This window comes from Lepisosteus oculatus, chromosome 29 (assembly GCF_040954835.1).
Source record: "Lepisosteus oculatus isolate fLepOcu1 chromosome 29, fLepOcu1.hap2, whole genome shotgun sequence".
Taxonomy (NCBI): Eukaryota; Metazoa; Chordata; class Actinopteri; order Semionotiformes; family Lepisosteidae; genus Lepisosteus; species Lepisosteus oculatus.
This window is the reverse complement of record NC_090724.1, coordinates 4,503,543-5,075,726: the sequence shown is the minus strand read 5'-3', so window position 1 is coordinate 5,075,726 and position 572,184 is coordinate 4,503,543. Positions and strand designations below refer to the sequence as shown.

At 42.4% G+C, this 572,184-nt stretch overlaps 28 protein-coding genes and 2 long non-coding RNA genes across 50 annotated transcripts in view; 15 read left to right on the top strand and 15 right to left on the bottom strand.

Moving 5' to 3' along the window:
- Window positions 1–1,436, top strand: part of pole4 (polymerase (DNA-directed), epsilon 4, accessory subunit) — a 1,765-nt gene extending 329 nt beyond the window's left edge. Inside the window, exons 1-4 of the mRNA XM_006639981.3 lie at window positions 1–23; window positions 441–525; window positions 702–743; window positions 1,040–1,436. The exon at window positions 1–23 is cut by the window's left edge and continues 329 nt beyond it. Of these exons, the coding sequence (XP_006640044.2) occupies window positions 1–23; window positions 441–525; window positions 702–743; window positions 1,040–1,053 (164 nt within the window). The 3' untranslated portion in view covers window positions 1,054–1,436. The remainder of the gene's footprint in view (window positions 24–440; window positions 526–701; window positions 744–1,039) is intronic.
- Window positions 1,437–11,191: 9,755 nt separating this feature from the next.
- ccl44 (chemokine (C-C motif) ligand 44) lies at window positions 11,192–15,580 on the top strand. Its single transcript, XM_015365762.2, has 4 exons — window positions 11,192–11,722; window positions 13,620–13,749; window positions 14,118–14,265; window positions 15,141–15,580. The coding sequence occupies exons 1-4, from the start codon at window positions 11,662–11,664 to the stop codon at window positions 15,147–15,149; spliced, it is 348 nt and encodes a 115-aa protein (XP_015221248.2). The 5' UTR covers window positions 11,192–11,661; the 3' UTR covers window positions 15,150–15,580.
- A 4,304-nt stretch (window positions 15,581–19,884) lies between these two features.
- On the top strand, window positions 19,885–26,565 carry pnhd (pinhead). Its single transcript, XM_069185874.1, has 6 exons — window positions 19,885–20,089; window positions 20,855–21,012; window positions 21,526–21,808; window positions 22,428–22,609; window positions 23,473–23,531; window positions 25,062–26,565. The coding sequence occupies exons 1-6, from the start codon at window positions 19,885–19,887 to the stop codon at window positions 25,210–25,212; spliced, it is 1,038 nt and encodes a 345-aa protein (XP_069041975.1). The 3' UTR covers window positions 25,213–26,565.
- A 3,493-nt stretch (window positions 26,566–30,058) lies between these two features.
- Window positions 30,059–34,225, top strand: admp (anti-dorsalizing morphogenic protein). The gene is made up of 5 exons (XM_006639979.3): window positions 30,059–30,356; window positions 30,900–31,036; window positions 31,937–32,059; window positions 32,734–32,929; window positions 33,177–34,225. Exons 1-5 carry the CDS (start codon window positions 30,059–30,061, stop codon window positions 33,584–33,586), a joined length of 1,164 nt encoding a protein of 387 aa, XP_006640042.2. The 3' UTR covers window positions 33,587–34,225.
- Window positions 34,226–36,436: 2,211 nt separating this feature from the next.
- LOC107079638 (immunoglobulin lambda-1 light chain-like) lies at window positions 36,437–38,745 on the top strand. Its single transcript, XM_015365312.2, has 3 exons — window positions 36,437–36,568; window positions 36,891–37,227; window positions 38,260–38,745. The coding sequence occupies exons 1-3, from the start codon at window positions 36,514–36,516 to the stop codon at window positions 38,579–38,581; spliced, it is 714 nt and encodes a 237-aa protein (XP_015220798.2). The 5' UTR covers window positions 36,437–36,513; the 3' UTR covers window positions 38,582–38,745.
- Window positions 38,746–39,516: 771 nt separating this feature from the next.
- On the bottom strand, window positions 39,517–55,231 carry slc1a6 (solute carrier family 1 member 6). 2 transcript variants are annotated; one of them, XM_015365775.2, is made up of 10 exons: window positions 54,598–55,231; window positions 48,095–48,355; window positions 47,447–47,584; window positions 46,519–46,726; window positions 46,153–46,195; window positions 44,753–45,063; window positions 44,142–44,375; window positions 43,621–43,815; window positions 43,142–43,276; window positions 39,517–42,337 (listed from the first exon to the last, which is right to left on the bottom strand). In XM_015365775.2, the coding sequence occupies exons 2-10, from the start codon at window positions 48,309–48,311 to the stop codon at window positions 42,139–42,141; spliced, it is 1,680 nt and encodes a 559-aa protein (XP_015221261.1). In that variant the 5' UTR covers window positions 48,312–48,355; window positions 54,598–55,231; the 3' UTR covers window positions 39,517–42,138. The 2 variants fall into 2 exon arrangements, with proteins under 2 accessions (XP_015221261.1, XP_006640041.2); XM_006639978.3 differs by lacking the exon at window positions 54,598–55,231 and adding an exon at window positions 52,135–52,795.
- A 57,604-nt stretch (window positions 55,232–112,835) lies between these two features.
- On the top strand, window positions 112,836–132,513 carry LOC102690154 (ran-binding protein 3). 8 transcript variants are annotated; one of them, XM_015365562.2, is made up of 18 exons: window positions 112,842–112,920; window positions 116,597–116,678; window positions 119,533–119,588; window positions 119,812–119,848; window positions 119,963–120,049; window positions 120,902–120,973; window positions 121,662–121,727; window positions 122,142–122,234; window positions 123,062–123,171; window positions 123,691–123,807; window positions 124,382–124,488; window positions 124,580–124,655; window positions 125,119–125,218; window positions 125,477–125,601; window positions 125,882–126,002; window positions 126,444–126,586; window positions 127,595–127,766; window positions 128,033–132,513. In XM_015365562.2, the coding sequence occupies exons 2-18, from the start codon at window positions 116,663–116,665 to the stop codon at window positions 128,074–128,076; spliced, it is 1,542 nt and encodes a 513-aa protein (XP_015221048.1). In that variant the 5' UTR covers window positions 112,842–112,920; window positions 116,597–116,662; the 3' UTR covers window positions 128,077–132,513. The 8 variants fall into 8 exon arrangements, with proteins under 8 accessions (XP_006640040.1, XP_015221045.1, XP_015221048.1 ...); XM_015365560.2 differs by having other exon boundaries at window positions 122,130–122,234; XM_015365561.2 differs by having other exon boundaries at window positions 112,887–112,920; window positions 116,600–116,678; window positions 122,130–122,234.
- A 1,769-nt stretch (window positions 132,514–134,282) lies between these two features.
- On the bottom strand, window positions 134,283–140,529 carry capsla (calcyphosine-like a). 2 transcript variants are annotated; one of them, XM_015365564.2, is made up of 6 exons: window positions 140,129–140,528; window positions 139,049–139,133; window positions 138,033–138,210; window positions 136,952–137,161; window positions 135,562–135,687; window positions 134,283–134,472 (listed from the first exon to the last, which is right to left on the bottom strand). In XM_015365564.2, exons 2-5 carry the CDS (start codon window positions 139,129–139,131, stop codon window positions 135,586–135,588), a joined length of 573 nt encoding a protein of 190 aa, XP_015221050.2. In that variant the 5' UTR covers window positions 139,132–139,133; window positions 140,129–140,528; the 3' UTR covers window positions 134,283–134,472; window positions 135,562–135,585. The 2 variants fall into 2 exon arrangements, with proteins under 2 accessions (XP_015221050.2, XP_015221051.2); XM_015365565.2 differs by lacking the exon at window positions 135,562–135,687 and having other exon boundaries at window positions 140,129–140,529.
- Window positions 140,530–140,885: 356 nt separating this feature from the next.
- On the top strand, window positions 140,886–243,033 carry LOC107079676 (uncharacterized). Its single transcript, XR_001480610.2, has 5 exons — window positions 140,886–141,116; window positions 142,119–142,261; window positions 234,598–234,667; window positions 240,669–240,730; window positions 241,556–243,033. It is a non-coding gene; the product is annotated as an uncharacterized lncRNA (long non-coding RNA).
- LOC102689749 (neurturin) lies at window positions 174,414–202,380 on the bottom strand. Its single transcript, XM_006639975.3, has 3 exons — window positions 200,855–202,380; window positions 184,208–184,436; window positions 174,414–180,071 (listed from the first exon to the last, which is right to left on the bottom strand). Exons 2-3 carry the CDS (start codon window positions 184,407–184,409, stop codon window positions 179,638–179,640), a joined length of 636 nt encoding a protein of 211 aa, XP_006640038.1. The 5' UTR covers window positions 184,410–184,436; window positions 200,855–202,380; the 3' UTR covers window positions 174,414–179,637.
- Window positions 243,034–243,222: 189 nt separating the features above from the next.
- ndufa11 (NADH:ubiquinone oxidoreductase subunit A11) lies at window positions 243,223–245,569 on the bottom strand. Its single transcript, XM_006639824.2, has 4 exons — window positions 245,450–245,569; window positions 244,625–244,717; window positions 243,999–244,121; window positions 243,223–243,393 (listed from the first exon to the last, which is right to left on the bottom strand). Exons 1-4 carry the CDS (start codon window positions 245,526–245,528, stop codon window positions 243,281–243,283), a joined length of 408 nt encoding a protein of 135 aa, XP_006639887.1. The 5' UTR covers window positions 245,529–245,569; the 3' UTR covers window positions 243,223–243,280.
- Window positions 245,570–247,014: 1,445 nt separating this feature from the next.
- Window positions 247,015–253,307, top strand: vmac (vimentin type intermediate filament associated coiled-coil protein). The gene is made up of 2 exons (XM_006639823.3): window positions 247,015–248,521; window positions 250,013–253,307. The coding sequence occupies exons 1-2, from the start codon at window positions 248,322–248,324 to the stop codon at window positions 250,365–250,367; spliced, it is 555 nt and encodes a 184-aa protein (XP_006639886.2). The 5' UTR covers window positions 247,015–248,321; the 3' UTR covers window positions 250,368–253,307.
- A 2,446-nt stretch (window positions 253,308–255,753) lies between these two features.
- Window positions 255,754–258,800, bottom strand: larp6b (La ribonucleoprotein 6, translational regulator b). 3 transcript variants are annotated; one of them, XM_069185990.1, is made up of 4 exons: window positions 258,711–258,800; window positions 258,387–258,502; window positions 258,051–258,288; window positions 255,754–257,234 (listed from the first exon to the last, which is right to left on the bottom strand). In XM_069185990.1, exons 2-4 carry the CDS (start codon window positions 258,494–258,496, stop codon window positions 256,125–256,127), a joined length of 1,458 nt encoding a protein of 485 aa, XP_069042091.1. In that variant the 5' UTR covers window positions 258,497–258,502; window positions 258,711–258,800; the 3' UTR covers window positions 255,754–256,124. The 3 variants fall into 3 exon arrangements, with proteins under 3 accessions (XP_069042091.1, XP_069042092.1, XP_069042093.1); XM_069185991.1 differs by having other exon boundaries at window positions 258,051–258,264; XM_069185992.1 differs by having other exon boundaries at window positions 258,051–258,261.
- Window positions 258,801–259,587: 787 nt separating this feature from the next.
- Window positions 259,588–270,770, bottom strand: LOC107079637 (cation channel sperm-associated auxiliary subunit delta). 2 transcript variants are annotated; one of them, XM_069186133.1, is made up of 22 exons: window positions 270,603–270,770; window positions 270,087–270,144; window positions 269,910–269,986; window positions 269,454–269,523; window positions 268,837–268,951; window positions 268,224–268,291; window positions 267,978–268,097; window positions 267,475–267,549; window positions 267,010–267,166; window positions 266,597–266,686; window positions 265,956–266,038; window positions 265,603–265,779; window positions 265,078–265,191; window positions 264,363–264,452; window positions 264,219–264,277; window positions 263,127–263,205; window positions 262,929–262,981; window positions 262,479–262,553; window positions 262,209–262,343; window positions 261,527–261,713; window positions 260,781–260,935; window positions 259,588–260,125 (listed from the first exon to the last, which is right to left on the bottom strand). In XM_069186133.1, exons 1-22 carry the CDS (start codon window positions 270,677–270,679, stop codon window positions 259,960–259,962), a joined length of 2,280 nt encoding a protein of 759 aa, XP_069042234.1. In that variant the 5' UTR covers window positions 270,680–270,770; the 3' UTR covers window positions 259,588–259,959. The 2 variants fall into 2 exon arrangements, with proteins under 2 accessions (XP_069042234.1, XP_069042235.1); XM_069186134.1 differs by lacking the exon at window positions 270,087–270,144 and having other exon boundaries at window positions 270,603–270,691.
- A 1,155-nt stretch (window positions 270,771–271,925) lies between these two features.
- On the top strand, window positions 271,926–284,150 carry lonp1 (lon peptidase 1, mitochondrial). The gene is made up of 18 exons (XM_006639974.3): window positions 271,926–272,528; window positions 273,424–273,512; window positions 274,050–274,169; window positions 274,782–275,040; window positions 275,297–275,358; window positions 276,051–276,180; window positions 277,067–277,150; window positions 277,755–277,975; window positions 278,294–278,432; window positions 278,881–279,059; window positions 279,714–279,801; window positions 280,313–280,435; window positions 281,019–281,135; window positions 281,394–281,534; window positions 282,219–282,384; window positions 282,602–282,810; window positions 282,988–283,152; window positions 283,487–284,150. Exons 1-18 carry the CDS (start codon window positions 271,962–271,964, stop codon window positions 283,634–283,636), a joined length of 3,009 nt encoding a protein of 1,002 aa, XP_006640037.2. The 5' UTR covers window positions 271,926–271,961; the 3' UTR covers window positions 283,637–284,150.
- Window positions 284,151–284,568: 418 nt separating this feature from the next.
- rpl36 (ribosomal protein L36) lies at window positions 284,569–287,619 on the bottom strand. The gene is made up of 4 exons (XM_006639822.3): window positions 287,513–287,619; window positions 286,230–286,324; window positions 285,550–285,684; window positions 284,569–284,713 (listed from the first exon to the last, which is right to left on the bottom strand). The coding sequence occupies exons 2-4, from the start codon at window positions 286,320–286,322 to the stop codon at window positions 284,624–284,626; spliced, it is 318 nt and encodes a 105-aa protein (XP_006639885.1). The 5' UTR covers window positions 286,323–286,324; window positions 287,513–287,619; the 3' UTR covers window positions 284,569–284,623.
- Window positions 287,620–289,575: 1,956 nt separating this feature from the next.
- Window positions 289,576–306,457, top strand: lmnb2 (lamin B2). Its single transcript, XM_006639821.3, has 12 exons — window positions 289,576–290,068; window positions 292,672–292,808; window positions 294,586–294,742; window positions 294,994–295,119; window positions 295,568–295,738; window positions 298,094–298,219; window positions 298,710–298,930; window positions 300,530–300,776; window positions 301,307–301,414; window positions 301,758–301,877; window positions 302,460–302,552; window positions 302,932–306,457. Exons 1-12 carry the CDS (start codon window positions 289,847–289,849, stop codon window positions 302,971–302,973), a joined length of 1,770 nt encoding a protein of 589 aa, XP_006639884.1. The 5' UTR covers window positions 289,576–289,846; the 3' UTR covers window positions 302,974–306,457.
- Window positions 306,458–310,904: 4,447 nt separating this feature from the next.
- On the top strand, window positions 310,905–316,644 carry plvapb (plasmalemma vesicle associated protein b). Its single transcript, XM_015365664.2, has 6 exons — window positions 310,905–311,669; window positions 312,238–312,331; window positions 312,588–313,306; window positions 314,611–314,674; window positions 314,798–314,852; window positions 315,496–316,644. The coding sequence occupies exons 1-6, from the start codon at window positions 311,283–311,285 to the stop codon at window positions 315,506–315,508; spliced, it is 1,332 nt and encodes a 443-aa protein (XP_015221150.1). The 5' UTR covers window positions 310,905–311,282; the 3' UTR covers window positions 315,509–316,644.
- On the bottom strand, window positions 315,550–330,326 carry gtpbp3 (GTP binding protein 3, mitochondrial). The gene is made up of 9 exons (XM_069185878.1): window positions 329,971–330,326; window positions 328,960–329,204; window positions 328,498–328,584; window positions 327,464–327,666; window positions 324,959–325,031; window positions 323,705–323,848; window positions 321,165–321,330; window positions 320,083–320,397; window positions 315,550–319,741 (listed from the first exon to the last, which is right to left on the bottom strand). Exons 1-9 carry the CDS (start codon window positions 330,033–330,035, stop codon window positions 319,510–319,512), a joined length of 1,530 nt encoding a protein of 509 aa, XP_069041979.1. The 5' UTR covers window positions 330,036–330,326; the 3' UTR covers window positions 315,550–319,509.
- Window positions 330,327–333,080: 2,754 nt separating this feature from the next.
- On the top strand, window positions 333,081–368,994 carry ano8b (anoctamin 8b). Of its 4 annotated transcripts, XM_015365572.2 has the most exons (18): window positions 333,778–333,887; window positions 334,701–334,866; window positions 347,813–347,923; window positions 348,634–348,766; window positions 352,364–352,502; window positions 352,954–353,050; window positions 353,784–353,900; window positions 354,587–354,714; window positions 355,363–355,524; window positions 355,887–356,039; window positions 356,590–356,716; window positions 357,622–357,677; window positions 357,994–358,068; window positions 360,500–361,237; window positions 362,110–362,301; window positions 362,863–362,994; window positions 363,374–363,484; window positions 363,810–368,994. In XM_015365572.2, exons 2-18 carry the CDS (start codon window positions 334,728–334,730, stop codon window positions 364,470–364,472), a joined length of 3,273 nt encoding a protein of 1,090 aa, XP_015221058.2. In that variant the 5' UTR covers window positions 333,778–333,887; window positions 334,701–334,727; the 3' UTR covers window positions 364,473–368,994. The 4 variants fall into 4 exon arrangements, with proteins under 4 accessions (XP_069042317.1, XP_015221058.2, XP_015221059.2 ...); XM_069186216.1 differs by lacking the exon at window positions 334,701–334,866 and having other exon boundaries at window positions 333,081–333,887; XM_015365573.2 differs by lacking the exons at window positions 333,778–333,887; window positions 334,701–334,866 and adding an exon at window positions 343,235–343,670.
- Window positions 368,995–370,248: 1,254 nt separating this feature from the next.
- On the bottom strand, window positions 370,249–379,823 carry dda1 (DET1 and DDB1 associated 1). 2 transcript variants are annotated; one of them, XM_015365575.2, is made up of 5 exons: window positions 379,731–379,823; window positions 377,324–377,404; window positions 376,075–376,126; window positions 374,566–374,627; window positions 370,249–373,982 (listed from the first exon to the last, which is right to left on the bottom strand). In XM_015365575.2, the coding sequence occupies exons 1-5, from the start codon at window positions 379,731–379,733 to the stop codon at window positions 373,878–373,880; spliced, it is 303 nt and encodes a 100-aa protein (XP_015221061.1). In that variant the 5' UTR covers window positions 379,734–379,823; the 3' UTR covers window positions 370,249–373,877. The 2 variants fall into 2 exon arrangements, with proteins under 2 accessions (XP_015221061.1, XP_006639882.1); XM_006639819.3 differs by having other exon boundaries at window positions 379,459–379,785.
- Window positions 379,824–384,284: 4,461 nt separating this feature from the next.
- mrpl34 (mitochondrial ribosomal protein L34) lies at window positions 384,285–386,410 on the bottom strand. The gene is made up of 2 exons (XM_015365358.2): window positions 386,280–386,410; window positions 384,285–385,001 (listed from the first exon to the last, which is right to left on the bottom strand). Exons 1-2 carry the CDS (start codon window positions 386,336–386,338, stop codon window positions 384,689–384,691), a joined length of 372 nt encoding a protein of 123 aa, XP_015220844.2. The 5' UTR covers window positions 386,339–386,410; the 3' UTR covers window positions 384,285–384,688.
- A 2,263-nt stretch (window positions 386,411–388,673) lies between these two features.
- On the top strand, window positions 388,674–406,768 carry abhd8b (abhydrolase domain containing 8b). The gene is made up of 5 exons (XM_006639970.3): window positions 388,674–389,023; window positions 399,646–400,409; window positions 400,581–400,751; window positions 401,177–401,393; window positions 401,840–406,768. The coding sequence occupies exons 2-5, from the start codon at window positions 399,655–399,657 to the stop codon at window positions 402,068–402,070; spliced, it is 1,374 nt and encodes a 457-aa protein (XP_006640033.2). The 5' UTR covers window positions 388,674–389,023; window positions 399,646–399,654; the 3' UTR covers window positions 402,071–406,768.
- On the bottom strand, window positions 406,131–415,404 carry LOC107079681 (uncharacterized). The gene is made up of 9 exons (XM_015365600.2): window positions 415,098–415,404; window positions 414,130–414,282; window positions 413,205–413,310; window positions 412,821–412,947; window positions 410,086–412,725; window positions 409,644–409,806; window positions 408,742–408,904; window positions 408,043–408,175; window positions 406,131–407,533 (listed from the first exon to the last, which is right to left on the bottom strand). Exons 1-9 carry the CDS (start codon window positions 415,160–415,162, stop codon window positions 407,361–407,363), a joined length of 3,723 nt encoding a protein of 1,240 aa, XP_015221086.2. The 5' UTR covers window positions 415,163–415,404; the 3' UTR covers window positions 406,131–407,360.
- Window positions 415,405–418,270: 2,866 nt separating this feature from the next.
- babam1 (BRISC and BRCA1 A complex member 1) lies at window positions 418,271–423,112 on the bottom strand. Its single transcript, XM_006639817.3, has 9 exons — window positions 423,046–423,112; window positions 421,284–421,631; window positions 420,819–420,877; window positions 420,255–420,375; window positions 419,667–419,745; window positions 419,484–419,508; window positions 419,183–419,312; window positions 418,971–419,057; window positions 418,271–418,559 (listed from the first exon to the last, which is right to left on the bottom strand). The coding sequence occupies exons 1-9, from the start codon at window positions 423,070–423,072 to the stop codon at window positions 418,359–418,361; spliced, it is 1,077 nt and encodes a 358-aa protein (XP_006639880.2). The 5' UTR covers window positions 423,073–423,112; the 3' UTR covers window positions 418,271–418,358.
- Window positions 423,113–423,794: 682 nt separating this feature from the next.
- Window positions 423,795–433,591, top strand: ushbp1 (Usher syndrome 1C binding protein 1). 3 transcript variants are annotated; one of them, XM_015365618.2, is made up of 14 exons: window positions 423,798–424,144; window positions 425,063–425,250; window positions 425,515–425,639; window positions 425,798–425,961; window positions 426,051–426,260; window positions 426,684–426,967; window positions 427,514–427,654; window positions 428,078–428,166; window positions 428,290–428,413; window positions 429,526–429,751; window positions 430,509–430,667; window positions 430,934–431,031; window positions 431,852–431,974; window positions 432,995–433,591. In XM_015365618.2, the coding sequence occupies exons 1-14, from the start codon at window positions 424,076–424,078 to the stop codon at window positions 433,158–433,160; spliced, it is 2,166 nt and encodes a 721-aa protein (XP_015221104.1). In that variant the 5' UTR covers window positions 423,798–424,075; the 3' UTR covers window positions 433,161–433,591. The 3 variants fall into 3 exon arrangements, with proteins under 3 accessions (XP_015221105.1, XP_015221104.1, XP_015221103.1); XM_015365617.2 differs by having other exon boundaries at window positions 425,063–425,301; XM_015365619.2 differs by lacking the exons at window positions 430,934–431,031; window positions 431,852–431,974; window positions 432,995–433,591 and having other exon boundaries at window positions 423,795–424,144; window positions 425,063–425,301; window positions 430,498–430,661.
- Window positions 433,592–442,196: 8,605 nt separating this feature from the next.
- nr2f6b (nuclear receptor subfamily 2, group F, member 6b) lies at window positions 442,197–454,440 on the top strand. 2 transcript variants are annotated; one of them, XM_015365620.2, is made up of 4 exons: window positions 442,197–444,627; window positions 446,753–446,895; window positions 450,313–450,879; window positions 451,987–454,440. In XM_015365620.2, exons 1-4 carry the CDS (start codon window positions 444,359–444,361, stop codon window positions 452,259–452,261), a joined length of 1,254 nt encoding a protein of 417 aa, XP_015221106.2. In that variant the 5' UTR covers window positions 442,197–444,358; the 3' UTR covers window positions 452,262–454,440. The 2 variants fall into 2 exon arrangements, with proteins under 2 accessions (XP_015221106.2, XP_006639879.2); XM_006639816.3 differs by having other exon boundaries at window positions 442,199–444,627; window positions 446,753–446,847.
- LOC138225568 (uncharacterized) lies at window positions 445,843–448,628 on the bottom strand. Its single transcript, XR_011183998.1, has 2 exons — window positions 448,437–448,628; window positions 445,843–446,989 (listed from the first exon to the last, which is right to left on the bottom strand). It is a non-coding gene; the product is annotated as an uncharacterized lncRNA (long non-coding RNA).
- Window positions 454,441–455,533: 1,093 nt separating the features above from the next.
- LOC102688329 (uncharacterized) lies at window positions 455,534–485,439 on the bottom strand. Its single transcript, XM_069185873.1, has 13 exons — window positions 485,313–485,439; window positions 482,929–484,267; window positions 480,246–480,433; window positions 479,803–479,974; window positions 479,172–479,222; window positions 478,310–478,422; window positions 468,576–469,341; window positions 467,845–468,006; window positions 461,681–461,844; window positions 460,580–460,792; window positions 459,581–459,752; window positions 459,164–459,205; window positions 455,534–458,826 (listed from the first exon to the last, which is right to left on the bottom strand). The coding sequence occupies exons 2-13, from the start codon at window positions 484,102–484,104 to the stop codon at window positions 458,725–458,727; spliced, it is 3,321 nt and encodes a 1,106-aa protein (XP_069041974.1). The 5' UTR covers window positions 484,105–484,267; window positions 485,313–485,439; the 3' UTR covers window positions 455,534–458,724.
- A 12,252-nt stretch (window positions 485,440–497,691) lies between these two features.
- Window positions 497,692–568,537, bottom strand: kcnn1a (potassium intermediate/small conductance calcium-activated channel, subfamily N, member 1a). Of its 2 annotated transcripts, XM_006639815.3 has the most exons (9): window positions 567,259–568,537; window positions 541,026–541,475; window positions 534,376–534,471; window positions 531,270–531,688; window positions 516,904–517,045; window positions 515,970–516,080; window positions 515,112–515,239; window positions 504,716–504,785; window positions 497,692–503,503 (listed from the first exon to the last, which is right to left on the bottom strand). In XM_006639815.3, exons 1-9 carry the CDS (start codon window positions 568,471–568,473, stop codon window positions 503,219–503,221), a joined length of 2,916 nt encoding a protein of 971 aa, XP_006639878.2. In that variant the 5' UTR covers window positions 568,474–568,537; the 3' UTR covers window positions 497,692–503,218. The 2 variants fall into 2 exon arrangements, with proteins under 2 accessions (XP_006639878.2, XP_069042136.1); XM_069186035.1 differs by lacking the exons at window positions 497,692–503,503; window positions 504,716–504,785 and adding an exon at window positions 512,862–513,189.
- Between the last annotated feature and the right edge of the window lie 3,647 nt (window positions 568,538–572,184).

Genomic DNA, 572,184 nt, shown 5'->3' with positions numbered 1-572,184 from the left:
TGTTCATCATCGCCAAAGCGACGGTAAGCTGGCATCGCATGGCTCAAACGTTAAAAGCGCACCTCGCCGTATAGTTACAATGTAGTGGCGATAACCGTACACGTCCCTGTCTTCGCACTGGAGAATGATGTGGCTCCGCAATAGGCCGAGGAGTAAATTGACTCATGTCAGGTGGGTCTCATTTAGTTGGCATTTTCAGCCTTCAGCTCCTCAGCCTTGATACAAGCTGAGCGTGGGCAGAAAGCTGATGTCCCTGTGATTAGAGTCTAACGAGGACACTTCAGCGGCTGGCGTGTGGATCAAATCCTTTGCAAAGTTGGTACCGGCGCTTTTTAATGCCAGACGCTTGAAAAAAAAAAGAAACATTGAGATGTGCCCCGTAGTGCAGCTGGGGCCTTTTTTTTCCTCGGCTGACGAATCGGCGTTGTCTTTCGTGACAGGAGCTGTTCGTGGAAATGATAGCGAGAGACGCGCTCGTTTACGCCCAGCAGGGCAAGAGAAAAACCTTGCAGAGGAAAGACCTGGGTGAGAACGCATTCCGCCTCTTCTGAATGTCCACTCTGGTGTACAACTATCAGAGCGGTAACCCCAATAAAACTGCTGTATGCAGGAGCAGGATATCTTGCCATTCAAGGAATACTCGGGTCACACCCTGCTTGTAAGTTGTGAATCTTAACTCTTATTTTGTTTTAATCCCCCAGATAATGCCATTGAAGCAATAGATGAGTTTGCCTTCCTTGAAGGTATGTTGTTTTTTTCTTCCTTGAAATATGCATGCTATGACCTGCCATGGACAACCTGTACGAAAATTGTTTAGATCAAGGAACTAAAAATAAATAAATGTGATTTTTCCAATCCAAAAATGTATTTGGTAAATGTCTCTATGTTCTATTCCTGTTTAGGATTTAAGTTTTATTTTATTGGTAATGTCTAACATAAAAGACTTGTGATCAGTAATTTGTAGCGTTTGAATTCGCTGCCAGTGTAGTTCTTGTTCATCATCAACTCTCCTCTTGTGCCTCTCCTGTATATTTTTCAGGCACTTTAGACTGAAGTGTATCCTCAGCAGATGTCATCTACCAACATTTCAAGAACCAGAAAATATAAGTGAATTGGAAGGAGTATAAAGAATGTATAACATAAGCTTCTACAGTTCATTCCTGGTCACTGGACTTGTGTATGTCAGGAAAATACTGTCAGTGAGGTAATACATCACACGACTAAGCTCAAAAAGATGGTAAAAGACTTGTCTGGTATTCATTTTGAAAAGTCAGTGAACATTGATCAATAATATAATATATTAAACAACTGTTACTCCCTATGAAAGATACTCTTAAATAAGTCACTTGCATTTTGCTGTAGGATGTACTTTATACTGTAAATATTTTCAACATTTCTGTAAATGTAAGTTTCTAATAAATGTATTTTCCACATGACTGCATCCCCATTATTAAATTACATTTGTGCATCCTTGTTCATGAAGATGTAATTTTGGGTTTGAATTTTTATGACAAAATGAAATTCGGAAAGTATTTAAAAACGATTGGAATTCAAACACATTCTGACTGAATTCCAGGAAGATGTCTTTCTGAAATACAAGAAAGACCACGAAGGCTGATAACCACACCACCCTCTGACAGATTAATGTGATCAGAGAGAAAGAATCAGCCAGTTCTGTTCTAGCAGTTTTGGTTTCCCGGATCACTATTTATTTGTAGAAGCAAATGCATACTTGACAACGGGCTAAGTACTGCAAATTGAGTATTTGAGCCCATTTAAATTTCCAAGCCAACCTTAAAACTTTTGGGAGGCCTGCAGACTAACAATAAGTGGCATCAACAGGCTGTGCTAGCAGAAGACATGCCTTTTGGAACTCGCTGGTAGCATGCCTGCCTGCTTGTATTAGCAATGCCCTGTACAGTATGTTCCTGTAATGTGCCCTCATGAGTATTCTCCACTTAGAATGGGGTCTTTTACATGTGTGTAAACTCCTCCGTTCTTCACCATTATTGCACACAGAGAGGACCTTACAGAGACGGGCCTTCTGGAAATGAAGGGTGCCTAGCAAAGGTTTGGTCTTCCCGTCTTCATCCTTTCAGTTCTTCCTTTAATGTACAGGAAGTAGAAGATGTCAGGATGGGGTGTTTGCAAACTCTTCTGCTTGCCGTCTTTATCCAGACTGCTCTGTCTCGGGGCACAGACGGGGACTGGCTAGAATTCGGGAGGTGGCGGTCTTTCAGGTGGCCAAAATGAGTGCTTCCCGAAGGTACTTCGGTAAATTAGTGCAGCCGGAGGTACTGCTGTCCTTGGAGCTTCCTGCACTCCGGCCTCTGCTTGGAATCGGTGTCACCTTGGGGTCAGGGTCTGGGCATTCCTACGGCTCTCCTCTTTTCCCTCCGGAATTCTCTGACCTGCAAAGGAAGGAATGTTGTAAGACAGCCTTTCAACTTAGATGGATAAGACGGAGAGTACAACACGATCAGATGGATTTCTGCGCTTGAGAGCTTTGGCAAGCAACATACAAAAATACTGAACTAGCATGCTTTCCCTTGGGCAAAAAAAAACTTAATCCACTGCCCACTGTTTCAGCCAATCCTAAACCAGCAGGAAGTGTGGGGAGCTGTCAGTCACAAGCACACCCCAGAAATGGACAGTACCAGGGATTCATTAGATCAAGCAATATTATGTCATTAGACTATCGCCTTTTGTTAAAGTGATTACAGTTGATGTGTCAGATCATATAAGCGGTTTCAGTGTTAAAGGTCTAAACGTGCTATAAATATGTAATACCCAGTATGGTTAAGTGGCTTAGGCTGGAACATCATGTAGCCTGCGGGTTGATCAAGATAATATCTAGAAACTTGAATGGTTCATTAGATCTTAAATACAATCCAAAAGAAATGTACAAGAAAAATTGAGAAAGAAAGCAATCACAGATGTAAATGCATTACAAATACAGGGTTTTACATACAAAGCACTTAGGTGCTTAAACCCCAGGGGATTTTAATCCCTACACTCACATGCATACAATATGTGCCAAACATGTGTAAACACTGGCCTATGGTGTTTTGGAAATGCTGGAAACCACTGGGAGTAGAATAATGTTCAAATGCTTTCCTCGATGGCTTTTGTCAGCTGAGCTGACATTAACTGCTGAGCTATAGGATTTTACCATTTTAAAAAGCTTACCTTCAGGACCATAGAATGGAGATTTTAATGAACATCTAGAATGAAGCTTACTCAGTTCATTACAATTACTGGTATCAAGGTTCTGAGCCAACTACTTGTACAGCTGTCATTAGCTAGTGAAAGTTAGTTGAACTGGCAAGGGCAGCCTAGCTGAGTGTTAAAGACTGGTGTTCAATGTGCCCTTACTCACCAATTGTGTTACAACGCAAATAGAGCAGAAGTAGAGAATCAGCTGAAAGAAATACACTGATGTTGTGCATAAGGTACAACAACACCATAAACACATTAAACATTTAAACTGGCTTAAAAAAATTCATTTGCTTTAAAGTAAATCCTACTGTTTAAAGATATTAAATTGTGCATTTCTGTGTTTGTGTTTAATTTCAGATGTTTTTTTTATGTAAACCTGACAAGTGTTGAAAAGCAGTAACAGCCCTAATATAAGAGGTAACACTGGGTGGCGCAGTGGCACAGAGATTAACATTGCTTCCCTGCAGTGCTGGGGTACTGGGTTCAATTCCAGACCTGAGGTGCCATCTGCGGAGAGCTTGTATGCCCTCCCCATGTTCCTTTGGATGCTCTGGTTTCCTCCCACAGTCCAAACACATACTGGGAGGTCGATTGGTTACTGAGAAAACTGGCCCTGATGTACAGTATGAGCCCTGCAAAGTCCTGGCATCACTTTCCAGGGTATATCCTACCATGTGGCATTGCTTGCTGGGATAGGTTCCATCTCCACTGTGAGCCTGAACTGGAAGAAGTGGTTAGAAAATGGAAAGATGGACGTTTATGTGATGGCTGTAAGCGGTACACTGGGACTGAAGCTGGAAACAGTTGGACTGGAAGATGATCCATAAATCTTGCCCTACACTTACCAAACTCCATACAGATAGGTGTCTGGTATTGAACCTAGGGCCCCAGTGCTGCAGGGCAGCAATGCTATCCACTGCTCTACTGAGCCACCCCTTATATACTGCATTGTATTATATTATGTTATATTATTGTCTTGCACCAGGTTATCCTTTGGTTAAGCTGGCTATCCATTTGATCCATCTCTCTGCGCATCAGTGCATGTGTTTACTGCCAATATATTATTCTGCGAACTAAAATGTCAAGAAAAGACAAAGTATTAAAGCCAAATTCAACGCAAGGGCACGAATGCACAGCTCCCTATTTTAAGCCTCTTTGTGCTTTCCAACTGAAGCAAGAACAAAAGCTGTCAAATTCTCCTGTGGAGGGACAGAGGATGAGAGAGAATGTCAGCTTGATTACCCTTTTGAGAGCTCTTTGTGCGCAAAGTTGATAGGTCTGCATTATTAGATTAAACACGTTTCATGTATAAATTGTAGAGTTCTTCAAGGAATGGGCTGCAAGCCAACACTGATGTTCCTAATGCAGTTTTGGAGCGCTCCTGCTCCATTGCTAAGCAACGTGATGTTCAGCGCACTTAATTGCCATGCTAGTAATTGCTCTGTAAATTGCAGCTATTCGTTTCTTTAAGCCAAGCTACTGGTGTTTTAAATGCAGCCTCCCTTTGCTCTGCAGTATACTTTTAAAGTGGAGGAACAGACCTTTGCAGGAGGCATGTCTATGATTTCAGCACTTGAAAAGGCTGTACATATTAACGGATGTATTGCCTTTGCCAAAACAATTATTGTACAGCTTAACACTCAATATACAACGCTGAATATAGCTTGCAGTCTGAATATAGCCAGCAGCCATATCACCCTGCAACTCACAACTGGCAACCCACTGAAGCTAAGCAGGTGTGAGCCTGGTCAGTACCTGGATGGGAGACCTCTGGGGAAAAACGAAGGTTGCTGCTGGAAGAGGTGTTAGGGGGGCCAGCAGGGGGCGCTCACCCTGCGGCTCATGTGGGTCCTAATGCCCCAGTGTAGTGACGGGGACACTATACTGTAAACAGGCGCTGTCCTTCGGATGAGATGTAAAACCGAGGTCTTGACTCTCTGTGGTCATTAAAAATCCCAGGGTGTTTCTCGAAAAGAGTAGGGGTGTAACCCCGGCATCCTGGCCAAATTTCCCCATCGGCTGTTATCAATCATGGCCTCCTAACAATCCCCCTCTGTGAATTGGCTTCATTACTCTGCTCTCCTCCCCACTGATAGCTGATGTGTGGTGAGCGTTCTGGCGCACTATGGCTGCCGTCGCATCATCCAGGTGGATGCTGCACATTGGTGGTGGTGGAGGGGAGTCCCCATTACCTGTAAAAGCGCTTTGAGTGGAGTGTCCAGAAAAAGCGCTATATAAGTGTAAGCAATTATTATTATTATTATTATTATTATAATTATTATAGATGCATGTACAACCTGTATTACAGTGGATCACAGACCAAACCTCCAAGACTATCGTGGAGTCTCTCGGAATTACATAGTAATCTCCAGGATAGGAGCAGGAGCAATCTGGAAACATTTGGCAAAGTACCTGGAACACAGGTTATACAAGGAGTTTCCCCGCATCTTAAACAGCATTTCCCTTTCCTATGCGCCAAAATGTTTGCTTTCCAATTTTATATATGACCATTAATAACTTATAATCACGCACAACCTCTCTGTGTCATTCAGTCATTCTTTTAAGACAACTTACTTGTTAAAAGAGGAGGTATCTGGTTTTGTAGAAATGGTTTTCTGGGACATGGAAATGTCTGTGCATCTCTTAAATACACACCAAGAAAGCCTTCTGGTGCCATCCCGAATTACCTCCGATATCAATTTTTATCACAAAAGAATTTCTTACCAAAGAATTCCAGGCATTTTAATATTGTTTAAGGTTTACGTAACCATTGAAAAACTTTGCTGTCTGCTGCAGTCTAATGACATAGACTTTGGGTATTTCCTCTTATTTTTTTCCCCAATGTCTTTAATATTATCTTAAGCTACCAGTTCTTTTAAATATATTATTATACTCCATTCTCCTGTTCATTTTGATGCTTGTTCTGTCTTCTTCTGCTGCCAAACATAGCCAGGCTCATTGGCGCCAGTCTGTCAGAAGTTTAGATCTTAACAGTCTTAAAATGATAAAAGTTAAACTTTCATGACCACGCAATGGGATGCATGTCATTTTTCATAAACAGCTTTATATTCAAAAGATGAGTCATGCCTTGTTCGTAAGCATCATTTATGAATCACTACAACTACGAATTCTGTTGTTTCAAGGATGGCTTGATGTGTCCCTAAGCAATGACATCAGCTTGTCACAAAAATCTTGAACTGGCTTAAAAAGAAATCTAGTTCAGGTCTCCTGCTGCAGGTGATGGTTTAATACTGAAAGACCTTCTCTAAAGCATTTTTACTGATGTAGCCCTGTTGCATCTTCCCACAAAAACCATGCATAATGTTCCCTTTATTTGATTGACTGCCATTGTTTGAGCCCAGAAAAAGCATTTGAAGCCTCTCTCAAACACACTCTTTCAATTATTGATCTGCGTTGGGAACTGTGATTGAGAACCCTGGTGAATGACAAAAACAACTTCAAGAGGGGGATTTGCTCAACTTTTTCCAAACATTAAAAGTAATCATAAAAAAATGTAAATTATAAGCCCTTTATAAGGATGCCAAGAATGGTAAAACCTGTAAAATATTATCCCTCAGCATTTAGGAGATCATAGGCATGAAATGTTGTCTGTACATCGCAAGCCTCTGATCTACTTGCAGAAACCCAGTTCAAAGTTGCAAGAGGGTCAAATAGCAAATAGCAGGAACATCCCAAAGGTCAGTGGAAGTGCTTTTGCAAATTTCATATGAAAAAAACACAGGCTTGATTACAGAATTGTAGAAGATGAAAAGGGATTTTTGTGCCTTTGTGATTACAGTGTCGCGAGACCAATGCCTTCAAAAGAGGTGTAGCTTCATTAATCCATGTATCATCTGGGAATTGACAAGTGTTTTTAAATTCCTGCCAGAAATTCCGTTAGGATCGCAAAAGGATGGTAGGCAGAACAGACAGGATAGAGCAGAGAATAGCAGAGGAGACAGAGACCAAAGAGAAAGGTCTGTCTGCTCAAAGAAGGATTTCTAATGAAGTTAGTAGTTGGCTACAGACAACTGTAGCATGAGAACATCACCATGGAGCAAAGAAGTTTAGGATACACTGTATATAAATGAGCCCTAAACAACAATGCTTCCAAGAGCAATATCTGTATGCACCACAGGGCACTAATTTCACTAGTATGAACCAGAGGGCATTTAGAGCACTACTATGCTACAGTGTAACTTTACCAGTATATCTGGGGCTGTTTGCACCAACAGAATACAGTCTTAGATCAATCTCTATTCAGGCTCAGAGCTTGATCTGCTCTTACACTATACAATACACACATTGTAGTTTGCTCTGTTCTGAAAGTAATTACATCTTCCCTCTCCCTGTATGCCACAGCTGACATGTCTTACTCATGAGCTGATTGTCCAACATGTTCTTTTACAATCCTGAAATGCGAACACAACACAACTCTGGATTTCCTTAGTTACAGTACCTCTGTCCTTAGCAGAAAATCGGAAAATTGGATCCAAAAAAACTCACAGATTTGTGGAAGCCAAATCTGATCTGTTTTGTACAGAGCTTTTTTTTCCTGTGGTCTCTTATTTTTTGCCCCTTCTGTATGTCTGCCCTGTGATGGACAGGCATCCCATCCAGGGTGTATCCTGCCTTGCGCCTCTTGCATGCTGGGATTAGCTCTGGCCCCCCTGCGGCCATGTACTGGAAAGAGCTATTTACTAACTAAATGGATCAATGGAGAAATAACACCCGAATACAGTTTATATCAGTGGATTGTGACAGCTTATATCACCACGGTCCACAAGGGGCAGGCAGCACCAGAGTGATGAGCTCATCTGCCAATGTCCATGTGAAGAGCAAATCCAATGGGCTCTGCTGTGTAAGAAGGCCTGTGCATGAATGAGGTTCATCAGTCTGTTCTTGCACAGCTAAAGGCGTCCAGGTGCAGAAGGACATCCAGTGGCCCTGCAATAGACCGGTGTCCCACCCAGGGTGTATCCTGCCTCGTGCCTGTTGTTTGCCAGGATGGACTCCAGCTACCCATAAATTGGAAGAAGCAGTTAGAAAATGGATGGATGTATTATCCTGTTAATACGCTAAGCCTGTGCTGACATGTCACCCTCTGGCACGACCAGGTGTCACCCATGGGACAGTACTCCCTTACCATGGTCTGTGCATGTGTGCCAGACTTCAGTGCTCATGGTTTTCAAGGTGCAGCTGTTAGAATAAGGCAGCTAACTTCCCTAGCATAACCTACGTGCAAAACAAGCCTGTACAGAGGTTATTTTTTTGTGCAAGCTTAACACGGGTCTCTTAATAACCTCACAAGATATGTGGGAAATGTGTTTGGCAGTCTGAACTGCTTTCAGTCACGAGAAAAGTATGTTTTTGCAGCTGCCATATTGTGACCCACTTTCTTAAAGGATGGATTCTTGCACGCTTTCTCACTCATATGCTTGCTGTTTAAGCTGTTTTGATCTGTCTCAGGTGTATCTGGAGAGCCTGTAAGAGGGCAGATCATGTAACTGACAGGTACAGAAGAAAGTGCTACCCGCAACCAGCTGGGAAAAGCCAAATGTTTGTTTTTAATATAAAAACATCCACACGACTACGGCGCCTTTCCACAATGTCTCTGTTTGGCATCAGGAAGCATTTATTAAATATAGCCCTGTCTAAATCCCCAAGTCGCTTTTTCAAAACATGCCAATCAGTAAAACAAAGAACACTGGCCTTAGGTTTGTGCATCTGTATTGTTTTCTGCATGGCAAATGAACTTATAACTTTGCAACTTTATGCAAAACATTAATATTCTTGTAGAATATAAACATTCACAAAATATGTAAAAATGTTCAAAATGTAAAGCATATATTTACAAGAGAATAACTGACAGGATTTAATAGATTTCATAAGTATTTCATATATAATAAAGCACATCACCATGGATGGCATAAACTGCATGTTTGTAAATTAAAATATATCTCACTACTATTCCACATGGTCATGGAGTGTGATCTCAAGGGGAACATTCCATTGAAGAGGATATGGAGATCAGACACAGTTTAGTTTAGTTTGCTCAAAGTCGAGATTGCTTTTAAATTGGTAGATTTGAGGGTTGCTAAATAATGCATAAAGGTTACCAGGACACAAAGAAAATAACTGCAGAACATGAAATATCATCGGAGTGAGCAATTAGGGATTTGTGGTGTTATCTGAAAACATTTGAAGATTTTGGATTTCTTCCAAACTAGGGCTTTTTGATTAGGTACCGGCATGATTAGACAAGGAAAATCTAATCCTTTAATCGTAAAAGTGCTCAAAGGGTAGCCTCAAAACCATGGAGAGCTTCAAATGCATTTTAATGACCACCTCACTCCCCCCCTCAAACTCAGTTCTGTTCTCAGAGGGTACCCTTCACTGTCACACAAAGCCATTTACATGTCTCTGGACGCAGAACTGGGGTTTCATTCAGTGCCCTGTAACGATACCCTTGTCTGCTTTTTAATTTTATAAGAAAGAGCTAGATATTGAAATCACAATCCACTTAGAGCTGCTCAACACAAGGACTGACGAGCTGATTAGCAGCTACACTTGTCTGTCTCACACAAAAACACAGCAGAGACACTGTCGCTGTTCTCATTTCCATGGGTTGCAGTCAAGAGGCAGTCCAGACACCTGGATGACACAGTCAGGAATTAATATCCTCTCTAATATCCTGAAGACACAGGAGTTCTTTAGATCTTTATAAGTGTGTTGGTTTAGGTATGAATGTCACCCCTGTTACTATAAATTAATGGGATTATTTTTATTATTAAAGTTCTGCTAATTCGTAGTCTAATCATACTGCAAAACTGATTTAGTAAATTCCATGCAATCTGTATGCTTGCATTTTTTTTCCTCCTACTTTGCCATTTTACTGTTATTAATAATATTAATATCCAACATAGTAGAATGGTCCAATTCTACTATGTTCTGCCTAAAACACCCATGGCATACATATCATCACATGACCATCTGTGTGAGGCCAAACACAAAAACAACCCTGCAATTACCTTTATTTTGGGGCTTGGTATTGCATTAAGCATTATCTTAATGCCAACACTGTTGGTTCTGGTCCGTCACAATGCCGCACAATGCCAAGTCCGTCACAATGCCGCACACAGGCACAGAAATGCACACACTTACACCAGGGTCAGTTTTCCCAGAAGCCAATTCACCCGTGTGTCTTTGGACTGTGGGAGGAAACTGGATCACCCGGAGGAAACCCACACAGACACAGCGGGAACCCCAGAACGCAGATAGTACCCCAGGATCAGAATCAAACCCAGGATCCCAGAACCACAAGGCAGCAGTGTTTACCAATGCCCCACCGTGTCGCACATTACATTACATTTTACAGACCCGTTAAAATCTCTTTAAAAAAAACTTTTATCAGATGAAAATGAGACGATGACATCTAATGAGCCAAATTACTGGTCCAATTCAATTACCGCAGCTAACCGAGAGCTCAGCTGGATTGAAAACCAGCAGACTGGAGGTCATGAGCTCCAAGACTGAGAATTTTGGGTTAATGAGACATAATCGCAAACCACATTGGAAGAAAAACAAGGTCTAAGGTCACTCGCACTGCACACAACAGAACAGATCTGGAATAACAGGGAAAACAATTAGATTATACTGTATATATTAGCCCTTGGAGCTGGCAATTATACTGTTAATTGATAGCACTTACACTTCAAATTTAAGGGTCATTAATATCAGATGCTGGAAGCTCCTGATAACTTTAGGCCTTTTGCGAATGCTTAAATACAACTGACTGGCTCCTATTCTATTTCCTAACTTAAGACACAAACCGCCAACGACTGGCAGGACAACCAAAACGGCACTACTTTTCAGAAACGCCTCCTACAAAACCTGCTCTGCCTCAGCACACAATTTCACCAAGGGTGACAGCAACAAGCGAAGCAGGGACAACATCCCAGGACATGTGACGTGAGTGCATTGCAGTGCAGAGAGAAGGAGGCGTTTCAGACGTCTATCAGCAGTGTTTGCTAGTTTTTCTTGAATTTTTTTTTAAAATGCCTGGAGTTATAGACATTCCCTATTAGCTCTCCAATCTGGATCAAAGACTCCCAGGCACAGTAGCGTCTCTACAATTGATGCATACTTGACAAGAAAGTTACTGCAGGGATCCAAAAGCATTTTTTAGTAGGACACACCTCACTAGTGATTGAGCTCCCCTTTGTTTCCTGTGGGCTGCCGTAAAGGTGACTCACTTATTAGGTTCTATAAGAAGCACTTTAGAGCAAGGAGGAGGAACGACAGAGTCTGCAAGGGAAGCAGGGCACGAAACACAGCCAGACAGCAGAAGACCGTCAGCGAGGGACAGGGAGAGAGAGAGAGCGAGAGGCAGAGAAATCAAGGAAAATAAAAACCCACAGAGGACTCATCCTCCCTCCCACCATGTTTCTGCGGACCTCTGCGGCGTTGCTGGTGACCGCCTTCTTCCTCGTGGGTCTGGAAGGTAAGACGAATCTCATCGCTAGGGGCTTTGCTGCTAATGCCATTGTCTCCAGCCTTCCTGCATTCGAAGGGGGCACAGCGTGATTCCGCACAGGAGCCGGGCTGCTCAAGAAAGCAGACGGCTGCCAGGTTTAAAGACGCAGGTAGCAGAGCAGAGCGAAGCTTGGATGCAGTGTGCCCAGACCAAACAGCAACAGGCAGAGCTAGACGTGAAGAAGTAACTTGAAAGGGTGGGCTAATCTGAGAGAAAGAACTGAAAAAGTGAAAGGAGGCAGTATACACAATGAATCTGGATAAGGACATACAGAAAGCAAAATGAAATGGCAACAGAAAACACCTACTGGACCAAAAAAACATTTTCATATATTTCACAAATCATTAAGCTTTATTAAAATATGTCTAGCCGCTGGAAAGTCTGCCAGGGATTGCAGATGACAACCAGGAGTGAATTGCTATATTGCAAAATCAAAGTCACAAAATGAATATTCAATTCTCTGTGGGCACAAAAAAGAAAACATGCCACAGAGAGCCTTAAAGGAAAAGCTCTCGGTGAAAATTGGTGCACATTCACTCTGTGCAATTGATGCTTCGCAACCGAAATTGTTCACCTTCCTCTTCCGAACTGCCAGTCCGGCACTCATCAGCAGTGTCCAGTTTGTAACGAGCAAGTTGGGGAAGATCAGCAGCATGGGTTGTGCTTGATACCTGATAATTTCGACATTAGAGTCAGACACTGCCCATCATATTCCATATTCTGCATCCTAAATGTTTAAATAACATTAATCAAATATTAGATTCCAAGAATTATTCACAGATTTGTTTGCACTATTTAAATAATGAGTACAGTCTTTACAGGGGCCTTTTACTCAAGTGCAATAAAGGGTGTTAATGCTATAGACCTATTTATGCTAATTAGTCATTTAGTATCCATTTTTTCCTGCAGCTATACAGAGTATGTTAGAGACTATGTTTGTACTAGTCTAAGTAAGTCCGATCCTGTATGTTCATAAGCATAGTGTGACAATAATATTAGGAACAAATGTAACATACCGTACACTCTGACAAGTTGCTAGAACTTGGAAAATAAACTCTTGGAAGTAAAATTATCAATACAAGTAATGTGTATTGTAGGTACCTTTCCTTGTTATCGAAATAATATTTTTATGACGGGTTAGGGATAGTTTTGAAACGTTTACAGTTTGACAATAATCATCAGTCTGTTTAACAACCGAGTTTGCATTTATCACTTAAAAGGCTATGTAACTCATGTATTGCATTGATACACCATATGCCTTTGATAGGTTTGAAAATGGACATATTTAGTAAAAATATAATACAAAATTCTGAGGATGCTATGCTGATTGTTGCAATAATAGAATCAAGAGTAGATAATAGCACTACACAAGAGCTTGAGAAACAACAAAGGGTGACACAGGTCTTGACCTGGGGTGCTATCTGTGTGGAGTATGTATGCTCTCCGCATGTTCACATGAGTTTCCTCCGTGTGCTCCGGTTTCCTCCCACAATCTCAAGACATACAGGTGGGAGAATCTGGGAAAACTGGCCCTGGTGTGCGATTTGTGGCCCTGACATGGACTGGCGTCCGGTCCAGGGGTGGATCCTGCTTTGCGCCTGCTGCATGCTGGGATAGGCTCCGGCTGCTCTGCGATCCCATACTGGAAAAAGCTATTTACTAACTAAATTGTCCAACATCCCCATACAGTTTATATCAGTGGATTGTGACAGCTTATATCACCACGGTCCACAAGGGGCAGGCAGCACCAGAGTGATGAGCTCATCTGCCAATGGCCTTGTGAAGAGCAAATCCAATGGGCTCTGCTGTGTAAGAAGGCCTGTGCGTGAATGAGGTTCATCAGCCTGGTCTTTCGCTTGCACAGCTAAAGGCGTCCAGATGCAGAAGGACATCCAGTGCTGTATGCAGTACTCCGGTGGGAAAGTCCGAGCCAAGGACGTGGTGAGGTTCGAGGTCCAGACAGAAGGGCCAGACTGCAGCATACAAGCTATCATGCAAGTATTTGTCTAGTTATAAGAAAGGCTAGAAAGCATGCAGTATGCAGGAGCATCATCGTGCATCATTCATCAATCTCCTTTTTTACACTCTCGACTAACTTTGAGGTCTGCAATAGGGTTGAACGGAAGCCAGGATAGGAACTGAAACCACTGACAGCAAGTCAAACATTACAATTTGTGCAACAAATGACAGAAATGAAAAAAAAAAAACAGACATACCAACAACAAACAAGGAGTAGCCCTTGTGTGCTGGAACTTAGCATCTAACGTTATAAAGTATACTTTAAAAAACTAATTCAATCATGCTCTTCAAGTTTAAACTATGCACCTGCAGAGCTTACTTTGTGCTTTCTGTGTGGCTGCAGACTATACACCAAGCGGGCAGTGAAATGTGCTGACCCCAGAGACCGGAAGGTCAAGAGGTTACTGATGAAGCTGACCCAGAGACAGAGGACCAAGGCACAAAGATCAATGTGGCCGCAGCCACAGGGATATCTCCCACTCATCACCGAGGTACGCAGGCATTGGATGCTTTTTGCCCACTTTTTCATTCCCGAGTAAAACCAATCTACAGTACCTAAACTGTGCTTTCATGAAAATGACATTCAGTTTATTTTGGTTTGATGCATCTATGGTTTCTCCATCTTAATTGGCATCTTCCTACTATAGAGCATGCTTAAGATGCAAAGGAACTGGTAAAGGTTTATTCCATGCTGAAGGGAAAAGACAAGAAACACAATGTTCTGTCTCTTTTCTTTCCAGCTTGGAAAAAAAATGTTACCTGCTCCTTTGCATCTTCGTAATATTATGAATACTGACCACAAATCAGGACAAAATTCTGCTCTCGAGCTTAAGTCCCCACAGACTGTGTCTATAAGGTCATAGTGAAAAGATCCAGATAGACTTGAATCTGAAGAGAAAAGAATTTGATATGGATACTACATCCTGAACACGTTATACATGCTATGTCAATATATGCACTGCCACTTTGCTTAATTCTGCTTTTTCAGAACTATCTGTCTAGCGGTAATTAGCACTTTTCAATTCATAGCAACAGACAGAATTCTGTGAAAATAATATATGCGCAGAATATTTCTAGGACCGAACACAGAAAATGGAAATATGACTGTAATCTCATTACTAGTGAAGGTCATACTTTGATTCTTCTTTACTATACCATTATCTGTGCTCCATTTCTGTAATTGCTTTACTTTTAACACTCATATTTGATATTAAAATTTTAGATCTAACAATTAGAAACGCGTTTCATTATGTCCATCGCAAAACCACATAACTGATGTTGTTCATTATGGAAACAGAAATGTTAACATGCCTCTTTTAAATGGGGTTAATGTTATTTGTAGGTAACAAATATATATTTTTCCCAGGCAAAATAAGGAAAACTTCAGAGAAGAACCCCACCAGAGCACTGACAAGCTTGCATCTTCAGTTTTGGGCTGAACGTATGTGCATTTATTCTATGTACAGTATGTTGGCCTCGGTCTGTCTTGTTGTTTCTTCATTAATGTAGCAGAATCTTTATTACATATACATATTCAATTATCTCAACTGTTGCTGACTATACCAAAGTATTGCTGGTGAAGCTGTATTAAATCGTGACTGAACTATTTTCTATTGAGTATTTGTAAATGCTTGCCTTAGTAGATATAATACAGGGCTCCCAGTTTTACACTGACCAGTTAGGGCTTAAAGAATGCTGTCAAGTTAGAACTAAGGAGAATACTAGAAAAGAATGTATTAGCTATTCCTTTATATTTTTACACATTTTAAGTTGGATTCTTTTTAAATAAATGATTTTGTAACCCTTGCTGACTTTTTATGGTTTGTAAAGACCTCCACTTTAACATCTTTCTGCAATTACAGCCTTATTAAGCCAGGACATAAACATTTTGAAATAGTTTGAAGATCTGTATTTTTCAGAGTATTTCCTAATTCACATGAAATCTTTTGAGATTAAGGTGGAAAACAAGAAAATACTTTAATTGTATGGAAATCCCAAAGTAAAAATGAAGCAATTCAGAATGAACTACTGTCAGAGCAACAGGAATCTGTGCTAATTACAATAATATAAGTGATCTGTTTCTGATTTTAAGAACTGCAGGGACTGCCATATATTTCAAGTTTGATAAAATATTATTTTTTTGTGTTGCAAAACATCATTTCTTATATGGATGTGCATCCAGTAAAACTTAAAGCGTGCTTTCTGAGCATAAGGAGACTCACCTGTTTGTCTCCTTTGCTATGCCAAAATAAGGAACCATAGAAAAGATTTGCATTAAGGCTAAGACAAATCCTATTAAGGATAGAAAAAAGAATTCTCTTAATACAGTGGTTTAAAACAATGTGGCATGCTTTGCAGTTCTGGAATCAGTTACTAAAAAGACAAGAAGAGTGCACAATCCTTTGTGCAACGTTACTTTCGGCCAAACATTTCTGTAACAGCCCAGATTTCTGATACAGTATATGAAATGCCCCTATACCTCCACCCACACCCCTTTTGTTTTCAATCCTTTCAAGCTTTTTAAATGTTTTTCCAACTGTGCAGTTCACTTTGAAATGCTTTTACAATTATGCACTGCTGCCACTTCAAAAGGAATTAGATGCAAGGTTTTCCCACAATCCATTCTTATGGAGAAATCCTTGATTCCCAGCCAATCCAAATGGCATTATACAGTGCTGTGGGGTATGGCAATTGCATTCTTTCTTTCCTGGCGTGTTTAGTCATTAAGTGAATGGCTGTTTTCATAATGTCAGGCACGTTTATTAAGCACTGAAATTCCTGGACACAGGCAACATAGCTTAATGCATTAGGTAGTACTTTCTACAACCAAAAGATCTGCTGAACCTCTCTGCAGGCTTTTGAAATTTGTTCTAGTTGCTGTTTATACTACATGTCAGCCTTTCTCCTGCTTTATTGTAGCATTCCCTGGCTCTGAACTGAAGGAAAAACTATTTTTGTACTTTTAATTATCTCATGTTTTATTCACAGTCTCTGTGTAATTCTCTCTTCAAATGAAACAGAAAAATGAAGTCCATATTAGCTTCTTTGGCTACTGCCTTTGCCTGTGAAATGCCTGAAAAAAAGTTACAAATTGTTTGGAAAAAAACACTGCAGTTGTAAAATACTCTGAATTCTTGTACTTTTATCATTATCGATAACAACCCGCTAAGTATTGTTGAAGTAAGAGAAATAAAAAGGATATCGGGCATAGTAAGGTCTGCATATGAAAGGATAGAAAAAAAAACAAAACAACAGTATTCTGGTTTTGGGATTTTCCATGGGAAATTTGAAGGGAATCCTCTATACATTTCAGAAACTGAAGAAAAAGATGTGCACAGAACTTCTATTTAAAGCAGACACAAGACAGTACTGGGATTTTAAAAGGCTAGCAAAAAGAGACTCACTGAAAAACACAGCTGTAATCATCCCAGGAGCTAATATCTGAGTAATTTGATGCCATTGATCTGGACTATATGGGCAATCTACAAGTGGCAGAAGATCAGGAGAGACTTCAAAGACCAAAATCTTAATCCATGGAACTGTAATGCATTCTGAGCTCTTACATACAGATTATGAAACCAACACAAAATGCTGAGCAGCAGACATCTTGTTATAGAAGATTTCTTAAGGTATTCATAATTGATGCAATTACATTATACAATATCCTCATGTCACAATAATGACTTGTAGTGAGTTTTTGTGGAGTGAGCTTTCATTTGTCCTACTTTCTCTATGCGATCTTCCCTATCCCAGTTATGTTGTTGATCACTGAAAAGGTCACATTTTGTAAAAGATTTTTTTCACAGTGCTTAAGACACGCCTTAAAACGCAACTGCCTCAAATTAAACATTACTTACAATGTTTTAAACAAATAAATTGTTAAACAATTCTTTTTCATGTTTACATTGTTTTCTCAGAAAAGCTAACAAACATGAACACAGAATGAGTCTGGTTTCCTTTGCTCTGAGGTTCCACTTCCTTACACTGGAGTTAGCTGATTAAAATACTTCGCAATGCGTTCGAATATTACATATGAAGCACAGACAACAACATCATGGACAACTTTAAGTGACTAACACAGAATTTGTTTATTCCTACATGATCAAAGATATCTCCCAAACAGACCAAATGCTCATCCCAATTTGCAATTATCATCAGAGTTTGATAAATCCAAATCAATTATGCTGAAGCAGTTTTCTCTCTCCTTTTATCATGTTAAAGCCTGAAGATATTTACAGTGTATTACAAGGAAGACCTGTGAAGATCATCCAAAAGGTTATTTTATCTCCCCGTCTACATTTCATACCACCAGCAAATTCTTACTAAGCAGTCAGTCAGAAGATGTGTCATAGGATAGCAAACAGAAACAAACGGGAGTATGTGCTTATATCGTCAATGGAGCTCCATCAATTTTCTGCACTGTATTCATTTTAAAACCACAATTAATCAGCAAATGTTATTACTACAAAGCAACTCAATTACCCTGGAAGACATCACGCCTGGGGAGAGAAACTCATTTACTCTGGTGCAATCAACCAGAAAGTACTGGCACTCTTTATTTCGACTGTGACATTTCTTTTCACTTTCTTTCCAAAATACTGTCGTCTCTGTGCATCTTATTTTAAGCTGCCTTCACTAACTAGAACAAGTGATGGTTTTTGTACAAATCTGGAAGAAAACACTCCTCTTCTCCAAGCTAAAGAGGTAAATACCCTCTTTTCATTTTACCTACAGTGACAAAGTCAGGAACCCCTAATGCAGAAAAAAATACATAGTTTATTTTTAGATACACAAGCATTATAAATCAATTACAAATCAAAATGAGTTGCAAACTAATTTAGTAATAAAATACCTCTACTATCTTTCACAGTGAAACTTTTTTTTCAGTGCAGTGTTGCAAAAGCTTTATTCATGAACTGTTAAGCAGAATGCAGTCTGGAGTCTAGGGGGAGCAGCCATTTGGTGGCATGTTGATCAGGCTAGGGGGTGGGGTATTTAAGCTCCAGACCCATGCTGATTCTGCTTACTTGGGCCTGAACTGTTTTTGTTTCAAGTCGAGGTGCTAAACACCTTCTCCCCGAGACGAAAGATGATTGATGCCTTTGACCCCCTTCAGATCACCCCTGCTTAAGAGCCCAAAACTGCTTAAAGCAGTTAATTAAGATCAAGTGGGCCTGGTCAGCACACACATCCAGTGAGATCTCTAAACAACAAGAGCTGAGGTGAAAGCCTAATGCTCTGAAGACTCTCTTTGAAGTTCTTTCCACTTTAAATACTGTGCCACAGGCACTCTGCCGGGACTATTTGATTAGCTCTCTTGCCCCACAACACTTTGGTGTTTATCAGCCTTGCCCAGTGACAGGCAAGCATATATATATCTTTGGTTCCTTGGAGGACACCATTCTGGATCGTGGCAGAATCTAGCCAGCAGTCTGACTGCAGGAGCTTTGCAATGGATGTGCTGTCAACAAGCCTGTTGGTCACTCTCTGCTTCTTGTGTCCTGCCAGTAAGTACCATGTGCTTTTGTGCTTCTGCTATTTTGAGATATGCTGCCAAAAAAGTTAGTAACTGCAAACATACTACATCGTAGGTGTCAACACAGCAAGAAAAGGCTGTCATTATACCTAAGAAAATAGGAAAAGATTATTATCTAAAGCTGCAGTACATAGTGATACAGAAGTAAAATGCGCACTGTATTCTTCATACCTTGCTATAAAGAATCCAATTCCAAAATTATGGAATTAACTTCAGAATTTGGAGTTCTTTTTACAGCTTTTATTTGTTAATCTAATCTGTTCAACTATGAGCTGTGCTTTATGTCATCGGTAACGGAAACCACTTGAAACTTGTATGACACAAAGCCGAAAGGGAAAAGCAGATTAAATGTTTGTGACAATGTGTCACTTTTCATTTCCTTTAGCATTTAGTGTTACCGATCAGAGAAGTGTAGAGAATCAGGTAGGTAATTACAGACAGTGGTGGTGAAATTTGCAGGTGCTTTTGATTTGCATGCCCTGAAATTGGTGTAAGAAATCTAAACAACAGAAGAATCACAAGAATCCCAAGTCTAGTAACTCAGATTCCCATTAGCCTACAAACAGCTGCATCGATGCAAAACAACTGCAGCAATACAACCTTACAGCTGGCCAGAAAGTGCTGTGATGTTCTTAATCCATTTTTTGAGACCACTTACCAGTTTCTCTCTTCATGTGCTTCAGTCACTGGAGTCTTCGGCAGGCATGTGGGCCAGAGAAACCTGTTCACAGAGAGAGGCTGCTGTCGGAGGCAAAGTCACTTCATTTACGTTGGCCAGGGTGAGTAACTCAGCTTCACAGCAACAGTAAGAGCTGTGCAATTATCTGAGGCTTTCTTAATGGAGCACGTCTTTACCACTGATTCACTGTAGGGTCTTCAGTACATCTACTTTGTTCCCAAGCTATTGTGGGGAAAACATTTGAATGCATTTTGCAGAATGTGCTGCCAGCAATCTGCCCCTTTTGCTTTTGTATTCCTGCTTCCTGTGGTCCTGTATTGGATAAAGTGGTCAGGAACTGGACGGGGGTATGCCGATTTTCCACATTATCACAGCCACCTTGATGTACTCCTGCTCGAACAAGAATTTTGGTTGTTAAAATGATGAGAGGCTCTCAGGACTTGGAATTGTTTTAGCCAACTTTAAGGATATGTTTCTATTTTTAATAAATGTTACTTGAATAAATATTATTTTTTTCCAGTCGAGCACATTGCAGAATGTATACAAGATGTTTAATTTGGCTGGCCTTGTTTTGAGATTTTAATATTTCTGTTTAATAGGAACTAGTAATAGGTTTATTCCATGCTGAAAAGAGAAGACAGAAAACACCACGTTTCAGCTGTGGAGTCTTCTTCGGCACCCGAAACGTTTTCTTTCTTCTCTTTTCAGCATGGAATAAGCCTATTACTTGTTCCTTTGCAGCCTACGAACGCTGACCTGGACCACTTTCTGTTTAATGTGCTGTTGAGCTAAATTCCTGAGGTGAATGACGACGTCTTGTACAAAATATAATTTGCTTTCTGTTGGCCTACGCCGTTGTGCGCAGACGTCTCCGGCAGCCCGATCAGTGTGGACGTGGGGCTGTGCAGATCGCACTGCGGGGGGTACCAGGGCGCCTCGGGGTCGTATGGATCGGGAATTCCCGGATACTCCAAGCACACTTCACTGCTGGAATTCCTCAGGAGTAAAAAGGTAAAATGCTTGGCAAACCAAATCAATCGCCCCCTCCTTTTTTAGCCTCTAGGTGGAGCCATTCTGCAAGATTCGTATACAATTAAAATAATCGGTTCGCCGTTAGATGTTCAAATATGGAGATTTTGTTTTCTGGTTTATATTTTCAATCTTAACGTTTTTAAAGTCCATCTCTTGTCTCAAGCCCCACTGATTCGCATTCACCAACTGAGTTTAACTCTTCAACCAGAGGAGACTTTCTGCCTCGTTTGTTTTTATATTCGGCCCGTAGTCTAATGTAACACGGATAAAACTACGCGTCTGCCCTTCACGTAAGGAACCAACTGTGTTGTTTTCTTATGTCAATACGAGGGATAGCTTTTTTTCCTTAACGAGCAAGTCTTCAAGGTAGCTCGGGTGCTTTACCTTCCTGGGAGCCCAATGCAAAGCAAAGGAACTATCCCAGACAACAGCTGGTCCAGGTCGAAACATGAAAGATTGTGTCGGTCTCGGCTCCGGACCTGCGGTTGACGCCTTCGCCTTTTCCCTCGGTCGCAGCGCGAACGCCAGCCTTCCCCCGAGGCGCCGGAGCCAGCCGGGCTGGTGGCGTCCTGCTCCGCCGGCGCGGCGTGCGTCTCGGCCGGGGTGCGAGTGGAGCGGGTCCTGCTGTTCGACGGGGTGCGGGAGGTGGAGGTCACAGAGGAGTGTCACTGCGAGCCCAGCCCGCCGGAGTGCGTCCGCATGCCTGCGCTCAAGACCTACTTCTTCGAAACCCCGTACGAAACCGTCGTGGATGTGGGGAAGTGCTCCAAGCCTCCCGGGACTCCAGGTTTGTGCAGACCATCTCATAACGGACGTTTTTAGGATCAGGTGCGCAATGCGCGCAAGTTTCAAAAATGTACGAACGATCGTTTGTGCACCAATAAAGGGCATGAAAAGCTCTGCTAACCCACCCGTTTTGCGGAATAAATTGAGCCGTTTCACTGTTGAATACGAGAGTCTGTAGAAACTAGTTTGGTTTTGATGCAAGACTGCAGAGATTGGCAACAGCTTAAGGCACCATGTGTGAAGCCAATAACATTTCCATCAATAAAAGCAGCGCTACTGTGCCCTTTGGAATCTGGCTGAACGGCTCCGTACAAAATAAATAGGCAATAATGGCAACGTTAAGATTATGGGTCTCTTTTTGTAGAAAATAGTGTTTTTGTGCAGGCTTGGGAGGTGAGGTGGGATGCTATGTTATCATTCTGAATATGCTGGGGACAAAGTGTGGATCTCCTGTATCTGATGGAGCATATGTGACAGAGTGCTTCTCTGTGAATGCGAGATAGACCCCAGAGTCCAGCACATTCTAAACGTTTCAATGTGACAGTTGAGTAAAATCAAAGCCCAGACCTCGCACCCCACTCGTCTTGAACAGTGCATTCACCCAGCTGTTGCTTTGCCAGACGGAATCTCCTGTGTCCCGACCAAGTTCAGCTCAGCCTTGGTGGAGACGCCCAGTAAAATGGAGCTGATACAGACAGCGGCAGCCTGTGATCTCAGGGAGAACTGCTACAGGGTGTCCTACAAAGAGTATTACTATGAAGTCTTCTACAACTCCAATGGGGTCAAGGAAGAGAAACTTAAGGTGAGACGCAGCTCTTCGAGCAGAAACCAAGCATTTATACAAGTCCATGTTCATTTTCAGAATTGTACAATGCACCACTAAGCAGATATTTATGCACTGGCATAGTGGGGTTGTGCAGTTTTGAAGAAACCACTAGAATAAAGACACAGCAATTCTTACTTAACCTCAGTGAAGTATCTGCAGGAACCTCGCTGCCTTCTTTAGCTTATTCTGAACACATCACCCGAATGTAAAAAAATGGGAAGTGATAGATCTTTTGAGGGAGGGTTTTAAAATGAAAGTTTTCTTGATTCTTCGTGTTATTTTGGAAAAGCAGGCCCTGTGGCACCTCAGCAGTGCTCTCTGGCACAAAATAATAGCATGACACTTCCCAGAACACAAGACCCTGAAGAGAAGACATTGTTGCTGTGACTTGCATGTGGCATTCCTGTTACATTTAGTGCTTTATTTTAAATGCATCCTTAATCACTCTTGATTTTACACGCGGTCTTTGTTGTTACTCTGCGTTTGAGTTCCTTTTCATTAACTGGAAGACATTTCTTACAAGCAGCTATATGAAAACACAGTGATTGGAGTTTTTTTAAAAAAGGAAAAGGAATGTTTTTTATCAGATGTTTCATTAAGTGATTTAGGCACAAAATAAGTACGTTCTTGTAATTTGCAAAACTTTTGTCACACCTCACACCCTTGATAAAAGGTGTGAGGACTGAGTACACAAAAGGTCTCCTCAAGAGCTAAATCAACGCACTTAAAATGCTAACTAGTGGTCCCCCTGCCCAGGCTGTGGAGTCCAAGGGAGCCCCCTGCATATTCCCAGCCTGCTGTGAGCTGATTGTCCTCTTTATGTTGGTAATTTTCCGCAGGAAATTGATGTCGGCAGATGTTTAGGGAGCTGCACCTCAGGAAATCGTTGTCTGCTCAGGTAAGAACCACTGCCTCAGAGCCCCTTCAGCCTGGTTTTGTCTGGGGGGTGTGTGTGCGCGCGCGCGTGTGTGTGGGAAATTCTTCAGAGATTTTCTTTTTAGGAGGAGTCAGAGGTGAGCGAGGTCTTATTCAGTTAATGGTGAGCCAACTTGCCAGCTGCCACAGAGGGTGGCTTTAAAGTTTGGAACTGTATGGAAATGCGCACACAGACCGGCTGTTTTACAACACCTCTTTGAAAGACGCAGGCTTTCTTTCAGCATGCCATCCAGTGGGATCCCCACTTCCTGGAATAAAGAAAAGACCCGTTGTAAAACAGGAGCTTAGGAGGTGGAGTTTTTTTTCAATTGCATTTGTTTACACACCCAGCAGAAACCTTTGATGTATGAAACCAATTCTGCTGTTTTATTGAGGTTCATTTGCACGTCCCATCGTTTTTTTTCTGTGAATTGCTTGGTTGGTTCTGTCTTGTTTTTACTTGAAATGTTCACCTCCAAAATGAGCAACTAAAGGTTGGTTGCCTGGATCCCAGGTCACTACACATATTATTGATGAGCTGCTTAAAGATAGCGGAAATCCTGCTTGCTGGTCTTGACGTCCTCCTAATCTTCTCTTTGTGCGATGAGTAGAATTTCATTCTGCCGTAATACAATCTACACAATGCAAAGGACCGTGCGGGGGCTGAATTTAAGAGGCAGCAGAATAATGTTAAGAATCAGGCCCAACTTCTCCCTTTTCTCAGGGTTAGGCCACATAAACGAGGGTCTGGCTGAGATGAGTTTGTGTCAAATGTCACTTAGAATGATTTGTGTTAAAATGATTGATAAGTGTAGGTAAAGCTTGGTGATAAAGTGCAAACGGTTTAAAAATGGTGTGTAGTTGTACAGTGTTGTGTATTTGGGTAGGTACAGGTGAAACGTGTACCTAGTCCCTAATTCTCCTCATTTTTTCCCCCCTATTGATTCTTATACAAAAAGCCTCTTGGCATTAAGTTACATCTGCAGAGATTCCACTTTTCCGGTCCCTAATGTCTATATTTAGATTTTTCATATGGGGATCTATTCCCCTGTATACTTCATTGTTCTATAAGTCACAACTTACTGCTCCCATCACCTCTACATGTATTGGGGGCTCGCTGTACCTAAGTGAGCCAATTATTTGGGTGGCTCTGTGGCTCTGTGGCTAACGATCTGCACCTGTGGCTGGGAGGTTGCCGGTTTGTATCCCCGGCTGGCAGAGGAATCCTACTCCGTTGGGCCCCTGAGCAAGGCCCTTCACCCCAACTGCTCCAGGGGCGCTGTATAAAAGGCTGACCCTGCGCTCTGACCCCCAGCTTCTCTCCCTGTCTGTGTGTCTCATGGAGAGCAAGCTGGGGTCTGCAGAAAGAAATTGTATATGGCCGATAAAGTGATCTTAATCTTATTCATGGAAAGAGATCGAAATGCACTACTGCACAGCTGCACTGATGGATTCCCGTCTAGTGAATGCCGAGCATTCTAAAACACTGATTCCCTTTCCATTGGTCTTCCAGAGATTCGTCTCCCCAAGAGCAGTGCCGGGTGTGGGCGGAGCGCCCCGCTAGGTCCTGTGTACCCCGAGACTTCGACAGCCACGCTTTCCGCAGTCGGCATGGCCAAGTCCGCACCGTCCTGTCCATCACGTCCTGCGCGTGCCGGCCGTGAGTCCCGGCCCCCTCTGGAAGGCTGTGCCGGGCCGGTTCCCAGGCTCCGGAAAAGACGAAGAAGCTTCCCACCATGGGGTCTGGGGGCCGGTCTGGTTTGTCCGCCACAATCTTGCAGACCTTTTTTAATGTGGAGGTCCCGGGACATTATAAGGTGTTTGAAACGGGGCAGAGGCACATCAGCAGAACTGCGGAGAATCTCTTTCAGGAAGTCTGAGCACCACTGTCGCAACACCAGTCCCTCACAGTAAAGAGCATTGCAGTGACAGAGTTCCTTGTCTGGCCCGACCCTGTGATTCAGTCCACATCCAGTTTCCTCAACTACACATTTCCCAGACGTGCTTGTGATAGTGACATTGTGACCATTTGAAGGGGTTCTTTATGGACAGGAGTGAAAAAGACTCAGACATCTACATGCCGCCAGACTTGTTTATGAAAGAGCTCTGTAACCATTCAGGGGTGCAGTCGGAAATATTCAAGAGGGCAGTTCACGCGATTGGCCAATGCTTATCTATTTTTTCACAACTTTGGCAGTTATTTACAGCAAATAACTGTATTGGACTCCATCCTGTGCTAACAAATTAGCACAGGGCAGACTCCCAGGCGAACTGCAACAGCTAGGAAATGTGGTCTTGTGAAACACTCCCTTCGTTCTTCACACTAGTGCCTGGAATATCGCTTCCTCTGAATCAAGACGGGAGTACTTGCCAGGCGCCTGAAAACGATTCTTTTACGTCACCACAAGATGGCACTGTTATCTTCCCGATTCCTCGCGACGTTTAATTTACAAATCGCGTTATTTAATGCTGTCCGACTAGGGGGCAAATAAGAAGTCAGTACATATATTTTTTTATTTTTTAAACAACATTTTCGGATCACCGCCAGATTTTCAATAAAGCTCACTACAAAACACCGTGGAGTTAATGGATTATATCACCATTCTGATTACAACAAATGTATGTTGGGAGAAGTTAAATTGTGAGGGGAAGAGATGTGTGATCTTTTATTGGATATTAATTCAAGACATTGTGATTGAAAGCTGTAACTGTTGTCCAGGGAAATCTTAACTCTTATCCCAGTAGGATCTTAACATCTGTCTAGTGAGAGATAGCTATGTAAAAATACCACATTAGTTCTTGGTCCCGCTGTGTTCTAGAAATAAGAGTGTTGTTGTATAATATGTAAGATATGTATAAATAATTTTATTAATAAAATCTATCCGGAAGACAAACTTTTCAACGTGCACGTACAGTATGGTGGATCATGCTGGGGGATTCCTGTCCTCACAATATATTCTAACTGTTTCACTCAATAAAAAGGCCTTGAAGTGAATATGTTGAGTAGTTGTACTCTCCAGTGGGTGTTCAAGTAATTTGGCAACTGATAGATTAAGCCAATGATTGAAAATAGTAAATATCCTCACTTGGCCCATAGACAAACTCATCCCCAAGGGTGTCTTAGTTTCGCCACAAAGAGGCAGTGTACCAGCTACACTGCCAGTCTCACTTCCTATCAGACCGATAAGGGCAGCATTAACCTTAATAGGTACAGAATAAAAACACAGAGCAGGATAGCGAAGGCAGCCAACAAAATTCTCAGTGCACAATATCTGCATTAGATAAATAGTGCAGGACATCATAATCATAGATTATATAGGCCAGTATAATCGTTGGCAAAGAAGCTTCCCAACATGGGCTTTGGGAACAAGTCTGGTTCATCTGGCACGATCTCACAGATCTTTTTTTATCACGAGGTCCCAGGACTTTATAAGGTGTTTGAAATCAGAACTGTGGACAAAATCTCTTCCACCTGTTAAGTGAAGTTGAGCTCCTTCCTTCAGGACATTGATTTAATAATAATTGCTTACACTTATATAGCACTTTTCTGGACACTCCGCTCAAAGCTCTTTACAGGTAATGGGGACTCCCCTCCATCACCACCACTCTGCAGCCCCACCTGGATGATGCCCATTTAAACTGTGCATATTCAATAGAACTAATTTATCCTTTATCCCCACAGCAATTAACCTGCTTAATTTAGGCAATTTTAGATTTTACTTTATATATTTGTTTTTTCATCGTAGACTTGTGTCTTTTATTTGTATGGGGTTCTTGTTGTGTTAAATGTGTTGTGTACTGTGTCATGTCTTTTACCCTCCTGCTGAGCAAACTACCCATCTGGGACAATAAAGGAAGTAGGCCAGCATTAAAAATCGCATCAGTGAAATGTGCATCTTGGACTCTCGGAAGGGAACAAAGGATTTGATGAGATTGGGAAGAGTTTGGCAAAGACGGCAGCTGTTGTCACTGCTCAGTCCAGTAAGGGGGCAGGCCCTTTGTTAGGGTTCCTGCGTTGGAGTTTAACAATGTCACATCCAGTGGTCACCTCAGAATAAACAATGACCACAATGGGTGTGGAAATTTCCTAACATGCGTTAGATTGCGCTCCTGTTGACTTTGTGTAGATGGATTGCTTCTTCCTAGCAGCTGGGGATTCTGGACTATAAAGCCCTTACTTTTACATGACAGCAAAGGCAGGGACAGAACCAGAGATGAACACTAATCTGATGAGGAGGGATTCAAGAAGCAAATATAAGTATGTTGTAATCTAGACAACAGAAATGCAAATTAAAGGGGAGAGTGGGAGAACTGTCTGCTTAGCTCTGTAAGTAGATGTTTAGGAACTGTATCGGCATGCTGGAAGGTTTTAATTGTCCCTAAAATGCAGTGTAAAAAGCAGTGTCTACCACAGGCACAAGAGAATCACACAGTGTGTGTATTGTGTGTGTATGTTTGTTCAACACCAGTTTCTTATCAGTGCCAATGGTGCTGAATGTAAACAGTTTTAAGGCAGTTTTCTGCACGTTTCAAGAGCTGTATGTTCCTTTAGCATGTGATTGGGTGCTTAAATTAACGCTTCACAATACCCAAATTACAATGATCTAAATAGAGTGAAAAGTGGATTGATGACAAAGAATTATTGGGATTCTGAACTGCATCATTAACATACTGATTCTGATTTGATAATATTGTATGCCACCAATAAATAAAACCTATTTTTATTTGCTGCCATTCAATACATGCAATTCATATTCACCAAACTACCTCTTGATTCTGACTGATACCTCTCTTGGTGCTGTTTTACATCCTTATAATGACCACTTATTCCTGTTCTGTATATAATATTACTCTATATTACTTTAAATTGTACACACAAAATGTATTTCACATCTATTCATTAAAACTAAAACTGATTTGTTCTACAACAGTTGTGGTTTGACCTTTTTGGAGTTAAATATAGAAAAATAGTTTATAACCATATTCAACATTTTCTCAATAATAGCATGATTTCTTATAGTAATAGTAATAATTAAACATCTAAAACTGAAACCACATCTCTAAATTGTTACACTTGTCTTAAAACAGCGCTGCGGCTAAGGTGTTACTTTAAGCACAACTGTACTGCACTATATTTAAGGCAATCAGTCTAATCAGTAATAAATAATAACGCATTGTCTTTAACACATGTAACAAAGTTAATTAGAGAAGAACCTAAAATGACATTATTGTCGATAAAACAACATGCTGGTAGTAAACTTCCTCACGGGTGTGTTCAACACTTCAATATATAATGAGCGGCAATTATTGTCTGTTCACATGTGAGACCTCAGAATTTGAAATCGGAGACTACAAAGTGATTTGAAACTAGAAAATTTGAGTACAAAATACACTGTAGCACACATTTGTAATCTCAGGTATCGTTCTCCTTATATACGGATTAAAGAGTTTTACTGTAGATTGGCAGCTCTCGGTGTTGCGACTAGACATTTATTCGAGTAATTTGCGTTCCGAGTTTACAGGTTTTACAGATTATCGGGAGCGTTTCTGCTGGGAATTGAACAGAGCAGGTTTATAATAGGATTAGACAAGAGATTTATCGATCGGCTTTAAAAAAAAAACATGTAGGTGGCCGTACAATTATAAGGTGTATTATTCTTAATTTGTTCTTATCAAAACGGGTGGTAGACTATTTTTAATTGTAATACTTAAATTAACAAAGGGAAAACATAAAATGGACTCAGTACTAAATATCATTCTTAGGGACAACCCAATTTCCTCAACTTGTAGCCGTTAAATGCATTGAAATGCTTGGGTTTATAAAATAAGGTTACATTAACCACTGTCGCTTCGCTTAAGCCGTGTTTAACCAGGTGAGCAAAGTAGCTGGTGATTTTTATTAATACATTATGTACATCCTTAAAACGAAGGCCCATTATTTGTTTATCGAGGTAATTGGCGTTCCTGTAAGACATTGCCCTGCTGTTTGTCCAGTTAATGGATTCATTTAAAGGAAGTTAGCCACCCAGGGAGAGCAAACTCCCCACGCAGAGTTTCCAACAAAAGCGTTTTGCACATGAGGAAATGTATTTCGCCTTTTAACCCAAATTTCTGCGTATATCCGTAACGCTTGGTTATTTTTTCCTTATTTTTTAACGCATTATAAGAAAGTCAGGAGGTATTGAAGTAATTTACCCCGCCTTGATGTACAGGATACCCCCAATTGCTTATTGGCTGTCGGAGCGGGTTTCGCACCTTGTTAACACCGCAGTTAGCTTTTCTTTACATTTGCTGATAGTTGATTTACATTTGCGACTTAATGCCATCTTTTACAGCTGTTGTCCCAGGGCTTAGGGGCACCCAGGCAGAGCTCCACCACTTGATATAAAACAGTGTGGCACAGGAGGTCTTCAACCACTCCTAGCTCGGGACAGCTTCTGGAGAAACGTTTCTGAAAGCTTTTTGCGAATACCGCCGAGCAGGAGCGCCGTGCCCACGGAAAACACGAAGATGATCTCTGCGGTCCTCGTCCTGTGCGCTTTGGCGAGCGGGTGCTGGGGCAGGCCCACCCTCGGCTACTTGGACAACGGATTTGCTGAGGAGAACGACTCGGAGGAGGTGCGCTCGGAGGCGCTGAAGAGGCTCTTGGAGGTTTTTGGAATGGGAGACGCGCCGCACGCCCGAGGCCTTCACAAGCAGCCCCCCCAGTACATGCTGGACCTCTACAACACCATCGCGGACGCGGACGGCGTAACGAAATACCCCGACTTGCTCGAAGGAAACACGGTCCGCAGCTTCTTTGACAAACGTAAGAGCGCGCCATTCTTTGTTACATCCCTCTATGTAAGATGCAACGTACCTCAAAACCAAAGCAAAAATCTAATGGTGCTGTCTAATTAACTGCAACTGTCATTTTGCGACACGTACGCGCCAACCGGTTTCAGCCGTTGAGACCAATACAGTAATCGACAGCCAACTACAACCTAGTCCCCCGGGCAGCAAGAGAGAAGCAATTAAGGGGTTTTAAACTCGCAATTGAAAAGTTGTGGGTTAAAGTCCCAAGTGGAGTAGTGCTGTAATACACTTGTGTGAGGTATATTGCTTACATTGCTTCAGTACAAATTGCGCATCTGCAGAGGGGGGTACCTATTGTACTTTGCTTGGGACTAAATCGTCGGCCGAAGAAGTAACATTCATAGAGACACAACATACTATTCCGTAGTCATTCAGATAGGCGGCTAAAGGTGAAATGCGCAATAACACTTCATGTAAGAACGTTTCCAAGTGTTTTCTAACACATGCAATTGTATACTAACAATACACATTCTCTTTTCTCCTCCACCCAATGTAGTTCACAGCGAACAAATCCAGTTTATGTTCAGCTTGTCTACGGTCGCGAAGACAGAGAAGGTCCTGACGGCGGAACTTCACCTGTTCAAACTCCGACCACAGTCTTCCGTCGTATTCAGCAAACAGCACTTCTGTCAGGTACACTTTGTTTTTTATCCTCATATCAAAGCACGGACCGCGTACAGAGCCTAGCCCCGTGGGGTGGCTGGGCTGACGTTGGTTGCCGTTTTATAATATACCGGGTCTCTCATCTAATCCAGCTGTGTCATTTGTCTATTAGACGCTGTTTCTAGTATACGGCGCGCAGGTCTCAGGGCATGCAATTAATAATATTAATAAAGATGTCCCGTTTGGTCCACGGGAGGGTGTACATCGAAGAATTTCTTAAACCATTTTACACTACAGTACTAACTGTCGCCGTTTCTTTCCAGATGTTAAATTAGTGATGTTAATTATGTACTGGTAAAGTGCCGAAGGAAAATTGTTCGAAGAGTAAATGTATCTTTCATAAGATTGCAAAGTATCAATGTTGTCATCCAACAATGCATTATGCCTTAGTTTGTTAGATAATAGATTAAAAAAATAGATGACAGTATACTTTTATTTACCAACTTGTTTTTGCGGCTCTGGCAAGGGCATTATTGACACGTTGCGGAAAGCGATTTACAGTATCTAGAGGGAATCGCAGCACAGAAATGTTTTTTTTTTAATGACATCGCTTCCGGCGGGTCAGGACAGATAAGTTCAAAACGATTGCATTAATTTTAAAATATGTTAAATTTAACCGCGAACCGTTTTTAAAAATGATTGCAATTACAAAAGGACGTCGAGTCAGCTCAGAAATCATCACTTTCAACATAAACAAGTAAACCGTGGGATTATAGCAAATGTCCATTTATTTACGCCTGAATTTATGCAGGGAGAGAAAAACTGAAAGGAAAGAGCAAGTGATTTGCATCTTGGAGAAACACTGCGCTGAGGAGGAAGGTTGATTGTGTGTGCGGTGCTAATGAGGCCATGTGACCTTTTGTTTCCCAGGTGAGTGTCTACCAGCTCCTGGATAACAGCAAATTGAACATTTCCCAGAGCAGGAAGCTGCTGTCTTCAAGACTGCTTCCTGTCCACACCACTGGCTGGGAGGTCTTCTCCATCACACATGCAGTAAGTCCGCATTCCTCTGCCAGCAGGGCACACTCCGTCGTATTTAACAGAAACACTACAAATCTGTGATCCTGAAACATGCTTTGGAATGTGTGCATTGGTTCAGATCCCATCTGCAGAATGCAAGCATTGCTGGACAGCGGTCAGACAGAGCCTTTAATAAGTCAAAATCACCGTCAGGAATGATAGACACACACAAGGCCACTTTACCAGTGTTGTAAAACAAGTTTTAAAGGCCCAAAGAGATGTTTTATACAAATTCTGAACTGAATGCACATCGATAACAGCACAGAACTGTTGCATTGCCCTGACGCAGTAGAAACTCAGCTGACAGAAGTATGATATGACTACAAAGCATGTTTGCAGCTACAAATGTGTCAACTATCCCCACCCCCTATAATTAATTAGATTAATTGATTGTTAATTACTTCTCGGTTGATTTCACTGTGTGTGTATCTTGCTATGCCTTGGACCACTGCAAGCTTCAAAGATCTATGGTGGCTAAGCTGTTTGCAGCTATAGGAATGGCAACACATCCTATATATATACATATATCCTGTCGTGCCTGTAGGAAATAACCATGAAGGGTCTGATCCAGGGCTGTAGGGGTCTTGCCATATGGGGACACAATTCAGCTCCATGTCTAATTCTGTCTCTGCTCCTCGCCGCTGCAGGTTCGGTCCTGGATGGCCGAAGAAGGCAGTAACCTGGAGTTGATGGTGGTGGTCCGAACTCTGGGGGGCAGCCAGATGGACGCGAAGCTGGTGCGCTTCGCCTCGGGCCGGAGCCACCACCAGAGCAAGCAGCCCATGCTGGTCCTGTTCACCGACGACGGCAAGCGGGAGGCATCCCTGGAGCACACTCTGCAAGGTGCCTATTCTGCAGCATCTGCAGGAGCAAAACACTGGGGCTCCTCTCTCCCTACGTAGTTAGATTTCCTTGCATCAAGACTTTAAGAACCATATTTGACCAATTATTCATTTTTGGATTGATGCATGTTTTGTTTTTCCATTGGGAGCTCTCATAGTGTAATGCCCGGTTTAAAAGCTGATCTTTAAAATGAAATGGGAGCTACATCCTTCTGCTTCCTCCTCACCAACGCTTCCTTTCCTTCCAGATCTCGATAAGGACTCGGCTCTCCCCAGCGTGCCCCATGTGCAGAGTCCCGCCGGTGCCCGCAGTGCCCGCTCCCTGGGCGATGAAGACAGCCTGGCCTGCAAGCGCCAGCCCCTGTACGTGGACTTTGAGGAGATCGGCTGGTCCAACTGGATTGTCTCCCCCCGGGGCTACAACGCCTACCACTGCAAAGGGTCCTGCCCCTTCCCGCTGGGCCAGAACATGCGCCCCACCAACCACGCCACTGTGCAGTCCATCATCAACGCCCTCAAGCTCACCAAGGGGGTCAACACTCCCTGCTGCGTGCCCGACAAGCTCTTCTCCATCAACTTGCTGTACTTCGACGACGACGAGAATGTGGTGCTCAAGCAGTACGACAACATGGTTGCTGGGAGCTGTGGGTGTCATTAGATGAGGTGTTTGGTACCCACTGATACTGACAAACATCGGAAAGCCTGACCCCACGAGGAAGGCAATGATGAACTCCACCTTCAGCCTGAGGCACGATGACATTTCTTACTGGCATGTAGGGAGATAACCTGACTGACTGTGCTCTGGGTTGGCACAGTGGCCCTAGGGTGAGCGTTGCTGCTGTGCAGTGCAGTGTTCTCCTGTGTTCGTGTGGGCTTCCCCTGGGTGCTATGATTTCCAGTCCAGCGACATACTGGTCAGTTAATTAGGTTATGGGAAAATTGGCCCTGCTGTCTGTGTCTGCTGTGCAATGGACAGGCGTCCTGCCGAGGGTGCCCTGCACCTGTTGCTGGTGTAACGGATCTTTGGGTTTCCGCCCTTGCCCCTCCTGCCCTGCCAGTTCGTCCCTCGCTGCCTGGGCTCGAACCCGGGTCTCCGGCGTCACGCAACGGGGAACTTGCCGGCTGAGCTAAAGGAGACCTCCCTCAGCCTGGGCGGCTGAGATCCCTGTTATACGCAGGGGCGTATTTGTTACACTTGCTGGGATAATCTCCAGCTCTCCTGCAACCCTGAATTGTATTAAGTGCTTAGAAAATAGATGCTTGGACGGTATTGTCTCGTATAGAAATTCATCCATGCTACATATTAATTTCACTGCTACTGCACCAAAAACTAGCTTAGCAGTTCTTTATCAGTTACGCATTTCAGAAAGACTTTATTACACTTCTGTCAGCATTGGTACTTGTGCCATCAAGTGCCATAGATCTCTTCTCTATGTTTAAGAGCATTGCATGCTGTCATAGCATGCTGAACATAGCTGAACCTAGCTGATACAAAGTTTTACCCCAAGCATGGCTTTTATATATTGTATGTGTCACGTACTGTATATTGTCTGTTCCACAAACAGCAGGAATGTGGATTGTAGGTGTTAGAAATACTCACTTATAATGTGCAGGCAGGGGTATTAGATGACCATTATTCGATAAACAAATCTGGCCATCAATGGAAGGAATACACTAGATTGAAATGCATGAGACTATCCATCTGGACTTTATGAATCCTGCATTTTGGTTCCCTCTCACTTGCTGTGCTAAAATGGGGCTAAAATAGATTAAGGGACACAAGTGCTTGTTCCCTGGGGGGATGTAAGATGTGTAAATAGCTATAAATATTTAATATATGAGTAATTCTTAAAAATCCTGTAAATGTGTACATTTGTAAATATAACACCTGCATATGAAAGAGGAAAGGAATGTCCTATTAAAGTAAATCAAACTGATGTGCTTGGTCCTTCTTTCCTGCTGTTGCTGGAGGTCTGAGTGGGGAGCTGCATCAGTGTGCAACTGAAGGTTAACTCCAAGCTAAAAAGGCCTTTAAGCATGAAATTAACCTCCATATATCTTCACAAATTTATTACGTTAGCATTTTTAAATGCATAATTATTCTTCTGCATCGCAAAACTAATGGAGTCCTTGTAAAAACCAATGGGATTTGTATCAACGCCCCCATTCTCCTCCCTCTTAAAGGATTTGGGGTTGTTTTGGTCTTCAGACACCTTTTTGTTTTCTTCCGAGGCCTGGCAGCCCCAGGAACCACCGGTCCTCGACTCGCAGCCTCCTCTTGTCCTCTCGCTCACAGAGGGAGGCCGGGGTTCTCTCTTGAGAGCATCGAAAAGCTGAACCCAATCTCTCACTTCCCCTCTCACACCCCCCCCCCCCCACTCTCGCCATCTGCTCCACGTTATTTTTATCGTTCCAGCGTGACTGGCTGCCCATCTTCTATGAACGTTTCATGAGGTGGGTCTCAGGAACGATTAATAATGGCTCTCCGCCTGCTCTGCGCTTCACCGGGTGCAGTCCCCAGGGGCGAGAAGGGAGATCCCCCCCCCTCCCCAGGGGCTGCAGCTGCAGGGCCCTCTCCCGCACCTGTGGAGCACCCGTCTGCAGGGCGCTCGGCTATCCCAGGATCCCTCAGTGCACTGACGAAACATGCCCGGCTAGTTTTGGTCAGCCCCTGCCTGCTGTATCTCTCTCACTGCTCCCGGCAATGACTCTGATCGAATTGCATTGATCCCTACTCCATCCCTACCGTTGAATAGCTGTGGTTTAGGGAACCCTATAATCACCCAACCCTTCTGACAGTCAGACAGCTTGCTTCTGCTTGTCCTAGTAGAGCTCAAAATGTATTTCGGTACTAGGAAAATCATCTCTAGCGGACAGTATATGGCAATATGAAACACTGGCTCGGAGAGTTGAAGAAAAACAAGTTTGGGTGTAAAACCCAAGATTTCAGAGATGTGTTTCACTTTAAGGACTAATTTTAGCTTTTTTGAAGCTATTTTTCAGCTTTATTACAATATTGTTGGAATTTCTGGACTGTGGATGATTATGATATTTGCAAGAATACCCCACGTGTAAATATATTAAATAGTCATTTTACTAAGAGTTACTGTTGCAAAGAATAGATTCTAGACCCGGGATTATTTAAATACTTGTGGCACTTAATTGTACAAACATCTGTATTTAATATGTAAGTATGTATGTATTTAAGTTAAATTAAGCGATAAAAAGGAGGTTTTCGCTGTTCTCAATTTTAATTAGACGTATAACACACAGTACGAGTTCAAGTGTATTATGTTTTTAATATTTGCTACTTTGTATGTCTAAGTTATCTCTCCCACCAGAGTTGTTCGGTGCTCGGTCCAATTTTTTGTGTTAAGTATTACCTAGAGATATTTGAATAATTCAGTTAGAGCTCTGTGAAAGGACCCAAATACGGTTAACTGAAGCTCAAAATGCAAATTATTTCCGTTGGACCTCAATGAATAAATCGTTCTCAGTGTCCTCTGCCGCTTTGCTTTCTGACTCGAGTGCCTAACCTGTTAAAGCAGAAGACGTTTGAGTTTTTTTTGTTTCAGAAAACCTACAATGACCATGTTCTTGCTCTGCCTGTTCGTAAACTGCGTCTTGATTCAGATACCATGTGAGTTTGACGTTGTTTCGTATTTATTCTACCTGATAAAAAAAATGCAGATTTCATCGCCGTCGTTGTTTCTTTGTAGCGGAAACAGATCCTGTGATCGGGGGTGTCAGGTTGTCAATCGGGTGTCCATTGATAGACAAAATCAAAATTAGTGAGCGTTTTCAGTGCGTCTCCGTCTCTCGGGGACACCCAACAGACGTTTTAATTGCTAACTCCGAGGAGGACAGTAATTACACAGGAACCTCGTTCCCGAAATTATTTGTCTTTGCTTTGCAATTAAACAACTGAAATACCCTTTTTCCCCTTTTTTTTTGTCTTACAGATGTGTTGTGTCAAACAGTCCTGACCCAGACGAACTCGGTCACAGCGCAACCAGGAGAAACGGCAAGAATGAGCTGCGATATAGGACAAGGGAAGGACAGCAAGGTGTTAGGGTTCTACAAACAGGCAGTTGGGGGTGTCCCCCAACTTGTCCTGTACCACTATCACAGCTGGGGCTCTCCTAGATATGGTCCGAACTTCTCGTCCGACCGGTTTTCCGCCAACAAGAACAGCGCAGGAACCGTCTACGAGCTGATCATTTCCAGAACACAGCCGAGCGACGGGGCCGTGTACTACTGCGGGAAATGGGTTAACGCAGAGAGCAGATTTGTAACACAGTGATTCCGCCCGTGACAAAAACCCACGGCACAGCCGCGCAGCCCTCAGGCTCAATCGGGTAACAAGCGCCCGCGCAACAACCCTCTGGAAATAACGCTCCAGCCCTCAAACTCGACAGCTCTCTACAAGAGACACATTTTAATTAAAGAAAAAAAAATAATGGAAACAAAGCTGACTTTAAAAAAAAGGCGAAGCAAAAACTAGCGAACGAAACATTTGCATCAGCACATTCTGGGGATTACTTTATTCAATGTAAGACCATAATATATCTGATAAATGTCAATGTGACATCAGGCTTTTAGATTCGTTTTGATTGTTATTTTACTGTTTGTTTTCATGAATGCGTTGTTTGACAGTGGTATTAGTGATCTAGCGTTGAGGGGCTGATGTACCGGATCGCGGTGTTGCGTTTACGCCCAAACTGGTTTAAATTGGATAAGAAAATCGATACGAAAACTACAAATACATTTGTATACAATACAATACAAAAACAATAACGCTGCAAAATTGCATATAATTGATCTGTAGTGAGAAAATGGGTCTTTTTGAATTGGAACAACGACAGATTAAGTTTAAGCAAACTTAAAAAAAACTAGCATTGTCTTTTGTTAGTTTTAATGTTTCTTGGAAAAAAACAAAGTATAAAGCTTTTTTATACTCAGTCATGGTAATTGTCCTAAATTTGCATTTATTAGACTATGCGTTTATTGTATAAATGTCTGTCATCGTTTATTAAAGTTTTCAGTTCGTTATGTTCCGTCTGTCGGTGTGGAGCTAAGAGAATTTACTATTTAGTAACTGTGGAAGGGCCAGTGGAAGAAATGTAGCTGTATCAGTTGTAGTTTAAAGAGTTTTAAACATTTAATAGTTTTTAAAGCTGAATACTACAAAATTAAGTACAAATTCTGTACAACTAAGGCATCTTTAAAAATATATCTGATTTGAACTAATATGAATCTAATTATTACTAACAATAAATATATTATTTTATTTATCCAGATTACATACTGTAGTCTAAATCTTCAGTTTTGAAATCCTCCTCATCCCAAGAAGTCACCTGTCCCGGCGGAAGAGCTGGACAAAGGGAAGGCCACGTTGGTGTGTCTGGCCAATAAGCTGTCCGTGGGGCTCGCTGACGTCATCTGGACAGCCAATGGGAGCCCGGTGAGCGGCGGGATCCTGACCAGCCCCGCCTCCCCGCAGGCTGACGGCACCTTCAGCCTGAGCAGCCTGCTGGAGCAGCGATCGCCTGTTCTCCTGCACGGTCTCTCAGCAGATTCAAACCAGACAAACACTACAGCAGCAGCCGCTGTACGAGGACAACATTTTTCTTTGGCTCCTGATTTGATGTGAAAGTGTTGGGTTTTTCTTCCTGGTTAGTATGAATTTCTTATATGGACTATTTTTCTTTATAATTATGAGGTTGAAACTGCCTACTGATGACTGACCTGAAGTTGGTTGCTTTGCAATTGCTTCCTGTTGCTTGCTTTTGCTATTAAAATCGTTTTTAGAGATGAGCATTACTTAACTCCTTAGTAGACCAAAAACAACCTAACTCTAGAATTCCCCCCCAGACACAGAGTAAGGCTTAAGAACACGTTTGTGAGTACAACACCTCCCAGACCTACACTAGAACAATCTTTTGGAAGAAATATTGTCTTCACACCTGCAGTATATGTACTTAACTGAAATACACTTGGACGCAAGGCGGGATGCACCCTGGATAGGACACAGATGCAGAGCACATACAGACACAAACATGCACACACACACACCAGGGCCAATTTTCTCAGGAAGACAATTACCCTACCAGAGTGTCTTTGGACCGTGGGAGGAAACCGGAGCGCCCAGAGAAAACCCATGCGGACATGGAGAAAACATGCAGACTCCACGCATACAGCAGCCCGGGTCCAAAATTGAACCCAGGGCTCCAGCGCTGCACCACCGCCACCACTGCCATTGTGCGATCCTCAAATTTCTTCACTTAGCAAACATCTACACACTCCCATTGGCCCTTTACCAGTCATGACCTCCTAATAATCCCCCTCTCTGAACTGGCTTCATCACTTTGTTCTCCTCTCTACTGAGAGCTGGTGTGTGGGGAGAGTACTGGTGCACTATGGCTGCCGTCGCACCATCCAGGTGGGGCTGCACACTGGTGGTGGTGGAGGGGAGTCCCCATTACCTGTAAAGCGCTTTGAGTGGAGTGTCCAGAAAAGCACTTATATATGTGTAAGCAATTATTATTATTATTATAATTATAAAGAAAACAACACTATTACATATGGTGATTGACACGACTTCCAGTCCTTTTATTTATTTTTAAACATCTTTCATACTAACATCAAAAATATTGGCACTGAAAAGAAACCAAAACACTGATCACCCCCCAATCTCCAGAACAGCATAAAACTCAATTCCAATTCATTCAAAGACCCAAGACTATCATTATGCCAACCTACACAAAGTGAAAGCAGAGCTCTTCCTTTCAATATCTACTTTACTAATGTCTACAATTTGAAATAAACTCACAAATAACTATCATATCTACGTCAATCTATTGATCCAGCTTCTAGATAATCCTTTGCATTTTTAAAATGGGGGTCTAATAATCCCTCTTTCAGATATCAACTCATGTAAGATCCAAGATCCATTGTGTGTTGGTTTTGAGTGGAATGCAGAATTTCGCAAGAAGATAACTAACAAAAAAGCAGAAAATATCAGAAAGAAAATCCTGCATGAGCACTTGCAACTATACAACCGAATCACACCTGCAAAGAATACATCTTCTTAGATTCCATACACTGTACTCTTTTAACTTCAGTATAATGTTAGGGGCAATACTTTGAGCATCACCTTATGAAATGTCTCCACTGGTTTTAGTCAAACAGATATTTAAACAGTACAACAAGAGCTGGTTATCAGTGATGCCACAACTACAGGGAACGATGCCAAAGTCAGATTAGAGGTATCTCTAGTCAATTGGTAGAGATAAGGAGATAAATTAAATTTTTTACCACCTGGGCATCACAGATAGATGCTCATTGAAACTTGCCTATAGTATTAAAACGTGCAGGTAGTAATAAAAGTGAGACAATATTGTCTATGAGTTACATTTTTCTTCTCTATACACATTATACAATTAGTGTTCAAACATTCATATATAAATAAGTACCATCTATAAACACAAACCCCCCACGCAGTTGTCTGGAAAATATTAAGATATCAACCACATTCTAACAAAACTGAAAAATAATTCAGAAACAAATACCTTATTGAACAAGAGAACATGGACTGTCAATCCATGCGATTTAAATCAAAATCACAGGTTCAATCAGAACTGTTACCTGTGTACCTTCAACCATTAAAGAACATAGGAAAAATAACATGAACTGTGTTTTGAACTCTGACATATAAGGTCAACTCCTTGTAGCAAAACCGCAGTCACAGAAATCTTGTATAGTTGTGCTCAATAAGGCTAGGACGTGACTTATCACAACACGCACTCAAAGCTCAGAACTACTAAGGCAATGCACAAGGGGCAACATTAAGCTTCTTAATGTCAATCATAGATAAGACCATTCACGTCAAGTGTCTGGTAGTATGTGATGTAATACTTGTTTGAAAATATAATTTGTGCATTACACCTGTTTCCATCAAATGAGATCACCTATTTGTGTTCCAGAAACAGAACCAGGCTCTACATAGGAAAAAAAATATGCTAAATTAAAAATTGATTTGTAATTGAACTAATCAATTCATCTGGCTTACAGTGATAACACTGGCAAGTTATTTCAGGTTCAGGAAACAGTCTTTGCCTTCTTAATTGTTATAAACAGTTACAATTGGCTATAATGAAGCTACAATCCCCATTTTACACCAAATGCTTTTTGATATCTACAAGCTGACTGAAAGATGGTTAATATTTTTATCATCTTTGTGAGAAAGTAACGCAAGACTGAATAGATAACACTATTCCCAAATAATCTGTCATGACAAGTAGTGATTGTGGTGCGTTGCTTGAGTGTAAATGGTATGCGGAGGTGTAGTAATGTTCAGCTGCCATTGACGTCTATACCAAGTATTCTGGTTTCTGGGATGTAATTACTTCTGTCTTTCCCTAGGTGGCACTATTGCTTGTCACCATTACTCTTTTTCTGCTGTAAATGAAAGTAATCACACATACTGTAAGTTATGTCAGTCTCTTAAAATTAAGTACTTTCAAATAGTGGAATGAATGCTAACGATGATAATAAAAATTAGGGTTTAATTCTTAGCAACATAACTTTGGGATTAAAGTTTATCTAGATGTTTTCATTGCTTCCAAAATTAAAAAATCTGTAATGTTATGTATGGTGTATTAAAAAAAATCACCTAATATTTAAAATATGAGAGGTAGATCTACAATAAGGGCATAAGTCTCAGGTGAGAGATTGGAAATCCCTGGTACAGTAATTTATCTTAATTTATCAACAATTATCAGGAACATTCTGACAGAATTTTGTTTACAAAGTTAAAAACTGTACAAGAAACTCTAATAATGACATCCTGAAATTTTAGTCTGTTAGTACTGATAAAAGATAGTTTCCAACTACCTCAATCTTTCATACTATGTACCTGGGCTGTGACACTCAGAGATAACAGGGATATTCACTTGTACTGAATTCTACCTGGTGTGATTAGAGAAATAAGAAGGAAGAGAATTAATTTTTGCTGTAAATTTGGAACTGAGACAACAAGACCATGGTTTTCAAAGTAGAGGTTTTGTTTTAAAAGTGGGCTTGAGAATGCAGACAGGAGAGGATGTACCGTTTCTTTTTTAAGGTGTTTTGACATCCCGTTTCTCTGAACTGCCCGCGCCTCCTCTTTCGAGATTTGCGGTGGTGGTGGAGAGCGAGGAGGGCCGCCCCTCACATGATGGTCTCGCTGTTGCGGTGCTTCTGCGTGTCGTTCTCCTGGCAGATGAGCTGATAGGGCTTCTCATTCTCCTCGATGACGGAGTTGCCGATCTCGGCATCGTGGGTCTGCAGCTCCTGTCGGGACAGGTGCTCGATGATGCCGGTGCCCAGGGAGTCCCCCAGCACGTTGGTGGTGGTCCTGAGCCGATCCCTGCGCAAGCAAAGCCGAGAGTCACTGCCTGTACCATGCGTCAAGGGCGAGACTCACTTTTCAATTAGCAGCACGTACAACCCTTAAACATCCAGCTGTTTCTGTCTTAAATATTCAGCTCAGTTTGGCAACCAGTGCAAGAATGACAAAACAGAGTAACCCGTGACCACAAAAGGACAGAGCTATTCATTCCCACTCTGTGTTATGTAAAACATATCTGTACCCTACAAAATGCTCTCAACTTGTTCAGTATACACTATTAGTTCCTCATAATATCAAAATAAACAAAAATTGGATCCATCCATTTTCTAACCACTAAATCCGATTCAGGGTTGCAGGGGAGCTGGAGCCTATACTGGCAAGCAGCTGCTGCGAGGCAGGACACAACCTGGACAGGACGCCAGTCCATCGCAGGGCAGGCGCACTGACACAAACACACACTCACTCCAGGGCCAGTTCTCTCAGATGCCAAATACGCTACAAGTGTGTTTCTGGACAGCGTGAGGAAACCAGAGCAACTGGAGGAAACTCATGTGGAGAGCATGGGGTGAATAGACGACGTCCACGCGGATAACAGCCGAGATCTGGAATTGAACCCAGGACCCCTGCCCTGCGAGACAGCAATGCTAGCCACTGCACCAGCCTGCCGCCCACTTTCTCATCCACTTGTATGGTATGATGTGATGGGGAAAAATATCTGCTGCAATTAATAAAGCTGTCTTTTTCTCTTGGCTATAAGGAGGGCCAAATCTCCTCAAACCAACAGCCTCACACTTAAGTCAGGATGGCATTCAGGAAACGTACAGAAACCAGTCAACAGCAATGATCAGCGTAATGTCCTCAGTGGGCAGCCCCACGGATGTCAATACGATCACCATGGTTACCAAACCAGCTTGAGGGATCCCTGCTGCGCCGATGCTGGCTGCTGTTGCACTGATACTGTGTAGGAAAACAACAAACAAACAAACAAACAAAAATAGAAAGTAATGTAAAAACATGCTATATATCTAATTTCACACACAAAGTAATGTTCAACCTTATGATGTGCGCGTAGAGAAAATTGCTTCCATAAATGTTTTCACTGGACTGGCTAAGCAGAGGGGCCTAGATTTGTAAGCAGAAAAGTTGACAATAATAAGAGTTATTTTATCAGGTCAGTCTTGATAAACTATTAAACACACCAAGGTCCTGCTTTAAACCGGGAGCTCTTTGTGGAAAATCCTTTGGATAAAAGAGACAGCTACTGTGCGTTGTAGTATGTTCTCAGGTGATGTTGTCCTCACCTGATGGTGATGAGCTGCCCGAAATTGAGATCCATGTGATTGACCTGGGCGATAAAGATGGCCGCCACCGCCTCGTACAGAGCAGTGCCATCCATGTTGATGGTGGCGCCCACAGGAAGAACGAACCGGGTCACTCGCTTGTCCACTTTGTTGTTCTCCTCGAGGCAGCGGAACGTGATGGGCAGGGTGGCAGAGCTGAAAGGGACCGACACCTCCACTTCAAGACCTTACTTTTTCACAACGGAGGTAATCTGTTACCTGATCATCACCCACTGTGCAGCCATTTGGAAATTTGACAGGCTGTAGAGCAGCCTCTAGTGGACAGTCGCTGTAATTACAGCCCTGTCTTTAGCTGGCCTGCCACAGAAGTTGCTTATTATTAGAAGATTATTTAGCAATCTGATTAGCAATAAGAGAAAAGGGGGAACCAAAGGAAAAAGTTAAAATCTTCCCTATGATGTGACGTGTTCCTGCAACCGAGGAGATGCCCAATGTCTGCCCTGTATAAATGTTCTCCATACCTGGAGGAGGTCCCCAGGGCAGTGATGAGAGCCTGCAGCAGCCCGCCTATGAAGATATAAGGGTTTTTGCGCGTGACGACGAAGTAAAGCAGTGGAAGCACAAGCAGGCCGTGGATCAGCAGCCCCACGATGACAGAGATGGTGTACATCCCCAGCTGCCCCCCAACCTGCACCAGGTCCTTCATCTCCAAGATCTTCCCCGCGATGAGGAACATGATCCCCATGGGAGCATACCTGAGAGGACAGCAAAAGGAGAAGCTTCACTAAAGAAAACACTGCAGAAAGTGGAAGCAATCCATTGGATATGGATTATACAATTGACAGGGTCTGTGTTAACCCCCTGGGTTGACCCACTAGAGCCTAGAGGCCACTCTTGTGTTAAATGGCTAAACTTGTTCCATCAGCTAGGATGGGTGACACCTGAGCCCCCTTCCCTACTAGGTATGGCAAAGATGGAGGCAGAAAAGGTAAGGAATCAGATCTAGGAAACACCAGGGGGCTGTGGAGTCGCGAGCAGATTCTCCCTTCAGAGTTACACCACCGCAGTTTTGCAAGAAGGAAAGGAGGATTTGTCATGTCTTCCTGGCAGGGGAGCCCGCACGAGGGCCTACCAGATGATGATGGCCACCAGGCGCATGATGGCTTCATTGAGGCAGTCGAAGAACTCGCGCAGAGCTTGCCCTTTCTGCTTCATGTTCCCGATCACCAGGCCGAAGCACATGGAGAAGACCACCAGCCCCAGCGCGTTGACCCCGTTGGAGGAGCCTGGAACAGGAACAGTCTCCTCCACAGTGATGGTCTCCTGGAGGAAGCCGGTGAGGTTGGCCAGCGTAGGGGACTCGGTGACATTCGCCACCTCCGTCAGGTTCATGGCAGTAGTGATATTCTTCTTGTATACCCTCTTGGTATAAAGGGTTTTGTACTGGAGAAGACAAAAAGGAACAGATCTTAGTGACGGATCAAGCTATCGCACACTGCGTGACAGTATGACATATGTCAGGGAAAGGTTTTCAAAGTTTGTGTTGATTAATGCAAGAAATTGCATGAAGTACTTACTGTCAATGCAGTACACATTTAATGCCTCAATATAAATTAAATAAAATCTGGCAAAAAAAAATCACATTTGCACACTGGATTCCTGAACTAATTGCTATTGAATATCAGCAGCAAAACATTTGGTAGGTACCAAATGATTCTCTCCCAGCCCTCTCAGCTCTTGCAAGACGTTACCTATAGATATCTGTGAAACAGACATGCGACAGAAATGAGAAAGTACCGCAGCAGTTAGCCTACCAACTGTTGTGCTGGACCTCCCATCTCTGATTTCAGTGTTATGAAAGCAGATTTTGTGTAACAGCACTGTTCTCCGGTGTGGATATTAAAAAAGCAGAACTCCACAATATCTGACAATTTAAATGGGTACCACTCTGGAGTAATAGGTTATCTGACTGTTACTTAAAGGAATTACTTAAAGGAAGGGGCGACACAGTGGTGCAGTGGCCATCTTTGCTGTCCTGCAGTGCTGGGGCCCTGGGTTCAATTGCTGGGGGACTATCTGTGTAGAATGTGAATGTTCTCCCTGTGTTTGCGTTTCTTCCCTTTCCTCCCACAATCCAAAGACAAACTGGTGGATTCATTGGCTTCTAAGGAAAATTGGCCTTGGTGTGTGTGTGTGTGTGTCTGTGTGTGTGTGTGTGTGTGTGTGTGTGTGTGTGTGTGTGTGTGATTGAGTTTGTTTTTCCCCAGCAATGGACAGGCTCTGGCTCTACCATGGACTGGATAAAGTGTTTTGAAAATGGATGGATGTCTTGGACTATGTGCAGTGCTGCAAAATGTGCACAATCTTTGCTTTAAGGAAGCAAGGTCAGGTTCCTCATTTTCAACATTTATAAGTTTATTGGAAGTTCCCTTAAATTCCAGTTTTAAACACAAGCTCTAAAACCCATAACATATCTGTGCTAAAGGTGTACTGTGCTTTACCTGCCAAACCTTGATATGCCTGATTTCTCACCTGTTTAAAACATGCTTCTACGAGGTTGGGAGGAAACATGTTTCTGAAAGCACACAAAAGAGAACAGGGAATTACTTATCCATCTCTGGAATAGTTTAATATTTTTATAGTATTTTAATATAATAAAAAGGGGCAACTGTTATCAGAAAGAGATATTTCATCCTACATTCTAATGATGATATTTCAAGTCCTTTTGTATTAAATTGTTATTCTGCCCAGAACTATTCAATTACTAAAGAATATAACAAGGAGAGGTGCCAGCATGTCACCATGGAAAGCAGACAGGGGGTTGAACCCTAGACCTTGTCATGGCCAGCATGAGACTATTTCCTCATACTGACACCGGCTTAGAGCCCTGCTGCTAACCTGATGAGGTCAAGGAATGCGTCGGCTGCCTGGACCTGCTCAATGTTGTTGCCTGTGGGCAATGGACTGTCCCGGTTCCCTTTGCCTGGTCTGATGATCATCACCATGACGATGCCAATGAACACGGCAATGAACGTGGTGACCGTGTAGTAAACTATGGCTCGCATTCCCATCTTCCCTGAGGCTTTGTTGTCCAGAGACGAGATCCCTAGAGTGCCAACGGTTCTTAATTAGTGATTGACAACATCCCATTGAGGTGCCTCACAAACAGCGACATTATTTAATTGGAGGGCCATTTTATCGAAAGCAACACACAGAGAATACAGTAACCTCTTGAACATGTACTGGAATACGCTTTGTTTAAGGGCACAGTAGGGTCACCACCCAGGATCTGAACCCCCAACCCTCTGGTCAGGAGTCCAGATGGCTTCTCAGTACTCTCTACTCTGCACTGCAGTCCTAGAAGCCCACTTCATCAATGCATCTTAAAAATCGCATTGAAGGGAAGGTGGTAATTCTGGTTTATTAAGCCAATAATTGACTCAATTAAGACTGTTTGGCCTTCCAGGACTATGAAAATGTACCACTGTTGCATACATCTAGTAGATCTTCTTACCCATTCAGCGGAATAATCCATACAGGAGTAATACTTAAACACTTATTAAAGTTTGATATTGCACTTCAATCAGAGGTATAAAAAAAAGGAATAAGTGTTGTGCTGTATTTCCTGAAACTAGTAGGAACCCATCTGTGTGTTTTTTTTATTTTGCTAAATATTAAATGTTAAAAAATAATCCCCTAATTAATTGATTGAGCAATTAAGAACGAACATGGATTTTATTTTGTCCTTTGAGACAGATCTACAGGTGTGTATTTAAGAGGCTAACAATGAAATTCACACTTTAAATGCTGGGAAGCCTGCACATACCTGTCACAAGGCTGGACACAATCAGGGGCAGGACCAGCATTTGTAACATCCTCATGAGAAGCTCTCCGGGAAAAGAGAAATATTTAATCTCCCTGAGCGACATGTGACGAGACCGCAGGCTGAAGCCCAGCACGATTCCTGAACAAAGAACAACAGGAGGAAAAGTGAAATATTGCATTCTGCTCCAGTCTCTCAAAACTGATTTCACAAAAGATGGACATTTTTTGTCAATCTATGATTCAAAAGGATTCCTGTTGCGCATTCCATCACGAAGATTTTCCTGTAGTCACATGGAAGTAGTCACTTCCATGAGTCACTTTAGCAATAAAAGATTTCCCTAGATTACGTCACTTGTGTCCTGTCCGATATTAAGGAAACTAAGCATGGATTCTCATTTCTTTTCAGTATGTATTTTCCAAATAAAAGTCACATGCGAAGGTGCCTGCAGGGATTTGTTGAAAAACGTTAATTGATTCAATGACCAAAGTACGTGGATTTGGGCTTTCAGTTATCCCACAGAACTATTTGTAGTGCCTTTTTTTAAAGACAATACATATTGTCTTGTGTACTCTGGAACCCTAAGGAAGGACTGGGCCATTTAACTAATTCTGAACTAATAGTTTACCCGTTTTATGAATGTTTGCTTACCCAGCATGACAGCTGCCACTGTGAGCAGCACAAAGGCATTCCTCCACAGAAAGTTTTTGATGCTTTCTCTGGTGATGGAGGTCATGCTCTTCTGAGCTCGGGACGCCCGCTTCTGCATGGCCTTGCGGAGCCTCTGGAAACTGCGGTGGGAGTGTGGGTGCTTGTCGGAGTCTTCGTTCAGGAACAAGCTGTTAGTGTTGGGAGGCCTCTCATTCATAATCAGCTCCAGCACCTGGTCCAGCAGGCAGGACTCGTGGGAAACTGGAGGTTGAGGGATGGAGGAGGAGGGGGTGGGGGAGGCAGGAAGCAGGGATCGGGCACAGAAACGAACCCATTTAAAATCAGCAGCAAGTATGTGGAATGGAAGCAACTTATTTTTTGAATTCTTCTAATTAAACACCTGCTGTGCCACTCTGTTATAGGTTTTCGTATCGAAAGGAAAAGTTTATCCTCCTCAGATCCACTCCAGTGTGCAATTTTTGCTTGTACAAAACACACATGCACTGAAATGCACACTGGGACTGCAGCAGAGGTGAGTGGTAGTGCCGAGTCCTTTAAAATACAAAAGGAGGGCCATACTGTCAAGTAGTCATGAGGCAGATGGAGAAATGCACAGTGGAAACTGATTAAACTCAGGAAAAGCAGTTCTGGAGAGGGCGCCCACTTCAAAGTCTTTTGCAAACATTTTACATTTGTATATGTTGGTTTAAACGGTACAGGGATGCAAAATGATCTAGAATTTGCATTCAAGCCTTCTGTTCACCTGCAAAGGGCAAAGGCTTTCATGTGTGTGGATGCATTTTCCTAAGAGCTGCAGGTGCTAGTCTCAGTTGAAACCTTGTATTTTCAATCTTTCAGCATGCTTCTGAAGTGTTGAGTCTAACTCTCGGGTTTACCAATCTCGAAAGTAGATGTGGAAGGACACTTATTGAAACTGGAGTAGATCTCTAGCAGTTTAATGTGTTTAATGAATGTGTCAGGGGTGTATGGCACTGGGAATACAGTGTATACTGAATACCCCCAAGGTGCCACCTTCTCTGTTCCATTTCTGTTTGTCAGAGCCCTTTCAGACCAAGAAAAAACAACAGCAATAATGCCCTTTTTCAGGGCAACATAATACAAATGTTTTCTCTTGCTTTAGATGTCAGATTCATGTATATGCATCCAATAACACCACAACAGTTGATTTCTAAAATGTATACATACCCACACATACCTGCTACAGAAGACTGAATATCCCTTAAAGAAATGTAACATGAAATATATTTAATAAGCAGTGGTTTAACTGATACAGCCAGGTCCTGTTTGGGGTTAAAAGCTAGGGCAGTGAGCTCACCAATCGCACAACACATTAGCTCAGCCTTTTCTCTGCTACTTGTGGGGAGTCCAATTAAAGATTGGCTGAGGTGCGATTTGTTCCTATTCAGAGGAGGCAGCGCTGTGCCAGCCATTGGAAATTCTGTTTCATGCGTCCACAGAGGGTATTAAAAATGCATTACTATGAGCTGGTGGCGCTTCTGCAGAGGCAACAAACCAACATGAGCCATTTCAAATCACGCAGAGAGGATTCTCCGCGGATCTGGAGGGGTAACCTTCAGGTCCAGTCCTCAGGAATGGATGAACAATGGGAAATAAACTTACGGACACTTCACAGGATGCTGACCGAGCACTACAGGGCCACATAGGACATATAAGAGAAAGAAACAAATAATAACAGAGTTTTGGGTCAGGTTGCTTTGGGGAGGTTCAGATCTAATGAATACCAGAGGGCAGCCATTCTGTCTGCCTGCCTGGAGATTCTGAATACTACAATCTGCAGAATTATGAAACTCTTCTCACAGTGTTCTTCATCAGCCTCAACAACCAAAACATTTCTGCTACATTTACATATCATTGTTTGACAAATTAAAATGCAATTTACTAAATCCCCTGGCTGAACAAATAAACAGTACATTCAAAAGCAGCCAACCCTGAAGTAAATTTGACTAAACCAAACCTTCTCAAACTGCATTAATCTCTGCTGGTCAAGAACAGTTGCATTAAACAAATGCTGCACGATTTCAAAGGGCTTCAAAAAAAGAAGTGTTTCACTACAGTTACTTCCTCTGAATGTGATTCTTCTTTGAACAAAGCCCCTAATAAACGCCAAAATCCAGAAAGAAAGTTGAAAGAGACGTTTTCCAAGGTTGGATTTACAGAGTGCTTAAGGTAATCCTGCGTGTGTACAGCAGTTTCAAACATTTTGAGCTTCATGTGAGGCACAAAACCTATTAGGGTGGCAAGTGCACTGTACTTTCCTTCCTGCTCAAATCCTCCTCTTTAAAAAGAAAGAATAAAAATGATGAAATCCCGGGTCACCCAAGCTGAATTATTGTAAGATAACACTCTTTTTTCTAAGAAACCAGTCTGATAAGCCAATGGGGGGCACTTCCTGATTAAATGTGCTGCAGCTTGTGTGCAGATAATACACCTCTCTAATTAAACCACAGAAAACTGTTTGCAGGGCGAGTGTGAAGACTTACTGCTCAAGTGAGAAAAAATGGATCTGCTATTTTATCCAGTTCCTAACAAACACCAATTAAATTCCCTGCAAATGTCTTCTTTTCATACTTACATCACCTCTTCCTAGTGCTGCCCTTATAGAAGCCGCATGCAAGCAAGCTTTAGGACAAAAATACACCGGCAAATTTAAACATGTGACGGAGCAACTGGCAACTTTTCACAGAAGTAAATCCGTTTGCAGCTATTTTTTACTATCCATGCGAGGAATGGTATGTAACTTATGGAGTATACGCTAGACAACCTTTTCTTTGTTTTCTGACTGTATTTTTAAATAGGTCTGCAAAGCAGGCAATCTAGGCATTAATGATTATGTTGCTTTATCCAAAGTGAATTACATTTAGAGACAAACACGTGGTTTATTCCCTGCTCAAAAGAGAAGAAAGGAAACACAACGTTTCGTCTGTGGAGCCTTCTTCGGGTCTGGTACTTCTTCGGGTACTTCACACCCAAAAAAGGCTCCACAGGCGAAACATTGTGTTTCCTTTCTTCTCTTTTGAGCAGGGAATACACCTTTTACTTGTTCCTTTGCAGCCTACGCATGCTGACACTGCTCCCTACTTGGACTACATTTAGCGACGACAATCCTGCCTTTTTTTTTCCATATACATTCTGGTATCCAAAGCTGGGAAAGATCTGCCCTAATACACCTTGCCCAAAGGTACAGCAGCAGTAAGCCCATGTAGGAAGTGAACTCACATCCCAATGGGAGAGAAAGCCAGCCCTCTTACCACTTTGCCACTGTACCATAACAACAGGTCCATTAAACCACTTGGAAGCCTCATAACTGCTGGCTATGTGAGAAGGGGCACTTCAGCTTTCCAGTATCCCCTTGCAGATGTGACCTTAATGTGTTCAGAGGGGAGGTGTTTTGCATCACACTGCATATGGGGGCTTGAGCTACATCAATCACCTGTTGAAAAGACTCCTGCTGAGCAAAGCGCACAGGCCGATTTTGCTGTTGGAAAATGAACAATTACCTGTCACAGGTATATACTACCGCTCACAGAAACAAAGCTTGCTTTAAAGAGCACAAATATACTTGTCGTATTTAGCCATCTGGGACCTAAACAGAAAGCTCACACTGGAAAAACTAGAGCTGTGTGTATAATCACTTATGTGCATGATCTGAGAAGCTTGTAAAGGCATGCAAGCCTCATGCTAAATCCACACTTCATCCAAGAGCAGAGCTTGACCGAATGCAAGCTCAAGAAAAGGAAATAACATATACTGTACCTATTTAGAATTTACCATCTGCTTGCTCATTTTACCGAAGGAAAAGGAAAGAGGAAAACAAACTAGAAGAAGAGAGTGATCTGAGGCAGGCGTCCTCGCTGGCTTCAAAACTCATGTAATGAATGTTGTGTAAAAAAAAGGACAAAGATCCTTTCGTTCCACACACAGCCACATGCAGCAGTTCAAGGGAATGGTGGTAACTTTCCCTGACTTCGACGACAGCAGCCTGAGTCCAGGTTACTCACCACTCATAGCTGCAGAGTCCTCGAACCTCCACCTTCTCCCACTGTTTCTAATCCCACAGGAGTTTCAGTCACAGGGATCTGAGCCAAAGTGCGCTGTGGACACTCTGCACTGAAGCTCATATCCCACGAGACATAAAAGGTTTGCCGTCCCGCCTGGCCTGACCTTCAACACCTTGCAATCTCACCCAGTGAGCTCCCACCTCTCATGACAACAAAGGCACCAGGGCTCCACACGTGCACGCACGCACACACACACACACTCTCACTCTGCTCCCTGTCCAGATGCCCACCAGCCAACGAGCCTGCCCCATTCTTCAAAGGCCCTGCGTCTTTCAGCTGCGCTTCAGAACAAAGCCAAAACCAACGAAGAGGTCCGTAGTGTTCCTGCAACATCACCCCTGGTTTCTACACTAAGTGCTACACTTAAGAATCCTGGGAGCTTCAGAAAGTTATTCAACACTGTTTCACAACACAAGACAACACAAGAACACGGGACCTGGACGGTTTCACAACCATTTACTGTGATCACTCCCCAGGGGAGGCAGCAAGGGGACAAGGTGAAGTGTGGCGAGCATCGCTGCCTTGCAGTGCTGGGGTCCCGGGTTCAACTCCTGGGGTGCTGTCTGCATGGAGATTGTGTATTTCCTTCCACCCTTCAAAGACATAGGGAGGTTAATGGGCTAATGGTAAAATTGGCCAGTGTGTGAATGTTGGTGGGTGTCCTGCAATGGACTGGCACCCTGCCCCTGCCCATTGCTTGTTGGGATAGGATCTAGCTTCCCTGAAACCCTGAATAGGATGGACAGATTAGAAAATGGATGGATCAAGACCTTTTTGAATTTTGAATTTTGGCAGGGCAGGGAGTGGGAAAGAGCATCTCTGTCCCTTCAGGGTCACAGAGTCCTCCCTTTTTTATACCCTTGTACTGATTACCTAGCTAAACTGAATATTTAAACACAGCTGATTTTTTCAATGGCATGCTGTGTGTGCCCGGTGATGAGCTGGCATCCCTCCCAAAGTATATCCTTCCTTGTGCTCATTGCTTGTTCCAGTTCCCCTGCGACTTGATTGGATAAAGCGGATTTTACAAAGTTCTTTTACTGCGAATTTCTGCTTTCTGAGGATTTCTTCTGACCTGATAAGTTACCAGTAATTTATGATGGTCTCAGGCACTGTGCCTGAGTGAATAATAAGCATGTCTCTCTGTTTCCAGAACGCACAACCACACTCATACCCACACCTTTCCAAACTTTCCAAAGACTGGGAGACACAGCCCACATTGTCCACAGGTTTAGAGACGTATTATCCTTGAAATACATAATGACCTTAATACAGAAACAAAAAGCCCAGCTGTCTAGAGACTGAACGGCCGAAGAACTGCAAAGTTTTTTTTTTTTCAGTGAGAACGACTGCCAGTATAAAGTTGTTACAGCAGAGTGAAAAAGCAGAAAAGGAACTTGCTTAATTTGAGTGCAAACTGAAATTCAATAAAACCCTTGTGTCTTTCGCAATAACCAGTTTCATTTATTAACATTCACAGTGTACAGAAAATAACACATTAAGGGCTTTGACATACTGTGTAGTAAGATCACAGATCGCCAGCTCTTCAAATGAAATGCAAGAGTAAATACAAGACACACTGGTGCCTGCTGAAAGGAATCAGCAGTGCTTCAGCAGGGACCACAATAATCTTGCCATCTCCCCCTCAGTGAAGAAAGAGGAATGAAAAAGTTGGGTATGGTTTTTTAAGAAGTTCTCTAATCGACCAATCAATGCCTTGTGTTTTACAGGGTAGGCTTCTGTGTGGAAGCCCACCCTAGCATATTACATAAAAGGACAGTGTGAGGGCTATAAATGGCAAAGAAAAATGAACAACTGATCAGCTGGTGCAAAAAAAAAAACTTGCTGTGTATAACCAGTGAAGTGTCATTAAAGTCCGTCCACATTGGTAAATTTAATCCAGCAATAAAAATGACAACATGCTCTAGCATGCACGCCAATACTGTACACATCTGTGCTTCTCCAGAGGACTGTCTTTGCTCCACAGTGGGAGCCGGTGGCAGGAGAGGAGCAGGCAGACACACACGCTGATGTGTGGTGACCCCGTGACCTGTGCGCAGAGGGCTCTGGAGGGGGGAATTTCAAAAGCCTAACAGTGCCTTTTCTCCGAACCGCAGCCCCACAGACAGCTGTCCACACCGAAGACATCAGGACATAAAACCCATTCATTCCTCTCATTCTTATTCTAGCTTCAGAATATTTTTATTTATGAACGTACACATGTAATTGATTCATTTCTCACTGTGTCAATGTTATGTCTTCCAACTAACTGCTACTACTATTACAAACACATTTCGTTTCCAGGGCGCCTACTAGGAGGGCTGTTAATGGTCCAGCTGCTGCTCATGGTGGGAACATCAGTCAGTAAAAAGGCTGAGTATAACAGGCTTATTCGTTCCTTACCTTTACTCCCCACGGAGTCTGTCACAACCTGCTAGCAGCCTTTCTGACTTCCCCAGGGAAATAATCTTCTCCAAATCTCCGGGTCCCGTAGAGCGCACACAGTCGGGCACGTTGGTAGGACACACAAACGTATTAAAAACACACAAACAAACAACAAACAAATAAGCCGGAGGGTCCCAGTGCCGATCAGGGGAAAACCAAGTTCTCTACTTGCGCGCTGACACCTCGTCTTGCAAGAACAGCGGCTCCAGCCTCCCCGTCTGTGCGCGCGCGCGCGTGCGGGTGAGCGAGCGAGCGCGCGCCCTCGCAGCCTCCTGCGGGAAGGAGCGCGGGGACCCGGCTGGAGCTGGCTGTCGCGCGGGGGGGGCACAGCGCGTGTGCGCGGAGGAGGGGGGAGTCTTCACAGCCCGGGCGCGCGGAAGGGGCGAAGGCACCTGCTGCCTCGTCCCGCGTCGAGCTCAATACCGAGAAGCTCTCTCTCGGCCGCGGGGCGCTCCTTTAGTAGCCTTCTCCTCGGAGGAGGTGAAGTTGGGTGGGCGAGAACGCCTATCTGCGTGGTCGTGCGGGCGTCGCGCCAGCTGCGGTTATAACCCGGGCTCAGATTCTGCGTGCGTTTCTGAGCCATCAGCTGCGATCGAGGGGGACGGGCTGCGAATGATGTGGCTCTTATCTGCCGTGGTGACCAAGTTGACACGCCTGTGTGTGTGTGGGGGGGAAACTGGGGCTTTGCCATATCTGGAGCCCAGAGGACCATTATAAAGAATAATAAATAGTTTCATAAAATCTTCTGTCTCACTTCTGCTTTTCCACTACAAGAATTGCTACTACGATTACTAATAATAGGCTGCTGCTGCTACTACTGCTACTGTTACTCTTGCTAAAGTGTGGGGTGATGTGGCACTGCAGAGGGTCAGCATTGCACAATGCTGGGGCCCAGGGTTCAATTCCAGGCCTGGGGAGCTGTCTGGGTGGAGTTTGTATGTTCTCCCCATGTTCCTGTGGGTTTCCTCCGATAATCCAAAGACATGCCGGTGGGTTAGTTGGCTTCTGGTGCGAGTCTGTGCGTGTCAGGGATGTACTCTGCTTTGCACCCATTGCTTGCTGGGATAGTCTCCAGCTCCCCTGTGACCCTGTACTGGATTCGGCGGTTAAGAAAATGGACAGAAGGAATTATAGCTTTCAGTTACAGGGTTTTAGGAAACCAGAAGTAATATCATATTGCCAGAGGAAAATCACCTGAAATCACATTTGTGGTATTCCTTGCAGAAAGACATTTATTTTTCTCTACAAACTGCATTCAATAGTAATGTTAAATCTTGTTTTTTTTGTTAGTTCTTGTTAGCATTTACTATAAAGTTGCCATTAATTATTTTGATATAGTCACTCTATTTTGTTATATATCGCTATATAGTCAGATATTTGGTCTGTTTTTCAATTCTGGAAACTTACCGTCTCACTTTTGAGTGTCGAACGCAGCTGAGCTGTGTGCAGCAAGGTGAGCAGGATTAGCATCTGTTGCTATTGCCATGGCAACAGGCTCGGCAGCAGCACCGGGGGATCTTGGGAAGGGCAGTGCTGAAGCGGGTCTTGGCGTGAGGATGGAGCTCAGGGGGAAAATGTGATTCGCTCCAGCCCACAGAACCTGTGTCACTTCGGGTTTGCTCTGTTTACAGCCACAAAGCAAGCACGCGTCATGAACGTTCAAGGCGTTTTCAAGACCTCTTCCAAAAAGACGGTCGACCATTGAACCACCAGACCAGAGAGCTGGCCAGTCGGCCCGTCTGGGCCTGTCTGGTTAAGTAGCAAACTGAGCGAAGAATCTCACCCAGCTGAGTTGTGCAGTAAGTCAGGTTATCTGCTTCAACATCACTGTGCAGCTTAATTCCACACTCCACCACCCTTTGTGTAACAAAGTGCCTGTTCTTAATTTGAACTAGTTTCCACGTGTGTGGTTTGTGGTGTGTTCATTCAGGAAAATCTACGAAAACTCACACAAGAGCACAAAGGTGTGATGCCACCAGCAACACAAGCAGAATGCAAACAGACTATTTTATTTCCTGTCTAACTGAGTCCTCATGCACCCATATAACCAGGAACCAGCAGGGCAGCAGCGCGTTTTGTTTGCTTTAGCAAGGTTACAGCATCTTTTATCTTTAAATCTGCAGCAAGACAGAGGCGTGGGCCAGAAATGGCAGTGCTGTGGGGTTATCAGCCTGGCTCCAGTTTTTATCCAGTGTCACCTTGCAACTGCTTCTCCAGCTATAACTAGGCTGCAGACACTAATGCTGACCATAGATAGGCTTAGTTTCTGTTTGGACCAGAGTTTTTGTTTTTACTGTTTTACTGGACTACAGCAATGAATGCGTAATGTTTCTTGGTGCATTGTAAAACTTTCCCTGGGTAAGCCTTGCTAATAATGTTTCTAGAGTATTTTCTGCTTTAATGCACCTACAGTAAAGGAAGATTAAAAAAACAGTTCACACAAATTAGCAGTAGGATCATAAGAAAGTATTGTCTTTTAATGTACATGAACACACCCTCATATTTATGCATTATCATTTATACAGTCTTCTTACAAACCCCAAAACCTCCATGAAATGCTCTTACAAGTTTAAAACAGTTCCAGGCTTATTTGCAACAGTAGCTGTATGAAGAATGCATCAATGTTTCAGTGCAAAGACTCTCACATTGCCTTATATACATCATAGGTTTTGCACCTTAAAAAATGAGGAGGGGAAAATTAATGTATAGACAGGTGTTTGTGCAAAATGAAATTGAAATATGTGCTTTTGGCACAGCTCGAATAACTCAAGAAAGGAACCCATTTGCAGGTCATTTGAATGCCAATGACAGGACAAAGGGAACGATGTCACTGCAGAAGCCTTTCATGTCACTGTACAGCAAGTCTTCCAGACTTTCCAGTCACTGAGGTACACGGAGGATAAAAAGAGTTCTTATGCTACTGTAGGGGCACACTGACACACTACTGGGTTTCTGGAAAATGCTTTTCAGGGTTTGCTCGTCCAAAAGGAACCAAAAGACCAGATAAACCCAATGTAAAACTTTAAGATAAACCTTATCTTACTTAAAAGAGTAAAACTCATGTGCCTAATTCTCTAGCTAAAAGGCCTGTATTTAGCTTGCTGTTTTCTTTAATTGCCTATGCTGTATAAATCCTTTTCTGGTTGCTTAATTTCTGAGGAGTTTTACCTTCTCCTGCACAGACTCAAATCGACTCTCCTCAGAATGCCCAACTTTAATACAGCTTTGGAATGGCATTCCAAGAAGGGTACCAGTTTCATGCATGACCCTATTGACCCTATTTTTTCCCTTGAACCCTCTTTCTTGGAATTGCAGGGGGGTAAAGGAATTGATCCACTTGGAAGAACAAGTTAAGTTTCGATCCCGTGGTACATTTCCCACTCGCACTGCATACTGTACATAACAGTGAGTTAGGCCCTTCTGCAAGAAAGGCAACAGATTGCATCACTATGGAAACACAATTACCCTGCCACAGCGTAGGAGGCCTGTGTCATGTGTGTTCCATATTTAGACATTTAATTATGCAGCAGCCTGTGGAGAAGTGTGTGTTGCATGTCAGATGTATGTTTGAGACCAATTTCATTTGTATTGGATCTGAAGTGCATGATGAAAGGAGGGCACATAATGGGTCTTTCACCCCGGTATCCATGTTGGTTGTGTGATGTGTCCAACTTTGAGCAGGGTTTGTTAAGCCTCAACAAATGCTGCATGAAACTATTATCATAAAGAAGAGCTCTTGTATCTGCCCACGTTACACACGTGGATAGAGTCTTGATAAAATAATTAAATGAAAAGCACGCTAAATACAATTTACTAACCACTGGGAGAGGACTAAGGTTTTTAACATCATTACATTCACTATCTAACACAGGAGTTCTCTGTCAACATGTTCCCAACATAAGCTATGTCCACCAAAAGTATTGTCAATGGTACTGATCTCCATAGACAAAATGGCTTCTGTATCCTGACATGGACCAGTCGTAAGACGACCTACACGAGTCTGCCCCATTCAAATATTTTTGTCTCATCTGACTGTACTTTTCGAAACAAGATTTCCTTTAAATTTACTAATACGTCTCCTGTGCTAAGTGTGTTCAGACCTGCTCTAAAATGTCGATTCTGTGTGGTAACAGGAAAAAGTCCAGGTGTTACCTAGCAACTAGCGCTTTGTGACATTCAAGGCGTTGTGATACAGATCTTCAGAGTTTGTGCTGTGTGCTATTGTATGTCACAACACACCTGAAATACACTGTCTACCTGGTTAGAGTTTTTAAGCATGTGCTCCTTGTAGCTGCACCATGAAAGACTGACGTGCTCTCCCACTGCCCCTGCCTCTCAGATAACACCCAGAATTGAGATCTTTGAGTTTACATAGCATGAGAGGATGGTAGATTTGGTCAAGAGTCTCCACTTTGTTGGAACCTCTTCCAGCCTCTCACAACACAAATGGCTCATGCCGTGTTTTAATATTGAAAGGGGACACTCAAGGGCCTTGAGCTGATATTCTGTCTTCTTTTTTAATTTGCTTCAATTAATGAGCTGTGAAGAACTTAAAAGAGATTCAGTTCAAGCTGTGGCGTACTTCTCTCCCTCTGTGTGTGTAGAAGAGGGGTTCATTTAATCGCTCTTCCTGTCCTTACACATCACAGAGGAACCTGGAATGACTCTTTCAGACACACTGCCCACACAGTGTGCAGTTAACTGCTCGGAGGTACTTATTAAAGCATGCAGAAGACTCAAGAACACAGAAAGAATAGACATCAGTGTTGTCCACCAAAGAAAATGAACAGCTGGTTCAAGTACTGCTCTTCCCTGTTAGCATAGGAATTGCTACAGATGTTTCCACAATCATCCGAGAGGTCAGTCTTTACCCAGCGCTTCTCTTAAGTCTTGTAAAATTTCCGTTAAACCCAAATATACAACAAATGATGAATGTCTAAAAGCCCCAGCAATTGCATGTGGCTTGACAGTCACCCTGTTGTGTCTGTGGCTCCTCCCACTACCCAGCATGCACAGCCCACACCCACAGCAGAGCTGTCTGTTAAGCCACAAGCCTGGTGAAGCAGACTGGCTGACATGCCCACATTGAGTGGTTTACCTCCTGCAGTTTTCCGGTTGGCTACATTTCAGATGGCATACCAAGGGCAGATCTGAAACACAAGAACTGGTACATGTTTGACACCAATTACAATTCCCATTCAACCTTTTCAGAGCTCAAAGTAAATTTATAAACGTGCCCAAGGTAGAAAATGAATATCAATAAGTCAGTGGTTAAACGTGTATCTGAATGACAAACCAGGAGTGGGAATCCTAGCTTTACTACACCTCCAACCACAATACCCAGTAAGCATGTAGGTCACCTGGACACTTTGAGACAGGATGGTCTTTATTTGTTGCATCTAAACCAAGACAAATAAACGAGTACACTGAGCGAACTAAACAGAAAAAAAAGAACAAAGCAGAATTACATTGTTGATTTGTTCTCTGATCATTAATCAAAAATTCAACTGATAAAATGGTCCGAACAGCTGTTCCATGTTACCTACATCTTGCAAAGAGTCCTGGCAAATTAGAAGGAAATACGAATTAACAGAGACCTACCAACACATTTGCACTAGGGGATACTGCAGAATAAAAGAAAAAGCGCAGATACTAAATATTCAAAATGCCATTACAATTGGTCAACAATATATTTATTTTAATAGTGCCTAGTGACAAGTAAACAACATCTTACCTACAGGAAACAAATATTGGGTCTGCAATTAGAGGCCAGGTGAAATGCCTGACCAAGCTGAGCTTGTCCAGTTGATGCAGGGCTAGCTGGTCCCCCTCTCTGAGGGCAAATGACAACAAAATAAAAAATGGGTTAGTGCCGAATGCAAACTGCCTTGGTGGGGGGCTCTCGCTGCTGAAATCAAACCTGACACAGTGCTGACCTTTCCCTTTTTAAATTGCGGCCTTTAATCTCAGCTGAAATCCCATCACACCCCTGTCTACCTGCTCTCCATCCCTTCAAAAGGGAATCCACATCTGCAAGTGAGAAAATAACATCATCTGACTGGAATAAATCAGTTGACATATTCTTTTTTTTCTTTTTTTATTCCCAGACATTTGGGAAAGCACAAAATTATTGACTTATTAATTATTCCTCAAAAGCAAGGCTTTGCGTGGGCCGTTCTGTCATAACGATTACGCTGAATATAGCTCAGTGGTGTCTAGCTACATTTTCTTTGACATGTGAGAGAGTAGTCTTGAACTTTATAAAGGACGACATTCTGTCATCCAGAAATCTAGTATGGGGGTCCCCAGCTCCTGGAGAGCCCCAGTTAGTGCTTATCCCATGTGTTTTTAAAGATTGGCAACACTTGTAAGATACTAAGGAAGCAGAGCAAGCAATCTGTTCAATAAGAGAACACTGGTCCTTGATGGCTGAAGAGTACCTAGATTTTAGACCTCAGTGATGTCTAAATTACACAATTTAATAGATCACCTGCTTAATTCAACACAATGGAATTGTCTCATATCTTTCAAAACTGGTGATTTAATGGTGACCAACAAAACCTGTGTTCTAGCACATTGGCTAGAGCAGCACGAACATTTTGATGCCACTGGCAAAATGGTGGCATTTTTCCCGAGAGCATTCTGGGAATTCGAAGAGGCTGACATTACCCTGAAACGATTGCAGGGTCTTATAGCGGAACCAGGGATATTCCTTAAATCTCCTGCATCACGTCCGCTTGAGACAGGTTTTTGCCTCTGGGAGTGATGGTCTGGAACCCAATTGTACAGGAAAAAAATGGACTTCAAAAGGGAAGCTGCTGGTTTTGTAGAAACCTAAGTGTTAACAGAGTGCAAGGACTCCCGGGTTTTCCCTTTGAAATCTGTTGCGAGGCGCCGCTCAATATTTGCTTAAACTGGGCCAGCACTGGAGCAGGGCCTGTGTGCTGGGGCACCCTGGGGAGCTTCAGGAGTCTGCCCCTGCACGTTTGCACTCTCCAGTTGAAAGAGGGGCTGGTGGTTTGGAGGCCCCAGCAACACTACAAGATGAAAGCTAAGATTTCCCGATATCAAAATCGCTGAAAATACAACAAAAGGTCATTTAATGGATTCCCGGACCTTTGAAATCTGACCTGATTACTTTCAGGCCAAACACATGTAACAGAAATGTACTGTAAATAAGCAAAGCCAAGCAGCTGAGGGTCACGAAGGATTTTAAACCACGTTTATGTTGTTTTTATTTGAATTTGTTCCGGGCACTGCCATAACCGAGAACTGCCATGAGTATTATAGTAGAAACAAAACCCCCAAGGACATTTTCAATATGTTCAATGCCGATGCATTTATTCAGTAACTACTGTAGGGTTTGACAGCACCTAGACATATTCTGATGCATTTGTTGTGCATTAGGATTCATTTGAAATGCAGGAAAGGTGTTGGTTTTAAGTTTCCTTGAAAATTTAATTTTTCCCCATTTTGTCATTTTTTGTGAGCCCCACACCTGCCAGGCAAACACCATCAACACTGATTGTCTTGAATACAGCCTTTCTACATGCTGAATCCTCTTATTTTATGAGGTTTAAAACAAACTAAATGCAAATGATATCCAAACTTTAGTGGTTAATGTAATCCTAAGCTGTAAACGGCAAGAATCATGCTCATTTAATATACTATTTCAGCAGCAAGTTGCAAAAACCTAGATAATGCAGAATTAAAATAGACTGAAAGCAGATACCTTTAAAGTACTGAAATACTGCTAGTGTGAATGTTTCTGATCAATTTGCACTCATTAAGCTAACTTTTGTAGCACTTTTTCAGCAGGCCAGGATTTTGAAATTTTTCTATTAGTGCCCGAGCTAGGGTTAGGGTTAGGGTTTGACAGCACCTAGACATATTCTGATGCATTTGTTGTGCATTAAAATTCATTTGAAATGCAGGAAAGGTGTTGGTTTTAAGTTTCCTTGAAAATTTAATTTTTCCCCATTTTGTCATTTTTTTGAGCCCCACACCTACTAGGTAAACACCAACAACACTGAATCTTTTGAAAACAGCCTTTCTACATGCTGAATCCTCTTATTTTATGAGGTTTAAAACAAACTAAATGCAAATGATATCCAAACTTTAGTGGTAAATGTAATCCTAAGCTGTAAACGGCAAGAATCATGCTCATTATTATACTATTTCAGCAGCAAGTTGCAAAAACCTAGATAATGCAGAATTAAAATAGACTGAAAGCAGATACCTTTACAGTACTGAAATACTGCTAGTGTGAATGTTTCTGATCAATTTGCACTCATTAAGCTAACTTTTGTAGCACTTTTTCAGCAGGCCAGGATTTTGAAATTTTTCTATTAGTGCCCGAGCTAGGGTTAGGGTTAGGGTTTGACAGCACCTAGACATATTCTGATGCATTTGTTGTGCATTAGGATTCATTTGAAATGCAGGAAAGGTGTTGGTTTTAAGTTTCCTTGAAAATTTAATTTTTCCCCATTTTGTCATTTTTTGTGAGCCCCACACCTGCCAGGCAAACACCATCAACACTGATTGTCTTGAATACAGCCTTTCTACATGCTGAATCCTCTTATTTTATGAGGTTTAAAACAAACTAAATGCAAATGATATCCAAACTTTAGTGGTAAATGTAATCCTAAGCTGTAAACGGCAAGAATCATGCTCATTTAATATACTATTTCAGCAGCAAGTAGCAAAAACCTAGATAATGCAGAATAAAAATAGACTGAAAGCAGATACCTTTAAAGTACTGAAATACTGCTAGTGTGAATGTTTCTGATCAATTTGCACTCATTAAGCTAACTTTTGTAGCACTTTTTCAGCAGGCCAGGATTTTGAAATTTTTCTATTAGTGCCCGAGCTAGGGTTAGGGTTAGGGTTTGACAGCACCTAGACATATTCTGATGCATTTGTTGTGCATTAGGATTCATTTGAAATGCAGGAAAGGTGTTGGTTTTAAGTTTCCTTGAAAATTTAATTTTTCCCCATTTTGTCATTTTTTGTAAGCCCCACACCTACTAGGTAAACACCACCAACACTGAATCTTTTGAATACAGCCTTTCTACATGCTGAATCCTCTTATTTTATGAGGTTTAAAACAAACTAAATGGAAAGTATATCCAAACTGTAGTGGTAAATGTAATCCTAAGCTGTAAACGGCAAAAATCATGCTCATTTAATATACTATTTCAGCAGCAAGTTGCAAAAACCTAGATAATGCAGAATTAAAATAGACTGAAAGCAGATACCTTTAAAGTACTGAAATACTGCTAGTGTGAATGTTTCTGATCAATTTGCACTCATTAAGCTAACTTTTGTAGCACTTTTTCAGCAGGCCAGGATTTTGAAATTTTTCTATTAGTGCCCGAGCTAGGGTTAGGGTTAGGGTTTGACAGCACCTAGACATATTCTGATGCATTTGTTGTGCATTAGGATTCATTTGAAATGCAGGAAAGGTGTTGGTTTTAAGTTTTCTTGAAAATTTAATTTTTCCCCATTTTGTCATTTTTTGCGAGCCCCACACCTGCCAGGCAAACACCATCAACACTGAATGTCTTGAATACAGCCTTTCTACATGCTGAATCCTCTTATTTTATGAGGTTTAAAACAAACTAAATGGAAAGTATATCCAAACTGTAGTGGTAAATGTAATCCTAAGCTGTAAACGGCAAAAATCATGCTCATTTAATATACTATTTCAGCAGCAAGTTGCAAAAACCTAGATAATGCAGAATTAAAATAGACTGAAAGCAGATACCTTTAAAGTACTGAAATACTGCTAGTGTGAATGTTTCTGATCAATTTGCACTCATTAAGCTAACTTTTGTAGCACTTTTTCAGCAGGCCAGGATTTTGATATTTTTCTATTAGTGCCCGAGCTAGGGTTAGGGTTAGGGTTTGACAGCACCTAGACATATTCTGATGCATTTGTTGTGCATTAGGATTCATTTGAAATGCAGGAAAGGTGTTGGTTTTAAGTTTCCTTGAAAATTTAATTTTTCCCCATTTTGTCATTTTTTGTGAGCCCCACACCTGCCAGGCAAACACCATCAACACTGATTGTCTTGAATACAGCCTTTCTACATGCTGAATCCTCTTATTTTATGAGGTTTAAAACAAACTAAATGCAAATGATATCCAAACTTTAGTGGTAAATGTAATCCTAAGCTGTAAACGGCAAGAATCATGCTCATTTAATATACTATTTCAGCAGCAAGTTGCAAAAACCTAGATAATGCAGAATAAAAATAGACTGAAAGCAGATACCTTTAAAGTACTGAAATACTGCTAGTGTGAATGTTTCTGATCAATTTGCACTCATTAAGCTAACTTTTGTAGCACTTTTTCAGCAGGCCAGGATTTTGAAATTTTTCTATTAGTGCCCGAGCTAGGGTTAGGGTTAGGGTTTGACAGCACCTAGACATATTCTGATGCATTTGTTGTGCATTAGGATTCATTTGAAATGCAGGAAAGGTGTTGGTTTTAAGTTTCCTTGAAAATTTAATTTTTCCCCATTTTGTCATTTTTTGTGAGCCCCACACCTACTAGGTAAACACCAACAACACTGAATCTTTTGAAAACAGCCTTTCTACATGCTGAATCCTCTTATTTTATGAGGTTTAAAACAAACTAAATGGAAAGTATATCCAAACTGTAGTGGTAAATGTAATCCTAAGCTGTAAACGGCAAAAATCATGCTCATTTAATATACTATTTCAGCAGCAAGTTGCAAAAACCTAGATAATGCAGAATTAAAATAGACTGAAAGCAGATACCTTTAAAGTACTGAAATACTGCTAGTGTGAATGTTTCTGATCAATTTGCACTCATTAAGCTAACTTTTGTAGCACTTTTTCAGCAGGCCAGGATTTTGAAATTTTTCTATTAGTGCCCGAGCTAGGGTTAGGGTTAGGGTTTGACAGCACCTAGACATATTCTGATGCATTTGTTGTGCATTAGGATTCATTTGAAATGCAGGAAAGGTGTTGGTTTTAAGTTTCCTTGAAAATTTAATTTTTCCCCATTTTGTCATTTTTTGTGAGCCCCACACCTGCCAGGCAAACACCATCAACACTGAATGTCTTGAATACAGCCTTTCTACATGCTGAATCCTCTTATTTTATGAGGTTTAAAACAAACTAAATGCAAATGATATCCAAACTTTAGTGGTAAATGTAATCCTAAGTTGTAAACGGCAAGAATCATGCTCATTTAATATACTATTTCAGCAGCAAGTTGCAAAAACCTAGATAATGCAGAATAAAAATAGACTGAAAGCAGATACCTTTAAAGTACTGAAATACTGCTAGTGTGAATGTTTCTGATCAATTTGCACTCATTAAGCTAACTTTTGTAGCACTTTTTCAGCAGGCCAGGATTTTGAAATTTTTCTATTAGTGCCCGAGCTAGGGTTAGGGTTAGGGTTTGACAGCACCTAGACATATTCTGATGAATTTGTTGTGCATTAGGATTCATTTGAAATGCAGGAAAGGTGTTGGTTTTAAGTTTCCTTGAAAATTTAATTTTTCCCCATTTTGTCATTTTTTGTGAGCCCCACACCTGCCAGGCAAACACCATCAACACTGATTGTCTTGAATACAGCCTTTCTACATGCTGAATCCTCTTATTTTATGAGGTTTAAAACAAACTAAATGGAAAGTATATCAAAACTTTAGTGGTAAATGTAATCCTAAGCTGTAAACGGCAAGAATCATGCTCATTTAATATACTATTTCAGCAGCAAGTTGCAAAAACCTAGATAATGCAGAATTAAAATAGACTGAAAGCAGATACCTTTAAAGTACTGAAATACTGCTAGTGTGAATGTTTCTGATCAATTTGCACTCATTAAGCTAACTTTTGTAGCACTTTTTCAGCAGGCCAGGATTTTGAAATTTTTCTATTAGTGCCCGAGCTAGGGTTAGGGTTAGGGTTTGACAGCACCTAGACATATTCTGATGCATTTGTTGTGCATTAGGATTCATTTGAAATGCAGGAAAGGTGTTGGTTTTAAGTTTCCTTGAAAATTTAATTTTTCCCCATTTTGTCATTTTTTGCGAGCCCCACACCTGCCAGGCAAACACCATCAACACTGAATGTCTTGAATACAGCCTTTCTACATGCTGAATCCTCTTATTTTATGAGGTTTAAAATAAACTAAATGGAAAGTATATCCAAACTTTAGTGGTAAATGTAATCCTAAGCTATAAACGGCAAGAATCATGCTCATTTAATATACTATTTCAGCAGCAAGTTGCAAAAACCTAGATAATGCAGAATTAAAATAGACTGAAAGCAGATACCTTTAAAGTACTGAAATACTGCTAGTGTGAATGTTTCTGATCAATTTGCACTCATTAAGCTAACTTTTGTAGCACTTTTTCAGCAGGCCAGGATTTTGAAATTTTTCTATTAGTGCCCGAGCTAGGGTTAGGGTTAGGGTTTGACAGCACCTAGACATATTCTGATGCATTTGTTGTGCATTAGGATTCATTTGAAATGCAGGAAAGGTGTTGGTTTTAAGTTTCCTTGAAAATTTAATTTTTCCCCATTTTGTCATTTTTTGTGAGCCCCACACCTGCCAGGCAAACACCATCAACACTGATTGTCTTGAATACAGCCTTTCTACATGCTGAATCCTCTTATTTTATGAGGTTTAAAACAAACTAAATGGAAAGTATATCCAAACTGTAGTGGTAAATGTAATCCTAAACTGTAAATGGCAAAAATCATGCTCATTTAATATACTATTTCAGCAGCAAGTTGCAAAAACCTAGATAATGCAGAATTAAAATAGACTGAAAGCAGATACCTTTAAAGTACTGAAATACTGCTAGTGTGAATGTTTCTGATCAATTTGCACTCATTAAGCTAACTTTTGTAGCACTTTTTCAGCAGGCCAGGATTTTGATATTTTTCTATTAGTGCCCGAGCTAGGGTTAGGGTTAGGGTTTGACAGCACCTAGACATATTCTGATGCATTTGTTGTGCATTAGGATTCATTTGAAATGCAGGAAAGGTGTTGGTTTTAAGTTTCCTTGAAAATTTAATTTTTCCCCATTTTGTCATTTTTTGTGAGCCCCACACCTACCAGGCAAACACCATCAACACTGAATGTCTTGAATACAGCCTTTCTACATGCTGAATCCTCTTATTTTATGAGGTTTAAAACAAACTAAATGGAAAGTATATCCAAACTGTAGTGGTAAATGTAATCCTAAGCTGTAAACGGCAAAAATCATGCTCATTTAATATACTATTTCAGCAGCAAGTTGCAAAAACCTAGATAATGCAGAATTAAAATAGACTGAAAGCAGATACCTTTAAAGTACTGAAATACTGCTAGTGTGAATGTTTCTGATCAATTTGCACTCATTAAGCTAACTTTTGTAGCACTTTTTCAGCAGGCCAGGATTTTGAAATTTTTCTATTAGTGCCCGAGCTAGGGTTAGGGTTAGGGTTTGACAGCACCTAGACATATTCTGATGCATTTGTTGTGCATTAGGATTCATTTGAAATGCAGGAAAGGTGTTGGTTTTAAGTTTCCTTGAAAATTTAATTTTTCCCCATTTTGTCATTTTTTGTGAGCCCCACACCTACTAGGTAAACACCACCAACACTGAATCTTTTGAAAACAGCCTTTCTACATGCTGAATCCTCTTATTTTATGAGGTTTAAAACAAACTTAATGGAAATGATATCCAAACTTTAGTGGTAAATGTTATCCTAAGCTGTAAACGGCAAGAATCATGCTCATTTAATATACTATTTCAGCAGCAAGTTGCAAAAACCTAGATAATGCAGAATTAAAATAGACTGAAAGCAGATACCTTTAAAGTACTGAAATACTGCTAGTGTGAATGTTTCTGATCAATTTGCACTCATTAAGCTAACTTTTGTAGCACTTTTTCAGCAGGCCAGGATTTTGATATTTTTCTATTAGTGCCCGAGCTAGGGTTAGGGTTAGGGTTTGACAGCACCTAGACATAATCTGATGCATTTGTTGTGCATTAGGATTCATTTGAAATGCAGGAAAGGTGTTGGTTTTAAGTTTCCTTGAAAATTTAATTTTTCCCCATTTTGTCATTTTTTGTGAGCCCCACACCTGCCAGGCAAACACCATCAACACTGAATGTCTTGAATAAAGCCTTTCTACATGCTGAATCCTCTTATTTTATGAGATTTAAAACAAACTAAATGGAAAGTATATCCAAACTGTAGTGGTAAATGTAATCCTAAGCTGTAAAGGGCAAAATTCATGCTCATTTAATATACTATTTCAGCAGCAAGTTGCAAAAACCTAGATAATGCAGAATTAAAATAGACTGAAAGCAGATACCTTTAAAGTACTGAAATACTGCTAGTGTGAATGTTTCTGATCAATTTGCACTCATTAAGCTAACTTTTGTAGCACTTTTTCAGCAGGCCAGGATTTTGAAATTTTTCTATTAGTGCCCGAGCTAGGGTTAGGGTTAGGGTTTGACAGCACCTAGACATATTCTGATGCATTTGTTGTGCATTAGGATTCATTTGAAATGCAGGAAAGGTGTTGGTTTTAAGTTTCCTTGAAAATTTAATTTTTCCCCATTTTGTCATTTTTTTGAGCCCCACACCTACTAGGTAAACACCACCAACACTGAATCTTTTGAATACAGCCTTTCTACATGCTGAATCCTCTTATTTTATGAGGTTTAAAACAAACTAAATGGAAAGTATATCCAAACTGTAGTGGTAAATGTAATCCTAAGCTGTAAACGGCAAGAATCATGCTCATTTAATATACTATTTCAGCAGCAAGTTGCAAAAACCTAGATAATGCAGAATTAAAATAGACTGAAAGCAGATACCTTTAAAGTACTGAAATACTGCTAGTGTGAATGTTTCTGATCAATTTGCACTCATTAAGCTAACTTTTGTAGCACTTTTTCAGCAGGCCAGGATTTTGAAATTTTTCTATTAGTGCCCGAGCTAGGGTTAGGGTTAGGGTTTGACAGCACCTAGACATATTCTGATGCATTTGTTGTGCATTAGGATTCATTTGAAATGCAGGAAAGGTGTTGGTTTTAAGTTTCCTTGAAAATTTAATTTTTCCCCATTTTGTCATTTTTTGTGAGCCCCACACCTACTAGGTAAACACCACCAACACTGAATCTTTTGAAAACAGCCTTTCTACATGCTGAATCCTCTTATTTTATGAGGTTTAAAACAAACTTAATGGAAATGATATCCAAACTTTAGTGGTAAATGTTATCCTAAGCTGTAAACGGCAAGAATCATGCTCATTTAATATACTATTTCAGCAGCAAGTTGCAAAAACCTAGATAATGCAGAATTAAAATAGACTGAAAGCAGATACCTTTAAAGTACTGAAATACTGCTAGTGTGAATGTTTCTGATCAATTTGCACTCATTAAGCTAACTTTTGTAGCACTTTTTCAGCAGGCCAGGATTTTGATATTTTTCTATTAGTGCCCGAGCTAGGGTTAGGGTTAGGGTTTGACAGCACCTAGACATATTCTGATGCATTTGTTGTGCATTAGGATTCATTTGAAATGCAGGAAAGGTGTTGGTTTTAAGTTTCCTTGAAAATTTAATTTTTCCCCATTTTGTCATTTTTTGTGAGCCCCACACCTGCCAGGCAAACACCATCAACACTGAATGTCTTGAATAAAGCCTTTCTACATGCTGAATCCTCTTATTTTATGAGATTTAAAACAAACTAAATGGAAAGTATATCCAAACTGTAGTGGTAAATGTAATCCTAAGCTGTAAACGGCAAAAATCATGCTCATTTAATATACTATTTCAGCAGCAAGTTGCAAAAACCTAGATAATGCAGAATTAAAATAGACTGAAAGCAGATACCTTTAAAGTACTGAAATACTGCTAGTGTGAATGTTTCTGATCAATTTGCACTCATTAAGCTAACTTTTGTAGCACTTTTTCAGCAGGCCAGGATTTTGAAATTTTTCTATTAGTGCCCGAGCTAGGGTTAGGGTTAGGGTTTGACAGCACCTAGACATATTCTGATGCATTTGTTGTGCATTAGGATTCATTTGAAATGCAGGAAAGGTGTTGGTTTTAAGTTTCCTTGAAAATTTAATTTTTCCCCATTTTGTCATTTTTTTGAGCCCCACACCTACTAGGTAAACACCACCAACACTGAATCTTTTGAATACAGCCTTTCTACATGCTGAATCCTCTTATTTTATGAGGTTTAAAACAAACTAAATGGAAAGTATATCCAAACTGTAGTGGTAAATGTAATCCTAAGCTGTAAACGGCAAGAATCATGCTCATTTAATATACTATTTCAGCAGCAAGTTGCAAAAACCTAGATAATGCAGAATTAAAATAGACTGAAAGCAGATACCTTTAAAGTACTGAAATACTGCTAGTGTGAATGTTTCTGATCAATTTGCACTCATTAAGCTAACTTTTGTAGCACTTTTTCAGCAGGCCAGGATTTTGAAATTTTTCTATTAGTGCCCGAGCTAGGGTTAGGGTTAGGGTTTGACAGCACCTAGACATATTCTGATGCATTTGTTGTGCATTAGGATTCATTTGAAATGCAGGAAAGGTGTTGGTTTTAAGTTTCCTTGAAAATTTAATTTTTCCCCATTTTGTCATTTTTTGTGAGCCCCACACCTGCCAGGCAAACACCATCAACACTGATTGTCTTGACTACAGCCTTTCTACATGCTGAATTCTCTTATTTTATGAGGTTTAAAACAAACTAAATGGAAAGTATATCAAAACTTTAGTGGTAAATGTAATCCTAAGCTGTAAACGGCAAGAATCATGCTCATTTAATATACTATTTCAGCAGCAAGTTGCAAAAACCTAGATAATGCAGAATTAAAATAGACTGAAAGCAGATACCTTTAAAGTACTGAAATACTGCTAGTGTGAATGTTTCTGATCAATTTGCACTCATTAAGATAACGTTTGTAGCACTTTTTCAGCAGGCCAGGATTTTGATATTTTTCTATTAGTGCCCGAGCTAGGGTTAGGGTTAGGGTTTGACAGCACCTAGACATATTCTGATGCATTTGTTGTGCATTAGGATTCATTTGAAATGCAGGAAAGGTGTTGGTTTTAAGTTTCCTTGAAAATTTAATTTTTCCCCATTTTGTCATTTTTTGTGAGCCCCACACCTGCCAGGTAAACACCATCAACACTGATTGTCTTGAATACAGCCTTTCTTCATGCTGAATCCTCTTATTTTATGAGGTTTAAAACAAACTAAATGCAAATGATATCCAAACTTTAGTGGTAAATGTAATCCTAAGCTGTAAACGGCAAGAATCATGCTCATTATTATACTATTTCAGCAGCAAGTTGCAAAAACCTAGATAATGCAGAATTAAAATAGACTGAAAGCAGATACCTTTAAAGTACTGAAATACTGCTAGTGTGAATGTTTCTGATCAATTTGCACTCATTAAGCTAACTATTGTAGCACTTTTTCAGCAGGCCAGGATTTTGATATTTTTCTATTAGTGCCCGAGCTAGGGTTAGGGTTAGGGTTTGACAGCACCTAGACATATTCTGATGCATTTGTTGTGCATTAGGATTCATTTGAAATGCAGGAAAGGTGTTGGTTTTAAGTTTCCTTGAAAATTTAATTTTTCCCCATTTTGTCATTTTTTGTGAGCCCCACACCTGCCAGGCAAACACCATCAACACTGAATGTCTTGAATACAGCCTTTCTACATGCTGAATCCTCTTATTTTATGAGGTTTAAAACAAACTAAATGCAAATGATATCCAAACTTTAGTGGTAAATGTAATCCTAAGCTGTAAACGGCAAGAATAATGCTCATTTAATATACTATTTCAGCAGCAAGTTGCAAAAACCTAGATAATGCAGAATTAAAATAGACTGAAAGCAGATACCTCTAAAGTACTGAAATACTGCTAGTGTGAATGTTTCTGATCAATTTGCACTCATTAAGCTAACTTTTGTAGCACTTTTTCAGCAGGCCAGGATTTTGAAATTTTTCTATTAGTGCCCGAGCTAGGGTTAGGGTTAGGGTTTGACAGCACCTAGACATATTCTGATGCATTTGTTGTGCATTAGGATTCATTTGAAATGCAGGAAAGGTGTTGGTTTTAAGTTTCCTTGAAAATTTAATTTTTCCCCATTTTGTCATTTTTTGTGAGCCCCACTCCTGCCAGGCAAACACCATCAACACTGAATGTCTTGAATACAGCCTTTCTACATGCTGAATCCTCTTATTTTATGAGGTTTAAAACAAACTAAATGGAAAGTATATCCAAACTGTAGTGGTAAATGTAATCCTAAGCTGTAAACGGCAAAAATCATGCTCATTTAATATACTATTTCAGCAGCAAGTTGCAAAAACCTAGATAATGCAGAATTAAAATAGACTGAAAGCAGATACCTTTAAAGTACTGAAATACTGCTAGTGTGAATGTTTCTGATCAATTTGCACTCATTAAGCTAACTTTTGTAGCACTTTTTCAGCAGGCCAGGATTTTGATATTTTTCTATTAGTGCCCGAGCTAGGGTTAGGGTTAGGGTTTGACAGCACCTAGACATATTCTAATGCATTTGTTGTGCATTAGGATTCATTTGAAATGCAGGAAAGGTGTTGGTTTTAAGTTTCCTTGAAAATTTAATTTTTCCCCATTTTGTCATTTTTTGTAAGCCCCACACCTACTAGGTAAACACCACCAACACTGAATCTTTTGAATACAGCCTTTCTACATGCTGAATCCTCTTATTTTATGAGGTTTAAAACAAACTAAATGCAAATGATATCCAAACTTTAGTGGTAAATGTAATCCTAAGCTGTAAACGGCAAGAATCATGCTCATTTAATATACTATTTCAGCAGCAAGTTGCAAAAACCTAGATAATGCAGAATTAAAATAGACTGAAAGCAGATACCTTTAAAGTACTGAAATACTGCTAGTGTGAATGTTTCTGATCAATTTGCACTCATTAAGCTAACTTTTGTAGCACTTTTTCAGCAGGCCAGGATTTTGAAATTTTTCTATTAGTGCCCGAGCTAGGGTTAGGGTTAGGGTTTGACAGCACCTAGACATATTCTGATGCATTTGTTGTGCATTAGGGTTCATTTGAAATGCAGGAAAGGTGTTGGTTTTAAGTTTCCTTGAAAATTTAATTTTTCCCCATTTTGTCATTTTTTGTGAGCCCCACACCTGCCAGGCAAACACCATCAACACTGATTGTCTTGAAAACAGCCTTTCTACATGCTGAATCCTCTTATTTTATGAGGTTTAAAACAAACTAAATGGAAAGTATATCCAAACTGTAGTGGTAAATGTAATCCTAAGCTGTAAACGGCAAAAATCATGCTCATTTAATATACTATTTCAGCAGCAAGTTGCAAAAACCTAGATAATGCAGAATTAAAATAGACTGAAAGCAGATACCTTTAAAGTACTGAAATACTGCTAGTGTGAATGTTTCTGATCAATTTGCACTCATTAAGCTAACTTTTGTAGCACTTTTTCAGCAGGCCAGGATTTTGAAATTTTTCTATTAGTGCCCGAGCTAGGGTTAGGGTTAGGGTTTGACAGCACCTAGACATATTCTGATGCATTTGTTGTGCATTAGGATTCATTTGAAATGCAGGAAAGGTGTTGGTTTTAAGTTTCCTTGAAAATTTAATTTTTCCCCATTTTGTCATTTTTTGTGAGCCCCACACCTGCCAGGCAAACACCATCAACACTGATTGTCTTGAAAACAGCCTTTCTACATGCTGAATCCTCTTATTTTATGAGGTTTAAAACAAACTAAATGCAAATGATATCCAAACTTTAGTGGTAAATGTAATCCTAAACTGTAAACGGCAAGAATCATGCTCATTTAATATACTATTTCAGCAGCAAGTAGCAAAAACCTAGATAATGCAGAATAAAAATAGACTGAAAGCAGATACCTTTAAAGTACTGAAATACTGCTAGTGTGAATGTTTCTGATCAATTTGCACTCATTAAGCTAACTTTTGTAGCACTTTTTCAGCAGGCCAGGATTTTGAAATTTTTCTATTAGTGCCCGAGCTAGGGTTAGGGTTAGGGTTTGACAGCACCTAGACATATTCTGATGCATTTGTTGTGCATTAGGGTTCATTTGAAATGCAGGAAAGGTGTTGGTTTTAAGTTTCCTTGAAAATTTAATTTTTCCCCATTTTGTCATTTTTTGTGAGCCCCACACCTACTAGGTAAACACCACCAACACTGAATCTTTTGAAAACAGCCTTTCTACATGCTGAATCCTCTTATTTTATGAGGTTTAAAACAAACTAAATGGAAAGTATATCCAAACTGTAGTGGTAAATGTAATCCTAAGCTGTAAACGGCAAAAATCTTGCTCATTTAATATACTATTTCAGCAGCAAGTTGCAAAAACCTAGATAATGCAGAATTAAAATAGACTGAAAGCAGATACCTTTAAAGTACTGAAATACTGCTAGTGTGAATGTTTCTGATCAATTTGCACTCATTAAGCTAACTTTTGTAGCACTTTTTCAGCAGGCCAGGATTTTGATATTTTTCTATTAGTGCCCGAGCTAGGGTTAGGGTTAGGGTTTGACAGCACCTAGACATATTCTGATGCATTTGTTGTGCATTAGGATTCATTTGAAATGCAGGAAAGGTGTTGGTTTTAAGTTTCCTTGAAAATTTAATTTTTCCCCATTTTGTCATTTTTTGTGAGCCCCACACCTGCCAGGCAAACACCATCAACACTGATTGTCTTGAATACAGCCTTTCTACATGCTGAATCCTCTTATTTTATGAGGTTTAAAACAAACTAAATGCAAATGATATCCAAACTTTAGTGGTAAATGTAATCCTAAGCTGTAAACGGCAAAAATCATGCTCATTTAATATACTATTTCAGCAGCAAGTTGCAAAAACCTAGATAATGCAGAATTAAAATAGACTGAAAGCAGATGCCTTTAAAGTACTGAAATATTGCTAGTGTGAATGTTTCTGATCAATTTGCACTCATTAAGCTAACTTTTGTAGCACTTTTTCAGCAGGCCAGGATTTTGAAATTTTTCTATTAGTCCCCGAGCTAGGGTTAGGGTTAGGGTTTGACAGCACCTAGACATATTCTGATGCATTTGTTGTGCATTAGGATTCATTTGAAATGCAGGAAAGGTGTTGGTTTTAAGTTTCCTTGAAAATTTAATTTTTCCCCATTTTGTCATTTTTTGTGAGCCCAACACCTGCCAGACAAACACCATCAACACTGAATGTCTTGAATACAGCCTTTCAACATTCTGAATCCTCTTATTTTATGAGGTTTAAAACAAACTAAATGGAAAGTATATCCAAACTTTAGTGGTAAATGTAATCCTAAGCTGTAAACGGCAAAAATCATGCTCATTTAATATACTATTTCAGCAGCAAGTTGCAAAAACCTAGATAATGCAGAATTAAAATAGACTGAAAGCAGATACCTTTACAGTACTGAAATACTGCTAGTGTGAATGTTTCTGATCAATTTGCAGTCATTAAGATAACTTTTGTAGCACTTTTTCAGCAGGCCAGGATTTTGAAATTTTTCTATTAGTGCCCGAGCTAGGGTTAGGGTTAGGGTTTGACAGCACCTAGACATATTCTGATGCATTTGTTGTGCATTAGGATGCATTTGAAATGCAGGAAAGGTGTTGGTTTTAAGTTTCCTTGAAAATTTAATTTTTCCCCATTTTCTCATTTTTTGTGAGCCCAACACCTGCCAGGCAAACACCATCAACACTGAATGTTTTGAAAACAGCCTTTCTACATGCTGAATCCTCTTATTTTATGAGGTTTAAAACAAACTAAATGGGAAGTATATCCAAACTTTAGTGGTAAATGTTATCCTAAGCTGTAAACAGCAAAAATCATGCTCATTTAATATACTATTTCAGCAGCAAGTTGCAAAAACCTAGATAATGCAGAATTAAAATAGACTGAAAGCAGATACCTTTACAGTACTGAAATACTGCTAGTGTGAATGTTTCTGATCAATTTGCACTCATTAAGCTAACTTTTGTAGCACTTTTTCAGCAGGCCAGGATTTTGAAATTTTTCGATTAGTGCCCGAGCTAGGGTTAGGGTTAGGGTTTGACAGCACCTAGACATAATCTGATGCATTTGTTGTGCATTAGGATGCATTTGAAATGCAGGAAAGGTGTTGGTTTTAAGTTTCCTTGAAAATTTAATTTTTCCCCATTTTGTCATTTTTTGTGAGCCCCACACCTACCAGGTAAACACCATCAACACTGAATGTTTTGAAACCAGACTTTCTACATGCTGAATCCTCTTATTTTATGAGGTTTAAAACAAACTAAATGGAAAGTGTATCCAAACTTTAGTGGTAAATGTAATCCTAAGCTGTAAATGGCAAAAATCATGCTCATTTAATATACTATTTCAGCAGCAGGTTGCAAAAACCTAGATAATGCAGAATTAAAATAGACTGAAAGCAGATACCTTTACAATACTGAAATACTGCTAGTGTGAATGTTTCTGATCAATTTGCACTCATTAAGCTAACTTTTGTAGCACTTTTTCAGCAGGCCAGGATTTTGAAATTTTTCTATTAGTGCCCGAGCTAGGGTTAGGGTTAGGGTTTGACAGCACCTAGACATATTCTGATGCATTTGTTGTGCATTAGGATGCATTTGAAATGCAGGAAAGGTGTTGGTTTTAAGTTTCCTTGAAAATTTAATTTTTCCCCATTTTGTCATTTTTTGTGAGCCCAACACCTGCCAGACAAACACCATCAACACTGAATGTTTTGAAAACAGCCTTTCTACATGCTGAATCCTCTTATTTTATGAGGTTTAAAACAAACTAAATGGGAAGTATATCCAAACTTTAGTGGTAAATGTAATCCTAAGCTGTAAACAGCAAAAATCATGCTCATTTAATATACTATTTCAGCAGCAAGTTGCAAAAACCTAGATAATGCAGAATTAAAATAGACTGAAAGCAGATACCTTTAAAGTACTGAAATACTGCTAGTGTGAATGTTTCTGATCAATTTGCACTCATTAAGCTAACTTTTGTAGCACTTTTTCAGCAGGCCAGGATTTTGAAATTTTTCTATTAGTGCCCGAGCTAGGGTTAGGGTTAGGGTTTGACAGCACCTAGACATATTCTGATGCATTTGTTGTGCATTAGGATGCATTTGAAATGCAGGAAAGGTGTTGGTTTTAAGTTTCCTTGAAAATTTAATTTTTCCCCATTTTGTCATTTTTTGTGAGCCCCACACCTACCAGGTAAACACCATCAACACTGAATGTTTTGAAACCAGACTTTCTACATGCTGAATCCTCTTATTTTATGAGGTTTAAAACAAACTAAATGGAAAGTGTATCCAAACTTTAGTGGTAAATGTAATCCTAAGCTGTAAACGGCAAAAATCATGCTCATTTAATATACTATTTCAGCAGCAGGTTGCAAAAACCTAGATAATGCAGAATTAAAATAGACTGAAAGCAGATACCTTTACAATACTGAAATACTGCTAGTGTGAATGTTTCTGATCAATTTGCACTCATTAAGCTAACTTTTGTAGCACTTTTTCAGCAGGCCAGGATTTTGAAATTTTTCTATTAGTGCCCGAGCTAGGGTTAGGGTTAGGGTTTGACAGCACCTAGACATATTCTAATGCATTTGTTGTGCATTAGGATTCATTTGAAATGCAGGAAAGGTGTTGGTTTTAAGTTTCCTTGAAAATTTAATTTTTCCCCATTTTGTCATTTTTTGTGAGCCCCACACCTGCCAGGCAAACACCGTCAACACTGAATGTCTTGAATACAGCCTTTCTACATGCTGAATCCTCTTATTTTATGAGGTTTAAAACAAACTAAATGGAAAGTATATCCAAACTTTAGTGGTAAATGTAATCCTAAACTGTAAAGGGCAAAATTCATGCTCATTTAATATACTATTTCAGCAGCAAGTTGCAAAAACCTAGATAATGCAGAATTAAAATAGACTGAAAGCAGATACCTTTAAAGTACTGAAATACTGCTAGTGTGAATGTTTCTGATCAATTTGCACTCATTAAGCTAACTTTTGTAGCACTTTTTCAGCAGGCCAGGATTTTGAAATTTTTCTATTAGTGCCCGAGCTAGGGTTAGGGTTAGGGTTTGACAGCACCTAGACATATTCTGATGCATTTGTTGTGCATTAGGATTCATTTGAAATGCAGGAAAGGTGTTGGTTTTAAGTTTCCTTGAAAATTTAATTTTTCCCCATTTTGTCATTTTTTGTGAGCCCAACACCTGCCAGACAAACACCATCAACACTGAATGTTTTGAAAACAGCCTTTCTACATGCTGAATCCTCTTATTTTATGAGGTTTAAAACAAACTAAATGGGAAGTATATCCAAACTTTAGTGGTAAATGTAATCCTAAGCTCTAAACGGCAAAAATCATGCTCATTTAATATACTATTTCAGCAGCAGGTTGCAAAAACCTAGATAATGCAGAATTAAAATAGACTGAAAGCAGATACCTTTACAATACTGAAATACTGCTAGTGTGAATGTTTCTGATCAATTTGCACTCATTAAGCTAACTTTTGTAGCACTTTTTCAGCAGGCCAGGATTTTGAAATTTTTCTATTAGTGCCCGAGCTAGGGTTAGGGTTAGGGTTTGACAGCACCTAGACATATTCTAATGCATTTGTTGTGCATTAGGATTCATTTGAAATGCAGGAAAGGTGTTGGTTTTAAGTTTCCTTGAAAATTTAATTTTTCCCCATTTTGTCATTTTTTGTGAGCCCCACACCTGCCAGGCAAACACCATCAACACTGAATGTCTTGAAAACAGCCTTTCTACATGCTGAATCCTCTTATTTTATGAGGTTTAAAACAAACTAAATGGAAAGTATATCCAAACTTTAGTGGTAAATGTAATCCTAAGCTGTAAAGGGCAAAATTCATGCTCATTTAATATACTATTTCAGCAGCAAGTTGCAAAAACCTAGATAATGCAGAATTAAAATAGACTGAAAGCAGATACCTTTAAAGTACTGAAATACTGCTAGTGTGAATGTTTCTGATCAATTTGCACTCATTAAGATAACTTTTGTAGCACTTTTTCAGCAGGCCAGGATTTTGAAATTTTTCTATTAGTGCCCGAGCTAGGGTTAGGGTTAGGGTTTGACAGCACCTAGACATATTCTGATGCATTTGTTGTGCATTAGGATGCATTTGAAATGCAGGAAAGGTGTTGGTTTTAAGTTTCCTTGAACATTTAATTTTTCCCCATTTTGTCATTTTTTGTGAGCCCAACACCTGTCAGACAAACACCATCAACACTGAATGTTTTGAAAACAGCCTTTCTACATGCTGAATCCTCTTATTTTATGAGGTTTAAAACAAACTAAATGGAAAGTATATCCAAACTTTAGTGGTAAATGTAATCCTAAGCTGTAAAGGGCAAAATTCATGCTCATTTAATATACTATTTCAGCAGCAAGTTGCAAAAACCTAGATAATGCAGAATTAAAATAGAATGAAAGCAGATACCTTTAAAGTACTGAAATACTGCTAGTGTGAATGTTTCTGATCAATTTGCACTCATTAAGCTAACTTTTGTAGCACTTTTTCAGCAGGCCAGGATTTTGAAATTTTTCTATAAGTGCCCGAGCTAGGGTTAGGGTTAGGGTTTGACAGCACCTAGACATATTCTGATGCATTTGTTGTGCATTAGGATGCATTTGAAATGCAGGAAAGGTGTTGGTTTTAAGTTTCCTTGAAAATTTAATTTTTCCCCATTTTGTCATTTTTTGTGAGCCCAACACCTGCCAGACAAACACCATCAACACTGAATGTTTTGAAAACAGCCTTTCTACATGCTGAATCCTCTTATTTTATGAGGTTTAAAACAAACTAAATGGGAAGTATATCCAAACTTTAGTGGTAAATGTAATCCTAAGCTGTAAACAGCAAAAATCATGCTCATTTAATATACTATTTCAGCAGCAAGTTGCAAAAACCTAGATAATGCAGAATTAAAATAGACTGAAAGCAGATACCTTTAAAGTACTGAAATACTGCTAGTGTGAATGTTTCTGATCAATTTGCACTCATTAAGCTAACTTTTGTAGCACTTTTTCAGCAGGCCAGGATTTTGAAATTTTTCTATTAGTGCCCGAGCTAGGGTTAGGGTTAGGGTTTGACAGCACCTAGACATATTCTGATGCATTTTTTGTGCATTAGGATTCATTTGAAATGCAGGAAAGGTGTTGGTTTTAAGTTTCCTTGAAAATTTAATTTTTCCCCATTTTGTCATTTTTTGTGAGCCCCACACGTACCAGGCAAACACCATCAACACTGAATGTCTTGAAAACAGCCTTTCTACATGCTGAATCCTCTTATTTTATGAGGTTTAAAACAAACTAAATGGAAAGTATATCAAAACTTTAGTGGTAAATGTAATCCTAAGCTGTAACGGGCAAAATTCATGCTCATTTAATATAGTATTTCAGCAGCAAGTTGCAAAAACCTAGATAATGCAGAATTAAAATAGACTGAAAGCAGATACCTTTAAAGTACTGAAATACTGCTAGTGTGAATGTTTCTGATCAATTTGCACTCATTAAGATAACTTTTGTAGCACTTTTTCAGCAGGCCAGGATTTTGAAATTTTTCTATTAGTGCCCGAGCTAGGGTTAGGGTTAGGGTTTGACAGCACCTAGACATATTCTGATGCATTTGTTGTGCATTAGGATGCATTTGAAATGCAGGAAAGGTGTTGGTTTTAAGTTTCCTTGAACATTTAATTTTTCCCCATTTTGTCATTTTTTGTGAGCCCAACACCTGTCAGACAAACACCATCAACACTGAATGTTTTGAAAACAGCCTTTCTACATGCTGAATCCTCTTATTTTATGAGGTTTAAAACAAACTAAATGGAAAGTATATCCAAACTTTAGTGGTAAATGTAATCCTAAGCTGTAAAGGGCAAAATTCATGCTCATTTAATATACTATTTCAGCAGCAAGTTGCAAAAACCTAGATAATGCAGAATTAAAATAGAATGAAAGCAGATACCTTTAAAGTACTGAAATACTGCTAGTGTGAATGTTTCTGATCAATTTGCACTCATTAAGCTAACTTTTGTAGCACTTTTTCAGCAGGCCAGGATTTTGAAATTTTTCTATAAGTGCCCGAGCTAGGGTTAGGGTTAGGGTTTGACAGCACCTAGACATATTCTGATGCATTTGTTGTGCATTAGGATGCATTTGAAATGCAGGAAAGGTGTTGGTTTTAAGTTTCCTTGAAAATTTAATTTTTCCCCATTTTGTCATTTTTTGTGAGCCCCACACCTGCCAGGCAAACACCATCAACACTGAATGTCTTGAAAACAGACTTTTTACATGCTGAATCCTCTTATTTTATGAGGTTTAAAACAAACTAAATGGAAAGTATATCCAAACTTTAGTGGTAAATGTAATCCTAAGCTGTAAACGGCAAAAATCATGCTCATTTAATATACTATTTCAGCAGCAAGTTGCAAAAACCTAGATAATGCAGAATTAAAATAGACTGAAAGCAGATACCTTTAAAGTACTGAAATACTGCTAGTGTGAATGTTTCTGATCAATTTGCACTCATTAAGCTAACTTTTGTAGCACTTTTTCAGCAGGCCAGGATTTTGAAATTTTTCTATTAGTGCCCGAGCTAGGGTTAGGGTTAGGGTTTGACAGCACCTAGACATATTCTGATGCATTTGTTGTGCATTAGGATGCATTTGAAATGCAGGAAAGGTGTTGGTTTTAAGTTTCCTTGAAAATTTAATTTTTCCCCATTTTGTCATTTTTTGTGAGCCCAACACCTGTCAGACAAACACCATCAACACTGAATGTTTTGAAAACAGCCTTTCTACATGCTGAATCCTCTTATTTTATGAGGTTTAAAACAAACTAAATGGGAAGTATATCCAAACTTTAGTGGTAAATGTAATCCTAAGCTGTAAACAACAAAAATCATTCTCATTTAATATACTATTTCAGCAGCAAGTTGCAAAAACCTAGATAATGCAGAATTAAAATAGACTGAAAGCAGATACCTTTAAAGTACTGAAATACTGCTAGTGTGAATGTTTCTGATCAATTTGCACTCATTAAGCTAACTTTTGTAGCACTTTTTCAGCAGGCCAGGATTTTGAAATTTTTCTATTAGTGCCCGAGCTAGGGTTAGGGTTAGGGTTTGACAGCACCTAGACATATTCTGATGCATTTGTTGTGCATTAGGATTCATTTGAAATGCAGGAAAGGTGTTGGTTTTAAGTTTCCTTGAAAATTTAATTTTTCCCCATTTTGTCATTTTTTGTGAGCCCCACACCTACCAGGCAAACACCATCAACACTGAATGTCTTGAAAACAGCCTTTCTACATGCTGAATCCTCTTATTTTATGAGGTTTAAAACAAACTAAATGGAAAGTATATCCAAACTTTAGTGGTAAATGTAATCCTAAGATGTAAACGGCAAAAATCATGCTCATTTAATATACTATTTCAGCAGCAGGTTGCAAAAACCTAGATAATGCAGAATTAAAATAGACTGAAAGCAGATACCTTTACAGTACTGAAATACTGCTAGTGTGAATGTTTCTGATCAATTTGCACTCATTAAGATAACTTTTGTAGCACTTTTTCAGCAGGCCAGGATTTTGAAATTTTTCTATTAGTGCCCGAGCTAGGGTTAGGGTTAGGGTTTGACAGCACCTAGACATAATCTGATGCATTTGTAGTGCATTAGGATGCATTTGAAATGCAGGAAAGGTGTTGGTTTTACGTTTCCTTGAAAGTTTAATTTTTCCCCATTTTGTCATTTTTTGTGAGCCCCACACCTGCCAGGTAAACACCATCAACACTGAATGTTTTGAAACCAGACTTTCTACATGCTGAATCCTCTTATTTTATGAGGTTTAAAACAAAGTAAATGGAAAGTGTATCCAAACTTTAGTGGTAAATGTAATCCTAAGCTGTAAACGGCAAAAATCATGCTCATTTAATATACTATTTCAGCAGCAGGTTGCAAAAACCTAGATAATGCAGAATTAAAATAGACTGAAAGCAGATACCTTTAAAGTACTGAAATACTGCTAGTGTGAATGTTTCTGATCAATTTGCACTCATTAAGCTAACTTTTGTAGCACTTTTTCAGTAGGCCAGGATTTTGAAATTTTTCTATTAGTGCCCGAGCTAGGGTTAGGGTTAGGGTTTGACAGCACCTAGACATATTCTAATGCATTTGTTGTGCATTAGGATTCATTTGAAATGCAGGAAAGGTGTTGGTTTTAAGTTTCCTTGAAAATTTAATTTTTCCCCATTTTGTCATTTTTTGTGAGCCCCACACCTACCAGGCAAACACCATCAACACTGAATGTTTTGAAAACAGCCTTTCTACATGCTGAATCCTCTTATTTTATGAGGTTTAAAACAAACTAAATGGAAAGTATATCCAAACTTTAGTGGTAAATGTAATCCTAAGCTGTAAAGGGCAAAATTCATGCTCATTTAATATACTATTTCAGCAGCAAGTTGCAAAAACCTAGATAATGCAGAATTAAAATAGACTGAAAGCAGATACCTTTAAAGTACTGAAATACTGCTAGTGTGAATGTTTCTGATCAATTTGCACTCATTAAGCTAACTTTTGTAGCACTTTTTCAGTAGGCCAGGATTTTGAAATTTTTCTATTAGTGCCCGAGCTAGGGTTAGGGTTAGGGTTTGACAGCACCTAGACATATTCTAATGCATTTGTTGTGCATTAGGATTCATTTGAAATGCAGGAAAGGAGTTGGTTTTAAGTTTCCTTGAAAATTTAATTTTTCCCCATTTTGTCATTTTTTGTGAGCCCCACACCTACCAGGCAAACACCATCAACACTGAATGTTTTGAAAACAGCCTTTCTACATGCTGAATCCTCTTATTTTATGAGGTTTAAAACAAACTAAATGGAAAGTATATCCAAACTTTAGTGGTAAATGTAATCCTAAGCTGTAAAGGGCAAAATTCATGCTCATTTAATATACTATTTCAGCAGCAAGTTGCAAAAACCTAGATAATGCAGAATTAAAATAGACTGAAAGCAGATACCTTTAAAGTACTGAAATACTGCTAGTGTGAATGTTTCTGATCAATTTGCACTCATTAAGCTTACTTTTGTAGCACTTTTTCAGCAGGCCAGGATTTTGAAATTTTTCTATTAGTGCCCGAGCTAGGGTTAGGGTTAGGGTTTGACAGCACCTAGACATATTCTGATGCATTTGTTGTGCATTAGGATGCATTTGAAATGCAGGAAAGGTGTTGGTTTTAAGTTTCCTTGAAAATTTAATTTTTCCCCATTTTGTCATTTTTTGTGAGCCCCACACCTACCAGGCAAACACCATCAACACTGATTGTCTTGAAAACAGCCTTTCTACATGCTGAATCCTCTTATTTTATGAGGTTTAAAACAAACTAAATGGGAAGTATATCCAAACTTTAGTGGTAAATGTAATCCTAAGCTGTAAAAGGCAAAAATCATGCTCATTTAATATACTATTTCAGCAGCAAGTTGCAAAAACCTAGATAATGCAGAATTAAAATAGAATGAAAGCAGATACCTTTAAAGTACTGAAATACTGCTAGTGTGAATGTTTCTGATCAATTTGCACTCATTAAGCTTACTTTTGTAGCACTTTTTCAGCAGGCCAGGATTTTGAAATTTTTCTAATAGTGCCCGAGCTAGGGTTAGGGTTAGGGTTTGACAGCACCTAGACATATTCTGATGCATTTGTTGTGCATTAGGATGCATTTGAAATGCAGAAAAGGTGTTGGTTTTAAGTTTCCTTGAAAATTTAATTTTTCCCCATTTTGTCATTTTTTGTGAGCCCCACACCTGCCAGGCAAACACCATCAACACTGAATGTCTTGAAAACAGCCTTTCTACATGCTGAATCCTCTTATTTTATGAGGTTTAAAACAAACTAAATGGAAAGTATATCCAAACTTTAGTGGTAAATGTAAACCTAAGCTGTAAATGGCAAAAATCATGCTCATTTAATATACTATTTCAGCAGCAGGTTGCAAAAACCTAGATAATGCAGAATTAAAATAGACTGAAAGCAGATACCTTTACAGTACTGAAATACTGCTAGTGTGAATGTTTCTGATCAATTTGCACTCATTAAGCTAACTTTTGTAGCACTTTTTCAGCAGGCCAGGATTTTGAAATTTTTCTATTAGTGCCCGAGCTAGGGTTAGGGTTAGGGTTTGACAGCACCTAGACATATTCTGATGCATTTGTTGTGCATTAGGATTCATTTGAAATGCAGGAAAGGTGTTGGTTTTAAGTTTCCTTGAAAATTTAATTTTTCCCCATTTTGTCATTTTTTGTGAGCCCCACACCTACCAGGCAAACACTATCAACACTGAATGTCTTGAAAACAGCCTTTCTACATGCTGAATCCTCTTATTTTATGAGGTTTAAAACAAACTAAATGGAAAGTATATCCAAACTTTAGTGGTAAATGTAAACCTAAGCTGTAAATGGCAAAAATCATGCTCATTTAATATACTATTTCAGCAGCAGGTTGCAAAAACCTAGATAATGCAGAATTAAAATAGACTGAAAGCAGATACCTTTACAGTACTGAAATACTGCTAGTGTGAATGTTTCTGATCAATTTGCACTCATTAAGCTAACTTTTGTAGCACTTTTTCAGCAACCCAGGATTTTGAAATTTTTCTAATAGATCCCGAGCTAGGGTTAGGGTTAGGGTTTGACAGCACCTAGACATATTCTGATGCATTTGTTGTGCATTAGGATTCATTTGAAATGCAGGAAAGGTGTTGGTTTTAAGTTTCCTTGAAAATTTAATTTTTCCCCATTTTGTCATTTTTTGTGAGCCCCACACCTGCCAGGCAAACACCATCAACACTGAATGTCTTGAAAACAGCCTTTCTACATGCTGAATCCTCTTATTTTATGGGGTTTAAAACAAACTAAATGGAAAGTATATCCAAACTTTAGTGGTAAATGTAATCCTAAGCTGTAAACGGAAAAAAACATTCTCATTTAATATACTATTTCAGCAGCAGGTTGCAAAAACCTAGATAATGCAGAATTAAAATAGACTGAAAGCAGATACCTTTACAGTACTGAAATACTGCTAGTGTGAATGTTTCTGATCAATTTGCACTCATTAAGCTAACTTTTGTAGCACTTTTTCAACAGGCCAGGATTTTGAAATTTTTCTATTAGTGCCTGAGCTAGGGTTAGGGTTAGGGTTTGACAGCACCTAGACATATTCTGATGCATTTGTTGTGCATTAGGATTCATTTGAAATGCAGGAAAGGTGTTGGTTTTAAGTTTCCTTGAAAATTTAATTTTTCCCCATTTTGTCATTTTTTGTGAGCCCAACACGTGCCAGACAAACACCATCAACACTGAATGTTTTGAAAACAGCCTTTCTACATGCTGAATCCTCTTATTTTATGAGGTTTAAAACAAACTAAATGGGAAGTATATCCAAACTTTAGTGGTAAATGTAATCCTAAGCTGTAAACAGCAAAAATCATGCTCATTTAATATACTATTTCAGCAGCAAGTTGCAAAAACCTAGATAATGCAGAATTAAAATAGACTGAAAGCAGATACCTTTAAAGTACTGAAATACTGCTAGTGTGAATGTTTCTGATCAATTTGCACTCATTAAGATAACGTTTGTAGCACTTTTTCAGCAGGCCAGGATTTTGAAATTTTTCTATTAGTGCCCGAGCTAGGGTTAGGGTTAGGGTTTGACAGCACCTAGACATATTCTGATGCATTTGTTGTGCATTAGGATTCATTTGAAATGCAGGAAAGGTGTTGGTTTTAAGTTTCCTTGAAAATTTAATTTTTCCCCATTTTGTCATTTTTTGTGAGCCCCACACCTACCAGGCAAACACCATCAACACTGAATGTCTTGAAAACAGCCTTTCTACATGCTGAATCCTCTTATTTTATGAGGTTTAAAACAAACTAAATGGGAAGTATATCCAAACTTTAGTGGTAAATGTAATCCTAAGCTGTAAACAGCAAAAATCATGCTCATTTAATATACTATTTCAGCAGCAAGTTGCAAAAACCTAGATAATGCAGAATTAAAATAGACTGAAAGCAGATACCTTTAAAGTACTGAAATACTGCTAGTGTGAATGTTTCTGATCAATTTGCACTCATTAAGATAACGTTTGTAGCACTTTTTCAGCAGGCCAGGATTTTGAAATTTTTCTATTAGTGCCCGAGCTAGGGTTAGGGTTAGGGTTTGACAGCACCTAGACATATTCTGATGCATTTGTTGTGCATTAGGATTCATTTGAAATGCAGGAAAGGTGTTGGTTTTAAGTTTCCTTGAAAATTTAATTTTTCCCCATTTTGTCATTTTTTGTGAGCCCCACACCTACCAGGCAAACACCATCAACACTGAATGTCTTGAAAACAGCCTTTCTACATGCTGAATCCTCTTATTTTATGAGGTTTAAAACAAACTAAATGGAAAGTATATCCAAACTTTAGTGGTAAATGTAATCTTAAGCTGTAAACGGCAAAAATCATGCTCATTTAATATACTATTTCAGCAGCAGGTTGCAAAAACCTAGATAATGCAGAATTAAAATAGACTGAAAGCAGATACCTTTAAAGTACTGAAATACTGCTAGTGTGAATATTTCTGATCAATTTGCACTCATTAAGATAACGTTTGTAGCACTTTTTCAGCAGGCCAGGATTTTGAAATTTTTCTATTAGTGCCCGAGCTAGGGTTAGGGTTAGGGTTTGACAGCACCTAGACATATTCTGATGCATTTGTTGTGCATTAGGATGCATTTGAAATGCAGGAAAGGTGTTGGTTTTAAGTTTCCTTGAAAATTTAATTTTTCCCCATTTTGTCATTTTTTGTGAGCCCCACACCTGCCAGGCAAACACCATCAACACTGAATGTCTTGAAAACAGCCTTTCAACATGCTGAATCCTCTTATTTTATGAGGTTTAAAACAAACTAAATGGGAAGTATATCCAAACTTTAGTGGTAAATGTAATCCTAAACGGCAAAAATCATGCTCATCTAATATACTATTTCAGCAGCAGGTTGCAAAAACCTAGATAATGCAGAATTAAAATAGACTGAAAGCAAATACCTTTAAAGTACTGAAATACTGCTAGTGTGAATATTTCTGATCAATTTGCACTCATTAAGATAACTTTTGTAGCACTTTTTCAGCAGGCCAGGATTTTGAAATTTTTCTATTAGTGCCCGAGCTAGGGTTAGGGTTAGGGTTTGACAGCACCTAGACATATTCTGATGCATTTGTTGTGCATTAGGATGCATTTGAAATGCAGGAAAGGTGTTGGTTTTAAGTTTCCTTGAAAATTTAATTTTTCCCCATTTTGTCATTTTTTGTGAGCCCCACACCTGCCAGGCAAACACCATCAACACTGAATGTCTTGAAAACAGCCTTTCTACATGCTGAATCCTCTTATTTTATGAGGTTTAAAACAAACTAAATGGAAAGTATATCCAAACTTTAGTGGTAAATGTAATCTTAAGCTGTAAACGGCAAAAATCATGCTCATTTAATATACTATTTCAGCAGCAGGTTGCAAAAACCTAGATAATGCAGAATTAAAATAGACTGAAAGCAGATACCTTTAAAGTACTGAAATACTGCTAGTGTGAATATTTCTGATCAATTTGCACTCATTAAGATAACGTTTGTAGCACTTTTTCAGCAGGCCAGGATTTTGAAATTTTTCTATTAGTGCCCGAGCTAGGGTTAGGGTTAGGGTTTGACAGCACCTAGACATATTCTGATGCATTTGTTGTGCATTAGGATGCATTTGAAATGCAGGAAAGGTGTTGGTTTTAAGTTTCCTTGAAAATTTAATTTTTCCCCATTTTGTCATTTTTTGTGAGCCCCACACCTGCCAGGCAAACACCATCAACACTGAATGTCTTGAAAACAGCCTTTCAACATGCTGAATCCTCTTATTTTATGAGGTTTAAAACAAACTAAATGGGAAGTATATCCAAACTTTAGTGGTAAATGTAATCCTAAACGGCAAAAATCATGCTCATCTAATATACTATTTCAGCAGCAGGTTGCAAAAACCTAGATAATGCAGAATTAAAATAGACTGAAAGCAGATACCTTTACAGTACTGAAATACTGCTAGTGTGAATGTTTCTGATCAATTTGCACTCATTAAGCTAACTTTTGTAGCACTTTTTCAGCAGGCCAGGATTTTGAAATTTTTCTAATAGTGCCCGAGCTAGGGTTAGGGTTAGGGTTTGACAGCACCTAGACATATTCTGATGCATTTGTTGTGCATTAGGATTCATTTGAAATGCAGGAAAGGTGTTGGTTTTAAGTTTCCTTGAAAATTTAATTTTTCCCCATTTTGTCATTTTTTGTGAGCCCCACACCTACCAGGTAAACACCATCAACACTGAATGTTTTGAAAACAGACTTTCTACATGCTGAATCCTCTTATTTTATGAGGTTTAAAACAAACTAAATGGAAAGTGTATCCAAACTTTAGTGGTAAATGTAATCCTAAGCTGTAAACAGCAAAAATCATGCTCATTTAATATACTATTTCAGCAGCAAGTTGCAAAAACCTAGATAATGCAGAATTAAAATAGACTGAAAGCAGATACCTTTAAAGTACTGAAATACTGCTAGTGTGAATTTTTCTGATCAATTTGCACTCATTAAGCTAACTTTTGTAGCACTTTTTCAGCAGGCCAGGATTTTGAAATTTTTCTATTAGTGCCCGAGCTAGGGTTAGGGTTAGGGTTTGACAGCACCTAGACATATTCTGATGCATTTGTTGTGCATTAGGATGCATTTGAAATGCAGGAAAGGTGTTGGTTTTAAGTTTCCTTGAAAATTTAATTTTTCCCCATTTTATCATTTTTTGTGAGCCCCACACCTGCCAGGCAAACACCATCAACACTGAATGTCTTGAAAACAGCCTTTCTACATGCTGTATCCTCTTATTTTATGAGGTTTAAAACAAACTAAATGGAAAGTATATCCAAACTTTAGTGGTAAATGTAATCCTAAGCTGTAAAGGGCAAAATTCATGCTCATTTAATATACTATTTCAGCAGCAAGTTGCAAAAACCTAGATAATGCAGAATTAAAATAGACTGAAAGCAGATACCTTTAAAGTACTGAAATACTGCTAGTGTGAATGTTTCTGATCAATTTGCACTCATTAAGCTTACTTTTGTAGCACTTTTTCAGCAGGCCAGGATTTTGAAATTTTTCTATTAGTGCCCGAGCTAGGGTTAGGGTTAGGGTTTGACAGCACCTAGACATATTCTGATGCATTTGTTGTGCATTAGGATTCATTTGAAATGCAGGAAAGGTGTTGGTTTTAAGTTTCCTTGAAAATTTAATTTTTCCCCATTTTGTCATTTTTTGTGAGCCCCACACCTACCAGGCAAACACCATCAACACTGAATGTCTTGAAAACAGCCTTTCTACATGCTGAATCCTCTTATTTTATGAGGTTTAAAACAAACTAAATGGAAAGTATATCCAAACTTTAGTGGTAAATGTAAACCTAAGCTGTAAATGGCAAAAATCATGCTCATTTAATATACTATTTCAGCAGCAGGTTGCAAAAACATAGATAATGCAGAATTAAAATAGACTGAAAGCAGATACCTTTACAGTACTGAAATACTGCTAGTGTGAATGTTTCTGATCAATTTGCACTCATTAAGCTAACTTTTGTAGCACTTTTTCAGCAGGCCAGGATTTTGAAATTTTTCTATTAGTGCCCGAGCTAGGGTTAGGGTTAGGGTTTGACAGCACCTAGACATATTCTGATGCATTTGTTGTGCATTAGGATTCATTTGAAATGCAGGAAAGGTGTTGGTTTTAAGTTTCCTTGAAAATTTAATTTTTCCCCATTTTGTCATTTTTTGTGAGCCCCACACCTGCCAGACAAACACCATCAACACTGAATGTTTTGAAAACAGCCTTTCTACATGCTGAATCCTTTTATTTTATGAGGTTTAAAACAAACTAAATGGGAAGTATATCCAAACTTTAGTGGTAAATGTAATCCTAAGCTGTAAACAGCAAAAATCATGCTCATTTAATATACTATTTCAGCAGCAAGTTGCAAAAACCTAGATAATGCAGAATTAAAATAGACTGAAAGCAGATACCTTTACAGTACTGAAAAACTGCTAGTGTGAATGTTTCTGATCAATTTGCACTCATTAAGCTAACTTTTGTAGCACTTTTTCAGCAGGCCAGGATTTTGAAATTTTTCTATTAGTGCCCGAGCTAGGGTTAGGGTTAGGGTTTGACAGCACCTAGACATATTCTGATGCATTTGTTGTGCATTAGGATGCATTTGAAATGCAGAAAAGGTGTTGGTTTTAAGTTTCCTTGAAAATTTAATTTTTCCCCATTTTGTCATTTTTTGTGAGCCCCACACCTACCAGGCAAACACCATCAACACTGAATGTCTTGAAAACAGCCTTTCTACATGCTGAATCCTCTTATTTTATGAGGTTTAAAACAAACTAAATGGAAAGTATATCCAAACTTTAGTGGTAAATGTAAACCTAAGCTGTAAATGGCAAAAATCATGCTCATTTAATATACTATTTCAGCAGCAGGTTGCAAAAACATAGATAATGCAGAATTAAAATAGACTGAAAGCAGATACCTTTACAGTACTGAAATACTGCTAGTGTGAATGTTTCTGATCAATTTGCACTCATTAAGCTAACTTTTGTAGCACTTTTTCAGCAGGCCAGGATTTTGAAATTTTTCTATTAGTGCCCGAGCTAGGGTTAGGGTTAGGGTTTGACAGCACCTAGACATATTCTGATGCATTTGTTGTGCATTAGGATTCATTTGAAATGCAGGAAAGGTGTTGGTTTTAAGTTTCCTTGAAAATTTAATTTTTCCCCATTTTGTCATTTTTTGTGAGCCCCACACCTACCAGGCAAACACCATCAACACTGAATGTCTTGAAAACAGCCTTTCTACATGCTGAATCCTCTTATTTTATGAGGTTTAAAACAAACTAAATGGAAAGTATATCCAAACTTTAGTGGTAAATGTAAACCTAAGCTGTAAATGGCAAAAATCATGCTCATTTAATATACTATTTCAGCAGCAGGTTGCAAAAACCTAGATAATGCAGAATTAAAATAGACTGAAAGCAGATACCTTTAAAGTACTGAAATACTGCTAGTGTGAATGTTTCTGATCAATTTGCACTCATTAAGCTAACTTTTGTAGCACTTTTTCAGCAGGCCAGGATTTTGAAATTTTTCTAATAGATCCCGAGCTAGGGTTAGGGTTAGGGTTTGACAGCACCTAGACATATTCTGATGCATTTGTTGTGCATTAGGATTCATTTGAAATGCAGGAAAGGTGTTGGTTTTAAGTTTCCTTGAAAATTTAATTTTTCCCCATTTTGTCATTTTTTGTGAGCCCCACACCTACCAGGCAAACACCATCAACACTGAATGTCTTGAATACAGCCTTTCTACATGCTGAATCCTCTTATTTTATGAGGTTTAAAACAAACTAAATGGAAAGTATATCCAAACTTTAGTGGTAAATGTAATCCTAAGCTGTAAAGGGCAAAATTCATGCTCATTTAATATACTATTTCAGCAGCAAGTTGCAAAAACCTAGATAATGCAGAATTAAAATAGACTGAAAGCAGATACCTTTAAAGTACTGAAATACTGCTAGTGTGAATGTTTCTGATCAATTTGCACTCATTAAGCTAACTTTTGTAGCACTTTTTCAGCAACCCAGGATTTTGAAATTTTTCTATTAGTGCCCGAGCTAGGGTTAGGGTTAGGGTTTGACAGCACCTAGACATATTCTGATGCATTTGTTGTGCATTAGGATTCATTTGAAATGCAGGAAAGGTGTTGGTTTTAAGTTTCCTTGAAAATTTAATTTTTCCCCATTTTGTCATTTTTTGTGAGCCCCACACCTGCCAGACAAACACCATCAACACTGAATGTCTTGAAAACAGCCTTTCTACATGCTGAATCCTCTTATTTTATGGGGTTTAAAACAAACTAAATGGAAAGTATATCCAAACTTTAGTGGTAAATGTAATCCTAAGCTGTAAACGGCAAAAATCATGCTCATTTAATATACTATTTCAGCAGCAGGTTGCAAAAACCTAGATAATGCAGAATTAAAATAGACTGAAAGCAGATACCTTTACAGTACTGAAATACTGCTAGTGTGAATGTTTCTGATCAATTTGCACTCATTAAGATAACTTTTGTAGCACTTTTTCAGCAGGCCAGGATTTTGAAATTTTTCTATTAGTGCCCGAGCTAGGGTTAGGGTTAGGGTTTGACAGCACCTAGACATATTCTGATGCATTTGTTGTGCATTAGGATTCATTTGAAATGCAGGAAAGGTGTTGGTTTTAAGTTTCCTTGAAAATTTAATTTTTCCCCATTTTGTCATTTTTTGTGAGCCCAACACCTGCCAGACAAGCACCATCAACACTGAATGTTTTGAAAACAGCCTTTCTACATGCTGAATCCTCTTATTTTATGAGGTTTAAAACAAACTAAATGGGAAGTATATCCAAACTTTAGAGGTAAATGTAATCCTAAGCTGTAAACAGCAAAAATCATGCTCATTTAATATACTATTTCAGCAGCAAGTTGCAAAAACCTAGATAATGCAGAATTAAAATAGACTGAAAGCAGATACCTTTACAGTACTGAAAAACTGCTAGTGTGAATGTTTCTGATCAATTTGCACTCATTAAGCTAACTTTTGTAGCACTTTTTCAGCAGGCCAGGATTTTGAAATTTTTCTATTAGTGCCCGAGCTAGGGTTAGGGTTAGGGTTTGACAGCACCTAGACATATTCTGATGCATTTGTTGTGCATTAGGATTCATTTGAAATGCAGGAAAGGTGTTGGTTTTAAGTTTCCTTGAAAATTTAATTTTTCCCCATTTTGTCATTTTTTGTGAGCCCAACACGTGCCAGACAAACACCATCAACACTGAATGTTTTGAAAACAGCCTTTCTACATGCTGAATCCTCTTATTTTATGAGGTTTAAAACAAACTAAATGGGAAGTATATCCAAACTTTAGTGGTAAATGTAATCCTAAGCTGTAAACAGCAAAAATCATGCTCATTTAATATACTATTTCAGCAGCAAGTTGCAAAAACCTAGATAATGCAGAATTAAAATAGACTGAAAGCAGATACCTTTAAAGTACTGAAATACTGCTAGTGTGAATGTTTCTGATCAATTTGCACTCATTAAGATAACGTTTGTAGCACTTTTTCAGCAGGCCAGGATTTTGAAATTTTTCTATTAGTGCCCGAGCTAGGGTTAGGGTTAGGGTTTGACAGCACCTAGACATATTCTGATGCATTTGTTGTGCATTAGGATTCATTTGAAATGCAGGAAAGGTGTTGGTTTTAAGTTTCCTTGAAAATTTAATTTTTCCCCATTTTGTCATTTTTTGTGAGCCCCACACCTACCAGGCAAACACCATCAACACTGAATGTCTTGAAAACAGCCTTTCTACATGCTGAATCCTCTTATTTTATGAGGTTTAAAACAAACTAAATGGAAAGTATATCCAAACTTTAGTGGTAAATGTAATCTTAAGCTGTAAACGGCAAAAATCATGCTCATTTAATATACTATTTCAGCAGCAGGTTGCAAAAACCTAGATAATGCAGAATTAAAATAGACTGAAAGCAGATACCTTTAAAGTACTGAAATACTGCTAGTGTGAATATTTCTGATCAATTTGCACTCATTAAGATAACGTTTGTAGCACTTTTTCAGCAGGCCAGGATTTTGAAATTTTTCTATTAGTGCCCGAGCTAGGGTTAGGGTTAGGGTTTGACAGCACCTAGACATATTCTGATGCATTTGTTGTGCATTAGGATGCATTTGAAATGCAGGAAAGGTGTTGGTTTTAAGTTTCCTTGAAAATTTAATTTTTCCCCATTTTGTCATTTTTTGTGAGCCCCACACCTGCCAGGCAAACACCATCAACACTGAATGTCTTGAAAACAGCCTTTCAACATGCTGAATCCTCTTATTTTATGAGGTTTAAAACAAACTAAATGGGAAGTATATCCAAACTTTAGTGGTAAATGTAATCCTAAACGGCAAAAATCATGCTCATCTAATATACTATTTCAGCAGCAGGTTGCAAAAACCTAGATAATGCAGAATTAAAATAGACTGAAAGCAAATACCTTTAAAGTACTGAAATACTGCTAGTGTGAATATTTCTGATCAATTTGCACTCATTAAGATAACTTTTGTAGCACTTTTTCAGCAGGCCAGGATTTTGAAATTTTTCTATTAGTGCCCGAGCTAGGGTTAGGGTTAGGGTTTGACAGCACCTAGACATATTCTGATGCATTTGTTGTGCATTAGGATGCATTTGAAATGCAGGAAAGGTGTTGGTTTTAAGTTTCCTTGAAAATTTAATTTTTCCCCATTTTGTCATTTTTTGTGAGCCCCACACCTGCCAGGCAAACACCATCAACACTGAATGTCTTGAAAACAGCCTTTCTACATGCTGAATCCTCTTATTTTATGAGGTTTAAAACAAACTAAATGGAAAGTATATCCAAACTTTAGTGGTAAATGTAATCTTAAGCTGTAAACGGCAAAAATCATGCTCATTTAATATACTATTTCAGCAGCAGGTTGCAAAAACCTAGATAATGCAGAATTAAAATAGACTGAAAGCAGATACCTTTAAAGTACTGAAATACTGCTAGTGTGAATATTTCTGATCAATTTGCACTCATTAAGATAACGTTTGTAGCACTTTTTCAGCAGGCCAGGATTTTGAAATTTTTCTATTAGTGCCCGAGCTAGGGTTAGGGTTAGGGTTTGACAGCACCTAGACATATTCTGATGCATTTGTTGTGCATTAGGATGCATTTGAAATGCAGGAAAGGTGTTGGTTTTAAGTTTCCTTGAAAATTTAATTTTTCCCCATTTTGTCATTTTTTGTGAGCCCCACACCTGCCAGGCAAACACCATCAACACTGAATGTCTTGAAAACAGCCTTTCAACATGCTGAATCCTCTTATTTTATGAGGTTTAAAACAAACTAAATGGAAAGTATATCCAAACTTTAGTGGTAAATGTAATCCTAAACGGCAAAAATCATGCTCATCTAATATACTATTTCAGCAGCAGGTTGCAAAAACCTAGATAATGCAGAATTAAAATAGACTGAAAGCAGATACCTTTACAGTACTGAAATACTGCTAGTGTGAATGTTTCTGATCAATTTGCACTCATTAAGCTAACTTTTGTAGCACTTTTTCAGCAGGCCAGGATTTTGAAATTTTTCTAATAGTGCCCGAGCTAGGGTTAGGGTTAGGGTTTGACAGCACCTAGACATATTCTGATGCATTTGTTGTGCATTAGGATTCATTTGAAATGCAGGAAAGGTGTTGGTTTTAAGTTTCCTTGAAAATTTAATTTTTCCCCATTTTGTCATTTTTTTTGAGCCCCACACCTACCAGGTAAACACCATCAACACTGAATGTTTTGAAAACAGACTTTCTACATGCTGAATCCTCTTATTTTATGAGGTTTAAAACAAACTAAATGGAAAGTGTATCCAAACTTTAGTGGTAAATGTAATCCTAAGCTGTAAACGGCAAAAATCATGCTCATTTAATATACTATTTCAGCAGCAAGTTGCATAAACCTAGATAATGCAGAATTAAAATAGACTGAAAGCAGATACCTTTAAAGTACTGAAATACTGCTAGTGTGAATATTTCTGATCAATTTGCACTCATTAAGATAACTTTTGTAGCACTTTTTCAGCAGGCCAGGATTTTGAAATTTTTCTATTAGTGCCCGAGCTGGGGTTAGGGATAGGGTTTGACAGCACCTAGACATATTCTGATGCATTTTTTGTGCATTAGGATTCATTTGAAATGCAGGAAAGGTGTTGGTTTTAAGTTTCCTTGAAAATTTAATTTTTCCCCATTTTGTCATTTTTTGTGAGCCCCACACCTACCAGGCAAACACCATCAACACTGATTGTCTTGAATACAGCCTTTCTACATGCTGAATCCTCTTATTTTATGAGGTTTAAAACAAACTAAATGGGAAGTATATCCAAACTTTAGTGGTAAATGTAATCCTAAGCTGTAAACAGCAAAAATCATGCTCATTTAATATACTATTTCAGCAGCAAGTTGCAAAAACCTAGATAATGCAGAATTAAAATAGACTGAAAGCAGATACCTTTAAAGTACTGAAATACTGCTAGTGTGAATTTTTCTGATCAATTTGCACTCATTAAGCTAACTTTTGTAGCACTTTTTCAGCAGGCCAGGATTTTGAAATTTTTCTATTAGTGCCCGAGCTAGGGTTAGGGTTAGGGTTTGACAGCACCTAGACATATTCTGATGCATTTGTTGTGCATTAGGATGCATTTGAAATGCAGGAAAGGTGTTGGTTTTAAGTTTCCTTGAAAATTTAATTTTTCCCCATTTTGTCATTTTTTGTGAGCCCCACACCTGCCAGGCAAACACCATCAACACTGAATGTCTTGAAAACAGCCTTTCTACATGCTGAATCCTCTTATTTTATGAGGTTTAAAACAAACTAAATGGAAAGTATATCCAAACTTTAGTGGTAAATGTAATCCTAAGCTGTAAACGGCAAAAATCATGCTCATTTAATATACTATTTCAGCAGCAGGTTGCAAAAACCTAGATAATGCAGAATTAAAATAAACTGAAAGCAGATACCTTTACAGTACTGAAATACTACTAGTGTGAATGTTTCTGATCAATTTGCACTCATTAAGGTAACTTTTGTAGCACTTTTTCAGCAGGCCAGGATTTTGAAATTTTTCTATTAGTGCCCGAGCTAGGGTTAGGGTTAGGGTTTGACAGCACCTAGACATATTCTGATGCATTTGTTGTGCATTAGGATGCATTTGAAATGCAGGAAAGGTGTTGGTTTTAAGTTTCCTTGAAAATTTAATTTTTCCCCATTTTGTCATTTTTTGTGAGCCCAACACCTGCCAGGCAAACACCATCAACACTGAATGTCTTGAAAACAGCCTTTCTACATGCTGTATCCTCTTATTTTATGAGGTTTAAAACAAACTAAATGGAAAGTATATCCAAACTTTAGTGGTAAATGTAATCCTAAGCTGTAAAGGGCAAAATTCATGCTCATTTAATATACTATTTCAGCAGCAAGTTGCAAAAACCTAGATAATGCAGAATTAAAATAGACTGAAAGCAGATACCTTTAAAGTACTGAAATACTGCTAGTGTGAATGTTTCTGATCAATTTGCACTCATTAAGCTTACTTTTGTAGCACTTTTTCAGCAGGCCAGGATTTTGAAATTTTTCTATTAGTGCCCGAGCTAGGGTTAGGGTTAGGGTTTGACAGCACCTAGACATATTCTGATGCATTTGTTGTGCATTAGGATTCATTTGAAATGCAGGAAAGGTGTTGGTTTTAAGTTTCCTTGAAAATTTAATTTTTCCCCATTTTGTCATTTTTTGTGAGCCCCACACCTACCAGGCAAACACCATCAACACTGAATGTCTTGAAAACAGCCTTTCTACATGCTGAATCCTCTTATTTTATGAGGTTTAAAACAAACTAAATGGAAAGTATATCCAAACTTTAGTGGTAAATGTAAACCTAAGCTGTAAAGGGCAAAATTCATGCTCATTTAATATACTATTTCAGCAGCAAGTTGCAAAAACCTAGATAATGCAGAATTAAAATAGACTGAAAGCAGATACCTTTAAAGTACTGAAATACTGCTAGTGTGAATGTTTCTGATCAATTTGCACTCATTAAGCTAACTTTTGTAGCACTTTTTCAGCAACCCAGGATTTTGAAATTTTTCTATTAGTGCCCGAGCTAGGGTTAGGGTTAGGGTTTGACAGCACCTAGACATATTCTGATGCATTTGTTGTGCATTAGGATTCATTTGAAATGCAGGAAAGGTGTTGGTTTTAAGTTTCCTTGAAAATTTAATTTTTCCCCATTTTGTCATTTTTTGTGAGCCCCACACCTGCCAGACAAACACCATCAACACTGAATGTCTTGAAAACAGCCTTTCTACATGCTGAATCCTCTTATTTTATGGGGTTTAAAACAAACTAAATGGAAAGTATATCCAAACTTTAGTGGTAAATGTAATCCTAAGCTGTAAACGGCAAAAATCATGCTCATTTAATATACTATTTCAGCAGCAGGTTGCAAAAACCTAGATAATGCAGAATTAAAATAGACTGAAAGCAGATACCTTTACAGTACTGAAATACTGCTAGTGTGAATGTTTCTGATCAATTTGCACTCATTAAGATAACTTTTGTAGCACTTTTTCAGCAGGCCAGGATTTTGAAATTTTTCTATTAGTGCCCGAGCTAGGGTTAGGGTTAGGGTTTGACAGCACCTAGACATATTCTGATGCATTTGTTGTGCATTAGGATTCATTTGAAATGCAGGAAAGGTGTTGGTTTTAAGTTTCCTTGAAAATTTAATTTTTCCCCATTTTGTCATTTTTTGTGAGCCCAACACGTGCCAGACAAACACCATCAACACTGAATGTTTTGAAAACAGCCTTTCTACATGCTGAATCCTCTTATTTTATGAGGTTTAAAACAAACTAAATGGGAAGTATATCCAAACTTTAGTGGTAAATGTAATCCTAAGCTGTAAACAGCAAAAATCATGCTCATTTAATATACTATTTCAGCAGCAAGTTGCAAAAACCTAGATAATGCAGAATTAAAATAGACTGAAAGCAGATACCTTTAAAGTACTGAAATACTGCTAGTGTGAATGTTTCTGATCAATTTGCACTCATTAAGATAACGTTTGTAGCACTTTTTCAGCAGGCCAGGATTTTGAAATTTTTCTATTAGTGCCCGAGCTAGGGTTAGGGTTAGGGTTTGACAGCACCTAGACATATTCTGATGCATTTGTTGTGCATTAGGATTCATTTGAAATGCAGGAAAGGTGTTGGTTTTAAGTTTCCTTGAAAATTTAATTTTTCCCCATTTTGTCATTTTTTGTGAGCCCCACACCTACCAGGCAAACACCATCAACACTGAATGTCTTGAAAACAGCCTTTCTACATGCTGAATCCTCTTATTTTATGAGGTTTAAAACAAACTAAATGGGAAGTATATCCAAACTTTAGTGGTAAATGTAATCCTAAGCTGTAAACAGCAAAAATCATGCTCATTTAATATACTATTTCAGCAGCAAGTTGCAAAAACCTAGATAATGCAGAATTAAAATAGACTGAAAGCAGATACCTTTAAAGTACTGAAATACTGCTAGTGTGAATGTTTCTGATCAATTTGCACTCATTAAGATAACGTTTGTAGCACTTTTTCAGCAGGCCAGGATTTTGAAATTTTTCTATTAGTGCCCGAGCTAGGGTTAGGGTTAGGGTTTGACAGCACCTAGACATATTCTGATGCATTTGTTGTGCATTAGGATTCATTTGAAATGCAGGAAAGGTGTTGGTTTTAAGTTTCCTTGAAAATTTAATTTTTCCCCATTTTGTCATTTTTTGTGAGCCCCACACCTACCAGGCAAACACCATCAACACTGAATGTCTTGAAAACAGCCTTTCTACATGCTGAATCCTCTTATTTTATGAGGTTTAAAACAAACTAAATGGAAAGTATATCCAAACTTTAGTGGTAAATGTAATCTTAAGCTGTAAACGGCAAAAATCATGCTCATTTAATATACTATTTCAGCAGCAGGTTGCAAAAACCTAGATAATGCAGAATTAAAATAGACTGAAAGCAGATACCTTTAAAGTACTGAAATACTGCTAGTGTGAATATTTCTGATCAATTTGCACTCATTAAGATAACGTTTGTAGCACTTTTTCAGCAGGCCAGGATTTTGAAATTTTTCTATTAGTGCCCGAGCTAGGGTTAGGGTTAGGGTTTGACAGCACCTAGACATATTCTGATGCATTTGTTGTGCATTAGGATGCATTTGAAATGCAGGAAAGGTGTTGGTTTTAAGTTTCCTTGAAAATTTAATTTTTCCCCATTTTGTCATTTTTTGTGAGCCCCACACCTGCCAGGCAAACACCATCAACACTGAATGTCTTGAAAACAGCCTTTCAACATGCTGAATCCTCTTATTTTATGAGGTTTAAAACAAACTAAATGGGAAGTATATCCAAACTTTAGTGGTAAATGTAATCCTAAACGGCAAAAATCATGCTCATCTAATATACTATTTCAGCAGCAGGTTGCAAAAACCTAGATAATGCAGAATTAAAATAGACTGAAAGCAAATACCTTTAAAGTACTGAAATACTGCTAGTGTGAATATTTCTGATCAATTTGCACTCATTAAGATAACTTTTGTAGCACTTTTTCAGCAGGCCAGGATTTTGAAATTTTTCTATTAGTGCCCGAGCTAGGGTTAGGGTTAGGGTTTGACAGCACCTAGACATATTCTGATGCATTTGTTGTGCATTAGGATGCATTTGAAATGCAGGAAAGGTGTTGGTTTTAAGTTTCCTTGAAAATTTAATTTTTCCCCATTTTGTCATTTTTTGTGAGCCCCACACCTGCCAGGCAAACACCATCAACACTGAATGTCTTGAAAACAGCCTTTCTACATGCTGAATCCTCTTATTTTATGAGGTTTAAAACAAACTAAATGGAAAGTATATCCAAACTTTAGTGGTAAATGTAATCTTAAGCTGTAAACGGCAAAAATCATGCTCATTTAATATACTATTTCAGCAGCAGGTTGCAAAAACCTAGATAATGCAGAATTAAAATAGACTGAAAGCAGATACCTTTAAAGTACTGAAATACTGCTAGTGTGAATATTTCTGATCAATTTGCACTCATTAAGATAACGTTTGTAGCACTTTTTCAGCAGGCCAGGATTTTGAAATTTTTCTATTAGTGCCCGAGCTAGGGTTAGGGTTAGGGTTTGACAGCACCTAGACATATTCTGATGCATTTGTTGTGCATTAGGATGCATTTGAAATGCAGGAAAGGTGTTGGTTTTAAGTTTCCTTGAAAATTTAATTTTTCCCCATTTTGTCATTTTTTGTGAGCCCCACACCTGCCAGGCAAACACCATCAACACTGAATGTCTTGAAAACAGCCTTTCAACATGCTGAATCCTCTTATTTTATGAGGTTTAAAACAAACTAAATGGGAAGTATATCCAAACTTTAGTGGTAAATGTAATCCTAAACGGCAAAAATCATGCTCATCTAATATACTATTTCAGCAGCAGGTTGCAAAAACCTAGATAATGCAGAATTAAAATAGACTGAAAGCAGATACCTTTACAGTACTGAAATACTGCTAGTGTGAATGTTTCTGATCAATTTGCACTCATTAAGCTAACTTTTGTAGCACTTTTTCAGCAGGCCAGGATTTTGAAATTTTTCTAATAGTGCCCGAGCTAGGGTTAGGGTTAGGGTTTGACAGCACCTAGACATATTCTGATGCATTTGTTGTGCATTAGGATTCATTTGAAATGCAGGAAAGGTGTTGGTTTTAAGTTTCCTTGAAAATTTAATTTTTCCCCATTTTGTCATTTTTTGTGAGCCCCACACCTACCAGGTAAACACCATCAACACTGAATGTTTTGAAAACAGACTTTCTACATGCTGAATCCTCTTATTTTATGAGGTTTAAAACAAACTAAATGGAAAGTGTATCCAAACTTTAGTGGTAAATGTAATCCTAAGCTGTAAACGGCAAAAATCATGCTCATTTAATATACTATTTCAGCAGCAAGTTGCATAAACCTAGATAATGCAGAATTAAAATAGACTGAAAGCAGATACCTTTAAAGTACTGAAATACTGCTAGTGTGAATATTTCTGATCAATTTGCACTCATTAAGATAACTTTTGTAGCACTTTTTCAGCAGGCCAGGATTTTGAAATTTTTCTATTAGTGCCCGAGCTGGGGTTAGGGATAGGGTTTGACAGCACCTAGACATATTCTGATGCATTTTTTGTGCATTAGGATTCATTTGAAATGCAGGAAAGGTGTTGGTTTTAAGTTTCCTTGAAAATTTAATTTTTCCCCATTTTGTCATTTTTTGTGAGCCCCACACCTGCCAGGCAAACACCATCAACACTGAATGTCTTGAAAACAGCCTTTCTACATGCTGAATCCTCTTATTTTATGAGGTTTAAAACAAACTAAATGGAAAGTATATCCAAACTTTAGTGGTAAATGTAATCCTAAGCTGTAAACGGCAAAAATCATGCTCATTTAATATACTATTTCAGCAGCAGGTTGCAAAAACCTAGATAATGCAGAATTAAAATAAACTGAAAGCAGATACCTTTACAGTACTGAAATACTACTAGTGTGAATGTTTCTGATCAATTTGCACTCATTAAGGTAACTTTTGTAGCACTTTTTCAGCAGGCCAGGATTTTGAAATTTTTCTATTAGTGCCCGAGCTAGGGTTAGGGTTAGGGTTTGACAGCACCTAGACATATTCTGATGCATTTGTTGTGCATTAGGATGCATTTGAAATGCAGGAAAGGTGTTGGTTTTAAGTTTCCTTGAAAATTTAATTTTTCCCCATTTTGTCATTTTTTGTGAGCCCAACACCTGCCAGGCAAACACCATCAACACTGAATGTCTTGAAAACAGCCTTTCTACATGCTGTATCCTCTTATTTTATGAGGTTTAAAACAAACTAAATGGAAAGTATATCCAAACTTTAGTGGTAAATGTAATCCTAAGCTGTAAAGGGCAAAATTCATGCTCATTTAATATACTATTTCAGCAGCAAGTTGCAAAAACCTAGATAATGCAGAATTAAAATAGACTGAAAGCAGATACCTTTAAAGTACTGAAATACTGCTAGTGTGAATGTTTCTGATCAATTTGCACTCATTAAGCTTACTTTTGTAGCACTTTTTCAGCAGGCCAGGATTTTGAAATTTTTCTATTAGTGCCCGAGCTAGGGTTAGGGTTAGGGTTTGACAGCACCTAGACATATTCTGATGCATTTGTTGTGCATTAGGATTCATTTGAAATGCAGGAAAGGTGTTGGTTTTAAGTTTCCTTGAAAATTTAATTTTTCCCCATTTTGTCATTTTTTGTGAGCCCCACACCTACCAGGCAAACACCATCAACACTGAATGTCTTGAAAACAGCCTTTCTACATGCTGAATCCTCTTATTTTATGAGGTTTAAAACAAACTAAATGGAAAGTATATCCAAACTTTAGTGGTAAATGTAAACCTAAGCTGTAAAGGGCAAAATTCATGCTCATTTAATATACTATTTCAGCAGCAAGTTGCAAAAACCTAGATAATGCAGAATTAAAATAGACTGAAAGCAGATACCTTTAAAGTACTGAAATACTGCTAGTGTGAATGTTTCTGATCAATTTGCACTCATTAAGCTAACTTTTGTAGCACTTTTTCAGCAACCCAGGATTTTGAAATTTTTCTATTAGTGCCCGAGCTAGGGTTAGGGTTAGGGTTTGACAGCACCTAGACATATTCTGATGCATTTGTTGTGCATTAGGATTCATTTGAAATGCAGGAAAGGTGTTGGTTTTAAGTTTCCTTGAAAATTTAATTTTTCCCCATTTTGTCATTTTTTGTGAGCCCCACACCTGCCAGACAAACACCATCAACACTGAATGTCTTGAAAACAGCCTTTCTACATGCTGAATCCTCTTATTTTATGGGGTTTAAAACAAACTAAATGGAAAGTATATCCAAACTTTAGTGGTAAATGTAATCCTAAGCTGTAAACGGCAAAAATCATGCTCATTTAATATACTATTTCAGCAGCAGGTTGCAAAAACCTAGATAATGCAGAATTAAAATAGACTGAAAGCAGATACCTTTACAGTACTGAAATACTGCTAGTGTGAATGTTTCTGATCAATTTGCACTCATTAAGATAACTTTTGTAGCACTTTTTCAGCAGGCCAGGATTTTGAAATTTTTCTATTAGTGCCCGAGCTAGGGTTAGGGTTAGGGTTTGACAGCACCTAGACATATTCTGATGCATTTGTTGTGCATTAGGATTCATTTGAAATGCAGGAAAGGTGTTGGTTTTAAGTTTCCTTGAAAATTTAATTTTTCCCCATTTTGTCATTTTTTGTGAGCCCAACACCTGCCAGACAAGCACCATCAACACTGAATGTTTTGAAAACAGCCTTTCTACATGCTGAATCCTCTTATTTTATGAGGTTTAAAACAAACTAAATGGGAAGTATATCCAAACTTTAGAGGTAAATGTAATCCTAAGCTGTAAACAGCAAAAATCATGCTCATTTAATATACTATTTCAGCAGCAAGTTGCAAAAACCTAGATAATGCAGAATTAAAATAGACTGAAAGCAGATACCTTTACAGTACTGAAAAACTGCTAGTGTGAATGTTTCTGATCAATTTGCACTCATTAAGATAACTTTTGTAGCACTTTTTCAGCAGGCCAGGATTTTGAAATTTTTCTATTAGTGCCCGAGCTAGGGTTAGGGTTAGGGTTTGACAGCACCTAGACATATTCTGATGCATTTGTTGTGCATTAGGATTCATTTGAAATGCAGGAAAGGTGTTGGTTTTAAGTTTCCTTGAAAATTTAATTTTTCCCCATTTTGTCATTTTTTGTGAGCCCAACACCTGCCAGACAAACACCATCAACACTGAATGTCTTGAAAACAGCCTTTCTACATGCTGAATCCTCTTATTTTATGAGGTTTAAAACAAACTAAATGGAAAGTATATCCAAACTTTAGTGGTAAATGTAATCCTAAGCTGTAAATGGCAAAAATCATGCTCATTTAATATACTATTTCAGCAGCAGGTTGCAAAAACCTAGATAATGCAGAATTAAAATAGACTGAAAGCAGATACCTTTAAAGTACTGAAATACTGCTAGTGTGAATGTTTCTGATCAATTTGCACTCATTAAGTTAACTTTTGTAGCACTTTTTCAGCAGGCCAGGATTTTGAAATTTTTCTATTAGTGCCCGAGCTAGGGTTAGGGTTAGGGTTTGACAGCACCTAGACATATTCTGATGCATTTGTTGTGCATTAGGATTCATTTGAAATGCAGGAAAGGTGTTGGTTTTAAGTTTCCTTGAAAATTTAATTTTTCCCCATTTTGTCATTTTTTGCGAGCCCCACACCTACCAGGCAAACACCATCAACACTGAATGTCTTGAAAACAGCCTTTCTACATGCTGAATCCTCTTATTTTATGAGGTTTAAAACAAACTAAATGGGAAGTATATCCAAACTTTAGTGGTAAATGTAATCCTAAACGGCAAAAATCATGCTCATCTAATATACTATTTCAGCAGCAGGTTGCAAAAACCTAGATAATGCAGAATTAAAATAGACTGAAAGCAAATACCTTTAAAGTACTGAAATACTGCTAGTGTGAATATTTCTGATCAATTTGCACTCATTAAGATAACTTTTGTAGCACTTTTTCAGCAGGCCAGGATTTTGAAATTTTTCTATTAGTGCCCGAGCTAGGGTTAGGGTTAGGGTTTGACAGCACCTAGACATATTCTGATGCATTTGTTGTGCATTAGGATGCATTTGAAATGCAGGAAAGGTGTTGGTTTTAAGTTTCCTTGAAAATTTAATTTTTCCCCATTTTGTCATTTTTTGTGAGCCCCACACCTGCCAGGCAAACACCATCAACACTGAATGTCTTGAAAACAGCCTTTCTACATGCTGAATCCTCTTATTTTATGAGGTTTAAAACAAACTAAATGGAAAGTGTATCCAAACTTTAGTGGTAAATGTAATCCTAAGCTGTAAACGGCAAAAATCATGCTCATCTAATATACTATTTCAGCAGCAGGTTGCAAAAACCTAGATAATGCAGAATTAAAATCGACTGAAAGCAGATACCTTTACAGTACTGAAATACTGCTAGTGTGAATGTTTCTGATCAATTTGCACTCATTAAGCTAACTTTTGTAGCACTTTTTCAGCAGGCCAGGATTTTGAAATTTTTCTAATAGTGCCCGAGCTAGGGTTAGGGTTAGGGTTTGACAGCACCTAGACATATTCTGATGCATTTGTTGTGCATTAGGATTCATTTGAAATGCAGGAAAGGTGTTGGTTTTAAGTTTCCTTGAAAATTTAATTTTTCCCCATTTTGTCATTTTTTGCGAGCCCCACACCTACCAGGCAAACACCATCAACACTGAATGTCTTGAAAACAGCCTTTCTACATGCTGAATCCTCTTATTTTATGAGGTTTAAAACAAACTAAATGGGAAGTATATCCAAACTTTAGTGGTAAATGTAATCCTAAACGGCAAAAATCATGCTCATCTAATATACTATTTCAGCAGCAGGTTGCAAAAACCTAGATAATGCAGAATTAAAATAGACTGAAAGCAAATACCTTTAAAGTACTGAAATACTGCTAGTGTGAATATTTCTGATCAATTTGCACTCATTAAGATAACTTTTGTAGCACTTTTTCAGCAGGCCAGGATTTTGAAATTTTTCTATTAGTGCCCGAGCTAGGGTTAGGGTTAGGGTTTGACAGCACCTAGACATATTCTGATGCATTTGTTGTGCATTAGGATGCATTTGAAATGCAGGAAAGGTGTTGGTTTTAAGTTTCCTTGAAAATTTAATTTTTCCCCATTTTGTCATTTTTTGTGAGCCCCACACCTGCCAGGCAAACACCATCAACACTGAATGTCTTGAAAACAGCCTTTCTACATGCTGAATCCTCTTATTTTATGAGGTTTAAAACAAACTAAATGGAAAGTGTATCCAAACTTTAGTGGTAAATGTAATCCTAAGCTGTAAACGGCAAAAATCATGCTCATCTAATATACTATTTCAGCAGCAGGTTGCAAAAACCTAGATAATGCAGAATTAAAATCGACTGAAAGCAGATACCTTTACAGTACTGAAATACTGCTAGTGTGAATGTTTCTGATCAATTTGCACTCATTAAGCTAACTTTTGTAGCACTTTTTCAGCAGGCCAGGATTTTGAAATTTTTCTAATAGTGCCCGAGCTAGGGTTAGGGTTAGGGTTTGACAGCACCTAGACATATTCTGATGCATTTGTTGTGCATTAGGATTCATTTGAAATGCAGGAAAGGTGTTGGTTTTAAGTTTCCTTGAAAATTTAATTTTTCCCCATTTTGTCATTTTTTGTGAGCCCCACACCTGCCAGACAAACACCATCAACACTGAATGTCTTGAATACAGCCTTTCTACATGCTGAATCCTCTTATTTTATGAGGTTTAAAACAAACTAAATGGGAAGTATATCCAAACTTTAGTGGTAAATGTAATCCTAAACGGCAAAAATCATGCTCATCTAATATACTATTTCAGCAGCAGGTTGCAAAAACATAGATAATGCAGAATTAAAATAGACTGAAAGCAGATACCTTTAAAGTACTGAAATACTGCTTGTGTGAATGTTTCTGATCAATTTGCACTCATTAAGATAACTTTTGTAGCACTTTTTCAGCAGGCCAGGATTTTGAAATTTTTCTATTAGTGCCCGAGCTAGGGTTAGGGTTAGGGTTTGACAGCACCTAGACATATTCTGATGCATTTGTTGTGCATTAGGATTCATTTGAAATGCAGGAAAGGTGTTGGTTTTAAGTTTCCTTGAAAATTTAATTTTTCCCCATTTTGTCATTTTTTGTGAGCCCCACACCTACCAGGTAAACACCATCAACACTGAATGTCTTGAAAACAGCCTTTCTACATGCTGAATCCTCTTATTTTATGAGGTTTAAAACAAACTAAATGGAAAGTATATCCAAACTTTAGTGGTAAATGTAATCCTAAGCTGTAAAGGGCAAAAATCATGCTCATTTAATATACTATTTCAGCAGCAGGTTGCAAAAACCTAGATAATGCAGAATTAAAATCGACTGAAAGCAGATACCTTTACAGTACTGAAATACTGCTAGTGTGAATGTTTCTGATCAATTTGCACTCATTAAGCTAACTTTTGTAGCACTTTTTCAGCAGGCCAGGATTTTGAACTTTTTCTATTAGTGCCCGAGCTAGGGTTAGGGTTAGGGTTTGACAGCACCTAGACATATTCTGATGCATTTGTTGTGCATTAGGATTCATTTGAAATGCAGGAAAGGTGTTGGTTTTAAGTTTCCTTGAAAATTTAATTTTTCCCCATTTTGTCATTTTTTGTGAGCCCCACACCTACCAGGTAAACACCATCAACACTGAATGTTTTGAAAACAGACTTTCTACTGTATAATGTTAATATTTTAGGGAAAAGAGAAGCTGGACCCAAGGAGTTTACAAAACAGTTTTGTGGGCATGGCTTGTCTTTGCAGCCAAGTCAAATATCTTTCCCAGATATGGCTGTTATTTAAATGAACAGTTGGATGAAATGTTCACACTTAGTCATCTTCCCCCTTCAAATTCAGTTAGCAGAAAAAGAACTGTGGCAACACCTGCTCCTTCAGGTTTCTAAAAATAGCTCTCTTTCTTCTTATGAAAGGAGTGAAAAGTGCCACTTCTATTTTTTAACTTGCTCTTATACATAGGGTATAGTGACAACAAAAAGACACAACCCCTGGTAATTCTCTTTCAAAACAGAGAGACAACCAAACTAAGCTTTTGACCTCCCATTAAATCCATCTAGCTGATGAGGCCTGACAATGGCTTAATTGGTGTAAAATGTGGTACCACATAATTTATAGCCCAACAGAGTCAGGAGGTACTATAAGTTAATCTATTCATCCATTGTCTAACCACTTTTTCCAATACAGGGTCGCAAGGGAGCCAGAGCCTTTCCCAACAAGCATGGCAGGGTACACCATGGAAGGGACACCAGTCTATCACAGGGCAGATACGTACATAAAAACACACACACTCACACCAGGGCCCATTGTCCCAAAAAACAACCTACCAGGTTGGATAATGCATCTGACTTTGGATCAGAAGACTGAAGGTTTGAATCGTTGAATTATTTGCTCATGTGAAAAAACAGTATGTTTTTTTGGACCCAGGGAGGAAACTGGAGCACCCCAGTGAAAGCGAACAAGGGGAGAGCGTACAAACTCCACACAGACAACACCCCAAGAATTGAACCCAGGGCCCCAGTGCTGCGAGACAGTAATGCTCACCACTGCGTCACCATGCCGCCTGTATAATAAGTCAAACGAGTTGAAATGAGACTGTCTTTTACTTTTACAAAGCTCTGTTGTCTTATGGCATGTGTTCTGAACACTGGACTGCTGGAATTACAGAGCTGACAATGGTCAGTTTTGTTTTTTGTGTTGGCTAAAAAAATGCTTTTTATTATTCTGGATCGTACATGAAAAGACAGGGAGAAGAGGTAGAAGGAATTGCAAAGCTGATGTGGATTGCATAGTTTTATTCATGTTTATTTGGGAGGAATGCCCAGAGGAGGTGCTGCTCATAACTAAGACCTCAACCTTTGCAGTTTGCACACCAACAGACCTTTCTTTGTGCATGTGGGTGGGAAGCTATCAAGTGATGCTATAAGTGGGTTTATATTATGTGTCGAGGGGGTTACTGAATCTGTATCTGTAGGCAATGCACACAGTAAAGACAGTTGTTAGTAGTTGTAGTATCATTTTTATTAAAAAGAAGAATGTTCAGGAAAAGAAATGTCAAAATTTAGCAGATATTGTTATCTGTGTCAACGTACAGAGGTTGAAATTATAGTACACCCATCTAGTCATTTTCTAATCAAGGTATCCAGTACTGTGACCCAGGGGTCAACCAAAGTACAATTATGTTCAAAAACTGGAGGAATTCAGGAATGTGCAGTTCAATTTCACCTTCATCACGGCCTGAATTGGAGTTCAGTTTTTTACAGAACTATTGCACGCTTTTCTAGGCGTCCACGCAGTTTACAGGAAACCACTACTGTATATTCAGCGCAGGTTTCTCGCAATTCTGCAAATGCAGAATGTTTGGTTGCTGTTTGTGGGAGATAGCGGCATCTTGTGACACAAAGAAGCACTGCATGACAGGATCGTTTTCTTTGCGAGAGAGCCAGACAGGCACCGTGTTTATAATAGCGGTGGAATAGAATATTTTAATTTTTAATTTGCAGAACTTAATACCATAAAGACGTTACATTAAGGCAGACTCGATAGCTTCTGGGTCCGTGATATTTTATGTCATAAGCAAGCAGCAAAGGCAGACAAAATGTTAGGACATACAGTTTAAAATTGCAGAATAGTGTGTACATTTCTGGTCGTATAAAAGCCGAGGTATCAGCTTCGACGGTATGGCTGGCTGGGGAGCTTGTTCCACGTGTCTGTTGTTCTCAGTTTCAAATGCTCTTTCACCATGTTATTATAAATATTATTTGAAATGTTAACTTAAATTTCTGTTTTCTAGTAAAGAGATTAAACTGGCTTAATGTTGCAAGAAAAAACATTCACCTAAAGCATGATTTTTTTAATTGTAATTATAAAGTTTGTGCCTGAGGACATTTCGGGAAATATGAATATGGATTTAAAAATAAATAAAAACATTTTACTAAACACATTTTACTTGTGTTTTAGAACATCTGAAGTTATAATACATCTTCAAAAAGCAGCTACGTTGCTTTACACTCATTCAGTACCGTTTATCAAGTAGAAAAACAGTAACTTCAACATTCACCATTATACTTTTTCATTTTAATGTCAACATCACTTATAAGATGTGTGTTTTGCTACGTTTAACATTTTATAATTACAGCAGTACTAGGCTTTAAAAATGACTTATTTAGCACTTGAATCAAATCTATAACATTAATGTTATCGTTCTCATATTTTTAAATTTTACTGTCAAGTAGGATAAATATTAAAATAACACTTAGCCTTTATGAGGCCAATATCTGTATAATATTTAACCGAAATCCGGTAAAATATTTTGTCCCTATAAGATATGCACCCATGACCCAATCAGGAGAGTTAATCAGTTTAAGTTTCCGGACCAAACAATGGCATACTAATATAAATAAATAAGCGTTGATTCAGACAATTTTTCCGTTGTTGAATTACTGTATATCACGACATAAGTGCGCTGATTCAAGCGGTTATTACGCACTTATAACGTAACGCGTCCACGCATGCGCTCCCTTCCCCTCCTCCTCGGCCTAGAAATAACGCGCATGTCTGGCGCGGGGGGTTGTGGGTGTGAGTGAGGAAGTAAAATGGCGGACCTGGCAAACGAAGGTAAGGAGCCGCGGAGTGGGAAAGGAAAACAAAGCGAATGAATGGGCAAGAAAATGTGATAAGAAAGCTGAGTTTAGCGGAGAGTAGCGTAGTATCGTGCCGAGGAGCAGGACTGGGAGGCCCGGGCTCTGTGGGAGCCGGGGGATGAAGTTAGAGCAGTAAAATAGGGTAACGTATTTAGGGTTCCCGGCCTTTCTAATATTCAGAGCAGGAGAGGGAGGAGGGGGGTGGCCGCGGCGGTGGTGGTGGTGGTGGAGGAGGAGGAGGAGAAGAGGGAGGAGAGGACAGGCCAAGTCGGAGTTGGAGTGATACAGTTGGGGAGGGGGCACTAATAAATGAGAATGCTGTTTCAGATCGTTGCTTTTTTTTTTGACTCCTTAAAGATCTTAGTCAGAGCTGTGCCTCGCCCCGGTCATTTAAACAGCGGCCTCTAAGGCGGGACATGCGCATCCAGCCGCCCAGTGCAGTGCATGCAGACCAAATCTGATTTATATTACGGCGCGGTATGTCAGAGTACAGAAATGCTGCCTGACAACTGCCGTCAAGCACGCCAGTCTGGATATCTCATGTGAATATTTATATGCTCTTCATATCCTGGGACAAGCGGGCGCTTCTGAGTGTATTCGGAAAGATGCCTTTGCAGTACAGCGCACAAGGTCCGACTGGACATCTCGTCCCCCGGCAAAATTGTCTGGGTCAGCCGTAAACCACTCAACGTCTGATCCTTCGGGAAAAGGATCCGTTTTAAAAAAAAAATGGTAGAAACAGTGGCCTGGCATTCATACTTGTCGATGCGCTGTTGTTCTACTTTCCGATTTGATTTTAAGTAACAGGTGTAGTCTCGTGCTGGAACAAGAGCCGGCTCGTGTGGATGACACTTGTAAAAGTATTCTGTAGTTCCTAACTGGATGAGCCCTCGTTGCAAACGTGTAAGTTTGTGTATTTCAGACAGGCACAGCATTTTGTCCTAGGCAGTGTTGCAAATGATTGCATGTACTCTCAATAATTATTGTACAAAAGGTGGAAAAACTTTGTTAATCCCCTTGTGTAGGTATTCACCATTTCAGTATTACAATGGCCTGAAATCCAATTCTTCTGTTGTGCAGCTTCAGGTTCAACCCTTTAGAAAACTACAGTGCTGAGCATTTTCTTCCTTTACACTGTTTCAATTGTCCATCATAGCGTTAAATGTCTTAAATACACAGTCTGAAGTAAAGTTGATTCTTGAAATAGGGAGAAGCACAATAAACAGCTGCTTAATAGGAAATTAAGTGCGAATCTTTGAGCCTCTGAACATCAGTCCATAGGTATTATATTGCATTTACTTTCGTTTATCTTGTCTTTATTAAGGCTACTTTTAGTTATTGAGAAACAGAAGTGTAGATTTCTTTAATAAGTCCATGGTCTCAACCATCATAATGTTAATTTGGAAGATAATTCCAGTAAAAAAGAGAACTGCATTGGTCATGTGACACCACAAGCTTTTATAATATGTCGGCAACAGTATGCTTTCTAATGCATGACTTTTATCTGATCCTGTTTGACCAAAACAAACTGCATGCAGGGAAAAAAAGTAAAAGCAGCTCTCCTGGGTTCTAACCTAGTTGCACAGTTATAACCCTTTTGAGGTTGTCTTCTTTAGCATGTTTGCTATTGTAGCCAGCAATCACTTTAAAATCAGATGCCAGACCCTACTGCCTCTGGAATGTCAGTGTGGTCCTGGAGTGGCGTGGCCCCTGTAAACTATAGTGCTTGAAAGCATTTGATTTAATTCTCAAATATTATTATAACATCTATACTCATATTTGCCTCCCTGATGAACCACCTTCTTTTTGATGTTTTCACTTGATCCGGTTCCAGAGTTGTAAAGAGCTGTTTAATAAACAAGTAATGATACTTTTTTTCAGGCATTCTAAAGTGTGTTCATATTCAGTACCACCTAATTTTGCTTTAACAGCAAGAATTGAAAGATGCTTACAGGTCTATTTGGTCTAAAGCTTGACTGTGTGCAGGTCAAATATAAATATGTACTCTCCGTCTTTAAATTACTGAAAGCAGGTCTGCATCTATAATATGTTATGTCTGGTGTTCTTTTCACTATGAAGAAAGATTATAGCAGTGTATCTCATTCCTGGTCTTAGGGGACCGGTGTCTCTTTTTTTTCAGCAGCTGAATTCTTAATCATAAGCTAATTGATTCTCGTTTTCTATTTGGAGCATATTTTGAAATCTGCTTTCAAATCTCAGAAGGTTGAATGGAAACTGGAATTGGTATGAACCCGGTAAATAATTGTGGTTTGTCTGAATCAGCTTGTGTAAGTATTTGCTGTATTTGCATTCCTTCATTTTTGTGTTCATCATAAGAACTATTTAGACAGAAATAAGGGGAATCAAGTTTGGCACAGACATTAAAATTCTGTGTGCTGAAGTTATTGGAAACTGTCCTTGGATTAGGATATTTCTGAATATCAAGAATGAGTTCAGAAAATAAGGAAAAAAAATCTAAACAAGCAAGCAGGTTAATTACATTAATCAATTAGCACTGGAGAATTGGAGCTTAGCTGGAACAATAACCAACAGATGCTGTGCTCCCCAAGGACTGGTGATTGGTAACCACAATGTTGATATTTTTTTGTGTAAATGCTGTAGTGCTAAGGTCTGAGGGCTAGAGGGCAGCAGTGCAACTTTTAAAGCTAGAATTCTTGGATGTAGAGGTTTTGCTCTGCATTCTTGAGTTTTTTAATGACTAAGGTCTTTGATACTTAGTATTTGACCAATTGCAGGTTTTGCAAATAAGCTGTTAAGTCACTAAAATGTGATTAAAATATACATTCTAGATCTGCTTCTTAGTAAAATTAATTTTTGCTTCAATTAAATGCATAGGTCTCACCTGCATAGTACTCGGAATTAGGGTTTTTAAAGCATGCAGACATTCACTGAAAGTAAAACTAAGATATTCCTTTCTCCTGTGATTAAATGGGGTTTTAATTTAAGTGAAAGTGTTGCTCTCTCTGCTGACCAGATAGTGAAGCTTTCCATGTACTTATACTATCTATAGGTGGTGTGTGTGGGTGGGATGAGTGTGAAGGAATAAAGTTTTGAGGGCAGACTGTTAATGCTGCTTTCTGCTTGCTTTACAAAGGGCTCCTGATCATTTGCTGTTTATAGGGTCCTTAATGTCTTGACAAGGAAGTTCTGATGGTACTTCATACCCTGGTATGACGCTCTGTGTACTGTTGGCTGAAGCTTGGCAGTGTGAGCTGTTCTGTGATTACAGGATGGATGTCATGTACTGTACTTGCCCTGTTGGAGGGGCTGTCTAGACTTGTCACAGTCTTAGTCCTTTGAATAGAGGCTAATGTAACTCAAGAAGTCAGTCAGAACTATTGTCCAAGACATTGGAATCTTCTCAGCACTGTGATCCCAATTCCCATTGCTTTGTATGAGGCTTCTGTAGTGTTTTGGATCCATGGATCTCAACTTGACCTTCAAAGTTCTTAAAACTAGTTGGTAGAAAGCAGAGAGATTGTATATTATACCTTTATAGCACTTAATGTTTAATCATCATGTGATGTTTGCAAGTTATTTTGATTGAGTTACAGTGCCTTAAATCTAATAGGGAAATCTTGATTTGTGGATTTTCTTAAATAATAGTAATGTTTCTTTTAATGTTTTAGCAGGTACGTGTGAACATCTCAGCTCATAAGTCTGTTAAAACCCAGAGCTAGAGATCACAAATCAGCATGGCTGAGGAGCAGGGTGAGTGTAGGGGGCCTAGGGACAGCAAAGATGATTCATGCATTAGATTTACATAAAACATCTGAGTCTTTAAATATAGTGTTAACATTAAATTAAGGTGTTAAACATTCAACACCTGTTTAAAAAAAGACAGAGCTTCTCTCTGTGCAGCACAGGTAGGACTTCACCTGTTGTGGAGCACCCCTGTTTCTGAGAACAGGATGTGCAGGAGAGCAGAACTGGTACTTGGAAACACAAAAAAAGTCCAGAAAGGGAATAGTTACCAAATCCTTATCAGAATCATGCTCTATAGAAGCTCTTGTGAAATAAAATTGTATTTTTCTTTTGTGGCGTAGTATTATTTCCTTCTCTACAGTGTACATGTCCATCTAAATACTATAAATCTTGCCAGGTTTGCATTAGGACAGTGAGAGGATTACCTGATGAACACAAGCATATTTATGAAGATCTCAAATCTTTTTACAGAAGCTTGATGGAATTTGTTTCTTTAAAGACGTTTCCTTAAAATTCTTAATGTTTTTCGAATTTCTTAGGCTGGCTCATCTTTTTTCCCCCATTATGACCATTTTTACTTTTTATCCTTTTATACTGTATAGCAAGAAATAATTTCAGTATCTGTATAGTGTAATCAGCTTGCTGTATTATATGCAAAGAATAGCCCCCAGGCTTAATTCACTGCTTAAAGTGGATGGGATAGTTCTGTAGCTAAGCATCTGATCTGTGCACATGACCAGCAAAAGCAGATAATGTCTGGTATCAATGTGCTTGGTACAAATTTAGCCTTATGTGTAATTGACTCCTGTTGCTGCTACATCTGACTTGGACCCAGATGTATAAGATTAGTTGTGTTATTTTTATATGCAAGTTTTGAATTTGTGAGATACTTATTTTCTTGAACCAGCTAACAGAAATAGACAATATTTTTAGTCTTATTCTCTAATGCTGCTAAAAATACACCGACGTTTGGCAGAGTTGTTTCTCCCAGGTCTGTGTTTATATCAGCTGACCTCAGTGTTGGGTCTAGTGCCCTCTTTCTGCAAGAATGTGTAAATACAAGTGAGTTCTCTCCCCTTTTTTACATTGCCTTTCTGTAAAAGTCCAAATCCTTATTCAGGCTATCTTAGCTGTCAGGCTTCCTTCAAGGTTGTCCAATCGTGGGTCCCGAAGGGCTGATGTCTCTGCAGGTTTTCAAACCAGTGCGGCACTTAATGTCCTGATTCAGTGACCTGTTGGCTTAATTGGACCAATTTCATAGCCGTTCAGGTGCTGGCAAACCTGCAGACACACCTCTGTCCTGGACTAGGATTGGGCTGCCATGGGCAGGACCTTCTCATTTATAAGGCTTTTATAGAGCAAATTACCTTGTACCTATTGTTGTTGTTGTTGTTGTTGTTGTTTTTTTAGGATTTATATAATTTAACATATCCTACAAAAATGGGTCACCTTTGAAACCAGACGTGGTGTAGGAAAATAAAGATTTAAATTGTATTCCAAGAAACTGAAGTGAAAAAAAAAGCTGTGCTGCTATTTATGAAATTCACATCAGTGTTTCTTTGGTTATTGTTGGCCAACAGTATGTTTTACCTCTGTGGGTGTCGGTTCTTTAGGCCAAGGGTTCCCAATCCTGGTCCTGGTGACCCACATGAAAAATCAGGAAAGTGTTCATCCGGGAACAGTGTTGCTAATTGATTTAACATCTGTGTATCAAAGCAAAAGCTGGCCTGGAGGGGACAGTGGGGAAGCATGCTGAAGTAAATCTGCTTTTAAAGGAGGGAAGGTGACCTGGTGGGTAAATAGTCCTCTTATTTGTCAGGTTATGATGAACTAAAGGTAGTCACTCCTTCAGAGTTACCCAGCAGAAAGTACAGGCCAAGTTTATGAAACCAGTTTTTTTGCTTCTCATTTACTACTCTTTTGTTTCCCATGGCCAGTGCTCAGCTCTAGATCACTAAGAGCCCCAGACTCATCTTAAAGAGGACTAGAAGCTGTACTTGAAAAACTTCATTTGCAGCCTTCTCGTGTTGCTGGTGTGGCATTGAAGGGAATTCTGGCCTGCGCAGAAAAGAAGCTAGACCTCTGCATATGGCTAGTGAAATCCAAGCAATAAGTCACGCGTTTTAGTATGTAGAAATGTCCAAGTTGTTGACTATAAATAGGTCCAAGTGGAAATTCTAGCAGCTGTGTTTCTGTTGGATGTCTCTCTCACATCTCTGCAGCCATCTGGTAGAGGGTCTTTCGTTCCTTATGTGTCCCCAAGCCACTTTGACAGGTAGTGTTTAAGTAAAGCAAGACTGTTATTTGCTGCATGTTATTTGGGGCACAAGAGGCCGAGTTAAGTTTCATGACCTTTTGCCAGTAACAGTCTGACGACTGATTTATTAGTGTTTTCGTTTTAAAGCATTATTTACTGGGATGGATTTCTTAACCATTGAAGCAAGCTGTTGGAGCTGTGTTTTCTGCCTGGTATAAACTGTGGATTTCAGAAGCACAAATAAGAGGCATTCATTTTACATGACAATTGGACAAGTTGATGGGCAGTTCTGATAGAGCCAGTGATGAGTTCATTTTCATTGGGGAGCTTCAGTTTCAAAGCTCTGAATGTCTGGATGTTGATAGCGTGATGGTGACATTTGAAAGGGACTCTTCAAGAATTAAGCTTAGAGGGTGCTGATGTTCGCAAAAGTCAAAATGCTAGTACTACTAATCAAAGAATATTAGTATTGTCTTTCAATTACGTAGACTGGATGCATCACAGAAGTGTTTTAATGTAGTTTTGCCAGTGCGCTGAAGTTCTTTGGAGCCTGCATCAGAGTCTGTCCATAAACCACAAGTTTTTTTTTTGTTTGTTTTATAGAGAAACCTGCCATAGCTCCACCTGTCTTTGTGTTCCAGAAAGATAAAGCACAGAAGGTAAGCCAGCCAGTTTCAGAGCTGATTTATTTCACTTCTGGGAGCTGGGGGGCGGTGTTGAGTGGATGAGAAACAAAGTAAAGGTTAAGGGATCTGAAATCCGTTTAATAACTGAACCATTTTGTAGTGCCATATTGATCATGGTAAGAGTTTGGAGTTGAATGCCATTTGACAGGAGGCGAGAACAATAAACATGTAATTTGTTGACTTATTTTTATTTCAGAGATCAGCTGATGGATCCAGTGCAGAAGATGGTGAAGGTGACTTAAAAACGGAAATTTTTGTTTTGGTGAAAAACTAGACATGCTGTATCACTTCATGAATTTATTGTGGTTTCCTGGACACTTAGAACAACTTGTACTTAAATGTTTCAGATTCAGACAAAGACGATGGAGCTTATTGTCCCCCTGTGAAGCGCGAGAGAACATCGTCTTTAACACAGTTTCCACCCTCACATTCTGGTAACTATCCCTGCTTCTTGTGAGCAAGGTAGATGTGTATGTAAACGTGATGTGAGTTCTGTTGAATTGGCTTGTATGAGACACTAAGAGCTTATTGGGGTTTTAGCATTTTGTGTATTCTGCTTGAGGTTCTATCCTTGTTAACCTTATGCCTTGAATGTGAAGGCAAACAGCTATTGTATAAATAGCAGATTTTCTAAGCACACATGGAATACATAAGCATACATAACATAAAGATGTTCAGTCTCCAAAATTATAGGAAAGGTGCATAATTGTGACCATGAAGAATCAAAAACCCAAATTATCATTTACATTTCTATATGTGGCTCATGTCTCATGTATATGTGGGCATCCCTGCCCTCCTAGGATGTGATCTAGAGATGGTTGCATCCAAACATGGCATTGACAGCTGCATAATTACTGTCTTCACTGAAGCACTTGACACTCATTCATCATCTCCAAAGGCACTGGTATATAGAACTATACAAATCTGTGGAATGGTGGTTTACACCCGGATGGGGCATTTTTTCCAAATGTTCAATTGCTTCCTAGAGAATGAGTATTTTAGTTATTTCAGACTCTGATTTGTTAAAATAAGGTATATAATTTGTAAATGCTTGCTAGGTACTGACCTGTGTGGACCCTGTAAGTAGTCTTAGAAATATTTCTTAAGCCAGAACTGTTGTTGTTTTGTTTGTGATTTGATACATTCCAAAGATCATTCGCATAATCATCGTTCACAAGGAAGTACTTTTTTCCATTGCCTTCATCCCATCATTTATTCCTGATATTTGTTTTTTTCTTGGCCTTGTTTGTTCTCTCGTGTAATATGTTGCTGATTTTTCTTTGTAGTATCCAAAAACAATGTGTTTATGCCCTCAAGTTTCTGTCAGTCCCCAACTGGAAATTCAGACTCTGAGCCTGGTGAGTTCACTGAACTGTTCTCTCTGTGGGTCTGATTTGTAAGATGGCATTGAACTCTGGAAAGGTTAAGCATAGGCTTTTAGCCAATATATTTGTTTTTTTTGTATTTTATGTTGAACCATTTCATTGTACAACCTGTTTTTTTTCTCCGTTTAGAGAATGGTGTCAGGTTTTAGAATCATTAGTCAAATTTTTCCAAAATATTTTTTTTTAACCTATAACATTTGGCAGTTTATTCATGCAGAACTAAGTTTAATCTTCATTGCTGTGCTGTGACAAGTCAGCCAGGTCAGTCAGGTCAAGTAACGAGTCTAAGCTCTATTTCTTTTTAGAGTTATAGCGTTAGTTATTTCTCTGGTGTGTTTCTTTACTTTTTTAGTCTTGGCTTTTTACCTGCTGTTTGGTCTTATTGTAATATTTGAATGATTTGTACTTCATTTCCCACTTAACTAAAATTAAAACCTTTCTTCTGGTCAGGCTGCTTTATCAGACTTGGGCCAGATTAGTTGCAAAACTTTTTGGCAAAACAAACTGGGTCTTCTACATTGTTTTGCAGTTACAATTTATATATGCAGAAAACAAGACTCTTGTAAATAAGGACTCAGCTCCCCAGGATAAAGATTAATTACTCTGGCTCATTTTTCCTGATTCCCTGATCATTAACTTGCAAGTGTTTATCTGTTTGCAGAGGAGAAGACTGTTGGATTTCGTCTGAAACCGCCCACCCTGATCCATGGACAGGCCCCTAGTGCAGGTGGGTATTCATTGCTGCTATGTCCACGAGTGGATTTAGCAGCTGCTAGCAGCCTTTTCCGCTGTGTGTGTGTTGTTTTTTGCCTGGGTTATTGTAAGTCCGTGGTTGCATGATGGATTTGCAGCAAATGCAGGAAAAAAGGAAATAATCTCATGCATATTCATGAGAAAAGTCTTAAAACTAGATTTTCCAGTCTTTAGACTAGATGTGAGAGCAAATTAATAAAATTCAAGCTAATGTTAGCGTATTTTCCTTGTATTACGACTTTAATTATTTGATTGGGCAGAATGCTTTTTATGGGAACTTTCCTCAAAAAGAGTTCTCAACTTGTGTTTGAGATCACCTAAATTAGGGCTAGACTATGTGGTGTTTTGATCGTTTTGAGATCCAAGCTATTGGCAGGTTATCTTTCAGGTGTTCCAAGCCAGAAGCCTAAGGAACAACAGCGAAGTGTACTTCGCCCTGCAGTACTCCAGGCCCCACTGCCCAAAGTTTTTCCACAGACCAGTAAGTAAACTATTACTCTGTTTACTGAGTTCATTTCCAGTCCACAGTCCTGTAGGTGGCATTCAGGCAAAAATAAACCCATCTGATATTTCATGTAAAACCGGGTCACCTACTTTCTTGTTTCCGTCTATGTATGCTGTCATCTGTGGCCCTGAGGATTACAGGTGTTGAAAAATCTACCTAGACGTGAACTCCCAAATTACCCCTCCCCCTTCCCATTTTCAGTCAAGAAGCCTGGGAAAGGTTAATGCTCTACTGTGGAGGCAATATTTGAATATCTTGCACGATGCTTTCACATCAGCAACCACGGATATCCTGAGTGTACTGTGTGACGTGCTTGGCATTTGCTTGAAAAACTTTTAAAACCCTTTTAAAGCAGTCATTTTTCCTGTTTTTATTTTAACATTTTCTGTCTCGGAATCTTCTAAAAATCTCATCCATCCAGCTTTCTAACGCAACGAAGAGTAAACAGTTTAAGTAGAACAGTGTTGTTTTGCAAGATTATTTTCACCCTGTGCTCGATGCAAAAAATATTGCAGTACTTAAGGATGAGATTTGGGTTATGTTGGGAAGTTGAAAATATTCTTTCACTTGACTTCTGCTTACTGAAATTTCCTGCCAGTTGTATTGCAGCATAGAGGTAGCTGGGATCCGAATCACCGGCTTAGAATGCTTTAATGTCGCCAGACTGTAAATTATGCATTCTGTGTCATTGTTTTGTGGTGCAAGCTAGAGTAATGTATCAATCAAGTAAATAAAGTGCACTGGGAGACTAGTGCTGCAGTGAGAGAGTATTCATTAGTTTCCTTGTATTTTTCTCCTTTCAGATTCCAGCAGTGGGACAAATGGTGTGAATAAGCCCTCGGATCCAGCACCAGATGGACAGCCTGTCTCCCAGAATAGCACGGAGAATTCGGAGGCTGCTGAGGGAGCCACGGTGAGCCCTGGGGTTAAACACTGTGGTCCCTCTAGCCCTCTGCAAGCACTAATTCAGGCCAGGATCACCTCTGCAGCAGGTTTCAAGATTTGCACTGTTCAAAGCTGCTGTTTAATAATATTTATTGCTTGGAGGATGGCTTTATTCATATGACAAGTGCCACAGATTTTATGCACTCTAATGTTTTGAGATATTCTATCTTACCTTCACTCTGCATCTAATGTAAGAAAGAGAACTGATTGCTTTACATACATTTTTCATCAGGGAAAGGTCAGAAATGGCAATTTCTCAAATGTTGTCTTATGAATGACCTGTCACTTTCTAAGTTTGGACCTGAAGCTTTTTTTGAGGGTAAGGATTTAAACCACACTGCTAAAAATAATGTTAATATTCTATCTTTGCTTTACATTGGGAAATGTTATAGCTGTATCTTGAACGGCAGAATGAGAGAACTGTAGTCTAACTGTGGTAACATGCATAATAGAAGTGTGGACCCTTATTCAGTCTTTTCTTTCCCAGGAGCATGAAAAACAAGAAGATGGGCTGAGCAGTGAAAAAGAAGAGAAAACCGAGAAAAAGGATTCAGTTCCAGAGTCATCTTTTGTGTTTGGCCAGAATCTCAAAGACAGAGTGAAGGTTTTTATATAGTTGAACTTTCTCTGACAGTTTGTCAAGAAAAAAATGTACATGCAGTTGTTGTTCTACTCTGACATTAAAGTTGTCCACTTTCGGAGCCTTGTTTTCATCAGCTTTAGTTTGCTTTTATAGTCTATTTCAGGAGATATTTAGATTTTTAAGCATTTTCTTCTGATTGAAAATTCCTGACCCAATTTGTTAGCCCCCAATCTGTCTGTATTCTTAGATTTTGGTAACTGTAGGGCATTTCTACAATTTTATTATTGTTATTTCGAAACATCCCTTCAGTTTTTTTTAAATTGTCTCTGGGCCCACACTACCCGCAGGATAAGCTGAAAAACATAAAGTGGCTATTGAATTACCTTTTAGATGTAAAGATAGGCTGTCTAGACCAGTCTGTGGGAATTATTACCATGATATAGGCTTGCAAAAATGTAGATTCCCATATACTCACTTCCCAGAATCATTGAATTGGAATCGTAAGGGGTATGCATTCTTTCTTGAGGAAAAGTTTAAAAAATTTGAGAAGCACCAAAACTGTGATTACCCCTAATGAAAATGTTTTTTCTTCCAGATAGAAGAAGGCAACGAATCCTCAGATGTTAAAGAAAGCAGTTGCCCACCATCAGAAGCATCGTTGGCGGGCACCAATTATTTCTTACAGTACATCAGCACCCCTAGGTATTGTAGGCCGAGCTTTTTTTCTGCTTTGCCTCATTTCACTTTTGGTGATTTTGGTTGAAAACTCGCCCCCTTTTCCTTGTTTTCACAGTTCACAGAGTGTTGCCAACAACACAGACACTGGGGCAAAGTTTGTTTTTGGGCAGAATATGTATGAACGAGTTCTGGTGAGTGTCGTGTTCGTGGACACAGAGTGATAGTTGTCTTTGATATCCCTTCCGCTTAAACCACATGGGCAGATTGGCTTAGAATTTCCTGCTTGTCAGAAGACAGTCATTGTCACAGCTTTGTACTCCAGTGAGACTATGATTGGAGAGAGGTGCCTTTCCTTTTCAGAAGGAGAGGTCAGTGCAACACAATTCTTTGCTAACTTTGCTTGGCTGTGTGAGAGGGGCCTTTGCCCCAAGTTCCTCGAAAGCATAGTTCTCTGTTTCACAGGTAGCCCACTTAACCAGTACTTAATCAATTCCTTTTTTTAAACATCTCAAATGTGGAATCCGTGGTGGATACATCAGATAAATCTGTTCACCAGCAAGATGAAATAAAAATGAAAAAAAGTCTGTTTTTTTGAGGAGTGGAATTGGAAAGGCTGGCTTTGTGGCTGTGACCCCAATTGTCTGGTCTCTACAGAGCCCGCCAAAATCCAGTGAGCCGGCACCAGAGGGAGGCAAGGAGAGCACAGCCCCCCCACCCACCGAGCCTCCCACACAGGAAGTCACTCCGGAGAAGGGTAGGCACTTCTTTTGCTGTCAAAAGAGTGTGGCTCTACACAGCGTTCTTTATCGCTAGGATACAGGGAAAAATGATCTGATTTTGATCCGTGCAATCTGTTTGCATGTGGATATCGCTGCAGAAATGAGGTATTTGCAAATGGTATTTAAGATGGAATTCATCAGCCCAGCAGCCCAGGACCTGTGAGTTTCATGTATTATTCCCAGCTTGAATGCTGACCCTGCATTGCTGACTGGTGTGGTGCATGTCTTTGCAGCTAACAACGTGACCGAGTCTTTGGAGGAGTCTGCAGCAGCCTACACTAAGGCTACAGCCAAGAAGTGTTTGCTAGAGAAAGTTGAGGTCATAACTGGGGAAGAGTCAGAGAGCAATGTGTTACAGGTGGGCAGGTTTTCTTTGTCTTTAACTCCCTACTTTTAGCATTTTTCAGCTTAATGTTTTCTCTAGTTTAAGTGAAACTCTGACTGGTTTTTAACATACCTGACTTTGTGCATTTGGTCATAAAATCAGTTTCTGACATGAAGACGTTTGTCATATCATGTATAGTTTAATTAAGTAAACACATCTTCATGCAAGAATGATGTTCATGTGCCTCCCGTTACAGAAATATTAAACAGAGCTATAGAAGCAAGTATGACCAGATGTCTGTTTTTTTTTTTAGATTCAATGCAAGCTGTTTGTTTTTGACAAGACCTCCCAGTCCTGGGTAGAAAGAGGAAGGGGGCTTCTGAGATTGAATGACATGGCATCGACTGATGATGGAACATTACAGTCCCGATTAGGTAAACGATACAGTGTAAATGAATCCTGCTGATGAGAAGTTTCTGTGATGACTTACCTCTTTTCTAATTGGGATATGGGAGTGTTCATCCATACAGCAGGGCATTTTACTGAAGCACTCTGAGTGAAGTACCATGCTCAAGAGTGTTACTGCAGTGCCCCACCACTGGGTATAGAAAGGCTAGACCTAAAGCTGATCTGGTATGGGGTGGGAGGCACACTATGGGTTAATAAATGCTTGATCATTCAGTCTTGTCTGTATTTGTAAGGCTTTCTCATGTAAAGGCAGTGCATAATGCTTTTGTAGTCAAAATTGTGATAAGCTGCTAAGGATTTTGCGATCCTTTCATTTTATCCCCAATCTCCTCATCTCTGGTTATGAAAATGCTCACTAGAGTACTTGTAAGTAAGTTGACCTCACACTCTCGATTACCGGCATGCAGTGATGCGGACCCAGGGAAGCCTGAGGCTGATCTTGAACACCAAACTGTGGGCTCAGATGCAGATTGACAAGGCCAGTGAGAAGAGCATCCGCATCACAGCCATGGACACTGAAGACCAGGGAGTCAAGGTCTTCCTCATATCGGTAGGTCCCTGTGGATCAAAAGGAGTTTCACCTAATTGCCATAGTGATGATGTAATTTCCACAGAGAGGAGAGAAAGGTGCGCGCACACACACCTTTCTCATCCCCCCCAGAAATATTCAGTTTAATTCTATGTAAAGACTTATTATAAGGATTGTGAAAATCAAGCTGCAACTGTACTGATCATTAAATTCTTAAACTTGGCAGTAAAGTGATTAAGACTAAATGTGAACTATTTTACAACAAATGGAGGTGAGCAGTATTATTATGTTTATTAAGATGACCAGAGCTTTCAGGGATTTTCCTTTCTTAATTTTAATAATTAAAACAATAATTTTCTGTTCCCTCTTTAAGCTAGATAGATCACTTTATTAGCCATATACAATTTCCTGCATTAGGAATTCATCTTTCGCATACCCTAGTTTGCTTTCCATGAGAGACAGGCACACAGACGGGGAGAGAGAAGCTTAGGTACACAGAGTGACAGGAAGTAGTCGATGATTTGAGATTTGGAGGGCAAAATCAAAAATGAATTTGAATAAAGCTGGTATTTTATCTTTCTGTGCAGCAAAAATGTGTAATGTTCATGAATGCTGTGACTTTAATGAAGCAGCATAATACACCAGAGTGCCTAAGGGTGATCTTGGCTTAATCATATGTAGTTTGTTGATTGTAAACTGTGTTTATTCCCCAGTTGGAACCAGCTGTTGTAGAATTGCATAATGACATTTTGCTGTGTATATGGGACTAAACGCAGAATATTTAAAAATACACTCGCTTAATTTTTTGGCATTGAAGAGGTTCATGGATGGATAGATGTACTAATTGGTTATAATTAATTTTATAGAGCATTGAATGTTTACACGGCAAACTTTAACTGTATATAATTTGCAAGAAGGTTATTAACTGCATTTGTTGTACTTGGAAGATGTCACTGTCTTGCGTCCTAATGCAATGTTTCGGCAAAGCTCTGGCATTTACCTATGCCTCGTGTGGTGTTCCCTCTCCAGGCCAGCTCGAAGGACACTGGCCAGCTGTATGCAGCCCTGCACCACCGGATCCTGGCTCTTCGGAGCCGTGCTGAGCAGGAGCAGGAGACCAAGGTCACCCCACCTGAGCCCGAGGTTGCCCAGTCTAATGAGGAGGACAGTGATGAGGATGATGTCATTACTCCTGCCAGCGGTAATTTACTTTCTTCCCCGCTGGCGCCAGTCTTCAGCCTGGCCCTGCCATCTTGTGGACAATGAAAAATGTTTGCATTTTTATTTTAATTGATTACAACAGAGAAATAGCTGTAACAGCCAACCTTGTCAAAGTGAAAAAGGAAGTGCTTCACAGCAATACTTCGGATAGGATTTTATGCTCTGCAGGTGACATTTTGGACAGTAGTAAATCCAAAGACATTTCTCACTCTGCTTGACCTCTTCACTGCTTATTTCTCCCCCCAGGTAACGCAGATGCTGGAGAGGCCCAGGCTACTGGGAGCACATAGCGTCTCTGGCACTGGTCTGCTTGCAAGGATGCTTCTTTTGGCATTTTGCAGGCGCCTCTGTGGACACCCCAGACCAGCCTTTTTATTTTGGGTAATTAGAAGTTCTGCTCCAGGAAGGATCCCGCACAGGTGTTTCTCACATAAGTCTGTGCAGTTCCATTCCCTGCATTAAAAATCAATCTGGAGTAACTTTTTTTTTTTGACTGCAAAACTGCGAAGACTTTTCAGCTTTGGTTTGGGACTTGGATGCTCATCATATTGATGAGTGCGAGGGCGCAAGAGAGACAAAAGAGGTTCTCTCATCTCCAATAGACGTGGCACATTTAAGACTCTACCGAATAACTATGGGACCTTTCTATTAAAGTCACATCCGTAAAATCCTCTGGGACCTAGAATTCCAGCAGAGTTTTAAGTTTGTCTAGAAATCTAGTCTTGTACACAAAACTGGTTTCCCTTTTTTTACTTGTTTACCTATTGTCACTCATTCTGATTTGTTTTCTTTTGTTTTCTCAAGCTCTTAAAGGCCATTTACACAGGCACACACAACTGTTACTAAAACGCTTAACAAAAGCTGTGCCCCTTGTCTTTTCTTTGTTCATAATAAACATGTCCTGCTCTGGTGGGTCTAAACACAGAGGGTTAAAATCAGTTTGCCTACAATATTGATGTTTTTGAAAATCTCAACAAAGCAGAAGCTCAGGTATAACATGTCCAGTAGCTGAGCTTTTTTTTTTTAATTTTTTAAGACACAAACTCTAGAAACTAATAGACATTCTACAGGCAATGGTTTGGTTTCCAGTATTTTTCTTTTTTTGGGGGTTTGTATTGTGCTGAGACTTATTTTTTTATTAATATTAACACTTTTCCTGTTTTGATTAATGGGCTCTGGCATGCTCAGAGCTGGAAAGAGATTTTTTTTTGTATATATATATACATTACTCTTTCATTGTAATCCAAGTGTTTTGTTCTTTGAAAAAAAGGGGGCAGCCAGACTTTATGAAATTATCAGCTGTTTTAGGAGCTAAATTGGTTAAGATCAGACATGGGTGTATCTGTTGCTCTTCCCATCACTTGACCTGAAATGTAGGGAGTATTTATTCAAATGCAGAATAAGCAAACACGTTCTGGAGAAACCTTTTAAAAGTAGTGAAATATTTAACTGGATTCGTTTTCTTATGGGTCCTTGTGGGTTTATCTTGGTGAAAGTACACTAGATAAACACCTGTATTCAGATGTCTTAATTTGAAATGGGAAATACAGCTGTGACACTATTTGGGGCCACTTAAACTGTGGTTCAGGTAACTTGGGAGAATATATCTGAATACAGTGCTTACTGCTTTGCTGGTTTCATGAAAAGACCCTCCTCCCTAACACAATGGATAGCTTCCTTTGGGTATGTTTCAGTTTTGTTCTCAATGGCCTGTTTTTTCATGATACAGTCCTTAGAATCCTCTGGATTAAGCTCTGAGAGACAAGTGGGAATCCATAGCAGATGTGTGTGAAACCCAGAAAGAAATGGCTTCTTGAAGTCCAAATGAAGGCTTTGAATTCTGACTGATTTCGCCTTGCGTTTGCTCAGAAATTCAACCTTTTGTCACAGCAACTCAGGTGGACTTGAGTGCTATAATCATCTCTTGTGTACTCCATAATTACTTGAATAATTAGATTATGATTGAGGCAAAATGCACCATTTTCACCTCTGTTAACTGACATTTGTTCTCCATATGTTATACCTTGAAATGGCATCTGCTATGTATTAGTGCACAGTCCTCCCCTACACCCACAGCCCTGGGTCAATCAATTAATAACCTTGAATTGTGCTACAAATCGGAATTACAAGACCTTGAATGGCCTCTCCCATGCTCTGAGGTTTATTTTACAGCTATAAAGAACATTGTTTGAGAATTTCAATTAGGAGAGTTTTCTGGAAAGATCAGGCATGGACTAATTGTAGCAGATCAAGTGTTGAAATTCATGGGGAGTCCTACAGTAGTCGAATCTTAGTTTAGCACAACTCTGAAGGCTAGTATAATGAGTTGTGGGGGTAGCGTTTTCAGAAATATTTGGAAGAACTCAAAGTACTGTTTTCTCAGGGTGAAAGTATTTCTCCCTCATGATCATTTCAATCTAATAAGGCGAGAAAATCATTGTTAATCTTGTGTTTAGTCCTTGCTCAGTGCTTTTAAGCACTGCAAATTTGACAGTTACTTTTTACTCAGTTCATTCCATTTGTCTCTAGGAATATAGATGGGAAGATCAGCTGTAGAAATTGGCTGACTCAAAACTGTTTGGTTCCACTCCTCTCCCTCTCTGCCCAGACAGCTGGGTTTGAAAACTTTAAAGTAGCTTGCTATATTTGTTTATCATCCATTAAGTGTAGCTGCCCTTTTATTTTTTATTTTGATCAAGTTGGATTGATAATCTATATACTGTTGTATAAATTGTGCTCTTCTTGTACTGCAGCAAGCCTTTGGATGTGGAAATATGTATTTTAACTAAAAAAAAGGAAAAAGCAGCAAGTAGGAGTATTGTTGTTTAAAAAAATGTAAAAAGCCCTCTTAATATGTATATTCTTGAACAAGCAGCCTTATAGTTTGAGGATCTTCTCTTCTGTTTATTTTGTACTTTCACTGCAGTCAGTAGAGATTTGTTGCCAGGAGTGTAAGTGATTAGTTTTCCATACTGCTAATTAGCAAGGTGCATAGGACAATTCAGCTGGTAGCAGGGCTCAGAAATGAATGTACAGCATTTGTCTCGATCTGGGCATAGTCCTTCAGAACTTTTCTTTCCCCCTAAATATGAACTTGAAATGCAGTGTAAAACGCCAAACCAACTTCAAGGCTGTTTTCGTTACCGTTGATAATGTTGGGAAATCGCATGAAAGGATTTCGAAAACAAAGTGAAAAGGTTTTTTTGTTATTGGAGATGTAACAAAACATTGTGAATTGGGCACTGTGCTTGCGTTGGCTGAGGCTGGTTCATTGTACTGTACTGTTCGCTGTATAGGAAGGTTATTAGCATTTTGCAGTGCAAAGAATCCAGTCATAGCGTTCCAAAACTGGTGCTATTTTCTTTTATTAGTGTTGCGGTTGTTGGAATATCTCAGATCTCAAAGGTGAAGCTACAATTGTGGAGAGTTAACATTTTCAAGGTTAAACAAATCCCTACGTTTCTCGGTGGATGTTGCACAAGAAATTGAAATGACTTAATTGATTAAACAATTACATTGGAAAGAGAGGCTAACAGCAGTCTGTGTGGGCGATTAATGAGTAACAGCTTTCTTTGGAAAATTAGCTGGGCTTGCCCTCTTCTATAATACAATACCATCTAGTTAAAATTCCTCCAGATTTTGTTTCTCCTAATAATACCCCAGCTTTGTTTAACTTTACAATACAGCTATAATGCTTTTTTAAAACTTTTTTTCAGTTTTGTGAGGTTAGCTGAGAGCTGAGCTCTGCCTTCTTTGAACACCAGTGCTAAAAAGTGGGGGGGGAAGAAATACTACTACATTTCCAGGTTTTTCACAAATGCTTATGTTTTGGGTACAGGATGTAATAAGACATTAAATGTCCTTGTTTTTCTTATCAGAATAGTTTCTTTGCATTTCCAACTAAGTCATAGTTCCATGTTTTTTTCATTCAGTGTTCATATATGATGCAGGAGGTTTCAGAAACTACCAGTGCTCTGGCAGCAGCTATGAGCACTGTTGTGATGCCCTGAGGAAGTCCATTCCCATAGTTTTTGCAGTATTTATGGCTGAGGGATTCAAGTTGTGCGATCTGGACTTCTCTTTATCTTCGCCTACAATGCAAAGGTGCTGAGAAGATGTCAACGCAGAGCAAACAGCTCAGCCAGTTTTTATTTTAATGTGACTGCTGATCACCGCCTGGACAGTAGATGTGCAGGCTGAAAGGAGAACGGAGCTTGAATGTTTGTGCTGTCTGTGGCAGAATCGGTGAGGAGGACGTTGATGGGACCAGTCTGTTGGTCACTCTGTGGATTGAGCAGGTCGTGAGTAGTTTTGGTTTGGTCGAAGTGACAGCCGTCCGAGCCTTTTTCAGTGTCTAAAGCAAGCCCCCATACAGCAGCTCTGCTTAAGTAGCTTACATGTAGTAGTTTACATTTTGTATCTCACAAAATTTTAAAGGTGGTGATCAGTATACAAATGGGGTAGTTTGTGCTTGTGTGGCTGTGGACAGGGGAGGTTACTCTTTATAATCTACCACTTCATTGAAATTCATTTTTGAGCCCTCTCTTGCCAGGTCAAAACCCAGAAATAAAAACCTAAACATGTTACTTTATGCTTCAAGCTTTAGTAAAAAAAACAAGTATAAAAAAACAAATAAAAAAGGAAATATCACTAGTGTTTTGAAAAGGTTTATGTAAAATTGTCATATCCGATGTATTTGAGAATTACATTAAAACTTTTAACAGAAAGCACTGTTGGCAGTTTTCATTTTTTTAATTTTTAAAGTTAAAACCATGTTCTTCATATTCAATGTTGTTTCCTCAACAGCGAATCTGTTAGTATCTTAATAGTTACAACACATCGCATCTGATGTTTTTTCTATGTATATTTTTGCAAAATCTAAGTTGATGACTGTTAACTTGGGGATCAAAATATTAACTTCTGTGTACCACCCCATGTGGTGGTGTGAATTGTAGTTAAGGATGAAGTGGTCCCACACTTTATATATATATATAAACATCTTTTCATCTGTAGGATCCCAAACATTATATAATTTCAAGTATACAGAAGTGCTAGCCAATGTGTAACACATTTCCTTTAATGAGGATTTTTTTATTGTGAGAGCACTTGCTCTGCTCAGCATTTTACTAAGAATTGGTTTAGCAAGTATTGACTGCATAGGAAGGTGGCACCCGTTGGGGTTTCATTAAAATTAATATTGTATATGTATCGGATTGCTTGTAGCCTTCTTACCAAGTCCTATTGACATTTAAGAAAGAAGGAGAGTGTGAAGTTGAAAAGACAACCATCAATGAGGCACATTGCGTGTAGGAGAGAGCCTTGTGAGTTTATTTCACAGCATGTTAAATGTACTGTTGGCGTTTTTACAGTTGGAATAAATAAACTGGACTTTCTTCTGTGTATAGAAATTTAAGTAACCAATGACCATTCTTAAATGTTGCACAATCCTAAAATGCTAATAAATGACCATTTGGCACCAGCTGTGTAAGATGACCGTGCGCGTTGTCTGTTTCCTACTTTTTTCCCCCGAAGAAAATGTTCTCACAACTTCCAAGACAAAACCGGCAAAGGAGATATTCTCAGTGCCCAGTAGGGGGCTCCACTGAGAAAACATTCGACACTACAAGCCGTCAGAAATCCGGTTGATGGGAATTTACAGAGTCGGTGGCAAACCATAACTCTTTTCCTACCTGCAAACCCCTATAAGCACTCTTAAATCTGATCATTTTTAATCGACAAGAATAAATTCTGTTTTCCTTACAATAAAACTGACCAAAGCCCAAAATGAATGAATTAAATAAGTTCACACTTCAGCCAATTCCAATTTTTAAGTAGCACTTAAAAGCAGGCTTGAGTTTTCAATGTGTTTATAGTTGCATAATGCTTTAATAAAACACCTGCGTTATTTCTGCTAAAGTACATGTTTATGGATGAATGTCTTCAGAATGAACAGTAAAACAGTGTGTGAGTGTTCATAATTGTTCAATCTGCTAAACGCTAATATCACAGCTGTAATGCTAATTCTCCAGCAAGTGTAGAAAATGGTTATTTTTTTAAACTCACTTTTGAAGTAACGGGGTACTGATTTAATGAACCGGAAGAGATAAGGGCCAGGCGTTTACCAGTCATGTTGAGAGATCTGCTCGGATCAGTAATTAGAAATTAGAAATGAGTTCCTTGAGCTGAATGGTCTACTCTCCGTTTTTAATATTTCTTTTGCGGGATTTTTTTCCGCCATACTGTTCTATATGGAAAAACAGAATCATTAATCACAGGTTGTCACGTGGAGCACATAAGCACCGAGCCACAGAGTACAGCTCACTCGATTCAAAAAACAATCCTTAAACGTTTCATGTTCTTGAGCTCTTAATATTTTCACTGCAAGTGGTTTGCTTCCACGAAGGAAGCACCGAGAGGTAAAAGAGGGTATAAAAACTCTATAAAACATGCAAGCGAGTAAACAACACCCAATTATGTCATTTTGAAAAGGACCGAGTTGAAGTTGACAGCTTTATTTAAACCGTTCATATAGCTGCAGGCACTTGTAACAATACAGCACGATCGTAAGAATGCAAGGTGAACAGAACAATGCAAGATGAAAGGGAGGCTGATTAAGCTCACAGTCCCCAGCTGTTCTCCGTAGGTAGGATCAGGTAATCGTGGTTGTCGACGGAGGGCTTAGACACCTGCAACAGAGAGAAAAATGTTAAGTACTCCACTCGTTCTGTCTGCAACGTCAGTAAATGAAAACAAATGGATCCACAGAGCAGCCCTTCAGATCCGTTTGCTGAGGAGATGTGCTAATTATCTTTGCTAGGACGGCTTCCCCGGCCTCTCTCCAAAAGCATTTCAGCAGGAAAACGATATATGATATTAAATGAAGGTGATTGTGAACTCAAATGCAGTGCAGGTTTCATGAAATCCTACATCCCAAGTCCGTCGTCCTTGATTTATACAGTGATGAAGGCTCCCTAACGCAGTTCCTGAAGCGAGGTAATTTTGATAAACTGTCTTCTTCCGACACACATTACAATCCGCCATGTAACTGGAGAGATCAGGGAAAACAAGAAAACTTTGCAAAGAACCGAACTCCGAGCTTTGAATCAAATCGATTCTAACGGCGTCGCCTACCGCGGAGAATTTAAGACGAAATGCACAGCTGGTGTGAATTATTCAATACAATTATTTACCATCTCTTTAACATGCAGCATTTTTTTCCTAACGAAGACTACAACATTCTAACGGGTGCCAACTGGAGCAAGATTCAAATACGTCCCTTAAAATAGAACGGTGTGCAAACATATTGTATCAATTTTAATTTAGATTTTAGTGCATTCATTATTTAAACCACGGGTGGATGCAATTATCTTTGCGCAGTAGTAGATCATTTACTTCTAGGTTTGGATGCATTGCTTCCAGCTTTGGGACTTTTGAATACAAGCCATAAATCTATTTTATGCCTGGGTGCTGTTGTCATTGTTGCTCTGCACATGTTTCTCAACTGACAGCCCAAAGTAGCAGATATGTAAGTATAACGGCACAGTCATGCTTCGGTTTTCCAAAGCGGGCAGACGGGTTTGGGTGCTATTTCACGGAATTGCTTGCACATACACGCAAAGCAGCACCGCACGGCCCTAGGGTGACTAGCGGTGAGCTCAGATACGAGTGGCAACTCGTCAGCATCCAGCGCTGTAAAACAAGACCACTGCAGCATCTGCGCTATATAATCTGAGCAGTAAGGAAAAGGGGAGACGGGGAGAGGAAACTGAAGTCACCATTCCAGCAAAAGGGGGGGCGTTCTACAGCTTCCAGGCGTTTCTCATCATCTCCAGAAAGTAGCTGTCACTGTCGATAGAAGCACTCACTCCGCTGTAGTAATTCGTGAACTCCTCCAGAGTGACCTGCAGGCGGAGACGAGCTCGATCAATTGAAAAACACACCAGTGAGGTATAAACCTCGCACAAAATGCAAAACAGCTCAAGTTGCAGAGAGGGCGTGCAGAAACACAGAACCGCAAAAAAAAAAGGTCAAAGGAGAGGAAGAGAAAGGAAACGGAGGCTGAAAGGACACTGTCACCAGATGCAGAAAGGGCGAGGTTTCAGAGGAATGGGCTGCGTACAATTGCGTTTCGTACAGACGTTCGCGAAGGTTTTGAAAAATGAACAGAACGGAAGAAATCGTTCTCATTCCCCAAACGCATCCATCCGTGAGCTTTAATGAAAACGTGTTTCAAGAAATAAGCGGAAAAGTGGCACGGTGTTGACGCGAACCGCTGTCTTTCAGAAAACCCCGGGTTGGGCTGAGCGTGAGGCGAGCCGGACAGGCCGTCATGCGCCCTTGAGCGTAACCCCGATGGCCACTTCACCCGGGATTAAACTGTTCTGTACCGGCGTGCCATGGACAGAATTTAACTATTGTTTTGGAAAAGACACAAACCGGTTTACAGTTTTCACACAAGCCAGAGGTGCACATAGAAAAAAAAATCTTGAGGTTATCAAGGCTCACAAGGGGACCGTTAGCAAAAAGTATAACAAAGCTGCTTGATAGACTTCCCAGTGTTGAAAGTGAGGACGTGCACCATTTGTGTGTGTTCTGCCCTAAGGCGTCTATTTGGCAACGCGTCATGTCCGTAGCAGTAACGCAACATTCAACAGCAATCAAAACAGAAGCCACAGCTTAGAATCGCACGAGTCGCCGCTTTTATTCAGGTTGCTATTTAATGTACTGTAAATAGCAGCCGTGAGACAATTTGTGTTTTTTTTTTAACCATGAGACTTAAATGCAAATTGAAAGAAATGGCTAATGCAGGGGACATGAACTCTATCCGCTAGAGTCAATGAATGGAGAGCACAGGTCTTTAGACACCTGGAGTTTGTTTCGGGGTTTTCCGTTGTCAGGACGACGCCTCGTCTTTACCTGAGATTCCAGCCCTTAGCCAGAAACCACTAACTCCGGACAGAAGTGAACCCGCCTCAAAACTGCCGGGACAAATGCGTCACAGCAGAAAGAACACACCCGAGGGTCCATCATCCCGCACAAAGCCTCTATCAACCGCCATTTCTATTGGCGTCTACTAAAAGAATAACCGTCTGCAACAAAGAAACCAAGATAAAAATAACTCTGTGAAGAGACGCGGCTCGTACGTCAGTGTCATCCCTGTCATACCTTGCCGTCTTTTTCGTACGGGGAATCAAAACTGTCGAGGAATGCTCTGAACACTTGCTCCTGCGTCCACTGCCCCGTCTTGTACTTGGGGTGGTGGGTCGCATTGTAAACGCTCTGCAGGTCTTCAATGGTCACCACGCCGTCCCCAGTCCTGTCCAGCTTACGAAACGCCTCTGCAATCACCTGTTTTCTGGCGCTGGACATGGGAGGCTGTGGGAGTTAAAAAGATCAATTGCATATGTAGTCGCATCAAATGACACCAGGTTGTTAGATGAGGACAGCTCAGGGGTTCAAACAGCGAAGTCACAGCTTGCCATTCTGGGCCAGCTCCTAGCTTAACCCAAGAAAAATAATTTATCTTCTGCTAAAGCCAAAAAGGATTTTACACATACAGCTGCATTCACAACGCTTTCGAAACAATAGCTTAGTATGTGCAAAGCTCTGGAAACAATTTGTGGAACCCAGTTGGTTATTCAAAGTTATTACATAATCACCCAAAGTTATTATGTACTTATGATCCATTGGGACCCCTCAAGGTTATAGAGGTGTAATTACTTTATCTAATTCCAGTTTATAACTGCACAATTATAGGCACCTTATGGCTTGAACCTTTAATATTTAATTACATTTAGTGCTTCAGATTTGGAAAGAATTTCATGTAACATAACTTATTTCTAGAGAGATGCTTGTTTAATTCTCAAAGCCAAATGCAGAATCTTTCTGTTCTAACATTAGTCAGTCAGTTATTAATTAAGGTATTTTACTTACCTTTTGAAGCAACCTTAAGTTACACATAATAAAACGTGTTAGTACCGCACATGCAGAACCTATCCTAATCTTTACAAACATTTTGCATCTGGCATACCTATGCCATAAAAGCAGGGATTGGCTCTTAAAAATATTTTTACTCCTGAATTTTACCTGGGTAAAAAATTGACTTATGACAGTAAATCAGATACCCATTTACTGTATATTAGAGTCACTGGAGAGAAGCACCAAGATCATTACAATGGGATTTGAACCCATGACCCACAGGTGAAAGGTCATCACATAAAAACCAGTGGCTTGTCTTGCCACCCACCCTGAGAGCTTGGAGAAACTCGTCAAAGTCAATGGTCCCGCCACCATCCTTGTCTATGAGGCTGAAGATCTTGAGGGCCTCCTCCTTGTCCATGTTCACCCCATACTCGTGCAGCCCTTTCAGGAACTCCTTGAAATCCAGCGTTCTGCTGCCATCGTCATCCATGATGCGGAAGGTCCTGAAATGAGGACGTAGATGCCTAACGACTGCCTGCTCTTGTTCCACCAAAACGGTCTGGTTGTCTACAACCAGTCTTCCCTTTAATCGATCCATCCATTTTCTGAACGCTTCTTCCACTTCAGGGGTTGCTAGGCAGCCAGAGTCTATCCCAGCAAACACTGAGTGCAAAGCAGGGTCCTGCCTGGGCAGGACACCAGTCCTTCGCAGACACACCCACTCACACCAGGGCCAGTTTTCCCAGAAGCCCATAAGCCTACCGGCGTGTCTTTGGACTGTGGGAGGCAACCCAGATGAATACAGAGAGAACATGCAAACTCCACACAGATAGTGGCCTGGGAACTGAACCCAAGTCCCCTGCACTGCAAAGCATCAACCACTGTGCTATCGTGCCACCTTCTTACAAGTCTGATTGCAATGTTTAGGCTTGGAAATATTTCAACTTCATACATCCTTTATACACTGTTCTTTATTTACAGTAAGATAAGTATAGCTTTTAAGTAGTGGTAACTAACTACATTAGGTTATTCCATAATATTAATTTATTTTCAACTTGCAGAACACAACTGAAGACATTTTCTGCCCTAGTCTTATTCAGAAGTCAGACTGTGAGCAGTATTGGGGTTTAAGCCCAGTATTAGAGGGGTTGTAGGGTGTTACAGTCAATCAAGTAGGCTGGAGTTTAACTTCTACTGTTTTTGCTGGGAATGAGCTGCAATAACCCCAGTACTTTAACCCGTGTTAGCAAAAAAAGCCTACAGATTCAATGTCTACAAACACAAATCACTGAACCTTTTTGTTTGTTTAATTTACTGTATTACAGATGTCGCTGAACTTGCCTTCCTAAGCCCTTTATCCCCGCAGAGCCCTTGGCCAGACACTGCAATCGGAGCTTCTCAATAGGGTCCGTGGACTGGGCCATTTCTGGGGCAGGTCGCGCGGTTCCGGCCATCGCGACGTCATGAGGTACCGGCACAGCAGAAACACGTGCCGGCGCGCAGAGAGAGAGAGAGAGCACAAAGGATTAGTCACAGACGCGCTTTCGACTGTTCAAGAAACTTTCCATCGTTTAGAAGCCCGCGTACTCTTTCAGAAGACATAGATTACCCGTTTGCCTGCATGGAAATAAACAAGTTTCAATCATTACAAGAAGAAATGCTGTTTGCCAGCAAAACACGTGAAGAAAATAACAACATGTATTATCTGTCTTTTTGAAAACTGTATTTCTTTATCATTACTGGTGGTCCACTGCCATCATAGTGTTTTTTTTTTAAATTTCCATTCTGTTGCTGCTCTTTAATTTTAATGTTTATAAATCCCGTAAATTCCGTTTGTGAACGCCTATCTTAGATCGTGTCGGCGTCAGGTCAGATTCGTTATGGACACCACACGCCGACTGTACATAGCAACTGCCGCAGTTAACTAAATAAAAACGATTCCCTCATGACCGTGTTCTTTCCAAACGACATCAAGCGCCTGTTCTAAAATCAGATTAAATGTACAGTTGTTATTAATAGCTATTTTTAAAGAAATGCTATTAGCACGAACTTAAACACCCTCATACGAATACGAACACAATTACAGTAGTTCGAATTCTGCAGCACAGCACCCGAGGAAGTTACACTTCATTGCACCACCAAAAACTAAAACCTTACAAATGAAATATTAAACATTTAAGTTCTTAAAATGTTTAGCACATATTTTATTGTCTGTGGATATTTAAGCTACACATAAAATATGTTATGTACACAAATGCGTACAAACACACAGTTTATGTAGAAGATTTGTAAATAAAACAACCTGATAACATCGTGTAAATTATTAAACAAACTAAATATGTTGCTTTTAGTTTAAATCACGCAAGATGTACCAAGTAAGTTCTGTTTAATAAAAGATCTGATTTTATATTTGCACCTTACCGTTTCTAATCTTTTCACTCCTTTGTCTTGTTAAAGGTGTGCTTCACCTGTCTTGTAGTTCAGCCCTCGAGTTAGTGCACCTGGTCGCCTTGGCAACAACTGTACTTTCCTACTTCCAGGTTAGACCCATTTTCTCTTTTCCACCGCAGACAGAAAAAAATGAGATGGTGTTCTTAGTAACGTAACAGTGCTGCGGTCCTGGGTTCAATTCCAGCGCTGTGGGTCTATCTGTGTGATGTGTATGTTCTCCCTGTGTTCTCTCACAGTCCAAACTTACTGGTAGGTTAATTGGCTTCTGGGGAAATTTGCACTGGGGTGAGTGTGTGACTGGCGTCCCAGCCAGAGTGTACCCCGCCTTGCGCCCGTTGCTTGCCGGGATAGACTCCGTCTCCCCCACGTCCCTGAATTGGAAGAAGCGGTAAGAAAATGAAATACTGTTGCTTGGTAAGGAAACATTACATAAATGTTGCAGAAAGGCGGGTGGTGTGACCAAACCAAACGATTTGAGGGCTCCTTTATTTACCACGTTACTGAACATGACTCGTAATGCTTGCGAGGCTTTTGTTTTGGGAAAACATACATTGTTATATCTTCTAATGTCGTTCTCCAACCAGTAAGTTCATTCAAACGTCCAATGCATGAGGATTTGGTGGTCAAAATGTTATTTTCACACCTGAGTGAATCTGAAAGTAGAAGCTGTGGACGTTTGAAACGGTTTAATATTTAACTGGTGTGCATAGATTTGTAGTGACGAGCGCAAAGGTTACTTTTCCAGCTCTCTTTGGTACCACTAGAAGTTGCTTTATTCCGTAGACGCCTATAAATGGATTAAGATCATGTAACATTGTATAACCCGTTCAGATGTTGCAGCAACAACAGGAAACAGGCGTAAAACGCAGAAAGAAAAATAATTTGTGACGCAGAAAAAAAGTTACAGAAGACGAAGAACTAAAACAGCAACACGTTTCACCAGGCCCTTACCACTAAGGTGAAATCAAATGTTAAAAAAATAAATAATAACCTTAAACGTGCAAGATTTTTGTTTTTCAAAAACTCCTGGATGTCACATGGTATTGTAGGAACTAAATAACTTTCTAATGATTAAACACTTCATTAATGTGTTTATCGTTCTGTGTAAAAAAAAAGTTTGGGTACACAACTTTAAACATCTGTTTTAAAAGCTTATATGTAGCAGCTTTATGGCAAAATCTGAAAACACCTGGTTCTAGTAATATTGGATATTTATTGCTTTTCTGTTTCTTGCGAGCATGAAGTGCTCTCTGGAGCTCTTTGTAACGCCATTTGTTACAGACGAGCTGAGGAAATCCGTTCTGTTGCCATAAAGTGCTTTTTCAGCCCAAAAAGCCTTATGAAATTAGCAAACCGGGGATGCGACTTAAGAGAATCGCAGAGAAAAAGCGAACGGCTCATATTATTGATCTGTTTTAAAAAAGAAGGGGGTGTCCTAACCTTAACGGTGCTGTAGCTCTATGGAAGTAAATATATATTAATTGACGTATTTGCTTTCACAGTCCATTTAGCTTTGAAGAAGAAGCAAAATTAAGCTGTTTTGCCTTTTGTGCAGTGTACTTTTGCGGCATTCCAAGCACCCGGTTTGATCAAATTCACCATGTTTTGCGAGTACTTAGAGAAAACACGGTACTTGTTTGGTTGTACTGTATTTGATCACATGTTATAGGTTTATTCCATGCTGAAAAGAGAAAAAGTGAGCACACCTGAAGAAGGCTCCACGGCCGAAACGTTGCGTTTTCTTTCTTCTCTTTTCAGCATGGAATAAACCTCTTGTTCCTTTGCAGCCTACGCATGCTGACGCAGCTCCCCACCTGAACTACTTTGATCACATGTGACGTTTTCAATGAACAAAGCAACGGATAATTTGGGATAATATTTGGTGCAAAGAGTTTTGTTTTATTGAGCCAAAAAACAGGCACCCTTCGTAGATTTAAGCCGTGTCTTTCGTCTGCTCTAGGCACTCGATACAATGGAACTCAAACGCCTGCGGGGTTCAGAGTTCAGTCTGATTTCTTCCCACGGAAGATGCGAGAAAGCTCATTTCTCCCTGGCTGCACTAGACCTCTGGGAGACGGGCCCTCCTCGGCATGGGAGGAGACAGTGAGTTTTGGTCTACTCTTAATCTCAGACACGCGTCTTTTTCCCCCGTCTCCTTAATCTCGTTATCTCGTTCATCCAATATCTTCCTGCTTTTTTATTTCAAAGTGGGGGATTGGGTAGCTGTGTGCACAGATAGTTGTTCAGTCCTTTCTGGATAGGCAGTGCCTTTCTGTGACATTGATCAGACAGTTTTGTTCTTTTAGGTTATTGGGCACAGATAAAATGATGCCCAATCTTCAAAACGTCCTAGGTGCATGATGTAGTTCAGGCCATTGCAAACTCTAGGCCATTACATAGTTTTAAACATGACCAATAACATATGACAACCTGCAATAACATGTGAAGCATAAGGTTTTGTAGCTTGAAAAGCAGGATCACCCAATGATTTACTATCCAAATTCTTTTTTTTCTGTAGTGAAGTGAGGTTCCCTCTCACTGTGCGGTTCCCATCCTTTTTCGGTTTATGGTAAAGAGAGAATCTTGGGGGTGAAAGAGAGCGAAAATGGGCTTTGGTCACAGTGCTATCAAGCAGTTCTGTATCCTGTTTTTACTAGACCCAGAAACTGGGCCCTCACTTGGTAGGTCCGACACTAAAGCCTTGTGAATGTTGATGTGGCAGAGACGGACAATCTGTTCTGTAGAAGATGGATGGGCTTGTTTTATTGAAGGAAATGGGTATGAGGATCTGGGTGTGATCTCATGCGTATTAAATCATAATGACTGCAGTGCTGGCTCTACACAGCCCAAAGACTAGCTTTGAACATTGCCCTGCTGAGTAAGGGTAAATAAAGGCGGTAATTGGGCTAGTCGTTTTGGAAATGCTAAGTGCCCTTTGTAATACTTTGATTTATTGGGTAAGCAATGCAAGAGCCTTCTATAAAATAAATGGTGTTAATTGGTCACACATGCAAAAGCATATTAATATGCAGCCAGAATGAGGGATGCACCGAAATGATTGATTGATTGTTTGCAGGTGCTATCTTCAACCTCATCACCGCTGAGGGGAGATGTTCATCTTCTGATGCGTCCTCAGTGCACCGGTTTAGAGCACATCCAAAATATGTGCTAGAAAAGTGAAGCAAAATTTGCTCATATACCACACAGGCCAGAAATGATATCTTGAATTAAAGGGTATCTTTAACATAGAGACTTGTTTTGCCTCATATCAAACAGATGTGTGTAGAGAAATATTTTTTTTGTACTTAGGGATTTTTGTAAAGAAGCAGTATGTAAATGAAACGTTTTTGCCATTCGTGCTTAAAAAATTGGTTTTTTTTTAAGATGACGTTGGAGAAATGGTGTGTTTTACAATCCAGCAGGAATTTTAAAAGAGGACGGCCTGTGCTTATTGCAGGTTTTATCTTCCTTGTTCTGAACGAGGTACTGGTACTTTAATTACCCGCTAATTCCAACCTTGTCCTCTCACCATTGCAGAAGACGGGTGGCGGGTCTGACTGGTGCTAAAAAATGTTGCACAATCACTGCATTGGAAACCTCTGATTCCCTCCCCTGGCATCCTGTCCTGTCTTGACTTTATGCACATGGAGCTCCCTGTCTCTCAGATCCATGGGGCTGGGGACAGGACACTAGAGACTTGGAGTGCTGCCGCTGGTGAGGTCAGATCCTTACTGCACGGTCCTCCAACCACAGCTGTCTGATCCTATTTTAACAGGCCTCCTTTTGGAGTTTGGGGGAGAATCTTGAAACATTAGTTTGTTTCTTTATTTGCTCTGTTTTTGAAAAATGTACAAATCAGTTGCATTGTTTGTAAATAAAAATAACAAGATATCTGAAGTAACCAATTGACTCAGACTAGACCATAAAACTTTCCCTGCTCCTGGTTTTGCACCACAGCCTGGGGTTCCAGAATTATCTCAAGAGGTCTTGAATTTCTCACCTTGCTCACAAAGGTCCCCCCCGAATGGAGCTCAAAGTTGCACGACTGCAGGCAATTAAACTGTGGGTTGATTTAGTTCAGAAGACCCAGGCATGGCCTTTGCTTATCAGGCATGCTCAGCAGACCTTTTACATTACAGCATAAATGTTTCCAGGACAGGAGCTATAACTGAATAGTTGAGAGCATATTTTCAGCAGTTTTGAACATTAAACACAGGAAATTAACTAATTTGGTCATACACTCCTGCATACCACATCTCCTGCTCAGATAACACAATATGTGGGACCAGTGCCACCCACCAGAGTAGGGGACCCCTGAAAGAGCGGTGCATGATATCAGGGTTATCCGACTTAATCATTAAAGATCTTCTCTTACTCCCATGTTAATTGCAGCCATCTGCACTATACATTCTCATTTTGTATTTGTATGGCTTACTGTATAGCAAAAGTCTGCACTCATTCGTATGATTCAGTAAATCTTCATTCACTGGTTCCATTTGAGTTCTTGCAACATGAGACAATGAACACCTCAGCTGCCAGAGCCATTGTCTTGCAGCATTGTGTCTTATACATATATATTTTACAATCAGACATGCATTTTTAACACGAAACTAGAAATCATGTAACTTGAACACTTTCATTTGTTTTCATTTTCTATATCTTCTTTGTGGGTGGTTTATTGTGCCTTATTATTGTATTTACTTTGAAGTTTGTTTCTTCTTTTGTACTTTTACAAGAAAAATGAAAGTAATTTTGCCCCATTAGGCCCGTCCGTTAAAATCGTGTAACATCAGACTTCTGAAGAGTTTTAGATAATCATACCTATAAAAGTTCACATGGTAATGCTGATGGGTTCTGGATCTTTTTAATTTTTTCATGCATCTAAAATATGTCTGAAACGTATTTCTTCCTTATCCTACTAATATAAAAACAACAGTAGAACTTTTGCTTGGACAAAGACATAGCATGGTATGAAAATGAGAAACGTTAATCATATTCTCTGATAGAATGTCATCGCTCAGCGATTGCATCAACACATGAGTACCATATTGCAGTTTTAAAGTGATCTGGTAACACTTAAAATCTGTTTTTCTGAGAAGACTAAGACTTAGATCTCTGAATTAGTGGAATACGTTTGAAAAACTAGGAGTGCATGAAAAATGTTTAGTTATTTCTAAAATGTCCCCATAACAAGCTTTCCCTAGTTCATCAAAGGGGATTAGTCGTCTTGTCTGGAGCGACATTAGAGAACCTTGCTGAATTAAATCACTCTCGTCTGTGTATTTACACTGCCAAAGCTAATGAGCCCAATTAGATGGGGATGCCAGAGAAAAAATCCTGATAGTGTATATCAAATAGAATAATAAATTAATATCAAGACCAGATTGTAAAAAGGATAGGGTACCTTTTTAAAAGACATCAGGAGACCAAAGCAATGCTTCTAAAATGAAACAAACCAAAAAAAAAGGAACTTAACTAGTCCTGCCTAAAACTCAGTTATTTTTGTCCTGGTTTTAAATGCATTGCATGTGTTTTGCAAAATCCCACGTTCGCTTTCGAATACATTTTAAAAAGGGATCCAGCGTATATGATCGCGTTCTGTAGCATGGTGCCCGTGGCTGGTGCAAGATCATCAGGGAGCGGGGGATGTGTTTATTTTCCAGTCTCGGCAGTGTCTCAATTTTGTCAGATATTAATTTTAACGGTCCCACCTTGGGACCAGCAAGAATCCGTTTCCACTGGGGTTTGCTTGACCCCCTCAGACATGAAAGAAGGGTGAAAGGGCAGCCCCTGTTGGGGTGGAGAGGTGAATGATGGAAAGAAAAGAAACAAATGGAAAATACAAGGCCATCTTGCATGTTGCATGGTGTGTGGACTGTGAAGAGATTACAGTCTGTCACTCTCAGAGGCAGCAACACAGTTAAGTCTCCATTGGAGCTAGTATGTAATCCTGCTGTCAAACTGTCCTTTATTTATAGCCTTCCAAACACATGCTGTCTGCATGGTACACTGACTATCTCGCCTTGTTTATTACGAGAAACTACTTTTTCTGTATTCAAACGTATGATCAGAAACATGCATATTCCTGGGAAGTATCCTAGAAATTTGGACCCTATCCTGGAAACACAGGTTGCAAAGTAGCACTGCATTATGGATGACATTCCAGTCATGCACTAATGCAAAGAAAAATCTTTAACACATGGTTTTGCACATTTTAAGGCTAAATGCAGTATGTGAGGATGTTCTATGCTTTAAAAGCTACTAGGCCTGAAAGGCAAATCTTTCTTTAATTTAGCTAGATCTGTGCATAGTATGTTCAGCACAATCCCCTAGGTCTGCAACTAGTTACTACCCATCAATTGTTCCTGAAAAAAGAGCATGAAGACAGTTTTAATGTAGTTTAACATGCTTGTCTTGTAAAAAACCCCAACAACAAGTCACTGTGTCTTTCTGATGTTTTCCAGTTCTGACTCATTAACTAAACTAGCCATTTATTTTACCTGACTTTTAAATTTAAATTGCTGAAAATGTCAGTGACAACAATAGGAAATAGTGTTTCTTAGGGAAGTAATTATCTGAGTGGGGAAAAAAAGGCCTTAGTGAAAGAAAAGTAAAATCTACTCTTAAGCCACTAGAAAAAAAACATTAAATTGTACTTTGAGAAACCCCAGACTCCCTGCAGGATAAAGTAGCTTGCCCCCTGTAACACCATCACTGCACTGTGCTAAGTGTTTATACTATGGGGTGAGAACTGCAGAAACCTCAGATCCACAGGTCTGCGAAAGATACAAATTACTGGGGCAGAGCCATTCCTGTTGGGGGAAAAAAGCACCTCCATGTCTGTCTTTATTTGCCATGAGATCATACACCTTTGTGGAAGTTCCAGTTTGCCAATTTTAAATGTAAAGAGCTCTTCATGGTTATACTGGGGGGAGACCCAATTGGTTTGCATTGGCTCACATTCACATCTGGCTTCTTCTCTCTGTGGCTTTACTGTTTTTTATAAGCCTGATCTATTTTAATTAGGCTGGACTTGGGTTTAGACTTCAGTTTTGTGTTACCTGAGGTCTGAGATCCTGGTCATTCTGTCAGCTCTATATGTTGGGCAAGAAGCGGGTTTTAATCTTCTCTTCTTCTGTAATTGGTTGTGATTTTTGGGTTCACCCCATTGCACCTCTCTCCCTCTCCAGACCCATCTCTCACACTTACAGCCCCTCAGACACCACAGTCACTGTCACTGTCTGGTGACCCCGAAGTACTGAGAGAAAGTGGGAACAGCTCTGTAAAAAGAAGGAGCTAGCAAGAAAATCTGACTCTGTAATGCTACAAAATCTATCTACAAGAGGGCTTCATGAAGATGCACCTGACACAACTTGTCCAGCCTGTTCCTCTCTCCCCTTGAAGCACGATTTGCATACTCACTTGCTATGGACCCTTGACCACTGACTCTAAAGAATCACTCCTCTAAGGGGCAGATTTGAGAATGCCAGCATCATACTTGCAGAATGGGAGACTGGAAGTATATGAGATCAATCTGATTTGTAATACTGCAGTCATATTTAGCTGATTTGGAGCTGTGATAAAAGAGCAGGGAGTTAAGTCATTATTTTTGATCTGTGTAAATGTGAACTATAGCCAGCAGTCCAGTTTGGCTCTGCACTAAAGCAGGCACATTTATTTCTTCTTTGATGGACTGCACTGGAATGTAATCTGTATTGGAATGTAAGCCGGGGATTTTAAAGTCTTATTGTCCCACGGTTTAATTCTTTAAATCTTACCTCTCAAATGTATTCACTTGAGGAAACAATCTCACAAGGAATAGTTTCACAGAGATGTACTGTTTGTCTAGGTGTCCTGAAAAAACACAAAACTCACTGTGTTTTAAGAGCTCCTTTCTTATCAATTTTAAGAAAACTTACAGTTAACTAGTCTATCTTTTAAATAAGAATACCATCTAAAAATATTGTATTTTTTATTTGACATTATTCATAAAGTTTTTTTCCAGGTATAAATGTGTCATGAAACCGTATTTATGCTATGTTCAAAACTTGCAGACTTTTTGTAGAATTTACCAAAGGTGTTTACATAGAAACAGTTATGTGACAGAAGTGAATTGTCAAACACTAGATGCATAATTCCATGTTAGTGGGGTTTTTTTTTGGTTCAGTGCAAAGAAAAAACTTGCTTAAAGTCAATCAAAATGTAAGCTATCTTAATTCAACAGAGAGACTGAAATAAGGTATAGAGAGCATACCTGTAGTTTTTAGTACTGTATGTAGTCTCTCTCTACTCTGTTGTACAAAGTATTACAATATTAAAATAAAAGAAAATAGGTTTTTGCTAAGGTGGCACGGTTAGCAAATATAAATATACGATCAGGTGGCAGTGGTGAGCACCGAGGCTCTGGGGTCAGTTCCAGACCTGGCTTCCAAGAGTGTGATTTTTGTGTGTTCTCCCCGTGTTCACATGAGTTTCCTCCAGGTGCTCTGGTTTCTCCCACAGTCCAGAGACATGCTGGTAGATTCATTGACGTCTCAGGAAATTGGCCCTGGTGTGAGTGTGTTTGTGCCTGAGTCGGCTCCAACTAACTCCTGACCCAGTATTGGAGAAAGTGGTGAGAAAACGGCTGGATGATATAAAATGAATGAAAAGATGCAGGTGCCCTTGTGGCCTGGCCACAACCTTTCGTTGTCCCCACATTCTGATGTACTGCTACTGCAAACAGATGTGTTGATGTTGGAGGATAGGCTTCAAAAAATAAAACTGGGAATGACCCACAGGAGCCCAGTTAAAGATTCTCATTGTTTCAAGTTTGGTTTGCCAGGAATAAATAGTTCATTCAGAAGTTTTCAAATTTTATGAGACCTGGCTGCAAGGCTCAAAACACTTCCCTTTGTTAAAAGTGGAGACGTTCCAGCATAGCAAAGATGTAGTGGCGTCATCTTGGAAAGCCTGTGAACACTCAAGTTCTCAGCCTCTTCAAAAGGTTAGAAGACACTCTTGGTGAATAGAGGTGGGTCCTGCAAGTCACACTGAAAAAAATCAAAGGCTCTCGGTTCTAAACCATTTCTGAGTAGGGTCTGTTCTGACCTTTTAACAAATTTACGTAAAATCCTTACAGGTTCTCTCTCTTCATTTAACGGTGTAGCATATCATTAAAATAACAATCGTCTTCAGAAGTTTCACCTTTCTGCTTCTGCCCAATGAGTGCAGCAACCACTGATATAAACTTTGAATATTGATCTTCACATATAATTAAAAATGTCTTGCTATTCTGCTATGACTCAAATGAAGAGTGACCAGCTGCTTTTCTGGGCTTAGAGAAATGTTCTACATTGACAGACTAAAAGACCTCAATCCTTTCTTCCTCCAGAACAGAGAAATATCTGAGAACAGGGGGGCGCTTTTTTACACAAAGGGTTGTGGGAGTCTGGAAGAAGCCCCCCCCCCTCCCAGCCATGTTGTCAAAGCCGAGAACCTCTCATCTTAAAGTGATCAGTTACCCACAAACAACCAAACAAATTACAGCAAATCTGCTCAATGTCTCCTTTCTATTGTGAATTTATGTTCCTAACGTCTATTCAGACTCCATGAGCAGAGCCTGATCGGATCTCTGCTGGTACAGCCAGTAACAGAAATGCCTAGGCTGAGCTGGTAGATCTCCTCTGTTGCACACAGGCTGTGATGTAGGGGAGCGCTGAATACCCCGAGCAGCCACTGAGCTCTGGCATCCATCCAGGATACAGCCACACCCCTTCGTCTCAGAATCATTAAGTGTGAAGTGAATCATTTGCCTTCTGCGCTGTTATTTCTAGAACCCATTGTTGTATTTAGAAGATGTGTCTGCCATTAGTGAGTTGATACAGAGCAGAATTGGGCTCAGTGTAAACATTCACTCTCTCATTTCTCCTCAGACATAAATATACCACATTTTTCTTCGGTCTGCTCAACTGTGAATTCCTGTTTAATGTTTTTTTTCTTTCTGGGGGAAACAATACAGCATGGCGGCTCTTCAAACATGGCTAAATCATTGGATTGAGACGGACATCAGACCAAAGCTGTCAAACACAAATTAGCAGAGGGCTTTAGGTTTAGTCATTTTCATAGTTCATAGCATTGATTGCTTTTAGATTTTATTTTGCCATCCTTAGTTAAAAAAATAAATGATTCTGTCCTTAAGCTGTTCAAACAACTGATCTCCAATGTGGGACAGACTACACTGATCTTTTTTTAATTTTCACATTTAGTGGACCTATGTTTACTTCACTACATTGGGAAAGTATTTTAATTGAGTACTTTCCAAACCACGGTAGGCTTTATAAGCGCCAAAAGAGGCAGCATATCTGACAAATTGTTTTTTTCAAAATGTGAAAAATGTTATTTTTTGAGCTACTCTGAGATGCCGTGCTTGGCTGCTGTAAAAGAAGACTGTACATCAGCAGGTTTTGATGGACAAAGCCCTTAGTAACTAGTGGACAAAGCACTGGAGTGTCCTGTTGCTCTCTTAAGAACTCTCAAGCCGCAGCATAGTCAGGTGTGCACTCATTGGTCAACTTTCATGAGGCATTTGGTTGCCTCTTACATCCCAAGGGCATGTGGGTTAGGTTTTATTGGCTGTTCTGGACTGTCCCCTTTCAGCAAAGTTTACTTATAATAATAATAATTAATAATAATTGCTTACACTTATATAGCACTTTTCTGGACACTCCACTCAAAGCGCTTTACAGGTAATGGGGTCTCCCCTCCACCATCACCAATGGTATACTTGACATTTACCATTTACCATTTACCATGGTATACTTGACATTTATTCATTCGGCAGATACTTATATTCAGAGTGTCTTGCAATCGCCTTGAGACAAGATGCAAAGGATGCAGATAAACTATAACAGCACTCAACTAACAACACGGCGTTTGTTCGATGCGATTAATACTGACCTTGTGAGTATGGAGACATACTGTAGGAACCACATTACAATGAGGGGCTGTGTGGCCTTTCTGAGCTCCTGCATTCTGAAAACTGGACCCACCATTTGGCTTGACTGCTTTTCATATTAATATGCAATTCTGCATCCATTCATCCATTATCAGAAAGTAACATATTCCTCCTGAGGGCTGGGGCAACTTGGAGCCATGCCTGGATGGCACACTGGGTGAGCCTGTACTGTGGACTGGACGCCAGTCCATCCACACACACAAACAGAAACACACAGGGACAATGTGGAGACCCCAGTTAACCCAGCCAGCATGTCTTTCAGATGTTGGAAGGCTCTGGAGCACCCATAGACACAGAGGAACGTGCTATCTACCCTTCTAATGCTAGAGACTTAATCTGATAGCCTTTACAGTCCATAAACGTGTTCCTATGCAGGGAGACCATCTGTATCAAACTCTATTATTAACATCTCTCAAATGCAGCTGTTTTTGTGGTCGGTGGTTATATTGTAATTGTAATTTTGATGAGTTTAAATGGGAACTAATTGCTTTGTTTTGTAATTTAATGTGGTGATTTGTCATTTCATTTAGTAATTTTTTGTTTCCATGTCAACATAAGAATTGTTATCTGTTGTGAATGACCATTTACAGGTAGCATAAGAACATTTTTGCTTCGTTCAAGACTAACAGAAATTAAACAGTAACAATTAAGTATCTTTTAGATATATTTAAAAGATGGTCAAAAACAATTCTTTCCGAACATTTTTTGAATTTATTCATTAGTTCTGTGTGTTTAAACTCATTTTTCATCGCCTAAAATCTCCAGGGTTTGTCAAAAGAATTTTCTTATTTTCCTCATTTAAGATCCTTGTTTGGTTATCCAAACGATCATTTTAGAGTGTTACTTTCCAAGGGGGAAATACCAGCAAAGTTTTCTAAGTTTACAGAATCAGAGGCAGCTGTAAATGTTGCTAAATCATAAACCACAGCATATGCCTAGAGTTCAAAATATTATTTTGATTTAGAAGCCAGCGTCTACTGGCTTTGCACACCGAGAACCATTGAATTTGGTATTTCAGCTTATTTTTCTCTTGGTGCTTTATCTCCGACCAGGAAAACTGTTAAGTGAAAACAGCTGACTTTTAATAAGCAATAACATTTTAAAATTCTGATATCTGATCTCGTCGCTGAAGGCTTCAAGCATGAAATCAAATTTGAAAAAGTAAATAAGCTCTTTGTGAGAGAAATAGTAAATATCAACTATAAATATCAAATCCCAAATGTTTCAGAACCAGATCTCTGTGTGTGAGGGATGCCCAGCTTTGCGGAGGAGTGTGGACCCTGCAAAGACTGCCTAATAGCTGTATCTGTGTATCTGTGTGTAGATCTGTGTGAAAATATGGAATGCATTATGAAGGCTTAGTGGATGTGATGAAAAATGGTAAACAAGACATTCAGCAGGCATTAAGCTTGCTCCATGTGATTGTGAAAGGCAAAGAAACCTTGGGTGAGGAAAGAAATATGCAACATAAGACACATTTAGGAATGAAAACTGTGGCAATGCACTTGATTTTAAATATGTGTAATCTATACGTTTTAAATGCATTCTTTGTTCGTTTTACATTTAAGATATGTCAATCTATATGATTTAAATGCATTGGTCATCGTTTTACATTTAAGATATATTAAGTGGTATTATCTTAATTTAATAAGTTAACTTGACACTAATTTGATTAAAACCCATATTAAATTCATAGCGCTTTATGTCCGATACCTTATCTGTCCTTGACATGGTGGACCAAGGAATGGGAAACTGTGGGTTACGCTCGAGGAATGTCAATCTATCATATCAGGTGCTGAAGTGTGTCCTGAGAGACAGTGGACAAATTAGGAGCAATTAACAGACTCACGGGAGCCTCTCCTTCACATTGGGCATGCTTTCAAGTACATGTCTGAAAGTGTTACAGCCTTTTGGTGGCCTCTCATGTTATAAAAAGACTCAATAGCACTTAATATTTGACATCAATAAAGAAATGTCTTTTGAGCACAGCTGCTGCTGAACAGCTGTTTTGCAATACAATATAGTAACAGTCTTCCCCTATAAAAAGGGTTGAGATCAATCACTTCACATTCTTTGAAAACCAAAACAATGAAAAATGAACTAATTAGCTTGGATCCATACTTTTTCACTGAGTTGTTAAAGTTTTGAACTTTATTTTAAGCATTCCAGTAAAGAACGAGAGCCATTGTTCTAACAAGCCCTGTTGTATGCTTTTGGTATTGTTGTAAAATGAAAGAAATGTTGTACAGAAACTCTGATTCATGTGAGGGGTATGGAATGATGTTCTGATATAGGCCAGGAGTCTGTTCTATACAGAAGTTGCATTAGGAACATTTAATTTCGGAACCAGGAGATAAACCTGATTATACTGACTTATGAGCTGAAATAAAGTCTCCCAGGCTAATCTGTACATATTAAATAGTATGGTCCTCCAAGTGCTTTTCATCTGCCTTTCAGTCTCAGTTTACAAGACATGATTATTTCACTAATGCATCCTCATTTTACAAATGCATGCATCGTTGAAAATTTATTTCAGAAGCGGGCCTTGTTTTAATGTAGTAGTTGCTTGTACAAATTGTTTAGTGTGTGTGTTCCTAATTGGAGTGATTGCTGTAATGAAAAGCATGAATTTTCTAATGCAGTGCAATTACCTGATTTCCTTGACTTGAAAAAAAAACTGCTGGGCATAAACTTTTCTTTTGTGGTATCCCTGCATGTAAAATGTGATCATGGTTATTAACATGAATCCCACTTTAAAAAAATCTGAACAGTCGTGGGTTTAGAATTAAGTTTACAGTACTTTACAATTGCAGCTCTTATATTATTATACACTGTAGTACCTGCAGGGCATAAACCTACAGTTAAAATCTACAGGATTTATTTTTATAGTTTTCACAAGATGATCTTTATTACATTCATTTCACAGAGGCTTATTCTGTCTGTCATGCAAATGGCTTATTTGTGGGTTTTGGTATTTGTATGTCTGTGCTTTAAAAGCATTCCATTGCTAAACAATGAAAACATTGTTTGCAGGTACAGATCTTATAATTATTGTTGTTTTTACAAGCTAATTGTCTGCTTTTCATCTTATGGTACTGGAAGAGTTATGGTTGGGCAATGTGTTGTATTTTGGTATTGTACTATTGTACTGTATTATTGTCGTACACTGTATTGTTTGTCTTTTGTTTTATAACTATTCTGATGTCTGTTTTGCTTGTCTTGGGCTGGACTGCTGTAACACATCAATTTCCCTACGGGATTAATAAAGTATTATCTATCTATCTGTGTTATGTTTATGAGCTCTTGACATGCAAGACAAATTCCCTTAGGGGCAAAAAAGGTTAAACAGTTTTCATCTAAATCGGATGTCGCTAGTTCATTTTTATGAGATATAGATTACACTGAGCTCGTGCTTGTGTAGATGTGGAGTTTGTTGTCCGTCTGTCTCATAGTTCCACTCCCTTACTGTTTTGGGAGCACTCAGAAGTGTCAGTAAACAAAAAGTGCATCCAGGGTCTTTTTGTGGAATCTGCTGCATCGTAAAATCCCAACGGAATGGAATATAGCCACGTCATGTGCATATAAAGGGCAGCGTGGTGGTTCAGTGTTGAGCATTGCTGCCTCGCCTCCCTGGAGCCCTGGGTTTAATTCCTGGAGTGCTATCTTTGTGCAGTTTGTATGTTCTGCACGTGTTTGCGTGAGCTTCCTCTGGGTGCTCCGGTTTCCTCCCACAGTTCAAAGGATAGACTCTTTCTTCCCTGCGACAATGTATTGAACAGAAAATGGACAGATGTGTATATAAATAGCACATACTTGTCACTGATTTGTGTCAACTCCTCTGGGTGCCACTGTTTTTGGCAGGTCCCTTGGGCTGTGTCTGTCTGTCCCACTAGGCTGCAGACTCCCTAAAAAGCAGGCTGCTGAGAGTTTAGACTTTAGAGTTTAGGCTCATAGTGCACTGGAAATCTTTCAAAAGGGCTTTCATTCTATAGTGTATGTTGCAATTACAAAAAAATATAAACGGAGAGAATACATTTCACATTTTAGGACTGGCCACTGATCACTTAGGGATCCTTCAGAGACCTTTTTGCTGGTGCTTCATCGGTTACAAGCCAGGCAATAAGAATTTACTTCTCACCAGCAATTCTTCCTGACTTTAGAGGAGCAAAACAGTATTCATCAGAGGCCAGACCTTCCCCTCTCGCCACCATATACCGTTTCCAAAGACTTTAGCTGGTTTTCAGCTTTAATTGGACACTTCACTTCAAAAAAGCTGTACAATAAAATGCAAGTCAATTCCGCATCGGTAATATCTATCATTCTGTCATTAATCTCTTGCAAGGTAAAAACGCAGGAATGCTGGCACACTTTTACAGCTGGACGGGGTGGGGCAGTTTCCACAGCAGGGACTCAAACCCACAGTCTTGAAGTTCTGAGTTGTGAACCCCACCTCTGGTGCTGCCCTCTTGTGCATGTGCAAGTCTACAGAATGCTGTAGCACAGCAGGTTCGAGCCATAAAAGCCTGAAAGAACTACTACAGCAGTTGTTTTTAAGTATCCTGGATGTGTATATCACAAGTGATTTGGCTTATGTTTCCTAATGTTTGATAGTCTGCTGTCCATCCCCCTGTACTCTACATCCATACTGGTCACACTGGTGTGAGAGGAATCAACAGATACCTTCCGCACAATATCCCTTCAGCTACAGCTGTTTTCACTTTCGCCATGTCTGACCCTGCAACAAGAGTCTGGGCAATCGTTAACATTTTGAACCAAAATATAAGAGCCAGCACTTATCAGCACAATCACTGAAAAGTGAGCAACAGATGTCAGCGGTTGCCATTGTATACTCGCTTTGTGCATTGCAAAAGCCTTTTTGGGTGCACAGAAGTGTTGCTATGCCAGGTGACGTGCCAACAAGCAACTAGCAGTGTTTATGAGGCTCCAGTTGAAGTCCAGATGGTGAGGAGAACTATGTAAAGGAAAGATACAATAAGAAACTCCACTCCCTGAATCTGATTGCTAGTAAAGGAAGCCATTCCATTCTGAGTGGGGGAAATCCAGCTTTTTCATCCAGCTGCATTTTTGCAATTAGTGCAGTTTGGGGATTTTGTAGAGTTCATTTAAAATACAGTAGTTAAAAAACTAAAAAAAATGCTTGTTTTGCTGCTGTTCAGCTGATCGTTATGTTTCCTCATTTGTGTTATGGTGTCATTGTAAGCTGCTGGTTTTTCCTTCCTGTTGAATTAACTAAACTTTCGTGAAAGGTGCACAGCGGCTGTACCCCTCCTGCAAACCTGTTTAAACATTCAGCGTCGTTACTTGGAATGAGGGGTTCATCCATTGTAATGTTAACTCTTTAACACTAGGGGGAGCAAGATGTAACCTTCCCCCGCGGTTCTGCCCACTTTAACACACAACGAAACGGGGGAGTGTGTGATGGCCATGCACAGATTGAGCATCACGATTAGAAAATAGGTTTATTAAGGTCCCTTGCTTTTTATATTAAGTGGATCTCTATTATTTGTTCAGATTTTTACACATTTTTACATTAAAATTAACTCTGTTCAAATTGTGCAAAGACTCACAGCGTTTGTCTGGTGCCATGTGAGGTAGAGACGTTTTCAACTGCTGAATGTGTGTGATAGGATTAGATATATTATATAGATATATTTATATTTATACAGATAGGTACATATGTAGTCCCAGAAAATACTATTTTATCCTCTAAAACATGAAAGTTCAATAGACCACCACAAAATAAATACATTTATTACTTACAAATATATCTACAAATATTGATTTTAATACTACCTTTATTAAACATTAAATGACTGTGATTCAAAGCCTAGATGTACATAAATATATTCTACTAATATTTTATACACTTTGGTTTACAGTATTTTCATGCACACAAAATATATATGCACATAATTCTGTTGATCCAACACTTCTCGTGTAGGATTTATTCTGTGCTACAAAATCAAAATCAAAATGAGACCGTATTACAGCAGTGGAACCTTCTTCAGATCATGTAAGATATGAATCAATGCATTACAATCCATGAAAATTCCTGTCCTTTTATAATGTGTTTTTACTAACACTTTCTGATTTAATTCCACTCCAACATATTATTTCAATCAAGGTTACTTGTATTGATGAATATTATAATGCATTTTTCCATGAACACCTCCCATTCTCCAGGTGAAAGATGTCTCTTACAGTTCTTGTAATAGCTTCTGAAAGTGCATCATGTATTTATCATTAACTGTAGATACATTCTTACCTCATTCACAGATCCAATACAGAGTGAAAATAAACAGTTTGGGGCGAAAGTGATTGATGGTGCATAGAGAAGGAACACTTGATACCAGAGGGTGTCGAAGTGGTTTTCTATCAAAACCACTTTGATCTTTTCACAACCGTACAGCATTGAGGGGAGTTTGTTAGCTGTTGCATGCCAGCTTTCAGTGAGAAAACCGCATTTACATAGCGCGAGCCACTTTTAATTTATTTAATGGAAGTTTTCCCAATAGCATTGTATGGTAAAAAGCCCGGCACATGTGCCTTCATTTTTTCTTAAACAATGGCAGCATGCGTGTAATTCATGTTTATATATACACACGTCAGTGTTTACAGATGTGTCTCAAATTTGTGTCCCAACTCAGTTAGGTCAGTGTTTTGAAATTAAAGAAGGAAGCTGACTTGTTTGTTTGTGTGCTGCCAAACAAGCAATTCAGACAGGGAAACAACAAAAAAAATGTAAATAATCTCATCCAGTGGTACGATGAAAGCAGAAATACAAGTTTTTTTCTAAGTTTTAAATTGTAATTTTACTAAGATGTCCCCATCCAGCCTTTTAACTTTCCAAACCTTCGTTGTGATCTCAAAAAAGGATGAATGGTTTTTCACACTCAACATGCTTGCCATTTCTGCAGAAATGTTAAAAAGTGTTCCCAAAAAACCCAGAGGTGTGTGAGCAGTGAATAATGAGGTGTCATTCTTGCCAAGTTGAATGTATGGTTCTTTTCACGTCAGTGGAAGAAAATTTCTATCTACTTTGCTGAATTTGGGCTTATGATTTTATTTTGTTCAGTTTATGCCTTGACAATGCTTTTTTGGTTGTTCATTCCTGCGTTGTGAACTTTTAAGTGCTGTTTTTCTTCCACTGACTGACCTCAGGGATGGCTCGGTTCCTTCCGAAATGAGATAAGTTCAGCCCTGCCCCTGCGGGGAGTTACACAGCATTAGGGAGCTCTGCTCTGCTGAAAGGCTGGGCCTTCTGTGGTGGGAGAGTTTCCACTGCCCAGGTTCCAAAGGAGAGCCGACACATTGTGCAACAGGCTTGGTACCGAAGGAGCTTTGCTACACAAACATAAAACAAACCGTGTTTTCTTGAATCATATCGTGGAAACGTACCCTTTTGCTTCCTGTTTGGCAAAACTGCATGTATGAAGCCAGCTTCCTTCTGGTCAGCAAATGGCCCGGTGAGGGAATATACAGGAAACTTGTTCCTTTTAATTTTTAACATCACACAAATAACCTCAAGCAGAATGTGTGGTTTGCTCAAATGCTCTTTATAATCAGAAGAACTATGCTTTTTGACAGATTGCTTAAGGAGACAGTGGTATTACACAAGCATGCTTGCCAGATGAGTGATGTTTCACTGTCATAAGTGGTTTGTTGGCAATGCAAGGCGATATACCCTTTGCATTTTCCCAGGTATCTGTTTTAATAAAACAGCCAAAAGAAAGCAGAACTGCAGACAGTGTACCCACGTATCAGCTTACTTCCCAGGTATTGCTAGAAAGACAACAATACAGGAGTCATTTGTTTGCATATGTTTGTGTGTGAAACTTCTCTGAGGAGGGCTTGCATGTGACACACTGTGAAATTCCAGCAATTGCAAACAGTGCCTTGAGGATTGATATATTTACATTGATGAACCAGAAGAGTATGATACACACCAGTGTCAGATAGCCAGCAACAGGCTAGGACAAGTCACATTGGTATGGAGACTGTGTCTCCGAAGGAGGTAAAGGGACACATGGGACTGATTAAAAGGTTCAGTTACGCAATCCATACACATCAAGCTTTTGGCTCACACACAGCCAGGGCTGAATGGCTGGCAACTTTAATTGTGACAGGATTGTTGACAACGAAAATAGTTTGTAAGGTGTTTTGCGGTGTTTGGAAGTGAAAAGGGACAATCCCTCTGTAGTGCAAAAATTGGCACTTAGTGAAATGCCCTGTGTGGAGTGGGCAGATTGGAGAATCACACATGTGGAGCTTGACTAAGGACCAACAAGGGGAAGGGACAGAATTTGGGTCTGCATTTTTCCTAGATTCTACAGTGGAACCTCCTCTCCCTCCCACATGGATCTGCTTTTCCAAACCCACCCCCTTTGTGAGGTCAGGTGGAAATAACATGGGGTCGTCTTTTTGGATCCATACTGGGAAAAAAAGATCCTTGTTTGATGTCTGATGTTTGATGATCCTTGTTTGATCCATGTTTGCTGGCATGCAGCCCTCCTACCTTGTATGCTGGATGCATGTGACCTGCATTGTTCAGATTACAACAAAAATAAAATTGCAAAATCCACATAAATTCAAGATTAAATGTTCAAAACGGTACTAGAATGACCCATTTCCACTGTTTTTTTTTCAGTTGCTAAGAGCCAGAAGGCATTTCCACTGTACTGTACACCTGGGACAGCACAGTTCTCTATCTCATCACCAGCCAGAGCGAGCCATGCTGGGTGTTAATACTTTAACTAGAAATGTGCTAAATTTTAACTTGAGCACTTTATCCACAAGCAAACAAACACCACGCACAGACCCCCAAAATGCATTCCCAAACACGCGCTGCACGTCGGACTTTCAAAATATTCGTCGTCAGATGTTTCATTGAAGCAGACACTTCTCTCTCTTACGGAACAAAAAGACATCAATAAAGTTACAGGCCATTATAGGAACGCCAAAAATAAGAAAGGGCAACAAATGTTTGTCCCACTTCATCCATCTTCGCTAGCTTTGTGTTTCTGCAATCACATGCCCTTTAACAGACACTTTCTTCATCAGCAGCAACTAACAGAAATTAGAAGTTGGAAAGTCATCAAAGATAGTGTGGCCAGACTGACCATCTCAGCTACAACTGAAAACAGTCACTGGAAACAAACCCAAAGTGTACTGCACGTACCCCCTAGAAATCTTTATTGGCTATATCAGGGGGCCAGTGTGAAACATAGCTTTGGCTTGGATGAAAATGCAGAGAGAGAAGAGAAACTGATTGGAAGGCCCACGCTCTGAATCGAGAGCAATCGGCTAGTTTGGCCTGAATTTTCCACATCCATTGGCTGTGGAAAGGTCAGGGGGGCTGTTGTGCTGTGTTCTGTCTGTCGGTGTGGCAGGAAAATAAGCAGGCCGTCCTGTAACAGCTACAGGGGAACTGCAGTGCAATGGACACCCATTCTCTCATCTACCCACATCCAGAATGGAGGCCAGAAAAACAGAATGTCAAACATCTCCAAACTGCTCACTAGAGGAGGGTTAAAAACCACGCCAGGAAATTGGTCATTCATTCTGTTTCCCACAATACAGCTCTCTAGACAGATGTAATTACCTCTAGTAAATGGTGCAGTCAATGTAATTGCCGGTCATCTTTCACACACTTCTATCAGAGAATAAAAAGTATAGAACAACTGAATTTAAAAATTATTTTTAATTTGTATTATAGTAATGACACCTGGTTAGAGCAGTACGTATACAGGCTATAAGCTATAAAGTGACCTTTAACCTTAAAGGGACATGCTCTTAATCTTTTAAAGTATTATAAATGATTTTAAATATGGTATAATACATTTGTTTTTTTTTTCCAGATAGTGCCTTTGCAGTAGACGTTTGATTAATCTGAGTCTCAGTTGGAAGCCAGTTTAAAAAACTGAAAATGCTCTTTCAAGAACTGATGCCTTCAATAAAAATGCCACTGGCCTAATTCTTAAAAAATTCCATTAACAATGCAGTAAATAAGAAGAGTATTATTTCTTACATGAAATTGTGTTTTATATGTGTATTTAAAAAGAAGATTTCTAGTCTGCATTAGCTAAACGGGTCCCCAAACCTTTAGATGGATCATAGTAAAAACATATTCCACTTTTGGATAGATAGATAAGACTTTATTGATCCCAACGGGAATTGATGTGTTACAGCAGCCCAGCCCAAGACAAGCAAAAACAGACATCAGAATAGCCGAAAAATTAAAATACGTACAGTAATACAACATAAATATAAAATAAATACATAGGTGTGTGCAAAATATGCTCATATTCACCGTAAAAACAATAAAATATGTGCAAAATGTGCAGAGGTATATACAGACTGAGTGTCCAAAAAAAGTACAGTGGAGCAATATGCTGTCCATAGACGAGCAAATGAAGGGCTAACAGTCCTAGCCTAGGGCAGTGTTATACACCCTGACAGCCGCCGGGAGGAAAGACCTGCAGAAACGTTCCCTTGAACACCGTAGCTGGAACGCTTGTGGAGAGGGGCTTTGGAATCTTCAGTCAGTAAGAGAAGAACCTCAGTGCCAATGGAGGGAGATTAGCCCATCAACAACCGCTAGTCTAGTGCTGTGTGTCATGTAAAAGTTTTTACAAACCTATATTTAAGTTCTAGTTGTCACACGAAATGTGGGATTAGAAACCACATGAAAAAGTACAACTAGGAGATAGATAAAGATTAGTAAAAAGATTTTTTTAATTATTTATTCTTACATCCAATGTCTTATGTTGTTAGTGCTTATTTGTATCTCTTGGGTAATGTATTATTTCTTGGAATTCCTTTTATTTAGGTGCAAGTTTTTTTTTTAATTGAATAATTTAAAACAAGACCTTTGAAAATCCCATCTTTGGCTCTGCTTTGTCATAATGTTTCCTTTACACACACATAAATTACAGCATTGTAAATTACATCTGGCCGAAAGCCAGGCTCTTCGAAAGAATGTAGGAGCAGTGCTGTTAACCTCTGGTGCCTCACAATTTGTTAACTTCGTGTCTGGGACCTTTAGGATAAACAGCTTCGGGAGTGTGGTGCTCATTCTCAGAGGTGTTTATGAAATGCACCTGTGGCAACAGTGATAATGTGCTGCAAGCCCTCTTGCTGTGACATAATAACCACACATAACAAACACTGCAGACACAAGAGTTTGTTTTCATACCCTGTTTGCAAGCATAGATATGACTGACAGGGACCCTGTATTAACAATAATGATTTATTTTACCAGAGAAGTCAGTGGAGAACAGATACTCATTTGCACTGACAACCTGCTCAATAGGTGACACACTTGTAGCACAGGAGACAAAACAATGGCAGAAAGAAAAGAACAATAAAGTGGAAATTGTGAGTGTCAGCCAAAAAAACAATTAACCAGAGAATGGAGAACGCACTAAAATATGCATTTGGCCAGTTTCAGCGCTCTTCAGATTATTCCAGTCAATGACAGAGGTAGATAAAACCAGGGAATAATACCCCACAGTCTCTGCCGTTCCTAAAAAAATTGAAATAAAAAATAAACCTGGAACATGCGTCCACTCTTTATTAAATGCATTGTTGGAAATTGAACAAGACAGGGGAAGATGGGTGGTAAACAGCATTTGAATATAGCAGGAGGCTAATTAGAAACAGATCTTCTGCTGTTCTTTGCAATGTTGCTATGCACACCAGTGTGTGCATAGTGTTAGTAGCACTTAATATCACTCCTAGAATCAGCGTTAATAATGATGAGATCTAATTTAATGTTTGCAAATATGGCAAACAATCCTAATGTATATTCTTGGAGCCACTGGTGTATGCTTGGCCTGTCTTATAGTACTGACATCTTTTTATAGTACTGTGAGTTTATATGAGATTCTCCAGTTCCCAGTAAATTGTTCTTTAAATGCTTTCCATTTTTTCCAGCACTTATAAATTTGCACATAACATCAAGGTGATGCCGAATGGATATGACTATAAAAACTACTTGGAAAAGTTGATCCACACAATGCTGAGCTTAATGTCTGTGCATATTGTTGGTCCTTGATATTTTTTCCACATCAGAGCTATTTGTTTCAAATCAATATACGCCTTTCGAATATGCTTGTATGATGCCAGGGCTAGCATGAGCACAACGCAAGCTTGAACACAACAAGTGTAAGTGTCAGGAGCATGACATGTAAATGTATCTGGAACAAAGTGAATATTGCGATTCTGTCTCCACATATGTGGATGTACTGGTATAAAAAAGTTCTAAGTGTTTTCTGCAAGGTTGCAAGTAGCAAATGAAATTAACCTCAAAGATCAGTTTGCATAACAAATTATAGGCCTCTTAATTCATTTAATATATCACTGCATTCCCTATTGATAATTTTCAGATATACTCACTCAGCCATTGTTAAGTAATTGTTTCATCTTCTCACTTTTTCTTCCACTATCCAGCAAAAGTGAAAAAGTGAGACTGAATCATATCCCACAGATGCTGCCTATTAGGGCTTTGGCAACCACATGGCAGATAAGATCTGCAGGAGAAGACAGCTGTAAAGCATGTGTTCTGCCATTGGATAAAGATAAAACAGTAGTGGATGTTTTTGGAGGGGACAAGCAGAAGGCAGTACCGGTCTTGTCAGTGCAGCAAAGTATGACATATCCTTATTAATGGCTATTTAAGTGCCGCAGTTTGCAGATGCTCCTGTCATAGTTGTCTGTTTATTATGCCATTGGATTCTGATGAATCGGACATGAGAAATAAAATATACTGCCTTTGACTGCAGTGAGGATTGATGAGGCTTAAGCCCTGGAACCATCCGAATAAAGCCTTCACTTCAATGTGAAGGGCTTCTCCCCAAGACCAGCACTGGGCCACATGATACTTACTGCACGGTTATAGAGCTGTCAGAATGGCACTGTGTCCATCTTTGCCTGTAAATTAAAGAAGAAAATGGGGGGAAAAAAAGGATTTTTTTAGTCATATGCTACTAGAATAGTTCAGGATAAGTCTATTTGCTGGTTTGAAAAATATATTCATTGTCACAATTGTCACCAGGAGTAAAATGACATATCCTTCATGATGGCCACATGCTTTTCAAAAACAAAACCCACATTTGGTAAAAGAGTCCGGAGTCTCTTTGGCAGTAGAGCATCTACATCTCCTTTCCTCTATTGCTAGACCCTGTTTTATGGCTTCTGAATTATAAAATGTTTCATGTATGTTAGCAGAACAGACATTATGTTTTAGCCCAAAGAAGTGTAAACAGAATTCTTAAAATTGCTAAACATTTTCATCAGTTTGTTTCTCATTTTGTCAAAAATGAGAGATTTGGACTTCTGGGACATGGCTTCAAGATGCTGGGAGTAGGCCGGAGATTTTGCATGAAAGCTGGTTGTAGCACCTAGGAGAATTTATAAATATATATAGTATACTTTCGTATCGGTGAAGTATGAAGCAGCTTTTGCACATTTTCACTTTTGGCCAAAAAGAGTCAAATTCCAAATTTAAATTACAGTATTGGTAAAAGATATCACACATCAAGTACATCGTAACTTTGCAGAGTTGCATTGTAATTATGTGTTTGTAATTGCTAAGTAATATCTATGTCAGTACTCTCTAAATGTAAACTTACTGTGAAGTATTACTGGATATTTGATCTTTTTTAACAACAAGCTACTAGACAATTGCTGAGAAAAGAGTCATAATTCTCTAGATACATCCAGTTTTTAAATGTGTTGTAGTTTAATGACCAGACTCCAGCACAAATCAAGTCACACGTTTTGTTATGCACATTTCATTAAGACTGGAGGGTCTAGGGTGGGTAAACTGTGGCGTCTTGTGCTCTCCGAAGTTCTAACCATGTTGTTTATGAAGGAGATCAGCTACAGTCTACTTAGCAAATGCTTCCCCAGACCTAAAGAATGTAGATAGTTCCATAGGAGGGTGTTACTCCTAAGATCAAGTGACACATGCCTGTAGAAATGAGCCTGCCATCACATTAACATTTTATCCCAAAAGTGATGCTTTGTAATTTCATCTGCAAACATTGGTTTTTGTGAGAAATCAGCCTAATGAAAGAATGAGTCATAAATGTCACTGTTTCTTAGTGTCTTGGTAACCAGATGTGAAAAGAAAAATTGTACCACATCAGTGATCCCACTTGTACAAAAGTAAACAAGAATTTGGAATGGCTTTTTCCAGGGTTTCCCAATGGATTGCTAAAGCAGCCCACTTTTGGAGATGTGTGTCCATTTTATGCTAAAAGAAAAGACACGGGTTACACCCAGATCCCCAGACCTTTTTCCATAGTGGAAAAATATAGCTGTCTGAGACTAGTCTAATTTGAGCCTCAAAGGAGTTTTGCAAATATTTTAAAAAAGAAAGTTAAGCCTTGTGAGGAAAGAGGTCTACATGCACCATTGATGTACTCAGCATGTAATACAAGGCGGGAAGACAAAACTGCGCTGGAGTGGGAGGCCAAAAGAGAAAAACGTTAGCTAAGAATTATGGGAAATATCCTCATTAAATTGCTATGCTGTTGACAACATTTCACAAAGTGTTTCAGACAGTGCTGTTTCTGACATTGTGAATAGCTCTTGGCAAAAACAATTTACTTTTTTACCACAGTGCTTGAGTATAATACTCCTGTACAAATGTACCATATTTTTACACATGCCAGAAATGAACAAATTCAAATAATAAGATAAGATCGCTTTATTGGCCCTATACAATTTCTTGTATTAGGAATTTGTCTTTTTGCATACCCCAATTTGCTCTCCATGAGACACACAGACAGGGAGAGAAGCTTGGGGTCAGAGCGCAGGGTCAGCTGTTTATACGGCACCCCTGGAGCAGTTGGGGTTAAGGGTCTTGCTCAGGGGCCCAACGGAGTAGGATTCCTCTTAATTAACAATTTTCTGCAGGTATTTTTCATCTTATGCTGGTGTTCACATTCTTTTTGCATCTTGGGTTCAAGTGCTTGATCACACAAAAGAGAAAAACAAGGGTCTTCTGCTGTTGAGAAAGGATCACGATAGCAGACCAAATTCACTCAAATCTCAACAAACCCAAAACGTGTCCTAAGAGCTTCACACCTCCAGGGGCTCAACATCTCCTGCTGTTCCTAGTGTCCTCCAGACTGAGCATCCAGTCAGTGAAAACAGCAGATCTCTTACAAATAGCAAAGGATGTTAATCTCATATTAAAAACAGGAAGAACTAATGCTAAAAATAATTGTGGAGTGAATGATAAGGACTGACTCAGGTTTAAGGTGTAGAGAGAGTGGTGAATGGTTCCTTAGGAATTCAGACCTATAAGAACACTCTTAATTGCTTTTAAAACTGACCAAAGACAACTCCTGAATGGAGCTGCAAATCTGAAGTTTGGCACTGAAACAGAACAATCCTGAGCCCCAAGGCTCAAACATCTCCACTTTAAACCCACGCCAGCAAGATTCATCAAGTGACAGCTCACAAGTGGCAAAACAGCGTTGGGGCAGAGTGGGTGTTAGTCAGTCAGGATCCCTCCCAGCTTTTAGCTATACAGCAGCTCCTGTAACCTGTAACCTGGCTCAGACAGGTGGTACGTCAGAGGCCTTCATTTTCACACTGCAGTACAACAGTCATAGACAGAAAGCTAGTTCTTAAAAAAACTGGCGTCTCCAAATTGGGTGGGTCCTTAATAAGAATGCCATCCAACTCCAAATTTAAAAGAAAGAAGAGCAGTCCATTCAAGGGGCAAGTGGAAAATTGGGAACACAAGCAGCAGTGACTTTTTCTAGAGAGACACATCCCTGTGGTCTGTTGCGTGTAACTGATTCCCAGCATTTCTAAACTGATTTCCTTTCAACAGTAGCTCATAAACCTGATACCAAAAAGTTTTTAAAAAAGGGCATTACTTCTGCCAGCCTGCCCCCAAAACTGCAAGAACAAAATGTCATATTTATCTTAGTGAAATCAGAAGACATCATCTTCCAGGAACTGCAAAGCATGTTAGCATTAAATAAAAGTGATTCGGGGTAAGGAAAATATCAGAGCAAAAATTAAGAGAATAAGTTAAACTGGAAGGAGAGCACACAATAACAGAGCACTGGAAAGATTTCTTCCGGGGGTATCGAAAAGACATCGGCTGCCAATGCCAACCCGTTTGGAGATCCTTAAAAAGAGTCAGTGTGCTTTGCCTCTTGCTCATGCCAGCACAAAGATTTCAGTTTTGGGGATTTTAGTTGTGTGTACAAGTATGCCATTGCAGTTGCACGCACTGATGCTGCATTTGTGAACATAATATATTCCAAAATTGAACCAATCGTTATTAAGGTGCGGTTGTTAAACTGAAAGAGCAGGTTTGGTATCTTAGTTCACTGGAAACTGGTATTTACCACGAATTCCCTCCTGCTTGTGTTAAATCACACTGTATCACATTGTTCAAGCAGCTGCATGCACTTTGCAGCAGCTGTCACTTATCTTTGTTTCACTTTACCTCCCCCTGATGCTTTCTGACTGGGAGAGGAATGAGGCCGAAATGAAACCTGGTGTTGGCAGCTGTTTGGGTACGCACTTCCATAACCTAGCTGACAAAAAGTAACGATTTTAAGCGGCATGTCATGTTTTGAAAAGGGTGTTAATGCTGTCTTGTCTTCGTTTAAGGACTTTGTTTTTTATTTACTTTCTGCCTCTGCTTTGAACTTGAACGCAGCAGAGTGTAATCTGACCAAACGGAACACTGAACTGTGAAGCCCGTTTGAATTTTTTTGTTGTTGTCGTGTCTAATCTTCCTATTCAAGATAATTGAGGCTTTTCCTAGGGATTAGATAACTCTTTGCTTTAGAAACAAAATATTTTTTCTTCCTTTGTTTCTCTCTCGTTTTAAGACAGGGAAAAAAAAAACATATCATTATTACCAAATACTGAGAACAAATTCCATCTAGTTTTGCAACTGCAACACATTGATGGGGGGGGGGATGTCTTTCTAGTTTTACATTGATGTTTCTTGAAGAAGGTACAGTAAATGTTTCTGGGAGCAGTAAAGAGATCCTGGCTTTCCTTCAACAGCCTTAACAGAGACCATCCTGCACTGATGAAAAGCATGCACTGCAAAAAAACAGCACTGTTCATTGGTCAGAATAAGTAAGTTTCCCTCTCTCCCCCACACCCGAAAAGGCTCCACAGCAAAAACATTGTGTCTCTCTTCAGCATGTAAGAAACCTTTACTTGTTCATTTGCAGCCTAAGCAGCTGATGCATCTTCCCACTTGAACTGCTTTAATGTTCTACACCTACAGTCTAAAATAAGTGACCAATAAGACTAGGAAGGGACCTGATTTAAGTCTCCACAATCCTTAATGGCACTGACAGCGCCAACCCCATAGGTTTCTTCAGAATGAAAAGTGAAACACAAACCGGAGGATACAAGTGAAAGCGTATTTAAGACTGAGATCAGGCACTCCCTTGCCCAAAGAATCATGGGGGAATGGAGCAAGCGGCCCAGACAGTAGACGTGCTGAATCGCCTCCTTTCGTTTGTAACTCTTCTTATTATGAAGTTTGAAATGGCAACACCGTGAGCTCACGTTTTGGGAGTTATACCTTTGTACTGTAGGAATCAGGGGTCTGGAAAAGGTTCAAGAATTGGTTCTTGGGTTTTTTGTGATATATTCATCTCTTGGTTGTTTTTTTTACTGAAGAATACACTTTACCCTCCAAAGTATATAGTCCTCACAGGTTAATTGCATCAAAACCTTTTTTGAGTTCACAATAATCCAATTATTTACTCACCAGGAACAGGTGAGGAACACACTCACCTCAATGCAAAATGGGATTGCAACCTCTAAGATACAAACTTACCAGTTCTGGCTAGATCAGGGGATGAAGAAAAAAATACCTTATTTAATTCTGTTATATTAAAACAATCTCCTTTCTTTGGACTAAAGATAACTCTGACAGTTTTGTAAATCTTATCTTGAAATGCTCTATTATACAGTAAATACATTGAAATAAAACTGAAACCAAAAACATTTTATCTGTCTGTACCTTGTATGTTTGTTTTCAAAGGAATTCTTATTGCTGTAAGATGATTGAAGACTTGGGAATATTGTTTATTTTGTTACAATGATTGTTAAACTAACAATAAATTGTCTTGTCAAAACAGAAACCTGTAGAACAGCAAAATTGTGCTTTGTTGTTTTTTATTCATAGTTGTGCCAATCTATACTTATGTATGACTTGCTCTGATTATTACAATATCAAGAACATTATTGGATGTATACATGTACAAGTACAAATGAACATTCCTAAACCTTTTCTGTCTTTCTATTTCAAGAAAGATAACATTTCAGAAATGTAAAGTTTCACATACTGTACTCCATTAGTGTATGTGAAAACACGTTGAATATGGTGTTAGACATCTATTTGCAGTTTGTCTTCAGAAAAAAAAAATCCAAGTATTTTAATATAATAAAAATTAAATGGAAATACAAAACACACAAAGTAGTTTCAAATTGCATTATGCCTGTTTCCTAAAAACATTAATTTAAAAAAACAGCTGAAATTACAGATTTGGTTAAATGTTCCCAGTCTTGCAAAGAGCTTCTCTTCTGAACAGAAAAATCAGTCTTCCTTCATTCTGTTTTTTTTTTTTGTTTTCTTCATGCTGTTCTTTAGAAAACCATTGTTTAGAAATATTTCAAACACATTGGTCTACAAGAGCCTGCAAATAGATTTCTGACTAAATTTTATTGGGAAGGCTTTTTTGTGATGGACAGTATTTGTCAAGAGAGGCTCGAAAGCTGAAAGTATAACCATCTTATTGTTCATGTACAATCTCCAGAGACAAATCTTTCACTGATTAGGATCATCAGGTGGGTTACCAATGTGTTTGGCGATTGTTGGATATAGTATTTCTTTCTCTGCCTTCCTTCTCACTCATTGGGTGACAACATAGAAATTTAAGGAATAGAGTGAATATAATACTTTGTATGGAAAGACAGACGTAGGATCATATTTTTGCAACTGATCTCAACTTGTGGCAAGACTACAGCCCGCTTCCCTGAAATGTTTAGCAGTAGCTCAGTGAATTGCTTGGATCATTAGATAATTGCAGCTAATTCCGAAGGCATATTACATCACTGAGACATATCGCTTACAAATTCTCATCCCTGCGGTGAAAGTAAAGCAGCACCTGATATGATAAACAGCCTTTAATCCACGTAAATGATACTTTTCTCACTGTTTATTTTGTCTCCTCCTGTACGAGTTGGCATCAAGCAACAAGCTTGTGTAGTCTTTACGTCAATCAATATTTTGTTTCATCTTCCTGCAGTCGGCAATAAGAAGGGGTTTGCAGTACTTCTGATTGGAATACCTCATTCTTTTAGGATGCAGGATGGAATTTTTAACTTCCACATATTTTCACTGTTTGTAATTGGCCTTAATCTCCTTCGTGTGCAGGTCAGTATTATTAAGCTCTTAGCTGATTTATTGGTAGGAAACTGAATGCTATTATGTTTTTACAGAGGTTATTTAAAGATCTTACTGCTTATACCTTGTCTGCCAAGCATACACATCCCTGGAACTTTACACGCTGTTCAAAAAAAAGAGTACGTGAAATGATCCTGTTTCCGGGAATGATGGATGCGATGATTGCTCTTCAGCAGGAGGAAATTATTTGAACGCAGCCCAAAATGATGCAGTGAATGCTTTTGCTGAAGCATACCGCTGCCCAGCTTGAGGCATGTTTGAACCATGTCGTGCTCCTCACTGTGAAAGAAAGCTAGCATCATTAAAAGAGGTGGAAGCCGGAGTAAGACAGTTAGGTTTGTAAATTTCGATTTTTTTTTCATGCCAATTTATGTTTGTTGTTTTAAGTAACTTGCACTTCCTTAGACAGGCCCTGCACCATGATGCCCTTTCTAGTCAATGGCTGATGCAAAATTCCTGAGAATAGTGAAATAACCCGCATTTGAGCAGCAAACTCTGCAGTACTGTAGGGAGCTGCACCAGCATGCATAGACTGCAAAGTAACAAGTGAAGGGTTATTCCATGCTGAAAAGAAAAGATACACACTAACCTGAAGAAAGCTCCATAGCCGAAACGTTGTGTCTCTTGTTTTTAGCATGGAATAAACGTTTTACTTGTGCCTAACTGAGAAGGGGCCTTGGCAGATATAAAACAGCAGTGAATTTGAACTATTCGAAGCCTCACAGAGTACATTTGAAAGCAGTACTTTATTGGAATGAAAGGAAATGAGCATATATTTTGTGTTTTGCTGCCTGTATATTAATTTATGTATGAGATATGCAACAGCTTCTTTAACCCGGTTTCTGAGTGTTGTTTTATTTGTACTTGATCAACTTCATGACTATACAGATTATTTAAACAGTTATATCATAACATAAAAACAGTGGCAAGACAATGAGTTTAGTTGTAGCTCTGCATTGGTATTTTTGGTGAAACAACTAAACTTTTTGTGTGAATTCTCTATTTTATTAAAGGACCACTTAGCGAGTGGGGCAAAGACAGGTAGTCAGCATTAGTCATAGTTTTTTTCTGTCAAGTCTGTAACTTTGTCACATCTATTTCAGGAACTGGAGTTGTAATTTAAAGACAATATATGGGTATGGATACACATGGTTAAACAGTGATTGTGGCACTGCTTTTCTCTTTTATAATTTGTTGCTATAATTCAAACTTCTGGTGTGACATCAATGGCCCATGGAAAACAGGGGGAAATGCACACCAATGAAAAGTTATTATTTGATCACAGTAGAAGCACATAGCTATCAGTAAACAAATCAGTAAAAATGCTCCAGATCATGCTTTCCTCATACAGGAAGAGATGAAGACCTGTTGTGCAGCTGTCAGTGCTGATTTCTTCTGCTGCTGTCTGGTCTCTTGGTATATTAAGTACCATATGTTTATAGATGTAGGGTGTGATTTGTGAACAATTCCTTCCAGCTGCGCTTTCGGCAGACAGCAGATGTGACAAAGTTGACAGATATCCGCTGGTGAGTAAACTTGCCCCACAGAAAAGCAAACAGAACCACAGTCCTGATAAACACAGAAGAGTGATTGATACGAGGAGTTAAAGGCTGGCGAGCAGAAAGCAGGCACAAACAGCACCTTCCTGGTGAGTTGACAAGTCTGCTGTGTCCTGCTGGCACATTAAAAGAAAACAGAAGGAATAAAAAGCTGGTAGATGAAATAGCATTTAGCGCCCTTCACTCATGTCAAGCAGGGCGAAAGAGATGTTGAGACAGAAGTGAACAGGGGACTTTTGAAAGCGAGGTAAAACGTCTTTTGGTATCGCATGAATATGTTTTTTAATTATTCAGTGAAAAGTCTGTTATAAAATCCAAAAGCTCTCATCATAGCCCATTAAATCAGTTTACGCATGAAGAAATAGCAAACGAGAAATACTACTAGATTTAAATGCGATTGTATTTGAGGATGAAAGTGTGTGTTAATGAAAACTTTAATGCACTGGATTGTGTTCAGTGCTGAATGATCTTGTTTTTAGTAAGTGCTGACAGAAGCGTGTCACTGTCTACAAAGATTTCCATAGATCCTTGATTTCTTCAAATTCTGGGTGGATTGATCCACAGCACCAGTGAGCCATTTTGTGGAAATTAAAAGATACAGGCACATTAAAAGCGTGTCCTCGTTAGCGAGCTGTTTGCACTTCAGATTTCTTGAAAGGGATTATTGCTGTTGATTTTCAAATGAGAACAAAAACAACAAAATAAAGCAAAATCCAAGTGTTACAGGCAATTTCTGACATAAAGCTTCTATGTTCTTGGTTTAGCAGTCCTGCCTTGTTATGACTGAGCTACTCAAGGAGTAACCCAAGGAGTGCTTGGTCCTGGAAGCTAAACATGCCCAGCCACCATGGAAATGATCAGCCTGTATCTGCCCATTCTGCGGTTTGGCTGGGATGCCAGTATCAGCCGAACTGCCAGTGCGGGCAATTGATTCAACCACAGGTGTGGCTTTTAGCTGATGCACAGCGAACAGAATCCTGAAACGACGTGCCACTCCAAACCCAGTGTGCTAGCACTGGGGCAGTTATACCCCAGTGACTGGCATGCATTCTCCCTGCCTGCTTGAAACCAGATGTGTGGGTGATTGGATTTCATCATTAACGTATTGGTGATGTTGTGTCTATTTTGCTTTCCCTTAATTAAATCAAGCTTTGCGGTAGTATCTTTTTCTCCACTGGAATAATTTGTTCTTTTTTTAAAACTGTGATTATACAAGTACCTTTGCCAGCTTTCTTGAGTGCTTAATAAAATACTGTTTCCCCTCCTCCAGGTTTTTGCCAGGAGATATTCTTTGAACTCCTTAGATGGATTTTTAAACAAAACAGCAGGGTAAGAAATAAAAATCAGAGACATAAGCCTGGCTTTTCCAGTAGGGGAAATGCCCTAATCCCTGCCAGTCTGCTATTCCAAATTCTAGTGAGGTAGTGAGGCCTTTCTGTTCTCCAGCAGAGCTGATAGGAACATCTGGTGACTGACACCGATTCTGCAGCTGGGTAATTAAGTAAACTCTCAGGTGCCTTGTTCTGTACAGATATAGTTCATTTCATACCTGCACCTACTACAGAAAACCAGATAATTTAAAATATATAGAAGAAAAACAGAATAATGACTGATGCCAGTATTGTGTAAAAGATGATCTGCATATTTCAGCTAGAGTGTCTGCTGGGCAACCATTAATACCATTTAAATGTGTCATGCTTGGGAGGTTTTATGTGCGAAGGTAAAATATGACAAACGAAACCATGTCCAAACATTAACAAATGATTTCCTTTAAATGAGATGTCGTGTGACATTTTTTATTCCGTTTTGTGGCTTCTCTTTTTAATAGATCAAAGCATAACCTTGGCCTAATCTATACATTGGAAACACATACCGAGGACATTCTGAAAAAATGTGGAGATTGCTTGTTCATATAGTTATGATTTTAGCAGTTGTTCTGTAGCCCTGTCCAGTCACAGTGCCTTGTTCTCAGAATGGGGGAATGAGACTGTGCAGTCAAAGGCTAGAATTTCGACTGCTTCAGGTTTTTACTGTGTGCTTGTTCCTAAGCTGTGTATCTTACCTTAAATGAGGATTTTACTCAAAATTGTGTTGGGTAAATTTTTATTCCCACTAGAGGCAGCAGTAGGGCCATGCATTGGCACCACTCAGTGTACCACGTTTAAAAACCAGACAGTTTTAGTTTTTTTTTAAGCTTGTAAAGTTTATTCAACAGTCAGTATAGGGTGTAGAATATAATACATGTAAACTCCACTTTGGCACCAATAGTTCAATAAATAAAAGTGTTCTTCTTTATCAATGATGATATCTAAATAAATAAAACATAACTTACTTCCAATAAATATAGATTATCCATAATACAGATGCATTGCATCAACTTACTGCAGTTGGTCCAGAGAGTCCAACAATGCCAGAACTGAAGTTTACTGTGTGTTACTTTTTCATCTTGTTTATCACAAATGCTCAAGAGACAGCAAGTAATGAAGAGCGACGTCTTGACAGGGAAAATGCTGAGGTAACACTTTAAGTAAAGATCCACTGTTAGGTGCTCATGAAACATACTGACACCCAAGTGATATAAATACAACACCACCTTTTCTGTTAAGCTGTACTGGAAATGAAAACTTGTCATGTTTAGGATTACTGCAGAACACTCCCAAAATACTGCAGTGCCCAGTATTACCTCGCCCTTTTTGAGTTTTAGTTTTGATAATTGTTTTAAAGTTTAAATGCACAATTCAATATGACTAAGGGACCCTTGACCCTTTAGTGTTTCCAGCTTGAAATATTGCAAACGAAGTATTTATAGTGTATTACTATGTAGGTGCTCTGCATCACTTCAGATAAAATTGGTGCATGCCTTGAATGAGATGCTTCAACTAAAGTGTCACCCAAGATTCAGTGCTATAAATGTGGCCTGATGTCTTAGCAGTACAGTATGTATTACATGCAGAAATCTGTACATTTAACGTTTACACAAGCTTGGAACTAACACAGGTATATTTCAATATATGCTTCACATACATTACATGTGTCATATAGCTTTCAGATACAAGTTCACTTATTAGCCAGTTTATACAGGACCGTTAACTGGTACGTACTGTTAACATGAACTGCTATCTTTTGATATTTTTTACTACATAGGCTTTAGGTCGGGTGCCTCAATTACTGGCAGAGCTCTTAGTGGCTTCATGAGTCGGTTCCTTTAATCGACTGACCTGATTAGTTACTTTTCTATGGAGTCAGACTATGATTTTTTGGCTTTCCTGCAATAGATCCTGTACTTGTTTGGAGAGAAGGGGACTCTGTAGCATGGTTTTTACGGGATACTTTGGGAGCTCCACAGTGCCTGACAGGAGAAGGAGCACCAGATAGAGATCTGGGTCGAGGCCGATCACTCTGATGTCACTGCAAGCCTGCGGACACAGCCAAGTCTTAGGAGTTGCAGTTGCATCTAGAGGACGTTGGCTCATCCTGCACTGGGGGCTCTCTGACAGCTCTGCCCTGCTGTCTGATGTCTTTATCTGTTGCCAGTGAACTTGACGGGTGGAAAACAACGTATGCAACTACATAAAAACTTACATCAATACATTTTGAGACTTATATGGAATGAAAGCCACAGTATCTCTGCTGTACAACATGGTCTCCCAAGTGCACCAGTATAGGTAATGGGCTACAAATTGTGGGTCCAGATGAGAAGAGTGCAAGTTTATCATACCAGGCTTGACTAAACTTGTTAACGTTGTTTACCATGCAAGAACAGCCTCAGATGTCCAGGGAGGGTTGGATTGTGCGTTTTTTGGAAGGACTGTGTTTGTCATCATTCCAAGGAAGGGACTGGGTTAAAAACGATATGTGCCTGGGAAGAGTGTCAGGTTTTGTTCCCATCACTGAACACCAGTGTGAGAGTATCCTTTTATTGTTGGTTCATTAATATATGAATGTATTTTCTCACAACAGTAGGGCAGATGTTTGCAATCTATTTTCAAAGCTTGAGGTTAAGGATTTTTCCCATGTTCTGTGACCAATAGAAGGGGCATGTACTGACACAGTAAAGTAAAAAAATATGCTTATCGTAGTACACTTGAAGAACTGTCGCCTATAATTTTTAAAGCAACAAACAATTTCAGAAACATTTTCATGTAATCTCAATTCAAATTTTAAGGTTGGTGTGAGTGAGATACAAACTGATTGATGTTGGCTAATCAGATGCATACTGTAACTGCATTTTTAAAGGTATATATTTAGGTATTTGGTTGCTGCAGAGAGTACCATAAGCTTTAGATCACTGTGGTTTGAGACTGTAAAACTTGTGAAGTCAGTTATACAATCAGTAGTGGTATCAGAGAGGTGTATCTAGCAGGGTTAAAGGAACAAGTTGGGACAAAGAGATAGAGACAGAGTGGCAATAACATTTTTGTGGACATTCAGTTTTCAAAAACATTTTCAGAATTATACAATGTGACCTTTTTTGAACAAGGTTAATTTCATCAGTCATGTTTGCTTATTTAATTGAAGTACATGACGACCCTGGGCAGCTTTAATTGGCTGTAGTTCCCTGTCAGAGTGAGAAATTGGTGCTATTGTGCCTCAGCATTATTTTATGAATATGGACATATGGTAAAGGTAATTGGCCATTTACATCTTCAGGGACATAATGTCTTCCAAGATTGGTAGCAGCCCAAAAGGTTATAAATACATAGTTTGCAAGCATGCAGTTTTGTCATCTGTTAACTAATGGTTTAAGTTGTGCACATCTATTACAAGTGGCAGTTTTAATTGCTCTAAATAGAGTGTGGCAAACATAGGTGAGATTGTACTATAGTAAAAATGTTACAGATTCACTCATATAGAAGAATGCCCGGTTTACATGTAAGGAACTTGAGTTGAATTTGTCATTTTGTCTTTTGTTGTTTATCTAGATCTTTCAAACACCAGACGCATATGTATCATTCTGCCAGTAAAATTGCATGTGGGGGTATGTCTGTCACTGACTACTGCCCCAGTTGATCCCAGCTCAAGAGACCAGAAAAGCAGCACTATTGCTTTTCCTTAAACATAAATACCTGCATGAAAGTGTCTGGCTTTCTGCTAACTTAATGGAATGGGTTCCGAGGAGCTTTGCCAGAAATTAACCTTTGTTTAGAGTTTTCTCAATGCATAAAGTAACACAACATTTGAAAGAATTGCTTCTCACATGACAGCACCAGGTAGTACAATGATTTCTGCCCTCAAGCAAATAGCCGTTACAAGGAACAAAAACAAGACAGATTAAATCAAAGAGCTATCAGAGTGTGATACTGTGCTATAAGTACAGAGTCAGAAATATAAACCCACACAATATTTTGGATATCTTACTGGTGTAGTCGATACTGGATGGTATAATTTAACGTCTCTTACTCATAATCTATGACTGTATGGCCCATTTACTGTAAGTATTAAATACCCTGGTAAGAGTACGTACAGCATTTATCTGTAATATAAATATGTTGAAAGAGAGCTAATTATTGTGACTGGAGTAACTTGGAGTATTAGGAAAATCTCTTTTTTCAGGTCTTTGTTTTAAACATTATCATGCATGTAGGTACAGTATGTGAAGATGAATGTCCCTGTTCCTGAGAAGCTATGAAAAACATGCCTGCTCAGGGGAATAAGAAGCTTTGGAGGAAAGGTCTCATGCTGTGCTTGAGAAAGTGATGGAGGTGGTTCATAGTTTTGGGTCTACCTGCCATGGGCATCAGCTGTATATGTCAGGACTCAGCCCTGATTCAGGAGGACACTGTGTCTGGTGGCTTTCATTCCAGATGAGCTCTTAATCACTCGGGCTAATCAGTTTTGACATCTGTAAGTGAATGTTTTGGTTAATTAGACCCAAACCTGTTTCTGCACTTTGTTTTCTGTCTGTTAGTTTCTTACAAGTCTTTGGTTCGAAAAATCTTTTGCTGCAGAAGTGTTGTTGCAAAGGCATTCAGCAAATATCCTTTTGTTCTCTCCTCAGATTGCTTATTAATTAAGAGCTGACGGCCTTAATTGTGTCTCAGCAGTTTTTGATTTATGATACCCAGACACAGGTGGGAATGTATCAAACACTCCTGCAAAAAATAAACTCCGTGTTCTCCAAAAGTCCAGTTACTTATATTCCACTACACAAGAGGAAGTGGGTGTGAAAAATTACAGTTAATGTTAATTACTATCTTCGTCCATCTGAGTAGTCAACTAGAGGTCAGTTAGCTTAACTGAACAAGAGCTTAACTGAAATTAAATCAGAAGATACAGGGATACTTCTGGACCAGGGCTGAGAACAGCTTATTGGACAGAAGAGCTACAACATACATCAACATAGGCTGTACAGGCCACAAGTGCGAGCTTTTATGTAATTGAGTGTTTTCTGATCGTATCATTTTTGGGGGAATGCTAAATTCAAGCATTTTGGAAGCAAAACTCTGTAGATTCTCACTGGTTGGACAGTGGCTATAACAGATAAACCTCCATGTAGTAGGAAAGGTGAAATTTGGCAAAAATGCTTTCAGGAAACAAAAGCACAAGATTAAGATTACAAGTTTAACATACAATGTTCTGAAAGTCTTTCTCCATGGTCACTCTATGAATAATATTTACAAGTCATCTGAGTTCAGAAAGTTACCACGCTTGAAGCTTTGCAACAAGCTGGATGTCGGCTGAAGCTTGTCCTTTGTTAGGTCACTTCAACTTCAACGTCAAGAACGCTGTGGCCAACATACATGGTGATTGTGTTTACTCTCTGCACTCTAAAGTGGGCATTAGGAGGAGAAGCTAGCTTTCCCTTTGATTCCATGTCAGTATCACTTCCTTTCTCTGAGGAGCTTGTAGAGCAGCTAAAGTGGGTTCAGTGTCCCCTTGGCCTGGCTGATAGAAGTTTGGTTTTGTTCAATGAGAATGAGGTAGATTGTAACAGTTGATGCATTGATGTGAAGGCTTCAATCTTCAGCAATGCTAACAGAAACTGGAACGCCTGTTATGTGAAACAAGTTGTAAAAACACTTATTCGCCACCTTTCCAGCCCACAAACTTCACTTGCATAGGGTTTTGGTTGTTTTCGTTTTTAAGTTAAAGCATTGCACAGTGTGCACGGTTTGAATGCCCTTCACCATTTCGAACCTGCATGTGAATGCATTGCGCTAACAAATGGATGTTCTCAGGCCAATCGGAGTTTCAGCCGGGATGAATGAAAAAGTGGGTGTTAAGGGGGTCTAAAACGGGTGAAATCTGTGAGCTGGGTGTGAGAGAAGTAGATCAGTAAAAAAGAAACATAAATAAATCCAGCTTCTCCTCAGAGAGGTCCTCGGTTTCTCTTGTAGTCTTTCACAAGGTTTGAGCAGCTTGTCCGGGGGGTTGTCTACAGTACCTCTTGCTCCACTCGGAGCAGGACGGCTCCGCCACCAGGGCGGCGGTGTCACACGCAGCCGCACTTCCTGGCCGACACCTCGCGGATGGTGTGGTACTTGTTGCCGTTGTCCAGGAAGGAGATGTCGTCGTCGTACTCGGTGGGGCGGCAGCAGGGCTTGTGTCGGGCCTTGCCCTTCTTCACTCGGCCCTGCTTCTTCATGTGCTCCAGCGTCAGGTCGTAGTTGCGCCGGGCCTCCTGGCACCTCCCGCTGCAGTACCTGAACAGCAGGATCTCGTCCCCCTCGTACCCGAGCCCCAGCTGGCTCACGCTCACCTCCAGCTCCTTCAGGGAGCACGGCTTCAGCAGCCCCTTCCTGGCTCTCTTAGTCCTCTTGCTGAGGCTGAGGTCCAGGCGCGAGTCCTCCGGCCCCGATCTGTCCACCAGGGCGCTGATCAGCTGCTTTACCTCCCCTTCTGTGTAGCTTTGCAACAGATACGAAACTGGGGAAATGAAAAGGGGGTTTCAGAAAGGCATACCGTTTTGCGAGCAGCCATTTTTAAAGCCCCTTTTTCCCTGATGTCCAATACAATCAACAACGTCACCCTGCTCGCACATGAGCTAGGTCATTCTTGAGACCTCTGAATGTCTTCAGAATTGACCTGATTTCCGTTGCTGCTTGGCTCACTAACATCATTGCACTATTGTGACTATTGTGAAATTGTACCCAATTCTATGCTGCTTATTGGACCTCCGGTTGGAGCTGGAATCTCTGAGGTCTGGACCTGCAGCGTTCACACTGTGGCTCATCCTACAAGCGAAATAGACTCTCCATATTCAGTTTAATTTTTACATAAGCATGTTACTTTTGGGAAAGTACATGTTTTTGCCAAATTCAGGCCTTAATTTGGGTGAATACCATGTGAGCCACATACTGTGTAAAACTATTACTATCTGTAATCATTCAGCATTTGTGGCTTTTGCTGGGCTCAGTTAACCTACCGTGAGAGTGCCAGGGACTTGTTGTGGCACTGAAACATAAACATTTGTTTCGCTGCCAAACATAAAATAAACATTTGTAAAAATTACAGAAATTTATTTTGGCAAACCCAGGCCTAATATCGTCCATTTACCTCCCATCACTCATCAAAACATAATTGATTTGGTCAGTCCGGAGAGTTTATTCTTCTTGCCAGGAAAAATGTGTTTATGAGCAGGCAAAATATTGGCACCATAACTGAAAGGAAAAAACATCGGCAGTAACATTGTTTGGCTTGATTTCCTAATATGATTTCCTAATAAGAACAATCATTATGGTAGCAATGAATTCATTTGCACTTTTTTGCTTGCTTCAAAAGCTGAAAAAATGATTTGCTGCAGTGAAAAGTATGAAGAAATATTAAAAAATGACCTGATATTCAGTAATATCTGCACACGCAGACTTAGTACAATGTTTCATGAAACATTAAGGTATGCAACATGGTGTTTGTGTTTGATGGGTTACTTTGGGGCACTGGCACTATATAGTTAGCAACTGCTTAAAATCTTGATAGTTTTTTATAAGCTGTTTAGGACATTAGGGGCATCAGTGAGAGAATATGAGCAAGACAGTTCACAAGCCTAATCCTTCCATTATCCATAATATTTCTAGGTAATACCATGAGTCCATAATCAAATTATTTAGTATATATTTATCTATAATTCATGTATTTTGTAACAGGTCATCTCCAAGTTTCCAACACAGGATTTTACTATCACTATTAACTTTAAATCCTATATCCGCCTATCTTCCTAGACTGTCAGAAGGAATTAAGAGGAAGAAAAAGTGAGATGCAAGTCCATTTTCAAAGATTAGATTTAATTTCATATCAGCGGGGCCTAAACCTCTGTAAAAAGAGATGCAAAGTGGTGCTGACAGATTTCACAACAACATATTATTAGCCATGTGCTGTTTGTTATTTCAATCTTCATAAAGTTAACCATAAAATATGGAATGGCTGAAGAACTAATAAATGACATGTTTGCGGCATTTACCCCAGGAAAACTGCTGTTTTTCTTTTTGGTTTGTCTTGGCACCAATGATCTGTGCCACCATCAGGAAGGACATGCGCAGGAAACTCCCCAACGTAGTTAAAGCACTACAGCTCACAGTTATGCATTTCTGCATTGGCTTTGAAACTGAGCCGTTCAGACGTAGACTTTGCTATTAAAAGATTCAATTCATTTGCATCTTGACTTTGGCTCTTTCTGTTTAAAATAACTCTATAGATGTAAAAGTACCTCATTGTGGTACCAACACACTTTAAAAAGTCGTTTTGCTTTGGAGTTTCCTAATGGATTAAATAATTCCCTAAATGCTCAGTCTTTCAAATCAATTTGTTACATTCAGCTGGCTAATTTGTTACATTCAGCTCGATTAACAGTCCAGATGCTACATTAAACAGGCCTCAGTAAATAAACATTGCTTCTAGGAACTACCTGTTACTGAAATGATTAAGTTGCAAATGCGCCTATGTGTTTACACACAGCATCTAAACACTGTTAATTGTGTCTGGTGACTAAGGCTGAAGGTACGCTTGGATGTGAACTAAATGGCCTGGCTCCTGTGAGGCACAAGTGTCCCCAAATCACATGGCTAAGGATTCCATCTTCCCAAGTGGGGAAATTCATTAAGCTGCAACTTTTGCTTGACCCCTGAACCTTCTTCAGGAAATCTCATAGTGTCTGTTGCTCTAAGAGTTTCTTTTCCTTGAAAGTAATGGTGCTCTTTCCTCTCAGGAGACACCGGTGGAGGTGTTTGAATATACACAGCAGTGAACTGGCTTCCTTCACACTTTGCTCACCACTGTGCTTCAGATACCCAATCCTTGTTGCTCCTCACATGAGTAGGTAAAGGTGGCTCAGACTGCGTGCCTGTTTCTTGTAGCCCACTCAGATGAGCCACACTATGTTTTGGGTCTATGATTTTTTTCCAAAATCATTCGTGGAAACAAAATTGGACATACATTTAAGGAATGTCTCCTCTTGTTTGTAACCATTCTTAATGTTCTGTACCTTCTTTGAGCTAATCGCAGGACTTGTTTCCTCTGTGGCCTGTGTTGGGTACAAACTCCTGTAACTGAGGTCTTTAAACTTTGCAGTACAGGCTGCTTCGACTCAAGCTCCTACTTAGTGTTCTGAACGTTTATGTGCCTTTGGTAGTGGGAGAAACTTGTTTGTTCTTGACCTTCTCAGCATACAGATGTCTGTGTCACTTACGTGCATGGAGGGAAGCACAAGTGTGTTTAAGGCAGTATCTTATTCCAGCTGTGGCTTGTCTTGTACATGTTGATTTGTAAGTGAAAGTAAGTGAACTTTATGTAGAAGTTTTACTGACGTCTTTCATTTTATACTGAGGTCCACGTGGATTGAAACGTGTAAAACATGTTAAACGGGTGATGAAGCCCAAACATGAACTCAGGGAAACTTCCTATCTGTCCGCTTTGAATCTGCGGTTTGACATACTGAAGATTCTGGAAGATGGATGTAGTGAGGTGATACAGGATTTATTCATGGAGTGAAAAGCATTTCTATGAAATTTGTGTTTTCTGCATGTCGGTTCAATACTTTATTGCCGTAACGACCAGTTGCATGGAATTTGTATCCATGGAGCCGGCACTGTTGACCTTGAAATTGAGTGTAGCTTCAGACAAGTTCAGAAATGTGAAGTATTTCAGTTTTCTCCTGGTCTGTAACTTTTCAACTGGCTGTGGAGTGTCACCTGTAAAGTTGTTGGCGTTTCAGGAGCTGTGGAATGTCACGAACATAAGTCATTTGGCAAATGTTTATGTACTTGTAGGCTTTTATCCTAAGCAGTATATAAGGAAAACGACTCCTTGACAAAAAACCAAACACTGATTTCCTTTCAGCTTCTGGAGCCAAAAGGTGGCAAGGCCACTGCTGCACTGGCTACTTCAGAAACAGAACAGTGTTAGGTGATTAATTACAGCTGAGCTTGATTATGCTTATACTTGAGAATACCTCATGAGGTTTGTGCGTTTGGGTGGATTTTTGTTTTTCCTGCATAAAACAGATGTCCAGATTGAATCCTGTCCGCAGAAAAATGTATTTGTATTCTGCATTTGAAAAAGTAGGTGTCCAAAAACAATAATCTTTCAGACATGTAGTTTTTCCTTCCTTGAAAGCATGGGCAGTTTTTTATACCCTGAACAAGGGGATATCTGACCCCTTTTCCTCAGACAAACAAATATATTCTCTGGGTGTCTGATCATTAAATAAAGCTCTTTCTATTTGAAGAAGTGCTTCCATCCTGCGACGATTTAATGTGTAATAAGCTCTCCTTGTACAGAATTTCCATTTAATTCAAAATAAGCTGAAACAGAATTCAGCCTGTGAACTTCAAGCTGTTTTTAATTCATGTATGAAATTAATATATGAGAGGGAATGCATGTAACTGTGTTTGAGGATTCTGATTTTAAGACTTAAAAAAATAATTATTTGCAGTGCAATCTAAAATATACGAAGAACTATAGCTTCTATAGCTTTTATTTCCTGCACTCTTCCTGCCTTTATCACTTAGTCCATAGCCTAAAGGCTGCCCAAACCATCTATTTTAGGAGGAAGAAGGTGGGTTGCTTACATTCTCTGAAGAGAGAAGGCTTGTCTGCAGCTCGGACTGCCCTGTGATGTCCTTTGAGCCACGAGGAGGAGATTGTGGAGGATGAAGATGAAGGCCAGGCCCCAGGCCCCTCTCCTCCAGGAATCATGTTTCTACAGAGGAAGACTGACAGTGCTGCACCACAGAGCATCAAGGCGATGGCTGCACACTTCCATAACTTCATCTTAGAATGAGTAAGAGCATTGAAACTCTGGAAGACAAGAGCATCACAGCAGCTTTGAGATTAAGTGGTTATTCATTTCTAAGCTTTTCCCGATTCAGGTCGCAGGAGAGACAGAATCTGCATCAAGGGCAAAGTGGGATACACCATACACGGGACGCCAGTCCATTGCAGGGAACCCACAGATACAGACACAAATGCACATTCTCACACCAGGACCAGTTTTCCCAGAAGCCAATTAACCTACCAATACATCATTGAGCCATGGGAGGAAACTGAGCACCCATAGAAAATCCATGCGAACACATGGCGAAGATATAAACTCCATGCAGATGGCACCCCAGGAATTGAACCCAGGACCCCAGTGCTCTAAGGCTGCACATCTGCAATGCTAACCACCATTCCTTCCACCCTGCTTATATTATGGGAAAAGTATTGAGGATGAAGGACAGTCGTCAATTCTGCTATTTCTGATATGCTCCTTTATGCCATGCCTAATTTCAGTAAAGTTTACATATACTGAAAAATGATTTTCATACTGTAATTGTTGTTTGCACTCATAATTGCAATGCTGGTAGTGTTGTTTACATAACATAATTAAAGAGGATGCTAAACAGAACAAAGATAATGCTGGCAATGCTATCAGTCACCAGTAACCAGGTTTGTTTCTGGTATTTTGATTGTTTTCTGCTTGTATTGTTATTTTCCAGGGTATCTTAAAAGCTTTTTTTTATGGCTGTGAGCGTAGGATAGTTTGGGGATTTTGACAACACACAGATGAGAAATGTATTAGGGATGTTTCTAGTTCTTTTCTTCTCTCATTCCAGGGGAAGTTTTATGTTAACTAGCTCGCATCAGTAGTCCAGCCACCTTCGAGACATTTTTGAAAGTTAGTCAATGTAGTATGCTTGTAAAGCAAAACATATGTCTCTGCTACTTAAATAAAACAAGGCAACACATTCTATTTGAAAGGTGGACTTGGGTGTTGACATTAAAAGCCAGACAAAGAAAGTAACTGGAATTACAGCTTATAAAAGACATCCAATTTTCAGTGTAACTGGGAACATAAAAGAATATTGATGCCAAAAGGTTTGTTTACATTCTGTTCTCTTTCAGTGTTTGCAGATGTGATGTGCTTTTGAAGGTGGACACGAGGGTAAAACCTCATGCTACATGTTAAAGGCTAAAAGGGTGGAAACACACAAAAGGTTTGTTTCTTCCTGGTAGAATTTAAATAGGCTTTTGGCGTTCCAAGAATGATCTAAGACTTTGCAACAATGCGTTAGGATTGCCCTTATCCTTTATCTTATTGTGTACAGTCTCTCAGAAACCGCAGTATGGGTTTCGTGGGAACCCAGGCTGGCCTTGGTTTTTTAATCCATGTGTTCTGTGTTGTCATTTTTGACATGCCTGGTCAGCCAAATTCCTTAGCAGGCTGCCTGATCCAGCAGTATTTCTTCCATTTTTCCAATAAACTTTTGATTGTGTTGGTAGCTATAAAACCCTGTGTGGATGCTCTTGAACTGTAATTATTTTAACCTGTTTTTAAATATAATACAATTCTGTGCTTTGGGAATACAGCGGTGGATCAGTGAATATAGTGCACAAGGAAATCAGTGCCCAATTCTGTCCTGCTTTGCATCCATTGAAATGATGCAAACAGGCGACTGAGAACATCGACACCTTTTTTTAATTACTCAACGGGCATTTATACTTCACTTGTTCCAGAACCATGAGCTTTTAAACTTCTCTTTAAATTTGACCACCTGCCGTTTTTACTTTTGGGCAAAGAGGGCGACGTGGTGAAAATGCAATTAAAATGCGTCATGTTCAGTGTCACCACAGAGAATTCGTTTTTCCCAGTTGGCTGGCTCTGTGTGTAGCTTTGCCTGAAGTGACTGAAATGGAGTCTGGAAGATCAAAACAAAAGTCCGTTTCCCTCTGTGCTTCCGTGCTGGAATTTACCTGCGTGTTGGGTTTCTGACAGATGAAGAGGAAGCACATATTGTGGTTACTCATCAAGGTGCGTTGCTCTAGGTGATGTCATTCTTTGGTGAGAAGAAACACATTTGCTAGTCTTCATTCAAGGGCATTTGGCCCCACATGTACTGTACATATGAGTCTGTTGACCCCTCTACAGACTCTTAAAGCATGCTTTACAAACACAACAGCTTTGTCATATTAAACTATCCCATGCTCAAAGAAATGAGATGAAACAAAAAAATTAAATGCATGAGCTGTGCTAATGATTTTGGTCACTGCCTTCGAGATGCTTTGCAATCTTTTTACCGCAGTATGTTTTCACAGTACTGAAAAAGGTAAAATAATCCCATCTCCAAGCAAGCAGTGAAACCACACCTATTTGCTGACTTAAGGCGTTGGGCCTCACAGATTTTCCATGTGTGTTGTTCTGTTTCGGCCTAGCCTTCTCTCAGGAATTGTTACAGTTAGTTTAAGAGCGCTCTTGATATTTTTTCAGCATTTTTTAATTTCTTGTTTTTTAAAACCTGTAGAAACATTAGAACATTTTTGAAGAGGGGATACAAAATACTTTTTCCAGAGCAGGAAACAGTAAACTGACAGTGACTGAGGACAAATCCAGATAGTCTCCAAAGTGTTTTGCCAGACTGTGGTCTAATGTAATGTCTTCTTTAGATTGTAGACTTGTGGTAAGAAAATCGGTGCTCCTCTCTGAAAAGCGCCATCTGAAATTATGATCTCTTTTCAGGTAGCAGTAGACAAACCTACTGTATGTGCTTTTTGTTTAGTATCTCATGAAAAACAATAAAAGTACAATTATGGTTTGCTATGCTAAAAATACCTATTTCCTGTATTTATATTTTGTTAGGATCAGTCGGGTACTGAAACTTTAGAATACCATCACCAGTATAAGGGACACTCACAGTAAATATTTGATACCCTATAGATTGCTTTCAGCTGAATCAATGTTGCCATGTGATTTCAGATCCATACTCTGGCATATTATCGATGATCCACATTGGTAAACTTCCAGACTGTGGGATATGTCAGTTTACTGGCGGCTGGAATTTTGACCATACTTCCAAAGTAGTGAACACTGGCAAAGTGTTTATTCAGTTGCAGTAAATGTTAGTCAAGGCCAAAACAATATACTATGATCAAGTAGGTTCTTATAGAGTGTATTATTTCACAAGAGTCCAACACCTCTGTGTTCGTCTGGTGTGGGCCCATCATGTCTTATAGCAATTGTAAGTTGCAAACCTCAGGTGTTCTGGCACTTGTTTTTTACAAACTTTCTTACGCCTACCTGTCCATGAGTTAGGAAGCTGTGACATTTATATGATATGGCTAAAAGAAAGCACTATTAAAATTTTTGGCTTTTATTGTCTTTGGCTGTGCTGTGACATTAAATAATAGTTGGCTTGCAACACATTCCTGCACTCCCATGATTTCTATTTTTTAAATACATTCCCAAACAGTAGCGATGTTTTGAGGACCTGTGGTTATATCAGATAGACATGGATGTAGACCCATTATTAGCAATTTCCACTACTTTTATTCAGACTTTTTAACAGCGTGACTCTTTGTTCCAATACAGAGGCACAGTGAGTTTCACAGATTCTCTTCATTATTATAAAAGGTAAAACGGAGTATTATTAGTGGATATAAGCTCATGTGTTGAACATTGCATGACCAAAAACAGCAGATGGTTATAAGAGAAATTTGAATTTTAGCCATTTATTGGAACAATAAAAAGATCCCCATTCAAATGCAGTATGCCTTTTATGGGGTATTAATTTGAAGCAATGGCTTCAGTATCCATTATTAACATTGCCTGCTGAGCTCAATAATATACACATCTAGTAGGGCCCCATTGCAGCTGTTAGTCAAATGTCTGGGATAGGGCATATGGAAAAATTTTGTCCACAGAACCACAGAATGGTTAGATAAAAATCCTTTGCTGCCACACACAACTCGCTCCATGAAACCACACGTAATGTAACTCGCCCTCTGTTATTTCCTACTGCCATCCAGCAGGCATTTTGTTCTTTTACTAATGGTTTTGACTTTTTTCTAACTGGACTATTTCACAATTATGAGTATTACCGTTATTGAAATTCTATCTAGTAGTTCGCATGTGAAGCCACTTTTTTGGGGGGCTTTTCATTGTAAACATCATTGTGAATGTATCTAAAAATGACTTTGTTCTTTCGTGCTTTGGGCTTGATGTCTACATGCCCTAAACAATGGATGGGAACGGGCTTAAAGGAACTTCATCCCGTCTGTATCCTGACCACAAGCGAAGGGAGATTTACCATGAAGCACATGTCATCAGAATGGGGAATGGGAGGTCATTGTTGATGGAATTGTTAAAGAGGGAGTCTGCAGCAGCACTGAATGTTTTTATTATTAATGTGAAAAAGAGCCATTGTACTACAAATTCGGCTATATATATTCCAACAATTGCTGAAGAATATTGTTCTGTCTTAGTGCCTTTTTAGTCTATATATAGCACAACTGGAATCTCCCCCATTGCAGGCAGACACTGGGGTCTTTCTTTCCCTTCTTCTCGTTTGTTTGTCTGATTTATAGGCTGGACAAATTACAGTTTTGGAATATGATAGGTCAGGGCAAAACTATTCAAAGTCCTCAAAATCTTTTAAAGGGGAAGACAATGAGGAAACACTCAACAAAACTCTTTTTGTACTGGGCTTAGAAATCAAGACAAGGCACCTAAAACTGGGGATGTCAAATAGTCAAATCTGGGAAGCTTCCTACTGGCGTTATGGGGATTGATTGTGGGCCACACTTCTTGGGATAGATTCCCATGTTCTCAGCCTTTAATTGTCTACAAGTTACAAATCTGGTTGTTGGGTATTTAGTTCCAGCTGAAATTAATTAATGCAAATATTTCATTTCTATATATGTACATTGTTTTTTATATATACTTTAAGGAATATTTTTAGGAATGTGAACTGACAATAGTCTGTCCACTTATGGGTCCAGATCTGTAACAGCTCCACCATAATGCAATCCTGGCACTCTACACCCTGCAGTCCTTGTTCCATAGTGACACCCCTCCACCATCCCTGATGGGTTCAACGCTGCCACTCTGTTTTATTATATAGGACACTTCCTCATCGATCGAAACCAAGCAAGTTAAAGCCGTTCAGGCTAGTTAATACCCTATTATTGCAGTTGCCCAACCCTTGAGTTCCGAGAACATCCGATTCTCATTCTAATTTAGTAATTTCCACTGTACCAAAACTCGCATTTTCCCTCTTGTTTTTTTCACAATTATGAAATGATTTTTCATTGCTATGATGGTGACCCTTTGTAGCCAAATCAGAAGATGCGATCTTCACAATGTGACCTCCTCCTGTCGTGTCCAACAACACAACTCCTCAATGTGTTTGGGCTGCTGGAATTGACATCCTATTGGTCCTGCTTATCTTGTTAACGACTATATTAGGGTAAATAGGATGATCAAGCAATTATGCTATGTTAAGGTGCAAATACTGGGTGATTTTCCAGACCTCAGGAATCAAACAAAAAAAGGTTTTACATATACATTAACAGGAACGTAATTTTGGTTGATCTATTTTCACCTTGAAAAGTTTTTTTAATTAAATGTTTCGCAAAGAGACGGAATAGGTTTACTGAATTCTAAATGGAAGCTGATAACTTGCATCTTATGCGAAGAGTCTTGGGTAGCGGCATAGGACTGGCTACCTCAAGCCTAAAGGTTGCTTGACCTTCTGGTTGGAAATTACCCTTTATTTGACCCTTAGCCTTACACTAACAAGATACGAGATTGTTTACGTGGAGATGAACCATTCGGATTCAGGGAGACACCAGCTCAGACAGACATTCAGTTCCTCTCCTCCCAGGATGCTTTAGAATATTTTTGTCCTTGTGACTATTCTCAAACAATTATGGCCAAGTGATTCATACTTCATTGAATCTATTGAGTCGTTTTCCGTCATAATCATTACAAATGTGGTGTCAGAAGGTCACAGATTTTTTTTAAATTAAATCATTTTTTCTCCTTCAATTAACTGGAACAAGAAAAGGAAATGCCACTTCAGATTGTTCATGTCTGTGCTGTAGCATGCTCTTCAAATTTGATATGTTTGACCGCTGCCCTATCTTTGACCCAGCTGGGAGACCTTTATCATGAAGTGAACGGCCCTTTTGTGATCATATACATCAGCCAACAAGCTATTGTCAGCATGAAGACCCAGCCCAGTACATCTCAGCACAGACCCCCTGCTGTGTACAACATACACTTAATGAATTTGTGTTCACAGGAAGCTTTAAATATGCATCTTTAAAATGTCATGTCTTATGTATGGTATTTCCCACCAAAAGGAAAGGAATTGCTAAACACGGGGGTATTTATAGACTATATTAAACAAATATCTTATCGCCACTTCAAAAACAGACAGACAGGCGTTTCACCTTCTTGGCCACAATGAGAGCCACTTCAGTCTTTTTCCTCCATATTGTTTCTCAGGCTGATATTAAAAACACTGAAATATTCCACGTATCATACTTCCCATCTGTTAGCAGGTATAGTCTTGTTAGTTTAGTTGCCTGGCCAGAGTCCTGACTCAATTAGCAAATGCTAGAAAAAAGTGATGCCATTATTAGCCTACAATGTTTACAGCTGTCTGAATAGTCCAACATTGTCAGGTATAGATTACTAGTGCTCTTAGGAGCCCTGCATGTTTTCTCTTAAGAGGATGTTTCAAATTATTTGTTTAATAACAGATGTTTTAAGTATTTTTGAGGATCCTACCTAGACAGAGCAGAAAAAATACATCTCTGAGTCATTTGCTCCTTTATCACCAATTCTGACATTCTCTCCAAGGGAGCTCCTACAGTACAGTATGTCTGAGCTAACGTAGATGAGTTATGTAAAATTGTGTCCACTGAGCAGGAGAGCCGAGCTCCTCTGCATGAGTTTTCTTACTCCCTGACTTCATCTTTCCTGCAGGGGGCACTGTCATCAATGACCACAGTGGAATAGCACTCAACTCTTAACTGTAAAAAGAACACAAAAATAAAAGGAAATCCCTCCTGTCTTATTCTTATTATTAGTCATTTACTATTTAAGCACAGTACAAAATTGCATAGACAACAGACATAGATAAATATCACATGATAAAAAAGGAGGTACCTACTAGTTTATCAAGATGCGCTGATGGCAGATTTCTTAAAGGGCCTTTTTTTGCAGGATTAAGTGCCAAAGCCAAGAAAATAGCCAGAAAAAAAAAACTACGAAGTAATGGGAACACGCTCCCGAGATCAGTAGTGGATTACTGCTAATACCTCCCAGTTTATCTCACGTCACGTGGGCCTGACTTACTCAGCCTCCCAGACCGAGGGTGTAGGCAGGCTAGTGAGGTTAATCTGGTGGCTCCCTCAGAGCTCATCTTTGGATTCTTGGCACTGCTAAAGACAACCGCACATCTCGCTGGGCACGGGGGCCATGTGCTTTGTGTTCCTGGCACGGGTTCTCGTTTCCATGGAGTCCAGCGCCTGCGACTGGCCTTTCTTATGATGACTTTTTTTATTATTATTATTATTGCACTGGACATACAGTGCAAGAGGCTGAACTCACTTTTGATCTGTACCCTCCAATCGGGTTCCAATCCTGATGGAAAAAAATCTCTTTACCACCTCCATTCAGAAGTATAGCCTATCTCATAGACTGACAGGCTTGTGGCCAAGAGCCAACAAAATAAAAAGAACATAAAACTCGAATTATATTACTGTGTTTCTGCCTTTATGATGGTTTACAGAACACATCTGTACACGGAACACATTCAGTGACACAAACTCATATTAAACACTACTTAATCTGCTCTGGAACTTTTTCACCTCCATTTTGTGCTAACTGAAACATTTCCACAGCGTGCATTCAATTGCTGGTTCCGAAACAGCCGTGTGAGAAACGGCATGGTGCAATAGCTGTATGTATCTGGATGTCGTTAAGAGTTGAGGGCAAGGAAGCTGCTGTCAGGAGATGTCCCAGGAGAGTCGTTGTTCAGGTGAAAGGTGAACAGCCCCCTACTGGGGCTTTCGTTAGCAAACACGCTCTCACTGTGATGTTGGCGTGCATGCACAGTTCCGAGTTCACTGTCCAGGTGAAGACACTCCAGTGACCTTGAAATATTCACTTCACAGACTAAAGAACCATTTGGCTCAAAGCCTTAGATCTTCAGTTCTTTCTTTACATACATGCAGTATAGGTAGATGGATAATTTACAGATTTGAAATTGAATTAGCTCTTTGTCCATTTGCATGCTTTTGGAGATGAACCTGTCATACAACAGCAGGACAGAGAACATGGATTCGAGCTTTGGCTTTACATGCATGAAACGATAGTTCTGACACTTGTAGCTCCGCGACTGAATGAAGAACTAATATTCTTACCCATAATTCACTGCAACTGCTCTGCCACTGCAAAGAAGGTTGTTCACTCTGACAGATAATTGTTATGCGAAACCATGCTGAAAATGTTTTGAAATGTTAAAATGACTTTGAAGAATTTGCTGCAGGGTATTGGCTTATGTGTTGTCTTCATGACCTTCAGCAGGCAGCAAGGCATATCTGTGCGTACTCTTATAAAGGAATCTGCTTTTGAAGACAGCACACCAGAAAAGAGGTGCTAAACAGAGCAGCCCAGCATGACAAATTGGCATATGCGTGTGGTTATGGAGAAATCCACTACCAGCTGCAGAGACGTGCTTTTCTCAGTTCACCTTCCTTTCCTAATTTCTGAGACCAATACCCAGCATATCTGCAAATAAAAAGATGGAATATTCTTCCTTGATTCCATATATTAATAATGACTTCTGCATCAGGGGTTAAAGATTTCTTGCCAAACCACAGGTTTAGATTTTCAGCCAGCACTAATATTTTTTCCTCCTGCTGCAAAAAAATTGCATAGCTCCATTCACAATATTAAAAAAAAGAAACCAACTGACTACAGACAGGCAGGTGGAGGGATATGAGAGTTCTCAACATAGAAAACTGTCACACTACTTATTTCAAAGTGCAGTGAGCAACAGAATGCCTTTATCAGAAACACCTTTAGTTAGTCGCTCACATACTGTACAGTATGTTAATCTAATCCCAGCAGGTGTTTGGGTTCTAGTGCATTAAAGTGCCCTAATGCACTCATTCTGTACTACTGCAGTATATAACAATCCACTGAGTAAAAAAAAAGTAATGATATTCAACACAGTATAGTAATTGTAAGATCTCTATTTGTGACAGAGTTACTAGAAAAAAATAATATATATATACACAGTACACAGATGTATTTCATGCAAGAGTTCAGCTTTAAATTCCATGCCAGGATATGTGTTTAATTAAGGCTGGGCTAATTAACAGCTTTATTTCTTGTTTTTCAAGTTGCTCACGAAAATTAAAAAAAGATGCTCTTCACGAATTAGGACAGCTTTCCAAGAAAGTGCTATTGTGGTTGGTAATCTAATGTCTTTATTCCGTTTTTTTTTTATTTCTAACTTGGATTGATGGATTTGGAGCTGACGTAGTGTGATGGAGACTGTAGCCTCTGTTTATCTGTGTTTATCGGAACTGAGAAACAGTTTTGAGTAGTAATTGGAGGTGTTCCTTTATTACTGCACTCTGTTTTTTAAGCGTCCCAAGAAAAAAACAACAAAAATTCATATGAATATTGAGGTGAAATGGCAGGATATGTTTATCCAAAAAAAATCCATAGCACTCTTGGTTTATGGAGTATAGTGGTTTGTCTTGTAAACAGATTTTGGATGCATGTAGTTCACTAGATCAGAAACATGCAATACTGCCAGGAAATCTGCTTTTTAAACACACACAATGAAGTGCAAGATAGAGAATGTCATGTTAGGAACGTCTTTGCTAAACACGTACTGAAAACTATTCTGCAGTGCTGTAGCAAGAGCAGGAATTGAATCTCCAGGGCTCTAGAATAGCTCCTTTATTAGAACCCCTCTAAGCAGAATGTGTGATTAATCCCATTGTCTAAATGGTGTCGGTCACCAAAGCAATTGGTGACTTGACTTCTGCCCTAAACTCCTAAACTGCTGCCAGCACTGGGTGAGGACAAGTTATCCTAAGGATCTCTGGCATGCATGCCACCAGCGGAGACTGTGGGCAATGGGCTTTTGGCATCAGAGTGGATTCCACTGATGGCACCCAAGCTCCACTCTAGACATTCCAGCAGTGCGCTGTGAAGGAAGCCCTTGGCGTGATGTATTTGTCTCGCAGGACAACGTGACTGCGTGTCTGCACATTGTCTTTGTTCCTCCCACCCAGGCCGGCCAGGGGGGTGGGTGGGTGGGGAGGAGGGCTCAGCAGTAAAACTGTTTGAACATCAGATGGCAATTCCAAATTCAGGGACATAAAAAGAGAATGGATAACAATCCGTTACTCAAACAGAATTTTCCTAAAAAAGAGATTCCTACGCGTATTGCTACACCATGTATACAGAGCACACCCAGCACACCACAGTCATGCGGCGTGTTTCCCCCATGTCTTCCATATGGTCTCCTCCTGCTTTAGCCTGCCAGTCCGCTGTAATGATTAATAAACCTTTCTCCTCGACTGGATACTGCTCTCCACAGGGATTCCAAAGCAGAGCTTGGCAGACTTGTTTTCTGAGCTCAGATCTGAACTCTCCTCCTGGTGGCGTGCAGAATTTAAACAGGCTTGTTTCCAATGGGGGCATGTTGAGTAAAGGAGGGGGGAGGAAGGTCGACATACCTGACAGAACATCTGTTTGATTGTTTTGAGGTGCCTAAAGCCCTTTGGAAGCGCAAGGGCAGGAAATGCAACTTGATAAAGCTTAGTTCATGGATGGAAGAAGTACTTTTACACAGAGGGTTGTTGGAGACTGGAACAAGCTGCCCTTTCCTGTTGTTGAAATTGACACCCAGTCAAGGAAAACATCCGGATGAGATCCTCAGGACAATTATCTACCAGCCGGCGAACAAGCTAGATGGGCAGAATAGCCAACTCTTGTTTTTAACCTTTCTTGTGTTCTGATGTTTGTAGTGCAGAGACTGGGTCTGACTGACCTGAAGCCTAACATGCAGACGCAGGTATTTGCATCATGCTTAGACATAAGGAAATTGAATATTTAGTGTTTATGAGTCTCATTTTATTAGGCCGAGATCCATAATGAGCTTGCCCGCAAAAAAAACGGAATTATGTTTTAATAATATAATTAATAACACTGTGGATAACAACAGGACTTTAACAGAAGCCCTACCAAAACCCTTCCTGCTCTTTCTACAGTATGTTAATGAGAATTAATTCAACCTGTACTGAGAGAAATAGTAATATTGCATTTAGCTGTTGTGGGAACAGATAAAAACAAAGGTACAACTGTACCTTAAAATATGTTTTGTGCAAGTGTGGAATCTTCTTACCCAAGCAAAGGGTTCTGCAAAAATGCAGTAATTAAGCTGCATTAAATACAACAGCACAGCACAGATAACAAATTACCCACAGATCCAGTACAGCTCACAATAGCTTTGATGTAATTACCGTAATATAAACTGTTTGCTTTGATGTTGGTTAGGCCCCAGAGAAAAGAGATTTGATAGCAAAAAATGTTTCAGATATTAAAGGGAAATTAATCTAGAGTTATTCAGTAGAGAGGTGCTGATCGGTGCTATAAAAAACATATCTGGTTCCAGAAAGTATGAAACAAATTTTCTTCACTGCTGCAGTGGTTTTTATTTGTGATTATTAGCTCAAGGAGCAGCTTTCACAAAGTATATGCCAAACCCTCATAAGTAGACTGTTTGAAAAGACAGCAAGGACGATTATGACCTTCCTACACCCTGGGGCGGATAATTTCAAGGGCCTTCATAGACACCTTTATTTATTCTTGTTAAGACATTTTATGTTTCTCAAAAAATGTCAGCTTTTGCATTCCTCAGCTAAGCTTGTCTCTTTGTTCTTGCAGGCAGTGGAATTACAGCTCAAGGTTTCTAACTGTATCACTGTGGGCTTTATCGGTAACTGATGTAATATAGGCGGCTCTGTTCTGCCATTCACTCCTAGTGAGCAATCACTAATGGTCATTCGGCCACATGCTCCGGCCACCCTGCACTGATCTTGGAAAACTGAAGACTGCACCCCTTTCCTCCACGACACATCCAGAGCTGGAAAAAAAGTTGTTTTTCTTTTTTACACTGTGAATGCAAAACGTAAAAAGAGTGAAGCTTTAAAGACCAAAGGCAGGACAGACAGTAAGTCCTACTGACTGCAGACCAGCTGTAGAGAGAGGCCAGTATTGGTGTAGGAGGTTAAGCAGATAGACAAGGGGTTAGATGCAACGAACAAGAGATCAGTGGGAAGAAACCCCATTCTTCTTTGCCGAACTCATTGCTCGGGACTCCCTCTGACAGAGTGCCTTGACTCATATCCACAAGTGACTTTCAGTAGCAGGTGGACAAACAGTATTAGACCTAATTTGTTGTGTTCATTTAAGCCTCCCAATAGTATAATACATGACAAAGAAAAGGAAAGCAATTATTCGTTTGTATTGCACTGTGAGTATGTTTTCATCAGAACAAGTTCCCTCCTGCAGTAATAGTAGTGTACTTGGCTGCTTGCTTTATTAGGCTGGGTATCCTGCTGTTTATAACATTGCTGCATGCCAGTGAGCCAATTAAACCAATTAAATGTAAGTGTTGTTTTGTAAAAAAAAAATATTCCCATAGACTTTGGATTCTATGGCCATGGCTATTTAAACCAGTTTTTACGTATTATCAAGTTCCAGTGTTGTAAAACCAGGATTTTCTGGAGAAAGTATTACTTAAACATTCTTTCTCGTCCACTGAAATCCTAGACTATTTGTAAAGTCGGCATGTTTACAATATGCGAAGTCGGGTTGAAAAAACACTAAATATTTCCAGTCCACCACCCCCAAAAGAAACAAACATGGAGATGTAGCGTCTGAAGGTATAGAGCAAGAGAGGTCCTGTTGAAAGTCTGATACCTTGCTCAAATTAATATTTAATGACTTTAGCAATTCTGCGAAGCAAATTCTTCCGAAACTCCCATGCAGAGACACAATGCCATTCTTAATATGATTCATGAAAGAGTCATGTAATCAATCATCAGGTAATTCTCCTCTGTGCACACAGTATTCTGGAACTGAAGACCATACATCCATTTTTAAATCAAATACCCTAGGGATCAGAAATCTTTGTGTAATTGAAATCTGCACCCAGTCAGAAAACATTTGGCCACTGGAGTCTCAGGCCGCCTTTGATGTGCCTGTTAACACTGAAAGGCTTGAAAATCTAATTCAATTTCAGGAACCAGACCAAAACTGATGTTGGCTTTCTTTTTCATGTTTTAGTGTTCAATTTGTCAGGTGACATAGTGTCAAGACAGCACTGCATTCATTACTGATAGCAGTATCTAAATAGCATAATAACTCACGTCACCTTTTTTCTAAAGTAGATCTGATTTAATACAGTATTGCTTCCTTAACATTTGGGCTAAAGAAGTCATCTGGCTCTTTGCCTGTTACTTATTTCAATGTCAATATCGAGAAGATTGACTATGCCCTTCTCACTGACATAAAAATGCAGATAATAAAGAGTACTTAATGTTCTTTCTTGAAATAAGAAAATCAGTTTATGCCCAGGGGTAGATGGTAAATCAGTTTTTGATAGCCTGTGCAAGAAATTCACTAGTTGAGCCGAGGTAAATCTGGTTGTGCCATTCAAGCAATAAAACAAATGAATCTTAAATAGCTGCAAAGTGCCATTATTATTGAAGAATGAGAAAAACACCTATCAATGTCATGAAACATGAAAAGAGGAGCCAGTTAAAGACCAGACCTGTATTCCACTGTACCTGTTGGCCGGTTTAACTCCCTCCAGTTTTAAAGCCGCATGAGTACTCAGATGTGTAGAGTCATACACAAACACACAAGGACTGTGGTAGTTTTCTGCACTTTATGTGCTGTCGTGCATGAACAATAACAATGCAGCTATCCAACATGTGGATGTTCTAAACTATTAGCTGGAAAATTAGGTAGTGCAGCAGAACAGGTTATTCATAATCAAGACAGTTCTGGTGACTGTTTGGATATGAATTATTCAAGCCTTGTACATGCTTTGTGTGAACAGTAAGGTGAAAATTCAACAGAAATGATTTTACATTTCCCAGAATCATCTTGTGTGTGAAGTGGGAGCTGCCCTCTTGTGGGAGGTTTTGGGAACTGAGTTGTTTTCTTCTCAAATTCACGTGCTTTATGAGTGAATACCTACTGTAAAGTGAGACCCAAATAGATAATGTGCAGAGAATTGTATTCATATAGACATATTTGTATATATCAAAATAGGGTATTTAAAGATAAATCTTAAAGAGAACATATTACAAAAGATAAAGTTTGATGTCTACGAGCACCTTCATCATGCAGAGTGTGGAATTATGCTAACCCAAGGAAAACACCATATCCTCATTTTTTGTGATATAACATGACTTCACCTCTCTATAGATACACCACAAAGCTGCATTTAAAAGGAAACAAGTTTAAGTGCTAAAAGGAGGTCCTGCCTGTGAATATACTCTTGAATTTGTGGAGTTCAGACAGAAACCTGATCTTGCGTGACCCTCATGTTCATTTTATATAACCCAAACTATACCGTTACACAGGGCTGCATAGAAAGAGCGGTTTAACATGATACTATCAAAATATGTTTTAATGCATAAAACTTATTATTCTAAAAGTTCATAGATAAAAAGGGCATTATACAAGCATTTTTAAAAGCACTGTAGGGGCATACACATTTATGCTCCTCCTCCTAAATTTTATTAAAACAGGTGTTTACATGTTTAAATGTGTAAAATGACCAAATAGAAAAAGGAAAAAAAAAAATTTTTCTCACGAGGCTCTCCTGTTCTTTAATTCAGGATTTCTTTCTAAAATTATCCATAGCTTAAAACTATAACTTGAACTAACAATAATACAATCATATTTTGTGGTGTCTGCTTGCTACTCAACAAGCTAATTTTTAAAACAGTTTTTAAGAACATCTCTGGTGCATGTCTATATAAAAGCAAATCATTTTCAGTTTGTAAAGGGTGACTGGCATTACACTCTCCACCATTTTCAATTTTATCCTCTATTTCTACCATCGTTCAGAAATCACTAAATCTAGGATCATGTAGGATCTTGTTTTTCCTACGTGTGTGAAATTTGTATTTATCCAAATAAGTTATTTTTACTGGGGACATCCTTACTACTGCTCCAATCTCATTGGTTTCTCAGTAACCCTGTAAAAAACATTCTAAAAACATTTCTGATAATGAGGGTTTTCTAATTAGACAGCATGATTATTGTTTCACTTAATCTATTCAGCATTCATTTGCATTTCACAACCACTCCTGGATATTCAAGTGTTGCTATATTAGTGATTCCTTCTTCCTCTCTGTTCCTATAGAATGTGTCCTATAGAATGTGATAGTTACACAGGCTTGGAATGGCTTCCCTGATGTTATTTACTCCCTAATAATTAAAATTTAACTGATGCTTGAAATGCAAAACAAAATTTCACCCTGTGTCCACCTTGCATGACACTGACACACCTGAATTTTAAATGCCTAAAGATGTTTTCACTGTATAAATACTAAAGTTCCAGCAGAAACAAATATAGTCCCAAGAAGAAAAGTAAAAAAAAAAAACTTGTTGAGGCTAACCAGGAATCTTTTTCAGAGTTAATCAGCAGTAGCCTTTACTGGGCTCGCATATACTGTATAAGCCGGATCAGAACCCAGGTTATCAGAGGTTACAGGCTCAAAAGACCAAAGGCTTATCCCCTAGCAGCTTGGTCTGCTTGTGACTGCCCTCCTCATGGAGCAGTCTAATCAGGACTATTTCCTTCTGCGTTCCATGGAGTTTGTTAAAAGAGAAATTAGCTTCTGGAACCAGAAATTGACATGTAGCGTTTTAACCATCCCTAAAAGGGGACCAAACACTAGGTCCAAGTCAGACATCACTAGATAAATGTTCTATAGTTCACACTACACCTAAAGACTCAAAGTACTGTATGTTGTTATGAGAGTACGTATTTACTGCTGATAAATAGGATAAAAAACATGTTATATTATTATATATTATAGATCATTAAAATCTTTCATGTGATGATAGGAAGCTCATAAAAATATTTTTAAAAATAGGACGTTCAGTAATGTCACTGTGTTCTAAAACAGCCCAGTCTAACATATAAGGATCCACCATTGCACTTGCGACAGGTGTTTAAAAGCAGTCCTAGAAACACTACCCCCTGGTTTCCAGAAAGCATTCTTGTGATAATCCTGTGCATTTTCTGGCATGCCAGTGCTTTATGAATTTGGCCCAGTGGTGCGTAACAGTTCTCCCATAAAGCTGCAGCTTATGTGTGCAAAAGAGGTTGCGTCCTTACCGTTCGCCCGGATAATCCAGACTTGTCTGCCCAGCTTAGTCTTTAATTGACCTCCAGGTAGGATCAATATCAATATTCCAATACCGGGACTGGGGAATAGAGGCAGCGATGTATTTGCCAGTTCCACTCTAACTCCATGGATCGCTTAAGAACAGGGAATTTGCAGAACAATCAGTCCAAGTTCTGCAGCATCTTAAAATCAGTTGAAAGCACTCAGACATCTAGGGATTTCCATCAGTAAAAAAGAGCCAGAATTTCCCATCTTGCCTATAAACAATTGTTCTCAGAAATCCGAACATAATTCACAGCATGCTTGAGGTACCGCCAGCAAAGTCGACTGGTGAAACATTTGTTACCAGAAACGGTTTCTTCAAGCTCTGCGTAAATTGTGATTCCCAACCTCGAATGTGATGAATGCTAACTGTCCACTGAGCAGCATGTGAAAACTGACCTTCTTATTCGTACTTTAATGAAGTCTGAGCTGTTGTGTTTAAGTCAAGAACCTGGCTGGAAATCAAAACATAATTCATTCTTTTATTTAAAAAATGAATAAAAGAAGGACTGTGCATAAATCGTTCAATTAAAAATAGGACTGATGAATGAGTTGTTAAAAAAGAAAAAGAAAAAAGGTCTGACTTAAATTTGGAAAAGGATATAGAGGCTGGTTCCATTTATTATTTAAAAAAATTAAACATGTCTTATCTTACTGTCCTTGTCCGATTTCTTTAATCTGACTCAACAGACGGTTTTCTTAATCAGGAAATGTGTTCTGAACCAGCAAGATGAAGGATGAGAAATGTCAGCCATTCAGAGTCATTTTTTGTTAGTTCTTTGGATTCTTCGTAGATGATTCAGAGAATTTAAATACATTGAGGGATAGAGCATACTTTGCAGTAATCTCTGTATAAAGCGGACAAAATTATTCTAAGAGACTTTGTATGTTTGAAAACTGTCCTACATCTCTATTCGTAAAAATGCTGCCACATCTTGAAAAGTCACTCTCAGAAAAAAACGCAAAAGGTCCTTTTTCATATTCAAGAACCAGTGATCACCATCCGCCACACTTTTCTTCTGAAACGAGAGATGTCTACAGGACTATATTCTTCGCTGCTTTTCAAGGCTCATTCCACAGATACCTTCAGGAGGATAATCCAAGCCTGATGTTCATCTACACCGAGGAAGAAAAAAAAAGCCAAACATCTTTGCAAGGCTGTCTACTTCTGAGAGATATGGAGAGGAGGTGTTTCATCCTCCAATAACTGCAAAAACTGCTTTTCCCTTGATCTTGTCAGATCGGAAGGCTCCACTCATGACAGCTCTTGCTTTTCTCTGATGACAGTGTGTGCAGGGAGAGAAAGGAAAACCAGCAGCATGTTTCCGGAGAAATGACTGAAGAAATTATTTTCCTTTAAGAAGTGCGGTACGGCTGTATGTTGTTGTGACTTTTCTTCAGCACGGTACTCCTGTAAGCTTCTCCTCCTCAGTGCGCTGGACTCCAGTTTGCTGCTCTGTAGGGGGGAGACGAGGGGAGGGTGAGAAGTCGTGCGAAGGAGTGTAGTTTGGGCTTCATCAGTGCTTGCTTTCTCCTAGCTCCTCCTAGTAAGCTTGCACAGAGTCAGGTTACTATTGACATGCTAATTAGATGCTGCTAGGTCTCAAAGCACAGGAGCTCCTGCAGCAGGCAGTGCGCAAGGACGATGCGCCTGTCAGTCTGGGATCCTCTGCATCTACAGGGGCTGAGCAAGGAGAGAATCCCTCTGTCTCCCAGTATGTGCAGCAGCTGCTGCTGGGAACCTGCTGCCCACCGTCCATGCTGATGACCACCCATGACAAGAGTTTTATTTTCTGTCTCGAGAGAAAGTGGGGCAGGAATTTTCTGAAATAAATCCCATTTCCTGAATATTATAGCCAAACGAACATTACTATCTGCCTGCTTGCCATACTCATTAACTTACTGACTAATTACCTAAAAAACTGGAGATTTTTGACTCCTTGTCCAATCATTCAGTTCTGTTAAGTAATATCTGGTGTACACTGTACGCGTGCCTGCCAGACGATCTAACCATTCAGAGTTCAAAGTCAAATGATTGTTTTCACACTTCATGAGAGGATCGTACCCATCAGTATTTTACAGTACAGCTGGCTTTTATGGTAAAGGCCTCATTTGTGAAAAAGTCGCATTTGAGAATCGGTTGAGGAGACTCTTAAAAATGTAATGTGATGTGCTGACGACAGTTAAGTTTACACCGTTTCACTGAAGCTCCAGTGCCTCCACACAGTTTCTAAAGTAAATTACATGCATGTGCAGCATGGCAGTGCATCGCTACATTGTAGCCCCGGTTCCTTTTAAATGGCAAAAGTTGGAGTAGAGTTAATCATCTTGTAAAGTAGTAATCGCAGTCATGGGTTAATCTGTAAAGTAAAGAAAACTGGATAAAAAAGGAATTCCTTTGCTATTGAGGTAACCTCAAAGGTCCAGGTCTTTTGTGCTGCTCTGTAAAGGTCATCCTTATAGCACTCCACCTCTGTGGTTAGCCTCCTAGGCTCCCACCAGCTCTGGTCTTACCTACTGGGTGTGCAGTGTCATGGCTGAGTGTAGGGATCTCACAACAAAGACTTCAGAAACACCCTACATTGTGTAAGGTGTGACTCTGATTCTAACTTTGAAGCTGCATTTCAGTAATGTGATAAATGTTTCATCCTTTACATTGTGTTTTAAAAGTGGAATGAGTGTAACTAACAGCCAAATGTATATTAAATGATCAAATATTCAATTCCTAACTCTTCAGTCCTTCTCATATTTTCACTGACACATTTTTGTTCAGTTTAAAGCCCTTTCATATTAGTCACCTGTTAGATCTGGGTTTCCGGCAAAGTCCAACAATCTCTGAACAAAGTTAGAGCACTGCAGAGCCCAATAAAAGCACAGCTGATGTAATAAGCCATGTATGCACATAGCACAAGTGATAAAATAGGTTTTATAATGTTAAGAACTACCTCTGCTGTTGTCAGTTCAAAGCCATTTTCTATTTTTAAGCAGTTAAACTTTTATGTTTACATGTTAAAATGGGAAAAAATGAGTTAACAAATGAGCAGCATGTTGGTATACAGAACATCCTTTCTGCCAAATATTACAACTAAAACTTTACAAAATAAGAGCTCACAAAGCATTACCATTGTCTTTTCCATGGACATTTGCAATCTGGAGTAAAACCCAATGAAGGGAAATGGTGGTGACGTGTTTCTTACTGTTTGTGCTGGTCTGCTTTAGGAAGAACATTAAAACATGAGTGCAAGTGTGTGAGATAATTCACAACCATTACATCCTTGTTCAAAAGTAGCAAAGCTGTCATGTGTATGGGCTTAGATGCGCATCAGGCTGAAACTCATCTCCGTTTCTGTAGCATCAAGCAGACTGACAGCCTGTTAACCTCACCTGGATGGAACACTGTTGTCATAGAGGAGCCTCAAGCAATGCTGGTACTTGTATGTACGGTTGAATGGTCTGGAATAAAGGGGTTAAAGCACCGCTGGGTATGACAGCAGCGTCTACAGAAGGGACTTGAACCCACCACCTTCCTTCCAATAGGGCGCCTTTGACATTTTAAAGGGGAAAGTGTTAACAGCTACGTCTGAAGGGTGTCACTTCGTACGTACAGATCAATTGCCTTTTACTGAAATTCCAACCTTCGTTTCATTTTTAAATACAAATTTTAATTGTTTTTTTCATAGTCGAGTGCTGCGCTGAAAGTCCTCATCATCCAAAACAATTACTTTTTTGGCAAATCTTGCCTTTTTATGTGTGTGCTTTCCATCCGCGTTTGGAATGATTCTCATGTCACGCGTTTCTCTAAACTTCCAAGCAGGCACGATTCAGTAAACTGTCAAAGTTAATTAGAATGGGTTCCTTGTCAAGGCCAGAACGTAGAGTGCATTTAATCCTGATCAGATCCTTGGCATATCAATACAAAGCTAAACACAGCATATTTTTACTTTGGGAAGGAGAGCAACAGGCACATACAATGCAAGTACTCGAAGCAGAAGGCACCTTGTTCACATTTCATTCAGAAACCAAGCACAGAAATACACCCTCTGGCTATACTCGGATAAAGGCTTCGTCCATGAAAGAATATTGACTTGTTTCTTTGTTGGAAATGTATTTCCATCTTTTTCTATGAATAGAAGCGAAGCTGCATGCCTGAATGCACAGGAAATGAAAGAAGACGTCCCGCCTCTAGTGAGTCACTCTGCTGGGCTGGGCTACGGCCCACGCCAGGGAGGACCCAGGAGGTAGTGAGCATCCAGCGGTTTCACGTTCCCCAAATCTCTTTCTCACCTGCAGACGTGCGCCGCACAAAGCTACCGAGCCCAGCAGACCTGGCTATCAAGTCCGGTCACCCTCCACTTGCAACCAGTTTAAAAGTTTTTGTGGGGCTGCTTCTGCTGGGTCTCTTGGTCCTATTTGCTTGTATTTCAATGTCTGGTCCCTCTAGCGATGGAGAGCTTCACCGGGGGTTCCTGGTTAGAGAAATAATGAAAATGAGGACTTGCCAAGCAGATATGAAGAGGTCATTGGGTATCTAAGAGATAAATACTTCCCTTCTTCACCATTCCTCCCCTCCTTAACTTTTAGGAATGACTGTCTTATACAGTAATATTATTGGAAGTAATTTCTGCACTAATTTGTGTCACCAGTGTGACATTTCTGCACGCCTCCAGGAACAGGAGTTCTTCTTGTCTAAACTTCCCTTAATCTCCTCTTAGTGTCTCTTAATCCTCCTAGGCTGCAGCACCTCTGAACTGGGAAGTCCTGGGCTGCATTGCTCTTAGCCTCACAGTCACCCAGGAAGCCCCAACAGCAGCTCATTCTCTGTGCAATCTAACGACACCAAGCACTCAGGTGGAAGCCAGCCGGGGGCTTCAGAAATATGTCATTAGGAGTCATCGAAAAGACGAGCCCTGCGCAATACAAACCCATCGCTCTCTCTCAATGACACACATGATAGCTATTGTGTGCAGGGGATTATGTCAGAGGAAGAAGGAAAAGGAGAGTCAGAGTGAAATGTTTATGCACACAGAGGTTTGCTCATGAAATAACAAAGGCGAGCAGTTTGGAGAATTTGCTGCTGTAAAAATAAAAATTGCTAAACGACTTTTGACCCACCCAGTACTGTATGTACATGGCTGTACAACAAAAGATGTACTGAAGGGCTGTGGGAGGGGATCTTGCATTGCTCAGTCTCCCTCTCTCACACCCCGGGCTGGGAATTGCTAAATAACGTGGGGACTGCGGAGGAAATGCACTCCTCAGTTCACCAGCGGTGTTTTGTTCATGAAAAATCAGTTCTGTTGTTATATCAAGGATCTAAAGGCAGCAGAGAACAAAAATACAAAACACAACAGCTGATAACTGCACAAAATCCCAAGTTGTCTGATTGAAGTCAAGCGGTATTTGTGTTTCCGAAATAAGGATTTCATCAAGTAAAAAAAAAATCACTAATCACATCATTATGTAATTATATGAACATTTCTATAGTTTTTGTGTAGCTTATTGTTTGCACTTAGGGTGCAGTGGATGTCATGAACTGAAACTCATAATTGTCAAATCTGTGGAAAACTAAAGAAGTTGTTTTTCTGTCAATTGTCTACTACAGTGTACAACAACAGGTTGTACCTTCCTGTGCCAAAGAGCTCAGACTGCCTTATAATTTACCCCACCGGTTCAAAGTTTCTGCAAACAACCAAGTCTGCATGTCAGATCTGGCAAGCATCATGCCAGAAAAGCAAGACCAGATGTCTAGGAGAGTACCTGGCTCTTAATTTGTAAACCACACGTGGTTGAGGAGCAAAACACCCAGTTTGCACTTGTTAAAGAAAGTTAAGGAATATCAGACTCGTGCCAGCACAGAAGAGAACATTGTGTTGGCCAGCTCACTGTAAACTATCAATGCAATTTGAAAGAGCAATGGGAGATATGTTAGGCGTCACTTGCAATAAGTCTGGCTGTATCCTGGGCTCCATTCAAATTCTCCCTGTGTGCGAGGCTAGCTCGGTGCACACAGAGTGCTGCAGGCTGGCTCCCTGCTCCGAGACACGTGCCATACGTCAGCATGGACTTGCTGTGCTCATGTTTCCTGTTGCTGCTGGTTCAGCTCAAAGAACATTGGAAAGCAAAAGTCTAGAAGATGAATGTTTAAAATCCAGATGGCTTCTGAAATTGATTGGGAGCAGAATGATTTCTATTAGCTCACCGGGTCTGACAATGACACTCTTTCATGAGTGGCACATCTCTCTGCGGTTCACAGAGTATACAGTATCTGTATTGAGGTCCAGGAGCTGCTGTTATTAAAGGTTTGGAAGTTTCAGACAGACCTTGTATTAGTGAATGTGTTCACAAAGTTGTTTGGCCTAGGCATTTGGTGATTGGTCGAAAACCCATAATTGTTGAAAAACGAGAGACTGTCTTCTCCACAGACTTATATAATCAACTCCAAATTCAAGCTGTTCATCTGGCTGAAGGAAGGTTGTTTTTACAGTGACGTTAAGGAATACTTTGGCCTTTTATCATGACACTTAATGACCTGTAAAATTGAATGTAATTCTAAAAGGTGAGATCCATCCCTGAGCTTCTCATGTCAAGGACCTGTGATAATCCATCCAGTAAACAGAGTGATTATAGATTCAGTGATAATCAAGTTCATGGTAAGCCAATCATTGAATTTAAATTTTGAAGAATTAAAATTCTTCACGTTGTTTTGCATCGTCCCAGTTTCTCTCATGGAAACTCTGTATCTGTATTGCATGAGGTCACTTTGCACCTACAGTACAGAGGAATCCCAGTGGAGGGGAGCTACTCGGCGACACTGGTGGCTGTGCTGTGTGGGAGAGTTTTTTTTTTTTATCCCTGCAGGCTGCAAGAAGTGAGAAGCAGTTTGACACAGCAGTCTTCTGTCTCACTTTTGCTCAGTTTTGAAAATGGATTCCATGTCTGTTTCTTTCCTCATGGGGTCGTGGAGGCTGGGCGATAATCAAATAAGTTGTTGAAGGAACTGAGGGAAATCACGGTGTACTGTTTCCTTAACAGCAGCTATGATGCATCATAGCATGTGTTTGAAATTAACTCAGTGAACCTTATTGTTCTTTCTTAATGTTTATCAAAATCATCATACTTTAGGAAAGAAGGGGACGTGATTTATCAGTGATTTATTAGAAGCTCTTGCCATGATTTCTTGGCTTCACTTACAGGATTTGGCCGATGGCCTTCTTCTTAATGTTGCCTGGAAGGAACAATCTACAACCCAGGCAGGAAGGTAAACAGCTCTTTGCCTTTTATACTGTAGCACATTACAGAGATGACCAGTACGTTTCGTGTCGGATCATTTCTAGATCGTTTGGACTTTACTTAATTTCTTTCTGTACTGTAATACCCTATGTGCCCTACTGGCCTTAACAAATTGAGATCTTTGCGGGGATCTTCAATCTAAAACCTAAAGGCAAAGCCCCCAAATTTAAAGAAGTCATGTGCTTGCCACCCTTCTGTATGGAGAGGTGTTCTGACATGTCGTAAAGCAGAACTCCAACAAATAGCCCAGCTCTGTTAAACAGTTTGACTTAGGATGAACAGCTTTCAGCAAACAGTTTAAGGTGACCAGAAGTAGAATGTGTCACACAATAGAAGAACTAAAGAAAGCTGGCATGACCCAGGGGACAGCAGAAAGCTGAGTCTGGGACACAGTCTGAGAGGTCTTGGTAAGATCTCATGGATGTTGTATGTGCATGGAGAGGCATGTGATACTAAGAAAATACATGTATCAATAAATGTGCTTTGGATCTCGCTTGCTGAATGAACCTTTATTTGAAGCACAGTTACAATTTAAACCCCCATGCTTAGGATGCAGCCCTGCCTTGCAGTCCTGTGCATCGGGGGTGGCCTTAACCTTCACCAAAATAAATAGCATTCTTGTAACGGATGGGTGGGAGAATTATCTTAAATTTCGTTCTCCAATTGCCAACTGGTCCTGCATGTAAAATGTACGAGACTGCAGCTCATTCTGGAGAATTATATATGTTCAGCCAGGTCTCCAGGTGGGGTATAAATTAAGTTTTGGCATCAAGTCATTGTCTTTGTTAAATTAATACTGGGCAACACAATATGTTGCAACTACTTTACTTACTGGAAAACAAGTTCTTCTGCAAGGTGTGAGAAAAAGAGGCTTGTTCTTAGAAACGGGCAGATTGCTAAAACTTCCAATGCCAAAAGGTAATTGAAAACAGAGGAGGAGGAGGGACCTAGCTGTGGAAACTGATAGAAGGAGAAGAAGATAAAGGAGCTACAGTGTACACAGTGAATTTCACAGTGAAGAAACTGCTGCAGGAGTCTGCTGGAATTTCACTGGCACTCGGAATTTCCTGGTAACTCTTACTAACAGGGAGAAGTGTTGTGTGGCTCCACGCAGATAAACAAACACATCCTTTCAGCTTTGGGCATTTCAGGTTGTGGCTAATCCTTTTGGATAATTGTTTTGTGGTTGTTTCCGTAATTTGAATACAAGTGTTCTCAATTATGCAACCGCTCCTAAAAGAGAAAGATGTATTTTTTTTTTATAATAACGATAATGTCCACTCACACACAGATAAATTCAACAATGACTCCCAACACCTCAGCTCTTTAGTGTTCTGTTGGTTGGTGTAATAGAATTGTTTCCAGGTGAATCACTTCCCCGGGCATGTGGTAAACGTTCTTTAAACCCTGTTCTCCCAGTGCTATTTATAACCGGGACTGAAGGTCCATTTGGGGTAAACTGAGGCAGAGCCAAGGCAGAAAATTGCACAATTACTGAAATCGATAGGGTGATGCCTGGATTTGCAGTAAATCAGTGAAACCCATTAATTTGACCTTTGCGCAGCATCTTTCCTCAGCCCAAAATGCTCTTATCTAATTACAGTATTTGTTACAGAACCACAGTGAAAGCTGTGTTCAATTGCAGTGGTGAGCATGACGACGGCAAAAAAACAAAAGGTTTTTGCTAACGATAGCATGCGTAACATTTATACGATCTCAGACAGGTTTAATCCACAGTTTCTGGCAATTTTTAAGTGCATCTAAATGTCTAAAAATGGCAAAAACCCAGAAAGACAGCTATGGCTTGTCTACAGACTGTGAGTTAAGTGAGATCCACTCTAGTGAACGGTACATCCATCATCCTAGACTCAAGCACAGTACCATTTCTGATCTCGTATGTGGCCAGGTGGGACAGAGTCAGAATCTCGAGGCTTAACCAGCTGTACACCTGTCCTGACAGTACGTGATTTACCTGCCATAGTCGTTAGTAACCAGGCTTCTGTATGTGGGAGAGGCTACAGTAGTACACTTGCATTTACAGGATATCCAAAGATTTTCCAAAAAACTTTTAGTGTTTCCTACGATCTGGTTCGGCTGGTTAGGGCTGGTCATTTTCATTTGAGTTTTATGTAAGTGCTGTTTCGGTCCAGCAAACCCAGCAATCAAGAGGGTTTCTGCTGAAATGTCAAGGCTGTTGCTCAGCATGGCTTTGCTCTCTCACTGATCTCTCAGCTTGGAGGATCTCAGTTTTGGAATGTACTAGCCTTTCATAGGCTGGAGTACTAACAGTTTGGTATAGATTCAGAACACTTCACATTAGAGACATTCTATTAACGATAAAGCTTATTTAACATTTTAATATGGGAATACTCCACCCCATGAAAAACTATTAACTGTAAAACTACTTGTTGGGCAGGTGGAAAACATTTAGCAAAAACTAGCATGAGTCAGCTAATTTGAATATACAGTGTGAGATCTTGATTATCAAGAAAATTAGCAGTTTGTAGAACAGTTCTTTAATATTTAGTTGCTAGTTTGTATGATGCTTCTATTTATCTATCCAATAATCCATTTTCTTCACCGTTTCTTCCAATTCATGGTTGCAGGTGAGCTGGAGCCTCTCTCGGCAAGCAATGGCTGCAAGGCAGGATAGACCTCCACTTTATAAAGTACTTTCTTGATATGTGCTGATGTCTACACATGTTTAAGCACAACTCGTCACATGATGAGCTCACCTGCAATGTTTGAAAACACTGCAGTCGGCAAAGATCAAAAGCAAAACAACGTTCTGAGCACACCCCCTGTCTTCAAATAGCTGCCCTTTATGTGCAGCAAATATCAAAGGGAGGTCTTTTAAAATCCATTTTTTTTTCAGGGTTACACAAAGCACAAGACAGAAAAAGAACCGGTTTTTAAAGAAAAATAGTAAAACCATGATGGGAGTGTCTCAGGATTAGTCAATGTGCCCAGGGAATTTTATATCTGTATTCAGGGGTTTAACCCTCTTTTAAGGACATTTTTGGAAGACCCGGATTTCTACATGTCAGTAAGTTAAGGGTGGAGATGCCTTAGGTTTTCATTCTTAACAGAAAAGCCTTAGGGTTGTTGTTCCTCAGCAAAATTACTGTATGCCAGATGTCATTTCAAAGGCTGTTTTACAGGCATCTGCACTACACATACTGTACAGAACAGGAATTCATGTACACTTTTGTTTTGAGCTGTGCAAACAGAACTGGACATTTTAATGAGGTGGGTGTTTTTCATTTCAGGTTTATTTTTGATAATAGAAGGCAGTGCTTGCTGTTTGAATATATGGGACCTCTGGGTTATTGAGCAAAATCGTTTCTTTCTGAGTGTGAAAAGTGGGAGGTAGAGTGAATGCAGGGCTCTCTTATAAAATGTGGCCCAGTGACGAAGCATATGGCTTACATTTCCTTTTTTCAATGGTGCAGTTAAAACATCTCTGATCAAACAGTACAGCCCTATCACTTAGGCAGGGGGGTATTCTGTGGCGCATTGCCTCAGATCTCAGACACACCTTTCAGGGAAGAACTGGCCTGACTCAGCGCAGGTGTTAAATACTTACTAGAATTTTAATTCCAGCAGTTAACTAGTCACCTTCTTGCTCCTTAAAGCACATTGTATTCTCTGAAATCTATTACTTACATTTATGTTTGCATATATCTTTATTGCTTTTCATATTACATGGTAGATTACCTTGGCATTTGAGATGTCTGTCTTCAAAAAAGCCGTACTTGCTGAAATTATGCTTCACTTTGCATAATCTAAAACCCAGAAAATAACCCTCCCCTTTATCTGTGCAGGTATCTCTGTCTGTAGGTGGTGATATAAAAGCTCTGCATTAGTTTTTTTTTTAATTACGAATAGTTTTTTGGAAATATTTCAGGAACATGCAGGCCACATGGAAGAAGTGGTGTTGGTGCAAATGTTATTGGAGTACAACAAAACTGCTAATAACAACATAACACAGGCCATTTGCCAAAACGGCATGAAAACCAGACAACTAGCAAGGTCACACCTACAGTATGTAATGTCGTATATGGTAAAGTCAGGTAGACCTGGCATTTCAGAAAAGCAACACACCACATCCCGGACAGATCAGTCTGCTCTGATTTTAACTTTCCTTCGATGTAACATGACCCTGCTTAAGAATATGTGGGGTTTTTTTTTCATTGTTCTTTGTTAGCAACTGATTTTAAATGATGTGACAGAAGCAGCTAGTGTAAGCATACTGCTGATGCATAAATAGTGATTCCTGTGCGGAAACTATTCTGAGCAAAACAAAGCTTCCAGTCAGTCCTGAAAGTCGTATGATATAAGCATGCATGTATGTGTAATATTGGGAGACTAATGGTAGCCAGCTCTGTAATCTCATTACTCATCCTCTAAATAAACACCCAGCATGCAGGGCTTGCAGAGCAATAGACACCCTGCTGAAATCACCTCTGGAGAAGGTTTGTCCATGAGCCCTAAGCAGTATGTGAAATTTTACATTTGTTTAAAAAAAGGATTTCAGAGGTACTGTTCACGATAAGTTGCTGTAACTTGATTCTGGCTATAATCCCTTTTGTGTGGGAGTGTTAAATGTTGGAAATCATTTATATAGCTTGTAAAGTCCATATTTGGGATGGGACTGGAAGAGGTTCTCATGTTAATACAATAGTAGTGATTCGGAGGGGGCTCAGAACACTTGGTTATCAGTCACTGCCACTGGGATTCTGGAAGCACTCCACAGATCCCTGGCCTCCTGAGCACAGTGGCTCTACATGAATGACCCACTGCAGCACTACAGGATGGATGGACCGAGTCAAATTCTGCTGCCAGTGCTGATCTTTGTCTTCATAAGGTTCTCTGTCTTACTGCTGCACTGCTGTCAAATGTGTTACTCTTGGGATTCTTTGTAAATGTATGTGGCAACACAATGTAAAGAGTGCCACTGGTATACACTGCTTCAAAGCCTTGAGATCTGCAATTAGCCAATCTTCACACTTTATATATACAGTAGTGTAATTTAAAGTCATGCATTAGGATTTGAGAAACGGGATAAAAACAGTTGGGAGTCTACAAATTCCTTTTATAACACCTTTATCCCATCTAATTAAACAACAGATAGACTTGAGGAGACATTTGCACTTATGCTTCCTTGTCAACATGTGTCTATTGGCTCTAAACTGAAAAAGCAAAGGGTCAAGTCCTCCTGGGGAGACTGTAATATAGGGCATCAGGATGAATAAATCAAAGCAAGACTAACAGTCATGATGGAAAAAGGCATTTTGTTACTACCTCACGCTACTATAATTGCATCTCTTATGATTGTTTAATAAGAATGTTGCATGTGATTTGGAAAAGCTAAATAGTGTTACATTATCTCTTACAGCTCATGGATTTAAGCGTTTAATTTAGTTATTATAAGAAACAGAAAAAAATCCTGCATGTATCCTTAAATCAGAGCCCTGCTGCACCAAGGGAAAAGGCAATCAAAGTGTCCAGTATCAACCTTCATATTTATAGCCAAGCAAGGCAATTGCAAAGGTGACAAATTTCTCGTTTTGATGCCAAAAATACAAAACTCAAATCGTCTTGAACAACATCTGGCCCAATCAATTTGAAAATTATCCTCTTTTGGAATGTCCCGGCGTGTACAATTCTTGGCTTCACTTTGTGTAAGTACAGACGTTCTGTTTTTTGGGATTTGGACAAAATCCTTCACTCTCTGTTTTTAGTTGCTTAGTTCTATAGACATCAAACGAACAGCGATTTTATACAGCACAGACAATTTAAAAAAGGTGTTTGTTTGTTATTGATAAAGTGATAAAGAACATTAGAATCTTACACTGTGTGGTGTTGGCAGTTGTGCTGTGTATGTCCTAGGAGATCAGAGCAATAAACTAGTTTACCTAACTTTACTCTACCTCTAATCTGATAACTAGCATTCCAAATTCTCATAGCCACAGAAGAACTCAAGCTTCCAGAATTCTTCAGAATGAGCAGTGAAGAAGTATTCCACACAGTTATTGAAGGAATTCATCCTTGGAAGCTTTTTTTGGATTTCTTAAAACTGCTCCCTTTCACCAGCAAAGAATGAAAAAAGGATATAGCAGCACTGGAATCAGTCCAAAGAAGAGCTAACAGATACATTCTGGGTCCTAAGGGAATGTCCTAGACTGACAGCCTGAAGGAACTGAGTCCTTTCAGTGTTGAACACAGATTACGAAGGAACCTGCTGCAAGTACTCAAAATCCTCAGACACTGACATCTTTAGGACGAGCCGTGAACCATGAACCTGTGGGCACGAGCAGAAACAAAGTGAAAGTACATTTAAGACTGAAAATGAAGAGCATTATTGGAGATTTCTACACATAACCCTTGATTAGATTGTAAACATTGTACCAAAATACAGATACTGTTTATATTACCGTAAAATATACAGATACTGTACATATTAGGAATTCTTCTAGCTGCTAGTAAAAAAAAGCAGTTACAAGAAAATGTGGTATTAAAGAGCCTCCAACACCTGTGCAGTGGACTGATATTATGAATGAGATTTATGTGATGGAAAAGAGAGCATTTTCTCTCAATATACAGTCAGAAAGGTGGCTTTTGAGAGTGGGTTATGGAATATCATCTCTGTATATGCACCACAGGTAGGAAGACCACAGGAGGAAAGGGATAGCTTCTTGAAAGATCTCGAAGAAGTGGTTAGCAGAATCCCAGGAAATGAAATGGTGGTAATTGGAGGAGACTTCAATGCACATTTAGGAGAGAAATGCCCAGATTATCCAGATCAATCCAAGAAATTGAAATGAAAGTGGGCAAAGCAACTGGACCATCAGGAATAGCAGCAGAACACTCTAAGAACCTCGATGAAGAGGGGATTCAGTGGCTGACGAGATTGCTAAACAATATTGCAAAGGAAGAGAGAATTCCAGAAGAATGGACAAAAAGCAGCATGGTTACCATCCACAAGGAGAAAGGAGACCCAATGGAATGTAAAAACTATAGAGGAATAAAACTTCTGGAACATGGATTGAAAATCCTGGAAAAAATTCTGGACAAGAGACTCAGGAAGATAGTCAGGATCCACAACTCACAATTTGGATTCTCAGCGGGGAAAAGCACAACAGATGCCATTTTTGTGATGAGACAGTTACAGGAGAAGACACTAGAGAAAGGGAAAAAGCTGTATGTGGCCTTTCTGGACTTGGAGAAGGCATATGACCGTGTGCCCAGAGAGGTGGTGTATTGGTGCTTGAGGCAGAAAGGAGTACCAGAAAGCATGGTGAAGTTAGTTCAAGCAACCTATAGAGATGCAACTACGAAGATGATAACACAACGGGGAGAGACAAAAGAGTTTGAAATCACAGTTGGAGTACACCAAGGATCAGCACTAAGTCCTTTCCTTTTCATAAACATTATTGACACACTGACAGAGGAGGTAAGAACAGAAGTGCCTTGGGAACTCATCTTTGCTGATGATGTGGCACTGATGGCAGATTCAGAAGTAGAACTACAGGAGAAAGTGTTCAAATGGCAGAGGAGTCTGGAAAAGGGTGGACTGAAAATGAATGCAGAAAAATCTGAAATAATGGTAATGGAGAGAAGAGGAGATACTATGACCAATGTTGAGGAGACAAATGGAGGAAAAGTGAAACAAGTTGATGGCTTTAAATACCTTGGATCAAAACTGGTAAAGGGAGGAGAAACACTGGAGGCAGTAAAACAAAGAGTGAAAGCTGGATGGAACAAGTGGAGAGAAATAACTGGAATAATCTGTGACAGGAAAATTCCTAGAAAGTTAAAGTGCAAAATGTACAAGACTGTGATTAGACCTGTACTACTATATGGAGCTGAATGCTTGGCAGTTGGAAAGAGGGAAGAGAACTTGATGAGAAGAACTGAAATGAGGATGTTGAGATGGATTCTGCAGATTTCAATGAAGGATAAGATCAGAAATGAAGAAATCCGTAGACGATGTAGGGTGGTGGATGTGGTTGAGAAGATGCGAGAGGCGAGGTTACGGTGGTATGGATATATCATGAGGAAGGACGTTGAGGAAGTAACAAATAGGGTAATGGAATTTGAGGTGGAAGGTAACAGAGGAAGAGGCAGGCCTAGAAAGAGATGGATAGATTGTGTGAGAAAAGATATGGAGGTATGTGAAGTGAGTGAGGAAGATGTGCTCGACAGAGACAAGTGGAGAAGAGCAACCAAAGCAGCTGACCCCAGGACAGTCTGGGACTAAGGCTGTGAAGAAGAAGAAGATACAGTCAGAAAGGTTTAGCAAATACTGGTTAACCTGTGGCAGAAGAAGGTGGAAGGAAAAACGCTAAACATTGCATGCATATTTGACATGGAAATTGTTTCTTCAATAAAAACAAAGTTTAGTGTGGGGTTTCCTTATCCAAGGTGCTATAGGAGAATGGAACAAAATACCAGCACTAGTAGTCTTTTTTCAAGAATGGATGAATGAGATCATTTGATCAACAAGCCACTAATACCCAGCAGGCTGGACGTGCTGACTGGCTTTCTCTCGTTTGTAATCTTTCTTACGTTCGTAGGTGTTCTTCTGACACTTGATCCTGTTGAGATACGTGCATTTTAAATCAGCCCCTAAATGTATTTTCCCTCCAGAGCCACTATGTCCTAGCAGTCTCCGTGTCTGTGTTTCAACCTGCCATCGCAAGAGTTTACCACCTGGGCGTCAGTGACGAGACGCCGTGGAAAGAAAAGACGAAGCACACGAGCTTCCAGGAAATGTGCCGTGTCTGAGGATGTGTTTAATTTTAGTGAGGATATATTAATCAAGGACCTGTGGTTGGGGAGGACTGCAATTGCAATTTGTGGTTTAGTGCTTTCGTCTGGGTCCTTGGCAACCATTGGAAAAAAAAATCTTTCTTCATTGCATTTTTTCCCATTCTGTTTTCCACTATATTTCTTGATCGGGGACATTAACAGCACATTTTGGCTTTGCTGGAATAGATTTTTTTTTTTAATTACTCAGATCGTGGACGTTGATCTAATGTGTTTTGAAATTTGAAGTGTGGTATCGTAGAAAGGCCGGGATGTTTTTCATTTTACCAAGAGAAGGCACATTTGTTTTCAATAATAAAGCCAGGACTTGTGCAAGTCTAGGCTACATGTGTACTGTTAAATGTGTTATTAACTGATAAAGTTCAAACTTAATTACTGGTAATACAATATGTGTGTATGAGGTGTTCTTCATCATTAAGGAATATTGATAAATTACAGTACATTATATTGATATATATTTCCATGGAACGCAGGCAGTGAATAATTATCTTCACTTTGAAGCAATTTGGAAGAACTGAGTTTAATTTCTTCTATGAAATCATAGTGCCTCTATGAAAAGACCATTATTAGAACTACTGACTTGGTATAGTTTCCTTGGCTTTTGCGTTTGTGCAGAAATGAATGGCGGTAATGGTTTCATCAACCAATGAAAGATTGATCTGGAGTGCAGACTAGGCCTTGTGGTAAAGGCATCAGCAGACTGGGACTGTGTGTTTTACAATAGTCACTAGGATTTCCCAAGCACTATTGCTGCCCTGCCACAAGGCACAGATCAGCCTGGCTTGGCCAGAGTATCCAGGAGCACATGCTGCTGGACACCACTGAGTGCACAGTGCTGTGAGAGACTGTGGTTTTCACAGTGTGAGGTCTGCAAGAGCATGTATCTATAGGAGGGCAGGGTCCTCTTATTCCGTCTGTGCAAATACAAGGCCGATTACATTCAGGATCGGTGGTTCCAAATTGGTGTCTGGAGTTTTAAAAAAAAAGAACTTCCATTCCCAAATGTGAAAAATGCATAGCACTTCAAATTGGTTGCGGATATGACAGAAGATGCATCATACGTTAAAAAACACATATATTGTATAACGCTACTGTTCTATGATGAATGCCTCTTTTATTTGCTTTGGGATCCGCCTTCTTACTTAGGAGACTATAACACCTGACCCTCCTGTGGCTTCTATCCCTGAGCTGGCTGTGGCTTTGCTAGTAAACCTTCTTCAACCCGCTTGTATTCAGATGCACATTCATGTGGAAAGAGGAGTCATGTAGTCAATGATTCATATCAGCAAAGTTTAGGGATATAATAGAAAGGCTTAGCAAATCATTTGAGTTTCGAAGCAGTTTTTCATCGAGATTTTGTATTAGAAAGAATGGAATATTGTCAGGAAGTTATATCATTGGCTCTAGTCAGCAATGAAGTATGAAACTATTAAGTTAGGAGGTTAAACTATTAAGAATTTATGATACTTTAAGCTCTCAGTGTTTGTAGATCTTTTCCAAATATTTACTAGATTCTCCAAAATTAAAAAAAATTCCAGTGCTACTGTCAAGACCACTTTTATTAATATTGCTGCAGCTACCAGTATTTCATATTACAGTAGTCTGTCTTTGACTGGAACCATTCGAAAGTAGTGACCTCATATGCTTTCCTCAGTTTGATGAAGTTAAAAGAAGAAGTAAAATTATAACAGGTAACAAAAATTCTGTTTGTTGTATACTATTCATGCTGCCAAACCTTTTTTAATCTCCAAAAAAGTTAGGTAAAAGACACAATGTTGTAAGCAGAATTTCACATTCTATTCAAAATTGATCTGGAGCTTGTGTGACGGTAATAAGCAAGACCAACAAATCAGCCGCTGAAAGAATTGTCAGAAGCAGGACATGGGATACTGCAGAAAGCAGATGTTTTTCTCCATTTCAGCTTTAAGGAAGCGTAAATCACTGTATAGCACACTGAACATTTGTGCTTGGGAGAAAACGTTTCCCTTAGTACATGTACAGTATTTGCTTACAAGTGTTTTCGGTTTGTATGAAGTGCACAGTCTTATAAGGTATTTGTTTTCTTTCCAAGAGCAGGATGCATTTCCTGTTTCTCCAAAAAAGAATGATAGTTATTAGGCATCTGAGAGCAATCTTAGACATCACGGTTCACAGACTATTAACATTACAGAGATACCAGGCCCAGGCATTCCTGGTCTACTTACTGTGTTTTTTTCTGTGAATGAATTAAACTTCAAGTGCTCTGTATATCAGCCCCACTCAGACAAGCCTTCAGAAAGATGGCTGGGACTTGCAGAGCTTCAGGTTTGTGCATTACTTTCAGGCTCACTAGATCTGATCATTTTTCTAGTTCATTCTCGTTAGAACTTGGAATCCCACTCGTAACAAAATAAGAGCAGCAAAATAAATTGTTTTGTTTTTTGACTGAAGAAGATAAGAATGATTACAATCAGAAGGAGGTTATTTGGCTCATCTAGCCCATTAGGTAGCTGAGAACTAATTGAACACAGCATCTCATTTATCTATTTCTTGGTGGAAGCCAGGGTATCGAATTCTATAACATGGCTGGGTAGCTTGTTCTAAACTCCCACAACCCTTTTGTTAAAGACGTGTCACCCTTAAAATGTTTTAAATGCATCTTGAAATACTTTCACTTGTGTTTTCCAGTTTGAATTTTACTGTTGATGCTGAAGACACACACTAGGCTGATGTTCTCAGTGATTTTAAATACTTGGATTAGGTCCCATCATAGTCTTCTCTGTTCACAACTAAAAAGATTCAGATCTGTGATGGACGATCTGTGAAGTTTGGGACCATATCTGGTTGCTCTTTCTTGGACTGAGTCCAGAGCAGCGATGCCTTTTTTATTATGTGGGGACCAGAATTCTACAGAATATTCTAACTGAGGTTAGAAATTACTCTCTCACAGTAGACTAAAGGGGGATCTAATTGCCTTAAAGGTGTTTTCCCACTTGTTCCTCATCTGCTGGTACCTTTTTCTGTTGCTAATAGCTTTTACTATCATTGCTGCAATCATGGAACCTTTCCCAGTTACTGTTTATGTAAAGGATTTAAAATCTGTTTTATTTAACCTTGACTTTGTTTAAATAAGTGCTGCCCATGGCTGATACATTTTTACAAACCAGATTTAGACGTACTTAAATAAAAAGTTCTGCCCTGATTCCTGTAGCCAGTGACCAGAGCAACTTTTTAGCATTCAAAGAAGCCAGATCTACTCTTAAAAGCTGTGATTTAAAAGCCCTGTTACAGACCTCAGCTTAGAAAGTAATTGTTTTAACAACACCCGGCCCCTCTTTAAGAATTACAGTAAACCTTGGCTATGTGTTTCAACGTATCACGTTTTGGGTCTGCTTAATATCCAAGAAGAGTTGACAAAAGCAATAGCTACAAGCTAAAATCGTTAGTACGAGAATTTGTTTTATGGCACACATTTTGCCCTTGTAAAGCTGTGGCTTAGAAAAATAGAAAGAGATCATCTAAAAACCCCTAAAAGAAGCAGGCCAGCATTAAAGAAGGCAAATACCATCAATGTGACAGGGCCTGTGAAAACGTGGCTTAGCAATCATAGTCTATTAATAGATGATAGTGACACAGTTTAACTGCCACAGATAAAATGTAAGAGAGCAGTTATATTGTGTTCAAGTTAATGTTCCAGACTTGTTTGACAGTTGAAGATTATCCTAAAATGCCGTATAGCGTTCTGATGGGCAGCTGGATGGAAGGGGCTGTTGTTGGATTTAAAGCTGAAGGTCCACACAGCTGTCATTCCTTTGCTAAGCCAGATGTTTAACAGAATTGCAGCCCGAAGAAATAGTTGTGGGAAAATAATTGAGGATGCTCAACCTCCTTGTTTTCAGTATAATCACAGATGTCATTCTGCATCATGCGATTTAACGTCATCCTTTATTAGGCGAAAGACAAGACATGCACATACCATGTATCATTTTAGCAGTTCCAAAACTTGCATCACATAACGATAAGTGCAAAAACCAAGTGTACCAATTTTTTGTTTATAGAGCACTGCAAGTGGAATTGTGTGCTTTAATTCAGTCTTTAAGAAGATATTACACAGGTTGACTAAGGTATCATTTCATACAAAAAAAGTCCCAGGATTCCAAGGTGCTCTTTGACAGTATCTTAGATAAATTCTGTGAAGCAGTTGGCACTGGGCACTGTAGCCATTCTGTGCCAGCAGTCTGCATCACAGCCAGACTTGAGTAAGTGATATTGCAGGTTCAGATCAAAATTACTTCAGCTTTTTCAACCTCCTTGCTTTCTTCCATACCCAAAAGAGGAGAGTCCAGCTCCCTGGACTTTGCTAACCAAAACCATGAGATCAATAATTTATTGCATATGAATTCACCCTATCAACGCCCACCCTCTTTGTCATTCTCTGTGGGGTCATTAGATGTCTGGGAGGCAGAATCAGGCAAGCAGCAGTAGTACACTTCCATCAGGTGCAGCTATTTAGTTTCATAACTACTGATTTGTACTCTGTCTGGTGTTAGGACCCCCTAAAATTTGACTAATGAGCTCTCATTTATAGCTCATAGGACAGCGAGATTTATGGTATTGGGAGCTAAACTTGAACCTCGAGCCCAAAAGAGCCTACAATGACTTTAATATCTAAAGTAGCTTTCCTGAACATCACAGCCTGTGGGGGAAATGAGTAAGTAGGGCTGTTCTACAGCCCCAAATACTAACAGATGGAGCTGCTGTAGAAGTGCATGCTTTCAAAATGATTATTACCTGGAACACCTGGCTGCACTTCAGGTTTTAGTGTCTTTGTTTTCTAAGTGTAACTCACTATCAAATGCTGCAGATATTTATTTTTTTCCTGCTAGTCAGTGACGGCCATTTGACAAGAATGAGGGATTAAAACACATAAGAGGAGAATTGTGGCAGCCTGGATTAGTTCTCTCAGCCCTGTCATGCACGCTGATGGTGCAGAGCCTGTATGGGAATGTGTGGAGCAGCCTCTTGGATAAGTGAGCTGTGAGTCACATGACTCATGACTGGCTCATCAGTTTCCGAATGCCGAGTGTACTAACCTCGTCTCATGTGCAATTTGTTAAAAACTCCACCTCTTCCTTTCGACCAAATACTTGGAAAGTTTCCAAAGAGCTAATGTACGTGGAAGAGAATCAACGAATTATGGCAGGTTTTGTTCCCGTGCTTGCATGAACAGTCAGATAGATAGATACTTGATTGATCCCGTGAGGGAAATTGCAGTGCAACAGCAGCTTAACACAGACAACACAGCCACAGTGTAACGAATGATATAATAATAGTACAATACATACAATACAATCAGTACAGTGAGGGGTGCACTGAAAGAGTTACTCGCAGTCCGGACACACAAAGAACAAACTAGAACAGAACAGTACACAGAAATATCGTATCACACATATGAATATAAATATAGATGTAAATATAGATATAGATATAAATATAGATATAAATGTATTGCACAGGTCCCTGGCATATATTGCACAAAAAACGGATGTAAACAGGAAAAGAAAAGAAAGAGAACAGATGTAGCAGTAGATGTGTAGATGTGTTCAGTCCAGAAACAGGTCACTGTCAATGTTGCCTCTGCCCAGACGCAAGGTGGATGCGTTGTACAGTCTTATGGCAGAAGGCAAGAATGACCTCCTGTAGCGCTCCCTGTCGCACCGTGGATGAATCAGTCTATTGCTGAACGTGCTCTTCATTCCTGCAAGCCTGTCATAGAGGGGATGGGAGATGTTGTCCATGATGGCCTCTAGTTTGGACATCATTCTCCTCTCAGCCACTACCTCCAAGGGGTCCAGCGGTTGTCTCTGGAGAGGAGATTCTCTGGACATATCTCTCCCGGTCCTAAATCCTTAGCTGTAGTTCCTGAATTGACAAGCAAAGCCTGTTGGAAGAAATCGTGTTTTTGGATATGAGGACAGTCTCACAATTGGTATCGGGAAGATGGAAATTAAAAATGTAGGCCAAGGTCAATTGTAAATGTAGGTAAATTGCTTTGTTCTCTTTATTGTAACGTTTGTTTTATTGCAAACCTGAGGTTGAGCTGTGCATTCTGAGTGAAGAGAGGAAAGTTTGACTCCCTGTAGTAACAAAGGGATTAAAACATGAGTCTGAAATAAGAGTCATGCCCAGTTATACTTCATAGCTCTTGGGGAGAAAAATGTGAACGCTTTGAGCAAACAACGTTTTAACCTTTTCCTCCTCTGACGTGATACTTCTAAAGCACTGTGCATTTCCACACAGTTCTGTGTTCTGTCAGCTACTACCTCCCAAACGCACACTAAGCGCATTGACATTCACTGTAATGAAATGTGCTGTATACATTAAATGTAGTATTATTTCTCATTAAACAGGCTGAATTAACTGGGCTGAATGGTCTGGACTCATTTGTAACCATTCTGGATTTTTTACCTTTCAACAGTCTACTATCCCTCCAGAGGATTCGCCTTTGCGTTTCCTTGCAGGAGCTTGTGCTGTGTGCGTGTGCGTGTGCGTGTGCGTGTGTGCACGTGCTTGCATGTGTGCGAGTTTCTGATCAGATGAATGAATGTGAACAGTATTTAGTGTACAGCATACAGAATATTACATTCCTCCTCCTCAGCAAGCAGTAAATTATTCATTTGTGGGACTTCCTTCATTCTGGCTACAGTTTAGCTGTGAAAGCACTATTGCATGAGCTCCAGGATTTCTCCCGTCCTCCCCCACACAAACACTTGTCTTGTCTGCACTTTTTCTTTTTAAGAGGATCTGAACAGTCAGTGGAGCAAAGGGGCCAAGTTGCTTTGCTTGGAGTCTTGGCAGAGGTGGAGCCCTAATTAGTACGTTTTAGTCACATCAGGGCCAATGTGACTGTCGATTAACAGAGCCAATTACTAAAACATACTTTTTCTGTGAAGTGCTGAGAAATCAAAATCAGTCGCTCAGTTATGCACTACCTGTTTTAAAATTATGAGACTTAATCTTGATCTTCCATTTTCCGAGTAGGCATATCTCTTTCTTATTTTTAAAGTAGGTGAAGAATATACCATAACTTGGGCTATGGAATAGCAAAAAAAGAAGTGGTGAAGTGTTTCTTCGGGCCTTGCTGTAAGCACGCAGCTCTTCTTCGCTAGTAGGTAAAGAGGTCCTGTTGTTCCAGGTTTATTGAATCAATCCTGCTGGTGTTCAGCTGCTTCGTGCCAGTCAGCAGGAATTAGCCCAACAGCGCGTGGCCTGTCTGACACACGGTAAATGCAGATTCTTGAAGCTGTGATCAGTGTGAATGTTTGATTTATTATGGCCATTCGTTATGTGCCCATGCAGATCAGCATGATAGCGCTCTTGTATTTATCAGCGCAACACAATTGCACCCCGTCAGCGTTATTCAAAGGGGTCACCCAGATGTCTCCAAACAGTCATTTTTCAACCAGTTATGTGCAACTCGAAGGGAGAAACTGTCAGCCATTCACAGTATTTTAAAAAGGACAATAAGGTTGACTCCTTGTCAAATTTATAGCAAGCTCCCTGTCCTTTTCAAAATAGCTGTATTTATTTTTACAGCTGGGCCAAACCCCTTTTCTGAAGCCCTCGTCCTCGCAGGCTCGTTCCTCTCACTCAGCGATGGGCCATAAATAAAGACGCACACTTTAATTTTTCAGCCCAGTAATGGCTTTTTAAATATAAAATTACTCTGCTTGTCTTCTCAGTGTAGCCATATATCATGCTTATTGCTGTCTCACTGTCAGAGGTACTGTACTATAAGATGCAGTAAAGGATAACTTTACTTTTACTTTACTTTGGATTCCTTTGCTTTTATTTGACTGCATATTATTATTATTATTATTATTATTATTATTATTATTATTATTATTATTATTATTATTATTATTATTATTATTATTATTATTATTATTATGTGAAATTCACACTCACTACTGTATGTTTTTTGAGTTAGGATTTGCCAAAAGCATCTCCAATAGATTGGCTTTTGCAGGTGTCCGACAGACCTGCACTCCTTTGAAATCCTCGGAGGATTTCTGTCAGGAAGAGGCTGTCTTTTTATACTGCAAATCAGGAATGAAAGAAATTGTGCTTTTTATCTGCGATGAAGGTTTTTGTTGGAGTCTTTTTGTACACTTTACTGCTCATGGAGGGCTTGAAAAATGTCCCTCCAGACAATGTGGGGAAGCAATAAAAAAGACAAACAGCATATTAGGATATATAGTCAAAAGTGTGAAATATAAATCAATTGACTTCATGTTAAAATGGTATGATGTACTAGTAAGTCCTGATTAAGAATATGGAGTATGAATTTGGTTACTTTACAATGAACGATATGGCTGCTCTGAAATCAGACCACAGAAGACAGCAATGGAATGAGGCTCAAGCATTTACAGTCCTCTCAAAGGCATCGGCAAAGTCTTCCCAACAAGTGGAAACTACAAGAAAATGCAATGGAAACTGAGAACAAGAGGTACCTTTATTTACACAAGGAGTTGTAGGAGTGTGGAACAAGCTGTGGTTGGCGCTTAAATCCTAACTTTGTTAAAACAAAAATGGTACTGGCAGCCAAACGAGCTAGATAAGCTAAACCATTTCATTCGGAATGTTTCTTTCCTGTGTTTTAAAAAATGTCTTCCTTCTGCTGTTATTTTCCATGGTTCATCAGGTATAGAAAGCTTTTACGACCTGAAGAGGACTATGTTCTTCACATTAAGCAAAACTATGCTGTTTTAGGAACAACAGAAGTAGAGCCTGACATTTATGAGAATGTGGAAAATAATTTGCTGACAGAAGAAAACGCTTTATTGATTTTCTTCGTTATAATAGAATAACATTTGTAACCATGGAAAGGTCGATGTTTTCCGCTGTTAAATGGACTTATGCGTGCCTTCCAGTTCGTTTGCGTGTCTTTTTTTTTCCATTCCGGTTTCAAGCTGCCCTCTGTGATCTCCAGTGATCCGACGATCTGCAAGAGTCGGGCTGAGTCTGAGGCTCCTGGCAGTGGTTACAGCTTGTCAATTCTCAGCTCGGCGGTGGAGCTCGAGTGCAGTGGGGGTTTAGGAAAGCGGTGGTCCATGCAGGAGAGCCACGAAGACGTCCCAGAGATGTCAGATCAGGTAGCGGAGAAAGTCACTGACCATGTCCCCCTGACGGTTTGTGGGCGTTGATGGGCAGGTGCGGAATGGGGGCCCAGGAATAAGAACAGCCTTCAAAGGCAGCCCTGACAGGGAGAAGGAAAGCTTGGAAAAATTACATTTTTCAGCCTTTACAGGGATTGCCTTTAGTGTTTTTGCAGGATTGACATTAGAATATTTAAACTAAGAAAGCAGATACATTTGGCTTTTCACATTTGCACTTTTGCTTTCAGTTTGTTTTTTAAAATAATGTAATAAATAATTGAATCTTAGTCTGAATTATGCTTAGGCAGAACAGACGACCATGAAACTAATGATTCTTTCACCAAAGACAGGAAACATTGAATTATAATTCTTCTTATTCGTGTTCTTGTTCTTTTTGGTCATTTTTTACTGTAATATAGGTGTCGGTTTAGTTTTGAATTGTGGCGATACAGTCCCAATTTCAAAGATAAAACTGTGTAATGTGGAATTATATGCTCACGTTTTCCTGAATTTAGATGTCTTTCTGTTGCATCCTGGACCCTAAACACGCCACAGCCAATTGGCTCCTCTACTCTCTTAGCCCATATGTGCAGACCAGCACACATGCAACACTGACACACTTAGACAGACAGGCACACAAGCATCTGTGTACACAAACATTTAATCATCCATATCAAGCCCATATTGTCCCCAGATGGTCGGATCAATAAACAGAAGGGAGTCTGTCTCAGGAGCTTTTGTCCTGGAAATTCCAGGTGTGCATTCTGCATTCCAGGCCTGATTCTACCAGATAGGTTAGACTTTATATTAAGTGCAATGGGTTTATCTGAAATTTATCAGACTTCCTATACAGTACCTGATTCTAAGTAATGATCTGTTTTCTTGTAAATCCTAAACTAACAGCCTTCCCGCTGGCTGGTTGGTACCGTGTACTTGTAAGAGCCTTTAAGTAAAACGCAGCACCCTTCAGCAAGGAGTGTTTTGGCGTACCATGGTAAAAGTTAAGTACAGAGTAAAAAGCACACAGTAAAGCCCAGAGCCCAGTGCCTGTTATTAACTATATGAAGACAAAACAAAGTTTATACATGGTGTGATCACAAAAAAACACAGGAAAACTACTGTTACGCCCTGCAAATTTGCTATGCTGAACTTTGAGACTCTACTCCAAAATGCTTTGTCACAGGACTCCAGGGCTCAGGGACTGGTCCAGAGTCCCTGACTACAGTAGGTGTCTTTAGATCATTCTCAGCCTGAGAAGGAGAATGCCCTACCCAACACCCCCTGTCTTTCATCTTCCAGAGTGGTCCACTCTAAACCACTTTAGGACTGGGGTCTGCAATGTGATGGGGAATCAGTGCAGCGCTCTTTGTTCCTGTGGGATGGATCCCACTGTGCAGCACATCCTAGAGAACTGCCCAACCCACAGACTCAGTGGAGGACCAGAAGCTATAGCTTGGCCAAATAAATGTGTTCCTTGAAGACCTTATCTGGGCATCCCTAAAGTCTGATACCAAGCAAGAAGACATGGATCAGGTATGTTTTAACTAAAAACAAGATAATGTGGGCATGCCTGTATATTTGTTTCCAAACTAGGGATTGCAGAGCAAAGGTTATACTTTTCACTTATTACTGTCATCTCAGAGTAGTAGTGTTCACAAAAGCAGGGTGGTGCAGACTGACAAAGTGTCAGTGTAAAGCTCTTTGGAAAGCACAGTTTCTGGAGCAAGTTGTCCAAAACGTTGAGGACTCAGTGTGAGAACTCGGGAGCTCTGTGGTGCCAGAAACACAGCTGAGGTTTCTAACAAACTGAAAGAACAGTCATCCTAAGAATAACAACACCTGTAATGTACTTGGATGTGCTTACTGGAGATGAAAACAACAAAAGAGAAGCTTAACAGTAACAAATGTTTAAATATATCCATTTTGTTTACAATTCTAAATCATGCCATCATTTAAGTAAGAGATATGGAAGTGATGTATACATTCTGAGATGTGGGGTTTGAGTTTCTGAAAAACACAGGCCTTAGAGCCCATTCAGAGGGATTTTGAGAGGAGTACTCAAAGACATGCAACAATTAATTAACCTGTTGTTTCAAATTAAAATGTCATTAGTATTCTCTCTGGGGAATGTCTCCATATCACAGCCCAGGCTGGTGTAACATGCAACTACAGTACAGTATGTGGTGCTGTTGGCTTGGGCAATGCTCCTGTGAAGCAGTGGACTTCATGACACAGGAGCAGAGCTCCTGACTCTACAGTAAGGATCTCCTTTGCCAGCTTTAGTGTGTTTTACACCAGGAATCTGACCCAGTGCTTGGCTTGGATGTCAGAGGCTAGGGCAGTAGCAGATGGCAGGAAAGGTTAACCATCTTCCCACTCAGCCTATTGAAATAATATACACTCGGGGAAAATGAGCAGCCAAGAGCACAGACCAGAGGACCCCGCGCTGCAAACTTCACTGATCCTGAAACACCGCGGAGAGCAAAGGTTAAGAAAAGAGACCTACCTGTCAAAAAGCGCCTGTCTGCAAATATTTGGACAGACTTCACAAAACAGCCTTGTAATCGTCTGTCAAATAAACATCTCAGAAAGCAGTGGGCAAAGATAAAGTGACACATAATGTACATCCTTGTTGCCAAAAAAAGTTCTTTACATAACCTCCTGCCATTAATACATTATATCCACTGCAGTTTTTTGTTTTAATAATTTTGTTACTCAGTTTAACTGTTGGCAGTTCACCACTTCACTGGTTGAAATGCAATTCATTCATTCTTATTTTTGCTTTTTTACATCTGGACAGTACAGCAGATCTCTCTTATTAATCGTTATCACAATTATGAACCCGGAACCAGCTCAACCCACTGATTAGAGCTTAAAGAAAAGCAAGGTGGCCCTTCACCAGAAAAAGGAAACGTCTAATAAGAATATTAATAATACAATTTCAAACAAGAAACTGTATAAACTGTATAAACTGTAACACTGACTGGAATGAATCTGTTAGAGGTAGCCCACAGTGTCAGCTCTGGCTTTGCATAGGATACAGTTTGCAGCAGGAAACATCATTGAACCTTTACATTCCCAAACATTCCTGGGCAGCACTTTTTCAAGAACTGTCAAAAAACAGCGATGGTTCCACACGGTTAGACTCAGGGTCCCGGGACAGTCGGTGGTTTAATGGGCCCTGACCCCCACACACGCCCTGAAACCCCTCTGCAGTCAGACACAGGGCTGTGTTTGTGACGGGCAGGCCTGGCTGGTATGGGGGTCGTGACCCCGAGGACAGCAGTGGTGAGCACAGTGTCAGCAGACAGATAGGAGTGTGGACGCATTTACTGCAGACTGCAGTACGGCATCATTAATCAACCGCTGCAGAGGAGCACGTTTGGCACGGAGACTCAAATGTAAGAGACGAGGCTATTCTCTGAAGATCTCAGAATAAGGTTCATGCCTGTGTCTTTCGCCCGGTGCTGATGTATTCCAGTTTTGGAATTTGAGAGGTACTTTCCTCTTTACCCCCCTCTGACTGAAAAGCAAGAGAAAACCTCACAGCGAAGCACTTCCTCTTGTAAAGGGAATATAGTAAATAAACTGCATGTCTCGCACAGAACTGGATTTATGGACATGTCAAGTCCTCTTGATTTTGATTTGACAACAGGATACGGCCAGCAGTAAATTCAAGACACTTTTCACTTTTTTCAAGCGCAGTATTGAACCTTGATAAATAAAGTAGACAAGACTTCTTTTTTTGTCTTCTTGCTTCTTTCAGCTACTTACTGTTGCTGTTCTTTGTAGTTTTTTTGCAGCAATGGACAAGACCTGTTTTTAATCAATAGCACAGTGAGTGAGAAAAGAAGAAAGTCACACTAGATGCTAGAAGAGGACAGGCCTCTTTGAATGATGGTCGAAGTCTGATTCTTTGACTTGTCATGATGAATTTTAATGGCTTCCTACACAGGGAATGTTCAAAGCTGCTTAGAATACTTTCACCCCCATGTTGCATTGAAAGTACCTGGTATGTGCAATAGTAAGTAATCATTTGATTAGAATAAGCACTGATAAAAATGAATTTCAGACAAGTTAAGAAATATTTTAAAACAGAACGTTTACAGTAGTTTATGTCTGCAATTCATTATAAATCGAGAGACTATAAGACTGATGATGATGAGGAGGAGGAGGATGTTTTTAATTACACCAAACTTAAGGATGTCTATGACTGTGCATGAGCGGGATATACTGTTGTGCTTATTCATTGACAGCAGGTCAGTTTGCTGCTCGAATCAATCAATAGGAAAAATCAAGGGAGTTATTTAGCAAACCATATTTAAAACAAATGAACCTATTGAATTAGGTTAATGTAAAGTTCCTGCACCAAGTCCGGATCCTCTGATGCTGTTAGCATCGATTGCTGCCGGTGTCCGTGTCAGTCTGAGATTGACGGGCACCTCCTCCTCTCCTCCTCTCCACCACAGTCATCGAGGTCTCTGCAGTGGCCTGGGGAACGGGAGCTTCATTTTTTCTCTGCCCCGAAGGTACATGGGCTCAACAGGGGAGAGGAAAACAAATCCAGAAAAAAGGACAGATGATGTATTGTTTGAAAAGAAGCACAAACATTTTACGTTAGACTGAGACTCTGATGTGCTCGTTTGACTGATCCGGGATCTTTGGCCTCCTGTCAGGCTGTGTTCTGAGTGGTGTTCATTAAACAGACTGGATGCGTGAACTTGAGCACTGCCATGCCTGTCCCACATCAGCCCTGAAACTCAGAAACAGGGCTGCAGTGAGCCCCTGTGCCCCAGGCAGCAGCAGCTCCTGCTTCGGTGTGTCAGATTTCAGCTCAGGGAAGGTGGCCTTGACCTGCAGGAGATATTTCTCTCCGCAGGAATAATTGCCACAATCACAACCCGCTAAAAGCTTCCTCTCCGTTGCTCTGGGTGTGAAAGAAGAACTGTGTTGATGGCAGATGGCTTCCGAGGGGATTTGGGCTTTACTAGCTCTTGGGATCAAGCAGAGGGCTTGGAAAGTCTGGAATTCTTTCAGGATGTCAAGCCGGTGTGCTCTTTCTAAAGCATCGCTTTGCTGTGAGCAGGCGGATGAGTTTAAGGAAACCATTTCTGCACCTCTGTTTCTCTGCACTTCTCACTACCCTTGATACCTTCTCATTTTGTTTTCTTATATTGGTCTGCTTTAGATAAGGAAGGTTGCAAAATGCAATTCTAAATCAATTATTGTTATGGGTTAATTGCAAGTTTATTACAACACAAGAGATAGCTCTATTAATACTAAATTGAAGTTTCTTATTATGCATTTATATAACATTTCTTTTGCATACTCTGAAGATTCATCAATTATCGTCAGTCAGAACATTTTGTCCCTTTGATGATCTGATTAATCCAGATTTTACTCGACACACATCTCTGCTAATAAAAAAGAGCTCTTCCCATTACTGTACAGCATATTGAGCTGCCAGAGGTCTGCAGTATCATGGGTGACCTCTGCCTCCCAATTAAAACACAACAATGTTGCTGTCAGTCTACCACAGAGCTCAGTACCACTGACATTGCAGATTAAAGTTTGTTGCTTTATGTTTCACTGCTTATCTTGTGCTAATTAGCCATTGTCTTTCCCATCTTGTGTCTTGATATTAAGAGAAGGACACCTATCTGACAGGATACTTACCTGTCTGGCTTCCCAGCAACACAAACTATATACTCAGCAAGGGGTGTGAAGTGAGGACACTATTCTATAATTGTTCATTGTAATGGGCTTTAAAGGAGTGCAATCATAGCAGAACAGCTCTAGATGTAGATAACCTTTTTCAGATTTGGAATACATTTCCTTCACAATGCAGAAATTATGTATTGCTAAGGCTTCATCTTCATACTTTTAGACAGTAGCTTTCTATGCTTTGTTCATGGGCAATGAAACCCGTATTCCTCCTTTAATTTCTTTAATTCTGCAATTCTATTTAATACCAGAATGAAGCTATGCCCTGATTTGCATGATAATGATCATTCAACACGCATTTGTGCAGATGTGCAGTGTAAAGTGTTATGATTAATCCAAACCCTCTGTAGCTAATGTAATTCATTCAAAACCCCCTGGTTTACTGTTTCTTAGTAAAGTCCTAAAAGTGCAAGTCTTGTACGGATGGGAAAATGTGCCCTGTTTCCTATATGTGCCCTGTTTCCTATATGAAGAGTGGAGAAATGGGGCAGTGGTATATCTCAATTGAGAGCTATTAATATCAGGCTTCAGTGACAATCCCCATTCTGCCATTAATAGGGTGACAAAATGGCCTGGCAGAGAAATCACATCAGCTATGTGAGAAACGCCGCTGACGATACAGCCGTTGGCCTGACAGTGTAATCAGGCTAAGTCTCTTCTGAGTCAAAGTAATCACTACAGTAATGCATAAAGAATAATTATGCTGCACTTGAGTTGCCAGTCCTGTCTCTCACAGCTCAGTGATAGGATTGGCAGCTTTGAGGCACAATAGTATTCTAATACTATCACTATCAGAAAGTTTTATGCTTGCAGCAAGTAGATGCTATATGCAAATATGTTTCAAAAACAGCCTTTACATGTATTTATCACGCACATCACATGCTTTCGTTTTGAACAGGTTCAATCGGATAAAGACTGAGTATCTTAAGCACTGTTAGAGATTTAGGTCTTGCAAAGTGATGACTCTAAAGGAAATTTTCAACCTTTAAAGAAAAAATATATACAGTACACGTGGCATGGACAAGTCTGTTAAGTCTTCTACCTGAACTTCATTCCCAGCGCCTCCATCGATTAAATCAGACTGCACTGCTTAGTGAGCTGCAATCATCTCTGTGATTAGGCTTTATTGATCAGGCTTGGCTTCCTCCTTTCTGTATTTATCAGGGCTTGACATTTCTCTTAATCCTCTTTTTCTTAATCCTCCAATAAATATAGATAACTTCTGGTCTGCAGCTTTTGGTAAAGGCGATTTCTGTCCCAGTAACTGCAAATACAAAAGTTCACTTCGTTTCCGAGTGTACATGGCTAATGGCAAAGAGCACCTGCCTTAAGTTAAGAGTCACAGTCGCCAGACGATAATCAAGGTTTGAATAATGCATGTTTTTGCCATTACTTAAGCAGAAGGCATTGGCAAAGTCAAATTCCATTACAGTTAAAAAAATAGATTTTTGAAATGGATTGAAATGTATTCCCACTGTTCTTTCAAGAGTAGCAAACCAAGAAAATCAAAGTGCTATTGACCTAGCATTGCTTGTAAAAGTAAATAAAAAACAATTGCCCTTTTAACTAAAGTCATGATGTCGGGCTAGGTATTGATACAAACACCAAAATGGAGAACGTTCCTTACCAATAAGAAATTTTTAATTTACGAGTTTAAGATCTTTCACTTACCAGACTACAAGGAAAGATGCCACAGTTCCTCTTTTCTGGGGATCTCAATGCTGGAAATTCCTTTTCGAATGTATGAATATTGCTGCCCCCAAGCTGTTTCTGTGGGTAGTTTAGTTCAGAACAACCATGTGATGCCAGCAAACTGCCACTATACACATCATTCTGTCTGCTCTTCACCTTATATCCCACCCAGAGAACATTGAGGCTGTTTGTTAGTGGTAAAGGAGAAAAAAAAACACTTAAAGACAGCCCGGGCAGTGTATATTTCCATTTGGTTTTATGAAAAAGATAAGAGCATCTCCATCATGCATTTTTGAATATACTGTAGTGATGCTTTTGCATAAGATATTAATACTTTGCAAAAACAACAACTTTTGCATCCAATTTTAAGAAGAGTTTTGAAAAAGCTGAATTAGGATTTGTTAATAGATCATGCTTGGCCTAGACTGTCATAATATCAGCAGAAGTGTAATTGTAATACAGTTCCTTCCCTTGAAGTGATCTCAAGAGTAAATGGTTTGGCTGTCTTGACCTGAACGAGTGCATTGATAGAATATAGTGTTAACAAATGGAATAGATTTAGAAATTCCTGAGGCACAGGAACAAATGGGAATTAGGTTTTTCTCAAACAGGCAGTGTTAATAGATTCCAGCCCAGCGTGTGTTTTTGAAGAGCACTGATTTCCTTTGGTTGCTCTGAGCTGGTGTTGTCGTCTGTTTTGTCGGAGGGCTGAGTTGAGTAGACCGAGCCCTGAGCAGGCAGAATTTTTAATTTGATCAGTCTTAAACAAAGGTAGGCTGAGATGTGATTAGCAACTTCAGATAGAGGAAATTGCTTTCCATTTCTCCGAGGCATATCTGTTTGAGGGCAGGTATTGCAGACTCTGTCCTTAGGAAGGAAGCAGCGATGTGGGTAAGGGTGTGCTGATGTGGTTGTTGATGTCCATAACACTGCAATGTGTGGGCCAGTTTATGAAGATAAACCACATTGTTCAGCTCGATTACTGTGAAACCTGAATCTCCTTCTTCTTCTTTCAGAGACCGTCCTCAGAGTGACTTCTGGAGGAAATCAAATGCTACTGTCAACTGTGTGGGGTGTTAAATCCATGTGAGTAATCAAATGTATGTGTCTTTCAGTATTTTTGTCCAAAAAGTATCAAATAAATCCAGCATATGCAACTTAACTCTCTTGGAAGTCAGCAATGATTGATGATGTCTTTCCAGTGGCTTCCTTTAAATCCCTGCTTATAACCTGATCCAGAATTTATAAAATCTTAAAATACCGTAAAGTGCTATTTCCCCAAGTGCAAATGCTGAGGTCAGATCTGCTTATTAAAACCTTCTGACGGAGTTTTCCACAGGAGTTATTCAAGCTGTGATTTCAGAGTTTCATCACCTAGGTGTCGCTGACAGTAACAAAGGCCTGTAGTGTGAAGGCTGACAGGAGAGATGTTTCCAATTGCGCAGGGTCTTTCCATTATGAACATCATTTTTTTTACCACAGCATTAGGCTGTGGCGTTTAGCCTGGTTCTCTTGCCATTTATTTGATACCTTTCAAGCTCCTGAGGAATGCAGAAATACAAAAACACTCTTAATGGTGTCACTTTGCTGGCTGCAGTCTGAGGAGGCTGTGAGATATGGTATGTCCCATCTATCACTAACAGATATATCTGCATCTTACTTACAGCACAAAAACTCTTCAGTTAATGAAATGCATGTGAAGTAGAACTCTGTAGTTATTTAAAACAGTTATTGGCTCTCAGCTGATGGCCATGTTTTGTACAGTAATTTAAACCAGCTCTAACAACAACGGCTAACTGAGTGTGAAGGCTCCAAATATCAGATTTTCAATAAACATACAGCCATTGACACATATGTGTTGCAGAAGAGTATCTAGTATTCCCATGGCTATCTGTTTGGAACAGTGTACAAGAACAGTACCTGCAGCTGGACCACAATAAGTTCTAAGCAATAGCAATATGAATTCACAACCCTAAACCTAGTGCACTACTGTTTAGAAGACTACTTCAGTTAAGCACAACCTGGAGCTCATTTTGGAATCACAGGGCACAAGGCAGGATTACACCCTAACTGGAACCATCAGTCCAATGCAGGGAACACACAGGGGGACACTTTAGAGACTCAAATTCATCTAGAAACAGTAGCATGTCTCTGGAAGGTGGAATTAAACTGGAGCACCCTCATGAAATCCAAAGTGAATTGGAGAAAACATGCAGGCTCCACACAAAAGCCACCCCAGTACCTAGGACACGTTACCTAACAGCACTAATCACTATGCTATTATGTAAGCATGATAGCTTAATTCTTCATATCCTTGGCATTGAGCTCCTAAAGAAAATAATAACCTTCTGCATATTTGTTTCCTCGAATTTAGCACCCAGACTGGACGGGAATTCATGTCAATGGCATTCAACAAATCTGCTATATTTAACAGTTGTATATTTGGACGTGAAATGAATCGCTAGAGATTTTGGAAAATTGTCATTGGATTCTCCCCAACCTGCCAGCCGGCCAGCTGGGCCAGCGTGTGCACAGATACTCAGGCAATCAGCACCAGAGGCTGATTGCAAACACAAGTTTCGGGATTGATGCTGATTGATATCCCAGAAGACTCTCTAAGCTGTAATCATTAATGAATCATGTGGAAATCACAGTGAAGAGTGTCATTCTAAATTAGCCGAGTCCCCCATTACGGCATTTTCAAAGCTCCCCTATTAACTCTGTTGATATCAAAGAGCGCCGGGGGGAGCAATATTAGTTTTGTTGCCATTCCAGCTTGCTGATTAATCCCCTTCAAAAACTGAAGACCCAGTGGAGTTCTAATTAATTACCACCACACTGTTTACGCAATCCCTAACCATTCTGCAACACCCTCAGCCCTTCAGTCCTACTTTTAGGGATGGGAACCAGCTCCACTATCTTGAACACATTGCCCACTCTAAGAAGTTTCATGCGGACTCCAAAATCCTCATGCTCACCTATAAGGCTCTGCATTGCCTGGCACCTCAGTACCAGTCTTAGTTACTACTAAGACTACTACTGTCCTACTCCCCACCTCGCAACCTTCGGCCTTCTTACTCAGGTCTCCTCTCTGTCCCCCAAGTTTGCTTACACCCTGGGGTGACAGGGCTTCTCCTGCTATGCCCCAAAATGTCTTGAATCCCAACCCCAAGGAAATCAGAGTCACCTTTGCTTTCGAATGTGGACTCAAAACCGCCTTCTTTTTCTTTGTGCTAATTGTATCTCCTTTGCTACAGTTTTCATTGTTTTACCTTTCTATAACGAGCTTTGAGGAGTTGCTTTTAAAGGTGCTACATAAAATTGTTTCACTCCGGTTGGTTTCCTGGCACCTTGCTGTTTATGTGACTTATACACGGAGCATGACTGCCCACCTGCAGGCCTGCGATTTCTATTTGTGAGCCCTAGAAACTATAAGGTCTTTGAGAGAAATTTGTTTCCCTCATAGTGGTGCTTGAAGTTCTGAGCACATCATAATCGTAGTTTTATTTCAAATCATAAAAGCAGAATTTATTCTCTTTCCCCGCCAACCCAACCTTGTTCTGCTTAAATTTCCTCTCTTGTGAAAGCCTTAAAAGTTATTTCAGTGATCTAGTTCTTCTTTGTCACCTCGGCTAATGTGCTGCCCTCTTTTGAAGTAACAAAGTCCATGATAAAAAAGAAACAAAAGAAGAGTTATTACCAACTTCAAATTCACCTTGTCAGCTGGGATCTCCTGAGCTCAACGGCTTTCCAAGTTTATGTCTTAATAATGGGCCCTACTATTTTAAAAAATATGAGCACGTCTAGGGGAGGTTGGAAAGGTGGGTCATTAACGAGCTCACTGAAGTCACAGCACAGATTCTGCATGGACAGATTGGTGTAGTTCTTTGTGAAGTTTGAACGGGGCTCAAAGAGAGACTTACCTCTTCCTGTACCAGAACGTTTCGGGGAGTATTTATGATCCTTCTTTCTCTTGCATCTCTTCAGCTTGGCCCCTTCTGAATCAGTCCTGGCAAGCTTACAAGTCACATACAGTGGCGTGTTGTGCGCGGCATTTCCATTTTACTGACAATATTTAGCTCAAACAGCCCATTCTTGCAATACAGAATACAGTATTTGTCAGCACGCTGCCTGTGGTCAGGCATTCTGATAAGCTAACGCTTTATTAATCCGGAACAATCGGGAAATGCCTTCTCTCATGCCTTGCTATTGCTTTGGTCCCTACATTGGTACACTATAGCTGCACATCTCTGATTCTTGAGTCTTGCCCAGTTGCTGTCTTAACCACACTGTGCTAGTCAATCTCCAACACCTCTTCTCTCCCTTTACCTCCTCCTGAGGTATCTGTTCTCCCACCTCCAGTGCCTCTTCATTCTGGAGCCCACAGACAGAACTGCTCACTTCCCCAACCGTCTTAATACTCATCAGCCCGGATTCAAACCGTGATCTCTTTCCCACTGCCGTGAACATTTCACTACCAGCCCATAATGCTCTGTGCTCAAGGGCAGTTCTTTACTGCAATCAGTGATTCCTTACCTACACCTTGTGTACTGCTTCATGCCTAATGTTGTCACACTGCTGCGCTCTGCACAGACATTGCATGTCTATCATTTTGTTCGTTTCATTTTTATTTTTGATTGTTCTACTCTATGTGGATGGTTTATTTTTGCATTTCTCTTAATGTGTCGTAGATTGTTAAGTTGTCCAGGGAAGCTTGTCTGCTGAGCAAATAATGACTTTGCATCTCCTCCATGACAGCAGTGAGCACTGCACAGTCAACTGATCTCACAGTGCAGTGCTCACAGTTACTTCTACATATCACAAGCCATCTAGTCCAAATGATGGCACAGTGCACTGGGGGGTCTTGCAATACTGGACAGCCTATTACAGAAATAAAACCCTCATCACATGTATTCAATGTGTAACCCATTGGGCATAAGAAGGTGATTACTTTTTTGCATGGCCATATCTAAGAATCTAAAGTCTAAAGCTTTCTAACTCAAAGACAAAGAATTTGTCCGCTGTTTGTTGTGTGGCATGATGTAGGCAGCATACCAGCCTGCATGGTTTTTCTTCATCCAGAAGGCACGTACTGTGACTTTCATGACGGCTAAAAACACTGCAAGCTCATTTGGAATTTCAAACACCAATCTGCAGCGTTTTCTATTCTGTCCTGTCCGTTACTGCTTTCACAAAGTGAATCCTAGCCCCGTGGAAAGACAAAGCATTCCCCAATGACTTGCCAAGACATGAAAAGGGCTGCGTTCAAGATTTGACTTTTAAACAGCCACTGATGCTTGTCATTCTCATGCACTGCTCAATCTGGCACGGTCAGGAGATGGGAACAGAAGACACGCTTTTATTAATTACTGCTGACCTCCGCGTCACTGCGAAGGCATTAGCTAATCAAAGAGGTGTCTGTCCATTAGAACTAGAAAACTGCGAATGAGGTCACTTGACCTTTACAGTGTTCACAGCTTCAAAATCTTCAGACTTCTTTGATTCCTTCTTATGAGCTTCACTTAATGGAATCTGAAGGGGACTGGCTAAAGGCGCCTCAGCACAATAACTTGCTAATTCAGTTCAGTCCTCCTCCTGGGACAGGAGGCAAGAGATACTCAGGGCATTGGTTTCTCCCAGCCATTAGCCGATGAAATCTGAGACTCTGCCTCGCTCTCATTACCTCACTGATAACTTAATTACACTAAGCAAGAGCGATATGGGGGATTACATAAAAGAATAAACATGCAAAATTGTCTTCAGAAGATGACAGCCAAAACCTACAAGGGAAAATTAAAAAATGTGACAGAACTGGCAATAATACAGTGACCAGAATTATTTATTTTTATCGTCTATCAGTAAAAGTCCCTTGAATACTGCACATATTTCTTGCTTGAAGTGTGAAACAGCAATATTACAACACACACGTTCATATATACTTGCCCATACACACTCGTAAATATCCCCCAGTGTATTTTTCCTTGTCTTTAATGGCACATCAATAAAGTTTTACTGGCATCCCCAAAGCTAGAGAAAAATGGCTCAAGTTTCTGTTTCAGGAAGAGGTGATAAACCTGAGGTCTGAAATTCCTCACTCTGGGGGCTCCCTGCGCCCCAGTAAACCCACTGATGCAGGACTAAGCTCCGCCACGCAGTCCCCAGTCAGATCCCACTGCAGGTGCCAGAAAGGGCTGCATAGCAGTGGCCCCTGGTCAGACTGGAAAACCTGTCAAACAGACACCAGTGCCCCTCCACCTCACAACACAACACAGGACACATCCAGCAAAGAGTCTCTGGAAAGAAAGCTGCTTGGAATGACTGACAAGTCTTCAGCAACAAGACAATTTTATTGTTACTACTTAACATCGGGTGCAATGTGGCTTCGTACCTCAGATTCTCCATATTTACATTTTCTGTAAAGTACAACCATTTGTTCATGAAAAGGCAGAAAGGCAATCTTGGTTCACAGGCACACAGGCCCTTTTTTAACTTCACAGAACAGAAACATCTAATATGGAGGGACATAGAGCTGGATTCTCGGGCCACAGTAAACTCTTAGGTTTCTAACTTGGGCATCATTGGGCTGTGGTGCCCGATCTGTGCAGGACTCCTTTTCTGGATCGTCTCAACTCCTCCAAGAAAGCCCCAAGCAAAAGGATAATGGGAGAGGTTCCGAAAATGATGATTAGACCAGAACCCAACACTGTTATTATTAGGGAGTTATTCCACAGCACAGGATGTAATAAAACCTGGGCCGTTGTTTTAGAAGAATCCATAGAATTCAGATTGTGAATTTTCGGGAGGCAGGAATGAAAATGCCCGTCTGGGCAAGTCTACTGATCTGTTGGTACAGCCTTGCAGGAAGAGGCACGGTGCACATGCGGAGCAGTACAGGACATGCAGAAAGCACTCGAACGCGGGTGATGACGTTGCTCTGCCTCAGGATCCTTTATTTCATTAGCACGGGATGAAGGGCTGGAGTGAAATCCTCCTTTCATCGCCAGTGACTAACAGCCTAGGAACGGCCGGTTGTTTTGCATGTTCAGTACTGAGTCTCCCCTCCCCTTCACCTCCTTTTCAAACACAGGATCTTCAAGGAGATGTCGCATCGTGTGTTCTTGAACTGTGAACTAGAAGTGGATCTGAAAGGTATAGCACATTTAAGATTGAAGGTTTTACCATTCACGGTCAGAAAATATCCATTCGCATTTCCTGATCTTTATGTCTTTCACCATAAAAGAATTTCACTTGCAGGGCCATTCAGTTTAGATAGTGCTTTTCCCCCCCGAATCCAGCTTGCATTGTTGTAATATTTTTAGGATTTATCATCAGGAATAGCAGCAATTTTCAAAAGTTGAGATTGCACTAGATGTTTTTTTTTCCCCCCGAAGACCCTAGGAAATCATTTAAATTTGTAGAAGATTATTTAAACAACTCCAGTGCAATCATCTATCTGCTGTAACTCCTAGCATTATTACACATGAACCATTTTCTAATAATTTTTTTCCCATTTCACATGTGAAACCTATTTGCCTATTGCCAGAAACAATAAGTATTTTTTCCCTGTTTTGGGAATTCTGTTACAGTTATGACCTGTGGTAATGTCTGCAAGGCTGGTTACACATGCTGAGGAGTTACACTGCATGTTGTCTGAATGGGACAACATCAGTAAATCACTCAATCTTAATGAATGACATGTGCAGCCATACAATGCCTATTCTGTGAAGGGAAAAATAGTCATTGCTCAATCATTAAAATAACAGCCCTTGAAAAGGTTATTGTACTGACATCTCAGTGGCCTAGTAAGTATATATTTGTCATCATTTGTTAGTAGTCCCAGTCAGTGAGCTAATTTAGAGTATTGCTTTACCCAAATCAAGTCACCGTTTTCCTACACAGTTTTCCTACACAGGCTACATGTTGATGACTGCTCATGCAAAAACTGTGTCCCTGCCTTGAATTCCCTGAATACAGGATTAATCCAAAGGGGCCGAACTTGGCTGAAAAGCCCAAGCTACTACCTGGACCACTCCCAGCTGGTTTTCATCAAGCCAGATTCAAGATACACTGCAGGGCTGTCTTACACTGAGCAGTTCCTGCCAAGACTGATGACAGTCCTTCAACATGCCAGGATTAACCTGCCACTGGTAGTAGCACCATGGCTGGTTGGGACACTGTTCCCCAGGTAAGGGGAATCAGTAATCGGTACCACGGGCACTGATCCCTGGCTCACCCAGGCAGCAGGCTGACCTTTTTTTTTAGATCAGGCCACCCAAAGTTCCTCACTCACAACACTTGAACAGAATCCAGTTAGTTAGGTTTTATGCCTGAATGATTAGTAATATATTAGTTTATCGCTCACTTACTCAAGATAAAACATGTTAAGAAGTGAATATTGACATGCAAGAAGGGAGAGGTGGCAGGGATAGGCCTGAACCATTTGGCTCCTACCCCAGCTCAGTATGCCACTGACGAACTCCAGCCTTTCTATATTGATACAGGATCTGCAAACAAAATTAGATATTTTGAAATACTCGGAATTCATAAGGAAATGTTTTCTCTGAAGGAGGTAGCATACTCCTGCTTCAGAGCCAAAAATGAAAAGACATGAAGAAACATGCAAGATGGTTTGAGAGGATTTGTTTGTTTACAGCACACCAGACATGACTTTCCAGCACCACACATATCTCAGCTACAAAGAGCGATGGGGACTAATTGGAGGCAACTACAGCTGCCACAGTGAAAGAATCTGATCAACCGTGCCAGTGGAATTCAGACTCCCATTCTGTAGGCATTAGATCCACTACAGGTTTTCTTCTGAACTTAGGGGATTTTAAGTCTTACTGAAGAAATTCCCCATGTGTGTAGCCAAGTTCACGGTACAGTTTGTAATCCAAGTAAACTATATCGTAATATTACTCTCGGCCCAATATCTGTTCCACACATTCCCCATTGGTGGGGTAATCCATCAACTGCCAAGTCTTTCTCAAAAAGCAGCAGTGTGGACAGCTGGTCATCTTCTCACAGCAAGGTCATCTCCATCAGCTCTCGGGATTTTTGACCCGTTCACTTTAAAAACTCTGCATTGTGGTGGAGGAGCCCCTAGAGAAACTGGATGGTTTTGCCAAGGACCTATCTGTGGAAATGCGGCATTGTGGCATTTTAATCACAACGTTTATAGCTGTGCAAAGCTTTTTGAAGCTTGTTTTTCAGAGTTCTAAAAAGCTTTGGTTACACCAAGAAAGCTGCCAAAGGCCAGCTCTTCCCCCGAGCCCACGTGTCTGGTGTCAGCAGACCTTTTCAGAAATGTTAAACCCCCTCCTTGTATGTCAAGTTAAGGGTATCCTGTGCTGAGCCCACAGGCAGTGGAACTGTTCATTCATGATGTAGTCATACTGCCCTCATCTGGCAGCTCTACCAAACTGCAACTTTACCTCTACCAGGGGTTTCAATAAAACATATGTACCCTGTAACACTGTTTGCTCCATTTTATAACTATTAATGTATGTACAAACTAAAAACGTTACTTTTAGCTTAACTGAGTACTGTTATTATTAAAAAATAAAAATCTTATTATCAACATTATATCATTATAAGACAACACTTTAAAAACAATCACCACCACCTTATAACACAAGAACTCTTTGTTTAAATACATTTATTTAACAATAATCTTCATTGATTTACATGTCAGTGCATTTACAGCTCCGGTGGGCCTGCTATCTTCCAGCCTTCCATCTTTCCGATCTTGGTGAACGCCGCCAACGTGCCCAGTCCCAGGCAGGCTGTCGTTCCCGTCATGTAACTGTGAGCTGCAGATTCACATAAAAGTGAAGAGAAAAGGATTATCATCCCCACAATGTGATCTGCCATTATTGTGAGTTTGGTGTTCCAATCTTACACTGCACAACCATGTGTAAGAGCAGTTTTCCAGCCACATTTGAGGGACCCATGGTGCAAAAATGTTGCAAGCACACACCAAAAACCAGCCAGTAAGGATCATGAACATGAATCCGATGCATTTTAAATACACCAGGCTTAAAAGATATATAATACACTGACTTTCAGTGGCACGTCCTATAATCAATAAGCCACATAACCAGGGAAACTAGGCTAAATAGGCTCTTTTTAAACAGTTCAATTAGCTAGCTGTGTCAGCATGCGTAGGCTGCAAAGGAACAAGTAAAGGTTTATTCCAGGCTGAAAAGAGAAGAAAAGAAACAAAATAAGAAGGCTCCACGGCCAAAACAATGTGTTTCTTTTCCTCTCTTTTTAGCATGGAATAAGCCTTTACTTGCTCTTTTTAAGCTCAGTAGCTGGATATACTGGATAGTCGAAGAAAAGCAAGAGGCCAAAATGAGATGCAGTGCACTTGTCCAGCCTCCTCCCTTGGGCCCGAAGATCCCAACCAACTCACTCCGGGTTCCGAGAAAGATCCCAGAAGCGCAGCCACCAATGAAGTAGTTGAGCGGATCGTCCGGCTTCTCCCTGACCTGTGCGCTCAAACAGGTGGTCATGCCGAAGATCGCGCCCAGAGAAGCTGCAGGGGGAAAGGGGCCTGGAATCAGGAATGTTGCAAGGGAATCCCTGCCTTCTACATTCCGGCCTAGAACCGTTATTTAATTAACCCCGGTGTCCTGGCCAAACTTCCCCCGGGCCTTTACCCATCATGGCCTCCTAATAACCCCCATCTCTGAACTGGCTTCACCCCTCTGCTCTCCTCCCCACTGAGAGCTGGTGTGTGGGGAGCGGACTGGTGCACACTGGCTGCCGTCACATCATCCAGTGGTGGTGGTGGAGTGGAGACCCTATTACCTGGAAAGCACTTTGAGTGGAGTGTCCAGAAAAGTGCTATATAATTTAAGAAATTGCTATTATTTAAAGCACCCAAAACGGACCAGCACACATGGCAATCCTATACCTATAATGACAGTGTAGTAGCACTACTGTATAATCCTGAAAGCAGCATAATTATTCACATGTGGCCTTTCCCAAATTCAGCACCCAATCCCAGGCAAGAAGGAGCAGAAAGGAAGCACTTACCCATTGTGACTGTCGCAGCTGTTGCTCTCTCTATTGCCTTGATAACAGAATCAGGCTGAAATGCTATTATGTGATAAGCTGAACCAACCAGGCCTAGAATAAAAACAGCACCATACAACAGTTATCTCCACAACAGTTAACTACAGCTACACCAACCCGACAACCGCACAGTAAAGCAGGATGCGCTTCTGCAGCTGAACTCTGGAGCAAGCGCTGAAATTTCTGCAGGAAAGGCGCTGCTGTACAGACAGGGACTCTCTAGATCATCACTGTAAATAAGAATTGCTCTGCTATTGACTAATGATACGGGCTCATTAAACAGTAACAACATTAACAGAAGTGAATTTATTCACTTCTAAAGCAATTCTGTAAACCGCCATGTTTCACATCTGCTGGAAAAAAAATAAAATTCACATCTGGTACGGTCCTTGATATTCAACAAGCCTTTCTGTCATCAGCCCCACATCGTTTCCCGTATATAAATTACCAGTGGGAAACTTAGTGCTATGTAGGAAACTAAAGATGCGATAACTGCCTCTGTCAGTGGTTAAAGAAGAGAACCATACAACCTGCAAGAGTGACAGGTTACTTTTGTGAAAATAACCTTAAATAATGCTTAGTGGGTCATGAAAACATTTTTAACAAAGGAAAATACAATTGTTAACTCTCTCGTTATTTAAAAGACGTTTCATCTCTAGTTTATAATGATTCCAGCTTCAAGCTAGGCCACCTCCATAAAGTCTTATCTTTCCCACTACCGTGCCGCTGTTTCGAGAAACACCATTTCAAAGCACGGTTACTGCTTCCGTGACATGCCCAGCTCACCCAAGGCAGCGCTCAGTTTAGTAGTGATCCATGTTTTCTGGACACAGTCCTTGCCGTCCTGCAGGTCCCAGTAACCCATTTTGGATCCACGAACAAGGGCACCAGGACACCAACTATCGCGAGACTTCACAATGCCAGAGGTTCCCATTCCAACTTTATTAGCAGCTCGGGGTTACACGGCAAGAACAGAAACCTAGGCTATCCACCAGAGGGAGCGCCGCTCAGAGCGCACAGATCTACAAAGCGACGTTGAATACGTAACTATTATTAAAACCCCACATGCACAAAATGTGTATTGTATATTTTTTACATTTTACTTATTCCGTTGATGGTGCTAAGTGCGATCTTAAATATACATATCACTTTGAAGTTATTCCTTGAGTTAATGAAAATATCTTGTGCTATAAATCTTTGATATTTGGATGAAAAAAGCATTACCTTGTTCCATGTTCGCTTAGTATGATCATTACTGGAAACATCTCGTGTTTTATTGGTTGTTTGATAATTATATGCTATTTTTACGAAACGTATGATTTATTACAATTTTTACCATCTAAATTATATTACATTTTCAAGCTGTCACTAAACAATAAACTTGCATGCTTGTGGCTTTAATCTGCAAACTGATACACAATTGAATAAAGCTCAATTTAAAAGAAAAATAACCCATTCCGATGACTTCTTATTTTACACCGTATTGCATTTCTCTATGGTGCAGTTGCATAGACTAGAGTAAAATTATATTGTCTACTGAATAGCCAAACGTAACTTTTTATAAGGCATCTTTGTGTATCCCACTCAAGAAGTCTAAAAAACGACGCCATAAAAGTAAAGAGATGATTAAAAGAAAGAGGGCTGTCTTCTGAGGACTTTGCCCATTTACTGTAAGCAAGCGCTTTCTTAGGCGTGTAAGATTGCCTGAAGCCGAAGATGTTCTCCTGTCAAGGTAATAATTTCTTGTAAAGTAACACAAGAGATTATTTTTTTCTGTTGCATTTTACACCAGAATTTACCAACGTTTGGAGTTTGTAAGTTCTGTGTAGAACGTGTTCATGGAGATAAACCAGTCGCGGATTTATTGCCATGCCACACTGCTGTCGGACAAATGGCGTTGAGAATATATTAGCCCAAAAGTGAACATTAAATGCAGTCTTGGAAATATTTGTTTTGCAAAAATAATATTTCTTTAGCCATTTAAATTGGAGAACTAGGCAGGGATTCTAGCCGAATCAGGCTGAAATGCTACTATTCGGAGGTCGATGAGCTCTGGAGTTGACAAGGAAGAGCCGTGGGTTTAAATCGCGAGTGGGACGCTGCTGTTGGTGGCCTTGACCCACGTACTGAACTTCTAAGACGGTCGGTTGTATAAAATGGATCTAAATGTGCAAGGCTCTGGATTAAGGCATCACCTAAATAAATTAAATAATCCTGAACACCCCCCGCCACCATGGCGGCTGCCAGCGGGAGGAGCGATATGACCGATCGATCACTTTTGATCGGATCCGATCTCCCCTGCGAGACGCGTGCGAGCAAGCGGAGAGTCGGGGGATCTGCGCGCGAACAGCTCCAGATCCGAGCAGGCCGACTGTGCTGCCAAGCCAAGAAACAAGGGGATTTAGCGATAAACCGGGAGATTAGTTTCTCCCCCATCTGTCTCAGCAACAGCCACAGCATATGCATCCGCCTAATCTAGACACAAAGCCCGAAAACCATGCACACAGTCACAAATCTGCCTAAACGGCTTTTAATACCCAGACTTGCTTAGGAAGTTGTAACATGTAAGAAAAAAAAAGTTTTTAAAAGGGCGTCGCTATTGTTCTGTCCGATTGAAGACTGGCTATAATATGCACGGGTTTAAATGCAGTTTTTGAATGGTAAGGAATCTGGATTAACCACAATTCGTTAATGAATCGTTTTTTTTATTATTATTTGTTGCTGTCCAGGAAAAGTAAACTTTTTGAATCTTGTATATGGAGATAGGAAGTGGTGGGGGGGGAGAGAGAGAACATGGCTGTTGTTAGTTTTACAGATTTAGACTGTTGCCAAGAATAGGACGACGGTTTCAGACATTCTAGGGCTAAAAGACTTTGGAGGTTTTAAGACTCCGGCGTCGTGAGGACGCGGTTAATGAAATTAGGCAGGAGGCCCAAGCGACATGCGCGGTGTTTTCACTCCGTCCCGACCCGCGCTCCGCACAGGCGCACAAGAGGCCGTCTCCCACCTCACGCGGCAGGAACGCGACGGCTTCTGGTTCCGGAGTCGCCGCGAGATCCACAGGTTACAGCAGGAGAAGTTAGGGCAAGTTGGGACTCCTGCGAAGTTAATCGCCAACTACTTGCGGCGCCGGAAAAAAAAAATATTCGCAGCCGTGTAGTGAGTTCCTCGCAAGGATGACGGTGACGATACGCCTTACTTCTGCGGAACCTAATAAACGTGGCTAATCAGGGATAATGCAGTCCTCTTGTAACAGGAGACAGGTGCAGTTTTGCAATTCAGCGTGCCTGTGATTTGAACAGACCTGGGTCGTTCCGTAGTGCGTCTTGGACTGTCACTAGGAGAGCCTCCAGTAAATGTGATGCGCTTTTTCCACCTTTATTGCAACCTATGCGGTTTGCACGCAGATCTCCACCTGCATCCTGCAGGAGTCCGTGCAATGTTATAACCTGAGCTGTCCCAGCAGCCCAGCGAGTCTTGGGGGATGAGATAAGAAGAGCTTTCAGTCCAGGAGGACAGGCTGAGCGAGGGCACTTGGGTGCAGGCTGTCTGTGTCCGGAGGCTGGGGGCTCAGGAATACTTGGGCTCAAGACAGCGAAACGGAGGCTTTGGCGTTGTAAATTTTGTGGGGGTGCCCTCCACTAAAGACGTCCGGTGCATGAATGCCATGTCCTTGCCGTCTCCGGTCCAAATCAAGGAGGCCAATGCGCACCTGGCCGCGGTGCACAGGCGGGTGTCGGAGCTGGAGAGGCGGCTGGAGGCGGCGGAGAACACGGTGCGGGAGCAGGCGGAGAGCCTGATCCGGAAAGACGAGCAGCTCCGGGCCGCCACTCAGGAAATCAGGGAGGCCAAGGAGAGGTAGGACAGCGGTCGTTAGCTTGTCGCTTCTCTCCCGCACCACGGAAGGTCGGTGACGACGATGATGATGATGATGATGATCAGAACGTCTCTGTCTCCCCCGCCGCGGAATTTGAAAAGTTCTCAATCTTGTTTAAACGTTACGTTGTTCGGAACTCGGTTCCCCAGGATCGTGTTTTAGATTTGTGAAGCCGAGTGCGTCAGGGATCAGGGTTCGTATTTGAGCAATGAAATCTGCCAATTGGTTCATTTCTAATGCACAAGGGCCGACCGTCCTTTCTGTGCAAGTTCTGTACAACTCATCTGTCCACTTCTGCAGCGTAATGAGCTGTCCCCCCTCCTACCAGAAAAGCTGACACTTCGCCTCACTCCAGCGTAACCCTGCAGCCTGCTGCCTTGTGGAATTGGTCGTTTTTCAGCTTTTAAGTAGACGTAAACCTCTAACATTTCGAAGCCACAATCTGCTTGAATCCACTCCGCGGTTTTTTGCACATAGACCATCAGTCCGTGGCCACTAACCCTGGAGATACAGCAGATACTCCCCTGGGCTGTAATCGCTCCTGGAAGTGTACAGGTGCACCCCTGTGTCTTCCACAGTGGCCGCACAGGTTTCTCTGTGTAACGTGTCCCGATGTCCATCTCCTTTTGCCAGCCTGATGGTTAGTTTGTCGTCGCTGATATACCGCAGACCCTCCGAGGAGTTCAATATTTGTTGGCATTTATAGATGATAATTTAGTGTGTGCAGAAGGCATAAGTTGACTACTCTGTTACATGGAAGTTATTCTAGATGTTTGGGGTTATTGGTGTAAGAAACCTTTTTTGCACTAGTTAATAACTATTAAGTATTATAAGTAATATTTCATAAACCGTTCATCATTACACTTACAGTATTGAAACTTCAGTTTTGATGTACTGCGTTTATGTTCTTTTGACTATTAAGGCAACACAGGTCAGAAACTCCCCATTTAAGGATCTAAATTAACACTGAATAGCTGGAATTATTGTATTTCTACACATGCAATAGTTGAATAGCTGAGATGTTTGTATTTCTACACATTCCAAGTTGTTTTTTAAAATTCTTAAATAAAGTGGAGTGCAAATGACACTATAGATTTGATTTCAAGGCAGTGCTTTCTGTTTACTAATGGGGTTGAATTCACACTATGAATTCACACTGTGGGCATCTGCTAAGCAAATCATTTTAATAATTGGGTGGGAGGTCTCCCACCAGCCCTGGTCCTGGAGAGCTCCAGTTCAGTAGGACTTGAGGGCCAGCCCATACACCTGTTTCCTAAAATTGGAAACAGCTGTGACTTGTTGATCAATTAAGCAAGAAATCTGTTTGAGGAACCCTCGTCCTTCAGGGCTGGTGATTTCTTTTTCCAAAGACATTTTTGACGGGTTTTCAGAGATTGCTGGTTTAGTAGTGAGCTGGATGGGTGATGCCCGTGCAGGGGACTGACCGCCTGTGTCGCTTGTGTTTCTCAAAGGGAGATCAGTTTCCTGCATGAGAAGCTGTGCAAGTCCGAGGAGACCATCCAGAGGTTCCAGAACCTCGTGAAGGAGAAGGACGCTCTGATCGGGCAGCTCAGACACCGCTGCCGGCTGCTGGACAACATCTGCAAGAGCCGCCCCCTGCTGGACAACATGCTCGCGCACATGGCCGAGGCCGAGAGGCTGGGGCCCGTCGCGGGGCTCGGCGAGGCGGCCAGGAGCCCCCCGCTGGCGGACGGGGAGATCAACTGCAGCCCTGAGCGGATGGCCAACCACAGGGACTTCTCCCTCAGCGAGGACGACATGGACGAGCAAGACCTGGAGGAGACGATGTTCGGCACGACCGTATAGTCGAGACTGCTGGCCCCAGCCTGCCCTGCCAAACCAGGGCCCGATCCAAAGCCCGACCCGGAATACCTTAAGGAGACTAACTGAGCCAAGAGTGATTGGGACAAGCAGAGGAACCAGACCAAAGGCCTTCATCAGAGCTGCTTAAGGTGTGGCTCCACCCTTTACCTCTGTTGCTGGATAGTTTTTAACCCCACAACAATTTTATAGTCAAAGAGCTAGCTGCAGGGTAGTCCTGCAGGGGGACATGGAACAAGACTGCAAGACCTGCTGGGAACCTAGGACGGCATATTAAGGGGAGGCACCTGCTAAGAAGGTGACAGCTGGCCCTGATCGTTCTGCTCCCTGGGTGGCACTTGCGCCGGGGGGGGGGCGACTCTTGTGAGAGTGTCTTGGCAGCGTGGGCTGTGTCGCCCGTCCCAGGTCAGATTAAAGTGCCGGTTCGGGCGAAGAGCAGGCGGCTGAGGCCTCTGTGTGCCCCCCAACCAAGCTGTCCAGCTCTGTGCTCCCAAGTGGCCCAGTCAGGAATGTTGTGTCGACACCAGATTGGACAGCGCGAAGCATCCTTTGAGCCTGCATTTCTACAGAGAGTGGAGATTCAAACTGGCGGATCGCAAGTACAAACTGGGGGAAAAATAATCCATCGTCACTGCAGCTCTGGGCCTCCTCGTTCGCGATCTCTTCCGATCCGAAGAGCAAGAGAAGGAACTGCAGGGGCTTGGATCTCATTACACTGGTGTAGGTTTTGCTGACGAGCAATGTCATTAGGCTCTGCCCAGGCCATCGCATTCTATTTCTATTTCAGTTTTATTCCAGGCTTTTCTTATTTCCCGTCATCTGCTTTGATCGTCGTTACGAAAGGAGTCCCACACCGATGGCAAAGATCTCCTCTGGGGCAGCGGTCCTCGCCTGCCTAGGGGAGCTTTGTGGCACGTCTGACGTGGATTCCTGCCTCTCAGGTTTGTCAGAAGTTCGAGAGATCCCCGATAAAGCTGAACAAGCGTGAAAAACTGGAATCGGCGGTGGTGACGGATGGTAATGCGTTCACCAGGTTTCGAATTCCCGTGCTTAAATTACATCAAAATGACAAAGACGTCCATGTGTAACATGGCACTGATATAGTACATTGATTTCCAGTGGCATCGGTCTTGTTTTGGTCGTTTTTTGGAGGGATTAGGTTTAATATAATTATAAGGCATTAAGCTTTGGGGAAATATTTAATTTCAGCAAGTAGGCTTTTTATTTAGTGACTTTTTTAACAATGCTTTTTCTGAAATTGCGATATATAATCAATATATATTTTTATGACAATTAGTTATTTTCACCTGTTTTGGAAAATCCTGGATGTATATTTGGAGCGAATAATTAAATGTAATATAGATGCTCTCACACACTTTATTTAGAAGTAACACCCTTCAGGATTGTATTGGCATTGAGAGCGGTTGCATTGAATTATGGGTATGAATATTATTCTCCTCTGATCACAGTGCTACAGCAGATGCACGGTTTTACAGCTTCACATTCTGCCTTTTTGCACACAGGAAGTCAATCTTAGCAGTGTGAACAGCTGTTTCTTTATTAGGACACACCACCCTGGCATAGACAGAACGACGAAAATGAAAAAGGCAGCAGGATTTATATATATATATTGTTGGAGGAAGTGGCAGAAACTGATTCCATGCTGAAGAGTAGAAAGCAAGTTTTTGTCTGCTCAGTCTTCTTCAGGTGTGGAAGGTCTTTGAAAAAGGCTCAATAGCTAAAACATTGGGGTTTTTGTTTTTTCATTTTTACTGTGGCATTAACCTCTTCTTGTTCCATTGCTTCCCACAGATCGATGCACTTCTATACAGTATGTATTTAGGGTACTGTGACTTTATTTAGAATCAATATTTTGAAAGAAAAGGGGAACTGCTCAAGAAATGTATACTGCATTTTTACCCAGCGATCGCTGTAAGCTATAATTTACAGCTTTACTCTAGGTGCTAACATACACCACAGGATGATGAATGTAAGCAGAAATGGAGGCTACATAATACTAGATAAATCCTTCCCAGTGGTCAGAACATTAGCCCTGTCCCACTTGGCAGAAGTCACTTTCAGTCACTTGGTCACTTTTACGTGTCCTGTACAGGCAAGGAAATAGGAAAGAAAAGACTGATCGAACATCTTTTTTTCTATTAATGTTATTAAGAACCTTCAATATGAGTAGATTCTAGGTTACATGAAGTCCAAACTTCAGAGTACCCTTCTGGGCCTCTCATCTCTTTCCTTGTTAAACTAGCTGGTGCCTTGTAAATTCATCCTTGATTTCCTATGGCAAATGCTGCACAGTGTTCCCGCAGATTTCTGAAATTGGTGAGGGGAGGGCAGTAGTCTTCTCCTGAGGGATCACAGAGTCCTCAGGGAACAGACAGAAATTCCCGAGTTTGTTAGAGATGGGGTCCCTGGTCCTGGGAGAGTTGCTCGGCAGAGAGGGGATAATGGAGATTAGGAAATTGATTTTGCTTCTGAAATTGAAATATCCAGTGCCTGATTTGAAAAAAAAATGGAAGGTTCATCACTTGAAAGAGAAACTGGGCTGGCTCAAGATGACTCTGTAGGAAGCAATTTACAAGGAGGATCTCAATATTTGTTCTGCTTAAATGTGCAGTCCATCTTAATAAAACTTGGAGCATTTGTAACATAAATTGGTGAAGGGACATTTCCTTACTGCTAAGTGTATGGTGTGTTTTCTCTTTTTTTCTCCATTTTTAATTTTACAGCTGCAAATGAGGTTGCACCAGTCCCTGTGTTGCCTGCAGTGGCTTTTTTTCGGGCTGTGCCGGAACTTGAGTTTTCTGTGCGCCCGCCTGTGGGCTTTGTAGGAAATTTGTGTGCGAGCTTTGATTGTCATGTTGCTTCAGTGAAGCATAGTCTATGCAAAAATAAAATAGATTTTCAAGAGATCTTAGATGTGCTCAGTTGTTTTCAGTAGTTAAATAAATGGTAAAAGGAATGTGATTGTGTACGTGAAAAACCACGCACGTGGCCATTAGTCTCTTGTTTCATTTCTTTTTTTATCAAATGGGATAGGAAGAGGCAAACCTGATTCTCTTTTCGTTCTGGCTGTTTCCTCATTATTGTTTATCTAAATACTCAAAGCCTGTTTGTCTGCTTTCAGCTGTACCTTGGGCTCTTAGCTTTTTTGAGCTATTCAATACAAAATCAATGTTGTCTGTATTTTCCACCCAGAAGGTAAAGTGAGGTGTCAGCTGCCTGATGCCTGTACCTTCCTCTTGTCGAATGGCACTGTAATGCAAAAGTGCTGGAGGATCTTGTGACTATATTAAGCAGCTTTCAGTGCACAATATAGGGTCAGTTTAAATTGTATATGTTTTTTGTTGGGCAGTACAGTAGCATTTGCTACCTTGTATGGTGGGTTAAGTTTTTGGGGTGCTTTCTGCATGGAGTTCGTATGTTCTCTGTGTGGGTTTCCTCCAGATGCACCAAGGACTGGCAGGTTAATTGGCTTCTAAGAAATTTGGTCCTGGTGTGAGTGTGTGTGTCTGTCTGTGTGTAGACTGGTGTCCAACGCATGATGTATCTTGCCTTACACCCATTACTCTATCAGCTCAAGCTGTTAGAAAATGGATGGATGTTTTTTTTTTCGAAATGAGTCAGGCTGCTCACAGATTTAAGGCAATTCAGGATTTGCACTCATTTATATCCTTAAGGTGTTTTTTATTCAAAGCATCAGTGTCGATGTGCAAACTTCCAACTTGTTTTTGCAGAGATGGTTGTAAATCTTCAGCTTGATGCCCTGGGTAGTGTAGTATGCTCATTTATAGGAAAATAAAATACATCTTCACCGTTTGAAGACAGGCGGTGAAGGAAGTGTTTGGGGGTGTTGATGGGGAAATGTCTGGTTTTGTATTTCTGCTACATACTGTAGGTATGTTAAAAACCTCTAGCCTCTTGTTGTGAGATGGGCAATTTCTTAATCAGAACAAAACAGCTGTGAAGCCTCAATTTATATTCACTTCAGAGATTGTTTTTTGCAAGAAACCAACTCCCAATACAGCCTTAGGTATGGGTTTTCAGAACCACTTTGAACTTTGAGACTTCAAGACTTTGCCATTTTGTTTGAAATCATACAGTGGTCTTTAAATAAATGCCAGGAAGCTTCTGCTCTTGATAGCTGGCTTTCAAGAAATAATATCTCCTGAGATATTAATTCTGCTATGCATCAGGATACTAATACAGCAACTTGGGTCTTGCTGTGCTGACCACAGCTTGAATACATTCAGTTATTTAAACCTTATTTACACTGTTAGATTTCACTTCGGATACAGCTTCTGTTTTGTTAAATGTACTATATTCAGTAAGTTACATGGAATAATTGTTATATTACATTGTGTATACAAGGCTCTTCGAACAGAGATTAACCAGGAAGAATGTAAATGTTTACTTGTGTACTTACTGCTCCCAAAACATAGATGACTGTATACGCGTTTCAATATCGTATTTGCCTTAACTCAGAGAGCTGTAGTTTACATTAAATTGCTCAGAGACTTCTATTAGACAGCAAGAGACAGAACTACATTTAGTGTCAGGCATTAATTATATGGTAGGACTCAGCTTTAGCAGTCAAAGGTGCTTTATAAAAGATCCTAGCAATAAGACGACTACATAATTAGGTACATGAATGAAAATTATTCTTCCTTTAAAAATAAATGCCAAAAATGTGTCAATTTTATTCCTTCCTGTTTTGTTCCAACTAACAGTAAGTGGACTACAGCAGCCCTCATCTTCACACAGATCTTTCTATTCCATCTTAGATACAGATCTTTAGAAACGTCATACTTTGGTTAACAATTATCAGACTATAATCAAATTAGATTCCCCAATAGAGAATTAAAAGAAGGATGTTTAAGCTACAGTATATACACATGTATCTGAATAATGGCTTTAATAAAAGAATAAAAGCATTAAGCGTTTTCTTTTTACCTCTGAAAGATGCACATCAATGGTATTTCATAGTGCCTTTAGCTACTAGAAACTGCAGTTTGACCTACAATGGGGTTTTCCTTTAAAAAAAAGGAGAGACTATTTGACAATCTTAACACAACTTGAACATTCATCAGAGGAAGAAATAGGGAATTTTCCCTTCACACACTGGGATATCACCAACATGGTTGGTGAGAGATTGAAGGTAAAGTTCTACTTTCATCTACCTTTGTCAGAATGCAGGTACCAGGAACGTTGGATACCTTTTGGACAGTTCCAAGTTCCAAAACCAGATTGTGAGCTTTAACCCAGCATCCGGAAGTTGGATAGTGAATCTGCAAAATAATTTATTTTGAACCATATACAATACAAAAAAAGGAAGTACAAACATCTTTATTAGCATTTCCAGTACAAAAATAGTTATTCATATTTTACTTAATTTTATGTAATACTTATGCAACATTAGGTACCAAATACAATGCATATACAACAGTATGCACTCCAGAAGCTCCCTTTTCACCACATTCCCTCAGGGCAACACTGTTGCAGCCATCATGAGTTCCAACTGTAGCCACATCGAGCATCCTGGAAAAAACAAAGTTCGTGTAGGAAAACGGCACATCACCCTCCTGTGAGCCCGAAGCTGGAATGGTCGGCGATTTGGCCTTTAACCAGACGTTTGAAGCTTACAGTTTCCAACACCCAACCCTTGTGTGGATCACCTTGAAGTAGACTAGCGTGGCCCAGAGCAGCCCCTCGCGGAGGGACCCCCGTCTAGTGTCGGAGCAGCACCTTCCCCCTGCCGATGCAGTTGTAGAAGCCCCGGGTGCCATCGGGGCCCTGAGGCTGGCGCACGATCTCCAGCAGCACTTGGGGCTGCCGGCCCAGGCGGGGCGACAGAGGGGAGGGCTTTTCGGGGAAGAAGACCTGCGCGGCGGTTCTCCTGCGCTGCACCCAGGGACTGTGGACCAGGATGCCGCTGTCCGGGGAGCAGTCCGCCGGCCACCTGTACCGGTCGGCGCCGCAGGCCGTGGGGCTGCTGCCGCCGCATTCCGGGACAGCCAGGGGGGAGGGCATGTGGCTGCTGGAAAACAGCTTGCGAGGCAGGAGGGGGCTGCCCAGGGGGCTGGGCCCGGAGCTGCCGCCGCCGCTGAAGGGGTCCGGGCCGAAGGAGGGCGCCGTCTTGGGCACGGCGAGGGGGCTGCCGTAGAGGGCCTGTGGGCGGGCGACCCTGCGCAGGGGCCTGGGCGAGGCGGGGGCGAAGTCCGACTCCGAGGAGCTGTAGACCGAGGGATCCTCCAGGGAGCACGGGAACTTCTTGACTCTCCTGGCGGGCCTCCTGCAGGACAGCTTCTCGCCCCCTTCCTCGGGGTCTTCGGATTCCTCCTGGTCCAGGGTGCTGCAGGTCTTGCGGGTGCCCCTGCTGCCCAGGAGGGCCACCCTCACGCCCCTCCCGGCGGCCGAGAGCTGCTCCGCCCTCAGAGCCTCGTACGCCCTGCGCGCCCCTTCCAGGTACTCGTACTCCACAACGGCGCACACCCTGCGGCCCAGCTCCGAGTGCTTCTTGGCATACTTCTTCAGCTCCGCGGGCAGCTCCTTGCCCGGCCTGAGGATCCGGAGGGAGCTGATGGTGCCGTGGGCCCCGAACAGCTTCATGGCCGTCTCCATGAGGCACTGCTGCTCCCCGCCCGGCGAGGCCTCCTCAGCCTGGCCCTCACCCAGCAGGTTCCAGGCCAGGAGCAGCTTGCTGGTGGGGGTGTAGAGCAGGGACTCGCGGATGGGCGCCCGGCGACGCACCTTCGTCCCTTCCTCGTTGACCTCCAGGGCCTCGGAGCAGCCGGCCGCGTACAGCGTGGTGCGCCAGTCCCTCGTCAGCTCCCGGATCTGCAGGACAGACCGAGGGGGGGGGAGTTTTGAGTTTTGAACACGCTTCCAGGGTGAAAGATGTGCTTGCTCGCCGAAGCGTTTGTGAAAACGATCGCAAGATCGTGGGCTGAGCAAACAACGAAAACCGTGTCAGTTTGACTTTGCATCTCTGAATTGCCAACTTCAAGCTACCCAAGTAGGACTGGAGGACGGGAAACGGGCAGTAGGAGATTCGTTTTAGAACAAGGCTCTTCGAGATGCAGCCCCGTCATGTCCAGTCAATGCAGAAGTGTGTTTTAACCAGCTCTTTAACTGCTATATAGATCCTGGCAATCGTCTGTGGTGGAGTGCAATAGACTAAGCTGGGAGACTGACAGAAGTAACCTCTGAAACCTCCTAAAAAAGTGCTTTTAGTTACATTTTAACAACTTAAATAAGCATTACTTTTGGGCCTTTTAGCGAGTTTCAGCACTGCCCTTGTTCAGGTGTGCCTGCTGAAGTATAACCAACTGGACCAAAGCAGAAGGAAAAAGTGTAATTCCCACCTGTGTGTATTCACCACCAATTACCCATTAAGAGCTGTATAGTCAGAAATATGGTAGAAACTCCTTTATCAGCAAGGCAGAAAAGTTTAAACCAACAAGCACAACAGCTACACACACACACCAATAAGCACAGGTGATTAAGGACCCAGCTGGCAAATAAAAACGGCAAAAAAGTCCTCCAGCGCCCAGGACTGAGAACCTCTGCTTCAGGGTGCTGAAGAACCCAGCTTTCCTCAACAGGTAAGCAGGAATAACCGGCTCACCACATCCACAAAACTGTATGTCTTGCCTTCTTAAAGGAGGTGAGCAGCTTGAGGCTGACGTAACCCATTCTGTTTCTTTGGACGTGTTTCAGGAGGAAGGCGTCCTCCGCCAGATTCCCATCCGACAGGTAGCTCTCCACCTGGGCGGCGATCTTCCTGCGCAGCTCCGGCCCCGGGGGACTCCAGGCGCCGCCTTCGCACCAGTCATCCTCGGCCGCGTCTAACAGGTCGCTGGAGCTTCTTCGAGCAAAGGGAGAAACGGAACTACAGAGACTTACCTCGCAGGTCGGAGCGCTGCAAACATAAACCAGCATCCTCATAAAGACCCGCACTGCGTGGAAACTCGGGGGCGGCCGCCTTACGCTTCGAGGTTGTCGTTGAAAGGGTCCTCCGCGGATAGGAGGGGCTGCGGAGAGATCTGTAGTCCACTTCTGAGCAACTCCGATAGCGACCGCGACGGCGAGGAGGACATTGTGGTCTTTCAGGGAGAAGACGGAGAAACATGCATTTGGGGGAAAAAAACAGGTTTTTATAAAGCAAAGCAGCCCAAAAATATTAGGGGGACAAACACGAGAGGAAGGATATTTGAATGATAATTTGAGCTTGTATTAGATTTCCTAGTGAAATACGCCGCAAGCTTTTTACACATTAAAGTGAATACACATTGTAAAAATACACAGTCCTACCGATGCAAAACGCTTAGAAGGTGTAGGAACGCAGAGCTAATCTAACACGAACTGGAAATGAGCCTTTTTGTCTTCGATAACGGTGAGAAACGAGACGCACGTCTCGCTCATCGTTCTCTGCGTTTGCACAGTCTCGCTTTTTGCGGACTGAAGTGTTTTAAAAGTTCTCCTGCCAAAAAACAAGGGAGTGGGTGCGATAATTGAATGACGACCAATTTAGCAAGGCTGGACACGAATCAGGTGTAGTCCAGTCAGTGTCTTTGCAATCCGCGTTTAGTGTTTATTTACAGCCTAAAACAGAACCTTCTACCGCGCTGAATGTGTTTTAAAGTCAATAAACCCTAAGTCTATCTACAGTATACATGTATCGGTTTAAGGAAACGGTTTAAGATCAGTTTTGTATAAATAACAACTTAAGTCCAGATCAGAGAACAAATCGATTACCTTTTGAAAGGGTAATTGGTAAGTTGCAGGTATATAACGTATTATTCGTGTTAAAGGAACAATCATTTGATAAGCACCGGTTGCGTTTTGTAAAGCAGAGAGCAGGTATTTGACGAGTCTGCTACCCTACAGCTAACAGAGCTGTCCTTCATCCTAACTACATTAATTGACAGAAATTGTGACCGGGTTGGTCATAATCTTAGCCCGCTGAACTTAGAGATCCAGTGGATATATTCATACAGGGAGAAACACATTCCTGCTTTCACTTCAGACCAGAGACCCCCTTCGTGTGCATTACTGCAGGCAGAGTCAGTGTTAAGACACAAGTGAGTAGGAATGCACTGAAGAAGCTTCACCCTACATTGTCCGTGGAAGGAAAAATCATTGCATTCCACAGCAATAATATAACTTAACAAGAACAACATGACAGCAATTGTCAGGTGTCAAAACATCTTTACTTGGAGAACATGCTGAGGAAGACATTGAGTTGCCATCGTTGGGGGCAGAAGAAACAGTAGAAGAGAACAAGCTGAATGTTGGTTTCATTCCTCATTCTGTCAACTAAAAAGGTGTATCTCTAGCTATTATAGATAAGGTGAATGCTTTTCGAACCCTGGTTCTAGAAGAGACATCGGGGATGTCACTCTGCAGCAAGTGGCTTTTTGTGCCACAGTACAGTACAATGTGTTTAACGACGTGTTAAGAGAAAAAGCAGAGCAGTTCTTGTATTTTGTGCCGTTCTGTGGGTGTGCAAGCTGCAGCTACAGTTCCTGTCTCCTGGGAGTAGTCCCGAGAGACTCTGGCCCTACTCGGCCTTGTGTGTAGCCGTGTGCCGCAGCAGGAAGAAGCCGCTCAATAGTAACCCTACGAATATGGACAAGAAGATAGCCAGGAATATCCCGGAGTCGATCTGCTCTTTTGGGAATGCGCCGTAGACGTACACACTGAAGGTGGTGGAGAGCTCACAGAAGCTGAAGGAGGGAAAGAGAAAAGCAACAGTGAATGGCCATAACCAGAGACACCCCCAAAGGGTTAAAACGCATCAAGGTAAGCATGCACCTATTGCTATTCCATTGCCCATCTATTTGACTTTTATCTTCAGAAAACTGGGTGAATGTCAGCTTTTTAAGTGTTACACTTCAACGGCAAAGAGCTAAAGAAGGTAGCGAAAAAGGGGTCGCGCAGCCCTTTAGCTCATTAGGTTTTCCAGTCACTAACTGATCCCAGGATCTCATCTAACCTAATTCTTTCTTTAAAGAAGTCAGGGTATTGACTTCAACAACAGCTCCCTGGCTGGGCAGCATGCTCCATACTTCCACAATCCTTTGTGCAGACAATTGTTAAGTGTTAAATGTACCTTGCAAAACCAACCATATAGAAGCTGAAGTTTTTTCAGCCTAGTGGGCAAAGCCTGTTGCTTATACAAGAAAAGTGTAGGCTTATGAGAAGTGCCGCTGTAACAAAATCATAGCCTGTGGTCTTTAATGCTGAATGTGCTAGTCTTGCTGCCATGTTAGTCACTGAATGATTTTTCCTTAAAGTCACTAAATGTAATGAAAAGTGCTGTATGTAGTACTGATGTGTGATGCTGGTATTTAGTAAAGCATTTGCAACAGCCATTAATACCTGTATGCTGGATCCACCACAATGGCTTTGAAGATGTAGAAGCCGTTGTAGTTTGGAAATATGATCCTGTTCCCTGACGCAGCTCTCAGAACTTCATACTGCTGCCACGGGGATGTTAGGCTAGGCCCGTCTGGATTCATACAGCTCTTGTAGTTCTACAGCAAGAGAAGAAAGGAGCAGTGAGACCCCAAATCCTTTCTGGTGCCGCTGTGTAGCCTGCTTTTACAGCCTGTGTGAAAGGTAAAGTGCACCGATCACGTTGTCTCCATTAAGGTGAATATGTATCTCTGTCCTGTGCATAACGCAAGTCACGAGTTTCTCTAGTCCTTCGAAAGGGAATTTACTGGGAGCTCATAAGGACTTCACCTGAGTAAAGACATCCTGGGCTGCTCCTGTCACTGTCTGTGACCAATACCCCCCCCCACCAGTGGCAGTGTACAGTTAGCTGGCTGCCTGAGAGGGCAGGGGGGGAGAGCCAGCCAGGACTGTCCAGGTTGGGTCTCCCAGTGGAACAGCAGCACCTTCCACCTCCTGAGTAAACCGTGGGGTGTTTAAAGAGGAGCTGTGGGGGGAGGAGTCTGCCTGCAGGTCCTCGATCTTTCCCCTTGTGTGGTTGTGGGGTTTGTAGCTGGGAGATGATGCTTGAAAACCCCAGACTTCTGAGCCCGCACTGGGAGGTTTTATAACAAAAAATAGAACTCGTGCTTCCGAAATTGAACAAAGCAATAGAAAGGAATGGGATTTACCTTTCTGGTCCATGCTGTGTGGGGGTCAGGCTGTGGCTGTTTGGCCAGCATGGATGGCCAGGTCTGTGGCTGGGACACACACCTGGCACTCCCAGCAGACTGCAGGTAGTCATAGTTGTACATCCCATGGACTTCAAACAGCACAAAGTCCACTGGGACAAACTCTACGAACTGCCCGTTGTCCCACCTGTAAGAAACAAACCTAGGGTGTCCTCTTTTTGGTAGGTTATTTTAGCTTTTGAAACTCAACCTTGAGCCTGTCTGAAATGAACTGTTCACAGCACGTCTACCTCATTGATGTCTGTAGAATAATGTTGAGTCGTTGGTTTCTTTTGTCCAACAATTAATTAAACAAAATCAACATTTAATAAATGCCCACACACAGAGGAGGCAATTCACAGATGGCTTGTAACCTGGCCACCATGTCTTTGTGCAGTTGGAGCAAACCAGAATACACAAAGACAGTCATACGAACATGGGGAGAAGAGGCAGATGGCACGAAGATTTGAACCCAGGACCCAGGAGTTGCCCGCTGTACCACCAGGCTACTCATTTTTCATAATCAATAATATAAAAATGTATCAACAGAACAACACAACAATGTACAAACAAGCATAGAATACAAGTTAAAGAACAGACCTAAAATACAGTGCTGTATGTGAAAATGTAGGGGAAATCTTACAGTTCTAATATAGGCAGCCATAGTGCATCATAATAGACCAGCAGGGGGCACTGGTATTCAACAAAGCTGTAAGTCACATGAAGGTCTTCTTCTGCAGAATTCTGTTGACGCAGATGCTCTGGGTCATAGATGTTCCTAAACGCAAACCAAGAGGACCCATATTTACCTTACTTTATTAATTTGTCTATCAATTTTTTAATTTACCTCAAAAGACATTTTAATATGAATGGATTATAAATGACAACGTGTACAGCCTGGCATAATACTCACTTTGAAATTGTGTAGGAGTAATTGTTCTGCAGAAGACCCTGAGTGAATGTGCCCTTAGTGCACGCAGTGACATTCCTAGAGTGTGTCAGGAGATCAACAATTAAAATGTTAAGTCTAATTGCAGGGTACAGCAAAATTCAGACATTTCTTCACCTGGACCAAATGCTAGAATATGGTCTCTGTTCACTGAACGGAGATTGTCAGTTTTCTCGATTCTTCTTTTAGGAAGCACTTTATTTTTATTTCATTTCATATTTCAATATAATTAAAAGTGAACATTATGTAAAATAAAATGAACGGTTAAGCTTAGAAGAGAGACCCATTCATCTTGTAATAAGATATGTTTAACTCTAGTTTCTCTAGCCCAGTTACAAAACCAATATAGTTGTATGCATTCTCATTCCCAGAGCACTGTATTCCAAGGGGGAAAAACAGATGGAATTCACATACCTTAAAACCTTTATGTGCTTTCCAGGTGGACATCTGACATTGATGTACGCATGCTGCAATGAAACATGAATGTTAGCTCATCGAGCTATAAAACGAGCACAACTAGACAGAAATCTGCCTTTCCAGATGATAACTGAAGCAGGTGTACATGTGCTTTAATGATTGCCATTAGTGGAGCAGGTCTGGGAGAGTCCTCACCAGTGGTGGCATGTCCTTGCAGGAGATTTCTTTGCCCACCACGTCCACAGTGAGAGTGGAGATGCCTCCGTCCAGTGAGCTGCACAGATGGAGAACAGGGGTGAGGGAGCGTTGGGGACCAGGGTGTAACCTGACAGGGGAGGGAGGTTCACCTATGTGAACGGGTGTTGTGTGCGTTTCCTACCAAGGAGTCGGCTCTTTAACAAAGCTGACCAGGGAGCACAGTCTTGAAGGGCTGGTTGGTTGTTTCCATTTCCCACCTCCTGCCTGATCTTTCCCGCTGTTGCTATGGCGGTTTCATGATCCACTCTCCTAGCCTTTTCCATCTTTGTATCTTCCTAGCCCTCGCGCTCAGTCGAACTCCATAACTACACGGACCTCATTTTGAATTTAACTTATTTTTTTTTCCTTCTGAAACCTTCTCGCACTCTTTCGGCAAAAAGTCCAAACTGGCAGTTTTTGTGCCTCTGGGATTCCGTAGCATAAGAAGTGTTGGTCAGAATCAAGCCTCATCATTTTATTATTCTCTGAGATTTTACAAAACCCCTCCTTAATGTTGCAGCTTTTAGAGCTATTGTTTCAGTTCAATTTACTGTAGATGAATATAGAGGATTTTATCTAACCTGTTTCCTTATAATAATAATAATAATTAATTCCTTACACTTATATAGCGCTTTTCTGGACACTCCACTCAAAGCGCTTTACAGCTAATGGGGATCCCCTCCACCACCACCAGTGTGCAGCCCCACCTGGATGATGCGACAGCAGCCATAGTGCGCCAGTCCACTCCCCACACACCAGCTCTCAGTGGGGAGGAGAACAAAGTGATGAAGCCAGTTCATAGATGGGGGTTATTAGGAGGCCATGATTGGTAAAGGCCAATGGGAAATTTGGCCAGGATGCCGGGGTTACACCCCTACTCTTTTTAAGGAAACTGTGATGGACTGGTGTCCCGTCTAAGGTGTTTCCTGCCTTGTGCTCGTTGCTTGCTGGGATGGACTCCCGCTCCCCCCTGACTTGGATGAAGCAGTCAGAAAATGGGTGGACGGATATGTTTTCAACATCAGTCACACCTTCCCACAGTCTTCTTACCTGTGATGAAAGGAATCATGAGCCATTTCTGCACCCCTCTGCTGACGTAACTTTATACTCTGCAAAAGGCAATATCCATAAATGTAATTATTAACATATATTTGGGTTGAATTTTTTTTTCATTCTAGCATGTCTGACATTTACCAGAGTATACTTGGTATTTCCATCTGAGGTAATGCCATCTTCTTTAGAGACAGCTTGAAAAGCTAGCAGATGAGGATCTGTTACAGTCACCTAAGAGATACCAGGAGGGAAAAATGCAGATTATTTTTTCAATCTCAAAGCACCTCGCCTATAGGAGAGAATCTATTTAATTCCTCCACTGAAGTTCAGCACCCACAGAGGAGACACATGGCCATTCTGCACCAGACGCCCCACAACAGAGCAGGTCAGGTGGAGAAGTAAGAAAATATTTTCCCAAATTAATTAATGGAGAAATCTAGGAAAGCCAAATTGGGTTAGTCCAGACCAGAATTTTTTACTGGGCACCAGGGTTAAAACCTGTTCTTTTGAACAATGCATTGGGATCGTTAATAAGCAAGTAATCGGGACTCATCCAAAAGAGCTCGTACAGCACAATGTCCCATCTCCATACTGGGGCATTGGTTTGGAAATTCTGGCAAGAGAGCCTCTGTTATTTTTTTTCCATTAAAGATCTCCACTACTGACTCGGCACATCCCTACTTAGCTTCTGAGATCTGATGAGAGATCTGACAAGGTGGTAATGCTACTGTACAAAAATTATCTAGACTAGAAATCACAAATTTAATTTAACTGAATGACCACTCAATTGCGTTCTTTACCCCACTAATATAGACGGAATGATATATACGAAATACAGGAGAGAGAAAGTGCTCACCAAAGGGAAAACTTGTCTGAGTGGTGCAGGGATAAAAACCGCTGACAGGTATAAGTGGTCTCCCATATCAATATAATACACACCTCGATCAAAAGACCCATAAAGGACTTCCACCTGAAAAAGAGTTTGGACAGAAAATATCATATTAGAAAGGTTATTATACTATATATCCTCTGTAGTGTTATCAAGGTAGTAAACAATTTATAGACAGAGTTGCTTAATAGCTGCTGCATGGAGAGGAATAAAAAGGTTTGGGGCATTTTTAATACCCTGAGTCTTAGTATTAGACGTCATTCTTCCTTGTCTCGTACAGTGTTAATTTAAGACCCCCAATGAGAAATTGCTGAACTGGGTAGTAGGTACACAAAGCATCTGGCTCATGCACTGTTCATCATTAAGATATGTGTATTTCTGGACAACGCTGTAGAGATGTGGCAGGCCCCTTACAGGAAACCCTGAATCTTCTTTCAGTGAGATCAGCCTGATAATTCACCCCCTTCCCCTCACCCTGGGCGCAGCACTCACCGGGCATGTGCCCAGCAAGGGAACGAGATGGCTGAGCTGCTGCTGAACGACAATCAGGCAGTGGTCAAAATCAACGCCCCCGGTGCTGGGGTCCTCGATAGGCCGGGTCACCAGCAGGTCCCCAAATGAGCTGAACATCAGCACTGCCTGCTCTGAGAAGTCTGTCAAGTTTTTCATCTACAAAGGAAATAGCAAGTTCAATTCCTGGCTTTCATACTGCGGAGGTTTTATCCAGCCATTAAGTTATTTCGGTTATTTGTGCTGAAAGTGTACCAGCGTTTTAATTGGGACCTGTCTATATTTTCTGATTTGCTTCACTTTTTTTATTTCTGCAGAGTCAGACAAGACATCACCTGAACGATAACTGCATCCATACTGAGCCTCCCATAGTACAGCATCCCTTTACTGGTTAGGACTGCAATCTCGCTGTTCTCACCTGGATCACAGCCAAGGAGACGAGAGAGAAACTGGAATTACTGTTTATTCAGGGCGTTGGATGACAGAACCCCGCAGAAGGTTTATTGATTCCTCTAGTTAGCAGCATTCATTGAAACGCACACAAATACGCAGCAGTCTAGAATCAACTTGCTTCGTTGTCACTTGACGCATGTGATCATTAAGATAGAGATTATAATAATCAGGAAAAAACATTCAAAACATTCTGCTGCTCAACACGTTATGTTGTAGGTAGAAACTCCAATATTATACCTCCAGTTTCGCTTGTGCTTTGAAGACATAAATAGTATGTGATCTTAAGAAATTAGTATATATTACATTCTCTGTATTTTGATTTAAACTCATGGGTATCATTAGAACCTTTATTGAAATGTACTGTACAATGTAGTTTTAGTAGTAGCAAAAAAACTTTTAAAATACAGTACGCAATGCTTTAAAGGAGCACAGGTTTTCTTACAAAATGCATGTGTTTGATAGCATGATGATAAGCAGACAGTAACTTTGTGCTGCCGTTTCCATATTAAATGTGAGGACATACTTGTAGCAACCTGTTGTAGGAAGACATCAGGTCCTGGAAATACACCACTATCACCCTCTACATCTGGTTTCAGTGGAAGTATGAACTGGCCTTAAATACACAAAGACAAAGTCTGATGAGGCTTAAATCCCACAGGCCTCTACAGAATTCAACAGGAAGCCTGTATTCAAATCCATTTTATAATCTGTCTTCTTCAGCACAAATTTATCATCGATCCTGACTCTACTGTGCCAGTTTCCTATGTTAATGATGTGGCATCAACACCGTCGCAAAGCTCTGAATACTAGTGCTGTGCAGTGTGGTCATGCTCAGAGAACACTGTTTAACACATTGTCCATCAGTCCTGTGGCAGTTGCTTAAAATGGCTGGAAAACAATGCACAGAGTGGTCAGTCAGGTCAGTCCAATACTCACCGTGGTTTGGGGAGTAAAACAGAGACCGGAGAGACCAGATGACCAGGTGTCCAGTCATGCCTGGGGGTTGGACCACATGTACTCGGTCCAGAGGGCCCCTCAGAGAGAATACATCTGACTGCAGGTTTAAATCTGAGGTCACATAGCTGAAAGAGGACTGACAGGTCATCAAAACTTTTAAAATGCATTGCATTGGAACTCATGAGAACAAAAGAAAGATTATAAATGAGAAGAAGTCATTAAGCCCATATAACTCTTTAAGCTACTAGAAGCTTATCATGTCTGGAAATGAGCATTTCTGGGAAGTGTGTTAGACACTCTTGTTTTTGAATTTAACAGAATACCAGTTACACCTTTAAATACAAACTTAATAATCTTGTTCTTTTCTTCAAAGCTGTCTGGTTGTGTGAGGGTTGTGCCTCCTTTCGTCTGGGAAGATACAATGGGATCTATATGATTACTCACCCTGTTTTTGTCGTCTGTTATCATCACCAGTATAGTTGACAGTGTGGGCATGTTAAAAACCATCTCCACAACGCCCTGGTGAGCAAAGAATTTCTCTGAGTTTACCTGAAGAAACTGAACTGAGACTGAAAAAAAAAACTTTCTTTGCTGTAGTTACAAGCCTGATCGACTCCCTCAGTCATTCTCGCCTTTTAGTATCTCCAAACCAATTTAGATCAAAGTGTAAAAGATGTATATTTTTTACAATGCTTTACAGTGCTCTGATATTAATAAGTAATATTAGCTCTCACTTCCTAAACATTGAAGTTGTAGTTCCTCTTTTACATGTGCTATTTGCTCTCAGAAATGGAACTGCCAATCAGAACCTTACCAACATACAGATCATTGCAGGGGGCTTATTATACAGGGTGTAACCTAATGTAGGATTCCACACAAACAATCCCACTTTGAAAACAGCTACTCTTAGAAAGGATGTTAACTAGGTTGCCATTCCTTCTCCTTACTTGTAAAGTCGGAGGTAAAGCAAATCTCTCAAACTGGAATCCCCCATCAGAAGACAAGAATACGTTTGTATCCTGCACAGGGTGTCCTCTGTTATATACAAGAACTGTGGAGCTCACAGCCTGGTAAAAAAAAATGTGAACCAATTAAAGCATTTCATGCAAGCTCACAATAAAGCAATTTGCAAAGATAAATCTTCATTTGATCTGTAACAGAACACCTTGTTCAAAAACATTGGAATTCTGTACCGTGCAAGGAGGCTCAGTACTGAAACAGCACTGCAATGAAGAGACTTCTGTCATGAGTGATCCCACACCTTAAACACAAAGGCAGAGGCCTGTCATTTACTAAATCACGTTTTTGTCATTACAGACATCTTGTTAATGAGGATTTCTGATCATTAATATGACTTTATCTGGCTTTATTGAAAGCACCCTATGTTGAAAAACAACCAATACATTGTGAAATCTGAGCAGCGCACAAATACAAATGCTGAATTCAATGAGCAGAAGAAATTGGATAATGCAATAATATAGCTTTATTTAGTAACGGAATGTGGATCAGGAATGACTGCAACTGTAGGATAAATCAGAGGTTTCAGAAGTATGTGAAGCCTAAAGTAAAAGAAAAGTAAGGCAAAGCAAATCACAGAAACTCCTATGGTATACAGGGTGTAGTGTAAACAAGGAGGCCTTGCAGGGAAGTCAGAAGAAGGTCTAGTCCTGATGCTGCTCAGTAACTTGGTGATTTCTCTCTTCTTTAGCAATACCATCTGTTGTAGCCATCAAGGCCAGATGAGATGGCCGACCTGGCTGCCAGAGGATGAAGGACAAAACCATTAGCGTGATGGTGCCGCTGTACCTTGGGCTGGAGTCCATGTGTGATCCTCCAGAGCATACACATAGACCTTGCCATCAATCACCAGCACAAGGCCCTCCGAGACAAAAGCTGCAGAAGTCACTCTGCCCACTGAGACCTGAGAGGAGAGAGGTGTGAACAGCAGAAAAAAAAAAAAACATGCAATCCACCTCTAATACAGCCAGAGACAACCTCTAACTCCAGAGAGCAATCAATCACCAGTGGGCTAGAAACACAAACATAGTCTAATTCTCTTCTTCTTGTTGGTGAACACCCACACTAATTAGAATTATGATCCTATTTTCTGGCTGCTAATGTACACAGAGCTCTGCAAGGTTCAAATCATCGTTGTGAGAATGTCACGAGAGGAACATCTTGTCAAAGGGTTTTAGATTCGATATTTTGATTTACTCATAGGGAACCAAAAAGGTGAAGCCTTATAACTGCTTTCTGGAGTTATAATTGTGAAAACGGGGAAGTGATTTGTGGTGTTATATCTGGACCAGTGCCATGGTGGCACACCAGACTAGCTGGGCTCTGGTCCAACAGTGCAATAAGATTAATAGAAAACTGTGTTGAGAATTTTGTGACTGGGAGACATGGCTGTTATGTGTACTTACACCATCTCCAGAGAAATAAAGGGGATAAAGGGTACCCTCGAAGCCATTTCTGGTCAGGAAAAGTCTGGTTCTGCAGAGGATCAGGAACAGAAGCCTGATCATTAGCACCACAATGAGCACAAAGCCATACAGAAAAACAAGCTTTGACAAGACGTTTGACAAGAAAGGCTTCTATTTATTGCTTCTTCACTGAAAGAGGTTCACTTATGTTTCACACTTCATGATCAAGCTAAGTTAAATTACCAGCGTAAAAATAAAGCTACAGAAAAAGTTCTTAACTGTCCACGTGTGTGTCTTGTGTTTGGACTAGAATCCAGTTCAGGGAGTATTTCGCTTTGTGCCCTGTGTCTGCTTGTGCAGGTTTAAGGATCCTCTAAGATGGAGTGGCTTTCTATCATAGATAGATATAAGGAAAAAAAAAACAATTAACAAAATGAAGATTACAATAGATTTTACCCCATATATAAGGCCACGCTGCTGTTGCAGTCGTTTTGCACCAGGAGTGTCCTGTTCTCCGCGTATCTCAGAGGTGTCTAGAAGAAAATCGACGGTGAAAGTTCAGCTTACACTGGCGTGTGAAGCACGTTATACGTTAAGAAGTAAAACTTTTTTTAAAAAAGAGAGAGAAATCACCGCCTCCTGCGAAGGTCTGGCTCGTCCATCCAAGAGCGAGTAGGAATGCCAGCGCCGGCTGTAAGGTAAAAGACACGTTTGCCTCCACTGGGTTACATGGGCCTGTAATCTGAACAGTTTTAATGCCAATTCGCCACTGTTGACACCTGTTTTGTTAAAAGGGAATGACGCATAAATGCAAAGTGATATACTTTTATTTCAGTCATTCTTCATTAACTTGGAGGCTTTTTCAGGGTGTTTATTGCCGTTTTCATTTGTAAACGGAGAATTCACCAAAACCGTTAATTCTCTTGGGTTTGGGGGAACACCGAGCAGGACTGCGGTGATACCAGTCCAGAAATACATGTGTTTCTTTGTTATTTGTGAAAGCAAACAATTCGCCGTAAACAGGTTTAAAAAACCAGACGAAAACACTTCTGCTGTCACTGCGGGCAGAAAGCACTGAAATCCAGCCTGAACATCGCAACAAGTTCACCTAAACTGACCTTTTCTGAAGAAGATCTCCGCTAGCCTTACCTGCAGCGAGTCAAATAGCACGTTCGCGCCGCAATTGCCAATATAATTAGGATGCTTTTAAAGGGAACATAAGGCATGATACAGTGACAATATTTGCGTTGATGTGGAAAAGAAATCAAGTCTATTTCCGCAGTAGAACCGGTACTCGACACGTGATGAACGCGGGAATGTTCCATGGAAACCGATAAGGGAGCTAATTTTCATAGATAATCTGCGGCACTAGCAAAAAGAATACAATGTAAATGCAATTATTTAAAAAGAAGCTTCTTATACAGGATGTCGCACAATACCTGTTTCCTCAAAGTCCCGTTAAGTCATTGTCTTACTTAGAGTGATACATGCACATCATTTTCTATATTTCACAATTGTATGCAACTCGTTCTAATGTAATTACTACAGCCATTCAATAAAGTTTCAACCTTTGTACAGAAGAAATGTTCGTTTTGATTTAAATAAACACCAACAAGCAACGTGTGTGTTGTTACGTTTCTAACCCAGTTCTTGTCCTTTACAACAACAAGCATTACTGCTTGAATGAAAGATTTCTAGTATGTATTTCACTGTCACAGGTGTATAATACCCTTAGCTTTCCCGGGAGGTCTCCTATCCAGGTACTGGCCAGGCTCACACCTGCTGAACTTCAGTGGGCTGCCAGCTATGATTTTCAGGTTAATGTAGTTGCAGCTAGTACGACTCACATTAATTATAAATAAATGTTATTTTGCCATATTACGTCTTGCAAAGTATAACATAATACGAAACTCCTTTAAATCTAACATTCACACATAAGTGCTCAAAGACAACATTTTGCAAGTCTACAACTTTGTGAATACACATGTGACAAATAAACTTTTTCCCAGTTTTACAGAACACACATAACTCATCTTGAAGTAGTTCAGGTGGGGGGCTGAGTCAGCATGCGTAGTCTGCAAAGGAACAAGTAAAAGGTTTATTCCATTCTTGTTCTTCAAGAAGGCTTCACAGTCGAAACGTGTTTTCTGTCTTTTCTTTTCAGCATGTAGTAAACCTACAGTATTACTTGTTCCTTTGCATAACTCAGCTTGTTCATATTTGAATCTAGAAAGTGTTAGTTTAGCAGGACAACACCTAGGGACAGTTTTAAACCTTATTTCATTAACTTTGATTGTAAGACAGTATCTGTCAAGGGCTGTCCAAACTGATTTCATGTTCATATTTTCAAATATGACAAATATTTGTAGCACAGTCAGGATATACTCGGTCCAACAATCCCGGTTTCGTGTTGTAAACTGTGTGAAGGAGGGGGTGTGGCTCAGATGCTGTCGTAATCAAACGCCGCCGGAAGAGTCTGGTTTCCAAGCCGAAAGCTCTAGATCCAACATGGCCGCCTGCATGAGGATGTGGGGTGCGAGTAGGCAAAGTTACAGAGACGGGGCTGTTTTGGTGAAAAGCAAACTGTGGGCGCTATGCACGGGAACCAGGCAGGTCTCGGTAAGCGGGCTCTCCGGGACCAGCGGACTTGTGACAAAACGCCTGGGCTTGGTGAGCCGCACCGTTTGTAAACCATCGTTAGGCAACGGTAGCGCAGGTATTGCATCAATGACTGGAGCTGCGAGGTCGGCGCGTCTGAGTCAGTGGAGAAGGGTGGCTGGCGTGGGTGCCAACGGGAAGCACTTTGCGGGATCTGGAGAACTGGCTACCTGCAATCAAAGGAGGTATGCCCGGGACTTTGGGAACAAAAGCAGCGCCTACTCCGGCGAGGATGGGGCAGAGAGCGGCGGTTCTGGAGGGGATGAGACAGGAGACGGGGGCGACGGACCTGCGGTGTATCCGCATCCCCAGATGACAGCTCTTACTCCGATGATGGTGCCTGAAGTGTTTCCCAACGTGCCCCTGATAGCTGTCAGCAGGAACCCGGTTTTCCCTAGGTTCATCAAAATAATCGAGGTAAACTAAGCGGCTTGTCAATTCACCTCTATCTTGTGTGACACCACTGATGAAGTTTTTATCAGAATAAACACGTACGGCCTTATCAGAGAACAAGAAGTGTGTTGCGCTGGAATTCTAGGAGGGATAGCTTGATTAGGGGAGAAAAGGAGTTCAGAAATATCTTGCCATCCGTTTTTTTTTTTGCTCGTAACGTGGGACTTACAGCTTCTAACCTTTGACCTTCAGCGGGAGTCAGGCTTATTCAACCATGACCGCTGAATTGCGTCATCCAGATATTTTCAAGCGTTTTGTGAACCATTGTGCTTCTAAAAAAAAAACCTTGACAATAATTGAATGGGGGTTCCTTTACACATTAGTTTTTCTGCTCCTCGCTGCGAAGTTCTTGCTCTGCCAAAAAAAAAAAGGAGGGCGAGGTTGCTGAGTGAATAAATAAGCGAAAAAATATTGATGTTTAACATGTTCATTGCAGAATCTCACTGAGACGGGAGCGTTGTAATAATTTCATCATTCAAGGCCAGCTCGTCAAAACAAATTACAAACTGTAGATCACCATGTTGAACTGCTATTTTTTTAGTAATATTTATTTTAATAATTTTTTATTAGTTTATTTGACTGATCCTCTTAGCCAGGCTGACTATGAAGAAATGTCTTTTTTTTAACGTACAGATTTTGGTGTCCATTTATATTGCTGGGTAAAGGGATACATCAACAGTATCTACCAGTGATTTGAACGAGTGAAGAGGAGTTATGAGTCCAGAACCCTAATCAATACCCCACACTGCCACCCCGTGATGCCAGTGTAGCGTGACTGTTGCTGGCTCTTTAGGATGAACACTCACAACTGCAGCAGATGCGGATCCCAGTTCTTATGTGATTACTGTGCTTTTCCCAGGTGAAGAACAATCAACTGGTAGAGCTGCTGAGAACAAAGGTTCGTCTGGCGCAGCCCTACGCTGGGATCTTCCTCAAAAAAGATGACAGGTACAGACATTAGCCTCACTGCTGCAAACAGGAAATCCTGCTTTCTGCTCACAAAGCAGTGCTGGGAAAGAATACGGACATGATACGTACTGACGTTTTGCTTATTTAACTTATTTAACAGTCTGTTGTGTCAACGGTCAGTTATCTTGCACATTCTGAATGCAACACAGCAGGAACTTCAGTGCTGATTATGAGCATGAATACATTGTAAACCATCAATATCAGCTGCCATCCCCACTCTGCCCTTCCCTCTTGATCCACACATCTGGAAAGTCTGGTTTGCAGCATGAATTTGCATGTGGAGTGTGTGTGCGCCTGTCATTTTGGAAAGTCAGTATTGAAGAAGAAAAGGCTGTCATGCTTGAAGCTTGAGACAAATGTAACCAGAGGGTGAATTTCCTATCCTATCCTGGAAGGCAAGGGCGAGGTATGCATGTGTTTTGTTAAAACCGAGCCTTCTACACCTCCTGGTCAGAAGGTGGGAGCTTGTCTCACTCCAGTGGTTGACCGAGAATCTCTTTTCTCCCCCTGGGTCAGTGACGAGTCGGACGTGGTGGAGAGCCTGGAGGCTGTCCACCACACTGGGACCTTTGTGCAGATCCACGAGATGCAGGACCTGGGAGACAAGCTGCGGATGATTGTCATGGGCCACCGCAGGTAGGGGCTCCAGGCCCGCTGTCATTCGTAGAAGCGTCCCAGCAACCCGGCAGCAACATCAAGGGCTCTTCTGGCTCCCCGTGGGTTAGACTCCAAACCCGAGATCAAAGCCCCGAGCGAGGGAGTTCAACAGAGCCAGCTTTAATCGCTCTCCGGGGGGAGAGAATCTCAGCGACAGGGACCCCTGTTACACCAACAGCTCTCACAATCGTGAAGGGGACACAGCTGCCTGTGTCCAGCTCTTCTTGCATCATAAAAGCCGTTCGTTTCACCAAAGTCTATTCATTCTAACAGTGATTTTACATTGATTGTTATCACGTCTCAAGAACTCATATATATGCATCCTACTCCCTGCCTCTGTTTATTGTGTGCTCCCTGCTAGGAAGTTTTCTCATTCCGAGAGTTCCTGGCTAGGTGTTCGGACTGCCCAGCCCAATCCTGCGGCCATATTTACTGGCCGGTGTCATTGGTGTTGAAGTGGAGTATCGCGGGCTTCCCCGGACCAGGTTGCGTGTGAGCTGTGGTTGCTCCCCAGTGTCTTTCCGCGAGCTGTCGTGATCCTGTGGAGGCGCGGCAGAGTGAGACCCGTCTGCCCCCCCCCTGTGCCTCCAGGATCCGCATCACCCGGCAGCTGGAGGTGGAGCCGGAGGAGCCGCAGCCGGAGGAGGAGGAGGAGGGGGGCAAGCCGAAGGCCCGGCGCAAGGCGAAGCGAGGCAGGAAGGAGGGCTCCCTGGGCGCGGCCGTGGAGGAGCGCGTGCAGCAGGCGGAGCTGACGGTGGAGCCCGGCAGGCCCCCGGCCCCCGGCGAGATCCTCATGGTGGAGGTGGAAAACGTGCAGCACGAAGACTTCCAGGTCACCGAGGAGGTCAAGGTAGTGCCCCCAGCTTGTCCAGGCTCAGCTATGAGCTGGATCCCTAAGAGTTCTATCAGACTGGACCAACGTGTGAGAAAGCAGGTGATGGGAGTACAGATTGGTAGTTCTCTTTAGTACCTGCTCTTTCATTGAGTTCTGCAGCTTTGCTCATGACATCACACTGCCCATACGTACTTTAATTTAAATAAAAGCTAAATGCCAAAAAGTATCAAATTGAAAAAAGTATAATTTTGGTTCCCTTTTTCTTAAATAGGCTCTAACAGCAGAAATAGTCAAGACCATTCGTGACATCATTGCCTTAAATCCGCTCTACAGGTACAGTAATTACAATATTATTCTTTTATGTTGATAACCTCAGTCTGGACTGTCTGCAGGCTTTCCTTGAAAGATTACATCTTACCATTATGGTACAGCACAGAATGATTTAGTGCCACCTGCACCTTGCAAAGGAAATATAGGACCTTTCTGAAGCTTTCAGAAAAGGTGCTTGCTTCTTTTGACATTTGTATCTGATTTCAAAATTCATTTCTCCCAACAAATTGACTGGGTAGGTTGTTCCACACTCCCACAACCCTCTGGGTCAAGAAATGCCTCCTGTTCTGGGATTAAAATGCACTTCCACTTAGTTTCCACTTGTGACCACTCGTTCATGTTTCACTGGTCAGTCTGAAGAAATATGCTTGGTTGAATTTGTCCCCTTGTAGTCCTCTGTTGAAGGTTCAGTTCCTTCAGCCTGTTGATGTAAGACACTCCCTGAAGCCCAGAAATGTATATGTTTGCTTTTCTCTGAACTGATTTCAGTGTAGCAATATCTTTTCTGTCACATGGTGACCACAGCTGTACACAGTCTTCTAATCAAGGCCTCACTTTAATAATTGAAATGTTTTATTTAATGTAAGAAATGAAATTGAGTGCAAAGCAAGACATTTCCCAAGACCTCTGGGATCTGAACTCTCCTCTGCTGCTGTGAATACGCTTCCTGAGGCACAATGTTTTGGTTTCCTCAGAGAGTCCGTTCTCCAGATGATGCAGGCTGGACAGAGGGTGGTGGACAATCCCATCTACCTGAGTGACATGGGGGCGGCTCTGACCGGAGCAGAATCCCATGAACTCCAGGATGTCCTAGAGGAGACCAACGTAAGTTGAGCCGAGAGAGTCGCAGGGATGTGAGAGATGAGGATAAGATGGAACCTGTGTGTTGACACTTGTGTAACACTGAATAGGTGAACCGTTTGCATTCTTTATGAGGTTCTGTCATCCCATTTAATAATTGAAGACCTCAGATGCCTATAGCTTTAAGTCCACCACTGTGGTCTGATGGGCGGTAGGTGTTTGCACCAGGTTAACAGCAGCCGTTTTGATTTTAGAGTTCACTGTGTCAGAGCTTGCCCCATAGAATTCTGTAATTGTCTTAATACCCCTAATGGCCAGCAGGGACTTGAAATTCCCTCCAGTAGATATAGTCTGTGAATCTGGGCTTCTGGCCTGGCGGGACTCCAGAGTCACGTCAAATGACATGAGAGTGCAGAACGGAGGTGGACACTGGTTAGAGTTCGGCACCCAGATGGGAATTGAGCGCTGCTAAAAAAAGTGAGTTTCACCAGTGTGAGTTCTTTTTTTTTCATTAAACTTGAGTCAGTCCCTTAACAACCTAATGATATCAGAACATTCAACATGTGGGAGGAGAGAGAATTCAGGACTTCCCCTGCCAGTCCCCCTTGGCTTTAAAAACTTGTCGTCCAACAAGGAAGACCTTTTTTAACTGTCAAAGGAAGTATTCATTACAATATATGAGCACCATACATTCCAGTTCCAATTCAGCCGTTCTCAATATATGAGCACTTTTTACTCTTTTTGTATACAAATGCCAACATTCAACATTCAATCAGACGTGCAGAGTTGAAAGGCACTGCCTGGGGCACTGCAGGGTATTGAATCCCGCCGTTCTTCTGCAGATCTCTGCAAGACGTGCTCTGTGGAGCTCCAGAGCGAGTGTGATTTCCATTTCCGTGTTTCCCTGCAGATCCCGAAGCGGCTGTACAAGGCCCTCTCCCTGCTGAAGAAGGAGTACGAGCTGAGCAAGCTGCAGCAGCGCCTTGGGAGAGAGGTAGGCATGGGACTGCTGACCTTCCTTGTCAGGCCCCACTCGTTAAACTGAATTAGATCAATCAGATTTACCCACTAACTAATTTTCCCCATGAAGAAGACATGCTACAAAAGCAGCTATTTCTTTTGATGGGGAAGATGTCTGCAATGAGAAGTTCTCATGCGCTGACGATTTTCCACAGTGCACAATACACAATATTCAGCAATATTGGAGAAGGCCTGTCGTGTTAGCACTGTTATGAAAGACATTGGTAATTGGTCCATGTGGTGTGGTCGGCAGCGTTAGTAGTGAAGATCAAAAGACACTGAATTTGTGTGTGCAATGATCAGAAGTTGCCCTTCCTATAAATAACATGAATCCTGGTGAATACACAACCCTTTGTATAGTCCTGGATGTTGGGTCAACCCTTTGGATTCAGAATGGAGGATGAGAAATATCTCCTGGTGAACAGTTGTTGACTAAACCATGGGATTTTTCGAGTGTTTCACAATGACACAAACCATGTGCAGTTTGCCTGAAGGCTCTGTGTTCTGAAATATTGAATTCGTTTTCTGGACCTGTCAGGCTTTGATTGGGGGTAGTGATGGGTGCGGTGTTCCTTCAGGTGGAGGAGAAGATCAAGCAGACCCACAGGAAGTACCTCCTGCAGGAGCAGCTGAAGATCATCAAGAAGGAGCTGGGCCTGGAGAAGGAGGACAAGGACGCCATCGACGAGAAGTTCCGGGAGAGGCTGAAGGACCGCGTGGTGCCGCAGCACGTCATGGAGGTCATCGATGAGGAGCTCAACAAGCTCGGCCTGCTGGACAACCACTCTTCTGAGTTCAAGTCAGTCCTTGCACATACAGTACATCTGGATGTTCCTTCTGTTCCCCTCAATTTCATGAGTGTATGGTGGAATAACTGAGCATTGGTGTAGCTTTTGAATTGTTTCATATTCATTCATTGTTTGTCTGTGTGCAACAGCAATGCTTCATAGTTTCAAACTACTTTCTAAAAGGATCATCAAAATCTTGTGCATCTGCAGTTTTGTCCCTTACTGGAATTCATGTGAATTGCTGGTCGGTCCAGATCTTTTACATAAAATCGAGTGTAGAAAAGCTGCTGAGACTCAGTGTATTTACCGGCTCTTGTGGGCCTTCCCAGTGTGACCCGGAACTACTTGGACTGGCTGACCTCCATGCCCTGGGGCAAGTACAGCGAGGAGAACCTGGAGCTGGGCCGGGCCAGAGAAGTGCTGGAGGAGGACCATTATGGGATGGAGGATGTGAAGAAACGTATCCTGGTGCGTCTTGAGATCTTGTTCCAATATACTGAATCATTTTTTATTCCGATAAATGTCTCAAGTATGCAGTATGTCCTTGGGATATCCTTCCTGGGGCACTTTTGCATTTCTTGGCACTTAGTCCTATAATTGGGTGAACACGAGCTTATATTAATAAACAGGCTTTTGCTTCTGAATGTGGAATTCTTTAGCATTTTCTTAGGCAGCTATAAAAAGCATTTATTCAGTAGCAGAACACATCCAATTGGAGAGGAACATTGCCTTTCTTTGGAGGTTATTTATCCTGTAAAACAGTGAATAATTAAAAAAGGAAGGTAATGCTCAAGACGTGTAGCCCGGCTGTGCTGTCTTCAGCCACCCTCAGCGAGGTGTCGCCTGTGGGTGTTTCGGGGCCGGAGGAGCCCCGTCTCGGTGCCAGCCCCTCTGCCCCTTGCCCTCTGCCCCACAGGAGTTCATTGCGGTGAGCCAGCTGCGGGGCTCCACGCAGGGCAAGATCCTGTGCTTCTACGGCCCCCCCGGCGTGGGCAAGACCAGCATCGCCCGCTCCATCGCCAGGGCCCTGAACCGCCAGTACTTCCGCTTCAGCGTGGGCGGCATGACGGACGTGGCAGAGATCAAAGGGCACAGGTGCGTGGCCCCTCGCCAGCCTACACGAGGACTTTAAAGGCATCAAGGCCGAAGATCCCTTCTTCAGAAGATTCCTCCTCTTGTCATTTTGTCAGCAGGGAAAAAAAATGTCAAATCTTACAATGAGTGGAACAGAGATCTTTGAGAAGAAAAGTATGCTCTTATTCAAGACCCATGTGGGACTTATTGCCCCCTGACCAGGCATTCTTCAGTGCTTCATGAGTAGTGCTAACGGATTTTTTTGTGCCAATACACCCAGTTAAATGGGCTCCATGGCTAATCAAAGTATTGCACTTTCGGTCATTTAGCTCCAGGTACGTACTTTTCAGGCGCAGAAAGAAACATTGTTCTTAAAATAATGGGGAATTAATATCTGCCAGTGATGGTCCAGATTCTGACTTCCAATAGGAAGGGACATTCCCCTCCAAACAATATTTGAAAGTAAACAGGGAGCTATGCCCCACAGGAGGAATAAGGGAATAGAATGGTGACAGATTGTATTTCAGTTAAATGGCACCAAAGAAGAAAAGCTCATCATTGTTGAGAAGGATCAGCTATGCAGGAGCTATCCAGTGTCCAGCGGGAGGAGATTCTAGCAATCGGTCAAATGTACTGAAGGGCTTTTCTTCTTACAGTCTTATGTGTTCCTTTCAGGAGAACATATGTGGGAGCAATGCCAGGAAAAATCATCCAGTGCCTGAAGAAAACGAAGACGGAGAATCCCTTGGTCCTCATAGATGAGGTACTTTTCCTCTGCCTGATAGACACTACTTGTGCACTTAGTGCGCAGTGGGTTTTAGCAGCAGAGGCACTGCCCACAGTCACTACAGTGAAGATTGTTTCAAAACAGATGGAATTATTTTTCTGTGAACCATGTCTGTTTTAAATCTGTTACTGTAGGAGTGAAACAAATTAGTAATTTTTTTTAAAGAAATGTAAAGCATTTTCATGTTATTTGCTCTAAATGTGGATTACTATGAACAAACCTGTGTCGAGGCCAGTGTGGGCCAGACAGCTGAAAACCAGTTTGGTATTCATTAATCCTTTCCTTGTGCAAGGACTTTGGCAGGCCTGATGTTTTCATAAATCATTTCAAGGAGAATTAATCTTGTTTGCATGACCGTACACAAAAAAAGGAATATGACAGAAGTGCTTTCAATTGTGTAAATTCCGGGGCGATGGAAGAAACCATCCTGGAAGAAGCATATTTTTATCTTGCTAAGGGCTGTACTGAGCAGGTCTTGTTGTTGCAGGTTGATAAGATTGGTCGTGGTTACCAGGGTGATCCGTCTTCCGCCCTGCTAGAATTGCTCGACCCGGAACAGAACAGCAACTTCCTGGATCACTACCTGGACGTGCCTGTGGACCTGTCGAAGGTCAGTGACCCTGGGCAGCACTGGACTCCTGCTCTGCTGCTAGAGCACCGCATGGGATGGAGAAATATCCCAATTTGATTGAGAGAATAATTTTGATCTCCTCTATCCTCACCCAAAAGAAATTGTGATCTGGATGTCGCAATATATTCCAGTTGTTTTAATAATAACTTTAATTAGAGTGAAACAAACACAGAACAAGTCCCAGTATAGTATATAGGGCAGTGGTGTATGCTCTTATTCTAGTTTCTGTTTTTTCTTCTCCCCACCTGAAGAAATACTAGGAAGCATAGATTGGCTTTTAAGTTCTCCTCTTCTCCAGTGCCCTGTTGGGGACTGAAGCCCCATTCCTGAAGTGGAGGTGAGGGGGGTATAGTCCTGTTCTTTCAGTCCTACCTCTTTCTGAGATAGGCTTTGAATTCCCAGGACCTTCACCAGGATAGGTGCCTAACTGAAAATGGGTGGTGGGTTTTATTGAAGGTATTTTCGTTAGTGTCAGCTAACTGCTTCTTCTGTGAACAGATCTGGACCTCAGGGTTCCTCAGAAAGCCCGAGTTATGTGCTAAGCAGTACGGTCTGTTCTTAGGTGCTGTTCATCTGCACTGCCAACGTGACCGACACCATCCCTGAGCCCCTGCGAGACAGGATGGAAATGATCAATGTGTCGGGATACGTGGCACAGGAGAAACTGGCCATTGCAGAGGTAGGCTAAAGAGGCTCTTGGCTGGAGGAAGACACTGGTTTGAATTCACGTTCATGTTTAATGCAGCGTTCATCCTGTTACAGCAGTGTTTCTCAACCTTTTCCATCCCACGAGGCGCGTAACCATAGAAACCGAGATTGTACGACACACAATAATATTCTAAACCAAACCCCTTTCGGTTTCGTGCTGTGGGGGTGGGTGTGGGGCAGGTGTCTTCAGCGCACTCATGTGCGGCTGTGGGCTGGCTCTCTCTGGCAGAGGTACCTGGTCCCTCAGATGCGGACGCTGTGCGGGGTGGACGAGCAGAAGACCAGCATCTCCTCGGAGGCCCTGACTGTCCTCATTAGGCAGTACTGCAGGGAGAGTGGGGTCAGGAACCTGCAGAAGCAGGTGGAGAAGGTGAGGAGCCTGAACTTTCTGATTGAAAACAGTCACACTGGAGAGAAGGAAAGACCATAATAAAGTATAAGTGTGAATGTGCAACTTCTCTTATTCTAGTAAAATGGGCTTAGTTTACACTCTTATCATTTTCACTTTGGAGTGTTTAGGTCAGTTGTTGTTGAAACTACAGGTAAGTGCACTTAAAACCAAGAACACAAGGAATTTCTTTACCCAGAGGTTTGCTGGAGTATGGACTAAGCTACCCAGCCGTGTTGTTGAAGTTGATACTTTGGCTTTTTACAAACAGCATCTGGATGAGATCCTTGAAACAATTTACTTCTAACTATCAAGTTAACTACTAAGTGGGGTAGATGGGCCAAACGGCCTCTGCTCCTTTGTAATCTTTCTTATGATCTGAAATTTTAAAATGTTGGGATCTGTCATTTAGATGGACATTGAAAATGGGGATTGAAGGCATTTTAAAATCTTGTTGTATGTACTTTTTAGTTAGGCTCTGCAGCGATCTGTTATCACTGTACTGTAAGTATTATTGGATGCTTTTGAAGGTTTACAGTGCTCCTAATAGCACTGTAGATACGGTATTTTTAAGGGCTGCCAAAGTTGATCTCTTTCTTTCTTGCGACCAGTTGCTGTTCACTTCTTCGCACGCTGAGCTCTCCCTCTGTTCTGTTTGTGCGGTAGGTGTTCAGGAAGGCTGCCTACCGTATTGTGAACGGGGAGGAAAGCTCAGTGCAGGTAACAGCTGACAACCTGCAGGACTACGTGGGCAAGCCCATCTTCACTGTGGACAGGATGTATGACGTCACCCCCCCTGGAGTGGTCATGGGCCTGGCCTGGACAGCCATGGGTGAGGGTCCTGCACTGGACAGCACTCTGAGTGCTGGTTTTTCACGAACACTATGCACGTCAAGAATGCCTATTGAGCGTGGTCCGTGTATCTTCGTAGGAAACTCCTTTTAGTGAGAAAACATTGTAAAAAAAAAATGCAGACACTCCCCTTTTGCCCTTTTGACACTTTCCCATCCGAAATAAAGGATTCGTCCCCTCTCACCCTGTTCTCACAGGTGGCTCCACGCTGTTCATCGAGACGTCTCTGAGGCGCCCCCCGGACGCGACGGGCAAGGAGGGGTCCCTGGAGATGACAGGGCAGCTGGGAGACGTGATGAAGGAGAGTGCCAAGATCGCCTACACCTTCGCCCGGGCCTTCCTCCTGAAGGAGCAGCCCTGCAACGACTTCCTGGTCGGATCCCATCTGCACCTGCACGTGCCCGAGGTCAGCCTCACCGTCTCTTAACTGTATTGTCACCGAATTAAAACCCAGCATTGGCTAGAAATAGTATGCTTATTTTCTGATTATAGAGGCGGAAGAGGGCTTGGTTGCATGCAAGTATGAAAATGGTACATTTTTGCTTAACGTTCAGTTTTTCTTCTCGTGTGCTGTGCTTTGCAGGGCGCCACGCCAAAGGATGGGCCGAGTGCTGGGTGCACTATTGTCACGGCCCTGGTCTCTCTTGCCACAAACACGGCGGCACGGCAGAACGTGGCCATGACGGGGGAGGTGTCCCTGACCGGCAAGATCCTGCCCGTGGGTGGCATCAAGGAGAAGACGATCGCGGTGAGTGAAGGGGAAGAGCCGTCTCTCCTTGCCTGGCCGCCTCGCACTACCAGCGCTGCAGAGAGCCTCTGCTCTTTCACATGGAGATCAGCGGGTGTGACTGTCAGCATGCAGCTCACTTGTGACAGTAGCCATCAGGCGCTTGGTAAAGAATAAAATCTGCAGAAAAGTAATCTAAGACATATGCATGTTGTACATTTCTTATGGTGGAGGTTTAGTATCATCAAAGCACGTTTTGCAAATGATTTTATTTTCTAGTTGTAAGCCCCGTACAGCATTTTCATATGCAAAGTCCTGTTCCCCCTGACTGTGTCCTTTTCCTTCCCTGCTGTAGGCCAGGAGAGCTGGGGTTACCTGCATCATCTTGCCTGCAGAGAACAAGAAAGACTACTCGGACCTGCCCGACTTCATCACCGAGGGGCTGGAGGTGCACTTCGTGGACCATTACCAGCAGATATATGACATTGTTTTTCCCAAGCCCTGATGCTGGCACTGTGCAGGTCAGGCTCACTGTTTCCGAATGGCCTCCTTCTGAAGCGTCACTACAGTGCGTCTCTTAAGCGAAATCCTGGACACCACCACCGGTTTTGTGTTGATCGAGATATGGAAAAATCCTGATGAGAATGGACTTAATTTTTCTGCTTGGTCCACTATGTATAGAACACAGAAGAGCTCCTCATCATGATTGAAAATAAATGTGAACCCTGGTCCAGGCTACTGAAAACAAAAGGATGAAGTGCCGACATCCTGCAAAATGGACTGATACAGAAAAGTGAAACTTTTTTTGCTGTCTAGCCCAGATGCATATGCCTTGCTTTTTTGCCATGGCAGACAAATCTTGTTATCCCAAGGACACTTGTTTAAAGACAATAGATCTTGCTGCTAAGCAGTGTAGACTTTGGAGATGAATCATAAACTGAAACATTTTGTACAAACTTTTAATGTTGTCGGTGGCATTGCCTTTAAATATACTAAAGTAAAAATTATTTAAAAATTGTTATACGAGTTCTTTATCTTTCTTTAAAGCTGATGTATAAGCCAGAGATCAAATCACATCTGGTTACTCCTAGTAAATAGTTTACTAGTATCTATCTAAATCCAAAAGTAAAAAGGAACTACTACAAGAGAAGATAAGCTTCTTTTGAAGCTTATGTGATTACTAACCAAGTTCAAAAGCTCATTCCCAATTTCTCTTAAGATTTTAGTACTTGTATAAACCATTTTCTGTTTGGAACAGCCTTAGGACTGATGCTATGAAGATAAAAATGAATTAAATTGTGCGTAGTACTGAAAAGCATAACTGGGATGTTCCATTAAAACATGTTATTTCTGTGGAAAATACTACTTTAGCTCAAAAACATGGAAAGGCAGATTTACTTCCAACATTATGAACTGGTTGCTTTTACATCCCAAAACAAAGCACAGCAGATTGCATTTTTTTGGAAATATTTATTTTGTACTATTACACAACTTATTCCTTCTTGGCAGCAGCCTTTCTCATTGCAGCCAGGACGTTGCTGAGCTCTTCCCTCTTTCTCTTGGCGCGGATGTGAGTTCCCACCTGTAAGCACAGATGCGCTTGAGAACCATATGCAAGACAGGTAGGCATGTATAAATCTCCCTGCAAGGTGCTGCGCTCATCAGATACGACCTAATCTGGACAGTCTTTTGGAGGTTTGTGTAATGCCTCAGGTCTAACCTACCTGGGCAATCTCTGTCATTCACATATTTGGTATTTACTAGATCAAAAACTAGACAAATCCTCTAAGAGTTTTTTTTCCCCCCCCACTGAATACACTGCTTTATATTAACACTATTCAAAGGAATTCCAAGGTCTTCAAATACTGAGAGAGCTAAGAACAGGTTTTTGAGCTGAGTGTAAAGGTGTAATAAATAATAAAGGTATATTGGGCAGATCTCTCGTTAATTAACATGAGTAGTTTTATAAATGCCCTGAAAGATTTCACAAATGCAGTTTGGCACAGGTTTAGGGTGGAACATGGAAATGCAAATCCATGTACAGGTAAGTATGAATAGTTGATAAATGTACTGTCAATCAGGCACAAACTACTTAACACTTAGGAACAAGTAGAGACTATATTGGCCGAAAACTTGCCTCTCTTTTCTCCATAGTACAGAATACACCTTTACTTTTCCTTTGCAGCCTATGCATGCTGATGCAGCTGCCTACTTAAGCTTTTCCAACCTACTTAACACTTAACTGTACATGAGTGAACTAACTGTGAAATAAAAGTAGATGCAAGAAAACTGGAGATGCTAATCATAAGGAAACCGGACATCCACTGTCCAATTCACTTACAACGAAGTCACCAGCTGTCACTAACCGTCACTCGGCCTACACCAGCACACACAAACTGGGGGACCACGCACACGTACCCTTTTCTTGATGAACTTCAGAGCACGTTTGTCCTTGGACACCTTCAGCAGCTCCATGGCGCGCCTCTCGTAGGGGGCGAAGCCACACACCTCGCGGATCATATCGCGGACGAACTTGGTGTGCTTGGTCAGGTGCTGCGGACGCGGCAGAAAAACCAGGCTTGGAAACGACCAACAAAAACGCACACTACTGCAGATAATATGCTTGCCCCCCCAAAATGAACACCAGTTCAAAACTAGTTGAAAAAACGAACTACTGGTTTTCAGAAGCAAAGATCGAGAAGCCAATTTGATAACTAAGAATTTCCATTTAGTTCCCCCCTTCAAGGATAATCCAAAAAGCATCTAAACACACTTGCATTTATAGCTAGTTGTGAGAAAAGGTTCTCCATTTGTTTACAATGACATATTGTGTGACATTAAATATTTGAGGTAATTATGCAGTTGTGTACTACTGACTACAAAAGTCTACAAGAAGTTCAGAAAGAAACATAGAAATTAACAAATTAACAAAGCCCCTCTAGTGCACTATTCTAACAGAAAGCACTGCCTTCAGTGAGACAGTCTCTGGCACAAAGAATAATGGCTTTACAAATAACTGGTATCTACTTCATTATCTAGCCTCAGGTGCACCAATGCAGAAGCAGCAGACTGGACATTGTCAGCTTCTGAACACTCACCCCTCTCCTACGGCTGTGTTTGGGCTTGGCCACATTCTTGGTGACTGGGTGGCCTTTGTTAAGGCCAACAGCCATAGGATACCTGATTGCCATGTCTGGGGAAAAAATAAATAAAAATCAGTTATAGGGCATCACACCTGTACGACATCGGGGCTTTCATCGTTTCCCTGCAGTTACAAGAAACCTACAAGCAATGAATACACTCCCCCCATCTGTTATTAGAAAGCTACAGTAAGTTTCGCAACACCCAGAGCCCACACCTGAAGCTGGGTACAAGGTGGGACTATACCCTGAATGGACCCCACTCCATCAGAGGGCACCTCTGCACACATGCAGTCTACACACTGACACAGGTTAACCCTGCCAGCATGTTTTCATGGGTTGCAAGGGACCCCATGTGATCACTGGAGATCATGCAAACCTTCCACACAAGAAGATACCCCCCCATCCTTCAACTGAACTCGGGTCTCAAGACCTGTAAGGCAGCGGTGCTAACCTCCCTGCCTGCCACCTAATGCACACCTGGACAAAATTACAGGCGTCAAATTACTATGACGACACCCAACTTCAGTGCAGAAGCACTCGGATTTGACCTGGAACCAACTAGTGATCAGGGTAGTATATTATTTGGGACGGGGGGGTTCTCTTTTTGTACATTTGGGGCTATTAACTAAACATTTTAATATGTACACTTTACAGCGCTGCTAAAAAGAACATTTTAAAATAAATCAAGCTCGCATAATCGACACCCACCTAGCACGAAAACAAAAGCACGCTGCTTAGTGTTCACCTTTGAACAATAACGCTACGACCCTCTTCAAATGATTCCATATCAAACTGTGTAAAGTCAAACATCGTACGATGACAGCATGACAACATTTTACATTTAAGTCGTTTCTTATTGTAGCTAGTGGCCCGACACCTTCTTTCACCCTATATTTTACATCACCCTCATAGAAGAGGATACAAAAACAGAATGCAGCGCGTTTTTTTAGGATGTATTTAACACTGTAATACAGGTAGGCAATGAACACAACTGCGCGACACCACTGTAAATCCAAATGCTTATTAAACGCAATGAATGGTGCCTCTGGGCACAGAGAGGAGCTCTACTTATTAGCCGCACAGTGACAGTTATCCGCGATGTATCCAAACAATATCGTTCACAAGCTGAGGTGTACAGTAGAGATTTTCAGTGTAATGGTACCACTAACACAAAAATGGACCGATGCTTCAGATTTCGTTAAGATTGTAATCCCACAGCCAAGGACCATCTTTCTTACCTTCTTTCTCTAATGGCGGACACACAGGAAGGACCTTGCCACGGCGGAATGCTGGGAAATCTGACTTCCTCCCTCAGCAGAAATAAGGAAGGCGAAAATCTTAGAGCGCCCTCTACTGGACAGACTGATTATCGAAAACCGGTTCTTCCCAGGACAAGTACCTGAACAGTAAGCAGAAAAACACCACCTAACTCTTACTACTGAGGTTGAAGTGAAACTTTACAGAAAAGCCAGTTCTTGAAACGTTTTCGTTTTGAATGGGCAAGCAGGTAATTCGTTCAATTAAGCAGTTTAAAGATTTATTATTTTTTAATGTCAACGACTTGTAGCTCTCGGTGAGCAGTCGCCAGTCCTGATATATAAACGAACCAATTTATAAGAACACTCACATGTGGTATATGCCTTTGCGCATTGGCGGTTTATAGTTAACTTGAAAAGACCTGATTATGGCTCTCCAGGACCAGAGCTAGCAACAACAATTAAATGACAGTGAAGCTAGGGGTTTCATTACTTATATAGAAACTACGACTCTTGTTTCCAACAGAAGCCCGTAAATTTGAAAATGGTCCACTGAGTATCAAGGGACAAATACGAATGATTTTTCTGCCAGAATAGGCAGAGAACCAGAGAGCCTTGCATAGTAACACAGAACATAGTCTTCAAAATAAAGTCCTCAGGTCATTCTCCAAAACAGGTCCGGTGGACAGTTTCACTTCAAGATGCGAGAATCTTAAGTTTTGCTTTGTAATGAAATACCAGTGTCTCAAACAATACAAACCTTAAAGCTTAAAGCATTCGAGTGAAATGCTTTAAAATGGGTTCGCTTTAATTTTAATTAAATCCAAACTTTGGTTGAAAACAAGGCACCAGCCCTGCGCAGTATTTTCCTATACATGTATGCAGTAACAGTACTGCAGCATTATAGAGGTAGCCTCGAGCAAAACTCATCTTCACACCGGAGTTAAGATCTAGATGAGTGTAAAACTTAAAATCCACCTTTTGACCGCCTATTTCATGCATCTTTCCATTGCAAATGAAATACGGGGTCTCTGGGGAGAGGGATTTTAGTGCCGAAGAGGCTTGTCTGATTTTGTATTGTTTTGACGCGACTAAAAAAAAAAGACCGTCGCCCTTATCTGAAAATTAAAATGGAAACGCGGTACTGTGTTCGAATAAAGTCCATCCCCATGATGATGATAATAATAATACCGATAGCGGTTAGTTTATGGTATTTCTGGTGGGGCGCCAGATTTTGAAAGCCGCGTTCGCCCTCTACAAACAGCAATGTATCTCGACCAATGGGAGTACTTGCTTTTTTCAGACCTGGCCAATCATCTGCGTGGGGGCGTGGAAACGTACAGGTCAAGCTTCACCCCACCTCGTCCCGCAATGCACTCTGGTACTCGTAGTATTAAGAGTCCAGCTATACTTGTTAACGTTGACCTTTTTTATCTGTTCTTGACATAAACCTGTTGTTCCTTATAGAGTCGTTTATGGTACATATGATATATTAGAAGTTCATATGATACTGCTATAATATGTAGTTGGAGTCACACGACACTTTTTTAAAAGATACCTTTTGAATTATTTTGTTTTGAACAAAGTTGATACTGTATCTTGCGTTGTTGACTATTAAGGTAATAAACTTCATTATTTGGGGGGGGGGGGATTAAATGAGAACCAGAAAACTGCAGTTACCAATACGAAAGAGAATTTTTATGTCTTCACTCCAGTAAAAAACGTTTGTCCTGATACAAGAAATGACAAAGTCTTGAGCAGACTGACAATTCGGTGCAAGTCATTTTCTTCTGAAAGTGATAAACGCAACTGCAATTCGTTATAATTAAAGAACTGTAACCTGATGTGCTTTAATTCCCTTTATACGTTATTCCTTTTTCAAACAGTGTCACTAACAGGGAATTTGCTATTAAGATCTTAGCGTATAAAGGCCACTGAAGTCGTACCACACCTGGAAAAAAATGAGTTATATAAAGACGAACAGACAATATGAGCTAAAGAACTACAAGTCCCAAAGTCCTGCGCGCCACACGTTTTTGGCGCGGGCTGCGTGGGCCTCGGCCATCTTTGGCAGAGCCTTTCCTAACTGTACGGGAGACTCCGACTTCCTTCATTGAGCGAGCGTGGTGTGAATGAATTAAAACAGTTACAAACAAAAACCGGGGTTAAACGCGTAGAAAAAAAGAATCGAAGGGGGTTAAGCTTCAATAGTTAGCATTTCTCTATAAGTAGTGCGGTAGAAGCGCAGCGAGTTTTTTTTTTCCTCCCCCAGCAGAACTCCGGTTATCAATATTTTTTGGTGTGTGTGTGTGTGAGATGGCGACTGCGACCCCCAGCCGCTCAGCCGCCGGGACTCCCCGGCAGAGTGCGGACACGCCGCTCTCCCCGACCCGCATCTCCCGGCTGCAGGAGAAGGAGGAGCTGCGGCACCTCAATGACCGCCTGGCCGTCTACATCGACCGCGTCCGGGCTCTGGAGCTGGAAAACGACCGGCTGATGGTGAAAGTCTCCGAGAAGGAAGAGGTCACCACACGAGAGGTAGGTTTTCCGTGCCTGGGCGATACACGCGGGGTGCTATTCAGTATTTAAAGCCCAAACTGTGTGTTCGAGATTTCTTTTTTTAACATTTTAAAACAGAACTTAGTGCAGTCCAGGCTGCGATGGACGTACCTGTCTCTAAAATGCAAACCTATGTAAAAATCCAGGAATCCCCCGCCCCTTGTGTGTGCATAGGGACTGGTTGTCTTTGCATTGGACTGGTTTTGTCTGCGGGTGTTTTCCTACGACTCTTACTCCAGTATCAGCGGCGTCATCTTTGCAGATCTGAGTGGTTTTGCTCAGATTCCCGATGCTCTTTCTAGATGAATTGAAGGGGGGGGCGCTCGGTGCTTTGCTGTGGGGACAGTGTTGCCGTATTCAAAATCGCGCGGGTGGGCGCCTGCGAGAGGTGCTGGGTTGTAGATCGGACTGGGGCTCCGAGATTGACGTTTTTGTCTCCGCTGCACCCAAATGCACCGACATCGATGGGGTCTGCCCGTCTGCGGGGTCTTCAGCAGCTCTTCCAGCAGCCCCTAAGAAATGCATCTGAAGCGTGCGTGTCGGTATTTTACGAGCTCGGGTGTGCATGTGGTAAAAAATGAAGCCCTTCGCCACCCCCTGACGAAACCCCCCACCACCACCCCTCTCCCGTAGTGTGATTTTATTTTTGCGCGTGTTTTACTTGCTCTCTCCTCCAGACACAGTCTCAGGTGTCGCACCCCGTGGCGGACACGGGGGTTGATCCGTGTGGCATGGCAGTGTAGTAGACTGAACACGCCGGTGTTGGAGATGGCAAGAAAGGGTGTTGTTGGGGGGGACTCGGTTTCCCCGGGCGAGCTGAACTGGAAACGTGGTATTTGAACAGATAGAGGACGCTGGCGCCGTCCAGGAAACGTCTTGTACTGGTGCCTTGTCCCAAGTTATTTTGACTTTGAGCAGACTTTTCAAGACTTTTTTTTTTCTTTCTTACTCTCGTTGTCATGAAAACGCCGAGATTTCCGAGGGTCGTTTTTTTTTTTTGTTTTTGTAATTGCCTCGCCCAGAAGACGTCTGGTGTCCAGATGGCGGGGAGGAGGAGTCGCTTGGGAATCTGACACCTTGTTTTTCTTTGAAATGCGGGACAGCGCTTGACAGAAGACCGCGGTTCGCAGTAGATGTGTCTGGTGACCCAGTCCTCATGACCTCCCTAGTTTGCATTTGTCCGCCGGACCTATTGGATATGTCTTATAGTCTTAGTCGTCGAGTTGCCCCTTTGCAAAAAAAAAAAACAACCCAAGATATACGCCCCAAAGCCGTCTAGCGCACTGGACTTGCTGTTTATGACTACATTAGTAACTAATTACAGTGTTGAGTATATTGAATGATACAGTTGACGTTGTTATGCGTGATCGTTAGTAAGTAAACCTTGATGGTCGATGCTTACGAGTGACTACTTTTCTAAGTAGTGAATTACTTGGATCATATATCACCCAAGCAAGAAATGTGAAAACAACCTTTTAAAAAAAAAGTTCACTGAAAACTGGTTTGATCACAGAGCGCTAGTGGTGCTGTTAACTTGGCTGGTGCAGATCTAGTGCCAGACCGTGCCTTTTCACTGAAGGTACACCGGAAGGACCTTACATATATAAAAAAGAGTTTCATAGCTGACTTCATCCCGAGTTAGCAGAGCTCCTCTGGCTGGGTGTGTCCGACTGTAGAGGCAGCAGCCCCAGGGCGGCCTCTGGATTTTAATATCCTCTCCTGGATAACAGCCAAAACTCAGGAGATCCACGCCTCTTCTCTGGCTGTCATCCAGCAGGATTCCTGTCAAGATGCGTTACATGTACAAAAATAATAACGATTTTTTAACAAAGTTTTAAACTTGGACTGCGGGCCTGCATTGTATAGTTAAATCCGCGGCTCTCCGACAATACGCGGTTAGAAAATGGAGGGACGTTATTAAATATAGATGATTGCTAAACAATTTTGATGATAGCGAATGCGGTGTGCCTTGTGTTGTACAACAGCTATATGGACGTCGTATATGACTGTGCTCCAATGAAATGAGTCAGGTGTTTTGAAACATTCACTTTATAGGTTGGCAAGTCTAGGACTATTGTAAATGTGGATGTTCAAAGCTACCACAAATGTCTTAACGACTCTATCATGCATGTGAGTCGTGCATTAAGTTTTAATGCATCCAATCATACGCACAACCCCTCCCAACACGGCTCACGCATATACTGCCTCACAATGCATAGGTAGTGCCTGGAGGGGTGGGAAACCATCTGGCCTTTTACCCTCGGAGATTTCTTCTTCTTAACCAAAGAGGGTTTTTGTTTTTCTGTCCTCTGTGGTTGATGTTACACTATTATTAAGTGGTGCACTGAACTGCATCCCCTTGCACTGATTTCCTTTTGATTTATTGTGTTGTGCGATCTGTATAGTCTGTGTAAAGATCTGTGACAGTGTAGTGGTTCCCCTGAATCGAGTTGTAATTCTCAGTATGTTGTATCGAGCGCTGAGGGCGAGGAGGAGAATTCCAGGCTCGTCTGTTGCCTGTGTCTGTCCTCTGGTTGGCGTGCGAACGTGGACACTCAGTGCCTGTCTGTCCCCCCCGACAGGTGACCGGGATTAAGAGCCTATATGAGGTGGAGCTGGCGGATGCCCGGCGTGTCCTGGACGAGACGGCCCGGGACAGGGCCAGGCTGCAGATCGACCTGGGAAAGGCCAACGCCGAGCTCGAGGAGGTCACCAGGAAGTGAGTATGACGCCCTCTTTTGTCCTTTCAGACGTCCTGAAAAGGATTTGGAAAAACTCGTACGGTGTTGTGAGCTGGAGGCTTGTTCAGAAATGCAGGGTGCGTCAATTTTTAAAAGTTTTTAACTATCTAGATGCACACAGGAATTAAAAAAAGGCTGGGCCTTTTACCTTGTTTTTAGTGGGGGGGGAAAAACTCGCAAAGCTGTTATTCCCCCCTCAAAAGACCTGTATTCTTTTCCCTTGAATAATGGAATAAAAGCAAAGGGGATTTTGCACCGGAGACTGTTAAGAGTGATGTTCACGTTCATGATGTGGGTGAAGTTTCACCCCTTTCCAGATCCGAGCGGCCACAGTGCTTTAGGGGTAGCAGTGTGCTGGACTCCTGTCTGGGCTCAGATCCCAGGTGGGGACACTGCAACAGGGATGTCTTCCTTGATTGCTCTGTGGAATCCAGCTGTATGGATTACTGCCAAACTTTTCCATCTAAAAAAAGTTCTCAACAGTAAACCCTTCAAACTGTTTGGACCAGAAACGTCAAACGAGTAATACATTATCTGCACTAGGTTGAAAACCTGGATTCGGCAAGATTGGGGAATTTTAAACGTTCATACATTTTGCAGGGAAACACCAACCCACAGAGAGACATTTCTTTCAGCACACCTGTTATTTAGTCTGTAGTTTTCTGGGCTTTGTGTATAGTCATGCAAGGTGTTTGAGCATACGTTTAGAAAGCCTTTAGGTTAAAATATTTTTTTATTAGGTTTTAAAGTAAAACTTCATATTTCCATGTGCGGCTCTTTAATGATATGGTCTCATATCAAGAGTGATGCTCTTGTAGTAACTCAAAATTAAGAAGGTCCTCGCCTGCTTGTGTAACCTATACAGTGATTCTTACACACGTGACTTCACACGTGATGAATGCAGACTTTTAGTTTATGTGGGGGCACCTGACTCTTCTTATCTGCTTAAGAGCGATGTTTATATTGTAACCATGATAAACTGAGCGTTATTAAGCCCAAGCAAGGTCTTGCGGTTTGAGGTGAGGCGCCTTTTGACATTGGGGGGGGGGGAGACCCTGTGTTAATGGCATTTAACTTTAGAACAACCTCACATGATGCAGGCCTCTCTCTTTACATGCAGCGGTAAAGCTCTCATTGTTTGGCACTGTTTACAACGTTGCTATGGGAACTATCGCAGTGCAGGAAGTGCAGCAGCTTGTGCTGGGCCATGTGCTGCTCTTCTGTACGTAGAATCAGAGCAGGCAGTTCTGCCATGCTGGAGCTGTGCATGCAAATATTTTTTATATATATATGTGTGTGTGTGTGTTTTATATATACCTTCTGTCACATTTAAAAAAAAAAACAGTCAGACAGCTTATTTCTTCAGGGGTGGGTTCTGCTGATCTTCCCCTTGAAAATGTGTAGGCATTCTTCCACGGAACTTGCATGTCATTGCGGTAAACTGCGGCGGTCTCATTCTGCTTCGCCCACCAAAATGCATCGGTGACTAACGCGGTGAAATTCCCCTTCTAACTTTGGTCACACGCAGCTAAAACCAAAGGGGAAATGGAGCTATGGGTTACGGGGGGGAAAAAAATGTAAGGTCTATCCTGATGTCACAGTCCCCAAGTTTAGCTCTTCAGTGTTTTTTTTTTTTTTTTCAGAAAGCTGATCGCATTTTGAGAATAACTTGTATTCAATCCTTATTGAACCCCATCAGCGTGAGGCACTTGAGTTGTTAACTGGGCTGCGTTTGGGTGGCTTTGTCTCCCCCAGCTATAAAAAGAAGGATGGAGACCTGGCTGCGGCGCAGGCGCGCATCAAGGAGCTGGAAGCCCAGTGCAATAAGAGTGGGGCCGACCTCAACACCGCCCTGAGCGAGAACAGAGCCCTGCTGGCAGAGGTGAACGAGCTGAAGGCCCAGCTTGCCAAGGTGTGTTCCAGCAAAAAACCTCTCCTCAGCCTTTTCTGAATCGTTTGATACTGGCACGTTCAACACAGTTCATGGTTCGCAAGCGTAGCGGACTGAGTGGGTTTTCCTGATTTTGATTTTCGCATGCTTGGTAGCAGCACTAAGGGGTAAAACTGAAATGTGTATTTTGAAGCCGTGCGGTGGTAGAACTGCATAGTCAGAAGGGCGGCTGCCACCATCGCTCGCTGGTGACTGGTGGGTTGTGATTGCAGGCTGAGGATGCCCACACCGTGGCCAAGAAGCAGCTGGAGGCGGAGACCCTGATGAGAGTGGACTTGGAGAACCGCTGCCAGAGCCTGCAGGAAGACCTGAACTTCAGGAAGAACATTTACGATGAGGTAAGGCCTCCGTCGCTTGCCAGCCACGTCTCCCCGCGCTTGCTCTGGACTCCAGCTAACCGCTGCTTACTTTGCTTACTGATGGCCTGTCGGTTATTCAGAGAGTCTTCCCACTTCACTAGACTGCCGGCATCTTTTCCTTCAGGATGTGAGGACTCGCTCCTTTCGCTTCCCTGTGCCGAATGTGAGCAGAGTCTCTGTACCCAGAGTCCTAGGTCACACTGAGCTGCTGCAGACCCATATTATTAGTCAGGTGCTCAGCTGCAATGCTCTTGTTTGTTGCATTTCGGTGAATTAGCTGCTTGCCTCCCCCTGGGAGTGAGGCTGCGCTGCCTTGCCTTCCCGAGGGAGGTGCAGTGGGCTTGCAGCGCTCTGGCCTGCTCGGCCCTTCCCCAGGGCGCTGACAGGCTCCCTCTGAGGGCACCGTGCTTGTGTGTGGCTCCCCCAGGAGGTGCAGGAGACCCGGCGGCGCCACGAGAGGCGCATGGTCGAGGTGGACAGCGGGAGGCAGCAGGAGTACGAGTACAAGCTGTCCGCGGCGCTGCAGGATCTGAGGAGGCAGCACGACGAGCAGGTGGCCATCTACAAGCAGGAGCTGGAGAACACCTTCCAGGCCAAGGTACGCCTTTCCCTGCCACTGGTGTTGCACTGCCGTTGGTCTTGAGCACAGATGACCAAAAGATGACCCTTTTTAAGTGCTTTGTGGTGAAAATCTGTTCTTACAGGCCCTTGATTTCATAAGATGTAGAGTCAAGGGCCTACTGGGCTCGGTAGGGCAGTGGTTAGCATTACTGCGATTGGGCCTTGGGTTAAATTGCAGACCTGGGCTGCTGTCTGTGGGGAGTCTGTATGGGTCTGGTGTGGGTGAGTACGTGTTTGTCTGTGCCCTGTGATAGACTGGTGTCCCATCCAGGGTGTACCCTGCCTTCTGCCTATTGCTTGCTGGAATAGACTCCGGCTCTCCTACAACCCTGAATTGGAAAAGGCAGTTATATTCAGCCATCTACTTTCTTACTTTTTTTCTGCAAGGCACTTGAAAGTATAGCTGTTGAATTGTCAGCAACTTGGAAGTGTCTTTTTCCATGTTGGGAAATGTCAGAACTGTACAAAATGGCTATGTTTGCAAATTTCAAAAGAATGATTTTTATTTTAAAACTGAGTCAGCGTAGTGAAGGGATTCATGCAGGAAAGCTGGAAAGTCATTCAATTAAGGAGGAAGGAACAGAACAGAGGAGCTGGAGGGTAGTTTTGGACAAGGGACAGACTACGAGTGTGATGGTGACAGAGGGACAGAAATAACAGCCAGAGGTAAGAGTGTGTTGCTACTCAGAAACTAATATTTATCCAGCTAATTATTACACTGTTGCCAAGCAGACATTTAGGATGGCTGCGTTAAATATAACAAATCAGTGTCAGAAGCGTCATAACTGTTTTACACAAAAAAACGTTGAAGATGTGAACATTTTAATGTAAACACTGCAAGAGACAAAACAAAAATCAGATCTCGGTTTAGAAGTGGCTTCGCAAGACATTATTTTAATAGGTAGATCTGGAAAAGAAATGAGTTGGCAGCCTTAGAGAGGAAGGATTTTATCAAGGTGTTGTGGATAGTGAGTGAACTACATTTGAACCTCATCAAGAGAATCAAGTAGGGAGCTATGTTGGCTGCAAAGGAACATTCCTAGCTGAAAGGTAGCGAAAACACCCGAAGAAGGCTCCACCGCCGAAATGTAGTTTCTTTTCTTTACCTTTCAGCGTGGAATGCACCTTCACCTGTTCACGAAAATGTTAAGTAAAAACTCGGATTCGGTCTTACATATTGTATCTAACAATATTCTGATTCTTAAATTAAATTCTTTACATTTAAGCGGCACAAAAGTCTTTCATGGAAAGAATACCACATGTTCTTTTGGAATGTGAAGTATGCAGTATTTGTAGCTTCCAAACAGACAGTTACCAGCAGAGAGGGAAGAGTTTGTTTGAAATAGGAGCGCTTGACACCTGTTTTCCATTATGCATTCTGAAGGGGGAAATAACTTGAAACACATCAAAACAGCTGAAGGTAATGAGGTAATGGTTTGACCCTGTATAGGGCGTTCACGGTCAGGAGCTTGACAGTTTCAAACCCGGCAAGATGTTATAGCAGACATAATGTGGGGTCTAGTCACTACATACTAGTATGGCTCAAAACTTGGGACTTCACTTAAAACCCATTGTTCAGAGCTCATTCTGATGTGAGTATACCACCGGGACAGCATATGTCCTCATGCTGAATGTGTAACAATAACTTGAATGTGAAGAATCACGCCCCAGATTTCCAATTCGCTAGACTTCAGGCCTATTGAACATCTGTGGGATGATCTGGGCTGACGTTTGGAATATAAAACACAGAGATCTGGGAACAGATGCATATTCTTCACATGTATTTTGCGGAGAATGGGAAAGGACCCCACAAGCCAGCATGTACTGCCTGGTGCAATGCAATGCATCACCGATGTGCATCGTTTGTATTGCTCCCAGCAGAAGGTGAACTCACTGCTGTCCTGTGACATTCACAGTAGACAACCTGTTGGTGACAAATGTGCTCAGCGTAATGAATTTATCTGTGTAATACCATTTCAATAAAATGTAGACGTATAATGAAAATGACCCTTGAAAACTATGTGAGTTTGTTATAAATGATGTTCTTTGTAGCACACCACTGTATTTTAGCTGTACTGTTGCATTGTAAGTGCTGTCTCGCAATGTACATGTTCTAAAGATGCCAGTGGGTTTTTAGCTATGAGTAGTCACACATGGGCAAAATTGGATTTGAATAGGAATTTCTTATTAGAACCTCCTTCTCCCTCCATTTCTGTGTTCATTGTATCACACAGTTCTCATTTCTAGTTGTAGTGGTGCAGTGCATGATATCCATGAGTAAAGTGGGTGAACTAGGAAGCCAGATAAAGTTCCGTACTTCCTCCCTGTTCAGCTGGAGAATGCGAAGGTCTCCTCTGACATGAATGACAAGGCTGTGAGCACGGCGCGTGAGGAGCTGCAGGAGGCGCACATGAGGATTGAGAGCCTGGGATACCAGCTGACTGCCCTGCAGAAACAGGTAGGATTCACGTGTATCGCGTCACGTGTTAATTTCATTCGGCAGTCGACATTTTAATAGGTTTCTGTCTGTTGGAAATGATATCTTGTTGGCATTGGATATTTGAGAAATTCATCAAGAATATTGAGAAGCTTTTAAAGAAAAATTAACAAAATTCAGTTGTAATGGGCAGCGTTAAAGGGAGCTGGATATTCTCCTCTTTATTATACCATGTCAGAACTAGGACTTGGCTACAGTGCCGACCCCAAAGTAGTAAAAAAAATTCAAACGAATCTTATATTCATTTTAATCTCTGTTTAAAAAAATACTGGTTTAATGACGTCACCCACAGTTTAAGCTTAAAGTTTTAAAATTGTTTTTTCAAAGTAACACGTGACTCCTGATGCTGCCATTGCTGTCTACATGGTAGCTCTGCGGATGTGCTGTGTGTGTCGACCCAGGCTTGTGCTTGTATAGACCTGAGCCCCGCTCTGTACCGCTCTCCCTGCAGGCCAGTGCGGCGGAAGAACGCATCCGTGAGCTGGAAGACTTGCTGGCCAGCGACCGGGACAAGTACCGCCGGCAGCTGGACGCCAAGGAGCGGGAGATGGCGGAAATGAGGGACCAGATGCAGCAGCAGCTGAACGAGTACCAGGAACTGCTGGACGTCAAGCTGGCGCTGGACATGGAGATCAGCGCCTACAACAAGCTGCTGGAGGGGGAGGAGAGCAGGTGTGGGGCTCTGCAGTCTCGACTGTAACACAAGCAGGAGCTCGACTCCCAAACTATAATCCTTACACTTATATAGCACTTTTCTGGAAACTCCACTCAATGTGCAGCAACACCTTGGATGATGTGACAGCAGCCAGAGTACACCAGTACTCTCACCACACTATCAGCTACAAGGGGGGAGGAGAACAGAGTAATGAAGCCATTTCATAGAAGGGGATTATTAGGAGGTCATGATAAGTAAAGGCCAGGGGGAAATTTGACCAGGACACCAGGGTCTATATTCCCATTTTATTTGAAAAAATGCCCTGGGATTTTTAATATCGGGACTTCGGTTTTACGTCTCGTCCCCTCGTTTACAGTATAACATCCCCAGCACTATACTGTGGTATCGGGACCCGCGCAGACCGCACGATGAGCTCTCCTTACTGGCCCCACTAACACCTCTTCCAGCAGGAACCTTAGCTTTCCCAGGAGTCACCCATCCAGGTACAGGGCAGACTCACACCTGCTGAGCTTCAGTGGGCTGACAGCTGTGAGTTGCAGTGATATATAGCTGATGGCTCTAAAGCATTGTGCTTCTTTTTTACAAGATGCTGGGGAGACCACCTTGATCTTTTTTTAGATTTGTCCCATTAATATTTTGGAAAATTAGGAGCAGCTTTTGTTGTGGTGCAAAAAAAAAAGGCTTCATTACCCCTCTCATACGTCTCACAACTTGCTAGATCTCATTCCAGCTAAAAATATAATCCCCTCTTTTATGGTCTTTAAGTGGGGATGACTTATGCATGAAGTTGAATCTCACGTCTGGAGAGTAGTAAGGCTTCATATCCGAGTAATGGGATTGGTTTAGCACCTTGCAGGAAGATCTCGATGCGGAGCCTTGTCAGTACTGGGGTAGGAGACCTAAGGAAATATCAGGTTGTGGGTGTAAGTGGTGGAGTTGGACACACGGGAGTTGACTTTCCCTTTAGACATGTTATATTGAAGCCCTAGGTAAGAACCTGAAATAATAACCCAAGGTGGGGAGTGATGCTCTGCCCACACCCTTCCATAGATGTGAGATCCTGTGGCAAAGCTGAACAGTTTTGGAAAAAGTCCAAGCTGTACCTGGGCTAGACAAGCCAGCTTCTGATCTGGAAGGGTTGTAAAGTTCAAAACAAAAGCAAGTGCCTGCAGTAAAACAATTGACAGGGCAGCAAATCCCAGCTGGATCACATAAGCTACATTTAATTGAAAGGGGTGCACTGAAACAAAACCATTTTTCTTCGTTTTCTAGTCTTATTTCTACTAAAGACTATTGACACCAAAATGCTGTGTATTAAAGTTTGCATCTCTTGTGTTGGGGGGGGGGGAGTGAAATCTTGAGTGTAATTCTATTTTAAATCAATTTCTGAATGTATACTTTTGCATTGAAATGAATGTATGAGGAATTGTACTGTATAGTATTGTATCAAGATGGGTACAGAAACCATCCCCTGGTTTTCCCTTGAGTTTATTTTCAGAAGTGAAGGATGGCGGGCCGTCGGAAGAATAGATGCGCTGCGCCGCCCCATGGGAGAGGGCGAGGTGCTGACCCTGTCGCTCCCCCTTGCTCCGCAGGCTCAAGCTATCCCCCAGCCCCTCCTCCCGGGTGACCGTGTCCCGCGTCACCTCCAGCAGCCTGGCCAGCGCAAGCGTGACCCGCTCGTCCCGCGCCAAGAGGAAGCGCGTGGAGATGGAGGAGTCCGGCACCGTCGGCCAGCCCAGGTTCCAGATCAGCCAGCAGGCGGAGACCACCGGGAGCATCACCATCGAGGAGATCGACCTGGAGGGCAAGTCCGTGACCCTGAAGAACAACGCGGAGAAGGTGAGGTGCAGCGTCGCCGCAGTGCCTGCTGAACACAAACTGGGGGCTATAGCACAGGGGGTGACCAGCCTCTGGTCTTGGAGAGCCTCTGGTCCTGTTGGCCGCCCTTCAATTGACAATCCATGAAGAACTTAAAACGTGAGTGTTGATCAAATTAGGCCATGAACAGCTGCCTTCCTTGAGGCATCTCTGGTGTTAATCACTACAAACGCAGATGCTCTGTAAATTGCTTACTTGCCCAGATCGCCTGCTAGTCGAAAATGAAAGTGTTCCTAGCATTTAGACATCAATAATTTAAGAGTGACCCATGAAGGTTTGGGATCGGGGTTTGCCACCCCTGCTGAAGTGCACTCTAGAGTCCAGAAGTCTTTCATTTTTTTTAATAAACTACACCAGCTGTGAGTTTTGTTAAAGTCTACTTTAAGACAAAGTCTGCTTTTTTCGGAACTCAAAAGTGAAATTGGTCATCTTGTTCCCCAAAGATTGTTGCTTTCCAGTTTTAGCAAAGGTTTTTACTTCTGCTTGTGTAGGATCAGTCTCTTGGCAACTGGAGACTGAAGAGACGGATCGGTGATGGAGATGAAATTGCCTATAAGTTCACCCCGAAGTATCTCCTTAAAGCTGGACAGACAGTCACGGTAAGCACGTGTAAATCTAAATACAAAATCACAAAGGTTTTTTAAAAAGTAGCAAGTGGTGTCATTAGTCCTTTATGAAATACTAGAAAGATTAACTTTTAAAGTTGAAGAAGAGTTTGGGTACAATACCACTGTAGTAGCTGCTAGTGGCTCAACTTCAGTTTTCTGCTCTAAGTGCCAGTTGTTATAAGGTAATGAAGGGAACTCTATTTACCATTATTTGGCTATTGCCACTTCTCTGTCCTTGCCTAAATTTGACTCTGAGAATTAGAACAGCTGTCTAGAAAGCAAGCTGCTGTGTTTGGTGATTTTAAATGAGGAGCTTGGCTCTTCTCTTGCCTAGGTCTGGAGTGCCGATGCTGGGGTCACGCACGCCCCTCCCTCCAACCTGCTGTGGAAAACCCAGAGCTCCTGGGGCACTGGAGATGACATTGTGACCTTCCTCGTCAACTCGGATGGAGAGGTAGACTTCCCTTCAGCTCTCAACCTGGCCCGGGTGGGAAGGGAGAGTCTCATTATTAACGAGCTCTGTTTAATTGTTTGGTTAACACAGTGAGTTGGTCTGATCTGGTCTTTATTTGTATCAACGGACCAGCAAATGCAGCCCTGCCATCTGGACTGTAATTACCTGCCAGTGTAATGATGGGATACTGCGCTGTAAGAGGCACTGTCTTTTGGATAAGATGTTAAATCAAGGCCCTAATGACTTGATCATTAAAGATCCCACAGCTCCTTTCGTAAGAGTATAGAAGTGTGTTTACTTTGCTGTCCTGGCTGAATTCCTTTTTTGGGTGTGCATGATCTAGCCAATTAAAGTTCCCATTTAATTAAGTGAGTGAAACAGTTTCCCAGCCTGATCAGCTGTGGAGTGGGGGTTGCTGGAGCCTAACAGCTGTCGCACATCAGTCCGGTGGGTGAAATGGATCGCCTCCTATGCATCGAGAGCTTTGAGATCCTCCCTGATGATCTTTAAAGGAGACCTGCATGCTTTCTGACTTTATTCTCTTGTCAGACCCCATGACTACAACTTCCTTTCCCTCTCTAGGAAGTAGCCAAGAGGACAGTAACGAAATCCCTAGTAGAGGTGGAGGAAGAGGAAGATGCAGATTTTGGGGAAGAGGATCTTTTCCACCAGCAGGTTGGTTTTTGTTCATAGAGGGTCATTCTACATACAGTAGCTAGGAGAGGAAGATCTTAACTCACATTATGAATCATCTTTGACAATTCTCCTGTTTTTTTCCACATTTCTGAATACGTACAGGATGCTTGTATGAAATGCAAAAACATGCGATTGGCATATTACTAATGTGAATGATATTTTCTTGGAGTGTATTGCGTTATCGTCTACTTTGAAGCAGTTATTCCCAATAAACTGATAAACAACATGTTTTAAACAAGATTTAGACCTAGATCGTAAACCTTTAGAAGTATGCATTCATTGTCTTAGAGTTGATGAACTGAATGTCTGGTTTTGATGTCTTTGAAAGATGTGTTAATTTTGTTCTTATTGTTTCCAGGGAGACCCAAAGGCAGCATCCAGAGAGTGTTTGATTATGTAAAAAGGAACACCTGCTTTTTTTAAAATCCTACTTTTTATTTTCTTCTGGAGCCACTTAAAATATTTTTGTACATTTCATTTTGTGTTCAATCCTTACATTCTGGGTACTTTTTAAAATTTTGTTCTGCTTTTTTAACCAAATGAAACTGCCCAGATGTTTTTAAAATTGATTTTATTTAACCCCCAGGTATCATGAACACTATTTTGCAGTGTATTTTTTTTGAAGGGTCGAAGCTTACCAAAATTAGCCTTCCTCGACAAAGCATGTTTGTGCAGTCGTTTAATACTAATTATAAAGAAACGCCTACAGCTTAGAGAGAGGAAGGTACAATTTCATGCCTTTTTTTAAATGAGAGTAGAAATAAAACTAAAGGGTGGAATTTTGTCAACCTTGGCTCTAGACAAGTGTGACACAGTTCCAAGCTGTTTCCCAGATTTGTGGCTCTGGCGTCTGTGGCGCCTTATTTGAAACCTACAGGAGGCCCAGAGACGGTGGTGTTTAAACAGTACAGTTGCACCTGAGGCCTGTGCTTGGGGACACTCCTGTATTAAGTTGGATACTTTGCATTTTTGCTCATGGTGAACAGCTGTTGGCCTGCACTGTGAACAAACATGTTATCATTGGGAGTTGAATATATTGCTATCTTGGCTGTTATTGGAGCCACTAGCAGGTTTAGGATTGAATAAAAAAATCCCCTTTCTGTCTGGCTTCTTCCCTGTCCTAAGCTGTAGTCTCCCCTGGGGCAGTATGAAGACCATGAAGGTTTAATAAGTTTTAAACGGTGGCTTATGGATGTTATCTTTGATTTTTAACTGAAAGTTATATAGATGTTTTTACTGACAGCTGGTACATAGAAGCTGTGTGTAGTGGCGTAGTAGGCTGGCTTTGCTGATGGAATAAACAGGGTGGAAAATGAAAGGGTTTGAGCAGGGGAGGTAAATGAGATCAAACAGCCATGCTGTTTGAATTGGGGGGGGGGATTGTAGAACTTTGCAAGAGACATAGGTAGATGCTGGAATTCCAAGCGGGCAACATTCTTGTCATTTATGAACTTGCCAAAGATTTGAAAAATGTGTGCTGTCCTCACACAGAATAAGAAATGTAGTACTTATGTGTGGCTTAAAAGTGGTTGGCAAAGCTAAAAAAAGAGTATGTGCGAAACACAGTATATTCAACCAATGTGGGCTTGAAAGTTGCCCGCTGTAGTATGATGTAAAAGGTGAGGTGTGGCTGTATTTGTTTCCAGTTTCAATGGAAAATCTGCGGTCCCCATTTCACACACTCCAGAAAGGGTTGGCTCATTGATCGTTTCCACCCTGTTTACACTAATGCTATAGAGTATTCAGTTATTATAATCAGGTCATAAGTATGTATCCTTGTATATGTAAAATTCAGTTTCTCAGACAGACTGATTGCACAAATCAATTTTGAAAAAAGAACCACAGTAGAAATTTTGGCTTCTGAATTTGTAAGCGACCTGCTTAATAATCCAATTTTATTTCTTTTTGCAAATTAACTTGACACTGAATGTATAACTGTGCCTCAGAATTATTGGCTAAACCCTTATGAAGGGTTATCTTCTCTGTACCTTACCATAAATATTTAAGGTATCTGACCTACAGAAATTTTACAAATTGTTTTTGTATATTCTATCTTAAGAAGCTGCAGAGAAATGAACTCAGTTACCAAGATATTGTGGGGTCTTAAGTGATTTTGTAGCCTGTTTCAATTGTAGACGAATGTAGAGAGACTTGGAATTGAAAATTGAATTCGCATTTTCAGTAGCCTGAATAATTTAATTATACGGGTGTACAACTAATGGCTGCTATTTAAGGGGTCTCAGATATTCTCCATTGGAGCTGAGGTCTCTTGCTTTTAAAGTTTCTCAGGATTTGGAAATGTTTAACATGTGGCCAGGGTTTCAGTGTAGCAATATTCTGTAGTAAACAGTATGATTAACTTAGCCATATTAATGCATTTGGGTGTTTTGAGTTTTTTTCTAATTTTATATCAAAATTAAAGAGATAAAATTGGATTAGTTCTTATTTCCATGCAGGTAACTGATTTAATTGAAAGCTTCTTTCTATAAAACGTTGGATATAACACTGCTATCTCACATTTTTGTAGTACAGATATTGGCCTGGGAAACAGAATTTTTGTCTTCAGATGCAGTGCTTTGTATTTTAATTTTGAATTAGAAGAATGTTATTTGAAAAAAAAGTTTACATGCAAGTGTGGGGGATTTTAATCATAAACAGTTCTCTTCAAGGTGGTAAAGTTTAGGTCAAAAACAGCAGTTACAGTGTGTAGCAGGATTAATAAAATATTTATCCTATTTCTGAACAGTAAGGCACCAGGTGACGTTGCAAAAGTTTGAAAAAAACAATTGGGTTAGTTGGCGATATGTACTGTTGTTTTTCCACAGTGCACTCTGGATGAACAATATTGATTCATAGATGGATATTAAGGCTGAACATTGTGTTGCAAGGCTGTGCAGTTCTGGTACTGTAGGTATTACATTTTCCAATTAACAGGTGGTTAAGACCTTAAATAGATTATTTGTTTTCTTATACAGCTGTTTATTTGAAAGTTATGAGGAACAGAGTGAAGCTTACCTTTGATCTCTGATCAGCAGGTTCAGGGTTATAGCCCAGCAAGAGACATTTTCCAGTCAACTTCAGCACTTTTACTGTACCTGTAGACTTTTTCCTGGAATATTAGAATCATGCCTTTTCCACTGGTGTGCAACATTTTGTATCTCTCAAAGAGATGTTGTAACAGCCATTTTTCTAAACAATTCTCCTGGTTCATTTTTGGTTTTATATTGACCTGCTTTTTGTTTACAACTGACAACCAGGTTATTGTGAATAATGTGAAAACTGAGACTACTGTCATCACAGCATTCAAAATCAAGTTATTAAAACAAGCTGTCCAAAATGGTTAATCCATTGTTTCATGCACTGAATTTCTATACTGCCAGAGCTCTGTGTTTTCAGGTTTTGACAAATGTGAGTGAGCTGGACAAGATTAGGTGACCTTGTCTTAACAGTTCTTTAAAAGTACGTCAGCTGTTTTATAGCTAATTCATGTGAAAGAACGTAAATCACAGCTTTAGCAGTTAAAACAGGAATTTTGTTTTCAAGCGCTGTCTTGTCAAAGAAGCGTTAGCCTTATCCTACTGTAATGTTTTTCGTTTTTCAGGTGACACAATACTATGAAATGCACAGGACTGTGCAGTAATGTGAACTCGGCTATAACTTCAGCAAAGTTTGAAACCATTTTTTAAAATGTTTTGATTTGAAGCGTACATTTAAACCTAAACTTTATCATTATTTTGAGAGGACTAAGGGGGTTGGGGCTATTGGGAGGGTGCATGCCAAAAGTTCTTTTTTTTTTCCTTTTCTTTTCTTTCCATTTGTAAAATACATATATGACTGAATGAAAACTTTTGTACAACTCAATACAATAAATGTTTTGCATATTAGGCATGTGTTAACCTGTTTTGGTACAGCTTTGTGACTGAATTCACGGGCTAAAATGTAGGGATCTGTACACCATTCACTACATATGAACTTAATATGGGTGGTAAAATAATTTAGCAGCTACCCCTGTGCTTTCATGTTTCCTGTACTTAGTTGCTTTTATGCATTAATGAAAAGAGCCCACAGCAAAGACTGATATCAAGAATTCACAACCTGAAGAGAGAAGGTTGGACCACAAAAAAGTTCACAGGTGAGAAAGTACTTCCTGATGCAACACATCCAAAATGTGTAGCAACAAAATGTTGATTAATGTATTTTGACTTGCAGTGAACTTTCAGTTAGACACATCCTAAACCCAGAGGTCTCAAACTTGTTGCCTGGAATATTTACTATATTGTTCCATCATATTCTCTGTTACATATTCATTTTTAGCTGCATAATCCTCTTCTCTGGTATTTTATGGGTAACCACCTTTAATTAAGGGAGTATCTTCCATGATCAATAAAACACCTTGAGACAAATCTTGTATACATCTACTGTAGGAAATAGCTTTTTAGAAATGTGTTACATTGATTACAGGGTTAGAACAAAAATCCAGAAGGGGAGTGAGTCCCTTTAAGCAGTTGATTTTGGATGATTTGCAGTATGATTGGGGACCTCATCATTAATACCATTGGTTTTTGATGAAGTAGGGACATTTGAAATCTCGTAAAACTTTGAATTTTTTGTACATTTTTGCACTTTGGATGAAAGAAACTTGAAATCATATGCCTTGGAGACCATGGCGTGAACTTAAAAAAAAAAAAAACATTGTCCGTTTGATGACATTTGTAATTAAGTACATAAGGAAAAACAAAACCTTTTGACCCGCAGAGGCTGGTGTTTGACACCATTTTGTTTTAAAGCAAAGGACACACAGCCTCAGTGGGAATTTTCTGAAAGTACTCATGCAACTTAACCCTCACAAACATGTAGGTGGTGGTTATTTCACCTGCAGCGAATTATTCAAAACCTTATGTCTAATTTTGTAAGAATATACATATATAGCTATTGCTCTGCAATGGACTGGCATCCTGTCCAGGGCGTACCCTGCCATGCACTGCTTGCTGGGATAGGCTCAGGCTTGCCCCCACGCCTGACCCTGAATTGGAAGGAGTGGTTAGAAAATGGGTGGTTGGGTTATATAGTCATTACTATGCAAATATTGCATAGTAAAATATAAAAGCTGACCTTGGGAACAGCTAAAAGGTGCAAAACATATGGGAAGAAACTGCCTTTCCAGCAGCAGCTCTTTGTCTTCAGGATTCTGTTCCAACTGGTGCTCATCGGTTTTTCAGTAGGGAAAGAAAAACACTTCTGCTTGATGTGCTTTTTGCTCATTTTAAATAGGAAAGGGAACATTTACAATTAAAAAATAAAAAAAAAACCCTCTGTATCGATTTAATTTTTTTTTTATGTCATAAATGCATTTTGCCCTTCATTGCTTTCTGGAAGCCGTGGAGAGATCAATGTGCTCTCAGTCTGGCACCCACTCCACCCAGGACTCTGAATAGAGTGATCCTCACTGCAATAAGCTGCTTAATGAAATGCATTTACTTGATTGAATCATCCGGTCAAATCACTGCAGTTCAATTAAAATGTTTGTTGTAATCCCTTTTGTAAACACAAGGTGCCAGCACATACCTACAGTTTGTTTCAGCTTGGCTTTGTAACATTGACCACAACATGAGCAAGCCTTCAGGGTGCACACTGTTTCAGGAACCGCTGTATCAGCTGGTTTTCATTCCAGCTGATTTCTGAATCCCTAGAGCTACTTACTGACTCTCACTGACCAGCTCCTTACTTCAGGCTTCTGATTAACTTTTTGCTGCAATCCAGGTTTTCAGAAATACAGTATCCAACAGCTTCCGAATGCAGTATTTTCAAGACCTGCCTCAACTTGCTTAACCTTTTTTCTATTTAGGCATTCAATCGATGAGGGTGGGAATGCATTGTAAACCCTCACAAAATAAGCAGTTTTTTCCTTCTGCAGAGGTCCAATTGGCTACATTTTGGGCAACACACCTAAAGGAGGGCAGCAGTGAAACTCACATATTGGTACAGGGTTGGTACCAATTACAAATCCCATTTGACTTTCTCAGAGTTGAAATTAAGCTTTAAAATATGTCCTGTGATTGACTTCACTGGAATGGTTCCACCAATACCAACGCTGGGGACCACTGCATCTGTTAAAGTTAGAGTGAAAAAATTAAATGGATCACGATGTTTTGAGAATTGGAAAATTATTACAAATGAAAAGCTTTTAATGCTTATTTGTTTGTAGTTAATGGATTGCCTTTTTTTTAACGATCTCCAACACTTTGCATAAGGTCTTGACTCCTGTTTTCAATCCTAAATGCAATTTCAGCTTTTGTCCTTGGGCCTTTATTTTACCCTTAGTCCTCCTAACTGATTTTGCAAATGTGTTTCAAGATTTTGAGTAATTGTATTAAATTCCCTCAGCCTCCTCTGTTCAAGACTAGAGAGATTTGGGTTCTTTAGCCTTTACCACATTGCTTCAAGGTGATGAAAGGGTCTTTTTCTTGAATATGAGTAGCAAAGGATGAAGCCAATTAAGGCTTTGAATATTTCCAATATACAATATTGCCATAGCTGCCTTTGTTTCCATTGTTGTTTATATCGGAGTATAAAGTGCGTAAAGAAAAGTTAACCAAAGCACTTTAGCGACATACAGATAACAAGTTGATAGCATCCACTTTAAATATACTTGCACTGGGTGTTTATCTTGATCTTTTTACCCCATGTCTTCGCATGAAAAGAAAATATTTCCTGCTTTTGTTTTGAAGTATTTCCGAGATCTGTCTTAAAGGTTACTCGACATCGCCACTTAAAAAAAAAACCCTCCATGAAATACTCTTTCCTGTGAAGACAGTTTGGCACAGAGACAATAGCTGGCAGGAAACCCCTGCATTTCATTAACCTCCTGTTTCACACCACTCCCTGGCAGGATGAACAGCCCAAAATGTCACCAGCAGACAATACCAGCCGAGATCACACGCTGCTGCTGGTTCAGACTTACTGGTGGGAATATCTGTCGTCGTCTGTCCGAAATTACTGCCGTGTTCTTTTGTTTTCCTTTCGCTTTACATCTCCCGATTGTGTGCAGGAAAAGGCTTTAGTTATCCCAAACCGCAGTGGGGAATCTCGGCTTTTTAGGGAAATTGGTCTCGTCCTCAGCGCACCCGCTCTCTAGATAGGTCAGTATTCTGTTATCGGTGTCTGCAAGAAGCATTTCAGTTGGTGATCCTTTTAAGTAATGCAGAGGTAATACCTTACTCTTCGTAACTGAAGAGCTTTCTTTCCTGTATGTCACCACAGTATATAATATCCTTACACTTCTATCGTGCTTTTCTGGACATCCCCCTCAAAGTGCTTCACAGGCATAGGGGACTCGCCTCCATCATCAATGCACTGCTCCCACCTGCATCATATCACACCCAGTTGTCAGGATTCCTTGTTTTGCATCCCACTGGCAGGTCCTTGGCCCCTTCCAGTGGCTGAGGAATTTCGGGAGAGCTGGTCTTTATGCTGAGAAAGCGGAGCTCCAAAATTGTCTCTAATCCCCCAGTACTAAACTGCTAAATATGAAGGTGATCCCAGGACACTATGCTTCATCTCCGAGGCAATGCCTTTCTATTCTGTAATAACTTACAAACGGACACCAGTTTAGCACATACACTTGGTTCATCTTATTCAAATATATTTATGGAAATAAGGGCAAATATATAAAGGAAGTTTGAAGCAAACAAGTTTCCATGCCTTCACAGGCTTGTATGAGTTCGAGAGAAGCTGACACATCGAACTGGTAAAGAACCAATAGAAACAATGAAAAGAATAGTTTCCATTACCTTTTGCAAGAAGACACTTCTAAAGAAAACTAACTTACAGTTCTAACTCGTTTAAATTACACTTCATTAGCAACTCCATTCTAGTTTTATCTTTTTTTGCAACATCATGGTAGCCCAAAAATATTTAGATTCACAGGTTTCCTAGGCTGCCCTGACTGTCAGGGGAGTTTATAGATGTTAAAAATAGGAGAGTCTTCAGATCATCTTACCTGGCACAGATAGACCTACAATGGTCAGAAAGACATTAGATGATTCTGAATATCACAGAATCCTCTTAACTTTTGTTCTCGTCTTGCCGAGTGATTTTGAGTGGGCTCGAATGCTGTAAACCAAGAGTGTCTTTACTTCTGAGTGAGGACTGTGTTTTTTTTTAAACCCTCAATTAGGTTTGCCGTGATTCTGCGTATTCTCCACCTAAAAGGAGGGAAGAAAATTCAAATCCGGCACAGGCTATGAAAAATATATTTCCACCAACCCCGCTCCCCACCACCCCTCCCACCTCCCTCTTCTTTAAAAACTCTCTTTTCCTGGAGCACAACATCTCCAGATCGGTCGCTGAAGTGGCTGTCAGGAGAGATAGTAAATTGCGCCTCTGGGCTGAGTGTGTGCGGTGTTGTGATAACCCCTGAAACGGTGACAGCAGGGAGGTCCAGGAAGACGTCACAGAGGGGAAGTGTGGACTGCCGTTCATAAACATCGCCGACCTGGGACGGCGAGTATTGTTTACTGACTCCAGTCTCTGGGCAGCAGCGAGTCTCACGGGTCCTGGGGGCAGGATATTGCATTGGCGAGAGAGGGGCTCTTGGTCACTTGAGCACACGCAGTTGCACAAGGTGGGGACAGACGCTCGACCTGTGGGACCTGTGGAAACCCGCAGGCAGCTGTTTCTGAGGAAACTGGTTGAATCAGCCCAGCAGTCATGTACGACAGCAGCTACTCCAGAGCGAAGTTCGGCCTGGAGGCTAAGGACATCCACAAGGCGAAGAGCAGGAGCTGCAGCTACTACATGAAGATCATCCTGTTCTTCTCCTCCCTGGTCCAGTCGCTCATCATCGTCGGGCTGGTGCTGTTCATGGTCTACGGCAAGCCACACAAGACCGCGGAGGAGCTGAGGGTGGAGGACCTGGAACACAACCTGGAGCGGCTCAGTGTGGACAACCTGGCACAGAAGAAGAGGAGCCACAACCTCACCCTGCAGCTGAACGTGAGCATGACCAACAACAATCACAAGGAGCTGGAGCTGAGAAGAGCTCGATACATAGCCAACAACAGCGCCATATCGATCAAGACTCTGAACCAGAGATTAGTAAGTTTTTACTAATTGTTTCAGCTTTTATCTTCTCTGTCATTTTGTTTGTACTTACTGTAAAGCCCCATTTTCTTCATATATTTCAGGATAACTTGTCCAAATACCTCTGAAAGACTTATAATAATGGGAATTCAAGATGCAGAATTTGGCAGACGTTTTTCAAAATTATTGCTTGATTAAATGCTTCCCATCAAGCAAGCATGATAAAACTGAATCTGCTTTGCAAGAACCTACTGTAAATGTGCAGAACAGGTTTTAGTTGGAGACTTCAACATGAACAATTGTCAGGCTTCAGCACAGAAACTGCAGCAAACCTTTGTCTGGTCAAAACTCAAAAATAACATTTCAGCATCTATAAAGCAGTGTGTTAGTTGCACATTAAATAACCTAAACAAAGGCCAAAGTGAATGTTTTCAGTGCTTTTGAATTAATGAGTGTATCCCTATTCAGCTGTAGCACTCAGTAGAGTCAGGTCTGGAACTAGAGTTTTGAAACAAGGAGAAATGTAAAACAAGCGACTACATTAAAAAACGCTGAGTCCCTTGTCGTGTGCTCTTGTTTACAGACGGCTTGTGAAGCTCAGAGAAAACTGGATACTCAGTCTATCTCTACTGCTCGGTGCCAACCACAGACCCCCTCTCTGGGTAGACCTTATGACGGTAATATAATTAAGATAATCTCTGCTTTACTAAGTTTAATGCTGAACTACCATGTTTTTAAATCCTCAGATAAGATAGACAAATCATTTAAAGACATGATGTCCTTCTAACGACATCAGAACATAAAAGCAGATACCAGGAGACCGAAGTGACTGATACAAAGGTGTCTTAACTTTGTTCTGGCCAGCTGTCTACGGAAAAAGCGATTTATTTTTCTTTCACGATATGATGTGCGTGTTTTTTTTTTTCTTCCCAGCGGAGAAATACGCCCTCACAAGAGAGAGGGACTATCTGAAAAACACGCTCGACGTGGTGAAGACCAACTTCACCATCTCGATGCAGGCCGTCAAGAACGACCTGGACAGCACCAAGAAGGAGAAGGATCTTCTGCGCCAGGAGACCATCAACCTGCGGCGCGAGAAGACCGACATGCAGAAGGAGCTGGAGATGTTCAAGAAGAAGTGCAAGGAGGACTTTGTGCAGTCGCTGACAGGCATCCGCGAGGTGACCAACACCTTCCTGCAGAAGATCAACAGCCTGAACCCCCAGGCCCTCTCCTTCGCTCTCACCTGCGACAAGCAGCAGGAGCAGCTGAACCGGATCCGCTCCAACTGCTCCGGCCTGTCCAGGGACATCGAGAACAAGTTCCAGGCGTACCTGGACAGAGTCGGGGAGGACGTCTCCCGGATCCAGAGCGAGAGCAGCCGGTTGACCGCGGAAAACGCCCGGCTGCGCAGCGACTTCGGGGAGTGCAGTGCCAACCGCAGCGCCCTCCTCCTGGAGCACGGCAGGAGGGTCCAGGAGCTGCAGGCCAGGCACGACAACGAGGTGGAGCGCATGCTGAAGGAGCAGGCCCGCCTGAGGGGGGAAAGGGAGCTCCAGGGACAGACGCTCAAGCTGAAGGACCTGGAAATCGCCAGGCTGAACAACAAGGTGCAGAGCCTCAACGTCTCCCTGGCTGGCTGCATCCCCAGGGTAAGTGAGACAGGCGCTGGAGCACTGAAACTCTCCCGCACCAGTGTGCCGGTCCCCGGCCTTCGGCTGCCGGAAAACCCCAATCTCTTTCTGCGCTGACCTCAGCTGGACAGTCTCTCTCCTGCGTGAGTGCGCTCGGGCTTTTTAAAATTCTTGTCGACAGTCTCCCCACTTTGAAGTGAGGCGTCGGCCTCTTGAGACACTGCCGTTCTGAGCTCTAGGCAAGACAGGATCCTGAATCCCCAAGGATACATCCACACACCCATTCCCGGGTTTGCAATGGCAAACCTATCTTCCCAGCTGTAACAAAGTGTTGTAACGAGGCAAACAAGCAAACTAAAACATACCTTACTCACTAGAGAATAGACAAAGTGATGTCTGTTGACCAATTATCTCATCTGATTGTCAAGCCCTTTTTATGTCTGTCTTTGACAACGGTAATTTACATGCACAGCAACGTCTTATTCACATGACATCTTCTCACTGATGCAGTACATGGTTTATAGTGCGAGTGTCTTAATTAAAATGAGATCAGAGTTATTCCTTGCCTTAATCATCCTAAGCGTCATCAGTGTTGTGATTCGTGTTTTTGGTTTTAGTGTAGTGATTTTCAAACCGACATTTCATTTTTTTTAGACTGGAATTATGTAAGGCTTCAGTACGACGTGGAATATACGCATTTTAAAAGCTACAGTATATATGATGCTCTATGTGTTGAGCGGCCACATCAGTAAAAATCAGGTTAACAATGCTAAGTCCGTTCAGGATGTTGACTCCCTTGGAACATCAAAGCAATCATATGAAGTTCTGAGATCATGAAGCCGCATGAATGTACTCTGGGCCAAGTGTCCCACTTATCCATCCATTTATAACCCCTTTTTCCAACACGGGATCTCCGGGGAAGCCGGAGTCTATCCCGGCCAGCAATGGGCACAAGGTGGGATACACCCTGGACAGGACACCAGTCCATCACAGGACACACACAGACACGAAGACATGCATATCTAGGGCCAGTTTTCCTAGAAACCAATTAACCTACCAACAAGTCTTTGGGAAGAAACTGGAGCACCCAGAGGAAACCCACATGAACACAGGGAGAATTCACAAACTCCATGCAGATAGCACCCCAGGTCTGGAATTGAATTTGTAGCCCCAGCGCTGCAAGGCAGCAATGCAAACCACTGTGGCACTGTACCCCCCCTGCAAATGTTCCTTTTTTGATGTCTAAAATTCGGTCTTTTGCTTTCTGCAATTCTAGATCGGTGTGTCTTTTTCAAAGCAATAGCTCTTTCTTTCTTTTTTAGCCTCAGCCAGTACCTCCATATCCTGGTTATAAACTGCCTGATAACTCCTACCAGAAGTTCCAGGGTAAGCCATCGTCTGCTGTACTCTCGTCAGAGAGGTTATATGCACTAAGTGTGATTCTTGATTCCTAATATCATGCTCTCAGATCAGCTTGGTCCCTGATCCTGTCCTGGCTTTTCCCCCCAGTTGACCTTCAAAAGAATCTGCAGGAGCTGCAGCAGTTTGCAGACAAAGGCTCTAGGTGAGTAACGCACTTTAATTAACTCAGTTATGGAGAGAGGGCTGGGGGCGGGAGTATTTAGATTGAGCAGGCTGGTTGGGCTTTGAACTCTGATCGATAGCCCGATGATTGGATTTTACATTTTGACAAGAGCTGGCGCCATTCTGCATGAGAAGCTCAGCTTCACGACTGACAAGATGGAAAAGCTGGGATCTGTTGAGGCAGCTGAACAAAAGGAACTCATTTTTGGCAGGCCAGACTGCGAGAACCTGAACAGGAATTTAAATAGAAGATATACCATACCTTTCAGTGGCCGCTTATTTATAACAGACCCACGTGGCATCGTTCTTGAATTATCTGAAAGGGTTTCGAATGAGGGAGTCTTAGATCAGTGCCAATGCTGGCCTTGAATACCAGCCCACAGACTTGATTACTTTGCAGGAATAACAAGCCTAGAAACCATTCTGACAAGCTGGGACACTTCTCAGTGTCACAGAAGAACTTATGCTGCAGCAGAGGGATTACATCATCTTACATTAGAGAAGCATCACATTTAACTCTGTTAAATGCAAACCTTTTTTCAGAGCTGTTTGAATGAATCGCTCTCGAAGAGCTGCCAGCAATTCTAAATGCTTGGGTTGTTTCTTTGTTTTTTTTTCCCCAGTGTGTCTGGTTAAGGCTGTCATCTACCGACTGAAGAAAGAAAAGGACTCCAGTGTCGGGGCTTCAGGCTTTACGCATTTTTTTTTCTTTTAACCTTTTTATTCAAAGAAAAATAACGCAGAACGAGAATTCAGCATTTCTTGTTTGCACTGAGAGTCTTCTGTAAATACAAGCCTTTATCATCAGGGACATTCTGATTGCTGTGTGTCCAAGTCCACCACTCACACAACGTGGTCTTGGTCTCCACCTCCAAGCAGTTTCATCACTTTATGAACAATCTGGTGGAAAAGCTTTTGCTCTTTAACCATCCTGGAGCAGGGTGATCCAACAGTACTGAAAGACTGGTGCAGCTGCATGTCTCTTTAAAGCACCAGAACCCAAAGAGCTGGGAGAAATCTGTTAATCAGTCTAATCACGTCACTAACATCAGATTGACGCCATTAAGTGCAGAGTTGGGATGAAACCTGTAGATGCACCAGTCCTCCAGAACTGGAGTTAAACTACCCTGACCTGAGTTTTCTCCATTGATGCCTCCCAATAATTATTAATCACTTACAGCTCAGTGCTGGAACTCGCAAAATAGGACAGTCACTAAAGACCCAGGAGTGACAAGTGATATCATCCCTCAACCAGCCCCACATCTTGTCTCCATCTGTGCTTCACGAGGGCCGGAAACCAAGTCAGTGGTGTGTAGGGGACTGAGCTGGGCTTGGGCAGTCTCGGCCTGCTTTCCTAATGCACTCCAGCGTCCAGAAAAGTTTGTGTGATATTAACTAACACTAGAATTCAATGTAGAACTTTTTGGGCTTCAGTATTTGAAAGCTTATTCAAATGGTAAAAACTGCTTTCCTTAGAAAGTTAAAATAATGAAGGGGTACTGTTGTGTATGTTAGCATATATGTACATTTTCCCAATGTAAATTCCTGTTTTATAATAGTTTGTAATTGATTAAAACCTCTCCTCTATCACTAGTTTAATGAACAGTGAAAACAGCGATGTACTGTTATTTTACTTTTTGACATGATGTTTGACAACAAAATAGCTATTTGCACTAATTCATTCAATCATTATTCCTTTCTTCAAAATAGCTGGGTTTGGTTGCATTGTACCACTGCATTTAATGCGATGGGCTATAAAAACTGCTTATATCTAAATAAATGTCTAATTAAAAAAACAGATGTGGTTTATGTTAAAAATGTCTCGGGACAAAGAGGTCGGTCGACTTGGATTTCAGATTACAGCACCCTAAGTTGCAGTTGGCGTTTCACATTTTCAACACAGTGTCCCGAGATTCCTGATGGAACTGGATAGGATTCTACACGTCTTGATTAAAATCTCCACACCTTTCTTCCACATCCCAGGATGTGTTTTAATTGTAACGCCTCCCGGCCTAAAAACCCAGCAAGCTCAAGCCTTCGTAAGTTCTGGTTTGTTAATATCTCAATCAGGACACAAATGTTTATGTTAACCAGCTGGCCTGTCGGGGAGCCAAGCGATAAGGATGGGAGGGAGGCCCTCAAACTCCGGTGTTTACAGAGGAAAACAATACTTCCCATGGCATTCCGAACACGGATGTCCCGCCACTTCAGCTGTGAACAAGCTGTCCATATACAATGCACAGACCCAGCTGGCGACAGTGGCTTCTTGACAATCGTTGAACACGCATCTGATTGCGTGCTTCTTGAAAATAGATGTGGCCACCTTACGAATTTCCTTTAGAATTGCGAGCGGAGGGGAAAAAACCCCTCCCCATCACACTGCCACCCACCCCCTCCTGAAATGTTAACTTTGCTGTTTACTTCCTCCTCACCGTGTACCCTGGGAGTTTTTTTTCAGAGTTTGATTTAAGCGGGCTCAAAAGATACCTTCCTCAGGCCTGTTCCTTCGCTGGCTTACTTGTAGCCATCGGAAACCCAAGCGGTTTCCAAACCGCTTCTTCCAGTTCAGGGTCGCAGGGGGAGCTGGAGTCTATCCCAGCGTGCAATGGGCCCAAGGGAGGGTACACCCGAGGCTGGACGCCAGTCCATCACAGGGCAGACACAAACACACACATAAGGGCCAATCTTAACAGAAGCTTATTAACCTACAGTACCAATATCTCTTTGGACTGTGGGAGGACACCTGAGCACCTAGAGGAAACCTACACAAACATGGGTTGAACAAAGAGTACAAACTCCAAGCAGATAGCACCCCAGATCTAAAACTGAACCCAGAGCCTCAATGCTGCAAGACAGCAATGCTAACCACTATGCCACACTGCTGCCCTTAATCAGAAACCATCCTTGCACAGGTTAATTATGTTCTTGGGATGCCTGTTGGCACCGACGTCCTCAGTTACTATAACCTTACCACTCAAACTGCTGTCGCTGTGAGTGATCACTATGGCAAGAAAGTGAGGGCGAACTTTTATCCCCTCCCAATGTCTAACCCAGAAAATTAAAGGACAATCAGAGTAGCAGTTACATTAACGGAGCGAGGAAACCGAAAGGGTCATGGGAGACCGGCGAAGAAGGAAGAGTGGCCCACAGGCTTCGTTTGCCAGAGAGGGCGGCCTGATTTGGGAATGTAAGGGATGGGATGCCTTGTGCGGTTCTTCCAGTGGATCCTTGCTGAGGGAAGAAAGAGGTAGGTGTATTTCATTACAGATTGCTTTCTCTCCCTTTTCTCCTCTTGGAAAAGAACACGAAGATCCCGACAAGGGGGAGGGAGACAAACTTCCCACACGGAGCTGGGCGCCTAGTGATGAACGTCTCAGTCAGGTGAAGGAGGCTCCTCTCCTGTTCTCAGGATATCCTTTGTTTAACAACGTGTTTTTTTCCACTGAGCGCTGCCCTCATCAACAGGTCTGGCAGCACCAAAGGGCCATTGCAAAACACAATCAGAAGAGCTCACACAGTCCCCACCACCCAGGCTTAGGGTTACTGCTTAAACCCACAACATGAATCATGCTTCGGAAATCAACCACCTCACCTAAAAGGGGTTTTATCTCAATATAGACCAAATTCAGCCATGTCCCCAGTTTCCTGCTTGCACATAAGTTTGATAACCCTCAAAACAATTGTGCCTTTTCAAACAACCTTCAAATTCAGATAAATCTCACTGCCTGAAGACTGAATACACAACCGCAAGATACGTGATGATTAATCTGACTGCTGGAACTGGATATTTCAGATGGTTTAGAAGATAAACAGTCTTTCTACAGAGGAAAAATACTGCACTAATCATGGAGATTTTGGACATTGCTATAAACAGTTTGGAGGAAAAACAGCAGCTGCTACTGGATCAGCCAATTAATTACCCAGAAGGTGAAAAACGCGCTGTGAACAGAGGAAAGCTGGAAACCACAGTGTTGAGAGGGGTGTTACGGGGCTCTGTAGAAGGGGCTGCTTTTACGATGGGGGTGGCAAGTGTGACACGTTCAAGGAAGCAGATACTTAATCAATGCCAGACACAGTGAAACAAAGACGCCTAAGGTCACCGTTACAAGTCTTCCTGCACATTCCTGAGTAAGATGCTCGGCGTAAAAAGCAGCTGATGCATTGTTTCTTTGTTTTGTGGCCAAAGTAGCTTGACACCAGGTGTTGATGATTTCTGGGATGCATGTTTATGTATAATTGCTCTTGTTTTGCAGCAAAGTAGCCAAGGCTTTAACGGGCAAACAGTTGTGGTATTTTTACTTTCATTTGATCCAATGCTTTCCAGCTTTTCTTCGGCTTGGAGAGACTGCTTACACACACGAGCTCATCAGACAGAGAGTCGGAGGTATATCTTTACACAAAGGGGTGTGGGAGACTGACAATTAACATGACAATTAACCCAGTCATGTTGCTGTAGCTGTCAGAAACCACACCGGACAGACCCGCCTCTCCTGTTCTGTCTAACACTTGTGTGGACAGGGGTTTGCCGTCAATAACAAGTCCCTGTGCCTGTAACTGACTGCAGTGACTCCCTCCTCCCCTCAGCCGCTGGCTGCTCCTGCCAAGCTGATCCACGAGGATTCCAAGCGTCTGGATGCCTATTTGCCGATGCAGAAGTCCCGGAAGATGACGTCGAGGATCTCCTCTGCTCCCACCCTGCCGGTGATCCTGCCCAGGCTGGTGAGGGCCAGACGCAGCCCCTCTGCCGCCAGTGCCAGGTCCCTCTCCCGGTACCAGCGGTACTGCGCCAGGCCCTGGCAGCACTGCTGCAGGTGAGAGCGATGCCGAGCCTGGGTCAAACTGGGGGCTCCTGCTAAAGGGTTTCCACACCTGCAGTACGCATAGAGCACAAGAGAGGGACCCATATTCCTGTGCTGTTCCACACAAAGGGAGAATTCAGCACTTCAACACAGATGGGGACATTCAGATGGATTCATAAATTGAAACTGCAAGGTTCAGCAAGCTGTATTGCATTATCAGTCGTCTTTCCTTTCTATTTCTAGATCATTTCTCTTATGATGATCAGTTACAGTATACGCACACAATCTCAGTGTTGGATTTGCCATCTTATTCCTGAATAGAAGGCGTTCTGGGTTTCCGAAGGCTGTCACATTTACATAGAAAGGACGCTTGACTCACTGGTAACTGAGCTGTATTCAACAAAGACTCACATGGTTTCCACTTGCTCCTGCAGGACTCCCAGAAAGTCCCCCAGCCCGTCTCCGGTTCGGCAGGACAGCAGGCAGACGGGGGGCAGCCCCTCGGGCCGCGGGCTGAGGACCCCTCTGAGGCCGTCCACCTGCTCTCCCGTCAGCAGGTCAGTTTTGTTGAGGACCAGCAGGCAGCGTCCCAGGCCGGACCCCGGATCCTGGCCAGCGTTCAGCACATCCCTCAGGTAGCCGGTCAGGAAGCTGGGTGAGCTCCTGGTGTCCCGGGGCAGCTCGGTCACATCCAGCACAGCCAGTGTCAGGTCGGCCTGCTCCACCCTGAGTACAGGAACGCGCTCTTATTACCTCCTTCCTGCCTCGGGCAACAAACTAGGCCCCTTCTGTCTCTTTCCTCCTGCTCCGCTCGCACCGCTGGGCTGATTGCACTTCCTTCATCTCCCTCGGCAGCCTCGCCGGCCCCCGTGACAACATGGTAAAGCCATTAGAGATCAGCGCTTTCTCGAACTGCTGCGCTCTGGCGGGGCGGCTGTTGGCCAAACTGCTTCCTGGCTTTGCTGGACTCCATCCCCCAAAACGCCTTGTGTTCTCTCAAGGCGCAACCCATCTGGGACAAGGTCTGCGCTGCCATTAGACGCTGAAGGAAATAACATTCAGCTCATCCGCCCGGCTCCTCTCGACTGCCCGTCTTATGAGTCAAATTTCTTGGGCCCTCAGCTATAGTATTGCACACTTTTTGTCATGGGAACGCACTACCTGACCACTTATGAACGTTTCTCGAAGTCCATAAAACTGTTTTCAGACTGTGGATGTAGTCAACAGTTTGAGAACTTGATAGTCTGTGCAAAGCAGTGGGGTTTTACAATGAACGCTGAGGTGCTGGGCTTTGGCCCTGGTCTTTGAGCTGTAATGGGAGGATGACCACACACCGAACTGACCTACAGTAAGCCCTTGCCTGCTTCCACAGTTGAACAGCTCTGCGAGGGCGCCCGTCTCACCCCTATCTAGGGCATGTCTCACCTGTCTCACTCCTCCTTGGGGCACTTCCTCCTCTCACCCCCGCCTGGGGCCCATCTCACCCCTCTCACCTCTCCCTGGCTCGCCGGACCCCCTCTCTCTCCACACTGTCGGGCGTGTCCCTCAGGCCGGCCGTGTCGCTCAGTAAGATGGGGAAGCCCCCGATGTCCAGGGGGGTCTCCACAATGTCCCGGGTCGTCCCGGGGACCGGGGACACGATGGCCACTGGCCTCTGACCTGGGGCCACAGAAAGCAGGGGTGACATGCTGTACTCTCAGTACACGCAACAGATAGAAAAATCTCACCGGACACGACAATCAGATTAAACAGTTTGAGCAGAGTCCTGAAAAACAAACAAACACGCTTTTCAGGTCTCTGCTCATCTACATCTTGAAACTACAAGGCGTCCCCACATAGAAACTGCATACACCTGTCTCTCGATTTACAGACACCCGGTTTATGAATGTTTGCTATAACCACTTTCCCCACCTGTCCGTCGCAGTTATAAAAAGATTTTCACTGCAAAGAAGTTACATCCTTTGTAGCCAAACAGTAAATGACACCCTGACCTCCAACAACACAGATCACCAATGCGCCTGCATTAGAATTTTTACACTTTTTATTAAGTCTATTTAATTAACTACCGCACTAATGTAAATATGGTAATTATCATGAACAAGCAACAGTTCTTACTTTGATGATTCGGGGCTCTGTTAGGGTAAAAACAGGTAATGTGGGTGATGTTCTAGACCTCTGGAACAAATCAAAAGCTTTTACAAGTAATGGCAATTTTATTTTAGGTTTGTGAATTGTCACTTTACAAACCATTTTTGAGAAATGAAATATGTTCAGAAATCTAGGGATGGGAGTTATGAAGTTAAATAAAAGTCTAATGGAAGTTCTTCTCCTTTGCTATGGGTGTAACATTATCTCAAGACCAGTTTCTCAGAACGTCTGAATGGCTGGTGCTGTAACACATGGACAGCACGGCACTCTATTGGCACAGATGTACAAATTACAGTGTTTGCTAAGATCTGAGTGGTTAGCCACAGAAGGCTGTAGGTCTTTCCATGTGGGAAAATGAATGAGACCTATATGTCTAATCACATCCAAAAGCTTTCCAGTTCTTGGCATCAAGAGACCTAATATACATCCAAGTAAATTGTGCTGATCTGATGGCACCGAACAATAATTTTAATAATCCGCTTCTTAGTTTTCTTTGAAAAATTTTAAAATAATTCCAGTAGCTTGTTATGTATTTTCATTCTTTTGACTTTTTGAATTGTTTCTGTTTGATTCAACACAAAACACGGCATTTTCTGACAAATGGGAAAGGGTGAGCGATATTGTTCAACTGTTCAGCCCCTGGCACGTACCCTGATTGACCACTCGTTTCTGTACCAGAATCGAAGGCTGCCTCAGGGTCACCCTCTTTTCAGAGCAGGGTTGCAATGCTTCTGATAAGCATTTACATGTGCGGTCCAGGGCGTACCTCTCACATAGCAGAATAGGCTCTATTGTTTGTAGAAAACAAAAGGATCTAATCAAGTGACAAACAACAGCTCAGGGACTCCAGCCAAGGGACATTTACTGACTGTGTTCATTACAGCTAATAGATCTGCCAATCTTGGCTCACAGCACTGACTCCTGTATTGCTCAGGGGAGAATCGGGATGGTAGCCTAGCTTCTCCAATCTGCCAGCCCATCACAGCCACACGTTCCATCATGTGATATTAGCTCCGCAGTGCCTTACAGGAGAGCGAGCTCTGACTGGAGGGCTGGGGCGACTCGCAGTGACATCACGGAAAGCACGGCAGGCATGCAGGAAGTTGAAGTTGAGGCACCCTTGCCAGAGTCCAGAGAGATCCCTGGCGGAATGACCCCCAGTTCTAACCCCTGGAGAGACTCTGGCAGTTGAGAAAACCACATCTGACCACACTCGGCAGGTGGCAAGACACCAGACTACAGGCCTGGGCCATACAAGAATCCCTTTTACCCCAGTTCCTCCTGGAAAACCATAGGAAAGAGCCAAATTCACAAATAACCCCTATAAGTCCACCCCTATACCATTGCATAATGTACTATAGCATGTAGTATGAATGGTTAAAAGACATGTAACTCTTCCTTATATGATAATTAAAAGTTATAATTCATCGGCGTGAAGTTAAATTGATCACTAAAAGAAACAGTGATCACAACATGAAGCCTTTCTCTGCGTGCAGCCTGAACTTTTTCCTCTTTCCCTCTGTGGCTAGCACACCTGGCCCCCAAAAAAACATGGTCATTCCTCACTCTGCCGACACAGAACCTGGAGTGTCTGTTACAGTATTAAAACAAGACCACGCTGAGATGCAGATGCTGGGCGGCGGGCAGGGAGAGGCTCACTCACTCGCTAGATTTGTCTCACGATCCTGGTCTAATTAGAAAGGTATGGTTAACCACCTTCAGCTGGGCTTCTGGGCTTTTTCCATAGAAGACACAGTCAGCCGGACCGAATCCTGATTCGGCGAGTCGGCGGGTGTGGAATTCGCGGATGTTGAGGCCCTACTGTCCACTTCCGAGCGGCGGGTGAGTGTCTGCGCGCGCGGGGCTCCGGGGGGTGGGCACTCACACAGGGCGTTCAGAAGACTGCTCTTCCCCGCGTTGGTCTCCCCGGCGATGACCACATGGACGCCGCCACGCAGCCGTTCCCCCCGACGCCCGTCCCTCAGGTGCCGCGCGATCTCGGACTCGAGCCTCGCGACGCACTCGTCCACTGAGATGGAGGCACAGGTCAGGAAAAATCCCACCACTGAAGCGTTAAACTCTTGGGAAGGGAAGGGGGGCTGTCGGGCATGAAGGGATGGAAAACAAGACTTCCACTGCTCCATAAAGCTGCAATTAACACTTCTTCCAATTCAGGGTTGCAGAGGAATCTACCAAGCAAAGGGGCGCTAGGCAGGATACACCCTGGACAGGATTCTAGTCCATCGCAGGGCAGCCAGACAAGCACACACACCAGGGTCAGTTTCCCCAGAAGCCGATGACCCTACCAGTATGTCTTTGGCACTTTGGGAACAAGGGCACGCAGAGGACACCCACACAAGCACGAATAGAATATGCACACTCCATGCAGATAGAAGCCCAGGGCAGGAATCTAACCCCGAGCCCCAGCGCTGCAAGGTTAACCACTGCGCCACTGTGTCGCCACTGTTCTTAACACTTTGGCAAAATATAGTACATCTTATTGTCCAAACAATATGAGTAGTTAAAAGCTGCTAACATAAGGTGATGAATGCCTGGCAACTTGACTGAATGACACACAGGAAATAGAAAGAATGCCTTTGCATCCTTGAAAGTGAGACTCTGTCTATTGATTGCAGGACATACTTTGAGGATGACCAATGCCCAGATGCGTCATAATCCCTCTCTCCCCCACATCCGTAAGGAAACCAACTTTTCATCTGCGGGCCGTCTGTTTTTTTACAGCTCGTCAGCGGTCATCACACAGAATCAGCAGTATTTCTGCACCCAGTGGTTAAAGGCTGGATACGGTGGACCTAGTGTCATGTGTGGGGCGTAGTGCTGTCCAAAATAAGAACTTCCAATTTTTAATTTCTGGATTTCTAAAAAGAAATATCTTTAGAGAGATCACTTAAAGCTGGGGATTTGATATAATTGGGTAGATGATTCATTCTGGTAGCTTTTGTTTTCCTGCGATATTTAAAACTGTACACCTCTCAACAAGCAGAATGGAGACAGAGGCAGAAATAAAGCTCTGGAAAAGTATCGGAACCGACCGAAAGTCCTTATTCTCCAAAGGCCTTTCCTTCTCAAAAAGACAAAAACAGGAAGGAAGCCATTAGTGACTGCTGAGAAACCCTACCTTCATTTAAAACACCACCGTCTATCATCTCCTCCTCACTGAAGTCAATGAAAGCTTCGGTATGAGCAAGACACTACAAAAAAAAACAAACAGTAGCACTGTTAACTGAGAAAACAAAAAGGCTTTGAATTTGTCCATCTCCCTCGCTGTGCATTAAAAGAGCTTTTCACAGCCGCTCTTTGAAACGCGAACAGCCAGCATATTAGTCCACTGCTCTCTCCTTTATTGAAAGAATTCCGTATTTGAATTTCTCTTAATGAAGGCTGCACTGCATTCTCTGTTTCTTACCAGTAGTTACGGGTGCAGAATACCTCCAATTCAATTTTAGGTAAGTAGATCCAGACCTATTGTTGGATCTCTCCGTTGAAACCTTATTTAAACTGAAGTTTCCCCAATTCACAGTATGTTTTTTGGGGGTGCAGTTAAAAGTAAAACAAGACAAAAACTTTAGAACCAGTATTGATTTTTTGAAAGATTTTGCAGTCAAGCTAATCTTTCTTGGATCAACAGTCATAAAACCACAATTTCAACATGGGAAAGAATTGAGGACTTTTTATGGCCCCTGTGAGTTACTCCCATGTCTGCAAGGAGCCCTGTATCTCACGCAAACAGTCCTGGTTTTTAATTCAGGGTAAAGGAAGCTGCTTATATTGTGTCTGCAGGAGCTGTCTGCGAATGTACTATACACAGAGCTTTCCTGAACAGCCCTTACCCCCACAGACTCTACAGCTCCGTGATCATACAGGACACAGAGAACTAACACTCACAAAAACCCAGCTGAGCCAGGACTGTACTCTATGGCACCCTCCATTCTGTAAAAACACAGATCCCAATGGCACTTTTCTATAGCAAAATTATTTTCACATGAAAAACTTTGTGAGGAAACTCTTTTGCCAAATGCCTGAATGAACATTTCTGATTGAGTGCACACCTTTTGAGAACTCGGTGGGTCTTGGGAATATATGCTCACAAGCACAGTTTTGGGCTGGTAATGGAAAGTCATCTGCATTTTGAACACAACTCTCACACAATGACAGTTGCGATGCATGATGTATGCATGTTTTAATATTGCTTTAGCTTTCATCTGGCATGTACTGTGACCGGCAGACTCATAGTGAAAGCAGATAAACAGGATTACATATTTCAACAAGAGGAAAAGGGAAATTTGAGGATTTGATGCTCCGTTTTGCCCAAACCCCCCCCAAAATTTCTTGAACGGCACATCAAAGTTGCGCTGGGCTGACCATGTCTGTTGCCTGGCCAGTCTCACACTGCATCCGGAATAAACTTGATGCGTCCTGGTCTGGCTGTTTGGGCCTGATAAAGTAGCCTTTTCTCAAGCGCCACACCAGGGGCCTGTGAACGTCAGCATTTATGGAAAGCGACTTTCACAAAAATAGAGCGCTTTATGGACGGGGTTTCCTCAGGAAAACCTGAATTAGCTCCTCATCTCATCTCCAGAGAGGGTTAGCATTTACGCAGTTTAACACCGCGCTCAGAGTGGCATCGCTCAGTACCCCTCACCCCCTCCCGGGTCACACATCGCCACAGAAGCAGGACATCCTGTCTCCTGCTCCCAACCTGGCTGCCTCCAGCGAGGCAGGGCCAGAAAAACCTCATTTTGAGAATCTGGTAGGTTTCAGTCTATGAAATAAGGATGTTACACTCCTAATTGCTCCAAAAAAAAGAGAGAAAACTCTCAACACAAGTCCCTAATTCTCCGACTGGTTATTAAATCTCGGTAACAGAACAAATTAATTGACAGTATTGCAAAATTTGACAAATCCTGAATTAAGCACAAAAATCGTGAACTTTGTGTACGTACTGGATAGTCACCCAATCGCTGCAAACCACTGGTTTTGCCACAGGCAAGAGCAGGACTTTGTGTGAATGGCGATGTGAAGCGTAACTAATGTAACGAGTGTGATGTACAAGCGAACAAGTACAGGTGGTGCAGCAGACATTTCACTGCAGATGTTACCATGTGATCTGCATGCAGATTTAAAAAGAGAGTTAAAAAGCAAGTTGTATTTTTGCGGCAAAGCCGTCTTGAAGTTGAGAGCAGTATTTCTATTGGATTGAAAGGGATGTATTCACAAGCCTGCTTGTTTACAATATAATAAGGCCGCTTCGTGTCACTGGAAGTTTTCTTGCCTCGTTCTGAATCACAATTCACGAAAATGGTGCTGTGCATAACTTTAATCAATTTTGTGATGTAGATTGGAGGTTTTACACATTACTGTGTACGTCATTGTGGTTCGAAATGCACTCATCAATGCCGATCCTCTCTAAACCTGAAATATAAAAATAGTGCTGCAGTTTTAACAACCCGAACAGGAGCAGTTTTAGTCCTTTAACTGGTGCTCAGGAAAGATGGATTTCAAAGGGAAGAGAGGTACCAAAAGACAGTTGATGAAACTACATGGAGTCTAGACGGTTACGGTGTTTGTGTGGAAAACGCAGAGCCAGCCGAGCGGGCCAGACTGTGCGTCAGCACTGCATCACCCTGACGAGCTCCTGACTCCACGTCTGGTAGAGCCGGCCCAGCTCTCCCGCCATCTGCCTGAGAGCCTGCCTCCTCTGGGCCTCGGTCTCCGCGTGAATCAGGTCCCCAAGCCCCTCCACCTCCGTCAGGTCCAGCTTGCCCGCGTGAAAGGCTCGCCTGGTGAACTCCCCAGCCTCTGCGGGGCGCAGGCCCGGAAGGCTGCCTGAAAAAAACACAGCCGGGCCGAGTCAAAGCGGGACTAACCTAGCTGACCTAATAGTGGGAGACCAAACTGCTTCCTGGAAGGGATTCAGCAGTGACACACAGCTGTACGTGCAAGAAGAAACACCAGACTGACTAATCCCACTAATGAGAGAGCTGTGGACTACGTGTCCCGCACAGAAACTCATTGCCTTGTGGAATTTCAGCATCCCAACCTACTTTACTGTCAAAGTACACCACCTATCTGTGCAACTACTGAACAGTTCTCCAGTTCAGCACTTGTGCACTCAAACTATTTATGCTAGAAGGTTTGTCCAGCTGCGCCCTCTAGCATGAATATCTTAAAACAGCATCCTAGGAGTGTTCAATACTATGCATGCGGGTATCGATTATCTGAATGCAGGACCATTCACTAGAATCCTCTCCAGTGCACCCATATGACTCTAGAATTAGAGGATTGTAAATGCAACTGAAGTGCTCATTTGACAGCACTACTGTACAATATGTAATGTAATACAATATAGAATAAGTTTCCATATCCGTTTATTTTGTGGTGCAAAAACAGCGGCTCCCCCTTCTGCTATATCTCCTATTATCTGTTTTGTCTTTTTCTCCATAAGATTTTTATAGAGCTCAAAGACAGTCATCTGGCTATTGTCAATAACTCTCCGGGCCTGTGTGGGAGCTGGGGTGAGCTGTGGGGTGCGGAGATCAAGCTTGGTGCTCAGCAGGGCTCAAGAGGTGAAGGTAGGAGTGGCTCGACAAACGCTCTGAAACGTTGGGCACCCTGCTGGACGCCCTGTCCAGCTGCTTGTTCTTCTGCTTTCCTTACCTAGAGCTTGTAGGACCCCACTGATGACTGCAGGACCCCCGTGGACATGGAGCTCTGCGCTGTCTTCACCGGTGAAGCTGTGAGGACCTGAAGGAAGACACTGTCCCTTTAGATCCATCGCAACCCTTGCAGATCAGTCCTTATTTTTTAAAACACATCAATACTTTTTTTTTAAATGTTGAAGGTGGAAATCATTCCCAATATTCATTAACTTCCAAAGCTGTGGTTTTTTTTCCCCATTTGTTTTATGAAAGACTTGTGCTTACTGTATGTAAGGGCAGAATTTTGGGGAGGCTGCTCTATTCGCTGTGTAATTAATTGACCGTTAATTTAGTTCAACGACAGAGACGCCGTTCGCACCAAACAGGATGGATCAGGCTGGAGGCTGCAGCCTCACGTTCTACACCGGGTGCGAGAACGGTGCGCATCTTCTGTTGTCTTGGCAGTATCGATCAGACGGACCTGGAAACCACAGGACGAGCCCCCTGTCGAGCAGCTCCCTGGTGCGGGGGTCCGTGAGGTCGCGCAGGACGGCCGTCCTGGGGGCCGGGAGGCGCCGGTTCGGCCCCGCCAGGCTGCAGAGGGCCGAGGACGAGGAGGGGCCGCTGACGCGGATCACCGCCACGCCACACCTGCCGTGGCCCGAGGACAGAGCGAAGATGGTGTCGGCGTCGCCCATCGCGCTCAGGTACCTCCCCCCGCGGCTCCTGTCCGAGGGAGAGAGGGACACGGTGTCCAGCTGTTCTCACGGATACCGGCCGGGCGCAGGAGCGCAGCTCAGGGCAGCACTGGCCTCTCTCGGCCGTGATGCTCGCTGTACAGGTCAGGCATTCCCAGTGCTGGTGACCCACACACCTACTGGTTTTTGTTCCAGCTGATTCCAACGTTACACAATCAAACCCTTCCTTGACTCAATGATAATAATGTGAACCAGCTCTTAAACAGGTTGACGTTTGAACTGTAAACGGGATGAAATCCCAAACCTGTGGCTGGAAACAAAAGGCCGATATTCCAACTAAAGCAACTTTTTACATCAACTGAGACTTAAATTATCCAATGAAGGTGGGATGAAATAAAAACCAGCGGGCTCCAGCATCAGATGTGGGAACCGCTGACTTAGGTATTCAGTACGAACACATATACAGTATACAGTGTCCTGCACCTCGTCAGTTTCCCCTAGCCTGCACGGTCTAGCCCAGCAGTGAGCTCTGAAGTACCGCAACAAGCACTTCTGATTGCCTGTTTGTGGGATAATCTGTTAACAGTGACAGTTTACTTAAAACTGCACCTTTGAACATAACATTTTGTCATACAGGACATTTAAAAAAAAAGCGAGGCTGATAAGGCTTTGTTATTTGTGAATGGAGGTGGAGGCTAAGAACTTAAACTTAACTTCGAACTGCTTTATTAAATTACGCGGTGGTTAGCTTTGAATCACGAGGTTAAATAGAAAAATAAGAAGCCCGAACAAACCTCAAACCCTTTGCAATAAAGGACTCCCAGGGTCTCCACAGAGCGCCAAGCATTATTTTGAACATTCTCCCTCATGGTAACATTACTGATATTTAGAAAAAAAATACTTTGACGGTTTATCGTTTAGCATTGCATTGTGCGTCGGTCTACTTAACGATGCACAAGCGACAAAACATTACAGAAGAAGAGCACTTCGAAAGTATCTTAATTCCTAGTTCTTTCTTGTTGCACTTACAAAAAACATAAACTAGTTATCTTTCAATGCTCATAATTTCACGATTTGTACGATTAAGTGCTATTTTTCGCAGACTTTCTAAAGCTCTCCTTCGTTAAACACGTGGGTTGTTTGACATTTAAGCACCTCCCTTTTTAAACCCAATTGGTTGAAATCGGATCTCAACCCCCTTGGCGATCTCTGATTGGCTAGAATATTGTTTCTCGCCTACATCCGTATTCTTGCTGGATTGGATTGGTCAACGTCTTGTCAATCAAAACCAGAGAAATGTGTCACACTTCAACAGATATTTGCAAGTCATAGCTTTTCAAATTGTTATTTTTATTATAATATATTTAGGTCAATATTGGTTAAAAGGCATACAAAATCCATCACGTTTCATATTTGCTACTCTAATATATATTTTAAATTAACAGAACATTCTGCATTTTAATATTAAAATAGGCATTAAGATAACATTTTGGGTATAAATCTTCTTAATTTTGCTTTACTCTCAAAACAAATATCCCTTGTTCTTTGCGCGTACACACACAAAGAAAATAATCCACAGATTATCTGCTTTCTCCTGTAGCGTGTAGCGCCACACAGGTTTAAATTTCATTCCGAGCACGAGCTTTCAGGAACTTTGTTTACAAACACGGAGGTGACGAAATTCCTTTCGCTATGTTTTATGGGAAATGAAGTTTTATGTGATAATAGTAAAAAAAATACAGTACTCTAAAGATACACTTCGATTTCGTACCGCAGAGGTTTTACAAGACGTCAAGATTTAATTTAGCACCTGTAAATAAACCAGGGTATGATTAGCTCTGGTAGGGGCCAGATCGGATTTAGTGCCGACACACACGCTTGTAATGTAGACACGTTTTTTTGTAGAAAATGACCTTGGCTTGTGTCACTGCGTTGACCGTGAACCATATAATTTATTTGCTGTGCGTTGTTTCCTCTGAATGGCTGAGGGTGGCGATTTTGTAATTATCTGGAGGACTAGGATGACTACACGTAGTGTTAATGCAGGTTGATCGTTTCGAGTCGGAACACGATACTTCTGTAATATGTAACAATTGTTTCTGCAAATGAGGTGCATTCAGGGTAAGGAAGAAGAGCTTTTTTTAGTTTAGCTTATTTTCTTAATAAAACGTCTACAGTAGCTAACAGTCAGCTAATCAAAGACTTTTCATCACAGGTGTGAGACGAAACCATGAAAAAAGTCTGTTTTTTTAATGCAGAAACTCTTGTCCCAAAAGGAAGACAGAAAGGTGATAGAAAATTCAAATGAATGCGAACAATATTATAGTAAATGGATCTGAATACGCACCTCAAAGTGTGATTGCATTGATTTAGATGTCTACCTGTATTCAATGAATTGTACCACCAGACTATACTTGTCGGAAGCAATTTACAAATTACACCCAAAGATAAGAAAGCCATCTTGGAAAGTTTCGGACATTTTCTTAACTTTTGACTTGTTTAAACCAAGGGTGTTTTAATAATTATTTAATTATTATGAATGATTACAATATTACAAGGTCCTTGCATTTCAATAGCACTTTCCAACCTAAAGGATCCCAAATCCCAAACACAGCAGATCAGAAGATAAGAAAGAAGGTTACAAAGGTCTTTGCCATTTTAAGCTTCACAACTTAGATTCGTACTTGTGAATCTGTATCCACCGGAGAGTTCTGATCCTGTGCTGAATAGATTAACAGCAGATACACAGAATCTTGTTTCAAGACTCTCGTGTAATCTGATAAATCAAATATTTAAACCCCGCTTACAAACTGTAGCCTGCTCTTGGTTTTGCGATGCTGGGACACGGCTTTATTGTACTGTGCTGGACAGCGTGGCCAGTTTGACTGAAACGTGTGTATGAACCTCCTCAGCGGGAGTATGGCCATTTGTAAACCGAATAGATCCGTTCTGAGGTAATGTCTGCTAGTGTCATAAGAAAATACGTACTTTGGTAAAATAGATCACGATTCCAAAGAGAACAGTTTTGCATCCTTCGGGAGTTTCGTGCAGGTCTTCCTCACACTTATTGTTTTCGCTCGCCTGAACAACAGGAGCATGCTAACATGCTTCTGGCTGTTTGAAGCTTAATAGAAAATCAGTTCTGCAGAACAGCTCGCACAGGTATAGATTTATACTATAGACATTCTTCATCGTCTTGCACTGTAGGCTGAGCGAATGTGTTACAGGATGCATGTTGTTGCGGGTCTGGGAACGCGATTGCATGCGAAGAATAAAGATAAGAATGCAAATCGGACACTAACAGGAAACGACAAAAAACAAGAGGTGCAAGATTAAAAGATTTAAAAAAGGGGGGCTGCCATGCTTATGATGTGCTCCTAAAAAGGGTCAAACGATGCGCGCGGAAGCCTCTTCACATTCACTCATATTTCTGATCAGATAACCGTCTTCTCAGATTCGTATCAGAGTACGTTTGTCATTTGGTTATACAGGATGTGAATGCAAGCCACTGTTACTGTCCGCTGTCAGTCAGTGGGATCAGGTAGCTTCTGTGTGAGTCAGGAGTTCACACACGGTGCTAATGTGCACTGCTGCGTCCTACTGCAGATCTCTGCAGCTGTTAGCCCAGAACTGGTGAGTAAGCATAATCCACACTGTAGCACGGCTGCTGGGTAGCTGTGCAGACAGCAATCCAGGAAACAAAGAAGCTGTTACAGCCTTAGGTGTTGCAGGGCCAGAGGGAATCCTTCCGATGTTCTTAATAATGTATACGTTGTGGTGCGCTCTTAGACAGCTGCCACCTTTAATGACGCATCACCCTGCGTCTCTCCGTCTTGATTTTCACATCGGTGTATCGCAAGCTTGCAGCCATGTTGCTGAAGAGAGCTCGGTGCAGGAATAACAAGGTTCGCCTCTAGTTGCTGTGTACAGCACAGCGGTGGGCACAGAACCTACTGACGACCATCTCCTCGCAGGCAGGCAGTGGATTCGAGTCGCCTTGTGTTACATGTTCGATTTTCCCCGCACCCCTAGGTTCTCCTAGGATAGAAAACTGGAAGTGCTTTGTAATTGCACGTGTTTGTAAAAAACAAAAACGACGACGGAGGCACATGACTTCCAGCGTAAAATGCTGAGGCTTGTAGCACATTGTAATAGATCAAAAACTGCTTCCCAACTCTATGAATCGCGACGTTTTTGATGTGACCTGCAAGTGAACGGTGCTTAGTTTCCCCCCACACACACACACCAAAAAAACATCGTTCAAGTCAAACGGGAAGTAAAAGAAACGGGGGGAGAGAGACACTTTCATCACCCTGCTCGTCCCTGATTCTTCTTTTCTAGAAAGTAGAAAGGGGGACCGCTCTTCCCCTTCCCGTGCGCCTCTGACGTGGGCGTTGGAGGTCGAGGGAAAACCCCAGCCTCCATGGGTCACCTCTACATCTGCTTCTCTACATTTCTGTAACAACGCGGATTCTCACGGCTGAGGCGCCTCTTTAAAAAAAAAAAACAAATAAAAAAACTGAGACGATATTTTTACTTTGATAAATAAATCATATCACCCTTAATCCCCCAGGCAGTCTGGGCTCACTTCATTATTCTAGGCTGCTGTTGAGCTTTGAAGAGGTGTCCTAGTGAATGAGCCGCCAGTCCCAGCGATCAGTGCCACAGATAAGCTCTTTCACGGGGAATAACTTCTCCTTACTGCCTAACAGTAAGTACGTTACTATCTACCACTTTATGGGTTTTTTTTAAATACTGTCTGAAGGGGTAAAAAAAACAAACGCGTAGATTATTTGCCTTGTTCTGCATGCCGGTTTGAGAGCTTTCAACCTGCAACATCCATGAAATCGTGGTGTGCTTTCCACCGCAAAACACGCATGTGTGGAAATAATCTAACAAGTACACACGCATCTGTCTGTTTCAACATGCATGTGTTTGTGAGTACATCGCCTACACCTCAGTCTGTAGTCTCTGTGGACCAGTACATAGTGAACAGATAGCGCTTGCTAGCGCTTGAAACCAGAATGCTTGCAGCACATTATTTCTGGGGGTCCATTATTCTAATAAGTGGAAGCAGTTGCTCATAGGTGAGGGATGACAGTTCTCTACTTGCGTAAACCGTTGAAGGACCTGGGAAATTTCGTCTCGGAAGGCGAGGGGAACCATGCGATTTTTCCCAGCGTCTCTGTGTGTGTGTGCGCGCCTCTGTCTCCGTATGTATGTGTACAAGCGTGTGTCCGTGAGCGCGTGTGCGGTGAGTGTGTGTGTGTGAGTGAAGCTCTCTCCCCCTTTTCTTTGTCCCTCCTCCGAAGTGAGACTCGCTCCGGAGCGCTCTCAGCCTGCACGCAGCCCGCTGCCACCAGGATGAGCCACGGCAACCTTCACTTCACTTTCACGTTCATTTAACCCCCCCCCGACCCGACCCGCTCCTCTCCCCCCCCCCCTTCCCCCACTCTTGCCTCTGCACCGAAACCCATGCAACCCTGACCCGCGGTACCGCACTCCCTTGTCCCGGCTTCACCAGCCACTGGCTCCCCGCGCGGAAGCGAGCATGCCCGAGACAGGAGCGGCGGCGGCGGCGGCGGCAGCCTCAGGCAGCACCGCGGACACAGAGAGCTCACGGCACAGACACCGAGCGCAGGCGGAGGGGGAGAAGACTGACCCCGCTGCTGCTTCCTCCGGGGTCCTGGGTGAGTCTCGGGAAACGAGAAAGGGGATGTAAATAGAGGTCGTGCGGGAGCCGTACATGTGTGGAAGGCGCACCACTCAGATGGATGCTGAGGTAGACGAGGAGCCTGTATATGACAATAGACACTACAGGATGTCCCGCTGCCCTTTTGTCTACTTGTGTTGTACAGTTGCGAAGCCCCTCCACCCTTTTCCGAAGTGATTTCTCCGCGTTTAGCGGGCACTCTTGAAAATTAGGCGCTTGTGCAAGGAAGGTCATGCGAATTTGCAGTCCTGTCGGCGTCAAAAACACCGTTGAAGTTGAATCTAGCTACCACGTTTTCAGCAATTAAAACAGTTGGATCAGGTGGTCTGTGCTGACATCCTTGATATGAAATACGCTTTTTTTTTTTACTCGTTGTGCATTTGAACATTACTCCGTCTGCATATGCATTCTGCATACGAACCAGCGCGGTGTGTAACTTTTTCCAGTGAGACTGGAAGGTTATATTAGGATACATTGTTCAGCACTTCACTGAGCCGGTGCTGTCAGAGCGTGTTGTGCTATTTTGTTTTTTACCTCAAGACCTTAAAGTTTGAATGGGTTGCTTTGGCAACTCAAAATTAAACCGACGTAGAGCGCCGTATTCGACAAGGTTGCGTTTGTCTTCTTAATTCATGTATTTTGTTGTACCATGAACTGGGGAGTGAGGTGGGGGTGGGTGGGACTGCATTGACTTTTAAATACAGGCCCGGCACATTTCTACATCGGTAATTGGCTGCGTTTAATTATATTGGCTAATTGCTATACGTCGTCAGGATAATAGCGGCCTTCGCTCCGTTTGCTCGGCGGAGGGGGACGGAGCCGGAGCCGGAGCCGAAGCCGGAGCTCATTGCGGCTGCCTGGCGTGTCCGTGTCCGTGTGTGTGGAGTCGCTGAGTGCGCCTCTCCAGCTGTGGTGCAGGATGATGCAGTGTGGCGACTCGCAGCCTGTTGGAAGGCGGCCGGGGACGCGTTCTGTATGCAGGAGGTATGCAAGGTATCTCTTAGAGCACAGGAGCTCTTAAAGGTGTAATGTACCGTTAGAGGGGAAAACAAAAAAAAAAACTTCACAAATTGCGACGCTTTTGCTCATTTATCATTGTTGGTTATTTCCTATCTCCGTGTTTTTGAATGCGTCCTTTTGTGACTGTGGAATAATTCTAGGCGTCTCTAGGCTCCCTATAACAAGGCCCGTCCCTCACTTGAGTTTATATACTTGTGTGTTATCGGCCGTTTGACTGAATCTTGTACTCTTTGGTGAGGAGTCGTTATTAACCTTTTGTGTTTGCTGATCTCTGTGATTTGTTCAGAATGCAATGACACGTTTATCATTTTTTTTACGGTTTTTAAACTCACTTTTTTGTAGGACTATTTTGATCGTGAAATTAAATAGTAAGAGTGACTGGAAAGCGATGGATAACTTGTAAATCAGTTTTAAAGGCAGCGACATCGCTAAGAAAATAGCGGGCCTGTTTTCTGTATTTGTCTTTAATGTTTTTGAGTGTGGTGTTCTAGTTTCTTGGGGTCCCCAATTAGAAAAACAAGTCATTTAATGTTGTAGCGCCCTAGTAACCCGACAGAATAATTCAAGAGTTCTCTTTCCTTCCCACCGTTAGGAAACGGTTCAAAAACACGCAGTGTTTTTATTGGTGCTTTCTTGCAGGTAGGGATCCAGGGTTTGGGTCCAGACTGTGGAGCCTTCTGTGTGGAGTCTGCATGCTACCCCCCACATGTTCACTTGGTTACCTCACTCACATTTCACAGTGCTCTGGTTTCCTCCCACCCAGCAGAGACATGCCGTCTCTGTTTGTCCCTGTGTGCTGGTGTGTACCTTGTAATGGACTGGTCCCTGATGCTTCCAGGATAGTCCATGTTGCGCACCCCCTTACCAGAAATGAGCAGCTTTCTGATAAAGGGTGCATGCCTCCATTTGTGTCTCCAGGTTTGTTTCTTGAAGGCTGTAATAATACTGAACCCCAATTCACATATATTCACTGACTATCTGATTGTATATAGTGTAGCTGTGATCAGAGTTCTTTGTTGGTCTATTAAGGATTTTCTTTTAGGGGTGTCTGAAATTGTAGCTGTGTGTTTTATGTATTTCTTCTAATCCCAGTGCTTTAGGCTTGAAGGGCTTTGAGTTTGTGTCAGCTGAGCTCTTTTTTGAACAGTTGCTTAGCATTTCACTTGAATTAATTAATATAGGTGTGCCTTTCTTGAGAGAATATGTGATCCTGTTTGAATTCCCAGCAAAAGCTTTCAATATGAAGTTTAGCTTTGTTCTGTTGTATATGATCATTAGGGTCCACTGCAGTCATACTTCCTGGACAGCAATGGTGGTCGAGCACGGTTTTAGGTGCAGCATGTGTTGCTAGCAGAAACTGCAAGCTTTCTGAATGTTGGAAATGCCCCAGCAACATTTTGTTGTCTCATTTTTGGGGGCAGTGGGGCCACTGTAACAGTTTCTTTCTTATATCATTCATTCTTCTGGAAGCAATAAAGAGGCAAACAAAATGTTTGGATATGTAGCTGAACTACATTATTTAAATCATGAGATGTCATCTGTGTTGTATAGTTATGAGTAGTATAACCTTCTTTAGAGTATTGTGTGCTGTTGTGCTCACCACATTATTGAAAAGGATATAGCTGTTCAGGAATCAGTCTGGAGAAGGGCAAGCTGATACGTTTCAGTGTTTAAGGGACTGTTCTACACAGGTTCTACCACACACAATGTTCTACATAAACCCTAAAAACATCAGGGAAAATGACATGAATGCCTGGAACAGGAGACGCGTCCTTACACAAAAAAGTGATGGGAGGGTGGAACATGCTACCCAGCCATGTTGTTGAAGCTGATAACCTGGCTTCTTTCCTGGGATCAAAAAGCCATTATTTACTGAACAGCTGGATGGGCTGAATGAACTTGTTTGACAAAGTCTTTATGTTCATTTTAGCAGGATCTACTGCTTTAAAGATTCTGTGGTGTTCCTTGGAAGAGCTTCCTGCTGAGGTAGAAATAAAAAGAAAAAAACCACTAGATTATTGGGATTAGCTTCTAGTCTTGTTTCTTTTACCTGTTATTGGCACTGTTCTGTGATCTCTCATACATCTCCATTTCTGATAGCTGGGATGTGAGAACCCTCTTCCTATAGTGTCCTTCAGGCTGACTGTAAGACATTTTTCTGTAGGGTTAAATGATAAATAAGAAAAAGTCTGTCTTTACTGTATAGTTGTTTTAAGAACTGATTGCCAGTTTCTTTGCATTGGTTATGCAGGAAAGCAGCAGAGTAAATGTTATGAATATTTATCTGCTTATTAGTGATCTCCACGGATTAAGAGGTTATATCCCATCCCAGAGTGATGTTGTAGCAAGGAAGTGAACTTCTGAATTGTTTGCGTAATGTGAGTACTAAAGGTGTGTTAGAGACTACTGGTAATAAGACCTGTACTGCAGAACTGCTGCCTTTGCAGTACATAAAACCCAAAGGAGAGGCCAGTTTTAGCCCCCAACACATCTGCAAATCTCCTCTCCTGCCTCCATTTCCAGTATAATGTTGAGGCATGATTTATCTATACTTGTGCGCTACAGGGTCTTTCAATTTGTGGTGACCTTGTCCATAGTTATAAGACAGCTCTGCTGCTCTGTGTTAGCTTTAACTCTTTAACTGGATGGTTTCATGGCTTCAGGGCAAAGAAAGAGAGGCTGTTCTTCTGACACTCTCACCGATCTAAGATCTCAATCTCTTTTCAGTTTGAATACATGATGATTTTGGTATCAATGCTCAACTGCTGTCTAAATACTCTCTTTCTGCTTTGGCTGCGGTGGGAGAGTGAGTCTCCGAGTCCCCTGGTTCCCTTTCCTCCCTGGACAGAACGTGTAGCAGCTGAGCTTGCTCACCTGCCCAGGAGGATCAGGCTCTGAGACCTGTTTTGGTTCTGCACAATGAGAAGCACCTCTTAGTAAACTCAGCCGCTGTTCACAACCACAGTTGGTGAAGGGCATGCATGTCCTGGATTTGAATCTGCAACCTCCGGGCTGAAACACTCTGCCCGAAATCCTAACCAGCCTTAGGAGGGATGAACTCGAATACCCAAAAGCTGTGTGATGGAGGTGGCTGTGACTCTGTTTTGTCCCAATGATCATACATTCTTCATTGTTCATGCCAGGATGGTGCCTCTCAGAGATCAGTTACCGCTTTAGTTTCGGTTCAAGACTGAACCATAAAACATTGCCGGCCCTCTTCTTCTGTTTGATGTCTGTAGGGAAGTTGCTAAGTGAGCTCATTAAAAATCAAGGTACCGGAGCGGAATGCTGTTTTTTGCCTGATTAGCATAGGATCTCCGTTTCAGTTCCTGCCTGGATGCCTTGGAGTTCATTCTTTGCTGGAGGACTGTGTCACAGGCCAGAGGACGCAAGCTCAATTTGTCTGTCTCATTTCATTAATTAGCCTCATCTGTGGCATTAAAACTGTCTCTTATAAAGAAGGAGTGCAGCGCATTGGCTTGTGTAGACACGTTTGTGCTTTTTTTATGGCTGACAGCAGCAGCGGTTTTGCATTCAGGCACGATCAGATAGGTCTGGGATGCTGTCTGGAGGTTCTGGGCAAGAGGCTTGATGGGCTAATGGGAGTCCCCATAGTGATGTCTGCTTTTAAACGTCATGTGCTTTTCTCTGCTCCCCCAGCCTGCCTCTGCCTGAAAAATGAAAGATCTGAAGTGCAGTCTAGAGCTGGCGAACAGGGGCCAGACCACTGCGTGGATGCAGAAAGGCTAAAACAGACTTGTGCAGGCACCCAGACAGGTGAATCCATGTAAGAACCCAGGTACCTGAACTTGTGTGAATACACACTGGAGTAGGGAAGGAGACACCATTGTGAATACATCACATGCATGTGTTAAGTTGAACTGTAAAGATTGTAAAGGCAAATAAATTCAAGTTAGAACCTCCTAATGATACTTTGCAACCATTCTTAATTAATCTTGTTTTTTTTACTGTTATTAATAAAAAATAAACATTCCCGTGTTCTACGCTAATCATAGATGTGGATAGCATGGATCACTAATAGTTGATTAAAAGTCTGTATTAGCATTAGTGGATGGTATGGTGATGCAGTGGCCAGCATTGCTGCCTTGCAGTGCTGGGGCCCTGAGTTCAATTCCAGGCCTGGGGTGCTGTCTGTGTGGAGTTTCCATGGGTTTTCTCCCACAGTCCAAAGATAGACTGGTAGGTAAATTGGCTACTGGGGAATATACGTCCTTTGTGTCTGTGTGTGCCCTGTGATGGATTGGCATTCCTTCCAGGGTGTACCCTGCCTTGTACCTGTTGCTTGCTGGGATAGGCTCCAGCTCTTCTGCAATCCTGAACTGGAAGAAGCATTACGTTATAAAATGGATGGATTAGTAATAGTAGTAATAGATTTAGTAGAATTACATAGTTACTGTTGTTAAAATGTTAACCTGTATTTGTTGTAAAGTCTTTATTCCTGCAACTGTTGCTTTTATTAAAGTATAAAGGTTCTTAGTTAGCACTAATGTGGATGTAATGGTAGGTTTGCTAGATTGGAGCACTGCAGTGATTAATCTATGAGAGTATATTGGCTATCTTTACAAATGCCCTTTCTTCTTATTTTAATGGAGAAAGAGAAAGGACTCTCTTCAACCCATATTTTTTTTTTTATCACAAAGAACATGGATCCTGCCTTTAGACTCTGCTTATTAGTCACTGGAGCTGTAACTTGAGGAAGACAAACTCCAGCCTGCAGAAATCCCATTATTCTAAATGCTCAGTCAAACCAACATCAGGTTTTAGAAAACGCATCAAAACCGTGTGCATAATGTGTTGGCATAAACATAAGACAAGAGAGAAAATTTCTTCAGGTGATCAGAGATCAATCTCTTGCTTCTTGATTGATCCATGTACTTTTAAACCACTTTACTGTTCTGCATTGCATTACCATGCAACATGTGGTTCCTAGCCTTCTTTGTCTGACTCTGTTAAAGAGTCAGTGCAATCAATGAATCAGTCACTGGTCGGAGAGCCCCCTTAATTAAGAGACAATGGTCTACAGTTTGTACACAGTTCTTTTATTTGCCACTGGTTTGCATGTAAAAATGCTTAATTCAGCTAATCAATGTAATTGCAAAATCTGAACTACTTTCATGCTTCCAGGTACTTGATCCACATAGACCACAAATGTGTTGGATCTATTGTGCCAAATGCCCAGTATGTGACCTGTTACTCTCACATGGCATAAAGCCCAAACATGTGTGTTAAGAAGTAGAGTAGACCTTCACTACTGTAGGTGAGTCTACTGCTGTGTATCTGTGTATGTCATCCCACTGATTTGTTTCAGATTGTTTTACAAGGTTCATGACTCTAGATAATTTAAAGTATATATTCCATTTACAGTACCAAATGTAGAAGAAAGGGAATTGGGAAGAGGAAATATTTAATTTTATTCTATTAAATTGATTAATTACTTCATTAGATCAATTAAGAAAAAACATAACAGCCTAACCCTAGAGATGTTGTTTCTGCGTTTCTATTTTTTCATGGATTTTCTTTCTACTGACAAAGGAACGTGTGGATGGAAGTTACATTCAATACAGCAGCTTTAATTTAGATGTGTTATCTTCATTTTGCACAGGACAGCTTAAAAAGCTCCATACATCAGTGCAACTGTTCTAGTGGGAAAACAGGAAAATAATTCCATGTGAATTATTGACTTTCCCTGGAGCAAGGACGTCTAGATTTTTTTCTTCTTCCTTTTTGATAACCCTGTCTTTTTGTAATCACCACTTTCTTCGGAGGCGCTCCTGTTCCAAACCATGTGAGCGACTTAGGCTGGACATTATCTGTCTAAGCTGTTGGTTGGAAAAATGCTCCAGATCCTGTTTTGTCTAGAATTTTGTGGACTGTTTAATGCTGGGTCAGTCAAATCTGGGTCAGTGGAAATGCTCTAATGCCCTTGGCACACTGTCTTCACTATCTTAATAATTCATGATTGTCCATCTTCCTGTGAAGGTTATTCATTTGAGTCTCCATCTTGTCCTTAATCTGACCAAGACCGAAATACCTCAGCTGACTTTACTCAAGTGTTTGGTTCAAACAGCACAACATGGCTACGGGATTATTCAGATTTAATTTTCTTTGATGGCCCGGTGGATTAAATGCTTTAATGCTCCACATTTACACAATCTGCTCAAAAACTCTTCCTGTTAGAAATGTTTTGCAGGTGTGACTCTTCACCCTAGATGGATTTTAGCAAATTTCACATTGTGCAACTGAAAAAAAGTAAAGTCATTTAGCTTTTTTTTATCCAGGAGTCACAAGTCCACCTGCCGTGACTCCTGAAACTGCTGTGTATTGAATTTGTATCAGCTATTTGTAAAAAGGCACGTCCTTGTTTTCATATGAATGATTGACCTATATGTGTCTCTGTGCTTGTGGAGTATGAATTACAATATGGTAATGCCTTATCTTCCCAATATGACAAGACAGAATTGCATCTCTAACATGGGGAAGTCTTGTAAAAGGGCATTAATAAGTGATTTAATCCCAGAGGTAACAGGTCATGGGTCACAGGTCATGTGATTGGCTCCCATTCGATTTTGTTCCATTCCCTCATTACTCCGCTATTAAAAATCCTGTTTTTCCTGTTGTGGCCTGCCTGCTGGTTAGTCTGAGGTTTGCCACACCAACAGTTTATTCCACAGGGTAAAGCCATGTGAATTCTGATTGTGGGGCATGGGAGAGGGAAGACGGTTAGGGCTACACAGCCTTTTGAAACCCATAGCTAAATCGTGCGCACCTCAAATGTATTTCCCCATCTCTTTTCCTTACACTCATGTGTTGAGAAGCTCTTGATTTGTCAGAATGACAGGTGCAACAATGTAGGTCAGGCCTCTTCTCAAGGCTTAGAAACTGTTTTAACTAAATTTGCATAGATTGTACCCCGTTATGTAATCTTATATGCACAAATGTCCCGTGATTTGCATATCCTGGTCAAACTCAAATAACTTAAATCAATACTTAAATTTGTAAAAAAAAAACAACTAAGCAAACACTGGACTTCTGCCAAACATACAAATAAAGCCAAGTACACATTCTAAAAGCACCAATGAGAGTCATGTATAACAATAAAGTGGTACTAAACTAGACCCCCTACTCACATTGTGGTATTAATATTGTGATATTGTTGATATCACTTCTTCTTTGTTTTTATTTAGAAAACAGAAACATCCAATTAACATCACAAGCAACATAGTTTAAAAACCTAAGCTGTCTTTACTTCCTGCATTTCTAAAGAGCGATAGTGGATTGTAATTGAAATTAAAGCTGCTATTTTCAATTCTAAGGTTAAGTCATAAGCACAGAAAAAAAAAGTACCGGGTAGTACAGTGCCTATTGACAAGCTGTGTGAGAAGATACGCAGTAACTGTTACGAAATGAGCTCTTCAGAAGAGATCATCGTGGCAATGATCACAATTCAGATGGTGTATTAATGATGATGTAATGATTAGAGGGGAAAGAAGCGATTGGTGCCAGCAGATGTCTAGCCACCCTGCTGGAACAGCAGAGTGCCCACAACACCGGGCCCTGCTGGGAGAAACAAACAGTGCTCTTATTGTGGATCAGTCTCTCTGCCCACCAGGCTATTGGCGCAGCCTGTGCCCAGAGGAGCTGGGAGAAAGCACAGAAACCAGGAGAGAGAGAGGGAGGGAGGGAGGCGCTGCTTGCCGAGCCCATGAGAGAGGCGATTGTATCCGATCCTGGTGATAACAGGTCTGTGAATGCAGCTGCTGGCGGGGTGGGAGGAGGGGAGGAGAGGGGTTGAGGGGGGTTACAGAGAGGGGCGGAGGCTATCCCGGAGATCTATGGAGGGCAGCTGGGCTTGAGATCGAAAAGGCTCGGAGAGAGGAAGGGAAGGCGGGGAGGGCCACGGCTCAGTTTTACCTCCGTCAGCCTGCGTGTGTGGGTTTGCAGCTGCAGTTGCCGTGTGCGGTGATGTTCTTAAAAATGCATCTTTCTTCTGGGGATGGGATTCTGTTTGCAAAAAAAAATCTGCATCCGAGGGCTTGATGCAGAGCGAACATCGTGCATGCTCAAGAACCACAGCAGGTTGCAGTATGTGGTTAACGTGTCATTCAGGAGCGATGTGCCTGTGTTCCAATTAAGATGAAAGCAAAAGTAGGGGAATAGCTGCAATTTGGCTGTGTGCAATGGTCTATTTCTGACTGCATTACAGTGTGAGCTGTTCGGTTGCCCAGGTAAACAGTTGGTCATTGTACAGGCTGTCTGTACCATGTGCTGATTCTAAAGGTGGAAGTGAAGTTGCTCAGTTCTGATATGCAGTATTTATATGCAGTGTTTATTTGGTATCATATTCTATGTTTTTTAAACCAGCCTGCCTACATAGAGTTACCCTTATATTTGATACAATGGAAGAGGAGACAAAAATGGTCCAGGACAGAATCTGAGAGAGTTCTGGTTTTATCATTTGACCCTCTTTCGGGCCAGTCAGTTTCTCTGTCTCTTTAAAGCACCACTACCTGCAGAGCTGGGAGAAGCTGTTTAACTGGTCCAGTTAAGCAAATAGTGATCTGATTCAGGTTGCTAACAGCCTAGCTGGGGTTGAAACCTGTAAGCATACCGGCCCTCCATGGCCAGGATTGGAGATGGGACCTGTACTGTCTGAATGCACTTGGATTGCATACTCTCCTTCGGAGCAATACGGCTCAGAGCTGTAGTTGTAGCTGCTGTGTGTACTGTACCTTAGTGATTTGAATTCTTCAGAGTGTAACTAGAAGTCTTCTCATGCTAATCCTACAAAAAGCATAAATGCATCAAATCAGTGCTACTTACAGTAGCCATAGTCCTGGTACAGATCAGGTTATCAAGCAGATCTTGTCCCTCCTAGGCCCTGCTTGTAGCCATTACACTTATACTTCTTTTAAATATAGTACAGTTATATAATGTCCATATTTGACTAGCACTGGCACACAGATTCTGGACAACAAGTACACTGAGTATAATATATGAGGGAACATATCAGAAACCTCAAAGACACTATCAGCTTTCAAGCACGAAAGAACAGATCTTGTATCTCTGATAAGAACAGAGTTACAAGTTAAAATTATTTTCAGTGCTGTATAGATCATCCTATTACTTAGGCATGACTAGGCATGTCATGTTTAGCTGCAGTCAAAAAGAAGAGTAATTTTTTTTTTAATTTGCTGGAAAATATCCAAGGAAACAGTTATTCCAAATATTACGTCTTAACTATAAATGTGCATCATTGTTTCTTTACAAATGTAGCCGTGTGATGCTTGATTGAGCATGTCTGTCCCTAAAGAATATTCTGCATTCATATTGTGCTTGTGAACCACACAGATAGAGCTCCTTGCAGATCAGCTTAACTATTGCTCTCCTGCAGCTCATCAGCATCCACAGCAGAGCTTAGCAGGGCACTTGCATGGGCTGTGCTGCAGATCAGTATCTGCAACAACCTGCTTAAACCTCTGGCTTTCTCCTTAATAGCTTCTCCTAGCTCCTCAAGTGCTACTTATTTTAAAAGACTTTGAAAACCTGCAGGCACACAGACCCTCCAGAGCTGAGCACTCCTGTCATAAGGTCGGCCCCTCCCACCCCATGTCATCAGTGGTGCACATTTGCCCTCACCTTGCATCAGACACGGTGGTGTTGCATACAGTGCACGCCTGTCAGGCTATACCAGCTTATCGTTTAAAAAGGCTACTGCTGCCACTGTGTGCTTTTAATAACTCAGCATCACAAGCTGAGAAACGACACCAGACGAAGCCATTGATCACACCCTGTGATCACTATGAAAACTGGCCTTATTTTGGAAGAGGGCCTTCCCACATCATAGTCAGCTGGCTTTCAAGTTCTGTGCTCCAGTCCCTCTTAGACCAACCTCGCGGATTTTCTCTCTTTCTGCTAAGTTTGCAGAATTCTCCTACCAAAGATCATGTGATAGAACTTCACTTATTCAGAGTTTCCTGACTAGAGACTTTGTAGGTGCATTGGCACACGTCTGAAAAACGAAATGACGTGGCTGGGACAGCTTCATCCATGATGGACCTGTGTTGAGTACTTAATCAATTTGCATGAAGGCTTTACTTTTTGTGCTGTGCTGCATTCTGTGAGAGATTTAGACGTGGCAAACTGAAGTGCTATGAAGCGAATATTGAATGCCAATTCCTTTTTATCCGAGACGGAGGGAAATTTGTTATCAAGAAAATCGAATTCAAATGAGAGGTTTTTCCACTAACTGTAAAAAACAATACAAAGTCAGAGAGGTATTAGACCAGGTAAAAAAAAGCCAAACTCTTATCATCCCGTAACAGAGAGGAGTTTTATGAAAAGGTAGGTCACATGTACAGTAGGTAATAAAAATAATTCTAAAATAACTGAGTATGAGTATGCAGGTTTAATATGGAAACAATAAATGACAGGGTTTGTACTGTACTTTATGTAGCACTTACGTACTGTATTTAGCATATAGGATGGATCAGTTAAAGCTACACAGCATTTTTTTTTATTTTAAAGATCTGACTGCCATTTGACATACTGTATACATTCCTTCTCGCTTTTCTTTGTTGTTAAAGTCTTTTAGTACAGCCCTTGTAGTACACATGTAGTACAGCTCTGAATGATTTAGCAATCTGCTCATGTACGTGTAAGACAAATTGCATTTCAGGATGCCTCATTACTGAGAGATACCTGTGTGGCTTTAAGGTTAACTTTAACTGTGGAATCCGACACGGACACGGGCAATTACAAACTAGCAATGCACGATTCTTTTTTTAACTGGAACTACAACTCAAGCCTCCCACACTTAATTTCAAAGTTATTTTAGACATTATTTCTAATACTGCTAATATTTCAAACATCTCAGTCATGAAATGATGTACTTTGCTGCAGTTGAGTTTGCTTATTATATCATGTGTTCTGTGTGTTATGCTTACTGGTCTGGACTCAAGTAGACATTTTTATGTTATAACGGCAGTAAAAAGCAATGCCTGCATATACAGTATCTGTTGTGTGTCTGGTCACTGCATGCGGCTGTTTGTGGCCTTATGTTAGCCTTTGTTCTGGTACGATCTCTTAAGGTACTCCATCTTTTTTCTCCTCCCTTTCTGCTTTTTCAATAAGCCTTGGGTTTTTCTTCACAAGGCCGCACTTGACCCAAAAGATTGCTGGAATGCTGGGACATAACCCACTTTCTGAGGTGCTGGCAGGGACCGCTGCAGAAGGCACAGCTCAGTGATTATTCTCAATGTGTTTCACACACCGGTTTTCACAAACATCAACTGAAAACTCTCCAGGTATAAGTTTTGGAGCCTTCTCTGCTCCACCCTGGACATGTTCTTGTAAAATTATCTGCATTCTGCAGCTGTTTCACCGGTCTTCAGACCCGCGATTTGTGTGCAGTATGGAGTGAACGGCCTTATGGGAAATGAAGCTCAGTGTTTGTCATTCAGTGTTGCAAAACACTGACTGTGGCAGAACGGTTAAAGACCATCTCCGCTTTTTTTTTTACTTTGAAAAACAAAACGCGTTTAAAATCTTTAAATCTATACAGTTATGTTTACATAGGTGTCATTAAAAGCCTTCTGGAGTAAACCGTTTTAAGTTATATGTTCAATTAGGGGAACCTCCTATTAGCAGATCCTTTCTCTGGGCACCGTAGCCTCTCCTGGAACAACAAGGGTTAAGCACAGCTGCCCGCCCCTCTCAAGTTCCAGAGCTCAGGTGGGTGACATTTAAAATTGAGGAGGAGGGGGTGACAGCACTAGAAATGCCCTGGCTGGGCCCTTGGTCATTTTTGTCGCATGACACTGTTTTGTGCCTCAGCAGGCTGCCTGACGCACTGTCTCTGTCGGTCTCCCTCTCTCCCCCCGCAGACAAGCTGTTTGGGAAGAAGCTCCTGCAGGCTGGCCGTTACATCATGTCCCACAAATCCTGGATGAGGACTGTACCCACGGAGAACTGTGACGTCTTAATGACTTTTGCAGGTGCTGTGAAGGAGGTCCTCTTTATAGAGTCTCTCTTTCTCACCGTACATTTCCATATCCTCTTCTGTGTTCCCCACTCTATTTCCGTTTCTCTTTCACACCCCTTACCTTTCATGGTTTGTCATTTCTCTAACCATTGCTTCTCCTTCTTGTTCCTTCTTGAATCTTGTTTGAATTCTCTGCACACAAGACCTCTGTGGCTCTCTGGCCTGAAAGGGTCTGATTTCATGGTGTTGCTTTTGTCTCTGCGTTTTCCTTGCTGAAAGTGACATGGCTCACACTTGCATGCATGCAGTCAGACATGCATACAGGATGCTAGGGCACGGCGGAATGAGATTCCAGCTTTGGTTTCGACACATGTAGCACTAAATGAAAGTCATATCTTTTTCGGATGCAGGATTTCTCCGAACAACTAGACCGTTGCCATTTGTCCATGTGTTCCTTTCAAAATAAGTACCTTTTACTTACTACGTCAAACAAATCTACAGTTTTTGGTTGATAGCTGTTTTGTCAAGTACCATTCTGCAGTATAAGTTAATGGTCGTCAAACTGTGACAAAAACATGGAACGGCAAACCACTTTGGATGACTGTCTCACTTTCTATTTAATTGAACCGTTTTAATTAGGAGGGTGTCCTTCGCACCACACTTGACTTATCCTGCGGGGAGCTCCGACTAAGACTCCTACTCTGCCCTGTTTACGTTTTGCAGACACCACGGATGACCACACGTTGCTATGGCTACTGAACCACATTCGGCTGGGGATCCCGGAGCTCATCATCCAGGTTCGACACCACAAGCACACGCGCGTCTACGCCTTCTTCGTCACGGCAACCTATGAGAAGTGAGACCCTGGGTTGGAGGGGGCGGGGTTGGGGGCGGGGGGGCTGGTGGCTTGTGGGAGGGGTTAAGAGGAACTGGTACTCCACAGCTAACCAGGAAGAGAGGGCAAATGGTACAGTGCCACATGCCAGGGTCAGCAACAAGCAGAGTACTAAAATAAGTCTAATGTGAGACGTGCAAAGCTAAAGTTTTATGATGTACAGTGCAATGGTGTGTTCTGAGGATGTATGTGTAGCACAGGCCCTGTATCAGTACAGGTGTGCCTGTCTAGTCACTGAGTGTAATTGTTTCACATGGGCGTTCCAGACACACACTGCTTGTTTACCTGCCTTTTTCCACACTAAGCCTTAAGTACCTGTGAACATTACTGAACCCCTCCCACATTCCTGGTCTGAGCTCTAGTGACTCACTGTTCAAAAGGGATCGGCAGTTAACCTGAACATGACTGTTGCAATGAGAGTCACAGTATGTGTCAATCTGTGATTCAGGGGAGGGATAGGGCTGGAAAGTGCTCCTGTCAAACGCTACATCTTGTTTATTTTCTCAGTGCCATTCCTTCCCTGGTGAAGGAGCCCCAACATCTTTCATACATAAAAATTCCAAAAGGCCTCATTTGCAGCACATTTCTCAAAACAAGAATGTAGCTACTGTATAAGGTAGTGCTTTCTAGTATGTTAGACATCAGTGCCTTCTTTTGAAGACTGAGCTGGTGCTGAAACATGGACATTGAATTCCCACAAGGCATTGGGGTAGCAGAGACACGGGGACAGCACATGGCTCTAGATTGCTGAATTGACTTTTCCTGAGCTGTTAAGAATCTCCAGTGTTTTCCTTTTTGCTAAAGTCTGCTGCGCCTGAAACCCTCCAATTCCTTTCTGTCTGCACAATTGAATTAAGGCAAATGAGGCATGGAGTGGTACAGGGAGGAGTAAGTGATTTCTGTACTGAGTGCACTAGCAGCCCAGGAGGGAATTCTACATCAGAGCTTTGTAAAATACCAGCAGTGCCACACCCCCTGTCCCCCAGGAGGATGCATAGGACCATGCTCCATTGTGACTGATTTCTGTTAAGGGCCTTTTGTGCTTTAAATAAAAAAAGTGCTAGTTTTAATAAAAAAGTGTTAGTTTTCTTTTCCATTTTATGAATGCTTGTTATGCAAGGAAAAGGGAGAGATGACAGCAGCCTCTGAATGAAAGAGGAAAGGCAGTGCAAAATGGGAAAGTGTTTTTATTGTATTTACAAGAAAGGCAGGGTATTTATCTAGCACAGCCAAATGCTGAAAGACAGGCGGGTACCTATTTTTAAATTGATGTTTAGGTTCTAGGTGTCAGTGGATCATTAAGGGGTGGATCATTTGTGCTTGAGGATGTGGTCCCTTTTCATCCAGTACTTGATGAGGTCTTGACTTCACCTGATCGCCATTGTAGTGCAAAGTGCTCTTTAGAGTGACGTACTCTATCTTCATTCACTCTGGCTCTTGCAATTCGCTCCAGGTGTCTCAGGCCAAGGAGAGAGCTGGTGAATCCAGCTCACTGCCTGATCAACTCGCTGCCCAATCAGCGGAGACAAATCAGCTCTTCCTGTCACTGGCTGCCAATCACATCGCCTTGACTGCAGGCGAAGTTTGGCTCATGTTCCAGGCTTCTCCTTTATGCAACTCTGAAATGATGACTTTGCTGCCTTGGAAGGCAACCCAGGACTTTCAGAAACCCCCTTTCCCTCTGCCGTTTCTACTCATTCATCTGCCATTTAAGCTCCTCTCTCCTTGTTTTCCCCATGGGCAAACTATGGGCAAATTGCCCATCTAATTCATTTACTGTGTGATGGGCAATTTGCCCACAGTTTGCCTGCAGTGAATGTCATGCTCTGTTTGTTTCATGGTTAACCTTGCTGTTCAGTCTATCCATGAACCCCCACTATTCTGAGACCAAAGCGATGTACCATTGAAAATAAAGTCAACTTCAAGATTAGGGCTATAAACTGTTTCCTTCTAAGGCAGATCAAGTCTTGGCAATGTGGCACTCCTTCAGATTAATAGCCAGCCAAGGTTTTTTTTCAATTACAATAATGGAAAAGAATAAATTAACCATATATCTTTTTAACTGGGACACCTCAACCTATTTAAAGCTTAAACTTGCTGACTCAGGTGTTTGCATTTTGTAGAATTCCTGGTAACTGGATTATTCCCTTTGTGAAAGCTTTGGATGTGTTCTGTTTACCTCTCTGATTAAGAGTGATGATCTGAAAAGAAAGCTTTTTCAATATCGCAGCAGACACGAGAAAAAATAACAGATGTGGGTGGAGGTTAAATTGTTTAATAGTTTGATTGCCTAGAGTGATTAAACTTAGAACTTGCACTGAGTTCCACATGAAATTTAAAAACGCTGTTAGTGAATTGTGCCGGACTCTCTAAGGCTGCCTGAGGGAGCATTTGCAGATGTGTGGCAATGCGATTTATTATAATTTATTTATTATTTTTTAAATAAAATAGATTGAGGCCAAGGTGGGCACTTTCGAAGTTGCTCGTCCGTTAACATCACAAGAGGCATGCAAGAGCTAGGTTTTTATTTCCAGCCATTGTTCTATTTACCTTACACAGAAGGGTTTGCACATGTCATTGTTTTCAGGCACAGCTGTAGAAAAACAGCCTCTGGAGGGGGATTGGTTAATGTTTCAGAGGTAGAACAGATGGTAAACAGCCAGCGTGAGCTGTGGTATTCTCTCACTGTTGCCGGGCGAGGGAGCAAGCACGATATGCCCTACAGGTGAAAACAGCACAAATTCTGGACAGGAAGTCATTGTCAATTTACACAAGACAGTCCCACTTTAAAAAAAAAATCCACCCCAGTAGAATTACCTGGATCAAGAGCCTCACCCTATGTTAGTGATTATTACAACTTCTTAATAAACTCCTTGCAAAATAATTTTAGTCTTGCGTGTCCATGTTATTACTTGCACATCATATAAAATCAGGTATTTAGCAAACACTAGTGTTTTTGGTCAGAAGAAAAGTTAAATTCTTTTTAGCTGTAAAATAGGGATATGAGGCATTTTATCAGTAGTTTTCAGCCATTGTTTTTCATCCTATGTTACTGTATGTCTGGTTACCATTTCTTTCTCAATGAAAATAAATAATTTAGAAGCTACGGATCTAGAGTCAGCCGTTTGACTCACTGTAAACTCTACAGTGCCCTACAGGAGAGCTAGTGCTGATTGGCCAGGCTCTGTGTCTCTCAGTGACATCGCTACGAACCTGCCGGTGCTCAAAGAACCAAGAAGATGCTGGCCAGCTGATCCTCTGGCAGCTGGTTCAGCATCACCCTTTAACGAATGAGCTGGTAACATGACAAACTCCCACTAGCGCCACCTGGGCCTGTACTGGGAGTGCTGCTCTGGTCCCTCTTCTGGGAATCCCTTCCTGAGACCTGAGGGGTTCACTTACTGACTCCACGTGCTTTCAGGTCACAGAAACCAAGGATCTGCAGGTCTCTGGCTCTCTATGCGTGTCATTGCCTTGATCACCTAGGTGGGTAGAGGCGAGCCAGCAGGGTGGGCTGGAAACTGTGTTGAAGTCCTGCTTGCTTTCCACTCCCCCCAGTTTGCTGCGCGGCGCAGAGGAGGTTGGGCTGCGCAAGGCCGTCAAACCGGAGTTCGGCGGGGGGGCACGCTGCTTCTCCTGTGAGGAGGACTACATCTACGAGAACATCGAGAGCGAGCTGTGCTTCTTCACCTCGCAGGTGAGACACCGGCTGCCACCCGCCTCCCTTCACCCTCCTCAGTCACGCGGACAGCCAAACGAGTAGCCTCTTGACACAGGCTGTACCTATATACAATACAATACAATAAATAGTAATATTGTAACATCTCACGAATCTCATGCTGTTAATTGTTAGTTTTTTTTTTTAATTCTGGGGAACTTTTAAGTGAGAAAGTCTGATGGATTTGTGGCACAGTTAAGTGTTACAGTTTCACACCTCATGTGTGATTCACGCTCTGACAGGAAGTCTGTCTCATCATGTTTCACAGGTGTCCCCCAAAATCAAAACCCTGCACCGTTTATACTTTCAGGACAAGCCAGGGAGTCCCCTGTAAACCTCCACAGGAAAATAAACTGGTTTTACAAGCTGGAAAGTTGTGTGCATGCATGCGTGCGCTCTGATATTGCTCTGATATGTCCTCTGTTCACAGGAACGTCAGAGTATCATCAAGTACTGGCTGGACAACCTGAGAGCCAAGCAAGGAGAAGCCCTGCACAACATCCACTTCCTGGAGGGGCAGCCAATCAGTGAGCGGCGCTTTTTGATCAGCAAAGACCCATTTATATGTGAAACTCCCATTGCTTCCGTTTAAAGTCTGATTCGTCTCCCAGTCTGTATTCTGAGGGTGAAACTCAGCAGCTATGGAATTCTCTGCTTGATCACGTTAGAGGTTCACTCATAGTGGCTATCGAGGCTTGAGACCTATATTTATTATTTAGCTTTCTGATTGTATATATTGATCAGATGTTATTTAAACCACTTTATTCAGTATTACGTGAGTTTTCTTACGGTCTTTTGTTAGCTCATCCTTTTATTTTGTTTGTATCTGCCTCTTGACACCATGTGAAGAGCCTTGACTCGACTGGCTCTGAAAGGCACTATATAAATAATTTGTATTGTATTGCACAATTCCTGGAAGGAAACGGGGAAAAGTAGGATAGTGAAGGGATAGCATGAGGAGGATAGCCGCAAGTGACTAGAGCAGAAGAAATGGGCAGGGTGTAGGCCTGTGGAATGCAGTGATTGGTGGGAAAACTGGAAGATGTGCATCACGTTTTTTGCATAAACAGAATTAGTGGCAGGATGGGCCTTAGCCATTTTGTATGTGAGAGTGCACCCAAGGTGCTAAAATCAGGCAAAGTGTCATTAGCGGCAATTCGAGTTTAACTTCAAGAGGAGGTGTCCAGCTTTTATAGGCAGAAAAAAGTACCTGCATGACACTGAAACACCCCCTGCCCTCTTTCCTCCTCTGTGCCACAGTCCCGGAGCTGAGTGCGAGGGGCGTCATCCAGCAGGTGTTCCCCCTCCACGAGCAGAGGATCCTCAGTCAGCTGATGAAGTCCTGGGTGCAGGCAGTCTGCGAGAAACAGCCCCTGGGTCAGTATTCCTCAAGACCCGTGTCTTCAGGGTGTGGCCTGCTGTGCTCGCACACCGGGACAGCGTGTCTGTGGGCGAGGGAAGGAGCTGCGATCACGTGCCTTTCTCTTGTGAGACGATTCCACAGTTCAGGAGGTCTCCATGCTGGAAATGTATGATTAGCTTGAGCTGGCTCCCTTGGCCTTGACACATAGTGCTTTCAGGGGGGAGATTGTCATTTTAAACATTTCATACATCCTTCACTTGTGCAGGCTGTGCTGAATAGCTCATTCATGTTAACAATGAGCTTTGTGAACTTAGTTAAGCATTTCCGACCACTCACATATTTGTATATATCCAGCCATCGCTGGTTTAGGAGCTACAGCACATGCAACAGGCCGCCATTGTTCTGTCCAGTACTGTTGTGTCCCAAGACCCTGAATAAAAGCTCATTATTATTATTATTATTATTATTATTATTATTAATACTAAAAGCTTTATTTTATATAGCGCCTTACAAGGTGGCTTCTCAAAGAGATTTGCAGAAAGACAGCAACACTAAAAGAATACACAAGATGTGCACAATGAGAATACACAATGAGAGGAGACCTTAAATTGTTTCTGTGGCATTCAGGATCAAAGCAGATGATACTGTGGATTGTTTCTCTCCCCTCATTTGCCTCTTTCTGTCACCTCTGGCCTGGCAGACGATATCTGTGATTACTTTGGGGTGAAGATTGCCATGTATTTCGCCTGGTTGGGCTTCTACACCACCTCCATGCTTTACCCAGCTGTGATTGGCTTTGTGCTGTGGATGCTAACGGAGTCAGACCAGGTGAGGGCCACGTACCACTTCACTCTGAAAGAGCCTGCCCTTCTGCCATAGAGATGGTACTGTACTGCATATCTCATCCTGGGTCCTAAAGATGTCACTTTTCTTCATATGCTTGATGAACGGTAAAAAGGTTACAGATGAGACAGTGGTGTTTGATATTAGCTTGTCTGGTTGTAGTGGCAAGCTGACTCAAGGATCTCACCCAGACGCTTCTTTTGAAAAGAGCTAGGATAACAGCTTCTACCATGTGGAATGCTCTTTATTTCCACAACCCCTGTGTGTAAGAAGAAGCACCTTGTGTTCTCAATTTTAAATGCACTTCACTTTTTCAGCTTATCTGAAAAACAAAACCTGAATGTGCATTCAGGATTTCCCCCCCTAAAGCTGGCATGATAAAAGTTCAGTTTATAAATGAAATGGACAGGCAGTGGACACCTTGCATAATGGACGCTTCCTTCCTAGACAAGGTTAATGCAAGAGATGGGAGAAGCAGGTATATTATAGGATTGCCTGTGTGAAACCACAAGAAAAACATGCTTGTTTCGCAACATTGCACACCTGGATTCCCTGATGCATTCATTTTTTTCTTTGTAGTTATGGATGGTTACCATGTGTTTTCTGTGTGCTGTGGGTGGTCATGTGTTTCAGACGAGCCGTGACATCTGCAGTGTGGTGTTCGCCCTCTTCAACGTCGTCTGGGCCACTCTCTTCCTGGAGAGGTGGAAACGCAGGGGGGCAGAGCTCGCTTACAAGTGGGGGACGCTGGACACGCCTGCAGAGTCCCTAGAGGAGCCCCGCCCACAGTTCAGGGTAATGCAGACTGTCATGCTGCTGTGCGTGTCTGTGGCAGTATGAGTGGACTATTCCACCTGTCAGTGTGCGTGCAAGCTTTATTGATTTTGTGTGAAAGAGAAAAGGGGAATGAGCTATAAGGATAAGCGAGTGTGAATAGATCTGGCTTTCCGCTTTTTTAAACAGTGCCTTTGATTTTGAGTGATTACTGCTCTTGACTGGTGGTTGCAAACAAGTTGAGCATCATGTGTAAGAAACCTGTAATGTAACCTTAATTGGCTCTTTCTGTGAGATTGTTTGCATTCATGTATGTCAGTGTAATGTCTATAGGATGTGCCTGGGTGTAAATGCCCCAGTGTGGGCTGTGCTGTGTTTGTCAGGGAGTGAAACGCTGCAGCCCAGTGACAGGCTGTGAGGAATTCTACTACCCTCCCTGGAAGAGGATGGTGTTCCAGTATCTGGTCAGCCTACCAGTCTGCCTCTTCTGCCTCTGCTTTGTCTTCCTGGCTATGCTCATCTGCTTCGAACTGCAGGTCAGTCTAGTACTCCTCCAGGTAATCAATCAACCAGTTGACCATCTAAGAGGTCATCAAAAGCGCCAGTCAGTGGGTAATCTCTCTTCAGCCCATGAGGTCTCAGAGTTAGGAAACCTGTAATCACACTGGACCTATATGGGATACTAAGGAACAACAGTATACAACAGCTATTCCATGCTGAAAAGAAAAGAAACACAACGTTTTGGCTGTGGAGCCTTCTTCTGGTGTCCTGTATAGGATACTGATTGACTAGCTCTTTGAAAGTATCTCAATCAAGCTTATTCATATACAGTTCTTCTTGAAATGAGCACAATCATGAAAATAATAAGTATGACAGTGGCCTACAGTATGTGTATCAAACACATGTTTTGGGATGGGCTCGTCCTTATGTAGCTTCAATTTAATACAAATGGACGTTTAACCTTCAGGAAATGTGTTCAACCGGCCATGGTTTTTTGACATTAGAGAGCACTGGCCCAGCCAGGAGAGGCTCTGTAGCTGCTAGTATTTCGGTGCCGGTGATCCTGTATGAGTCTCTCTTCCCCAGGAGTTTGTGATGGGGGTCAAGGAGCTTCCTCGTTTTGCCAGGTTCATTCCCAAGATTATGCTGGCCGTCACTGTGACTGCCTGTGATGAGGTGTACAGGAAGATCGCCTGCTGGCTCAACGATATGGGTGGGTGATGTTCCTGATGTTCCTTCATTCTGGCTGATGGAGGCGAGTGGCCTGTGTTGTTGGTTGACGTTAGTCACACACACTTGTTAATCTAAGTAAACGGCATGTTTTACAAGAACATTGAGCAGGAGTTATTCAGAGTGTGAGTGACTTGGTGGTGCAGTGGTTAGCATTTTTGCCTCGCATCTGGGGCCCTGGGTTCAGTACCTGGGGTGCTAAATGTGTGGAGTTTGTATGTTCTCATCGTGTTTCCTCTGGGTGCTCCTGTTTCTTCCCACAATCCAAAGATACCCCAGCTACTGGTAGAAGAATTGGCTTCAGGGAAAACTGTGAAAGTGTAGGCCTGTGTTTGTGTCCAGTGTCCCATACTAGGTGTATCCTGCCTTTCGCATGTTGCTTGCTGGGATAGGCACTGGCTCTCCTGCGACCCAGAATTGGATGATATTTAGAGTAGTAGGTAGCAGGGGTGGAGCGTTGGCACTGTGGCTAAGGATCTGCGCCTGTGGCTGGAAGGTTGCCGGTTCAAATCCCACGGCCAGCAGAGGAATCCTACTCTGTTGGGCCCTTAACCCCAACTGCTCCAGGGGCACTGTACAATAGCAGACCCTGCGCTCTGACCCCAAGCTTCTCTCCCTGTCTGTGTGTCTCATGGAGAGCAGGCTGGGGAATGCGAAAAGACAAATTCCTAGTACAAGAAATTGTAAATGGCCAATAAAGTGATCTTAACACTGAGGAAGGCTGAAAAGACTGTCGGCTAATTTGTTTGGTGGGTTATTGCCTGGGACCTTCATAGCAGTGGCTTCATGAGGTTCTTTACCAAGCTCCTAACAAACCGATCACACATCATGGGCCTGTTTACGTTTCATTTTGTTCTCAAGTTTGTTTTTTCTCCTTTCTCGTTTCAGAAAACTACCGACTCCAGAGTGCCTATGAGAAAAATCTCATCATTAAAATTGTTCTAGTAAGTTTCCTTTCTCCACGGGTCAAGTCATCGAGCAGAAATTAGCTGTCCGAATGCTGCAGTTATTAAACCTGGAATGCTACACCTCTAATTTCACCTTGGACTTCCTACAAAAAATGCAAAATTCCAATAAAATCCCACTACAACTTTGATATTTCATGCTGCAAAACCTCGTTCAACTTGTCAGCAGATGTGATTGCTGGGATTTGTCTGAAACCACTTTGAAGCGACAATCTGAAGTGTAAGACTTTGCAAGAGCTGCAAGACGTCACTTTGCCTCGATCATAACCACTGCTTGTTTGTTCTTCTCTTGCAGTTTCAGTTTGTAAATTCTTACCTTAGCCTTTTCTACATTGGATTCTACCTCAAAGACATGGAGCGCCTGAAAGAGGTGAGAGGGACAAAGTCCCGGTAGCTCTTCCATTAGGATCAGACATGCGAGTCGGGCTTTAAGGAGGGGTGCTTATGCTTTATTCTCAAGTTAGTTAATAAATATATATTCATACTGCTCTGAGCAGCACCATGAGCTTCACCTAGCAGCTATTATGGTGCGCATGTAGTGCAAATCTTGTACCAAAAACACAAACATGTAAACAATATGTCTGCTATTGTATATCTTAAGTCTATAAATAATGGTAGATCCTGCTTGTCTTTGTGGACTGGTATCTCAATGATTGCTTATCTGTTAGGTGCAGCCTAACAGATGAAATATATCAAATTTACATGCAGAAAAAGCCCTGACTCCACTTCAAGGTTGCGTGTTTTGAGTATGCATCCGATACAGTTTATCCGATATTGTATGTTATTGATCCCACGTGAGTATCAATGAGGTGTTTATCGCAGAATGGTTGAGACATTCTGATGGCGTTTCTTAGGTCTTCACAAACCTAAAAACTTTTATTTTTCGGTTCTGAGTTTTGTAATAGTGCAATTCCAGGGTTCATTTTTTTTCCTTTCACCATTAGAAGGACTTTATCCATTGTATCATTAAAATGATACTGTAGGTCGATTTGTTTATCATCCTTTTTTTTTCAAGATGTGTCTTTATTTTCTCTGTTTAGCACTGGGTGACCAATTAATTGAACCCAACTAGCCTTCAAGAGCTCACAGGTTCTGTTGAGTCTGACAGTTTAAATCTAGTCACTGCTGTAAACGTATTGCTCATAAACATAGGAGTTTTGGGATTTTTGTGAGAAACTATGACACTTTTTGGATTTATCAGCGAACCTTGATTTCCACCTTGATCTGTCCTTCACCTCTTTTCTCCTTTGTCCCTCGCTCTGACTGTCCATGCGTCTGTCCACTTTCTCCGCCCTGTCCCCCGCCCTCTCCAAGCTCCTGCTGGTCTTCTTGTCCCAGAGCTTTCTGAGGCAGATCAAAGAGAACCTCCTACCTTTCCTCCTCCTCAGGCTGCAGCTCCTGCTCATGTTCCCAAAGAGAGTCCTCCAGTCCCACTGCAGGTCTAAAGTACGGCCAGCCTGTCTCCCCTCTCCAGGGCCCCAGCATGAGGCTCACCTGCTTGCTCTGTCTGTCCGCCTGCTCGCTGAGCTTGGCAGCATTCAGTATTCCACTGGAATGCTCTCTAGTGCTCACAAACGCCAAGCAGTAATAACCATCTGTCTTTGCCAAGTCTGAGCATGGTTTGGAAGGGCAGAGAGAGATGAAAAGGAGTCTTTTGGGTTGTGTTTAATATTTTAATGCAGATCCTGATTGCCTCTTGTTCCACTGTAAATCTGTATATTGTCCTAAGGTCTGCTTGCCCTGCACTTTCTTGCTGAGCGCTGTCAGGGTCACCTTTCATGTTTCATCACGTTTCTCCTGCAGGTTGGAGAAACCAGCAGTTGAAATAGAATGCAAAGGTTTTGAGTGGATTTTGCTCACTTGTTGTTCTTTTTTGATACTGTATCTTCTTTTTGGTTCACTGTCATTTTTAAGAGGAGGCGGGGACTTTTTGTCCACTAGACCCTGATTTCCCCCCACACAGGACTCCAAAAGATAGGTACAGTTTGAGGAAATTGAAAAGGGGTCCCCTTTTGATGATGTCACTTCCTGTGTGTATCAATTTAGGAGCATTTCAGGGCTCGTAAGATGCATTTGAACTTTAATTGGTAACATTTCTCACATTTTGTCCCGGTGTATACAGTATATGGTTATCACAGGTTGTCAAGAAAAGCCCCTCATGCAAAGGTTTAAATAGCAGTTCATCGTATACATTAGGGGGCAGAGACTTATAATGTCTTTTCAAATTCAATGAGGTTCTAATTTAATGCCTGCCTTACTACATCTAAGATTTTGACAAGCCCTGTAGTGTTTTGTTTTTAAATGCCTTGCAGTGATTTTTGTGAGGACTAGCAGTAGTTGCTCTTGTTGTGTAACACAAAAGCCTGTCTTTGTTGCCTTTAGATCTGAACGTCTGAGCTGGTTTGCTGTGCTTTGTGCTTAGAGAAGCAGTGTGCCTTGAGCCTGAATGCAATCTATGTGTTGGGTACTTGAGTCTCTTCAGCTGAGTCCCTTTAGTGTTAGAAATCTTAATGCCATTAACAGTGTCTGATGCTTGTTGATGGCTGAATTTAGCTAAATGAATGTATGGTTAAGGCTTGTTAGTGTGTATATGGAATTAAAAAATGCCTGTAGTGAGCTGAAATTGTTAGTTTCTTCAAACTTCAAAATGGTCTGTGCAGCTTTTAAACAAGAAATGCTTGGCATTTACGGTTTTTAAATTATTACAAAATATTAAAGAGCCCTCTCGCGGTAGTGCTGAAGTGGTCTTTTGGATGCTGTTGATATCCGTTGTTATTTTGTTTTGTTCCTCTCTTTTTTAGATGCTGGCCACTCTACTCATCATTCGCCAGTTCCTCCAGAACATCAAAGAGGTGCTGCAGCCTTATCTTTATGAGAGGCACAAGCTGGGAGAGCTCACGCTGAGGGCCGTGTGGGACCTCGTCCTGTCTGCCTTGCTCAAGTATGGGCGTCTGGCCGCAGGAAAGGCCCAGGCTTCGCCCTCGGAACAGGCCCCGCCGGGTCAGGGCCTGGGGCCGCAGAGCGGGCCGGTGAGTGAGAAGAAAGAGAAGAAGTGTCTGAACGGGGGCTGCGGCGTGCCGGAGGAGGAGGAGGAGGAAGAGGAGAGGCAGAGCGAGGGAGAGAATGAAGAAGAGAGCCTCATCGACTGCGGCTTGAAGCTGCGGAAGGTCAGCTTCATTGAGAAGGTGGACCGCAAGGCTGGGGCCATAGTGACACAGGTAGATGACAGCTTCCTGGAGGAAGGGAGCCCCACAATGGTGGAGAAGGGCATGGATCCTTCCTCCGTGTTCGAGATGTGTGATGATGATGATGACAACGGGGGACCCGAGACCAGGGAGACGCCGGGGGAGCCCCAGATCAGCGCGCCCCTAGCGGCTGCGCCTGAGAGCACCATCTCATTTCGGAACAGGAAGAGGGGCCAGGGCGCCGAGAGGGAGGAGAGCAAGAGCAAGAGGGAGTCCTGGATCGACCCCCCAGAGGAGAACTACTCCACCCCCCTCACTCAGGCTGAGATCGAGAGCTGTATGAAGAAGTACGAGGTGGGTGAGGAGTTTGCGTGTGGTCATAGCTCTGAGCAGGGCTCTCAGGGCTATTACTAACAACCAGTCGGTCAAAGCTGGTCACATGTATTTGCCACATCTGTCTGGTGGTGTAGTTGTTTTGCCATTATTGCAAATGCAATTACAGAGACTAGATCTTGTTTCTCTACCCAGATTTACTGCAAAAATAATGTTACAATTTATACATTCATCATCATTCATTTCGTTAGGTGGCAATTGCCTTTTAAGGAGGCCCTGAACAGCACGTGCTAAAACACAGCTACAGCTCTTGTGTTCTCTTGGCCTTATCGATCATACTTGTACTAGATCATAAATGGAGAGATCTGTTCTATGAATCATCGTTTGCAATGTTTTTTGGAATGCTAGGGACTCACAGAATAAACGGGGATTAGCAGATGCTTGAAATATTTTGAATTCTATGTGATAATAATGAAGTCTTATTGGGCATGTCTGCTTAAATTGACCTAACCGAAGAGCAGTGTGAATGGTTGGGTGGCAGATTAGGAAGTGTGGGTGTGCTGGTAGGGTGGCACAGTAGTTAGCATTGCTGCCTTGCAGTGCTGCATCCTGGGTTCATTTCCAGACCTGGGGTGCCATCTGCATGGAGTTTGTATGTGTTTGTGTGCATTTCCTCCCGCAGGTCAAAGACATACTGGTAGGTTATTTGCCTACTGGGAAAACTGGCCCTGGTGTGAGTGTTGTGAGCTGGCAATGGACTGGCATCCTGTCTGTACCCTGCCTTGTGCCTCTTGCTTGCTGGGATAGGCAACGGCTCCCCTGTGGATAAAGTGGTTGGAAAATATATGGCTGGATGGCTGTGAGCGCGCTGGTGATATGGGGTTTGTCTTCAGGACACCTTCCAGGACTACCAGGAGATGTTCATCCAGTTCGGCTACGTGGTGCTGTTCTCCTCCGCCTTCCCGCTGGCGGCCATGTGCGCCCTCATCAACAACATCATCGAGATCCGCAGCGACGCCTTCAAGCTGTGCACCGGCCTGCAGCGGCCCCTTGGCCAGCGCGTGGAGAGCATCGGCCAGTGGCAGGTCAGCGTCCGGCACACACGAAACCTCCCTGGCTGATGTTGGAGAAAGTTTTCCCGCCTCCCCCTGAAAGACAGTCAGGAGTCCGTCTCGGAAGCTAAAAGAGATGCTCGGTGTATTTTTCTCAAAGTAATTAAACTAGAAGAGTCCTTAAACATTTTTCTGTTATCTATCATGCTTCCCTGTGCTGATCAGATTGGCAGTGTTCCAGAATCATGCACATCTTCCTTCTCCCCTATTTGCCAAAGATCACAATTTTTAACACAATTGGTTACTTAGGTTCGTAGCATGCATTCCTATCTAACGCAGTGTAGAATTACATAGTAGCCCTTGTGTCCAGCATTCTTCCAGTCCAGTTCAAACCAGTTCTAAATGTCCATCTTCTAAAATATTGCAGCTTCAGCAGAACAAGTGTGTACCAATTTCATAGCGACCCTCTCAACACTGACATGCCGGCACTGACTCGGCTGCTGTTTTTTCCCGAAGCGACGACAAGCCGTCTCGGTGGTTTGTGCTTTGCACTGCCGCGCAGGCAGGTGTCACGTGTTCTCTCTGTCTCTGCAGAACGTGATGGAGGCCATGGGCCTGATCGCCATCATCGTGAACTGCTACCTGATTGGTCAGTGTGGACAGCTGCAGCGCCTCTTCCCCTGGCTGAGTCCCGAGATGGCCATCATCTCCATTGTCATCCTGGAGGTACAGGGCTCCCCTCGGGCTGCACAGGCTGATGAGTAGGGATGGTCGGCTGTGTCTCCCAATGTACCGTGGCGGTACGCTGTGATCTCTTTTGTTAGCAGGCAAAAAAAGAGGGTACCCGGTTATGTTGCTGGAATTGGGGGGGGGAAAAGGTTTTCAGCAGTTTCCACTATTTAACCCAATTGGTCAGTGAGAACTGATTCTAATGAGATGAAGCATTTCATAAAACACAGCATCTTTATGAGATCTGAGATATGCATGAGGCTCTTCATATAATGATAAAGAAACAAAGTACCACCTGAGCTCCGGGGCCTGGGTGTTTCCCTGCTGCGAAGCAGGCTGTGTTGCCCATCTCTCATTCACTCCCCTCTCTCTCCAGCACTTCGCTATGCTCCTGAAGTACATCATCCACATCGCCATTCCTGACATCCCCTCCTGGGTGGCCGACGAGATGGCGAAACTGGAATACCAGCGAAGGGAGGCGTTCAAGGTACGTTTGTGGGGGTTTTTTTTTACACCAGCTCTCAGTGGGGAGGAGAGCAGAGTGAAGAAGCCAGTTCAGAGATGGGGGTTATTAGGGGCCATGATGGGTAAAGGCCAGGGGGAAGTTTGGCCAGGACACCGGGGTTTAGGACCATGAGGCCAGTTCAGTGTGGCTGCTGTCATCCCTCCTGCACTCTGCTTGTCAGCTCTGTTAGTGTGGCCATACCCGAAGCACAGGGGTAACGGCATGAGGGTGTCGCGATGGCGCCGCCCTGGAGCCCAGCGGGCTTGCCGCAGGCGGTGACGCTGCTGTGTGTCCCTGCCCCGAGCAGAAGCACGAGCGCCAGGCCCAGCAGCACTACCAGCAGCAGCAGAGGAGGAAGAGGGAGGAGGAGGAGCGGCAGCGGCAGGCGGAGTACCAGGCCCGGCGGGAGAGGGAGCGGGACGAGGGGAGGCCCGAGCCCGCGGGCGGCGCCGAGCACCACCACGACAAGGGCCACGGGGGCAAGACGCGCCCCGGCGGGGGGGGCCAGGGTTCGGACAAGCCCAAGCGGCCCAGCTCCCTGCTGGCCAACAACAACGTCATGAAGCTCAAGCAGATCATCCCCCTGCAGAGCAAGTTCGCGTCGGGCACCGCGCGCTCGCCGCAGTCGCCCACGGGCAGTGAGCCCAAGCTGCCCGGCTTCCTGAGCTTTAAGTTCCTCAAATCCCCCGAGACCAAGAAGGAGGCAGCGGCCGCCGCCGCCGCCGCCGCCGGCCAGGAAAGGTCTCAGTCCCCAACCAAGTCCTTCAACCCAGGGAAACTCTTTAACTTCGGCAAGTCGGAAGGGGGCGCCGCCATCTGCGTCAATGGAGCCCAGGCCAGGTCCACGGACGCCCCCCCAGAGAAACTGCCCACCAAATCTGACCTGAACGGGGCGCCGGACGAGCTGCCCACCGGAGACGGGGAGAACGGCCACTCCACGGACTCGGAATCCGCCGGCCCCAAGATCTAAGGCCGCCCGTGGACGCATCTCGTTTCGTTTTGTTTTGTTAAAAACTCAGTTGAGACACTAGCGAGGAAGAATCCCAGCTCTTTTCCAGCCAGCTCTAGCAGCGAGGTCAGTGGGCCTCGGCCGGTCAGAAGATGGTCAGTGATTGGTCAGCCTGCTAGGATGCAGAAGGCCCTACCAAAAAGATAATGCCCCCGCCCCCCCCCGTCCTCACTGTCACTGTCCTGCGACACGAGGAGGAATGCATGACCTGCGTTTCCTATAGTTCACAAGCCGTTTGGAAAAGCAAAGCCGGAAGGGGATGTGAGTGTCCTGCAGACTGCAGGGTGCTAGCGTCTCTCCCTGGCCTGCTGCAGGAAAGGAGCTCCAGTTGAAAATGCTGATGTCTTAGTAAAGAGATGAAGGCTCAGGAAATGCTGAATCTCAGTTGCAATTAATATTACTAATACAATTAATATTCGGAATTAATATTACTGAGACTGAGTAAATCTAAAATGTTCTGTATAAAAATAAGGTGGGACACCAAAAATTACTAAGAATAAAGCTTAGAGCACTGTTGTTGGAAATAGACCCATCCATATTTAATGTGCAGATTTTGGAGGATGTTAAACAATATTATAATTGGAAAGTTTTCATTTTTTTCTCCCAGATCTTTGACAGCAGCATTCTTCAATAGGAAAGCAACAGAATGAGTGAAGACGATTTTTCTCAGCCCTTCTCTGGAACTACAAAATTGGGACTGAATGTCAGACTGAAGAAGTAGTTAGCAAATCTGCAGTATCAAATGAGTTATACAGGTATATAATCTTTATGAATATCTTAAAAAACCATATTCATGTGTTCTAAGAATGAAAGGCTTGTTATGGTCCCAAACCTAGAACCTGGGGACTTTAGACATCAGCTTTTTGTAACTGGGCACGGTTTGGGCAGAGCAGCGAGGTGAACTGGACTCCTCCACATTGAGCAGTGTGTCTGTGTGACTTCCACTCAGTCCCAGTGTTGAAAGAGGGAGAGCGCCTGTGATGCAGGAGACTGGGACTTGCTCGCTGTGTGGGGGGGGGGGTCAGATGACTACACTGGTCATGCAGGTTTTGGAACGGGAAAGTGTGCCGACGATATTGTCTTTCCTGCAACAAAACGGAGGCATTTGTAGTCTTATTGTTGCTGGAACTCCTTAGTTAATAGAGTTAAAAATCTGTTAGTTGAATGATGTGAACTTAAAATTGAAAACAACTGTAGGAGCTTCACAAGAGCCTTGAAAGAGGTCCACATAGGACCACAACTAAGTTTGGGTCAGCTGTTGGTATGGCAACAAACAGGGACCATGTCAAACCATGGAGTGTTTGAACCCTGGGTGTCTTAACTCTTGCACGCATTGAATTCTTCCTGGTTGAAGCTCGGATATTGTCCGGTATAAACCAGTTGGGGCATAAGCAAGGTTGAGGGTGTGGGATTGGATTGAGCCGTAGGAGGTTTCCATAGGTACCGCTATTATTTCCTGCATTTTGCTTGCAAAGACAGGTGGGAGTGGGAGTTCCATTTTCATGCATGGCTCAAAGAAAAAAAAACGATTGCACTAACCACTCACCCTGCTAGCAGAGGGAGAGGTTTAGAATATACCAGCAGGGGGAAACACCAGCCTGCCTCATCATGTATGCAAAAGCTGGAAAAATCTTAATGTTTTTTTGTGTCTTGGACATTGTGAGCAATTAGAAAAGAAATCATTGTTTTGACATCTCGGTGCTGGGATTATTTATGAATTCTGTTTTTAGGCAATTTAATTTATTGTGTGAACATTCTTTCAATCAGTGATTTGCCAAAGCAAGACCAAAACCAGGAATCCGGTAGGGATTTTTAAATTAAGTACAGAGCCATAAATCTGTGTGTATAGCTTCAAGGAAAAAGCATGGGGCCATTATGTAAGATTTTTACCATTTCTGAAGTTCTGTTGGATTCAATAGTATCCTCTCTTCCCCCTGTAGAAATTTCTAGAAGGGGATTTTGAAGTCTGAGAAGCAAGTCTTGAGGGTTTCTCTGTATGGAATATATGTTAGATTTTATATTTATTTGTTCTGTTGTTTTTAATTTTTACATAAGGGGTGAAAGGGGACAATGTTTTTAACCAGGAGCAGTTTGGGATTTGTCCAGGTGGTGGCGCCAAGTTACAATTTTAAATCTTCTGCTTTTAAACCTTAAGGATGCACCTGGAAGATTTCAAAGCCAGGCACGGGGAGAGAAGGAGGTCTGTCCGTGGTCTGTTGTAAGTGCGGAAATTTTAAAGAAGCTGCTGTCATTCAAGGTGGCTGCAGAGCTGTTGAGCATGGGCCAAGCAAGGCCAAGGCAGCTCAATCTGACATAGTTTTCAGTAGCACTGGTTAAGAAAACTAACCAGCTGTATAATAAAAAGCATTCTCTCTCCTTTAATCTCATTAAGACCATTGTGAAATTTCTATCTGAACTATGCACTACCAGTCTTGCCCATTGAAGGAATTTGTGTTAATAACATCTGCAATAATAATAGTAAAACACATACAGACGTATGACGTACTGTACTTTGCATGAGCAGGAGCTATTTCGGTACTGTACCACCTCTGTTAGGTAATGCAGACACAGGAAGGGCACATCACTTGTGTCTCCACTGGAGCAGGAGACTAAACGCCTGGTCACAGGGAGTCACAGTGTCTTGTGGTTTTTGTTACAGCTGAGCTCTGACTGACTTCATGGGATCGATCAGCTTTCCAGATCTCTGCCTGTCTACCATTTAGAGTCCTGGAGAGTTTTCTCTCCCATCTCTTCGAGTCCGACCAGAAGGTGTTTTAGTGTCGTTGGCAGGAACGACAAGGTCTTTGAGTGCTGGAGCCCTTTGTTTTGGTAGACAGCAGTGCTGATTATGTGACAATCAAAGGAGAAACTATAAAATTGATGAGCTGGAAAAGTGTTCTGCTTCTGTACAACAGGATTTGCCAAACGTATTCATTCTTTCCTTGTAGTTCCTGGTCTTAATACTATGAAAATTCAAGTGCATTCCTTTTTTTAACCATTGTATGATTACAGCCAAAACAATTTATACCCACTAAGCTGTTTTGCTTTGGTACATCGGAAAAATTACAAATGAGAAGAGGCACATTGCCCCATTGAGATAATTTAGTTCCATTGTTCTATCGTCCCATAGCCAGTACTAGCTGCAGTAGCAACAACCAACTTGGACATGAATTCTCCCATATTAGATGATTTAAGAGATGCCAATTAACCTAGCCAACTTGCCGCCTTCTTTTGCTGATGAGAAAGACACACAAACGTACAGATCATACAAACTCCACAAGTATAAAGTGAATCTAGGACCCACGAGTTGTGATGCAGAAGCAACTAATGTCTAACTGATGTCTACAATTTCCAGAAATCAGAGGCATTGACTGGCATCTGATTTTTTGAAGACCACAATTCCTGCAGTAGTTTCCAGTTCCAATACTGGCACTGCCCAGCCCCTGCCCACCTAAGGAGGTATATACTCCCTTCATCAATTAGGAAATCCTATAAAACTGTCAGAATTCCATCGTTAGATGTTGCAGGAAATGGCTGAAATTCTTTAGGTGACTTCACCACCATTGCTCTGGGACATTAATTTTATTTGCACTCAGCAACGGGTTTCACCCCTCTGTGAGCTCAGGCAGTTTGCAGCACACAGATGTAGGATGCTTTTGCAGCGTAGTGAGTATTAGTTAATTATTGCATTGAGTTGCACAGTGCCCATGCACACTTGGAACAGTAGCTGGAGCTTGACAAGGCTGTTTTTATTTTCTTTGACAGAGCGTTTATCACTTCACCTTGTAGCAATGGGAGAAAGGATGGTTGCGGAGGCCTTAATTAATGCAATAAACTAAGGGAATGTGTCGTACTACTAATAAGATTTTTTTTTTACATAAACGATGATTAGTTGAGTGAACTTTTGTCTGAGCTCAGCTACTGTGAACTAGACTGGGTTAGACAGCACTCATCTGACTTTTGAAGGGCCTGAGCCGCTTCTCATGTCCATTAAGTGTAAACAGTGTTTAACTGCATCATCAGCCTGGAAGAAGGAGTTGGAGTGGCAGCAGCTGTGAAGGCTGGTGAGAGGTAAGGTTTGAGAAGGCTGGACAGAAAAAGTGACGCCTCTGTGGTTGTGGTTGGCTTGCAATTAGGAAGCCCTGGGAACTATTGTTATCGCAGCAAATGGGAGATTATGCTCTTAGTAAGATTAAACACTCAGTGGGTACATACCCAGAAGCTCAGGGGCGAGATGTCATGTGTGCAAAGTATAGCTTCCCAATATAACCCCTTCCCAAATGTATTTTCCAGTGTCACCCATGTGGACATCCTTTGCTCTTCCAAGTGGCCGCTGTATAAGAGAACTGTACAGGGCTCTTTTAAGGAGAAAACAAATGGGATTATTTATTTCTTTTAATTTATTTTGTCATATTTTTGTAAAATCTGCCAACATAATAAATAAAACAATTTTAAAAAGTTCTTCTTCTCTCCCATATATAAATGTATTCATGATTTTTTTTTTCTGGGCCCAGTTAATTTATAAAACAGGTAAATAAAGGAGTGCTCCGTTAAATAGGGAAACGAGATTTGAAAGAAAATGGGACTGATGATCTGGACAATGATTGCATTATGATGCAAAGCCAGTACTGCTCTTGAAAGGCAGGTGTATGCATCCACACAGCCAGTTCTCATCTGTGGGACAACTGGTCCTTATCCAATCAGCCAGCATCAACCTCAAAGGTTGAGAAAAGTGACTTACTGTACACGATTCCTTTAAAAACATCTGAATGAGGACTGCTTTGTATTTGTATCGTATTGACATTCAAAACACATCCTAGGCTGAACCGCTTACGTCTCCCTGCAGGACATATTCCATCCCAGGGACTAGCTAGTTAGCATGCGTGCACTTTGTCTTTAATTGGTCTAGTCTGAAAGTCCGCTTCTAGCATTAAGAACACATTTTCCATTCACACTAGTAAGAGCAATTTTATTTAAAAGAGCTAAGATATGAAACCGTAAACCCAAAGGAATATAAACACACAAAAAAAAACACCAGACCCATCCATGTCTATCACACGGTTCGATTCATACTAAAGTTATTGCTACACTAGGTTTGACGGCATACTGGAGAACTAGGAGAGAGAGGGCTGAGGAAGACGGCAGTGCCACTTCTTGTTTTAATAATAATTGCTTACGCTTATATAGCGCTTTTTCTGGACACTCAAAACGCTTTACAGGTAATGGGGATCCCCTCCACCACCACCACCACCACCACCACCAATGTGCAGCCCCACCTTGATGAAGCAACAGCAGCCATAGTAACTAGTAAACTAGTTAATAATAGATTTGTTTCCCAAAAAAACAACAAGAAAACTAAATTCACCAATTAAAATAAAAGGGTCAACTTTTCAAATGCATGAAACAGAAACCATTGAACCAACTCATTTCTGTCCCTGCAAGTTAAAGGTGCGACATGTCTTTTTACATGTAAAGATTTAGAGCCATGCTTTAAACTTAAATCTCTTAAGGGGAGTGTTCTGATTTTGCCTGCACTCATTAAGACTTGTGTGGGGAAACAGGCAGTTTCTCCAACCCTGTCAACCTCTTGCAAGACCTCAAAACCTCCCACAGCCACACCAACAATAGCACAACAGCACAGACCGCAGGCCCCACTGGGTACTCCTCGTTCAAGTGAAGCAAGCGCCTTCCTGCCTGTAAATCTGCATTGCTCAGCAGGATGACTCTGACAAAGGCAACAAATGACATGGCATGTTAAGGATATCATGGTACATACAATATGTTATAGATCAGACAAAATGCTCACTGAAAGGTTACATGGAGAAGATTACTCCTTCTGCTTTAACATGGCAGCTATTTGCCACCTATAACTTTCTGCAGTTGCCTTTATGGAAAACTCTGAACATACATGCAGGTCAGCTTAGGCCTAACTAGATGGGATCAGCATGAAAACAGTGCTGACTATGTGCTTTCTTTCTGACCTCCTAAGAGACACCACCCCAGTACATTCATCCATCCAGCAAAAGCACCTGCTTTGGCATGTGTGTTGCATTACTATTACACTGACATAATATAGTCAGGGACTATACACCCACAATACATTAAAGATTCCAAACTTGCAGATCCCCAATTACTACGGCCAAGAAGGAAAAGCAATGTCAAGCATGGACATCACAAACTTGGAAGTTGTGCTTTTCAGACTTAAAGTACACAAGAAAAGTGTGACAAAAAACATTGTAGGGTTGCTTTTTTTTTTTTACAAGCGAAGACAATAATACAATGAAAAACAAGAAGTTAGGTACAAGAAAAGGGATAATTTTACATAGCAGCAGTAAAAAAACAAGATTGGGGAATTTAATTCTGGCTAATTTCCCCACACCTTCATTTACACATTACCCATTCGCTCAAGTTCAGACTGGCAGCAGAAACTTGCCAAACTGAAGCATTTACCCCATCTGACACTATCAACCAATTATCAATTTGATCACAAATCAATGGGACTCAATCTCATGGGCTCTGTGTAAATGCCAGCTTTAATCTGACAGCCTTAAGTGGTAAAAAAAAGCAAAGCAGATAAAACTGCCGACACAATATCAAAGAGTGCTATCAACAGTGATAGCCTGCACAAGTAACAGCATGTAAAAACAAAAACATTGACAGACATGTACACAATGTGACAACACCTGCTCCACCACTTGTCGCTCATACTGCATTGCTCGGTTTAGATGTTAACAATTGACATCTTAGCATCTAGGCTGTGAAGGATCCACATAACTATAAATGCCGACCCATCACGGCTCAGGCTTTAAAAACTCTGGTAACACTCAACCAACGACTGTATATTCCCTTTTTAAGCATTAGGCTTGCATTGGTTCTTCCAGTCCATTTCAGCTTAGACCCCTCTACCAGTTACACTAATTAGGGAATTGGTAGTTTTAAAGTCCTTCAGTGAAACAGAATGGGAAGGCATCAGTCTGAGGTGCAATGACAGATTATACTCATCAGAATCACATGACTTAATTGAATTATGAATATCACCTTACGGTTTGAGGCAAAAATCACGGAACTAAACAATTCCAGGAAGACTAAATGGTTAGCAAAAAGTCTATGGTGGTAAAGTACTACTGAGCCACACATTTTATTAGCATATTTAGGCCAATAGCTAATAACTTGAAAAGAGAATGCCAAAGTGCAAAGTAGATTTGTTCCACAACACTCACTATAGTGGCAAGCCATATTTTCCCAAAATAGCAAGCTTCTTCGCTTATTCCTAAAGAAAATCCAAATCCAGGGGACAAGACCACAAAAGGGGCAAAGTACATCATTAACAGCAGTAAGAAAACAAACACCACTCTTAAAAGCCTAGGGTGAACATACTCTAGGGTGTCTGGTGTTGGAGCTGAAATGAAACGTGTTGATAACAATCCCAGTTAGTCTCCCAGATTGCAAGGGGTGAAAGGCTTCGTATTCAGTTCAACATTTGATTGTAAATGGAAGGATGGATGAGAATGAGGGGGAGTTCATGCCAACGCCTCTCTGCTAAGAGCTGTCCATGGTGCTAGAATGGCCCTTCTTGTGGAGAGCTTGGGTATCACATTTTGTAATAAGTTTTACTCACAATATAATCCTAACCTCATTATTTAGGAAATGAGGCAACCTCAAGACCCTTATTAACAGCACAAGATGGTGACATCTCCATACTAATAACAGGTTTCATAACTGCCACTTTAAACTATAGTCTAGTTGTAAACTTAAAATACTACATTGCACAGACACTATATTAATCTTTCAACCCATAGAATAAAAGGCTGTTGAAACGGGAAATTGATTTGCCTTTACTCTGCACCAGTAAACTACACCAAACCAGTGTACTACTATGTTAAGCATGACAGCCAATAGTGTATTTTGAGCCATACACCAACTCACCTTTAGGTGTTGGATTTTTATTACACTGAACGCAACGACAACTCAAGAACAAAGATTCAGACTTAAATTTATAAGGTTACAACAAGAGTTTCTGAAGATACAACAGTCTGTGTGAGCCACAGCCCAACAAAGTACACAGAGTAGAGCAAAGGGTGATAATCTAATTCATGAAGGCTAAAAAGTGATATAGAACAGGGGAAGAAAATCAAACTGTTGAGCTTGACGTAGCTTTATAAGATGCTGTAAACAAACTCATGACATGTTTGCTCAATTTCCTGGATGAATTCCCATTAAAAACAGTAGGATGCAGTACACCTACTAAAGTGAAAGGTTTGTGATACTTAACGGGCAACTTTGATTCTCAATTAATTTTCCCTACAATTACAACTGAGAGTTGTCTAAGACCTACAACATTAATTATGATCAGGCACTCTGTAAAGAGTCAAAAACCTTAACGAGGGCTTGAACTGAGGGACAAGGTATGTAAGTGGCTGAAGCAGTCAAAGCTTAAACCCCAATTCCAAACCCACAGTTAAATCGCCCTTGAAGGTATAACTTAATGGATTTGTGTACTGCAATCTCAAAACGTCTCTAAAAGACATTTAATGAAGTCCAGTTTCAATTGTTCACCATCTTCCTCTAGGAACACATCAGGTGGGGGACCAGGTTCTACAGAACCTTTCTTCAGACACTATCTGTAAAAACCCAAAGATGTACCGGCATGCAAAAAGAACCAGCAGAAGATGATGTGCCTTCTGCCTTGTACAGGCATTCAGAGGAATGCAGTCCTCCAGTGAGGTGCTGAAGCTGTTTGAGAAATGAAAGAATGCAGACAAGCAACCAAAAATCAGAATAGAACAGATCCGTCAGTCTGCTTCAAAACAATGGGTAACAAAGTTAACCATTATTTTTGCCACAAAACATTCAAGGCTAAGCCAACAATGGGCCACCACACTTAATCTATTTATTCCAAGCCCAGTTAAATTAAATGCAACACATCAAAAAAAAAAAAAAAGACTCAACCTCAGTAACTAATCTGCTATGGCTAGCACAAGCGTTCATGCTACTCAAAGTAAAAAAAATGCACTGATAGATATAGGATGCCAACACGAAGGAGAGATCCCCAGTGTTTCTGTGCTGATACCACCACGCGGGGGTACCATTGGAGGGTCCATCAGAACAGGCAGCTTCAGAGGGATGTTGCGTCAGCCCTGACCCCTCCCCCCTCCTCTTATCCAAGGCTGGGCAGTGTGAGGGGAGAGAGCATAGGGAGCACAATGGGAAGCTCTTGCGACGAGTAAAATATACAAACGAACACTTAGTGTCCTTCCCAAGTCCTGGTAATCCGTCCTTCCGTTTTCCGTCTTTCGTCTTGTGGAGGTCAGAGTGCATGTAGATGTAAGTGTGGGTGTGGGTCATGCACTGGGAAAAAGGCTCTGCTTAAGTGTCTTCGTTCATGTCCTGGCTGTCTGTCCGAGCGATTTTCCGGGGGGGGGCGGGGCTCTCCCCCTCTCCTTGCTCCTGTTCCCGCTTCTTGGCCGCATTCTGTTGAAGACGGAGAGAGAAGAAAAAAAAAACTGAAACGTGAACCCACACAGGGCTGGGTGCTACTGCGATAAACTTCAGTGACAGGAGATCTGAAACCCAATACCTTGGGCAGGTTTAGGGTCAATTTCGAATCTCAGCCTACACGTGTAATAGATGCTGAACTGGAATGGAAAAAAAAGGAGCAGGATGGAGGGACACTGCCCTAACCGCCTCAACCACTTCTAGCAGTGTTTGGAGATGACTGTACATCACACATCTGTAGGTTTTCGTTCCAGTTTAACTTCTGAGCCAAATCAGCTTTTTACTGGCTTAACTTCAGCCATTAATCAATGTCTTCTAGGAGTGGGACCTCCCTGAAATAGATGCCATACAGTAGAATTGTAGCCATTGCAATATGTTAAAGCTTCACACAAAAACAAACTTGGCTACACTCACCTAATGGGAACACGTAGAAAGAACCAATTTGTCTCCTGCAACCAAAAACTATTTCTATGATATAGCAAGAATCAAATGGAAAGCAAAGTCAACTCCAAATTTTCAGAATGCATCACAATCCCCACATTAAGAAAGCGATTCTTACCTTCTTATCCCACTGTTGATGAAGGTAGCGCAGAAGAATATTCGTCTTCTCGGTGACAATGACTGAAAAACATTAAATCAATTATCAAATAAACCTTTATATAATGTCCCGCACAATGATTTTTAGAAATGCACTTCTAAAATAATAGACCACAAGCTATTTTTCCAAACAGGGAAAAAACACACATTTACGAAGGAAACTATCAGGTCTAAAACAAAGCATAGTTTTCTGACATTTATAGAAGCGTCATGAGTTTATTTCCATCAAATGAGATTTGGCGGAGTACAAAGCTGTAGAGGCAAATGTAAAGGGCTATTCCTGCAATCAGAAAGCTCCCTTCAACATTCAACCGCCACTCAGACTCAACATTTTTGCTTTACATGTAACTCCATTTGGATCTGTCCTCATTTCCTTCCATGGGGTACATATTTTACCATCCATCATGGATGATAATCCCCATCTATAAAAATGCTGCACTAAGCAAAGGTTATAAAAGAACTAAAAGTACAAAGAAACATTTACTAAGATCATTGCTATGTAGAATTTACACTCATGCCCCATCATTTACACATGATGTGCAACAAGAGAGAAAGCTCTGCTTTAGAACAGTGTGCAGGATTTCATGAACACTTCATGCAGAAAAAGCATCTGTAAGAATGATACATCATCAAAACCAGTTAACATACATTTAAGCTTTTTAGTTCTGACCAGCTGCTCAGCAAAGACAACCCTCTTTAGTACAATCCACTGTTAGTTCTGTATGATTCACAGAATCTCAAGGAAGGGATTAAGACTAGGGTTTCTGGTGTTTATTTTCAAGTAAAACCTCCCTTTAAACTAATCTGCATCAAATTTACAAATGCATGAATATTTAAAGCCAAATTCACTCAAACAGATTTCTTTAAACATGCATGATATTTGTCTACTAAATTTAAAAGTAAGGTGCAAAACAGAAGTTCAAAGACAGTGGAGGCTACTTGAAGTTACTGGAAAAAATTAAAGGCGAGAAAGATTTGGGAACAAGTAGTGAGTGCAAATTTATATTAAATTAATTTGTACATGAACATAATTAGTAAATTAAATTAATGTGTTAATTAACAGCATCATTCAGCTTTGTTCAAATTATTCTAAGACCTAATCATGACGTTCTGGAGGTCTTCATAACAGTGAGGGAAACAAAAAAACATTTCAAATGAGTACTAAATTGTGAAAGTCCTAATTCACCATCACTACTGTGTGACCTAATGTTGGGTTTATATTGTGCATCACATTTCTCAGTGGTGGGAGGGTGGAGAAAGACCGGCCGAGTTGACCCAGGGATTCATGAATGGGAGTGACACAGCAAACCCTGTGAAAGAGTCAGCTGGACCTGCACCTCCCCCCAGCAGAAATGCAAAATCAGCTCTTTCCATTTCTGCTCAGTACTACATTATGCTTCACACGGGAAGTGGACCTTCTCTTACTGGGTGTCCCAGCTCAATCCCAGAGTGAAATTCCAAAGACACTTACTCTGTTCAGAAGGATACTCGCGTGTGGGGAGGTACACAGATGGTCTCCTGTTCTGTAAAACAAAGCTCAATGAGGGAGGCTGGGAGAGAGCAGCTCTGCTAAGGTCACTAACCAGTGACATGAGCAGGCTCTTCCTGCCACTGTTGGCCCTAGAGAACATTTCACAGTGCTTAAACTAAGTGTGGATAAAGATAATACCCTTTGGAGGGAATAAAACAGTTCTGGGAACGTGAACTTGGTATAACAATGGACATATCACAGATCCCTCATTCTCTTCTAACTTTTTCATCCTCTCTCATTTCAGCAAGCATGCATTACAATACCAATCCCTTACTGCCAACACTACAATCGAATACTACAATCCAGAGCAGTATTTGATAAAACTGAATACTTAGGTTGATCATTTTGCATAAGGCTTTTTAATTTTATTTAAAAAAAAGACAGACCTAAGCTGCCTGCATTTTCATAAAAGTTGAAGTTATACTCCAGCTCAAATTTCTGGGCTTATACTATTTATAAAAATAAAGAAACAGTACTTTAACAATAGAGACAAAAATATTAAACCCAGCCATTAATAATACATTGAATTGAAGGTCTAAAAAAAAGTATAGCACAAACTACACATCTTCTACAGATAAGCAGGTCTTAGTCCTGTGAATCATTTTATTTAGAGATAAGTAGCAGATAATTTGGTAGCACATGCAGGGCTGTTTGAGACCCATTGCCTAAGACTTTAAAATGAGACATATGCACAGCTAATCACCAAACAAAGACATCCTAACTATTTGTGCAGAAAACGGTTAACAAACAAACAAAGGCTTGCAGATTAGACTTGGAAGATACTGCTAGCATGCCAGATAAAAAGAACTGGGCTGCAGAGTCTAAAGGTCAGATTCACATCTCATACCAGTATCCCTTGAAAGAATCATGGGATATCCAACATTTTCTTTTTATAGCACTTTTGCCGATACCATTTATCATCCTAGCAGCATGACAAACTCCATACAGCTATAGCGTGACTTGCCACCAGTTTTACAACAGGTAGCATAAATTTCACGAGAGCCAACTCACATCTGCAAAACATGAGAAGGCAGGAGCTCATCAAGGCCACGACTACCCATATCAGCAGAACGAGAAGACCAACATTCTCTCAATTAAAAAAAAAATGAAATAATCGGCCAGTTTTGATTACGTTTAATCTCTTGAACCCTACAATACCCCGCACCTGTAGCAGGCAATCAATACTCACCGACGCTTTGCACACTGAATCGGCATGAAACCTGCTGAAATTGCTCTTGTTGTAGACAGGAAGGCCTTTCAAGAAATCCGCCTGCAACACAATAGGCCAGTTGTCAGACAACATGGTTAAAAAAACTAGCCTGCGCACAGCTGCAGGAATATAATAATCTCTGTTATACTTCACAAGTCTACAGCATAGCATCTAGGAGTTCGACAGTTTTAATTATGTTGCATGCACACCTACTTACCTGTTCTGCCTACAGCTTTTGCTTAATCATAAAAAGTCAAACAGCACATGGCTGTGATGGTTAAAACAGTTTTTGAATGACACGTAAGAAGCAGAGCACTGTGCAATGCCAACTGGGTTCCAGAACAATTTCTTGTCCCTAAGGAAGATGCACATTCAAAGGTGGCGACATGGGAACTATTTCTGCAGTACTAGCTCTAGAAAACATTACTCTGCAGAACAAGTCATTAACTTAATAATAATAATAAACTTTATTTTATATAGCGCCTTTAAAGGTGGCTTCTCAAAGCGCTTTACAGGATGACAATAACAATAAATAAGAAGACTACAACAATAAATAAGAAGACTTAAGTTTTTTGTTCCATTTTTTAAAGCAAAATAAACACTGTTCCTTTAACAACCACAAACATTCAGACAATATGCAGGCTTGAAACACATTTTGTAGAACACTTTGTATGCAGACAGCAATTACTGTCATCTTCCTTCTGGTGAGGCACCAACTCCTTCTGGCTCAATTAGATTTTGATCAAAAAGCAGGTATAACTTGTATAAAGATGCAAGTTATGGTTTGTGCTCCCCCCCGCTGTACTCCTAACTGCAGAATCAGTTGTTTTTTAAGTGCTTTGGAGAACATACATATGTTCTGTTAACAAGCCTCGTGAGTGTTTTTAACCTCACGCTTCTAAAAATAAATACTCGGGGGGAAATGAAACAAACAGATCCCCTTCAATACGAGGGCAAAGCGTGTGCTCTTCTAGATCCTAAAAGGATGCGTACTAGTAGCAGATTAAAAGCGCGCAAAGGAAATAAATGGTTAAAAATGATCAAACTAGAATTCTAGAACAATTTATCTCTTTACATTGCCACCAACAAATGAACACAACCACTCTCCTGCACTAAGATCACCAATCAGAAAGCCCTGATGGGCTGTGCCATGAGTGATATCACACACACACACGAGAGCAGGAAACCCCAGTCCTCAAGGGCTTGAAGCCTGGAGGTGCTCCCATTAGCGACTGATAAGGGCCCCGAACAGGCGAGGACTCTCCGGGTTACGTGGTCCGTCGCGGATGCAGACAAAACATGTCATCGGTACTGCAATTACTGCCCGTGGCCCTTGTAACAATCTATGATGACAACAGTGATTTTAAAACACCTCAACTTGGGAGGAACGTTCTCTCTCCCCCCGAGGCTCCCCAAATCTGTGTAAAATGCACCGCCCTAATTCAGCTAGCTCTGGTGAACAGAATTGGAGGTGGTTGCTAGATAATGCATGCCTGGGTGTGGACTCCAGACAAAAAGACATTCTCGCCGGGGGTAAGGGTACAGTCGCCCCAGCGTCTGGGGAAACAGGGCGTACACACGCTTAAGAGCAGAAACCCATTTACACGTATTCCACTTGCAGTTTAAAATAACCCAAATAACCCGTCCTTATCCTGTCGGACAGCAGGATATATGCTCTGCCCAGGAAGCAGGCTCTACGGTGACACAGCCGGCGTTACACAGCAGACGTTCACGGAAAGACTAGCCGACAGAATCCTACTTAAACACGGAACTCAAAAAAAAAAAGTGAAAAGCGACGTAGCTGGGTGTTGATGCGAGAGCGGGTGTTTTGTGTTACTGGGCGAAAGGCGAGCGGTTTAACGGTCTAAAAATCCGAGACAAATATGATGGCGCTTCGTCGGAGCTCGGCCGTTGTCTCGACTTCAGCCGGAGGCTCCCTGGGAAGATTTTCTGCAGCGACGGTTGTTTTACACCCTTTAGTCGACTACAAAGAACACAATATAAAACCACATTTTAAAACACACCGTCTTAAAAGACAGACGCGCGCGAACGTCACCCTGCAGCCATGCCCTCACCACCCCACGACAAGAAAGAGAAGTCAAGTTACACCATACCTTGTCCATGCCTCTCGAATTTAAGTCCTCAAATCCAAATTATCAAAAGAAAACGTCGGATTGTGTATATATAGAGCACAATACAGCACAATATACACGGTTACCGAAATACAATCATATCCTCCACGACACACTCCTCTAGCTGCCTCGACCCTGCTTCCAGGCTCCTGCCGTCAGTACCGATATTATGAACTTTTAAGGTTATACTACAATAATACTGAAACAGAGTTGAAAAATATATGCACAAGATCTCTTTTTCAGTTGAAACCCACCATCTTTACTTCGGCACAACCAACAAGCAAGCCCCGAAAACACACATCCTAACCTGTTAGATCTTGTTACGCCTCTGGACGGCTCTCATTGGATACGAAGCACAGCCCTATTCTCAGAGAGCCTCTCAAGACCTTGTGCTGCGTGTCGATCAACAGTGCCCTTTTCTATTGGACAGTTCTACCTGTCTATCATTTCCAGACCCACCCGAACGGCGCGGTAGGTTGAGGCGTTCGCTTAGTCACGTGCGTAGCCAAATAGTGCCTGAGAGGTGAGCTGCTGGGAGTCTCCCTTCGCGGGGGAGCTTGGGAGTTGTAGTGCACGTTTCAGTTTAATTTTATATGTTTATGACGCGTTAAACTCGAAACAGTTCTCTTCTAGATTGAAGGATTTTAAATTACTTTATTTTTGCGTCTTGAAACGCATGGTCTCGCTACAGAAACCCGTCCTTAGAAAAATATTACATATACAAAAATAGAGAATACCGATATAAAAAACTATTAATATATTCATCAGTACTTTAATCTATAGGTGACTGCTTCATACCCTCTCTCACTCTGGTGTATGAAATATAAGAGACTTATTTTTTAGTGTGTATGTCATTCATGCCTGTGTCTGGATTTATAGTGGTCACCTAATAAGCGCCGTGTAGACAAGGGGGCAGAGCCCCTCTCCAGCAGTATTCGTAGGTGGCCATTAAAATCAGTTTCTAAAGACTAATAAATCCACAGGACAGCAAACCTGAACCAGATACGTTTAATGAAGCCCCATATCTCATGACATCAAGTCTTCTGTAAAGTTCTGCAAGGATTCTGCTGATTTATAACAGTTCTCTCAACATACAGAGCAGTGCTTCTCAGTCAAGTCCCGGGGGAGCACCGTGTCCGCTATTCATATCATTTATTATTCCCCAAAACTCTTGGAAGCCTGTACCAGATCTGCTAAATTAAAATATATATATATATTTTTTTCTCATATCTTCAACATAAATAACTTTATGCAGCCTCTACTGAGCTTACATAGTAATATTTTGCTTTTTTATTTCAAATAAAATGTTCTTGATAGGTGATCAATTTATGATGAAGAGACACAGATGGAGCTGTCAATGTATCAGAAACCCCACAATGACTGTTCATCTTATTTCCCTTCTGCTGAAGTCTGCCGGGTTGCAGTTGAGCTAACACTTCTGAACGGGGGGAGTTCTGCAAAATAGGAAAAGGCATGGAGTTGATACCATTTGCAAACCCCATAAAACTTTCTAAAAGCATCCCTAAAACTGAAGATTGAAAACATTTCTGCTCAAGCGTTATTTCACTAGAGCAACAACAAAACACATAATCTTTTGCAAAGTATTCTACGTGCAAAACAAATTCCTGAGAATACAGACAATAAGGTATTATCGTATCGCACTGTAAAATGGATTAATACCAAATGAGGATTATTTTATTTAAGTCAAGATACACTTCACATACCTCTGGCTCTGTTCTGACGTGTATAACTGGATATATTGAGCAGCTTGATGACTGCATGGGTGTGCTATGCTTTTCGAGTTGCTGTCTGTATGATAATGAATATTTAAAGCCTTCATTCAGCCCAGACATTCAGGCGGCTGGAGAAGGTTGGAGGGAATGGCTATAAACACAGCTCCATTAGCGCTGATGGCTTCGTGACTCCGTTATTCTACATTACACTGTTAGCAGCAGCCGCATTGAAGTCTGGTGCCACTGGATCCCAATCTGCTGCACTTAATGGGCAGCCAACACCTCCCATTTTGATAGCAGAAGAGTGGTACCTTCTGGACAAGGGTTTCCAATCCTGGGTCCTGGACAATCTCATACCTGTGGGTTTTCATTTCAGTCGGTTACCCAGCTGAGGCCTTATTTGAACGAAGAACTTGCTCAATGGGAATATCGGCCAGTTTTTAGTTCTATCCCAAAATTGGAGGATTTTTACAAATGTTATAAAAGGCATCCTCCAACAGATTTAAGTCAATTAAGGATTCAGTTGTGTAACTGAGAGCTTAGCTGGAAAACCCGGATGTTGTGTGAGCCTCCAGGGCCAGGATTGGGAAGGAGTGTTTGGGAATGGCTGATTTTGACAGGGCTTAAAGCCCTGCACTGTAAATTTAAGTTTTGGATACGTGCTCAGATAGGTGTGACAGGCAACTATATCCATAATGATATACTTGCATTTTTTATGCATGATTTGTCATGTCTTACTGCCTCCTCTCAAAGCCATCACTGGGTCAAGATCATGGATCAAGATCAAAGGTAGCACTCAAAGTACTAATGTACTTTTTGGACACTGCATTAATATACTGTATACTGTGGTACTTTCAATCTGTATATACCTCTGCGTATTTTGCACATATTTTATTGTTTTACAGTGACTATTAGCATATATTGCACACACCTAACTCTATTTATTTTATGTTGTATTGGTGTACTTATTTTAATTTTTAGTCTATTCTGATGTCTGTTTTTGCTTGTCTTTTTTATATATCTATCTATCTCAATATAGATATCCAATATCCCTGCCTCACTTTACTTCCTACGAATCTCTCTTTCTCTTCCTGTTTTGAATATGTTGTTGTTCATAATAAAGGTTTTAAAATTAAATATGGGTCATTCACAAAATGATTTTGGGAAAGCACACATGCTACACACACACCACCAGTGATGAATCAGCATTGGTCACTGTTCAGATTTCCTGCCGTTTGTATGAATTCTGGCCAATAAAATCTTTCCATTGTCAAATTGCAGCCAATTCTGAAGGCAGTGAATTCAACTGAACTCCGGAACTGTTTTGCAAAATGAGTCCTTGCTTTGCTCAATGTAAGATTTATCTGTCCCTGGGCTGTGAAAATCATTCTTGCTTTACCAGGAATATTTCAACAAGCTGGAAAGGGAGATTCAGAGGGATACAAATTCGGTTACCAGCCTTCTTACAGGGCAGCTGAAGAAAGTGTCTGGGTCTGCTCCAGCACTAGAGCAGTGCAGACCTTCAGCAGGATGCTGAAACAACAGAGCCGTTAATCAAGCATGCAATTAAGGCCTGGAAGAAGGATATCACTGCTTTCTGTCACTGCAGTACCCACATTAACTTCATTATGTGGTATCTCATTTATTAAGAATGCAGACATTATTGCCAGCAATATTAAGATCTCTTAATAAAGGAAAAGTACAATCTCATTCCAAAGGCCGAGAAATTCAGTGAGAGAGACTGCAACTATTTGTTTTAAAGGATGTGAAGCTAAAGAGACAAACAGAGCACATCTCACTTCCTAGGTAATGCCAGTACTTTGTACATAAGGTTTTTTTTGTCGACAGCCATTAAGAAAATCATTAAGTATTTATCTATGCCACACTTGTATCAACTAACCTTTTCTTCAGAAATTCAATGAGCACGTGCAAAACGCAACTCTTCATGTTGACCCTCCATTCTCATTCTTCAATTCTTTTTTTTGCCACCAGGTGGCAAAGTGTGACTTTTGCTTCCCTCAGGCCTGTAAAGAGCCCAGGACCAAGAGCTGCAAGTCAGCAGCACTAGTCACTCACCTCTAGAGCTGCCCCACTGTTTTCAATCTGAATAGAAAGTGAAATCCATGGTTAAAATATCTTACTAAATATTGTTCAGCTACAAAATATTACTTCTTACCTTTATTTCTTTGGTCCTCGTATGTTTCTCTACTGTGCCTTTCAGAACATGCAGAGATGTCTGCCAGAGTTCATTTCAGCCTATGGATGTCCAAACCCAAGAACATGTTTTCTGTAAACATCAGGGCTTCCTGAACATGGGTTTTGAGGCTTACGTTTTTTTTCTCCAAAATCACTGCACATCACCTTTTCAAACTGCCACCTTCCAGCATTTGAGAAAAGGCTCAGGGAAGAACAAATACTTCTGACAAAACCATAATTATCTGTTTTTCCAGATGGGATTGTGGCTACTGAAATCAGCAGCCTCAGTGACCCACACAGTCCTCCTGGCTCTTCTCCAGGGATACTGATGTACACATTCTTCAGTGGGAAATGTTGAAGAAAATGAGCCTATTGGGTAAATCATACCCAATAACTGTCCTGCAACACAAATAGTAACCCTCATTTGGTGTCCCTGAGTATCTGTTACACGAACATCAAATATAGAAGAGTGAAATTGCATCTTGTGTATTCCTATAAGGGAATCAATTTATAAAAATCAATCATTACAATGCCACTGTTAGAAATCCCAGATTAGAGGTTTAGGGAGACTTGATCAGAGTTTTACACTGGATTACTGGTGCAGGGCAACATCCAGCATATTGAAACTACACCTCACAGTACTCAATCATGGATGATAATCAGTTCTAATAATGACATTGTTCTGCTCTCATAGTCCCAGGGTAATCAATATGCCTATCACAGCACTCCAAAGACATTACATAATTAAGTAAAATTTACTGGCACATTCTCACTACACTTTTAAAAACAAAATAAAGCTATTCAGACAAAAAATATTCCTCACCAGTTTGTATTTTTAGAGATTTAAAGAACACCAGTAAAAGGTATAGTAGTCATACAGTAGGTTACATAAAACTGCTTTATTAGTTGAGGAGAAAAAACAAAAGCCCGTAACGACACATCTTCATTGGAACATCAGCACCTTTTATTCCGTTCATCCACTAATGAATTCAGAGAAGTCCGGTGAAGAAAAAGCATTCTTAGATGTGAGCACATAAAACCGGGCACGACAGCGAGCTTTTAAATAGACCAGATTGTTTGTTTGTAGACATGCTGCCCAGGCCAGACAGGCAATCGAGGAGACCAGCACGCTGGGAGACGTGGAATGAGCTGCAAAGCACGCTGGGAGTTGGCTGCAGGATGCTCGGCCAAGCACACGCATTTCGGCCCAGCGCCAGGGGCGATGAGCCCTGGGTTACAGCCATAACTCAAACGTCCGCCTTGGGACGCCCCGGGCCCAGACTTCAGTGCGTCAGCGACTTCCTCCCCTTGAGCATGCGCCGCAGGATCACCTCGATCCCGCCTCGCGAGCTGATCCTCTTGATCCACCCGTGGGTGCGCTTCCTCTTGATGTTGTTGGGCTGGTACTCCAGGCCGCGCTTGCGGGTGCGGACCTGCTGGTGCCAGGGCAGCCCCTGCAGGGGCCCCGGGGCGCCCGTCCGTCTCGGCAGCCCGCCGGGCAGGGCCGGGTGGTCCGCGGCCGCGTGGGACAGGACCCAGCTGCTGGCCGGACGGAGGTAGGAGGGACCGCACACAGGACCCTGCTTCAGGAGAGCCCTGGGAAAGAAACAGCTGTTAAAGGACTCTGAATACACTTACAGGTAAACGCAAACACTCGGTACATTGACAGCAAGGGCAAATAACATCCCAGCATGCTTCCGGTCATGTAGGACAGGCCTGGTTACCTGTAGTAAATACTAGCGTTTTTCTTTTTTCAGAAGCAGGCTGGTTTATTTGTTCCAAAAACAAAACCCGTCTAGATTTATACGTACTGCAATTAAAAAAAAAGTACTGTAAGACAAAAAGTGCTTTTTTTTCCCTGTACTCCAGTGTTTCTTGTCTCGTTCCTAAAAAGGTTTAGGCTTGTAAGACACTGACTGACTGGTCCTTTACACCACTGGACTCGGAAACTCGGAAGCATGACTGCAAGAGCAGATCTCCGGGACTTCTGAAAGAGGGGCGAGTATTCAGCAGGAGCTTCACTGACCAAGACAGCTCAGCCGGCTGATGTTGCACAAGCAACAGCAACAGCGTCTAACTTCCACGGGGTTGGTATGGCACTCGGAGGGAAAGGCATCACCAGCCAAGCACACCAGTGGGTGGGCGCACACACACTCCAGGAGTGTGACATCCGTGGAATAATTCAAAGTGCAAGGTGAAACAGGAGAACCCCTGCAGAGCAATGGATTGCAGATCTAACCAGGGCACACGGTCAGCTTCATCAAACACAGTCTGCTGAGAATACCACACAGCTGGGCTTCAGTGCACAAACCAGTACTCACACCTGGCGGTGCATGTTTCCGAGTCCAGTGGTGTAAAGAACACAGGCAAGGAACCAGGCAAAGGGGAAATGGGATATGGTCAGATTAATCATCTTTCCCCACTATATGCATCTGCCTCAAATTCCTACACAGTCAGTGTCTTACAAGCCTAAACCTTTTTAGGAAAGAGACAAGAAACACTGGAGTACAGGAATAAAAACCATTTTTTGTCTTACAGTACATTTTTTTTAAATTGCAGTACGTATAAATCTAGACGGGTTTTGTTTTTGGATCAAATAAACCAGCCTGCTTCTGAAAAAAAAAAAGAAAAACGCTAGAGAAAATTAAAAGTGTCTACATAAAATCAAACACTAGCAATACTCAGCTGCCTGTAACGTTGGGGTTGTAAGAAACTCAGGTGGTTTGAATCCGTGCTTACTATCTCCCGACACAAATCCAGGTAGCCTACATACCATATGACCCCATGCTAACGTGCCTACTGTCCGTTCTGCAACAGTTGCAGAAAATATAATTTCATACGTTCCTGCGTCTATTTAGAGTAGGAATAGTTTACCTGGACAAGTTAATCCTAATTCCGCTGAACAGCAACGAAGTCGATCTACAGAAATTCATTGCAGGCTTTATCAGACCACTTTCTGCTACACCGCCTGGCCAATGTCACTTAACTCCGAAAACATGCCAGCAAGTGCAGCTGCTATTGGCGAAGGCAACTCTTCCAATCCACATATATGTTATAGGCACCCGGTGGATTGTGGGAGCTGTAGTTCTGTTGCCCAATTTTCAACCTAACAGTTCTAAGGGTAATGACAATTAGTTTAATTGCAATTAAACGATCCGATTTAGATTGAATACAGAATACTCACCGTAAACGTTTTAACTCCTATTGTATAATAATCATGAAGTCCAGGCGATGTCAAAACGTTTTACATTTGTAGGACCAATTCCTTTTTGCGTTGTCTGTAAAAACAGAAATAATTTAAAAAGTTTGCATTAAACGATTTTCATTGTTATATACTGCTCTAAGATTTATGCAGAATACGAAAAACTAAATCCTACAGGACACGGCCGGGTAATGATCGATACTTCTTTAACACGAGCGCAAAGTGAAAGATGTAACCGTCCAATGGGTGATTCGCTTTTCTTTGCAGCCGACTGAATGATAGTACACTACTTGATAACTTGGACATCACTACAATTCTCAAGAGTGAACTTGAGACTGCAGCTGACCCCATTGACGTACTATAAAACGTCCCCGACGAGCTCGTACAGATGAAATGTTTGTACGGCCCTGGCATGTGCATATCACCTGTCGAACTGCTGAAAATTGGCGGTGTCGGGCCTCCAGTACACATTTTATATAGGAACAAGTAATAGGTTTATTCCATGCTGAAAAGAGAAGAGAGAAAACACAACGTTTCGGCTGTGAAGCCTTCTTCAAGTGAGTCTTCTGAAGAAGGCTTCACAGCCGAAACGTTGTGTTTCCTCTCTTCTCTTTTCAGCATGGAATAAACCTCTTACTTGTACCTTTGCAGACTACGCATGCTGACGCAGCTACCCACCTGAACGTGTTATATACTTTGTTTCAAGGGTTTTCCTGACCCGACCAGCTACAAACCTTGAAGACAGCAAGGTTGAATAATAATAATACCCTGAGGGTCAACAACGCACCAAGATAGTCTGAATGCCAGCTCTTGGAATTGGTGGAGCAAATCGATGTTGACATTCTTCATCCCTCAGACCGCGGAAGAAATCAAACTTAAAAATCTACGTCCTACATCCTCAGTGTATTTTGTGGTTATATTTTGGTTACTACTAGCATTATGACAACCTATCATGCATAGTCTGCTGGGATACAGGATTTGCTTAAAACATTTTATGGAATGTATGTATTAATTCATTTTTTTGCTTTTAATGAAAGAATGTGTAAGTTTTCCTTTGACCTAAAGAAATCTGAACCCTCCCTCTGCCTACGTGAGGAGTTTTGTTTAGTAATAAACTACCATACAGAATTCTTCTACCCCGGTGGGTATTGAAAGCGCCTGTACCACCTTGGAAACAGTTGCTTAGCAACAGAAGCAGCGCAGAAGATGAGACGGACAGAAAAGGCGTCTCTAAGATGCGGTGATGTGGGAGCCATTTTTTTATTCTGTCAAAGATTCATGCATGTGATTTCATAAAAAAAAGTCTCGGAGGTTTTCTTAAGCCTTCTGTGCAACTAGGTCGAATTTATCAAACACTTCATAAATGCTGAACAGGGGGCGTTTCCTTGTAGCAATAACGTTGAATTATTTCCTGCATTTCGGGTTTTAATGTAATAATATAATATGAATGTCCCTCATACTTATTCTTTCAAACATAATGGCTTTGCTAATGGGTGATACGGCAGATAGCGCTGATGCTCTTTGGGTCCTGGGTTTGATTCTCGGCTAGAGAACGTTCGGTGTGGAGTGTGCATGTTCTCTCTTGGTGCTCTAAATCGTCCCTGTGTGTGTGCCGTGAGCCGGACGGGTGTCCTGTCCCTGCTGTAGTGCCAGTCGAAGCGCCATGCTTCCGGGTAGACTCCGGGGTTACTGCGACCCCTACCGGCAACGAGATGTTAAACAAAAGGGGGGGTTCCTAAGGGAAACATTCTATAAATGAAAAGCTAAAAACAACCAAATAACCCCGCCCTAGAACACAACTGTCGCGAAATAAAAAAAAGGCACTTCTAGACTAAATGAACGTGCAAACGTATAATTATTGTGAAGGCATTAACAGTAGAATTAAATTCCAATGCAAGCACCCGGTGTACTCTTCCTCCTTAGTCCCTCCTGCCTTGGCAACAGAAACCAAAGGCATCCTATAGGCTCACTGGCAGCGGCAGTGCCCCTGCCATTGGCGAGAATTGCCTTCAATCCAGGCAGGAGGGGGCCGGGATACGGGACTCTATGGCTGAAGAACACAGGGGCGAAGGGAGAGCTGCGATTCAGTCCCGTGTCTTATTATAAAGGATGGGGGATCGCTACACCATGTCCACTGGCGTGCCGGGAGGTGAGCGCTGGTTCAATCTCAGCGCATTGCATCTCCGTGGTAGCAGCGCCGCAACCGCATTCCTGTCAGATCTGGACATGTGAACCGAGTCCAAGATTTAAAAAAAAAAAACTAAAACAAGGAGAGTGCAGCAGATTCCAATTAAAAGAGATTATTGGATTGGCTGCAACAGATTATAGCTTGTTTCATTCCACTACATAGGATTTGGGAAAGGTGTGCAACATTCTCAGTGTTTTTCAGCCGATCTTCACAGAAAAGGCAAACGAGGTAAGATCTGTTTTTCATTCATTCATTAAATATGCGTTTACTGCTTTGGTGTATTGTATTACAGAAGTGCGTACTCGTTGGAGATACTCTGCAGATCGTATTGCTGCAGCATGAAGGTGTGAAACGGGGATGTCACCTGCCTTCAATTAACGGATCTGATTTTCACTGACATGCACGGGTGTGCGTCTCGGTTTGTTATTTCTACGTCCATTTTGAAAGCTTTTGCGTGCTGTGAATAAACCGAAGTGGGTCTCTGAACACATGAAGTGTGACTTTGGTCCTAAAATCGACCTGTCACGGTTTGAAATCCGTCTGGTCGTTTGCTGCACAGTCAGGCGGAATAACGCCACTGTCTTAGCGGAATGGTCTGTTTTCATGCGCTTCAGAAATCAAGGATTTCACGAGCTGATATATTACCCATTCATGCCAAATAAAAATATTTCAGGATACGGTTATGATTATGATTTTTATGAATTATGATTGTTAAAGAGAGCTGTCGACTTGTTATGCGACCTAGACGCATTTTGGATGTGCGATGTGCTGAATTTGCGACCCTGGATATCGGCATGAAACTAGTTAAATGTGACCCACTTTTTTTAATTATTGTAGGACAAATGCTAATTAACCAGTGCGCTCTCGCTCGATACGGAACAGTCGCGTACATTCATAAGGAGTATTTTAATCGTATTTTAAAAACCCAAAGATGCAGCTGTTACACATCGCAGCGAGGTCTGAAACATGCATGATCGATTCTGCATATGATGCTTTGATGAAACATACATGTACGCTAACACAGGACTGATATTACGGTCTCAGGCCATCAGCATCAGCAGTGATCGGAGGATGCTGTCGTTGGTATGTATCAGCAGCACCACGGAGAGCTGGGTGCCGTGATAAACACAAATACCCCATCGGGGGGTGTTTATTAATGACCTCTTGACCACCTTGCCCCCTGCAGATATCGTATGTGCTTGGCTGTGCGATGCCACCTCTAATATGACGATTTGAATTCCCGTCGGGTCCGTCCGTTTTCGGTGACCGCTTCGCTTTACGGTTGGACAGCCGAGGTCTTTCCGAGCCTAACAAGGCGAGCTCTGGGGTGCAATGCGGACCGTAGAGACCAGAACCCAACACTGTATATTCACATTTAAAATACAATAGAAATACGGGGTCGTATTTTTCTAAAATGTATGACCCAGAACTGCAAAATAACGTTGATCTCCGTAACGCCAACAGTATTCCTCTTGGGGAAACGGAATTTGCACAGACAAGCAGGTCAGGGCAGTGTTTCAGTTGACGGTTTCTATTAACAGAAACGAAGAGACCCGAGCAGAGATTAGCCATCGTGAGTATTACGTTAGATTTCGGCATTTTCTCGGTAGGTCGTACGTCTTGAGATGGCTGCATTCTGTTACGTTCGTGAATTCGCCAGGAAAACTTCCCATTATCTGCGGCAGGTCTTGACGATGACAATTTTTTTTTCTTGTTTAAATGTGGGTTCTTGAAAAATTAGAACCCTCTTTGACTTCACATCCCATTGCCAAGACGGAGAACCCCGCATGAGAAACCCGACTTCAGTCACACAAACTTATAATCTAACGGGAAGAACAGGCAAGCTGATGACCATACAGCTCAAAATAATTGTAACATGTCCAGCATGAGCAGGTTCATCATTCTGTACATCTGTCGGTACCCAGAGGTTGTCTTTTCCAAGTAGGTATGTGCACATCCTAGCATTTCCAGAACAAACCTAAATCAACAGGCAAGTGGGATTTTGTACAGCTAGTTTTTTTAAAAAAAATTAATTAAGGATATTTCCAGTGATCTGGCTCTTCTAAGAGACGTCTCAGCTGCAACACTGACATACAACAGCTGCCTGAAAGATTCCTTCTGTAGCAACGTGTCGCTTCTTAGCACGGCTACACTGTACAAAGCTGAAAATCAAAGCATGTCAGGTGTTGTTTCAGAAAGACTTAGGAAACTGCATTCCATCTTCTTTTACTGACTGGATGGTGTCTTATGTTTCCACGTTTGCCAAACAAGGATTTCCTATTTTATAAGACACGGAGATATACTTATTGAGGCAGACAGTTTATACAATATGCCCTGCAGATTTTCAGAATGCATGTTATACTGCACATAGGAACCTGAATTATTTGACTGCTGTTGCTATTATTCAGGCAGGATAGAGAATGGAATTATGCATGGATTTGAACTCTTTCTCTTTTCAACCAACTCATCTTTCTTGTTGCCTTAATCGTATCATAAGATCTACAGTCATGTTCTGTAGAGAGCACCAAAGGCATGGTTGTTTTTTTTTTTCTGTCCGCAAAACTTAAAATATCTGATGGATAAGGGGATTTGGCTTGGATCAATTGCCTTCAAAAGCCTAATTATTACATGAATAAAACTCCATCCAAGATCTATTCTATAATCCTTTGATATACAAAGTTTGAATTTTTTGGAAATAACACAAATAGTCAAGCCTGTTCTTGACTAATTAAAATATGATGATGGCAGATTACTGGTCTCCATTCACATGCCCAAGTTTCCATGTGTCAGATGTATAAAAAAGGGTTAAATGGAGAGAGAACTGCAGCCGTTCTGTGCTGTAGCACCCTGAGTCAGTAAGGCTGAGTGATGTCAGTCATTCTCTGGCCTGGATTCGCCTCCTGTACTGTTCTTGGTCTCCGAGATGGCTTTGAGGCGGTTTCCCAGCCAGGTCCCCTGTGGTGCACTCAGAAACTGCAGATTGATCACAGTAACCTTCAGTCCATTGCTCTGAACAATTTGAAGGAGGCTGGCTTTCAAATTATAAATATAATACCCAGTGGAATCTTAATGCACAAACTGAAGGACTGCCAAAAGAGGTTATCAGACTCATGTTTGTTTTGCTTGTCGTGCTTTTTTTTGTTTTTTTGGGCCATAAACAATTCTTCAGCGTCAGCATTATTATTCCCAGACCTGTCTTGAGCTGAGCAGTCCCTTGGCATGGAGACTCCCCTCATACTGTGTGGCTGTGATCATGGGTGGAATTGTAGAACGTGCAGTCGTCTGCGCGGTAGTGATGAATTGGCTTGGCCAGTTGGACCCTAACGTTTGCCTGTAGATCTCATCTACAAGAATTTACCATTCATCCACCATTATTTTCTAACCTCTTCATCCAATTCTGGATCATGGTGGAGACGCAGCCTATGCAGGCAAGCAACGGGAACAACACATCCTGGACAGGATGCCAGTCCATTGCAGGAATTTAACATTCATTAACTGCACTAAAAGGCATCCATCACTGTTGGTTCACATCCTACATTTTGTACAATTTGAGCATAATGATATTTAATCCTTGTGCACTTTCAGGTCAGCGTAATATGATTTTCAATCAGTAGCGTCTGTTCCTAATAGTGCTCTAATGATAAACTGAGATAAACAATAATGAGGTTAGGTCTGTCCCAGAGATTAGTACCTTGCAATTCACATTCACTACCAGTAGCCTCACATCCTGATGTTTTACAGATAACCAAGCATTCTACATTGTGGCAAATCAAAGATACGTGGCAGTCTTAAAGCCAACAGAACTTGCAATTACATCTAATTGCACATGTATATGTCACTGTAGGACAGTCCTAGGGAACAGCATGGTGGGGCAGTGGTGAGCATTGCTGTCTTGCAGCTCTGGGGCCCTTGGATTGATTCCCAGGATGCAATCTGCATGCAGTTCGTTTTTCTCGTGTTTGCATACATTTCCTCCAGGTGCTCCAGTTTTCCCCCAACAGCCCAAAGACATACCAGTAGGTTAACTGGCTGGGTTTGTCTGCCCTGTGAGGGGCTGGCATCCCATCCAGAGTGTACCCTGCCCTGTGCCCATTCCTTGCCAGGACAGGCTCCGACTCCCCCATGACCCTGAATTGGAAGAAGCAGTTAGAAAATGGATGAATGTTCACTCCTTTGTGAAAAATCAGATGGTTGTGTCAGTGGGTCACTTTAGTATAACACCTTTTTTGAAGTCAGCACAAGACTGCAAGAGAAATTCATGCCATGCACCAACAAGGCCCATGTGCTTTTACTGAATACACAACTAAATCATTTACCCTCAGAGAGCACCAGTAAAATATTGATCCTACTATTGGTTTTCAGTACATTAATTAACCTTAGTGTGCAGAGCAAACCCTTTCTCAGCATGAGCACTTATCTTTAATATGCATCAGCATGGATTCTTTTGTTTCAAGAAATTGGAATAGAAACTTTGCTTCAAAGACTGATCTTCCACCATTAGGGAAAATAAAATCTCAAAGTCGAAGTCTGTTTTGCGTTATGAATTACTCTTTCAGCTTGCCTTGCAAGAGCAGTAAGATCTCTTTCATCCCACCCCACTTGCACAAACACTAGCCAAGATAGCACTTAATGGGAAAATCCCTTAATGAGTCAAGGCTGCAGTATTTCAATGGATTTTTAAATGTAACAATGAGAATCCTCATTATAGCGATCTAGGAGCCAGATTGCTTTTCATGTCAATGTGGATGATGGGACGGGATCGAGCTGTGCTTTGAAACGGTGCCATGGGATATCCTATTTAACATTTAATTGGCAAAAGAGTGCTTTTTATAGCTGGGGGCAACGCATCCCAGGGGACAATCCTGAAACACTCTCTCAACAGGGAATAGGAGCACTTAGATGAAATCTGGTGCACTTCAAAAATGAGCATTCCTCAGAGGATCTTGGTAAACTGTTTGGTACCAATAATCTCGCAGCATGTTCTGTGGAAACAAGGTTCACTAGACAGTCAATATTTATAGTCTAGGGAGGATAGATACAAGAAGCAGTCGGGGGTCAGGGGGATGTTTCTGTCCAGGCAGCTCTGAGATCTGACTGTCTCGCTGCACTGCATTAATAACAATGAGCCTAAGGAATCAGACAGGCGATACGAGGAGAGACACAGCCAAAACAGGTAATGAAGAAAATGATTGCTGCAAGCTTGAATGGGTCGGGCCCTAAAAGTTGCTTAAATGTTTTCTCTGTTTTGACAATTGGAACACTGCTATTCAAAAAATGTTTCCAGAAATTGCTGGTAGGGATTAGGGCTTTTTTCAGGTGGTCCCTGGTTCAAACCCTGGCTTTACTACAGAGCTTTATTTGTTCCTTCACATACAGAAGCTTCCTATGGTGCGGTACATGTCTGTATGGGAGAAATTGGCTCTCATTTCAGTGCCTTTTCATTCCATGTCACTGTTTTTCTTGTCTAAAGCCCAATGAGGAGACCTTCACTCTGCTCAGAGTTTGTTTTGTATGCAGCTCTGAATATTATTAATAATTTAGGGACATCTTTTCTGTGGCTTTTAAATAATGAATAAAGCTGGAGCACGGGTTGTAGGAAGCTGCAGTGAATGAGAGAAGAGGCTGGGAAGACATTTTCTGAAATGGCACACAGTGACTGACAGGTCTCTTCAGTGCCATGCAGAACTGTATGCATTGGTCTCTGTCTGAGAGGGGCTTTGCTGTGAGGGGACTGTGCATAAAATATTTACAGTACAGATAACATGCAACCTTAAAATTGCAGAGTAGCTTAAGCAGCAAGGCTGTTCCAGCATTCACAGACTGCTACTGAATGTCTGCAACCTGACCACCAGCTGGTCATTGCCTACCCATGCAATATGCCTGAATAAAGGCCAAACAATCTGGCACAAAAGGCATGCACAGGAAGGGTCTTATAATCAAATGAGTTGCATGAATTGAATCAGGTCAGAAACCAGGTCTACTGTGCGTCTGCATCTTGTTGCTGGTTGTCAAAGCTACACCTTTGCAAACTTTTATGATAATATGCATAGTCTACATTGTCAAAGGCAATACCCTCACTTCCTTCAAGAAACAGTTGGAGTACCAAAAAATACAAGATGAGCTGCAAGGGTATACAAGAGAGGAAGCTGTTCTCATGTTCTTATTTTGGTAGTTCAAAGGTTTGTAAGAGGATACAGAACCAACATTGTGCCAGTCTAAACTGCAGCTAACATCTTACACTTTCCAGTCAGAAATACCAGATTAATGCCAGAGGGTGATGTTGTAGAGATGTGGAACTGGTTGCAATTGGAGAAAAGGATTCTTTAAAACATTCTTTATCCTACAGCCAGTGATCACAAGGGCATCTCAATTTCTAGATTGTTTAAATCTCCGGAGTCTAGTTTTAAGGTAACTGAATCTTGGAATGGAGCTCTTTACACCCTCACTAGTTATTAACTTGCACATCTTGCATCCACCCAGGTGGAACCTGCATGTGTCTCAGGCCACCTGAGTGAAAGGAAGAGTGCAGGAGAGGGAAGGAGAGCCACGTTCAGATGCTTTAGTATCCGTCTTGAGTGCGAGCCTCCGTGCAAAATCCTTCTATACCCATCGATACCTGGTCAGTCTAATAGAGCAGGCTCCCTGATTTCATTGTATCCTGTAGCACTGTTCTACAGCCAGGAGATCACCAGTTCCAATCCAGGCTGTGCCACGTGTTTTGATTGAATTGCAGAGATTGGGCTGGGACAGGGTTAAGGGGAGGTCATTGATCTGCCACTGAGCAGAGACTCCAGGGGCTAATCAGACATAATATCAAGTATATTGGTGACAGATAAGCTCAATAGACATTGGTAGAGTATTTGCAAGTGTCTCTTCAATTTGTACAGATCTATATATTGTGCTGAATATTAAATGCTCTTTTTTTCTACTAACTGATAAAAGAAAATGATCCCAATTGTGCACTAAACAAAAAAGTGCGATAATGTAGTATCTGTAACAGAAATACAATTCTGCTGTTCTGATAAAGTGAAATTTAAAACCAGAGCTCGGGATCTTCAAGGTAAATTTCTCCCATCAGGATTCAGGATCTTGATGTTCTGAACTTGAACTGTTGGGAACATTCTGTAAAAATAAAGTAGTTTGACAGAGCACCCAGTCAGTAATTAGCAGTTATGTGGGATGACAGAAGTATTGTACCAGTTGTAGTATCCTATGGAGAGCCATGTAAACTGAACACTTCAGGAGGCACATTTGTCCGTTGTCAAGGTAATTGAAAAAAATGAAGTCAACATGGTACAATTACAGATTCCATTGAACAACTTGACAATTTAATAATGGACTTCAAAGTGCAAGGCTCTGCATTTCAAAATATCCCCTCACTCCCAGTGGGAGGATTGGGTTGCTGAACAGTAATGTCTGTTTATGCATCTTGAAAGCATTTCAGGTGTCCAGGCATACGCCTGGCATATCTACAGGCCCCTCTCTCTGCACTGCATTAGTAACACTGACCCCAGCAACTCAGATGGGTGATGCGAGGAGAGACGCAGCCAAAACAGGTAATGAATAAAACAATTAGCACATGCTTGAATCTGATCAAAAACAGTAACTGAGTTGGTTGTGTCCAACCTGGCATCTGAAGTTTTCTGCATGCTTCCTTTATAGCCTGTAAATTTATGAAAAAGTGAAGTGCTATTTTGTAAGAGGTAGACTCTTATGATGGCAAATTAATTTTTTGGGTGGTCAGATTTATCCATCCTTTAGTGGTACATAATATCCCTGGGCATTTCTCAAAAAGTGTACGGGTGTTACCCTGGTGTCCTGGCCAAATTTCCCCCTGGCCTTTACCCATCAATGCCTCCTAATAATCCCCATCTCTGAACTGACCTCATCACTCTGCTCTCCTCCCCACTGAGCGCTGGTGTGTGGGGAGTATACTGGAGCACGCTGGCTGTCGTCGCATCATCCAGGTGGGGCTACACACTGGGGGTGGTGGAGGGGATCCCCATTACCTGTAAACCACTTTGAGTGGAGTGTCCAGAAAAGCGCTATATAATGATTCCTTACACTTATAATCTGCACTGCTTGAAGCAGAAATTAAACACTGGTAAACATTAGATATACACAACGAAATATTTTTCCTCTAACCTTGTAGAGTGATTGAATACAGCGTAGACATATGTATGTTATACCATTGCATATCTTGGAGGACTGTGAGGTTTTCTTCTAGGAAGGAAGTAAATGTTTTAGAAAGGAAAGAGCTGGAAGAGGAAAACCAAATAAAGAAAACAACTTGACATCATCAATGACTGGAAAAATATGTAAGAAATATGGAGGCGTAGAGCAGAGCATGTTATGTAATGACTAACGTCTTTGACAGCCTCCAATCTGTTACGCAAATGGCATTTCTACATACTGTATTCAGTGCGTATGACATAGAACACTATTCTGAGACTGCTGGGGTATACGATGAGGCATTAATCTACGTAGTTTATTTGGCACAGTTGCCAGAGCTCTTATTTGGGTAGGGTTGTATTAATTCCGCTTGAAACTGATTTTTCCTATAAAGACAGTAGTTCTTTGTTCTGTTTTGTACGTTTGCTGCTTGCTATAAAATATTGATTGAAGACTAAGCCTGGCTTTGAAACCTTCTGCATAAAAAGTTCTGTCTCCTCTTGGGCTGCACTCTGACGGTTGCACAGGCATCTTTAATGGGTCTAGACTCCAGTTAAGATCAAACAACTCCAGTTTCGACTCAATAAGGCTGTTAAGAGCACAGTGGAATAAAAATGAGAATTGTGACATCATAATAACATCACTGTATTAACCCTTTACAATTTCTTGCATTAGGAATTATCTTTTCGCATATCCATAAGGACTGAGACTGAATAGGACTGGGAGATTAACTGATTTCTGGGTAGTTTGTTCTATTATAATGAATATTTTAGGGGGGCAAGTGTGTATGTATGGAGTGGTGGTTGTATTTGTCTTGTTCAAAATTACAGGCACTTATTCTGTTTAAGTATTGCTTAAAATCATGGGTTTGAACAGATCCAGGCACTAAAAGAACCAAATACAACAGAACAACTTTATGTACAAAATGCATCCAACCAGAACAAATATACAATGAATACCACGGACCAGAACAAATATACACTGGAATACCACAGACGAGTTTAACACTATTTAAATATATCCCATTACGTTTGTAAGCTTGTAATGGACTGAGCTTCTCTTTGTAGGTCAGACAGAAAAACCCGTATAAGGATCTCTGCAAAGCTCTCGTCTAATCGACAGGACTGTCACTCTCCTCCCAGCCCAGAGGAAGTTCTCTGCTTGTGAAGGGATGAGTGGGGCAGGGGAGTGAGCAGAGATGAATACTGTCACTCCACGGGACTGGGAGACGCACATACTTTTGATCTGCTCTAAAAGCAGCTTGCGCGCCTTTAGAAACATTCAGGTTGTAGATGCAGTTGTTCAAAACAAATTTGAAACATTTGCAATTTGGGAAGGAGTTGAGTGGTATAGTTCTTTGTTTACCTGCCAAGTCCTCTGTATTACGTGGAGACATTTCACTCCCTCCCCCAGCAAAGACAGTGCTGAGAGCTGATTTAAAGACACAGTGCTGTTATGGATTACTGAACTGCTAATACTTTAGATGTTTGGCCGACGGCTGTCTAGTTCATCCTGAGCTTAATGTAGACAATTCACAGTGCGCTACAACCAGGAAGGATGTGTGGTGGGGAAAAAAACCCTTTCCACTCCCTAATCTACTATTGAAACAAGCAAATAGTGCCTGTCTGCCTGCATTAAATATAATAAATTGTGGTTTAATGTAATAAGCGGTCTTATTTATAAAGCACTATCCTAAACCCAAGGACCTTGTACATAATAAAAAATAAAACGAGAATCTACGAGAAGCTGTAAGATACTCATACATAGTCCCCAGTAAAAACGTTAATTTTAAATTTAGATTTAAAAAAATCAGTGTCTTAGGAAGGACCTTCCATAAAAAGGGAGCAGTGACAGAAAACACACAGTCACGAAGGAGTTCAGAAGTGTGTGATGCAGCCCCATTATTCAGAGCAGTAACAAAACCACCATATTGAATATGTGACTTTACAGGCAACGAACAAAGTGATTTAAGAGCAGAAGTAATGAGATGCCAATATCTGGTGTGAGGTAGAAGTCCAGTTGTAGAATTCTAGATATCAAGCCTTGATGTTATGAATGCATGACTCAATCACTCGGCATCAGCCATCGAGAGAAATTGCCTAACGCGGCTAATATTTTTAAAATAAAAAAAAGAGGATCAAATAAAACTCCCAAATTCTGGACACCTGAATGGGACAGCCATCCACCCTCGCTGTGAAACTCTCCATCTTTTCCAGCTGACATTTGCTGCCCACCAGTACAACTTCTGTTTTGTCACAATGTTTTGCTTTCAGAAATTCAATATCAACCATGGTGTTCATGGAAATACCTGCTGCACAACTTGTACTCATTTGTTCGTGCGTCATATGACCGTGACTAGTGAGCAGGAAGGGCCGCTTCACGTCATGATTGGTGCAAACTCACAATCTCGCCCGTGGCGAAACCAGGGGTTTGCAACAACGTGGTGACTTACAGTACATTCACAAAGTTCACGCTGTTGGGCTTAATTAGGAATTGGTGATTTTTTTCAATGCTAATTAATTTTTGTTACCGGGATTTAATAACGGGTCTGAGAAATTGGGACTGCAGTTCCGCTTAAGTACAGAAAACGCATCTTCTACCGTTCTCCCCGGTGGTTTCAGTAGCTCAAAGCCGGCTGGGTTAAAGTGTCTTGAGCGAGGAAATGCCTGTGTTTGCAGGTGCACACCATGCTGACGAGCATCACCGAAGGGATCCTCTGCTGCCTGACCGGGAAGTCCGCCAACGTGGTGGTGCCCATCGAGAGCTCGGAGCCCAGCGACGGCTACGAGTTTGTGGAGGTCAAGCCGGGGAGGGTGCTGAGGGTCAGGCACATTGTCCCGGAGAGGGGGCCTGTCCCGGAGGAGGAGCTGTCCGCGCCGGAGCCCGGGCGGGGAGGCCGCGTGCACTGCAAGCGCAAGATCACCGTCTACCGCAACGGGCAGCTGGTCATCGAGAACCTGGGCGACGTGGTGCGCTCCGAGATCCTGCACTGCCAGAACGGCAACACCGAGCCCAGCAGCACCGTGGAGGTGGAGCTCTCCGACTACAACAGCGCCGCCACCTCCGCCCTCGCCCCCGAGCCCAAAGCCGCCGCCGCCACCGCCGCCACCCCCGGGCCTCAGCGGCGGCGCCGGCGCAAGCCCAAGCGAACGGTGGCGATCGACTGCGAGCGCAAGATCTCCAGCTGCAAGGGCACGCACGCGGACGTGGCGCTGTTCTTCATCCACGGCGTGGGCGGCTCGCTGGACATCTGGGGCAGCCAGCTAGACTTCTTCTCCCGCCTGGGGTACGAGGTCATTGCCCCCGATCTCGCTGGCCACGGGGCCAGCTCTGCGCCCCAGATTGCTGCCGCCTACACCTTCTACGCGCTGGCCGAGGACATGCGCGCCCTCTTCAAGCGCTACGCCCGCCGCCGAAACATCCTCATTGGACACTCCTATGGGTTAGTGTGTCGATGGGCCGCGTGTGCCTCACGGTGTTGGATTTATGTGTACTGTCCCGTGTGTAAGATACTGCTGAGAGAAAATCTGCTCTTCTAAGAGTCTTCCCATCTTCTCGATTTACACCGGCTTTTTTTAGGATGATCCTTACGACTTTGTCGATCTTGTTCCAGGGTGTCGTTCTGCACCTTCCTGGCCCATGAGTATCCAGAGCAGGTCCACAAGGTGGTGATGATCAACGGGGGAGGGCCCACAGCGCTGGAGCCCAGCCTGTGCTCCATCTTCAACCTCCCCACCTGCGTACTCCACTGCCTGTCCCCGTGCTTGGCCTGGAGCTTCCTGAAGTAAGAGACAAATCCGTCCCATTTGTTCCACCTGGATTCCCAGTTCTGGTCCTGGTGACCACACACCCACTGGTTTTCAATGCAATCATCCTTAATTAGGTAATTGAAGCTTTATGTGATGTAAGATGTTACTTCATCTGAATATTTACATTTTGCTTCTAGTCACACTTTTGGGATTTTATTGCACTTACAGAATACAACAGTTAAAGCTCCAACTTATTAAGTCAATGAAGGGTTTGATTGTGTATCTAAGAGCCTGTCCTTAAATTAAAACCAACAGGTGTGTGAGTCACCAGAAACAGGCCTGGAAACCACTGATCTCGATAAAAGGAAAAATACGTGTACCTTTTCCGTAAAGATGAGGCCCCCCAGGCAAAGCAAATGACTGAGACTGGCGAAGAATACAAGGTGTTGCTCTGTTTCAGAGCGGGGTTTGCCCGTCAAGGTGCCAAGGAGAAACAGCTGCTCAAGGAGGGCAATGCCTTCAACGTTTCATCTTTCGTGCTGCGGGCCATGATGAGTGGGCAGTACTGGCCGGAGGGCGATGAGGTTTACCATGCTGAGCTCACTGTGCCCATCCTGTTGGTGCATGGCATGCATGACAAGTTTGTGCCCATTGAGGAGGATCAGCGCATGGCAGAGGTAGGAAACCATGTGCCATTTGTGTATGAGATTTCTAACATACGCTTCATCAAACAGTTTTGGAATCACGGTTCTTAAGACATGTATGGCCAATATTCTATGTGCTGTGGATGTCAAACCACATGTAAAACAAAGGTTAAAATAAGATTACAATATCCCTTCTTATACAGTACATCAGACACTGAGTTTAGCAAGCCGTAGTTTATAAATGCTTTAGCAGATGGTCTTGCATTCACACAATAAAATATTGAATGTCATTAAACAATGTGAATATTATGAACAGGGTTCTGTATTTTGCAATGGAAGCAATGTTTGGAAAAGGAATCTTTTGGGGTTCTCGCGTCATTGTTAAATTCTTTTGAGTTTTACTTTGTTTCTCTCTGAAAACTAAAGACATGCAGCAGACTGGCTGTGTTTTCACTCACCTGCCTCACTGTCCCTTGCAGATCCTCCTGATCGCTTTCCTGAAGGTGATCGATGAGGGCAGTCACATGGTGATGATGGAGTGTCCCGAGACTGTCAACACCCTTCTGCACGAGTTCTTCCTGTGGGAGCCCGATCTCCCTCCCAGTGAATCCCCGCCCAGCCAGGACAATACCCCACCCCTGGACAACACGTCTCCTCCCACCACCGACAAGAACCCACCCCCTCCAGAGAGCCAGAAACAGAACAAGTAACCAATGGGAGCCTTTTTTTTGCAACCAAAGTGAACCAATTCAAAGGCTTGTCCCAAGGCTGGCTGCAGTGGGCACTGTCTTCCCACAGGCTGAAAGCTATTTTTAAGGAGGCAAGGGGGCCACTAGGGGCTCCAAGCTTGAGCTGGACCAGGCATCTGGACCTTGAAGTGCTCAGCAAAGAAAGGAGGAACTTGCGAGAATCGGAGGAAATTAGGAATGGTAAAAGTCAAGGCAGCTATGGAGATGATGGTTTGCTTGTTCTATACCACACATCCCAAAGACCTTTTTTTGCCACTGGATCATGTCTTTCCTTCCAGAGTGAACTAGAGTTCAAATAGAAGGACTGCTGTCCTTAAGGACCATGCAAATATTTTCCAAGTCATCGGCGAACAAGTTTAGCTTTTTTTCGGGCCTCTCCTCTGTGAAGAGGAATACAATCACCTCCGCTATATTAAACAGGTGTATGTAGTTTTACAAAGGGCCAGATCAAAGGGGCAGATGTGACCTCTTCTGTTGGCTTATAAATGTTTTCTTCTGCAGGTTACACAGCTTACTAATATTCCATCTCCCCCCCCAAAAGCAGCAGTCTCACAACATGCAAGAAGGAAGGCACATGTCAATACGTTGAATATTGTCAAATATGTTTGTCTATTTTTTTATTATTATTAGCAGAACAGGAGACAGACCAATCCAACTACTCAGGCCACCCTGCCTGCTCTTAAGAAAACACAATCCTGCCCAGCACACAGCAAATAAACTACTTATTGCTCGGGAACAGTAAGTTAATCTCTACTGCCCCACACCCGTTGCTGATAAACCACTAGCTAAGCCAGCCAGCCCACCCTAATTCTGCACCCTTTTCAATGTCAGAATGGATTTCAGTGACTCGATGACTAGGCACGCGTATGTCTTAACCTCAGTCCGTGTCGTTTTCTAATTGAAAGGAACAGTGCAGAAAGTTTCGATAACAGCCTTGAATTCAAGGTGTAAAGTTCTAAACACTATTTAAAATAAATTCTTCCCATGGAGATCACTGACACTTGCGACTTTCACAAGACACTAGTTCAAGGTAGAACAGGGGGCTCACAACCCAAGATCATAGGGTCCGTGAGCTGTGATTCATTTTCTGTCTCTTGAAATGAACAGCTGAAGGCTGTGAATAAGGGGTACACTGATCCAGGTTGAATCCTAACTGGATCACTTTAAAACTCCTCTTTAGTAAAGACCTACTAAGGACTTAAGGCTAGGCAGAAAACTAGCTGAAGTCCAGAAACAGAAGACTGGACTTGAGACCCTCGAGCTATAAAAATACCCAAAGATCGGTGCCATGGGGAAAGTCATCATCACTGTTCCAAATTCAATTGTCCGACAATCAACCTGGGTAACAAATACTGCACAGCAGAAACAGGAAAAGAGTTAAATTTGCCTCAATGCATTAACCTGTGAATGCACATGGTCCACGTGGGGCTTGGAAAGGCATTGCTGACGAAGAGTCAAGTGTGTTGATGCAGAAATAAGAGACAAGCAGATCTTTCCTCCTCGGCTTGTTCCTGAAACGGAAGAGCTTTGCAAAAACGAGAAGCTAAAAATATTCGTAAAAAAACAATCTGTGTTGTTTGTGGTTCAAGATGTTTTATATTAAAAATATATATAATAACCACATATGTAATCCTACAGGGGACACTAGAAACACTATCTACTTGAACATTATTTAACGAGACCGAGTTATAGTTCCTTCTCCAGAAAAAACCTCTAAACCTTTTATCTCAAGACTGCTGTCCTAATAACGTTTCCCTAACCACCCACTAATGACAAAAAAGTGTCAGTCCCTGTACCAATTATTTTTTAATAACCAGATAAATGGAATGGCCACTCCTGCTGGATTATGTGACAGGTCTTTCATTTTGTTTTCTAATTATAACTCTTTCCCACTTCAACTGCCAAACAACCAAAGCATCTACTACTAACATTTGGGCACCTTGCCGAACATACTCACTGTATCCAAAATTCAAGGTAACTTTGTCGCCATACAAAAAAAACAATTCACAGTAATACATACACAAGTCCTTATGTACCAAATTCATTTAACTCCTTAAGGAAATTCTATGCACTTGCAGGGAAAACACCTGCTTTCTGTACAGGACTGAACCTGCCTGGGCAAGCCCAACCTTGTGCATGTAGATTAATTTCTGGTGTCCCTTGTGTGTGTCTTATAATGGATCATTGTGTTAAGCAATGTCAGTGTACTGTACTGTATATAGCTTTGCTTTTACCTCCATGTATCCTGTAGCTCCTCTAACTTCCATTACGGACAGGCAGCGGGCAGTGAGTTCTTTCAGGAGCCCCTCCTGTCCTTTAGACTGTTATTCAAGCAGCCAGTGAGGATAAACAACTCTGCCATGCTTCACAGACGTGTAGACAGCCACCTGGGTTTCTTCAAGCTACAGTGTACTTTTAGACTAGTGAAAGCAATACGTCATATTACAACACGAATTAACCAAAGCTACACTTCAAAACAGTGTCCCTTTGAGGTGTGATCAGCATTTCATTGACAGATTTCCATCTTCTCCCCTACAGAGACCTTCACAAAGAGTATAAAGCACAGCATTTAGGCTCAGTGCAGTAGGAGTTGGACTTGGGATGGGTTACACGATTCTGAATGGACTGATTTAGCCAAAAGCAGCTAGAATAGGTAGCTTGTCCCTGGTCCAAAGGTTCACAAAGCTGTATTTAAACAACTAAACAATGCTGTGGATTTTTGTGGTACAGTGGAATCAGCAATAAGTGTTTAGGAGATCCAATATATTGACAATCAAAAGATACAGCTGAGAGAAAAATTAAGCAAAATAAATTAGGGAATTATGCTGATGGTTGAAACGGCAATTCATATTTCAAAAGAATATTTAATTTAAAACAGGAAGTGAATTTTAAAATTCTCACATTACTGCCATAAAAAATGGCATAAGGCTCAACATCTGTGAGTGTACTGTATTCAATTAACTATCTGACAGACATGGCCAGTTAAGGATCTCTGTGGCTTCTTTTGTAAAAACAAGTTTAATCGGCTGGGCTTTAATTCTACACTAAATGCATGTTCCAGTCAACATTCTGAAGCCTTCTGACTGGCAACATCCACAGCCTGAAAAAGAAATTTTTTTCTTCAGACAAGATTGAACTGTAATCCGTGCATCTCATTAGGAATCAGTAGATCCCTAGATTCCAATTTGAACAATTAGATTTGAAAAATCTGTAAAATCTGAACCACCTCACTTCCTACTGTTGTAAGGTTATCTGGTCTTCTATCAAGGATGGGTTTTATATGGAATATTTCATCAGCCCAATGTATACTTACAAAGTGGGTTCAAGGAGCTCCGATTTAACTAGTGAGTCCTCACAATATATTGTCTCATAATGAGAAATTGTGACTGTTTTAGTAAGGAGGAAGCACAAGCTGTTCATTGCATAGTTAAAAGTCTGATCCTGGGTGGCGTGAGCAGTATCGTTATGGACCTTCGGTCCAAAATTGATATAATGACCTCCCACCAAAATTATTTTCTTCTTGAATGTTTCAAGCCTATAAAAAAAACATTGCCCATAGTAATATTAACAAAACACAGCACTTTAGGTCACGAAAGGACATTTTTTACAAAGTTTAACTCCATTCAGAAATTGTAGAACATAAAAAGGGACAATTGGTCAATTTTGACCTGTTCATTAATTATTGCAATCCATAACTCAAGATTAAAAAAACAAGGCCTACAATCTACTGTCAAGATTCCCCCTCCTAAACTAGATCCCACTTCATGTACAAGAAATGCTCTTTTGACATATGGCAACATTTTATATAACATCACAAGCTGTCTAACAGCGATACGAGATGAGAACACTAGGTATTACAAATTGTTACAATTGAAAATTAAGTTTTAAAGTCTTGTCACATCCTGCTTCCAAGGACTGTTTTGCATCACTGTGTAATAATCATGACTTTTAAAACCAGCAGCAGCTCAATCACGGAAAACTGTGGACACGATTCGTCAGAATCCAGAACGAAAAGGACCTGAAAACCTGCTGGTTCCTTTATTGGTTAAACTGGGTGTTTTAAAGAGACAATCTTGATCAGATCCATGTACAGTGCACACCTCTGCTTCTCCTTAACCCAGTGTTTCCCAATCCTGGTGACCCAAATACCTGCTGGTTTTCATTCCATCCCACCTTAATTAGATAGCCACAGACTTAATGGGTCTAAAAAGTTGCTTCATCGGAATAGATGCATTTTGTTTCTGATCACAAGCTTGGGATTTTATTTCACTTACAAAACAACATTTAAAGCTCTACCATGTTTAAGAGATGGAAACAAACAGTTCAGATTAACCTCATTATTAAGACAATGTGGAGTTTGATTGTGTGACTGAACCAACAGTGTAACTGAACTAAAACCAACAGGTGTGTGGGTCACCAGGACCAGGACTGGGAGCCAGTGTCTTAACCTTTACAATCGATCAGTACCACAGTGTGGCACCTCCATGTGGTTAAAAAATGTAAATGTTGGTAGCAGCTAATCATAAAGACTGTCTTCAAAACACTTGCGTTTAAAGATATGCTGGCTCTGCCAGCAGTTTAAGAACAAAAGACAACTCATTATACAATGTGACGTGCAATAGTGCCATTTCCAGCAGTGAAATAAAGCATATATTCTCATTCTGTGTGCTGGTGTGTCGAAAAATGAACCAACAACACAGCTCAGTTTTGATTTTTTTTTCCCCCCAATATGAACATCACTAGAGAAAAGCATAACAGCACATGTACTAAGAAAAATAAAAGAGAAAAGTCCAGTTTCATAATGCTTATACACTTCATGGCTCAACGAAACAGCTAGTATCCAGAACAAGTCAGCACCGTTAAATCCTAGGTCTGTGTTGATCAGTCTATTAAAAACGGATGATTCCAGGATATCATCATCATCATCAGCTACACAGTGCTTTTGAAGTTGAGAAAGTATTTTTTTTCAGTACACCCTTCATTCATTTCCCAAGTTCAATGCTCTCTGACTCTACCATCCCTCTGACTTCACCAGTTACAGATAAGTGCTCATCTCAGCCAGGTGTCAGCAAGGTAGCAGGGGGTGTCCTGGGGGGGTCAGACAGATACCTGCTCTCCCCTGTTCATTAATTTTCAGCAACGCTGACTCAGGCCCCAGCAATCCAGGTGTCTTCCTGCAGGCAGAGGCTGGGGGGGAAGGGGGGGTATGGGAGACTCCAGCTCACCAGGTGTGCCCCCCCGCCCCAGATGCTCACCTGCCCACGCGGAGATCGGCGGGGCGCAGCTGCCTCTCGCCCTCGGCCAGGAAGATCTGCATGGTGCGGTGCAGCAGGCGCACGCCCAGGTCACGCCTGCGTTTCATGGGCCACGTCGCCACCACCCCATAATAGTCTCCCCGCTTCTGATTGGTCAGCATCTTCAACCCTGGCACAGAGGACAGAGCTCTCAGAACCGGCACCATGGGAAAGGAAATAGAGGAGGAGGGAGGGGAATCATACTTCCTGTGCAGCAATCGCAAAGAACATCTGCAAACTGGAACATCAAAATTATTTATAAAGGAAGTATTAACAGAACATTTGTTCTAACATTTCATTCTACCTGAAGGAGAAACCAAACAGTGCATAATGATGGAATATGGCCAGGGTGAGTGTGTAAAATGCTTTATAAAAGCATGTCTCATGTCTACAGTATATGGACAAATAGATATCTTTATAGCATTACAAATGTGGGATTATGACTGAATGCTTCTAAATCACAACTCCTGCCAAAACAGACTGCTTTAGAATCAGTTTAAAGGGATGCAACATGACTAAACTTAAACACTGAAAACCAGAGGCACCAAGGACTTCAGCTTGGCCAGTTAAATTCACGTGGGGAAAGATTTCGAAACACTGTGCGCAGCGGACGAAAGGCAGGAAAACGGCCTCCCTCACCGATGGCGTCCACCATGCAGGCCTCGCGGGTATAAGCCTCCACTGGGATGACGTTCTGGAAGCAGTGCAGGGAGATCACGCCCTGCCCGGTGGCCCAGACCTGGAGGATGTGCTGCACCTTGGAGCAAAGCTTCTGCAGGAGCGAAACAGGAAGCCGGGAGCCGTCGAGACTCGGCTATCACAAAGATATCGCGATCTGTGGCACACAATTTACCCCATTCCCCCCACCCCCAAAATTGACATGGCTGGAGAGGGCGGTCTGGAAAGCACACAGATATATTTTCCTCAAATTAAAAGGGTAATGGTCATTAGCATGACAAAGTGAGCATTAACCAGTCATTAACGTAGAATTAGAATGCGCAAGAAAAACATCCTGCAGAGATCAGGCTGCTTAAATCATCTCAGTAACACAATCAGGCTGAACTAGGAGTCTGTCTGAACTTCCTCGGGGCTCCTGGCTGTGAGCCGAGACAAAGACAATCGTCATTTCCGAAGAGGATGGGTATGTGCTGATAAACAACTGGCAATTTGAAAGGCATCAAAAGTTCTACAAAACGCAACACAAAGGGGTTTGCACGGTTTCTTTCACCTTGGACAAAGCCAGTGCTCTGCTACAAACTTCCAAGTCAGAATAGGATCATTTACGGTGGTGGAGCTGCTCGCTGGTGCTTCCGTTTCGAAGAGCTGCGCGGGTCTCACCTTGGACGTCTTGTCTCCCCTGTAGTAATCCAGCGCCTCGTACAGGTGGCTGTAGGGCCGGGAGCGCTTGCCCTTGCCCACGTAGAAGATGGCGCTGACGAAGACCCGGAAGCACTCCGCGGGGCTCAGCGAGGGGCTGCGTGCCGGCAGGTTCTTTGTCACCCTGACAGGAAGGGGAGGAGTCAGGGCTCGTGTGGAGCTGCAGCGTGCAAATGGAGCAGGAGCACATGCAGCTGATGTGTGGTGAGCGTTCTGGCGCACTATGGCTGCCGTCGCATCATCCAGGTGGATGCTGCACATTGGTGGTGGTGGAGGGGAGTCCCCATTACCTGTAAAGCGCTTTGAGTGGAGTGTCCAGAATAGCACTATATAAGTGTAAGCAATTATTATTAATTATTATTACACCTCTCCTTTACAGTGATGGCCGCTGAGGAGACACCATGGTTTAATACTCTTAAGAACAAGGCCTGCAGAGCTGTCTGTGCTCAACAATGCTAGCCCAGACAGACGATCCTCCCTGCCTCCTTACAAAACAAACCGTGCCTCTGATAGCTGTAAAATACTGCTTATCTGGGGGGGTTGGGGCAGGAAGACACAAGCTCTTTGCTTCTGTCAATTCAACAGATCTGGAAGAAAACCCATTTGTTCCAGAAGAGCTACAAGAGGTCATTAACTCACACGGGTGCAACACAAGCCTTCTGCAGTGACCTGAAGAGGAGAGGTCAGGAAATGATAAGAGTGGAGCCCAAATCAATGAAATGATCAAGCGATTGTTTATCCGTGACGTCTGTTAGCATCAGAAACGAGCATTCTTGTCTATACCCAGAGAAAGAGGAAATACTTTTGGTCTTCAAGTCAGCTAGCTCGGATAAATGAACGAGCCACCCCAAAAGCACACTAACCTCGGGTCCAGCAGCAAGTAATTGAAACTGGACTTGACCACCCCCTCTCGCCACTTCCTGTTCTGGTCAGGCTGGTCGAACTGCTGACAGAGGGCCAGTTCATCTGCATGGCACTCAGGCAGCTGGAAGGTGTGCAGGCTGACGGCCAGCTCTTGGCTGTAGCCTGCAAATATACGTGAGCATTAATTGGCAGACCCACGCATTATTTACACACAATGGGAAAAAAGACCCATTACATAAGTGGCTTTAATAGTTTTGGTTGTGCAATGACGACATTTGAAAAACACAAAAATAACGTAATTTTCTGAATTTTGGACCTCCTGCAGCTTTTTATAGGAAAGCTGCAGATTTCCCCACGAATAAATAGCAAATAAAAATGTGTCTATTGCACTTAAAATACAGTATTTACTTGCCTGAAAAAGAAATATAACTGAGATCTTACCTGGGTTATTCTTGGGTTGCCTCACATAGCTGTCACTCTTCAAACGTTTCAGCTGCTGCAAATACAGAGGTCGGGTGGTTTTATTGATGGGACCAGGGTCCTCTCCCAGTTCTTTGAGCCTGCGGCGAAGCTCTCTGTCCGACAGGCCACGAATCTCAGTGGAGACCTCGTTTTGGGGCAGGCGGTTCTCCTTATCCTTGGTTGGGCTGGCCTGAAAGGATCTCCAGTTGTATAACACCGTGTCTTCACTGGTGGTTGTATCGCACTCGGCCTCACTGGAGATTAGGGTGCTGTTGGCTGTAGGAGGCACATGGCACTCTATCAACGTGTGGCCCTGCTCTGTATCAGTGTAGAGGTACTCTATGGGCTCATCTGCATCAACCATCAGGGGCCGCCCCCCTGGAGTATAGGAGAGATCCGCCAGTCTCTCAGCTTGGTGACGTGCAGAGAGCCGACTGATGCTGTACCTGGGGGTGTAACCAGAGCCTGGTGTTAATGGTGCCCTCCTCTGCGTCTCTGGGGATTTGTGACTGGACAAAAACGCCATCTGCTTCTCTGTTGACGAAGTATGCTTCACTTGAGGGTTGCTGGAATCCAGGTCACCAGTCATGCAAGACTGCTGCCTTTGACACCTCTCTGTAGGACGCGGACGTTCATCTGCTACCCACCATCCATCCCGACCGAGTCCTGACTTGACCCCCTCTCCACCTGAACTCGAGAGATCATCAGTCATGAAATCCTCTGCCCCTGGAAGCACTTCAGGAGCCGTCTCCTCCTGAGGACCCGATGAACAGCCATTAGTGCTCTTTCCAAGAATCACAGTGTCCACAAGACTGCCCGAGAGAATCACAGTGTCCGCAAGACTGCCCGAGAGAATCACAGTGTCTGCCTGACTGACCCCTCGATCCAAACTGCTCGGATTTCCTTCACCCACTGGAGTGTTGGTCTGACAATCTTGGGTGCTTTGAAGTGCAGCGACTAGGAGACTGTCCTCTTTCCCATCAGTCACAGAACAAGACCTGGGGCCGCCTTTGGCAGCTGCGCTATCGTCGTGCCTCTTGGGGTTGCGGCGACAAAGCCGCACAGGTATGGGTAAGGTGTCGTCAAAAAGGGAGGAGGATGAAGGGGAGGCACTGGAGCTGCTGTTGGTCCTGAGGAAACAGCGGCTCTGTCTGGACTTGGTCCTCCCCGTTACGAAGGGGCTTGGCACTAGGGGGCGCTCTTCCTCTGCTGCAGGGAGGGCTTTGCTTGCAGAGCAAAGCCTCGGAGAGATCAGGTCATCCCTCGTCGGCTCATTGCCCTTCCCTGGGCAACTGTGTCTTTCAACTTCGGTTGGGTCTGCGGAGGTAGTGTCTGCAATGCCTTCCTGTACCCCAGCTCCATGGTCACGCAGGGGAATTTTAGAGGATAACATCCAGGCGTTCAGCATTGCCCTCAAAGCTGCCTCCTCCTGGTCGAGGATAGGAGAGGTTATGCTCCTCTGAACAGGAACAGTTGCCATAGTGGGGCTGCACGGGCTCTGACCCAACTCATAAACCACCGATCCATTACCCAACAAACAACTCTCATTGGAGTTTCCCTGCCTGCTTACTTCCTGAAGCGATGGAGATTTACTTAGTGTATTTCCCAACTCTGCTGAAGTGGTCTTTAGCTCTGAAAAGGAGCTTGGTGCAATCTCCTGACGGGGGGCCCCTCGAGGATTTCTGTCCTGTGCCGTGTCCGTGTCCTGCTCCTCTTCTACTGAAGCCAGCCTGTGGTGGAAGGAGGCCTCCACTGCACTAGTGTAGGGCTCACTATCGCAGCTGCTGTACTGACTGCTGCTGCTGCAGCTGGAGCTGGAGTTGCGAGGTGGTGGGGGCTGAACAGGAGGCACCGGTTCCACCTCCTCTGGCTCTCCGCCTTCCTCCTCTCCAGCCGAGGGCCAGAATCCCACCTGCGTCTTATCCAGATCAGCGCCGGCACTGTCCGAGCCTCGGGAAAACACAAAGACGTGATCCGGAGAGGTCACATCGATCCCCTGAGAGCTCAAGACGTTTGCCAAGCGGTCCGCGTCCAGGAATTCCGGGTATTCCGAGGGATCAAAAGTAACGTCGGCCATGGGACGGCCTTCCTCAGCTGCGGGCCGCAGGGGAGACGTCGGGGCGGACGCAGGGAAATACTCGTTCACCTGCTTGAAACTCACACTTTTCCGGCTTGCACGGCGGCTAGCGCACACGGGTGTGTCCACAGGCTCGGGACTGCGAGACGGGGGTTCCGACGAGCCCTCTGGAAACGAGCACAGCTCCCCTTCCTGGGGCTGGAGCGAACAAGCGGAGAGAGGAACGTGCTCCTGCAGCACTGGCAGGATCTCACCGAGGGCTCTTCCACCTGCCGTTGAAATCCGAGTGTGGCTCCAGTCCTGGCTGAAAGGCCCACGCAGCTGGGAAAAGTCAGGCTGTCCCGATAGACGACACCCACCCCCCCAGCTGGGTCTGGTGGAAATTGCCGACAGGTTCAGACAACTAGAATCACGCAAGGACCTCCGAGTGCTACTTAGTGGTCCATCACCACAGTCGCTGAGCAAAGACAGGTTGTGGCTCATAGATGTGCAGTTGTCCCCAATAGGGAAACTGTCTCTGCTGGTTTCACCGTCATAAAAAGCTGCAAGGGATAAGAATAAAAAGATCAGACCAAGGAAACAAAGAGGTATGATTTGTAGTAAAACTTCTTCTGAATGCAATTCAAGAAACTCTTACAGTATTCATATCTGAGCAGGTCTTCCTTTTCTGGCTGCAACAGACTGTAAGACTGGTACTCCTGCAGAAGCTGGGCGCACTTTCGGTTGTCCTGCTGCTTGGCCAGGTCAGCAGCCCTGTTCCCATCCTGTAGAGAAACAGACCTGCTCTCAGGACACAGAACTGTCTCCTTCATAACTACTACTCAAAGCAGCTCAACAATGAGGGACAAAGGTTAATTATCAAAAAACACAAGTCTGTAGCAAACCAGAGCAGGACCAAAAGAGAAAGCAAACACACTATCAAGGTCTAACCCCTTATTGCATGCCGCATGCATGTTCAGCTTAAGTGGAAATACTGCTCTAGTAAATTTAATCATATGAAGGTTATAAGACTGGTGCTTACCTGGTCTTTAAGACTGGGGTCTCCTCCGTTCTGCAGCAGAAGCCTGAGATTCTGGTAGCAACCCCATAGTGCAGCTATATGCAAGGGTGTCAGGTCATCCACAGACCTGTGAGACAACCTGCCTTCATTCACATTTTTCTACAGCAAGAACCACAGGAAACAACACACATATCTGTAATAATGATCGAAACCCCCAAGGTTTTCAATGGCCAGAGACTCAAGAGCTCCACAGGGGGATGCAACCCGGTGCTGGGGCTCAAAAATATCAAAAGCCAAGAGCCAGGGACCAGCACATAGCTTCCTAGACTCATGGAACCTCAGAAGGTTCCCCCGTGGAGCCCTGGTGAAAAACAGGATTCCCAAAGGCCTGCTGTCCAAGAATGAGACACTCTTCCTCCACGATAACAGGGGAGGATGTAGCCAGAGACACAAACAGATGGGAATCTAGCAACCTATAACAGGACAAGCCTGCCAGGCTCTGAGGTGAGAAGGGCAGAGCTGGGCTCCTGGCCTTGGACTTTGTTAGATGTTCAATGCAGAGGTGAAGTGCTAAACTTGGCTACATTCAGGCTGGAAGGGAACTGACTCCGGCGAAAAACTTGCGGTCCCTCAAAAAAAAAAAAACAGTTTGTCCAGCAAATGCATCTTGTGTATCTGAAAACACGGATCCAGGCCCTGAAATGAGCATGCACCAAAACGTAAAAACACATTACTTTTAAAGGACAAGAAACCGGCTTGCAATACATGCAATACTGACACGCAATAAATGAAATGGAAGACTACTGCGTGCAAAGACACAGAAAACGATATAAAGGAAAGGTCCCATGGACAAAAAGGCACACTTTCATTTCTCCGTTCATGAGCGCAGAACGCGAACCTTTCGCGAACGGGAGGCAGGTTGTGGCTGGACCGGGGCAGGGCTCACCTGACGTTGGGGTCGGCGCCGTGCTGCAGGAGGAGCCTCAGGCAGCGGATCCGCTTCTCCGTCTCCTTCCCGGAGGCCAGGTGCACAGCGGCCGCCCCCTTCTGCAGGACCAGGCTGGGGTCGGCCCCCTGCACGAGCAGCGCCTCCACCTGCCTGGGCACAGCACAGCACAGCCGGTCAGGGATCTGCCACCCCTCCCGGACAGAGCCCCTGCTCTAATCGGAGCTACACTACAGCTCCAAGACTGGTCAGAGAGCAGAGCCTGAACAAGTCCATCCGTTTTCAAACCACTTCTTCCAATCCAGGGTCCCTGCTTTCACCCAGTTTTAATATATTATTTAATACTAATCCATTATACTATTGCATACTTAATGTATTGCTATTTGATACCAATACGCTATTTAAGACGTTTCCTTTGGGAACATGTCTAGACTTGTCTGTTTTACAACACAAGGCATGCACGCCATCAAAACGTCTCGCAACTTTTTCCCCCAAAACATCAGACAACCGAACGCAGATCAAAGCTCTGAACACAGTTCTGAAGTGGTTCCTTTCTTGTGGCGCCCGGGAACCTTGAACTGGGTTCGGCTGCCACAAAAAAAAATACAGCTAACTCATCCGAACCCTGCGGGAGCTGAACACAGTCTCAGTAAAAGCGGAGAGAAACTTCACGTTAACTTTTTTTTTTGCAGCGACGCGATTTGATTTGTTGTTGTTTTTTCTTGGCGTGTTTTTTGTTTTTCTTTACTGGCTAATGCTTTTACTACCCGCAAAACGACGATTATTATTGCACGATGGAAATTGCACGAAAAACGGAACACAATTTCGTTCCTACAAGCATGCATACAAAAGCATGCAACTTAAGGGTGCTTACAGTGTTTACCTGGCTTCTATAGCAGTATGTAGAAAACATACGCGGTTTACATGCAACACTGCTGTACTACGCGTACCAATTAGTGTAGTCTTACCTAGGATCTCCAACATTCACGGCCTTACACAGCCGCTCGGCCAATTCTTCGTGATTGAAACTCATGGCCGGGCTCTTGCACGTTCGTTCAGCCTCATTTTACATTTTTTTGTGCGTGGTTGCTGCCTTGTTCAGCTTCATGAGCGAAGCCTTAAAAAAGTATCGGTGTTGTCTTTACACTGTTTATATCTGCAAGTGTCGCCGTTCTTCATTTCCGAGCCCGGGCCATCTTCCTAATCACTTTGTTATTGAACTTCCCTCCCTCGCCGCCTCCTTCCTGTGCGTTTCGCACAGAGTGACCGTGTTCCCACCCCGCGCTTGGTGATCATTGGTGCAGCCGAGCCAGTCCCTCTGGAAGGGAGAACAACGGGGTTACAATTTCCCTTTTGCGTGGTCGTGTCTCCGATATTCCGAGTGCATCTGCTTGCAAAACGAGTAAAACAGCAAAAACACGCATCTCCTGTAAGAAAAAAAAGTCGTGTTTGCTAAAACACGGGATAATGTGAGACACACGTTTATGCCGACTTTAGTGTGTGCACTGCATGCAATAGAGTACACTACTCGTTGTATGACTGAATTAACTGCCGTTTTGAATTAGCCGGACACATTTGTCAACACTTACGATGTATGCAGAATGATCACTGTCTATAAAATAAAATTGGAATAATTTTATAGCCGACTAGTTATCTTATAGGTGACTCGAGCGATACGACAGTTACACCATAGACTGCTAAAATGTGACATATTGGAACACTGCAAAGTACAGAGTCGTGCAACAGATGGCCAGCGATATAAAGCAGGGCAGTTCAGAATTCGCGGTGGGTCTATGGACGGAGTATCTGCACAAATTCAACTTGAATTAATCAGCACACGGAGTGGTTGTTTTTTTTTTACTTCACCAGAGCAGCGCAGGCGCGCATGCAAATCCAACAGCAACCTGCAGGACATGCAGAAGGAAAGCTATCCCGGACTCCCCGACCTGGGGGATGACATTAGCAGCCCACCCAGACTGCGGCCATCAGCCCTCTGTGCCAGCCTCTCGTGCTGGCAGACTGGCTGGGATCCCCGGAGGCCCTGGAAATTCAGCTAAGGCGCCTTGCTGGTGTATTTAAATGCACATCCACCTAGAAGTAACTGGCCTTCTGAATGCTCAATCAGAAGATGGAGATGCTTCTGTGGGACACACTAAGTGCAGTGCGCAATAAAAAAATGCAAATGCTGGGGGGACACAGAGTGTGAGAATCACAGCAGTGTGATAAGAGGGGTTTTGGGGGATGTGATACAAGAGTGGTCAAAGAGAAGACACTGGTAGAAAAGAGAAAAGAACCAGGTACCAGAGACAGAAGAGAAGAGGTTAGACAGCATAGGAGTGGATCAGAAGCAACATAAGAGACATGGAATTGCATATATGTACAGCAAAATAAGACACACCTCGTGCTTCAATTAGTAACACTATGGTGAGCGTAATTTTACAGAAATTATACAACCCAGTCATAGCCTAATATACAGAAATACCTAGCTTTTCTATAGTTCTATTTAAATACATTTGGGGACGTTTTACCTTCAACAAAGTCACATAAAACAGGTACAATATTTTTAAGTGGACTTTTTCATTATTTATAAACTTTTATATTTGAAGTACTATAGCCCAAAGAGGACTGGCTATCCCAGGACAGTAGTTGAACCATTTCACACCATAAAACGTAGACACAAGGACTTCCAGTTCTTTTACAGGTGTAGGTTTCTTATTAAATTCCTAACTTTCAAACAGTAATGGTGAGTCCCACAACTTTCAATATTGCATGATTGAATTGACTATACAGCGTCTTCTTTTTGTAAAAAGGGAAGGCTCAGATGAAAACATTTACAAGAGAGCTGGGTTGGGTAACATTCTGTGTACTGGGGGGGGGTGTTGTAGAAGGCAGGTATGTCTCCAATAGAAGGCGAAAAGCATTAAAGATCGGATAACTATCCTAGTTTATGTGCCAGAAGACTACATGTCCCAGAAACCCTTTGGAGGCATGAAGGAAGTGAACAGTAAAGTGGGCGGAATACAGGTAAATATTTTGCCTCAGTTACAAACACTGGATGAGAAAACCATTGTTTTGTTTTTTTTGACTGTCTGACTGGTGGAGAGAGACCAGGAAAGTGCTTGAACAACTGCTGAGCTATAGAAAGTACGAACCTGGCAATAACAAAAACTTTGGAACAGAACCTGAAACAGACTGCTGACTGAGGAACAGATGCAGGAAAGGACCTCTGCACTAAGACCTTGAGTACAATTCTGGCAGAGTGGGATATTACAGATCAAAACGTACGTTAGCTAATTTACCATAAACTAGGAGCAAAATAAGTTAGTAGTTCCAAACAAGGAATGAGGCCTTCATTTTTTAAATATATTGTTTGGAGATAATGATGTGATTAAGGTATTTTTCTCTACTTCTATGTACTCCACATGTGTGACCTCCAGCTAAGTATTATAGTATTCATTTACTGAAAGATGTTATGAACACAGATGTCAGATTTTTCTTTTAATGCACTGAAACAATAAATTGACTTAAGAGTGGTGGTGTACTGCCCTTAGGTGCTGAGTAAGTGGTGTGCTTCTTTATAATGATACGTTGTTTTCATTTTTGGAAGATGCTTTTATCAATAATAGGACCAACTATCTGTATTTTTTTTAATCGTTACAGTTGCATTGATCTTCACGAAACTAGGACTTTAAAACAAACATTACCAACAACATCCAGCTTGAAAAAAAACTCACATCCATACACAAGCAAGAAAGCACTTACCAAGAAAAATGTTGTTTCAAAGTTTATTAAAATCTGAAACCCAAGCTGGCTTAAGGAATGGGTCATTTAAGGATGAAACAGATGTAAACTTGGCACAATCCAATTCTTGATGAGGCTGTCCTTGCTTGTGCATGGCTGGAACATTATACCCTATGCTGCACCAACCCACTGAAAACTGGAAAAGCTATGATACACATTTTCATTAAAAATATTTCCTAGTGGGGCAGGCAGCCTTGCAGAGGTGAGGATCCAATGATTGTTTCACTGGCATAGAAGGCAAATAAAACTGTTCTCCCTCCTGATAATTACAAATCAGAACCTTGCAGCCAACTCAGTACAACATGCATTCCAGGATACAGTGACTAAATCTGGGTTTCCTAATGCAAGCCATCAAAGTCAAGATGGAAACATGTTGCCAACATGCTGGATGCACAGTTCCCCCACAGCCTGGTCCTCCACTGCTTCTGTCACACTGTGGCTTCGATCTCCTGAAGCTCCTCGCCCTCCAGGAGGCTGTAGGAGGCGTGGCTCTGGAAGGGCCTCTGTAAGGGGTGGGAGAGCAGCTTGGCCATGCAGTTGTGCAGCTCGATCGCAGGGCCGCACAGCGAGACTTCAAACTGGTAGCAGGTGCCCTTGGTGTCCAGGTCACAGAAGGAGGTGTACACATCCTGCAGGAAGAGGAGGGCAGCCAAACACATTCGGGAGATATGGCACATATTCAATGACTAGACAAGGGTAGAATAATCAGAAGAAAATAAGAGAAATAAAACAAATAATGTACACCCATTTGGAAAACCCAGGGCACAGGCAGATGGTCAAAATCCTGTTTTATTTTACATCCCCTTGCCATTTATAGTTGTCGTTTTTTTTTCCTTTTGTGGAAAATATTGTACAATATTTGCATGGTGATAATCTTGGTTTAAAAAAGAAAAACCCATGAAACATAAGTTCATTAATTGACATAAAACTTATCAAGGCTTCCTGGCTTAGCCGACAGATGCTGGTATTTGTCCAATGTTGCCTCTTTGCGCGTGCCCGATCTGAGATCTGAGGTTCTCCTTCGTGTTCAAACCCCTCACCTTCCAGCTGCACTCGTCGTTCTGCTCCTCCGCTCCATTGTGCAAGTACACCACATCAAAGAAGAAATAGGGAGACTGTAGCATCTTCTGTGGACGGGAAAGGCAAAACCATTTAGGATAGAGGATGGGACAGGGTTAGAGACTTGGCATTTACCTTACTGTGAGCAGTGAGGGGGATGCAAGTGTGTTTCACAGAGGCGATGTGCGCTCACATTGACAGCCTCCGAAGGGCTGAACTGCTGCTGTCCGGCGTGTCGGCTGTAGATGAGCAGGGTCCTCACCACGTAGGGGGGTGGGATGGTCTGCACGTTCTCCATCTGCGGCAGCTCAATCTTTTGGAGGCTACAAGCAGGTGGCAACACAGAGAAAACAGCCTTCAGAACGGCTGCGATACAGGGAAACTCCCCTCATAATGCACACTGACTGACACTAAAAGCAACAATAAATTCAGTTCCACAGAACATCAGATCCCACCAAGTACTGATCGCAAATGAGTAACTGTTTAATACCTACATCAAATTTAAAAGGTCCTCAAGATCTGGTGATGAAGTTAAGGAAGATGCAAACTCACAGGAACTGCGATTTTAAATGAGTGCAATTTCCATTGCAGTGGTAAAAGACCACATTTGGATTTCCAGTGAAAAAAGGAAAGATCCTGTGTGAGAGAGGGGGGAGAGCTCAGAGATGGAAGGATACTAAAAGACTCGCAGACATTTGTCTCCAAGTCATAGAGGCAGCTGCACAGCTCCCTGGGATCCGATGTGAAGCCAGACAACTGAAAAGGACAAATGCATTTGTAGATAAGAATCAATAATTATAATTGATCCTAGGAACTGGCAGCAATCATATGCCAAAAAATGTGTGTACAGACTGCAATATTCATGATTTTGTTTCTTCACAGACAATTTCATAATAAACATTTCAAACAAAAAGTATTATTCCACAAATCTTTCAGATCCTTGGATCAATGCGTTTCTAAGTAACAAATAAACTAATGATAAAAAAAAATAACAAATAAACTTAATAAATAACTAACTCTGATTTGTAATAGTTTGGATGGTCTTAAATAGTTGCTGAAATACAATTTCAGATGTTTTGGGGAGGAAATTAAGAGGTGTGAGAGTGTAATAATTGTACTCCAATTCTTTCTAAGTCAGCCGTAAATTATAATGCTAACATGCTAGTTTTCACACAGTTGAACAATTAGTCAAATTAATTTAAGCATAAAGAATAACAGAAATGGCCAAAAAACAGAAAAATCCATATAAAAAATGAAGTGCTCACCCACAAGGCATCATCATTGACCACGACCAGGGCAAACTCATGGCGCTTGTCAATCTTGTGTTTTGTTCTCACAAACATCTCTATCATCTTCTGTGAGATATTCAGGGCGTTGGTTTTCGATCTGGAAACATGAGGCAGTAACCACTAACCATATAGGCATTTTTTTAACATTTCATCCAATAAAAATTAACACACCAATATAAAATCACTCAAACTATAACACATAATCTAATACAAATATGATTAACAACAGTTAATTGCTACTGGTGAACTCATTTTAAACAACATCTAGTCTCCTTACAAAACCCAAACCCTGAATTGCATTTCTTAGCAAATACATACTTTTTCATTTACAGCACTAAGTCCTTTCCAGTTTTTCTAATTACAATTGAATTTTAACAGCCATATGCAGTCACATGTATAATGCTATGTAGAATATACTGTATTTATATACGCAGTACAAAAATTTGATGTGATTCAAAATAGTCAATGACCCTGTATAGGAATAGTTTTGGTACAAAAGATACAGTTCCAAATCTTTAGTATGGAACGGGTATACCTTACCCATTGAAAGACTCAAGCTTCTGCAGTGACATCTCCTCTGACAGGTCAAGACATATTATCTGTACAGGAAAGCAAAGATCAGACTCAATGTGTCCAATGCCATATTAAGATCAAACCTGTCTACATACAGCAAGCAGTCATCAGACTGCAGCATGCGGGAGCCAGGCCGGAGCCAGGAGGGAGTCAAGCAGGAGCCAGGAGGGAGCCAGGAGGGAGCCAGGAGGGAGCCAGGAGGGAGCCAAGCAGGAGGCAGGAGGGAGTCAAGCAGGAGGCAGGAGGGAGTCAAGCAGGAGCCAGGAGGGAGTCAAGCAGGAGCCAGGAGGGAGTCAAGCAGGAGCCAGGAGGGAGTCAAGCAGGAGCCAGGAGGGAGTCAAGCCGGAGCCAGGAGGGAGTCAAGCCGGAGCCAGGAGGGAGTCAAGCAGGAGCCAGGCCGGAACATGGTAGGACTGGCCATCTGCCACTTACCACTTTCTCTGGACAGTTCACTCGAGGTGCCCTCAGCTGGAAGTCGGTGGTGGGGGCCGGGGGTGCGGGGGAGGACTGCGCCGCTTTGGGTCTCTCCTTGGCAGCCGCGTTGGCAGCGCTGGCGGCAGCAGCCCCGGCCGCAGAGGCGCTGGCGGCAGCAGCAGCGCTGGGCGGGCTGTCGCTGGCGGACGCCTCGCCTTCGCCCTCGCTCCTGCTGCCCACCGCGGGCTGGGGATTGCTGCTGCGGCGGTCCTCCGCGCCCTCGGGGTTCGAGCGGGTCTGCGGTCTCAGCTCCACCGCCCTCTCCTCTCCGTCCGCCGGGCCGGGCTCGGGCTCATCCATGGCGGCCTGGCAGGGTACAAGCAGCTCTAGGTAGACAATTTCACTGCCAGCGAACCGATTCCTAGAAATCCCTCTTGCCCCTTCTCAGGGTGCCCCATAGCCCAGACCTGGGCAGCCCTGGTGCTGGAGGCCCAGTGCATCTGCTGGTTTTCAGGGTCTCTTCAGAACAGCAGCCCCTGAAGAGCCAGGAGACCTTCTTAGACTGGTTCCATCGAGGCGATAACGAGCGGATCCAAGTCGTTAGGAGCTCAGCTGGAATGAAAACCTGCCCTGGCCCTCCAGGATCAGGACTGCCCATCCCAGCCCCTGCCTGTTCATCTACCTTCAATTCTGCGAGTGCAGGGACACAGAGGACAGGGGGTTAGAGGATAATGCGCTACTTTACTGTTTTCGGTTTCATTGCAAGAGGTCATCAGGTCCTGTTCTTTACACCCATAAAAAAGCAGTTTAGAATTAGTTAAATAAAGGCTAGGAAGCACTTTCAGGGTTTTTACTATCCAAGCTGTTTGATTTCAGTGCTCAATAGCAATGAACACAAACACCCCTAACATTCTGAGTTCTGAGGTTGACGTCTCCTGTTATATTCAGAATGTATTACATCTGTTGTTGTTGTTCATACTAACTGAACGCCATTTTAAACCAAAAAGAAATGTATTAAAATGGAATAAAATGTTCTTTTGTTTTTGTCTGTGGTGTTTACCCCAGGGGTCCCAAATTTCTCGGAGTTCTTGAACTACAGTTCGATTTTTTTCCCCCCAACCATCATGACCAGATCTTAGGCAATGTTCTAAAGTCTTACAAAGAAAACAAAAAGGAAACGAGTGTTTGGTTAAATAGACCCAAAACATAACCGAAGGGTTTGGTAAAGGTAAAGTATGTGAGAATCACGATTAACCTTTTAATTTTTAAATAATTATTTATTTTTAATCTAGTTCAGCCCTTCATTACCCAAACCTGGGTCAGTATTAGCCCCGGAATCAGATATTTCGTACTATTGTTCGTGTTAAAAACTACGTCGTATTTTCCAGTACCTTTTTAAGAACAGATTAAGTTAAAGTGCGAGGTGCTCAACGTACGAGGTGCTACTTAAAAGTACAGATAACATCGTGAAATGCAAGCATTAAAATAATACCCGTTTCTGTGTTGTGCAAAACAAAACGCTGTAATACAGCATTTTCTATTCATATAAAGTTATTTATGTAATAGAGTCGGTGTCTTTCATTACGTTTTCAACTGTCTGTATTCAGGTAAATCACTGACAATTTAGGAGCCGGGTAGAATGTAAATCACAACCCTGCTTTTAACGAATAACGAACTTTATCTGATTAAAGCGCCAAGACATACATATACAAAAACATAAAGCAATTCACTTACAATATTAAACTGAGTTCAAAAGAGATTTGTAAGTGTAGATACTTGCAATAATATCAATTCCCCCAAAAAACATCTAATTCATGCAGGCAGCCATCTTCACCACCGGAAGTCAAACACTCAGGAAATTCGCAGGGAGTCCTGGTAATTGTAGTTTTCAGCGAAATCATCTACAATACCGGACAGAAGCTTTTCCTTTTCATACATATAATGTCTCTGTCAATACTACTATACTCTTCTGTAAGTAAAGAAGACGTTTTTTCCTGCAAAAACAAACAATCTTTAAAAATAATAGCTGAAAACCTGTAACTATCATAATCAATGAATAAAAAAAATGTAATATTAATTATACTACAATCTAAAGTTAAAATACAGAACTAATATATTTAAATCATTAACCTATCATGTAGTTTATATGTACTGTACAACCACGTTTTAGGTACTTTCATAGTAGATTTACTCAGGTTAGAGGATGGACTTCAGCAACAGGTTTCTGTTTAAGTATCTTTGGACACTCTTCTGCTGCAGCCCCTAAACAACATCTCTAAATTCAGACAGCACAGGTACCATGGTTAGCCTTGCTGCCTTGCAGTGCTGGGGCCCTGGGTTCAATTCCTGGTGTGCTGTCTGTGTGGAGTTTGCATGTTCTCCCAGTGTTCACGTGGGTTTGCTCCTGGTGCTCTGGTTTAGAAAACTATAGGAAGAACAACGCAATTTTCTTCTAAATTCGTCATCACCTTTGTTGTCTTTGAGGTTTTGCCAACAGGACAGGAAATGTAGCTCAGAGAGAGACTGACGGGGATACTGCACTGGTCAGTCACAGACTGGAAGCCTCTGTTAAGGGTGGTTGTGGCATCGTTCGGGAACATTAGCTCAGGTTTTTTTTTTTTGAAAAACGTCTAAGAGAGATTCCACAGCTGAAGTGGAACTGAAGAAAAGCCCTGCCAGTGAACAAGCTAACAGTGACAACATGGCTTAAAAACTCCATGTCGGAGGTGAAGGATTGGTGGAGATGGAGCAGTATTGATCAGCACCAGCAGGAGCCTGGAACTGAGCTGTGAAATTTGTATTATATCCCAATGGAAGGGACAGACAGACTGAGGGGCTGGGAGAAGCTATCTTCTCATGGATCTGGAACAGAGGGAGAGGTAGGTCTTGCAAAGTCATTCAAAGTTACTAAAAAAAGAACATGATTGCTAAAGAAACCTGATGATCCATACTGGTTCAGAAATGCAGTGAATGGGTTTTAAGTACAGCATGCAAGTCTGATATTAAATAGCAAAGCTCTGAGAAGAACCAGTTGTTGCTTTTTTTAATCAACGTATTGAATAAGCAACCATTTCACAGACTAAATAGAAAGATGCTTCTCATTGCACAGAGGAAAATACAGGTTAATATTTTTTTTTCCACAGAAAATGCATTTTGTTTCATACAAGGTCTCAGTTCTGCTTAATGGAAAACACGCGGATGATTTTTAAATTTGCGTCGTTCTTCCTATAGATAAACCCGCACTGGTAAAAAAAAAAAATCGAACCTCCTATATCTGCTGGAAACACCCCAGTAAAGGAAGAGGGAACCCATGGCGTCTGGCTTGCTGTTAGCTTCTACACCCCATCTCCTGTAACCTCAAAAACAATACTCTCCCTTGTTTCCCCCCCTCAGCACTCTGGTAACGGTATTGTTATCTTGACAGGAAATTATGCATCAGGAAGTTCCCGTTTCCTTCTTTTCCACTCCTCCAAACAATGGCTATGGTTCGTAAACATTCAGCGCTCAGTGAAAGCTCTGCGTACGTGCAACATCGCCGCAATGGCTTAAATACTGACATCCAGTTTTTATTATTGTAGGAGGACGAAATGCAACCCAACAACATTTTTTACCTTGGCGGCTCTAGTAATTATGTCTTTTCAAGGCAGTCTGCCATTAGGAAGACAAAAATTCATTTGCATAATTTTACCAACATCTGCATGTGTGCAATATGTGAGTTTAGTCGACCTCTCTACTCAATTAGGCTCACACTAAAGAAAATAATCCCTGCATATGTCCATATGTATTCTTTTCTGCAGCCCCCACAGGTCTCCTCTGAGGAACAGGGAACTGCCAGAAATAAGGAGCCCCAAAAATGTGAGGACTGTACCCCAGGCCCTACTGATCCCTTGGCCCAGGAGCTGGCCCAGTGTGAAGAGGAGGTGGACACCTTGCTGAGGGTGATAGCAGAGCTCAATGGGAAGATGAGTGGACTGCAGAATCCAAGGTGCACACCAGCAGTCAGGCTGACCTCCAGCACTATCTCCCCAGAAAACTTGTACGTTGATGAACAGCCTTGCATAAACTCATTGAGTGGCTGCTGCTTTTAACGGTGGACTGTTGCTGTCCACTTCTAATTGTGGAGATTCCATTAATGAAACGAAACACTCAGCTTACTTAATGTGGAAACTCGAGGCCCTGTGTAGCAGAGTGACCTGTTCCACTGAACTCTAATATTAGGATGTGAAGCATTTGATGTTTCGTGCTGTAGGGTCCAAGGAGAAGAGACAGCGCCAGCACCCAGCAGTCTCAGTCCAGGGTCTGAGTGCAGTCCTCTGTCTCAGTGTCCCCTCCAAGATGGCGACCCACAGCCTGAGGTTTCACTTCCTGGACAAGGTAGTGAGAGTGTGAACTCACTGTGTCAGCTCTGTCATTGACATTTCCCTACTATTTATTCTGAGTATAACGGCTCCTAAATTTCAGGCTTGTTCTGCGTTCCTGAAGTAGGCAATGCTGGGCACAGCTAAATATGTTGTGTTTTAACATCCCCCGAGGTGGCAGTGCTGAACTGTGGGAAGAAATGCAGAGGATCCTGACTGCTCTGGAGACTTCCGTTCACAGCAGGAGAACGTGGGCTGACCCAAGCACCGCCTGTGACGAAGAGAAACACGCAGAGCACCTGAGAGCAGCCAGGGAGAGCTGGGTCCAGGTCACCAAGGTGTGTCTCGCAGAGCAGCTCGACCTGTATTAGTACCATGGCTGTGTTCCACTGTGTACTGTTAAATGGACGTCGTGGCTTTGACTCAGGTCCTGGAAGAGATGGAGAGAGAATTTGGGATCTCCTACCCTTCAGCACTGCCCCCTGAAGAGCGGCGACAGCTCCAGAGAGACACCCTCACCTACCACCAGCGAAACCACGACCTCCGGCAGAGCTTGCGCCAGCGGGAGGAAGAGATCAGCCGGTCAAAGGTCATGCTGAGCGGGCTGCAGGAAGAGCGCGACCGGATGAAAGTGAAGGTAATATGTTAGGCGGGCGGACTCTGGTGCCCTTCAATTAGAAGACTACCAATCGAAACGTCCAGAAGTCATATGTTACCTGTCTCATTGGCCGTCATGAAGTTCTACTACCTTATAGTTGACTAACAATTGAGTTAGCATGTGAGTGAGAGCATGGAGGAAGAAAGGGTGGCGTTCTTGTGATAGCTTACAGTATCTCAAAACAATGCTCAGAAACAAACAAGTTTTACTAGCAAGCACATAATCTGTTAATGGAGAAGAATCTCCTTTTTGGCCATTTCTGGTTGTGTTATTTCAGTGCATGCTATTTTGTCTTTTTTATCAACTTTGCTAAGCTGCTGTCCTTTTGATCATTGTTAAAACGCAGAATCTTGCCCACACACCCAGCTGCTATAACCACTAGCTTCCTCTCCCCGACCCCAGCTGCTGGGTCTCCTGACTAGCCTGCAGAGTGCGGGCAGTCTCTCCCCTCCTACCAGCCCCTCCAGCTCCTCCAGTGGAGCCCTTAGCCCCTGCTGGACCTCGCCGACTTGCCCCGGATCCCCCCAGCAGCCTCATCGCCCAGGTCAGGCTGCTCCTGGCTCAGACTCTGCAGGAGATGGAGCACCTTCCACCCCCTCTTCTCCCGCCGGTGGAGTGTCGCCTTTTCCTGCCCCCCAGCCTTCTAGAATCGTCGGCTTCGAGAGCGAAACCGACCGCCTGCAGAGGTGAGTGCGCCGACGATCTGCTCCGACTCGCCTTTCCTCGACGGGCAGGATTGTGGCCCGTCTGTGCGTGGGGGTTTATCAGATTGCTCTGTTGTTTCCTTCATCTGGGGCTTCATCTCAAGTCATTTCTCACCCTCTTCCTGAAACTGCCGCAGTCCTCTGTCTTGCAGGTTACCCTAAATTGCCCGTATCTAAAGTTTGGAGACCACCTGCGTACACATTTTTGAGTGAACATTTGCACATTCTAATGCAAGACCGCAACAGCCTTCTGGGTTCATAAACAAGAATACGGAAATGCCTGACGGAAACGTCCATCCAGATGCACGCAGAACGGAGAGCACAGTTTGAGCTTGGCGGTAGAGAGAAAGATTGCTGTTGCTGCAGAGCCTTGCCGAATGTAAATCAGTATGTGCAGATGTGGGAAAGCAGGTGAACATAGGGCAACGTCTTTTTTGCCAAATCATTGGAAGAGAAACAAAGTCCCATGATAACTACCCTCGGAGAAAGCAGTGCTGCCCTGGGGCTGAATCTGTGCTGTCCCCCCAGGTGCATCGAGAGGCTGAAGTCGCGGAATGACCGTCTGTCCGCGGCGCTGGAGAGGAGGAAAGGCGAGTCGGAGCAGATCAGCATGACACTGGGCAAACATGAGGCCAACTGCACAGCCCTCCAGCTGGCTCTGAAGTACAGGTGAAGTCAGCGGCTGCACTGCAATGCAGATATACAGCATGGCTCCTGGTGCAGCTGTGAACATGGGGAGAGCAGGGTTTTCTGTAATTCACAGTCTGATTCATTCAATGCATCAGTGGCGAGATAAGGCCTATTCTTAATCTTTGCACAGCTCTGTGCATATTAAACTGCTCTGGCAAAATTCGGGGCTTGTTTACTTCACCAGATAACTCCCCATAATCGCCATGCTAGTGGTTGCACATCGTTTGAAATGTGTAGCACAATGTTACCTTTGGCACATGGTGTGTGATCCCGATGTGCCTTGCGTAGCCTGTGTCATCTGGCAAATAAAAGGTCTGTCTTTTGTGAAGGGGGCTCCTCCGTTTCACTGCCTTCTCCTCTTTGTGGTCTGTCTGCTCTCTGTGTCCGCTCGGTGACTGACAGTGAAGAGTGTGAGGAGGCCTACGGCGAGCTCCTGTCACTGTACAGGGACAGGAAACGCGAGGACAGCAAGGAGACACCTCAGGCTGCAAGTGAGGGGAGCTAAGAGTCAGCATTTATTTAGGATATATATCTACATTTTTAGAGTCTTAAATAATAAGACTGAAGGATTTATAAAGAATAAAAGCAAGTATAAAGGTGTTTTTTTTTCATAGGCTTTGCCAAGGAGAAAGAGCAGCCACGTGGCCCTGTCCAGGAATGCAGTCGCCCCCAGACAGGGGAGTCCCCTAACTTAACACTAGGGGACGCTGTGGATGAAGCCCAGCCTACAGAGAACAGGTGACAAGATTACTGTACCTCATCCCAAACATGAAAATCTCTTCAAAAAGCTTATTTAAATGGCACTTATTTTTTAACTGCTAAAATGTCTTTGACAATACAAACAGCCCTATTAACATGCAAGGACCTGCTATCACACGGTGATGTGCAGACACAATCAGAAATTAAGTATATATACATACATAAGCTCACTGAAATATCAGCCTTGTTTGTAGAGCAATAAGGATTGATACACATGTTAAGAGACTGGCTGGTCCGTTTTACCTGTTTACTTGCCATTGTCTTACGGATCCAAAGCTCTCCTCAATCTGCACATGGCCAAACCCAATCCCAGGAGTCCGCAGGGCAGGCCCGCTGCGTCTGCAGGGCTCATCAAAGTGCCAGCACCTGGAAAGAGCAGAAGAACATTTGAAATATTAAAAATGACAGGAGATCATTTGGCCCATCAAAAGCTGCTTTGGTTTTTATTAGGAACTAAGGTTTTTTTAGTCTTGAACAGCTGGATATGTCCAAGGATGAAGGTATCAGCCTCAGAAACACGGCTGGGTACACATGCTTTCTATTTCACTGTTTGTTCAGAAGACATCTGCTGTGCTGGCTTTGTCAGTGAAGATTTTGAATTGTTGAATCAGGCCCACTTATGGTCTTCTCTATTCAAGACTAAAAATGTTTAGTTCCTTCATCCTGTCAGTTTATTTCATTCCCTTAAGATCCAGAATGAACCTGGTTGCTCTTCTCTGGACAGATTCCTGTGCAGCCATATCTTTTCTTCTGAGAGCTGGGCAGAATCTGTTACTTTGGTCTGAATGGGTGGGCGTGCGTCTTTAAGAGTTGAGCTGGAGTGAAAATCTCCAGACAGACCCAACACAAGAAGGATTGCCCATCGTTACCACAGGGTGTAGGCCATGATGAATTGGTCAGCCATTGTAGTGGACACACAAGCCTAGGGTGTGGGCCCAGATGGAGCTGTCAAAGTCTTGACAGTAGTAATAAAGTTTTCATTAGAGATTTTGTTCCATCAGCCAGTAGTGGCTCTTTTGGAGACATGTCTCCTATCTTCTGCACCAAACGCCGATTTTCCCGGCATCTCTGACTCTGCGTTCCATAAGCAGGGATCTGCCTGCTTCGGGAGAGCAGGAGAAGGAGATTCGGGCCCGGATCAAGAAGCTGCGGCAGGACAGGGCAGCGGTCTGCGTGCCGGAGCAGGAGCCAGACGGAGAAAGACGACCCAGCCCAGATACAGACACCCTGCCTGGGAGCAGGGGCCAGGAAGCAGCAGGGCCTCACAGCCCCAGGAAAGAGAAAGCTGCATTGCTACAGGAGTTAGTCGCTGTCAGGGTTGGTTTTACTTCTCCAGACCCTTGTACAAAAAACAACTTCATTTTACAATGTTCAAAACCTTAATCATGTGTGCAGAAAAATGAGAGGAACGTGTTAGTGAATGCACTGTTATCATTCATTCTTCAATTTTTATTTAAATGGCTGTAAATATATAACCTTAGGTGTTTTTATAGGCAATATATATATATAGGCCTTTCTCAGAAGAATAGTTAACTAAACCTTCAGTACTACCTATTAATACCTATTCAGTATTATATGAATACCTTCATATATTTTAAGACTAGGTTACATTAAGTTGAGTCCTTTCCAGCTTTTGTGTCAAAGATCCTCAGCACATTCGCCTTGTCTTGAAGTGTTTTAATCTGGCGATAACAGCTTTGAAAAAGCGTCAGCCTCCAGAACGTGGTCACGTCTTATCTTAGGCACAGCCTTCACAGGTGAGGATGTAAAATGATCTTTTTCATGATTGGTTTTAAACATTTGTTCGCCCTCTTTGAGATCTGTTCCCAGTAGCTAGGCTCTGAACAGTGGGAGACCGAATCACTTTTATATGCTGGATTTTCATTCACTGTATTAATTTGTGTACACCTGCCTTTGATCTATTGCAAAGTGCATCATGCAAAGCGCAATATGAAAATTCTTATTTTTATTCTTTGCACGTCTCCCAATAAGCCAAAATCCTTTCCTGCTCCTAGCAGTGTCTGGCTGAGGATCCAGTCAGCGCCTTACTTTCTAAATGTCAGTGCCGTTCCAGGAGGAAATGTCAGAGCTGCGGGCGGAGATCAGGCTGGCGGAGAAGGAGAGGCGCTGTCTGGAGTGGACGCTAACTGCTCAGGGGGCACAGGAGACGGCTCAGGAGCTGATCGTGGACATCCTGAGAGAAGAGCTGGAGGACAGGCGGGCCGGAGGGCAGGTACTCAACTCACTGGCACAGCGGGTGCCATCTCTGCTCTTGATGATCCTTTTAAGTTCAGTTATGGGGCTAGGCCATTCAGAAATGACCATTTGCTCCTGCAATTATCATTGATGATTTGAAGGCTATGTCCCAAAAACATTAGACTTTGGGATTTTATTTTGTAATGTTAAATGCAAGCTTTAGGGAAGGATTCTTATAAACAAAGGGGGTGTGCTGTAATTCATGTATCTTTTTGATCTGCTCACCTTTGCATCGTCCTGCAGAGATCTCCAGAACTGGCAGATCCACAAGTTCCCGGTACAGGGGTCTCAGGACCCCGAAATCGGACAATGCTCAGAGAGATCCAGGCTGCCCTACTGCGGTGAGTTAAGTTATGATACTGGATGGAGTCCGGAAGGGTTTACCTGCTCTTTCTTTATTCTGTTAGGATAACTCAAACACTATTTGTCTCCATTGGTAAGAACAAGAATCTGGCCCACTCAGGCGTGATGGAGGGGTTTCGTGCCGTCTGTGAAAAAGTCACAGTTCTTCCTTTGGGTTGCACCTGCTCACTATCACCCCAGACATGGCAAGCCTCACAGACAGCAGCTGCCAGCCTGCAGGTGGTTGCTAAGTAACGTCTGTAAAAAAAAAAGAACAGTGCTTTGATGGTGTTGGCAATTGTCATTACCATCTAGATCCCTAGTCTCTGGCCAAAACTGAAATCGCGGATAAAGACCGGAGAAATTGGGGGAGCTAGTCACAAATAGATTCTGCTAAGGAGGTGGACGACGAAAAGCTTAATTTCCGAAACATGTTTTTCAGCATCTTTTACTTCGTCTGTCTTGGAATTTTCCAGAGACCCGTCTGTTTGCTGAACCCTACCTGACAGCATGCGAATTCAAACAGAATTTTACTGTGAGAGAAAGGCTTGTGTGAAATCAGACATCTTTCCTGGGGAAGCTTTCGCCGCACAATAAAAAATAAATAATGCCTATGACAACAATAATTGCAAGCCTTCCTTGTAGATTGATCGCGTTTTTGTGCTCTTTTAAAAAGGCAAAACCGAACACATGCCTACCGGTTCTGCAACACGCCTCTCTATAAGTGCACAGGTTTTTGTCGCAATAGACTTGTCTCTCTCTGTGGACGTGCGGGGAACCGGGGAGCTGGGTTTAACTTCACCCCATGGCTTTGTTTAGGGAGCAGGCGCTGAGGAAACGAGTGGGGGCTCTGCGGGGCTCTCTAGAGGCCATGCTGACAGAGAGCGCCACCCGCAGGCGACAGAGTGAAGGGCTGGCAGCGCAACTCACCCAGGCTCACAGGTACTACAGTGGAACAGAATCACATCCTCCCCAGACACCTCTAGGAAAGTAGTCTGATCTTCTGTGCTGCAGTACTAGTTCAACAGGTGCATGTGCATGTCAGCAGCCGTATCACCCTGCAACTCCCAGCTGGCAGCCCACTGAAGCTCAGCAGGAGTGAGCCTGGCCAGTACCTGGATGGGAGACTCCTGAGAAAGCTAAGGTTGCTGCTAGAAGAGGTGTAAGTGGGGTCTGTAGGGGGCGCTCACCCTGTGGTCTGTGGGTCCTAATGCCCACAGTCACTAAATATAGTGACAGGGACACTATACTGTAAAAAGGCGCTGTCATTCGGAGGAGATGTAAAACTGAGGTCCTGACTCTCTGTGGTCATTAAAAATCCCAGGCTGTTTCTTGAAAAGAGTAGGGGTGTTACCCTGGTGTCCTGGCGAAATTTCCCCCTGGTCTTTGCCAGTCATGGCCTCCTAAGACTCCCCCATCCCAGAATTGTGAACTGGGACTCCTCCACACTGAGAGCTGGTGTGTACCGAGTGCACTTGCACACTTTGGCTGCTGTCGCATCATCCAGGTGGGGACTCCCCTCCACCACCGCCACTGTGCAGCCCCCATTACCTGTAAAGAGCTTTGAGTGGAGTGTCCAGAAAAGCTCCCTTCTGGTCCCACTAACACCCCTTCCAGCTGCACCCCCAGCTGTCCCAAGGCAACTCGAACTTGTCTCTTCCTGCTGGGGGGTATTCAGGGGATCTTGTGCGTTGGGGAAGATAGGTTTTGGTTTGATTCAGCTGGCCGTTGTCTGTGCAGCGGGCTCAGACAAAGTCAATCAATCGTTTTGCGCAGGCCGCTATACCAGGACACATGAAATAGCGTTTGCAAAAACAAGGGCAGCATTGGAGAGGAAACAGCATCAACCATCCCCTTAGAGTTCCCAGCCTGCCCCTCACCCCCCAGTGCTCTCCCGTCTTGCTCCGGAAGCTCAGGCCGGAGGACAGAGCTCATGCTTGGCCTCTCCCCCCCTCTCTGCAGCAGCGTGGCCGGCGCTTACAGGAACGCCCGCAGGAAGTACCGGGAACAGCTGCGGCAGCTGGAGAGGCAGGTGGCGGCGATACTGGAGCGGCACAGCAGCCAGGTCGGGGGGCTGAAGGGGGCGCTGCAGGCCTTGGAGTGGAGGAAAGAGGAGACAGTGCTGTGACTGCAGCTCTGGCGCCCAGGTGCTGCACGCACCTGCACACCAGCAGGCCTGAGGAGGAACCCCACAGGCTGCAGTACCCAAACGGGTCCACAAGAGGGCAGTATACACATTTCTTTTATTTGCAGCAGCAGGAACCCCCTCTCAGGATGGACAGCAGGGGGTGGCTAGGAAGGGAGCTCCTGTTGGCATCACCCCTGTCTTTCCATCTGATCCAAGAGAATGTCATGAACCGCCGAACAAACAGATCTGAGAACTGCAAACACCCACACACCATGTTACCTGACTAAAACTCAAGTTTTCCAAGTCAGCCAGCAGATGTTTTTTAAACATTTTTCCGCAATATGTAAAAACCATTGATGATCCCATTCATATATGTAGTGTATGCACTGCCAATAAAAAAAAAACTTTAAATAAAAAATAACTATACTTTAGTATTGGGGGCCATACTTTCCTCTGCGAAAACCAGCCCTGGTCATCTTCTCACAGTGACACTGTTAGAGCAGGATTGTGTGTTGCTCGTGTGAACATACTAATTTATACCGACTGAGACATAATGAAATGTTGACATAAATGCTGTTTAGATTGACCGGGGGATGACGGAGGCTGACAAAAAGAAAGCTCTAGCAGCTGGAAACTGCCTATCGCTCTGTCAGAACAATGGAGGACAAACAGGAAAGTGCTCAGAGGCTCTTGGTGTGCCACTCTCTCCTTCATGCCCCCCCTCGTCCGGACCCCCGCCGCCGCCTGGAGCTGCCAGGAGCGCGTGCCTGCTGTCTCCCCCCCTGCCCCCCCCCGTCATAACCGCCCCTCCCCTGATTGGCTGGGGCGGCCAAGCGTTTGCTCCCAGGCTGCCCGATGAGGAGGGGCAAAGGTCAAGTGTCACGGCGCGGGGTCAGAGGGGTCCCGCTTTCGCGTTTTCATTTCGAAGGGGGCTCAGATGGCGACGCTTCACCCCTGGGCGCCTAACCTCGCGCCAGCCTGGCCCTGCAACATCAGAGGTTAACCTCTTGGCTTGTGAGCAAGCACCCTGCTTTCCTTTGTCACAGCTCATACTGTAATCACTAACTTCAGCAGCAAATCTATCGCTACAGATCCGCACTGCACTGTGTCCTGTACTGCTAAGATGTTTTTTTATCAAGCATCTTCTAAAACCATTTCACATGTGCATGTGTCCAAAATAGAACCAGTGCAGAAATCTACAGTATAATAAAAAGTAAATACTGCGTGCAGGAACAGACTAAAAAACTAGTGAATCACCTCAGGAGCCTCTTCCATTACAATAATGCTAATTTTTTGCTACATCTGGCACTGTCAAGGTTCCTAAAGGAATGTGCGCCGATTGTGTTGAGGTTTTATTAAACGTGGGCGAAGACGAGCAGAATTTTGCGGCGCCTCTCTCTCTCTCTCTCTCTCAAGAGAGGACAAAGCTGAATGATAGACGTGAGAAACTAAATACTGTTGGGTGCCTACAGATCTGTGACCGTCTTCCCAGGGAGGAAGAAAGAGGATGCAGAGCCTTCCAGTAAAAGTGTCAAAAGCAGTCAGACAATGATGGGGGCTGTCAATGGGCTGGAGGGGGGGGTTGTGCCTCGAGACTGCAAGACAGATTTTCCAGCTGGCTGGGTGAGGGAGTAGTTTCCCCAGAGAAGCTGCTTCACCACCGGGGGCTGTGGCGTGCAGAGTTAAGGTCACCTCGTTTACTCTCAGAGAGCCATTCACATTCAAATCAGCCACTCTGGTGAGGAGCGTATGAAGAGATCGCATCCTGCCCTGGCCTTTTCTCGCCTGCCTCTCTGTGACCCTCCTGGGGCGCTTGTTCTGACCTGCAACGTACGGCCTGTGTTCTTCCAACACGCCTCCTTCAGAGCCCTGTGCGCTCAGGGTATTTGCAAAAGGCGAAAGGTCACTGGAGGGCGTCATTATGGAGCCCCTGACCTGACCCCGGTGCACCTCCGTCACAGACACACGCACAAACTCTCCTTCATATTCTCAACTAACACACACACACACACAAGTGGCTAAGGATCTGTGCCTGTGACTGGAAGGTTGCCGGTTCGTATCCCGCGGCCGGCAGAGGAATCCTACTCTGTTGGGCCCCTGAGCAAGGCCCTTAACCCCAACTGCTCCAGGGGCGCCGTATAAATGGCAGACCCTGCGCTCTGACCCCAAGCTTCTCTCCCTGTCTGTGTGACTCATGAAGGGCAAGCTGGGGTCTGCGAAAAGATGAATTCCGAATACCAGCAATTGCATATGGCCTATAAAGTGATCTGATCTTATCTTAAATGAGCAGAAAGATACTACACTTCAGCCACTGAACACATGTATATACCAACCCCACCTGCAGAGAGGAACCCACACTGTTGCTTCACAAACTGCCATGATCTTTACTTAAGAATCCTCCAAAAATAACTAGGTTCTTTTCACACCATGAAGTGGCACTACTCCCAAGTTCAAGGGCCTCCTTACTTTTCAGGCTTGGCATTGCTGAGACAGAAAACTGAATCAAAGAATTGATCACCTGGGGTATTAAGAGGTTGATTCAAACAGCACCTCTGAATTAGCCCTTGAAAACAAGAAGTGAAAAGGGAGGAGGGAAAGATAAGGATCAGGGTGGCTTGTCGGGTTTGAAGTCTTCTTTGGCTAAGAAATTCCTTAAATAGACTCATTAGATACCTAATTATCCTGACTCAATTCCCTCATTTAACATCTAGTCAGTTCTTTGTCCTTGAAAGCTTTGAGTATTTGTAACAGTTTAAAAATGAAAGCATCTTTGTGGATGAGGAACTACTGGACAGAAATATATATATATAAGATATTCTAATGTGGTTCCTCTTGGGTTTAAGCTATTATATATACCTGAAGGCCCTTTCAGGCAGCAGAAACATGCATGTAAACCAGTGCTTAAGACATGCAAGAACAGATAAAGACCCCTCGACACAGTGCAAAATCGAATTGTCTGCTTAGTCCTTAGACAGAATTCAGGCTCTCTTTCTCTGAGGTGTTAGTGCATAGGCATAAATTTGCAATTTCACACAGTGTATTTGGGAAGACATTCTTTATGCAAATAAAGTAGTATGTGAACTGTAGCGGGTTTCTAAACTGGGAAAGAGGTAGGTGGGGGTGCAATACAGCAAAAAACAGGGCTGTCAAAAGCCAGAAACACTGGAGGAGAAGACGGAAAGAGAAAATTGTTCTTTCAAACCACATAAAACGAAGGGCGATGTTTAGTGCGCTCAAACCTGAGTAATTTTCACCCAGCCAGAATGCTGTTCTGTACCAAGCAGACTTATACAGTAACTGGATTTCCTGGATTTTGGACTTGCCAGGAACAGACAAAAAAGTCCAAATTCAACGCTGTGACATCTGATGCATCTGATTTCTCCACCTGCCTGTCAGACATGCTGGTGAGCACTCAGTGAGAAAATGCAGGATTACAAAAATAAGGAGAGAAATGTCTCCATGTGGCGTAATCCCTGTTCTACTGTGCGTCAGCGATAAGAGCTCGTCTGCCTGTGGACTTGCCTTCTTCCAGACATCACTACAGCAGCTGACAGGACCAGCAGGCGTACAGAGCAACTTGGGAAACAGAACGGCCCTTAGCTCGACGAACATTCACTTCGTTAGTAATGCAACGCCATTAAAAAAAACATAGAATGAAAACTAAGCATTACAGAGGAAATATGCGGAATCAGGACTTTTAGGTTTTAATCTCAACTTTCTTTTACTTAGTCTGGACAGAGACACCTAAACACATCGTTCACCTGCACTGACATCCAAACCCCCAGATTTAAGTAACAGCTTGGAAAACTAGGAAAATACTACTGTTGAAATAAGATTAAAGAGAAGGAAGGAGACTTGTATAACATTTAGTTAGGTCCTCACACTTCTATAGCACCCCTAGGAAAAGCCCTGGGATTTTTAATGACTCCAGAGAGTCAGAACCCCAGTTTTTCATCTCATCCAAAGGATGGCGCCTTTGTACAGCTTCAGTAGGCTGCCGATTGTGAGGTGCAGGGCGATATAGCTACTGGCATATAGCCAAAACATACATTCAGTCAGTGGTTTGGTAACACAAAGCACATTTGCTTTAAATATGTGGTTTCTTTTTTTGACCAGTGTTGTCACCAGCCTGTGAGGGATCAGCTCAAGGTCTTCGCATGGAAGGGGCAGATAAATCGTTTTGACTCCCCACCCCCAGACCACTCCTCTGTCTTCCCAGCAGATGTTTTATCTTCTGCAGAATCCCAGGTGCTGTTTATTTTATCTTGCTCACCCAGCCCCAGGGGGTCAGAGTTCAACCACGTCCCACTGATTGGCTGCCCTGAAAGGTGAAAGGTGAAAGGCCATCCTGCCTTATAGATGCCAGTGGGCGGTCATGTGTTCACCCGCATAGAGGAAACAAGTGTACAAGTTACATTTTAATCCAAACTCCAAGGCCAAATTCCTTCACACCTAAAGACGTATTTCTGAGTTCAGGATGCCAGAGCAGATCCCAGATCCCTCTTGTGACTAAAACGCCCATCAGCTGCTTTTTAAGGTGAAGGGGTTGAACTGGAAAGAAAATCATTCAAACATTTGTGAGGAACCCGTTGCCAGAGTTGCATCACTTGCTTATAACTATGTTTTACATTTTCAGATACAGGTAGCAGTCCATCTCTTTTAAATCTTGTTTGATTTATTTATATTGGCAGTAGCAGTCAGTAGTGACAGGGCCAAGTCTTTGCTGTTAATTTACAGTTATTGTCAATGCAGAGAACTGTTGCTGCCAGACCTCAGGCTGTGTTCCCCATGGGGAGAGATTCAGGAAGTATTGACAGCAACAGACCACAGGCTGGGATGAATATTTGCAGTCCTAGGCTCGGAGGACCCCCACCAAGAGCAGCTGCATTCCTGACTGCTAGTTCAAAGCCCCCCCACCCCACCCCCCTCTAAGACACACACACTCCCTTCTAAACCCCCAACAGGACAAGAGATGCAGAGAAAACAAACTGTAAAAAGAGCTTGGGGCTCTTCCCAAACCTAACACGCCCTCTATACCAAAAGACTGCCTGGAAACGTAGAGTCAGCGCTGGCAGTAAAGTTGTGACGAGCAAGAAGAGCCCTTTTGGCAAACACAAGTGCCAAGAGAAAATGCAGGGAGTTTTTAAACAGAGACAAAGATGAAAGGTATTGAAATCGCATTCTGAAAAGAGCCAGGGAAATATGTGGATTCATCTCTATGGTGCCAGCCAGAGAAGTTGGTAGCTAGGTAGGCAAAAAGGATCATGATAAGATGCATTTCTGCTCACAAAGGCTGCACCCCTGCCTCAACAGCACTCAAGAGTGGACATGAACAAATGTTCTTTTCTCTGGTCCCGTTTCCACATCAGGATTCATTCCCCTTCTCTCTTCCCACCCCTCCGCCCTGTCTCTTGCTCATTCTAGTTCTGCGGGACTTCAGCTCGCAGATCTGTCCTGCTTCAGGTAGTCCTCAGTCCTGAAGGGGGGTGGGGTGGAAATGTGTTTATTCCTTGCGTTGGCTCTATCAACCCCAACCCCTCCCCACCACACACACAGACACTTTCTCCATGTGATTCATTTCTTTCTGTTTCCACTCCGCTGGCTTCACCTGGGATGCCATGGATTTATTCTGGATTTACACACGTGTGCTTTGGATCTTACGCCATAACCAACCCCCCACTGACACACCATTCACGCTCTGTAAACAACTGCTAAATAGGAGATCTACTCTGTTTCCTGGGAATCCCACTGGCACTGCAGGACAGCCTAGGATCTGACTGAGTTAAACACAAAACAGAGAATCATTTGACCACTTGACATCCCAGGGGGTCATACTGTGTCAATCTTATTTTGTAAAGGAAATATTGTAGTGGCAGGCATCATACAGACAAACCAGTGCTTACATCACCATCTCCCCCATCAGATAACACACTGCCTAACCTCTTTAATGAATCTAACTCTTCTTACAGATTCCCCCTCCCCACTTCATGCAAACCCTGTTCGACATCACGAGAACCTGGGGCCGTTGAATACTCTCAAATCCCCCTAGTTTTGGAAATGTTTCTCTCCAAGTGCTACAAAGATATTTAAATGACACTACACCAGACAGTGTTTGTAACACATTTTTGTTCCAAAATATTTTTCCAACTTTCTCAGATGAGACAACACTAGATAGAATTAATAATACTGATCAAGTCTGAATCACATATAGAGTGGGGGTCAAGATATTATACATCTATATCTGTTCATTCCCACACTTTATAACAGCTTCTTAAGTCTTTTTGTTGAGCTTAGAGTACTGAGCTTGTAAAGTGCTGATATTGATCTTATTTCAGAAACAAATGACCCTTTTAGTCTGAACTTCTTTTTAGTCTGCTCTGTTTTAGCAACACTGGACAGCCTTCAGTCTACCTCCCCCCACACAAATACTACCATTATTCAAATGCCCACCTTATCCACAATGGAGGTGAAAATTGCCAGGCATCCAGGCTTTACCAAGAGCATTTAATTAGACTCGGGACACGTCTCTAATCTTCCAGTACCCCAAACAAAGGAAGCACACAGCTCCCAAGCTGTGATTCAATGGCCATATGGAGGCTGTTCTTAAAGATCTGGTGCAGCACCCACAAAGCCTTTGAGCAGAAAATGGGGTTTGCATCACATTTTGTTTGCACTTTTCAAAGGAGAAGAAAAAAACAGCATTAGGCTGAAAAACAATGACACAAATCCAATTAAGAGGGCATCAGCATTATTCTCCAACAGAATAAAACGTTACAGAAAAGAAGGGCATAGATTAGTAATAAAGTTAGAGTTTCGGAGACAGTTGGCTCTTTCGAGCTCCCAATTGTATTTCTAAGATCCATTCAGTGTTTGGCACATTTGGGGGTTTCTCTCTGCAAACGGAGCTGGCCTTCAAAGTGAGAGAGCTGAACAACCGCGGGCACTCTGCTCTCCACTAACAAGAGCACAGGAGGACTGCTGTCTCTGCGTGCCCCTCCTGGCTGACATTCCGGCTTTGTTTATGATGATGTTGTTCTTGTTTTGAAGTGCCAGTTGTCGTTGTGGTGGGGGTGGCGGGGAGGGCACTGGGGAATGTTGGCCTTGTGCGCTTGGCTCCTCCGCGTGCAAAAACCCCACACGCTCAACAGCCAAAGGACAGGCCGTGCTTCTGCGCGTGTGTGCGGGGGTACTGGGTCATCGTACTACTTGCACACATGCTCCTAGTACATAAGGGGTGTATCCCCAGTGTCCTGGCCAAATTTGCCCCTGGTCTTTACCAGTCATGGCCTCCTAATAATCCCCATCACTTCCTTCAGGACTCTGCTCCCCTCCCCACTGAGAGCTGGTGTGTGGGGAGCGGACTGGCACATCATCCAGGTGGTGCTACACACTGGTGGTGGTGGAGGGGATCCCCATTACCTGTAAAGCACTTCGAGTGGAGTGCACAGAAAAGCGCTATATATATATAAGTGTGAGGATTATTATTACATTAACAAAGTGATTACTCTTGATACAACAGAGTAGGAGTCTCATGCATGACTTTTCATCTCAATCTCTCAAAGTTTCCAGTCGAGCTCCAATTCTCATTTGCATTGTCTTCCTGGAGACCCCTTCAGCAGGGCATTTACCTTGGATGGAGAAGCATGGCTGAAGTACAAGGCTGTGGAGTGATGGACACCAACACCCAAGACTTGAAACCAGGACCCTACAGTCCAGAGTGCACTACTCAAGGCTGCCCTGTATCTGTTCTTAACCTCCTCTTCTGTTTTAACACAGCGTTCAAGACCGGATTTATAGTTTTAAACAAGCTAGGGAGCAGTAACGGAAAATTGCCTTTTTAACATTTTTCTTTCCAATAGTTGATGAAATGTTTCCTGTTTCCAGGCCTTCGGCACAAGCCGGCGTGAGGATAGGCTGATTGCCAGAGGATCTCATTTCCCTCTTGCACACACCCCAGTATCCTGACGGAAGGAAAACCTGACTCATTGCTGGGTCCTTTTACACCTTTGCTGTGTAGAAAGAAAGCAGCAGACTGCTTTGCTCATGGACATAGGAAAAAACAGTGATTTACCACCTAGGTGCTCCGAGAGCAGCATTAGCATATATACAGTCAGCTGTAATCCCCAGGGGCTCAATTCTAAAGCAATTCTCCCTCCCAGGCGGGACAAGGGTTTGAAATGAGGGATAGGTGACAGGTAACAGGTTGAAGGGAGCCAGCTTCTACATTAAAAAGACCCCCTGAGATTAATGTTGAGAAAAATAAGAGGTGAAAATGTCTCATGAGCTGTTTTCTCGACATGCGTTACTTTCTGTAAAAACTTCAGCGACAGTTTGAAACACACTTGAAGGAAAAGGAATGTGCCGCCCTATAACAATCATACTGTAACTGTTCCTCAAAAATAAAACGCAAATTAACTGTAAAAAAAAACAACACCATTCTGGTTTCTTTCAGCTTCTTTTGTGTTTCTAAAAGGCTTTGAATACCTTGCTCGAACTCGGTTATAAAAGAATTTCAGAACTCTGTGAAAACGCCAGAATTTAAATGCATTTCAATGTGGAGGACAAAGCATCAGTCAAATGCCCCGGCCAACCCGAAAAACATTCTAAACTGGAAGGCTAGATTCTGTCACTGCCTAGATGATGTCTCCCCATACGTCCTCGCACCCGTACTGTAATTTAATTTTTAATGCAGTTAAATGCATCCAAAGGGGGAGAGAGAGACGGTCTGAGATGAGACACCGGCTGCAGACAGAGAGAAGATTGAAATTAAAGCAGGGGGCAAGATAAGGAGGAACGGGGCTTGACTGATTGATGCCGCGAAAGCCCGGACAAGCAGGGGTTAACTCTCACATTGTGCTCCAAGGCAGCCTTAGGGTCAGGGTTTGGGATACAGAGAGAGAGGAGCAGTACATTCCTTTTGTATGGTTGCAGCCCAGCAGCCCACTCACTGCTCTTTGACTCCAATGTCCATATAAGGCAGGGAGTGCCATGGTAACCAGAGGGCTTGAATAGCAGTGTCAAATCCCTGAGCACACAGACACACTCTCTCTCTCTCTCACACACACACATAGAGGGAAGGGAAGGGAGACGGAGAGAGAGGCAGAAGAGAAGAGGTTCTTCAGCTGCCCACAGCAGCAACAGCAGCACGGTCTTGGGTCTTTTCCTTGTTCTTCGCGGTTAATTTAATTTATGCTCCAGGAGCCAAAAAAGCACAGCCCCTCCCGGCCTTCTTAAGCGAGCCTGGCTCACAACAACACAGGAGCAAACTCAGGCCCCAGACTGCTCCTGCTCACAGGGCAGCACCAAGCGCTGAGCGGAGGGGGAGCGAGCGTGACACGAGGACGCTTGGAGAGGAGCGTCTGTGACCTGAGCAGAGAGGAGGAAGAAGATCCGTTTTCATTCCACCTTGCTTTTCTCTCCCTCGCCCGTCACAGGCAAGCCACAAGAAGACTGAAGAGGGCCGCAGGAGAGGAAGTAGAAAAAGCCAGGCCTTGTTTTCCAGCAAACAACTGCTAAGACAGAGGGGACTTCTTTGAACTTTGATCTTGTTTAAAGAGAGAGGGAGACTGTGGAGAATGATTTCTGCCCTGCTCTGGCCTTGATAAACTCGTGCTCTTTGTTATTTAACAAAAAAACACCCTTAAAAGGAAGAAGTAACACTTTGCCTTGGATACAGTGTATTTACAGCCCTGAAGCACATTTGTCTTCCCTTGTTTTGATCAAGAGAGGTGACCTGAAAGATAACACAGAAGAGCACCAAGCTACCCTGGGGAGATTTAGGATCCAGCACGCGACAACTTTTTTTTTTTAAACCGCACACAGCTGCTAAGTCTTTTTCAAAACCTTGGCTTTTGGCTTCTTTCTTTGCAGGGGAAGGGGGCGGCAGACTGAACTTCAGAAGACCTCAGCTGCATTACTTTTCCCTCAGTCCAAGAGCACTGTTTTGTTTTGTTTTGCACATACAGGCGACTATGCCCATATTTTTGTGTTACGATCTGGCTCCGTGAGGGAAAAGGAAAACATATTTTTGGTGTATATATTTTGGAATATATCTTTTTGGTGCCTGTGGAGGGGGGGGGGATTCTGCTCCCTAAAACAAGAATAAAGTTTTTGTCTTTATCCTGCCCAACCTTTTTAAAATGTATGCTTATTCCCCATTCGATCTGGGAAGCAGGAAATAGTAAAGTGAGACTGGGGGTGCTGTCAGATTGGAAGATAACTGCTTTCTCCCCTCTGAGAACTGGTTAGACTGGTTTGGCAGAGACTGTGCTCTTCTGCAGTTTTTTTTTTTGCCTGCCCTGGGGACGTTGAACTCTTGTTTCTGTCTCCCTGCTGAAGGTGAGAGGCTTTCGGTGTCCGACAACAGAACTAAGCCGTTTTTTTTTGTTGGTTTTTTTCTTGAGGGGAGTGTGGGGGTCTTCTCCTCCCCCCCCACAGGTTGGGCTGTGTGGTGAATTAAATCTCGTTTGTGCCAGCGTGCGCGGCTCTGTGTAATTTATTGTTTCCTGTGAAAAAGGCCAGGCCAAGCCCTGTCCTTCGCACTGTGAACCTGTTGTTCTGGAGCTTGAAAGAGGAAAAAAAAAAGAGTCGAGGGGCAGTCATCAAAACGGAGAGGAGAACACAAGAGACTGGGGGGGGGGGGGGAGGCCCACACCGCCCCAAAACTGTGCAGCCAAACAGAAAAAGTAAGTCGACATGACAAGAGCCGCCTTCCCAGGATTTCTGTTTTAAAGGGAACCCTTTACTCCCTGAAACAAAAGAGGCCAGGAACGGGAATGTTTGTTTTGCCATCCGAGAAGAAGTTCTAGCGTCTGCCTCTCTTTCGAAAAAGGCTCCTCTGTGGCCAAAGGAAAAGGCAGATTCCCAGAAGATCAAAGGGATCTGTTTAGTCGGGTGATCTGACAAATAACGCGCTGGTGTAAGACTCCAGAGGAGAGCAGAAGGAATAACGCCAATCAGTATGGATTATTAAAAGGAGCAGTTAGAGCAACAACCAAAAAAAGAGAGAGAAAAGACCCACAGAACTTCCTGATAGTAACAGCACCGGAGGAACCCAGTCTAAGGTACCTGAGCTCCCTAAAGGTGGGTGTTTCTCTTTTAGGGCAAGAGAGAAGCTTTTGCTCCCACCTCCCTCTGCAGTTGCCCCTCGCCTGCCGGGCTGTCGGTGGGGGTGCAGGTTTGGGCTGTGCGCACCAGCGATGGCCATGGTGAGCGGGGGCTGGGGTGACCCGAACGGGGACACCAACGGGCTGGGGGAGAAGGGGGGGTACCTGCGGGACGAGGAGGACGGCTCTCCGCAGGCGGGAGGCAGCGACGCCGAGGCGGGGGAGGAGGACAAGGCCTGCGTGGTGGACTGCGTGGTCTGCGGCGACAAGTCCAGCGGCAAGCACTACGGCGTCTTCACCTGCGAGGGCTGCAAGAGCTTCTTCAAGCGGAGCATCCGCCGCAACCTCAGCTACACCTGCAGGTAGGCTCTCTCGCCAGCTCCCGGGGAGATCTGAACGCCCACCACTCTTGCCGGTGGCACGTGCCCCCTGCGTTTTAAGCTTAGGCTTAGCTGTAGGGTTATGCATGCCACTTTGATGAAAACGCGCACGCGTATTGCTCATCTATTTTCTCACCTTGATCCAACGATCGGGAAGACTGGTCGTTACGCTCACACACTCTGCACACAGGACACCTACACCTCCACTGCTCCCGAACGTTAGGGCACGTCAGCCCCTGCAAACTGCCTTCAGCTGTGGGCAAGCCCCAGCCCAGCTCGCACCCCCCAGTCTGCAGGCTCGGTCTAATCGTACCACACAGGCAACACTGCTGCTGTCTCCTCCACCTGTCCCGCCAGCGGGCTGCGATTCCTGTCACCTGTCACCTGAGCGCGCACCACCTGTCCACAGCACAACCTTGGTGCCATTCAAAGCATCAGGATGAAAACAACAGTTCAAAGAAGAACCAGGACTCAGACTGAATGGTTCTCCAGACTACAATTGTCTAAACCATGTGCACCCAATAAAGATCACGTGCACACTCCTGAAGCAGGCTGAAGGGGAGCCGGAGACTATCCTGGCAAGCAACGGGGGTGGGATACACCCTGGACAGGACACCAGTCCGTCGCAGAGCCACACACACTCACACCAGGGCCAATTAACCCGCCAGTACCTGTATGTTTTTTATTTCTGTGGGTTGAAGCTGGAGCCCCCGGAGCAAAGGGAGAACATGCAAACTCCACACAGACATACCCCATGTCAAGAATTGAGCCCAGGGCCACAGCACTGCTAACCACTGTGGCACCAGCCTCCCCCTCGCTTATTAATTTAAAAAGCACCTTCAGAAGTTAAGAGGCTTGAAAATCCAGCATCGTGCTTTACCATCATATTCCCAAACATACTTCCTCTTTTTTCAGTTACCCTGAACCCCAACCTATGGCAAAGGTCTAGAATTGAACCCAGGGCCCCACAGCTGTGAGGCAGCAATGCTCACCAATGCCACCCTATAGTGCATCTTATATATTACATATTTATAGCGTCCACTGACTCACCTCCTTTGGATATTAAGGGGGCTAACCAGCAAAGTTTATGAACAGTCAGAGACTTCTAATTTAGATAAGAAACGTGTCATTAAAAAAGAAAAAAAAACATTTTAAGCTACTATAGTTATACTTTGAAAGTTGCACTATAATTTAAGATAGTTTACGTTATGGACTTTATTGGTTTTACCAAAGCTTGTGCTTAACAACATCTCTCAAATGACAGCACATTCTTGTACTTTTCCACTGGGTATGTTTCTTTGCCTTGCCCTGGGAAAAGTAATTACTAACAACATTTTTGAAGAAGAGAAGCTTGAGTTGTAGAACATGGGAGTTGTAGTTGTAGAAATGAGTTGTAGACAAACCAGCTTTGGGGCAGTTAGCTTCCTAATTCTGGGTACTGACTAATCTATGAAAGGTCAGTAATCTATGAAAATTAATATTTTTTTTCTGGGACCTCTAGTGTAGGATATATGCATACATTTCAGCTATGTGCATGAAAATAATACATTTACAACCCTTATTAGGATGCAAAGTCATTTTACCCTGCAACTATACATGCAAGATTATACATTCAAAACCTTGTTTCAATAAAGTTTTTTGAGACCGCATGAATGATAGGGAGCAAGAAGCAATTTATGAAGAATGCTTCAAGGAAAAACAGATTTATTGGCACTAGGTTTTGGCTAAATTGCACCATGGGCTTGCACATTGTGGCTTCACTAAGCATGACATTTCTCAGTTCTCCATCAGCTCACCTCAAAGGATCACGAAGCACTTTACTGAAGGGAGGGGACCCACTTCTTCCACAGAAGGGGGGGGTCCCCACCCAGGTGACATGCAGCAGAGATTGTGCCCCACAGCAACCCCACCAGATCAGGTGGCTAAGGGGGAACATTTCTACTCTCTTAAAATTCTGCTGCCATAAAAAAAAGGAGGACACGCAATTTAAGACATGCTCCTGGGGAGGCGTCTGCCACTGCCTGCGCCACGCGCGATACCAAACTCTTGGGGCTCCGGGACCGAGGCGATTGCAAGCTGTTCTCACGAGCTCTGGTCTCTCCCGCAGGTCGAACCGGGACTGTCAGATCGATCAGCACCACCGCAACCAGTGCCAGTACTGCCGCCTCAAGAAGTGCTTCCGTGTGGGAATGCGCAAAGAAGGTAAAGGTCGAGGGAACATCCAGGGGCTCCTTCCAGACAGCAAGACAGGTCAGCTCAGTCCCTCCCAGACTGCAGCTCCTGCAGCTGCTAGCAACACGGCCAAGCTACATTCTGCATGTGTGCAGGTTGGACACATGCAGGACTGAAAAAGAAAAGGAAGCTTTAATGTGGTACACGAGGTGTTAATTAGTTAAAACTGCCTTTTCAGATCAAGTCCCATCTTCCTAAAACAGCTCATCCGTCCTTCGGATGAGACGTAAAACCGAGGTCCTGACTCTCTATGGTCATTAAAAATCCCAGGGCGTTTCTCGAAAAGAGTAGGGGTGTAACCCCGGCGTCCTGGCCAAATTTCCCATTGGCCCTCACCAATCATGGCTTCCTAATAATCCCCATCTATGAATTGGCTACATTACTCTGCTCTCCTCCCCACTGATAGCTGATGTGTGGTGAGCGTTCTGGCGCACTATGGCTGCCGTCGCATCATCAAGGTGGATGCTGCACATTGGTGGTGGCGGAGGGGATCCCCATTACTTGTAAAGCGCTTTGAGTGGAGTGTCCAGAAAAAGCGCTATATAAGTGTAAGCAATTATTATTATTATTATTATTATTATTATATAAACAGCTAAATGTTTTCTTTAACCTTGTGAAATCTTTCACATGCGTCTTCCTTTCTTTCTCAGTTTTAAATATATACATGGTTGGCTAAACTAAAAAACACAACTGCCTTGGTGAACTTGCTTTCAGCTCAAAACAACATTCTCTGGGTTCGCTGGAGCACAGGTGGACTGTCGTGCTAAAACAAATCAAAAAGCTGTAAAGCAGAGGCAGCAGTCTCTGAAAGTCCTCATCAAGTCACCTTTCCATCGATGAATCAGTGATTTACCTAACTGGGGAAGATGACAATTTTTTTCAAGTCTTTAGAGTTTAAGTTATTTATTTGTAAATCCAGCGGACGTGTGACAAGGATTTGGGTTGAGCAAAGGAAGATCTATACGTCAGCTTCCGAGACAACAACGACAAAACTAAGACTTGCTGTGCTGTAAAGTTCCTGTCTTCCTGTCCTTGGCTGATTTGAACCAGTGCCAGAAGTGAAAGCTTTGCATTAGTCTGATAATCCACAGCACATGTAGACAAAGCCCAAGACATTCAACTCTGGCATCCCTGTACAAGTGCAGCCTCCTGCACTAACTGGTGAGTCAGATTTTGAAAAATTGTCATTGTCTGCTCACCTTTGATTTAATCTAGATTCTTATAGGAAGCAGCCTGAAGGGGTGTCATGTTTCTAATTATTAAACACAAGAAGGGTGTAAATATTGGTGAAGCCCTGATCTGATTTTTGATTTTGGAGAGATTTTTCCCTGGGGCTATGGCTATGCACGGTTACAAACTGTTCTTCAGAGGCCACTATGCACACTACTTCATTCATCACCTTCTGACACTCTTTATAGTTATAATCTGCCTGCCTGTTTCCTGCTCAAACTGGCCTTGTCAGTCACTTGACCAATGGTAGAAGGTTCACAATATCTTTCAGGTCCTTTGCTTTTTGTTGAAAAAAAATCAACAGAAATTTGCAAACTGAAAATTCTTACCTTCTAGTTGCATTTTCATTATTTCAGGTATGCAAATACAGAAATAACATGAATTGTGAAGTGAGACAATCCTAATTTGCACTATAATTAACAGCAAAAAAAAAAAGCCAGTGTGCTTGGCTCCAGTTTTGTTTATGTAGCTAACACAGCATGCTCTGGATTTTTCCCCATGAGCACTTGAGCACTTGAGCACTCCCTTTCCAAAGGCTGTGACTCTGGTTGGCTGTGTATTTCTCAGGTGCTGGCAGTTTTCAGAGAGGATGCCCAGGCTCCTCCCTTTATGCCCCTGTCATGTGACAATGGAACTAACATCAGTCATCCCACTACCTCCTCCCCTCCCCCATCCAGGGGCATGTGACAAGAGGTATTTCCCTTTCCTTCAAGGTCAAAACCCAGAATGAACTTTCAAATACCTCCTTTGCATTGAGCAGGCCCTCAGATGAAAGCTACTTCTGTGCAGGCAGGTCCTTCATGGACTGTTTGTTTTCAAAGAAGGGCAATTAATTAAGTCCCTGAATTTTTTAGGTCAATATGTGTTTTTTTATTTGATCAAATAGAGGTTAATACCATGTTAAAAAGTAAAAAAAAATAGTTCTCTTCTTCGGGTGTCCACATTAACCTCTTGTTCCTTCACAGCTCCCTATTCAGACCTGCTTGCTTATGGGAAACTGCAATGTCTTCTGGTATTTAGGAGTCCTTACCTACTCTAAAAAGAATTTCCATAGGGAAAATGTCCTTAAAGGTTATATAGATCAGTATGTTTACTTGTCCTTCTGAAAGCAAATATCAACAATCTCGGATTTGAGCGTATCTAAAATCACCTCAGAGGTCTTCAAATGCCAAATCAAGCCCATACATGAAGGTTTGAGACATTCATGCTTTAATAACGGTTCAGACAAATAGCTATCGGTTTGTGTCAAAGCTTTTGAAGTCTCACCCATCAGTTGCAAAGATCTGTCAGTTGTGGTTAACTTGTCACAATGTAAAATTGAAAAAGGTTATGACTTCAGGCACCTTTTCAATGGAATACTACCTAATATTGTATAACAATGAGGGCAAGATGCCCCCCTTTCCAATTTTGGCTGATACCTTTATCCAAGGTGACTTACAAGCTCATAGATGCAGAGTTTCTAAATTCCATTTAGAACAGATGAGGACTTCAAACACCAGAACTCGTCACGCCTTCAAAATCCTCATGCTCAGGGATAAGGCTCTTGCCACGTGGCTTGGTACCTCAGTACCTATGTGATTTATCATCTTCCTGCTCCCCACCTTGCAACCTTTGTTCCTTTGACTCTGCTCCCTTGTTTGTCCCCCAAGCTCGATTACACTCTATGGGTGCCTTCTCCTGCAGCGCCCCACAGGTCTCGAATTCTATCCCCAAGAATATCCGAGAGTCACCTTCCCTGAGGCCTTTCAAATCCAGACTCCAAACCTTCTTCTTCAGAAGGGCTTTGACTTCACTGATGTCTGGGTCTGCCCCCTTGTGTCTTCTACCACGCTTAAAAACCCCTGTTTTTGTGGTACTTTTTTAATCTCCTCTCATGTTTTTTTTCTTTCTTAGTAATAGTCCTTACACCTATAGCGTTTTTCTGGACACCCCACTCAAAGTGCTTTACAGGTAATGTGGGACTCCCCCACCGCCCGTGTGTGATGCCATTGGAGTGATGCACAGTGCCAAAGGGCACCACAGCAGTGCCCAGCCTGGGGTTTACACCTACATGCCTCCTGGTATGAGTGCAGAGCCCTGACCGCCCCTCCACGCCCGCCGGTCTGCGAGGGTCTCGTGCTCTGGAGGTGGGCCGGTGACGTCAGGGGGTTCCGTCTGGGGTCCGCGGTCACTCAGCCCCCCTCTTGCTCCCTCTCTCCCCTCCAGCTGTGCAGCGGGGCCGGATCCCCCCGTCCCACTCGGGGATCAGCCCCACGTCCACGCCCGGCGCCGGGGGGGGCGGCGGCGGCGGCGGGGGGGTGGACTTCTTCAACGGGCAGCCCGTGTCCGAGCTCATCTCCCAGCTGCTGCGGGCCGAGCCGTACCCCAGCAGCCGGTACGGCGCCCAGTTCGGCCAGCAGCCGCAGCAGGGCGCCAGCGTCATGGGCATCGACAACATCTGCGAGCTGGCCGCCCGCCTGCTCTTCAGCACCATCGAGTGGGCCCGCAACATCCCCTACTTCCCCGAGCTGCCCGTGTCCGAGCAGGTGGCGCTGTTGCGGCTCAGCTGGAGCGAGCTCTTCATCCTCAACGCCGCGCAGTCCGCCCTGCCCCTGCACATGGCCCCCCTGCTGGCGGCCGCCGGCTTCCACGCCGCGCCCATGTCGGCCGAGAGGGTGGTCTCCTTCATGGACCAGGTGCGCGTCTTCCAGGACCAGGTGGACAAGCTGACCCGCCTGCAGGTGGACTCGGCCGAATACAGCTGCCTCAAAGCCATCGCCCTTTTCTCGCCAGGTGGGTGCCCCCTCCTCCGCTGGCCTGCGCTGACACGGGCTCTCGTTTGCCTACCCGCCTGGGGGCGCGCAGTACGGGCCGGTCGTCTCTCCATCGGCAGGCCAGCGAAAGGCGCAGAATTGCGTTTAGAGCTCAGCTTGAGCTGGAGTAAAAGCCCAGAGGAGACTGGGGCTCTACAAGATGAGGTTTTCAAGGCCCTGAAAATGAATTCCTGACCAGAAGGGGGGGGGAGCTAAAATCAGCCTTATAGAAGCCTGTTTAAGCTGTCAGCTGCTGGTGATCTGGAAAAGACAGATAAATTGAATTAGTAATTCAATTATACTGGGCAATTGGAACCTCAGATGGAGCACAACCCAGCAGGTCCCAGTGGACATTAAAACGGCCGTATAGCAGCCTGTGGTGTATAAAATATCACTGAAAAACATTTTAACTGTGAAAGATCTTTTTGTGTGGAATCGGGAAAAGAAACTCTCCCCCCCACACACCTGTGCAGAGACAGCCTCAGCGCTGAGAACAACGGGGATATCGAGGGGATTGCTGTACTTTGGCTCCCTCTGCTGGCGAACATGTGTGTGGTCTTGGCGTGAAACTAAAGAAATCTGCTCTAGACCAGCAGTTACTGAGAAAACATCGACCCCCAAACCTTACCGTCACTGTTGGACATAGAATCCCTATTCCAATTTCGCCGTTGTGTTTTTTTTCTGTATGTATAATGTCTGTAATTTAGCACAAAGAGATATTGGATAACTGTGAAAAGAACCAGGGATTGCAAGTTCTATCCTTCGCCACAATTCTGCAGGTCTTAGATTTCTAAGTCATTTCTAAGTCTTAGATGAGTCTCTTCCAAAGTTTGAGATTCGTAATTTATTCAGAGCATTGATCAAACTAAAGTCAAAGATTCTGCACGACCATGGTGGGAATAAACAAAAAAGAGAAGGAGTTTTTAGTATTTGACAGGCCAGGATGATCATAAATCTTGGATTACTTCATGTGAATTTGAGTCTGCAAGAGCAGGGCTGGTGCTTTGGTAAAACCAGCCCACAGAGTGTGATATTCGAAGCGCTCGCTTCAAACTGCTTCCCGGACCCAATCCTCTCTCCCTTTCAGACGCCTGCGGCCTGACGGACCCAGCCCACGTGGAGAGCCTGCAGGAGAAGGCCCAGGTGGCCCTGACCGAGTACGAGCGCGCCCAGTACCCGGGCCAGCCCCAGCGCTTCGGCCGCCTGCTGCTCCGGCTGCCCGCCCTCAGGGCCGTGCCCGCCTCGCTCATCTCCCAGCTCTTCTTCATGCGGCTGGTGGGCAAGACGCCCATCGAGACTCTGATCCGCGACATGCAGCTCTCTGGCAGCTCCATCAGTTGGCCCTACGTCCCCGGGCAGTAGCGATGGCACGGCTGTGCTCTCTGGCCCGAGCCTCTTCTCCCACTGCACACCAGCTTGATCTTTATTGTTTGAGTTTTGGAGGCCTCATCAGTCAAGGTAACAACACAAGAGCTATAGAATACTGTACATCAGAGAGCTCTACTCCCTGCAGATCTGGATCTGAAGGCTCTTCGGCAGGTTTGCAATGAGCATGTTTGTACTCATCCCTAGAGCCACCAGGAGAACTGCAACACCAAAGGAAAGGGAACCTCGCGAGAGCACGTCTCTAAGAGCAAGTCAAATAGGAGACGGGCATAAAGCTTTGCATTGTCATTGAACTGGAAGACAAATGGAGTGAGGAAACTAGGGAAAAAAAGGCAACACTAAAATTCTCTGTTGGATTTCCTGTGGAGAATGAGGAATAAAGAGTTTAACTGTTAGAGATATAGAAATTCAAGTCATCTGTTAGATCACACCATGTAAACCTGGAATAATGTTGCCTTTATTCCAGGGAAATCTTCCCATTTGCCTTTATTCCAAAAGCCTAATAACGACCTGTATTCATTTATGACTGCAGAGTAAGGGATTTAGAACTGTGTTTGGATTTGTGTTAAAACATCGGTGGCAGGAGACCATCTGACAGGAGTAAAAAGAAGAGAAGGTTCTGTGTTTGAAACAATGCTCACATCTGCTTTAAGATACAAAAGCCATCCATTCTATCGCAGGAAATTAGCAAAAGAATTAGACAGGTTCTAAAAGTCACTCGGGTTGAGAACTGCACTAAGTCAAAGAACTGGACTGCTATAACAGCCAACTCTCCGTTTTCAATCCGAGTACGAATGGTGAATGTCATGGCTTTGCCAAAAGAACAAGATGGAAAGTTAATCAACAATCACTGTTGCTTTGCATAGTGAAAACATGTAGCCTGATAGCCTTGTGCAAACATCGTTCTAATGCAGTGTGCAAACCATTGGGAATATACTGCATGCTTTTATCTGGACAGATCTTTGCCTAAAGGAAGTTTTTCACATGCACAGCTTGAGTGTGGTCTCGGGAAAAAAACAGAAAAAAAGTGGCTTTCACTGCCTTCGAATGGGACAGCAATAAAATACAGAAAGCGTTTCTAGTGACCCTTGCCTCACTCAGATTGTGCATACACCAATCTATTTTCCCCTGATCTTTTTCTTTGAATAAAAGGCCAATAAACACTTCTGACTCCCCTTTAAGATATGCTGTAATCAGTTTTTCAAGTCGTAGAAAAAAAACTTTAAAAAAAAAGATGTCTTCAACATGCAATAGGCCCTGAACAGTCACTACACTGACAGCACAGCCCAAACTTGGAGCTCTACTTAGAACTTAGTTATGTATCATCTCACTACCCTGCACTGCGATTGCATCTTGACACAGCCCGATGAGCTGAGAGGCTGACCGTCATGGACAGACATTTAGGGTTTAATGACCAACATCTCTCTGAAAGTATAGTTTAATTAAAGGCATATTGTCAAAGCTGCTGACAAATAATTTAATGTACTTGTCTTTTTTGCCTGTACATGTAAAAAAGCTCAGAATTACATTTTTAGCCCTGTGAGCACGGACGATGGGCTAGAAATCTCACATCCTACAACTGACCAGAACTTACCTCATACCTGCGCCTTCACGCACTGGAATCTTCTAATCTTCACTGAAACGCAACGTTTCAGCACGTCAAAATGATTTTTCTTCTAATTAGCTTCAAGACTCCCGTGAGTATGACTGCGTATTAATCACCAAATCACAATGTGAAGACGCGCGTTGACTTCTATGATTGTGTTAAAAATCTATATATAAATATATATTTTTTGCCTCAGTTTATGATTGTTTTTCCTGGCTTTTCTAGTTTTTACGGTGAAAATTCTTGTCAGGGCTCATGCCAACTTGCGTATCCTGCTGATCCTGCTTCACTTAGGAAGTCGCAGCTGTACTCGGAGACAAACCTGGAGCCCCGTTGTGAAGTATGCTTGTGTCAGGTCTGCAGTTTCTCGTTTGTCCTTCATGGCAGAGTATCGAACAGGAGAGGGGGGAGGAAGAGGCCGAGATTGCCCCTGACAGTGTAATTCAGATTAGTTTGCTAGGAAAGGGTGGGGTTTTAGTGACCAATTAGAACATTTGTAAATGACAACTAATAATGCCTGAAGAAAAGCAATAAAATATTTTACAGGAACAGAGGTGTCCATTTGTTTGTCTGTTTGCCTGAGTGCTCACAGGAAAACACAGTGTTCAGATTCTTGCTCATCTCTCCACCCCTCCCACAAAGCCTCTGTAGGTCATGGATGGTTGAACTGATGAGACAAGAGAGAGAGCCGACTCCTTGCACTGTCCAGATGATTAGAAAAACGCACTGATTTCACGGTTTTACATTATTTTGGGAAACTGATGGGTTACAAGGCCGGGCCCTGGGTTCAAGCTCCCTGGGCAGAGCGGTGGTTCTGTGGCTCAGGATCTGCGCCTGTGGCTGGAAGGTTGCCGGTTCAAATCCCGCAGCCAGCAGAGGAATCCTACTCTGTTGGGCCCCTGAGCAAGGCCCTTCACCCCAACTGCTCCAGGGGCACCATATAAATGGCTGACCCTGCGCTCTGACCCCCAGCTTCTCTCCCTGTCTGTGTGTCTCATGGAGAGCAAGTTGGGGTCTGCGGCAAAAGACAAATTCCTAATGTAAGAAATTGTATAGGGCTAATAAAGTGATAAAAAAAGACCAGACTTGGGGTGCTGTTTGTGTGGAGTTTGAATGTTCTCACTGGGTTTATGTGGGTCTCCTCCCACAGTGCAAAGACATACTGGTTGGTTAACTGGCTTCTAGGAAATCTGATGTGAGACATGAGTGTGCATGTCTGTGTCTGTATATGTGCCCCAAAGTGGATTGGTATTCTCTGCCTTGTGCTTGTTGTTTGCCAGGATAGGCTCTGGCCACCCTGAATTAGAAGAAGCAGCTAGAAAATGAATGGGTGGATGATTGATATCCAAACATCAATGCATCTTTTAAGCATGCATGTAAAGCAATGCATAGAGGAAACACTTACAACAGAGAAGTCTAGGAATGGAACCTCATCTGATCCATTTAATCCATCAGTTACTCCAATTGCCTTCACCATTAGGGTCAATTAAATAGTAAATGTTCAATTATTGTCGATCACTCAAGTATTGGTTAGATGGATATTCTGAAGTGTCCCGAGGCCAGACTGTCTGATGTTTGTTAAAACACTCTTACTTCTGTGTGTTCATAAGCGCAGGAAACAAAAAGATGTCTGATAAACATATTGTGCAGATTAAATGATTTATTTAAAAAGTGTCATTATTTTTGTTTGGTAAATGCCATTTACAATAAGTTTTTTTTTCAATAAAAGGAAATCTGCTAATCTATTTAGGAAAAGTAATAGTTCATATATAAAAAAACTGAGAGCATTGTCTTTTTACAAGAAGGCAAAAGGTTTCAGGATTAAGGAATGTGCACATGGTGGCTCCTGGCATAAACAGAACAGGGCTACATTATCCCACCGTAAATCAACAATAACACACCATACAAAAAGTGGAAAAAACAAGCATTGGCTGTAAAACTTCCTGTGTCTTCCCAGCTGGCATTCAAAGCTCTTTTTTTTTTTACTGAAATAGAAAATTGAGAAGCAAATCCAAAATCCTTGCAAAAAAATTCAAATAAACATAATTGCAAAAAGTTGCTAAGACCTGACACTCCGTGAGAGAAATCAGATGCAGGCACCACAGTCTGATCAAGCTGTGTCTGACGAACCAATTTGAAAACAGTTTCCAGCCTTCAGATTTGGCCTGGAATATAGCACCCCTATTTCCACAAGTGCCTCATCACTCATTTACTACACAGACTGCACTTTAGAAGTATCTGGAATCTTCGGAACCTCATACAGAGCTTTGACACCCAGACAAGCTAAACACAGCATGAGAAACCAGCAGTGCTTTGAAATCCGCCAGCCAGGAAAAGTCCCACATCCAAGAGGAGAGGAGGTGCCAAATTGCTCACCTTTCCTGAAATCACAATTACAACTCCAGACGACTGACACTGTTCCAGTACGTTACATCCGTTCACTAAACATTCTTGTCAGGGAAACGTATCTCTTCCTTCACTTAGAAGGTACAATTTCCAGATTCATGGTATGTAGCCGGTGCTCTACAATGCCCACACCTTAAGTTTAAAGATGAGCTTATGTCTCCATAGAATTTCCACAAATCTATTTCAAGCCCATATACAGGTTAACAGACACCAGATTCTAAATCCAGGAAAAGTCACCTCTGATCGGAAAATGGGGGAGATTTGTTAGTGAGGAGTGTAATGGGAACGTTGCATTCTTCATACTTTGATTTGTTTAAACAAATTCCTTTCAGTGCATTGCATCTTATGAGTAATTCACTAAATCTCTTCATTTGGCTGATGCTTTTATTCAAGGTGACTTACAACCACATCTGGTTAAGATGTAAAAGATGTAGATAACAGTAGTATGTGCAGTTTTACTGTGCTACCACACCCAGGTGAAGGGGAACATTATTCAGGGCTTGTATATCCTGTCTGTTTAAAGACTACAGGCATCCGTTAGTTCTGTCCTGAGTGAATTTCTATTCACTCTATAGCCATGCTACAGCCATACAAATAACCATACAATACAGCCAGGCTATAGGAGCTCAGGGTAGGTTCACTAAACCCCAACAAGACCACATAAAAAAATCAAAATTGATAATCTTTTATCAAAATAGCAGACTTTTTAAATACTATTTTATGTTATGATAATGTCACTTTGGTCACGAGAGGAGTAATGCATTTTCACTTGACAGATATTTATCAAAGCAAAAACATTTTTTGTCTTTGGTATAAATAACGGGCGGCAGTTCCACTGGGAACCAACAGATGGAGCTGTGTGCAGCTTACTTTGGCACTGGCTGGACAGAATAAACTCCTTGGTATCGATCACGCCCTTTTCTCTCCTGATTTCCAAGAGTTTCAGCGTCATGGAAAGAGCTCAGATGCTTGGAAGTTTGTTCTTGAAATTCAGAGCAAAGGTCGATAGATAAGACTCCATTAGTGCTTGGCCGTCTGGAGCACTTTTCCATAAACAACTTCTTCACACCCATCTTAAACAACATGCTCCCCCAGTTTTGTGATACAAACATATTAAAACGGATACAGTGTTGGATCAAGTGTAAACTACAGCTTAATGTCACAGCTGCTTTCCCAGGTCTCCATTTCTATGGAGATTCTAATGAATGTGATAGAGGGAGAAAAAATATCGAGTATTTCGATTGCACCAGAGAGCTGCTGCGGGGTTGCAGATGAGGTGATAGGAGCATGCAAAAGAGATGCACTACAGGAAGTCACAGGTGCGAGACCTCTATATGTAGGCAAGCAGAAGTGTGCAAGATTCCTGCTGAACATCTGTTAGAAACTCCATAAAGAAACTCCTACTGTGCCTTTGATTTTGATTTTAAACTTAAAGACAGAAGTGTGTTAACTTCCCCTACTAATTTAATAACTCTGTATTAAATTCCTTCCAATTTTTTAATCTAAACCAAAATGATTATCTGACATTACTTAGTGGCAATACTACAGTGGCTTTTTTTCCTTCACACCTTAATCTGAATTTCATGTAAAAATACAACATTTAACATATGTATGTCTCTTGTAAAGACATGTATGTCTCGTAGGAGACATATGAGGTCTGACAAGGTACGGCTTCGCACAGAAATACTTTTGATTTCAAAGGATCCCCAAGGACCATAATCACAACAGCCACCGAGAATGGGAAAACTGCTTTAAGACATGCTACCTGAAAAGCTTCACCTGTGCTTTACAGGTGTCATCCACCTCTACTCAAAGACACAGCTTAGCAACTGGGCCCTACCATCACATTCTCTGCAGGGGCCTAGCTATAGCTTATCTTTTAACTGAAAACTCTGCTTTTGTATGGTTGCAAGAATTATGAAACAAAGTGTGAGCAGGAATGTTGAGCAATCCCCTCTTCAGTTGGAATAATTAACGATCACAGTTAAGCCCATCAGACTGAATTTGTCACCAACTGCTGTCCAACAGCAAAAAGTCTTACAATCATGCTACAGCAGCTTGACTACGTTGTTATGCATTGTAAAATGGAGATCATCTTATTGGAGCTAACGCAGTACAGAATGTAAGGTACAAAGACAGATGAGTGTACAAGCCAATGCACTGTTGTGCATCTTATTGAGAAATGCCCCCAACGAAGCCTGTTCAATGTTAGATGCAATGTTTTCCAAGACCCTTCACCTTCCAAACCTGAAGGCTTCTCAATCTGTCTGGAGCTCTGGAACCCTGTGTAAGCAGATTCAGCCCTGTAGATCTCAAAGGATCTGTACAGCTTTGGTTTGCAGGATCCCTGCAGCAAAAACCAGTTTTAGTCTCTGATGTCGAGTCTACAAGGAGTGGGTGTAGGTGGGGCCGGTTGGGGTCCTGGCTCTAGGAGCACCCCTTGTCGTAGTCCTTCACCGTGCGCTTGATGTGGAACAGTTTGTGGCGCAGCTCTCGGCACTGCTGCTTCTTGGTCTGGTAATCGGGGGTCTAGAACGCAAGAGGGAGCAGGAGTCAGTGACAGTCCTGGGAATCCACACCTCACAGCTGTGTGACCCTGGGGACACAGCACGGCACTACTGCAATACAGCCCCTGATACGTTATACCATTTATTATCATCAACCGTTCTGCAATAACAAAAAGCTTTAAAATCCACCAAGGGTTTCAGCGTGGGCTCCTGTCCCTTGCTTCCTTAATGCAAAAGATAACCGATGGATGTGAACCAAAGTCCCCGCATTTACAGTGTCCTGTAGTAAGAAAAGACCTTGCATGCCTACTGCACAAATCCCATCAGAAAGCTACAGCCGAGGGGCGTTGATAACTCACCCGTTTCAAGTCCTTCAATCTGTTGTATTCTTCAGCCACCCCCTACAAGAGAAGAAGGCGTTGAGGCACCTGTACCTTGCTCTCTGTCCCCACTACAGGACAGCCTCCCTCGATCACACATACTGCACAAGCATACGGCCGGTACATGAACCAAAAATAACTATTAATCACCATGCCGAAACCTCCAGGAGTGAACTTCCTTTAATCTTTAATGATTTCCCCATTTTTGGCATCATAACAAAGAGCACCTGTCCACTTTTCAAGCAACCAGATCCACTGGCCCAAGGGCACTTTGGAGAAGTGTCTGCCTTGTCTGTAACGTGTCATTCAAGGCAGTGATAAGCAGCAAAGTGGAACCTCAGACTTCCTCAAGGGACACCCAGGCTGTAGTCTGTAAACCCCGCACCGCCACCTAACCTGGTACTTCGCAGTGCCCTCCTGCAGGCTGTCCAGCTCTCTGCTCAGTTTGTTCATCTGGTCGCTGATGTCATCCATTTCAGCACACAGCCGCTTGTACTGCTTCAGGTCGGAGTCAAACTCCCGCTTGTACTCCTGCCGCTGGGCGTCGGATGTGATTGGGGGGTACATGCTGACAAGGAGGAAGGGAGAGGGAAGGCACTTGGTTAGCTTCTCTAAGGCTGGCTTTGCTCTTGGCTAGAGGTCACACAAAGGTCTGCAGATCACGGGCCCAAGGATCACAAGGCATTTGAAGTTTAATCAGCCTGTGAGAGTCTGCTTAATTGAGCTGGTCATTGGCTAAACAAGTCAAACTGACACCTTCCTGCTCTATATGAATATGTGATAACTTCATAGGAGGGGTTTCTCTCAGACCAGGTTGGGAGGCCAGTGTATACATGGTTTAAGCTCATGCTCAACCTAAACATGTGGGGATGTGAACCCCCATGTCCTGCCTAATTCCACTCTTGAGCAATGCACCCTCCTTTCTCAATTCTGGGTTTTGTAGTGGAGCTGCTGGTGCAGAATGTTGACATCTCTAGCAAATTAAAGAACTGATGAGCTGTTGCACTAATGTACAACAAACAGAGTGGACTGGAATGGCCGCCTTCTGAGACACTCTAGCTAAAGTCACAGTTCTGAAAGAATGCATTCCTGTGGACATCTCATCAAACCCCCAGAAACATTTGCATCCCCACAGTCCTTAAATGGATGTTTCGACTTGAGTGAATTAAAACAGCATGATAAATTCTTCAGTGAAGTCAAAGTGTTACAGAAAGTAAAATTTTCTACAGCTGTGCATAGATTTGCGGACTGAAGCTGCGAATGGGCCAGCTGTAACACTGGCTGAATAAATGACCAGCCATTTTCGCAGAGGTCAGACTAGGACATGTCCAGAAGTCTTGGAAGAAGTATCGAGAGGCCCGTCCCAGCAGCCAGAGGTCCCCGCACCAGACTTACCTCTTCCACTGGTCCTCGTCGAGCTCCCCACACGTCTCCCCGCCAGTGGTATAATCCGTCTCGTACTGCGACTCATCCAGCTCCGGGTTCCTCCGCCTCTTCCTCCCCCTCCAGGCAGAGGGCCGTCGCACCCCTCCCGCCTCCTCCGAGGGGCTGGAGCTCACTCCGCGGGACGGCCCGTCCGAGGGCCGGCTGGCAGGAGTGTCCGTGTAGCTGAAGTTAGAAAATGATCCCAAAACACGACGACTGAGCAGCAGTGGAGAGGGACAAGGTCCCCTGCTCCATCAATACCGCAGTACCACACAGAGGAGAAATGAGGATGGCATGTGTGCGCGTTCTGATGGCCCTGCAAGCTCACAGCTCTTACGACCCAGCAGTCATCAGAGGGAGGGCAGACACAGCTCTCGCTGACACTGCGAGCCCTTGGATACAGCCAGGGAGGAGCTGCAAGCTCTTCCCTGCAAAACTGACACTGTCCCGGCCTTCTCAAATCCACCCAGCCCCAATGCCCATGAGGTCGACCATGCAATGCAGCCGAGAATCCTGGTTACAACTAAGTAATGACATACAGTGATCCAAACGGTGATCTGACTAGTTGATCAGAGATTCCATTCTAGCTTTACACAACCTGGCCTTCCTGAAGTTCCCCCTTAACTCATTTGGCGAATTTGGTGAATTTCTCACCAGCCAGGTGGGGGCTCCACTTCAGTGACAGATAAGAATGGATCTCCTCCTAGATGTAAAGTGCTTTCAGATCCTATGGGAAAATGCTATTCACACCCAAAAAAGGAACATTAATTGAATCGGATCCTGTATTTGTTGAATCATTCAGTGTGCGGGTGCTCTAAAATTCAGTTTTTTGACAAACACTAAACGCTAAAACACAATTAAACTTTAAGGGCTGAGAACTGTGATGCAATTACATATGCTAACCCCATTACACATGATTTGGACATGTCCCCTTCCTGGTAGTGAGTAAAGCTCATACAGTTAATTCAGAACTAATGAAAAGGTCATGGAACAAGGCAATTCTCGGAGCCCTGACATCACCCCCAGTCAGAACCCTTCAAAGTTCCATCTAATCACTGCCTCATTACTCACTCGTGGTTGTTGTAGGTCCCAGAGCTGAAGCAGCTGTCTGCTTTGGTTGGGTAGGTGCTGACACTTTTGACACTGTTGACAGCATTCAGAGGAGAGCTCATTTTCTCAGACAGCACTACCGTTGGGGCGTCATGAATACTCTTTTCATCTTCCACATTTTTGACCTGTGGGTGCATGGACAAAAATAAGAGAAAAGGAACAGAATTTAAATCAGCTCTTGTAAAAGCAACACATTAAGCAGCTACCGATCACTAAAAACGCGTTTGTACAACTGCTGAACAAAACCGTCAAGGCCAGCGGTTTGTGTACAGCGCTGAAGAAATGGATCGTTTGTATTCTCCTTTCAAATGGTTAAAGCACTATGAAAAGAAGCTGGAGACTACACTCCTCAGAACTGCGAGAGTGACAGGAGAGTAAATTTAATGATGTACACAACTGCTGTTAGAGGGATGCTGAAGCACAACGAATAACCCAGGTAAGGAGAAAGCCATACGCAAGCACAGGATCAGATTGATCACACTACGTTGCCTGAGCATTCTGGGATGCACAAAACAGGCAAGCAGGTGTGCTGAGCAGTAATGGCTTGTGACTGAAACCCCAGGTGTTCCTGCTTCAAGGTCACATGGAGGCTGGCTTCACTCACAGCTCAAGGTCTCTCCCAGTCTGGGGGGCCAGTGAAGTGTGAAATTGGACTGTGCTGCCCTGACTGCGACTCCCATTCCCTCTGCAGTTAACACTCCCCCCCGCCGTGCTGCTCCCACACTATCAAGAGAAGGCAGATCTTATAACTATCCATCACCTACCTTTCTCCACTGACCCGCCTTAACCCCTGCCTACCTGAGACTGTGCATCTCCCACTTCTACGTCATGAATTGCAGGTTTTTCAAATTATTTTACACTTCTTTCATCTGGCAGGGGTCAAATAAAAAGTACACAACAATCCAGATAGCAGCAGTAAATGCGGTCTCTGTCCTTTTCTTCCTTCAGCTTGTTTCCCACCTACACACCAGCTCCTATTGTAATAATGTTTTAACAGGACGACCTTCAGGAAACCTTACTCTGATTTATATGCCTGAGGAACACTCGCCAAGATCTATTTTTTGATTCTCCTCCTGCAGCTTTGCCGCTGTCTTCTTCCAACCGTTCACAGCGCAACACAAACAAGACGCAGAGGGAAAAATAAGGATATCCTCCTGTTGGATCACCATGCTGCTTCCTGAGCTCAAACTGAGACTGCAGGGGTCTCCTGGAGGTCAGAGTTCTGAGTCTAAAGAAGGTCAGGCACAATGGCAGGCACCAGATTCTGTTTAGTTCACTTTATCAGGAGCCAAATCTGCTCTCTCTCCTCAAGGGAGTACAAGATCTGACATGGCTCCCCCCACAGAACAGCATTAGAAAATGTCCATTGTTTTAAATCGGACTATGCCTCCCACAGTGCCTAAACCTAAGGCACACACTTCCTAGATTATTATCGCTAGCCAGATGAGATTCTTTCAGTGACAAACTTGCAATGTAAAAACAAACAAATCTATTTCGGGATTCTGTCAAAGCCAGTTGGCCAATTAGGTGGATCAGAGTCAAAGACATAACCGATTAACAAAAACCAGTATGGTTGCCTTCTCATATTTTATAAGCAAAATAACATTAATAAAAGCTATAAAATATTATAACAGATGGAAGCAAAATTAGACTGAAAATCAACCGAAATCGAGCAGAATGTGTCGTTCTTTAATGTTCCATTTATTTACACATTTTTGAAAATGATAAATGCAAATGGCCGATCCCATCGCCAGTGTGAGTGTGGGCCTTGAAAGATGACGTCATTTTACAACTTGAAACAACGAGGCCAAAGCCTCCGTCAGAAGGTTCCCTGTCCAGGCAGTGTGGCTTTGGTTTCCATCAACACGGAACCCTTCACACTTTGTTGAATCATTAACGGAAATCTAGAACACAGGTTGTTAACAAGACGCTGCGCTTGAAAGTGGAAGAAAAACAAAGGACTCTTAAGGAAAGAAAAAACAACATAGCTGTCTTTGAGCCCTGGTCATGCTCTAGGAAACACTTCTATTGGAGATGGGTAGCTCCACCTCTCTGTCTGCCTCCTTCAGGATACCCTCTTATAATAACACAACCCCATGTGGAAACACATTCTCTATGGTTACCAGCAATTAACAAAGTCCTTCCCCTGCTACAGTAGCGGTCTCTAGTGGCGGCCTGTTGTCACTGCAGTGTCCTTCTACCTGCAGCTCCACACGGCAAATTACCAGGATACACACGAAATACACCAGGAGCTCTCCACATGTTCAAAACTCTGCATATATTTCAACCCCATTTTTAGACAACGCATCACACGTATTAAAACGTGTCCTTGATCAGTGATGACAGGAACAGAATCAGCATTCAGTCATACCGTCACAAGACAGCTTACACTACACTGCCAGGTGTACAAACAATGTCAGGTTTTTGTTCATTAGCATTTGAGCTAACAGCTCTAAACAGACTGAGCAAAGTCCTTTGGCATGAGAAGCTTTGTTACATCTATGCTGGAGCTGGAGAAAATCCTAGGAAACAATTTACTACACATCTTGAGTTACAAAGGACTTTGTTGCATCGGGTTGAAGAATGCAAGTCATCTAGGAATTCCAGCTATGCCCTCTCTGTAGACACTGTGGAGCAGTACACAGACTGTAGGAGCAAGCAGCCAGACAGGAACGCTTGCAATAGTGGGAAAGGACTGTGAGAAGTAACCCAAAATAAGAAAGGTTCCAAATGAGAGGTCATTCACCCCATCTAATTCATTTAATTGCAGGGAGCTACGGATTACTGTTTTTGAAAGACGCCAGGATATTAATGTCAAAAACAGGACTAGTTAACTTGTTTCACTCCCACAATCATTATTGTAAAAAAAGTGCCTCTTGTTCTCAGTTTAATGCATTTTCCTGTTGTTTTCTTTCGTGTCCTGTATTAATGGCTATTCTACTACAAATTCAGGTTTCGTAGAATGCTAATAAATTCATTATAGTGATCAGACTAAGCCTAAACCTGCCTTAATCCTAAACTTACCATACACGTCATAATTTGGTTTGAAAACCCAAAACAGATAAAAGAGAAATAATAAAAAGACAAAATATGAAATACAAAATCTGTTCTAGGCTTTTTTTGAGATGTGGAGCTGGATGTGGAGGTAGGGAGATGGACTGTATTTATTCATGTCACATTCCTTTTTTATTTGCTCTTAAAAGTACATTCCAACTTGTTTTGCATGAAACATGCTATATAAAGCAAAATTAATTGAGTGATTAAGCCCCTGGGGTTGCGATCAATACTACAGGTCCCGAAGGCAATTGTCTGATAGGAACCAGTTGGCCAGGCAATCGCATTCACTATATGTGTTGATTGAAATCGATACATTTGCATTTTAGAGAAGAGATGAAACACTTGACCTTTGTAATGGCACTCTGTATTAATGCGGGTAGGTGTTGACCTCAAAAGACACTCAATATGTTACGTCTCCAAGTCCTCAGATAACACTCACGCAAATCAAGCACACATTGATCGTTCTGGGACGCAGACTGAGAAGATCTACAGCAGTTATTCGCCTAGCACTTTGTTTTGGGCAGGCTTCCTTATCCAATACAAATGTATTGAGGCAAACATTTACTTGAAACAAAAATACGACTCCTCAGGGTACCGACGTCAACTGTAAATATGCAAAGTGTATACTGCTTTAATAATACAGGGTCTGTGGAATGACAAAACTGCAAAGCTCTGAACCTACCTTTTTCCCTGCCCAAAAACGTCAACTCTAGGTCTAATTATTGGTTTACATGTCAGCAAGTACAAGACTGAATTTTTATCTTCGGGTAAAGACACCTTGTCTTTCATTAGAAGCTTTCTAAGCAACTAAAGGAATCAACAAGGACAATATATCGGTCAAAGAGGTCTCTTTCCCTTTCTTCAGTCTTAATGATTGACTTTAGGGGTTAAACTGTACTATCACTATACTGCACAGTCACTGGCTTCACTAGTCATTCAATAATGACAGCAGTGGGTGGTTAATAGACAGATTATATAAATACTGAAACCAGCTCAAACACACACACACAAATACATGTTAGACTGGGTGAGATTCCATTTGATGGGAAATGACAATAACAATAATAAAAACAATAACAATGCCAAACGACAAGCCATCTGCTGACTCTTAATTTCCCCATGGCATGCATAAACAAAATCAGCTGGCTGATCTCCTTCGAAGGAGCTGGGAGTGCGATACCAGGCTCTGACTAAGCCCTGCCCAATCCATCAAGCAGCTGAGTGCCTGGCACAGCACTGCACAGCCTTGGAACATCCAGCCATCCATCTTCTAACTGCTTCTTCCAAGCCAGGGGCGCGGGGGAGCCGGAGCCTACCCCAGCAAGGAATACTGGGACACCAGTCCAACACTGGGCAGACACGCAGTCATGCATGCACTCAAACGCAGGGCAGCCTTGGAACAGACACTTAAAAGGGCCAGTCAGTGGACCGGTGATCAGAGGTAACAATGTACCTGCGATACATCCAACTCCAAGAAGTGTAGCAATGCGTCACGCCTGTGAAACTGCAGCAGCAGTGTGACTCAACCCATTCGCACACCAGACACAGTGGGGGGGAGGAGGGGTTGAACAAACACACATCTACTGGTCTCACTACTCCCTGCCTTTCTCCCACAGTGTCACACTGACAGGATGTAAAGGGTCTGGAAAAATGCAAAATGCTGATCTCCTCTAGGCCCACACAGGTGAGACATCAATCCTTCAAGCTACCAGGAAAAACCAAGACCAAGACTCAAACGGTACAATCCTGGTTCAGTTTGAGATTATAATTAGCAGAGGTATGGTAATTAACATGGGGATGGTGATGCTGGCACTGAGCCACATTAGGGCACCTTGTGTGGTAAATGCTGAATGCAGACCTGGTGAGTTTTAGATTCTGCTCAGCTGTGATGGCGGCCGATTTCTGCATGTCCTAGAGAGAATGGGAAAACACACAAACACCCCTGAAAAGCCTTCCCCTGTCTGCCCAGAAATTAAATTAGGCTCAGCCTTCCCCCCCACCAATTACATCTTATCCCAGATGGCTTAATTCAACATGAACACTATGAATACTGATTAAGGTTTGATACATTGGGAATCAGTTTGTTTAATAGGGTGTTTCATTATATAATAAGATCTCACTTGTAATACAGTTTCTGTTCTATCTTTTTCTGAATGTGTACAGTACCTCCATATTTCTAGAGCTCCAATGTGTCTGACTGACAAACACAACTGAGCAAATACTGACAATCTCTAGCAGCCCAGATCTTCTGATATGGGGATATAACTCATATTATTCCCCCCGTTTAGTGTGGTGGAGAAACCTTTGTTGCAGAGCACCAGAAACTACCTGCTATCTAGCTTAGTTAATGATCACTCAGACTGAAACCTAGTGTATGAAGAGCAAACAACAGCTATCAAGAACATAGAGGGTCATGTGAGTGCTCTTTATAGAAACACCTAAAGGGTTTGGCCCAGCAGAAGATGTGACAAAGGTAATGGACTTTATTGCACTTCTATGGCTTTATTGCACTGTGTCATCATTACCATATGTTCTAACCTTCATTCCAGCTACAATCACATTTCATTCAAGGATAGTCATATAATCCTTAACTGTTTATTTGTCCTCCCGAAACATGAACGTTTTTCTCTTATGAACACGTTTTTCTCTAAATCAAGTCCAGGGGTATGACAGATCAACCTAGCTGAAGGGTTAGGAGTAAAGGTTGGATTGTATCTTCCAGCTTTGTATGAAATTCTTACCGATTTAATTGCTTACAGTGTCACCAGCAAGTTGTTTACGTTTCAGATTTGTTATTGGCACTGCTACTGTAGCTCTCGAGCAACGTGAAGTCTGCTGACGAAAGGACTTTGCTTTCAAAGATACAGATTGAGGAAAGCCACATTTAAGTCTTAAAATACGAAGCTTACAACGCCGTCTTCAAAGCAAGATGTTTTTTGAAAAAAAAAACCCCAACTAATTTCTGTTTTGTTCATGATTATTGTGGCCCGATTTCAGACTAGGCTGCGTGAGTCAGCATTTACAAGTACGGCCGAAGCAGCTGACCCAGCCCAAACTCACTCACTCACCCACTCCTCCACGTTGCGGCCCTCTGACTCCCCGGTTAAAGGTTTTTCCCAGTAGATGTTGGGTTTCCCGTAGCGCCAGATTTTCCCACGAGTCTTCTGGGCGAAGTAAGCAATGATACCTTCTGCAATGACAATCATGAACCCACAGACCATAGCCACAGCCTGGAGGGAAGAACAGCAATCAGAGCTTTATATATGTAGTCTCTTTCTGTGAAGAGAAGTTTATCAGAGTGGCACAGTACAATCTGTTTTACAATGAAGGAATGGAGAGAAACACACCAGCACCTCAAAACACATGACAGTAAACAGTGCTCAGGTGGTGGAATATACACAGATATAGCCACACAAATTCAAACTAGGGCCAATTTTCCTAGAAGCCAATTATCCCACCAGTATGTCACTAGTCTGTGGGAGGAAACCGGAGCACCTGGAGGAAAGCCATGTGGACAAGGGGGGGAACATGCAAACTCCACGCAGACAGCATCCCAGGTCCAGCATTGAACCAGGGCCCCCAGCACTGTGAGGCAGCAATGCTAAACCATTGTGGCACTGTGCCCCCTCCACCCCGTTCCCTTTCTTCTTAATTAAAAAAGGCACCTTCAGAAGTTAAGAGGCTTAAAAATCCAGCATCGTGCTTTACCATCATATTCCCTAATATTCTTCCTCTTTACTCAGTTATCCTTAACCCCAGCCTTCGGCAAAGACACAAGCAGGTGGATAAGATCCCTTACCTCCTGTGCATCAACGTAACAGTAATGGTAGAGGTACTGGTTGTACATGCCCATGGTGGAGTAACTTCCCATGCCAGTCCCATACATGGAGTTGCACATCATGAGCATGGGGTTGGAATAGACGCTGCTGGAGGTCTGGGCCATGGGGTTGATGCCCACGATGTAGACGATGCTAATGATGCCCTCCAGGATGGCCAGGAGGATGCTGATCACCAGCACCACCAGGTAGAACTTCCGGCTGCGCGAGGAGTCGGACTTGGAGAAGCTGGTCACGAAGATGGCCAGGGACGCGATGAAGGTGATGGCGGCCATGGCGATCATGGTGGTCTTGGCGGAGTACGGGGTGGGGTACGAGTTGTAGTAACTCATGCCGTAACCTCCAGTGCCATAGCCGTAACCACCCATGCCATACCCTCCCATGCCACCATAACCGCCCATGCCACCATAACCACCCATGCCACCATAACCACCCATGCCATAACCATACTGCATGTCCCAGACCAGGGTGGAGGCCACACAGGCGAAGATGGCGATGCACAGCAGCACGATCAGGCCTTCAAGGATTTTGATGATGCCCGGAGGGGAACGCCACTTATAGAAGTGCTGCGGCCGGGCTTCCATGTAATAGGAGCCGGGGGGCGGGGGGTAGGCATTGTACTCGCTGCCGGGGGGGTGAAAGCTCACCGGTGGGCCGAAGCCATTGGTGGAGGGGCTGTAGGGGGGGCTGTACATGGGTGGGCTGTCATAGCGCTGCCTGTCGTACATGCTTCAACAACAGCGAGGCCGATTCCTAAGAAAAAACGACAAGAAGGATAAACGGGGTGTAAGGACGCAAGGGAGTCCAGTGAAGGCTTGACGCGAGTTTCATCGCAATGAAAATGGCCACCTCTGGAGAACTCTGAAGGAGACACACACACACACGGTCTATTTCCCACAGCGCCCTGAACTGCAACAGTGTAACAGAGGGTCTTGTAGTCTGAGTCCAGCCATGTTATTGTCAAAAATGGGGGTTCATAAGCGTGCATTCCTTTTATGGCCTAGTGGCTATTCCTGATGATGCTGTCCCGCCTTTCAGCAGTTTCTGAGGTGTCACGTACGACAGCAGGTATCCGTTTAAAATTCTCTCCAGCCAGGTCGGGAGCAATGGTCCCAGGCCAGAGCCAGATTTCTGGAGGAGGTTATCCTCACTGCCCATATCACAGACAATGCCCACTCATTTTCTCTCAGACTCAAGAGAAGAGGCTGTGGGTTTATAACCACAATGCACTCTGCTCAGTTAGATTTCCCATTGAGCTAGATGGGTGGAGTGGCTGCCTCTTATTCATAGCCTTTCTCATGTTTCTCAGCTATTACACGAATAAGGTTCTCAAAAGAAGCCTCCTATATTTTGCTCTCTCGCCCTCTCTGTGCATACAACTGGGAAATGGAGTAACAGGGAAAGGTTGTTTTTGCTACAAAGATGCAATAGATGATAACAGCAAATACTAACCAGTTCTGAGACTCACGCATGGAGATCTCAAATGCAAGTTGTAAAAATTGTATTTTAAACACAGAAAAAGAGGAAGACTCCCTTATAAAAGTGACAGGTCATATTTGAGGGGAATACTTGGGTTGCCCGCATTTATTCTTTGCACCTCTGGGACAAAGCAGGGCTGCATTCAGAGACCTGAGAGATGAGTGGGCACACTAAGGGGATCAACAGGTATTTTAGATACAGTAAGAGGAACCACAGTTATGTAGAACTTTACATGTCATAAGCAAGTTCTTAAAATCAATTCTTGATTGAACAGGGAGTCAATGGAGGTGTGCCCACACAAGGCACAATTGTTCAAATGTCATGTTTTTTGCTACATTTCTGGCAACAACATTCTTTACAAGCTGTAGGCATTAAATGACTAGAGGTAACAAAGAAAAGGGAATTACAATAATCTAGTATGACAAAGGCAGGCATTATTCTCAGTGTTAGACAGAAAAAGAGTATGTCTGAGCTTGGCAGTGTCTCTTAGATAAATTAAAGATACCTTATGTCCTTTTTCACGCTGGCACACCAGAGATGTACCTTCACAGTATAGCTTGTTTCAGACAGGTCTTCCGTCTAGCTGAGCCAGCTGAATCACAGCAGTGATTATGGGCTTTAGTTTTACAGCTTTGGAAGTAGAGAAAGGCAGTTGCCTTCAGTCTATGTGAACATAGGTAATGATGGGGTATTTTTCAAGTGTGGAGTGGGATCAGGAGAAGGTAAATACCACTGTGGTGCATTCTGCTATTTTCTGTGTACTACTAGATAATAGAGGTTATAAAGTAATAAAGAAAATGTTTGAAAATCACAGAAGTTTAGCTTACATCTTATGAGTAGCTGCCTCTCCAAATGTTTTTCCAAACAATTTTCTTGAGGATACCCTATAATGCTCAGCAAGATAGTTAATGTACTGAAACAACAGTTTAAATGCAAACCAATCACTGGGAAAACTTCACAAACAGACTAGGATCGTGTGCATAATATACTTATGCAACCCCTGACATTTTAATATACAATGTATGATGGTCCACTTTGCTGCAGATACGCAACATAAAGTAATTCGTACGAAGATGCTCACAAACTTGCTCTTGTTCACAGTTAACACCTACATATCTCAACCCAGCCTTCCGATTTGTGGGAAAACCACTGAACTAGTGATCAGATTTTGCATTTTTAAACTGATAAGGAGGTTTCAGTAGGATTGTTTTATTAACTTTAAAAACTGTTCTGACTTCCATTTATTAATGCCAGCCAGACAACCTGAAGGATATCCATTGCAAAGCTCTCCCTCGGTTTAAATGATAGATGAATGGATCCCTGTGGAACATCCCTGGTCATGTTAGATTAAAAGGAGGCATCATTTTATTTTTTTTATCTAACTGAATCCTATTTCAGAGATGGACTCAAAATGAGAATTAGCCTAAATATTTCAAGCGCTGAAAGTGAACCGAGTGAACTTGTCAAATCAGGGAATATGGATATGTGATTATCCTTATCTTAACTGACAAAGAGCAGCGTCATTGTGGTCAATAAGGAAGCTAGAATGAAATATTACAAACAAACTATGCATGGATTTTGAGATATTTGTTTAAATAATTAGATATCACCATCACTATAACTAGATAAAATCAAAATGGTGATATCAGGGCTAAAATGTTTTGAAGAATCTAACCCACTTTAGAACCTTAAGAGGGCCATTAATTATATTTAATTTTAGGGATTATTTCCTTCTGCAATACAGTTCAAAGAGTCTAATGTGGTTGATGTACTGTTTGTGACAACATGAATTACATCCAGCTCTTCTTGTCTTTGAAAAGCAAGTTTTTTTAACTTAGTGGTACCTAGAATCCAATGGCATTGCTATTTCTTGACCCCTTGTCTTTAGGAGAGCTGTTGAGTCTGAATATCTGCAAGGACCTGATTTACTGCAGAGTTTGAGCTTATGGTTCATGGCTAAGAGAATAATGAAGATTTTACTACAAGGGGTTACCATGTCTCAGGAAATTAAAAGGAAATAGTTCAAGCTCTCTTTCTCTCCTTTTCTGTCTCTAATATAAATACAGAACTATCTCAATGATAACCTTGGTTTGAATCTGTGAGCCAGAAAAGTCAGACATACCAGGGCCAGCAATCAGTGACTGTTTGTTCTAGTTATGAAGCCTGGAGGAGTCATTTCATATCCTCCCATTGTACAACCACTGCAAAGTCTTTTTGTAGTTTATATCCTGTCCGCCATTACAGAATTTATGTTAAGTTTGATCTACCACCCCTGACAAATCACAAAATAATTAAACAATAGTCTTTTGTTTTCTAAAAGTTGAATTCGACACGCTGCCAGAGTCAGGAGAAAGAAGAGAAATACCCTTCCACATGGGAACAAGCCACACCAAACTGTGGGAAAAAAAAAGTTACAACTTCATTGGAAGACTTGCAGAAAGCTGTATAAAATATCGCTGATGAAAGCAATGTTTCTTCCCCACACAGGCTGATTTACTTCGTGATCCAAAGGGAAGGTTTCTATGGAAGTATGCTTAGCAGGTGTTCACTCTTACTGGTAGTGCATTTTGAAATTCCACTCCTTAATCTCTGCCAAACGTGCCAGACCTCTACCATTGTTCAATTTGCCTTTTTCCCCCCAGTTTGCTGTATTTAGAATAATTGACTGTCACATACTGATCACTACAACATAACCCCTTTCTGGGCCCCGCATAAAGACCGTACTGTTTTGTCCGGGGGAAAAGAAATCACACACTAGCTTTGAAGATTAGGCAGAGCAATCCGGTCCTGGCACTAACACTATCGCACCATGGAGTCTGCAGTGCTGGCCAATCACACCTCCGCATACTAGGGGCTTCACAGCCCACTCCCACCCCTCTGGCGCTGCTTCTGAAGCGCTAGGAAAAGTCAAGGCTGGAAGTAACAGGAGCAGGGTTACCATGGAGTTCCCCACCAAAAAAACCCCAAGCACGCTTCAGTCGGGCTTTCCAGAGCTCAGGACAGTAGGCACACCGCCTGCTGTACGAGTCGAGTCAGATTTATTTTTAAAAGCTACTGGAAAACTAGACAAAGGGGCTGTCAAGGAAGTGCAGAGTAGCTTATCAGGTCAGAAAACTCACTAGGTTAAGCAAGTTTTTTGTTCTGCTTCTAAATAGGCATTACCTTCAATGCTTTGCTACTGTTTGAGCCTCAAAAAGTACAATTTATGTATATACACAGTGTTCGGCACTGCATACAAGTGGATTATATTAATGCTGTTATTAAAATATAGACATATACGATACTGATGGCAAAAGCTAGCAGGATTTGCCTAAATGTCTCCCATTAGCTGAGGTCTGGACATACCAATGCAACAAGTTCAATAAAGGCCAGACCAGGAAGCTTGTCAGATGTCACTCCCATGTTAAAGATTGCCAATCCACAGTGCTCTGTGACTCACAGTACTTCTGCTGTGTCCTTTTAGCCCGTGCAAATTGACTTTCATTCCCTTGCTTCTAATTAGAGATCCCCTTGCCCTGTCAGCCCCTGTAACTTGGCAGACAGCAGAAGCCAGTGAAGCCAACTATACAGTACATGCCCCCTCTGCAAAGGTATCAGCAGCACCTGCTGAATACCCAGCTCTTCCCTCTTGATTAAATTAAGATCACCTTATTGGCTATATACAATTTCTTGTATTAGGAAATTTGTTTTTTTCCCCCGCATACCCCAACTTGCTCTCCATGAGTCACACAGACGGGGAGAGAAGGGAGAGTCGGAGCGCAGGGTCAGCCATTTTACACAGATTACACTGTGAGCCCAATAAAAAGCCTACAATTCGTGCATCACATTGGTTTTTAAAAAGCTGGCTGTTTAAATACAAGCAGCAAATGACAAAAGACTCTTTGTGCTCTCACCCAGCAACATCTCATCCCTTGTCCCTGGAAACAATACACTGTAACTTACCTGTCTCTCTCTGGACACAGTTAAATAATTCAGTTTGTTCCTGCAGAAAGACCTGTGTAATCTCTCTCTGCAGCATGGTAGAAGCAAGCAGAATTTAGGCCTTTACTGTCTGCAGATTTGAACTAGGCTGTTGTGAAATGGATGTTGATACTCCCAGCCAAAAGCTAAATGTCATCTATCCCTCAACCTTTAGCACAGACTCAAAACCCAAAGCATAATGTTTTTGTACAGCTTTTACAGAGCGATGTCAGGTAATCCAAGAATAAAGACACTAAACGCTTGTAGAAGTCATACAAACAACACAGGCAGAGTGGGCAAGAGTCATGAATAGTGTTACAGGAAGTAATACCACGTACCTACAAAAGAAATCTGTGGGATCATCAAGTACGATTACGCGTCTCCCTACCTGTTATTTTATGAGCAGTATATAAAAAGATATAATATCAGAATAATCAAAATTAAAATATGAAATACATTCATGCTAAAGAAATCAGTTCAGGCTTTTAGTTACGTTCACCTTTAAATGAAAGATCCATTACCCTTGACTATTTTTCACGACCTAACGTAAAAAATAAATCTTGTTTTGTATAGTAGGTCAACTTCGCCTTAGCTGTGTTACCAAGCTTCAGATGATCTATTTCTGTTTTTTTTTAATGTGCAAAATAATCTAATCTTAAAGTACTTAAATTGATGACTTCGTCACAGAACATACAATGTAACAAGAGGCAAAAGCGTGTTTTAATACAGATGTAAACCCACCCCTCCAAACAACACCGCAACAAACAGGTTGTAACCTACCTATTCAAATATATTCCTCCTGTTGCGGTTTACAGTCTCCTAACAGGAATAAGCGGATCCTTATTATGAGACACGACCGGTTCCTGAAATGAGCGTAATTGAAATGTTATCTGGGAATATTGCGAGGAAACTTATCGGTGCATACATTTGCTTATCTTGAGTTAGCGTCACGATTTTGCAGTTTCTGGCACTCCGCTACAGGAACACAAATCGCAGTGCTTTTTATGTGAGTTGATAAAACAACAACTAGCAACGCCAGAACTCACAATCCACCCACCTGTACGAACTACTGCGGAATAAAGAGTCTCTCCCCTTTCTTTTTTCTTGCTTTCGAGGTTCCAGCTGGATTTTAACTATGATGTTTCATTTTCTGCGATCCATGGTTTTGTCAAGACGTTTCCAAAACCCTCTTCTTTATTTAAAAGCGTGGATATTATTCCTAACTCGTAATTTTCCTCCCTGCTTTGAGACGGACAGGTGACTGCTGCCTTCTTGGTCGGGGCTGTTTCTTTGTTAAAGCGCCCGCAAATTAACGAGAAACTACGGCCCCTAGGCTGACACGGTTAATGACTTTACAACAAAGACCGAAACTCCAGCCTCCCAGCTAGGAGCACTTGTTGCGCTCTGCAGTCAGAGCTATTTGCTGGCCAGCACACAAACCCAGCCTCCTGGCGGTCGGTCCAGTGCGTGTAACAGAACAGCGCAGGTTGTAGCCTTAGTTACTCATTTTCTAAAATTGCCATTTCTGATTTTCAAGTGCCGTCATTTCACCACTATGCTAGAGAGCTTCTGTAACGTATTAAAAGCAACCGCAGGCTTTTCGTAAGTAAGCACCTGCCTGTACAGGTGGGCATAACGAGAGATATTTTTCATTGGCCAACCTTTTTCACAATTATCATACAGCAACGTCAAAAGCAAACAAAAATAAAATGGCTGGCAGTAACGTGAATATCCCTCTCCTGTGTTTTAAAAGCGGAATGTGTGTCACTGTACTTTATTGAACACGAAAGCAGTCATTTGCGGCACACCTTCCCCTTTCTTCACCCAATAACGGAATGGTGGCGTTTTAATAAAAATATAATCAGGGGGAAAAAAAAGAACATGTGTGATTTAAACGTACTGCATTCGGACATAAATAGTGGAACCGTGTTAAAAAGAAAAATATATGTGGACATGAGAAAGCTAAAAGAAAACTACAGAAATTAGGTGTGAAAACAACCAGCCAGTAAAATACTAGAGAAACCGGGTTCAACATTAGCGCAGATCAAGTGAAATTCTTCATAACCTGCTTTGTTTTACTAAACCCTGTATTACATCACAGTGAGTCGATTATGTTAATTACTTTTTTGGAAGATGGACAAAACACGCACGTTCCAAGTATGAAGAATTTAATTATATACAAATACAGTTACAAAGATACATATACAAAATATTTTTTTGAACTTCGACAAGCCATACAAAGCATTAAAATCGATTCTTATCTGGAGTAGAGGCTGGCCTCTTGCATTAAGGGAACAAACTGTAATCTCTCTCTCAAAGCTCAGGGGTAGAATTCTATCTTTCCAAGTTCAGGTTCCAGATTATATTTACAGTGTTCTTTTGTTAAAAATGTCAACATTTATATTGACATACTTTTATCTTTTAAAAATGATTCCAATACCTTCCATTCCAGAACTATGATACAACCAGCTCAATAATAGCTACATTGAGCTCCACTTTTGACTAAATGAAATTGTAAACAGTATCTAGAAAGCCCCCAAATACCTGTACATTGCCCACTCCTGTGTTTGAGGGCTGTTCTAATTATTTTAAGTGTATTGTGTATGTCTAAAAAAACATAACTAGTTATTGTAAAATGTCCCAGTGAATTGCTGATTGAAATGTACTTGTGAAACCAACAGGAATCAGGGCCATAGAGAGCTGTTTGGAGTGCCTCACTTTCTAAAACTGGGAATACCAGCTCTAGTGTTCCCCTGTCTCATCTATACAGCACTGTATTCAAAAACCAGAGAGGCAGACAGGACTACACACATCCCCTTCAACACAAAATTATACACATCTTTTTCTTTCTTGTGATAAAGCCCTGGAGCAAGGAAAGATCAAGATGATTATTTTCTTATTCCAACTTAAAAAAAAAAAAACATTCACAGGGCTGAATATGGGCCTCTTGATTCTCCCTCATTAAAGATCCACTTCTGAAAGCAGATCGAAGAAACAAGTTCATAACTTGTTACACCTAACTAATAAAATACTGGACAAGGAAAGGCTTTCAGGCTATGTTGTCTTCAAAGCAGCTAGAGCTCTGAAGCGACTTCTATTTTTACTTTTCAGTCAAAGTCAGCCACCATGGGCAGCGGTTTCAACCTGGGGCTCAGCAGTCCATTATAATTGCCCCTGAGGAGTGAAACAGGAGTATATACAGTATGTGTCTTACAACGAACATAAAATATTTGCACAGGACTGTGATTTGTGTGTAAGTGCATACAAGCATTGACATGCCCACAATGCACATCGTACACATTCCTTTAGTTTAAGGTGCTCATTGTGGCCAGTTTCATTACCATCTTTGACAAACTGTAAGCAGACAAAATCATGGACATCTTTCCCCCTCCAAAATAACTATATACATCAATGTAATTATGTGTGAAAACAGTGATTACAAGTGTTTAACTGTATCTCCAGTAAAGACGTAACAACATCCGCCTAATACCTTATACCTCAGGCAAATTTGATTGACAGCCTAAAATATTGTTCCTTGTTAATTCTCATGTAGAACAAATTGGATTTTGACTGTAGCACACCACCCCACACCAATCATCATGTATTAGATCAAAGAAAGCAGTTGGGGGCAGAACTATCTCCACTTTATCATACCTGGACATATACTTGAAAAAAGCTGTAGAGGTGTCATATTACATATGGAACTGGCTTGAAAAAGATCCCATGTGCTTTAACATGGACACAGTGCTGCACAAAGGTTTATAGATATCCTGCACTGTTCCACTGTTTTCTCTCAGTGTTTTTTCTTCTTAACACAGAAACACTGCTCTATGGCATCTCTATTGAAATATGATCATTCTGTTTTTAGAATAACAGCCAATCCAGACAGTTTTGTATTTTGTTGTACAAAAACTCGCTTTTTTTTAGCTTCATGAGTGTGTATACAGGATGTTAATGATTGGAACACTCAATTACATTAGGTTTGACTGGTAAATGTGATGGGATTGGTTATTATAACATTTTATATTGAATTTATGTTGTTTTGATCAGGTGTTTGGAGATTATCGACGTGAACTGAAGATGGCTAAATAAGATTTGATGAAGATCCTAAAATACATCATTTGTAACTCTGTACTGTGTCTAACACTTCTGTACAGCAGTGGGGATCTCTCTTTAAGCCTGGATCTCTGTGTACTGGTATATGTCTGTCTTGAGGCTGGTAGGATTTTCTCAGTCTGAACTAATCAGAAAGTTATTTCAAATCCGGCCCCCTGCAGTTTTCTGGTCAAACTCCTGGATCCTGCCCTTGATGTGGCTCAGCTTTGCCTTCAGGTAGTTACAGCGCTCCTGCTTCTCCAGGAAGGTGGGGTCCTGCAGATGGACAATGGACAGGTGGAGGGATGACACTGGACAGAGTTTAAAATATCTTGCTGCACCCAAGATGTTGTTTTGGCAGCGGGTCTTGAAAAGCCACAATCCAGCTTTATAGGCTACCCTTCCAGTGACCCCTTCTCTAACTGCTTAATCCAGCCCAGGGTTGAGGGGGTGCTGGACCCATCCCAGCAAGCAATGGGCACAAGGGTGGATCCACTCAGGATGGGACTCCAGTCCATCACAGGATAGACACAGACGCACACACTCACACCAGGGCCAATTTTCCCAGAAGACAATTCACTTACCAGTATGTCTTTAGACAGTGGGAGGGAACACAGGGGGGATATACAAACTCCACACAGATAGCACCCCAGGTCTGGAACTAAACCCCAGGCCCTGTCTGTGAGACAGCAATGCTAACCCTTGCCACACCATAGTGCGTAGCCAACCATCAACTTCAGAAAGCCTAGATGTTTAGAACAATCCCATCTGACTACTAAAGTAGCTGCTTTTTAACATGAAGAGGTTTAGAGATCATTAGAAATAAACTAACTTCGGCAGAAAGCAATGTGGGATGAATAAAAAATGGTTTCTCTTGCAGACATTGATCCATTATTATAATTATTATTGGAAACTAGCTATAATCTTGTTTCAGGAGAGAGTTAAATATACAGATAGCTCATCCCACATTGTTGAACCAAACCTGATCAAAGCAATAAACACCAGTGTCCTTGAGAAGAACTTACATTCTTCCTCAGCCTGTACTTTACCAGCACGCCTTGAATTCTCTGGTGCACCTGCAGAGCGGACAGAAAAGAATCAGTGAAGCAATTAGAATGATCCCTCATTAACACACAGTTTCACTCCTGGACAGAACAGCCTTGAATGAATTTGGCTGGACTGAACAGCTGGAAGATCTTACTGCATCGGGTTCCTTATCTTTGCTAAGTATGATTAAATTCAGCATTTTTTGTTTTTTAGTTCCTATTTTCAACATTCTTTGTTGTCCAAACTCGTCAACAGCAAAACCACGGGAACCGTTCCAGCCACTTTCTTGGCGATGTCAGAGGCTAAAAGTCGACAGAAACCAACAGAGAAGTGGAAACGTTTCAGTCTTGAGGCGATTGCCCTCAGAGTTCTGTCGAGAGTGATGGTGGAAACATGGGACTGATATGAACTCAACACACATGCCCTTTAAAACCTGGGAGAAATCTTTGCCTATGCTGACCACAGTGCTCCACTTGTGCTCTGAGGGAGCACCTTGGCCACTTTTGCAGCACAGGAGTCCAGCAAACTTAATATGGACCTCAATTCCTTGCACTTGATGTGCTTTGGAAAAGGGTTCCCCTTATCTGCAAGTGTTGCCCTGTCTCTTACCTCAGGGTTGTCATCATTGGTCAGCAGTTTCCTCATCATGGAGTCCAGCTCCCTGAATTTCTTCATGGTAGCCTGGATCTCACTGTGCAGTTCCTTGTACTCTGGATACTGGTCATTAAAGACAGCCTTGTACTGCTCTCTGTCCTCAAAGGTGCGTATGTCAGGGTATTTCCTTTGGGACAGACACACAGGATATAGACACAGAGGTCACTGGGAGGCAATGAGACAGCTGGTATTCTAAAAAGGTTAGGAAGGAGTGACAGACATGAAATTATTCTGTTCTTGCAGTACAATGTTGATAACACAGAATGGGATAAATGTAGAGCATGTTAAGTAGATCCTTCAGCATGTAATTCTAAAGACAAACCATATATTTTTTCTAATGCACCTCTGCATCTAACTCCTCCAGTCTGGCCTCGGCTGACTGAAGACTCTGCACTCACATGATGTAATCAGGGATGATGCGTGGTTTGGGGACATATCCTGAAGGTATAGCCCTGTTGAGGGTGCCAGGATCATCTCCAGACTCGGAGAACTGAATCCTCTTGGTGGTCCTCATTGAATGGTTCACTTCATCCTCAAACATGATCTTCTTGGTTTTTGTCGTGACTGTGCTGGCAGAAGCGGACAGCTGGGGACAGAGAGTAGAGGCTGCATCTTTTAAACGGTCTGATCCCGATTCCAGCAATATACATACACATACACCCACGTAAGACAAACATATATTAGTTTAGATTAATTTGCATGTCTGTGGTTATAATGTGTCTGATTTTAACAAACACAGGAAATTCTAAAAAAGCCAAATAATGCAGTTCCATGGCAAAGACACCCTTGCCACTTTGTGTACATCAATAATATATAATATATAAAAATACAGGAGAGGCATGGTAGTGCAGTGGTCTGCATTGCTGCCTTGCAGCACTGGGGCCCTGGGGTCAATTACAGACCTGGGGTGCTGTCTGTCAGGAGATTGTACTCTATGTGTCAGTGTGGGTTTCCTCCCACAGTCTAAAGACATACTGGAGGGTTCTGGGAAAAATGGCTTCTGGGAAAGTCGGCCCCGATGTACTGGTGTGAGCGTACGTGTGTGTTCATTTCTGTGTGCCCGCTCTGCCACGGCCTGGCCTCCTCTTTGGGCAGTGTCCTGCCTTGCACCCATTGCTTGCTGGGATACGCTCCAGCAACCCTGCGCCCTTGAATTGGATGAAGTTGTCAGAAACTGGATGGATGGGTACATAAATATATAAAAAAGCCATTGTTAAACAAAGATACTCCTCGTGTGAATAACAGCTGACGGTAAAAACTTTGCTACGTGATAACAGAAGCCCTGGAATCCGCCAAGCGCCTCCTTCCACAAATTAGGATTGTTTTTTTCTAGTACGTTAAGCCAAAGACATGATGTATCAGATCATTTAAAACGACTTTCGTCTAACATCCTAATTAATTTCTAGACTCTCCAATGCCAGGTGTTTGCTGCAGGAGAAGCAGTCGGATATGTTCCACTGCTATGCGGTAATAGCCTATGTCGATATGAAGTCTTCCATGCCAGCTCTTTTATTTACACACCTCAGTGTTTCCTCTGTGCTGCTCTGCCATGTAATTGTGAACACAGGATTCCCTGACCGTCACCCACTGCTCTGTCAAGTATCTGTTTCTGCTTCTGGATATCTGAAATTCATTATTTTAAGTCCCTGGTGTATTAGTTGGAGCCATTTTTTGTTTGTTTCAATAATTACTTTTTCCTCCCTTCTTGGTTGGACAATTTATTGCTTTCCACAAGAGGACAGGACTCTGGACTAGAAGGAGGGAAACATAGGACTTGGTAAAAGAAAAATAGCGACTGAAATACTGGCAGTGCTGTGACGACAGAGCAGTAAAATTGATCTCACCTCTCAGAGAACTGAGTTGTTTAAGAATTGCTGAAATCTGAATGCTTAATTGTATATGTAACCATAAAACATTGGTTCTTAATGTCAACATTCCCTTCTGGCATGACCTTGACCTTATTTTAATAATGAATCTTGAGGGCGAAAAAATGTTTAATTTACAGTAGCAGTAGAATAAAACCCATCCTCTGATTCACAACACCATGTGCAATGTTCCACAGCCTGCAGTCTGTTAGTAACACTTTTCTCTATTTGTCTTCTCACTCCTATGCCATCTTGACTAAAGAATTAGAATACAACATGGTCTTCAGCTAAACAAATTATACTGAACTTAAAATGCAAATCCTAAGGTCATTTACTTACCTGAAGATAAAAACTGTTTACAGTGCCTATTAGGGTTGGAATAGTTTAATCTTGTGCTCTATAGGACCCCAGTGAAACTACAAGCACAGCTGCACCAGTCACTGGTTTGCAAACAAGGACTTGTTTGAATGTCATGAATGCAGCTGACAACAGTAACTGTTTATTTTTCATCATATCACTTTCAATAACAGCTTTATCCAATTCAGGGTCATGGTGGCCCAGAGCCTATCCCAGGAGGCTTTGGGTACAACGCAGGATAAACCATGTGTGGGACACCAGACCACCTCAGGGCAGACCCACCAGGGCCAGTTTTACAGAAGATAATTAACCTACCAGTATGTTTTGGGACTGTAGGAGGGAACTGGAGCAGCTGGAGGAAACCCACATGAACGTGAGGAGAACAAACAAACTCCATGCAGAAAGCACCCAAGGACTGAACCCAGAGCTAAGCCCAGCTATAAGGCAGCAACGCTAACCACTGCGTCATAGTGCCGCCCGCTGTTTATTTTTGGCCTTGAAATCTTTGCCAATGGAACTTTTGTTGTGAGCCCTTTTGTTAAAAGTAGCTATAGTACCCTTACTTTTGGAGAAAAGGCCTAAATTTGAGAGCACAACTCTAAAGTGAGTGTGCCTGAAAACCTTGGCAAGCCATGAGCACAAATCTAAGACTGACATTTTATAACGCTGCATGGAAATTAAGGCAAAGGCCTTTTGTTTTGTTTTTTGTTAAGGTCTTCTGGTTTATGCTGATGAAAGAAAATGATGTTTACTTCCTTTGCCCCAACCATTGTCCAAATTAATTCATTACAAGATAGAAAGCTTTTGAAGCACATCAATAATGGCCAGAGAAGATGGGGAATCCCCAAGCACCACCCACCTGCCTTTCTGAGGCCTCCCTCTCCCTCCGGGTAACTTCATGGCGCCACATCTTGAGGCAGACCAGGAAGGCGACGAGGTACATCAGCATGTTGATGAAGATGAAGGCAGTGGCGGCCATCTGGCCTCCTTCCACCCGGCACAGACTGGACATCATGGGGTTGATGCCGATAGTCATGTAGCACAGCCCTCCTCGGTTCAGGTCATTGACGTACACGATTCCCGCCGCCATGTACAGAAGGAACATGGCGACGTTGATGAAAGACTCGGTCAGCGGCCACCAGTGAGAATCCAGGAGAATGGTCCGGTAGTACATGGTCAGCCCCAGGACCAGCAGGATGACCGTCATGATCCAGGCCAGACCAGCCACTGCCAGAACAAATGGGGTCATGGGTCCATTATAATAGTAACTTGTTCCCCCACTGTATATACCCCCGAATCCAAAGCTGGGGCGCTGATAGCTGTAAAGGTTGTACCACTCGTTGTCTTTCTGGATGTAGGCACACACACAGGCGAACACCATCCCCCCGAAGAGGAGCTGGAGGCCAGCGAGCAGCCTTAGCAAGCCAGGCCAAGACTTCATGTAGGAGTACTTCTTCTGGTACACCTCGAGCTTCTCGGCGTAGTACTCCGCAGGGTGGATGCTCGCTCGGTCCGACGCTTCGGAAGGATCTTGGAAGGGCGGGCTGGAGTATGCCGTGCTGCTGTCCGTGAAGGGGGGCTTGTGTGAGCTCCCGCTCGATCTCAAAGAGTCCTCTGGCTCTCCGTACCTCCGGCTTAGGAGGGGGCTCAGGGGTGGGCTGACTCGTGTTCCATCAGGGAGGAAGTTCTCCTCCAGCGAATCCTGATCAGGTCTGTCACCCTTCTTCCATTTCTTGAAGAAGTTGCCCCATGATTTGGGGATGAGATTTCTCTTCTTTAGGGGCTTCTTTTCTTCCTGATCCCCTGGGTTGGCTACCTCCCCGACTGGTGGAGTACTGGGGAGAGGGGGGCCCTCACTGGAGTCATCAAACTCATCATCGTCCTGGACCCTCTGTGAAGAATGTTCTGACAGTCTGCTGGGCAGAATCTGTCTTTGCAGAGGAAGAGTTTCATCTAGATCTCCAAGAACGTCAACCAGTGGTCTTCTATTCTCAGTCCTGCTCTTGGAATAATACAATCCGTCTACAGAGGTCATAATATGATTGTGTTCCCCTCAAAGAATGAAGCAGAAAGTCATATATCTAGCAATTTACAGAGCGGTGAGGAACCCATGATAAAGAGATCTTTGAAGGTATTTGTAGATCATCCTAATTCAGTTCGCAGAAACAATGTCTCTGTCTTTAGCTCTTGGGCCCACACTGAAAAACAACATGAGGAATATTATTTGAATATGTTTTCTTGTATTTTGCAATTTTACACTTTACAACCATCAGTTCATGGCAAAAAATAGCTCTCAATAAAACATGTCAATATTTTAAAAGTCCAACATGATTTTATAAGGAAGACAAGAAGTAGGCGAACTACAGTATATGAGACACCCATTATTATTAATCCACCATCCATTTTCTAACCAATTCAGGGTTGCTGGGGGAACTGCAGCCTATCCCAGCAAGCAGTGGGTGCAAGGCAGGATACTCCCTGGACAGGATGATGGTCCATACAGATGTAAACATGCACACACTCACATCTCAGGACAGTTTTCACCGAAGTCAATTAACCTACCTGTACTGTTTATTTTTGGACATTTAGCGGAAACTTACATGAGCACAGGGAGAACATACAAACTTCATACAGATAGAACCCGGGTATAGAATTAAACCCAGAGCCTTAGAGCTGAGAATCAGCTGGTTACCGCTGTGAATTGATATTAATATTGGTTTTATTATTTTACTATATATTATTGTTTTATTTATTTTTATGTAGTTCTGCTCAAATTCTGGATGTAAAAGTAAAGCTGTATCAAAGCCACCCAGAAATTACAAAACAACGAATTCTTCACAGATACCGCAGCGACAAAGGTTTGACGAGCTGAGAGCCAGTCTGGCTCAAAATGCTAGGAATCAACACTAACAACATGGCAAGTGTGCTGTTACCCAGTTACCCAGATAAGAAATATTTCTATTAATTCTTACTTCTATTTACAGTGGAACCTATTACAAGAACTGCAAAACCTTTTTTTCTCCCCGGTTTACATTCCTGCTTAATGCGGAAGAAACGAGAGCTTTTACCGAAGTCTGTAAGAACGGCCAGGAACAAACAGAGGAAAAAATCCACAGCGCACATGCTTAAAAATCAGCACTCTTGGTTTTACGAAAAGAAACAAGCCTCCTTTCTCCTGCAGTGAGTTAATAGCAGCAACAAAGTGGCTCAGATTTAATAAATAAATAGGATTATGTACTTTACCTTACTGTTGCGGCCGAACAGGACCCTCAGACTGCTATCTGACTGGCAGTGGGCAGTGTGAAAATGGCCTCTCCCTAACAGGCCCCAGCTGCCTCTTCAGGTGACTCAGGGGCCTTATCACGGGGAGCTGAAAAAGAACTTGCAGTTTAAACATTAAACCCTGTACACTCTACCAGTCACACACACACACACACACACACACGCACATCAGGCTGGAGCAGAACAGCTCAATTTGGCACTTGGCAGCTAAGATCCTGTACAGCTTGCATGCACAAGAACTCATCTATTCCTTTTCCACCACGTTATCTATCTGTTATAAGAGAAAAGGAATGATGTTCATGGTAGATTGTATTATTTAACAGGTGGCCTTGCATCGGACAGAGAAGAGCTGGACACAGGTGTGGGAGATTCCCGAGTTCCTGATCAACCATTGAAATGGACACTAACAAAGCACATGACTAAACAGCAACGTCTCATTGATGAAACTATATAGACTACAGGTTTGGCAAAGCCTTATTGAGAACCCTATTATTTCTTCACTGGGAAAATAAGGTGATTATAAAGTGTGCTGGCTTGTCTAGGCAAGCCCATTGTTAAAGCTGGGAACTGTGGGGGGCACACACAGAAATGGCACGATGGAACATGCTTTCATGGTGGATGGTACACTCCACAGGATGGTACAGTTGTACCCCTCTTGGCTGGCACAGGACCTGGTACAGAGTACCGTGAACCTCTTCAGCATCCAGTGCAATTGTGATACTTTTTGTACTTCCTTGCAAGTGTATCAGATTTGTTCCTTCATTTGTTGCCCAGTGTACCACTGGTCTACTATAATTTGAATAGCACAGGCTGTTTTTTTTTGTCTCTCGACACTGTCTTTGTCTTTCACACGATGACCATGATCATGATGATCAGTCTCATGATGGGTTAGAATGTTAGAAGAATGTGATTGTATTTTTTCTTGCTTGAATTATTTTCCTGGTTATATTTACATAATGCATATTTAGCAAGAATGTAAAAACTTTAAAAACATACCAGACAGACAAGTATTATAACACAGAGAAGGACATAACAGGCCAAGACTAAAGTCTTGACAGGACGAACGTAAAAGGCTTTAAAAGGAAAAACCGGAACTCATTTTACGTACAATAAGATTTCTTAAGAGAAAACATTTTCTCCATCTGGCCAGGAGAGGGCAGTAGCCACCCGTGTTAATTAGACTAGGGAGTGCACAGCTTGTTTCTGTACAGAGCATTTCAGCACAGTCATCTTATTCCATCCAGCACAGTAATGTGTGAAACAACTGCTTGTATTTGCTTTGCTCTAATTTTCAAAAAGATCACCTAAGAAAACAGTTGGATCTTATTCTACCTTCATATGGGTTATTTCTTCTGACACAGGCAAAGTAATCTTTGTAAACATGAAGAATTGTAGTTTTAAGAAATATGTATTATTTTATGCTTTTCCTGTACACCCCCAATAGTTTGACATGCATATTGTTATTATCAATATGGATGGACATATTAAATTGTTTTATGAGATTGCAGTAAAATGTTTAAGAGTGCAATCCTTTCAGACACATTGTCATTAATTGTCCTACTTCAGCGAAATATTCTATAATCTATCCAAGTCTGTTTTGTATTCATGCATTGTGAAATGCATTTGAATGCTATCTTACACTGACACCAACAGAGTTTGGGTCAATTTTGAACTGAGCTGAAACAGCCATGTTGGGTTAATCTGACAAACCAAAAGGCACCATGAATCCAACATCTGCCTCAGGCTTTCTTGTTAAAGTAGCCACCCCAAGTCAACACACCAGGTTACCAGAACAATCAAAACCATTTAGAAATATGATAATAAAATGGACCCACGTGCTCTTATGTACAAAAAGAAAAATGTTCACACATTTTCCTCTGAAAACAAGGCCCAGCAGAGTATATAAAATCCTTCACTGCACTCCAAGCTCCCTGCTGTCTGGAGTTCCTTCTGTGCCAGGTGTCTCAGTCACGACATGGCTCTGTCCATCCTGAGACAGCTCCTCTCTCTCCCAGTCCCTGATGCTCAATGAACAGCAGTGCAGCTCTGAAAGGCTGCCACCTTCCCTTTACTGGCAGCCCCAAAGCTGTTGGTGCATTCTGACACACATTCCAATTCAGCTAATGAATCTAGGGCTGAGTGTGTCAGGAAACTCTCAGTCAGAATCATTATTTTCTTGTGCTAGCTTTTACAATCTAAGGAATAACCTAGGAGACTAGTAGCTACTGTATAGATGGTATTCACTGTCTTTCTTTGAGTCCAAACTAACCTGTTTTTCCCCCAGTTTGCTTTAGCCAGATGTTGAAATTCATCTGGGACTATTCTGATCATTCTTCTACAGCCAATTTTTTTTTCCTGAGATCTGTAAAGCAAACCCGAAAATCCACTGTAGATGGAGTCACTATCGAGAATTATTTGGCTTCTGCATTATCGCTCTTGATTTGAATTCTGCACATCCTGCATTCTGCTGGCCTTATTTTTTTACTGCTAATACCATATTCTCTAGACAAGGATGTTCATGAATCAATGTGAGACTCTAAGCAGGCCCTTCTGATAAAATGCTTCTATTAAAATAATACCTGTAATAATTTATATATGTGATGCAGTTAGCATTTAGAAAAAGAAACATCACTAACATCAAAGCTGAAACATGATAAAAGCTACCTTGGAAAATCAGAAACACAAGATCCAGGAATTTTCACCAAGTAGTTAGACTTAGTACAATATAAAATAAAAATGGACAGGAAGTATTAAACTCTTCCACTGCAGGCAAGTCCATTTAAAGAGTGTCTGCCAGTTTTTGAGCAGACAGGCTGCCTCATACACATCTGAAGAGCCTCCCAGGTAGAAGACCTCCAGCTGTTTTTCTCCAAGGGCTGGAGGATTGTGATTCCGGAAAACAGGACACCTGTCTCGAAACGATCAGGGTTACTCGAGCGGTCTCACAATGGCACCACGTCAGCTGATGAGGACACTCATCTGGAATGTTTAGTTCCATTTCCATCACCCTCTCGAGGCAAGCGAGCGATTGATTTTCAGAGGAAGCCTTAAAAGGCTTTGCCTGGAGACTCATCAGCCTCCGTGACAGGAATCAAAAAGGGAGAGCAGGACGCTCTGTCAGGTAACAGCCCCTAGATGGGTTAACATTTCCATCTTCAAACCCACGCTCTGAATGTTATCGTGATTTTCTGCATGCTTGTTTATTGGGGTGGCACAGTTGCGGACTGGTTAGCATTGTGACCTCTTAGCGCTGGGGCCCCGGGTTCAATTCCTAGAGTGCCATCTGTGTGGAGTTTGTATGTTGATCTGTGTTTGCATGGGTTACCGCCAGGTGGTACCAGCCAGAAGGTGCTCGGTTCAGAAAGCAACAACCTTTATAAACCGAAACACACCTAGCTCCTAACAGCAACCATGAGAAAACATAAGCAACAAAGATGTGGTTACAGGCTCTGGAGATCTCTCATCACCAGAGGAAGGGGGGAGGGAGAGAACTGGGCCCAGAGTTGAAGCCTGAAGGAGGTGTATCACTCTTCACAGTACAAAGATGCCAGCTGAGGCTCTCCAATTACAATAATTGATGCAGTCACACATTTAGACATTTTCTGTCCACGGTATTGAGCCAATAGCAAATTGATAGGAGGACTCAAAAACTCCTTTCTTCAGCATTTCGCTGCCAGCTACTATTCCTGCTGCATTCTAATGATAGCTGTAAAAAAATAATTAAATCTGTCTTGAACGCACCAGGAGGAAAGCAGCAGAGATGCAAGCTTGCAGAGGTATACTAAATGCAAATTGCCCAGGGGAACAGTCATATAGCACTCTTATATAATTTATTTCAGATCTAAGTGGTATGAACTATAAAATTTAAATATGTCATTGATCATTGATATGATTATAATCATACTTACATACACGTACAAGTATGCATATGGTAGATGTAATTCATGAAAGCATTTCAAATAGAACTCACATTTTCATTTTTATCCATTCTCTGTTGGCTCAATCTAAGTGTACGCCATCATTGAACCGAGACAAATGTATGAAATGTCTTCGTGCCTTTTAAGGTTAAGTGACCTTTTTGTTAAGTTAAAAACAAATAGGCTACAAGACACACTGCTCAGCAGCTCAGGGCGTAAGCATACATGTACGAGACCAGTGACTAGCGGGTAAAACTCTCAAAACAATTACATTTTGCTGTCGTCACAGCGACGCAGAACAGCTTATTTAAGGTGCGGAAGAGAGGATGACTTTTTCCCAGAAACGGAATGAAGCTATTCATCAGTACCGTGCATACTCTCTTATCTGCTCCTCAATGGCTTATTTTGAATAGAAACGTGGAGATAAAGAGCAATCAATGAGGAGACTGACACGTGAATGCGACTGAGCAGCCGAAACGCTGCGTTTCTTCTTCCGACTTTTGAACGCGGATTTAAACTTCACGTGTACCTTTGCAGCCCGGCCGCCGTGACGCAGCTCCCCCGCTCACGTAAATGGTTAAATCTGTGCTGCGCCAGAAGAGGGCCAGCTCTGGCCGTCTCATGGTGAGCTGCAGACCGGGAGTCCAATCGGGTTCCGAGGTGTGGTGATGGCCAAGTACGTCGTTAGGAGGTTAATTGATCGAAAAATGTTGAACGCCTTTGCAGGACACTTGGCTAAATGAACGCTGTCGGACTTTTAGCCCGTTTTTTTCAACAGTCATCAACATCCATTCCCTTAATCGCCCGCTTTGCCCGTATTTTGCTCTGATTTTCAAAGTACCGCCTTTTAAGACCGTTGAATTCTGATTTGCATACTTGCGTCGGGGATGGTTGGCAATGAATCGGGTGTGGGCATCGAGAAAGGCCAGTCCGTGTTAATTTCAATCAATCAAGCAATCAAGCAATCCAACCTTTCTTTCAGTCGGAGAGAGTCTCGCACTTGCGCCCCAGCTTAATCGGGCCAATGACAGCCTCGCCTTTGTCACAGGAGGCACGGGAGTAACTTAATGAATCCCTGTCATCGTCTCCCACAATTACCTTTCAATGATTAAACAGGGAGCCGTGTTTACACGTGTAAACAGAGACGGGCCCCCAGCTGCTACTGTTTCTCTGGGAGCTGACACCAGAGCAGCCAGACACTGGCACTAACCAGGCAGCGGGTCTTAAACCTCAGACAGCTACAGTCGGTTAGGAAACAGTGTGGAGAAAGATTGTCTCCCCTTGCAAACATCAACTTGTTTTTTTATCATCCCCTTGGATGTAGGTGGAGGCTAGAAGGATAAAGTGCATTTGGTACAACAGCAGGCACCAGGCAGAGGAGCACAAGCACAGTGGTACAGTATGTAGCAGCCAGCCTCCAGGAATCCTGCCAGGAGTGACACAGAACTCTATCCAGATGACATGTACTGTAGGTGCAGGTGTGCCGTGAGAAGTCTGGAGATCTTTATTGTGTTTAGAGGCTATCACTTTAAAATACTGCTTGTGAGTATAGTGTAGTGAGTAGCTGTCACTTTGCTCCGGACTTGTAATTGGTGGTGCCCTGGTGTTGCACAAGGGATCACACCGAGAGTCACTGCTGCGGTGAGTCACTGCCCGCTCACCTGCGTCACACCGATTGCCGAGGGAGTAAGAAGTGGGTCAGTGAAAAGGGAATATCCTAGTTAAGACGCACTGTTCCACAGTGATGCACTACCCAGCTGGAGGAGGTCTCGGTGTCGCCAGTCCCTGCGCTACACCAGCTTGCCTGCCCGACTGCTGTCGCTTGTGAGGGCTAAGATCATCTACCCTACTCACCATGCACAATCAGAGCTGGACATGGAAAGCAAAGTAGACAATTCCCAGTGTTTCCTCCTGGCCGTTACCAGCCATGGCCTCCTAATAATCCCCCTCTCTGAACTGGCTTCATCACTCTGCTCTCCTCCCCACTGAGAGCTGGTGTGTGGGGGGAGCGTACTGGTGCACACTGGCTGCCGTCACATCATCCAGGTAGGGGCTGCACACTGGTGGTGGTGGAGGGGAACCCCGTTACCTGTAAAGCACTTTGAGTGGAGTGTCCAGGAAAGCGCTATATTAATGTAAGGAATTATTATTAAGGTTAAAAGCTGCAGATAAGAGTGGTGTGACTCAGCGGGGAAGGGGTTAAGCTCTGTTTTTGACCCTGGGCTCATAGAGCCCACCTGACTGCTCAAATCGAGTGGGTTAAATTGTCATGAAAATGATCTGGTTTCGAACTCTTATGTAACACACACCAAAAATGTGAGTGACTGCAGGATCGATTTCTGCTCTCCCAGGCCTTAGTGGGATTAAAAGGGCCACTAGAACAGAAATCTATCAATTTAACGAAGAAAAAATTAAACCAAGTAGGGGATTTTGCTCATTTTGAAACATATTTGTTTCCTTCTCTTGAACAATTGATGGCAGCGTGAGGAATTTAAAACCAGAGGTATACGCCACCCAGGAAAAAGTGATGGGCTGCTTTTCTGGCTCATTCGATCAGTCAGTTTAAACATGTCTGCTGCCTATTATTGTAATGAGGACAGACTGGTGAGCTTGATCAAAATAACAGCGAAAAATAATGTTTGATTGTCAGGCAACATCTTCGAAACGGAAATGCAACACCACTATAGAATGATAAACTCTAAAGGTCTCTAACATACTGTACATGGCGAATACACTTCTCGAACAAAATAACAGCCTTAAATTGTGACACGTGTTCACATGTGACATGTCAGGGTATTCGGCATTCTCTCAGAAACAACCAGACCTTTTTTTCAAACGTTTTTCAAGCAGTGTAACTACTGTGTTGAAAAATCTTAAATCTTTAAGTTCCTGTTTAGAAAAATGAAATGATTGTTTACTGAAAACAACACAGTGTTTTTCTTATAGCTATTATCCTGTAACAAAAAAGTATAACATCTAGCTAGAGTTCTTTACTGGCTCAGTGTGTGTAGATTTTTTTTTCACTTGGCAAAATAATTTGGGGAACATTTCTCTGTTAAATGGATTTTGAGTGTGTAACGTCCATAAACATTGGGCAGTGCAAACAGTAGCAGCCCAAAAGGTTTTTTTATTTTGAAATATAAGCTGATGTCTGAATCCATAGTCCTGTCCGGTTCATTAGTCTGATGGCAGTGTTGTGGTAATTACCAGTAGATCGCTCCCTGAACTGGCTCCTAATAATTTTCAAACACCTCCTAAAGCTCAGCTTCTCTCAGGGTGGGTACATTTAATTGACTTGGAAGACGCTGAAAAACCGCCTCTGTGCCTTTATGTAGAGAGTCTTAAAGGACAGGCCCACAAACAGGAGAGTTCCCTGACTGTGAGTGTACAAAGCTTGGGCGGTTGACCTCCTCACAGTGGATTCCCTTTCTTGTTTGTAAATGTTAGGCTTCAAAGGTAGCTCGCGGTTTTGAAAGAGACCAGTTATGGCACTACAGAGAGGCACCCCCTTCACCGTCTGCCGACGCACTAACAAACCACACCAAGTAAACAAGTTCCCTTTAACCCCACAGAGGGGCTTCGGCCTCTGTCTTAGCGCTGGAGAAACTCTTATTCCCCTTTGACGGGGCCTTAAATCTCTCGGTGGGTCATGAGTTTACGGAGCTAGCCAAGGAATCTGTGGAATACATTGTTTTACTGCAGCATACTCTTTAAAAAAACATTGCCCATGTTGATGCCTGCCATTATTTAAATGTGTTCATTAAGAACACTAAAATGTTTATGGTACACAGAGACTAGCTTTATTGTGACATTTTTCACTGGTTTTATGTCCTGACACTAAACCACCTGACAGTCAAAAATTTCACAATGTATTACAGAACTGTCCTATTTTAATGGCTTAATGGGTGCAGTACCAGACTTGCCTCGTGCTAAAAAGTAGCTGGCCGTGAGTATAAGTCCTCAAATCCCTGTCCTTGAGCTAACATAAGAGGTAAAATATTTGGGCAAACAAATCTGGCCCCAAACCTATTTTTAACTAACAAGGAGCACTGTGAATGATCACATTTAACTTTTGGTGGAAAGCTTTCGGGATGGTATCTATTTAAAACCTTGTCGTTCACACAGGAATCTTTGATGTCAGTCCACTCATACTGTACATGTGTTTGTACCACCTGGCCTGTTCGCTTGGATACATCCTTCTTGGGGAATATCCTTTCTGCTTGACAGTTGGCAGGAGCTCTGAGAATCAGGGAAGGAGCAGTACTTGATCACTGGAAAGACACGGGCAGAAGAGGATTTTTGGATGGGGAGTTTTCCTTGCTCCCTAGGTCAAGAGACAGAGCGTGGTACTCTCATCCTTTTACAGCCTTTTCAGTCAAAATGCACCATGGATCCCCTTTGATATCTATCAGCAACATGAGCTTTGATCGCTCCAAATTCAATCAAGTCTCCACTCAGGCCCTAATTTGCCCGAACCCCTCTGCCACCATGGATATATTACAATAATAAGCGTTTTAGAGCAATATCCGGCCCAGGAAAGCAAAGTCTAATGTCTGAATTTGAATTTTATTAGAGAGAAATAAAGCTCTCTGGTCCTGACTTGCTCCTCAGCATTAATGGCATTTTGAGAGCAAGGAAAATGATTCCAAACTACCCTCTCCGTGCTATAATTGAGTTCAGGCACTTGACTTCTCTCACAAGAAAAGAGAAAGCCCTTTTTTCTCCAATGCGCTACATCTTGGCTTCTTTAAAGCACCACTTTTTTTTTTACCATGGTTGCATTGGTTCCTGCTAGCAATTATTTTTTCTATTGCTCGTTCTCAACAAAGTTTTGGCCTCCTAGGAAAATATTCACCCTTTCTTCTCCACTTTTGTATAGATTTACTAAATTAGGCAGCATGGTGTCATGGTGAAGAATGCTGCAACATTTCTGTCTGGGAAGCCTTGTGTGTGGAGTTTGCATGTACACCCGGATTTTGTCCAGGTTTTCTCCTACCTCCCAGAGATATGCTGATTAGGTTTATTGGCATTTCTAAACTGTTCTTGTGTGTCTGTGTTCTACAACTGGGATCCCACTTTGGTCTTTATCCTTCTGGGATAGGCTCTGGAATGCTGGAAATTAGCAACTGTTTCATATTGGACAGATGATCCATTAAATTGACAAGATAAGGTAATTATATAATAACAATAATAGCGATGACCAAAATGACCTCCAATAGTGTGGTATTTTGTTAGATAGAAGAAAATCAAGCGCTTGGCTATAGCAGCATATTTGATATTTGATTAAGATGGCCTTTCATATTTTCAACTCAGTTTTTCAGAAATTCAGAAATTCTAAAGGAAAATGCAACACATTCATTTGTTTGTAGAGAGCTATGATCTAAGAGCACAGTTGTGGGTGGCCTTGTTGATCATTTTAACTACAATACAACAAATAAGTCTTGATAATATAGTGTCCAAATGTAAAATGTCAAAAATAGTAACAACGGAAAACTGCCCCAGCTGAGAATGATTATTTATTGATGTGCAGACCATTTTACAAGCATATATGTATTTGCAGTGGTTGTATCAAATCCATTTGGAAGATTACTGGGCTAGGAAAAACAAGAAAAGTGCTTATAGAGCAAAGTGCATAGTTTTCCTATTTTTCTCTGTATAAAATATTTAATGGTGTTCATCGGGCTTTGCTAGAATGCTCTTGTCTGACAATGTTTGGACAAACAGTGGCTTTTGCACAGATATGAAAAAAGCATCCTTTTTAAATATTGATTAAGCAGCTTTTGAAATGACTCACCCTTATTAGTCTTCTTATTCGCGGAGTGCTACAGTATATTGCAGTTTGCGTAGATTGAGGAATGTGCTCTAAAGATAGAAAAGCACTGTGTGCCAAGTCATTGGCATGGTGGACACACTGCTTTGTAAGCTCAGTGAGGTTTATTGAGGTCTGTAGCTATAGTCAGCAATTTCACAGCAAAACAGGAATACCGCCCTGAGACCAGACTATAAATCCTCTTTAGAGGCTATAAAAACCAGAAGGTTGGAAACAAATTGGGGAACCTTTCAAAGTGTCCAAGTCTTTACCTTTTCAAAACAACCTGTTGCTTTTATCATGGGGTTGGTTGATGTGATCTCTTCACCTGAGCCTACAAATGCCACATTTAAGAAATGGACTAAGGAATCTTGCGATAGGATAGGGGGATCATACTTTTCAACCTCCCCAGTTAAAGTCTAGAGTGCATGGAAGGACAATCCATGGTTAATAAGCCAACAGAACAATAGAACAGTTCTTTGCACTCTTGGGGGGATATTCAAGTTTTCGGTGGAGTTTGTCAATCAGGTCTTCCAATGTTTTATGAGCCTGGAAAAGGCAGACGATCCCAAGATGTCTTATGAGAGATGCTATGGGAGTAAAGCCTCTGGTACTGCTTCTTCCTTCAGTCTTCTCCCTGTGTTCTGGAAGTGGTTGCATCCTTATTCTTGGTCAAGACTTTGCACTCTGCTGAGGGTGCCTGCTCCCTGCTCCCACTATTCTTGTCTCACTTGACTGTGATCTCCAGTGCTCACATGAACGTCTGGCTGCCAAGTGTGAAGTATCAGGGTTGAGTTTTCATGAGTCCCCTGGAGTTGACTGGAACAGCAACTGGTGGATGTGAGGTAGGCTGCTGGACTGGTATAGCCAGCGGTGTTGTGGACCCTGCGCTGGTCTGTCTGAAGCAGGAGTTGTGTTCTCTAATGAAGCCCTCAGTCTGCAGATTGATCTTCATTCCTTTCCTCACCAATGGCTCACCAAATAAATCTGCAGAAATGAGCTTTCTTCAGAGAGCTGTGGGGTTTAATCTTAATGATAAGGTGAAAAGCTAAGTTATATGGGAGATCATTGGAGTAGAGATGCTACTTCTCTGGATTGAAAGGAATCTCTATGGTGGCATATTAATGGATTGTTTTGGACTTACAGTATCTTTCAGAATTCATTTTCTTGCAATTATGCATTTTCTTCTGGAAAACTGGAAAAACATTATCTTCTGGGAGAGCTCTTAAGATTAATGACATCCCTCTATTTGTGAGTAGTTCAATTAACCTTTCTTCAAACCAACATTTTTTTTATTTCTGAAGCATTCATAAGTATTAATAAGTACTACAGCATATTCAGTTTTTTTTTGTCCTTCAACTCTAAGCGACACTTCAAATTGCCGGGTAGCATTGTGGGAAACCCTTGCAAGTCCTCCTAGGAACCAGAGTTCACAGACCGGTCAGCCAGGTGGAGGATGAAAGCACAGAAGCACACCGGCACAGTGGAATTGCGAGAAACCGGCGCTGGTACAGCCATTTCCTGGTTTCCTGAAACACACAGGCTTTCCTCTCCTACACGTTTGAACCACCCGATTTGCTGTGCACCCCCAACCCTTGAACATCCGATGTTTCTTAATTCCTGTGGTGTCGCTGTCTCTCTCTCTGGGGAGCAGAGCCTCCTCTCTCAGCCTCAGCGATCTCTGTATTACTTGGATCAGTGGACTACATTCCTCTACCCCCCTGCCCACTGCTGCCTGCAGTGTGAAGCCAGCAGAGAGAGAGCCGAGGAAAGCCCCTTGCACGTCTGTCGTTTTTCTTTCTCTCCCTCTAGCCCCCCCCTCCAACTCCTACTGCGTTTCCTCAAGTTCTCTCGCTCGCTCGCTGTTGGGATTCCAGACACTTACTCTGCTTTTCTCTCCTCCCCTCTCTCCCTGTCCCTGTAGGCTGTTAAAAATGGGGTATTCTCGTATTCTCGTGAAGGCCTGGGGCTCTCCATCAATGCTGTGCCACACAAACCTCATTTCTGCATGACGGAGCACAACTATTACATTCATCTTTTACTCTCTGTGCAAACCCCCCCAACCCCCCACATCCTCTACAGTATAGAAATAGCTGATGGATGTCCCTTCCTCTCCCTCTCCCCCTGTCCCTTCCCGTTCTTTTCTGGTTCTGTGTGCTGGAGGGATGCGAGCAGTGTGCTTCTGCAGCAGAGCGCGGTGGCCATCTGCTCGCGGGCTGTGCCAGTTGCACGGTTATTGATGGCAGCTGGGAGTCAGCGCTGGCACTGCCAGATGCCCAAGCACTAATAAAGGTGCGAATGCAAATGCGACAGCACTTGGGGACCCCGCGGCTCTCTCGGTCCAAAACCATCAGAAGTTAAAAAGTCTCCACTGCTCAAAGTCAGGATTCACTTCCCACTGAGTGATTTGACAATCAATTACTTATAAACACCGTCCTTGCAGGGGTGGTTTTTGTTATTCCTCCACAGTGTATTTGCATATACTCCATTGCACTACTCTCCCAGAATGCTTTTCTTCGGCGTTAAGGCTCACCCCACCACATATGGGTACCGAATGCTGGGCATCATTGTTGTTAATGATCAGACGACAAGAAAGCAGCGCTACCATTTTCCATTCATTACAGTTCTTTTTTATTCCAGTGCTACTAGATATGCATGGCGTGGCAGTGCATATAAAACAGTAATTATACATTTCATTTGTTTTCCTGTTAAAAAAATTATAAATCATCTGATGTCACTACTGAGAAATAATATTGTCTAATAGATACATACTTGCATCTTTTTCAATGTATTTTTTTGTTTTATTTATTATTATAGTATTATTTTTTACATTACGGTGACTTTTGGCTATTACAGGAGAATATGGATTCTGTTGTAAGAATCTAAATGCTGGGGCAAAGCTGGGGGTGGGGCAGGAGGTACACAAATTGAGCCGTATGTGGGCTCTGTTTGGGGAGTTTAAATGGGATTGGGGGTGACACCCTAAGTGTTGTTGTGGGGCTTTTGAAACTCTGGCATATAGCGAAGGTGGGGGTGGAGTGTTTGTGATGGGGGGTCACTCAGCTCTGATTGGCTTTTACTCTCCTGTAGACACATCTGCCCTGTGATACCCTCACTGAGGGCATACTCACAGAGTCCACTGGCCACTGCCTGCCACAGGACCTTTCCTGCAATGTGAAAATGTACACAGTTACCATTTCAAACTCCCACAGCACACATCTCATCTTGCACGAGAGCTCTCTGCTTGCCGATGGCTTTCAGCTGCCTCTGAAACTCAGCTTTTCTGCACGTGTTTGGAAACAAATCCCCCCTTTCTCGTTGAAGAGAAAAAAAGGGCTTAAACATTATCCTATCAATTATGGATGTCATAGAAGGTTTTGTACTTTTTTTTTGTTTCGTCATTTATAACAAATGAGCAAAATAACCGCAGATCTTGTCGTGGACTATCAAATTCTGTCCGGTTTGAACAATTTAAGGGATCCAAAATGGCCACATTGGTGATAATCTTCCGTCTTATTCAGTATGGACATCCACAGATCTCAGCTCCCAAAAAGCCAGGTTTCATTTCCCGGGTCAATTTATACAAATCTCCACGTGGCCTCGATGTTCCACATTCACCAACTTGACACTCACAGTGGAGTAGGAAATAGTATAATGTATAGTTTGTTAGTTTGGAATATGGAATCTATAGCCTTTTTGCTAACTGCAGAGTCCACCAGATCTAAACTGATGTCATATTAACCAAAAATGTTACTTTAATTCTAAAGATTTCAGACCCAAGCTTAGAAATGGTATTGGAAGCAATGTTTCATATGTCAGCTCAAAACTGAAGCTTTTTCCGATCACATGAAGAAGTTCTGCCTTTTAAATGGTTTTGCTGCAGTATACTGTATACAGTTCAAAGGTGTAATGTTATGCACTCTGCCCAGATCGGTCACTGTGCACTTTTAAGTGTAGGCACATATGAGTGTGCGTGTTTAGTATAGATAGAGGACAAAAGTCATTGCTATGCTGCATCTCAAGTAATGGAACTTCCTGCCCAAAATGGCTACACTTCCTGTCCAGATAAAAAGAATATCAAATCTGCTCTAGCTCCAGCATAGACCTTTCTGTGAAGGAATAATGTGGTTAGACACAGAATGACAGCTGAGCTTTTTTAACATGTTACGCACCAAAGGTGCAAACATAAAAGCAAGACGGTTTGTTCTGCCAGTCTTGTGAATGTAGACCCATACTTTCCTGTTTCCTGAAAGCAACACCACTTTAGAATTTCAGTATCTTATTTGCTACTGAGACCTGTTTGTTTAGAAATGGTGGTAAGATACAGTACCTTTATATAATGTCTACTGCATCTTCCAAGTACATCTTTAATTACAATATGTAGACTTCAGATGTTTGCAATAATTTGTCTGTCTTCAGTGTTGTAATTTGTTTGGTATGGGCCCGCTGGATTTAGAAGTAAATAGTTAGCATCATTTCCTGCAGGAGAGTTTTAATGGGTTACTTATCATCTGTCTCTCAATAGAGGATCACAATAATCAGTTTAGGATCATTCCGTTGTGAATGAAAGAAAAAAAAGTGGCTTTTAAAAGAGCATCATCGTCAAAGGAGGTAAAGGCATGAGTTCAACCTGACCTGCTGCACGATGCATTTCTCAGCTTCTGAAACATGCCGTCCCCAACGATGATATTCCACATCAAACCGTATGTAATTACCCATAATGCATCATGATGCTGACTTGCTTTGCTACCATGTGAAGGAGATGAAACTGTGGCTCTTTGAAACAGTACCAAGTACACTTTTTCTACAGTAGTCACCTTAATGTTTAACAGCAACTGAGGTTTTTTACAGTTCTCACTAGTTTCAGGAGGACTTGCTCATTCACAAAGGTGCAGCACATCCCTGTATTCCGAGCACCGATTTCCATGTGTTTCTCCCTGCAGTACTGTGCAGAGTCAGACCTACACCATGACAACCAGAACAATAAAAGTGTGCAAGTCTGTAGCAACACAGTAGACTGAGGTTGTCAAACTCGGCTCCTGGAAGGTCCAGTGTCTTTTGGTTTTATTCCACCTGAGCTGACCTAATGATTTAATTTATCACATAATTCTAAAACTTCTGCCCAGGATGTGAGATGTTAAATAGGTAACTGCAGTGCCTCCAGCAACTGAGTTTGAGATCCCTGCAGTAAAAGCAGTAGCATGTGGCCTGTTGATGGGCTGGTAACCTGGGATCAAGTCCCATTAAGATTCAGAGCAAGCAGCTTCATCACAACTGCTTCCTTTTTTTGCATGAATAAGACAAAATATCATATTACAGGAACAATTTGGGAGTATTGCAAGTAGACGATAAAGAGAGCAGAAAGACACTGTCACTCTGGACCATCTTTGCTATTTAAAAGCAACTTGACAAATACCACTTTTAAACTTTTAGGAGAAAAAATTGCCACATACTGTACCAATCTTCAGTAAATGTGTCACAGCTTTGCAAATTGGGTCAAATCCCCCCTTCAATAAAAAGTTCTCAAATCTGAAACCCGTAAAATGTCATCATAAACATTCATTCTGTCATCATTGCTTTCTGATGCCCACACATCTTTTACTTGAGGTCTTTCAACTCTGGTTTTGGAAATGGGCACCAGATCATGGGCTAATTACAGCTTATTCCAAATGTGTATTCTGCTTTGATTTTTTTCTGTATTTCTCTTGATGCTATATATGCAGTAGAACTAGGAATGCATGGTGTTTGACATAGCAATCACTTTCACTGCCACTCAGTTTAACATTAGATTTTGACTTGTTTTTAAAAAAAAACCCTAGTTAAATGATAAAAAAGGAATTCCTGTAAAAAACAAACAAAAAAGATAAAAGAAAAAAACATAACATAAAGCCATCCCGAAGGTTAGCTCCATCACCAGTTGCATTGAAACATGCAAGGGGGCGGGGTTTGTTTCTCAGTTCTGTCACAAAACCGCCCATCCACAGTGGGTGTGGCCTGCTGTCCTCTTCCAATCGACTTTAAGCCCTGGCAAAGAGACACATTTGATTGGTTCCTCATTTAGTAACATGAAGATCTTTGGAAGCTCTCATCTATCATTGGTTTGGATAAATTCAAAATGGCAGTGGGATATAATCTGGATTGTTAATGTTTGGATTCTGGAGAAATTTTCAAAACTCAGCAATGCAGTACCTGCCTTCTGCTGGGACACGTACAAAGATGTTGTTTAAATTCACGGTACCGGCTTTTTGCTGACATACCTGAACGTAGGTGGAAAATGTAACTGAACCACATGATGTGAGAAAACAAATCAGTCAGGTGAAACAGAAATTGATTAGTCCCTCTGTTCTAATGATCAATGACCTTCACATCTCTTGCTGCACTGAGGAATGCATGGGTGGAGACATCTTAATTCTTTTTGTTTTCTGATCTACCAATTTTATGGTTGAACGACTGCCTTAATGGAGGAGTACAAAGTTTACCTGGCTTAATTCAGGTTCTGTTTACAAACAGATTAGATCCACTCGTGTGAGTATTTACCTCATATTTTCATGGGAAATAGCTCCGTGCACTTTACACAAACAATAGGATCTAACTCCCTTTGAATTCTAGCTGGCAACCACTCAGTCCTCACTAGCAGAAAACAAGAAGCATTAGCAGCCCGTAGCCTGAACTCAGAAGATAAGCAGGGAATGGGCCTGAAAAGTACTGGGATGATAGACTACTGCACAAAACCAGTTTACTGCTGTGAGCTGTACTGGTGGATTAGAGCCCCCCGGGACAGAATTGCCTAAATGAATGTGTCCCTGCTATGGTGACAGGAGACAGTGCAGAAGATTCTGTCCTTCAGATGAGATGTTAATGCATAGTCCTGGCTTCTTGTGGTCTATATAAGCCCCATGGCACTGCTCTTGTGAGTAGGAGTGTCCTGGCAATCCTGCTAAATTCCATTTTGACTGGCTTGTTCAATGTGTTCTACCTGGGTATTCCCCTTAATTAAACTAGAGAAGCAATTTCTCACTTCTACGTCTGATCTGCTGTGTGGTGAAGCTAATGGCGTTCATGTTGCTCCTAGAAGGGTTATAGTTGTAATGCACTTTGAGATCCTTTGGCATGAGATGTGCAATACAAATGCAAGGAAATATTATTATTCCCAATAGCCAATAGTATTCACTGCCCCCTGATTTTGGGACAATTTTATTATTAACCAGAATGATCTTAACCGTTGTATTTATGAGCATTGTGTACGACACATGCCGGCAGTTCTTCTGGAAAGAAGATTTGTCTGGATGTCTTGTTTAAATTTAATAGAAAAAATAAAACATCCACCCTCATATGAATTGTGAGCTGAGCAAGCTTTGGGATCAGCGATCGACATCACCCGTAGATTCTGCTAGTGCGACTGATGAGGAAAATGACGTCAAGCGATAAACGGTTCAGGTCTTGTTTGGCCATGTTTAAGTGTCCCTAACTGGGCAACTGAATTGGCTGAACGGACGCTAGTTGCCTATGGTATAATATGTCATACGAAGACAAATTTGTCATTAATTTCTTGCAGGTTTTCGGCACAGATTTCAGATGAGGGCAAATATATCTGCCTCTAATTGAAGGGTTATTGCGAGCTTTACAGCTCAGAGTGGACAGCGACGGCACCTTCACTGCCCTATCCCGCTCGCATCCCTTAAATGCACGGATTGGAGCTTCCAAAGAACTTCTGCTCCCACCCTGGTTTCTGGAAGAGCTTTGGTGCTCCTCAAGTGTAAGAGGAAAGTCCACTGCACATCCATCCCTGCTCCCGCGCGCCTCCTCATCCCTCAGGGCCGACAGATCTACTCCCGGCCACGGGCTCTCTTGCCGTTGTCTTGCAGGGCAGTGGCAGTTTTCGCCATCGTTCCTCCCGTCTGGGTTAAGGACTTTCAGGTGTGATAGCCAGCTTCACCCCAGCACCCTGAACTCAGTCAGTAACTATACAAGGGCTTTACAAAAAAGCTAACTTGAACAGCCATACAATGGCTAAACATAAACCATATTCTCTACCGTTCTTCTGTTTGATTTGCGTTTCCATTCTTGTGTTCGAACTCGAGTCTCGTCATCGTTCGCTCTCATCGGGCGCGCGGCCCCCTCCCCCCCCCGGCTGCTCGGGGCTAGCCGCTGTCCGAGGACGTGTGTGGGGCGGTGGAGGGCGAGCGGCGGCGGCGAGTCGGGGTCCACGAGCGCTCCGAGCCCAGGGAGGCCGGCCGGAAACGGTGAGCGAAGCCGTCCAGGAAGTCCCTCTGCTGCTGCGTTATGGCTTGGGTGAGCAGGCCGGGTAGGGCCTGCAGGCTGCCCGTGATGGAGTCCAGCTTGTCCTCCAGTGTCCCGATGCGTTTGTCCAGCTCCTCGCTGCGCTCCTGCAGCTCCGACACCAGGTCGTACATCACATTCTGCGTCTGCGAACACAAGCAGGGGTCAAAGAGCAGCCAGGCCCCAGCCTGTACTCGCAGGCTGTTAGAGAAATGACAGCCGTGCCAGATCGCATCCTCAAGGAAGCCAGACGGAAAAGCTGCCACAGACATGTCAGAGGGGCCAAACACCAAAACATTGTCCCTCTAAACAAGGTACCAAGCAATTTCTCCCAAAACTGACCGGAACGCGCCAGAATGTTAGAGGTGAGAGAATCTTTGGCACCATGGAGTGCTGACCCAGCAAAACAGGTGTGTGCCTGACAAGTTACTTGGATTTTTAAAAAATTCTTTGTTGTGGTCCTACAGCTCCATTGTGGGAAACAAATCACTTATTTCATGTAAACAAATATACCTAAAATGGGATCGATGCATCCTTTACTTTCAGAAACCAAGACACTTATTCTGATTTGAAACAATATCTCATTCCTAACCAAAAAAAAAACACAATGGAAACGAATACATGTTAACATCCACCCAATGATGCTGGCCAAATCTGAGAAAACAGATGTGCAGCTTAACATAAAGAGTGGGTAGCCAAGAAGTTATCTTTCCATTGATGGGATCAATGGACGTTACTTTTCCAAACTGTTAATCTGCAATTTAGAAGATGCGTTCCCTCCTTCCTTCGTTTCCTTACATTTCTCAGCAGTGGTTTCATTGACGTTTCCGCAAAGTGTCTTAGTGGGCTTTATTGATTGGCTGCAATTCCTGCTACTAGTATAACATAACAGAGGTGTTAAGTGCCATTTAACACAACTTTCAGAAGACATTTTCATTACCTCCCAACATGAACTCCTAATGTTGTGCTTCCATCCAGCAATCACACTGCGTTCAGCTATTGGATTGCAACAGCTGATAAAGCAGAATTTCATATTCTCACTGCTTAATCATCTGAATGAAAATGCCACTCCTACTACAGGATTGTTTTCCACAGGAAATGTCAGCGAACAGCTTCTATTTAATCATGATAATGGAATGCACTGTGAATGTGTAGCTAATACTATCGACCCATTTCAATAGAGGGCTAAAATAATTAATCAAATCCTATCATGAAAAGAAAATTCCCCGCCAGATTGTTTTTAACCAATGGCAAAGTCCGAGCATTTCCCACGATGCCAGGTAAGGTACAGGAAGTTCCGAGCCTGAAGCTGCCATGCGACAGCTGAAGTAAAACGTGAGATAATGCAACACACCCACCTTGGCTAAGTCCACTAGCGTGTTTGCCTGGTCGTTGAGTTTCCTCTGTTCCATTTTCACGCTGCGCAGTCTGGAGAGAGGGTGGGGGTGAGGTTTGGAGGAGGGGATGGGGAGGGTGATCGGGTGATCGGGAGTGGGGGGTGGGATCGGGGGGGGGGGGGGCAGGAAGGGGAGAGCAACACATCGCTTGTCAGGAGAGCTCTCGCCAGACACGGAGAGACCAGTCCGCATGCAAACATTCCCAGTCCAGAATGCCATACCAAACATGCAACGGCCGCAAGAGGCAAAAACCCCATCAGGGCATTCAGACATCTCACTGGTCCCATCTGCTCCCACACCCACGCAGCCTTGGTTCCTTGGCAGTGTGTGAGACAGCGTTGCAGTCTGGATGAGGTCGGAGCGGAGGCACAGTGACGAAAGCAAGGGTGAGCTAGACAGAGCAGGCTGTGGTGCCGGAGAACTGGCAGAAGCTGGGGTGGGGGGACTTGGGGGAGAAACAGCCCTAAATACAGCTGGGCTTTGACGCCCAGACGAGAACCTCTTCCGAAAGGTTTAAGATTCCCTCACAGTTGCATCCTTCTAAGCTGATTTCATATTCCTTATTATATCCTTATTCTAAGCCTGATGCTCAGCAGGTGTTTTGGATATCTCAGAAAATTCCCGCGCTCGTGTTTTTTTTCTTTAAGCTGTCGGAGCCCAGGACAGTTTGGATTCAAATTTTTTTTATTTCTCAGCTTGGGCCAAGAAGGGTCCCCATTCGACCGGCGCTGAAGAGATGGGAGACGGGGGGGAGGGGGTCCTCTGCAATATTTTTGGTGGCTTTAATGAACTGAAGCCAAAAGGGAGGTGAAAAGAAGAAGCACAGGGATGGTGTGGAGGAGAATTAAGAAGGTTGAAGGTATTAAACAACGAACAGGTTCGGTCTAATAAAGAATTTACACACTGAATGCTGCACATTGGATGCTGCAGGTCTAAAGGATGCTGCACATTGGTGCTGGTGGGGATCCCCATTACCTGTAAAGTGCTTTGAGTGGAGTGTCCAGAAAAGCACTAGATAAGTGTAAGGAATTATTTTTATTATCATATTATTATTAACTACTACTACCGTTACTGTTACTGCTGCTACTGAAGGATAAGCCCTGTAGTCATAGAGAATCCACCTGTCCATTTAAGGGTATAAATCATGCTATATCCCAAACAAAGAGAGAATAAGGGATAAATCCTGTTGTATACTGGGGAATTGTATATAGACACTTATACAGTTTATGTGTTTAATTTAAAAGTTTTATAGCAATTAGGGAGCATAGGTAGAATGTAACAGCATTAGAGCCCAAGGGTAAGTGAAGTATGTCAACCTCTCCACACCTGACTTTATGGATTTGAGACCCATTGCACCAAACAAGCTTTTTAAAACCAAAGGGCATCTTCTGGATATCACTGGCTTGTTTTTATTCAATACACTCTCTTAACACCTCCCAAAATTCTGTGCAGACTTCTTAGTCTGGTTGTGGCTTAGGCTGCGTTTCTCTCAAATCAAAACTAAACTGATAATAACATTTGATGATAAAGACTTTTGTAGTCCTTCAATGACACGACACATGGCTAACCAACAACAAAATCTAAACCAAAATGCCCTTTCTCCTGAAAAAGTGCACACTCCTGTCATTCATGCGAGGGATATACTCGTTAACCAGTACTGCGAGCAGAATGAGACACACCTGTCAGATCTAATTGGACATTTACATTAAACCCTCATTGCTTAACTAAAAGAGATGGAGAAAACGAACCTGTTTAACTACATTAACTACTCACAGGCTGTCAATACTTGGGATAGAGTGGCTAAGGCAGTTTGGATCAACAGGAGATTCCAAGACGTGGCAATTAATTAAACCTATCAATCTTGCTCGCTAATTGTTATTGCCCATTTCTGATCAATTTGGCTTTTGCTTCAACCACCAGGTCCATTTCTAAACTGATGTACCTGTTTTTCACAAACATAAGTTTACATTGGTGCTCAGGTGAGCGAGATGCACAGAATTCTGGAAGGTATTTTTGTCGTGACATGGCTAAGAGGTGACTTTAGCAGACTATTTTTAATGTCTGCACAGGGCTCAACCCAGGCCTGTGGCACACATGGTACACTTCTGTTAAAGAAGAAATCTCCTTGCCAACTTCCTTACAAGTTGTCACAGTCACCCAATGTGGCATTCAACACTACAATCACTCGAAATGTTTCTCCTTCCATCCGTTTTCTGAGCGCTATTCCAATCCAGGGTCATAGGGGAGCCAGAGCCTATCCCAGCAAGTGAGAGGCACAGGGCACACCCTGGACAGGACACCAGTCCATCACAGGGCAGACAAATTCACACCTGGGACAATTAACTGTCCAGGAAATAATGTGAGAGGAAATAAGAGCACCCAGAGGAAACCCACGCAAACTCAGGGAGAACATGCAAGCTCCACACAGACAGCACCCCAGGTCTGGAATTGAACCCGGGGCTCCGGCTCTGAGGCAGCAATGCTCACCACTGCGGCCCTCTGAAAAACATGCAGTGCAAGTTGCTGGTTTTTTTTTGGCACGCTTTTAGTTTAGAAAAATATTATGAATCATATTCAGTAATATTCTTCTGACTGGGAAAAGAGCCAACAAACAGGTCTGAAGTGCTGCTTTGGGGCTCCGTCAGTGATATCATCTGACATCAGGGGTTGTTGGAACTCCACACCGAAGTTTGAATTTCTTATACATGTTTTTTTACCCGATGAAATTTAACTCCCCAAACACTAAATTATTATATTACAAATCAGTGCACAGATATTATAATACACACTTAAATAGTAAAGTTCACCAATGTTGCCAAAGGTTTTGTTGACATATGCAGTGGATTTGTTTAGTAAAGGGTAGTTTTATGAGTAACTGGACTGTAAAACTGTAGTTAATTGGGCTGTATTGCAGGTTTGGGAGAGGTCAAGGGACTGTATTCTACTTCCTGGGGTCACTGTAGCCAATTCTGCCAGCGCGCCTGCCCACCCGACCCAGACTCAGTAAAGCCATGGAGGACAGGAAAACAGGAAAACAAAACAGGACAACGACACACAGACAACTGAAATGTCCCGTGATCTTAAGACATTGGGTTTTTATGGACAGGGGTTTGTGTCTTTGCCGCCCTTCATTTCTGTCTTTGCTGTCTGCCTTCAAGCGAGCAATTCATGTCACTGTGATGTATCTGGTCCTGATCCAATGAGCTCCACTAACACTGGTGATCGATTCCTTAAAAACAGACCCTGACCCTGGAATTTCTATACACCCATGCCATGGGTTGCACAAGATTTCTGTTCAGCAAGTCTTTACACAGCCCAGATTGTACACATGTTGCAAGCAGCCCATTCTTAGCCTCTGTGTGAACACATATAGAGAGTCACCCCTCATAGCATAGCAGAGATCCCCCATTATTTATTATTATGGGGTTTATTGTGCTTTAACGGTTAATGGGCTATGACAGAAGGAGATAGACGGATAAAAGGAAACTTCCCTTTTTATATAAGGGGAGAAATTAATTAACGATGAATGAAAAAAAGCCTATTATTACACACCAAATATGGTATACAATTAAATAATATAGAGTACAGTAGATTAAAGAAGGGAAAATACCTTTTAATGAATTTATGAATACTATACATTACTGTATAGCATTGTGCCGTTAAGTAATTAAATACAAAATACTGTATAATACAGAGTAAATAATAAAATCACTTGGGTGCTTCCCCAATACGATTGTAATACTCACAATTTTCAGTGAAAAAGCACAAAGATGATATGCAGAGGTCACCACATGTGCACAAGAGCAAGTGAGACCGGGTGTGAAACAGAGCTCTGTGATTGCTCGTGACATTAAGGTCACTCCGGACAGGACCTCTCTAGGAAACTTTACATAAATGTTAATAAAGTTTTATGATGGAACCCATGGCAGATTTTTATGTAAAGAGGAATTTATATAATTTGAGTCTTGCATAACCTGAGGAGAGGGTGTATAGGGAATATATACTGTAATTCTGCATTGCACCAGCTATTTCATGAAGCAATTCTTATTAGAAACCTTTATAAAACAATTTTAACACTACAGCACAAATACAGTTTGTAAGGAAACAAGTGGTAGAATCAATTAGATATAGGCATAAAAGGAGTGTTTTTCCAGAACTGTGAATTTGGTAGGTTGCTCCCTGAAATCTGTGAGGAACAGACCATGTTGAATTATGTTTACCATTAACAAACCCATTTTGAATGAGATTTTAAAAGCTTTAAAAGGTTTGGAAGAAAACTCCAGACACATACATTTGTAATTAAGAAGAAATATAGAATCTGAACTGGGACAACACTTTAAGGACACACCTTTTCTACTGCTCGCCCATGGCTGCAAACTGATTTATGATCCTGAATGTTGATACTGGAGGAATGGTTATGAGTGCTCGGGCTTCTGTCTGCCTCTACATTACACCATATCTACTTATGGTACCAAATATGTCGTTCTTTTTTAAAATTAAGGGTGCATTCACACTTAAAACTAAAGTCTGGATTAAATAAAAACCTAGACCTACCCGTCTGTCTCTGAATGAGTGCCAATAATTGGAGAAGGGATTCTATCAAAGCAAGAAACGTCTTTGAAGTGAACAAAAAATATTTTTTTATACAGCTGCTTATTTTGGAATCCCCAATTGTTGGAATTGTGGCTGGATATATTGAAAGGTGCACAGTGCCCGACAGCTGAGGTTCCACCGATTGGAGGAGCAGTGCATCTCTCACTGAGGTCAGTGCAAGTCTGGCCAATCACAGGAGTCTAGGGAGCACTGGATGACTTACATCGCAGTTCTATCCTGACAGCGATCTGCTAACTGCATACTGTCATCTCAGTCCCAGTCAGCTAGTGATGTTCAACTGGTACAGCAAAGGTTTGATTTAATAATGGCCTACAATATATCTTTAGAGCAATTTATAGCTACTCAAAGTCAAAATTCTAAATACTGAATCACACCTCGGGAGTTCACCCACAAATATACATACCTTTTATCATGACTTTGTTTTACCAATACTAATCACAGAGCTGTTAACTCTCTTTAAATGCACTGTTAGTGTATCACATCTTAAAAAGCATCTGAAAAAGCATTTTTCAAACACTTTGTAATTTAGAGGCCCTAAACTGAAGACACTCATCTTTTGCTCACTTGCCTACAGTTTACATAGCCTTCCTTTTAATTAAGAGTTTGTGAAGCTAATGAAGCATACCAAGCACATTCTTCAATTATTCTTAAAACTCTACTTTCAAATCAATTTTTCCTGATGCGTGAAATCATTTGTGAAATTGATTTTTTATTTTCTGGCATGTTGTTCCATCTTTCAAATAAATAAATGAATAGATACATAGAGAAATCTGATATGTTCTGTCGGGATTCTTGTTGAAATAAATTTGCCATAGACAATGAACCTTTAAGCTTAAAGTGAACTTTGTGCTTTGTTATAAGCGCTGATGTATTACATAATTAATATACAACACATGCTGATCATACACAAATTGTAATGCTTAAAAACAGTATAGTTGTGTAGCTGACTATTCAAGATGTTGGTTAGTATAAAGCAACATACATCTGCATTTTTCTGTCATTAAACTCACTTATTGAACACCTCAATGGTAATTGTTCTCTGCTATTAGTTCAATGGTGCTGAGATAATTTTCTGTGCAATGTAACTATTCTTTCAAGTACATTTTCAAAACCGACTGAAAAAAGGGGTCTGGTGAGTACAGGAGTGCTGATATTTGTATTTCCCAAACAATCCCTTTCAGACCGTTTTAAGCAGACAGGTATCACAGAAAATGGAGAAAGATCCTGTTGCAGAGAAGCTATTCGAAATGTGCAAAGACACTTTCTCATTATCATTTGTTGATATTGAAAAAAACATGTCGAAACAGATTGCAGAAAAAGCAGGAAACGTCATCTTGCAACTGCATTTCGAGAGGATTCTTTCATTCTTAGGTGATACCTGTTAGCTTAAAAAATGCAGACGACTTTTTGGGATATAGAAATACCCACATTCCCCTAGTCTGGAGGAAGCAGTTTAGTGACAGTGTTCTGTAGCTTGTTGATTAACACCAACATGTGTTCCAGGTCTTTTTTTTCCGCAATCACCCTTTGTTTCTCACGGCAAATGACAACCTGCGTGGAATATGCAGCACAGCATCATGGGAGCCGCGCACAGTAAGGTGGAAAACAACAGCAAAATGCAGATGCCATCAGCTACCTCTTTTTGTTTAGAAAAACGAGCATGCAATTAAGAGAGATCAGCTCCGCGTGGCAAACACAGAATGAGCCGATGCTCGTCGGAGTGTTCCATCATTACAGAGTAATTAACTAACCACAGTTTCTGCATCCATGAAGTATGCAATTACCATGCAGTGTTATCTTAACAGTGCTCCCATTACCCTGCTCAATCTGCTGGATAATTGCCCAAGTGTTCCTTTCCCCTGTTGCCACCCCCCACTCCTCAGTTGCTCTTCAATGTAAGCTGTCACCCACCCCCACCGCAACCCACCCTGTCTTCATGATGGGCTCCCAAAGTTCCTTACAGGGTTTGGGAGAGTCATTGCAGGACAGCATCTTTCTTAAGCCAGAGCTCCATAGAATCTTGCACCAACTCCATGGCTATAGTATAGTTCAGGCCACTTGTGCAGAACATGCAGAGGAATAAACCTGAGAAGGCTAGCTCCCAGAATCTTCTGGCAGGTAGTGGGTATTTATACGTACTTGTTATGACAGAGCTCTAGCGCAGTTTGTGAGTCCTGGGTTTACATTTGGCTATAACAGCAAAGTAAGAGGGCAACACGTGTTTAAAGGGCTTTTGCAGTACTATACAGTGGTTCTCAAACTGTGGTACTCTGGATCACACCCAGGTGGTACGCCAGATGACCCTGGAAATTTGTTGTGTGCACTGAAACATTGGGAATTAAAAATTGAATAATGAAAAAAAAAAGTAAATTGTTCGTCTGTAATTTACTTAAGCGGTTTCAGGAAGCTTGAGACGGGTTTTCATATTTTCTATTTTAATCAAATTAGTTTATGTGTCAAATACGCTGCCTACATACTTAGCTATGTCGATACAGCGCGCGCAAATACTTGAGTGTTTATACTCCTCTCAAGCTTTCAGAGAAACAGCTTAGGGCCAGATTCGCCAACAGAACAAATGATCGAAAATGAATACCTCACAAAAATCAAGTATTACACAGACAGCACTGCTAGTGTTAGCAAGCGTCGGAAAACAGCATCAAGGTGGTACGATCCAAATGATTTAAGTTGGGGATTTACTTACACTGGGATGGAAGAAAAGCCGAGACCACAGTGTGTCATATGCTGTGAGATTCTCAGCAATGAAAGCATGAAGCCAGCACATCTGAGGCGGCACTTTACCACGAAACATGCGCTCTTGAAGGATAAGCATGTTGATTTTTTTCAAAGGAAACTTAAAGATATGAAGCAGTGCAAGTCCACCATAAGGAGCAGTGCCTCTCCAGTGCTGTTTTTATTATATGTGTGTGAATGTGTGTGTGCGCGCTCATGTTGGTCATTGAGATTTTCTGGGGTTCCTACTGTATGAGAACATGACTTGTAGGTGGTACTTGGATGCTTTGGTTTGATCAGGGGTGGTACTTGGTCCAAAAGGTTTGAGAACCACTGCTATAGAGCATTACTTAAACTGCAGATGCTACTATTAACTTGGCAGGACCTTTGATTAATGTAGCCAATAATACAATTTTAGGGTAAAATGGCTAAGTGGTTTAAGATCCCCCCGACATTTAATTTGGGATTTATCTATTATGAAGGAAACAAGAAGAAACATTCTGATTTAACATGGTCAGTCTCTTTAGGAGGGTGATCAAATGATTTGGGTGTTTACATGGATTATCAAAGCCCAGTTACAGTACAGATCTGCACATAGTGAGAACTATATTGATTCAAAGCAGGTGCTTTGCTGTAAATTTACAATTGATTATCATTTAGGGGTCAATGCGAGATAGTATGGAGATCTGGACATGTTTATTGATGAATGGGTTCTGGGGAAAGCTGCTATACTTCCAGCTCGAAAGATGCTTTTTTTTTTTAACAAGCGCTTTGCATCCACCACATCAGACTCACTCTTGTTTCTTTTTTTTTTGTTCCATTCAGGGGAGGAAAAAAAAAAAGAAAAGAAATCAAATCAGCATCCAGCTTCAAACCTCATGCACGTCAATCATGTTCAGAAACAGCGACGAGAAAAGATAGGACACGAGGAACACAGAAGACGCAACTTACTTTTGAGCTCTGCAGTGATTGAGCAAAACAAAGACAGAACACAGTACAAGTTTAAAAACCACAACTTACACAAACAGGTTAACTCTTAGACTTCTCTCGCTCTCAGCAGGGTGCAAGGTTGGGGCAGGGGTAGGGGTGGTCTTAACATTATGATTTGGGTGGAAGATGGTTTTTGGGGGTTATAAAGATTTGGATAAAACAAAAACATTCAGAACAAAAGGGTTACTGTCAAACTGCAGCAGGTAGAACAGATGTCATGACAGACTTGGCAAAGAACAGGGTTTAGGTTCCCTGCTTTGTTGTATTAAAACAGATGGGGCAGGAGCAGTTTACGTCCTGTGTTGCTTCATCATGATATTTATTTGCTTTTAAGGGAATTCCACAGAACTAATTGTCCTGCTGAGGTTCTAATAGCAGGAGTATTCCAGTAGGACCTGATTGAGAGGAAGTGTGTTGGGTGGGGGAAGTAAAACACAGGCGCACTGTGACAGGCACTAGTCAAGTGCTAGAGTAAGGATGGTGTGTTGAAGCTTGCGCAACATGAATCAACGTTCCCCAACCTAAGTTCCTCTTCGTTCAGGTCCTTCTTCTCTCTCAGGAAAAAGCAAACAGTCCAAAAGACAAAAGAAGATCTGAGCAGAAGCACCAAATCTCAACATGTTCAAGGGTCAGGATGAGATGCGTGTCAAAAAGAAAACAAAAAACAATGGCTGACATAAACTGCCCCTTCACCATTATGTTCAACAGAGCTGCTACAAAGGATATCTCACAGGAAGGTAGGAGAAAGGCATGATCTAGTCTAAAACACAGGGAGCAGTGCCTCCTTTAAAGGGAACTACTGTATATAGTCTATAACAATGCCAGACTCATACCAACATGAGAGATATCCATCAAAATTGATATTACACTTTTTTAGAAAGATCACTGTAATGCACTCCATAAACTTTTATGCACAATTTCCTTTTTGGGGGTGAATGCAACTCATATACTATTCTTTATATTCTAATGTTGTTCTAGACTTTTTACTTTTATGTTCAGGAGAGTGTTATAGGTGAAAATCTTTCCATTCTTTTCTCAGCGACATTACAGAGTACTAATTGGTTCTGTCACATCATAAATTACATTTGGTTACCACTAAGGATATGTTAATGCTTTTTAGTTACACAATTGCTAATTCTGTAAAAGTGGATTGCCATTTCTGGTGTCAATAAACCATTAGATGGTGCAGACACAAGTGGTTTTAGTCTCCTAAATTTATAATACTGCCAAACAACTTTTCCAATCTTCCATGACACGCACTTGGTTAATGATTGACCAATGTTGATCTCCTACTGATCTCGCCACGTTAGGCATGTACTGATGTCCTGTTCATACACTAATGGACATAAACACAACACATTTTATAGATACAGCTGTACGTTATACAAACCACTCAACGTTTGCTGGAGGTAGACTTGATGGGATTATTTTTTCTTTTTCTGATGTCTACAAATGTTTAATAAATGTGTCCAAAACAGATTTTATTCTCCACTCTCTGTGTCTTCCAATGAAGACACAACTTGAATATCCTTAGTCAATACTGAATAATAGTATTATAATTTACTATAATAGTAAAGATTATTTTCAACTAGTGCTGAGATCTGAAATTACTGGACAGGCTGAATGGCCTCCTTCATTTGTAACCATTCTTATGTTTTTAACTGTAGTGTTGAACAAAAGGAGAGAAAAATGCTTTTTGAAAGCTGGCCTGCAGGTTTTTTATTTAAAAAAGAAGGCAATCCTTTGTGCATGACATGTGTGTGCACTCTGTCCATTCATCAACATGATTACATTCTGTCTCATGCATGCCCTAGAAGCTAGGATAGGTTCTGGGCCTATAAACCACTTAAGATGGGAAAGGATATTAAGCTTAACCTCCTGGGTGCTCTATAGCAGTTCATTGGGAAGGTAGTGTACTCAAGATGAACTAATCTTGAACCATGAGACTAAATCTCCTGCAGGTGCTCTACAGACAGGTTACTTGCTGCCTTGTTCTGGTCGTTGGCCAGCCCGGGGTACTTACTGGTGAATGGCCTGCAGGAACTTGCGCTGGTGTTTTCGGACTCGGGCGTGATCGATCTTCTTCACCAGCTTTGTGTGTTTGTAGATGAGCCATGTTTCCCTGAGTACGTTTGCAGCCGTGTTTTTGACCTGTAGGGGGAAAAAAATTGTTAAAATGGGTCATCTCCTGCTTGGCTCTGAATTGTAGACCAGTTTGCATTTAATGACCTTCATTCAAGACTGGCTGGCTGTGGGTTTGAGTCTCTGACACTGCATACACTGCTGTTGGACCCTGAATGAGGAATTGTACCCCAGTTGCTCAGCTATAAAAATGGGGACCATTATTATTGGGGGGATGGTCCCTGCAATGGACCAGTGTCCAATTTTACGTGAGATTCACAAGCTTTCTAATCCACTTAACGCTACAGATACCAAAATGAGCTCTATCCCAGTGATATCTGTTCCATTAAGCCACTGTGGTTTTAGTCTGGACTTCACTTTTACATTTTTACATTTTATTCAAACTTCACTATCACATACGCTGGCACTGGGACCTTGGGTTCTATTCCTGGGGTGCTATCCGCGTGGATTTTGTATGTTCTCCTCGGGTTTACGTGGGTTTCCTCAGAATGTTCCAGCCTCCTCCCACAGTCCAAAGACATACTGGTAAGTTAGTTGGCCTCTGTGAAAATTGGTCCTGCTGTGAGAGGGTTTTTGGGTGTTTCTGTCTATATGTGCCCTGTGATGGACTGGCGTTCTGTTCAAGGTGTATCGTGCCTCTTGCTTGTTTCTTCGGGATAAACGGTGACTCCCCCTCAACCCTGTACTGGATAAAGGAAGCTTTAAATGGACATTGGGATGTCCGGGTTTTCTCACTCACTCGTTTGCAGAGCTGGGTGTCCATCATGAAGTTATGGACATGTTTCTCGGCCTTGGTCAACTCCAACTTCCTGGCTACTACGGCAACCACCAGAGCAGTGCAGCCGGCTCCCTGCCGAAACGAGGCAGAATTATTCTTACGACACACAAACCCAAAGCGCAAAAATAAAAGTGAAAAGTCAGAACAGTTCTAGCTTGGCTTTTAGTAGCCATTTGTCTGGTCTTAAAAACAAGAAAAAGACCAACAGAACCAGCAGCTTACAGCTGGCAGAAAAAAAGCTAAAGAGGTCTAAAGAAATGCTTTGATCTGGTGTTTTATTTTCATGTATTAATGGAATCCCAATTTTTTAAACACATTTAAAATAAATATTATGTAGATAAAACAGTTAGCTTTTGTATGACAGTCAAAAATGGGCAGCATGGTGATACACTGGTTCTTTGTTCAATTCCTGGGGTGAGATCTGTGTGGAGTTTGTACAGTATGTTCCTGTGTTTGCGTAGGTTTCCTTTTAGTGCTCTGGTTCCCTCCTATGGTCCAGAGACCTGCTGATATGTTGTGCATGTCTGTGTGTCTTCCCTGTGTTTCCAGGGTGTATGATCAAAAGTTGTCCTATTAGTTTAAAGTTAAAAGCATCACAAACGTAGAATTCTCATCACACAGGGGACTTGATTCAGTGTATAGGCACACTAATTAGTAATGAACTGAACAGCATTTCTAGGATAGAATGATTTTTTTTAGTTATAGCCCAGAGAGAAGACATTTTCATTCTTGGCACTATTGTCCCTCCACAGAAACCCAAGATCGTTGCATGCAATCAGAAGAGAGAAGAGAATAGTGGATCACACAGGTGACAGGTGCAATGCGAGAACAGACAACCCAGGAAGAGCTGCAACTTTCTGAGCTCACGTTTTCAAGGTGGGTGGGATCTACCTACCATGATCCCCGTCAGTAGACACACACCCTTCCCGCAGTAAGTGTGAGGCACCATGTCTCCATAACCAATCGAAAGGAAGGTTATTGAAATTAGCCACATGGCTCCCAGGAAGTTACTGGTCACTTCCTGTTTGTCATGATACCTAGGCAATGAAATACAAAGACAAGAAACAAACACAAGTTAGAGTAGAACGTTACTTCCACTTACACAAGGGGAGCAGTCCCACACTAGCTCACATAATAACAAAGGGAGCAGCAAGCTCAAGGATGAAGCTTGACTGAGTCTGGTATTTGACTAATAACTCCCATAGAGAGGTTATGCATCTCTGTTTTCTCCGGTTCTGAGATGAATATTCTGTGACTACATCAGTGAAATTCGTCATCTTAGGAAAATTAAACAAAAGGCGTGAGGCCTAAGTCCAGGGCATGTCTCTCACATAAGGGACGTAAGACAACCAGTTCATACCCTTGCTACTCAGTTCATTTTAAAAAGCAAGAGAACATTTCGGCTGTGCTCGACTGATGAAAAGGTGAAGCAACGAATGGACAATACAGACAGAAGTGAGCATGCAGATATTTATGCCATGAAATAAATCATCGGCAATTTAGGAAGCAACCAGGGTGAGCGTTACTTGAGGACACAATAAAAAACAAAATGAAAAGACACCATTTTGGGGGAAAACACAGAATATCTTTAGAGAGGGTTAGAAAGGCTGGAATACCTATTTTAAACCTGGTTATGAAATCTAATGGACACTTTTAAGACTTAAAGAACGCATTTTATTTGAGAGCAATGCAGACTAAGATATTTTGAAATGTATGTGTAATGAGTCCAAATTCTGTCGGCAGAGATGCATTGGCGGAGATGCCCTGATATATGAATGCAGAGAAATATGGGATGTTTTATTGTAACCCCCAGCCGTGCTAATGACTTCATTCATAATCACGGGAGAGTCAAACACACTCCTGTCTTCACCTTCCTGAAAAAAGGATGAAACTGGATTCTGTGACAGATATGCTGAGCTCCACTGCTCTGCACTGGATTTCCAGAAGCATGTTCATCAGTGAGGTGGTGGATGAAATGTGTCACATTGGCTAGTGCAGACAAACATCTTTGTATCCCACACTTAATCAGCAACACAGGTGATCACATCCATTCTCATGCACTAAATTGAGAACAAATGATAGTACTTTATTATAGAGCTACATTACAAGGCATACAGTATATTAGTTCTTTATGACAGATGACCTGTGTTTAACACTAGTGAATGTGTAACCCATACTTGCTGGGTTTATTCAACAAATAAATACTTAACATATGTTTGATATCATTCTAGTATTAAACATTATGACTGACAAACTAGCAACACTACTCAGCTTATATCCAGTAATGGCAAACATGTCTTATGATGTACAAACTATTACCATATACTGTAGGTCATCATGATAAAAATGAATAATTCTTTGCCCTGTTTAAAAGGTGTGAGAAAAATGAGACTAAATAACTTTTTTATAAACTCTAACATATGCTTTTCCTCATCAAAACATGTACTTGTGCGCCTGAGTGTTATCCAAAAAAGTAATTTTCTATGAGTGTTGTCTAAGACTTATGTCACTAGCTACTGTAACTCTGACTAGTTCCCCAAGTAATTTTCAGCAGTGACTAAAGTCAGTGCAAACAGTCAGTCTCAGATACAGTATTTCCTCTGAAAACCAACAGTTTAGTTTATAATCTAAATGCCCTTACCCTTCCTGAACAGTAGGTTTCTGCATTCTGCACCTCTGAACTATAGAATAGAGGCTGGAGGGTTATTGATCGACTCAATCAGTAAATGCTCACTTGCAAGTTTGAAGCCTGGGTCACTATCTGCATGTGGCAGATTCAGTGTGCATCAGTGCACAGTTGGCTGTGCATTGCTGTGGGCAGGGCTGGGCTTGCAGTGATGTCAGCAAGAGCCGTGCAGCCCCTCCTGTCAGAGGTAGCTCTCCTGTCGAGCACTATGGTGTATGAGGTTTATCAAAAGATGAACGGATCAGCGGGAGGGTATATCAGAGGACCTTACTAACATACTGTATCATATTCTTTCCTAGGAAATACTGCATCACTGTTAGAGAGCTGCATCATAAAACAGCTGGAATTCAGCAGAAAGTGAAAACGGAATTGAACTCCAAAATGTGTGCACAGCCTTGTTCTATGTTTACGATCTGAACAAACTATAAAATAAAGGTCCATTGATTTATCTGACGATGGCACTCAACTCAATGGAAATAATGCGGTTATGTTTTTATCTTCGCAATGAATGTGAAGGAAAATATTATCATCTTCACGTTAAGCACAAACACATGAGATTGTCCCTTGCTGTTATTTATGATTGAAATATTTATATTGTGCTGACTGTAATGGGCTCACTGTATGGCACAGGTATTTTTAGAGCAAAAGTAATTACAATATCACGTGAAACCTGTCCTGCATTATATACTGTATACTGTGACCCTTGTGAAAAGGTTATTGAGTGAACTTTAAAATGTATTTGAACATAAAAAATCAATATATGTTGTCACAGCACTGCTATAACACAGACTGTAATCTTCATCAAACTTTTCTAGGGATGTGTGTGTTTTTTTTAACGGGAAAGTGATTAGGTGCTTTTGCTGCATAATCAGATTCTAATCTCACCCTTCCCTTCTGTTTTAATTTCCTTTCCGAGAGGTTTGAAAGGAAACAGCCCAATCAGAATTTCAAGGCATCTGTTGCTTTGCAGAAATGTACTGCAGTCTTGCCCTGATTAAAAAAAAATACTGCTATAGTGATGCAACATGCCAAAAAGTCCTCATTAGGAAGTTCTGCCAAAATCAATAGGCTGCATTGAGCACTAAAATCAAGTCAAGTATTTGCATTAGTGATTGTTTTCTCTGAGATCTGAGATAAAAGATGATGTGTTTGGAAAGCATCTTTGCATTGAATGCAACTGGCTTAGCTTTAATCGCAGAATCCCAGAGGTACGAACCTCTTCATTGATTAACTTGCATGCGTGACCTTGGGCCCCAATTTGATCATTAACCCATTAGCTTTCCGGTGAGCGTGATCATAAAAAAAATATCTAAAGTGTGGGGATTGTATAGAATATGGAATTATATATAGAAAATATAGAATTGTCAGATATATCTTCATCAAGGATTGAGGTAATCTGAGCATGATGTTTTGTATTATCTGGAGGGAAACAGAGGGTCCTAGAATCCTACTGTTTGTGTGGTATGTTTCAATCATTTGCTGCAGAAAACCTGGAGAAAAAACTCTGATTGATCTAATTATGGTCTACCAAGTCACTGGGAGCGACCTAGCAACTAATTTGCCTCTTGCTAATGGACATAGAAGGAGGTGCATTGAGCTTTGAGGTAATCCACTTAATGTCAGTGAATGTGGTTTTGTCCTTGTAGTAAGGAAACACAAATGTGGAATAAAGAAAGTCTAACTGCTCCACATCTCAGACAGCATCTGTATCATCCTCAGGTGACATGATGTGCACTTGACCTCCCACCAACTGTGGAAAATGCAGATGGTATTTTGCCTAAGAGAATCAAGAGAACAAGAGTGGTAAAACTGCGTAGTTGCAAGATGTGAGAAGTGTTGGAGCAAAACAATTACAAAATAAACATGAATTATTGTGTCTTCTGTTCAGAAACTAGCAAGGTCCGGTAAATGGATGGCACAGCATAACAATCATTTATCACAACTAATTCTTTTCCTTGAACAGGACATTAGTCAAACCCCAAAATATTAGTTGTGTTTTAGTGACTCAGAGTCCAGGATGGACAGGACAATCCTGATCTCATGAGCTTCTCTTGTTATTGTTAATGACCTGTCTTGGAGGGCATGTCATTGGAAGAACAACTGCTTTACCCAGTCTGGAAGTCTTGCACAACATCAAGGCATGTTTTAAGGTTTTGACCAATCATCACATGTGGGAGTGCCCAACTGTTAGTTACTTCCAAAGTGCTCACTTGGTGTTCTCATTTAATCATGTGCAAAATAGCCTTCTACATCAGATGACTCAGAATGGATGCCTACTGAAGCTCACGTTCTTCAAATGGGCACAGGCAATTGTTTCTCCCCCCGTGTATGCCTCCCAGACAGCTCACTCTCAGAAATGGGTCCATGATGTGATCACATCCAAACCCATCTGTCTGTCATTAGGATTCAGACTGCACTCCACTTGTGTTCTGAAGGCATGCTCAGATCTCAAGAGACTGGTGCCCATGGAAAAATGACTGTCTTTGGTCATATAGGTCTTTGTGGAGGACACCCCCAGTCTGACATGCAAAAGCAGTAGATATCATGCTAGCGACAAAAAAACTCCTCGGCCTGCATGCTAAGAAAAGACAGTATATTGAGAGCAAGGAAAGTGAAAAACAGAATCAAACAAGATCACGCTCTACGGTTTAAATTCCAGGAAAACACAGGATAGCAATATGTTCAAGTGGTCCTTCACCTACAATCTTTATCAACATATATATTCTTCAAGAATGTGGCCTTGCGGAGGAATGAGCTGCCTGGTGGCAGGCACTGATAGTGCAGCTGTGATACGATGTGAAATCTGAATATTGTGTGCCCTAGGGACAGTGCTCAGCGGAGTGTGTAAAGTGTCCAAAGGCTAAAGGCTAAAGTGTCTCCCGATTGAAGATATTTATAATGCAGCCCTTTTGAACTGCAGGTGTCTTTTCAAAGCAGTTCTTACTCCTTTCAAAAGCAGTGGCAAATGGGTTTAATCACCAATGGTAATTTCCTTTCTTGCTTTGGAAAGATCAGCTTGTTAATACTCTATGCGGATATAAATACTATGAATGCAATATGTTGTATTAACATGTGTCTGGTTGTGTTGCTGTGACTAGAACACCAAATAGCATTCAGGTCTCAGCAAGACATCTGGTCCTGCTGCTGAGTTCTTAAAGTTTCAATTATTAACCGCTGTGAAGATCGATGTGCATATAGAGGCGAGTGGAGAATTAGTGCACTAGCCTTTCAGCTCTGGGGACATCAGCTCATCAGGAGCTCTGGTCAGAAGTCCCTGTGAGCATTAAAAAAAGTTTAGTTTGAAACACACACAGAGTCTGATTAAGAGCTAAATGTCAGCAGTGTGGAGTAGTGGTTAGGGTTCTGGATGTGTAACTGGTGGGTAGAACCCTTAACAAAGTGCTTCACTCAGGTTACTCCAGTAGAATATGCTGCTGTGTAAATGGACATTTGCCAGTCACCTCTGTAAGCAAATTATTTCTTTTTCTTTTCAGCAATTGACTTATTTGATTGAAAAAAGGTTTGTTATTAATTAGCAGAGGTGAACAGAGGTGTTGGTGGACTTGCAGGAGTCGATAGTGTATTTTCATGAAACTGCCCGAGGACGCTGAATGGGCCCTATGAAGAAATACAGGCCAACCTGGTGAAACTCCATACTTGTACAGGAGTGATTACATGGAATCACTAGGGTGCTGATGGGGCTCTTAGCCATTTTCCACAAAAGCCTGCCCTGAGGTACAGAGTGAAAGCCAATGAGGACACAAACACATTAAAAAAGTGTTTAGGGCAGGGCTTGGAGGAAAAACTCTGTCTTTTCCCTGATTCTTCTGGACCAGAGCCTGTACCTTATCTGGACCATTGAGAAATTATCCAACATAACAACTCCATTCAATCATCTCTTACCGTTAAATTAACTCATCAGGTTCATGCTTTTGCATCTTAAGCACAAGAACCATCTGAATTGCACGTGCTCTGATATTCCCAGCAATGACAATGTCTCAAGACACTGAAGTTGGAGCGGTGCAGTGAGAGGGGGCATGTTCTCAAGTCATTTCGTGCTGTATAACTGTAACGGGCAAATTGGAGCAAAAGTTGTTGGAAGGCAATTTTCCATGAAGCAGCAGCGTGTGGTTGGTTCGTGGACATGAATGCTATGCATTGCACTAAAAAAATGACTTAAAAGTAAAGAGCTCCAGAATATTCTATGGACTTCATGACTAAGTCACAACTCCATGGACGCAAACTGCATCAGATTCTGGAGATAATCTAACTCATCTAAGTGGATCAATAGGATGTTGGAAACTGTTTCGTACAAATGTTTATACACTGGAGCCTATTTATTTACAGACGTTGTTATAACATGGATTATAATGACATTTCTGTAGTATTTTCCATCACATCTAGTTATTTACCACTTAGTTAAATTTGATTAAGTCCAAGCACATCACTTGCTAGAGCTTCTGTTACCACTAATCCGTTTACCAAGAGACTGCAGCAAGAAAAGTCCATCTACTGTGTTTTATGCTCTCAATATACTGTACACAGGCATGGGATGGAAGAGAGCTGGCACCACCTTCGATTGGAAATAACAAGACTAGGGGTTTGTCGCATCAAGAACACTCCAATCCAACAGGATTTTCCAATTAGACGCCTCAGGACCTTTGCTTTCATCTGTATTTTCCGACTCTTTTGGAGTCACTACAGTATCAATTAATGGCATCATTCCAATGATCACCATCATTGTTATTATATGTGGCTTGATTGCCAAAAACTCAAGGGAAGCCCAGTAAGGCAGAATAAATAACCCTAACGACTGTCCCTTTCGACCCAGTTGATAAACCTCCGGTATGACTCAGGGCGATGTGCAGTGAAGATCTTGAATGTGTACCCAAAAAAGGAACAGAACGCTTGTATGTCTTGGACTGATGACCAAACCTTGCTAGGAATGTTGGACAGTTCGAGGCTAGACCCTCATGCCCCCCACCCCATCCTCCCCAGCTTGCCAAAGCCCCAGGAGGGAGCTCGTTTAACTGTCTTCACAGCCCATTCCCCCAAGCAGCCTTACACAGCCAGCTGGCTGCAGTACGTCTTCCTCTCTGCCTGCCTGCATGTGCATGTAAGTCTTCAGTCTGCCTCCTAAAGCGCTGCTTCAAAACTGTGGACCACTTCGACACGCATTCCTGGCCTTGTGAACACCGTGTTTAATTACCATACAGCTCCTGCACTCTTCAGACATACGTAAAGCAGCCAGTCAGTGCTGTGTGTGTGGAAATAGTAAGATGAACAGATTTCTGGAAATCATCTGCTGAGTGTTCTGATACAGATTTCCTTCTAAGTCCAAGAAGCTACAGGTCTTGCTGCTGGTAACTTTGCATTTTACATACTCCTTTTGACGCTCCTCTGTGTTTGTTAGACACAGTAGTTCATATGATTTGCAGAGCATGATTTCTAGTTAGAGGTACTGGTTTACGTAGTTTTACTCCTCTGGTCCCGTTCTGCCTAAAATGCCATTTTTCCACGTTCCTTAATAGCGTTTCTGAAAAGATTTCTCAAGGCCAAATGTCAGGAAGGGTGACAGAATGACACATGGTTTCTGGGCTCCTGCAAACTGTGCGACATTTTCTTTCACCTCCTTGCACTTGGCTTTGAAATATCTTGTTCCACAGATTATGGTTCTCCGTGAATGGACAGAAACATAAACCCAAAACACTCAGAATCATGTGAAAGACATAGTGGAACAAACCACAAGTAAACACAGCGTCCGCGCAATTCTTAAACTATGGACTCCAAACAGTTTTACTTCATCAACTTTGCATCTTGCTGACAATATCAGCACATCAGTCAGCAGTGGCATAAATCTGAGGTAAGTAATATGTCACTGCAAGGTTGAAGCAAAGTAAAACAAAAAAAGGAATCAAAGAGCCAACAACTCATCTGCTTTTGTTCAAACACAAACGGACTATTTCATTTGTGCATGGAGAGTAAAGAAGGCAGATTAAAAATATTATCCATTGCTACTTACTCAACAATATTAGGAATGTCCATCCTTATACCTCTTTTTTTACTATTATACTCCTAACCCCATCCTACAATAAATAATATTAAGTTACAACATCAGTCACATGTTAATAGATTAACATGTTAAATAGTGGAAAGCTAATTTGGTGCTTATGCATTGTGCAAAGGTTGAGTTTTTCTTTCTAAAAATGTGATTTCTTGTCACCCTGAGGGCTTATTTCAATCACTACAAGGTTCTTGCTTAAAATGATTTTAAACCTGCATTCTGAAGACTGTAAGCAATAGGGGCCACAAATCCTCTGACTACGCAGAGAGCAGAGACTAGCAGACGCAAAGTGATCTTCACTTCTGTGTCTGTGTCTCAACTAGGCTTCCATCAGAGGTGGGACAGGGGTTTAATGCGCATGATTTCAGTTCTTGACCTGAATGCGTTAAATCAGCACAACGCTGACATGACTAATTTCTAGGACAGAAAGGAGACTAGAACAATCAAGCGAGATCAGCTGTGACCTTTCTGTATTTGAAACTCCACCTCTCCGACCTAAAAGCTACTGAATTTTCTGCAATAAAGACTATACTCCGTTCTATACATGAGATATCCATAAACCCAGCATTCAAACATCAAATTTCATGGTTCATTATTTTATTCAAAGGCTCATTAGCTAGAGGGCTCTAAAACGACCTCTGTCTCTTCCTGCTGACCTCAAAATTGAGAGAGTAGGAAAAAAAAAGATTCTGTTCAGAACACTTATTGTAGGAATAAAACTCCCTCTGGGAAGTGATCTGGTGTTGTTTAGGGCATCTTGAAAGTGGTGAGGGAAGGGGCTTATGGCATGCACAAAACTGGGTGTTCGATTTCCCTTTAACACATTTGCAGTTCTAATACAAGCGATGGTAACTGCAAAAATTAAGACGGTTAAGGAAAAAGAGAGAAAGATTTTAATCAACACATAAACACATTTTTTTGTATAGCTTTATAAAAGTTGGAACGGGAAAGTGAACTGTGCCCAAAACATTCCTGGCTGCAAATAAAGAGACAGAGTGCAACAGGTTACATCTTCATTAGCTAGCTACTGTATATGTGCTTGATAGCCAGGGCTGCTTTTCTGCAACTCAATCCTTCTAATCTCCCTGGCAGAAGCAAATCCTCAACCCATCTGGTAAGCTAAGCTGCAAGGTGCATAGCAAGAGCTTTTTGGAGGAGTCAAAAATGGTGTCAAGTTGTCATATCAGGTTTCGCCAGAGCTTAGTGATTGCTAAATCCACAAACCAGAGGTCCTTGACAGTTCAAACCCTCCAGAGTGGCTGGTATCAGTTTTTAAGCATGCAAGTGTCCTTGAAGCGTTCTCTTTGAACAGGAAGTGCAAAGTAAAGAAATGTTTTTGGACAGTTGCCTGCTTTATATTGTATATGAGAGGGAAGGGTAGGTAGTGTTTATGGAGCATGAGCCCGGAGAAAGGAAGTAAAAAGAAACTTGAAACGGAGTGGAAGTTGCCTGAAGAGCTGATTTAGTTTTTTGCAAAGGGTTTGGGCTCCCTTTGCCAAATTGTATGTTTTGTTGATTTTCTAAGTGAAAAGAAGTTAACCCAACCTCTGCAGCGAACAAACGTAAACTTGACACATTTCTGCAAATTATAACGCACTGTTACTATTTATGTGCTGAAAGTAACAAAAAATAAAACGGTGAATGTGTTTATCCACTACTGTTATTTTTTTTGTAAGGTTTTGGAACTTAATTGACTCGTTAGGCCTTCGAACCTCTCAGGGTGTTGTGCTTACACTCAACAACCATGGGCTCCTCTAAGCAGCTGACTGAGGATCAGAAAATAAAGATAATTGACTCTTACAAAGCAGGGGAAGGCTATAAAAAGATATCTAAACGCTTCCTTCTTGCAGTTTCCACTGTCTGAAATGTCATTAAGGAATGGAAGTTAAGGGGAACTGTTGAAGTCAAGACACAATCTGGAAGACCAAGAAAAATCTCAGATAGAACTGCTCGTAGACTGCTCAGGAATGCAAAGCAAAACCCCCATAGCACTGCAAAGGACCTACAGGACCTGCAGCTAAGGGAAGGCTTAACTGACATGGGAGTAGTGGTGCACTGGCCCACTTGCACAAACATGATCTGCATGGAAGAGTCATCAGAAGGAAGCCTTACCTGCCATCTCACCACAAAAGTCAATGTCTGAAGCATGCAACACAACACTTAGATAAGCCAGAGGCGTTCTGGAACCAAGTGCCGTGGTCTGATGAAGTAAAAATGGAACTCTTTGGCTACAACCACCAAAGGTATGTTTGGAAAAAAAAAGGAGAAGCATTTGAAGAAAAGAACACCTTGCCAACTGTTAAGCATGGAGGGTGGATCTGTTATGCTTTGGGGTTGTGTGGCAGCCAGTGGCACAGGAAATATTGTGTGGGTAGAGGGAAGAATGCATTCTATTATCAACACATTCTGGAAGCTAATGTCCCACAGTCAGTGAAGAAACTGAAGCTGAAAAGAGGTTGGATATTACAACAAGACAATGATCTAAAACATACCTCAAAATCAATCATCTTCAAGAAATGAAAGATTAAGGTTTTTCAAGTAGCCTTCACAGTCCCCAGACTTGAATATTATTGAATATCTGTGGGCAGATCTCAAACATGCAGTGCATGCAAGACGACCTAAGAATATTTCTGAACTAGAAGCGTTCTGCAAGGAAGAGTGGGAAAAAATTCCTAAAGCAAGAATAGAAAGACTGTTAGCTGGCTACAGGAAAAGTTTGGAGGCTGTGAGGGGGTGTTACTAAGAACTGACTGATAGGGTGCCGAAACGTTTGCACATTGCCACATTTACTGTTTATTTTTTTTCAATCTGCTAAATTCAGCAAATAAATAGTAACTGTGCATTAAAATTTGCAGAAATATGTCAAGTTTCCGTTTGTTCGCTGCTGAGGCTGTGTTAACTTCTTTTCAATTAGAAAATCAACAAAACATGTCATTTGGCCAGGGGTGCCCAAACTTTTGCATACAACTATCTCCAGACTCTGGCTGCCTATCACTGGATCCCTACCAAACGTGCCTTGAATTTTCCCTTTCCTGGGCCAGGATTCCTGAGATTCCATTCGCGTCTAATCGCACACATCGTTGTTGGGAGATTCATCTCAGCATCTTGAGTGGGAGATTACAGTGGAGTGCAGTGGCCTATTGAAAACATGAGAGTGCTGTTGAACAGGCAGCTCTTCCCAAAGATGAAGAGTGACAAACAGGAAGGCTGTTTCAGTGTTTACCCACAGTGATGCACTACACCAATCCTCTTCTGTCAATCTGGGTTAAGACCTCCCCTTCACCGGTCTCTCTCTGTGCACTGAGCCTGTCCTACAGCGAAACACTCCATCCCTCTCTAGAAGTTCATTACTGCAGGGCCTGTCATTCGAAAAAGCCTACTTTATCACAGTAGGAATAAACAAATGAGACCTCATGTTTCATCCCCCTGTACCTGTTCACCCTTTCATTCTTTTCTTTTGTTTCAATCCTCCAGCTGTACTTTCTTGCCTTAAGTAAATCATGCTACAGTATATTAAACAAATGAAATCCATCTACGATGTCTATCGGACAGTTACTGGGTCACCTCTCCCTGATATCTAAACAGCATTTTTAAGTATATATCACAAGCTTCCACAAGCGACAAAATCCTTTACGTCTTGAAATCGGCTTTTTCTGAAAAAAAAACAACCCATTCTAGCAGTGTGACTTCCTCCATTATTTGCTGCAGAAAAAACCCCCGATATGCATTCCACCTCTTCGATCAGGTTAAACAACATAATATGATTAACGGCAGAGTGCTGGACTGGTCGTCACAGGGAAGGAAAGGTCAGAGGGAATGCAACACATATTAAAACTGGCGCAAAGCAAGGAGACTGTAACTCAGGAGGCCTTAAAAGGAGATCTTTAAATAGTCAGCACTGTTAGGATTTATAATTACTGTGTGAACGCTGCTTCTTAAAAAAAGCTCTATCCTCGAGCAGTGCCTGTGAAGGTGGCATCAAGGAACTGCTCTGTTCTACACGGCCCCCTCCCCCCAGGACTGACTGACGTAGAGCCGCTCGGTTCAAAGTGCTGCGCGGATTCTGACATTTACGAGTTTGAGCGACTGCGGCCTAAATAACATCTCCGTGTCTGTCTCGCTCACGATGTTGCCATATTTACACTGCTTTGGGGAAGGAGCCCTAGTCCCTGTCGTCTGCTGTTGTCTCTGAGTGGCTTTGAGTCTTCCATATGACTGCGCCCTTTTCGTCTCCCCCCCCCGTTAGGAAAGGTGAGAGAGGTTTTTGCATTTCGTTTTGGAATTGATTTGTTTTTGCATTTTAGAGGCCCCACCCCCTCAGAGCTGCAGTGGCGCCAGCTCAGTGCACAATGATGGCTCTCCGCGGCTAGGAACGAGGACTCACATGGTATCCCTATGGAGCAGCATAGTGGGGAAATAGAAAGCACAACAGTGAGTTATAGACACACAGGTTAGAACGCGATGGACTGTTACCAAGAAGGTTATCCCCGTCCTCCCAGCATGCACTGTGGCTAACGGGAGTTGGGCAGAGAGGGGGAAGAGGGGAGGGTGAGGTACTTCCCAAAGAATCCTTAAAAATAAAAGACAATTCTGCTCCTGTCTCCCTCGTACCCTTAAACAGGGCTGGCATCACACCTTGTGCATTGTGCCACTGTCTCGTATCCCCTCTCCTCTCTCTGTGAGAAAGGCTGAGACACAACAGACACAGACCGAGTCCCAACTGAAGGTGCTCTCCAAACACCTGAAGAAGCTGTTCACAGCAGCCACTCATTTCATCCGCATTTTCCCATTCCATTGTCTCTTACTTTCTGCATGTCTTAAAGATGTGATGAGTAATGCATCACTCTTCCTACTCATTCTGCCGTTCATTTTCCTTTCTACCAAACTCTTCCAGCCACAATTCATGCAACACTTGCTGTAAAGGGCAAGCTAAGTGCTGTGCCATGCCCATTGGCACCCACAGCTACCAACACTATCTCTTGGCCTAAGCAGAAAGAGCTTCTAAAATGTGTTTGCAATTGAAACCACCTTTCTGTGTGCAAACAGTACCATTTTAACATAAACTGACAAGATGAGCAAGCAGGTAGCGACAGAATATCCATGTTCTGGCTCAGCTCAAGAAACCTTTGTCTTGCTCTTCTTTGTTCCTTTACCAAATCCTTAGGTTAGGTAGTTGGTGAGTGAAGAACCACTCCTTCTCTGGCTGCTTCTGCATAGTCATCAGTGTGTTGGAAAGAGGAAATAGGGGTTAGAGAGAGAGAGTGAGGCAGAGCTTTTTGGGACTGGGATAGCTAGAAACCAGTGTGGTGTGTGTGCAGAAAACAGAGAGCTGTCCAAACGCATAGACAGTCACAGGAAGAATGCCTAACTGGCTGACTTGACCCCACACTCCTTGTTAGTTTCTCAAAACCCTGGATCCTTCTTGAAACACTGTTCTCAGTAGAGTGAGATATAGTGTTCAAAATAGCTTACTGCATGCTTCCAATTAAACCCTCAAACCTGGGACAAATATCAGCCTCCTTACTTCCCTAGAGAGATTAATATAGGTACAGGGTACCAAAGAGAAACTATGGACAGGTGGACAGGACAGGTTAATAACCAATGTAAACCTATGTTTGTGAAAAACAGGTGCATCAGTTCTTGCAGAAAAGTGTCACCTGGAAGGCGGAGGATATGCTCTTTTGAAGGGCTCTGCAGTTTATCAAAACACCTCCATCCCTTTCAGAGAGGGTAACTTCAAACACACACAAACCTGAAGTCTATTAAGTGCTAAAGACACACATTACTCTGAGAACACAGCAGTCTGCAACTTTTCTATTCTTGGCTAAAAGTTATTGGTGAAAAGTCAACACTGTTAGTTGCAATATGATAGCAAAGTTGTAAGTGTTTGAAGTTGAGGAGGACAAAGACAGGCCCTGCTTTGATAAATACACCAGCCTCCATTATACAGCCAGGAGGGGGCAGAAAAGCAGGTTTGATTCTGATTTGCTTTGAATAGTACAGAAGACATCTTGGCAAGACATTCCAAAAGTCATTTGATTCTCGCATGCGTCTGGTTTCTAAGACTTCCTACGGGTCATTTGTTTTAGAAGGCAAAGTATTCTGTTTTTTTTTCTCTTTTTCATTAAATTAATGAAGAAAAGAAAACCAAGGACGGCAATTTTGCTTCTCTGTGATGCAGCTCTACAGGGGACAACATGTGTTTTACTTCTTAATCTCAGTCTCCAGAACAAACCTCTTGAGATGCATTATCTCATGTCTTGAGGTTGTCCTTGAGAAGCTGTAGGCATGAGCAACTGCTCTGCACAAAACTACACATATCAGGAGAATAATATACTCAGTAACTAGATTTGGAATGGCTTTCTAGGGTTTGTGGATCTAAATTACATGACGGGATGAGCTTCAACAGCTTTGCAATGCCTGGCATTAAAGGAGAACCTTAAGTTAAGGGGGGGCTTGTCCCAGAGATGCAATGTGGAGTGGAGTGGAGTTGAGAGCCGGAGGGTCATACCTCTCGCAGACCCGCACAGTCCAGGCTGCGATGATCCAGGAGGAGATGCTGAACACGAGGAGCACGGTCCCGGGGCAGATGGTCATGAGGGTCTTCATGACGAAGCGGGTGTTGAAGTTGATCTTGTTGAGGGCGCCGATGCTGCGCGAGGAGGCATCGGTGAACAGCTTGCTGTGCAGCAGCATGACGCGGCCGATCAGGTAGAGCCGCAGGAACATGGGGATGGAGAGGATGATGTCCACGTCGGCGTTGGCCACCGAGGGGGTGTAGGTGAAGGCCAGCCGGGCCGTCCAGGTGAAGACGTACTGGCCTGGGATGGGGTGGATGGCGCACACCAGCAGCTCCAGCATGATGAAGAAGATGCGCTCGTATGTCATGGCTATCCTCCAGTCATCTGCCCCGTTGTCCACCATGAACAACTGACAAGGCGGAGAGCAAAGTTACCTTTCACCAAAGGACTCGGGCGACAACCTCTGTAGTTTCCTGGCCTTGCAGATCTTACATGCTGTGGATCCTACTGCTTTGTGCAGCTTTCCCAGGAGATTTTCCCTAATTTTCAAAGGTCAGTGCTTTTGCAGAAAAACAGTCCAGAAAAACAATTCAGAGAGTTTGGTGGAAGCAGATCAGGTCAATGGTGAAACAGGCAAAATGATACACAGAAGACTTGCTCGACCCCTGTGATGCAGTATTACTCTGTAGTCAAAGCTGTTTTTATAGCCACACTTACTGACACAATACTGGATTCATAAAAGTGCTAGAAGATATTCCTCCCCTCCCTGTACTGAATCACACCTACAGGTCTGTGTTTTGTTTTGATTACAACTGCCGCATGTCTGCAGCAGAGCGCAAAGGCATTTCTAGTTTCAGCAGGAAAGAAAAATTAAAGCGTTGCACAAAGAGGTATGATAAAATACAGAAAAAATAGGAGATGCAACTAGAACTCAAAAGTTTAAAATGTGGTGGTGGTGAGTTACACTAACACACTTGCTTTCAAAAGCATTTTGCTTAAAAAATGGTGAAAATGCCTCCTAGCACTGTGGATTGTCTTCCTTAATTTATTTGTATTGATTTTGACATTTTCATCTCTTGTTGCAGTCATTTTCTATTCATTTTGTGAAGCAACGCAAAGTATAAATTGATCGAAATTTAAATGCTCTATAAATAAAGCATGAAAATACAAATTAATTACAGTTAAATATGCATTAAACGCTAAGTAAAACAAGAAAATCAAGCATTAGGCTTATATTAGATACACCCAGACTAATTAGAGCACAAAATTAAAAAAAATCAAAAGACCATTTACGTATCATTTATAAGTGATAATTCATGAAAGATCATCACCAGATAACAATGGTAATTAGTTAACAATTCTGTGCTTAATGTGGTCATCAATCATTCTGTTTTCAGCGGGAGACACTGATCAACTCAATATCATCCATGTTTGATGCTATTACGACAGAATTTTGAAAGTATTATGAAAGAATTAAGCATGATGAAATGCAGTAACTGGATTCAAGAGAGAAAAGTCCTTTGGAAAGAAAGAGGAAAGTTAATCTCAAACACTTTTAAGCATAAACTACCAATAACCTGAGCTGAAGAGGAGCGATTCTTTTTTCTCTTAATAAATCTAGAATTGACATTTACTATTCGTATACTTCTTATTTTCATTGTCCCTTCATCGAGGTGTGCCAGTTCTTACCTCAGACTCATCTCACCAGTGCAACTCCTGTATTAACCCAGACCAGATCTTCCTCCGAAACGTGCACTTCACAGCCAGAGCAAGAGCTAGGGCAGAGCTAGGACTTGATCATTCCTAAAGTATCCTTAATTGCTTAATTGACCTAGGTGTTGCAGCTCATGTTAATAGCTAGGGAACAAAGACAAGCCAAGCTTGCCTAACTCTGATCTAGGGCAGTGGATGAAGATGCCATATACAGTACGTCTCACCAATCACCCAAGCACTGTGGCCCATGCAAGCTCTGCACTGCAGCTGGGAGAATCATGGCTACGGATGGTCAATGCCACAGCCCAGGAGTAACCTAAACTAACCGAATCCCAGGGATCGGTTCGGGATCCCATTGAATCCCATCACAGATTCAATCTCGTCAACTGTGACAGTGATTTCTCAAAAGATGGCACCTCCAGGCAGTGCTGGGATTAGTCTGGCATTTCCCGAGTCTTTCCAGCAAGCAGCGACTCCTGAGGCTCATAACGACATCACTGGGAGACACGCTGCTCTCACGGCAACGCGCCCAAAGACGAACGGGTCTACAGAGGGGTGTCTCAGAGGTGAGTGTCCTCATGTCTCATTCTCTCCTAGCTTTACTGAAGACCTACATTTTATCTCTACAAAAAAACATGGACAATTCCAAGTTGGGTGGGTATTTCATTAAAATGAGTCATCTCTCGACTAAAGTGGTCAAGCTGCTGACCGAAGGAACGTCTTTAGAGAATGAAGCACAGGGGAGCCCCAAAGGGCCCATGTGGTCATGTGGTTAATTTTCAAGCTCAGGAGAGACCAGCCTCAGAAGGAGTTACCAGATTCATTTTAAATTTTGTTCACCAGTCCAAAATCATGTTTTCATCTTACACGATAAAAATGTTTTGCTACCGCAGATATAAGCAGAATTAAATAAATGACCTTTCAAAAAATCCATGGCACTGATGGTGTATTTCTAGAATTCCTTATCTGCCCTAATGAAGATGCTTCTGAAGATGAAGAGACTGAAAAAGGTGGTGATTTATTAACATGCATTTTTATTTTCGTAACGTTTTTAGTGGGCAGAGTTTTGTGAAGGGTGCTTACTTTGAAAGGCACTATATCAAGTCATGGATGACATCTACCTCTTTGGTTATACTGACTGTACAAAATTCTTAATATCCAATAGGATACGGATTAGGGGGGATAAACGTGAGATTTCAAATAATTGCATAGATATAAATAAAAATACACCTGTTCTGGTTAGTAATAAATCTATGAAAGAAGCAAGAAAATGTGGCTTAAAAATCAGCTACCATTCACCCTTTTAATTTCCTTTGCCTGTTTAGACCTTAACCCCCAACCCCTCCTCATCTGATTTCCACAGTAACAAAGAGCTTGACTCACCTGGATTTCTCTGGCATGGTACATTATAATGAGACCAAGCAATATAACAGTGGAAAGGCTGATAAGGCATTTCAGTGCAAATGAATACGAAGACTCCTGAAAGAAAAAAAAGGAAGAGAAAAAAGATTAAGCTATAGTTGTACTGCTCTCACCAAGCTGGCAAAACCAGACTACAAAGCTGGCTGGAGTAGAGCCATTCGATACTAAGGGTTGTTGAATGAACCAGATTTGTTTCTCTTTTTAAAGGCGGTCTCAGAAGACAAAATCTTTGCATTTGGATTTTTGTCTTGTCTTTGCATTTCTTCCCCTCCTCTCTTCGCCCGAGATAAACATCGTGGAGCTCTCTGTGTGAAATGAAGCCCAATTTTATGGAGAAAAATTTTATGTGAAAAACTACCTTACAGGACAGGGCCCACAGCCCCAGTCTCCCCATATACTATGGCAGAGTGCATCAACTAATATTCCCAGCTCAGAAGGACCACATAACCCCCAGCTTGAGATGTAACCTACATTAGAAGTCAATTAAACCCTATTCATCGTCAGGTGGGTGCAATCCCACCATGAACATCTTACTATGTTGCACAGAAAGGACAAGGTATTAAGGAGTTCCATTACGCTGAACATTACATCAAACTGATGTCGTCCGATTCTAGTTCCCTTCAACCTGTTTGTCAACTGAAAGGGAATTGATATAGTTGTCCCTCTAACATTAGATCTCGGAGCAACAATCATTTTGTTTAAGATGCAATCCAAGGCTATACTGAGTTCGGTTCATGTACAGTACTTCCTAATAAACTGCACAAGGGAAAAGAAATCCCATTGCAAGTCGTACACAGTGGAAGTCAATCAGGGCCAATTTGGATAGATTATTAACATACCTCCAGTTAGTATTTACTGTGATTGCAATCTGATGAATCCTTTACGGTATCTGTTGACAGTCAGCATAAAAAAACAACAGCTGAGCCAGAAACAACACTAACCATCGAGAAACGAGAGAACAGGGATGCCCCTATGGAAACTTGCCTCTTGATGTTAGTGATCTAAAGCTTTGATGGCAGATAATTGCTACAAACACTCTAAAAAACAACCGAATAAAAAAGCTTCTGTGCATGGGACCAGTCTCACAGAGCAAATATTGATCTTGAAAGCAAAAACTTGGCAGCGGTAAGTAGCCTTGAGTGTAAGCGACCACAGTGCTGTCCTCAGGGGTTGAAGGACCCAGAGAGGCAGAAACGGCAGCCGTCTGGCAGACCAGAACAGTGAAATCTATCTAGTCCACAAACGTGCAGCACTGCTCACCAGTGGCGAGGTTTCCATTAATTAACGAGACGCTGAACACAGAAAGGGATTAATCACTTTTCAATCTGTGCAGCTAATAATGGTTCAAAAAAGGGAGATGAGCAAAAGAAGTTAAACAGGAGGCTGCATGAGAAAGACTGGCATTGCTGTAGAATGACTATACTCACTGTATTTCTCTGTAGCTTTAACTACAGGGTGATCCGTGCTCAGCTCAAGAATAGCCAAGGACTGACTTGGTCAGGGTTCCATAGGGGAGAAATGATTCCTTATGCTCACTTAGGGATGCCGGGACTTTAATAATAAAGGTATGCTCGTTCAGAGCTCTGTGCGACAGGCCCCTCTCTCCTTGTCGGAGTGGTTGCCTGCACCCTGGAGCAGGGGGAGAGCTCACAGCCGTAGCCCAGGTGCACGGAGGAGAGGGAGGCGGACAGGCGCTCCGCAACACTGCGCCGAGCCATGGAACAGCGCAGCGAAGGGAAACAGCAGAGCAGAGGCCCCTGCAAAAGCCTGTAAAAGACACCGACTGCTAATGCCTTAAAGACCCACATTTATCTTCTAAACGCTATCCCTCCTGGGACCTGTTCGGCTTCTCATTTCCATTATGGAGAACGTACTGTATGCAGCGATGATAAATTGGCACACAGACGCCAGCGCTGAAGCACGAGCACGGGCCATGTATCATTTTAACTTTTAGATCTGGGTCCCCGACAGTAATGAGGTAGGGAGGGCCTGAGGGAGGGGCGGGAGGGGGGACTTAGCGTCTGTCTCCCACACTCTTTTAAAGTACAGTGACTCCTGAACAGTGCTTCTTCTTGCAGTTTCTCCATGCACAGCTCTCTGAACCAATTTCAATTAATGCTGCTCAGCGGCAAATCAAAGCGAGCATTTTTGCATCACAGTGTAAGATCTGAAGGAGCTCACAACATCGGCCCCAAAGCTGCCGAGAGCCGGGCAGGATTGACGTGGTGCCCACTGCAATCTAGTACAGCGCATGACAGCTGGGGCCCTCAAAACCTGATGCCGATTAAATAACTTAAAGGCTCGGTCGAGCCCAGAAAGCGATCCTTTCAAAAGCTGTTGTACAAGGGGACAATTCACAACACTGAAACACCACCTGTCCGTCAACGTGCTAGAGGTGATGACCTCACAGTCACTGGGTTTCCCACAGATGGGAGGTCTTTGTTTGAAAGAGCCTCTTAATTGTTTTGTTACGTATTTAAGGGACGTTGGAACCTAACAGTGATACTCACTCCTGGTCCTGTAGGGTCAAATCAGGTCTTTAAGACCATGACCAGGTGAATGACCCCTGACTGGCACAGCCCTCACAGAATAACAAATTCTGCTACAGCTTGTAAAGTACTGAAATAAGAACTAAGGTTAAATAAGACAGCTAACTTGGAAATAAATACAAATCAGGCGCCAAGATCTTTGGCGCAACTTTATCACTGAGGTAGAATTGGGGCCATATTAATTGTTGATATAATTAAAACACTTAACAGCTTACAACTGTCTCCAAAGTTTAGTTTGTGCCAATTCACACAATTAAGAATTAAGTAAAATCAGAATTAGTACGATCAAAGCCTCTCCTTTCCCCCGGCTTGCCTGAAAACAACAGGATCGTTTCTCAGATTTCTCATGCTTTCTGTTAACTTCAATGATTTCACTACATCCTTTTATAGCCATCAAAACGCTTCCGTACACCAAAGACCGCTGATCTCAAAACACATTTTGTCAGTCTAACTCAGGCTGAACTGTTTAAATACAACTGATGCCAGTTTCTTTGGAAGGGCAACTCTGTTAAGTGCAACAACAAGTTCAGGACAAGGTGAAGTTTGGCAGCTTTCAAAGACAGCTGATCCCGTGCTAAAGTGCTTAAAGGGCTATACTGTATTTAGAAAGCTTTAAGGCAACCAATTCTACCACGAATAAATCAAAATTCCAGTGCCCTATTGCCCTTTCCAAAGAAGTTTTTGAAAACTAAAGAGACATAAAAAGTTCATTATTTTTCAAACAGTTTTGGATTAGATTTCAAAGAACATGCATTTCATTCTGGAAAGAACAGGCCTATTTCTATAAAACTGCTTCAGCAGTATAGTAAGAAGCAGTCTGTAAAGAACTTTAGCACTTGAGATTGGGTGCCTATGATAGGGTCAAAGGCAACTAATTAACATGTTCAAGTAGGGAGCTGTGTCAGCATGCGTAGGCTGGAAAGGTTTATTCCCCGCTGAAAAGAGAAGAAAAGAAACAACGTTTCAGCTGTGGAGCCTTCTTCAGGTGACATTTGACACTTGACACCTGAAGAAGCTTGAGACCTGATGAAACGGCTGAAACGTTGTGTTTCTTTTCTTCTCTTTTCAGCAGGGAATAAACCTTTGCTTGTTTCAATTAATAAACGTGGCTCATTTGGTCTGGAAGCACTGTCTAAAACTGACTCAAAGTGAATATTGCAGCTTCTGGCTAGTTCTTCAGAAAAACTATTGAGAAAGTCAAATAAAATCAAATAAACACAGGGCCATGAGAAAATGCCACATACAGTATATATGCACGTTAGCAGGGTGCGCTACACCCACAAAGCCAAGTCTGCCACCCACAATCACAGCAGAGTGATTATTCTGTGAACGGGTCGTCTGAGAGTTCAGTTCCTGCCTGGCCATGAGATTACAGCCATGGTAATACCGCAGTGGCAGCAACGCACTCTGGAGGGCAGTGACATGTCCCAGACAGGCTTATAATTGCCTGTGCAGGAGCTCCAGCTGCAGAGATCCTGCTAGACGTTGGCAGCACGCATGCTGTAGTCACTGGTGTGAGAAATGTTATTCTGCAGAGGCTATTAAATTAACCCCTAGTTGGCTCTCTGGAGACTGCAGGCCTCTGTCAGAAATCTGCAACAGCAAAGAGGGTATATTTCACTGATAATCGGGCCACTGGAACATTTTATACATGACAGAAACTGCAGTCCAAATCACAGCTGTTAGAGTTAGGAGCCTGTATTGCTTTTCTGGCATTTATTTATTTTATGCTTAGATTTTAACTCCCTGAGTGTCAGTAAGCAGCCTCACTAAGTTGAGGAGTAAGGTTATTTTACACAGATATTGTTACAGCCAGTAGCTACCCTGCAGCTCACAGCTGGCAGCCCACTGGAGCTCAGCAGGTGTGAGCCTGGCCAGTTCCTAGATGGGAGACCCCCTGGGAAAACAGGCTGCTGCTGGAAGAGGTGTTAGTGGGGCCAGTAGGGGGCGCTCATCCTGTGGTCTGTGTGGGTCCTAATGCCCCAATACAGTGATGGGCACACTGCACTGTAAAACGCTGTCCTTTGGATGAGACATAAAACCGAGCTCCTGACTCTCTGTGGTCATTACAAATCCCAGGGGTTTCTCGAAAAGAGTAAGAATGTTACCCCAGTGTCCTGGCCAAATGTCTCACAGGCCTTCACCAATCATGGCCTCCTAATAATCCCCCTCTCTGAACTGGCTTCATCACTCTTCTCTCCTCCCCACTGAGAGCTGGTGTGTGGGGAGTGTTCTGGTGCACTATGGCTGCTGTCACATCATCCAGGTGGGGCTACACACAGGTGGTGGTGGAGGGGATCCCCATCACCTGTAAAGTCCTTTGAGTGGAGTGTCAGAAGTCAGAAAAGAGCTATATTAGTGTAAGTGTAATTATTGTGAAGGAATTATTCTCTGTCAGCTGATCTAAAATGTTTGTCAGCCACAAAGTTCATTGTAGTTTTCTGCTTTTTATTTACTGTTTTTCCCCCCACTAACCTGAGCCTTTGCTTGGCTGATCAAGACAAGGCGAGAGGAGGCTTTGAAACTGACGCTTGCAGATCCCTTGTGGAAAGAAATTGAGTAAGCCTATTTATTCACCTGTCAGTACCCGGTGGGGGTGGGGGGTGTCAGTGAGACCTAGGCTTTTGCGCTCAGCATTGTTGGCCTCAATGAAGGTTTGCATCTAGTCTCTCTCATTGAAAGGGTGCTCAAAGTTCCATTTGATCACAGGCAGGGAAGAACATTCACAAGATCACTTCATTAAAACTCCTCACCTCACACGTTAAATAAGTGAACAGACGCATGGGGCATAATGAGCAATCTTACTCACGCCAACTGGTGTACAGAGAAGCACCTGTCCTTAACTCACAATGCAGATTACTCCACAGACAGCCTGGCATAGCTCCACAGGAAAACCCTCTGGCAGGGCGCAGTAGTAGTGACAGGATCTAGACTCGGGACAGGATCTGACCTAGGAGGATTGTGAATTCAAATCCTACCTGTGTGAATACACCTGCAGCAGGTCTGGGTTTTTAAAAATGAATTGGAGAAGAGGGGTTTCAGTGTAAACCTTCTTTACTGCCAACTGTGAAACAACAGTATACAAGATAAGACTGGCTGGAGATAAGAGGCATCTTCCTTTTCAGTTAGTTAGATGCACTCCAGCTAGTTTATTCTGTTGTATTATGTGTCCCTATCGATTGTTTAGGCTGTATGGATTGTTTAGTCCTTTTTTCTGCCTCAGAACTATGTAAATCCACCACAGATAAAAACTAGGGACTCTACCATATTAAGTGTTTTTAAATCAAGACTTAAGACTTTTTCAGAAATACTTCTTCAGTATTTGCTTTGCTTTTATATGTGGTTTTGTAATCTTCATTTTTATTTTTATTGTAACATGTGCTTTTTTAAGGGAGGCATGGTGGCACAGTGCTTGGGCCCTGGGTTCAGCTGTGGACCAATGGTGTCTGCATGGAGTTTGCATGTTCTCCCCGTGTGGGTGTTTGTATGGGGTTCCTCTGGGTGCTCCAGTTTCCTCCCACAGTTCACAGATATACTGGCAGGTTAATGGGCTTCTGGGATAACTGGCCCTGATGTGAGTGCATGCATGTCCAGGGTGTACTTGTACCCATTTCTTGCCAGGAAAGACACAGGCTCCTCTGCAGCCACAGACTGGAAAAAGCAGTTCGAAAAATGGATGGATGTGTTTTTGAAACTGTTACAAAGTGTTTTGAGACTGCTGTTGTTACAGAGTAGAAAATAAAGTATATTATTAGCAATATCTTCATACTAACACCTCAGTAAAATTAGGACTTGTCACAATATAAAGGTTTATTCCACGCTGAAAAGAGAAGAAAGAAAACACAACGTTTCGGCCACCCGAGGTCACCTGAAGAAGGCCCCATGGCTGAAACGTTGTGTTTTCTTCTCTTTTCAGCATGGAATAAACCAATTTCTTGTTCCTTTGCAGCCTACGCATGCTGACTCAGCTGCCCACCTGAATATATATATAATATATATCACAATATTACTATAATCTCCCCCCCCACCACCAACAACTCCCACTCTGAGACTTCTACTTACCTTAGAGTAAACCCCCCATGATAGTTCGGTTTCTGTCACCATGACGACAATCCCAAACATTCCAAAGATCAAGGCGTAGTCGCTGAGCCGCTTGCGCTTCTCGAAGAGTGCCCGCCGGTGGCCCAACTTGTAGCCGATGTCCTTGTTCTTCTTCTGCGGCGCGTTGCCCCCCTCCCTGGCCAGGCTCTCGCTGGACGCCTTGCTGGGGTCCTCTCCGTTGCCCTTGGAGACCACCACCTCCAGTCCGGAGCTGTGCAGGGTCTGGAGGGGCTGCGTCTCCGAGTCGAGCTCCGCAAGGTTGCGCCGTGATGACCCTAAGCTGCCCAGGGGTCTCACCACACCCCCATTGTACTTGCAGCTGTTCATGGCTATCTCAGGGAATGGGTTACAGGTCTCGGAGAGGGAGGGCTTGGATCCAGCATGGCTTAGCTTCTTGGGCTCAGCATTTACCTGCAAAAGGGCAAACAGGAGCTGTAAAGGAATTCATTTCAGTGGGCCAGATTGTAAGTAAATGTCTGCAGTTAGGATACCTAAGGTTTCACTAGGAATAACAACACCCAAGAATTAAGTATGCTGAAAGGATTATGGACCGTTTTAGTTAAAATGTGGCTGAACCCGATTAGCTGAGGGCTGACCTCCCGGCCAGACGAGGAGGCTGGGACCCCCCTGCAGAGTGAGTAGTGACCCAGGGGCAGCCGCAGAGGGGGAGATAGGATGGAGGTGTTAAGCAAAATGACATATGCGAGGGAGAGAAGGGGGATCACATACAGTATTAACAGTGTTTTAGGAGAGGAAATGACGTCAGGGGTGATCACAAAACTGACAGCTGAGTCTGACTGAACTCGACTGTTAGCATCTCTCCCAACGTCCATTAGTTCATGCTTTAACACAGCTTTGAACTCTGGAACTAAAACATACACGTTCAAGTCAGTCAGTGTGGCCAGGCCAAAAGCAGACTCGGAGCTCAGAAAAATTTGTGCCACCTGTCACTTACAGTATGCTCTGTAACATCATCCACATTTTTCTTCTGAAGGTAACAGAACTGTCAGATGTGTGTGCTGACCTGCAGAGCAACCAGTAAACAGCTTTTCTCTGACTTTACACAAAGTATTTCTGTGGCTTTAGCAACGTATCAAGTCAATGAGCTAAATATGGAAGATCTTGGGAATTTTATTTAGCTTTTAAAGCAAACCTAATGTTATGATCCTAAACAGACTATCCAATAACCATCACAATAAAACATTATAAGTATAGCTTATATCACTGCACTATTCAGTTACACTGTTTGGTCTACATGTAGACCAATAAATTATTTTTTTTACCATGTGCCCACAGAGCGGATGGAGCTTTTGACAAAAAAAGACAGGAAATGACAGAGGGAGTTAAACACCCCTCCGGAGCATGGCACTCCTCTGATTGGCCTCACAGCTTTGCGCGATGCTTAATTAGTTCTGGAAGCGGTTTCCACTGCAGCAATCTGTTGGCATGGATAGTTTAAGAAAAAAAAACACAAACAGAAACAGCAACAGAAATCACAGAGAACTGCCAACAAGGAAAGAGATATTGGCAAGACATCTTTTAAGCCGCGGGTCCCTCTAATGTGATGGCAGGTGATTCAGCAATCTTCCGATTCCAATGGATTTTTCGATTAACCCCAGTGACGTTTCATATACAAATCTGCACACGACAGGCTGAATCAGTCAGGGTGTAGGCATTCTCTGTTCTTTCAGCTGGGGAAAAAATGAACTTTGATTCTTTGAATGAGGCTCTTTAAATGGGATCCTCACCTGCACCACACCAGTCAACCCAAAATACAGGGGGCTGTTGTACACATATAGCACTTAAACTAAAATGTGTTTAAATTTATTTAAACACGAACTGCACAAAATCATTTGTTTAAGTTACTGACTAGAGAGCAAACAAATTTGTTAAAGCATACAAATAATCAGATATACTGAAGGGGCTGATGATGGTCATTTCTAGTGTTTTACAGTGAAATGTCCTATTCCTCATCTTTTGTGCCGTTTTTTGTGTTTGATCATGACACACCAGTACACGTCGCATTTATTCTCTCTTCAATTTACTCAACAGCCTATAATAAATAATGCAACCATTAAGCCTGACTGCTTTCACTTTCACCCTTTCAAAGTGTTTCCCACTAACGAACACTTACGTCATCTCTTAATTCACAAGAACTGATTTAACTGAATTGTGTTCTTCCCCTGACAGCAAAATAACACCTCACGGTCTTTGAAGTGTCTCAGCAAAAGTGTGTTTTTCTGAATTCCGTTGAGCCGGGGTTGTCCTATCCTGATGCTGACAGGCAAAAAGAACTTCATCTTTTTAGTCTTTAGCAGAGAAGACTGAGGAGACCTGATACAGGTATGGAAAATCCTCAGTGCTCAAAGCCATTGATGGAGTCGACCCACCAGTTATTTTCAGCATCAGCCCGGAAACCATGGAAGTGCATTCAAAACAGACAAAAAGACAGTTCTTTACACAAAGAGTTGTTGGAGTATGGAGCAACAAACCTAACTACACCCTGGTTATGTTCAGGAAATGGCATGAGATAAAAAATAAGCAAAAATGACTCAGATGCCCCCCCTCTTGTTTGGCAATATTCACGTTTTTTTATATTCCTTTTAACAGTGTGAAGCCCATAATGGTATTAATAAAGACTGCAGCTGCCGGAACAGAAGAGGGACAACTCATTTCCTTGCCTGCTGAAACACCCTGCCTTATCTCTGTCGTGAATCGGGAAGACACATGCTGTTGGCCACTAACCGAGAGGTGGCACACAGAACTAACGAGAGAGAAAAAAATGGAAGGGACCAATAGCTCAACAATATTGATCATTAGATTTCACTCATTTTCTGTCTCAATAAGCAGCACAGCATGCTTCTCCAGGACACAAGTTTCCTCTCGTTTCCTCAAGAAGCCCCTCCTTCTCTTATACATTCAAACACACTCTTCATGGGCTGTTACACAAGAACTAAAGGTTAACAGCAGCTTTAAAATGTACATCACTACAACTCTCTCAGTATTCTGGAGAATAAAATGAGGTTACTTTCACTGAAAGGTTTTTCCTCAAGAAATCCTGTAAACCAATATTTGACTAAATACACACTCCACACCACGTCTGTGTGGAATGATGATATCTGCAATGGCTGTTATTCACACGGCCACAATCCACCAGAAACATAAAGGCTGGCCCTTCTATACAGACACACTGGGAACTTGAGGTTGAGAAAGGCCTGTTAATATGGACATCCACACACATCCAGGAGTCGACTTCTTGACTTCCGCTTTCTAACATAAAGAACTGTGCTTATCTATTCTTTCGACACAAATATCAAAAAACAATCCTAATCAGAACATGTCTGCTTTTAATGTCTCACAAGAACCAAACGATATAGGAATGGAACCCACGTGAATTTGTGAGTAAGTTGGAGCCACTGTTTGACCAAGTGGTGAGTGAACTGACATTCTACTGATCTCCACTATGCACAATTTTGGAAAGAACCTCCTAGAAAAAGGCTCAAAAACCCAAACAAAGAAGAAAGAAAAATTAAATCCTTTGTGTTGATAACTTTCTTTTCAGAGCTTTGCTGAATCAAAAGTTGCCATCCCACGAAAATGTACTATCCATGCCTGGGGGTTAATTTATATTTGTTTGAGCTGATTTACCATTCTGGCAGGAGCGACACTGCAAGCAAGAGATATAATGACGTTTATATCTTTGTTACACAATGAGGTAGCTAAGAAAAGCGAATTCAAATGCTGAACAAAATGGACCAGCCACAGTATTAACAGCACAGCACTGACTGACTGGAGAGCCACTTGCCAGACAAATCAGGCCGACACTTTTCAAGGCCTACAAGAACAACATGGAGTTGCCCAGGTGTGCCTACATGGTCAACCACCATGCAATCATGCTTAACAGCAATCAAGTCCACAACAGACACACTAAACCCCCCAAACCCATAACCACTACTTTCCACCTTTGATAAGAGCCAAGTGCACCATTAAAAGTCATCTTCTGTGACATGGACCTCCCATGACCTTCCAGAAAGAAGGCAGCTGGCAAGATGAGGACCAGGGTAGACTCTTATTATCATGTTCTGTGTACCAGTACCGACCAGAATTTGCCACACCCAACGTGTTGATCTCTAAATGCTCACTCTGGAGCACACACTGTTACCCCAACCCTCCGGCAGCCAGTGCCAATGTGTATTCATCCCTCATTCCTTCACCACAACTCCACAAACCCCTATGGGACATTTATCACATCAAGGAAAACGACTGCTTAAAGTTCATATTTATAGTTGTGCATGGATGACATTTCATTTCTTGCACAATTTTGATGAAGTCTGGAAAACCAAACGGAGTTCACAAGAAGGTCAACACACATCCACGTTGTGAAAGTTCTGATGCAGACTCTTCCTGGCTCCAATCTGCTGCAAAGCCCATGAATCCTAAACGCATCCATGCAAAACTGTGCCTGATGTTGATACTTGATGCACAAAGGATAAATTCAAAATCTGCCAGTCTACAACCATGGTCACCCAGAGCAGAGGATGGAATACAGATTGACTCAATGTCGGATTAACAAATATGAAGGAAGTATCACAGAGATACTGTGCAACTCCAGATGTAATCACCAGTCTGACTCACCTAATTATAGTCATTGCAGTACATCTACATCACCTATACCAAAGCAGACCACAAGGCCAATATTAAACATTTGATAAATTAAACTGGTTGTATCTAGTATTTCCTACACACTTGACAGTCACGTCCTATGTTATGCTCAGGTAGAGTCTTTACAAATTACCATGACGAAAGCAATAGAGGTTTTCCCAATATGAGACACACTGCTTTACCAATTCCTATTGTTCTTTTTGCTCCTTCTTAGAGTGAATGTGAATTATTGCTCCAGGGTCAGACAACAGTACTGACTGCAGTCAGGCAAAGTGCCAACAGCCAGTATGTGAGCTTCCTCTCGCAACTCTGCATAACACTCTCTGTCCTGACCTGCACACCCCCTCGCCATTGTGTCCTGCATAATCTTTTAACCCATTGTTGAGGTTTATAACTATTTTTCTGTCTTAAGTCTTCTTCATTTGAAGACAGTAGAAGATTTGCTGCTTTGTGCTGAAACAGGAGAGTGATTTATAATTTGTTCTAGTCCTACAAGGGATATAGCTGAGGCAACCACGATTATATCAGCCGAGACTTAAGGGATACAACAACCCCAGGCCTCTGGACCTTGAACAGGATACTGAAATACCCAAGTGTGCCCCTAGTGCCCCATTCAGAACATTTTTGAACAGACTTTTGAAACTAAAACTTCCACTAAGAATTTACTCATTTAACACACACTCATGGGAGTAGGCAAGAATACCCTTAACTATTATGTAGTGATGCACAGTCTCTTCTTCTCAAGTGCAAGACAATGCTCTCTTTGCCAGTCCTTCTGCACTCTAAAGTACAACTTATTATAGCAAGTGTATTATGTGTCCCAATTTAACATGGTTTCCCAATGTTTGAAACAAGCATACTATTAATCATCAGCATTTTCCAGTTACAGTACTTGATTTCTTAGTTATCAAATCATATTCTTCCAGTTAATCACAATCAATCATAATCCAGCAAGCCACTCAGGAACATCTTGAACTCCATCCCCAGTTTGATCTTGAGATTAAAGAGGTGCCTCTTTGTAGTTGGTCTGGACTTCTTTTGATTTTGTACCTCGGTCTTGAAAGAAAAGTTAAACAATTAAAATTGATCATATCTACGTGGCTCTCAAGGCTAAGAAAAGACCTGCTTGGTTTCTCCTAACTGAGAATGACATGTCTTTCACTCCTGGGATAGCTATGGATGTCCCTCTTCATGCTCTTTTTAGGAACACAAACCCCTTCAACAATAAAGTGACCAGAACTGGACAGAAACATTCTAAATAAGGTTGCTCAGGGGTTTCAAGAATTTCATTTCCACATGTCCCAAACACCAGTCCTGAAGAGCCTCATCTGTTGCTAGCTTTGACTAAACAGGCAGTTACCGTTTTATTGAAAATGAAAATGTCAGGGCCACAGAAATTGGCATGCACCACTCCCAAGAACACAACATTAAATGCAAGCACAGTGCAGATGATATTTACTATTCCTTCATGAATCACATAGCCCAATGGAGTAAGGTAACACATGCTTGAACAAATTTCAGTGCAGGAGCATGTTAAGAGGAAGGAAAGCCAAATGTTTTTTGACTATGGAATTTACTTAGACAGCTGCAATAAATCTTCAATTTTACCTATAAGGACCAGGTCCAATGCAAATTTAGGAAGCTCTCTGTAGCTGTGACAATTAAAGATGCTGACATTGTTCATGAGCTGGTAGACATGGCCTTCCTGTTTCTATTACAATACAGCCTTCTCTGCCTTTATTTGGATGACTTAACAGATGCAGATTGCAGCGTGTGAACTATAAGGAAGAGCAGCACAGCATGAAGCATCAGCCTAGCAAAGCAAACCCAAACAGGTACGAGATGTCAGATCATGGGAATGTAGTTGGTGGTGAGTAATCCATTCCATGCAGTAGTTTTCCACATGGCTACCCGCTCACATGGCAACACAGAGCAACCGCCTCCATTCAGCTAGCTCACATGCAGCCTGGGTGACAAGAGCAACTACCATCTGTACTGTCTGCACCGGCTTGCGTTGCAATGAGCAGAAAACGAGCAGCAGAGCTGTCGAGCGAGGAGCGCTCCACAAGTTTGCCTCCTCCGACAGAGTGACCGGCCACACAGCTACAGTCCATCGCCGGACAATCGGTTGTACCACTTGCTTTGCATCGATTCGTGCAAGCGGCACCTTCCCAGGCGGCACAAGTGCCATGCGGCTGTGAAGCATTGCGCCCAAGTGCTGCTAACCTAACCAGTGTGTCCCTCACAGCCTCCCAGAGAACAGGAGAGTGGTCGCCCTTGCATCCCTCCAGAGGGATTCTGAATGCGGCACCGCATCTAGTCTCCGCCAGCAGAGCCCCGGCTTGAAATTGAAAAGCTACGGTGCAGAACAGTTTAAATGAGGCACTGCAGCAGAGCACTTTTTTTTTTTCTCCCCTAGCAATGTTCGAGCTTGCAGGATGGCTCAGCTGCCTAGCTCCCTTGACCGCACAAGCACAGAGAGTCTTAAAGATAAACTTACTGCTGCAGCCAGCCTTCGTCCTCCGAGAGACCCTCCGCTCACCAGAGACTGTCAGGAGACGCAGCTGCACGCAGCCAGGGGGCTGAGGCAGAGGGCGGCTCTTGTGCACAGACTCCAGGAGGCTTGCAGCCAGCACCTCACAGGTAGGAGAAGCAGCACACACAGCCTCTTGTCCACTTTCGCCCAATGACAACCAAAAACGCGGGCACACACATCTGCCGGAAAAATGGCACTGCCGTTCAGAAGGGATCGCTTGCAGTGCTCTTCCTCAGACCCCCCCGAACCCCCCCCCCCCACCCCCCTCCCGCCCCCTCGCCTCTCCACCTCACCCCAAAGCTGACTGGAAACGGGAATCTTTTCCTTCGTGCACGGAGCTCGTGCGTGCCCAGTGTGGACTCGCGCCGCTGCCTGCTGCAGACTCCGCTCGCTCCGAGAGAAGGCGAGGGAGAGAGAAGGAGAGGGAGGGAGGAGAGAGAGGCCCCGAAGGCAGAGAAACAGGCTGCCACTGCAGAGAGAGCTGCAAGCTGTGCTACTCTGTCACACTGCAGAGAGGCTGCAAGATTTTAGAGACAGCCCGGCGAGCACTGGAATCTGGTAGCCTAAAACCAGGCTCGGTGAGAGGGGGAGAAACACAGAGGTGTGGTGTACGAACAGACCGGATTTTTTCAGATACTGGAACACTACCAATCCCCTTTTACATGAGTCTGCCTCATCTCTAAGAATTACAGCGTGCTCATGACACTACTCAATTCAGTAAGTTACCGGGTGAAATAGGAATTCAAACCTAGATACTTATACACACAGCAAACGTAGCCAGATGGATTGTGACCATTTTAAAGATCCACTGTTAGCTAGGAATGCAACTTGTAGCTGTCAATATGCCATCACATGACAGTGGCAAAAACTATGGTCAACAGAGACCCTGAAACAAGATTCACTGAAATAAAAAAAAAGAAACACTGCGGTATCCTGACAACCACACAGCGATAACTCCGGTATTTTATATGTTTAGATTTTGCAGGTATTGTTTGTTAATTCAGAACAATTTTTTTACTAATACAAAATATACTGTATATACACTATATTACGTATTTTAATCTATTTTACTACTACACTTCTAAACTGAGGAGAAAACAGAGATGAGATAAGACACATGGACAACAGACATTACCATTTTTCAAATTAGGACATAAGCAGAAACACTTTTGCAAGGCCGCTTTGAGGGTTCTGCACGATTCCTGCTAAAATCAACGCACTCATCTTGTGCACAGACAGTCAAATTAAACACCAGCACACTATGCAGGTCCACATTAGTGTTGGTGGAGAGGAGTCCCCATCACCTGTACAGCACTTTGAGTGGGGTGTCCAGTAAAGTAAGTGTGAGGATTATTATTATTATTATTATTATTATTTACTACTACTACTACTACTACTACTACTACTGATAAATGCTTGCTGCATGAGGTTTGTGTGTTTTACTCATGCTCATGGTGCTCCAGTTTCCTCCCTCAGTCAAAATACATACTGGTAGGCCGACTGGCTTCAGGAAAGACTGGCCCTCTGTGTGCCCTGTGAAGGACTGGCATTCCAGGAGAGATGGGCCCTGCCTTGTGTCCTCTGGCCTCCCTGCCAATCTGAATTGGAAAAAGCAGTTTGTATATACTGTAGATGGATGGAGAATTTTTTGCAACCATATACTCTAGATCTTTTCATCCCACAGAGCTTCACATACAAGACAGGACCCACTTCATCCACTTCTGGATTGAAACTTCCACCTGGGTGGCGTGCAGTAATCATTATATGCTATCAGCCCCACTATCCAGACAAGAAATAGCTTCACCAACTGAACTTTAAGAAGGCCAGGTTGTAACAAGTCTAGACTAGAATTTAGGTTTTAACACTAGGGTTCACACCTCTAGAGTCTTTAATGATTTGAACCTTTTTAAAAACCTGAACCTCAATTTAAGAATCAGGATATCTCCATAGGGGTCTGGATTGGAAATTATAGTTCTAAGCCTTGCTTAGCTTCAGAAATCTGATCACTCCACCTCAAAGTTAGTCTGACAGTGCACAGGTTAATTTTCAAACACTAGTGGCTAAACACAATGAAGTGCTGGTACAGCCTGGAGTGGAACTGGATCTGGAATCAATAGATCTTGAGCCGTAGATGCCTGTACTCTGACAATAAGCTGCTTCTTGAAATCCCTTCCCCATTTGCATTTATTTTATGACTTCACATCTTCCCCCTGCTAAACCTTTTTAATTCCTTATACAAGTTGGCAGAAAAATTATATAACAAAACAACTCGTATCTTTACCTCACATCTCATTGTGCAGGACCCACCTCAGGATTCTATTCTAACTATACCTGCACATACAGTACCCAACCATCATTTTAACCTCAATGTTCATTTTTCCAGCTTGCTCTGCAGCTCAAAAGACAGCCTGTGATCATAATGAATTAACATATGAAACAGCCTTATAGCAACAAAGCATGCATCTTTCATATCGAACAACGAGTAATCTGGCAAATATGGGTGACGGACAGTGCATGCCGTGTACTTTTAATTGTTTCACTCATGCAATCTGAGCACAGTTTCGAGCTTGTCACCATCTTCCTTCATTGATACCGTACGTGACTAGATTTAATGCATGCAATTTTCCTCTGCTGTCCTTTGCCGTACACGAAAACAAACTTTAGGTGTCTTCTATATATTGGAATAAGACTGATATAAAATACTCAGTGCCGGTTGCAAAGCTTTTAAAATGAGGCCTCTTGGAGATTTATATTGGTAATTACAGGTTTTTCCAAATAGCACATTGCGTCAGTGTCCTGTCCGGCACAGAGAAGAAAAATAATAAAAATATCAATCTTGCAGAAGATAGTACAAAGCCCCTGAGGAAGACTTTATCTGGCTCTCGTCTTGTTGTAAAGGCAATGCTCTTTGTTAACATCATCTGCAATGCATGAACTCTGCAACCTTTGGCAGCCCCTAGGCCCAGTTCTATTCAATTCAGCTCCCCTGCCGCCTTTGGTAGTTCCTCTATATTCACACGGTCAGCACAGTCACAGTCAGCTGGCCTGTCATGTCCAAGTGCCTGTGTCTTGCATAAGATTCCGTTCCTAGAACACTGCTTCAGACTTCACCCTTTAATTATACTTTCAATCAAAGAAGGACAAGGAAGGACATGAGCATGAGTGTGATGCTCTCGTATTTTGGAATCACATGTCTGAAGGACAAGGCAGTTCACAGAGGGCGATTCATAAAACAAAATAAACGAGCGTCTCTACAGAGATCTCCTTGCAGTGTCACACAATCCAAAGAATCAAAAGTGGTCACTATCCTTGATGGATTTTTTGGTTGCCCTGTCAACTAAATACTGGACGTTTGGCCTTTTCTGTTGCTGCTCAGTTGTTATGGATTGTCCTTCCTCAAATATTACAGATCCAAAGCTGGGCCTGTGTCTGATTGCCCTAAATTCTATTTGTATAAAGCTATATGCTCTCTTTTACTTTTACTGTTAATTGTACTTTTTTCTTTATCACTATGTGTAGCATCCTAGGGTTTGGAAAGGCATCCCATGAAACATTATTAGTAGGAGTATTATTAGTATTATCATCATCATCCTCCACAATAACCTGTTGTGATACCCAGCAAATCTGTGACTTTGGTGAACATGTTTCAAAGCACCATGGCAGAAGACAGAACAAAGACACAAGAGACAGTAGCTACCACACTAGCAGGCAGTTAGGATGCAACTGAAATCAGAAAAGTCAGGTTGGGCTCTTTGATTGCGGGTACGAGCCTGAGCTAAGTCACTAGCCGACCGTGACTGGAATACCCCAAGTGGCAATGCACAATTAGTTGAGCAATACTGAGGGCAGGCTAGGAATAGCCTCTTAGTTCTCAGTGACGCAGCGCCCCCTGCAGGTGCCTGAGCTTTCGCAGGCATGCCACTCTCTCCCAGGTCAGTGCTGAACCTCCAGTACGGAGATGTGTTATCTGTGACGTGTTAAACGACAAGTGGCCGAACTGCCTACACTTCTGCTTTCTCCCCAGTGTGCACGTGTGCGGGTTCAGAACTGTGAGCCAAGATCATGCAACTGGCGAGAACAAATTGGGTAGGTATAATGAAAATAACTGATTCTGAATTGAAAAGAGAGAATAACAATTCCTTTTGCTTTTCTTTACAGGTAATGACTCCCTAAAACCACTGGTGTGTAGCCCCCACCTGGATGATATGACGGCAGCCAAAGTGCTCCAGTACGCTCACCACATATCCACATATCAGCTGGCTTGAGGCACAGCCTGGATTTGAACCTCTAGTCTTCAGCCCTAAGATCCAGCTTTCCAAACAGGAATGAGCCGAACAGAGGGGACATAAATTGACCTTTGTGAGTGCTATGTATTGAACCTCAGTAAAACCTTGAGTTCTGCACTGTGAATATGCAGAGACAGTTGTGAACAGAATTCCTCCCCTGTGCTTGAAGACCGATCAATCCCACATCAGAGTCTAGACACTTGAGTGGACAGCAAGGACACAGTCCCCTCCAGGATGGGTGGCAGGGAGGACCGACCAGTCCGATGGCCACTGCCCCGCCTGCCTCTGCCTTTGTTTGAATGAAGCCTTCTCCAAGTCATCCCAAAAGACAGAAAGTGAAGAACAGGGGCCTAATCATCAGTACAATTAATACTACATTAAAATGGATGACAGCTACTCATTTATTGGCGACCTGTTAGTCTGTCTGCCGTCCTCATGTCTGCTGGGCAGATCGCTCCCTCTCCCTCCGCCAGCCTCCTTGAGTCTATATAAATCCAATTTAGAAAATCCATTTTGACATTGGATTCATACCCTCATGGACCTCCCATCACGTTTTCCATTCCTCTCCTCCTTCTCCTCCCCTGTAATGAAACCTAAACAACTATGACTGGATCAGTGACTTGCATTTTTTTCTTTATTTTTTCCCCTCGGCACAAAGATAAACCCTTCCACATTAAAACGACAGTGTCTCATTTTACATGTGTGGCGCTCAGAGTTTGCAGATGCACACTGGAAGTACTGGGACTACAAATGTATTATTTGCTGGACATCCCTAGAGGGGTGATTTCAGCATTATTCTGTATTGTATTCATCCAGAAAAAAAAAACAAAACGTACTATACAATGTGTATGTAGAGGTTACATTGTTTATGATAAAATCCATATTTCTTATTTGAATTAAAGTATTATTGATAATTGGAAATTTTCATGCATTATGAGACTGTCATTTATTTGTAGCAAGAGCCAGGACAGACTGGAGACTATCCTGAAAGCACAGGGAACAAGGCAGAACCACAGTCCGGGTGGGACACCAACTCATCACTGAGCAAACAAGAAAACAATTTAGAGACGCCCGATGACCAGCAAGTCAGGAGAGGCACGAAACTGTGAAATTCCAAAAGCTCAGTCATCAGGACTTTCAAGAAAAATTTCACTGATTCTGGAAAGTAAAATTAAAAGCGGATTTGTTGCGAGAGAGGGGTTTACTTCCGGAACTGACAACGGAGCAGTAGTATAGAAAAGTAAAGCAGTTTGCATTTCGCGAAAACAAGCCAAAGTTATTCTTACAAGGGAGATATATGTTTTTAAAATTCCCAGGCTCAAAGACAGGTCTAGGAGGTTAAATTTATCTATACCTTTTCTGAAACCGAATCGTCTTGGTGATGTAGTGGCTAGCGCTTGCAAAGGTCACCCTGAACGGATGGAGTAATCACAATTTCTAAACTAAAATCTGCAGATATTACAGTATATCTGCTCTGTATATCTGCTCAGTATATTACCGCTGCTACCACCACGTGTCCTGATACGTCTTGCTGGCTCGCCAGGACTTCAGGACTTTAGAAACCAAAGCCGAGCTTCAAGTTTGATTTTGGTTGCGCTAACCATCAGTTCTATATAATATCAGGGGCGCAACTTGTTCAGGGAAAGTCGGTTATTTGCTGCTTGGCTTGAGAACGTCTATTCCTTCAATTCTTCAACGCACAGCCTCACACAACTGGGAATATACCCGGGGACTTAGCGTAGAGCAGCCAATCAAATCTAACCTGCAAGCATCGGAGATCAGCCGGAAATAAAACAACACGTACTAGGTGGGAGCAGACAAGCTCCACACAGCATTCACTCCAGTTCTGAAAGGAAACCTAAGACCGAGGAGTTCTGAGGAATGGTGCCTCTCTCACATTGTTAGCTTAAGAGCTTCCCCAGGTATGGCGTTTTGTAAGAGGAGGTTACCATAACTTGCAGCGACTTCCATGCAGTCTCCTCGAAAATGACGTATAATTTTGCTGCCTGGCTAAGGAGATGAAATTAATGTCAGTACACGGTTTCTTCCAAGGAGAGAGGACAGACGGAGATGGGGTGGTCAGAGAGCAGATTATGAAAAGCAAAAATATCTGCTTTATCCGCAGGCTATTAAAAAAAAAACAGGTTATAACCCTTCTCATCTATAGGGATATATCGTATTAATTTAGTAGGTCTATTTTAAAAATCGATTCCAGGGAGGAAAGGGATGAAGGTGTCCTATTTTTTCTAAACTTTTCGTAGAGCTTTCTGCATATTGCAGTGCATTTAGATAAAACAAGTAAAAACAATTAGGATTTTGTAACCGAAGAGCTGAAGTTACTGAAATAACACGTGGCACAAAAAAAATCTTAGTTTAGCTTTGCTACAGGTAAGTGGAAATACCCGTTTAATAATATATCCGCCCTTTCTTAGCATTTGAAGTTCGTAACGATCAGTCATTTGATATGTGAACTTTCTCAACATCCGAGTAACTGAGACTCCAGTTACAATCCAGGCCATGCCCCTGTTTTTACTATGTAGAATGTAATGAAATACATATACAGTAACGAGCAATTGATCAGCTATATTCCGAATTCTTCCTTTGAAGTGTAATAGCCGAGTGTCCAGAGCAGTTGCACACAACGATCACAACATGGTGTGAGTGCGTCTGTGTGTGTCTGCCCCGCGATGGACTGGAGTCTCGTCCAGGGTGTATCCAGCTTTGTCCCGTTGCTTGGCCGGATAGGCTGTCGCTTCCCCACAACCCTAATCTGGATGAAATCGTTAGAAAAAGGGGGCATGGTTTCAAAATTCCACTGCTAATGATCAGTCACAAACACAGAACACCATCACCGTAGTCTAACTGACTAGTACAACATGCTACATACTGGCACAGCATACTAGATGGAGATGGGAGACGTCTGAAGAAAATCAGGTTGCTGTTGGACATGGACTTAGTGGACCAGTAGGTGGCAGTCTTCCCTCTGAACCAGACTTTCTAACCATTAAGCCATTTCCAAGTCACTGGCACTGTTCCTAAGAACTACTGTAGGGGCGTTAACTCGGGTGTCATGGCCAAATCCTCTTATCTAATTTTCTCTGAGAAAAAGTGAATTTCGGAGGTATTTTGCAGAAAACTGCTAAGAATGTATACAAATAAATATATAATTCTAAGACATTGACTGTCATCAGAAACTCTGCACAAGAATGCCAGACTCCTTTACAAACAACAGTCCTAACTAAGTGCCAAGAAAGTACTATTCCCAACTAACTGTCCTTAAACAATCAGGGGAATAATTCCACATTTGAAGGTTTAAAGGACAAAAGCTCCCAACTCCCTTGTGCTTTTAGATTCACCTTTTGTGTTTTTTTTTGGTCTCTTACGTGTCAGAGGATCAGTCACAGATGATTTTGATGAGGTGCAGGAAGGCAATATTTTTCAGCCAAATAAGATGCCAAGCGTTGATGGATGGGATTTTGTTAAGAACAGGCAGAACGCTGCAATTATTCTGGCTCTGAGAGAAAAATGCAGAAAATGTTCAGCTGGAAACTCGATACCCAGTAGACGTTACAGCAAACTTTTTAGGATGCAGCATGTCAAATTCCTTGCACGGAAACAACATCCCCATCTCCAGTTCAAGCAAGGTGAAAAAACAGTCCTAGTAGTCTAGTCTTTAAAACAACAGCGACATGGAACACTAGGCAGACCAAAATAATAATGCCCAGTGCCCATAATTAACTTTCAGCGACCCCAATTAAGCCCCAAAGCCCAGTGGATTAACACTTTGCATGTGCAATAATGTCTGTGACCAAGAAAAAGAGAGAAAGGCGATGGTGGCAGTCAGAATTAACACTGACTTTGAAACGTCATTTAATAGCATTAAATTAATGAATGTTCTGTCGCACTAGAAAGATCTAAGTGTTTTCTCTCAGCCTTTTCTTTGAGTTTTCCACAGGTTGCGTGTCTGGGTGTAGAAAATGTTGGACAATGCTTTTTTCCCCTTTTCTTATGCAGTTCTCTGGTTTTATTTGTGTTCAAGCAGACCTGGCCCTGCGACATCACTCCTAATACAAATGCTTGTGACTTAAGGAAGTGGGAAGTATACTGTATACAGCCCTCATTGTTTTCTAGTATTCTATGTGCAGAATTTTACCAATGGTGTTCTGATTATTATACAACACTGATTTCCATCCCTACCAGACATCCTAACAAGCAGACTGGCAAGTCTTTCAAATAACAGTCAGTGACCACAGCACAACACAAAATCTTCATAGTTGAACTAAAAGTGGATCAACCCCGACAGGACAGGAGAGACAACAAAGTGCAAAATTCAGCAGCTTTTGGAGAAATTGCTCCTTTTAACATGCTTGCCCATACTGACTGTGGCTACCCAAAGAAATTAACTTTTATTGATGATAACTAGTATTATTAATTAACTAAAATAAATAATTAACTAAATTAATGATAACTGTGTAATCAGGATATCTTCTCACCATTTTCAACCTGTACATGTCGTACAGGATAAAAGGCACACAATTGCTTGCAACCTAACCCTGGTGAATTGAAAGAGATCAAAGAGAATGCCACAGGCGTCTGCTCTAGTCTGGAAGTGTCGCCAGCCCTCTCAGAACAGTATAGTTTCCAACCAGTTACACACTCTTGACACCATTTAGAACCAGCATCCTGGGGACCTGAAGGCAGACACTGGAATAGCTTTCTTGTCCTGTTCTCTGCTGGCTTCAGCCCATGAATGAGTCGGTGTTCCATAAACTCCTATAAAAAGATAGCGCCTTTTCGCGGTTTCTGAACTTGTGGATGCATATTGTGGACACACAGAAGATTGCTATTACAGCACTCCTCTCAATAAAAGAGAGCAGCTGACAAGAAAGCAAAGCTTTCCAGTTACTTTATCACAGTAACAGGATTTTCACGATTTGCAGTCCAAGTGCTAATACCATTCATAAGCACACAAACACACACAGAGCTATTCACTCAGTTGTGAAAGCCTGTTCTATTCCCACACCTCGTACGCAGTCACGTATTCAGTCACAAGAACTAACACTCTTGGCTGCATAGTGCGCAGGTGATGCCAACATTATTTTCTGTTTCAATCGCAGACAGCTGGAAATCATAAAAGTATCAGAAGGAAACCCAGAGGGAATAATACTGCTGCTGATCTCTGGTTTAAAATTGTCCCGGGAGCTCTGAAACACATTTCATAGTAAAGCTTGGACAAGCAAATGCAGACACTGCATGACTACAGTTTGGAACACTGCATTTTCTATCCCAGTGTTAAAAGGTGACTGCACAGCTTTCAGAAGCGAGGTGGAAATTTTGTCAAGAGTGCATTACCCTTTAATTTGACCTGTACTAGTTAATCAACCAGTCTATACTTTACAAATGCCTTTTCGTAGCAAACAGACCCCAACTTCAGGAGCAGTTCATGTAAGAGGGAACAAATGTATGGCACAAAAGCACAGTCAATGTGCAGCCAAATAATCAAGTTAAAGTCCGAATAAGTAATACAATAAATAAGTATATAAAATCAATTCTAGCACCTGTGGTATGTGGTCTTTATGTAATCCACTTTTGTTTCAAACAGTTTTATTTATCCTCCAAAATGCAACAAATAGAAATAGTCATGCACATGTTATTTCTCTATTGATGTATTTGCAAATTTACTGTGTCCTGCTTTCTGAAGACAGATCTTCAGAAAGCACTGTGACTTGGACCACAACCTAAAGAGGCATTCAATACTTAAAAAAAAAAAAGATTACCCTCAATTTTAATTTGTCAGTGAATTAAGGATTCTTTTTCATCTTTATAGGGGATTCCCCTTAAAACTAGGACAGATGGCGAATACTTTATAGTGTAAGTAATTAGACTAGAAATGGCAAACTAAATTGTAAAGTGCAGTGAGCTACTGGCTTTAAGCCAAAAATAAATCAGAGCGATTTAGTTGTGCTAAGTGAAATACTCCAGTTTTCCCACTAGGCAGCAGAAAGATCTGGGAACAGGTCTAGTGGCAGATTCAGAAACAACATTTGCCAGTTGTCTGATGAAATCCTTCTCTTTAAAAACTTACTCATCCAGGGCAAGTTCTGTGTTTTCCAGCATGGCATAGTTCACAGATACCAATCTCATCAGAAGCTCCCAACACACACATCCAGCAGGAGACAAGCCAGTTAAAGACCTAAAATCCGAGGACAGGGCTGGAGCAGTCTTTCAAATTGAACAAACCCTGCCCTGCCCCAATGCCCTCCAACAATAAATATTAGTAATGATGGCTTTCTTTCTGTGACTTTTACTAATTGAACACCACCTCTGCAGCCTGAACCAATCAGAGGACTTTGAGTAACGTTTGACCTATCTATTCAAACCCCTGTAAGCCAACCAGTACCATTACATTCTGAACAAGGGAGAATAGGGTCAGAAAAAGTCCTGAGAAATTCAACAGAAATGCTTCACTTTCCAGATGTGCATTGGTCCTGGACATGGTGGCAAGTCTTTCTGCCAAACTAGTGTCTGAAAAAGCAACTTGCCTGGGCTCTTACATCTAGTGCTGTACAAATGACCCCAGCAGGGACTACATGTCTGTCCCTTTTTTGTAACCTTGCTCATGTTCTTGTGTAGAAGGTCAGACAATGGGGATGAGGGGGACATGCACACTGCTCTTCTGAGCATCCCTTGGTCAGTGCATCTGTAATTGTGTGCTGTTATCTGTTGCAAGAAACCATGATCCCCCCCACACGTCTCGGCACACTTTTCTTTATTGTTATTAACACAGTTAAGGTGTGTGCTGATTAGGTTCCGAAATTGTGTTTGCTGCTGCTCAAGGCTATGATTTTCTTCTGCTATTATTTTTTTTTTGTGAAATTAAGCGCAGTGCCTGAATTTCCTCTGGGGTTCCTGGTGTAAATTGACTCCATTTAAATGTTTTTTTTTTTCTCTTTGATGAAAGAGGATGCATGACTGGGAAGGGCTGAAGAGGGGGGACACCTACCCCTCTCTGTCTGAGTGAGAGAAAAAGAAAGATGGAGGCCAGGAGACTCTGACACTCGGATAGTGTTACTGAGGCGGTGCAGCATTGATACCAGCGATTGTGTCTTCACGATATCCCATCTGAACAAGTCATTCCACCTCGAGTCTCCATTTCACCCTTTCTGTACTCTCCAGCGCAGCCATTCAAAACTGAATTAAGAGATTGTTAGGAAAATAATGTTCTTTATGACAGCGATCACAAGTTTTAAATTTGTCTTCTCATATACCTAATCCCCTTATGGCTACGAGACACAAATAGAGTTTTTATTGAGGAGCGAGTCGAGCCCACAGTGCTCCATGGCGGTCATCACATCACATCTGGCCAGCTGTTCAATGATTTAATTCTTTTTTAGCTTGGCAGGTGAATCTCACTGCATTTGGCTTGTTCCATAAGAATAACTAAAGACTACATGGCCACAGCTACGGTATGTGTAACAGAAGCTGTGTGAGCTCGGGAATCTCAAGAAGTGGGATTGATTAGGTCAAATTCCAGACACGTCTTTTTGTGTGCACTTGGTAACACTGAGGCCTTAAGATGGTGTAGAACCTACGTACATCTGATGACACCTGGATGAATTCATTAATGGTCATTAATGGAAACCATTTTATTGGGTGCTTTTTTTATTTATCTAAAAATGAAGAGTATGCTCAGATGACTTGGAGGACCTTTCGATGAGCTTTAGGCTGGGGGCGAATTTGGAACATGCAGCCTACACAAACTATTGATAAATTATTACAAAGCTGGAATGGAGGAGCTAAGTAGAACTGGAAGGCTGGAGATCATCAAAGACTGAAGGATGATTGATCAGAATTAGAATGACACAGCACATACCCATTCGCCAATGAACCACTGATGAGCCTATGTGGCAGAGAGCTCTGTGTGGGAAGGAAACCAAAATGAATATTCCACTGTTTGCTAGCAAACTGTTACTTGGTACTGTCACAGCTTTGTATAAAAAAGGCATGTTTGGAGATGCATTGAAGGGTGAATTTAGGCATTAAAATGCAATTTGAGAAGCATATCAATATTAAATGTGTCATGAATTATTCCTGGTGTACAATTCATGGCTAATTTTTCACGTAAACTAGAGATTTTTAATATTTCCCCTCACCAACATGGATGGGGGCTAACTGCCACATTCTTCCTATGTATTACGGGAGTCGTAGTCAGAAAGAGCAATCATTATAATCAAAAATCAGCTTGAGGCTTTTTAAAAAAATAGCACACAAAGGCTTTGCTGACTTCATTTTAATCTTCAGATTACACATGCTTGAATTGTAAAGCTGTGTTGAAAATATACAATTTCTGCTGTCAACAGAATTATGCAGGTTTACTTGATGATACATATCCAAACAACAGGGACACAGTGTGCAAGTTGAAGACCTCTGTAGTACAGTATATAGTCAATCTGCAGTCCTGCCTATACACTCGGACTACAAGCAGAAATAGGTAGAAAACCAGTGCTGCACGTTTAGTCCTCTTTTGGAAAACAGAAAATATTTTACATTTTAGAACCATTGAAGACCATTTTAACACTCAACTTTGATGCACAGTTTGAATGGTTTCCTTATTACAAGAAATAGAACGTTTTGAGAATACCTCATCTGAAGCCACTCAAAGGTAAGAAAATAACTGTGTTGCCATTTTTCCCCATTGCATAGACACTGGGAGTCTATTGTCCTGGTTTAAACCTAATTCCAGGTTTAGACTGCAATAAATATTTTGACATTTCTTTTGGCTGTAGTGTTGATGGATTCATTACCAGATTAAGTTTCGCTTGGGTTATGCTTGAGTGCTTTAAGCAGAGTGAAGTGTCTCAATGCACATTTCCCATCCAGAGTAGATAGTGAAGCAGGAGGGGATATACATTGCAAGAAATATTAGATGTCTGGAAGGAAAGGAAGACATTTCCCAGGTATAAACACACTTAAACTGAGAGTTGGGGAGGTTCAATAATGCTCTAACCGTCTGGCTACCCTGGAAAATAAGCCAGAGGTATCTGTTTAGGAGAATAGCCCATATTATTGAAAAATGTTGAAATAAACAAGAGGCATCAAATTATCTAAGAGTCCATGCATAAACTTTAATGAAGATACCAGAACTTGATGTGTCCTGGTACTGCTCTTCCAGTATTAAGGACTCTTCATTTCTAACTAATCGTGACTGATAAATTAATAACAACAATTTTAACCATTAATTGCTTTGGCTGATACTTTAGATAAAGTCCTCATAATCCTACGCATTTATACAGCGAAGTACTGTATTTTACTAGATCAGCCTGAGCGACGTACCTGGTTTAGGCTTACATAAGGCACTTTCCCCAAATGGGATTCGAATTTCGGTTTTCCCAAATACAAGTCCAGAGCCCTCACCACACTATTAACCCGTCTTTGCATTGTTAATAGACTGCATTTTGACTTTGATTGAATCTGACATGTATTTAAATTTTTTGACTGTATTTTTGCTTTACACTCATTATGATTTTGATATTTTCGCATTGTACTACTCTAACTTTATTGCAGTGTTTTTAAATACTAAATTGTATTGCACTTATGCGTACTGCTGTACTGTGCACTAATGTGCACGTCGCTCTGGATGAAGACATTTGCAGAGCCATTAATAATTATAACAACAGCAGAGTCTCCAATTACTTCCATAACTACAGGTGTACAGCTGGTCATGCACTCTCCTTCATTAGCAGCCAGCAGCCATATCACCCTGCAACTCACAGCTGGCAGCCCACTGTAGCTCAGCAGGTGTGAGCCTGGTCAGTACCTGGCTGGGAGACCTCCTGGGAAAAATAAGGTTGCTGCTGGAAGAGATGTTACCGAGACCGCTCACCCTGCGGTCTATATGGGTCCTAATGCCCCAGTATAGTGATGGGAACACTATACTGTAAATAGGCGCTGTCCTTTGGATGAGATGTAAAACCGAGGTCGTGACTCTATGTTGACATTAAAAATCCCAGGGCTTTTCTCGAAAAGAGTAGGGGGTGTAACCCTGGCTTCATGGCCACATTTCCCATTTGCCCTTACCCATCATGGATTCCTAATAATCCCCCTCTGAACTGGCTTCATCACCACTGATAGCTGATGTGTGGTGAGCACTATGCACTATGGCTGCAGTCACATCATCCAGGTGGGGCTGCACATTAATGGTGGTGGAGGGGAGTCCCCATTACCTGTAAAGCACTTTGAGTGGAGTGCCCAGAAAAGTGCAAGCACTTATTATAATAATTATTATTGTTTGTGGCACAAGCAGGGCAGTGCCCTACAGTTTGTGAAGCTGGTACGTAGCTCTACTGCGAGGACTGCCTTGTATTGTGAAAAACGTGCCTTTTTTGTGAAGGCAAAGAAATCAGATCACATCCATAGACCACCCGGTTCAGAAGACGACACACTCCCTGTAGCTCTTGCACTCCGCTGAACTTGAAAATGAACATTCGCCTGATTGCAAATGCTATTTCAATAGGCAAGTGGGTCTGTGCAAAAAAAAAATTCTCCTCTTTGCAATAACCTCCCCCCCCGAGCTTCCCCCTGACAATGCACACTGGGGGCTTTTCTCAAGCGCAGACAGTGCACTTTCCTGACCATAACAAAGACAGCTGCAGTTAAAGAGTACCTGGGGCCTGGCCAGCCAATCCATGTGGAAAACAGGATTTGTGTTACACGTACGTACAGCGCACATAGCCTGTACGTCTCGACTTGTTCGTGCCCACTCAGACGAGCTTGTCCTTGCACGCGTAAAGAAACAGTCCAAGTCCTCTGCATTTTAATGTAGCTCCTGTCCATGGATCCATTCTGTACAAATGCTTTCTCCTCCCCGGGATATTTACTTTGTTTCTTCTCCAGTACTTAGCTCAATCACCAAATGAGCTGGTATAGGTCTGAGGCACAAGAACGCTCTCTAGGGCTGCATGTACACAATAAGCCAAGTGACAATGATGGCCTACTGTATGTTGACACCTGAAGAAGTCTCCACAGCCAAAACGTTGTGTTTATTTTCTTCTCTTTTCAGCATGGAATAAACCTTTACTTGTTCCTATGTTGACAAACACTACCTTTCAACAAAGACACTAAAGATACAGAGACATGAGTAGGCAGTGCTTTTCAGTACTGTCATTTTGAAAAGAGAGTGTTATTAAAAACAATAACTCCACAACGTTTCCTTACCACCTATCTCTATGCCACAAAAAATACAGAAAGATTTTCTCAAATCCCACAGGATCAGCTAGAAACATTAGTGCGATCAACAATCTGGAAGAAAATGTGAACCGAAAATTTTAAAAATGAACTGGGATTTTATATAGATGTGGAAAGGCCAGCATTGCTTTCTTTACATCTAGTCCAGGAAAAGAAATCACTTAAAGCCATAAATCACAGGAATGTCCTTATTCTCGAGTGTTAAAGAGGTGCAGTTAGAATCAGAACAGGACACTGGACAAGGTTACACCTTATTGATAAGTGACACTGTTGTAACGCCATGTGGATACTTAGCTATGTTGACTGTATTACAAAAAAGTCTTCTGTATGCAAAAGCATAGCAATTTGATTATGGTTTTCCTTGGAGAGCAGGTGAAAGGTGTCCTTACACAACAATGGTCTGTGCAGCACAAATGCCATTGTGAGGAGACCCCTGACAGGTTCTTTGGCCTTAAAATAACCTGTTCTGAACTATAACCAAGCCCATTGCTTCTCCGCTAAATGCTAAACTTAGGATTGGATGCTGCTTCAGGTGAAGCCTTAGTTAAAACACATTTTCTGTCTAGTTACCGCGGTGCATTACATGCTGTGAACATTTTTGTTATGCCTCCTGAGTAAAAGTACTGGAAATGTACTGGAATCAAAATCAAGTCTAATCCCTTAAAAAAAATGTTAAAACCCACAAACCTGGAATGTAAAAGTCTTTAATTCACATAGAAACCCCCAAACGATCTTTCCCAAGAAAAGCACATCAATTCCAACCTTTATCCTAGCTCAGTGGAACTGAGGAGAAAAAGCCTGACAAAGCATTTTCGCTATTTTCTACAACCTAAAAAACTCCAGGCAAAACGGCAACAAGCAGATTTCCATTCCTTTCTTCCCGGGGAATACTGCTACAATGATACAGGGACCTTTGGAAACGAGGAAGTTCAGCTGAGCAACTTTCAGGACAGAAAATGGGAGACGTGTCTTTATGCTGAGGGTTAGAGAAGTCTGGAAGAAAATCTCTCACCACCTTGTTGAAACTGACTCCATGGGATCCTGAAGCTGCCGGGGAACATCTTTGGATCATTCCACTACTTAGCAGCCAAACGTGCCAGATGAGCCAGATGACCTCCTCTGGTTTGTCACCTGTCCTGTGCTCATGATATAGTGCCCCACCTAAAGCCAGGGGCAGCATTTCAGACTGCAGCGTCCTCCTGCAGTCGGTCACTCAATGCGGACACCTATCCAGGGCCTGAAATCTGATGCTTCCGTGTCACTGGGTCAAGTTGCATCTCAAAATAGGTCACATGACCAGAAGAGTAATTACCTCTGAACCACAATAGCGCTGACCGCGTGGTTCAGAGGACATCACTGCCCAGACCTGACAGGCTCAACACCAGCAGCTTTTCATCATTTGTAACATCTGGTCAAGGAACTCCTGACCAAATGACTTTCACAACTAAAAGTCTAGTGATTATCTGATGCATCTTTATGCGTCCATGTGAAAACAACTAGCTGTCATACAACAATGCAGTTACTGCAATGAACTAATGATATGTTCTTTATATGAAGTGAACTTGATGAGCTGTTTTCTTTTCTTTTTGTCTGAACCTCATTCTGTTTCTCCAACTGCTGGCTGCACACCGGCATTTCTTTTCCTCCGAAGCTCGTAGTGGCTGGTAAGCCTCTGATGTCTGGGCCTGTCCCCATTCCAAAGTTTTCCCTGAAGTCCGTACGCATTCCCACCTCTCTGCCTGCTCTCCAGTTGTCACTGAAATATCATTATTGTGAAAGGTCGTATTTATTTCTTAGATAATAAGAGCCATAACTTTAGAGACCCCTGTGCTCATCTGGTAACACCAGCTAAATGAATTTCTACCTTGCAGTGTGTGCTGTACTTTGCACACTCTGTAATACACATTTCCATATACTTTTACTAATGTGCTTGAACACATTTTAAAGACTTTTACACTAATTAATTAGTTTACAGCCTCTGCTGATGGTTGCCAATAAATGTTAACTTCTAAAAAGCCAACATTCGAAGTGATTTCGAGCTACTTTGTAATAAAAATATTATTTGTACTCTTCAGAACTTTTATTTTATAATATGGGCATGATATCGGCCTACTTTACGGTTATATTATTTCTTCTTATAGTTATCAATTCACTTTTTGGAACTTTTATTTAGTTACGTAGTCATGACAATTTTGCTCGGTATAATGCTAACACTAAGAGACAAGGTGAAGAGGACCATAAGATGCCGCAGTCTAATGTGTTGTGTTTCTTGTCGGTATCAATGTAATTCCGTGTGTCCGGATTGCTAGTAACGATTGCTCTGACCGTGCTCGATAAATCTGCTCCAATTCATCGCCATCACAAATGACCGCAGACCAGCGGGCAAAGTTGGGACCGGCGCGGTTTCACAATCTTTTATGGTCGCTTCGACTTTTCGGAATCGCAGCACGTTTTTTAAACACGTTAGAGAACGAGCAAACGGTTAATCTTCCTGCCTTTGATAAAGAGAGAGACGGAAGACGGGCAGTGATGAATGTCAGCGGTGCCTGGCGGTGGTGCAATCCTTCCGTTATTCTGCAAAGAAATTCGCACGATATCCTTGAACCTGCGGTCCAAGATCACACTGGACGTAACAGGCACAAACAGCATATAGCACATCCCGTCTTCCAACAACAACAAAAAAAAAACGCTTAGCGATTAAATAGCCGTTCCCCTCACTATCTTAAAGGAATTAACATGTTCTAGGTGTAAATTCAAACTTCCTTTTGGAAATTTTCTTCGGGATCAGAGCAGAAACTGGATTTCCTAAACCGTGCGATTTGAACATCCGAGGGGCATTCTTAATCTTTTCTAACATAATGTAAAGAGACCAGTGATATTAGGTTGTAATGTACAGTATGTGTGTATATATATATAAAAACACAACAAAAGTCCTGCATTCTTCATGCAATATTATTTTCTAAACATGAAAACAATGGCAACGCAAAATCCTTACGGCATTCATAATTGTTCAACATTTAAAACAATACTGATATCATTACATCGATAATAAATTAACAAGACCAATAAATAAGAAGGCATGAAAGTACAATGAGACTGCGGTCTGCAATACGCCTCTTTAAAAATGCATTTGCTCCTTTCAAACAACCGTCTAGAGGTGAGGATCTCCACAGCCTTTTCGCGCGAGTGCACCGGGAAAGCAACAGAAGAAAAACATTCGAAGGAGAAACCCGACACGGTCTCTTGAGAGACACGGAATACGGCCGTCAAGTTTTAAACACAACAAGGACGTATTCTGTTAACCCCCGGAGACAAGTTGCTTACACACAGCGCTCCGCCGCCGAGATAATGTACTGTACCAGCAGTACGAGGAAGCGCGCAGAGAGGGGGGGTGGCGCGGGGGGCTCACCACGAAGCGTACCTGTTTGGGAGACACGACCAGCGCTGAAATGTAAATCTACAGTACCTGCTGTTGCTCCGTCCGGGTCTGCTTTCCCTCCTCGTCGTGGTTCTCCGGCCACAGGCGGCGGCTGGGGGACTGAAGCAGGCTGCTGGCGGCGCTGCTGCCCCCGGAGAAGTTACTCACGAGCTGGCGGCAGGGCTGGGCGGCTGAGGGCGGGGGGCAGCGCCGGGGCTGCGGGTGCGATTGATTTTCCGCGCCCGGCTCCTCGCAGTCGCGGTCCCAGTGCGGCGGACGCGTCCGCGGCGGGAGGTGTTGCCCGGGCGCGCCGTGCTGTGGCGGCTGCGGCAGCCGTAGCCGGCGCTGGCTGCCGTGCGGCTCCCCCGCTCCGTTGGCGCAGTGGTGGGTCGGCAGGCTGCTCCCCACCAGCCGCTGCTGCTGCTGCACCTGCAACGGAGGCGCGGGCTGCGGTTCCTGAGGTTGAAACGCAAACGCTCGCCGGTGGACTTCGGCCGACTCGCCTGGACTGTTCCGCTGCGCCGGCTGTGCCTTCCGTGTTACTGAGCCAGAGGAGGGGTTCTGCTCCTGCTGTTGCTTGAAATGATTATGAGGCTGACGCTGCAACAGCTGGGTCGGCGCTGGTAGCCCTCCTTCCCTTCCGCAGTGGCTGCCGAGGTGCTCCTGTTGGTAATTAGCGCCCTTTTGCAAATGATCCCCCCGATTCGGGTTCTGCGGAAACAGCCGCGACGGCGGCGGCGGCGGCGGCGACGATGGGGAGGGCTGTGGTGGGCAGCAGCGGGGCTGGTGCCGCTGAGGAGGGTTCGCCTCCGTCCAATAACTGCAGTGGCAGTTCTGGAAGAGGTGCTGCTCCGACTGCGAATTAACGCCGGCTGCGGCCCCGAGATCCTGTTGCGGACGCAGGGACTGGCTGGCCAAGCCACAGCCCTGATCGGCGAGTCGCTGGCCGGTTCCGTGGCTTGTTAGCGGCGGTGGACCGCCGTGCCGCAGCAGCTGAGGAGGGGTGCTACCTTTCTGAGCGAAAGGGCTCGGACTGGGCGGTTCGTGGCGGTTCTGGCGAAGCGAGGCGGCGCAGCGCTGCTTGTGCGGTTGCGGCGGCGGAGGCAGGCTGCAGAATGGGGCGTTTTGCGGCTGGGCAAGCGCGGCAAGACCGGCCGGGCTCGGTACTGCTCTCTGAGAATGACTCGCCACGCCGTGCGCGCCGTCCTGCTCTTGTCCCGGGGGCTGGTGCTGGAAGACAGCTCCCGTGTGCTGATGCTGCATCCCCTCTACAGCTCCGTCTTTCTGGGGCTGTTCCCGTGCGATGCAGCGCACCGGCACCCTTTCATTGCGAACAGCCCCGGCAGAATCGAGCCGACCCGTCTCATTGGTAGGTCTGACCAAGACCAGCCTCATAACGTCACGGTGAGGGCTACGAAACACACCGCCTAGATGTGAAAACTGGTCCAAACACTGTTACTTGAATGAATCCCCCACACCTACTGTACCGAGAGCGAGGTGGAGATGTGAATCAGTGTTCAGACAGGTTCGGCAAGTCTGTGTACAATCCTACCCGTCCTCTAAAGCCACTGACCACCATTATCGAAACCGAAATCCTTTAACGCCCATAGGGATTTCAGAAGCGGTTGAAGAGCTTAAGGTTGCATTACAAGTTAAATAATCCCGACCTCTAATTAAATTAGTCTTGGAAACGGTTTCCCTTATGTCTTTCCAACTTCTTCCTGCCCTCGGACTGCAGTGCTTACATCTTCATTAATGTCTTTTGCTCGTCCAGTGCCCCACTTTCCCAAACTGCGAAGGCACACTCTTCACGGGACTTGAGAGCGCCAAGCCTTTCCTCTGTCCTCTTAATTTTAATGGGATCTATACCGCGCAAAAATGTCACCTCTCAACAGCTTTCTGGAGGGTATCAGCGCTGTTAAAATAAACTGAAGAAAACAATATGTTTATAGATGCTATCACCAACATCATAGATTCACAGTACACACAGATACAGTAGGTCTATGCGGTATTACAAGGCCATTTTTAATCGTCTAAAAACCTAAGTAATATTTATTTGATGAACAGGCTGCACTAAATATTTGATCATGGTCAAACGCCGTTTCGTGTTACGTTCAGCACATACACCAATGAATCCAGCCCTGTCCTGCTCTGTAATTGTAACAGAGTGCGCATATGGACTTCAGGTGCGTTCATATACAACCGGAGTTTCAACCATCTCTGATTAAGCCAATAATACAGAAAAAAAAGAACATCCCTTGACGGATACATAAAAAGCTAGTTTGACACGACATTGTTTGGACATTCAGACAAACCCAAAATGCGCGCCACGATTTTGACGCGTATGGACTAATGAAAAAAACACGAACGGGCATGAAGGATTGTGATCTAAAACGCCGAGCTCTATTTTGTAGAGCGATTATTTCAGGAGTCCACATTTAAAAAAAATGTGGACGGGAAGGGTGCACAAGTAGTACCAAACGATTAAAATACGAACGCCCTGTGCTTAGATTCAGTACATGTACATACATTTACTCTTTTCAAAGACAGAGCTCCGACCACCTCCCATCGTGACTGAACGAACCCTTTCTGGAATAACGGTAGCAGTCAAGCGACAGATACTGTACGCCAGGGACGGCCGAGGTGACGGCGAAAGCGTCTGGATGGAGTTAGGGAGAGAGAGAGTGGGAGAGAGAGGGCATTTCTTGGAACGTGGACAGAGTGACATGAGTATTTCATTGTAAAAAGAACGAGGAACGAGAGACCGAAAGCGAATATCTTCTTTAAATACTAGTGACTGTCAGAGCGGTATATGGCAGGGAGAGAAGGACTGCAGAGTTTTTTGGTAAACGTTTCTTACATAGTAAAATATTCATCTAATTTTGCAATGATTTGTAATAGACACTTGGCATTTTACAGTCATTCGTCTTCTATTCTCTTCATCTGCAGACATACATAATTAAAACAAAATATATTCAAATCATACCTCGGAGCGCAATAGATCTGTGTAGGTCACTATAAATCATTCATGCGCACCTCCTGTACAGCCATTTCAGTTTATTAATACATAAAAAACATATGATCCCATTAAGGCACCTACATGGCATTTTCTGAAAATAGGTATTTCACAGAACGCTGCTTTAGAAAAGACATTTCAATGATTCTCCTGTAACTTGCCAAACTGTAAAACCACATCGAAGAGTAATCCCTCTCTCAAGCTGCGTGCTAGCTCCATCTGTGCAGGAGTAGGCTGAAGCAGCTACAGTTGGGGGGCAAATACGAATCTGAAAGGATTGGTAGAGAAGGGTATTCAGGAGATGCACAAAAGACACAGAAGGAGAGCAAGCAAGAATCAAAGGAGACGTCAAACAATGCAGATTGCTCTAGCCATGTAGCCAGCACTGCATTCAGAGCCTCGAATTTGCATTAAGGCTATTTGGGGAGAGCTTAGGTATGGGAATCTGAGATGGCAGATAGCAATAAGTTACGCTGCGTGGAAAATGTATTATAGGAGTGTCTGAAACCTCTCTAAGCATTTTCCCTGGAAAAAGGAAGTGCAGGTGTCCAGATCTAACAGGGCCTGTCTTTTGCACTTTCGGGTCAGTCCTCTGCTTTTCGCTGTACAAAACACTAGCATTGGGCTATAAAAAAAGGCACCAAACTATGTTGTTGAATGTATAATAAGCCCTATGCAGAACAATAATGAACTCAAAGGCTTGAAAATCGGTTTGAAAACTATATGAAAATGTTATTGCCAGGCGACTTTATTGGGATTCCTGCAAGGATCCTGATGCACGACTCCTGGAGAAGCTGCGCGGGACCCGAATGAATCGCAGAGGACTACTCTAAATGAATGGCTAAGTGATCCTTTTATTAATCTCTAGTATTGATGTTGACATAAACAGCACTTATTAAAACTGCCCTGTGTCAGGATGTCAATGGAAATATCGGTGTAAGCAGAGATTTATGGCCTGGCAGTACAGTACGGCTGATTAAATGGGCCTCGCAGGCAGCCAGGAGCCGGATCCCTGAGGTTTTGACAAGGCCTGTATTACCACCTGCTGCCACAGAGCACGTGGGAGGCAGTACAGAGCTCAAGAGAGGGCCAACTCCCTCTGCACTCGAGTTTTTATACCGCTAAAACCACTGTGCAGCTATCTCCCTTTTCCCTTCTTACTGTTATTGCGCTCATTCACAATACAGCGAATCTGAAATTTTGAAAACCCCTCATTCGATTACTGCATTTCATGGTAAGACACTCAAACTTCGCTCTAAGGAGCGGCATGTTTTACGATTTAGATTACCGAAACAAGGATGGTTGTGACGCAAGAACATGAAAAGTCTGAACCTCGAAATGCTTTTCCAAGATCCCGTTTCAGACAGTGAGAATTGAATAGCTAAGAATATGGGTTTGTGGTCTTCTCACAGTCAACATGATAACCTTTTGAGCGTTGATTCAATGCTTTAAATCTTTTTTTTCCTATACAAATTTTCTCATCGATCGGACTTGGTTTTGTTTTTTCACAGCAGTGCTGCTGATACCTATAGAGACAGGGTAGCGCCGTAGGTAAGCCTGTGGCCTTGTTACTCATAGGCACTGGGTTCGAGTTCCCCGTTTGTATCTTGAGGGAAGTGCTTCACCCCTGTGGCTCCAGTCCCAGCTGTAGGAATGGGGACCCATGTTTGCTGGGAGTGGGCTCTGCGCTGGCATCCCATCCTGGAGAGGGGCGGAGTCTTGTGCTCTCTGTTCAATCAACGCCATGGAAACCAAGACTCGCTCTGGCCTGATGACTCGCTGGGCCTCAAACACAGAAACGCCCTGCTGCTAATAATGGCAACCACAGCAAGCATGGGAAGAGAAAGAAAGGCAGTTGACGTTTTTTCCTCAGCGGGACAGGGCTCAGAAGGTGCCAGGTCCCATTCTGGCCCTGGTTTATTATTACAGTTCCTTTCTTGCAGGGCATCTGGAATTTG

Coding starts and splice junctions, on each gene's coding strand:
- ccl44 (XM_015365762.2), top strand. CDS start 11,662: ATGTTTCTGCGGACCTCTGCGGCGTTGCTGGTGACCGCCTTCTTCCTC. Junction 11,723..13,619: donor CTTCCTCGTGGGTCTGGAAG/GTAAGACGAATC, acceptor TCGCTTGCACAG/CTAAAGGCGTCCAGATGCAG. Junction 13,750..14,117: donor TGCAGCATACAAGCTATCAT/GCAAGTATTTGT, acceptor GTGTGGCTGCAG/ACTATACACCAAGCGGGCAG.
- pnhd (XM_069185874.1), top strand. CDS start 19,885: ATGCAAAACAACTGCAGCAATACAACCTTACAGCTGGCCAGAAAGTGC. Junction 21,809..22,427: donor CAAGCCTCCCGGGACTCCAG/GTTTGTGCAGAC, acceptor TTGCTTTGCCAG/ACGGAATCTCCTGTGTCCCG. Junction 22,610..23,472: donor TCAAGGAAGAGAAACTTAAG/GTGAGACGCAGC, acceptor AATTTTCCGCAG/GAAATTGATGTCGGCAGATG.
- admp (XM_006639979.3), top strand. CDS start 30,059: ATGATCTCTGCGGTCCTCGTCCTGTGCGCTTTGGCGAGCGGGTGCTGG. Junction 32,060..32,733: donor TCTTCTCCATCACACATGCA/GTAAGTCCGCAT, acceptor TCGCCGCTGCAG/GTTCGGTCCTGGATGGCCGA. Junction 32,930..33,176: donor CCTGGAGCACACTCTGCAAG/GTGCCTATTCTG, acceptor CTTTCCTTCCAG/ATCTCGATAAGGACTCGGCT.
- LOC107079638 (XM_015365312.2), top strand. CDS start 36,514: ATGACCATGTTCTTGCTCTGCCTGTTCGTAAACTGCGTCTTGATTCAG. Junction 36,569..36,890: donor CGTCTTGATTCAGATACCAT/GTGAGTTTGACG, acceptor TTTGTCTTACAG/ATGTGTTGTGTCAAACAGTC. Junction 37,228..38,259: donor GAGAGCAGATTTGTAACACA/GTGATTCCGCCC, acceptor TCTTCAGTTTTG/AAATCCTCCTCATCCCAAGA.
- slc1a6 (XM_006639978.3), bottom strand. Junction 46,727..47,446: donor TGTGTCCAGCCTTGTGACAG/GTATGTGCAGGC, acceptor TTGGCACTCTAG/GGATCTCGTCTCTGGACAAC. Junction 43,816..44,141: donor GCCCTGGGGACCTCCTCCAG/GTATGGAGAACA, acceptor GGTCCCTTTCAG/CTCTGCCACCCTGCCCATCA.
- LOC102690154 (XM_015365557.2), top strand. CDS start 118,923: ATGTGTCCCCAAGCCACTTTGACAG. Junction 121,728..122,129: donor TGGACAGGCCCCTAGTGCAG/GTGGGTATTCAT, acceptor AGCTATTGGCAG/GTTATCTTTCAGGTGTTCCA. Junction 127,767..128,032: donor TGTCATTACTCCTGCCAGCG/GTAATTTACTTT, acceptor TTCTCCCCCCAG/GTAACGCAGATGCTGGAGAG.
- capsla (XM_015365564.2), bottom strand. CDS start 139,131: ATGGCCCAGTCCACGGACCCTATTGAGAAGCTCCGATTGCAGTGTCTG. Junction 137,162..138,032: donor AGTTTCTCCAAGCTCTCAGG/GTGGGTGGCAAG, acceptor TAACTCCCACAG/CCTCCCATGTCCAGCGCCAG. Junction 135,688..136,951: donor CGTACGAAAAAGACGGCAAG/GTATGACAGGGA, acceptor CTCCGCCTGCAG/GTCACTCTGGAGGAGTTCAC.
- LOC102689749 (XM_006639975.3), bottom strand. CDS start 184,409: ATGAAGTTATGGAAGTGTGCAGCCATCGCCTTGATGCTCTGTGGTGCA. Junction 180,072..184,207: donor GCCTTCTCTCTTCAGAGAAT/GTAAGCAACCCA, acceptor TCATTTCCCCAG/TTTCGTATCTGTTGCAAAGC.
- ndufa11 (XM_006639824.2), bottom strand. CDS start 245,528: ATGGGTTACTGGGACCTGCAGGACGGCAAGGACTGTGTCCAGAAAACA. Junction 244,718..245,449: donor TAAACTGAGCGCTGCCTTGG/GTGAGCTGGGCA, acceptor TTTTTATTCTAG/GCCTGGTTGGTTCAGCTTAT. Junction 244,122..244,624: donor AGCTGCGACAGTCACAATGG/GTAAGTGCTTCC, acceptor TTCCCCCTGCAG/CTTCTCTGGGCGCGATCTTC.
- vmac (XM_006639823.3), top strand. CDS start 248,322: ATGAATGCCATGTCCTTGCCGTCTCCGGTCCAAATCAAGGAGGCCAAT. Junction 248,522..250,012: donor ATCAGGGAGGCCAAGGAGAG/GTAGGACAGCGG, acceptor TGTTTCTCAAAG/GGAGATCAGTTTCCTGCATG.
- larp6b (XM_069185990.1), bottom strand. CDS start 258,496: ATGTCCTCCTCGCCGTCGCGGTCGCTATCGGAGTTGCTCAGAAGTGGA. Junction 258,289..258,386: donor TTCAACGACAACCTCGAAGC/GTAAGGCGGCCG, acceptor AAGTCTCTGTAG/TTCCGTTTCTCCCTTTGCTC. Junction 257,235..258,050: donor TGCTCACCTCCTTTAAGAAG/GCAAGACATACA, acceptor TCTGTCCTGCAG/ATCCGGGAGCTGACGAGGGA.
- LOC107079637 (XM_069186133.1), bottom strand. CDS start 270,679: ATGCCTTATGTTCCCTTTAAAAGCATCCTAATTATATTGGCAATTGCG. Junction 266,039..266,596: donor CCTACAACAGGTTGCTACAA/GTATGTCCTCAC, acceptor GCTGTGATCCAG/GTGAGAACAGCGAGATTGCA. Junction 264,453..265,077: donor TCAGACAAGTTTTCCCTTTG/GTGAGCACTTTC, acceptor GGTATCTCTTAG/GTGACTGTAACAGATCCTCA.
- lonp1 (XM_006639974.3), top strand. CDS start 271,962: ATGGCCGCCTGCATGAGGATGTGGGGTGCGAGTAGGCAAAGTTACAGA. Junction 276,181..277,066: donor ATGTCCTAGAGGAGACCAAC/GTAAGTTGAGCC, acceptor GTTTCCCTGCAG/ATCCCGAAGCGGCTGTACAA. Junction 280,436..281,018: donor TGCCTGTGGACCTGTCGAAG/GTCAGTGACCCT, acceptor GTCTGTTCTTAG/GTGCTGTTCATCTGCACTGC.
- rpl36 (XM_006639822.3), bottom strand. CDS start 286,322: ATGGCAATCAGGTATCCTATGGCTGTTGGCCTTAACAAAGGCCACCCA. Junction 285,685..286,229: donor AACACAGCCGTAGGAGAGGG/GTGAGTGTTCAG, acceptor CCGCGTCCGCAG/CACCTGACCAAGCACACCAA. Junction 284,714..285,549: donor TGAAGTTCATCAAGAAAAGG/GTACGTGTGCGT, acceptor CTGTGCTTACAG/GTGGGAACTCACATCCGCGC.
- lmnb2 (XM_006639821.3), top strand. CDS start 289,847: ATGGCGACTGCGACCCCCAGCCGCTCAGCCGCCGGGACTCCCCGGCAG. Junction 290,069..292,671: donor AAGAGGTCACCACACGAGAG/GTAGGTTTTCCG, acceptor CCCCCCCGACAG/GTGACCGGGATTAAGAGCCT. Junction 298,220..298,709: donor TGACTGCCCTGCAGAAACAG/GTAGGATTCACG, acceptor CTCTCCCTGCAG/GCCAGTGCGGCGGAAGAACG.
- plvapb (XM_015365664.2), top strand. CDS start 311,283: ATGTACGACAGCAGCTACTCCAGAGCGAAGTTCGGCCTGGAGGCTAAG. Junction 312,332..312,587: donor TCTGGGTAGACCTTATGACG/GTAATATAATTA, acceptor TTTTCTTCCCAG/CGGAGAAATACGCCCTCACA. Junction 313,307..314,610: donor TGGCTGGCTGCATCCCCAGG/GTAAGTGAGACA, acceptor TTTCTTTTTTAG/CCTCAGCCAGTACCTCCATA.
- gtpbp3 (XM_069185878.1), bottom strand. CDS start 330,035: ATGTTCAAAATAATGCTTGGCGCTCTGTGGAGACCCTGGGAGTCCTTT. Junction 328,585..328,959: donor GCTCGTCCTGTGGTTTCCAG/GTCCGTCTGATC, acceptor GTCTTCCTTCAG/GTCCTCACAGCTTCACCGGT. Junction 320,398..321,164: donor GTCCGGCGAGCCAGGGAGAG/GTGAGAGGGGTG, acceptor TCCTGTACTCAG/GGTGGAGCAGGCCGACCTGA.
- ano8b (XM_015365572.2), top strand. CDS start 334,728: ATGCCCGAGACAGGAGCGGCGGCGGCGGCGGCGGCAGCCTCAGGCAGC. Junction 352,503..352,953: donor TGTGCTTCTTCACCTCGCAG/GTGAGACACCGG, acceptor CTCTGTTCACAG/GAACGTCAGAGTATCATCAA. Junction 353,051..353,783: donor CCTGGAGGGGCAGCCAATCA/GTGAGCGGCGCT, acceptor TCTGTGCCACAG/TCCCGGAGCTGAGTGCGAGG.
- dda1 (XM_006639819.3), bottom strand. Junction 376,127..377,323: donor ATTCAGTGTGCAAAGCGTCG/GTGAGTATTGAT, acceptor TTTGTTTTACAG/AACAGGAGACCATCTGTGTA. Junction 373,983..374,565: donor ATCAACAGTGGGATAAGAAG/GTAAGAATCGCT, acceptor CGTCTTCAACAG/AATGCGGCCAAGAAGCGGGA.
- mrpl34 (XM_015365358.2), bottom strand. CDS start 386,338: ATGAATTTCTGTAGATCGACTTCGTTGCTGTTCAGCGGAATTAGGATT. Junction 385,002..386,279: donor ATTAGGATTAACTTGTCCAG/GTAAACTATTCC, acceptor TTTCTTTCCCAG/GGCTCTCCTGAAGCAGGGTC.
- abhd8b (XM_006639970.3), top strand. CDS start 399,655: ATGCTGACGAGCATCACCGAAGGGATCCTCTGCTGCCTGACCGGGAAG. Junction 400,410..400,580: donor CTCATTGGACACTCCTATGG/GTTAGTGTGTCG, acceptor ATCTTGTTCCAG/GGTGTCGTTCTGCACCTTCC. Junction 400,752..401,176: donor TTGGCCTGGAGCTTCCTGAA/GTAAGAGACAAA, acceptor GCTCTGTTTCAG/AGCGGGGTTTGCCCGTCAAG.
- LOC107079681 (XM_015365600.2), bottom strand. CDS start 415,162: ATGAGTTTCAATCACGAAGAATTGGCCGAGCGGCTGTGTAAGGCCGTG. Junction 412,948..413,204: donor ACCCCAGTCTTAAAGACCAG/GTAAGCACCAGT, acceptor GTTTCTCTACAG/GATGGGAACAGGGCTGCTGA. Junction 407,534..408,042: donor CTGCATGGTGGACGCCATCG/GTGAGGGAGGCC, acceptor CCTCTGTGCCAG/GGTTGAAGATGCTGACCAAT.
- babam1 (XM_006639817.3), bottom strand. CDS start 423,072: ATGTTTTTTGGGGGAATTGATATTATT. Junction 419,746..420,254: donor TCAATGATGATGCCTTGTGG/GTGAGCACTTCA, acceptor TGTCCTTTTCAG/TTGTCTGGCTTCACATCGGA. Junction 418,560..418,970: donor ACGACGAGTGCAGCTGGAAG/GTGAGGGGTTTG, acceptor CTCTTCCTGCAG/GATGTGTACACCTCCTTCTG.
- ushbp1 (XM_015365617.2), top strand. CDS start 424,076: ATGGAAGGGACAGACAGACTGAGGGGCTGGGAGAAGCTATCTTCTCAT. Junction 426,968..427,513: donor GAAACCGACCGCCTGCAGAG/GTGAGTGCGCCG, acceptor CTGTCCCCCCAG/GTGCATCGAGAGGCTGAAGT. Junction 427,655..428,077: donor CAGCTGGCTCTGAAGTACAG/GTGAAGTCAGCG, acceptor GGTGACTGACAG/TGAAGAGTGTGAGGAGGCCT.
- nr2f6b (XM_015365620.2), top strand. CDS start 444,359: ATGGCCATGGTGAGCGGGGGCTGGGGTGACCCGAACGGGGACACCAAC. Junction 444,628..446,752: donor AACCTCAGCTACACCTGCAG/GTAGGCTCTCTC, acceptor TCTCTCCCGCAG/GTCGAACCGGGACTGTCAGA. Junction 450,880..451,986: donor CATCGCCCTTTTCTCGCCAG/GTGGGTGCCCCC, acceptor TCTCCCTTTCAG/ACGCCTGCGGCCTGACGGAC.
- LOC102688329 (XM_069185873.1), bottom strand. CDS start 484,104: ATGACCTCTGTAGACGGATTGTATTATTCCAAGAGCAGGACTGAGAAT. Junction 478,423..479,171: donor AGTACAGGCTGAGGAAGAAT/GTAAGTTCTTCT, acceptor GTCCATCTGCAG/GACCCCACCTTCCTGGAGAA. Junction 469,342..478,309: donor ACTGCAGGGGGCCGGATTTG/AAATAACTTTCT, acceptor CTGTTGTTGAAG/CATGTACGACAGGCAGCGCT.
- kcnn1a (XM_006639815.3), bottom strand. CDS start 568,473: ATGCAGCATCAGCACACGGGAGCTGTCTTCCAGCACCAGCCCCCGGGA. Junction 515,240..515,969: donor ACACCCAGCTCTGCAAACGA/GTGAGTGAGAAA, acceptor TTCCCCCTACAG/GTCAAAAACACGGCTGCAAA. Junction 504,786..515,111: donor TTCCTGCAGGCCATTCACCA/GTAAGTACCCCG, acceptor CCCTCTCTCCAG/ACTGCGCAGCGTGAAAATGG.